Source organism: Eublepharis macularius, chromosome 16 (genome assembly GCF_028583425.1).
Source record: "Eublepharis macularius isolate TG4126 chromosome 16, MPM_Emac_v1.0, whole genome shotgun sequence".
In the NCBI taxonomy this organism is placed as follows: Eukaryota; Metazoa; Chordata; class Lepidosauria; order Squamata; family Eublepharidae; genus Eublepharis; species Eublepharis macularius.
Genome location: NC_072805.1, coordinates 19771813 through 20219761, shown reverse-complemented (window position 1 = coordinate 20219761; position 447949 = coordinate 19771813). Strand labels below are relative to the sequence as shown.

The 447949-nt window shown below is 45.3% G+C and overlaps 7 protein-coding genes and 1 non-coding gene across 12 annotated transcripts; 5 read left to right on the top strand and 3 right to left on the bottom strand.

The window, feature by feature from the left end:
• Positions 1-9459: 9459 nt before the first annotated feature.
• On the top strand, positions 9460-35697 carry CETP (cholesteryl ester transfer protein). 2 transcript variants are annotated; one of them, XM_055000922.1, is made up of 16 exons: positions 9460-9598; positions 10368-10482; positions 12619-12753; positions 14455-14525; positions 15114-15201; positions 16292-16361; positions 18271-18331; positions 20185-20276; positions 22048-22227; positions 23111-23161; positions 26272-26439; positions 26634-26701; positions 27700-27742; positions 29509-29578; positions 32698-32783; positions 34113-35697. In XM_055000922.1, exons 1-16 carry the CDS (start codon positions 9472-9474, stop codon positions 34185-34187), a joined length of 1500 nt encoding a protein of 499 aa, XP_054856897.1. In that variant the 5' UTR covers positions 9460-9471; the 3' UTR covers positions 34188-35697. The 2 variants fall into 2 exon arrangements, with proteins under 2 accessions (XP_054856897.1, XP_054856898.1); XM_055000923.1 differs by lacking the exon at positions 32698-32783.
• A 5642-nt stretch (positions 35698-41339) lies between these two features.
• Positions 41340-132955, top strand: NLRC5 (NLR family CARD domain containing 5). 2 transcript variants are annotated; one of them, XM_055000827.1, is made up of 48 exons: positions 41340-41471; positions 49899-50484; positions 53708-53773; positions 57544-57618; positions 61758-63501; positions 64667-64750; positions 68630-68713; positions 68836-68919; positions 71759-71848; positions 72670-72720; positions 75103-75165; positions 76690-76773; positions 76867-76950; positions 78179-78268; positions 79190-79255; positions 82070-82141; positions 83140-83223; positions 84083-84166; positions 85019-85108; positions 85244-85291; positions 85797-85871; positions 87523-87606; positions 88479-88562; positions 89567-89656; positions 90447-90509; positions 91594-91677; positions 92492-92575; positions 93503-93592; positions 97138-97203; positions 99952-100035; positions 100124-100207; positions 102328-102414; positions 104099-104179; positions 105917-106000; positions 109452-109535; positions 112694-112777; positions 113773-113856; positions 115111-115194; positions 116472-116555; positions 118314-118397; positions 119567-119650; positions 120629-120712; positions 121682-121765; positions 122722-122805; positions 125016-125099; positions 127243-127326; positions 130227-130310; positions 131754-132955. In XM_055000827.1, exons 2-48 carry the CDS (start codon positions 50193-50195, stop codon positions 131830-131832), a joined length of 5646 nt encoding a protein of 1881 aa, XP_054856802.1. In that variant the 5' UTR covers positions 41340-41471; positions 49899-50192; the 3' UTR covers positions 131833-132955. The 2 variants fall into 2 exon arrangements, with proteins under 2 accessions (XP_054856802.1, XP_054856803.1); XM_055000828.1 differs by lacking the exons at positions 122722-122805; positions 125016-125099; positions 127243-127326; positions 130227-130310; positions 131754-132955 and having other exon boundaries at positions 120629-120716; positions 121682-121698.
• A 4375-nt stretch (positions 132956-137330) lies between these two features.
• CPNE2 (copine 2) lies at positions 137331-286021 on the top strand. The gene is made up of 16 exons (XM_055000585.1): positions 137331-137651; positions 174473-174669; positions 203139-203318; positions 206085-206159; positions 235798-235869; positions 241030-241113; positions 245790-245879; positions 247433-247531; positions 252337-252423; positions 255808-255867; positions 261872-262005; positions 264739-264793; positions 268778-268829; positions 274065-274198; positions 283179-283415; positions 285411-286021. The coding sequence occupies exons 2-16, from the start codon at positions 174502-174504 to the stop codon at positions 285516-285518; spliced, it is 1635 nt and encodes a 544-aa protein (XP_054856560.1). The 5' UTR covers positions 137331-137651; positions 174473-174501; the 3' UTR covers positions 285519-286021.
• Positions 286022-294324: 8303 nt separating this feature from the next.
• PSME3IP1 (proteasome activator subunit 3 interacting protein 1) lies at positions 294325-318926 on the bottom strand. The gene is made up of 7 exons (XM_055000483.1): positions 318771-318926; positions 312576-312716; positions 309238-309336; positions 307760-307881; positions 302784-302917; positions 300290-300357; positions 294325-294834 (listed from the first exon to the last, which is right to left on the bottom strand). The coding sequence occupies exons 2-7, from the start codon at positions 312703-312705 to the stop codon at positions 294611-294613; spliced, it is 777 nt and encodes a 258-aa protein (XP_054856458.1). The 5' UTR covers positions 312706-312716; positions 318771-318926; the 3' UTR covers positions 294325-294610.
• Positions 318927-319286: 360 nt separating this feature from the next.
• Positions 319287-358765, top strand: RSPRY1 (ring finger and SPRY domain containing 1). The gene is made up of 15 exons (XM_055000788.1): positions 319287-319427; positions 331646-332140; positions 335427-335479; positions 337281-337393; positions 339034-339160; positions 339968-340026; positions 341204-341270; positions 342194-342325; positions 344857-344972; positions 347418-347561; positions 350054-350165; positions 351971-352073; positions 354316-354468; positions 355089-355193; positions 356244-358765. Exons 2-15 carry the CDS (start codon positions 331794-331796, stop codon positions 356338-356340), a joined length of 1728 nt encoding a protein of 575 aa, XP_054856763.1. The 5' UTR covers positions 319287-319427; positions 331646-331793; the 3' UTR covers positions 356341-358765.
• A 1738-nt stretch (positions 358766-360503) lies between these two features.
• ARL2BP (ADP ribosylation factor like GTPase 2 binding protein) lies at positions 360504-372274 on the top strand. Of its 3 annotated transcripts, none has more exons than XM_055000456.1 (7): positions 360504-360533; positions 362105-362156; positions 363047-363108; positions 363751-363857; positions 365023-365108; positions 368682-368778; positions 371003-372274. In XM_055000456.1, the coding sequence occupies exons 2-7, from the start codon at positions 362119-362121 to the stop codon at positions 371099-371101; spliced, it is 489 nt and encodes a 162-aa protein (XP_054856431.1). In that variant the 5' UTR covers positions 360504-360533; positions 362105-362118; the 3' UTR covers positions 371102-372274. The 3 variants fall into 3 exon arrangements, with proteins under 3 accessions (XP_054856431.1, XP_054856429.1, XP_054856430.1); XM_055000454.1 differs by having other exon boundaries at positions 360523-360624; XM_055000455.1 differs by lacking the exon at positions 360504-360533 and adding an exon at positions 360677-360825.
• Positions 372275-373766: 1492 nt separating this feature from the next.
• On the bottom strand, positions 373767-399768 carry PLLP (plasmolipin). The gene is made up of 4 exons (XM_055000453.1): positions 399554-399768; positions 383323-383496; positions 380295-380417; positions 373767-375865 (listed from the first exon to the last, which is right to left on the bottom strand). The coding sequence occupies exons 1-4, from the start codon at positions 399686-399688 to the stop codon at positions 375746-375748; spliced, it is 552 nt and encodes a 183-aa protein (XP_054856428.1). The 5' UTR covers positions 399689-399768; the 3' UTR covers positions 373767-375745.
• Positions 399769-445258: 45490 nt separating this feature from the next.
• On the bottom strand, positions 445259-445341 carry TRNAL-CAG (transfer RNA leucine (anticodon CAG)). The gene has a single exon. It is a non-coding gene; the product is annotated as a tRNA-Leu (tRNA).
• Positions 445342-447949: the final 2608 nt, after the last annotated feature.

Genomic DNA, 447949 nt, shown 5'->3' with positions numbered 1-447949 from the left:
GAAGTTTATCCAATTTTTTCCAGGTCAGTACCTAATTTTCTCTAGAAATAAACAGCTACAGGGGATTGTTGATTCACAGTGTTGCAAATTGCCACAAAGCTGCCATAAAGCAACTGCTGAAATCTATCGTATTTCTATCTCGACTTCCTCCACAGAGCTCAGGCTACCATACACATCCCAGTTTATCCTCACAACAACCCTGTGAGGTAGGTTAGTCTGAGGAAGAACCACTAGCCTTGAGTGACAGGGTGAGTTTCAGTGTCAAAGTGGGGATTTGCACCTACCCTATTGTTCCAGAACATTTTTCACTTCTACATTGCATTGGTTTTCTGTGCAAATATGTACATTTGCACAGAATGACACATTTGCCCTTGAACTTATCCAACCTTTCCAATAGTTGTTCAATGGATCCAGGGCAGTTGAGTTGATGCAGAAATTGTTTTTGGAAAAAGTAAAAATCGGAAAACTTCTGTATATATACAGAAGTATATATACTACTCCCCCCTCCCCTCACCACCTATATATATCTGACCAGTTTCTTCTTGCCCTCCATGCGGTTCTTGAAAGCTTATGCTACAGTAAAGTTGGTTAGTCTTAAAGGTGCCACTGGACTCTTCTATTTTGCTACTACAAACTAACGGCTAACTCCTCTGGATCCTCTGTATATATAAATGCTCCTTGCTTTAGCTCTGCAGAGGGATGGAGCTCTTTGGCTTAGATTCTTCTCTAGTTCCCTCCTTTAAAATTGGGGGGGAAACCACAAGCCATCTCCTGTAAATTAATTGTGCGTGGGTATAGCTTTGTTAGTTTGTTTCTCTTTAACTTCCTATTTTAAAAGGACAATCCTAAACGGACTCTCGCTCGTCTAAGCCCATTGACTTCAGTGTGCTTAGAAGGGTGTAACTCTGCTTAGGACTGCACTGCAAAACATGCATTTCTATGGCTTTGAAAGCATTGCAGGAACCAGTCTAACCACAAGATGGCAAACTTAACCAAGCGATGAAGACTGGGGGATGTATTGTCGAAGGCTTTCACGGCCGGAGAACGATGGTTGTTGCGGGTTTTCCGGGCTGTATTGCCGTGGTCTTGGCATTATAGTTCCTGACGTTTCTCCAGCAGCTGTGACTGGCATCTTCAGAGGTGTAGCACCAAAAGACAGAGATCTCTCAGTGTCAGTGTGGAGAAGATGTTGGCAGGTAATTTATATCTACTCAGGAAGGTGGGTTTGGGCTGAGTCATCCTGTAAGAGGATGACACTGTGACACTGAGATATCTGTCTTTTGGTGCTACACCTCTGAAGATGCCATCCACAGCTGCTGGCGAAACGTCAGGAACTACAATGCCAAGACCACGGCAATACAGCCCGGAAAACCCGCAACAACCATCAAGACGGGGGGAGTTTTTGTGTGGTCCTCAATGCAGTCTACTTTTGCCTAAAGAGTTTATGAAGAGCAATGGATGCTTGCCCCCATTTATCTTCCCATCAGCTGAAGTTAATAATGCTGAATGGTACTGACTCGATCCAGATAACTGGATCAAGTCGCCTCCAAAGGAGAGCAGGATTCTGAACCTGGATATCCTCGTGCGACCATTAATGCAGAATTACACTTTACATTTACAATCATTTTAGAAATCTCTTACCCACCCGAGATGTAGTTCTTTAATGTATTAATATCACACTCAAAAGCTCTCAAGTGGTTTACATTCGTACATCCAATGTATGATAAAATAAGCTAAAAATCAATCTTGTAAAATCAGTAAAGAGGCCTAAGTAAATCACTAAATAAAAGAACTTTGCCTTGTGCCTTTAAGTTGGATCCAGCCAGCTTTTCTGTTGGTGAAAAAAGGGAAAAGGGGGCCCCTTTGGACTACCCTGAAAAGGCTACGCTGGGGACCTTGTCCAGCATGGATAAAAGCCATACGAGAGAGGGAAGAAAATGGGGCAAGACTGAGTGGAAAAGCCAGCAGGATCCAACCCTCCAAATTACCAAAGGTTAGCTGTGGCCCTTGTTTGGTCTTGTCCATAAACACATTGGCCCATTTCAGCTCCTTCCTTGGAACTCTAGAAGCTAATTTTTTTTGGTAAGAATATACGCAAGGAAGATGAATGCATTCTGCTGCTGGTTGTGGGAAGTCTCTGATCTCCCCCCACCCACCTGCCACCAGCAAGCTGATCGTTAGGGCATGCTCTGTCTGAGGGTTTGAGCCCAGGCACCCTGCAGCGATTCGCCATTCAAGGCTCTGCGTTTCATCTCCCTCTGCCTTCGCACTCCCAGGGGACTTGGATGCTTACTCGTGCCCTTTAGTGGAGTGCATTTAATTGCTATTTCCCCTCCTTCTATTCTTGGTATGCATGGACTGAACTGGGTCTTTAGTGTGGGTCACGGAGATCAAAGCTAGGTGCCTTCAAAATGCAAACAAGTTTAATAAGAGAATAAGCAGAGCACTATTTGCCTTCTTGGGGAAATTTGCGAGCAGAGAGCATCGATGCGCGTTAAGGTTCCCCAACAGGACAAACAGTGACTTCCTACGACTGTTTTGAGAAAATGGCATGGTGGATGGCTCGAGACTTCTCTTGCCAACATGCTACGGGTTCCAGTTTGAATCAGCCCTCTGTGCACCCTGGAGTTAAGTTCTGAGAATGGAACTGGCACTGCCCAGAGCTTTTTTCCTAAAAAGGTGCCAATAATCATGATATTCTCCCCCCTCAGCCCAAGTCCCAAATGCCTAAGAGGTGCCAGTACTCTATACCAGTGTGTTCCCCCCGAAAAAAGCCCTGGTGCTGCAAGTGCAATACGGTCAACAGGACCCATAGCAGGCACAAGGGGGGACATGAGAATTTTGCAGTGTGTGAGTTATCCCTCAGCAAGCTCCATGGAGGAAAAGTGCAATATGACTGTAATAAAAGAGCCAAGAAGATAATTATAGTGTGTAAGGCTAGCATAGCTGCTACAGCGAGCCCAAGCACTTACTTTGGGAGGCAACATTTATGTTTTAACACACACATGTGTTATCCGAGAGATGTATCCGTGATCCCCTGTGGTAGAGGATTCCAGCGCACGGTTCAAGAATCGAGTCCTGGTACCTTTGGAGGCACTGCAAGGGGTATTGGGATTGCACCTCTCGGATGATACTGTCCTGTTCCTTGTTGTGGCCCTGATTTGTCAGTTCCTCTTATGGCCCCCCCAGGGCAGGAAGCGATAGAGCGAGCGAGAGCTTATTCTGCAGCGCTTGGGGAAACTATCTCAGGAAACAGACGCTGACAGTGAAGTAGTGGCTTAACCTTAAGTTACTATATCGCACCAAAAATAGTTTTATGACTGTCCCTGTACTTTGGGGGAAATGGAGCTCTGAAGATTCAGTGGAAAAACAAAACCCAATTCCATATGTCTACAAGGTGGTCCTACGTGCCTTGGACCTTCTTGGACCTCGTCCCACAACTCATTCTGTTACAAAACTCAGAAACAGTCCATCGGAAGCGGAGCACCTTTAAAAGCTCCATTGGTGTCAGAAGGCTTAAGCAAGCGCTTAAGGACTGTACATTTCCACACAATATACAACTATACATTTTGCATCACAGAGTTTAACATGGTATCCAATACACTGAATCCAACACATTATATTCAATAGAATACAGTGGTGGCAGAAAACATTTTATTTGGTGTTCCTTGTTTGTTTGTTTAAAATATTTATATCCTGCCTTTCCACGATGCCCAAGACAGCTTATCTGTTTCAGAAAATACAGCAACACAATCTCTAGGTTTGGGTATCTCTAACTAGGGCAATAAGCATGAATCCTCCTGGCATTGTTTTGCAGACTAACTAGTGGCTTGAATCCATTTGGTCTCTTGCACATTATACTGGGGGGATGTGGCTAACTTATTCTTGTGGTCTCATGAATGCTCTTTCTTACAGGGCATTCTGTACTTCCAGTAGCTCTCTGTTCATTTATAAAATTCATTAGGGAATTTAACATGGGTTTATAAAGAGCCTCTCACTTGATCACCTATGGTGAGGATTTAAGGCGATCAGGCAAAGAAACATCTATGAATTTATTTGCAAGGTTTGTTTAGCAGTGTTAAGCGGACAGTTAAGCAATATTTTGAGAGAGCTTTAAAATGGATTAAATATATTTACGGAGGGCAGATCTATCAATAATACATGAAAAGCAGGGCTTTTTCTCAGCAGGAACGCAGTGGAACGGAATTCCAGAACTTCTCGAAAGTGGTCACATGGCTGGTGGCCCCGCCCCCTGCTCTCCAGACAGGAGTTTAGATTGCCCACTGTGCCATGGCGCAGAGGGCAATCTCAATTCCCCTCTGTCTGGAGATCAGGGGGCGGGGCCACCAGCCATGTGACCATTTTCTCCGAGGGCAACCCACTGAGTTCCACCACCTCTTTTCCCAGAAAAAAGGCCCTGATGAAAAGTATACGTTCTTCACGAGTGCTTTTGAACAGGAGTCCAAGAAGGAATCCAGATGAGGAAGGCAGTTAAAGTGGCAAGATACATACAAGAGTCCACGACTACTTGCTGTGTGGGTTGTGGGGTGGCATCTTTACCCTCCCTTTGCCTATCCTAGAATAATTATATAAAAAATAATAACATTCGATTTATATACCGCCCTTCAGGACAACTTAATGCCCACTCAGAGCGGTTTCCAAGTGTTATTATTACCCCACAACAATCACCCTGTGAGGTGGGTGGGGCTGAGAGAGCTCCAGAGAACTGTGACTCGCCCAAGGTCACCCAGCTGGCTTCGTGGAGGAGTGAGGAATCAAACCCGGCTCTCCAGATTTGAGTCCCGTGCTCTGAACCACTACACCAAACTGTAACAAAAAGCAACATGAAGTGAATCTGAAATATGTGGAACGGAGAGCATGGAAAACCGTTCAGTCTAGCTGTCATTATCAGATAAAGGAGAGCTATTTGTGCTGCAAACTACTCTGACCATCAGACTCCCTTTCCAATTCCTGCCTCAGGAAGGCCAATGGCCCGCAGTGCCCAGTGCCTGAAGGGAGGAGAGGGTATTTGAGGTCATTCACTTTTTCAACCCAGCAAATTAGTTAAAGAAAAACTGGTTTGCTGCAGAAAGCCGCTTTCAAACAGCAGTGCCCAGGACACACATCAAGCCCCTCTGAGCAATACTTGCAGCATATCTGTCTGGGAGTAAATCATTCGATGCTGCAATGTTGATGGTTGTTTTTCATCTATAGATTTTGAAAAAAAATATTTTTTACTTATTTGCTTTGCCTGGAATTTTGTCAGTTCAAATCTCTAAACGTGGCCAGGTGTCGTGGCCATGAGTTTGCCCTGCAATTAAGTTGTTGTAGAGGCAGAGCCCCCAATGAAGGCAGTAGGAGCAGTCACTCTTAGACCTGCGTGTGGGAGGGGGCCCAGCCCACTTGCCAAGGTGGGGGGAGAAAGAGCAAATTCCTTTCGTTGCTTGCTTTCGTTGCTTGGGACCTAGGAAGCTGGTTTCCAGCCGTACGGGTGGGTCCTGCTCACCTTGCATGGGGCAAGGGGGCCACCCTTTATTTGCCACAGTGAGGGGTGGCAGGGAGTGGCCCCATCTGAGACTTTCGCCCAGACCCCGGCCCAGGGTCACTAACTGGGAGAGGGACAAAACACTGGGATTTCCTCCTGCACGGAAAGCAGAAACCAAGCCCTGTACTCATTCCAAACAAGATTCGTGGCATGCCCAGCGCTGCCCTTAAGCCAGAGAAGTTTGTTTTTCTCTGGTTTAAATAAAGGGAGCTTAGAGGGGTGGCTGCACTGTGGAAAGGGAAGCAGAGCTGAGCACCATTTTCAAAAAAGCACCTCCTAAGGCAGAGAAAAGAAAAAATGGCACCAGGAAACCCATTGGTGGGTGGTGCCCTCAGTGCTACCTTGGGAGTTGCTGCCATACAGTGAGCCTAGCTTTGCCAACTTCAGGTTAAGAAATTCCTGGGAGCAGAGTCTCGGGAGCGTGGAGTTTGGTGAGGGTTTAGTGGGGAAGCGATGCCACCTCTGAAGTTGCCATTTTCTCCAGGAGAAATGATTTCTGGAGATCAGCTGGAATTCTGGGAGAACTCCAGTCCGTACCCGAGCCTGTGGCAGGCACAGAACTCCGATCCCTGGGTCTTCAAAGGACCGTGCGACTTCACAACGAACATTCAATCTGTCAGTAGATCAAAACAAGACTCATCAAAACGGGGACAAAGAACAAATCAAAGTCAGTGTTACAGCATTTTCTTGTTACATTTAGTAAAAGTCCCAGAAATTCTAACTTGGTAGGCTAGAGGCAGACAGTATCTCCAAGGAAGGGTTATCGGAGGCCATTCACCTCTTTACTTCAGGATATCACAGTAGAAAACAAGACAAATTGGACTGGGTTCGCTTTTAGAGTCTCTCACCCTGGACGCACACAAGAATGGAATGTCCCACAGGAAGCTCTGTCACAGTTTTAAACACAGAGCAAGGGAAATCTGAAGCTTGAGGTTGAGTTAGCAGTCCAGAGGTCAGTGATGTCCGGAAGAGATTACCGCTGTTCTTTTTCAGGCACTTGCTTCTGGAATGAGCGGTGCTAGCATCTTTTTTAATGGAGGGTTTGATATTCCTAGTTGTTCCAAACTGGACTTCTTTATTATGAGGCAAGCTATGCAGTTTAGCACAGAAATACCTAAACTTCTAATAATTGGGGCAAACGACTGTTGAATTAAAATGGGAACCACTCTTTGACTTTACAACCCCAAATGGTTATATTCGGAGTGATTAAGAATGATCCATCTTTCATTCGAGAGTGCCCACGATTGATTGATTGATTTACTTACTTCATTTATATCCTTTCTCCCCAACGGGGACCCAAAGCGGCTTAAATAGTTCTCCTCTCCTCCATTTCCTTCTTTCAACAACACCATGAAGTAAGTTAAGATGAGCATGTGTGACTGGCCCAAGGTCACCCAGCAGGCTTCTGTGTCAGGCTTCTGTGTCCCAGATACAGCACACTGGCTCTCTGAACAAGTGAATAAACTATTCTAGTTTGCTAAAGTCTAAACTCTATTTGACGCATGCTTAAGATTGGTGTGGGGATCCTCAGATGTGTGGTTTTGTTAATAAAATAGACTCCAGGGGCAGGGGGAGGGCAAAGCAATCTGGATTGGGGCTGGGATGTGTGAAGAAGTGCTTCTAACCCTTTCCCCTCCACGTTGTTTCTCAGATCAGAAATGCCACCCCCTGTCCTATTGCACCCCACCCAGACTGCTTTAAGTCCCAGTAGAGAAGTATCAGGCACTACGTGATTCAGTTATAGAACTGCTGGTGTAAAGCTCTGCTACCCTACAGCGCCCCCCTCTGAATGGCTCCCCGAGGAACAACATGCAGACTGGAAGTGCCAATGAAACCTGCTGAGATCAGTTGACTGAAGGGACCACTGAGATCTGCTCTGGGGATATAAAGCTGTCATCTCCTGGCTAGACTCTTTAGTTAGAGTAGTCAGCAAGCAGAACTAGGTATGGTTGCTAGATATTGGCAGCTGGTACCACCTAGTGTTTGACCCTACATTTGGGGCTAACTCTCTGCTTGAGTCTGACTCTGTTCCTTACTCAATCTCGGTTTGCCTCCCGTCCCTGAATGCTGACTTCTGGTCTTATGACACCGCCTCTGTTATGCCCTGTTGAACTATTGCCTTTCTCTCACCCTTTGGCTATTTGAATTTGGCCTGACCTTTGCCTTCTCTGCTCTGTCCAGCCTTGGACCTCAGTGCCTGATGAGGCAGAGTTGCCAGCCTCCAGGTGGTAGGCTAACAATTAAGAGGTATCCTGGGAAAAGCCTATCTGCCCCCCCTCCCCGGAGTTTTCCCTCTTTTAGTAGCAGATAACCTCCAGGTGGTGGCTGGAGATCTCCTGTAATCACACCTGATCTTCAGACGACAGAGATCTGTTTCCCTGGAGAAAATGGCAACTTTGGAAGGTGGACTCTATGGCATTATACCATTCTGAGGTCCCTCCCCATCCCAAATGCTGCCCTCCCCAGGCTTCACCCCCCCCAAATCTCCAGGAATTTCCCAACCTGGAGCTGGCAACCCGGTGGTGAGGGGAAGTTACAGGTACTGGTAATGTGCATGTCTTTTTTACCTTTACATGTGCATGTGCCATCAGGTCACAGCCAATTTACGGCAACTCCAGCAAGGGGGTTTCAAGGCAAGTGAACGGTAGAGGTAGTTTGTCGATGCCTTCCTCTGCAGTGTCTTCTTGGGGATGCCCCATCCAAGTAGAGAAGTGGTGTAGAGTAGTGGTTAAGTAGCTGAGTTGTGATGCAGCACCTGGCTGGTTCGAATCTCACTGCTGCCCTGAGCTCAGTAGGTGGCCTTGAGTAAGCCAGTCCTCTCAGCTGCAGCTCCCCAGCTATATTGCAGAGATAATAACACCGGCTTTGTTCACTGTTCAGAGTGGGCACTAATCTGTCCAGAATGGTATACAAATAAACACTTATTATGATGTAAGTACCGACCGTACTTAGTTTCCAAGGTCTAACAAAATCAGGCTATACCATGCCACCTTCCATAACAACAACAACAACATTCAATTTATATTCTAGGGTTGCCAACTCCAGGTTGGGAAATTCTTGGAGATTTGGAGGCAAAGGCCGGGGAACTCAGCAGGATATAGTGCTATAGAGTCTACCATCTAAAACTGCCATTTTCTCCAGGGAAATTGGTCTCTGTAGCCTGGAGATCAGTTGCAATTCCAGGGTATCTCCAGCCCCCCTGGAGGTTGGCAACTCTACCACCTACTGCTTCCCTCCCCTCCCCCTTTTTTTACTGGGCCTTAACACAGCTGAGTGACATTTTTTTTTAATGCAACACAGGGAGAAGAGTTATCTCCCCATCCTTTCTTTCCCCATGTTTATCATTTTATTAAACATTGTCATATGCCATATAGTCTCGACAAGTTAGTATTGTGAGAATGTGGTGGAAGGAATGCCATCCTCTCCCAAGCAACTTGCCGCTCCCCCCTTCACCCACCAAGTGATTTGCAGGGAGAGATGTCACTCGGGGCCAAGCTACAAGTGACGAATGACACTTGAACGGCAAGTGAACAGACTCACATGTATTCCTCCCTGTTCACTTGCCCTTCACTCGATCACTGTAGTGATCGAGGCCACGTAGTGATCAAGTGGAGGGCAAGTGAACAGGGAGGAATACATGTGAGTCTGTTCACTTGCCATTCAAGTGTCATTTGTCACTTGTAGCTTGGCCCTCAGCCTCCCTCCCTTCCTGCCTGTTTGTCCTCAGGAAACCCTAAACTTAAATCACACAGTGACCAAGACAATGGTTGGGAATGGGTTAAAGAGGATGCAGTAAAGCTAGGAAGTGGGTCATGTCCTGCCAGGGGAGAGCAGAGCTATGGGGTATAGAAGAAGCCTTCTGCAGCCAGGAAAGAAGGCAGCTGTTCTTGAGCATTTCGGCTCTTGCTGGAGATTGTTCCAAGACGATGGCGAGTACGCTGGTGGTCTTCTTGGCAGCTCTTCTCAGCTCCTCTTCAGCCTGTACTTTTGAGCCGTCCTCTTTCAACAGCACGGGAATAGTCTGCAGATTTACCAAGCCAGGTGCACTAGTGCGTAAGTCTCTGCTCTGCTTTCTGAAGGTTTCCCCCCACTTGTTGTCATGTAGTAGGACAGCCCTGCCTGGGCAATTGAAGACATGGTTCCCCTTTCAGCCACTCTCAGTCTAACTGACATCACAGGGCTGTTGTTGTGAGGATAAAATGAAGGCGGAGAAAGAACATTGTAAGCTGCTTTGAGTGCCCATTGGAGAAAAAAAGTGGTGTATAAATATAAAGCTTTGTCAATTTCCCCTCTCTACAGAACCAGGGAGATCCCTGCTCAGAGGGTTTATTTCCTCTTCGCCTCCTAGAAGGGGAGGTGAGACTGACAGGGCCTTCAGGAGGCAAAGAGGAAATTAACAAACCCTCTGAGCAGTGATCTCCCTTGCTCTGTAGAGAGGGGAAATTGACAAACGCCTTCCGACCTCTTTTAAAACTCAGCTTCCCGGCTAACATTGCGACTCCCTTCATTTGCTCTTCCTTGTGTAATTCGTCTCTTGTAGCTTGTTGTGAGGATAAAACCAAGCAGAAGAATTGCTCTGAACTCCTTGAAAAAAACCTGGGATACAAATATTATAGCTTTGACCGTGTAGGGTAAAGCCATCTAACTATCATCTTTGCAGTCCTAATAACGAAAAACTTATTTTTGGCAAACAAACAAATGATGAAAAGCTTCTTAGGATACTGAATTCCATAGCCTCAAGTTCCTTGCTTTTAATACATGGAATGGGCACCGCTGGCTGGTGGAGGAATCCCTAACATATGCTTTTGTTTCCCACTGCTAGTGAATCAGCAAACTGCGCAGGTAATTCAAGCAGCGTTTCGGCATGCAACCTATCCTAATATCACGGGGGAGAAGTCCATGGAGTTTCTTGGCAAAGTCGCTTATGGATTAACAAAGTAAGCTCCCCCAAAATCTGTATTATGTAAGATCGGAGGGCTAGCAGCACAATCCTAAACCGTTTCGGGTGGGTAGCCATATTGGTCTGCAGTAGAAGAGCAGAGTTCGAGTCCAGTAGCACCTTAAAGACCAACAAGATTTTCAGGGTGTAAGCTTTCAAAAGTCAAAGCTCCCTTCACCAGACTGAGTTCTGTGAAACTCCAAGTTCTCTTCACTTTGACTCTCGAAAGCTCACACCTTGAAAATCTTGCTGATTTTTAAGGTGCAATATTGCAATCCCAAGCAGTGTCACCTCGTTCTGTTCAAGTCAATGGGCTTAGAAGAATGTGACTCTGCTTCATACAGCACAGTCAGCCTGTACGATTCTTGCGATTTAAAAAAAGGTTACTTGTATTTGAATTTGACACCAAACCAGGCACTGCTGGCAGGCCTCTCTCAAAGGGCCAGTAGAGACGTAACATTGATCATGGCTTTCTTTTGCTAGTCAAAGGTAAACCGTTCACTTGTGCAACCCCAATTTGAATCTGGGCCACATGGGAAGGGGAGAGGGGATAACTCTCTAACTCCTGGTTGGTTTTGCTGATAGAAATTGAGCTCTCTGGGTTCTGGGAAGTGGCTGCAGCTCAGGGGCTAAAATACCTGCTCAGGTTCAGTCTCCACGGTCTCCTGTTAAGAGGAACAGGTAGCAGGGGATGTGAAAGACCTTGAACTCAGACCCTAGAGAGCTGGTAGCGAATACCTTGATAGACTAGTGGTCTGATTCAACATGTTCATTGTTATTAGCATTAAAGATAAAAGGCGAACACTAACAATTGTTATAGATGCAGAGGAGTTAGCCGTGTTAGTCTGTGGTAGCAAAATCAAAAAGAGTCCAGTAGCACCTTTAAGACTAACCAATTTTATTGTAGCATAAGCTTTCGAGAATCAAGTTCTCTTCGTCAGATGCATGGTACAGAAACCATGCATCTGACGAAGAGAACTTGATTCTCGAAAGCTTATGCTACAATAAAATTGGTTAGTCTTAAAGGTGCTACTGGACTCTTTTTGATTTTGCTAACAATTTGTTAGTGTTACTAACAACAGTTCGTTTCAGTTAGCAAAACTGAGCAGGGGGTGAAGAGATAAATAACTCCTTAGATCCAGAGGAGTTAGCCGTGTTAGTCTGTAGTTGCAAAATAGTAAAGAGTCCAGTAGCACCTTTAAGACTAACCAACTTTATTGTAGCATAAGCTTTCGAGAACCACAGCTCTCTGACAATTAATCTGACGAAAAGAGCTGTGGTTCTCGAAAGCTTATGCTACAATAAGGTTGGTTAGTCTTAAAGGTGCTACTGGACTCTTTACTAAAGAACCTCTTGCAGCCCTCGATCTGAATTAGCCGATTCACCCTTTGCAAATGGAAAGAGATGTGTGATATTCCTCACATGTGTTTTGGGTGGAAGAATGCAGTGCATAATGGAACAGCCACCAGAGGGCGCTTCTATAATTGAATAAGACGGTGGCCTATTGCAATGTCTTATTGCATTTATCACCTTATACTGCAAAATGTATATATGGGTTTTTTTTGCTTCTGTTATTCCCCAGCCCCAGTGCCAACAACTGCATTTCCCGCTGTTCTATTAAAATGCTAACTGTATGCATCCACATTGTATTATGTATTATGTCATGCCTCTGCAGTTTTTGGTTTGTTTGCATTGTTTTCTCTTTTTGCAGTCCTAGTCCTATTGCATTGTATATTGGATGTCTTATGCCGCCTGCTTGAGTAGCTTTCTATATGTTGAGCAAGACTGGATCCAGTAGCACCTTAAAGACCAACTAGATTTCCAGGGTGTGAGCTCTGACTCTTGGAAACTTTCTACATGTTGCAATCTGCTTTGAGTCTCAGTGAGGAAGGCAGGGTACAAACAAAACACAACCAACCAACCAACCGTTTGCAACACTCCCTTCCAGTTCCTCTTGTTTCGCTGTTTTTCAAAATATATATATGGGGATTTTTTGCTTCTGTTATTCCCCAGCCCCAGTGCCAACAACTGCGTTTCCTACTGTTCTATTAAAATGCTAACTGTATGCATTCTTCACCCAAACAGCCCATTCTAGATCAATAGGACTTAAGACAGCTTTCCCCCCTCTTCTTAGCATCCATATTGACGACCTGTCCATAGAAAACAGTGACGTAGACTTCAAGGAGGGCACCATTGTCATTGATATCCAAAATGTCTCGGCCTCCTTCAAAGGAACTCTGAGCTATGGCTTTGTAGGTGCTGCCTGGTGGTAAGTATTGCAGCAGAACGCTGGGGAGAAACAGAGCGGGTTCTGATTTGGCTGGTTTGCAAAAATTGGGGGCACTCGGTTTGCTCATGCATCAACTTCTTACGACACCGCCACATCAATTTGAAGTTTCTAGTCCTCTTTTTTAAAACAGCTCTCAGTATTTCTGCCCTATATTATATGGGAGAGGCCGTGGCTTAGTGGTAGAATATTTGCTTTGCATGCATATAAATTGAATAAAATAAATGCCAGATTCAGTTCCTGGCATCTGTGGTTTGAAAAATATCAGATGATACTAGGGGACGTGAAGTGGGATGTGAGCCCCCAGAGAACTGCTGCCCGTCAGAGTTTTTAAAAAATAACTTTATGTTCATTTTTGAATTTCAAAAGAACAAACAAGTACAGCATTTTCCACGATAAGTACAGACACTGAATGAAAGTGATCTAACAATAATATGTACTGTAGTGGTAATGAATAATGTGGTAACTTTAGGAACATTGCAATAAATGGAACAGCATAATATATGAATGACAGTCACAGATAGGGTTTGTTCAGAGAGTCGCAAGAATGTTGCATATCTCTGTGTGGGAAATTGCGATTGGCAGGGCTTTTTTTCTGGGAAAAGAGGTGGTGGTGGAACTCAGTGGGTTGCCCCCAGAGAAAATGGTCACATGGCTGGTGGCCCCGCCCCTTGATCTCCAGACAGAGGGGAGTTGAGATTGCCCTCCACGCTGCTCAGCAGTGCGGAGGGCAATCTCAACTCCCCTCTGTCTGGAGAGCAGGGGGCGGGGCCACCAGCCATGTGACCATTTTCAAGAGGTTCGGGAACTCTGTTCCCCCTGAAAAAAAGCCCTGGCGATTGGTCTGAGGCAGTCATATAATTTAAGACTGGAAGCCAAGTATTCGAAAAAGAGGATTGGTAGGAAGAGTTGTCTAAAGAGTGGAGTTGGTCAGCAATTTACTCCATAACCCAGATGCTTTTGTGCCGGAATATTAATGTGGGAAGAGTGAGCTTGTCCCATGAGGATGCGATAGTTGATTTGGCTGCAGCCCAAAGGGGGAAAAAAATAAAATATTTCCTGATTTTGGGGACAGCATTATCTTCCCACAATCCTAGTAAGACCAGGTTGCAAAGGGACCTTGTAGCCAGACAAAATTGACCTTCATAGACTAATGTTTTGACTCTGTATAAAGCAGCTTCTTCTTAGAAGCGCTGTGGCATAGTGACAGAGCATCTGCTTTCCACACAGAAGGTCCCCAGTTCAGATCCTGACATCGGGTAAAACGATCAGGTTCCATTTCTCTTACACAAGAGCTTCAAAGAGAGAATCCAATGTGAAATTGCCGAGTTAGAAGAATTCATTAATAAATTCAGCCAATGGATAGGGTTTGAATAAGGATCTGGGATTACTAACTCTCTACAGCTGGTCCATCTAATCCAATATTGCTTATTCAGGTTACCAGCAGTTCTCCCGGGTCTCGGGCAGGGCTCCGTTACTCAATATCTTTTACTGAAATGCCACGGGTATGCATCTGGAGTCTAAAGCACAAGCTTTGCTTATGTAAAGCTTGTGCTTTATTAACTAGCCGTGGCTCTTCCCAGGTCTGCCTCTCAATGCTCCTTCCTCCTGAGCAAGCCCGTTGGTATCTTCACTGTGCGCATCTCTGGGCTGACTGTCTCTCTCTTGCGTTTCTCCTGGCAGGCTGAAACTCATTCATTTCATTGACTTTGAAATTGAATCTTCCATTGACCTCCAAATAAACACAAAACTGAGTAAGTACTCACAAAGAACACACAAAAGCTACGCAGTTGTTCTACAGGCTGGGTAGAATTCCTTTGCCACTGGCAGCTGTGTCAGGCCACTCTAGCGCATTTTTGAGGTGGCGTCACTGCCTATATATAGGCAGAGTTTGAGGGTGTTTCAATGCAGCAAAGGCCTCTTGCTCCAAGGAGCATAGAGGGAAGGCACCTCAGTTTTCCAAGGCCTGCTTCTTAAAGTTGCCATTCATTGTTGGAATCTCCATTCTGTAAAAAGTAAAGGTAGTCCCCTATGCAAGCACCGAGTCATTACTGACCCATGGGGGGATGTCACATCACGACATTTTCTTGGCAGACTTCTTACGGGGTGGTTTGCCGTTGCCTTCCCCAGTCATCTACACTCTGTCCCCAGGAAACTGATAACTCATTTTACCGACCTCGGAAGGATGGAAGGCTGAGTCAACCTTGAGCCGGCTCATCCTGTAAAGTGGGTCCTTGAGCAGAGACACTCACTTGCGCCACCCTGTGGAGAAAACCAGGAAGCTCTTCCCAATTGAAACATGATTTCTAATAACTGGACCCTTTTCTTTCCCTGCTGTACAGCGTGCGGAAAGCAGCGTTTGGCAGTTGACACCTCGGATTGTTATCTGACCTTCCACACGCTGATCTTGCATCTCCAGGGAGACAAAGAGTACGTTTCCCCGCCCCCCCTCTGAAATGCACAGTAGGGTTTGGCACTGCCTGTTGGGGTGGGATGGCGAAAGGATTTCTGTGCATATTACAAGCATCATAGACTGCACTTTGGAACAGTTGTCCAACAAAAGGACAGGCAGAGCCAATGATGGGGAGTTACCGGTTGACGTGATACATGTGTACACAGTGTTATCTGCCTATATCCCTTAAGAACCAATGCAGAACAGTGGTTAAAAGCAGGAGCTATGGATCAGTTGCCAATGCAAGCCATTTCTAATAAGAATGTAAGAGCCTTGCTGGATCAGACCAGAGGTCCATCTGGCCCCATTTTGCACAGCAGCCAAGCAGTTGCCCTGGAGGGCAAACAAACAGGAAAGAAGCCAACATCTTCCCTTGATGCTCCCTCCCAGCACTGGTGGGTTTACTGCCTCTGAGTGTGGTGGTTACCTTTAGTCCCTATGGCTTGTAGCCACGGATGAACCTCTCCTCCAGGAATCTGTTTAACCCCCTTTTAAAGCCATCTATACCTGTGGCCAGCACTACAATGTATTAATCAAGTGAAGTAGTATTTTCTTGTGTCAGTCTTGAATCTATTCATTGGGTGGCATGAGTGCCAGTATTTTGGAAAAGGGAGAAAAGGCGCCCTCTATCCACTTTCTCCACGCCATGCATAATTTTATAAATCTCTAACATGTCCTTCCCTTAGCTGTCTTGTTTTCTAAACTAAAAAGTCTCAATCCCCTTAGCTTTGGGGAAAAACCTAGGAACAGTGTACCATGTAGTTCACTTCTCAACCAAATACCATCAAAGGCCTACCTGAGAAAGGCAACCTTATGCTATTTATTTAGAAAATATCTCAAGCAGGTGCAGCATATACAACTTACAACTAGTAAAACAAAAACATGCTACCTACGGGGCTCGGTCAGGGAAGGGGCCCTCCTCACATTCTGGCAAACCGTCCCAGAGAGCTGGAGGTGCTACTGCCAACTTGTAACATTTGGCTTAGATGTGAGTTTGTTCTGTCCTTTTGGTCCAAATAATTATTTTGTTCGCCTTTTGAGCCTCACACTCAATCTTTTTCCAAACAGCCCGGGATGGCTGAAGCAGCTCTTTACGAACTTCATCTCGTTTACTTTGAAGCTTGTTCTCAAAAGCCAGGTAAGAAGCATGCCAATAAATGATGCAGAAGTTCAGGTATCCAGAGGAGGTAGCCATGTTAGTATGTAGTAGCAAAATAGTCTTAAAGGTGCTACTGGGCTCTTTACTATTTTGAAGTTCACTGTCCATACAAGTGTCCTGCACCCTGACCAAGTTCCATTAGAGCAAAGATAACTGTGTAGATAATATTGCCCCAGATAGATGAATTGTTTGGCCTGAAGGCAGCTTCTTCAGTTTTCCTTCTTCCATTTGTATTACCCAGAGTCTTGTAAGACAGCAGATCTGAGTTTATTCAAATCACCTTAACAGTGGACCATGGGAACTCAAATGGGATGAAATTAGCACACAATCACTTGTTGTGTGAACAGGTTTTTCAGATGCCTAGGTTTCCGTATTGCTTGGCCATCCACCAACAGCCGAATAAATGCATATAAGTACCATTGGCTTGTACTGATGGTGGTTTGGACTCTTGCTAAATCTATTCATGGGACAAAAGGGTTTTGAAGTGTATAGAAAACAGAGAACGTTGTTGTACTTACTAAGATTCTCACCAAATGAGACAGTCTTTAAAATATGCATGCTGGCACAGCCTGCAAAATAAGAGTTTTCAAACATAGAAAGAGGGGCCAAAGGAGAAGTCTAGTTCTCTGACAGTTAATATCCCGGTAGCCTTCGGTCTGGTCATTGTTTACAGAAATCACAGGTCCATTGAGGAATTGTAGGGGAAAGCGTTGAAGGACTTGAAAATTGCCACTTCAGGATAATGTCTCATGGGACTTGAGCGAGTGAATGAGTAAATGCATAGAAGCGCCATTGCATATTCTGAGGGTGGCTTGTGCTGACTCAATACTGAGGAGCAACAACAATGCTGTTGTTGCTGGTGGGGTATTTAAATTGACAATATAACATTTTTCTGCACTCCCCCCCCCCGCCCCCACATCAGTGTGATGAAATTTTGCCTTGTTTGCCGGCGGCACCAATTTACTGCCTGGCTTATTTACTACTTGAGGCAACAAGCTAGGGGCCCATTGAGAATCACATGAAGAATCTGGGGGAGGGGAAATTTCTCCCCATCTCCAATTCTTCCCCTCCTTTTAAAACTCTCACGGGCATAAAAAAGCAAAGTTCCTATCCCTTCTGCCCCCCCCCCTTCAATTGACAGCTGCTTTCAACATTCTGTGCCCCCAGAGCATAAAAAGTCTCTCTAAAGAGCATAGAGAGTGTGTCTACACAAGACATCTGATCCGTGAAGAACACCTGTCAGGAGAGGCAATGTTATCTGGGAAGGGTAGTTTAAAAAGATAAAGAGGGGAAATTGACAGAGCCTTGGGAGAGGCGAAGATGAAATTAACAAACCCTCTGAGGAGCAATATCTGCCCCTCCTGTCTTTTAAAACTAGGCTTCCCGGCTAACATTGCATCTCCCTACACTTGAGGAACATGTGCCGAGGCATCTCATGTAGAGGTTTCTCGTGTAGAAAGGCTCTTACACAGGAACACTCAAGTGAAAGATCTTACACTTGTTCTGCCATTGTGGATATACATGCACTGCTAGGGAGACAGAACACACTCGAACATAAGACCACACAGAAAGTAAGTCACTTAAGCATTCCTGTGTCAGATGCTGTGTGTAGAAAGATTCAATCTAGCTGATTTTTTAAAAACAGGGAATGGGTTTCTGTTTTCTTTTGGTTAATTCATAAAGTCAGTATGGACTGCCCTTCTCTGTCTACAAGCGACTGGCTTTTGTGCTGATCACAAACCACTTAGGTACATCAATAAATCATGATTTATTGTCATTTTACTTCTCAAATTGCAATAATGACCTGCAGATCTGCTTTACATGTCATAAACACCTGCAGGGAAAGCACAGATTTGTATATTTGAACATCTTCCCTCCTCCTTTTTAGGTATGTAAGGAAATTAACTTCGTCGCTCAACTGTTGGCTGACTTTGTTCAGGACACATCAGGTAAAAAAAAAAACTAGCTCCCACTGGCTTGCTTTGTTTGTGGAGCACAAAAAGCCCCGTAAGCTCTTTCCTTCATCTGTTCATCGTTAGGTTTTTAGACAAACATGTGAGACGTTCTTTAGTCAGCCAGCCTTTGGGAAGTGCTGCTTTCTCTCTGTATGTTTTTAATGTTTGTTACATTAACAGTGTATAGTTTTCATTATTTCATCCTTTTTGTGTATTGGATCGTGTACATTTCATGTACATTTCTTGTAAAGCAATCTATAAAGAGAGGCAGAGTACAAATGCTCAAATAAGTCAACAGGAAAAATGTTTGCATAAAGGAGTGTCACTTAGACTCCCTGTACGCTTATCGCAGAATGAGATAGTAGAATCCTGAGGCGGTAGAGATTGGTGTTGATGAGGGGAGACCCTTCTGAATACAAATCTATGTAAACCAAAAACTAGCAAAACAATGTTAAGCTAGAAACCTTCTCCTTGATATACTAGTTTTCTACCTGTGGAGGTGTGTGTGTGTATATGTACACACACACACACACAAAATATGATCTCCTGTCTGCAAGTGTAAAGCATGCCTTAATAGTAGTGTGTGTGCTTTTGAAACTCAGAAGGCCAAGTTTTATGGCCCATTAACCATCTTGGGAAAGGATACTGCATTATAAGGTCTTTATTTGGTGACAATTTGGTGTAGTAGTTAAGAGTGGCAGGTGACAGTTTTGTGTAGTGGGTAAGAGCGGCAGGACTCTAATCTGGAGATCCAGGTTTGATTTCCCACTTCTCCGCTTGAAGCCAGCTGGGTGACCTTGGCTCAGTCACAGCTCTCTCAGCCCCACCCACCTGACAGGGTGATTGTTGTGGGGATAATAATAACATACTTTCTAAACCGCTCTGAGTGGGCGTTAAGTTGTCCTGAAGGGCAGTATGTAAATCAAATATTATGTTTGTTTGTTTGTTTATACCCCACCTTTCTCTCCAAAGGGTACCCAAGGTGGCTTACATAATTCCTCTCTCCTCCGTTTTATCCCCACAACTATCTTGAGAGTTGGTTAGGCTGAGAGCGTTTGACTGAGAGCCTTGCTACAAGTGACATTTTACACATGAAGGATAAAGGATCATTTTCACAAGTCTTTCTGGGAACTGAAGTTCCTCTCCCACACCCCTTTTCCTTCTGTTCCTTCCCCTCGCTGCCTGAAGAGACAGAGAGAGTGTACGGCAACATCAGCTTTTGCAAATCGTCTTGTTGCGGGGGGGGGGGGGGGGCAATGCTCCGGAAAAAGCTGAGAAAGTTGCAGCTGCCTGCCCCAAAGATCATTGAGAGCAGGCTTGTGACTGGAGAAACAATTTGCAAAAGTTGCTGTTGCCGCAGGCTTTCTCTGTCTCTTCAGGCAGCGAGGGGAAGGAACAAAAGGAAAAGGGGTGGGGGAGAGGAACTTCAGTTCCCAGAAAGACTTGCGAAAATGATCCTTTATCCTTCACGTGTAAAATGTCACTTGTAGCAAGGCTCTGAGCCAAGGTATCCAGCAAGCTTCCATAGCAGAGTGGGGATTCGAACCTGGGTCTTTCCAGATCCTAGTGCATCATGCTTACTCCATGCTGTCTCCTGTGCGGTACAATATTTTGGCTCCCATTTGCTGAGGAAACCACTCACACAGTATTCGCAGAACCCCAGGGCTTTCCAGGGGAATTAATCTGCAGGAGCGATTTCCCTGAAAATCCCTGGCATGCCTCCCATTAAAATTACCTGATATCCTTTTAAAGGGCGGGGAGGGGGGGAGACACTTTCTGCATTGTGGTTTCAGATGACCTTTTTGAGCTGATCAATAAACACAATTGTTGAAAATGTTTTCTGGCAGCAAATTTCCTCCAAGATGGAGATATAGGAGTCAACATTTCTCTGGCAGCACTTCCGCTAATCGAAGCAAATTTCATAGAAACCCATCATAAGGTAAAGCTCCATCCACAAGGAAGGTAAATCTCCGGTTGCTGTGTGAAACATGGGCGGGGGGGGGGCGGTCTGCTTAAGTTGGTGCTGTGCCGGAAAACTTTCTGCTGCACAGTTTTGGGAACAAACTGAAAAACCATGAAATGTGTAGCTCCTTAGGAGGAGCGGCTGGTGTCTTAGGACTGCCGGTTCTGAGATGGAAAGTTCTTGGGGTTTGGGAGAAAGGCGGACTTGAAGGAGAGGTATACCCTCAACAGGGTATAATGTCATAGAACCAGGGCTCATTTTGAGGGGGAATGCCCAGTTCCGGTAGTTCTCCAAAGAGGTCACATGTCAGGTGGCCCCGCCCACCTGATTTTTGGCCATTTTGGGCCTGTTTTGGCCTGGATTGGGCCCGAAATGGCCAGGATCGGGCCTAAAACAGCTAGGATTGGTCTCAAAACAGCCAGAATTGGGCCTCTGATGGGTGGTGGATCACTCTCCTGCTCAGCAGCGGCCCGATCCTGACCATTTTAGGCCCCTTTTCAGCCATTTTCAGCCCCCTTTTGCCATTTTGGGCCCAATTTCGGCCCTGAATGGCCAGGATTGGGTCCAAAACAGCCAGGATAGGTGAGGTCAGGGGGTGTGGCATAGGCAAATCAGTTATGCCAACGACACACTTCCGGTGACGGCAAGGGGCGTGGCATATGCTAATGAGCTAGGCTAATAAGTTCCTGCAGCTCTTATTCTACGAAATGACCCCTACATAGAACCCACCCTCCAAAGCTGCCATTTTCTCCAGGGGAATGATCTGAAGATCAGTTGTAATTCCAGGAGATATCTTTGTCTCACTTGGAGGCTGGCAACCCTATGGTGTCCACATCTACAGCTATGACTACCACTATTGAAAAAAAGCTTTGAGGTTCAGGAGGGGTTTGGATGCAGAGCCTGGAGAGGGGAGTGGAGTGCAGGCAGAAATGCTAGAGGAACAGGTCTTCCCTGGCTGTTATTTGGAGTGCATGCTATGAACCTTGCTAGTGCAAAGGCTTTGCTGGGCACCATGTCTACTACACCTTTGCAGCCAGCGGTGACCTTTGCAGACAATTCAGGCAAATTGCTGCAGGATAGGTGGCATTATCGCATGAAAAACACAGGCCAGTTGATTTGGCTACTACCAATGAGAAAGGCCTCTGAAGTTCAGGGTGGGCTGTGAACAACACACAAGTTTTCTTTAAGGCGCGTCTAGGCAGAGGGTTTTACCCAGTGTAAGGCACGGTGAACCAGGGATTTTCTGAGTGAAAGTGGGAGGCTGGAGTTTCCCATGAGGCTTGTGTAGAGTCTCTCTACACACAAGACATCTTACACGGGGATGCTCAAGTGACTTACCTTCTGTGCGGTCTTATATTCAAGTCTCCCTAGCAGTGCATGTGCAACCACAACGGGAGGACAAGTATAAGAATTTTCACTCGAGCATCCCGTGCAAGATGGCTTGTGTACAGAGAGTCTGGGGCAAGGTTGCGTGTAGGAGACAGGCAATGCATGGAACAAACTGAATCTGGTATAAGCTCCATAGCAATCTCTCTTGTAACCAGCGAGATGCTGGGCCTGCAACTGGATTTCCAAAAGTGATGAATGAGTATGTGTGGTGTGAATTTGTATAAACCCATGCACATGGTTTGGACATATATTCCTGCAGAGACGATATCTCTGCCAAATGAATACATCCAGTGAAGCAGCCCTGTACTTAGAAGCTTGCTTTCTGGTAACTGAGTGCAATGCGTTCTTCTTTTCGAAGGGCCTCCTCCTCTACAAGAACTACTCAGACAGCTTCCACGACTCTGAATATACGCCATCTCTACTGCCCGAATCCAAAATGCTCTTCTTCTGGTTTTCAGAGCATGTCCTCAGCTCTCTGACCGTGGCAGCCTTTCTAGATGAGCGTCTAGAATTAACAATCGCAGGAGGGAAATTGAAGGTAAGGACTGCAGGCACCCTCCTTGGCTGTTCTTCAGTGCAAAGGCTGAGGTGAAATGTAGAGAGAGTGGTCTGTCACCAATAGGAAGTACCAAGAATAACATCTCCTAGTTGCTCAGATATCCGATCCAAGAGCCTTTTATAGGGTCTAGGGTACGGGTCCCCAATGTGGTGCTTATGAGGGCCATGGCACCTGCTGACGTCTCTTGGAACACCTGCCAAATGTTTTTAGAAAGTCGGAGGGGCCAGATTTTTTTTTTAACAAGCAAGGCTTCTGATTGCCCACTGAGGATTTGATTGGCTGTGCTGATTTTTAAAAAGGTTGCTTTGGCAGCACAGTACAAGGATCTTCACTATGGGACAGAAGGTAAGCTGCAGCAGCCATTTTGGGGCTGGCTTCACATCCTTTGGCAGCCATTTTGTGACTGACTGACTCTGCCTTCTGCAGCAGCCATTTTGTGGTTGTGCCTGCCATGCTGTGTTCGAATTCTAAACATTCCCGCAGTAGGGTTGCCAGGTTCCTTCCCCCCCCCCGGAGGGGTGGAGACCTGGCACTAACCTCATGCCGGCGCACGGGACCAGTTCAGCCTGTTTGGGCCCAAATCGGCCCCAAATGAAGCAGGGGAATGCTCCCACAACCAACGCGATGGCATCACCCAGCAAGCTTCCATTAGCAGACTGGAGAGTCAAACCTGCCTTTCCAATATCATAGTTCTATGCACTAACTACCACACCATGGTGGCTCTCTACGTTCTACAAAGAGAGAAGAAAATCCAAATTCTTATGTAGTTACCTGTATATACAATTACTAACAACTTTTTTTTAGGGTTATACATGAATCTCACATTTACATGCAATCTTTTCTTCTTTATTTTTTTTTTAAGGAAATGTTTGAACATGAAGAGCTGGAATCTCACCAGGAGATTATGCGAGAGGTAACTTTTAATCAAATCCCACGTTAGCATGGCGAACGCAAGGTAACATTTCAACTCATAGTGTTTTTTTTAAAGAAAAAGCCATTTCCCTCTTTCAACCAAACCAATAAAAAAAATCAACAGGTGGGACTGGAAAACATGAGTGAGAGATTAATACATCAGCAGACAGTACCAGGTCCCTGGTGTTTTAGGAACCGAGCTGACCAGGGATCCAGAAGAGTTAGCCATAGCAAAATAGCAGACTAACCAATAGCAGACTAACCAATTTTATTGTAGCATAAGCTTTAGAGACATAGCTCTCTTCATCAGATGCATGGAGGGTGTGAAGAAACTGGATGGAGATATATAGGTGGTGGGGATGGGGGGGTAGATGCAAATCAGTTGCAAAAGTCATGAAAGAGGTGGAGTGCACAATCCAGGCTGGGTGTGACTGCTCCCCTGGAAAATGATGCCTCTCTCTCACAAGCCCTGGGTGGAAGACCTCTCCTTGCCTACAGACAGACCTCCAACCTGAAACGACGTCTCACCAACAACCACGAACCAGCTAACAGAGTCACCAACACAGGTACCAGCCCCTGCAACAGACCCAGATGCCAGCTCTGCCCTCATATCTACCCAGAAAATATGATTACAGGACCCCATGGCGTCAACTACACTACCTCTGGTTCTTACAGCTGCTCATCCTCCAATGTGATATATGCCCTCATGTGCCAACAATGTTCATCTGCTCTGTACATTGGACAAATCAGCCAACCTCTGTGCAAAAGAATAAATGGACACAAATCTGACATTAAAAATGGCAACATCCAGAAACCAGTGGGAGAACACTTCAATCTACCAGGACATTTCATCAAGGACTTAAAGGTCACCATAGTTCAACAGAAACCTTTCAAAAACAGAATCCAACGGGAAGCTGCTGAATTGGAATTCATATGTAAATTTGACTCAGTCAGGCTTGGATTGAATAGAGACTATGAATGGTTATCTCATTACCAGAAGTAATTGCCTTCAGGCATTCTGTTCTGATTCAGCAATGGAGGGGAGGGGTCACACCCAGCCTGGACTGTGCACTCCGCCTCTTTCATGACTTTTGCAACTGATTTGCATTTACATAGCCCTCACTCCCTGCACCCTCTCCCTGCCCTGCCCTCCCCACCTATATATCTCTGGCTAGTTTCTTCACACCCTCCATGCATCTGACAAAGAGAGATGTGGCTCTCAAAAGCTTATGCTACAATAAAGTTGGTTAATCTTAAAGGTGTTACTGGACTCTTTGCTGAATTGACCAGGGTTTTTTTTTTAGGAGTTATGTGCTGGCATAGGCTACTGGTGCCTCTTTATGGAGTGCTGGCACCTCTTGGGCATTTGGTACATTGGCTGAAAGGGGAGAACATTATGAGTACCGCCGCCTCTTTTTTTTTTAAAGAAAAAAAGCACTAGGATTGACAATCCTTATTGAGCAACGCTTCAGTACCTGTAATGGCGGTACAATGGGCAGAAATCCAGCGTGTGAAATATTCCTTAGCATTGCATCTGCAGACAGGGAAATAACAAGCACATGTTGGATGACACAGCATTGCCAGAAAACAAGGTGGCTGCATTATTATGGACCACAAGCAGATTCTCCTGTAATTTAGTACGAGTCTATTCATTCATCTGTGATCTATCCATGAAAACCAAATATTACATACAACATTCCCAAATAGCTCCTTGGGAAAAAAAAACTGAAGCATGGCTAGACAATGTTAATCCAAACTGGAAACTTGCCTTAGAGAGCAATCCTAAACAGGTCTACTCAGAATCCAGCTTATTCAATGGGGCTTAGTCCCAGGAAAGCATTTTTAGGATTATTTTGTGTGTGATTAAGTTATTCTAAAATATAATGTTTTTGTAGGTCTCTAATATAAATTGGATCATGTCTGTACTGATTATTTTCTGTTTTCATTATCCTGGCTGCCATGAATAAGTTTGATACAAAGGAACTATATAGTTGAATTCTGTGTTTTGGAAGTTGAAGAGACTAGGGTTGCCAGATGTCCACAGTGGACAACTTCTCATCCTCACCCGCTTTTGGGCAATTGGGCAGTGTGAGAGAATGGAGAGTGGCGGTGGTGATGTCATGGGCACATCAACACTACTTCTGGTCACTGCATCTGTGATGCTCTAGGAATTTCCCCAAACTCTATGATCTTTACCATAGATATTGATGTAATTGCTAGAACATCGTTGATGCAGTGACATCTCTTCTGGGTGAGATCACCCGGAAATGCCATTGCCATGTCAGCAATGCCCCCCCTCTCCCCATGTTTCACCCCCCAAAAGTTCCTGGGGGTTGCCAGCACAGGGCAGGCACCCTAAAATAGACAGAACAACCAATTCACAAGTTGCCTCATCATGCATCCTGACTTGTTTTCCAATGCATGCTTTTAAATGTAGGATGCAAAAAAATTAAACCTTGCAAGCTGGGATTTCATATTATGAAGCAGCAACTCTGTTTGGGCCATAACACAAATGTGTGGGAATATTTGTGGAGGAGACTCAGAATATGGGGAGGTGATTAACCCTTTCCTCACTACCAGGTGCACACACATGAACAACCAGTTTCTTTTCAGCTGACCTCCTAACTTCAACTCTGGCTGTGGGGTGGGGAAGAATGCATTTGCAGGGATGAACTGGTAAGCAAGTTAAGGTTAAAGTTCCCCCTCCTGCCAACTCTCCCCTGAAAATGCCTTTTTGTGTGTAGAATCATAGGATTTGAAGGGACATCTCGGGTCATCTAGTCCAACTCCCTGCACAATGCAGGAAATTCACAGTTACTTTCCCTCCCCCAAACACACACACATACCGTGAACCCTTACTGCATGCCCAGAAGATGGCGAAACACCAACAGGATCCAAACTGGCCTGGGGAAAATTGCTTCCTGACCCCAAAGTGGTGATTGGCCTTACCCTGGGCATGTCAGAAGGGGCCGCAAGAACTAAGCACTGATGTAACCCTTCCTGTACATTAAGCGGCATTAAGTGGAAAAACATGTGGCTCTTCCTGACCTTTCTTTGTGGTTTTCTGGTGACAGCAGTGGCGATCCCAAGCTTTCTTCCTTTGCCATGCAGATTTTCCACGGCATCTCCTATGACGACTCCCTGGCTAAAGTGTGGAGTCTTGCTCCTCCGGAAATTACTCTCCAGCCCAAAGGGTTCGTGGTGAAGTCACCCGTGGCTGTGCACCTCAGCGTTTCTTCACGTGAAGAAGAGAGCCCGCTGGTTATATATTTTGAAAAGGTCAGTTAATGTCTCACCTCTTTGCAGATGGGGTACCCCATTGCCTGGTGCTCCTTTGGTCCCTGTTGATGCTGCTAAGCTCATGCAAGAAAATCATGACCAATGCAAAATCGAGCCCACTGTCTTTCTAATGTTTCCTCTTTGAACCAGTTGAGTTATCTATTCTTTAATCATGGCTCTTTTTTCTTTTGCAGGAAGTCACTGTGACAATCCAAGCTTCGTATGAGCAAAAGAGGCTGGTGCTGCATCTCTCTGAGGCCAGGCATGTACCGCTGTTCCACTGGGGAGGGTGCTGTAGTCAAGACTACGGAGACCAAAGACATAATTAGGCAAATAAAAATGCATGTTAGGAAGTTGGACATTACTAGCACGTCTGTTAGGGCACGGAGGGTATGCTCGACTCTTTACTTACGTATTGCCCTCCCGATGCAACTGCCGAAGTATTTTTATCACCTGACAGTACCAAAACTCAGAAGAGCTTTTACACTGGCAAGAAAGAATGCCCTTCCCATGGCAGTTTTTGAGGGTAGATACAATAAAGTACCGTATGCTAACAGAACATGCAGATGCCCGCATGATAAAACTGAAACCGTTGAACATCTTATTATAGAGCGTCCCCTATTTAATGAGTTGAGGGCTAGCTTAATCATCCCTCTACTTAAAAATATGGCACTACCTAATATGAGAGCGCAGGTGACGTGGTTACTATCGGATGCAGATGGTTACTCTTGCTGTGGCAAAATGTATAGGGGCAATAGTTAAACATCAGAGACATGATATCAAGCAAGGTTCTTCCCGTTTTAATTTCAGCTTAAGGCCAGGGCTTTTTTTCAGGGGGAACGCGGGGGAATGGAGTTCCGGAACCTCTTGAAAATGGTCACATGGGTGGTGGCCCCACCCCCTGATCTCCAGACAGAGGGGAGTTGAGATTGCCCTCCGCGCCGCTGGAGCGGCGCGGAGGACAATCTAAACTCCCCTCTGTCTGGAGATCAGGGGGCGGGGCCACCAGCCATGTGACCATTTTCTCCCCTCTGTCTGGAGATCAGGGGGCGGGGCCACCACCCATGTGACCATTTTCTCCGAGGGCAACCCACTGAGTTCCACCACCTCTTTTCCCAGAAAAAAAGCCCTGCTTAAGGCAATAGCCGTATGAGCAGTGATTGATTGATTGATTATGTTTATCGGCATGCAAAGAGTTCAAGATACGGCTGTTTTTGCAGTTCTTCCTTGCTTAACCTTTGGTTTCATATTTCCTTGCAGGATAGAGCCCAGAATGATTAAATGCTCCATGGATGTAGCCGTGGTAAGCGTCCAGCATTCCTGATATGAACCTGAAAAATAGAACGGAAGCCAATTCTGCCAGAAAAGTGAAGGCTACATTGTGATCTTAGATGACCAATATACTTGTTTATTTTAGAAAGCTTATGTGCCTCCTCTCCGGAGACCTGCTCACAAAGTCAAATGTTACGCTCATCAAAACAGCATAAAACTCATTAATGTAAATAACCCATTAAAATACTCAGCCATCAAGACGTAGCTAAAGCTTGAAAAACAACATTTTATTTAGTTGAACAGGTAGGCAGGGAACATTGGATGTCCAGTATCGGTCTTTGGCATTCCACCGAGATTACCATTGCATTGATAGTTTTAAAAGACTGTAAACCTTCTTGGAGAGATGTATTGTCGAAGGCTTTCACGGCCGGAGAACGATGGTTGTTGTGGGTTTTCCGGGCTGTATTGCCGTGGTCTTGGCATTGTAGTTCCTGACGTTTCGCCAGCAGCTGTGGCTGGCATCTTCAGAGGTGTAGCACCAAAAGATAGAGATCTCTCAGTGTCACTGTGTCAGTTAGATACTGTGTCCGTTAAATGTGACACTGAGAGATCTCTGTCTTTTGGTGCTACACCTCTGAAGATGCCAGCCACAGCTGCTGGCGAAACGTCAGGAACTACAATGCCAAGACCACGGCAATACAGCCCGGAAAACCCACAACAACCATCCATCTTGGAGAGTTTTGTTCAGAAGGCAGGCTAGAAATCTTTCAACTAAAGTTTGTCAAGCTAACCGCTGGTGTCTGGCAGCAATCAGAATTCCACAGTAACCGAAGGCTGGCTTCCTGTGAATTTTGTTCCTGTGAACAAAACTGATGACTTTTGAATATTTATGTCCAGTTTTGACATCCAAGTCTCAAATTTCACAATTTGGAAATTCACTGCATTTTGCAGACTTTGCCAGAGCAGGGTCTCCTTGTGCCACAGCTGTATGACCCAGTGAAGGTGGGTTTGAAGGTGAATGAAAATCTCTACCCACCTGTGCCCCACATCCAACACATACCCATCAATCTAGCAGATGCGATCAGGTACAGAACCAATGTAGCAATAGAAGGCACATGCCAAGAAGCCATTTATATATTCTAATGGTTTTCTGCCCTCCTGTACAGAAGGTTGGGCCAAGTGCTTAATGACATGAAAGAAATTCAGTTTCATGCATATCCATCAGGATTTGGTCTCCATTCCACTCTCCTTCTTTGAGGACAAAGAGGAGGAAGAGATATCCAGTTCCTGCCTGGGCTAGAGAGCATCCATTTAATTAATTGCCAAAAAAGTGGGCAAACAACTTCTACTGAGCTTGGTCTACCAAGGTCTATTTTGTCAACTCCAACAATTCTTGGAAGAGGTCTTTCATGTCACCTCCTCCCTGATCCTAAATGGAGATGCTGGGGATTGAACCTGGGACCTTCTTTAGGCAAAGCTGACATTTTACCACTGAGCCATAGCCCCATGGTAGTATACTGGGCAACAAACGTCATTTAAATGATGATTCATAGGTTGAACTATGAATCAGAAAGGCCCCAAGCCACGATGGTTGGGCAGAGCCATTTCCTGACACTCAAGACTCCCAGAGGTAATATTTACAGTCATTAGGAAACATGGGCTCCAAAGGCCAAGTGGCAGGATAGACCAATCCATGGTAACCAGAATCCAAGCTTGCAACCCTATTAAAAAAAAATCCACCAGTAATTAGTGGAAAGCTGCCATAGTTAATTATGTTGTTTAAAATTTTAATTTCAGAATGATGAAACTCTAAGTCACATCTTGGAAAAAATCATCACAGTTGCTGGTATCCCAGAAGTGATTTCAAGTGAGATTTCTTTATCATATTCTATGGAGCAAATCTGAGTCCTCCTGACTGCCAGTGGGGTAGAAGGTGAAGGAACTTGTGACAAGCATATCATTAGAGGGACACAATTCTTGTAAAGTTCTGTGATGCAGGAGAGATTTGTGTTATTGGACCAGGGCTTTTTTTCAGCTGGAACGCAGTGGAACGGAGTTCTGGCACCTCTTGAAAATGGTCACATGGCCGGTGGCCCTGCCCCCTGATCTCCAGACAGAGGGGAGTTTAGATCGCCCTCCATGCCACAGCGATCTACCCTCTGTCTGGAGATCAGGGGTCAGGGCCATCAGCCACGTGACCATTTTTGCCGAGGGAGATTTAAACTTTAAAAAACTCCCCCTGCTTGTTCCAGCTGACCCAAAGTGACGTCATTGCGCGGTCCCAGGAATGTGCATGTACTTTGAGTGTGCGCATGTGGTACCAGGGGCACCACCTCTCACCAGGAGTTGCCCCCTGTGTTGGCAATCCACTGAGTTCCACCACCTCTTTTCCCATAAAAAAGCCCTGTATCAGACCTTGTAGAGAATTCTGAGTACTGGCTGGGTAGTCAAGGGATTAGGGAAGCAAGCAAGAAGGGTGAAAATAGTGGCGAGGGGGGTCTCTCCACTCCCCTAGGATTCAGCTCGCACTTTTGGACTTCTGTTTGCCCCAAAGGAGAGGGGAACACACAAAGCTGCCTTGTATCAGGTTGGCCCATCTAGGTCAGTGTTGTCTACTCTGACTGGTGGCATTTCTGGGTACATTTGCACCAGCCTGCAGAGTTGTAGTAGACAGATGAAGAGTTGACTTCTTCATCTCCCAGCTGTGGATAAGATGCCATCTCTGCTTCCATTTTGAACTTCAGCTGCTATCAAATGGAATGCTTGAAAATCTGACAGTGGCCCATAATGTTGGAGGCTGAAGCCTAGAGTTTAAAAATGCATTAGGGTTTATATCGTAGAAAAAGAGCTGGAGGAACTCATTTTAGCATAACTTATTAGCATAACTAATTAGCATATGCAAAGCCCCTTGACATCACTAGAAGTGTGTCATTAGCATAACTGATTTGCACATGCCACTCCCCCTGACATCACCTATCATGGCTGTTTTGGACCCCATCCTGACCATTCAGCGCCAAAATTGGGCCCCAAATGGCAAAAAGAGGCTGAAAATGGCTGGAAAGGGGCCTAAAATGGTCAGGATCAGGCTGTTGCTGAGCGGGAGAGTGATCCACCACCCGTCAGAGGCCTGATCCGGGTCGTTTCGGCCCCAATCCAGGCCGAAACGGGCCCAAAATGGCCGAGAGTCAGGTGGGTGGGGCCACCTGACATGTGACCTCTTTGGGGAACTGCCGGAACTGCGTTCCTGTCCGTTCCCCCTCAAAATGAGCCCTGAATCATGAGTATTGTGATTTCACGAGACTCTGCTTTAATTTACTCTTTTTTAAAAATGTTTATTGGTGAGTATACTTGTCAAATTTAATACATACATTCCCTCAGTATCTAATTAACCCTATCCCCCAACCTTTTCCTCCCCCCCTCCCTATCGACTTCCAACAGCTTTCCAACCCTTAACCCCTCTTATTACTTAATAAAGTCCCTTACTCTAAGCACATTCTAAATTTTTTTCCAGATATTCTATCATATAAATCAAATATCCTATCAATATAGTATACTTCTATCAATTATACTATCAAATATTCTATCAATACAATATACATCTTTCGGTTATACTATCAATATAGTATACATCCTATACCCCTCAATATAGCAGACCAGTATAATATAATATATAACAAAAGTCCTAGTTTAAACATATTCTATTCCTTTTAAACATATATTCTATCAAATATACTACTGTCAATATAATATGTATTAAAACCCCTGCTATGTGCCCTGCCACCAATGTGGCACAGCACACAACCCCATATTACACAGTCATTATATAATATACAATCTGATCCACTAACATAATATATTATATATAGTATATACAGTATACCCCATTAGTATATTTGTTTAACTATACCTTTATTCATATACTCTGAAAAAGAATTCCCTTAACCCTTATACTAGCTTAGATTATAGTTACATTTCCCCTATATGGTAAGAATCCCCCCCTCTCTCTTATCCTTATTTTTCTTTAAAAATTCTCAAACTGCCACAGTTCTCCTTTTACATCCCACTTTTTTCCAAAAATTGTTTCAATTTCCCCCAATCAGTAATATATTGCCCTAGGTCAAGATCTTTGAGTTTCCTTGTCATTTTGTCCATTTCTGCCATGTACAGCAATTTATAAATCCAGTCTTCTACAGTTGGTATTTCTTGTGTCTTCCATTTCTGCGCATACAAGAGTCTTGCTGCAGCAGTCATGTAAAATAACAATGTTCTGTACTGCACTGGAACAGTCTCCAGTCCAAGGTTTAGTAGCAACAGTTCTGGGTTCTTACTAATTTGGATTTGCAAAATCTCATTAATTACTTCAATTATTTCTCCCCAGTACTGTTTAGCTACTTCACAGGTCCACCACATATGATATAGTGAACCTTCATGCTTTCTGCATTTCCAGCATTTGTCCGACATATTGGTATTTCCAAGCGCAATTTTCTTTGGTGTTAGATACCATCTGTAGATCATTTTGTACACATTCTCTTTGACGTTCGTACACGTTGAAATCTTCAATGTATTTTTCCATAGATGCTCCCACGCCTCCATCGTTATCTCTTTATGAAAGTTTATTGCCCACTTCACCATCTGGACTTTTACTGTTTCGTCCTCTGTATACCATTTCAGAAGTAATTTATAAATTTTAGATATTTCTTTCTTGCCTTCTTGTAGTAACACTTCCTCCAACTCTGATTTTTCCAATCTTATACCTCCTCTCAGGCAGTCCGCATTATAAAGATCTCTGATCTGTCTGTACTGAAACCATCCATAGCAAGGAGACAATTCTTCTTCTGTCTTTATTCTCAACTTTGAATATTGTATTTGTGTAATCTCCTTGTACGTTAGACATTGCTGTTCATTATCAACAGTTCTCGGATCTATTACTTCATACGGAACCACCCATGAAGGAATTCCATCCTTCTGCTTTAATTTACTCCATAGGAATTGAGCCGACTATAACCTCCTTGATGAACAGCAAAGGACTTGACTTATTTGACCTTAGAGAAACGGAGATAATCACCCAAAATGCAAGTACAGCTTTGTTTCTTTGGGCTTTTCGTCCCCCTCTCCATGACGGTGGTTGAGGGAGAGTAACAATATCGTTTCTCTGAACCATGGCAGCTTTTGCAAGGGTTAGATTTCTTTGGAGGAGAGAGCACAGAAGATTTTTTAAGGTAACTCGGAGTACCCTGAACAAATGTTATTAAGGTGTACACCAGTAACGCTAGACTGGGAGCAACCTCAGTTCTCCAAAATTTGATGTTGCTAGCAGAAGTTGCCTGAGATCTGTTTCTTTTGAGTTCTCAGGTTGTATCTAGTCTTGTATTTGATCTTCTAACAACTTTCATTCCTCGATCCCTACCCAAACTACTGAATCCTATGCATATGTGCCAGTTGTCCTGCCCTAGCGGTAAGACTCAGAAAAAAACCTCTCGTTTCCACACTAATTAACAACTTAACCAAAACGTTTACTGCATTTACAGTGCTCCATAGTAAATATATAATTCTATGGACAAAACTTTCCAGAAATATACAAAAATTAATGAACAGCAATTATAATCATCTCTAAATGTTTTGCTAATATATTCCAGTCCAAGGTACCAAGAATAACTTCACTCTTGCATCTCAATCAGTCCATTTTCATTCATGTTCGTTGGTCACAATGACTGGGAGTTCAAAATACAAATGGCGGTTCAATCAAATGTTGTTCCGTTCTGACGGTTCTACGTTGAGTTCATATCCACCAGTGATATTCTTGTATGTTGAACTGAGGTGGAGTGCAGCGATGGTGCCTGATTACTGAAGGGAGAAAGGAACGGCGAAACGGACCATTAATTAGACTGTGCTGGATATAATTCTGTAATGATTTTGTGGCTCCTGAGGAAGCAATAATTTGCGAAACAGACCCGAGCAAGTAGTGTGTTGAGCTACATATGTTCTTTTGAGCTCTGCACAGAAATTCAGTGCAGAAACGAGAGGGTTTTTTGCTGAGTCTTAGGTATTGTGGCTCTCGAGTATATAGCTTCTTAGATTTGTGAGACTGCCCTAGCTGTAGGCAAAGATACCCCAGAACTCCAACCCAATCTAGTTTATTTAGTTTATTTTTACCCTGCTTTTTCTCCCCAGTGGGGACTCAAAGCAGCTTACATCATTCTCCTCTCCTCAACTCCATCCTCACAACAGCCCTGTGAGGTAGGTTAGGCTGAGCTTGTGTGATTGGTCCAAGGTCACCAAGTGAGCTGCCATGGCAGAGCGAGGATTCAAACCTGGGTCTCTCCAGGATCCTAGTCCGACACTCTAACCACTATACCACACTGGCTCTTTGAATTGCGTAACATGCATTTTTTTCTTTGTAGGGATACTTCATTCTGCAAATGGACTTTGATTTCCCACATCATTTGCTCATTGACTTTCTGAAGAAAAATCTATAGGGGAATCCTTTCAAGAAGAGACCATGTGGGCCAGCTCTATCTAAGGACAGAACGTCTGAGACCAGTGGAGACACTTAAAGCTGCTTTGTCATCTTTCCCTGTAATGGTGGATGTTAAATGTTATGTTGATTTTGCTGGGATTGTGGTTGTATCCGTTTCTCACACTGATGAAGCAGGAAGTACATGTGATGATTTACGCCTACAGCATTGACTCAAAAGACAAGTGGACATCTGGCTGTCATCAAGATCGGGAGCCAAGCCCTCATATTCAAACTATAATACTTTGAGAAGTGGCAAATTGCCTTAGTGCATCCAAGTTGTTCCAGCCATAATGACCTGCAGAAACTCCTGTTTTAATTGTTCCATTCCCCATTTTGGATTCAGTGTGTATTTCTTCTCTGTCACTCTCCTTCTTAACTGCATATCATCCTAGAGTACATGTCCTAGAGGAATTTCCTATCAGAAGTAGCCTCATCTTTTTAGGTTAACTAATTGCCTGACACTTTAAAATACTTAATTCCAATCACTCCTTATTTACATATGGAATTACTAGCATAGGGCTTTTTTTCTGGGAAAAGAGGTGGTGGAACTCAGAGGGTTGCCACAGCACAGGGGGCAACTCTTGGCGGGAAGTAGTGCCCCTGGTACCACATGTGCGTGCGCAAAGTACGCGCATGCTCCCAGGACCGCACAATGATATCACCCTGGGTCAGCTGGAACAAGGGGGAAGTTTAAATTGCCCTCGGTGAAAATGGTCACATGGCTGGTGGCCCCGCCCCCTTCTCTCCAGACAGAGGGAAGTTTAGATTGCCTTCCGCGTTGCTCCAGCGGCATGAGGGCAATCTAAACTCCCCTCTGTCTGGAGATCAGGGGGTGGGGCCACCAGCCATGTGACCATTTTCAAGAGGTGCCGGAACTCCATTCCACTGCGTTCCAGCTGAAAAAAAAGCCCTGGGTTTCTGTGACTGACTTTTTGCAAGCCCTACCTCTGAGTGATCAATTAGTTCCGGTCTCGTAGTGCAATGGTTTCCAACATTTTGGGTATGGTGACCCACATGTTCAAATTTACTCTGTTTAATAAAATAGCGAATGCACAAATCAATAAAACTGCAAGAGCCTGGGGCCCACTTTTACAGGCTTTGGAATCCACAGGTTGAGAAACTCTGTCTTAGGGGAAATGGATACTGTTTGCTTATTGTGAAGGTTAAAAGTGAGTGAGACTTTATTGCTCAGGAGATTCAATTTAAAACTTGTGGGGGCATTTGCCAGTTGCTGCAATGTTCCTTTGCGCCGCATGCTTTGGGCTATGGTGGTCACGCACCTGCCTCCTATGTCCTGGAATTTGTCTTTCGGAAAGAGACCAAGTGTGACCCTTGTCATTTTTCATACTGTCCTGGGATAGATACAGGTTGATGTCTTTCAGACAAACGTAAAAATGGTTTCTTTTATGTTTGAATGCCATGTGATTCTGATTTATGAACAATAAACTTTTTTCTAGTTTGCTACGTGACTGGGAAAGTGTTGAGACCTTTACTGCATGGATTGCTCAAGAAAACACAGAGGCATCGCGCTTCTGAAAGGTGTGTTGCTGGAGTGGGAACTGTGCTCCACAGCCACCCACCTTTCTGTAGGTCCTCTTCATGATTTCTGATGAAAACAGAAATGGTCAGAAGATAGACTGCTGGGCTGGCCAGTTGCTGATGGATTGCCTAGGAGCTGTTGATGGTTGGATTGGTGTACAGAACACTCAATGAGCTGGACTTGGATGGACTCCTCAGCAAGGTGCTTCTATGCTTATAAACAACGGTTCATACAGTTTATAAGCATAGAGGTATAAGTAAAGGTAGTTCCCTGTGCAAGCACCGACTCATTACTGACCCATGGGGGGATGTCGTATCACGACATTTTCTTGGCAGACTTTTTTATGGGGTGGTTTGCCATTGCCTTCCCCAGTCATCTACACTTTACCCCCAGGAAACTGGGTACTCATTTTACCGACCTCGGAAGGATGGAAGGATGAGTCAACCTTGAGCCAGCTACTTGAACCCGGCTTCTGCCAGGATCGAACTCAGGTCATGAGCAGAGCTTGGGCTACAGTACTGCAGCTTACCACTCTGCGCCACGGGGCATAGAAACATAGATTATACCTCAGCTATTAATAGCCAGTTTGATATCGTGCTTAGATTGTCCGACTAGGATCTTGGAGACCCAGGTTTGAATCCCCCACTCTGCCATGGAAGCTTGCTCGGAGACCTTGGGCCAGTCACACACTCTCAGCCTAACCTACCTCACAGGGTTGTTGTGCGGATTAAAATAAAGGGAAGGAGAATTATGTAAACCACCTTGGGTCCCCGTTGGAGAGAAAAGTGGGATATAAAGTAAATACACACATTCTTGTGTAGTAAATTTAGAATATTTGGTGAATTGTGAGGGGTCTAGTAAAAAAAAAGGTGTGAAAGTGAAATCATCCCTGTATTTAAGCAGCACACTATATTTGGGGAAGGAACGGGGCCTTGCTTCTCTTGTGGAAGTCTGTGCTAGGACAAAACTCACTTATTCAAGAAACAGTCGTGCACCTTCCCTGGAGACATTTTGGAGTGGAAAGTGCCCTCAAGTCATAGCTACCTTATGCCAAACTCCGCTGGAGTTTTCAAGTTATCCGCCCTGAGCCTGCTGGCGTGGGGAGGGTGGAATATAAATCTAATAAATTAAATTAAGGTAAGAGACTAACAGAGGTGATTTGCCATTGCCTGCCTCTTCAGCCCTATACTTTGTTGGAGGTCTCCCATCCAATTACTAACCAAGGCCGACCCTGCTTAGCTTCTGAGGTCTGGCTCACCTGGGCTATCCAGGTCAGAGTCTGGAGGCATTTCAGGGCACTGCTATTAGGTACCACGTGTAGAGGGGTTTTCTTCTCTTGTGCGTTTGAACAATTGATTTTTATGCTATTTATTGCTACTGGTGTGTTACTGGGATTTATATATGCATATTAGCTCGTGTTCTGTGTTTCTTTTTGTGCTTTGCAAGTTGCCTTGATGGCTTTCTTTATAGAATGCAGGATATTAATGTTTTAAAGTTTCTTCAAAGGATGGATACTAGGTTCTTCAAATGATAACTGAGGAACCCACTGCACCTTTATTCATTTAGAAGAAAAACAGATGAAGGCTTGGACTCCCCACACCATAGGCATGCACCATAGTTCCATTGATGTGATCAAACCTAGAGTCAGGGAAGGCAACACCAGTTTGGTGTGAGAGCACTGGCCTAGCACTGAGGGGGGCCAGAAGGGCAGTTGCCTCAGGCGTATAATTTTTAGGGGGCGCTGCACCGAAGAGAGCCTGCACTGTGTCCACAGGAGGCTGCCTGCACTCCCTGGCTGCCTGCTGTGCTGATGGGACGGCTGGCTCGTTGGGCACTGAGCTGGCCCTTCTGCAGTGGCTGCTGGCCAACGAGCGCGCTGAGCTGGCAGTGGCAGCATGGGTGGCTGCACTGAAGGGCTGCCAGGTAAGGGACGGGGAGGCGAGAGTTCGGGGGGGGCATAATGGTTAGGGGATGGGGCGCTGCACTGAGGAGAACCTGTGCTGCATCCAAGGGAGGCCGCCCGCACTGCCTCAATGAGGGGACTGGCTTGCTGGGCGCTGAACTGGCCCTCCTGCAGCTATACCAGACAAGCCTCCCCGAATAATCCCGTTGCTTGATTATTGGCTCTCCTGCAGCGGCTGCTGGCTGAGGAGTGTGGGCTCCCGGAAGTGACATCATCACATGGTCCCAGGAGCGCATGCATGTAGTAACAGGGGCGCCACCTGCCGGGAGTTGCCCCGGGTGCTGCCAGCCACCGCTACGCCGCTGTGTGAGAGCCAGTTTGGAATAGTGGTTAAGAGCACGGGACTCTAATCTGGAGAACCAGGTTTCATTCCACACTCCTGTGCTTGAAGCCAGCTAGGTGACTTTTGGTCAGACACAGCTCTCTCAGAGCTCTCTCAGCCCCACCCACCTCACAGGGTGTTTGTTGTGAGGATAATAATGACATACTTTGTAAACTGCTCTGATTGGGCATTAAGTTGTCCTGAAGGGCGGTATATAAATCAAATGTTCATCATCATCATCATCATCATCATCATCATCATCATCATCATCGTTACATGATATACCCCTAAGGGAGCCAGAAAGAAGGGGATAATAATAAGTTTATTGTGATCATTGACCAGCAAAATAAAACATACATTAATGAGAGTATTTAGAAGGAATTGTTACCAAAAATAGCAAGAATGTTTCTCTGCAGAAGGGGTGGGTAGATCCCCAACTCTCTATTAGTGTTGCCAACTCTGGTTTGCTGCACCGGGACTCTTGGGACACAAAGAAGGGCACCGCGGAACTCACAAACCAGAAGAAGATCAAAGACCTTCTGCGGGGGAGATCAGCCATAAGCAACTATTGCACGGTGCACTTTAATTGTCCTGCAGTTGCACTGGGACTCTTGGCAACGGTTCACCCCCATCATTTCTCTTTCTGGGAAGCATCTGTAAGAAGGTATTTATTTATTTATTTACTTTATTTATACCCTGCCCTGCTCCCCAATGGGGACCCAAACTGACTTACATCATTTTCCTCTCCTTCATTTTTATCCTCATATGGGCCCTGTGAGGTAGGTTAGGCTGAGAGTGTATGACGGGCTGCCCTGAAGTCACCCAGTAAGACAGCCAGTTTGATGTAGTGATTAAGAACATCGGGACTCTAATCTGGAGAGCCGGGTTTGATTCCCCACTCCTCCACTTGAAGCCAGCTGGGTGACCTTGGGCGAGTCACAGCTCTCTGGAGCTCTCTCAGCCCCACCCACCTCACAGGGTGTTTGTTGTGAGGATAATAATAACACACTTTGTAAATTGCTGAGTGGACTTTAAGTTGTCCTGAAGGGTGGTATATAAATCAAATGTTGTTATTGTTGTCATTATTATTGTTATTATTACGCTTCTATGGCAGAGTGGGGATTTGAACCTGGGTCTTTCAGATGCTAAGAAGCCTTTGAGACCCATAAAAATCTTTAGCTGTCATTCCCTTCACAGACTGGTTATTCCAGTCTCTCATCTGCTCCCTCCAATATACTTTAACTTAGAATTCATTTTCGTTTTTGAAGAGCCATATTTGGTTCCCTACTGAGCCCTGTTTGCCTGGAGGCTGCAGACTCTGGGTGCAGAGTTAATGCTCAGAGTTGGAAAATTCCTGGGACTGGAGCCGTGGGAGGGTGTGGTTTGAGGGAGGGATTTCAGAGAAATATAATGCCATACAGCAGGAGTCCTTATAGGATTGTCAGGTCTAGACTGGGAAATTCCTGGAGATTTGGGGGGGGGTGGAGCCTGGAGAGGGTGGAGTTTGGGGAGGGGAGGGGCCTCAGCGAGGTATAATGCCATAGAGATCACGCTTCAGAGCAGCCATTTTCTCCAAGGGAACTGGTCCCTGTTGTCTGGAGAGCAGTTGTAATTATGGGAGATCTCCTGGAGGCTGGCAACCTTAGTCCTTAATGTAGTGCCCATGGGTGCCACAGTGCTTGCCAGCACCTTTCCTGGTGCCCCAAAGTTTTTTTAGAAAGGGAGCAGGGCTAGATGGAGTATTTGTCCAGCAGGGCTTCTGACTGACCACTGGACATCTGACTGGCTGTGCAGATCTTAAAAAATGTTGTAGCTGCCGCCATGGCACAAGGTTCCTTGCGGAATATAAGCTGTGGGTATGCGAGAAAATATTTTAAAGCAATATGTTCATTTAAAAGGCATCCAGTTAAACAGCTTTTGCCTGAAATGTGGAAGAATTATTATTGGAATTACCCCCTCCCGCTTGATATTTTGTGGTTGGCTCCTGTAGCAGCCATTTTTGGATTGATCCCACCACAGTGTCAGAATTCCAAAGGTGGTTGTAGGCTCAAAAAGTTTGGGGATTCCTGCTGCAGAGTGCATCCTCTAAAGTAGCCATATTTGTATTTATATAGTAATTGTATATTTTTTAATTGAATTGCCTGTATTATTTATGCTTTTAATGGTGATGTGATTAGCTGTGTGGTGTACTTTAAGCCTGTTGTGATCCACCCTGAGCACACTTGTGTGGGGAGGGCGGACTATAAATTGAAGAAAATAAAATAAATAAAATACAGCCCGGAAAATCCACAACAACCATCAAAATAAAATAAATTCTGCAGGAGAACTCATCTCTGTAGCCTGATCAGTTGAAATCCTGGGAGGTCTCCAGGCTCCACCTGGAGTTTGGCAACTCTGAATCTTGGTGATTTAAAAAAAAGCTCTTGATGTTAATTAGAACAAGATGGGTAGCCGTGGTTAGTCTGTTTGTAGCAGCAGAAAAGAGCAAGAGTCTAGAAGCACCTATAAGACTAACAACATTTGTGGTAGGGTATGAGATTTCATAAGTCACAGCTCACTTCTTCAGATACTGATCTGATAGGAAGAAGTGAGCTGTGATTCATGAAAGCTTACATACCCTACCAGAAACTTTGATGTTAATTAGTTTTGGCTAAACTTACCATTCTTCTATAATCTTAAAGACATCTGCTTTCATTTCTTTCTATATGACATTAATAAATGTACCTGAATTGCACCCGTGTGCAAATGTATCCTTTTACAGTTTGGTGTAGTGGTTAAGAGCAGGGGACTCTAATCTGGAGAATTGGGTTTGATTCCCGCCCCCTCCACTTGAAGCCAGCTGGGTGAGCTTTGGACAATCACAGCTTCTCGGAGCTCTCTCAGCCCCACCCACCTCTCAGGGTGATTGTTGTGGGGATAACAACAACATACTTTGTAAACCGCTCTGATTGGGCATTAAGTTGTCCTGAAGGGTGGTATATAAATCGAATGTTATTATTATTGTTTTATAAAACCAGGAGGGTGTGTGTGAAATAAATCAATTGTGCGATTGCAATTCCAAAAGCTGCAGAAATGGAAGCGGAAGGGGGCAACCCGAGGGCGCTGCTTCCGGGGCTGCAGGCGGGCAACTGACTATTACCCCGCTCTTCCTAGCTGAGATAGGCGGCAGCCTCCGCAGGAGTTCGAAAACACATGATTTCCTATAAGCGCCAGCCGGGCGAATTCTTTTCAAGGCAAGAGGGTTAAGTTTCACTTTCGCATTTGGGCTGTTCTGGCTGGTCCCAGCAGACGTGGGCTCTGCTATCTGATGCGGACCGGCTCTCCCCGGGGGGCTGCCGCCTGCAAGCCATGGGCTAAGGGTGGGCAGGGAAGGTCGCCTCCGGCCGCCCTGGAGAGGCTCTTCCATCGCGGCAGGCAGGTAAGTGCGGGGAGAAAGAAGCGCGGCTGGCCGCTTGGCCGCTAGAGGGCCGGCTTGCCCGGTTTGCGCCCTTGGAAGCGCTCCGGGCTGTCCGTTGCCTTCAGTTGTAAAGAAAAGACACGTGCCGGGCGAAGGGAGCATTTTAACGTGTTGTAGTAGAAAAGAGCAAGAGTCCAGTAGCACCTGTAAGGTCGGGTGTAAGCTTTCCTCTCTTTAGCTGACATCCAGGGAATTCTTAGCAGTTCACAACCAACAGTTATACAAATACTTCTTTATTAGGAGCCACCCCAAAAAAATATCGAAAAATGTTAAGCACAAGTTTTCAAGTTCCATATAACTTTTTCATCAGGTTATAGTTAAGTACAAGGGAGAGGGAGGGAAGAGAGGAAAAGAGATTTCTGATGAAGTGAGCTGTGAAAAGACTCTTGCTCTTTTCTACTGCTGCCTCAGTTTGTTTAATGTGTAAAAGGAGAGGTTGAAATCCTAAGCCCCCTATTATGTGTTGGGCAGAGGGGTTGCCAACAACTTGGAGAAGGTTGGGCCAATAAGGCTGCCAAACAACCCATCCTTTTACTAGAGAGGCTGTGTGTGTGTGTGTGTGTGTGTGTGTGTGTGTGTGTGTGTGTGTTATGTGTGGTCAAGTCGCCTCCGACCTACAAATGCAATACCTATAGAATGTCCTATCATTAACAGACTTGCTCAGATCCTGCAAACTGCAGGACGTGGCTTCTTTTATTGAGACAAGCCCTCTAATTTTAGGTCTTCCTCTTTTCCTGCTGCCTTCCACTTTTCCTAGCATTATTAACTTTTCCAGAGAATCTTGTCTTCTCACCATGTGATCAAAGTACGACAGCCTCCATTTTGTCATGTTCTAATTTGTCTTTTTGGCCGTCCAGGGTATCTGCAAAACTCTCTTCCAGCACCCCATTTCAAATAATGGGATATTATTTATGCTTGGGCTTTGCTCAAATGCATGGGCTTTTATTGTTGTTTCATAGGTCATGGTGTGTAGGGTGGTTGAAATAAGATTTTGGGGGCTAAGTTGTAGCAAACTTCAGTATGGACTTGTCTGCCTTGGAAATGGGTGTATTAATTTGGTATCCCCTCAAATGGTACCTTTCATCATGAGTCTCGTTCTTGCGTCTGGGCTGCTCCTATTTAGCATGCCCATATGATAGAACGCTCCACCATTGGGGAAAGAAATCTGGCACATAGATTTCTAAATGTCAGGGACAGGTAATCTGGCACAACTAACTTCTCTTGATATGTATGGTTCTGCCTGCAGGGATCTTTGTTTTGTATGGAGAAACTTTCATTTGCGTACATTTTTTATGCAAAAAAATTATGTAAACAATCTAAAGTGTGCAGACATTTGCATATGCCGTTCAGTTGCATTTTTCTGAACACCCCACCCCTCCAGATCTTCCATCACAGCTTCTGTATGGAAATAAGTGCCACCCTCCCATATTTGGCTGCAGGGCCCATTGTTTAATTCAGTATATTTTGTTTAAGGGACTGCTTTTGTTGAGTTTTAATCAGCATACATTCTGCTAGCAGTTGATTAAGTGTCAGAACTGAAGCAAATTTACCTTGGACAAAATCTCCGTGAAAATATTGGGGGGGGGGGGCACTAAAGCGAAAGTGACTGTTTTCATAATGAATCAAAGTTAGATGCTTCTACGAGAGGCCAGTCTTCATATTGTATTTTTGGGGGAATTCTGCTTGTTATGCTGATTTACCAGAGATATGCTATCAATCTGTTATTATTCATTGTCAGTTTCCCTTTGGATCCAGCCAGATCACTTTCATTTAGTTCCCTTCCTTATTACAGCCTCTCTCACATGTCTTTTGCCCATGAATTTCACATGATCCCCAGTGTACCCTTTTGAGGTGGTCAAAGAAGATCTCTCTTTCCTTTTTCACCAGTCAGAAAACTGGTTGGCTCCAACCCATTGTCTTTGCATAGTTTCCTCGTAATTTCTCCTTATTTTCCCCAACCAACTTTCATCTGGTTTTGAGAAAGCAATTTATAAAAGAAAAGGTCCAATTTACTGGCAATAAGATGGTTACCAAATCAGCCAAAATAGCATACTTTGTGTAGAAAATGTTTGTCCCAACAAAGGCAGCAGTTAGGGTTGCCAACTCTGGCTTGGGAATTCCTGGAGATTTTGGACAATACCTGGGGAAGGAGTTCTGTTTCCCTTAGACGCTATGGTTTACCACAAAGTCTGCCGTTTTCCCCAGGGGAACTGATCTTTGTTGTCTGGGGATGAGTTCTTAATCTGGAAGAACTCCAGACCCCCACTTGGAAGTTGGCAATTCTAGCAGCAGTAGACTGAACATAATTCTTACATAAAGCTCTATGTGGACTGGAATCAGGGTATTTGAAAGATTGTTGGCTTCTGTGTAAGGTTGCTTGAGTACAGAGATCATTGTGAGAGGCCCCCGTTTCACTTCTCCACACCTCCCTGCTTTCTAGACAAGAGGCAGGTGGCCATGAAGGAAAGGTCTTTCCTGGCTTATGCAATTCCGCCCCCCCCCCCCAGCACTTCACCTGGCACCTAATTTTCTAATCTTCCATCAGTGCCGAAACTTTTCAAGCAAGGTTTGAGTCCAGTAGCACCTTAAACACTTAACAGAGTTTCCGGGGTATAAGCTTTTGAGAGTCAAGCTCTCTTTTGTCTCGAAAGCTTATATCCTGAAAACTCTTGGTCCTTAAGGGGCTAGTGTACCTACTGGACTCGGACTTCCTCTTCTACTGCAGACCAACACGGCTACCAACCTAAAACTTTTTAGTTAACTCAAGCTTTGAAGTTAATTCTGCAGTTTAGGGATATGGCCCTCTAGGCACCTGGATTTTTTTAGACCTGTAGCTTCTGTTGCTGGGTTTGATTTTTATTTTTTTTACTGAAAAAGAAGCAGTGTTGTGGGTTTTTCTAGATTAGAGGGTTTATTTCTGCGATCTGGGCTCTGAAAGAGCACAACAACAACAACAACAACAACATTTGATTTATATACCGCCCTTCAGGACAACTTAATGCCTACTCAGAGCAGTTTACAAAGTATGCCATTATTATCCCCACAACAAAACACCCTGTGAGGTGGGTGGGGCTGTGAGAGCCCCAGAGAACTGTGACTAGCCCAAGGTCACCCTTCAAGTGGAGGAGTGGGGGATCAAACCCAGCTCTCCAGATTAGAGTCCTGCGCTCTTAACCACTACACCAAACTGGTTTAAATGTCTTCTCTTACTTGATGAGGTGGTTTTATTGTCCGATATTTTTATATCTTTTGGTTTAAAATGTGTGACTTTTGTGATGACTTTTGTAATTTTAAGAAAATGTCTTCTTGGAACCACCCCAACCAGAATTTTGGGGTAGAGGAATAGGAATATTTAAGATAAATAACTGACACATGTTTTCAACAACAACTAATTACAGTCGCACATTTGACTGAAACAATTGGCAAACAAAGTATAAATCCACAAGCCGTATGTTGCTACTAAGCAGATCAGATAAGAACTTTTCTGGAGGAACTTTATATAGCAAGTAGCATACAATATATTGAACTACGCCTCCTACTAACCACAAAAAACAGAGACGTTATTCAAATCAATCTCTTAAAAGACTGGTATCTTTTGGCAGAAATAGCCCGTATGTCTGCTGGAAGGTTTTAAGAGGAAAGATGTCACTGGGATAAGACTGTATCTTTAGGGATCTGAGTGCCTGAATTATATTCTTCTGCCCGGAGCATAATGTAAACTCATTTTTGTCTGCTATTGGAGCTATTTGTTATACTTGTAGCAAACGTTTTAGCCACTGCAATCAGCAGTGCATATAATCGCATATAAGAATAACTTCCTGTAGTGAATGCAGAACCACTGGGTTATGCCCAGCCATGCTTTCAAGCTAGATGATGCATTTTTCCAACTGGAATTTATTTAAAATGGTTAGATTCTGATCTTGTAATGCAATGGCTAATTTCCACAGAACAAATTTTTATTTGGAGTCTGATTAGTATGATTGATAGCTTTTGCCCTTGTGGTTGGGGGATTCTAGGCATTTTTACTTTCATTTTAAGTGCTTTTGCACTCAAACCCATTGCTAGAGAACAAAGAAGATTGTACCAGAGTAGCATGTTAGAAGTCACCATCATACACAGAGATCAAAGCGCCTTCAGTGTGAACCAGAAAACAACTGTTCTTATTTAACTCAATCTTTTTATAGTATTTTCTTTAATGTCTACCAATCTGTGGTTGGTAAGTTTAAAAAAAACCTTCAACATGGAAATGAGAGTGAAACAACACTGGCTAGATTTTTGCAGAGGACTTTTGATCATTTCCCTTCCTGAGCATTATCAATACTGTGATGGGAAAACTTCCATTTTGCCTTGATATTTGCAAGATTGTTTTTGCTGCAATGCTGGGCATATGTTTCTGGGTCAAAATGGTTCGGACCGGGCGAATCCATGAAATCACGCGGAGTTGATTGGTTTCCCTTTTAACTATGTTCTGTTGAATGATTAGAACAACAAGATGTAAAATTGGGCAGAAAGGAAGCAAAAAGTTGTATCTGCTTTGGGAGGTTGAGATGACTTTTGTTGAAAGGAAAGATACTATCGGGAATTTCCTAACTGTCTATAGAAGCTGGCAGGAATTTGTGTTTGCTTTTAGCTGGTGAAGCTTTTAACCCAGTCGGGTTTGCTACAACCTGATTGGAGTTAGGTATGTGAACCAACTAAGGCACGCACACACTCCTCTGAGGCCAATGCAAAATCCAGGGCAACTCAACCGCCCCCCCCCCCAAATCTCTAGGTATCTTCCTATGCAGAGCTGGCAACTCTGGATCTGACTACAGGTGGGCACGAATCGTAATACAACTCAAAATTCGTCAGGAACCAGGCCGGTTCGTGCTTCACGAACCACTGGTTCGTGGAAGCTCTTTTCCACGAACTTCTGAACTTCCACGAACTGGTCTCCCAGTTCGGGTTAAACCCCGATGTCCCTTTCCCTGCTGCTGCAAAGCGGCAGGAAAAGGGGAATTTAAACCTGAGGATCAGCTGCTTGTCGGGGAGATCCCCAAGAAGCAGCTGATTCAAACCGGTGGGGGTTTAAATGCCCGACAAGCAGCTGATCATTTAAACAGCAGGGCTTGGCTGCTCGGCCAGGAGTTCCCGCCTGCTGTTTAAATGGACATTTCCCTGCCACTCCAAGCAAGGGGAAATGTCCATTTAAACTGGGACCGGGCTTGGCTGGCCAGCCAGGAGCTCCCACAGGCCAGCCAAGCCCCACCCGCTGTTTAAATGGACATTTTCCTGTTGCTCGGAGCGGCGGGGAAATGCACAGCGGCCGCAGCGCAGGCTCTCCTCAGCACAGTGCCACCTAAAAATTTTGTGCCCAGGGTGACCGCCCCTCTGGCCCCCCAATGCTGTGCCAGTGGCCAGAGCAAGCCCATGAGCTTGGGTTGTCTAGGTGCAGGTGGGAGTGGAGGAGTGTAAGGAAGGGGAAGCGCCAGTACCTGGTCTCTGTGCCCAGGACAGGAAATCTGCACCAACTGGCCACGCCTGCTGCTTCACCGCCCGGCATGCCCTTGTGGGTGGGGAGGCTCCCTTCTGCCTCTGGCCAGGGGAAAGTGCTCAAGGAAGCAGCAGTAGAGGCAGCCTCTCCCTGGCAAGCTGGGGCGTGGGGCCTACTCCTGTTTTGCTGCACCTGAGGCTCAGTGTGCCATGAAAGAGCTGGGCGCCTTGGGCTGCATGCGGGGAGGAAATGGGATCAGGGGGTGGAGCTACCAGACACATGATTACTTTTGAGAGGTGCTGGAACTGCATTCCACCGCGTTCTGGCTGAAACCCCCCCCTGGACCAAGCTTAAAAAGATTTTCAAAAAAGAGAAGATACTGTATCTGATGCCTGCAAAGTGGCTTGCATCTGTCCTAACTATAACCTGTGATATAGTAAAGAGTCCAGTAGTACCTTTAAGACTAGCCAACTTATTTGTAGCATAAGCTTTCGAGAACAACAGCTGTGGTTTTGCAATTACAGACTAACATGGCTAACTCCTCTGGATCTGTAACCTGTGATGTGAATGTTGCCCTCTATTATTCTCATTTGCCCCCTTTGGCCGTGAGCTTTTTCTAGGTGGCCTGGAGGTCTCCAAGAATTACAATGACCTTCAGACAACAGAAATCACTTTCCCTGTTGAAAATGGCTATTTTGAAGGGCGTTATACCTTGCTCAGGTCTCTTCCCCCCAGGCCCCCAAATCTCCTGGAAATTCCCAACCCAGGAAAAGAAAACTCCTAGACGCTTTGAGTTAAAACACTTAGCTCAGTTAAAAAAAACCTATTTCATTGGAGTTCTTTTCAGTGCTTCCCACAATTTCACATTCTTTCCATCCAAATATTGGTGGTGGGGGGGGGGGCTTGGAAAAAGCCCACCCCCTCATCAGAGAGAGAATTCTTTGGCAAGGTATTCAGATCTTGCTTAACAGCTGCACGAAGTTAAGCCATTAAAACTATGCTATCAGATAATTACATAGGGGCCGTTTCCACACTACTCACCTTTATGCGGAACATTGCAGAAGATAGCGTCTTCTTGTGCGAGTTTTGCGTTTTTTTATCTTCTGCGTTTTTTGTGTGACGTTCCGCGGCATTCTGCATGCAAGTGAGTAGTAGGGAAACGGCCAGGAAATACTTGAGACTTGTGGCAGACGCACCTTATGTTAATTACTGACAACACCCGGTAGGTGAACTGGAAAAAAATGTTAGGAGAGTTCAGCCCCAAAACCAAGAGAAGTTTTGAACATAGCTTACAACATCCCCATGGGTTTTGGCAGGTTGGGTGTGCATGTAAGGAAAACCATGCATGATGGGTGACTGGGCAATGTGATAATGTACTTCCATTGTATATCCAGGACTGTGCCTTTTAGAGGTACTTCTAAAGCTACTCTGAAATGTCTGTGTTTGTAGAAAATTCCCAAGTGTTCTACAAAGCCATGGATTTCAAGTGTGCCCAAGACAATTTTTCACTCCAAATAGCTATGCACGGTACGAGTGGCACATCCCAGAGGTAGAATGCTGGAGCACCCATTTCCTACTGCATGCTGCTTCAATGATAATACTGTATATTTGTGCTGGTTTTGGGTGGGTTGAAGAGCAGAGCTGAAAATACTGATGGTCTAAGAGCCAAGCTACAAGTGACGCCTGACACAGGTTGGACACTTGTCAGCTTCCCTCAAGTTTTGATGGGAAATGTAGGCGTCCTGGTTTTACAGCTTGGCTCTCCATTACAGCTGCAAGACCAGGGCGCCTACATTTCCCATCAAAACTTGAGGGAAGCTGACAAGTGTCCAACCTGTGTCAGGCGTCACTTGTAGCTTGGCTCTCAGGCCGTTTGAAGGATAAGTGTCACACATGGGGTTTGCAAGAAAGTATGATCAGAAGTGGTTTACCATTGCCTTCTGCACAATACCGATGCCATCATGCATGCGTATGGAGCCATGTCTCTTGAAATCCCGTCACTTTAACTGTCTTCCTGGGAGAATGCATCAGCAGAGCTTGGCTATACATGACCTTTAGTGTGTGAAAAGTAGCTGCGTTGAGAAGCCGTGCTCTCACTGCTGGGAACTGTAAAGACTCTCAGCCAGAGAAAGCTGGAGAGGACTGTAGAACTTCTGGTGGCTTTTCTCCATTGGTTTATTGATCTATGCCTATCTCTCCTTTAATGACAAAGGGTCTCTCTACACGAGACACCTTGGTGCCTGTTTTTCAAGTGTAGGGAGACGAAATGTTAGCCAGGAAGCATAGTTTAAAAAGACAAAGCCAGCAGAGAGAGCTTCTCAGACTGTTTGTCAATTTCATATTCGCCTTGGAGAAGGCTCTGTCAATTTCACCTCTCCAGTCTAAAACTGTATGAGATCACAACCAGAGGGCAGCGAGGAATGGAAATGGGCTGGAGCTGCCTTCAGAACTGGGCCTGGACCTGGAGAGGTTATAATGGGCTGAAGTTTCCCTTCTGGCATTTTACAGCCCCTTCACACAGCTCCAGTGTATAGCAAAGCATTTGCCCTGCTGCCGGTCTGTCTTTTAAACTACCCTTCCTTGCTGCTGTTGCATATCCCGACACGTGTTCTTCACATGTCAGATGTCTCATGTAGAGAGACTCTAGTTTTCTTCTAGGGGTTAGGTTTGGGAAGGTGATAGACAGGGACAATTAGCAGCCTAGGAAAGATCAGCAGAAGTAAACAGCTGGTGGAGAAAGACAGCTGGTGATGACTAGCTTCCCTTCCTCCTCTGCATGTTTTGGGAGTCTTTCACGTGACCACATTTCATGTCCTGCATATAACACGCTCATTTTACATTTGCAAAGTTCTTTGGGCTGGGCCAGGCCTCTTAAAACATTGTTTACATGTTTTTTCTTGCCCTTCTCTTTCCAGGGACTCCACACTTCTGGCTTACCCTTGGAAGTCTAAATGAATCACTGGTTAAAGAGAAATTGGTGTGTGTGTTATTGTCTCAGAATAACATCATGTAGATGAGCACATGTGCAAGTCAAACTTCCAGCTCTCACATTTGAGAATTTGATAGAACAATTGTTCTAAGGTGAGCCTTTTTTGCCTTAAGTCTGAATGGGGCAAAGGGACAACACTCATTCTAATACTGCTCTGAGGACCTTGCAGCAGTCTAGCCTCTTCTCTAGTCTTGCACTTCTTTTCCAGCCCCCACCCTGAATGGATGACCCATCCCTCCAGAAGGCCCTCCACAATGCTTGGCCACAGTTGGTGGATTTCCTTAGCCACACTCCTGAGTGGGTGCTCCAGAAAGCCAAGCAGCTTCTTCCACAGGTGGACGTGAGCCAGGTTGAGGGGATTGCTAACCACAAAGAGAAGATCTCCTTGGTCCTCGACATGCTTAGGAGAAGTGCTGATGCTTCCATCTTCAAATACTTTATGCAGAGTGTCTGCATGGAATGCAACCTGCCCATGGAACTGGAGATAATATGCATGAGTGTATCGGGAGAAGGTAAGAACAAGGACCCCCCCCCCCCCGAGTGATATTCAGGTTCTTAGGCAGCAGCTGTTGGGAGCCACCGAGGACAGAACCAGGAGTTTTCAGAGCTTTGCCAATTCCTGGAAGGCACAAATCTGGAAAGAGCCAAGCCCCACTCAGGGATGGAGCTCAGTTACTCAGAAACAGGACCAGTGTGGTCGAGGGTACACCTCGTGTGTCCAGAGACAGAGCTGCAGAGGTCAAAGGGCAAAATGAGGGAGTCAAAGGGAACAAGTAACAGAAAATACAACTCTCTGTGTCCGACTTTTCTTTCCCCCTGTGGCTGAAGAGAGGTCAGGAGGGAAAGGGAACCAGAAAATGAAGCCCAAGGCAGCCGGAAGTGATAGAGAAGCTGCTTTTGAGTTACAAAAAAGCCTCCACTGAATATAAAAGTTAAAATTGGGTGCAAGCCTATTGCTGCAAAGACCTGGAAGCCCAGCCCAGCCCAGCCAATCCCTTTGCCTGAAAAAGCACAAAACAGTTAAAGACTGTCTGTGCTCTCATTTATATGAAAATACCCTCAATTGCATGAAATTTCTCTACAGGCCCATTCCCAAGTATAAAATCTGTGCCAGTAGTTTTTTGCTCTCTATATAGGGGGAAAGATACCAGATTCACCTCTTTTTCCTTACAAGGAGAAAACAGCTGAGAGGGAATGGAGTGATTTTCCTCAGGAAAATGGTTTTCAGAGAAAAGTTTAAGCTCTACCGGTACCTCTGATCAAATTCTGAGCTGGTTTGCAGAAAAAAATTTAAGGTATACTAGTACCTGCCTTCCAGAGCACACATGGAAACGTAGGGCTTTTCTGCACACTATACAATGGGTCAAGCTAGAAGTGACGAATTACACTTGAATGGCAAGTGAACTCTGTCTTTTGGTGCTACACCTCTGAAGATGTCAGCCACAGCTGCTGGCGAAACGTCAGGAACTACAATGCCAAGACCACGGCAATACAGCCCAGAAAACCCACAACAGCCATCGTTCTCCAGCCGTGAAAGCCTTCGACAATACATTAGACTCACATGTATTCCTCTCTGTTCACTTGCACTCCACTCGATCATGTGCAAGTGCATCATCGAGTGGAGTGCAAGTGAACAGGGAGGAAAACGTGATCGAGTGGAGTATAAGTGGAGTGCAAGTGAACAGGGAGGAACATGTGATTGAGTGGAGTGCAAGTGAACAGGGAGGAACACGTGATCGAGTGGAGTGCAAGTGAACAGGGAGGAACACATGCGATCGAGTGGAGTGCAAGTGAACAGGGAGGAACACGTGATCGAGTGGAGTGCAAGTGAACAGGGAGGAAAACGTGATCAAGTGGAGTATAAGTGGAGTGCAAGTGAACAGGGAGGAACACGTGATCGAGTGGAGTGCAAGTGAACAGGGAGGAAAACGTGATCGAGTGGAGTATAAGTGGAGTGCAAGTGAACAGGGAGGAACACGTGATCGAGTGGAGTGCAAGTGAACAGGGAGGAACACATGCGATCGAGTGGAGTGCAAGTGAACGGAGGAACACGTGATCGAGTGGAGTGCAAGTGAACAGGGAGGAACACATGTGATCGAGTGGAGTGCAAGTGAACAGGGAGGAAAACGTGATCAAGTGGAGTATAAGTGGAGTGCAAGTGAACAGGGAGGAACACATGTGAGTCTGTTCACTTGCCATTCAAGTGCCATTCGTCACTTCTAGCTTGGCCCTTACTCCTGATTTTCTTAGCAATCAGTCCTCAAACACTGGAGTCTGTTTGGGTATGGTTCTTCTGCCCATCTGCCCTCCCTTTGCATTTCTATAGTTGTAGAGTCAGTGTATTTTGCTCTGCACATGCCTTAAATAATCAGGATTTTCAAGGGAGGGTGACATTGTCATTGGTGGCATCATTTATGAAGTCACAGCCCTTCCCCCCTTTTAAAATGTTTTGCACATGCTTATAACATTATATCAATATAAGGGTGGAATATATAAAAAAGATCAGATATAAACACATTGGGAAGTCTAAAAGGGGAACAGTTCTACTTCCATGCTTAAAGCCATCCTCCCATGGTCCAAACCAGAGAGCCCCTCCAGGGCTGACCCAAAACTGGGAAGTGGAGGCCAGTACCAGCAGGGCAAACTAACCTGTGTTGGGGCAGAACCTAGAGTAGCAGCGGTTACATGTTTTTCAAACCACGCTGCTTTTTCTGGTGCCAGAAGTGGCCACACACCCCAGACACTCAGGGCTTTTGCATTTTTTTTAAAAAATTGTCATTTTCACAGCATTATATCAACTTGCTATTGTAACAATACATGGAACAGATACTTGCAATTCCCAGCTTTTATTTTTTTTTTAAAAAAGTCTCTAGCCCCTTCCCTTGTAGCTATTATCTCCACAATGGAATAGGCTAGACACCTCACTTTTTTAAAAAAAATGAAAGATGGGAATCCAGAGAATCTGCTGCATGTATTGCTACAATCAGGGCTTTTTTTCTGGGAAAAGAGGTAGTGGAACTCAGTGGGTTGCCCTTGGAGAAAAAGGTCACATGGCTGGTGGCCCCGCCCCCTGATCTCCAGACAGGGGGGAGTTTAGATTTCAACTCCCCTCTGTCTGGAGATCAGGGGGCGGGGCCACCAGCCATGTGACCATTTTCAAGAGGTTCCGGAACTCCGTTCCACCGCGTTCCAGCTGAAAAAAAGCCCTGTCTACAATAGTAGGTCAATGTAATGCTATGAAAGTGATGATAAATAGAAAACGAAACCAGGAAAGTGGAGGAAGAATGGAGGAGGAGTGGTTTGATGATGATGAACATCCAATGATTGAAAAGTGGGCATGAGTGGGACAAACAAAACCAAAAAAAAAAAGAACATTATACAGGAGGAAAAAAATCTACTCAGAATTAGCTTCCAGAAAAAGATTGGGGTAAAAACCTGAAATGAAAACTAAAGGCAAAAACGGTGTGTAGAAATCAGGGGATAAATTGAAGCAGTATGGGGTCGGAAACGATGGAAAAAATCCACTGGAAAACCCCTTAGAAGAAATTTCTTTGTTAGAGGGTTTGTTTGTTTTTTTAAAAAAATGATTATAGACTTCATCTGTAATATAATTTACCTAGGTGTCTTATGTAACTCAGATACTTGGGCATACAAGTACACCTGCCCAGGCGTACAATTTACTGGAAATATATTAAAAAGAGACAAAGACCAACATATTTAAACTAATCCTTGTAGGTCATGTAACTCCAGTGCAAGAAGATTTTGAAGAAACAGACGCCCAGTTCCCGTCAACATCCACAAGTAGGTGTTATTGTGTAAAATGAAATTCATGGTTCGGGGAAGATGACTTCCCATATGCAGAGTTAAATCAGCACTGCAGTGAGATAACCCCAAGTCTACCTACTTCGTTTCTCTGCTAATTTAGGATTCCCGTTAAGGAAGCTGTTGTTTTCATGCAAGCACCAAATCATACTGTAGATGGAACTAATTCCAGGTCAAGCAATAATCACCTAATGGACTTCACTGCGTTTCTGTGTTGTTCATGTAAATTTAATGTATTTACGTGAATATATTTAAATTTAAATACCGAAAGTAGAATTTTTTTTGTCGTCCTGGATTCAAATTTAACCACAAGGGTGCAAAGGGTTATTGAGATTCTATGAGCTTTTGCAGTTTGGAACTTATATACCATATCTAGGGTTGCCAGCTCCAAGTAGGGAAATTCCTGGAGATCTGGGGGGGGGGTGAAACCTGGAGGAAGTGGAGTTTGGGGAGGGAAAGGACCTCGGCATGGCATAATTCCATAGAGTCCACCCCCCAAAGTAGCCATTTTCTCCAGGTGAACTGATCTCTGTGACCTGGAGACTGATTGTAATTCTGGGAGATCTCCAGCCACTACTTGGAGGATGGCAACCCTAACCATATCTGTCACATTTATATAGTGAAGTTCAGGGATTTTTTTCTGGGAAAAGAGGTGGTGGAACTCAGTGGGTAGCCAGCACAGGGGGCAACTCTTGGCAGGAGGGGTGCCCCTGGTACCACATGTGCATGTTCAAAGTGCATGCATGCTCCCAGGGCCAATGACATCACTTTGGGTCAGCTGGAACAAGGGAGGAGTTTTTTAAAAGTTTAAATCACCCTAGGAGAAAATGGTCACATGGGTGGTGGCCCCTCCCCATGATCTCCAGACAGAGGGGAGTTTAGATTGCCTTCTGTGCCGCTCCAGCGGTGCGGAGGGCAATCTAAACACTCTATCCCCCTCTATCTGGAGATCAGGGGGTGGGGCCACCACCCATGTGACCATTTTCAAGAGGTTCCGGAACTCCTTTCCACCACGTTCCAGCTGAAAAAAAGCCCTGGTGAAGTTTATTGTACCATCTCAGTAATTCTCATAAAACCTCATAAGATATAGGAAAATATTATTATCGTTTTTTGCAAATGGTATGCTAAGCAGAGTCTGCTGTCCTGGTATGCTACGGTCAGAATCCAAATCAGGGCCGCACACACCTGGGTATCAAGCTCTGGGTATGGGATTCCCAGAACACGGCTGTCAGCAGAATCTATGGAGGACACGAGAGCTTTGTAACATGAGAGTGGGCCTTCACCTTTAGCTGAAAATAACCAGTACATCCTTCAGCCAATATACATGTGCGAAGGATAAAGGGCCTGTTTTCTTCCCTCTGGAGTACTTGATAGCCTTCCTTGGAGGAGATGCCCATGCATGTTGATTCCACCTGTCTCGGAGTATTTATACTGCTGGATCATTTCTCTGTTTGCAGCATTTCCTATGCCTGTTTCAGCTGTGGCTTGTGTTCAAGAGCAGGTGAAGAAATACATGGTTCACTGTTTCTTTCCCAATAGTTCCTGTCATTCAGCTAGACTAGCAAACGAAAATGTGGCTGTGCCCTTAAAAACTGTTTTGAGTTCTGGGTGTTATATTCAGAAGAAGGATCTAGAAGGCACATCTTCTAAGGATAGGTTGAAGGAACCAGTTATGGTTAGTCTGGGGGGATTTAAAAGGCAGGGATGGGGGATACATTAGTTTTCAAATGTTTAGAAGGCTCTCCAAAGCAAAAGAGCAAGAATTCATCATCACCCTTTCTACTTGGGACGAGGTCCGTTTTCACATGGCCACGCGCCCAGAAGATCGCACGAAACTCACGGCATAAAAGCATCTTCCTAGCGTGATTTTCCGGAAGGATCCCGTTTAATGGCCCTTTTTCTGGCATCATCGGGCCATTAAAGGGGATCCTGCCGGGAAATCGTGCTAGGAAGACACTTTTATGCTGTGAGTTTCGCGTGATCTTCCGGGGCACGTGTGAAAACGGCCCAGGAAGAGAAGTTCTGTTTTCCTATGACAGGAAGAAGACATGAGTGGATCCATCTGGCCCAGCTCACAATTCATTTAGGAGAAGTGGATTGATTATTTGAATGTCTGATCATTAATTTTTTTTGCCTGGATTAATTGCAACATGAACGGGGTCTAGTGCTTCCCTTTGCTCCTCCCTTTGCCCCTAAGGGGCAGAGATTGCCTGGGTGAGAAATGCTGAATGCTCACCTCGCCCCTGTGGTAAAAAATATAATAAACTGCACAATGGCCATTGTGCTTCCATTTTATGATGCTCCAAAATTTGCGGGCTGCCTCACTCTGCCATGCACCCAACTTTTCTCTTTAGTGGAGGAGGCAAGAGGCAGGAGAAGAGAACCTTTTAATGCTAGTTAAGGTGCTGGGAGGCCTTAATGCTTCCATGCATGAGTTCCAGTTCCTGTGATGAGCAGACACATCCAGAGCCTCCCAATGGATTACTTAGCATGAATTGGGCGTTATTTGCCATTGCTTCCCATAATGTCTAGTAAGTGAAGAAGTGGTTTCAAAGAGACACATTGGTAAAGAGGTAGGGACTATAGACTATACTGCTACATACTTGTGTTTCCCTTTGATTAATTTGTATTTTTTTAATTATTGAGTGGGAGGTTGAGCAAGGTGATTGAGTGAACTCTGTATGTTTCTTAAAGTTTTGTTTTCATTCATTTTATTTCATAAATACCATGCCCTCAATGGTTTTTCTGTGTCCTCAGCAATTCGTTTGTGTCTTTAAAGGTTCTGTTGAAACCTAAGATTTCAGGGGTAACAATTAGAGATGGACACGAATCAAATTACGACCCAAAAAAACCACACGAACCAGGCTGGTTTGTGGTTCACGAACCAGTGGTTTGTGGAAGCTCGTTTCCACAAACTTCCACAAACTGGTATACTGGTTCGTTTGGGTCATATTAAAGGGCTAGTTTAAATGGCCTAGGGAAATGGCTATATAAACTTTTCCTGCTGCTTGCAAGCGGCAGGTCCCTTTAAACTATCAGTTGGCAGCGGCAGGGGGGATCCCCCCCTCGCCGCCTGCCAGCTGATAGTTTCAAGGGACCTGCCACTTGCAAGAGGCAGGGCCCTTTAAACTGCCCAAATCCCAAGCCGCTGCGGCCATTTGAGGGGTGGGAAGGCTGTTTTCAGCCTCCACTGCCACCCTGCGGACCCATGCAGTGGCGGAAGAGGCCAAAAACAGCCTTCCCTCCCCTTTCGTGAGGAGGGGGAGGATGCCGCGGGCCTGCAGGGCAAGGTAACTGGGGTTTGGGCAGTTTAAAAGGCTTGCAAGGCAGGAAAGGGCCCTTTAAATTGTCAAATGCCCCTTTCCCTGCCGCTGCTAAGCGGCCGGAAAGGGGCATTTAAACCCCATGAACTGGTTCGTAAACTTGCCCCAGTTTGTGCCAGTTCGTGGTTCGTAAAAATCCATGAACCTTGTGGTTCGGTTTTTTTTGTGGTTCGGGCCCATCTCTAGTGACAATCACACCAGTTATCTTTTGCTGCCAAATGGATTTAACTGAATGTGGGTACAGCATGATTGTGATGGTAGCACAGTTTGTGGGAATTAAAAGAGGCAGAAAAGCAGATTGCCTTTCAGTGAGGAAAGTGTCACAGGCTGTGTGCAGGAGAACTCCCTGGCAGACTGTGCCCTCATTGCATCTTCTGAGCATACACTCTGTTTTAACAGCTATGTTGGGTTTTTTTTACTTTTCAGGACTCGAACGTCGTCGTCCATGGAGCAGTCCTTCCACCAGCAACAACGGCAAGCAGTCCAAACAGCAACGGCTAGGCATGTCATTTCTCTAACTCTGCCTCCCTCTTGCCTCTAGTGCTGCAAGTTGCTTAGAAGTAGAAATGAAGCTTCTACGAGTAGCTTTGCAGAGGAAGGCTATGGATGTGGCCTTCTGCATCAGTTTACAAAGCAGGTTCAGACATCCTGAGCTACCTGCCGTGTCTCATGCAGTCTGGGTGGGCTTTGTGGGTCAGGGGTAGGGCATTGGTCTTGGCATGTAGAAGGTCCTAGGCAGGGCTTTTTTTTCTAAAAAAACGTTTAGGGGTACTCTCCATTTGACTCAAGAAAACCACCATTTTATAGTTCAAATCGGAAAAAATAAATGCAGTCAATGGACAAACTTACCAAGAACATGCATTTCCTCATATTACACAGCTCACAATAACTTCCAGATTGGCATGAGGCTGTGTTCCCTAACATCTTCCCGATTCCTCTGCTTGCTTTTGGTGTCTGTCGCCAGATGTCGTCCTTTCAAAAACCATGAATTTACATACACTAAAGGCTTAAACAAACTCAAAGGAGGGCCTCTATAGTGACACGTGCACACAACCAAAGAGTTTCGGTATAGACAAAATTGAAAAGAGTCCAGTAGCACCTTTAAGACTAACGAACTTTACTGTAGCATAAGCTTTCGAGAATCACAGTTCTCTTCGTCAGATGCATCATCTGACGAAGAGAACTGTGATTCTCGAAAGCTTATGCTACAGTAAAGTTCGTTAGTCTCAAAGGTGCTACTGGACTCTTCGATTTTGCTACTACAGACTAACACGGCTAACTCCTCTGGGTCGGTATAGACAAACTCTTTGCTCTCTCTGCGCAAAACGTACACAAATTGGTCACTGTCATCGGGGGTAGCAACAAGACTGACCAATTCCCGTGCTAGATTCCAACTACCAGAGCTCCAAGTGGCTTAGAGAAGACGTGTTTGTATTTGTCTGCACCCTAACGATCACCGATTATGCCAGCGATCTCGGTGGTGTGTTCGATGCTCAAAGATGTTCCATTTTTTGTAAGACGAACAGCACTCCTAGTGAGTTTAAATATAACTAACCATCTTTGTTGCCAACATACGCTACATAAAACTGAACAAATCACATAAATATCCATAATAATACGTTTGGAGTTGGTTTAGTGGGAATTCCAACATTTTAAAATTTTTACTTTCTCCCGTTAGATTCACAAAATGTTTAGGGGTATGCGTACCCCTGCACCCCCCCCCCCGAAAAACAGCACTGGTCCTTGGTACAACCCCCAACATCTCCAGTTAAAAGGATCAGGCTCTAGGTGAGACTTGAGACACTGGAGAGCCACTGCCAGTCAGCTAGACTGACTGAAAATTCTCATTATAATTTCTGATCTGAACATTGGGGAGGGGGGAATTTTACCGTGATTGTTTATTTCCTGGTAGGATATTATCAGTTTGGGAGTCAAATCTGTTATTTTTTTCTATGGGCCATTACTTTAAGGAATTTATTCAAGGATCTGAGGCAGCTGTTTATAAAGATAATGACACCAAATGTACACAGAACACAATTCTCTCTCTTTTCTAAAGACCTTATAAGTATCAAGCAGATTGAACAAAGAGGGTTGATTTTACAGATTCCCCAAAGTAGGTCTCTCTCTTTGCAGCTGCATTCTAAAAGAGTAGCAGCCTAGCAGGGGAGCTCCAGATTGAGTATCAGCATATTCCACCCCATGTTTGCATTTTTTTCATCTTACTATTAGAGTAACTGATTGACATATATGACCAGTCCCCTGAAAACAATCTTGTTTGTCATGCTTCCTTGTTGTGGTCTGTTTAACAAAGCAAGGATCTTTCCTAGTTCCTTTGTGACTGCCGTTCCAAGTCTCAGTGCAATCCTAAGAAGAGTTACTCCAGTCTAATCCCACTGAAATCAATGGGTTTAGACGAGAATAACTCTTTTTAGGATTGCACTGTCAGTCTTCTCATTTCTTGGTTGCAGTCTCCCTTTTGGTTGACGATTGAGCCAAGGAATAGAATATCTTTAACAATTACAGTTTCTTCATTGTCAACCTTAAAATTGTGTAATTCCTCAGTAGTCATTTCTTCTTGATGTTCAGCTGTACTTCTGCTTTGGCGCTTTCTCATTTAACCTTCATTGGTAGTCAGTTCACTGTTTTCTGTAATATAATATGGTATCATGTACCATTACCAATATAATATGGTATCAATGTACCAATATGGTACCATATACCAATATAATATGGTATCATGTACCATTATATTACATTTCTGTAATATAATATGGTATCATGTACATTACGATTCTGTAATGTAGTATGGCATCATCGGCATGTCTCAAATTGTTCAAGTTCCTTCAACCAATTTTCACTCCACCTTCTAAATCTAACCCAGATTTCCTTATGTTATGTTCTGCAAATAGATTAAATAGATAGAGAGATAGTATATATGTATCTTTGTCTAACAACTTTGTCAACTGGAAACCATTCTGTTTCCCCACATTCTCTCCCAACAGTAGCCTCTTGTCCAGAGTAGAGATGGGCACGAACTGAAATACGAACCAAAATTAAGCGCGAACCAGGCCGGTTCGTGGTTTGTGAACCAAGGTTCGTCAGATCCCATTTCTGATGAACTGCCACAAACCTTAGGCTTGTTCATTTTGGTTCATTTTTTGGTTCGTCACTGCAGACAGCCTGGTGCCAATCAATCAGTTTCCTAGGCAACAGGGGATGGACTTCCTGCAGACCTTCTGCTGACCCGGAAGTGAACTTCTGCTGGCTCGGAAGTGACCTGCTGCTGACCAGAAGTGATGATTTTCTGCCCTGGATGTGATGTTTTCATGAACCAAACGAACCGGTTCACGAACCAGGGGCAGGTTCATGAAAGTTCGTGGTTCGTGAAATTTGATGAACTACGAACCACATGGTTCGGTTTTTCCCCGGTTCATGCCCATCTCTAGTCCACAGTACAGGTTGCACATCAACACAATCAGATGTTGTGGCACACACATTTCTTTTAAAGCCATCCATAGCTTTTCATGATCACCCCAATTGAAAGTTTTGCTGTATTCTATAAAACATAACTTGATTTTCTTCTGAAATTCTCCGGTATGCTCCAGTAACCAGTGTTAAATTGCAGTATAATCTCTCGTGCCTCCTCCTTTTATAAGTGCAGCCCACAATTCTTCTGGCTCACAATCAGTTAAACTTAGTAATGCAAATCTGTTCTTTACATGGCCTTTAAATTCTTCATGAATGCTAATATATTTTGGCACTATGATTCTTTTAGTGTTTCTCTTCAGCCTTGTTATAATTTTTGATATTAACAATTCATGGTCTGTACCACAATCAGCTCCTGGTCTTGTTTTAGCAGAGAGAACAGAACTTCTCTATCTTCTGTTTCCTATTATGTAATCTGTTTGGTTCCTGTTTTGGCCACCCATGGGTGGCCAATCGTCTGTTCGGTTGCCTGAAGCATGTTTGCAGTGAACAAGTAGTCGGCTTTGCAGAATTCTATGAGTTGCTCTCCTGCCTCATTTCATAATTCTTTTCAAAATTTTCTGATAATGTTTGATTTGGCTTTGTCTCCTGCTTTTGAATTCCAGTCTCCTATGATTATCAGTTATAGATAACAGGCAAGAGTCTGGTAGCACCTATAAGACTAACAAAATTTGTGGTAGGGTATGAGCTTTCATGAGCCGCAGCTCACTTCTTCAGGTACCTTTTGTGAGTCTTATAGGTGCTACTGGACTCTTGCTCTTTTGTACTGCTACAGACAGACTAACACAGCTACCCATCTTGAGTTACAGATAAAGATATTTTATGTCCAGAAATTTTGGCAGTTTTAATTATCATGCAGGAATAAGGAAATGTATTCACTCTTCTATGCAATTGCTGCAGGTGCAAGATCTTTGCACCAAGTTACTGTAGAAGTGGGGGGAGCAAAACATATAAAAGTTTAAAAGTGGATCATTGGGAATAAATATGGGGGACAGGACTAAAAAAGCTGAGACTACTCATCTCATGAATTCTTAGCATCATCCCTCAGAAACCTAAAGTGGGAGAAGACATAATAGTCAAATGGGGTTCATGTTGACTGAAATATGTCGAGTACGAGGAGTCTTATGCTCTCTCCTTCTCCCACCTTTATTCAGATTCTGCTGAAAGGTACCGGCAACGTATCATCACAGCGATGTTGCAAAGATATGGAGCAAATAAATCAGGGGAGGCAACTGAAGGGGAAACTCGGCAATCAGCCTTCAGCCAAGCTTTTGTCAACCTGGTGATTCGTCAGAGTAAAGCTTGTAAAATAAAGGGCAAAGCCAAAGAAGAGCCCATTGCTCTGCATGATGGGGAAGAGTACAGTGATGCAACCATGAGGTTGTCTGATCTTTTTAAAAACATGCCTTCCGGTACCACCAATGTCATTCTTCTCTTGGGCAAACCGGGCATGGGGAAAACGAGACTCGTGCACAAAATTTGCCAGCAGTGGGCCGAGGGGATGCTGCCGCAGTACCAACTGATCTTCCTCTTTGAGTTTAGGCAGTTGAATCTGATCAGCAGAAGGCTTTCTCTGCGAGAACTTTTATTTGACTTCTTCCTTCATCCAGAAGGTTGTCCCGATGCAGTGTTTGAACATCTCCTAGAGGATGCCCGGCACGCCCTCTTGATCTTTGATGGGATGGATGAGTTTGTGGGGAACGTCAAGCAACCCTCCTTTCCAAACTCAAGGGGCCTTGATCATCTCAAATCTCTTTTTGTCTCGGAACTCTTTGCCAGTCTTTGCCATGGAAACCTCCTACCTGGCTGCACCATGCTGGTCACAACCAGGCCTAAGATGCTCCCTAACACTTTATTGAAAACTGTCACTCTTCTGGCAGAAATCTGGGGATTTGACCGCGAGAAGGTTGAGGAATATACCCGTTATTTTTTCCACTGCAATGCACTGAAAAATCAAGCCATTGCCTGCCTGAAAAGCAACAGCAAGCTCCTCGGCATGTGTTACACCCCTGCCTTGTGCAACATTGTCTGTCTCTGTCTGGAATATTTACTCTTGCAAGATGAAAGAAGGGTCCAGCTGCCTCAAACTGTGACCCAGTTTTATATCAAGATGGTGCTCATCTTCATATGCAAGTCAAGCAAGTTGAGCGAAGCGAGTGAGGAAGCTGATATGAGTCAACATCAAGCTGCTATTGCAAGCCTGTGTGAGTTGGCCTTCAAGGGTCTGGAAGAGAAGAAGGTGTTGTTTTATGCTGGCGAAGTCCCAGAGCACACAAGGAATTTTGCTTTATTATATGGCTTGCTTTTGGCCTTTAAGGTAAAGGCAAGCAACGGCAGTTCACAAGATGGATACACTTTCGTCCACTTCAGTTTTCAAGAGTTCTTTGCAGCGCTTTTCCTGTTGACGAGCAAAACTATAGATGACAACTGTCTGAGGGAGAAATTCTTCTTGAGGTCAAAGTGGATTTTAAAGAAGGAATCTAAGATGACATTCACTGAGAACTGCCACGTCTTCTTGTCGGGCCTTTCATCCCAAGCGTGTCGGCAATTTCTTAGCTCCTTAGCTGGGCAAAATAAGAGTTGGATACAGGAGCGGCAAGCCATAATCACACAGATGCTGAGGAAACTAGCAACAGCCAGTTTGACCGGGCCTAAAGTTGTCGAGCTGTGCCACTGTGTGTATGAGACACAAGACCTTGGCTTAGCGCAGCATGTTGGGGCACAGTTAAACTTCAGCTATCAGTTTAGAAATTTCCGGCTGATGCCACTGGATATGACGAATCTGGCTTTTGTCATCAACAGCAGCCCTAATTTAGTGAGCTTAGGTTTTGTGGGATGCCCAATGGAACTGGAGTATTTGGATGTTTTAGCCAGTTGTGAAAATATAAAGAACCTGAGGTAAGAAACACAGACCTTGTTATTCCTAAGGCCATGCTAGACATGATGGCATTCTAATGGCTGCTACAAGGATGCCTCCTCCATTTTGAAGTCATTTAAAATGCTGTACGGGTTTAATCCTGATTAGGCCCACAGTGTGGGCCTACTCACAGTGTGAGTAGCCATTTTGACACTAGATACGGTTTGTGTGGAGCCTGACTTGCATAGCCCAGGAGGGCCTGATCTCATCAGGTCTCAGAAGCTAAGCAGGGTCAGCCTTGGTTAGTAATTGGATGGGAGACCTCCAACGAAGACCAGGGTTGCAGCAGCAGACAGTGGCAAACCACCTCTGTAAGTCTTGTGCCATGAAAACCTCACCAGGGGTCACCATAAGTCAACTCTGATTTGAGGGCAGTCTCCACCACCATGGTGTGTGGAGGGGGGGAGGGGACAAGAGCACCTCAACCTGCTGCATCAGGTTCTCGCAACATTTTAAAAGGGTGGCAGTGTCCTGATGGCAGCAAGAAAGATACTGTCATGTCTAGTTTGGCTCTTAGGCTTATCAGAGGACTATTTGTTTTTTTTAAGTGTGGCTAGTCCAAAAATAGTACAGCAAAGGATGTCAGAATGATACAGAATCACCGTCATAAAGGGGTATTTATGACCTTGGAGTCAGCAAGAATGCTGTCTTGTTCTGTACATGCCCTGTGTTAGGACAGCAGAATTCCATAGAGAGGCACTTTTCAGTGCCTGTCCTTGTCACTCAATTGAAAAGGTGTGGGGGGAGGCGGGACAAGATCACCTGATCCCACTGTGTTGCAGGCTTTTGTAGCATTTTTAAATGGCTAAATTCTTGTCTAAAATGGTCAGCCACAGATCAGACCTGTGGCCACCGTAAGAACTAGTTTGGCTCTAAGGTGACAGGGAAGGAAGTAAGTTCTAGAACTGCCTCTCTTTCAGTTTTTTGTTCTGCTCTTTCAACATAAAAAGCCATAGTTTACAACACCAATAATAAAATATAGTGCAGAGAGATTTAACTGTGCAGTCGTAACTGCTTCTAAGCTATTGGCTTCTGGAATTAGAAAGGTATAACTTTGTTTAGGATTGCACTGTTTGATGAAGTAACCTTGAGAACAGGGCTGTTTTTTTAAACAATGGGGCTTAATTGCTTTTCTTTTTTTCTCAGCTTTCAGAGCAGGAGGTACGGAAATGAATTTGCTGCAGTCCTTTCCAAAAGCCTACCGAAGATCAAATGCCTGACAACCTTTCAGTAAGGATAGCTGTAGTGTCATTTGTGATGTTTTTGGAATGGGTACCATTTTGAATTCTAAGTAGGGCACCTGCTTAATACAGCACGCATTTGAATAAGAGATGTGTGGACCCACCAGATGCCATCCATATGTAATTCTCCTCCCCTCAAAAAACTGTCCATGTACAGACAGATTTCCAGTGTGAGTTTGGTTGTTTCCTAGAGTTTTTTAAAAATAATGTAAGCTGTGAGAAAGATGTGTTTAAATGTGTGAAAAGTGCCATCAAGTCACAACCAACTTCTGGCAACCCTTCAAGGGGTTTTCAAGACAAGAGACAAACAGAGATGGTTCGCCTCTGCATAGTGACCCTGAACTTCCAAGATAGGTGGGTCTCCCATTCAACTATTAGCCAGGGCCAACCTGGTGTAGCTTTTGAGATGTGACAAGACCGGGCTAGCCTCATCCATCCAGGTCCAAATAGAAGTATTAAAATAGATACAGATAAATAGAAGAGCCCCGTGGTGCAGAGTGGTAAGCTGCAGTACTGCAGCCCAAGCTCTGCTCACGACCTGAGTTCGATCCTGGCAGAAGCTGGGTTCAAGTAGCCAGCTCAAGGCTGACTCAGCCTTCCATCCTTCTGAGGTCAGTAAAATGAGTACCCAGTTTCCTGGGGGTAAAGTGTAAATGACTGGGAGAGGCAATGGCAAACCATAACAGAAAGTCTGCCAAGAAAACATTGTGATGTGACGTCCCCCATGGGTGCTTGCATGGGCGGGGCCACCTGACATGTGACCTCTTTTGGGAACTACCGGAACTGCGTTCCTGTGCGTTCCCCCTCGAAATGAGCCGTGTTCACAGGTATTTTCACAGAATTACACAAAGTAATTTTCCACACAGGTCTCACTAACAGAATAAACTCTTTTCATGTCCACACAAACCTACATTCATTCAGGCCTTTCCACATAGCTTGCCTGACCTAAATAGAATAATCACTATACACAAAGATAGTTCAAGATGAGTAGCTATGTTTGTCTGTGGCAGTAGGAAAGAGCGAGAGTCCAGTAGCACCTATAGACTAACAAAGTTTGTGGTAGGGTAGGAGCTTTCGTGAGCCACAGCTCACTTCTTCAGATACTGTGACTCATGAAAGCTCTTACCCTACCACAAATTTTCACTTATAGATGCTACTGGACTCTTGCCCTTTCCCGCTATACACAAACCATCAGGCATACACACACATTTTTCCTGGCTTAGACAGAATTAAGGCTCTCAGGCTTCTACACAGTTTGCCCGATTTAGCCAGATTCCTTTCTCTGAGCAGCACACAGACTGTCTCAGGAACACAGTTTCATGGAACTTGGTGGAATAAATACTTTCAGAAACACACAAGTCAATTCAGGCTCCTCACAGACTGCCTGACGTAAATTAAATATCCTCTCTCTGAGAGAGACAAAGGGTGACTGAAAAATGTCCTCTCAGCACAGACTAAAAAACTGTAGTTCACCCTGCCCACTAGGGTACAGCTACTGTCCAATTTCCTTAGAGGCCTGCATTTAGACTAGACATGGGCATGAACCACAAAAAAAACGAACCATGAGTTTCGTGGTTCATGGGTTTTCATGAACTATGAGCCATGAACTGGGGCCAGATTACGAACCAGTTCGTGGTTCATGGGGTTTATATGCCCCTTTCCGGCTGCTTAGCAGTGGCAGGGAAAGGGACATTTGACAGTTTAAAGGGCCCTTTCCTGCCTTGCAAGCAGCAGGTCTCTTTAAACTATCTGCTGGCAGGCAGCAGGAGGATCCCCCCCTCGCCTCCTGCCTACTTGCACGGTCTACCAATGTTTTTATTATGCCTCTTTTCTGTCGAGGGTGGTGATTGGAATTTTTGTGTAAGTACCGATCCGTGTGAGTTGGTTTCCTGTAGACCTTGTGACCTAACTGAAAGTTTGCTTTGCGGATGACCAAGGTATCTAGAAATGGAAGTTTACCCTCGGTTTCTTTCTCCATGGTGAATTGTATGTTCAGGTGGATATTGTTGAGGTGGTTTAAAAATGCCATCAATTCTTCCTCACCATGGCTCCAAATGATAAAAGTATCATCCACAAGTATCATCCATGGCTCCAAATGATAAAAGTATCATCCACCAGAGGCATAATAAAAACATTGGTAGACCGTGCAAGACGGATATGTGAACCGCACTTTCTCAACGAGGAAATTAATCATCTAAACCACGCACTTCAAGCAAATGGCTACTCCAGAAATGAAATCAGAAGAGCGAGTAAACCAAGGATAAATCAAACAGCTAAGGAAAAACAGTCTCCCACAGGAAAAGTGTTTTTGCCATATATCAAAGGAATCTCTTATCAGATGGGAAAGCTTATGAAAAAGTACAGCCTACAAACAGTATTCAGACCCACCAGAAAAATACAACAGATGCTATGTTCAGCAAAAGACAGTAGAGACCCCCTCACTTCTGCAGGAGTAGTATACCGTATACCCTGCAGCTGTGGACAAGTTTACATCGGGACCACAAAGCGTAGCATCCAGACAAGAATAAAAGAACATGAAAGACACTGCAGACTTGGCCATCCTGAAAAATCAGCAGCGGCTGAACATAGCCTAACTCAAACAGGACACAGTATCCTATTCCAGGACACTAAAATACTTTACAACACTTCCAACTACTTTGTCAGACTGCACAGGGAAGCCATTGAAATTCATAAGCATAAGCACAATTTCAACAGGAAAGAAGAGACTTTAAGAATGAATAGAGCATGGTTTCCAGTCCTGAAAAACACTAGGCTAACAAAACACTCTGTATCCGACAATAGCCCTGCAGAGAAGATTAGCACATCAAGTACCAATCCATATGCAAAAGAACCTCTTCAGGATACAGTGAAGCCTCCCTCCATTAGCATTCCATACCTTGGGAAACTCTTACAGGATGACTCAGCCCAACCCCATCCCTCCTGAGTAGATATAAATGATCTGCCAACATCTTTTCCACACTGTGACACTGAGAGATCTCTGTCTTTTGGTGCTAAACCTCTGAAGATGCCAGCCACAGCTGTTGTCGAAACGTCAGGGACTACAATGCCAAGACAATGGCTATACAGCCCGGAAAATCCACAACAACCCAAACACTTGACTATTTAAATGCAAAACATTTCAGGTATTTTGTGTGAAACAGACATATGCATATTTTCCAGCTGTACTATGTGTGGTGTACTGCCTTTTGTACCGGGTACTGGTGTGCTGAGTAGGCCTCAGTGCAAGCAGGAGTGTAGGATAGACACAGTTTCACTTTCCCTGCTAGAAGCCTGCAAGGATGCAGGGCCTAGCAAGAAACTTCAAACCAGGCCAGGACAACCCTGGGCCTAGTGGACAAGAAACAGCCTTTAGTTAGGTATTCTTTTCTTCCAAGCCAAGTTAATTGCCCTACAGTTAATAAAGAAACCTTCAAGTTAAAGGAAACTGAGAGCAAAGCTACAAGTGACGAAGTGGAGAGCAAGTGAATGGCAAGTGAACAGGAAGGAATACATGTGAGTCTGTTCACTTGCCAGGCAAGTGAAATTCATCACTTGTAGCTTGGCTCTAACTGTTTTGTTACTTGCTCCAGTACTCAATACTGTGCACTACCCAAAGCCCATTTTTTTGAGGATACACATTCACATGAACCAAAACTGCAAAATATGCTTATTGAATTTTTCACACAAAATGGCAATTGCATGTAACTAGAAGATTATATGTAGTACACTCTCTTGGTATATAAGATAGGAATGCCAGAAACATAAAACTAGAAAATGGCCAATATTGGTTGGGAATCGAGTATTTCAGTTAGGCATGCTTAGTTCCAAGGCTGCACTTTGACTTCATGATGCCAATTTGACTCTTCAGGTTGGCAGGTGGAAATATCACAATCTCCGGACTTGAAGATCTTCTACGAGCCTTTGCAGACTGCCAGCAACTTGAAGACATAAAGTAATTCAGCTTGTTTTATATAGAAAAAAGGTGGGATGGAAACGTTACATATGCTTGTGGGTAGGGACTCTATTAATCTGATGAACACTTTAGGAAAAGATTAATGGGTCACTAAATTCTAGCTTGCAGGACAACAGGATGAAGGAACAGGAGATGATCAAGATTATAGAAATGTTTTCCACGGTGGAAAAGCTAAAGAAAATAGAGTAAGTAATATGTGTTTATTAATGGTACAAAACAAAACACTGTGATGGCTTTCTCAAGACATTGGTAGGAACCTAGCTGTGAGCCACACTAGATGTTATGGCTGCCCCATGTTTGAACTGTGACCATCAATGCCATTTTAGAGAAGAATTTGGCCATTTAAAAATGCCACGAGGACCCAATCCTGATCAGACACATGTCACAGTGGGACCAGGCAATCTAGTTCCCCCCACCATGTCCTTTTCAAGTGCCAGAACAGCCCCCTAAAACTGTTTTGATACTCAAAAAGGCATGGGGGTGGGGAGGAACAAGACTGTACAGTCCTGCTGCACTGTAGGGCGTTGGACCCTTGTGACATTTTTAAATGACCAAATTCTTCTCTAAAATGGCAGTGGCAGTCACAGGTCAGACCTGTGGTTGGTGTAACATCTAGTTTGGCCCTAAGAATAAGAGCCGAGAGAAATGTAAGGAAATCATAATTTTTTTGTGGACATAGAAACGAAGAGCTGGAAGAGATACTAAGGACCATCTAGTCCAGCCCCCTGCACAATGCAGGAAATTCACAGGTCTGCTCAGGGGTCATTCCATAGAAAAAGAGCTGGAGGAACTCATTAGCATAACTCATTAGCATATGCCACGCCCCTTGACATCGCCGGAAATGTGTCATTTGGCACAACTGATTTGCATATACCACACCCTTGACATCACCTACCCAGGCTGTTTTGGGCCCAATCCTGGCCATTCAGGGCCGAAATTAGGCCCAAAATGACAAAAAGGAGCTGAAAATGGCCGAAAAGGAGCCCAAAATGGTCAGGATCGGGTCGCTGCTGAGCAGGAGAGTGATCAACCACCCGTTAGAGGCCTGATCTGGGCCATTTCAGTCCCAATCCAGGCTGAAATGGGCCCAAAATGGCTGAGAGTCAGGTGGGCAGGGCCACCTGACATGTGACCTCTTTGGGGGAACTGCCGGAACTGTGTTCCGGCATGTTCCCCCTCAGAACGAGCCCTGGGTCTGCTCTATGCCCAGATGAAGGCAAAAAACCCCTCCAGGTTTCCTGGCTAATCTGGCCTGGAGGAAAATTCCTTCCTGATCCCAAAGTGGCAATTGGCATTATTCTGGGCATGTAAGAAAGGGTTGGAAGAGTCTAGCCCTGGCTCATCCTTTCATGCCCTTCTTCTCCCAATCTGCATACATTTATATTGAGTCATAGTATCATCACTGATGTCAGGTGGCCATTTAGCCTCTTCTTAAATACTTCCAAGGAAGGAAAGCCCACCACCTCCTGAAGAAGACTGTTCCACGGAGGAACCGCTCTGTTAGGAAATTCTTCCTAATATTTAGGCAGAAACTGTTTTAATTTTAACCCATTGTTGCTGATCTGACCCTTTGGTGCAACAGAAAGCAACTCCATTCTATAAAGAGCCCTTTAAAAAGAAGAAGGATGGAGGAATGGTGAGTTTTTCTTTGGAGTGTAATGGATTGAGTCAGAGATTTCATGTTCAGAGGCCTAGGCAGTTAAAGCTCCCTAGAGCCAAACTACAAGTGACGCCTGACACAGGTTGGACACTTGTCAGCTTCCCTCAAGTTTTGATGGGAAATGTAGGCAGCTTGGCAGAATGTTGGACAAGTGAAAGTTGAAAAGTCCATTGGACAGCAGTCGGAGAACCAAGCTGCAAGACCAGGATGCCTACATTTCCCATCAAAACTTGAGGGAAGCGGACAAGTGTCCAACCTGTGTCAGGCGTCACTTGTAGCTTGGCTCTCAGTCACTTGAACAGGACTAGGAGAAGTGGTAGCAATTAGGACTGTGGGGAAAGGAGCTTTCCCGTTGTATGAAACCACCTCCTTACTCTTATAGGCTTATAGATTTTTTTCAGATTGCTTGTGTAATAAGTTAGGGTTCAATCGTATGAGAGGCACACCAAAGTAAATGTCATAGTTTATTGCTTGGCATACAAATTATTCTCCTGGCTTCCCTGAATGCTCTCTGACCCTTACTGCCTGCAGCCCTTCCCTCCTAGCCAGGAGGGATCCTCTAAACATCCTTCCTCTATGTTCCTATAAGGATGTGTCACTAAATTACAACAATTGTTACAGCCCGTGTGGTATCAGCAGGGCTGGCGTCTACTCATGGCGTGGTGGGAGAGCTGCCACTGCCCGTGGCTTCTGGTGGGGCCCACTACTGCTGCCTCCATACGTGTGCATCTCCTCTGATGCCTGTGCTCGGGCTCTTCCACGGCCTCCTTGTGAGTGCTTTGTGCCCTCTGTTCCCAGCTACATATGCTGCCTAGTGCTGCTGGGAGAAGGGCGTGTGGGTGGTGCACAAACCATCAGCATTCCTGGTGGCCATGGCGGGGGCACTCCTAGCTGCACCTGCCACCCAGCACCATTGGGCAAGGGGCATGCAGGCAGCGTGAGCAGCTACAACTTCAGGTGATGGGAGAGCTTGTGAGTGGGCAAAGGAAGGACATGCAGGCTGGGGGGGGGCATGTGTGTGGGAGGGCAAGAAGGGGAACCTAAGAGGGCATGGCTGGGTTGAGCACTCTCTGCTCAGGGCCCCTCCAATCTGGAACCGGCCCTGGGTCTCAGCATAGTTGCTATAAGTCAGAAGTCACTCATTACTTTGCAAACAAAACAAAACCCAGGATGTGCAGAATCTTTCTTTGTTGGGAATGCTTGATTAATTAGAAACTGTAGAAACATAGTAAAATCTGGATTTTCATAATAAGTAAGCATGGGTGTGTGCATGTGATTTCGTGTGTGTGTAAAAGAACAGGAAATTGTATTTTTACACGAGTTGCTACAGAATTATAACTGTTTGCTTGTTATATCTCAAACAGTTTAAGCCACAATAAGATTTCGGCAAACACCATTCTAGCTTTTTGCAGAGCTGCTGCCATTTCTCCCAACGTTACTGCACTGCATATCAGGTACTTAACTTGGACGGAATCACGCAAGAGTGGACTGAGGGCCAAGCTACACGTGACGAATGACACTTGAACGGCAAGTGGATTGAGTGGAGGGCAAGTGAACAGGGAGAAATACACTTGCCGTTCAAGTGTCATTCGTCATGTGTAGCTTGGCCCTAAGTCTTTTAAGAGACTGCTCTTTGTAAATTGCAGTTTCATTTTTTCAGTAATAAAATTTGTTTGTTAGTTCACCCATTTACTCGTTACCAGTTAAATGAAACAAGCGCCTTATTTGAAATTAAAAGGGGGATAAGATGGAAAGGAGAATTTCTGCATCTGTAATAGTTTGGGAGGGAATTTTAGAAGATGGAGCTTTCCCCATCCCTAAGTGACAACTTACCCAAATTCTGAGTTCTGTATAACTGATTGCAAGATTCGGGTCCAGTAGCACCTTAGAGACCAACTAGATTTGCTCTTCTACCACAGACCAACATGGCTACCCACCTGAAATTGTTAAACGATTTGGCTCTCCATTGATTTGGCCCTCCATTGCCACGGGTCATTATAAAATCTAACATTTGGTTACTTGTGTGGCTATTTGAAATGTTATAATCAGTGAAATTGGACAGATTGAACATTCAATCCCAATATTGATGTTACATCTAGCATATCTAGTCTTGTCTTTACTCTGTATTTTGGAAAACAATCAGAATTCTACAACTTGTGTTCATTTTGAGCAGTTTGGGGTTTTGTTTATTTATTTAAAATATTTGCAGATCTATTTGTAGATTTATTTGTGGATTCAGGTGTTGGTTTTCTAAGTGTTTGCTGCTTGGTTGTAGGAAGAACACTTTAACAATTAATTTTACGGGCCGTTCCATAAAAAGTGGCAGGTGAGTAATTGCCTGTGGAGATTTGCCTATGTACAGTAAGTCAAGGTCAGGTTTACTCATGCTGAAGAGTGAGGTGGCAGAGTGGGCAGTACTCCTTCGTGCTGTGGGGGTGGGCGGAGGAGAAATGCCATTTCTGTATACTCCCATATGGAAAAGCTTCCCTGAAAGTAAAATAAAATATCAGGGGAAGAGGTTCTAGCCCAGCCTGATTTCTTCTGCATTACTTTGCTGAGTCTTTTACATAGGAGCAGGGTTTTTTTTTCTGGGAAAAGAGGTGGTGGAACTCAGTGGGTTGCCAGCACAAGGGGCAACTCTTGGCGGAGGTGGTGCCCCTGGTGCCACATGTGCGCGCACAAAGTGCACACATGCTCCCAGGACCAATGACGCCACTTTGGGTCAGCTGGAACAAGGGGGGAGTTTTAAAAAGTTTAAATAACCCTCGGCGAAAATGGTCACATGGCTGGTGGCCCCGCCCCCTGATCTCCAGACAGCGGGGAGTTTAGATTGCCCTCTGCGCCATGGCACAGTGGGCAATCTCAACTCCCCTCTATCTGGAGATCAGGGGGCGGGGCCACTGGCCATGTGACCATTTTCAAGAGGTGCAGGAACTCCGTTCCACCACGTTCCCGCTGAAAAAAAGCCCTGCATAGGAGAACGATGTTTTTTTTTAATCGAGCCCATGTTTGTAACCTAAAATGATTCAGTTCATTATATTACCTCAGAATTCTGCCATCTCATTCTCACACTATTCTGCAGAATTGTGCATTTGCCTGGGATTAAAGTTGCAGACAAGCCGTAAGGATGAGAGTTGCAAGTGTGGGGCAGGCCGAGGAATAGCAGAAGTTGGATATTTGGGCAGTGGGCAGGAAGGCCAGAGGAAGTGTGGCTGAAGGAAAAGTGAGATGAAGAACCTTAGCAGAAGAATTATCGTAGTAGGAGAAAGGCAGGGGACTGTGAGAAAAGCTCGCACAGAGGCTGACGATATGATGTTGTTGGCAGTGGGGAGGGGGTAGCAGTGGGGTATGTGTGGGGAGAGCTGGCAGAGCAGCGGGGAGGTGAAGTGAAAGTCCTGAGGAAGCAATATGGCTGGAAAGCTGGAGGAGACAAATAAAGAGAACAAGGAGAAAGAGGGGTTATAGAAAATCTTTGTAAATCTTTTAGAGACGGGAAGTTCTGTTTCCTACTGACAGAAGTAAAGTGGGCGCTAAACAAGATGGCTGCCATGTGGGGATGGGACAATTCATGAAATGGCTGCCATTGGATACTCCAGAAAGTATTAGGATATTTCAAACCAAGAACCTTCCTATGAGGGAGGAAACCGTTTGCCAGTGGGTGCTCCCTGCAGACCCTTGTGCTCTGCTATGGTGAAGGAAGACAGGATTGACTCAGTGCTTTGTGCAAGGGCTGCCAGCTTACTGCTGGTACTGGGCGACCTCTTGCTCCCTTTTCTTGTTGCTTACCACCATTCATCCGGGAGGTGGGAAGAAATTACTGGGAGAAATGGGAAGGGGCCTTGATCAGCATCTCTGGCATGATGATGCCACTTACAGCACGATATGCAAATGATGTAATCACAGCAAGTGACAGTCTAGTACTTGCCCCCAAACTCCACCATAGAATTTTGGGCGAATGCTAGAGTGTCACCCTGGGTGTGGTGATGTCACTTCTAGATCACACTGGAAGTGACGTCATTATTATGGGGCTGCCAGTTGAGCCTCCGAAAACATTAAGTCCCTGTCTCTGCTATGTCCTGCTGGTAGCCCTGTTTTGCAACCCTATTTGGAGAAGAAGCAAGTGGACACAAAGAGACACGTACAGCTTTCCAACAGGGGTTTGTGTGTTAAGATGTATATTTGCCAATTTTAGTTGCATTTATGTACTAAATTTTTATACTGCTTTGTGCATGTGGGTGTTGCTATTTTGTCATGATTCTGTACTCCCTACCTCCGCCCTGAGGTGTATTCATTTTTATATAGTTGTATTATCTGAAAAGGACTATGGAGACCACTCAGAGCCAAGCTACAAGTGACGCCTGACACAGGTTGGACACTTGTCAGCTTCCCTCAAGTTTTGATGGGAAATGTAGGCGTCCTGGTCTTGCAGCTGTAATGGAGAGCCAAGCTGTAAAACCAGGACGCCTACATTTCCCATCAAAACTTGAGGCAAGCTGGCAAGTGTCTGACCTGTGTAAGGCGTCACTTATAGCTTGGCTCTGAGTTAGGTGTTAAAGGTATGTCAATTACAGTGGTCACTGTATAATTGCAAGTAGACAGGTGTTGAGGCTCAAAAGAGTCCTTTGCTTTAACATATGTGAAAAATACAAAATATTTGCCATGCGAGGCATTATTGCCATCATTAAGTGAAATATGCTCTTGATTTCAGGTCACAACACTTAGGGATAAATGAAGAAGAAACTGTTCCTCGTGCCCAAACTTTAAAATTACGGTAAACTTTTATTTTAGATTTGTGTTTAACTAACTGTTGTATGATGAAATAACCTAAAACTATATATATTTTTGTTTGCTTATTTAGCTCTTTGTTCTGTTCAAAGGTTCAGGTGGTACATAAGATATAAAATTTATATCGGTTTAGATAAATGGCACAACATTAACCCATTCTGAAATGCAACAAAAGTTTTGAGGGAGCAATCGTAAGCAGGTCTACTTAGAAGTAAGTCTTAATAGGGCTTATTCCCTGGGAAAGGCTTTAGGATTGCAGGATGAGGGTCTGATTAGACAAGATGCTGAACATACGGTGGACTGGGGAAAACTCCAACCTGACTCTCATTTAACGTGCGACTGCACACACCTTCAAAGTGCTGTGCATGGGCTCCTGAGCCCCCACGAAGAACTGGAGACACTTCACCAGTCCCTGCTTGCCACCCACCAAGCTTTTGCAGATAGAAAAGAGACGTGGGAAGCAGGCTGTTTCTCTTACTGCCCTTCCACATGTCTGCCCAGGAAATGCATGTCTCTAACATAAAGATGAATAGCTCCTTCCAGCCCTTTTCTGTCCCCCTTTTCTGGGGGGAAAGCAGCAACCAGCTAAGTCTCTCCTGCTCTGTGCTTGCGCTCAGGAACCCTTCCCCCCTCCCCTGTATGCACAGTTTTCAAGGTGAGTGTGGTCACGCATTAAATACAAGTCAGGTTGGGATTTCCCCCAACCCACCTCGTGTTTAGCATCTCATGTAATCAGACCTTCTTGAGGTCCAGTAGCATCTTAAAGACCAACTAGATTCCCAGGGCGTGAGCTTTCAAGAGTCAAAACTCCGTTTGTCAGATAGGAGGAGAGGAAATAGGAAGGAGTCCATATAATCCAGGCAGAGGGTGGGAGGGGTATTGTAAATTACCATGTCAGGAAGCTAGCTATAATACATCTTGTAATTAGCTTGATAGAGCATGGGTGCAAAGTGCAAAAAATCAGCATCTGGTGACGTGAGAAAAATCCAATGTCCCGATTCAACCCTGCGGGGTCCATTGTTCTAAATTTGCAAATAAACTTAATCACAGCATCTTGCTTAGTATTTTTCCTTTGAAGTTTCTCTGCTTGAAAACTGCTACTCGTAGGCCAGTGATGGAATGTCCTGGCGGATTAAAATGTTCTTCCACTTGTTTTTGAATGTTGTGATTTTTGATAGCAGATTTATGTTCCCCATGTTCTGCCCCCACGTTCACTCCGACAATACAATCAGTGGACCTAACTGCACCAGCGATACCATCTCAGGCTCATTCAATTGTTCATCATCCAACATTATATATGCTATCAAGTATCAACAATGCCCTTCAACTCTCTATATTGAACAAACAGGGCAATCCCTTTGCAAAATCATTAACGGACATAAATCTGGGTTGCCTTCTGTGGACTGTATTCTTTTTGCGAATTTTCCTTTTGTGGGCAAAATCCTCTTTCCCTCACTTGTCATAATATTAATCTTTATCTCCTTTTTTGCTTGACATACGTTACCTACAGACTTCAGGATTGCCAATTGTATCCCCAACATGCAAAAGAGATCGCCACCATTCTCGAGAGCTGTTCCCACCTGTCTGAAATCGAGTGAGCACCCCACTCCCCTTGTTTAACTAATGGGCTGGTAGTAGAGGGCAGAAATTTAGATCAACTATATTACTAACCTGGACAACATGTCAGTTTGTCAGGTAACAATCTTGGTGATGAAGGATGTCGAAAGCTGGTGGAGATGCTGTCCAAAATGTCGATTTCTGGCCCTTTGAAGTAAGACTTTTCCTAGTTGTTTATGTTTTGGGATGTATCACCATTCTCTGCATTATTTTGTTTTGCTAGGAATCTTTGCAGTTTCAAAGAATTTTAATTTGTTATCTGCTTACTGATGGTTGACTGAAAGTTTTTTTAAAAAATCAAACTTATCATCCACTTTGGGTCCCAGTGAGAAAGGTGGACTATAAACAACAACAACAATAATAATAATTCTTAATTCTGCCCCCTGTGCTCAAAATGAATTCTGTAAAACAGCAATATTTATGCAAAGTAATTTTCTCTTATTTAAATTGTTCCTGCTCCCCCCGCTCCAATTCAGTATTTTGGTTTGCACACTGACTGGATTTATTTTGGGGCATGTCTGTTGTTGTTATTTATTTATAGTCCACCTTTCTCACTGAGATCCAAGGCAGATTACACAGTGCTAGTGAAAATACAATTTAATCAACAGCTAGGATGTTCACTGAGCAAAGTACAGTAATGAACAAAGGAACACTCAGTGAAAGAGGTACAATAGGGTATGGTAGCAGAAAATTTGAAAAGCAAGCATAAAGCTGAGCACAGAGATGAAATCCAACTGAAACAAAACATAACTAATTTACATGGCATATTTAGTAACACAGAAACTTCCTAGTTAGGTGCATGTCTACATCAATAGACAGTACCCAACAGAGCAGTGTATAGTTCCTATTCCTGCTAAAGCATCTCCCTGAGCTGCTGCTTATGGGTAGAAAGCCTTCCTAATTTTTTTTAGTTTTTCATAGTTTCTGGAAAACCAGGAGACTGGGAGCTTTCCTGACCTCATTCCATATAAGGTGGGGGTCAACCACAGAGAAAGCACGTTTGTTGTTGTTGCAAGGATGAGTGCAGTGGTAGAATGAGAAAGCTTTCCTTTGGGGTATAAGAGCAAATCCAGATTCAGATTTCTCAATAACCCAATAAACTTGGCCAGTCATTCTCTCAAAGCCTAGCCTCCCTCACAAGGCTGTTGTATGGAGTAAATGGAGGAGGGGAGAGGCAGGTATGCCCCCTAGAGTTCCTTGGAGAAAAGACAGGATAAAGCCCTAATAAATAAGGAAGCTGTCTTACACTCATGCATATGATTGCTCTTTCTTCTCCAGAAATGTCTACGGGGTCACAGGTGGAGACAGACACAAACACTCACTCACTCTCTTGTGTTTTTAATGAAGGTAACTAGTTTATATCTGAATTGGTTCCCTTGCAGTTTAAATAACAACCAGCTGTCTCTGGAGAGCATTTTCTGTCTCTTGCATTCAATGAAGATTTGTCCAAATATCCAGAAACTTGAAGCCAGGTAAGCCTGGATTCAATCAAGATATGATCCTTTTTTCTTAAGCATTTTATATTTCTACTTTGTCATGCTGTTCCCTGGAATATAAATACAGTGATTAAATTAAAAGAGGCAGTGTGGTGCATTGGGCAGTGGGTAACTGCTTTCCTCATTTCATTTGTTCCCTGAGCTCTTCTTCAAGTTTATCTCTTGGATATCAGCAGAAGGCTTAAAACACAAATTGATTTTATACTATATTAATTGCATGCACACACACCGGCAAATACTGGTGTAGTAAAGTTGCATTTTTGCAGTACTACCATTCCCAGTGTTTGGGTGGAGGGGATGTTTATCAAACCAGTTTAAATCCATGGTGTAGATGTACCCTTAGGGCTCCTTAACGGCATCTAAGGGCCAAACTACAAGTGACGAATGACACTTGAATGGCAAGTGTATTCCTCCCTGTTCACTTGCCCTCCACTTGCTCTCCGCTCAATCCACTTGCTGTTCAAGTGTCATTCATCACTTGTAGCTTGGCCCTAAGTTTGCCAGCAGTAATTCTTAGCTAGCCATGCTGCATGAACAACCCATGCGCTGCTGTTACAAATATGTGAATATTTGTGCAGTGCAAGTTACTTTGTCAGATGAACAATTGACTGTTGAGATGGACAGACCTAAGGGAAAACAGGGTAATTTCTTTTATGCTGGTATATGTAGCGATATTTGGCATGCACAAGGAGGTTGAAATTACACTTCCATTGTATGTACATGGGGAATTGGGAGTGGTCCTCCTCCTCTGTTCCCCTCATTCATGTCTGCCAGCCATTACTGGTAGAGTCAGTATCCCACTGATTCCTAGCAAATTGCTTCCAATTGACCATTCTGCCCCATTAAATCTTAATTATCCTGTTTAATATTATACAAATCCTTCTCTCTTTTCTTTAGTCTTCATCAGAAAACTGCAGTTTTGACACTGGCTAACAAAACGGTTACTGATGATTCTCATTCCAGGTACAAAAAACTTCTTTGCGATCAGCCTGCTTTGTAAATGGAATATTTACTCTGAAAAGAAACATTCATGATTGACAACAGCTGCAAAAGTCAACAAACTTTCTTCATTTAAAAAAAGTCTTTGCGTTTTGAATCCAGGGATTAGAAATATAATAAATCCCCTTTGTCCAATTTCTACTAAAATGCACAGTTTTAATTTTCTAGTGTTTGCTTGTGTTGTATTGTATCTGTACTACATTGTGGAAAGCTCTGAGAAGTGAAGTTCTGCAATGTTTCCAGAATGCTAGGAAAATGGGAAAAGGGCACCTGTCGCCAATTCGCCTTTCCCCATTCCTGTGACAGTTTCAAAACTGCTATTAAAAAAGGTTCATCGTTTTTGTAAGGTGAAATATAAAGTATATGCATATAAAGGCATATCTGTCTCTTTAAAATACACATTAAAAAGATGATGACTTGCACAAAACACGAGAGGACAGGCAAGGGATATGTACAGAAATTTCAGAAATGGGAATCAGAAAATGGATGGGAAAGAAGCAACAGGCAGCCATGCTGGTCTAAAGCAAAATCCAGAAACAAGACTCAGAGTTCTCGACCCAAGAAAACTGCTTTTCTGTTTGTTTTTGTATCATCCAGTCTGATGACGAGTTCTGGTGAACTTTGAAAACTTGACCTGCTCTTTTGTGTCATTTTGGTAGGTCCTAAAAAAGGCCTTTGTTCTCATTTTTGGATAACAGATGGAGAATCTTCTGTAACTGCTGTTGAGAATAGTAGGACTGCCTTTGTGATGTATGTAAGTGTGCATACTGGGGTCTCCAACCTTTTTGAGCCTCTGGGCACCTTTGGAATTCTGACACAGGGTGGTGAGTACAGCCACGAGATGTCTGCCATAGGAGGCAGCTCCTGCCACAAAATGGCTGCCATAGCTTACCTTCTGCCTCACAGGGTCCTTGTCCTGTAGTGGCAGCTGCTGCCAAAGCTATGTTTTTAAAAATCTGCATAGCCCGTCAAAAGCCCAGCTGGACAAAACCCCTACTTGGCCCTGTCCATTTTCTAAAAACACTTGGTGGGCACCAGGAAAGGTATTGGCAGGCTAGGGACCCCTGGTGTATACCTTTAAGCTCTCAACAGCTAGTTTCTCCCCCCATTAAGACCTGTATGGGAAGGGCCTCACTTAGGTCTATGAGTTTCAATCTTCCAGCATGTGTTTTAGTAGTCCTCATCTGTAAGTGTTCTCTTCCAGTTGGAAGCAATAAAGAGACCTGCTATTGAAGCTACTCGTATCTCCTATGTTTTGGCTATTGAGCAGGACTGAAGGGTGATCTGATAAATAAGCTTATCTCTAGTCATACCGTAGAGGCTACTACAGCCTTAACACTGTGTTGATTTTTGTATTAAAATTGAAAGAGGATGTGAACATACTGAAAGAGGCTGAGGAAAAACTTGAGAGGATACTGAAATATCTTGAAAGCAAGCAATAAAGGGTAAGGCAAGAGGGACTGGATATATTTAGACATGGGCCGTTTCCACACATGTTGAATAATGCACTTTCAATGCACTTTAGCAATCCTTTGGAAGTGGATTTTTTGTTCCACACATGGAAAAGCAGTTCCAAATGTTCACTAAATCCTCTAATCCACTTTCAATACTCTTTAGCGAACATTTGGAACTGTTTTTCCATGTGTGGAACAAAAAATCCACTTCCAAAGGATTGCTAAAGTGCATTGAAAGTGCATTATTCAACGTGTGTGGAAATGGCCTTGAACTACTGGCTTCTTTGGAGCAAAGTGCTCAGGGAGATTGTGAAAGCAGTTAAATACCATAGAAAAGCTTCCAAAAGGATTCTGATATATCACTTTCCAGTCTTTCTGTCCTTCAAGGATTTGGGGCTGAGTTGCCCTCATGATATCTACCACATACTACAGATACACACAAGCAAATGAAAGAAAAATTAAAACGGAACATCTGAAATTTAATTCTGAATTAGTAGAAACTGGGCAAAAGGGATTTTTTTATTTTTCAAACCCCTGGATTCAAAATGCAAAAGAGAAATTGCACAAAATGTGTGTTTTCAGGACAACGAGAGCACTTTTCAATCACCTCCTTCACCTTTAAAAAGTTAGACCTGTTTCTACCCTCCTTAAGGGACGTTCAAATCTATAAGCTGACTGGTTGCTTAATGGCTACAGTTCTCATTCATTTGTGTTGCTATTCTGTAATTCTCCTCTAGTTATTTGTGCTTATTTAATTTGTGCTTATTCTCTTTTTAAATTAATTTTTACCACAAGTTACCTTAGGACCCTGGCTTTTGGACCAATAGCTGACTGTGGCCGTTTCCACACACGTTGCATAATGCACTTTCAATGCACTTCAGCAATCCTTTGGAAGTGGATTTTTCGTTTCACACACAAAAACCCAGTTCCAAATGATCACTGAAGAGCATTGAAAGTGCATTATCCAACATGTGTGGAAGCAGCCTACAAGAGCTACAGACCAATTGCTACACAAGCCTTACATTTCAGCATGTCTATTAAATATAGGCCATTTCCACACACGTTGAATAATGCACTTTCAATGCACTTTAGCAATCCTATGGAAGTGGATTTTTTGTTCCACACATGGAAAAGCAGTTCCAAATGTTCACTAAAGAGTATTGAAAGTGGATTATCCAACGTGTGTGAAGGCAGCCTTAATCTATAATGGCACTGGTTTTTTTTTTGCCGCTGCTGGTCAGTTGGACCGAAGTTCATACTTGTACATTGATTCTTTTTTTTCTCCTCACCATTGAATAATGTTTTTCATTTGTTATTGCTTCAGGACTTACTCTTTGAATGAAGATCAGTTGAGCCCTGATAAAGAACGGATGTTGGCAACATCAAGAAAAATATGGTACATTGGCATCAGTCCTGTTTGCTAAGAGACCAGTGAGGCTGTTTAGAAAACAGCTTGTGTTGTAAAGGCATTGTAAGGTGCCAAAGATCTTGAACTGGGGATTGTGACTGCAGGAATTAGGGATCTTGCTCTCCGGGCCAAAGGTTAGGTTAGTTTGGAATATAGTAAGCTTTGGGATCAATCTGTTTCATTCCTATTTAATTGTATATAAATTCATTTGTACAGTTTTGTTAGTGGCCTTGAGCATGGCTGTTTTGACACTACTCACCTTCTTCCGGAACACTGCGGAACGCCGCGAAAAAAATGCGGAAGATAGCGTCTTCTCTTGCGAGTTTTGCACGACATTGTGCAAAACTCGCACGAGAAGATGCTATCTTCTGAGCTTTTTCCGCAACGTTTCGCAGCATTCCGGAAGAAGGTGAGTAGCGTGGAAACAGCCCATGTTAATGGAAAGCAAGATGAGATATTAAGAGTCAGCATAGCATAGTGGTTAGAGTGTTGGATTAGGATCCGGGAGATCCCCACTCTGCCACGGAAGCTCACTGGGTGGCCTTGAGCCAGTCACGCACTCAGCCTAACCGACCTTATAGGGTTGTTGTGAAGATAAAATAGAGACGAGAATGATGTAAGTTGCTTTGGGTCTCCATTTGTAAGAAAGGTGGGATATAAATAAAGTAAATGACTAAATAAATTCTAATTATGTGGATGAAACAAAATTGAAATGTGAAAACATATAATGATCAGGGGCTGTTCCAAAAAAATTAAGAAAAATAATTTTGCCTGTTATGGTTTAGTAAGAAACTTGCAATCCTGAAGAAACTGGAGGGTGAGAGAAGATTTGGCAGGTAGCTAGGCTAGGAGTAAGGAACAGTAGGACACATTTCATTTGGACTTAAAATGTCCATCAGAACTCCAGTTCTGTATTGTTGTTTTTTGCAAAACCATTTATTTTATATTGAACCTCAGGAATTAAATGGATTTTCTTTCTGTTTTAGCTTGACAGGCAACAATTTTCAGGGTGAAGATTTGAAGAATTTATGCTTGGCCCTGAGAAGTTGTCGCAATGTAACTGAGTTGGAGTAAGTTGTTTCTTTCTTGTAATATGTTTGAGGAAGGGAGGGTAGTTCCTAACCTACAGGGCACAGTTTCAGGGGTGCAAAAAGCTGAGAGGGAGGAGGGAGCGAATCAAGCCCACCCCCTTGTCAGTCCTGCTTGTCTCTATGTTTTGGATGTAATGGATCAATAGCATTCTCACAATACTTTGGCTTTGTGTGCATCGTAGAACTTACGTGGTATTGGAAAAATACGGGTATGAAGCAGACCTGCAACTGGCAAGGCTGTGAAGGTTCCATCCTGATCTCCCATCACCAGGGCTTTTTTTCTGGGAAAAGAGGTGGTGGAACTCAGTGGGTTGCCCTCGGAGAAAATGGTCCCATGGCTGGTGGCCCCGCCCCTGATCTCCAGACAGAGGGAAGTTTAGATTGCGGAGATCAGGGGGCGGGGCCACCAGCCATGTGACCATTTTCAAGAGGTTCCGGAACTCCGTTCCCCTGCGTTCCCCCTGAAAAAAAGCCCTGCCCATCACATATAGACTTCCGCACTTTCATGTGAATAGGCCATTGGGTTTGCTTGCTGTGAGATATGGGGGCGGGGGAGGGAATGGGGAAAGTTGAAACGATTTAATAGAAAGAGGATTCCCACGACTCTGTTGGACCAGATGGAATTTTTTTGTTCCCCAGAAGTTCCACATACTACAGGATTACAGCGAAATCCTTTCCCAAGATTTCATTGTAAATGGCTTATAGAGGATGAAAGATGAAAACAACGTGTCATTTGATTCATTCCATCATTATTTATTTAACTGTCATGACTGGTCTTAGCGAGCCTGAACACTAGAAGTTAAAAAATAATCATCATCTCTTCTTTTTAAAATTGTAGTTTGTCAAATAATTCTCTGGTAGACTTGGGGGTTCTGAAGGTGGCGGAACTTCTTCCGGATATGAAAGCGCTGCATTCTGTAATGTAAGTGAAGGTCCTACTTGGGGAGGCAATAAAGTCTGTAGGCTGGGATTCGTACGTTGGCTTGGTTCTTACTGAACCTTGAGATTCTTCAGAATGCTGGTGAAGGCTCATGTGACAGCATGCTCCACCAACCAGAATAAATGCCTGAATGTAGAAAACTAGCTTGTGGGGTGGGGAGGATGCTCAGCTAGAAAGTGCTACCTTTCTGTGTGTAGGGAGATTTTTGAATAGAGGAGCAGCAGGTCACTTTGAACTCCCACCAAAAGTCTCACGTGGTAGAGCCCCCAGACACAGTTTACCACTTCAGTAAGCATTGAGATTTTAAAAGTTCATAAAGGATATGCAAAGGGGTAGCCATGTTAGTCTGTTGTAGCAAAATAAAACAAAAGACCCAGTGGCATGTTAAAGACTAATAACAACATTAATTCCAGTATGAGCTTTCGTGAGGCACAACTTTTTTTCTTTACTTCCAAGCACAATTTTTGTGGTCAGTAACTGTTATGCATAACATTAGAGCTATGGATTTGAGATTTGTTCATCTTTCCTGTCGAGCAAACAGCTGGGTGTTTCCTTCCTTGAGCCTACCCCATATTAGCCTAACTCCCGCCACTGCCACCCCCTTCTTTTGCTGTGATGCCATTTTGGCTGGGGTGTACTTTTCCTAGTGAGAGGTTCCCTTAGTATTGTGGCTTTTGTTACCTATTTCTAATAGCCGGAGAATCTATAGCTGGGATGGCACTTGAAGGGAGGGAGACAATTTCAGCCATGATTCCTAGAATCTTATCATGTTCTTATGCAGTAATAAATTGAATTTCTTGAAATGAGGACTTAGCTGCTTTTCTCTGCTTGTAGATTGAATCAGAATGATATATCCCTGGATGGTGTTTTTTGCTTGGTACGATCCTTTTCCACCTTGAAACAGATGACCTCAATTCACTTGGAGTAAGTTCAAGAGACAGTTCACAAGATCAGGATTTTTAAAAGCATCTGGTATAATCCGGAAAACCTGCTTTTATGATAACAATAACAACAACAATAGAATTCTGTCATGCGCACAATCTTTTTTCTTCATTACAGTTTGGGAAATCCCCAGTCAGTTCACTTATCCTTTGGAGACAGGTTCAGGTAAATATCCAATCCTGTCAGTGCACCTTGAAAATTACTGTAATATACTGTTTTCCCCTTATTGGTAATTTTGATTTTCTGCCTCTGCTTCTCTTCTCCCTTCTCTTTCTAGTTCTTCCAGAACTTTTATAATGTCCACTGACATTTTCCCCCTCTCAAAGCTTTGAAAATTTTATTCTCTCTTTCCTGCACAGCTGAGATTCATGTCAACGAGGAGGAGAATTTCTGTTTATTGTGCCTTTTGTTTTCTTATTTCTTTTCAAAATATATCATCTTGCCTTTCTTATATGAAGATGAAAGCAATTTTGGCGGGGTTATCCACTTACTTCCAAGTGTATTGTCACAGTCATAGGGGCCAGAAACTTTTTAAAAAACCCTGAGATTTTCAGGAAGTTGGATCCTGCCCTGATATCACAGTGTTTTCCCCACACTCCCACAAGATCGCAGCAGTCACATGGGCCTATCTTCAGGTCAACTAACCGGATGGATTTTTCTCCCTCCAAAGGCCCAAACTGACTGGTGAACATGAAGGGGAGCTGCTGGTTTGTCCACAACACTCAGTACTTGCCCGCCGTTTTAGGTAAGGAGCCATTTATGTTTCTGCCAGGGCTCATTTCGAGGGGGAACGCACTGGAACGCAGTTCCGGCAGTTCCCCAAAGAGGTCACATGTCAGGTGGCCCTGCCCACTTGACTCTCGGCCATTTTGGGCCCATTTCAGCCTGGATTGGGGCTGAAATGGTCTGGATCAGGCCTCTTATGGGTGGGGGATCACTCTCCCATTCAGCAGCGGCCTGATCCTGACCGTTTTGGGCCCCTTTTTGGCCATTTTCAGCCCCTTTTTGCCATTTTGGGCCCAATTTCGGCCCTGAATGGCCAGGATGGGGTCCAAAACAGCCAGGATAGGTGATGTCAGGGAGTGTGGCATATGCAAATCAGTTATGACACACTTCCGGTGATGTCAAGGGATGTGGCATATGCTAATGAGTTATGCTAATGAGTTGCTCCAGCTTTTTTTCTACAAAATGACCCCTGCTAAAGTCTCTCAAAAGAATTGCAGATGAAAATATTGTTCGGATTGTGGTACTGTTGCCAAAGCAGCTTTCTCCTGAAACCATCTTCTTCTATCCTGTTTAAAGGGAGGCGGGGAAGAGAATTCAGACAGAATATGACCCATTAAGGGAGGGAAGGTAGCATGGTATAGGGCGATCTTATCAGCTCTCAGAAGCTAAGCAGGGTCGGTACTTGGATGGGAGACCACCAAGGAAGACTCTGCAGAGAAAGGCTATAGCAAACCCTCTCTGCTTCTTACTTTCCTTGAAAGCTCCTTGCTGGGGTCACCATAAGTCGGTTGAGACTTGATGGCACATATGTATGACCCATCAGAGGGATGTTTAAGGACTGAGCTCAGTCCACCAGGACAGTCTCCTGTGCAAGCCCTGGAAATGAATGGCAGCAGTGTGTGAGTGCGCACGAGCAGCATTTTTATGTGACTCCCTTTCCTTTCAAAGAGGCTTGTGCAGGGAAACTTCTTGGTGGATTGTGCCATTTATTTGCTTATTTCTTTTAAAAATATATATATACCTTTTTTTTAAAAAAAGCAAGGATTTGCATCGAGCTGCTTTCAAGCAGTGCTTAATTTTTAGGAAAAGGACATAGTGGGGTGCAAGTCTGCTGGTAAACCTCACCTTCTGATCTGGAAACTTTTCCTTCCAAATCTAGAGAAGGGGGACTCTCTGTTGAGTGAAATGCACTCTGCCCCCTGTTTAAGGCAGTGTTATCCCTTCTATTCACAATTAAACTCTGATTTAAAAATCCAATTCTTGAGAGTGCATGGCAGCTCCCTTCCCCCACTCTGCCACCACCATTTAACCATCCTGAAATGGCCGTGGAGAACTGCTGTTTGCTCCAGTAGGCAACTTAAAAGTAGCCATCATTACCTGGAAGTTTCACACCTGAAACCATTTCAGGATGTGAAAGTGACCCAGGAGGGAAGACTGAAGCTACTTCCATCTGCATGCCATAATTGCAGTCAGAACTGGGTCCGTAGCATTTGGAAGGCATAGACTTCTCAGTGTGCATCTCATACAAAGTCCTTGTGGGACTTTGTGTCATGTGCATTGGCCCTGTATATAGAACTAAAGTCGAATTTACAAACCCGTCCTCCTAGAAGAGGGGATTCTGATTAACTCTTTGCAGTTTGGGAGTTCTGAACATGGGGTATGTGCTTCAGTCTCAGGGATTGTGCAATGGCCCCCCAGGATGTTGTTAGACTCTTTGGAATTCTGAACACATGCTCCGGGCTATCAGAGATCAAGTAAGTGCTGTGCCTTTTGTATATGTGAATGAACTCCACTCACTGATAGCCTGTGGGCTAAGCTACAAGTGATGAATGACACTTTAACGGCAAGTGAACTGACTCACGTGTATTCCTCCCTGTTCACTTGTGCTCCACTTGCGCTCCACTTGATCACATGGAGCGCAAGTGGAGCGCAAGTGAACAGGGAGGAATACATGTGAGTTTGTTCACTTGCTGTTCAAGTGTCATCTGTCACTTGTAGCTTGGCTCTGTGGGGAGCAGAATTTTGGACCTTATTTACATGCCCAAATTTGCACAATAACAGTGCAGACAACTCCCCCTCCCCTCGCCCAACTCCTGTGGATGTCCAACATTTTAGCATAAAGCTCCTAACAACCTACCATCACTCATGTACCGAGCATAAATTCAGGAGAAAAATCTAAAACGAATTAAGCTTTTAATGTCTCCTCTCTGGAAGCACTGCATGTAATGATTCTGTGCTCATGAGTAGTGGAATTGATTTGATACCTCCAACTCCAATCACATCTAAGTATGTTGTGTAACTTTCCACTGTTTTGGTAAATTTCCTATATTTTTCTTGTTCCGAGAGCCAAGCTACAAGTGACGCCTGACACAGGTTGGACACTTGTCAGCTTCCCTCAAGTTTTAATGGGAAATGTAGGTGTCCTGGTCTTGCAGCTTGGCTCTCCAACTGCTGTCCAATGGACTTTTCAACTGTCACTTGTCCAACATTCCGCCAAGCTGCCTACATTTCCCATCAAAACTTGAGGGAAGCTGACAAGTGTCCAACCTGTGTCAGGCATCACTTGTAGTTTGGCTCTGATTATGGTAAACTCCCTTCTGGTGTGTTTCCTTCCTTGGCTATGCAGCTTTTCTAGGAACACACTGAGTGATCAAGGCATCGAACAACTACTGAGGTTTCTCCCCCATCTCCACAGTTTGAAGTTCTTGAGGTAAGTTTGAGTGTCATCCTCTGTGGCCAAGGCAGGGCTGTGGCTCAGTGGTAGAACATCTGCTTGGCTTGCAAAAGGTCCCAGGTTCAATCCCTGCTATCTGCAGTTGAAAGGATCAGGTAGTAGGTGATGTGAAGGACTTCTGCCTGAGACACCCTGGAGAGCCACTGCCAGTCTGTGTAGATGAGACTGAACTTGATGGACTGAGGGTCTGATTCATTATGAGGCAGCTTCATGCGTCCATGTACGGCAAAGATAATTCACGTGAAGAATCATTCATCTCTTTTCTTAGGTGTGCTGGTTAAAGGGCAAGGCTGAGTCTGGGGAACTCCAATACAATTAATTTCCTCTGACTCTTTTAACTTTATCTGATAACAAAGGAGCCTTCAGAGGCTAGTCTTTTTGCAACTAGATGCATCACTGCTCAGATTTTGCAGATTTTTCATGCAATGCAAGCCCCCATGTTGTTGTAGAGAACCTGGATTATCTGAGAACTCTTTGATGGGGCTGTGCTCAGAGGATGTTCTTCTGGATTTAGGCGGGGGTTGGGGTCTTCTACAAATACTGGAAGCTTGGGATCTGGGAAAGCCCTGGCAGATTTTAAGGTCTCCTGACAGGCTTCAGAGGATGTCAATTCCCTCCTTAGATGAGAAATCAGTTCTGGGGATCCCACCTTGGAAAGACAATGACTATATTTGCAGTCATTCTGATTTGCTAATTGGCCTCCTTCAAATCCACCTGATTTTCAACTCTGCATTTTGAAGAGGAGCTTGGAGCAGGGAGGGGATAGCACGCTTTGGCAGAGCATCTGCTTTGCATGCAGTAAAACTTGTAGTCCTCCGTCCCCAGCATATCCATTTAAAGAATCTCAAAGCAGGTGCTGGGAAAGATATTTTGTTGCCTGAGATCCTGGAGAGCTGCTGCCAGTCAGAGTAGAAAATCCTGGGCTAGATGGACCGGTGGTCTGACTTGGTATCATATATGATTTGTCCCTCCTTCTGCAGCATCAGAAATAATCCATTTTCACGAAGTTGCATTTTCCTGCTGGCCAATAGCTTTAACCTGTGTGAGCGAATCTGTGAAGTTGAAGTCAGGTAAGAGACTGAAGGCCGTTTTAGAACTATACTACGTTTATTTCTTTATTTATACCCCCCTTATCTGACCCACAGTGGAACCCAAACAGGTTGACAATCTCATTCTCCTCTCCTCCATTTGATCCTTTTAATAACACTGACTGACCAAGGGTCATCCTGTAAGTTTCCATGGCAAAATGGGGATTCCAACCTTAGTCTGGTATTCTATCTGCTGTACCATGCTGGCTGTCAGGGTGGAAATACAAATTATTAAGTATGTAGGGATGTTCAAGTGAACCTCATTTCATGTGTCCCTCCTTCAACTTCCCATGCGCTCGATCACACAGTCACACTTCAGTTTGCTCCGTGTGAATACATTTGCGTGTTTGATATTAGTTCCTCATCAACTGCTAAAAAATATCCCAGTTTCCCCCATCTCCCATATCCATTCATTGAAATGCAGGCAAGTCAAAGGAGCCTACAGTGCTTGTTCTCACAGGGAAAACAGTGCTGAATTGGCGCTGTGTCCTCTGGACACATTTGCAGATGCAATCACACAAAGGGAGCTCCTGTGAAATCAGCATTCACATGCACCGAGCAAGAACAGCCTGCACATGAATTGAGGACCACACATAAAATCCTGCACTTGAGCATCCCCAGGTAATTTGCGACGTGTATTTCCACTCACAGTCCAAGAGAAATCACAGCACAAGGACTTTATGATTCCGTACCTCTTGCTTAACACCCTTTTCATGTTCTAAGTTTGTCCCTTGCTGTATTAAAATGAAGATCTTTCCTTGTATGTTTACAGATCCAGTGAAAATGCTTTCTTGCATTTTGTGGATAGTCAAGAAAGTCGAGAAATACACTGCAGGTATGTGCAAATTAAGCAGTTCTGATTTAGTTACACTTTTGCTTCCTTCAAAGGAACAGGATAATAGACTGAACTGAAGAACCAGAGGATGAAATGTATCTCACCCCAAGACCCTTTTCAGATTACTTACCTGCTCCCAGAACGTTGCAAAACATCGTGCAAAAAATGCGGAAGATAGCGTCTTCTTGCAAGAATTTTGTGCGATGTCGCGCAAAACCCCCACAAGAACACGCTGTCTTCTGCGGTTTTTTGCGCGATGTTTCGCAATGTTCCGGGAGCAGGTAAGTAGTGTGAAAAGGGCCAATGTTTCTTTCTATCAGCATATGAAGAATGTTTCCCTCATTTGCAATGACAGTGTTCTATGCTTGCACCTTTGATGATGGAGTTGGGGATCTGGCTCCATGACAAAAGCAGATGCACCAGTTACAATTTTTGTAATTTATGCAGTGCTGTCTTAATCAGAGTCATACCCTTCTAAGGCCATTGAAATCAACGGTGCTTTGAAGGGTCTAACTCTGCCTAGGATGCCACTGTTAGTACCTCACATCCAAAGTGCTAGATTCATTTAGTCTTCTGTTTTGATTTGGATTCCACCAGGAATTCCCAGTAGTACCCTAGAATTCCAGAGAACAGACTCCACAATGCTTTTTAAAAAAACTGCTGAAACCTAAATAGTGCAGAGCTACAATCATAAGCTGAATTCTTACAATCAGGGTTTTTTTTCTGGGAAAAGAGGTGGTGGAACTCAGTGGGTTGCCCTCGGAGAAAATGGTCACATGGCTGGTGGCCCCGTCCCTGATCTCCAGACAGAGGGGAGTTTAGATGCGGTGCGGAGGTCAATCTCAACTCCCCTCTGTCTGGAGATCAGGGGGCGGGGCCACCAACCATGTGACCATTTTTGAGAGGTTCCGGAACTCTGTTCCACCATGTTCCAGCTGAAAAAAAGCCCTGCTTAGAAATGCCCCTTAAGCTATAGCGTACAAATGCAGTTGGAAACAGGAAATTAGGCTGCATGGAGCATTTTTCTTCTTATTAAAGGCTTGCTCCTACGTCTCTCCTTTCTCATTAATCTGTCCTCCAACAGGCTGATAGACTGTGACATTGGCCAGGATGATATTAAAGGACTGTGTGTAATCTTTGAGAAGAGTGGCTGCCTTGTAGAACTGGAGTAAGTTGAAACTCTCTTGTTACATTCTCAAAAATGTAAAGCAGGATGAGCATGGTTTAAGCCTGCAGTGTCGCCAGGTGGTTCTTTCTTTGTTAAAAATAATATGTTTTATTCGATGTTGATGTTTATTCGATAATGCTGTTATCCACCCTGAGCCTGCTTGCAGGGAGGGCGGAATATAAATATGATAAAACGAATAAATAAATAAATAAATAAATAAATAAATAAATAACACAATTCCAGTACAATTACATAAATATACCCTAAAAGAGAAAATTAGCAGTTTCCTGCAGAAGTCCCTGAATAATACATTAATTTCACCATAAAATGTCATCATATTCTGTACTTTTAATAGAAATACTAGAAATAGCTGTTTTCCCCCAGATAAAGGTTATATCTAATTTTGTTGCTGTTGATATTAATCAAAAACTATTTAACAGAAGTTACTCAAAATGAGATAAGGAATAAATGTTAAGTGTATTAGCAGAAGCTATAAAAATTATTTCAGGTATCAGTGAGCTAATAACTTTGATTTTGACCTAGCTTGGAAATACATTAGTAAAATGTTTTGGTGTTTTCTCTATATATCTAGGCCGTTTTCACACTGCTTACCTTCCCTCGGAACGACCCGGAACATCGCACAAAGACCGCGGAAGATCGTGTTTTCTCACGCAAGATTTGCACGACATCGTGCAAATCTCACGCGAGAAAATGTGATCTGCGTTTTTTGCATGATGTTCCGGGTCATTCCGAGGGAAGGTAAGCAGTGTGAAAACAGCCATTGTCACACTTTGTATCTTATATTTCTTTTCAGTCTGTCCGGGAACTGTCTTGGTAATGATGGGTTGAGGTGTCTTTTAGAACATTTGCCCAGGATTCACATTTCCTGTCTCATGAAGTAAGTGGATACTGCAGCAGCAACAATAGACTAGCTATGGGATATGGAGTGCACATGTCCCATGCCCAGTTCTATGCCACACGTCGCTATGCTGTGACCGATGTCTTTCTTGGGCTCCCATCTCTGCAAGTACTAACAGGCAAAGGTTTAGCTCTCAAAAGATGGGCTTTCCATCAACAGGAAAGGCTTTTGAAAGACACTTGAAAACAACTTCATAGACTATCTATATGAAAGAGATAACTATGATTTGATGATTTCTGGATTCAGGGATTTTGACATTAGAAGAAAGAGAGCTGTTAATAATTTCTTAGAGAAAGTGTAGATTTGACATGATACAAATATCTGTTTTGGAGAAAATCAGAAACATTTTAGTTTAAATACTTTGTTTTTGTATGTTTATTAGTTGTTTTTGTTTTATTGGTATATGTGTAATGGTAAGGGATTTTTGGTTTATTTTCAATTATATACAAATTTTTAATAAAAAAGAAAGCAAAAAAAAAACCTGGGAAACTTTTAGCCAAACTACATGTCTCATTGAAGAGCTGTGTTCAGATCCCCTTCTTTTTAAATATTTGATTGGGGCCGTGGCTGTGGATGAGGAGGGCTGAACTCTTTCCCTCCCATCTCCCCTCTCTGTCATTTTTCCAGTCAAGACTGCCTCCCTTTCACATCGCAGTTTGACCCAGTAGGGATTAAAAACTATCCAGGAAAGATTTTTTCCTCCCATTCTGAACCCCCCTCATACTTCTGGTTTCTGGGATATATAATTGCAACTCTTGAAAATAACATGTAGGTTGGCCCTTTGTCTGCGTTATATATCTTCTGTGATATATATCCAGTGAACATTCAACTTGTGAGGATTGCCCTGTAAGTTCCAGTCACTTCACAGGCGGCACAAGTGTGACCCTGTTGTGTTCTTTCGTGTAGGATCAGCCACAATGGAATCTCACAAGATGGAGTCCTCTCTCTTGTTAATGCTTTGGCCGTGTATCCAAATGTTGCTGAAGTTCACGTAAGGTATTATTGCTTGTAACTTCTCTCCCCTACTCCTCTTGATAAAATCATACTTAGAGCTGATTTAGACGTGGGGAATTAGCAGGGTTTGCAGGAAAAAGCTTTGCATGAGTGAGCTTTTAATGGGGGATTTGCAGGTGGCTTCCCTTGCAGAGGGAATAGACTCCCAGTTTGGGGGGGGGGGAATGAAAATTGCTTCAGAATGGACAGTGTGGCAGAAGGCATAATGGAGAAATGGGGTAAAAGGGAACAAATCCTGAGATATTAAGAGAATGAAAAGAGGAAGGATGGCTGCCATGGGGTGCTTCGACCAATCACAAAATTTCGCAAGGTTATAGCCAAGCAGCATCTTTCTAGGATGGAGGCAGCTGTTTCTGAATTGGTGCTCCTTGCAGACCCAAAGGTGATGCCTCCTGGGTTCCAGTGAAATACTCTTTCTTCGGTGAAGTGGGCGGAAGTCAAGTCTGGTTCATTGCTTAGGGGAAGAGAGGCTCTGTCAATGAAGCAAACTGGCACCAAGAAACCCCTTGGTGGACACCATGGCACTGATAGGTTCCAGGTTGAGAATCAGTGGTTTAGGTTGAGTATATTTCTGGCTATTCCTTTCAGAGTTGCCAGTTAAAGCTCTTTCCCTATTGTTTTTATAATTATTGTAATTTGCTTTGGAGGACCTGGGTGGGATGAAAGGCAGTAATGGGGTTGGTTCAAGGTATCTTATTGCCACAAAGTACAACCTGGTGCTGCCTGTTATGTCCTGTACTACTAGTGTCTGGCAACAGGCTGAGAGCGGAACCACAAGTGACGAAAGGCACAGGTTGGACAGTTGTCAGCTTCCCTCAAGTTTTGATGGGAAATGTAGGCAGCTTGGCGGAATGTTGGACAAGTGACAGTTGAAAAGTCCATTGGACAGCAGTCGGAGAGCCAATTGGCAAGACCAGGATGCCTACATTTCCCATCAAAACTTGAGGGAAGCTGACAAGTGTCCAACCTGTGTCAGGCGTCACTTGTGGTTCCTCTTAATTGTGCTGCCCCCAGTGACTGTTTGGGGGACTTGGATAGACAGCTGGTCCCGGCAGCATACAAATTAACAAACTGATGAAACTTTAGTCTTTTTAATTATAATTTTTTAAAAAGTGTAGTAAAGTAAGTGCATAATAAAAAGATTATACAAATTCTAGATTGGACATTAAATTGACACATATACAATCACGTATAAACAATAAGTATGTGAACAGTACATATAGAATAGTTTTGAGAGTTAAACAAACAATACAAATAAACAAAAATCTTGTATATTTAGCATCTCTAAGCCTAGATACGTTATATTTTTCTTCCCTTTCCTTAGCATATTTTAATGTGAACTTTAGTATTGTGAACTTCATGTATTGAAACTTTAGTCTTCAATACATCATCCTGTGTGTTTTTACTGAACTCCATGTGCCTTCCTCTCAAATAACTGCACATAGATTGGAGTCCATATCCATTGGAAATATGGTCAGATCAGATCGGAAACAGTGGGGAACCTTAAGTGCATTTTTGTCTATTTGAGGCTCAAAGCAGCTCCTGAGCCTTGTAATGTGAATTTAAAAACCCACCTTGTTCAGAATACACATTCACATTACAAATCTCTCTCCTCTTGTGCATGAACACTGATCAGATGTTATCATAAATAGTGGGAGAGAAGTTCAAAGGCAATTTAAGCCCATGTGTGAAAACTGCCTGTGTATAACAAAAGATCCTATAGTTGTGGAAAGCATGAGGGGCCACGATAGAGATGTAAGTACTGGAGCAATAGCATGTTCCTAGCAACAGGAGAGAGAGAGAGAGAGAGAGAGAGAGAGAGAGACTGATTATTGAAGAGGATTCTGAAATACCCAAATTGCATATTTTGACGGAACAAAATAGCTTTAGTATGTTCCCATATTTCAGAATCATTAGAGCGTTGGTTTTTCTGAAATGTGGGTTTTTTTTAAAGGTGGAACTTCAAAGTGGAGAGATGGAGGTTCAATGAGGGGCCTTGAAATAAAGAATCATAAAAAATATCTTGGCGTGGTTCGTTGTTGCATAGCCTGTGGCCTTGTCTGGATTATTCTGAACACATTGATTTCAGTGAGCTTAAACTAGAGTAACTCTGTTTAGGATTTCACTGTTAGCCTATTTCAGACATTAAGTTTTGGAGCTCTCTAGGTATGTGTATCAGAGGCACATGTTTCCTGCAATCCTCCTGATGTGACATTTCTATTTCATCTGAACAGGGCACAATTCACATTTTCAGCTCCCCTCGCCCCTCTTTCACGCTTGTGACCAAAGCAGGAACAGAGAAACAACTTCAGCCTCCTCCCCACTGCTATTTTTGCATTTGCAGACTTCCCAGTGAGAGTGGCCAATGGCTCTGCTGTTAAAATAATAATAATAACTGCACTTATATACCACTGTTCTAGACAGATGAGTGCCCCACTCAGAGTGATGAACAAGATCAGTGTATTACGTTAGTGCTGAGGAGCTGGGGCTGAGAGGAGTGGCTTACCCAAGGCCACCTACTGAACTCATGGCAATAGAGTGTTTAAAACCAGCAGAGCATTGATTTGCAGCCCAACCACTTCACTTAACCACTATGCTACAGCAGCTTATGTGTTGCCGTATAAATAAGTAATGTGATTTTAAGAAGGGAGAATTGTTTGCAAATGCAAAAACAGCAGGGCAAGATGCTAAAGCTTCTTCTCCCTTCCTGCTTTGGTCGCAAGCAGAAGAAAACTACCATCCCACATCTGATGCAAAGTTCTTATGTTGTTCTGCAATGAACAATGGCTTTGTAATATGTAGATAAGCCCTCAGTTGCTAACGAAATGGGCCGAGAGCCTGTCTGGTGCATTCGTTAATGTGTTGGACTAGGACTGGGGATACTGGGTGGGATGGGAACATTTGATCAGATCCCTGCTTGGCCAGGAAGCTCACATGTAGTCTCAGTCTCTCAGCCTAACCTACTGCACAAAGAAGTTGAGGTGGGGCGAGCTGGGTATATGAGAGTCTCTCTACATGAGATGAATTACATGAGGATGCTCAAGTGAAGGGAGATGCAACGTTAGCTGGGAAGCAGAGTTTTAAAAGACAGATTGGAAGGCTCTGTCAGTTTCACCTCTCTTGAGCTGCCAAGGCAAAGATCGCTCCTCAGAGGGTTTGTTTCCTCTTAGCCTCCCTGAAGGCTCTGTCGATTTCACCTCCCCTTCTGGGAGGTGAAGAGGAAATAAACCCTCTGAGGAGCGATCATTGCCTTGCCAGCTCTAGGGAGGTGAAACTGACAGAGCCTTCCGATCTGTCTTTTAAAACCCAGCTTCCCAGCTAACGTTGCGTCTCCCTATTGACAGCTCCCTTCACTTGAGCGTCCTCATGTAATTTGTCTCGTGTAGAGAGAAAGTGAGTCTGAGATTGCTGAAGGAAAAACAGGAGAATAATATGACAAATATTCATTCCAGAAACTCAACCATGGATCAGATTGCCTTTCACAAATACGCCAATTTTCTCAAAATCTGTATTTTCTTTTATTCTAGTTTATGCTCTGAGGAAACACTGGTGATCACTTTAGCGAGCGAAAATAATCCTCAAAAGATCCTGAGGTAAAGCATCACGAGTATGCCATGACTGAACTGCTAGTTTGTAATGAGAAGTACATTAATTATAATAATTAAAGACTTCTGTGAGTACAAAGTACCTATCCCCAGGAGGGCAGCCACCTGCTGCTTCTCTGTATGAGCCACTGTTCTGGCGTCACCTTCTTCCAGTGGGAGATAATTTTATAATGGTTGGTGTGGAGAAATGCCCTCCACTTTGAGCTACGAAGTGGAGCTGGGAGGCAGCAAAAACCCCACATTCATTCCAAGAAGTTTCTCTCTCATCAAAAAGAACAGAAATGGGAGAGAGATTAATTGTTTTCAGGCCTGACCTATCCTGTTGATGGCTCTCAAGTATCCAGCACTTAAGAGTTGATTATGCAAATGCTGCTAGGCTCCTGCCTAGAGAACAATCAAGGGGCCATTTTACACTCTGGCAGGAATGCAACACCTAGGATAGGATAGAGAAGTGGGAGGGGTTGTTGTATCTTTTCCTGGGGATAATGAGAAGGGAAGGACTGACCCATAGGGGCCAGGCAAAGAGAGGAGATACATTCCTAAGACAAAAGGGGAATAAGAGACACTCTGGGAAGGACCCCTTATTAGTCACCCATATTGATCAATTCCGTCTTCATGGCTGCCATTACCACGTGGAGTTAACAAAGGTCAGGCAGACCAGACAAAGATTCATGGTAAGTGATGACTGATAAAATGTTGTGACTTTAAGCCTACCCTAGTATAATAGGAATTAGGGTGTGTATAGTGCAGTGTTGCCAAGTAGGCCCCCTCCCCTGCTTTAAGGCCTGCCATGAACTGTGTTAAAGTTTCCTGCGTTGCTGTTTTATTGCTACACAAAGACTGCCTTGCACGTGTGTGTGTGTGTTAATACACGTGTCAGTTTCCTGCCTGCGTGTCAATTGCCTTGCTGCTGTTATAGACTGTGTAGTTTACTGACTCCATGTTTGGATAACTGCACAAAAGGACTCTCTTCTTGGGCAGCCCTGCCCTGACCTGTATCTGGACGTCCCAGTGTGCGTTTGGATTTTGTTACAAGTGTGCCCCGTGCCTGCATTGCCATCTGCCACGGACCGTGCCTGTTCCCTGCTTTGGACTGTGTTTTGTGTGCTGTTCCCCCTGCCTCCATGGAAGTCTGCCTCATATGGGCCCACGCCGCTGCTAGCAGCCGGGCGCCTGCCGGGGAAACCTCCAGCGAGCCTGGCTAGGCGCTCCCTGGTCAGTTCCCGCCTGGAGCCTCCCGCGGGCCGGTCCCCGAGCTTGCCCTTGCTACTGGGCAGCCTGCTATCCAGCCCCAGCTATGCCCAGCCAGCATCCATGTTCTTAGGCAGCCAGAAGGCCCAGAGGAAGAGACTGCTTTGAGAAGCCATTTCGGCGAAGCGGGCACACCACGTCCGCAGCGAGAGTACCTCGCCCCGCTCTGCATATCTTAGGAGCCGCCCAGGAGAAGGAACTAAGTGCCGACCATCCCAAGCACTTAGAGAATGCATCTCAAAGAAACCTCCGCATTCCAGAGCTGATGACATCAGGACAAGCCCTGTCCGCTGGAACATCCTTTCAGCCCACTTGGATTTCCCCCTCCCTCTTTTGTCCCCTCTTCCTGAGGTGTCACTTATCACAATCTGATTACTAAAGTGGCCCATCCAAGCCATTCAGTAGCCCATTAGTACCTTTGTTTTAATCTGTGAGAACCACCAAGTACAGCACCAGCCCCAAGGTACGTTTTGGGGTATTTAAGCCGGTCTCCCAGACCGCATGGTGCGTGTGCCATCCTATCCAGAACCCCTCGCTGTCCGTCTGTGGTCCCAGTGCTGGCATTGGGCCACCCCTCGCTGTCGTGTCTCTGCTTCGCTCCAGGATAAGTGAGTATTCCCCCTATCATCGTTGGGAACCAGCTAATGCGAACGTCTCTGTATTTCATACTCTGTATTTCCTAGATCTTGTGTGTTTCTTGTATGCGTGTGCAAGTTCAGGCTTACGCCACATTGTTAGACAATACACGTGTTTGGAACCTATTTTGTAGTCTGCCTCTTATTCACTAGAGTGTCTGGAATCGGGACCTCCGTAGACATAGGTTAAGATCCGCGCTTATTTTAAGTTACAGACTGCTAAAGCTAATTTCCCCCTATAATAAAGAGCAGTTCTGGTAACAGCAGGGACAGTGTATGAACTGTGTGTGTACCTCTACTTTGTTTCCTTGCTCAGTCCGTTGCTCTGCAAGGTATGTGTGCTGTTGTTTTCTTTTTAATAAATTTCTTATTACTTTGAACGCTGGAGATTTGTGTCTGTAAAAATGATAAAACCCCACTCAAACATGTTACTAAAAGGGCACCACGGGAAGGGAGGCAGTTGGTCTGCAGATCGCTAGATCCCCTGGAGTGTGCATGTGTGGTAAGCTGTCCCTGTGGTAGTTAATCAAAGCTAGAGGGAGACGCAGGGCCAAGCTAGAGGTGACGAATTACACTTGAATGGCAAGTGAACAGACTCACATATATTCCTCCCTGTTCACTTGCGCTCCACTCAATTGAGATGCTCAAGTTCAGGATTTTATGTGTGGTCCTCGATTTATGTGCAGGTTGTTAAATGTGAATTCTTGCTTTCATAGCTGCTGTTTGCAGCAGTGCGTGGACAGGATGGGCAAAGGGAACCTTGCAAAAATGGGCGATGGCCAGCTATTCCTTACAACTTTTTGACGTACCTAGAAAGATCCACCCCAGCTTATTTCCTTCTTTCTTTCAGGCTAAAGCAATGCAACTTCCAAACAGAACAGCTGGCACAGCTGACATCCGTGCTAGGAAAGTGCTTTGCTCTGACTGATTTCATGTGAGTTGGGTAGTTGATGCCTTTGACCGACGTGAAGGTCTGCTCTGACCACTTCGAAAGCACCTAATAAAATCCTTTTTCTTCTTAGGTTAGCTAATAATGGCCTGACACTCAGCGATGCAGAGGCTTTGTTTAGGGCCCCCAGGAAACTTACAGGCATGCTAAGGATGGGGTAAGAATTGTGTGTTCTCTTATCCAGTTCAGTTTGCATTGTCTAAGGATGAACAAAATCGAAAAGAGTCCAGTAGCACCTTTAAGACTAACCAACTTTACTGTAGCATAAGCTTTCGAGAATCACAGTTCTCTTCGTCAGATGCATGCTCTTCTGATGAAGAGAACTGTGATTCTCGAAAGCTTGTACTACAGTAAAGTTGGTTCGTCTTAAAGGTGCTACTGGACTCTTTTTGATTTTGCTACTGTAGACTGATGCGGCTAGCTCCTTTGGATCTAAGGATGAACAGAGACTCAGATTCTGCTCTGTACTTCACTAAATTAGATGTTAAGGTGGGTTTTGAGGAGGGGAGGCATCTCAGTAGGGTATAATGCCTCCCTTTGGAGGGAGATCACCCTCCAAAGCAGCCATTTTCTCCTGGGAAACTGATCAATTGTAATTCCAGGAGATCTCCAGGCCTACCTGGAGGTTAGCAACCTTACTGTGCTGGCTGATCTGGGCCTTGTCTGTGCATCTCTCTAGTAACATCTGATAAATGTGTGTGATACGACATAATCGCAGATAGCATTTCCTTGTCTATTGCATGTGGTGGCCGATAAACTAGGTCGGGGAAATTCTGAAAGTGATAACGTCACTTTACTTGGTTTGTTTACTAGATACACCGGGGAAGCATTTGGGTGCTGGCAGCCTGCATCCCAGGCCAACAGAAAGCACTGTGTGTAATATAAAATGAGATTTGGGGATCATTTTGATCACATGGAACAATTCCTAGGAGACACAGTAATCCACCAAATATGATGTATTGTTTTGGAGACCTGAGTTCAAATGTCAGCTGACAGGGAAGCATAGGCTTGCTATAGTGGGAAGCCTCATGCTAGTCACTGCTGTTGCCTGTTGCTGTTCCAAGCAGAGACAGGAGAAAATAAATATAAATGTGTCACCGTGCTGGTATAGTATGTCACTTCCGTGTAAGCCATGGTGTTTCCAGTGATTCCTAGAGCTACCCATTGTCATCGTTTGATTGTACCCGGAAGTGACATAGTGATGTTGGTGACATTGCCAACATCACACACCTCCACATGTCTCTGCTCCCCCAAACTTCCCTCTGGTTGCCAGCCACCTGGAGAGGAAACATCTTGCCACTTTAGCGGAAGGACATATGTGGACATGTGCAAATTATGCTTTTCATGGCACAGTGACAAAACACCTGATAAATATAATTCAATTAAGCCTTTATTATAGGGCAGGGCATTTTTTCTCCAGGCTGTTGGCAGTCCTAGGTAAGCAATGCATTACAGCAGACGCAAGGCTGCAGCTGAAAAGGGCAAACCCATGTTGCATTCTCCCTCTCGCTTTGCAGTGTGTGGTTTCACTAAAATGTGGCAATGTGTTCCTCTGCATCAGGTCCATATCCAATTATACAAGTGGCCTCTTGAGGTTATTCCAGTCTGCTGACATCTCAGAAGCTGTATAGGATTTTCTTTGGTTGGGAGTGGGGCTTCCATAACCTCGACCCCCCCATCACTGTTATGAGCAAAATCAGAATAAAAGGTGCATATTACAAAATAATGCAGAAGGAAAATCCATAAAAGAAGGACAATTATGCACATGTATTTGATTTTACAATTTATGCATTTTTTTTGTAGAATATTTAAATCTCAGGATGACAGCCTGGGTAGATAAAATCTGTTTGGGCAGGCTCTAATCGATTTTATAAAATGGTTCAGTTGTTTGAATAGTGAATGCCTTTTGTACTGATGTAGTCTCATGAAAGTCAGCTGCAGCTCAGTTTGTGGTCAATGAATTTCACACACATGCATTCATCCTGCCTGAAAATGAGACACAGTTTCCGTTCCAAAGGTGTTTGTGGTTAGTAAATTGGGTACCCAATGCTGTGTCAACTGAAAAAAGAAAAGAGAGTTAAAACATGTGAGCCTTTCTTTGTCCCTGGTTGCTAAGGCAGGGCAGAACTTGAAAGAGAAGTTCAATGTACGTTGTGGCTGGTGTTGGTTTTACATTAGTATCAGATACTGATTTTACAGGGTGAAATAACATTTACGGTTCATGAATGGAAAAAATGTTTCAGAGTCAAGCAAAGACTGTTTATGCTTTCATTGCAGCATAGAGGAGCCGTGGGTGAAGAATGAGAGTCTAGTTGGCCTTCTGAAGTTGGCTGTCGAAGTCCAAGGAAACATTATGGAAGTCATGTAATTAAAACTTCAGTGCCTGATGTCTTCGAGTTTGTTTCTAGTATGGTACCATAGGGTTGGGAGTAGAGATGGGCACTAACCGAAATATGAACCAAAATTAAGCACGAACCAGGCTGGTTCGCGGTTCGCGAACCATGGTTCGTCAGATCCCATTTCTGATGAACCGCCACGAATTTTTAGGCTGGTTCGTTTGGTTCGTCACTGCAGACAGCCTGGTGCCAATCAATCAGTTTCCTAGGCAACAGGGGATGGACTTCCAGCAGACCTTCTGCTGGCCTGGAAGTGATGATTTTCTGACCCAGATGTGCTGTTTTCACAAACTAAATGAGCCAGTTCGTGAACCAGGGGCAGGTTTGTGAAAGTTCGTGGTTCATGGTTCGTGAAATTTGATGAACCACATGGTTTGTTTTTTTTCTGGTTCGTGCCCATCTCTAGTTGGGAGTAAGGGTCCAGAAACAATGCTATCAAAATCTCTCTTTTTTTGTTTTGTTTTGTTCAAGAACATATCCCATGCAGGCTCAAAGAGCAATCTCTAGATTTAGCCATACCTACAGATAAAATGGTTAGGCAAAATGGAAGGCTCCTCCATATAGGAATTAATGTAGAAGCTGCAATCTGGTTGCAAGGCCCTGCACACTTTTCACAACATACACATGTAGGATCACTTTTTTTTAATGCTAAGGGTGAACAAACCCTGTGGTTGACATATTACAACCTGGAGAAATGACAGCATACCTTTAAATTCCAGAATGAAGCAAGGGAACTAACTGGTTTGGCCCCACTACCTGTTTTTTTTCTTCTCCTGTTCAGTTTGTCATCTCTTGCCTGGTGTATAACACACCAGGGGTTTTGCTGTTACTACAACGTGAAACAAAAGGGTAGGGGGACAGGATGGAGGAGGAGGAGAATCCATGATTGTTTAGTGTCCCATTTCATCAAAAACTTATGTCAGTCTCCAGATTGCGATTTGGCAATCCCCAGTGAACTCTCTTACTTCTTATCCTACTATATAAAAGGCGAGCTGTATTGGCGACTACTCACCTTTTGTTCTGGCAGAGGCACGGTGAGGGGCCTGTGGGCGCACCTAGACCAAGCTTTTGAAGGACCGCGGAGGCAGCAGGAAGGTGCGGCAGCTGGCCTGGTGTGACCCGGCCCGGCATGACCCAGCGGCCTGGCCCAGGGTGGCCTGACGTGGCCCAGTGCAACCCGGCAGCCTGGCACAGCCCGGAGGCCCGGGCACGACCTGGCAGCCCAGGTGGGGTGGTGCAGCCCAGTAGCCCGGTGGGGCAGCCTTGAGAGGCATGGCCCCCCAAGGCCCCACAGCTAGAGCCCATTCTATTGTTTCACACAAAGGGCTCTGGTGCTAGTGTAGAAATAATTTGGATGACCGCTCAAAAGTAAGCTGATTTGTATGTTTACCCTGTAGAAAGAGAGCAATCCTAAACACATTTAACACAGAACCCTACTCAGTTTTATTCAATGAGGCTTACTTCTGGGTAAGAGGTTTTAGGATTGCACTGTTACACTGAACACACAAAAGTTTTAGGGAGAACTTTTGAGAACTGGATCTCTGATGCATAATCTACAGGTCATACGTAGATCAGGTGCTTCAGTGGAGCATTATATACAGGGCAGATCAAAATAATTCCAACCTGTATAATTCCCATTTGTTTTTGTTTAGGATAAGGAGAGAGACATCCCTCTTTGTGGTGGAACAGGGATTTCCGTATCCAGCGGAGAAAGTAGAGTCTGTGGTTAGCAGGTGAGATTTAGAGGGCCATCACTGTGTTCCCAGGGATTGTTGCTCATTTTGGGATTTTATAAAGTATTCTATTAACTGTCTCTTGTCTCTGACAACCATACTGAGGTGTGATGGCACTTGGGCCCCATCCCATTCGTTCTTAGGACGACTATGGTGACTTGCCACTGCTTTATTGTGGTTTGGAGGTGCTAGGAGGTAGCCTCTCCGCAAAATAATAGTAAAAAGTCCAATAGCACCTTTAAGACTAACCAACTTTATTGTAGCATAAGCTTTCAAGAGCCACAGCTCTCTTCGTCAGATGCAGAAGAGAGTTGTGTCTCTCGAAAGCTTATGCTACAATAAAGTTGGTTAGTCTTAAAGGTGCTACTGGATTTTTTTACTATTTTGCTACTACAGACTAACACGGCTAACTTCTCTGGATCACAGCAGGATGATTCCCCTGTGCTCTTTTCCAACTCTCAGCTCAGGAGAAGGGCTGGGGGCTCATCCTGTTGAGTGGATACAGAACAGCACTTGCCCTGGTGACTATGGAGAGTAGATTTATGCAGACCCAGAGCCAAGCTACAAGTAAGGAATTATACTTGCATGGCAAGTGAACAGACTCAGGGCCAAGCTACAAGTGATGAATGACACTTGAACGGCAAGTGGATCCAGTGGAGAGCAAGTGGAGGGCAAGTGAACAGGGAGGAATACGCTTGCCATTCAAGTGTAATTCCTCACTTGTAGTTTGGCCCTCACGTGTATTCCTCCCTGTTCACTTGCCATTCACTTGATCACTTGCCAGGCAAGTTTAATTCCTCACTTGTAGCTTGGCTTCCAGTCATCTGGAGGTGTTTGCTATGCTTCGGTTCACAAGTTTATGGATAGCAAGGGCTGGTGTGGGGAAGGAGAGGTTGATGTGGAGCTGAAGATCAGGCGATGAACTCGTGTTCTCAGCCAGTACTCCCAATTTAGCTTTGAACTTAATTGTTCCCTGACGCACTATAGTGGGCATGCGAAATTACCCTGGCTACTCCTTTCCCTTGAGCAGCAACTTGATGTGTTGTCCAGAAGCTAACACAGGAAGCGTTTCACATGAGGATGAGCCGTATCGTCTGCACATAATGCAAATCATACTGCTCGTCATGCACAGATAGAGAGGCTAGTAGAAATATTGCCAGCCTTCTACTGAAATGATGGAATAAGGATCATTTGAGAAGTATCCAGGGGTCATTTTGTAGAAAAAGAGCTGGAGGAACTCATTAGCATAACTCATTAGCATATGACACACCTCTTGCCATCACCGGAAGTGTGTCATTAGTATAGCTGATTTGCATATGCCACACCCCCTGACGTCACCTGTCCTGGCTGTTTTGGACCCAATCCTGGCCATTCAGGGCTGAAATTGGGCCCAAAATGGCAAAAGGGCTGAAAATAGCTAAAAAGGGGCCCCAAATGGTCAGGATCGGGCCACTGCTGAGCAGGAGAGTGATCCACCACCCGTCAGAGGCCCAATCTGGGCCGTTTTGACCCTATTCCAGGCTGAAACGGGCCCAAAATGGCCGAGAGTTAGGTTGGTGGGGCTACCTGACATATGACCTCTTTGGGGAACTACTGGAACTGCGTTCCTGCACATTCCCCTTCAAAATGAGCCCTGGAAGTATCCACTTGGGGTGTTCTCAACCCTTGTGCACATACCGGCAACACCTCTTCTAAGCAGCTCTTCTTTGTGTGCCTTTGTTTGTCTGAGGCCTGCAGGTTGCACCAATGTGAACTAGAAGCCAAAGGAGTTCCCTTCCTGCCGAAGATCATTGAGAAATGTCATCAGCTCTGTGCACTAAAGTAAGTTTTTTTTTCCTTTGCAATGTGAAAGAAGTTATTGAAGGGGGGAAAACACACTAATCTCCCTGCAAGGGGCAGATGAGGGCAGAGAGCTGCTCCTCTGTAAGGTTGCCAACTCAGTTTCTTTTCCAGAAGGGCTCCTGTGTTGTTAGGCAGAGAAGAAAGTTCAGCTGGCAAACACACGAAGACACAAGAAGCTGCTTTCTGCTGAGTCAGATCCTTGATCTATCTGTTGGAAATAGCAATGTCTCGTGTACAAGAAGGAAGAAGAGAAGAAGACTATTCCATACAGGGAAGGATCAGTTAGTTAGGATAGTAAGGGCAACAACAATCTTGTCTCCTAAAGGTCCTTTCCTTGTCTTGTGTCCTATTGAGCTAAACTGGGCAGTATCCTCCTCCTCTCTCCTGAATCCACTCTCTCTACTATGAGCCAAGCTACAAGTGATGAATGACACTTGTCTGGCAAGTGAACAGACTCACGTGTATTCCTCCCTGTTCACTTGCCATTCACTTGCTCTTGATCAAGTGGAGCACAAGTGAATGGCAAGTGTACAGGGAGGAATACACGTGAGTCTGTTCACTTGCCAGGCAAGTGTCATTCATCACTTGTAGCTTGGCTCTGTGTAGTCAGCTAGAAAGCATCTGTCTCTCCTCTCTTTACTATCAGATACGTAGTTCCTAAATAAACTCTTTTAACCTTTAATCAGTACTGCCTAACTACCGCTGTGTTATTGAGCACTCCTGCAAACACTATCAAGGACAATATTGCCTACTCTGACTGGCAGCAGCTCTCCAGGGTCTCAGGCCAAAGTGTTTCTCATCACCACCTACCTGGTCCTTTTGAGTGGAGATGCTGGGGACTTCCATGCATGCAAAGCAGATGCTCTGTCGCAACCCCCACCCCGCTAACTGGCTGGTTCTCTGCTCATTATGAAGCTCTTAAAGGCACAGAAGCCCTGTCAGGAAAGAAGAAGCCCACAATTCCAAGTGTTTGACCTGAAACTATCAATGATGTTGGAGATCCTTAACTGGATTTCCCGGTGTGTTTTATTGACGCTAACAAGAAGCTTTGAAGACCATCAACCTCCAGAGTGCACAGGGCAAAATCTTTCCCCTATATTATTCAGCCTCTATGTAAAGTCTTTAGGAGAACTCATTCGTACCTATGGAACTGGATGCTATCAATATGCAGATGGCACCCTGCTCTATATCTCACTATCTCAATCACCCCGGGATGCTGTAGAGATCCTGGGTCACTGCCTGACAGCTGTGGCTAAAAGCAAACAAATTGATACTGAACTCAGATAAGAAGGAAGTGATGCTGGCTGGGAAAGCGGAGAACTTGAAGGACATTGTATTACCCTCTTTCGATGAAGTTCATCTGACCCTTCCACTGGATCCAGTGCTACTGCTAGAAAAGTAAGCTCAGGCGGCTGCAAAAAAATGCTTTTTACAAACTTAGCCAAACTTAGCCTCAGGATACAGTGAAGCCTCCCGCCATTAGCATTCCACACCCTGGGAAACTCTTACAGGATGACTCAGCTCAACCCCACCCCTCCTGAGTAGATATAAATGACCTGCCAACATCTTTTCCACACTGTGACACTGAGAGATCTCTGTCTTTTGGTGCTACACCTCTGAAGATGCCAGCCACAGCTGCTGGCGAAACATCAGGAACTACAATGCCAAGACCACGGCAATACAGCCCGGAAAACCCCCAACAACCACCTTAGCCAAGGTGGCCCCTTACCTTGATCTGGCTACCTGGATCTGTGCTATGGTTACATCGAGGCTTGACTACTGTAATGCACTGAACATAGGTGTTAACTAAGTTAACGCGGAGACTCTAGTTTGTGCAGAACGCGGCAGCTCGGTTATTATCTGGAGCTTGGAGGAGCATGAATATCAATCCCATTCTGTAGTCGCTCCATTGGCTAGCTATCAGTTATGGGCTCAATTCAAGGTATTGTTTATCACATATAAAGCTCTTCATGGTCTTGACCTGGCCTACCTATGGGACCGCCTCTCTCCCTATGTTCCTCCATGACAGCTTCGCTCATCTGAACAGAACCCTCTGCAGGTGCCACCTTGCACATGGGCAAAATCAACAGCTGCCTGTACATGTGCATTCTCTGTGGTAGCTCCCACCTTATGGAATGGCCTATCTGAAGAGGTCAGGAAAGCTCTCACTCTCCTGCCTTTTCACAAATGATGCAAACCTGAATTATTCAAGAGGGCTTTTTACTGAGAGAGGAAGGCTGTACTGTAAGGAAGTGGTCTCGGAGAGATGCATCAGAAAAGGGATAGAGAGTGACTATAGACTTTACTACTATGTTCTGTTGCTGTAAGTATGATCCTACTGGGTAGTTTCTTTATTGTTTAATATATCAGTCGTAGAATTGCTTATGCTCTATTTCAGCATTTCTTCAACTCTGTATTGGATTTCTGCTGGTTTTAAATCTTTGCAAATTTGCTTTTATATACCCTATTACATTGATTATTGAAATGTTTTTGAAATTGACTGTGAGTACTGAGTGACTCACACTCTGTAATCCGCCGTAAGGCTCTGTGAGAAAGGTGGACTATAAATGATGATGATGAAGATGATAATGATGAGGAGGAGGATGACAATATAGGGGCCCTGTTCCCATGAGGGCCAGAGTCCTGGGCAAGGGTGTGTGAAGGGAGCAGATCTTTGCGCCATTTTATCACAGCTGAAATTGGGCTTTCCTAGGCAGCTAAACTTTGCTTTTCTTCCTTCCCTTCCTCCAACTCTCCTTCACTCAGGGCCAAGCTAGAAGAGACGAATTCCACCTGAATGACAAGTGAACAGACTCACGTGTATTCCTCTCTGTTCACTTGCGCTCCACTTGCGCTCCACTCAATTGAGTGGAGCGCAAGTGAACAGGGACGAATACACGTGAGTCTGTTCACTTGCCATTCAAGTGTAATTTGTCACTTCTAGCTTGGCCCTTAGAGATTCTTCCCAGTTTTCCAAAGCAGCCATGCAAAGCTTTTAAAATAATAATAATAATAACATTCGATTTATATACCACCCTTCAGGGCAACTTAATGCCCACTCAGAGTGGTTTACGATGTATGTTATTATTATCCCCACAATAATCACCCTGTGAGGTGGGTGGGTCTGAGAGAGCTCCAGAGAACTGTGACTAGCCCAAGGTCACCCAGCTGGCTTCAAGTGGAGGAGTGGGGAATCAAACCCGGCTCTCCAGACTAGAGTCCTGCACTCTTAACCACTACAACAAATTGGCTCCGAACTGTTTTGAAGACTTTATTTCTAAATTTCTTGTAATGCCTAGTTTGGACCTCAGAGATGCTGTCATCTTATCTTAGATGAAACTGGATTTCCCAGTGGGTTCTTTTCAGCTTTATCTCTTAGAGCTTTTCCAGATGAGCACCTACGAATGAGTCCTTTCTCTTGTCGTTGCAGCTGGTCTGAAGTGGAGCTCACAGATCCTGAGGTGGCAACCATCTCCGACGCCCTATTGCATTTTCCAACGCTGAAGAGACTTGAGTATGCAGAGCATAAACAAAAATATTTCTGAGCTTGGGAGGTTTTTTTTTTTTAACCTAAGTGGTTATTTCTGACATCCTCCAGGATTTCAGTCCATAAGTGTACACCTTTGCCTCTTGAGGTTAAAACTGTTATTCCATTGGTCGGATCCTACCAACTTTTCCTCTCTTTTTCAACTGATTCTGCACCTCACAGAAGCCCCCCACATGGCATTTGTCCACTTGCTCAGTGGCAGGCATTTTTATGTGGATTTTTCTTTCTCTTCAGCCAGTGGAAAAGCTGATGAGATTCAACCCTTTATTTCGTTGCAAGGTTTTCCTGTACACAGCTTCCTTTTCTGAGTCAGGGAAACTTGAAAACAAGAGTATTTCAGAGCTGAAAATCAGTAATGCAGCCTGCAATGCTAAGAACACTTTCCTGGGAGTAAGTTGCATTGAATATAATGGTACTTACTTCTGAGTAGACTTGCTTAGGATTCCTCCCTTAATGTTACTCCCATTTTGAGAACTGAAAATGGGTAGAATTATGTATTAATATATATAAGCTATCAGGCTGTGGGTGGGGGATTGTAATATTTAAGAGAGATGCTGATAATATTACCCCTTGCTTATGAGCAAAGCGCCCCCCCTCAAAGAAAGGGAATGGCACATGTTTCTGCACGTGAAGATCCCTTTGAATAATTCTTCTGCAGTTCTCTAGAATCAAAATTACAGTTGTGGTTCTGCACTGCCCTTAAACTACTGCAAGGTTCTCCCGTAAAATTCAACTCGCAGCAAAATTCACACTACAAGTTCCGGAGTGTGTTTATTGAAATCCCACGTGGCTCCATGGGACCGAACTATTTCCTCCTGAGTCCTGACCATTGGCAATAATAAAAGTTGCTTGCTCTCTTTGCCATTTCACCATTTCCTTCTGCTTTGTCTGTTGTGCTGTTTCACTGTTGCGTATCTCTGTCTCTTCAGGCAGCAAGGGGAAGGAACAGAAGGAAAAGGGGTGGGGGAGAGGAACTTCAGTTCCCAGAAAGACTTGCGAAAATGATCCTTTATCCTTCACGTGTAAAATGTCACTTGTAGCAAGGCTCTCAGTCATGTTGTTCGTAGCATGCCCAAGGCTAAAAAAAGGGACTGAACATTCCATGTATTGGAACTGTTCCCAAGTAGACAGATCTTTGTTGTCACAAAGTTGAACGTTGCTAAGATCAGCCCACCAATTTCTGTTCAACCATCCCCTCATTGTGAGCAGTCCAATTGGCCTTGCTTAGAAACTGGGCTTTGTCATGGCTCTTTTTTCGTCACTGTGGAACAGCCTCTCTAATATATTATCTATTCTTCTTTATATACAAGATTTATATCCTGCTTTCCAGCCCGATCTGGGCAACTAACAACTAAAACAGAGCAGTATAAAAGACACATCATAAAGCAAGTTAAAACTAAAACTAAAATAGATGCCTATAAAAACACAAACAATCAAAACAGGTTTGGGGGCTGTTTCCAGATGGCTTACCTGAAGCCGCTCCATGCCGCAATGTTGTGGATCGTGCCGGGGAAAACGCGATATTTTGCGTTTTCACCGGCACGATCCACAACATTGCGGCATGGAGCAGCTTCAGGTGATCCATCTGGAAACGGCCAGGGTGGCCAAGACCAAATCTCTTCTCTCCTACCCTTTCACAAAGCTTGCAACACTGGGTTACTCCCAATCTCCTTGATGCTCATCTTTGCGTTTGAATTGCTGTTGCTGGTTATCAGACTTGGAATTGTACTGTTGAAAGATTGTTAATATCTGTAACATGGGTTCACTGAACTGCTTGTAAGAACCCGTTAAGCTGTTCGTTTTATAATTGCATTTTTGTGATTTTTTAAAAAAGAGAGCTTTCTTTGATTTTTAGCTGGCAGTTCATAGTTTGCTAGAAGAGTGGAATATAATGTTGTTTTTAAAGGTTTATCAGAGGCATTCTGCTGTTTCTTTCCTGGTAGTCCATAGATCAATAGCAGGAGTGGTGTAACCATCCCATTTCTCCTGGTAACGGTGATCCAACTAGTCATTCTTTTGCTTGTTTTATGTAAAGGCAGAGCCCAAAGGAGGGGAAGGTAAGCAGGCAGTAGAGTCCTAGTGGCGCACAGCTGAATATGAGCAGTTGAAGCTGCAGGTGTAGCTCCTGTGGCTGGTAGGCTATGGGGAGGGTGGCAATTGGGCAGAAATCTTGCTCTTACTTCTCCTTACTTCTCCTCTCCTTTTAGGGCATGCCAGCACTTTTGTCTGTAATAATACCAGGGCTTTTTTTCAGCTGGAACACGGTGGAACAGAGTTCTGGAACCTCTTGAAAATGGTCACATGGCTGATGGCTCCGCCCCCTGATCTCCAGACAGAGGGGAGTTGAGATTGCCCTCCGTGCTGCCGAGCGGCATGGAGGGCAATCTAAACTCCTCTCCATCTGGAGATCAGGGGGCGGGGCCACCAGCCACGTGACCATTTTCTCCAAGGGCAACCCACTGTGTTCCACCACCTCTTTTCCCAGAAAAAAAGCCCTGATATTATTGTCTGTAATAATACTATTACAGTATAATAATACTGTAATAATACTGTAATACTATTGTCTGTAATAATACTATTAATTTTAAAAGTAAACTGTTCACTTATGGGAAGTGCAGTAAAGGAAACTGAGGTTTCAGCTATTGCTTCACCACTCTTCCAGTTGAATTTGCAGTACTTGATCAGCCTTCTCTGATAGGCTGGCACTGTAATTGCATAAAAATCAGGGGGGAAATCACCATGAATCAGACCTTCAAAAAGAGAGCTGGACAACAGAGAAAACACTGGAATTTAATTACTTATTTATACAGTTTGTGCCCTACCTATCAGCTCAAGGAGTACAAAAGTGTGTCTTAGAATACTAATAAAATAGAAAAATAGAATGCTAAACTGAACTGTAGATTGTAACTTTAATTGTGTTACTTGGAGGGTTTTTTTTAAATAAAGGTGGTGTACAAAGTGAATAAATAAATAACTAAAAATACAGCTATCTTACATTCTTCTTAAATTCTTCTAAAAAGCTACCTCCAGTTTTCCATCTTGAAGATACCGAAGGTTGTGTCCGCGCATATTTTGGAGGACTCATTGAAGGATATTCTCATCCTGCTGTGGTTCTGAATTTACAGGTTGACGTGTTGCAGGATATCTCCCTTTGGAATTGAGCACTTGGCTGAAGCACTGAATCGGTGCCAAGCAATTGAAGAGATCAAGTAAGGCTAACATCCATTGTGTGGTTGCTATGGCTGTCTAACCTCTGACATGAAACGAATCAAGAGCGAGTTTATTTGATACTGAGAATGACTCCTGCTTAAGGGCCATTCCTAGTCCTCTGGGATGCTCACAATGTATTGTACATTTCGGCCTTTCAAACTGGAGGCATGATAGTTCTTAAGAGAATCCCTGATGATATGATAGGCCAACAACCCTTGTTGCCTGTGTGGTGCATCCCCCTCCTGCTATCATCTGTGTGTGCATGTTTTTGGAGCTGTTCGACCAGAGATGATAATGATGTAAAATAAATTTGTATATCAGCAATGATTATGTATCACTATTAACAGATATACAGTGTAATCTTAAGAAGAATTGCTCCAGTCTAAGCCCATTAAAATCGATTATAAATGGACTTCAAATTGTATGGCAAACTTATGTTGAATTTATGGTATAATCTTGGAGATGTGGCATATTTTGGATGTGTCTGCATTAAATGTATTCACTAATGGTTGTTCTGTGAAGGTTTATTTTTCCTCTTTGAATTTTGGCGTAAGGTTTTTTTTTTCTTTGAAGAAAATTAGAATGCCTATTAGGGACTTTGTGATTTTTTTTTGTAACAGAAAAAAACTGGAATAAAACCAGTCTGTAGTGCAAATTAGGCTCCTTACTGGTAAGCAACTGGGAATAGCCATTGCTCATTCAATGGGAGATGTTCAGCAACTCAATTCCTACATGGTGCAGACCAATTCATGGCTTGCTCAGTTCACCCTAGTTTCTCTTTTCTTCTAGAAAAAATTGGGTGGGGTGAGAGAATGCATCCCTAGTAGGTGGAGAAACTTTTTGCCAAACATTTCATGCAGATTAATTGCTATTAAGTGTAGCATTTGATGGTGCAGTGGGCAAAGAATTGTGTTTATCAGATGATTCCAGGTTACCATTCGCTGTCCTTTCTGCTTTGTTATACATGAATTCAGCTACTGTATTTTCTTCCTAGCATATCCAAATGCAACTTTGGCATTGACGGCTTGAGTGCTCTAGTGAATGCTCTGGAAGGAAAACTGCACTTGAAAAACATAACGTTAGTTTGCCTTTTCATTGATACGGGACTTAGTGATTTACATTATAAGAACCCTGTTATAGTTTTGAAGTCCATTTCTTTCAGTGGAAGAGAAGACAATTCAAAAAGTATAAATGGCTAACCAGCCTAAGGCATTTTATTAATAAACTCCTTGAGGCTTTCCAAAGGGAACTGTGTGGAATAGCAGGAGTGTTCTTTTCCTCAGAGTTAAACTTCTGAATCAATCAAGCATTTTTTAAAAAATAATGTCATGTCCAGACAGATCTCGCTGCAGGATTTAGAAGCTCTACAGGTAATACAGAACTAGAATGCTTTAGTCTCTCTTGGTTTCTTGTTTGGGTCTGGTAGAAGACTGCTGTAGGCTGTGAAGGAAATGCAGTTGGGGTTTTTCTGCAAGTTACCAGTACGGGTACCAGTACCCAGTACAGTACCAGGTAGCCGGCTCAAGGTTGACTCAGCCTTCCATCCTTTCGAGGTCGGTAAAATGAGTACCCAGTTTCCTGGGGGTAAAGTGTAGATGACTGGGGAAGGCAATGGCAAACCACCCCGTAAAAAGTCTGCCAAGAAAATGTCATGATTTGACGTCCCCCCATGGGTCAGTAATGACTCGATGCTTGCACAGGGGACTACCTTTACCTACTAGTATGGGTGTGCACCCAAAAAGATTCGGGTTTCCTGCTTCAGGAAAACAATTCGGGATTGCTTTACAGAGCACACCGAAGCTCAAAGCAGCACTTTTCTTGCCGTTTGAAAACAGCAAGAAAAATGTTGCTTTCAATTGGCTTCTCAACCCGTCACTTTTTTTTACCCAATGGGAGGGGAGGGGAGGGGGTTGTAGTGACTCACTACAACCCCCTCCTCCCCCCTCCCATCGGGTAAAAAACAGCGGGAAGCTTGAAATCAAGCAGCACTAGAAAAAGTGCTGCGGCTGCTGATGCTTTATCCAAAGCTTTCCAAAGTGATATGAATTGCTTCGGAAAGCTTTGCTTCGAGATTCCCGAATTGGCTCACCAATGTTGGGGCCAATTTGGGAATCCCAAATCTTTCCGAATTGGGCCCGATTCAGGTTAAAAACGAATCAGAAACTTGAAGCACACATCCCTTGTTGTTAGGTTAAAAAAGGGTTCTACCTGTTCCTTGTGATGTGTCCTGTCCTCTCAGTTGTGTTGCCTACATATTAAGACTCTCAGCAGTGCTTTTCAGATGTACTGTTACTAATACTTATTTCTGTCCCGTCTGCTGTTTATTTCTTAGCCTTGGCTTTTTGAATCTTGAAAGTAGAAGCACTCTGAAACTGATTTCAAAACTATCCACAATGCCTCTCCTGAGAAGACTTGTGTAAGTATATCTGTCAGTCAAGATCCAAACCAATTTCTTGAGGTTTTCATTATGCCAGTATTAAAGTCTATCATCTTTGACTTGCCCCACCCAATGAATCAGATACACTTTGGGGAAACTGGGAGAAATCATGCAGATTTTTTTTTGCATGGGTGATTTTTGCTGCTTTTGGCCCCCATACCTCTTTGGATTTTCTTCTAAACTCCAGCTTTTTAACTCGCCCTTCAGATTTCAATGTGATGTTTCAAGAGTCCCCTCCCGAAAAGTGCAGGCAGAAAATTTGTAAGAAAACCCTTGAAACCCTTAAAATGCCACATTGAAATTTGAAAGGGGAGTTAAGGGTCTGGAGTTTGGAAGAAAACCTGAAGAGGTATGAGGCCAGAAGGGGCAAAAATTGCCCGTGCAATAAAGGCCTGAGGCTTGGCAGGATCTATACACCCCAGGAAATTGTAGAAAGAAGCTTCCAGTGCTAATTTGGATATTTTATTTACATTATTTATTTATAGTCCGCCTTTCTCATTGAGACTCAAACCAGTACAATCAGTTTCGGAGAAATTTCAATAAACAAGATAATAGAGTTTATAAATGCAAATCTGCAAAGATTTAAAGCAAGCAGAAATCTATGTTCTGTATTGGCATTATAGGTCAAGATAGGCAGTGCACCGTGGTGAAGTGGTTCGACTGCAAATAAGCGCCCTGCTGGTTTGAATACCACTACTGGAGAGCCAGTTTGGTGTAGTGGTTAAGAGCGCGGGACTCTAATCTGGAGAGCTGGGCTTGATTCCCGCTCCTCTGCCTGAAGCCGGCTGGGTGACCTTGGGCTAGTCACAGCTCTCTCAGAGCTCTCTCAGCCCCACCTACCTCACAGGGTGATTGTGGTGGGGATAATAATAAGATACTTTGTAAACTGCTCTGAGTGGGTATTAAGTTGTCCTGAAGGGCGGTATATAAATTGAATGTTGTTGTTGTTGTTGTTGTTGTTGTTGTTGTTGTTGTTGTTGTTGTTACTGCCGTGAGCTCAGTTGGTGGCCTTGGATAAGCCACTCCTCTCAGCCCCAGCTCCCCAGCTGTATTGTGGAGATAATAATAACACTAACTTGTTCACCACTCTGGGTGAGGCACTATTCTGTCTAGAAGAGCGGTATATAAGTGTGTTGTTGTTGTTGTTGTTGTTATTGTTAAGTTACTCCAGTCTAAGTTCATTGAAATATTCTCTTATCGAGGCACCATGTGCAGGATCATTAACTAATGTTTGGCAATTCACGGCTGTTTTCCAGTTTGAACAATAACAATCTTGGTAGTGAAGTCTGTCTCCACCTTGCAGAAATGTTGAAGAATGCCATTCACATGGAAGAAATCAAGTAGGCACTTTTTCTTTGCTCATTTCCCCCCCTGCTGATATTTATGAATTGGATGTTTATTGGTTCAGGTGCTATGATTTTGCTAGAATATGTAAACTGGCTTCTTAAATTAAATGTGGGACTCTTCCAACTCCTACCACGTGGCTGAGGTCCACTCCTGACTCCCCCAGTTCATTATAGAGGGGGGAATTCTTTGATTTCCATACAGTGACAATGCACATCTTTGCTATAGTTACCAAAGCCACAGCCAGCTCAAATACGATCAGGTCCAATAAGGTCAGACTCTAAAACGACAGCCCTTGATTTGCTAATTGGACTAGATCTGTAGATCATTTGTGAACAGTTTCATTGCCTCTTAAGTACTTGGTTATATTTCCTGAAGCCATATTCTTATGCCTGGGATTGGTGGTTGCAGCCAGATGTGAGGTCACCCCAGTAAGGTTTTGAATCACATTCAAGGCTCTAATCAGCAAGGACAGATTCAACAAGGCCAATATAAAAGATGCATGTCGGGCTGTTATCAGGGAATCTGTCCAACGAGCTTGAAGTGCTGGTGGGAAGACCAGAAACAGAATCCAGGAGCAAGGCGGGGGCATAAATCTGGGGTGAATTGTTGGATGTTCACAGGATCAGCTCCAATTTGAACGAGCGTAGGTCGCAAGGTTAGAAAAGGTCCTTCTGCCTCAGGGTCAAACAGATGTGACATTGGGAGGTGTATGAATGGGTTCCCAAGACTTTTAAGAAGCAGATGTCCCAGGATATAAATTTGGATTCAGACCAGGATGTGGGATATTCTAAGCCCTCTTCCCTGCACCAGTTTCCTCACCTTAAATGGCTCCAGGAGCCTGTTTTTCCTGTTGAAGAAAACATACTGGTACAGGATAGGAGCTCTATGTCTGTGTGTCTGTCTGACCTGGGCCGATTCCAGATGGCCAGAAATTGCGGTTTTTCTGCGGAAATAATCGCTTACCGGCCACACGTTCACTTTCGTCTCCATCCGCTTTGTCTCGCAGCGTGCCGTGCCGTCCCGCTTCCGGATGTTCGCACGGCCAACTGAGGTACCCGGGATTGGTTGTTTCCTCCCCGTCACAGTTGATGTCGGGGGCCTTCATTGGTTCGCATTTCAGGGTTTTTTTTAAAAAATTTTTTTACGTGTTTTGCGCAAATGCGCAAATGCACAGGTATGCGAATACACAGCATTGACATTTGTGCGCTTTTGTGCATTTGTGCACATTTGCGCAGTTTGATGTGCGCAAATGTGCGACTGCGCAAATGGCGCCCGGTTTAAAAAAAAAAATAAGGGAATATTGTTGCCGGCCGGCCGGCAAAGGAAGGAGGGAAAGGGGAGGGCCTCTCCGCGGCGACGAAGCGTCCAGAAGTGTGCAAACCCGCAATACCGCGTTCACACCGTCTGCTTATAGAGTGCAACCGAGCGCAATGGACCGCAGGTAAGCCGGGATGGGAAATTGCGGGTTTTTACGAGCGAGGTCGCTGGAAAAGCGAAAGCACTCGCTCTATTTGTGCCCATCTGGAATCGGCCCTGATCAGAATCAGGCCCCCCCACTCCTTTTGTAAAGGCAAAAAATGCTGGTATTCACAGAATTCCCTCCGTCATGAGCTCGAACGTTCCTGGTTCCTCAAACTTCACTAAATAAGGGAACGTTTAAATAAGGGGACCCTTTCAAAAGATATAAACTAGCAAATGATGCCATGAAAAAGGCAATGGTTTCTTAATGAGATTTGTTTTTTCTTTGCAAGTTTAAGCTACAACGAGATTGAGGATGCTGGAGTGAAAGAAATAGCCACAGCTGTTCCAGAAATGAAGAACTTGAAACAAATCGAGTGAGTCTCTTGTGTCTGTCGACTCTGCTGAGGATCTACAAATTGTAGATTTTAATAATGGGAAAGGCCAGGGGAGTGGGGTGGGGGTGGGGAATCCAGCCCTTCTGTCAGAGATTAGCTCTTTCACTAGGGGAGAGAGTGGGGATTAGAGAGGGGACTGGGTTATGCTGTCAGGAGCCATTTCCTATCCAGTTCCAGGTCCTGGTAGGAACACAAAACAGAAGAATAAAGTTCAATGCAAGTGGTATGTCTGAGTTGGTTCCTATCTGCACATTGCAGAAGTATCCCCTTTCTTCATTCTTTCTAGTTCGCTCCCAACTTGTTGTCATATAAGGTCTTGGAACATACAGAGCACCCAAGCAGGTGCTTTGAGCCCAAGACCTGAGGTTCCCACCTCTCAAGAATTCCTCTGTTACGCCAACAACACAACCGGACTTCGTAGCAGGTCATATACGTCCAGGGCTGTGTGTGCAGCATGACTCCAGTCAGATATGCACTAGAGCCAAGGTGGTGTGAATGGGAGCTTGGACAAACCCACGTGAAATCAACAATACAAGAGAAGCAACAGAGGCCAGGGAGACTTGAGTTCAAATCCCTGTGCAGTCACACAAAGTTCACTGAACAACATTAAGTCAGTAATTAGGTTTCACACTGATACTTAAAAAAAAAATCTGTAGAGGAAGATTATCAAAATGCATCGGGGATTTGTTTCAGAATACAAAGGAATTAAAAAAATTATGACAATAGTGATGGTTGTTGTGGGTTTTCCGGGCTGTATTGCCATGGTCTTGGCATTGTAGTTCCTGAAGTTTCGCCAGCAGCTGTGGCTGGCATCTTCAGAGGTGTAGCACCAAAAGACTACACCTCTGAAGATGCTACACCTCTGAAGATGCCAGCCACAGCTGCTGGCGAAACGTCAGGAACTACAATGCCAAGACCACGGCAATACAGCCCGGAAAACCCACAACAACCATCGTTCTCCGTCTGTGAAAGCCTTCGACAATACATTATGACAATATTTCACCTTTCTTTGGTGAACCTTGTTCTCTAGCATTTTGATATGCCCCCCTTTTCTCTGTTCCTTAAAACAAAGAGACCCCCCCTTTTAATGCCCTGCATCTTTTGTCGTCTGTTACTATTTATGTCTTACACATCTGCAACCTTTTTAGCCTGTCACACAACAGCATCAGCTCTGCTGGAGGACGATGTTTTGTGGAAGCTCTGGCTGGCAGCCAGCAGATGCAGGAACTCAGGTAAGCCTGATACTTTTCGGCATCTCCCTTTAAAAATCCCAAATCTCCCACCCTCGGCACACCTCAGACTTTCTCAGCCTCTCCAGCTGACCTTTCAGTTTCCGCCTTTTCCCTCACTCCACACAGTGGCTGCTGTGTCTTCTTATGGTACTGAGAAAACAGGTGGAGTCTTGAGATCCCAGCTTTGTGTAACAGTCAGGTGTGAGCTGCTGGTTCTCCTCAGTTCCTGTGCACATGGTGTCCATTTCATATAGGGACTGTTTAGTGACTGAGGAGGGGGTGTCAGTCTTCTCCCCCACTTAGCGTTGCCAGCTGCTGGTTGGGAAATTCCTGGAGATTTGGGTGGTGGAGCCTGGAGAGGGCGGGGTTTGGGGAGGGGAGGTACTCCAGCTGCTATAATGCCATGGAGTCCATCTTCCAAGACAGCCGTTTTCTCCAAGAGAACTGATCTCTGTCACCTGGAGATGAGTTGTAATTCTGGGAGATTTCCAGCCACCACCTGGAGGCTGGCAACTCTAGCCCCACTCCATTTTACTGTCCAGAGAAGGTCCTGGTATGATACTATTTGGCCCACTGAGAAAGGCAGAATGTCCCCAGGGCCTTAACCAGTGTGACCAGAGAGTAAGTGAACCTTTATTCCATCACTGAAATGGAAGAAAATGCTATCTGTTCAATGTTTCATGCTTTAGAAGCAGGGCTTTTTTTCAGCAGGAACTCGGGGGAACAGAGTTCCGGCATCTCTTGAAAATGGTCACATGGCTGGTGGCCCCGCCCCCTGATCTCCAGACAGAGGGGAGTTTAGATTGCCCTACACTCAGCGTGTAGGGCAATCTCAACTCCCCTCTGTCTGGAGATCAGGGGGCGGGGCCACCAGCCATGTGACCATTTTCTCCGAGGGCAACCCACTAAGTTCCACCACTTCTTTTCCCAGAAAAAGCCCTGTTTAGAAGTGGCATTTCACCTTCTGCTTCCTTTCAGGTTATCTGAGAACAATATTGGACACAAGACTGTGGCAAAGCTAGCCACAGTTCTGCCTTCTGTGCACCACTTGAAGGTCCTTCAGTAGGTATCTTGGCTTAATCCGTATTTTTACCTTTTCTTCTGTACTAGCACACCACCTCCTCCTGCTTACCCACAGCTCTGCTGATTCTAGAGCTGGATCTTACCACGTGTCCCTCCCTTGCTGATGGAAACCTTTGAGTCCTGATCCGCCTGTGTGATTTGTCCAGCAGAGATTAATTACCAAAAGCACAGTTTTCATAAACAGCAGGGGACAATTGAAGTGTCATTGTTTTTCAACAGAGTCAATTCACACCTTCAGATCCACTGTAAAGTACTGAAGTGCAGAGAAATTAGGTGATCAGCGTGCACATCTGAACCAAACCCATTTAAAGATGGATTTGTCCCACGTAGCAGCTATGGCTTCACAGGTGGAGATGCTTCCCCTGACCCATCTAAAGATGTGTCCAAGCACTTCAGTAGGGCTAGATGAACAATGCAGTGAGGATGCAAAAACACCAATTGTGCATGCAGAAGTCTTCCTGCAAACATATTTCCTTCCCCTGCTGGAGCAGCGCAGTTGTTCTTTCTGGATGTCCTCAGTCCTTCCATACCTTTTGACTGCAGCAGTTTGCATAGTGGGTCAGAGGGAATATCTCAGCACTCACCACTGAGCATCCCCACCTGCTCTTCCAGCTCCCAATGGGTCTGTGTAACTGAGAGAAGGATGATCTTGTGCAGACAAACGGCAGGAACGGAAAGGGTGAAATAACTCCTGTTCCCCACCACTCCTCTGCTCTTGATTGCAGCCTTGAAAGCTGCTTTTCAAAAAAATAAACGGTCAAAAGCCAACAGCACCACAGGTGACGGGGCGGTGGTATTGCCGCAACCAGATCGCCAGCAGTCAGCTGACAGTAGGAGACATCAGGTATCCACTTGGCCACCTGACAAGTACATTTTCAGCTGCGCCACGGATACCGTGTGAAAGTCACGTGCGTCTGCTGCAAGCCATTTTCCTTCTCGTTTCTCTAGCCTGTCTTCCTGCAACATTGACTCGGAGGGAATTTCTCATTTGGCCAAAGCGCTGTCCGAATGTCCACAAATACAGGAGCTCAGGTAAAAAAAAAGATGGCTCTTTTTCCTTCTTAGAAGCTGTTGGTGTACAAAGCTTTTTCAGTGGGTCACTATCCCAATGGGCAGGGATTTTACATGCAGAATACTAGAGAGGATCCAAATGCAGCTCATGGGGGGCAGGGGGGATGCTCATGGGGGGCAAACTGGGGGTCTGTGACAGGAAGGGGTTATGGGCAGAAATTTCACCTCCTCTTCAATTAGAGCCAAGCTACAAGTGACGCCTTACACAGGTTGGACACTTGTCAGCTTCTCTCAAAAGTGTTGATGGGAAATGTAGGCGTCCTGGTCTTACAGCTTGGATCTCCATTACAGCTGCAAGACCAGGACGCCTACATTTCCCATCAAAACTTGAGGGAAGCTGACAAGTGTCTAACCTGTGTCAGGCATCACTTGTAGCTTGGCTCTTAGTGGAGAATTTAATCTGGGCGAGAGTTGCCAGACAGCTGCTGGAGGTGGGGGAATCCCATGCCCTTGGCTGCCGCTCCTTGCTATGTTTTGGGCTGATTTTTACTGATTCAGCCCTGGCACGACTCATCACTTTTGAGTCATGCTGGAAATGATGTCATCAGCCAGTGATGCAGGCGCCACCTTGGCCCGTACACCCTTCCCCACTTTTAGGTCAGGGGGACTTGGCAATCCTGGTCTGTATCCAACTCTTTTATAGTATTATTCAATTAATTAAAAAAAAACTGTCAGCATTCAAATGCTATTGCTGTGCCATGCTCAGGCAGAAATACCTCTTGGGACGTCACGGTGGTATTGTTTCTGCCGACAGCATGCCACATCTTGACAATAAATGTGCATTAATGTAAATGGCTTCTACCCTAGTGGAAGTGGACTACAGGATATGTGCCATTCATCAGTTATAAGCAATGTATCCATAATAAGTATTGAAAAAATGGAATACTTCAATCTGATCATTTTCTTTGATCTTGCAGTTTGTCAGAAAACCGCATTGGGAACAAAGGTGTCAAGTCCCTTGTGGAAGGGCTTCCACAATCTTCACAACTCAAGAAGCTTGAGTAAGTACTTCTCTTAAGTAATCTTTGCAAGGAGACAGGGTATAATCTGGGCTGCATATATTCCGAGTTGCATGGCTCCAGTTTGTTTGGGATCCGCAGTGCGGTTCCATCCATCTTCCCTTTTAGTGTTTCTGTGTATCTTTCACCCCTAAGTCCTGCCTTTTCTCCAAAGATCCCAGGATGGTATACATGCAACCAACCTGTGAAATTGGTTAGGCTAGGCTGAGAGATGGCGACTGGCCCCAGGTCACCAAATTGAATTTATGATGGAGAAGAGATTTCATGCCAGGAGTCAGAGTCCTGCATTGTAGCCATGACCTTAAATCAGGCACTTATGCCTGCCAAGCAAAGAGTGAAAACAGATGGGAAACATTTGATCAAACCTCTGGAGCCAGAGGCAGCAGTGTCAATCGGACTCCTAGCAACCAGTGGGCTAGATTTCGATAGGCTGTAGAGCTTCCAGGCTTTTCCCTGCTCATGCAGCCCATTCAAGACTCAAACTCCTTAAGGTCAAACCAGATGTGACTTTTCCCCTCTATGTCAAGTCTGACATCCTCCAACCCACATTTCACTTAGGTCAATCTGACAGCAGCAGCTGGGATCTAATATCCCAAGTGCCTCAGGGCCCTACTCAGATTGGACCATGGGGTGTAGGGGAAGAATGGGCTTCAAACACACCGCCACCTCTGCCGACCCATGCCACATTCCTGATCCAAAACAGACCCCTGCAACACTTGGGAACTCGTCTCCCAGCAGCTGCAGTTGCAATAACATGAATGAGATTCGAGGGAACCCGCTGGGGGACAAAGTCACATCAAGTTTGACTGTTTTATTGGCCTGGATCTTGCCAGAAACTTCAGAATCCTATAGATGACTTGGGTCTCAGAAGCAGAAGAAATAATGCAAAGTGAGCCGTTGCGTGCAAGTATACGTAACCAGCATAGTTGATTCTGATTGCAGAAACTGGCTTTCCTGAATGTAGGAAACCAGACTCTTGTTGTTGTTTGTAGCATAGAGCGTGTCCGTGGTTTTTCCATGTGTTTTTGAAGCAGAACATCACTCCCGATTTCAGTAACATGGGGTTAAAATCAGCTGCCCATCCTAACTTTTCACAACCCATTCATGAATGCAATGCCATGTTTAAAATACGTTGAGGAAGAACGACACTGTCTGAAGTGATCTTAACAACAACAACAAAATTACAAAAAGCTGCATCCTTACGGCATGGGATACTTCATTATTGTTGCATTACAGCAGATATTCCCAAATGGATTTCCCTGTGTGTGCACAACAATCCAGCCTTAAACGATTCCTAACACACACAGTGGCACAATATCTAATGATGTGCGGATACAGCCAAAATCACCGTTCTCTGAGATATTCGAGGAAAGCCATTTGTTAAAATATTCATACCCCACCTTTCCCTTGTGGCTGAAGACAGCTTACAGTTTCAAGATTTAAAAACACACAACACACAACAAAGCCTCATGAAAAGTTCTCACAAGCAAAATGGCCTTGCAGTGCCTTATAAAAATGCTGAAAGACAGTGGCCATTTCCACACAACTTAACTGGATGATGAAACGTTCCGCAAAACACCCGGAAGATAGCGTCTTCTTGTGCGAAATTACACCAGGAAGACGCTACTTTGCACAAAACTCCTGGATGAAAGTGTCTTCCTGGTGTGAAGATGCTATCTTCCAGGTGTTTTGCAGAACGTTTCGTCAGCCGGTAAGTCATGTGGAAACAGTCAATGTCTTCCCTCCCACCTTCTCAAGGAACCTGCTCCATAAGGTGAGAACCACACAAGAGAAAGAACAGGCTGCAGTCAGGGCTTTTTTTCTGGGAAAAGAGGTTGGTGGAACTCAGTGGGTTGCCCTCAGAGAAAACGGTCACATGGCTGGTGGCCCCACCCCCTGATCTCCAGACAGAGGGCAGTTTAGATTCCCAGTCAACTCCCCTCTGTCTGGAGATCAGGGGCGGGGCCACCAGCCATGTGACCATTTTCAAGAGGTTCCGGAACTCCGTTCCCCCACATTCCAGCTGAAAAAATGCCCTGGCTGTAGTACACAGTGAGTGGGGGGAACAACAAAAATGTGACAACCAAAAGGCCCCAACTGACGTACGGCTACACATGGGGAGGGATAGTCCTTCAGATACAACAGCTGACATGTCAAGCTGACTTAGATTGTACAATGTATGTTTTTTTCAGACTGAAAATGTGCGGAATTGATGACTCGGTTTCCAAGCCCCTTGCCTTTGGGGTTAGCCGCTGTGCTGTGCTTGAAGAGATTGTGTGAGTAGAAAGCAGAGAATTTGGGCACCTGTATCTTATGACTTAGCATTAGATTCTGCCGTAACATCAACGCCCTCATACATGGGTCCCTTACACATGGGGTTGTTTGCCCCAATTTGGATGCTGTGGTGGGAAGTTGGGAAGTGGGTGAGGTCTCACTCCCCCCACACCTTTGTGGTCATCTGGTGCACCGCCCAGGTTTTCCCTACATTTCCTGCAGTCTTTCCCCAGCCTGCTTTGGGAATGACTACGGCAAATTCAAAGTGTTACCCATGTAGACAGGAAAGTCTGAATCTTCCCGATCCCACCCGTATCAGCCCCATTTTCCTTACCTCAGCCCTCACGGTGGCCATTCCATTCCATCCCACCCCCATTTTTTTGGGGTTTTTTTTTCAGAAATCAGCCATTGATATATCGTGATAGCGTAATAACCATCTGTCAAGTTCTCTTGAATTCCCACCTTTCATTTTTTAAAAAGGATGTCTCTAGCCCCCTTTTGTTGTGTAAATGTGCCTTTCCCCTTTTTTTTTCTGTGTCAAGAGGGGCTACCTAGAGATTCACTTAAAAAAGAAGCTGAGAATGCTCAGAACCTGATATTCATAGAAACAGAGCTGGAAGGGATCCCAAGGGTCATTTAGCCCAACCCCATGCACAATGCAGGGAATTCACAGCTATCTCCCTCCACGCTTCCCCCAGTAACCCCTGCTCTATGCCCGGAGGAAGCCAAACCCCCCCAGAATCCTCAGCTAAACTGACCTGGAGGAAAATTCCTTCCGGACTCCAAAATGGTAATCGGCATTACCCTGGGCATGTAAGAAAGGGCCATGAAAGCCAAGCACTGGCTCATCCCTTCATGTGCTCCTTCTCTGGATCTGCATACATTTTGATTGTGTCATAGAATTATCACTGTTATAATGTTAAAATGCTTTTGTCAATTTTTTTAAAAAAGCAATCACCACAAGGGATTGGAGCAAGGAGGCTGTGGAGAAACCCTGACATGTGGAAGCCCTGTTGTGGCTGCACTGTGTTGACAACGGCAGCAGCAGTGGGAAAAGCCACACAAGCTCATTCTTGTGTGCAGAATGCCCAGTTCAGACTTCTGAGTGGTCTCTCTATCTCTCCCTTCCATGCAAACACACAAGCCTCTTTTAAACTTGTCCCATTACTCAGACGATTTCATTGCCTTGAGCAGAATGCTGATTCAATGCACCATGAAGCTCTGTCAATGGCCCCTTAAGTGCCTTTGCAGCTACAGAAATACAGGTTCACTTCCAGGTGTCCCTCCCAGCAGCATAGGTAGCGCTTCAGAAGTTAGAGTTACTGTTGCCATTCGGGGTTGACGGTCGCTGTACCCCGTCTGGACTGACCAACCTGGGAATCAGCATCCTGAATATGTAGGTTGCAAATGCCTGGTGCTCATACTTGTTTTCCTGAATTAAACTATGAGGGCATGCCTGATTCATCTGAAGGCTTCCCTTGTGAGTGAGAGTAAGAATTACTTGCCTGCAGACAACCCCATCCATTGTATTTCTGCACGAATCACTGCTCCGAGTGTGCTGATGCAAAAGAAGCAGGCACAGAGCAGTAACTCACGCAGAGATGTGATGGGCATCCTCTGTGACAGATAATTACCAGTCCTCAGCAGCACTGCTGGAAGGAGGTCCGGTCAGAGAATTGAATTGTCAAAGATGGAGTATGCATCTTAGTAGGTCGTTGATTTAAGCTTACAAGGGCCGGAACATTTTATAAGTTAATTTCCTACTGCACAGTAGCATTTCTGATACAATGTACCAACGTACTCTCTGGCAAACAATTTGGGATCTGCTGTTGTAGCGGCTTCCTTCTGCTCCTTTACACCCTACGTCCTTGATCCCATTTCCCTATGCAGCAGTTCTCTCCCTATGGCCCCATTCGTATTTCCTTGATCAGTTACGTTAGGGATGCACAGGCAGTTTATTTTTTGCATTTATTTCCTGCCTTTTCTTCCATCATGGCACTTCCAAGTGGCATACCAAGAGTATATCCAGGCTCTGAGCAGCACAAGACCCAGATTTGCATCGCTTCAACAAGGCGCCAGCATTGGGTGCCGCTAGACTGTCCGATGAACTGATTCACTGTTCTTGATGGTTGTTTCCCTCTTTAGCCTGTCATGGAATGCACTTGGTGATGACAGCGTCCTGGAACTGGCCCAGATTCTTCCGGGGATGGAGAGACTAAGAGTACTGGAGTGAGTAGAAGTCATTGCAAGCACAAAAGTCCTGCATTAAAGAAGGAACAGGTTGGCCGCATCCACACCTCGCTGGATATTGCACTGTAGCTGGAATCATTCACTTCTCCTCTTTCCTGTATGGACAAGACTATCCATTTGCAAATGATTGCTATAATGTAACAGTAGCACAGAATCCATGGATGTGTGGATGCAGCCCTGGATGCCATGGTAGCCAGGACTTTTCTGCTGCTCTCAGCAACCACAGTGCTTCAATACAGGGTGTGCCCCCAACTGGCCTTTCCACCCAGAAACCTCAGAATGCCAAAGAGAATGGTGGAATATAACATTCTGGTGGAACTTCAGAAATCCCCTCCGATGTTGCAAGGGAGTCTTGGGTGCACCTCATGGATTCATTAAGATAGTTTCAGGTGGGTAGGGGATGTTGGTCTATAGTAGAAGCAAGATTCAGGTCCAGTAGCACCTTAGAGACCAACTAGATTTCTGGGGTATGAGCTTTCAGGAGTCAAAGCTCCTGTAAGGCTTTGGCCGGGGCATAGCTGCACATGGCGTTGGTATGCCTGAACTGCGGCCCTTGGCCATGGACAGGGACTGCACAGGACCCCACTCTGTGGAAGGAGGAGAGGCATACATCACCCTTGCTCCCTCTCTACCACTTGCAGGCCTGCTCAACCTGTCAGGGTCCTTGCGGCACCCTCCTACTTCCAGCCTTCCACAGCTTCCACCCTCTTTGCCTCCTCCTTGCTAGTTCTTCCTTCTCTCCTCCCTCCCTCCCTCCAGTTCTTCCTCCTTCCAACCTTTCTCTCACTTTCTCACTCCTACACAACCCACTTCCTGCTCCTAACTCACCACCCCACCTTGTGGGAGAACTTCCCTTATATACCTTTACTCATTCCCGGCTGCACCTGCTAACCACACCCCCAGCCCTCTAGCCATGGCCATGGCTCTCCTAGGCAGCCATACCTGTTGTTGCTTTGCTGTCTGGTCTGGGCAGCCACACCTGCGCCTCCTTTGCTGGCTGCTGGGCTTTCTCTGTTGATGGCCTCAGGCAGCCCCACCTGTGGCTGCTTTGCTCCTAGCCTCACCTGGTCCTGGCTAACCCTTTCTAGCTTGCCTGCAGGTTGGGACACAGCCCTTGGTTGCCCTGTCTGCCTTTCCTTCCCTGCTGGTAAGGTTGCTGGATGGCTTGCTGCTGGCTGGCTGTTGCTGCTTCCTGTGCCCTCTCCCTCTGTTCGAGTTCCTTCCTGGCTGTCCTTGCTCTCCTTGTCTGGGCTCATAGCCTCCCACCGGAGGGTAGGGCTAGCTGGTTTCCACTTGCCCCATCTGACCCTCTGAGGCTTGGGAGCTTCTTTCCCTCCCTCTGGTGCTGGTGGGTTCTGGACCTGGGTGTCCATTGGGGCAGCCACGCCACTGTCTCCCAGCCTTCCCCTGTCCTCTTCTCTTGGTGAGTCTGGGGCCTGAGCCTCAGACCCCAGACAGCTCCCTTCATCAGATGGTCTCTAGTTGGTCTCTAAGGTGCAACTGGACCTGAATCTTGGTTATGGATTCATTGGCACTTCTAAAATGACTACTGCCTGGAGGGGCTGCTTGGATCAGTGTCAAAAGCTGACTCTACAAACCCTGCCATGGGACAACTGCAGCCAGTTGGAGAGAATCCACCCCCTGAGGTTTCTGGCTGTGTAGTGAGATTGGCTTAATAATGCCTGCTCTGTGACCAACTGGAAATGTGGGGTAGCAGAGATGGAGTGAAGCTGGCCACACTGTGATGACCATACAATACGGATGACGAGTTCCTTGCTTAAGTGTTTCCTTGCTCTTTTCGTATGTTACGGTTGCGCATACCAACCATGCATAGATCTTCCTGACACGTGCAGTCTCTGTGCTACGTGATCAGGTGCCATATATAGATTTACCATGTTCATACAGCCCTGATACAGGCAAACTGACTGCTGTGTTTGTGTTCACACTTTAGCAAGGCTGCATGTTAAATATACATGTTGCCCGTGTTCATACAACATGGCGACTGTCCATATTGGAAGTATCACAGGTGGTTCAGGTGTGCTGGTCCTGAGACATGTCATTGGAAAATTGGTATGTGCAACTGTAATATCTGAAACAGGCTATGGTAGCACACTGTCTTCTGTATCCAGCCAGCCATTCCCTGTTTGTTAAGAAGCCATTGGTTGTACTTTGTGGAGATACTTTAAACCAGGGCTCATTTTGAGGGGGAACGTGCAGGAACACAGTTCCGGCAGTTCCCCAAAGAGGTCACATGTCAGGTGGCCCCGCCCATCTGACTCTCGACCATTTTGGGCCCGTTTCGGCCTGGACTGGGGCCGAAATGGCCAGGATCGGGCCTCTGATGGGTGGTGGATACTCTCCCACTCAGCAGCAGCCCGATCCTGACCATTCAGGCCCCAATTTCAGCCCCGAATGGCCAGGATTGGATCCAAAACAGTCAGGATAGGTGATGTCAGGGGGTGTGGCATATACAAATCAATTATGCTAATGACACTTCAGGCGATGTCAAGGGGTGTGACATATGCTAATGAGTTATGCTGATTATTTATGCTAATGAGTTCCTCCAGCTCTTTTTCTACGAAATGACCCTTGCTTTAAACAGATGTGTCCCCAAAGCAGCGAGTGGGTGTGTGTTTGGAGGAGGGAAAAGGGACACTGCATGGGTCACACAGGTCAGTGTTGAACCTTAAGGGAGGGGGCAAACAGAAAATGTGGCACTTCCCCCATTATTGCCTGCTCAGTGACCCATTTGCAGTATCTGTGTTTCATGTTGTTAGGATGAGGCAGAAAAGGAGCTGGGGCTGCTTTGTTATATTGTTTAAACCCTGTTCTTCTGATAAATAGATGTGATTGACAGCTTTTGTCTTCTGTTTAAAAAGTCTGGACTATAACAAAATCACAGACTGCGGGGTCAGAAGGCTAGCTGAAGAGCTTGCTCGGTGTCGAAGAATCCAGTCTGTACGGTGAGTTCCCCATGAACGAAGTAGCTGCTTCTCACCGTTAGGGGAGCATATTTATTTCTTGCTGGCAAACTCTGGCTGGGTATGCCTTTCTGGTCAAGGCTGAATTAATTAACTTGTGTGAGCACACTGCATGTTGTTTACCCTGCTTCACTGAACTTTTTTTCCCTTGTAATGTAGAATGCAAAGAAAACTTTGAAGTCTTGTGCGCCAGCTATGGGAACTGAGTTACCATACAGTCTGCGTACCTTGTGGGGTTGTTACGGGAGCAAAATGGATGAGGGAACCAAGTAGGGGTGCCCGCCAGCAACTGATAGCTAACTGGAATCCAGGGGGGCAGGGACTGTCAGTGCAACGGTGAAGGTCACTTCTGGAGGAAAACTGGAAGTGACATCATGCTGCTCTAGGCATCACCAGAAACTCTATGGTAAAATTTCTGTGTTTTCCCTGGAAGTGACATAACACCATTGCATTGATGGGAAAGGTTTTTTTTTTTTACTCCCATTGACTACTGCAGTGGCAGCTGGCAGCAGAACAGGGGCGGGGGTAGTGCACTACTTCCAACTAGAGATAGATTGCATTCCTGAATGTTTCCCTAATGCTTCACAAGGAACATGCCTCCTTGTGAGCAGAAAATACCACAGCAGGGAAAGGACTAGGTTGGAACCTTTCTCTGTGTTTTGCTAGTTTTCTACACGCAGGAGGGTTTTACATGAAGGAACATTCAAAAGTGGTATCTCCTACTTGTTGCTGGAAGCAGAGCAGTCCGTTCTTGTTGTTTCATTCCACTGCATGTGCAGAATCAATCAGTGGCCATTTCCACACGTCTTCTTCCCCCTCCTGAAAAATAGTGCAAAACGTACGGGACATTGCGCCTTCATGGTGCAATTTCCTGACATGACTTTGCTTCGTGGCGCGATGACGTCAGAAAACACGCCATGAAGCAAAGTCATGATGGAATATTGTGCCATGAAGGTGCGTCATTCCGTAAGTTTTGTGCTATTTTGTGGGAGGGGGAGATGTGAGGAAATGGCCAGTGTCTCTCTAATTGGTCTTATAAGTGACTGCAGAGGAGTCCAGAGCACAACACATGTGCAGTAGTTTCAAGTGTGACCACAGAATACCTGTGTCCCATACAGGTCAGTGGCCCAAATTAATGTCCTTGTAGCCACACTTTAGTGAGTCTCTGGTCACTTATGTAGTTGCCTTCATATTTTACTTATGTGTTTTATTGGTTTAATTGTGATGGCCTTTGACCTTGTGAAATAAACATTATTCTGATTGTATGCAGTTGTCACGCCTGCCCTGGAGAAACTGTGCCCCAAACCTCTTTCCCAGCCCCCCATTTTAGAAAAAATGCAGCTCTTCTGCAGTGGATCCCACTGGAAAGAAGAAAGGGGAGCAGACTGGGGGAAGGTCTCTAATCGGCTCCTTTTGTCTTTGTAGGTTATGGCACAACAGGATTTCCAAGGAGGCAGAGCGGGATCTGAACAAGGAAGAGCCTCGGCTGCATTTCTCAGCTTAAAAAGGGAGTAAACAAGGTTGCATTCAGCCACACCGTTGGTGATGATATTACTGCCAATTGCAAAGGAAGACAGCCTGTGAACAAAAGGGTAGTTCAAAGCACAGAAGCACAAGTCCTGTTCATGCCATCAGCACAGCCAAGAACAAGCAGCCGGCTAGGACAAGGCAGAATTCTCATATAGAAGAGGCAGGATCTGGGCTTTTGCTCGATGGGAAGAGGGTGCAGAAAGCCCACTTTTTTAAACATCTACACCATGAGACAACAGGGTTCCGCCAGAACTGAGTTTATCAAAATTCATCATCTGTGTAACCCAAATTCTGTGCCAAGAAAAGACAAAATTCTTCAAAGCTGCGTAAAGCTTGCAGATTTGCAGGGATTAACTTATTTTGCATAACTTATTTTGCTTTTTCTAGTCCCAGGGAGAGGCAAACGGCCTTTGGAAGGTCTGTACTAGTTCTCCCCCTCCAACGCTGGAAATACTTGGTGACCCCCCCCCCTCCCTCGGCGTGTAAGATATTGCTAGGAGAGGCTCAAACATTTCCCAGCTGATCTTCAGAGTTATAAGGGTATACGTATTATTTTTAATGAACTCTGGGATTCTCAGGAAGCTGGATTTGGGGGTGAGGGTCTGCACTTGTATAAATTTGTGCACAAGACTAAACATGTTTTTCTCTGCAAGATTTCAGTCTATCCTGAACTTTCATGCTAGGGCAGCATAGAAAGGGTTGTAGTCCAGTGACTGAGCTCATCTGCTTCACTTGCAGAAAGTCCTGGGTTCAAATTCAAGGATCAGGGCAACTATAGATGGGACATTGGGAAGGATTTATTATCCTTCCGATGGGCCTGTAAGACAGAGACGTTCCGCCAGGCATATGGCGGAGGCTAGGCTGGGCCCCCGCCGGCCATACTTGACTTGACTTGAAAAGATCTGTCCACCACCCTATATATATCTATAGATATGGATATATGGGTCATGCCTGAAATGAAGTAACTCTTCCATCGCCATCTGAGAAGAAGTTTTTATTGTATGTAGTGTTTTAAATTTTTTTGTAATGCTTTATCTGCTTTTATATGTTTTTATTTAAATTAAAATGTTGTGCTCCACCCTGAGCCCGCTCAGTGGGGAGGGAAGACTAAAAATCTAATATAATAAATAATAAATAAAAATAAATAAATGTAAATAGTGCTTTGAAAGTTATTTTATGATTTTATTCTGGCTCTCGGGGTCTGCTCTTATTTCATAACGTATTTTCATGATTTGTTTTTTTAATTTACTATGTGTTTTCGGTGATGCTGAATCAGACTGTTGGTCCATCGGAGTCATATTGTCTACTCTGACTGGCAGCAGCTCTTCAGGGTCTCAGGGCCAAGCTACACATGACGAATGACACTTGAACAGCAAGTGTATTTCTCCCTGTTCACTTGCCCTCCACTCAATCCACTTGCCGTTCAAGTGTCATTCGTCATGTGTAGCTTGGCCCTCAGGCAGAGATCTTTCACATCCCTTACTGCCTGGTCTTTTTAATTGGAGATACTGAGGAATCAGCCTGGGAGTTTCTGCATACCAAGTGAATTTAACAGCAGTTCCTGTAGAGGAGAGAACTAAAATCGGGAAAACAATGGGTGGGACGGGTTAATTCTTTTCCTCCCTGGCTGCTTTGTACACTTTTTAAAATATGCAAGAGATTGATTCACAGATCTCCTGAATTCCCATCTAGTTTAGACTTCTGCAAGTCACCCTAGAGATGTATTGTCGAAGGCTTTCATGGCCGGAGAACAATGGTTGTTGTGGGTTTTCTGGGCTGCATTGCCGTGGTCTTGGCATTGTAGTTCTTGACGTTTCACCAGCAGCTGTGGCTGGCATCTTCAGAGGTGTAGCACGAAAGACAGAGATCTCTCAGTGACACTGACATTGAAAGATCTCTGTCTTTTGGTGCTACAGCTCTGAAGATGCCAGCCACAGCTGCTGGCGAAACGTCAGGAACTACAATGCTAAGACCACGGCCATACAGCCCGGAAAACCCACAACAACCATCACCCTAGAGAATTCAGGACTATCAGAGTGCTTATGAAATTTCATTGTGAAATTTATTCCTGAGGTACTTAATTCCTGAGGTACTTTATTCCTGAGGTACTCATGAAAATGACAGCAGCCATTTATTCCTGAGGTACTCATGAAAATGACAGCAGCCAGGTTTTTCTGTCTCATCAACACTCACTTTCCACTATGTTTGACCCCGTAGTTTAGGATGTAGTACAATTTTGGTTTGCAAAATGCTACCCTTAGTATTTATTTGAAAGGAAGACTCAGGTTTTTTTTTCTCCCACATAAGCCTTCAAGAAAAAGAGGGAGTATCTTAATTTCTCATACAAGTTTCGGTTATGTTTAATATTCCAAATCTTTTGTCTTATGTTCAGGGTTATCTTCCTTTCAGATAAATACAGGGTACACAGAATTTTGTATTGGATAAAAACATTGGATTTACTGGAATTTTTTTATTTCCCATTTGAAAAGGAAAATAAAAGGACAAATTTTGAGGTAGTGCTGTTATCCTGCCCTTTTCTCCAAGGAGATCAGAGCAGTATAAATCATTCTCCCTCCATTTTGTCCTCACAACCACCCTGTGAGGTAAGTTAGGCTGAGAGAGAGTATCCGGCCCAACATCACCCTTTGAGTTTTATGACGCAGTAGGGATTTGAACCTTGGTTGAACCCAACTGCCTAGTCTAATGCTCTAACCGCTATACCACACTGATTTTTATGTTTACCTTATGGTATTGTATTGAAATGTACTTACTTGTATTAACCTCATACTGTATAATCCGCCTTGAGTGTCAGTGAGAAAGGCGGACTATAAATGATGTAAATAAATAAATAAAATTTCTACCAGTCACGCATACACTGAGATACAATTGAAAAGGCGCAGAGAGTAATTTCACGTTAGCAAATCCTTGTAAGAATAGCAGCTCTGGTTTGAGGCAATCCTCCAGTCATAGTATTTCTCTATTTATTTATTTAAAATATTTATATGCCTCCTTTTCACAATGCCCAGGGCAGCTTATGCAATATACACATACACTGTTAAAAAACATATTTGAAGCATGCAAAATTCTGTGCATCAAGTCAGTACTCTGTAAAGAGATGCAAGTACTCTACACCAGTGCATACTCCCTGGAAAAAAGCCCTGGGTATAAATATCTAAATAAATAAGATCCAGCCATATTAGTCTGTAGTAGCAAAACAGAAAAGAGTCCAGTAGCACCTTTAAGACTAACCAACTTTACTGTAGCATAAACTTTCGAGAACCACAGCTCTCTTCGTCATCTGACAGAACTCTGGTTCTGGACAGCTTATGCTACAATAAAGTTGGTTAGTCTTAAAGGTGCTATTGGACTCTACTAAATAAATAAGGTGGACTCTAAGGCTCAGTTCATTAAATGCATCTAGTGAAGTGAAGCTTGGATTCATGAAAACTTCTGGAATAAATTCCATTTATCTTTAAGGTGCTGCTAGGTTTCTGTTTAGTTCGTCTCTTCAAGGTTCAAGCATTGGATATGCCCTATCAGACTCCTGCACGGTACATCTCACTTTTCACCACATGAGGGCACATTCTTACAATATATTAACCTCATACCATTTACTCATAACCTGTGGATTCACGGTGCATTTTCAGTGTGTGGGCAGGCAGTTGTCTGTAGTTGCTAGTCTGATTAGGTGATTAAACACGGTTGTTACCAGAATCCCTCTGCAGCTGTTGAGCAATCCAGGGAAGGAGAGGGATCGTTTTGATGTGATTAAAGTACCTGCTCTGAAGCTCCGAAGAGCCAGTGTGTGTTTCACACAGTAGCAACAACAAACCCTCTTTGCTTGCAAGGAAGCTTCAGCCAACCCAGCCTCCCGGATTCCTGTATGCTTCTGTGATACACGTGTCTTTGTCACATAAATTACATTTTTAGGCTTGCTCATTAAAGTATTGTGCACAGCAGGTTGAAAGTGGCTCCAGGATGTCTGAATCTCTGCATCTGAAAAATGCATGAATAGATTCCTCAAGTTCCATAAGCCTGAATTCCTGTGAAGAGTCCAGCTTGTCATGCAAAACAATCAATGGGGGTAAGGGAGGGGAAGCCTCTACCGTTACTGCCATTTCACGCATTCCAGGGCTGGACTTTGGTTTGCTTCCTTCCCATCACAACCCAAGTGACTCTGTACTTGAAGGCTACACGGCTGTTTTTTTCACTGGTGAAATTCCGTTACTGACAAATATTTGTGGAGTTTAGAACTGCTCCTGGTCTCCATTGGAACGGCATGAAATCTGGTGGTGACTACAGGATGGTGGGTGGGATGAAAGACTTCTGAGGTACTGCAAAGAACACATGCTCTTAGGAAGCTGCTGCAGCCTAGGTAATGTGTAATTTTGCTAACTTAGGCTGACTTTATTGCTTTTCTTTGAAAGTCTGTGTGCTGTGATATTGTGTGCTCTTCCCTGTATTTGTTTTTGGTCCCTCCGGAATCCGCCTAACCTTTCCCTTCATTCCCTCCTCCCCCCTTTAATAATAAACCTTTTCATAATGACATCTTTTTTTTTTGGCTTTGGTACACTATATTTCTCTGGGATGTTTCTCTTAATCCCTTCCCTACTGCAGTTTGGATGCTACCTAGTTTCCTAAAAAGTATTCTCCTGGGTTTACACCCTGTTATTTCTAGATTGATCTAGTACTGAGCTAAAAGGACACCTTCTTGAGGGGTCCGTCTAGATGTTCTCATGGAACTCTGAGTGAGTGATTCTAATCATTGTTACTTTGTCCTAGGAAAACAAAAAAGTAGGGACACTAAAGACCAACAATATTTATTTCAGAATGAGTTTTGTTGGGTTACAGAGCACTTCTTCTGATAGGTATGATAAAAAGTTGAGCTGGGGAATAGTTATGGGGCAAGCTTGGGGGGGGGTGATCAAAGCTTGGTGTATAAACTCCCCCCACCCCGCCTTTATTCCGTCCATTGCTGTCATCATCTTTGCATGTGTGTACTGTAGTCCTCAACACGTTTACTCCGAAGCAAGCCCCACCGCGCTTTCTCAAAGGAACTCCCCCCCAAGTAAGTCTGCCCCGCACAGGCGCGCAGCCAGATCCGAGGCGCGCAGCAGGTCCCGCGGCGATCCCGCAGGACTTTGGCCTCCCCGCGGGAAGCCTGCGCCCCGCTCCTCTGCCCGTGCAGCCAGCGAGTGACCCCCGCACGGCCCGCTCCCGCGTCTGCCTGCGCCGCACCTGGGCCCGATCGGCGGCGTGTCGGCTCGGAAGGGAGCCAAACGCCTCTCCCCGAGGGCCGTGCGCGCCCTCCAGCCGCGAAGAGCCGCCCGTCTGCGCCTGGGGGCCGCGGCGCTGCGCCGCGCTGGGCTGGGCGTCGACTCGCCGGGCGCCTTCCCAGCAGTTCCGCCCCCTGGGTTGGGGCCTCGCTGGCGTGGCTGCGAGACGCGCGGCGGCAAACGGCCAGGGGGCGCCGGCCGGGAAGCGCCTCGCCTGAGCCCGTCTCCGTTCCAGGCGCGCTGCGGAGCCCAGGCGGCGCTGGGGCGCCCGCCCAGTGGGAAGGCGGAGGGCCCGGCGGGCGGCGGCTGCGCCTCTGCGGGGAGCCCTGGCTGGCGGAAGAGGAGGCGGGCGCGGGGCTGAGCGGGCGGCGGCCGCGGCGATGAGCTCTCCGCCCGGGCGCTGCTGAGCCGTCGCGGGCCCCTGCCTGGCCCTCCTGCCCGCGGGAATGCTCCAGGCGGCGGCGGCGGCGGCGGCTTGCTGAGAAGCCTTTGCGGGACCCGTCCGGAGCGCCGAGCTGTAAGTAGGCGGCCGCGGCAGCGCTGGGTTTGCTCCGGGCGCGCTGCTGCTGGCGCTCCCCCGTCGCCCTCGCCTTGCCGCTGGGCGCCCGGGGCGCGGAGCCGCGCGCTTGGGATGTGAGCGCGGGACCCGAGACTTGCGTTCACACGTTACGCAGGGTCAGAGGCGGGCTAGACGGCGAAAATGAACTTGGCGGGGACCTGAGCCGAGCCTGATGCACGTGTTTGAAAATGCAGGTGGTTCACACGTGACGTGCCTGAGGGTTAGAAAACCTCTAAGGAACAGGCTGGTGTGTGAACGGTTTTTCCTACACCAGACACTTCCGCCGAGGCCCCTCTCCTCCGCCTGCTGCTTTCAGTGACCGCTCTACTTCTGGAGCAGGCGAAAAAAGCGTGTGAATGGAAGTCAAGAGGAGTGCCTCTGAGGAGGTGCAGAGTGTATCTTCTCAATAACCGCAGTGTGCCCCGTTGCTTTTGTGTTAAGAGTGTGGATGTGTGTGTGTGTGTTCTGTGCCGTCAAGTCACATATGGCGACCCTGTGAATGAGAGACCTCCAAAACGTCCTGTCGTTAACAGACTGGCTCAAATCTTGTAAACTGGAGGATGTGGCTTCTTTTATTGAGCCAAGGCATTTCGTTTTAGGTCTTCCTCTTCTCCTACTGCCTTCTGCTTTCCCGCTTTCCAGAGAATCTTTTCTTCTCATGATGTGACCAACGTACGATAGCCTCAGTTTTGTCATTTTCGCTTCTAGGGAGAATTCAGGCTTGATTTGATCTACTACCCACTTACTTGTCTTTCTGGCTGTCCGTGGTATCTGCAGAACTCTCCTCCAGCACCACATTTCGAATGGATCCATTTTCTTCCGGTCAGCTTTCTTCACTGTCCAACTTTCACATCCATACATAGTAATGGGGAATACCATAGTTGGATTATCTTGATCTTGGTTCCCAGAGAGACATCTTTATCTTTAAGGACCTTTTCTAGCTTCCTCACAGCTGCTCTTCCAAGTCTCAATCTCCTCCTGATTTCTTCCTTGTAGTCTCCCTGTTGGTTGATGATTGAGCCAAGGAATAGAAAAACTTGGACAATTTCGATGTTCTCATTGTCAACTTTAAAACTGTGTAACTCCTCAGTGGTCATTACTTTTGTCTTCTTGATGTTCAGCTGTAATCCTGCTTTGGTGCTTTCTCCTTTAACCTTCATCATTAGTTGTTTCAAGTCTTCACTATTTTCTGCCAGTAACGTGGTGTCGTCTGCATATTTCAAATTATTTTCCTTCCACCAGTTTTTATTCCAGCTTCTTCTAGATCTAATCCATCTTTCTTTATGAGCTGCATAGAGGTTGAACAGGTAGGGAGATAATATGCATCCTTGTCTGACATCTTTGCCAGTTGGAAAACCCTTCTGTTTCCCCATATTCTGTCCTAACAGTAGCCTCTTGTCTAGAATACAGGTTGCGCATCAAAACAATCAGATGTTAAATTGGATGCTGCTCTTTTGAAAGCCCAAAGGATGGATCTGACCCCCCCCCAACTCAAACAAACCCTTTGATTCAGTGATTTTTAAACCTGCTGCTGCCCTCACGATCCTCTGCTGCCCCCACGCCCCACAACAGCTCCTCCTGTCGGACACCTGTAGAACTGCAGGCGTCTCCCCTTAAAATAAACTTTGGGGGGAGAGTACTTACGGTTACTTTTGTTCTATTTCAGTTCTTAATTTCTTTTTTTTTTTAATGGAACTGTAGGCTGATCCTGGCGTTCCAGGATGGAAGCCAAAGAGAGCAACTGTTCAGTGGGTCGTTAACATTTAGCAATATTAGGTCAGGTTTCTGTAAAAAGGTATAATGATTCATTTATTTTTTCGTATTTGTTTTGTAATAAATATCACAGGAACTGTTAATTTTGTGTGTTTGTAAGTAGCACGGGCCGGGCTGTTTTTCAGTGGGAATGCAGTGGAAGGGCGTTCTGGCACCTCTTAAAAATGGTCACATGGCTGGTGGCCCCGCCCCCTGATCTCCAGACAGAGGGGAGTTTAGATAGCCCTCCGTGCAGCGTGGAGGGCAATCTAAATTCCCCTCTGACTAGAGATCAGGGGGCGTGGCCACTGGCCATGTGACCATTTTTGCCGAGGGCGATTTAAACTTTAAAAAACTCCCCCCTTGTTCCAGCTGACCCAAAGTGACGTCATTGTACGGTCCTGAGTTCCACCACCTCTTTTCCCAGAAAAAGAGCCCTAATGTGTGGATAATTAAATAATTATACCCTGCCTTTCTCCCCTCTGGGGACCCAAAACAGATTATATCATTCTCTCCTCCATTTCCCCCACACAACGGTCTTGTGAGGTAGGTTAGGCTGAGAGAGTGTGAGTGTCCCCACGTCTCCCAGGAAACTTGAATGGCAGAACAGGGATTCAAACCTGGGTCTCCCCAATCCTAGAGCGATGCTCTAACTGCTGCACCACGCTGAGGAGTAGAGGTAGTTGCACTGTTTACCTCTTGGTAATTGTACAGGTGTTGCTCTCCTTTTCTTTAAGCGTGCAACCCTTAACCCTTAGGCAACCTTTTAGGCCCAAGTGCCAGAGAAATCTACTTGTGTTGATTTTGGTATGCCCAGAAACAAAATGGGTGGAGAGATTTTAGTTGGTTAGATGCACTTGGAGTGAGCCTCGGCCTAGGAGCAGTTCCAGTGTATTAGTGATTTACCTGTACAGGTGTGGGAGATGATGTCAGGCACAGGCAATGCTTGTTGCCTTCTCCCTTCTAGCTGGTCCCAGCAATGCTACCAGTTCTTCTGTTGTTTGTGTGGAGATCTGGCCCTGGGAGGGGGCAAGCAAAATGGTCTGGTGTCCCTTTGTTGGCATGTATGCCCAGATTGCCTACTTTGATGTAATCTGCACTTTTAGGGGGATGGTTGGAGAATACTTATTACTAAAGGGCATGGCTGAATTTTTCATTCACTGTTCCTCAAAGTGGGAAAAAAACCTCTATGTTGGCTTATGCAAAATCTAAAACCAAGAATGAAATATCTTTTATCAGGACCAACCAAATGGACACAAAACATTGTGCAAGCTTTGAAGCTAACCAGAACTCTTCATCAGGCTGGAGGTTACAAAATTTAAACAGAGGGAATGATGGGAAGCAGATTTTTCAGGCCTTGATATGAAGGTCTCATCTTGTACAAGTCCTCTGTGAGATGCAGAGGAGGCAATTAGCTTAATTTTGTTTCCGGGGCTGTTGACATACAGCATGTTCTCTGGGAGGCTGGAGCCAGAGGTGATTCACAAAGAGTAAGAGAGATCTGCTGGTACCTACAGTCTGCTCATAGCGCAGAGGAAGGGCTGCTACCCCAGGGTTAAAGCAGGGAAGTAGTCCTCATTTACGAGCATAGGGGGTTTCACGAGGAGTCCTTGTGCCTGACTGAATCCATCTAACATCTATCTATATATGGGGCAGGGTTTCTTGAATGGCCTCAAAAGAGTAAGAAACCGGCAGAGATTATGCAGTGATTATGCGCATTGGAAGTAATGAGAATAGACACACACTCTGGTGTAGCTCTGTAAGAATATTTTACTAAGAGGATAAAAAAAAATTGGGTTACTTTGGAAGAAAATAATAAATTGCTAATGGACTACATTTTGCTAGAAAGGTAACTGAAAGAGAGAGAAACAGCAACTGAACAAAGAGCAATAAAACTTCAGTACATAGCATCACTTAATTGCCCCCCCCAATAAACAAGTTGCCCAATAGGAAATCCTAATTCTACTTCATTATGCTTAGAGACTCCCCCTTCTATGGCGGGAATCCTTTCTCAAAGCCCTAATGGTTACATACAAAGTAAGTTTATTAATTAAGTAAGTAACACAGATAGTTTAACTCTTTCCCCAACAAAAAGCAGCTCTTTGGACAGCTTATCTGGGGTGATGCAAATCCTAAATTGGTAGTACATAGTATAGAATTTATGTATTTGGATGGGCCACACATATCCAGTTTGAGTTAAAAGGTGCTGCTTCTGGAGGTGATGCAAGCTCTGGCCTTGGTGACCCCCCTGGGGGGGAGTGGAGAGGAAGCCAGCCCCCAGGAATGGCAGTGGGTGCATAGATGGTATCCCTGCGGAAATTATTGCCAGTCAGATTTAAAGGCTATTGTGGAATGGCACAGGGAAGGCAAACTTGGTGGGGTATGACGGAGCCAGGGTGACACTTAGAAAGAGGTTGCGGGTAGCCATGTTGGTCCAAAGCAAAATCCAGACATGAAACTCATGTAATACTTTTTATGAAGACCAGGGCTCATTTTGAGGGGGAACGCACGGGAACGCAGTTCTGGCAGTTCCCCAAGGAGGTCACATGACAGGTGGCCCCGCCCACCTGACTTTCAGCCATTTTGGGCCCGTTTCAGCCTGGATTGGGGCCGAAACGGCCTGGATTGGACCTCTGACGGGTGGTGGATCACTCTCCTGCTCAGCAGCGGCCCAATCCTGACCATTTTGAGCCCCTTTTTGGCCATTTTCAGCCCCCTTTTGCCATTTTGGGCCCAATTTTGGCCTTGAATGGCCAGAATTGGTTCCAAAACAGCCAGGATAGGTGATGCCAGGGGGTGTGGCATATGCAAATCAGGTATGCTAATGACACACTTCTGGTAATGGCAAGGGGCATGGCATATGCTAATGAGTTATGCTAATGAGTTCCTCCAGCTCTTTTTCTACAAAATGACCCCTGATAAAGACTAAGACCGCAAGGATGTGAAACAGCATGCCGGCTTTGGAGTTCTCCAGAACTTTTCATCAGGACGGATGTTAAACAAAATTGGGTAGGGGCACATATTTCCAACCACAGTGTTAAGGCCTCTTTGTCTGTGCTTCAGCGGACACAGGGTGTGGCTGGCCGGTGGTATCAGATTGCACCTTGGCATGCTGGGAACCAAAAAATAGAAACATCCTATTGAAAATACCCAAAATCAGATCAATGACTCTCTAATGCCAGGCAGAGCACACAGATACCTTAAGTGGCCAAGACCAGTGGAATAATGTGGTCATTGTTGTATCCAAATGATGGAGATTAATTTTAGTGGGTGCTTGGGGTGGAAAGTTAATGGAAGCCAAATTGGATTGCAGTGCCTTGCGTCACGGTGTGTGTGTATTTGTATGTTTGCATTGAGGTCAGAAAGCAATTGGGTGCAGGCTGTGGTGTGGCGATGTGGGTCAGAGGAGGGAAGGGGGAGCCGATCCTGTATACGTAAAGGATAATGGAAAAGGAGTTATCTTTGCTGCTCCCTGGCTTCACAAGTCCTCTCCTTCCCCGCTCAACAATTGGATTTACCACTAGAATGCAATTTAATATATTAGATCAGTAGTTCTTCACTTTTAATCCAGTATCCTTTGTCCCAAGCAACAGTATCAGCAAATTCCTCCCAAGCCAAAAAATTAGGACTCTGGCCACGGCATCTTTATTTATACAGGTGTGTTAAGAGCCCCGTGGCGCAGAGTGGTAAGCTGCAGTACTGCAGCCCAAGCTCTGCTCACGACCTGAGTTCGATCCTGGCGGAAGCCAGGTTCAAGTAGTCGGCTCAAGGTTGACTCAGCCTTCCATCCTTCCAAGGTCGGTAAAATGAGTACCCAGTTTCCTGGGGGTAAAGTGTAGATGACTGGGGAAGGCAATGGCAAACCACCCTGTAACAGAAGTCTGCCAAGAAAACATCATGATGCGACATTCCCCCATGGGTCAGCAATGACTCGGTGCTTGCACAGGGGACTACCTTTACTTTTATCTTTACCTATATGCATCTGATACTTGGATCTCTAACATCCGTTCAATGAAACTCTTGTTCTAACGACCAGATGTCAACTCAGCCAGTGTGGTGTAGTGGTTAGAGTGGGAGACCCAGGTTTGAATCCCCGCTCTGCCGTGGAAGCTTGCTGGGTGACCTTGGGCCAGTCACACACTCTCAGACTAACCTACCTAACAGGGTTGTTGTCAGAATAAAATGGAGGAGAGGAGAGGTGAGTGATGTAAACCATTTTGGGTCTCCATTGGGGAGAAAGATGGAGTATAAATGAAGCAAGAAATAAACTTCTTAATGTTAGGTCTGATTCCTGTTTGCTCAGTGTTGCTTTTTGAAGGGCCCGAGGGGAAGGAGAAATCTGGGACTTTATCCTTGGGGTAGGGTGAGCAGAACAGGACAACTCGCCTCCACTCGTGATTAGAAGCCATGGCAACTGAGGAGACGGACTGGCCAAATCCTAAATGCCTTCCAAAGTTCTGAATCTCCCCCCCCCCACCCAGTTTGTAAATCACTCCCTGAGTGGGTGTCTTCCCCTGCCTTCTTAAGAATCACTGCTTTAGATCATCCTACTATATAAAAGGCAAGCCGTATTGGCGACAACTCATGCTTTATCTTCACCCAGGTGCATTGCCAACGACTCTGGCTCTGAGGCCACTGCGAAGCGCCTGCTTGCTGCTGGGAGGGGGACCGCCAAATTGACAGCCTAAACACTCCTCTCAGCGCCCTCCTGCTCTGGCCTCCAGGCCGCTGTGAAGCACCTGCATGCCGCTGGGAGGGAGCCTGCTGAATCAGTTTTCTAGAGTCCATTGATTTTTTCACACAACGGGCGTTGTTTGTATTTGTGAATATTGCCATTGTTACTTGATTTAATCCGTCTGGAATCAAGGTCCCCTTGTAGTAAAGGATAGGATTGTGTAGTTTCCAAATGCAGGCCAGCTCCATTTGTCTTCTTTCAGTAGTTAGAAGAACCTTGAAAGTCAGCTGCTTGCCGTTGTAAGGCAGTTCAAGTCACTTGGGAGCTGTTTATACTTTGCTTTAGGCCAGTTGGTCTCGAACCATGTGCTGTTAAAGAGTAGCTAAGTGTGGAAGGCCCGGGCTAGCTCGGTCTTCCCAGATCTTGGATTAAGCAGCTTCAGCCCAGATTGCTACTTGAACATGAGGCCACCAAAGAAGTCCAGGGTTGCTACACAGAGCCAGGCAACGGTAAACCGCCTCTGAATGCCTCTTGCCTTGAAAAACCCTTGAGGGCTTGCCAAGAGCCACCTGTGACTTGACAGCACTTTCCACCAAGTGTGCCATGGGCAAATAAATATATTTTCAAGACAAAAGGCTAGTGGAAGCCCAGAATCGTTGAGGCTAGCCACTGTATCTCTGTGTGATCTACTGCTCTGGTTTAGCCTCCTTCCAATGAGCCTTTGCTGGGGGGAGGTGTAATCCTGCCCCGGCTCATTTACGGTGCAGTTCTATGCAAAATTATTCCAGTCTCAGCCAGTTGATTTCGGTGACCTTAGACTGGGAGTAACTGTACAAAAGATTGTGCTGTCAGCCACTCAAAAGATATAAAAATGTAGCACAATGACCCACACCGGAGGAAGCTGCCTGTTGCATCTCTGGATGAGTCCTGAGATTACCTCCTTTCATTGAAAAATCACATCCAGGCCAGTAATTTATGCAGAAATGGTATTCATTCACTTCTAAAAATAACCTTCTCTGGCTCAGGCAGAAAGGGATGCTTTGGCTGTCTGGGGGAAAGTTGCTCAGAAATATCGAGGTCTTGGTTTGTTTTCTTCTGAATCGGGTTTGCTACTGTTCCTGTTGCTTTTTCCTATGAGAACTGCACCTTCTTTTTGTCACTCTCATTCTGGCTGGATTTAGTACCACCACCACCACCCCCAATTGCCATTTTGGAGACTCTTTTTTCAAGCCAGTGCAAAGGAGGTGGTAGGAAGGCTATTGCTGCTTGTGAGAGAGACGGTTTTCCACAGGTATGTTTAACAAGGCCGGAAACCAATCACCTGTTTCGGTTGCACTTGCGCAAGCGAATCAGCTGCTCATGGAGATCTATCCACGTGAATCCAGCCTGCTTTTGCATTGGGTTCTGGAAAATTGCTGCAATTAATGTGTCCTTCTCATTTAAGCCTCCCCCTCCCCAATCCTTTCTGCTGAATCTCTTGTTCTCCGCTAGTTATCTTAATCGTATGCAGGCACTTACCGAGATCATCGGCTGATTGTCTGGAAACCATTTTGAAGATGTTTAAAACTGTATTTAATTTTAATGCTTCTGTTCCCATTGGATAAGATTCCATTCTGCTTAGCTGAATGCAGGCAAGTTGCTTCGCCTTCTGTCACTTGTAGTTAGGTTTGGCAACTCCAGACTGGGAAATTCCTGGAGGTTTTGGGGGGGGTGGAGCCTGGAGAGGGTGGGGTTTGTGGAGGGGAGGGACTTCAGCAGGCTATAATGTCATAGAGTCCAGCCTCCAAAGCAGTGATTTTCTCTAGGGGAACTAGGGTTGCCAACCTCCAGGTAGAGGCTGGAGATCTCCCGGAATTTCAACTGGTCTCCAGGCCACAGAGATCAGTTCCCCTGGAGAAAATGGCTACTTTGGGGGGTGGACTCTATGGAATTATGCCATGCCAAGGTCTTTTCCCTCTCCAAACCCCACTTTCTCCAGGTTTCTCCGAGTTTCACCCCCCAGATTTCCAGGAATTTCCCAACTTGGAGCTGGAAACCCTAAGGGGAACGGATCTCTGTGGCCTGGAGATCTGTTGTAATTCTGCAGCAGGCCCGAGATTTCTTCCTCCTGGACAGGTTCTGGTTGTGGTAACACTGTCAGGGTGAGCGAGTGGGAGGCTAAAGTGCTCTCTGTACCACATGCCATGGCCCATCTGTGACATCAGCTTGTGGCTACCAGAGGACTAGATCCCTTTGGAAATGCAGGATAATTTTAACATGGGTCCTTCCGTCTCCAGTTTATTTATTTACTATTTTTGTATGACTTTCTCGCTGAGACTTAAAGTGCAGTGTAAGTCAGTGCAATCAATAGGATGCACTGTATTACAGTATTACAGAAATCTGAAGAAGCCTAGAATATTAGGCATGATGCAGAATGCAAAATGCAGAAAAATGGTAATACATCAGTAGAAAATAATGTAGTGAATGCAGGATAATAATACAGCAAACCAATAATACGTCCTGTGCACAGTGGCATAGTCTGGAGTCCCATTCTTTTTATAAAATGCCTTATTAAACCAATTTCTTACAGTATAGCCTAATTACCTTTATAGAAAAGGACTCTTAGTGGCACTGCCTTAATTATGAAACATCCTTCTTATGGCTGATCGCCTGGTGCCTTGCTTGTATAAACTGTTGTTTCCCAAGATATTTGATTGACTTTTTGTGTTCTTAACTATCCTTTCTGATGCTTTATAAGAAGAAAGATTTTAGGGCAGAAAGATGGGGTATAAATTTTGTAAATAACAGACTTTTTAAAAAAAATGCTGAGTTGTAGATTGAGGCTTTTTGTACTTTTTAAATAACTGTTTTCATTTTGAACATTGGAAGCTGCCTCGGAAGCTGCCTCAAATGGGTTTTAAAAATTTAAATAATAAACGATCCAAGAACAGATCAGCTGACGGATAACAGGAGGGCTTCAACCTGGAGGCCAGTGTCTTTTAATGAGGTCCAAGAAATGGTGGATGCTGGCCCATGCTGGTGTAAGACTACTTGAAGTCCTCCAGAGTACAACCTAGATCAGGGATCCCCAACGTGGTGCCCATGGGCACCATGGTGTCTGCTGACAGCTTTCCTGGAGCACACCAAATGTTTTTAGATAGTGGGTGGCTTTTGCCCAGTAGAACTTCTGATTAGTCGTTGGAGATCTGACAGATATGGCAGATGAGTGTTTCTTAGCTAGACTGATGCGAATACTTGTGTATATGCAAGAAAATATTTTTAAGCAGTACGTTCAATTTCAAAAGCATCCGGTTAAACAGAGCTTCTGCAGAAATACTGAAGAGCTACAATCAGAGATACGCATAAGCACTCCGTGACATTTTGTGGTCTGCTCCACCTCCTGTGCCAGCCGCTTTGTGGTTGCACCCACCACCCTGTGCCAGATTTCCAGAGGTGCCTGCTGGCTCACAAAAGGTTGGGTGCCCCAGGCCTGGATGGGAGTCTACCTTGGAATTGGGGGAAGAATGAAGGAACAAGCAGAACAGATTGCTGCAAGTCGGTTTGAGCTTTCTGGAGCCCTTTAATGACCACTGCCAGCCACTGATGGATTGCCTGTATTGCTTCCAGGAGATCGGTCCATTCCGGGAATTTTGAGTAAGAGTGGCAGCTGTGAGCCAGTGCTCAGGTGCTCTGAACAATGTGTTTTGCATCTTGAATGTTCTGTTCTGTTGGTTCTCGTGGGAGATGGGTATTATAATAGGCGTTGTTTGCTTTGTTATTGTATGTCCCTTGGGGAGGGCGCTTAGTGGGTAGTTGAGGTTACTGCTGCAGGAGTATGTAACCCCTGACATACATGCTGAATAAGATCATGCCAAACCATTTTTCTTGGAATGCAGGGCCAGTTTTTCACCCAAGAGACTGAGGCAAACCCCTGAGGGGCTGGTAGAAATGCTGGGAGTTCTACTTGCATAGTATCTGTCTGAGTCCAGTCCTAATCTCTTGCCTGCTCTTGCTTGCTGGGCCCACTGATATCCTTGTAGGAAGATGTTACAGGATTTTTAGGCACTCACGCCAAAAAGGGTTGCTGATCTCTGCCCTAGAGCCTCAAGAATGCTGATTCATTGAAGGGCTCTTAAAATATGCTGCTTTGGGGGTTCTATAATCTTGAATGTGTCTGGGAGCTGTTCATCTAAAGTCACTTTTGAGAGTGTCTCTACACTAGACATCTGACACATGAAGAACATGTTTTGGGAGATGCAGTGTTAGCTGGGAAGGATAGTTTAAAAAGACAGAGCCGGCAGCAGGGCAAAGGCTTTGCTATACACTGGAGCTGTGTGAAGGGGCTATGAAATGCCAGAAGGGAAACTTCAGCCCATTATTTCCTCTTCAGGTCCAAGCCCGGCTCTGGAAGGCAGCTCCAGCCCATCTCCATTCTTCGCTGCCCTCTGGTTGCGATCCCACACAGTTTTAGACTGGAGAGGTGAAATTGACATCATCTTTGGGTAGACGAAGATTAAATTAACAAACCCTTTGAGGAGTGATCTCCACTGGCTCTATCCTTTTAAACTACACTTCTCGGCTAACATTGCATCTCCCTACACTTGACGAACACACACGGAGATGTCTTGTATAGAGAGATTCTTTGAATCTCTCCTTACCCTAAACTTCAAGTAGACTCCCAGAGGGAGGTGGTCTGAAGTCCATCCAAAACATGAGCAGCATGTGTGAATTTGGAAGGGGCCTTCAGGACTGGGCCCTTGCTGTGTAGTCCCAGTCGCTGTGATGCTCAGGGACAGCAGGGTTGCCCAGCAGTGCTATACACCACTGTAACCTGTGGCCTGTTCCTGCTGCTTCTGCCAGCTTCTTGTGTGTATTTTACTTTTAGAGATGCTTTTAGTCCATGGATAGCATGTATAATTACATTTCATTTTGCATGTTTAATGTAATAGTTTGGTATAAAACAGATGCCTGACAAGTGATTAGAGTTACTTCCTCAGTGTGGAACTCTTTGCATTTGTGTTTTGCCATCAAGCAATCCTGCCTTCAGGGATGGCGAACAAGACCGCCGAAACATGAGCCTCACTAGCTACTCTTAAATTTTTGAGGCAAGTGCAGCAGAATCAAATGGCACAGGCCTTCCTGGACCGTACCATTTCAGGCTGCAGGGAAGATGTGAAAGTGAAGAGCTGGAGAGTGGCTGTAGTGGTGTGAGAGATGAGTGAGGCTGGGGAGACCCAGAGTTCAAATCCCCGCTTGCTGTGAAACTTGCTAGGTGACCTGAGGGCCCTTTCTCAGCCTAACTCCACTTCTTAGGGCTGTTGTGAGGATAAAATGGAAGAGGAAAATAACTATTATTTATGTCACCCTGAGCACCTGGGAAGGAAGGTGGGATTTCAAAATGTGCCGAATAAATATTTGAAGGCCCCTTTATGGGCAGAGAAAACTTTTTTCTTAAGAGCATGTCAGAGGGGAAAGGAAGTGGAATCCCTTTCCCTGAAAAGCAAGTTCTATATGTAGGGTGAGGTGGGAGAATTCAAACCTGGGTTCTCCCCTTTGTGTGTCCTGATGTCGAACGGCTGTAGTGGCTAGAGTGTTGAACTGGGGCCTTATCGATCTGGGTTCCTGTCCTCACTCTGTCATGGAGGCTGGCTGGATGACCTAGAGCTAAACTACAAGAGACGAATTACATGAGGACATGCACGCGAACAGAGCTGCAATGTTAGTTGGGAAGCTGAGTTTTAAAAGATGGATCGGAAGGCTCTGCCAATTTCCCCTCTCTACAGAGCCAGCAAAGATGGCTCCTCAGGGGGTTTGTTTATTTCACCTCCTAGAAGGGGAGGTGAAACTGACAGAGCCTTGGGGAGGCAAAGAGGAAATTAACAAACCCTCTGAGGAGGGATCTTTGCTGGCTCTGTAGAGTGGGGAAATTGGCAGAGCCTTCTGATCTGCCCCTTAAAACTGGGCTTCCTGGCTAACATTGTGACTCCCTTCACATGCACGTCCTCGTGTAATTCGTCACTTGTTTTAGCTCCTAGGGCCAGTCTCTCTGTTGAGATCATGATTCAGGATTTATTTTTATTTCTGATTGGAGTTCATATCTGAAGATTGTGGTAAAGAAAAGTGCTGAATTCCTCTATCCCTCGTTGAGGATAAGTAATTACAGAACAGAAGGACAGGAAAAGAGGCAATAAATTCACACCAGGGCAGGAAGAGATGCAATAAGTTTCATGTTTCTCTTTTATCCCAGGAGGAAGGGAGTCAGAAGGGAGTATCTGACTACAATTCCCATGAGCCTGTGTTCTTAAAGGTGCAAACCCCCTTTATATAGCATTCTCTAAGGCTAATACACAAGCTTATCCTGCTATAACAGCACACTGTCTCTCTCTCAGTTCAGCCCACCTCACAGGGGTGTGGTGAAGGTAAAATAAGGAAGGAAGAACCATGTCAGTTGCTCTGAGCTCTGTGGAGGAAGAGCAGGGTAGAAATGTACTACGTTATCCCAGTTTGGCCTGAACTCATCAGCACTTGAGAATGAAGCAGGCTTGGCCACAGTTAGTACTTGGATGGGAGGCCACCAAGTAAGACCAGGGTTGCTATGTGGAGGAAGATTGAGAGGAGTTAGCCGTGTTAGTAAATAGTTGCAAAATAGTAAAGAGTCCAGTAGCCCCTTTAAGATTAACCAACTTTATTGTAGCATAAGCTTTTGAGAACCGCAGCTCTCTTTGTCAGATGCATCTGACGAAGAGAGCTGTGGTTCTCAAAAGCTTATGCCACAATAAAGTTGGTTAACCTTAAAGGGGCTACTGGGCTCTTTACTATGTAGAGGAAGGCAATGCAAACCATCTCCGCTTGTCTGTTGCCTGGAATGCTCTGTGGATGGAATTTTTGTGAGTCTGTTGCAACTCGACAGTACATTCTTCTTGGCAGCCTGAATAGCCTGGACTGGTTGAGCTCATCGGAGCTTGGAAGCTAAGCAGGGTTGGCCTTTGTTAGTGTTTGGCTGGGAAACCACTAAAGAAGGCCAGGATTGCTATGCAGAGGCAATGGCATGCCCCATCTGCCCATCTCTTGCCTTCAAAACCTTCTGAGGGGTACCTACAAACAGGGCTCGTTTTGAGGAGGAACGTGCAGGAACACAGTTCTGGTAGTTCCCCAAAGAGGTCACATGTCAGGTGGCCCCGCCCACCTGACTCTTGACCATGTGGGCCCGTTTCGGCCTGGATTGGGGCCGAAACGGCCAGGATTGGGCCCCTGATGGGTGGTGGATCACTCTCCCGCTCAGCAGTGGGCTGATCCTGACCATTTTGGGCCCCTTTTCTGCCATTTTCAGCCCCTTTTTGCCGTTTTGGGCCCAATTTCGGCCCTGAATGGCCAGGATTGGGTCCAAAACAGCCATGATAGGTGATGCCAGGGGGTGTGGCATATGCAAATCAGTTATGCTAATGAGTTATGCTAATGAGTCCCTCCAGCTCTTTTTCTACGAAATGACCCCTGCCTACAAATCATTTGCAACTTGAGGGCATGTTGTTGTTGTCATCATAGTCGTCGTATTATTATGGTTCAGAACAAAATAGCTTCCCCTTGATTCATTTGATTGTATAAACTGCCCTCAGGCTTTACATTTTTAAAGTGTGATGTCCTTTTTTCTCTGATAAACACATCCCAACACAGGTCCCGGCAAAGCCTTTGGCTGAGAGGTGTGTATGCACAACCATGAGAGAGAATTCTACCTAAAAATTCACAAGGTCCTCTTAACGTATTTGGCTTTTGCATGCATAAGAGACAAGGAGAGCTTTTTGAAGAAAGGCAACCTGGATTTGTCGAACACTGGAGCCTTCCCACCCTCGCTGTCCTGTAATTAATTCCTTTTTCTGTTTGTACTCGTAAACAAGCATTTTGTAAAACGGGCGGCTACCGGTTGTGATTGGTTAGGGCTCACAGATGCACAGGGGTGTGTTTGTGTGCATACATGCCCTCCAAACATCATAATAAAGGCAAGATTGACCTGTTGTGGAAGTAAAGGGCCCCCTCCCCCCTGCCCCAGTCTTATGAAATGGCAACAGCCCTGCTGATATTCACCTGCTGTTCTTTTCATGTTGGAGCTGTGCGCATGAATGCATTCCAGCGGTTTTGCGCTCAACACCCTAACTGCACTCTTCACCTGCTACCAGGGGGAGAGATGGGTGTGCATGTATGTGTTTAATTCATTAATGTCTATTGAGGAGCGCATAAAAGGCATGCTCTGTCAGTGCCAAGTATTGTCATTAACTACATACGAACAGTGGCACTGTGGCGGAGGGGGTGCTTTGAGCACAGTTAATGAGATAATACTTCCCATTCCTTGGGGGCCCTTTGAAAGCATTTTGCAGAACAAACAAAGTTTGAGAACGAAACGCCTAGAGCCCCCCTCCCTCCAAATCCCAGAGATATGAGTAGGAAGCGCTTCCATTTCAGTATGTTGTGTGACTGTTGATCATTAATATAGCATTGTTACATAATGCTGCAGGCTTTCGTTTCCTTTTAGAGGGAAAGAGAACACCGGAGACTTGCAGTGTTTCTGTCATTTTGCAAATACGTGATTGGTGTATAAGGTAGAAGTCTGGAAGAATTCCTGCTAGCTACTCACCTGCTTCTTTGACATTTTTATATGGCCTGCTTCTAGCCTGTGGACTGTTTTATTGATGTCATTTTAAATTGCTATGACAGCTTAAAGATCAACAGATTTTTCCAGGGTATGAGCTGCCGTGAGTCAAAGTTTACTTCATCAGATACAATGAAGGTATCTGTCAAAGCGAGCTTTGACTCATGAAAGCTTATACCCTGGAAAAATGTGTTGATCTTTAGGGTGCTACTAGACTAAAAAATTTTGTTCTGCTTCTAGAGACAGGCTTGCCAGCTTCAGGTTGGGAAATTCCTGGAGATTTGGAGGGCAGAGTTTGGGGAAGGCAAAGTTCAGGGAGGGAGGAAAACTCATCAGGGATGTGATGCCGTAGAGTTCACCTTCTCAATCTGCCGTTTTCTTCAGGAGAACTGATCTCTAGTCTGGAGATCAGTTATAATTCCTGGAGAGATACAGCTCCAGACTAACACACCTCCCCATCTGAGGGCCGAGCTACAAGTGATGCCTGACACAGGTTGGACACTTGTCAGCTTCCCTCAAGTTTTGATGGGAAATGTAGGCATCCTGGTCTTGCAGCTTGGCTCTCCGCCTACTGTCCAATGAACTTTTCAACTGTCACTTGTCCAACATTCCGCCAAGCTGCCTACATTTCCCATCAAAACTTGAGGGAAGCTGACAAGCGTCCAACCTGTGTCATTCTTCACTTGTCGTTTGGCCCTGATACACTTTTAAGACTGCTGTTCTTGATGCTCTTTATGCCCTGGGTTGCTTTTATTGGCTGTTGATTAGCATTTTAAAACATTTAACTTGGATTGTTTTACGGATATGCCTTGGTTGGTGCGTGCTTTAATGCTTTATTGCTTGTGTGTGTTTTACTGCTTTATTGGTTATTTTTTATTATTCTTGTGAGCAGCCTGGAGCAGTGTATAGAGAGGCAGCAGACAAGTGTTCTAAATAAATAAGGCCTTTTTTGACAGCAAACATAGGGTAGAGTTCCTCCACTGACTTGATGTTTGCAATTAAATCAGATCTTGTGTCCATTGTATGGCGTAAGCAGGGCTTTTTTTCAGCTGGGATGCGGTGGAACGGAGTTCCAGCACCTCTTGAAAATGGTCACATGGCTGGTGGCCCCGCCCCCTGATCTCCAGGCAGAGGGGAGTTTAGATTGCCCTCCGCGCCGAGTGGCGCGGAGGGCAATCTAAACTCCCCTCTGCCTGGAGATCAGGGGGTGGGGCCACCAGCCATGTGACCATTTTCACTGAGGGCAATTTAAACGTTTAACCCCCCCCCTTGTTCCAGCTGCCCCAAAGTGATGTCATTTTGTGGTCCTGGGAGCGTGCACACACTTTGCCCACGCGCATGTGGTACCAGGGGCATTACCTCCTGCCAAGAGTTGCCCCCTGTGCACTGAGTTCCACCACCCACTGAGTTCTGCCACCTCTTTTCCCAGAAAAAAAGCCCTGGGCATAAGCAAAGTTTTTTGTCCTGATAAGAACATATGTGCAGCCAGTGGCCCATCCATTTGATCATCCTGTTCGTGCAATAGCCAACCAAATGCCTTTAGAAGACCTGCAGGCAGGCAGGGCAGTCAAGACTTCCTCTAATGTTGCCTCCTAGCACAGGCATTCTGAGGCTTACTGTCGATGAATAGAGGGATTTTATCTAGTGGGGCTTACTGCCACTGACCATAGGAATTCCATCCAGTTGTTAACTGCACATGGGCTTATCCGCTGTGAATGTGTCTAATCCCCTTCTAAGTCCATCTAAAGATCCCACAGCATCACATTCCACAACCCTGTTGGTGTTTGAGCCGAGAAGCCCTTCCTCTGGTTTGTTCTGACTCTCCTGCCCACCAACTTCACTAGATGCCCATGAGTTCAGGTATTACGGCAGTGGGAAGGAAAATGTTGAGCTGTGGCTGTTTTTTTAGTTATAACACTGTAATTTTAAAGATCACAATTTTATATGTTCTGAGTGTTAGTTGTTTCATATGGAATAGAGGCAGTGGGTTGCCAGCCTTCACATGGGGCCTGTAGTTCCCCTGGAATTCAAACAGTTTTTCCAGAGGTCAGCTGCCCTGGAAGAAATAGCAGCTTTGGAGGGTGGATTTGTCTACTGAGCACTCATCTTTTAGATCTTAACGGAGGGGAGGAGCTGTGGCTTAGTGAAAGAGCCTCTATTTGCATGCTCAGTCTCCAGCATCTCCAGTTAAAAAGAACCCCAGGTAGCAGGTGATGTGAAAGACCTCCCGGGGAGCAGCTTCCAGTCTGAGTAGGCAATACTGAACTTGATGGTCCAATGGCCTGATTGAGCTTCATGTGATGAGCCATTCATGTGGTGAGCAATTCACCACTGAATCTCCAGGAATCCCCCAAAACAGAGTTGGCAACCCTAGTGGGATATAATTTTAATCAAATACATGTCCCACATTGAATCCTCAAAGAGAGAGACCCGGCAGCTCCTTATTTACCTGCCCAGGGCCCTGCCATGCCCATGGTGAGGGCAGAATTTCCATTTCTTCACACCGGTCTACTGAGTGCTCATCTTTTAGGTCTCAGTACCCTCCCCCAGCACATCAGGCAGCCATGAAAGAACATTAAACTTCCGGTGTGTCAGAGGCTTCAGTCCCATCCAGCAACGTTTTAGATTGAATTGGATTGGCAGTCAGCAGACAGCAAGTCTGCACATTCTCATGTTTTAAGCACGCAAACTTCCTTTTCTCATTAATTAGCATAATCTGCTCCGTTCTGGCAGGCAAGACAATAAGGACAAAGAGAAGCTCTGTCTGTGGCAGGAACTCTGGCAGTGCATGTCTTCTAGAAGAGTTCTGTGCCCCCGACTCCTCCCACTTCCCTTCATGGGCATCATTCTTGGGAAGGGGCATTGCTCCCAATTTATTGCCCCTAAGGACCTCGCTGCACATAAACAATGTTCAGTAGATGACAGAAGGACTTTGTATCAAAGCATCCCCCCTTGGCAGGTTATGTTGGGTTTGATGTGCATCCCAACTTGCAGAGGGACAAGGGAAAGTGTAGCAAGCGCAGAATGACAGACCAGACAACGTTTACTGTATCTGAACAGAACAGAAGCTAAATTGGTACCTATACGTTTTTTAAAAATGTTTTTTTAGGAGCAGGAGTATGTTTGGAACTGTGTTAATCCTTCTCTATATCTAGTGTGTGTGTATCTATTTTAGAATTATCTTTTTAGACAAAAAGCCTCTTTATTTTTCTTTTTGCAGAAGTACAGTAATACTCAGGTGAAATATAAGAAGCAAGATGAAAAATCCCTTCAAAAACATCCTTTAAATTATAACTTTTTGGTATGCAGCGAGATAATCTTGAATGGGAGCTATTCCTCCTTTGGTTGCAGGGGTATCACTATTATACTTTGTGTCAAACAACTTGAGGGGGGATTCCTGGCAAGAAAAGGGGGGTGTCTGAAAGTTGGAGCAGCTGGCAGCAGCAGCAAGTGGGGTGGGATCGTGAGTGTGTGGATGCCATTCCCGAGCTGCTTGCTCCTGCTGTCGTGGTGGGGGCACCCCCTTCCCCATCTGGAAGCTGCTTTGGAGCACTTTCCAGGGACTGGAGTAAGCCCAGATAAATTCGAGACCACTGGTGGCTTAGCAGTGCCTTGCTATACTTTATGATACAGCGTTTCTTTAAAGTTCCGTTTTTTGTTTGCTGAGGGTGAAGCTACAAGTGACGAATGACACTTGAACGGCAAGTGTATTTCTCCCTGTTCACTTGCCCTCCACTTAATCCACTTGCTGTTCAAGTGTCATTCGTCACTTGTAGCTTGGCCCTGAGTTGTTCCTTTGCACGCCCTGTCATGATTTTAAGTAAATTACTTAAGTAAATTTTAAGTAAATGTGTCTTTAAATGCTTGGTGTGGTATAGATGAAGAGTTGGGGTGGAAGAGAGGGATGAGTGAGTGAGATGATTGGTTGATGACTGAGAGGGTGGGCGGAGTGAATGCAGTTTTAGTTACTGAAGGAGAGAAAGTTTCGGTCAGGGCAAGAGAGGCAGGGTGTGTGTAGCCTGAGCTTGTTTAAGTTGTCTGTGAGAGATATAACCTGTGTGGAAACCTGAACTGTGTGTTTGGGAAAGGACATTCAGTCAGGAGAAAGCAGGCAAACTGTGTGTGCGCCCGAGAGAAGATCTATGAGCCAAGCCACAAGTGACGAATGACACTTGCCTGGCAAGTGAACAGACTCACATGTATTCCTCCCTGTTGACTTGCCCTCCACTTTTGCTCCACTTGATCACTACGTGAGTCTGTTCATTTGCTAGGCAAGTGTCATTCGTCACTTGTGGCTTGGCTCTATGTGACTGAGTTTAAGTAAAGTAACCTTAAGAATTGAGAACTACTCTTTTGAAACCATCAAATTTTAGAAATAATATGAAACCGATACGCTTCTTATAAAAATAAAAGTTTTCTTTGTTTTTTTAAATATCCCAGAGTATCTGTCATTCCTGTATCCCATTCCTATCCTCAGGGCCACATAGTACCACGAAAAAGCCTGACCCTTGGGCACGTTACTCAAAGGAGAAATTTAAGTTATTCTGGAATTTAATTCCTTGTGGCAGCAATCTACCAAAAACAGGGCAAGAATAAAAGGCGTAAAGACCAAATCTACCCAAGAGAAAGAAAGGGGTCGTAACACGCCCCCCTCTCCCAATTCCTTCACCCACAAGGATTGTTCTCAGTTTTACTGGGTAGATTTCATTGGCTCGATGCCCTGTGTTAGAGAGTGGTTGGGGGAGAGAGAAAATGTCCCTCTAGAACAGGTTTCCATTTGCTCTCCGGCTAACATCCAGACTGTGCTGTGGTGGAGATTGCAAGAGATTCCCCCCCCCATTGATCCATTTTGAGACCTTGAACCCTTTCTCAGTCCTGCTTTGGGGTGCCCTTCCGTGTCTCTTCTTGGCCCTGATTCTGCAGAAGAAACTAAGGGCTGTATGGGCAACCTTGATTTCTGTCATATTGGAGTAGATCCTACTTCTGTCTTGCCATTCCTCTGTGTGCAAAGTATGAAACTTCCTCCAAGTTAAGTGGCTTTTCCTCCAGTGGACAGGCCACTTAAGGCTCCTTAGGCTGAGAAGGACTTCAACCTTTGTTCAATGGATTGGGAAGATCGGGCTAGGATCCGCCCCTTTGCTATTAAGTGGGGCAAGACTTAAAGAATTGCAGCCAAGATTCAAGACTGGAGTTTGACAGGCTGGAGGACTCTTGCTTGCTCATCGGAGGGATCGGCGTTGCTTGTCTCAGCTTGAGTAGCTAATTTTATCTCTGTGGTGGTCTTAAATTTCAGCATGTTTGATCCAGGGGATCAAATCTACTGGAACCAGACCTCTTTCTGTGGTTTGAAACATGTTTTGAGTTCCTTTCTCTTGTTCTGAATAGACAGGTATGAAAATTAAACAAGGAATTCTTAGGTATGCAAAAAGTCCGTGGTTTTGCTGAGTTGCTCCGAAGTTTGCAAAAACTCGACAGAGAACATGAGGTCTATGCGAGGCTGCTGTGTTTGAATTCTCTGTGGCTGTATTGGTATGGCTTGGGTTGATTAAAATGAGCGTAGCTACTTAGGCATTATAGGAATGTTCACAAACGTTTCAGCTGTTCAGAAGGTTAAACATTGGGCATGCAAAGCTTAAGGACAAATAGGGGTTCCGGTAACAGTAGACGTGGGAGGAAGAGGTGTTATGCCAATATAGATTAAAATCACATGACAATAATCAATACTGAAGAGTACTAGGCCAAGCTCTTGTATTCTCTAGATGAACTTCTAAACTTTGCATGAACTGTCTTTGTATTTTTTTCTATGTGTTAGGTAATTCTAACAGGTGTGCTTTCATCCTTTGACAGCTAATTAAAATAGTGGACTCTATCGAGATTAATGTTCCTCTATCAGAGATTCAACCAATGGTGATCGTTCAACTTAACTTTTTCCTGACACTTGTTAGAGATTTGTAGTTTTGTTGTGCAGATCAGACTATGACATAATTTTCCACTAATTGGAAGGCTGTACTATGGAGATTATGAATATTCAGTGAAGTGTCAAACCAATCATTATTTGTTTGTGCTATCATGTGAATAGACCTTAAATATTTGCATATGATGAGGTATAAAGTTTCAAACACAGATAGTATGGCAGGGTACTGATGGAAGAAATCTCTTGAGAGAATCTAGGTGAGAACTTATTCTACCTATAGATCCAGAGGAGTTAGCCGTGTTAGTCTGTAGTAGCAAAATCAAAAAGAGTCCAGTAGCACTGGACTCTTTTTGATTATTCTACCTATGTATTTCATAGAAACTTTGAGCATGTTAAACTTAGGATTTATTAAGAAATGTTAGCAAACTTATATTGCCTTTCTGTGTTCTGTTTTTATAGAATTTATATTAATAGCCATTTATATTTTGATTACTTGCTTCATTAAAAAACTAGGGTGTATTTTCAATAAAGTGAAATAAACTCTAGACTGGTGTCTGTGTGTTTGATAAAGAGTTGCAAAGCAATATTGAACCCTATATAAATACATGTACTGATAAACAGCTGGTTCAAAGAACTTATCTGTTTGACAGGTCTAAAGACTAATTGCTGCAAGCTTCCCAGGAGAGAGATACATCTTTCTCTTGGCTAGTTGAAGCTTAGTTTCAGACACGGGCAAAAGCTTGTTACAGTGCCGGTAGCAGTTGACTAGTAGATTGAAGTTTTGATATACAGTAGTAGTAGCACTACTGCTAGTAGTAGTACATTAAAACTCCTAGACTGAAAGTCAAACCAGGCAATATGCAGACTTCTGTCATTCTCAGTCTCTGAGCCAGAACAGAAGTGGAGAGAGGCTTTCTAAATGCCCTTCCTTTTAGCCTTTTCCCATTCAGGATTATGCCACCCCGAACTGTTTTTTCAGCTGTGGAAGGGAAAATATGGGGAAGGTACTTCTGCCCCCCCTCACAGGAGAAAAAGTATCTGGGGGGCATTTTTAGGCTTTATCCACATAGCTGTGCTTGCAGGTTTCCCTGCATTTTCCTTCCCCAGTCTCTGCACTTGGCAGCTGCTCACTGATGGTGGGAAACTTCTGTATGCATTCTGCACCCCACCCTCCACTTGCCTAGTGAAACAGTGGGGAGAAAATGGGTAGGGAACGTTACCATGTGGAGGGACTCTCACCTGTGTTGCTTCAGCATGCATGTGGAGGAATCTTCATTTTTCCATGCTCACCGCAAGTAGACATACTAGCTTCGCAGGGTTAGATCTTTTCTCCTTTGTACTAATTTCTACTTGTCAGGAATTGTGCTTTATTTTTAAATGTTAAGGGGAGGGTGTTTGAAATGGCTTCCTTTGCTTGCAGTTTATTCTATTGCCCTAAGCCACTACTGTTTCATTCTTTTGTATGTGGAGATCAGACTGTTGGCTTGTATTCTACCATTTCCAACAAAGATGGGGAGATTCCCCCATCCCACTGTAGACCCTCTACTTTCCCCCTATACAGTTCATGAGGGTCCCCCAGAAACATGGGGCTCCATAGGCATTGGTGGGGAAGGTCCCCCTCTGCATTCTCTGCTGTGTTATCGGAGCTCCTAGAATATAAGGATTCTGGAAGAACTGTGGCCTTTCTCAACCATTCTAGAACATGTTGGGGAAAGATGGTGCTTGAGGGCACTTACACCCTCTGCATGGCACCAGAAGTGGCGGGCAAAGCAAGTTCCTCGACACCCACTCCTTGAACTTTAGCAAAGATCCCGAACTCCATCTGGTCTGCTGAACCGGGGAGGAGGGGTGGCTGAGCTGCCTTCTGCTCTGGTCAGGAGGAGCGCTCTGTCTACTTGCTGATTGCTAGGCACTTGGGTTGCAAAAGGAGGCTTGTCTCTGAGAGCCAAACTGGGCAGTCTGTACTTTTTTGCCTGGAATAAGCGAGCACGGAACACCAGCACCTGTGTGGCCATGATTTTTTGTGCCTGAGTGGGGCATTTAGAGATGGCTCTATTGTATCGAGTCTGGCTCCAATTCTCCACAATTTAAGTCAGCTTCGAAGTGGAACTTGCGGATCTGGAGATCATGTATTCCCAGTGCAGGTGAGTTACTTAAATTGTAGTTTTTGGCGGGTGGCTGTGCTGATCTTCAATAAAGATTAGAGTCCAGTAGCATTGTAAAGACCAATGAAATTTTCAGGGTATAAACTTTCAAGAGTCAAAGCTCTATGTGATTATTGAAAGCTGGTATCCTGGAAATCTTGTTAGTCTTTAAGGTGCCACTGGACTTAAATCTTGCTCTTAAATTGCAGTGAATCAGCTGTGCGAGGATAGTCTTCTGCGCATTAAAATAGTTCCGTGCTGGTGGGTGAAGAAGCATCTAACTATCTGGGGCTGGTAAAAGTGTGCCGTTCTATTTCTTGCTTTGAGTATTTCACTGGCTGCAGTTTTACACAGCAGATTCTAGCAACGTGAATCTGCTGCATCTCTTCCTTTATCTTACCGCTTGCTACAGAGGAAAGGCAGCCCGACCACTTTGTGACATTAGTCACATGAGCTGCCTTAAGCATTGGCCGTAAAGGTGTTGCTAGCGGAGTTGTTTATTCTTAGAACAATAACTTTATTGGAATGTGTGTGTTTGGATCCCTCTGTGTCAGGGCGTACAGTTTACCTGGTGAACAAATCCCGTCCATCCCTCTGTGAATAAGGCCTTAGAACACAGACCTAGCAATTGGCTACAGGGCAACTGGTAGGTTGGATAGCCTCCGATGCAGGGAAGCTGATACTCGCTGTGGCTTATTGCTATAGAGACCACCTAGCACCATTCTGATACTTCAAATGAGCAAGAGAATTTATGGAAATGTCTTAAGCGCTCGTTTCCATGGTGTGCCGGGGGATTACTGAAGACCTTGTGTTTTCATGCCCTAGACAACCTATTCTGTTTCAAAAAATTCATGCGCTATGCTTATCTTGGTCTTCTGTTGGGCTATCCAAGTATTCCCATCCATATTATTCATTGCTCTCTTTGGATTTGTACCCACTGAACTTCACTAACCTCTATGAAAGTCCACTGGGCTGATTGTCTTCTGCTGAGTGCAGGCCAGGGGAAAATTTTGTGTGTGTTTTGGGTTATGCAGTTGGATCACGCAAAGAAACAGTGAGGCCTAGTGGATCTGGCATGAATTGAACATGTGCCTTAGAGCTAAACTGGACGTGACGGTGTCCCCGTGTTCCACCATGAGGATGCCGCCTTCATTTTAAGGTCATTTTAAAATGCTGCAGGGGCCTCATCCTGATAGGGTCCGCAGCATGGGGGGCTGACATGCTCCCCCCATGCCTTATCAAGTGCTGAAAAAGCTGCACCCACCACTGTTGGCTGTTTTGGCACTTGAAAACGTGTGTGTGTGCGTGTGGGAAAACAGGCACCATGCTGCAATCCCAAACAGGACTGGGCTCTCATGGCATTTTTAAATGACTTTAAAATGGCAGCAATGTCCTTGTGATCCCCAAGGATGCCGTCACATCTAGTCTGGCCTTCAGAGAATGCTCTCATGTCTTCTGCAGTGCTCTGTGAGTCCGTGGAGCACTTGTGGCCCCTGCAGATGGGTCGATGTAGAGGGACATACCTGTAGATGGCAAGTTTGCAGTGATAGTCATTCTAAGGCATTTGTTGAAAGATGGGTACGCCTTTCTAGGAAGTATCCTTTGTGTGTGTGAGTGCATGTGAATATGGCTCATGCCAAATAGTTTGAGTCACAGCAGGTCACCTAGACTCCTCAAATCGCGAAAGGATCCAGTGGTGGCTGCTATCTAAGAAGAAGAAGGGGGAGCTGCAATAAGGCAAAACAAAGACGAAGAGACAATTGGTGCAAAGGAAAGGAATCTTTAATAATTGTACAACCCCTAAGTGTTTTGCGTGCAGCTTCGTCAAAATATAAAAATATATTTAATACATCATCTCAAACATTAATAAAACATATTAATAAAACACAGGGCAATTTCACAGAGCATGTGCAGAGTTCAATTCATAATGAGTTCTTAACATCTTAATATCCGAACGACTGAGCCAGAATTAACATACACTACATATTTCACAATCACAAGGAATTCGTTTAAATTATTTGTGAATGAACATTAAAAACACTGTATGGGAATGGAACTATAAAGAATCTGGTAGGTCAGTGCGGTTTTTTAACCATACTGACGAAGCTGCCTGCATGTGAAATGCATAGGGGTTGTACAATTATTAAATATTCCTTTCCTTTGCATCAATTGTCTCTTCATCTTCGGGATGCTAGCTAAGACATAGGCAGAGGCCTGCTAGGTCAGACCCGAAGTTGTTCCGGTTTCCCGTGGCACCCAGCCACCTTCTTCCAGAGATCCCACAAGCAGGGCTTGGTACCAGCAATGTAGGCGAGTGCTGGATTCTCACCAGAGTAACTGATGGGGTCGCTTTAAGGAGGCTGTAGCATCACATCGTTAGATACTGTGCGGTCAGAGTGCTATTCAGCAAACAGCATCATTATGACTTGCATGTGATATTCCTTTACATTGTGAACTTCTGTGGGGCCAGGCTCGGCAACGAGGCAATGCCCAAGCTCTTTTGGACTGTCCCACTTCAGGCTGCAAGCGAAGGATCTGCATGTTCGGATCTCTTTCCCAGGGAGGCCACGTGGCTGCTCTCCTCACTCTGTCATTTTAATTTTCCATGTGCAGGGATTCTCCACCCATAGAAACACAATCCCCTCCACTGTAGCCTGAAGAGGGACAGTCCAAGAAGAGCTGCATCTTTGGATTAAGCTGGACGTGTAAACTGGCCTTCAGTTAAGTAGCAAAGAGCAGACAGCTGATGGTTTCCGGTCTCCTCTGCTGCACTAGCCAGTTGAAAATATGACTTTTGGACCTTTAACAACACCCAAATCCACATTCAGCCATGTGGTGTGTTATTAGCACAACTGAAGACTCTGTGTTGCCCGGCCCCAAGCAGTGATTATCCACTTGAATGCTGTAACTCAGCGTTTCCATTGAGCAAGGTTTACTTTTCCTTAATTACATATTTAAACTGTCCCAAGGCCTCATTTTCCCTGCTCACCCCCCCCTCTATCTTTCTTCTCTCACTTGTACACGGCTCCTTCCTCACGGGCAGGCTTTGGCGGCTCTAATCTGCGGAGCCTCCTGCCTGCCAACTCGGTGGTGGTTAATCGGTCTAAAGGCTCTGCCATCGGCACTCAGGAGGGCAGAATGTGCTCCATCTTTAACTTGCAAAAGTCCATTGAGATTGAAGGTGAGTCCTAGGAAGCTTCGGTGCCAACGGAGCAGCCGGGTCAGCATGTTGCAGTGGAAATCTTACGGCGCCTCCAAGAGTTTTAATTCTGACATCTCCAATGTTCCTCTTGCTTTTGTTCTGGTAGAGGCATTTAAGCTTGTCTCTTCAGTCTGAGAGCAGCCTTTGAGAGCTTCTTTCTAAACCCTAATTAAGTTTGCGAGCTAGTCTCTTTCCACAGAGGAGACCATAGCGGTGCCTTTTGTAACTCACTGTAATGTGTGGATTTTGGGGGGGAGCGGCTGCCGCTGCAGTCAAGATGCAGATTTAGACGTTTGAGTGGCTGCTCCTCAGAACAACGTTGTCCTGGCATTTGGGGGGAACAATCTTAAAGAATCTTGTCTGATTCAAGCTCCTGACATAATGAAGCTACTTTATGCCAAACATCTAGCCTTGGACTGCCTGCTCCTGCCTGGCAGAAAGACTACACAATGAAAAATCACCCGGGTATTTAGAAAAATATTCAGTTGTTGTTATTTAACAAAAGGACAATCACTATACCCAATATAAGAGAATAGGATACTTGGAGCGATACATGAGTACTGATACACGTGTCGCTCTTTGGGTGGTGAGACAGACGTTTATGAGTACAGGTGGTCCACCAGCCCCTGAGGAAGTCATGAGGACGAAATCTGCCGCTTAGCCGGTTGCAGTTAGGGCTGCTTTTTGGTTGGACGCTACAAATAACATCTGGGAAGACACCTGTATGGAAAGAAAAGAGAAGAAAAGACATCAAATACATTAATCCAGAGGAGGTATTGAAGGCTTATACTACATAGGAATTGGAGGCTTTTACTGCAGCAAACTAACACGGCAAACTGACTCCACACCAAAAGGAGATGTTTACATTTACTAGCAAAGGAATGTTTTGGTTGCCTCCCCGCTAATTGCATCCTGTCCCCTTCTGATATATGTCTCCTTCTCTCCCCTATCTCCCCTCCTCTTCTGTATTTGACCAGTTGGGATCATGCATCTGACGAAGAGAACTTGATTCTCGAAAGCTTATGCTACAATAAAATTGGTTAGTCTTAAAGGTGCTATTGGACTCTTTTTGATTTTGCAAATACATTAAGGATCATAAGTGATTCATACTTACCATCTCTTCTACCCACGGACTACTTGCCTTGTTCCTAAGAGGATCGGAGCGGGGCATGGAGTTCCCTGCATGGTTTGGACTGTGAGAAAAGGACATTCTTTGAGATAATTAGAGTATAGGAATGCACTGTTTGCACTTTGTATGAATTTTTCACTCATATTGGGTATAGTGATTGTCCTTTTGTTAAATGATAACAACTGAATATTTTTCTAAATACCCGGGTGATTTTTCATTGTGTAGTCTTTCTGCTGTACCGGGTATTGCCTTGTTATATTGCTCCTGCCTGACAGCAACTCTTCTAGGGCTTTTCGGAGGCCTGCTACTTCGGATAACTTAACAGGTGATGCTTAGGATTAGTTCTAGGGCTCGATAAATTTGCTTTCAGATTAGCAGAAGAGCAAACTGCATTCTGTTCATTTTGGCATCCTGGGTTTTACAAAATGAACATTAAATCTTCAAACGATTTTGTTCAAGAAAAGGTGCCTCTAGATTCACTCATGCACCAAACATCGCGGGAGTTGTCAGTGGAGGCTTTAACGTCTGTGCTGTGTACATGTGCTAGGCCGGCCAATACTTACGACCCAACTTCCCTGCAGCCGCCCTTTTTCCTTACGATTTTTAGACTTTTTGTTCAGATTTGTGTTACTCTTTCACGTATTCCTTCCAATGGGCATTCTGTGGCATTATATTCGAGAGGCAGCCAGATTCTAAAGCAGTTATGTACAGCCACCTCATGTTCTGTGTGGCGTGCCCCACTTTAAAGAAGAAAGGAAAATGTAGCAAGCACAGAATGTACGAGTGGGCGATGTCTGTGCTACTTGGGTAATTCAGAAGCTAACCTGGAAAACTTAAGTTGTAATTGCCATGGTTTTTAGAAGCAGGAAGGAAGTGCCTGCTGGTTTTGAACTCTGAACTCAGCCTTGTTGGTAGTCAAAGATATTTTGAAGAAGAAATTAAGAGTGGAGCTGGCATTGGGTGTGTGGCTGCTTCCACACAGATGTCTTGCTTTGCCTTGGCTTCCTTCCAGCTGTATGCACTATTTTGGGGAGCATCCACATGATGTCATCCTCTCTAGCACCATTTTGGTGTAGCAGTTAAGAGCAGCAGGACTCTAATCCGGAGAGCCAGGTTTGATTCCCCACTCCTCCACTTGAAACCAGCTGGGTGACCTTGGGTCAGTCACAGCTCTCTCAGGGCTCTCTCAGCCCCACCCACCTCACAGGGTGATTGTCCTGAGGATAATAATACACACTTTGTAAACTGCTCTGAGTGTGGCATTAAGTTGTCCTGAAGGGCGGTATAGAAATCGAATGTTGTTGTTGTTATTATTCATCCTCCTCGTGTGGTTTTTCCTCTTGAATCTTTCACAAACCTTGGCCATTTCCCCACATCTTAAAAATAGCGCCCCACTCATGGAATACTGATGGCTTTTCCGCATGATTTCTGATGTCACTGTTTCCACGAAAACGAAATCATAACTGCCTGTATCCATTTTGGAAACAGTGATGTCAGAAATCACAGGGAAAAGCTGCCCGCGTTCCGTGAGCGGGGCTCTATTTTTAAGACGTGGGGAAACAGCCATGGTTTGGTACGTCATTGTATCTGTGATGTTTACTTTTTTCTTCAGACGCAAAATTGTCTAAACCTAGTTGGAGGTGCATGAGTGTATACTCTTAGCACCTGCAAGTTGCTTTCTGAAAACTCCAGCGTGGTAGGGGAGACCACCCATCTCTCAAAGCCTTTATCTAGGAATATGATTTTGGCGCCATGGGGTTTTGTGCCACAAACAAATGCAGCAAGAAGGCTGCTGTTTCTCCTGGCAGAATGTCAGAGTGGGGTGGTGAATGGTGCCCTGTGCATGACTAACAAAGAGAAAGCTGGCTAGCTGGAAGTGTGTTATTAAAAGCCAGGTGCAGCCAGGCTGCAAGCGTAAAAAAAACACTTCCCTGTCAAAGAAGGGCACAACCTCAGGGGCAGTGCCTTTCAGTCTTGTTTCCCCGCATCCTTAAACACAGTGTCCCTAAAAAGCCTGGGAAGATGACGTAGCCTTGGGTGGTTTTGCCGGTACCCTGCAAGTTGTTGGGGCGGAAGAGGGCAGGAGGCAGAGGAGGGTGGTCTTGAGGTCGCAGCACTTGCGACTGGTGCATGGTGGGGAGGGTGTGCACCCTAAAGCCGTTGCTGTGCTCTGGCCCTGTGTTTTGCCCTGGATACAGCAGGGTGTCCTAGATGAGGAGGAACAGCGCTGCTGAGAGATCCTGCACAGACACTGCTTCAGAATGCTGCACCATTTTGCCTCTTGCCCCTCTTTGCAATGCCAATCGATGCAGGCAGTTTCCGCAGTTCCTGGTGCACATTGAAGAGCACAGGACTGGAAGATTGGTGGTACAGCACTGGCCTTGCCTAAAAAGGCCCAAGGCTTTAAGACCTTCCTACAGAAGTGGATAGGAGCATCCAGGGCTTTTTTCCTAGGGAAAGAGGTGGTGGCACTCAGGACCGCACAATGACGTCACTTTGGGTCAGCTGCAACAAGGGGGGAGTTTTTTAAAGTTTAAATCGCCCTCGGTGAAAATGGTCACGTGGCCCCGCCCCCTGATCTCCAAACCCTCCAGGGGAGGGTTAGGTTGTGGCCATCTAAACTCCCCTCTGTCTGGAGGTCAGGGGGCGGGGCCACTGGCCATGTGACCATTTTCAAGCGGTGTCGGAATGCCGTTCCACTGCGTTCCTGCTGAAAAAAAGGCCTGGGAGCGTCAAAGAGGAGAGAAAGAGACTCTGCCTACTGAAACATGCCTTTGGCCAGATCCCGAGGATTCTGCTGGAAGGAATCAGTACATGATTTGAGTTTGTTCAGTTGCAGTAGCCTGTAAAACTGGCATCCTGCTGTGCTCATTGGGAGATGGGGGAGATGGCCCTGCCTCACCTTCCAGGCTTCCAGTTGTGTTGCAGAAGATACTGTGTGGAGGCTTATCTGGTTTGTCTACTCTCTGAGCATCTACACAGGGCAGGTTTGAGGCACCCTAGGCAGAAGGTGCCTAGCCCCCTTCTTCTCTGCCTGCCACCAGTCTTGCACTGTGCCTGCCCTCCCAGCCTGTGCTCCCCCTCCCTCCTCCAAGCCCCCCTCCCCTTGCTCACAGTCAGTCACCTGCACCACCCACAGTATGCTGGGAGTGTCACCTCCGTGGTGCCAGAAGTGTTGTTGCCACTGTGCACAACCTGCATGCCCTTCTCTGGTGGTGATGGGCAGCATGCTCAGCCAGGAGCACAGTTGGTACTGGCAGAATACTTGTGAGCAGGCGTGGGGAATGTAGGTGGAGGAGCAGTGACCATGGGCCCTGTCAGTTGCCCCAGTTCTGGATATGCTAATGCCAGCCCTGCATCCACAATATGAATGTGGTCCTCTTTGTATTGTAAGTCCAGATCTCATGCAAACCTGATGAGCATTAGAGCATAGCACAAGCATATCCCTTGGGGTTTCGCTTGAAATGTGAAGATTCTAAAGAGTTGAGAATGGTCAAAGTGTGATGTCACAGGACAGAGGGAATATGAGGCAGGAATGGGGCCTGCTCTGAGCGGGTGTTAAGTTGTCCTGAAGGGCGATATATCAACTGAATGTTGTTGTTATTTTCTGCTTGTCAAATATTTGAGGCTCCTCATATAGAGATGTAAAATTTCCTGAAATTTTGAAGCCATGGAGGAAAACTGCATGTATGTATTTAATTCAGTAGACTTATATTCTGCTCGCCCTGCGAGATCGCCCTTCAGAGGGTTTGTTAATTTCCTCTTGGCCTCCTGGGAGGTGAAATTGACAGAGCCTTCCAGGAGGCAAAGAGGAAATTAACAAACCCTCTGAGGAATGATCTTTGCCTCTCTGTAGAGAGGTGAAATTGACACAGCCTTCAGCTCTGTCTTTTAAAATTATGCCTCCTGGATAACATTGCGTCTCTCTGCACTAGAGCATTCTTATGTAAGAAGTCTTGTGTAAAGAGACACTTACAGGCCTGGTGGAATGACAATAGATCCTGCTGGGTCCGGATCTCCACCGGGTTGGTGCCAGGACTGAAAAAGCCCTGGTCCTAGTCGAGGCAAGCTGAACCTCCTTGGATCACCCGTAGATGTTTATCTGATGAGCAGAGCACCCTCCAGGGAACATAGGCTAAGATGCGGTCCTGTAGGTATGTCAATCCCAGTCCGCTAAGGGCCCTAAAGGTTAGAACCAAAACTGCCTAGGATTGCACTGCTGGTGACCTTTTACCTATTCTCGTACGGCGTACAAAAGTCACATTAGGCAATCGGTCAGAATTGGTTATTGCAGGCTGTCAAAGAGCTATAAAATGTCTGGTGTAGGCAATTGGGCTAGTTAAATACAGGTGGCCGTTTTTTGCAAGATTGATCTGGGGTCCAGGAAGATGTGCCTTCTTGCTACTGCCCCACCCATTAGGTTTCCTTCCATCCTAATAACCCCCACGTTTTTGGGTGGATAATTCTTTGCTCTTGGATAGGGTTACCAGCCTCCAGGTGGGGCACAGAATTCTCCCCGAATTACAATCAACCTAGGTACGCTCCCCTTCAGGAAATGGCAGCTTTGGAGGATGGGCTGTATGGCATGACACCCCCTCTGAGCTCCCTCCCCTTCCCAGACTACTGTTTGTGGGGCAGGAGGAGGCGTTTGTGAGTTTCCTGTGTTGTGCAGGGGGTTGGACTAGATGACCCTAGAGGTCCCTTCCGACCCTATGATTCTACGACTCCGCCTTCCTCAGTCATTGTGCCCAAATCTCCAAGAATTTCCTGAGCCAGATGTGGCAACTCTAACCCCTTCCCTTTCACTCCTCTCCAAGAGATGTGCCCATAAAGCTGATCTGAATTTAGTTTTGGTGTTGAAAAAGAGAGCACGTGATATAAATAGAATGGGCCTGCCTGTTTTTAGATGCCTTCTTTTAAATACTGGAAACATGTCATACCAGTCTGGAATATTTGGGTCGGTAAAAACACAGTCCTTAAGGTTTCTCCTAAACCGGAGGACTGATTGATAATCCTGTGGTGAGTGGCATCATCATTTTTTCCCCTTGTGTCATTTGTATCTGTGCAACTAGTTTTGCTTGGCTTAGTGTTTCCAGTTTACAAACAAAACCCAAAGTAATATTGAACACGGAAAAACCCAGACAATGGGTTCCAACCAAGGCTTAAGATGAAGTTCGGGTGTGGGCATCATATGTGAGGTTGCCACCCTCCAAGTGGGCCCTGGACATCTCACTGAATTACAACGGATGTCCAGACCGCAGAGATCTATTTCTCTGGAGGAAATGGCTGCTCTGGAGGGTGAACTTTGTAGTATTATATCCTGCTGAGGTCTCTCCTTTTCCCAAACTCCACCCTTCCCAGGCTCTAACTCCAAAAGTGCAGGAATTTCCCAACCTGTAGTTGGCAACCCTGTTGGGGCCCACATCTTTGACATCTTTCTCTTGCCTTTCTTTCCATGCATGTCCACACACTTGTGAATGGTTGCAAGTGTGAACGTACATCACTTAGGGTTACCAACTCCTCCTCCTAAACAAGAACACCCGCATAAATTATGCAAAATGCTGTAAAATAAAAGATGTAAAATGCTCTAAAAGCTACTCTGAGATGCAGAAATTGGGTAGAGCACAGAATTCCCGAGGCACAGAAATACAAGGACTATACAGATGGCAAGGTATGTTTAGGGAAAGCCTGCAAATAGATGTACTATAATAGCATGAATCACTGTTCTCTTCGTCAGATGCATCTGACGAAGAGACCTGTGATTCTCGAAAGCGTATGCTACAATAAAGTCGGTTAGTCTTAAAGGTGCTACTGGACTGTTTTTGATTTTGCTACTACAGACTAACGCAGCTAACTCCTCTGCATCTATAATAACATGGTGTGTGTGTGTGTTGTGTGTATCCTCTGTGTGGTCTTTTCTTCAAGTTAGCCTCCGAGAGGTTGTGGCAGGAATGCCCTGGAGTTTCCTGAACCCTTCATATTTCTCAGATGCATTTAGGGGCCCTCTTGTTTACTTCTAACTACAATTACTTGTCTGAATTTCTCTCCAGAGTTGCAAATTATCTGGAGGTGTGCTTGAAGTAGAACTGTTGCTTTCATACTTCTTCATGATTTGTTTCTTTATACACACACACTCACAAACCAATATTGTGCTCTGCATGTGTATAATGGCAGCTGTTTGTGTGTTTTTGGTGGGGGAATAAAACATTGCAGAAACATATCTATTTTATTTATTAAAATATTTATATCCCTCCTTTCCTCTTGGCTCATGGCAAGTTGATGTGATTGCATATACAAGTGGAGCAAGATTCTTTCCCCCTGGTGTCCTACCAGCCGGGAGTTTTTTTAGTAATAAAATAATGTTTATAAATCATATGCACCAGTAGCTTAAGATTGCTTTTTTGTGTGTGCAGCTGATAACATAACAGAAAAAAGTAAGAATTTTCATAGTTGCTGCTGGCCATTTGATGGTTATTTTTCAGTATGTTGGTTTTATCATTTCAACTCTCTTGGGATCTCAGTTTTTTGGGAGAAAGACGAGTCTGTAAGTTTTTTAAATAAATAGAAAATGAAAGCTTGGAAGGGAGAACATGTACAGACTGCACATGACTCAACAAAGAGTTATCTTTGCCAGCTGCCATGTGTGTGAATTTCTGAGAGCTAAGCTACAAGAGGCAAATTACACGAGGAGGAGCACGTGAAGGGAGTCTCAATGTTTGCTGGGAAGCTGAGTTTTAAAAGAGATCGGAAGGCTTTGTCAATTTTCCCTCTCTACAGAGCCAGAGAGAGCTGCTCAGAAGGTTTGTTATTTCCTCTTTGCCTCTTAGAAGGGGAGGTGAAACTGACAGAGCCTGTGCCAAGCAAAGAGGAAATTAGCAAACTCTCTGAGCAGTGATCTTCTTTGCTGGCTCTATAGAGAGGAGAAATTGACAGAGCATCCCGATCGGTTTTAAAACTCAGCTTCCCGGCTAACATTGCAACTCTCTTCACGTGCTCCTCCGCGTGTAATTCGTCTCTTGTAGCTTGGCTCTGAGTTGTGCCTTTGGGGCAAGCTGTTTTCTCACAACCAAAACCCTGCTAACCATTCTCTTTTGTTCTTCCATGTCTCAAACCTTTTCCTCCCGCATGAGCCATTGGAATGACAACTCTTGGTTGGCAAAAAGATTTAAAATAATAGCTGGGAGAGCCTGAATGGGTGAGTGGTTGGTTTGAAGGAAGCGTGGATAAATCACTGACCTTTAAGAAGATGAAGACCACAGCTGGCAGCATCTGTATGTGAGAGAGAGAGTTAGGGAGTGTGTGCTCTTGGCCATTCATGCTTTTGCAAAGAAGAAACTGTAAATCTGGGTTTAATGCTCAGCCATATGGAAGGCTGCATGGTTCACTGAACTTGGGGAAAGATGATGCTTAAAGTTTTAAGCTGGAGGGGGTGGCTGCCCTGTGAACTGTACTGTGAAGGTTCTTCCAGCTGTCCCTCTATTGCAGAGATGAAGATATAAATCAGATCTCTGTTGGTACAGAAGGGTGGGCGGCTACCGCCTCTGGTCTCTTCCGCCAGTCCAGATGGCTGAACAATCTACGCAGCCTGCTTGGCTGTGGCGGGCGAAGGCACTTGCTTTTTCTTGCATTGCTTCTGGTTGTGGTTAGAGCCTCAAAACAAGAGGATGGAAAGCAACTCTCTGGAAGAGCAATGAGAATGTTTAGGGATCTTTCGTGTCGTTCGTTATCTGGTGTGCATTTTTTTTTAGAAAGCCCTGTGCTTTCCACTTACATATTGGCAAACAGGCATATTGTACAAAATCAAGACTGGTTGTCCCTCCCATTCAGGGGTCATTTCGTAGAAAAAGAGCTGGAGGAACTCATTAGCATAACTCATTAGCATAGCACATTAGCATATGTCACGCCCCTCTACATCACCAGAAGTGTATCATTAGCATAACTGATTTGCATATGCCACACCCCCTGACATAACATATCTTGGCTGTTTTGGACCCAATCCTGGCTATTCAGGGCCGAAATTGGGCTCAAAATGGCAAAAAAGGGCCCTAAATGACTGAATGTGGCCATTTTGGGCTCTTTTGGGCCCGGTTTGGGGCCAAAACGGCCCAGGTTGGGTCAGTGCTGGGCAGGGGAGGGTTCCCCCATCTGGCACTGATCCAATCCAGGCTGTTTCGGCCCCAATCCAGGCCCAAAAGGGCCCCAAATGGCTGAAAGTCAGGTGGGCAGGGCCACTTGACATGTGACCTCTTTGGAGAACTGCCGGAACTGCGTTCCTGCGCATTCCCCCTCGAAATGAGCCCTGCTGCTATTGAATGCAGACTTAGTGGAAACACTTTGTTACTGAGTAATATGTGAAAACTTTGCATAGCAGTTAAGCTTAAAGTGTTGAAAATGTATCCTTTGCAGTGGTCGGATTTAGATGTCACAGCAGCAGCAATAATAATAATAGTATGCTTATATACTGCTCTTCTAGACAGATTAGTGCCCACTCAGAATGCTGAACAAAGTTAATGTTATTATTATCCCCATAATACAGCTGTGGAGCTGAGACTGAGAGGAAAGGCTTACCCAAATCCACCTGTTGAGCCCATGGCAATACTGGGAGTCAAACCAGCAGAGTGCTGACTTGCATCCCGACCACTTAACCCCCATGATCCTTGTAAAGGGTATTAAGAACAAGTGAGGGAAAAGGTGGTTTATCACGTTATTCCCCAATGTCATGCCCATGAGCACCACGGCACCTGCCGGTATATATATTTCCTGCCTCCCCATGTCAGTTTCTGCAAGACAAACATCCAGTCTTTAATTTTCTATAGAAAGTCTTTCAGAAGAGTCCAAGAGGTGTCTGCGTGGAGCCACCATTGGGCTGCTTTCATCATAGGAGGATGCATGGCTGTTTTCTGGACTTCCCAAAGTTTTGTCATTGGACAGTCATTTTGGTGCAGTGCCACTTAACCTGTTCTTAAAGTTCTAGAAGTGCTCCAGTTGAGCAAGACCCTGTCAGAACCCAGGAACTAACTAACGAGTGTCTCAAAGAGGGAGCATGCAAGTTCTAAGCTCCCCTTGCTTGTTCTTATGGTGCCAAACCTTACAGCTGACCATTATTCAGTGCTCTTTGCAGCACCCCATAAGATGGGCCTATATTGTGCCACGATACCGCTTAGCAGAAGCTGAAGAATGAGCTTGTAGAGGCACTGAGATCCAGTAGCTTCTCTGCTAACGCTTTTGGCCATTACAACGACCCTGTGGCAAAATGCCCTGCTGTTTCCTGGGAAGAAAGCATCTCTTAAATTCTTTCCTAGTTCGTCTTCTCCCTTTTAATTCCCTTTTTTGTCTCTTGCAGATTGTCGGGAGCTGCTGCTGCCTGAATCGATGGCGTACACCATGAGCCCCGCCCCTTCTGTGCCCATGGGTCCCCAGTACTGCGTCTGCAAAGTGGAATTGTCTGTGTGTGGTCAGAATCTTCTGGACAGAGATGTGACTTCTAAATCCGACCCTTTCTGTGTCTTATTTATAGAAGTAAATGGGAAATGGACAGAGGTAAGGCTCCAGGTATCACCAGTGGTTCCCTTTCTAGCCAGAGTCCTTGGCTTGTCTTTGGTCTGAAAAGCAGCTTTTTATTGTTAAGCTGGGAAGGTAACACCAAATCTGAGTTTGGGGTTGTGGGCATCTGGGCCCTGATCTCTGTGGTTCCCACCCCCCCTCTAGACCTTGGTTTGACCCATCCCTTCCCTTTCACTTCTCTCCTGCTTTTCTTCCATCTTCAATCATACTGCCAGAATCCAGTATTTAGGATGGTTTATAGATACCAGCAGGGCTTTTTTTCAGCGGGAATGCAGTGGAACGGAGTTCCGGCACCTCATGAAAATGGTCACATGATGGGTGGCCCCGCCCCCTGATCTTCAGACAGAGGGGAGTTTAGAGCAGCGCGTAGGGCAATCTAAACTCCCCTCTGTCTGGAGATCAGGGGGTGGGGCCACCGGCCATGTGACCATTTTCGCCCAGGGCAATTTAAACTTTAAAAAACTCCCCCCTTATTCCAGTTGTCATTGTGCGGTCTTGAGTTCCACCACTGAGTTCCACCACCTCTTTTCCCAGAAAAAAAACCCTGGATACCAGTATTTGTAAAATTGGTGAATCTCTGTCCTTTTGCTGAGGTTTAGGGGGATAAAAGGGGGAATCCCACAAAGAGGGAGAGTTGGGATTCGTATAGAGCATGCATCCCTGGATAGCTCAGCTCTCTTGGCTGTTTGCTGTCTTACAGCCAGTGACATGGGGCGGGAAAGTGAGGGACCGTGGTCATCATTTTCCTAATAACTTGCTGATAGTCCACCTTTCTCACTGAGATCCAAGGCGGATTACACAGTGAATAAAGTGGTAGCATTGGGACAAACTGTTGCATGCAGTTTGTTTTATCCTGCATAACTGCCTGTAAATACCATTTATTAGCCTTATGCTATTGAATGCTAGGAAAAGCGCATTCTGCATTTTAAAAAATTGTTGCAATAATGGGGTCGTAGCAGATGCTGGATTCTTTTTCACCCAGGAAGTGGAAATCAGATGAATCTGTGGCGGTTTCCACATGGGATGGTTCACCGTTCTGGTCTTGTGGACACTCCAAAAGGCTAGCCTACTGATTTCCAAATCTTCCTTTCATAACAGTTGATCATGATTTGATACTTCTGCATGCAGACAGAGGCAACCCAGCAATGTGTAAGGAGAGAGGGAGAGAGGATTTTTGTGCCCCTCCCCTTACCATATTTGTTTCTGGGTTAAAAATGGAGCATCCTGGTTTGTTCATGAATAGGACGATGTATGCATAGACGCATATCCTACTAAAATAGAAAAGAGTCCAGTAGCACCTTTAAGACTAACCAACTTTACTGTAGCATAAGCTTTCGAGAATCACAGCTCTCTTCGTCAGATGCATCTGACGAAGAGAGCTGTGATTCTCGAAAGCTTATGCTACAGTAAAGTTGGTTAGTCTTAAAGGTGTTACTGGACTCTTTTCTATTTTGCTACTACAGACTAACGCGGCTAACTCCTCTGGATGCCCATCCTACTGTTGCTCTGGTTTGACCTTAAATTCCCTCTTCATGAAACTCCTTTTTTTTTAACGCGGATGTGGGAGAGCTCAGAGCACTGTTCCTTGCGTTCAATGGTGACATGCTGTTTGGCCTTGAGTTAGAAGAACCTGCTTTGTATTTCAAAGCACGGAGTGCCATTTTTGTCTGCTTCATTTCTATAAGCTTCCTCGCTGTTAAGGCTTTCAGTTCAATAGCATTACTGTTGGAGAGTCTACAACGCAGACTTGGAAAATGTGTGGTTTTATTTTTTGCTTCGTCTATTTTTAGACAGTTGCTTTACAGAATAACACAGCACAGAATGAAGGGGGGGAATAAAGAGACTTGAATGGACAGTCTGAGAGAGATATGGTCACCTCTTGGATTTTGCAGGGAGGTAAAAACAACTGCACTTATTTACCGCTTTTCTAGACAGATTAGTGCCACATCCAGAGCAATGAACAAGTTAGTGTTATTATCATCCCCACAATACAGCTGGGGAGCTGGGGCTGAGAGGAGTGGCTTCCCCAAGGCCGCCTATTGAGCTCATGGCAGTAGTGGGGTTCGAACCAGTAGAGTGCTGATTTGCAGCTGAACCACTTAACCACTCTGCTACACCAGCTACAGAATGTGCTACAGAACGCTGCTGTAGTAGGCCAGGGAGGACAGAGGCGGCATTTACAACTTTGCAGGTAGGATCTATCCTGCCTCCAGATTGTAAAAACCAAGGAAAATCTGTGACTCCAGCATAAAGAAGGGCTTTCGTGCAGAAGACTGCTGGCATAGGTGAACCGTCAATAAAATGTCCTATTTTTTTAAAAAATCTCCCTTTTCTCATGTCTTTGCTATTTTCAGGTGGATGTTTTACTCCACTTTGGCTTCCTTATACCGGCGCTGTCCATGTAGGCATCAATTTCTTTGTCTCTCTCCCCATGGCCGTCTCCCACGCCCCACCCCCCATAAGTAAGGGCTTTTTCAGGTTTAAAAATATTAGGAATTGATATAGCATTCTAGCTCTCTACTGCAACAGTGTATTAATCCACCAATTTCATTTTTAAAAAGTAAGTCTCTACACGTTACCTTAACTCTGCAGCAACAAGTGCTAGAGACTTACCTTTTAAAAAAATGAAATCTGAGAATTAGTGTATTGTTACAATGGATTGTTAAAATGTTAGTTATCTAGAAGTTCCCACTTTCAAAAGGATTTTGGTGGAAGGGGAGGAAATGGTGGCTCAAGGCAAGGAAAAAGCAAAAGTAACTGCTCTATATTCATCTATGGTTTCCCTGTTGCTGCAGCGGGGGCTCCCACATGGCAGGTTTCCCTGCCCTGGCCCCTTGGCAGTAGCCTTCAGCCCCCCACAACTGAATATTGTTACATCAATATAACCAGGGTTTTTTTTCAGCCGGAATGCGGTAGAATGGAGTTCTGGCACCTCTTGAAAATGGTCACATGGCTGGTGGCCCGGCCCCCTGATCACCAGACAGAGGAGAGTTTAGATTGCCCTCCGCGCATGTGATCATTTTCACTGAGGGTGATTTAAATTTTTAAAAACTCCTCCCCTTGTTCCAGCTGACCCAAAGTGACATCATTGCGCGGTACCGGAGTCGTGTGTGCACTTTGCACATGCACATGTGGTACCAGGGGCACCACCTCCTGCCAGGGGTTGCCCCCTGTGCTGGCAACCCACTGAGTTCCACCACCTCTTTTCCCAGAAAAAAGCCCTGAATATAACATTCTCCGAATTCTCAGCTTTCATATTTTAAAATTTTTATTATCAATACTAAAATATTCATGAAAGGTATTTACAAAAGCAGTTCTTAAAGTAATTGATTTTTTGTATAATGAACAGCATTTGAAACAAACAAACAAAACTGGGACAAAATAAGTGTCAAAACATTTCTACAGAGAATGTTTTAAAAATTCAACACCCCTGCTGGAAAAAGAGGAACTAAAATGGCCATTTTCTGTAATATCTACAGCAAGGTGCTGTAGTCTAGTGTGTGTGTGTGTGTGGGAGGGGTGCCCTCAAGTCAGAGTTGACTTATGGCGACCCCTAGTGGGATTTTCATGGCAAGAGGCTATCAGAAGTGGTTTGCCATTGCCTGCCTTTGCAACCCTAGTCTTCGTTGGAGGTCTCCCATCCAATTACTCACCAAGGCTGACCTTGCTTAGCTTCTGAGATCTGACAAGGGCCGTTTCCACACTACTCACATTCATCCGGAACGCTGTGGGATGTCACGAAAAAACCACGGAAGATAGCGTCTTCTCACGCAAGTTTTGTGTGCCGTCTTCTGCAGGGTTTTTTTGCGATGTTCCACAGCGTTCCAGATTAAGGTGAGTAGTGTGGAAACAGCCAAGATCAGGTTCGGCGGGCGGAGCCTACATACTGAAACCTACAAGTAAGAGTTCTATCAGGCGCAAAATTAAAAACCTAGAGCAGAAAATCAAATATGGAGTATATTTGTTCTGATTTCTGGATGGGGAAGGAAGGCATCAAAGTCTCTTTATTCACAAAGAAAACAAGATTTGTACACGTTGGGCAGAAGACAAAATGTTGGTCTGCCAAGGCAGAGTTGGCACACATGCACGTTTCAACATACAGATACTATACAAAATAAAAGAGAATGACCAAGAGCACAGAAATGGGCCTGGGAGTGCCAGGGAGCTCGTACAAGAGAGAGGCAACCACATAGAAGCACAAAGACCACAGAAGCATGGTGGCAGGAGAGGGCACAGCACTGTTGTACTGTTGTAATTATTTTGAAGGAAGTCTCTAGTCCCACTTTTATGCCTCTCCCCACTGCTGCATGATAAAACTATATCTGCCAGCTCCTCTATTTTAATGGGGCAATGGAAGGTTTATCTCGCTGGCCAAGTTACTAGAGCTCAGGGAACAGAACTGTTATACCAGTCTTAGGGCCAAGCTATAAGTGACGAATGGCACTTGAACGGCAAGTGAACAGACTCACGTGTCTTCTTCCCTGTTCACTTTTGATGGAGCGCAAGTGAACAGGGAGGAATACACGTGATCGAGTGGAGTGCAAGCGAACAGGGAGGAATACATGTGATCTGGTGGAGTGCAAGTGAACAGGGAGGAATACATGTGATCGGGTGGAGGGCAAGTGAAGTGCAAGTGAACAGGGAGGAATACATGTGATCGAGTGGAGGGCAAGTGGAGTGCAAGTGAACAGGGAGGAATGCACGTGAGTCTGTTCACTTGCCGTTCAAGTGCCATTCGTCACTTGTAGCTTGGCCCTGATTCTCTGGACTCTTAACACTTTAACTGACCACCAGCCTCACAAGCTTGTGCAGATATGCTTATTTGTTCCTTCTGGAATCTAAACCACCCCCTTGGCTCTTTAAAATGCTCTTCTGCAAAGAAAGAACCACCAGCTCTCTCTGCCCTCCTAAACCAGTTTATTTCGAATGTAGATGTAAAATCCAGGCTGGCGTTTCCCCACCTTTTGGTTCCTTAGAAAATGTGGATAACCCCCGCCACTCCCCCCCTGTAACATGCTTTATGTGGTGGCAGAATGAAAGAATGACTGGTATCTGACACAAATTACATAAAGAAAAATTTAATTTCTCATGCGCTGGCAGTGGCTACTATGACGAGAAACATCCAAGAGTAATATACAAGGAAATGGCTATTAAATGAGCACAGGAAATGTGAATATGGGTAATTCACCTAAATTAATATTGGGAAAATGAAAAAAGGCAAAAGCCATCCAAGTCCCAGCCGGCCCTTTTCATGTCATTGCTGAAATATGAGCGTCTCCCGCTTTTAAGTTAGGGAGCTGGATTAAATAATGGTGAGCAGTTTCCTGTGCTGTTGTTAATTTTTTAAGGACGGGGTGTGTGTGTCCGTTGTTTTGTTTTGTTTAAAATGTGGCCCTGATTTGGAATCACAGCTTCCTAGTTTTATCTTTTACAGACGGATGGAAATCTGTGACCTTTTTCTTTGAGCCTCTCCAACCACTCCTTTTTTTTCCTTGCAGTCTCTGCTCTTTTTCTTTTTTCTTACTCCCTTTGGGTGGTAACTCAACTCTCTCAGGGCCAAGCTACAAGTGACGAATGACACTTGAATGGCAAGTGGATTGAGTGGAGGGCAAGTGAACAGGGAGAAATGCACTTGCCGTTCAAGTATCATTCGTCACTTGTAGCTTGGCCCTCATTCTCCCATTTATTTAATTATGAAAAATGTATACCCCACCTTTCTGTTTGCTGCTAGATGGGTAGCAACATGCGACAGGGCCTTGGTGCTGAATTTTGGAACTCCCTCCCCTAGGATAGTAATCTGTCTCCTTCAATCGCTTTGTTCTGCCAATGGGTGAAGACTTTTGCTTGTCTGGTTAGGCTTACCATTTGCTCTGTGGCAGCTGGCAGTCTTTCTCCCCCTGTTCTCTATCATTTGAGCATTGAGAGATAGAATTGGAGGGGATGGGGGTTGATAACAATGTTCTGGGAATTTCCTCTAACCTCTATGGTTCTATCACCCAGAAGTGATGACACAAACATCTCCCCTTCACCTGGAAGTGATGTCATATCATCCATGCTGCTCTAGGAGTTTCTCCCAGTCTCTATGGTATGGACCATAGAGATCGCGCAAGTTCCTAGGGCGCCACCTGAACATGATGTCACAATGCCCGGAAATGCCACTGTTCCCTGGGCACTGCCCAGAAAATCTGGCATTTGCTGATGCAGGTGTCCCCTCAATGATCTCACTTTCCTTCTTTATGTTTTAATTGCTCTCTTTTGTTTTATATATGTATTTCAGTTCTGGTTTTATGATACTCTTTTGTAAATGCTTTTTTCTAATTGTTAGCCACGATTGGACAGAAAGGTGAGATATAAATTCTGTAAATAAATAAGTATACATTGCTCCATGAAAACCATTAATACAAAATTCATCATTCATAACAAAACGTCTCACAAAATACACTGTCATAGAGCCCAGCCCTGCAGCGCTTTCTAAACAAACCCCCTCAGCTTTGGCTCCTGAGGAGCCCGTTCCGTAAAGCGGGTGCCATTGTCAAAAAGGAAGAAGTTCTAGGAGATATCAGGCAAGCAACCCTATGAGAGTGGACAACCAGGGGGTGATGATCGGTGGAGCGTAATGCTGGCATTGATTAATGAACTCTGTTCAGTGTTATATTATTATTCTTTTTTTAAAAAAATTAGATGCTGATCTCTCCCATGCTGTCCTACTTAGTGAGGGAGAATACGGACAATCCTTTAGAACAAAGAAAGGAGCAAATGGCTCCAAGTACCCACCTATGAAACTGTCTTAGTGCATCCTCCCGTTCGCACAGGTAGCCCAGCACAGTCAACTTTTCAGGAAGAGGAAGGACTTTCTCAGTGTCTGTGACCTGAGAAGCAGGGCTTTTTTTTCAGCAGGAACGCGGTGGAACGGAGTTCCGGCACCTCTTGAAAATGGTCACATGGCCGGTGGCCTCGCCCCCTGATCTCCAGAGTTTAGATCGCCCTCCGCACCATATGATGTGGAGGGCAATCTAAACTCCCCTCTGCCTGGAGATCAGGGGGCGGGGCCACCGGCTATGTGACCAGTTTCGCCGAGGGCGATTTAAACTTCAAAAAACTCCCCCCTTGTTCCAGCTGACCCAAAGTGATGTCACTGTGCGGTCCTGAGTTCCATCACTGATTTCCACCACCTCTTTTCCCATAAAAAAGCCCTGCTGAGAAGTATTGCAGCTGAAGATGCTATGGACCTTCAGCATTTAAAGCAGGGCTTCTACCAGTGAACCAGAGCCCCTGCCTCAATCCTTTACTGAATTATGGATCCTTTTCTTTCATGTGTTCTCTTCCCCACCGCTAGGATAACCAGGCCAGGCCGGGAACTGGCAGAAAGATTGGGGACAGGGAAATGGGGGGAAGCAACATCGGCTCCTTGCAGTGTTACTTCTGGGTAAAATCCGGAAGCAACATAAGGTAACTCTAGGAATCTCCAGAAACTCTATGATAAAGCCATCAGGTGATTAGAGCTACTCTACATCACTTCCGGAGTTTACCTGGGAATGACATTGCAATGTAGCTGATCTTATTTTTAAAAATAATTCTCCTGTCAGCGCTCGGAGTAGTTACAGGCCAGTGAGGCTGTGAGCAGGAGCTCCTGGTATGGCCCTACCCACTACCTCCTTTATTTTGCAGTGTCTATGCACCCAGCTCCAGTATGACCCAGCAGAGAAGCTTAATAAAACTTGGCTTGTTTTTTAAACGCCACAAACTGAAACATGGTATAGCACACATGCCAGTGAAAATCTTTGTGGGTTTTTTTTTTTGGTAGTCTTGTATGGGAGCAGGGCATTGCACCACCCTGGGCCCTCCCTAGAATAATTCATAGCACTAGGAAGAAAAAAAATGGCATTTGAGTATTTGGAAGGGCCCAAAAGAGGATGCTTAATTGATCAAGGAGCATTTTGTGATTTGCATTTGGTGTGTATTGTTTCGCGCTGTGTTGGCCATTGTATTTTTAAGTACTAGGTGTACACAGGCATTAGTGTATTGGGCCTTTAACGGATGAGTAAAATAAATTTTATTGAAATTGAATATTTTATTGGTATCGGATGTGCTTCCTTGTTTTATCTAATAAACTGTTTTATGACTGCAGTGCAATTTGAACATATAATTGGTAGTGCCTTCATTTGATTGTCCTTCTATTCAAGGACTCCCACAGGTGCACTTTTTGAGGGAACAGGACATCTCAAAACCAAAGATTTTTCCAGTACCTTTACAAGCGTGACTCAGTGATTGGAGAGCTGGAATTAGATTGGGGAGATCTGTGTTCAAATCCCCACTCTGCCATGAAGCTAAAATTAAATTACAGTATCACCATCGGCATGATGACGTTATGTCACTTCCAGGTAAAACCTGGAAGAGACATTACACTGCTCTAGGAATCACCAGAAACTCTATGGTTTTACTTCTGGGAGAAGCCATCCTGAAGTCGCTGCTTTTATCATAATAGAAATAGATGCTTACTTTAAGATCTCCTAACATTTTCTGCGGCTTCTCAGTAATCTGTCATCGGATTGAGCCCCCATCTCATCCATTTTGTGATTGGCCTTGCCCCTCCCATGTCATCCATTTTGTTGTGTTGCCTACTATATGTCTTTAAAAGTCCAAGAGTCCCCACAGGTTGACAAGGTTGGGAACCTCTGAGAGTTTTGTAGCCTTGACTTCCTTGGTGGTCTCCCGTCCAAATGGAGGGCTGACCCTCCTTAACTTAGGAGATCTGATGAGATCTAGTTAGCCTGGACCATCCAAGTCAGGGAAAATGAAAACTGGCTGTTAGTAATTTGGAGTAAATCATGGAAGTTGCTAGTTAACCTTAGTTTTTTTGGTGTCTCTTCTGGTTTAATGTGCATTGTCTGTACTTTCTTGATTATAAACCAGTGGGGAGGATTTGTTCCTTTTTCTAAATAGTACCTGGTGATTTTAGGTGCTTACTTTATAAATAACGATAGCTAAAAACAGTGCGTGTTTTAGATGCCGTTTTGAGAAGTCTCCACATATGTTCCAGCTCCTTTACCTGGTGCACGTCTGAAATTTTTCAGCTTACCTGAAGCAACAGCTTTAGCTTTCCATAATGCACCTGCTTAAGTGAATAATTTTTAAATCACTTCTGCTAAAGTTATTTTAATACGGAAAGCTTGTTTACCCAGAACATTTTAAGGGGGTGTTATGTAAATTTTTTAAAAGCAATTTTCTTTGTTGGTGGCTTAATTAAATTGTTCCTAACGATCCTTATACAGCTTGCAACACTTAATTAGCGAAGAGCAAATTGTGTTGCAAACAAACATATGTTAGCCAAGGTGGTTGAATGGCGGGAATCAGGACACCGTTAGGCATGTTGTACCTTGGAGGATCCCAATTTTCCCCAAGGATCAGGGCTAGTGGCATAGGAGGGAACTGCCTTGGTGCATGAGCTATCTCATGCCCAGTGCAGGAGGCACACATCTTGCAATCAGCTAAAGCTGGTTGCAAGAAACCAAGAGAACAGTAGGTAAAGTTTCTGCCTGTTTTCTTAGAGGGGATTGCATGCTCATCCCAGTATATGTCTGTAGTCATTAAAACAGAATGACAAGAGTGTTTGAAAGTAGCCATTTTGGCATTTCTTCCACTGAAAGGCTAATTGTCACAAAGTACTGTGCAACTTGTTCCGTGCCATCCTAGGAACTCTGCTGTGCAAGCTAAAGAGGAGTCCCTCGGCCACTCACCTTCGGCACCTGAATGGTCTGCCACTTGGAGGAAGCTTGCTTGCAGCTGTGGGGAATTGTCGTCGTGAACATGGGAGGAATATGGCAGCGCACAACTTTATTTTATTTATTTATTTAATGTCATTTATAGTCCGCCTTTCTCACCGAGACTCAAGGCAGATTACACAGTGTGAGATTAGTACAGTCAATATCAGGAACATTTCCATAAACAATGCCATAGAGTAAATAGATACAAGTTCACAAAGACATAGCATTGGTAGGAAACGAATACAGCATAGTGGTAAGGTATTGGCTAAGTGCTGTAATAAAGAACCTGTCTATCTAGCATAGTGGTAGGGTCTGTGGTTCCTAAGTCCTAACTCATTAGCGGATCATCTGAGATCCCCTCCCTACAATACAGCCCTCCTATCCGAGTAAAAAAGCCTTCTTGAATAATACAGTTTTGCGTCGTTTGCAGAAAGCCAGGAGAGTGGGGGCTTTCCTGACCTCAGGCAGGCTGTTCCACAGGGTAGGGGCCACCACAGAGAAAGCCCGTGTATGGGCTGCTGTTGATTTCACCCATGTGCAGGCTGACACCTGCAAGAGACCCTGTTTGCAAGAGCGAAGCTGCTATGAAGGAGCATGGGGAGGGAGGCGGTCCCGTAGGGATGCCGGACCAAGGCTGTGATTGGCCATGATTGGCTTGAAGCCAGTGCAGACATTGTTAAATCCCAAACGAGACATGATTACATGCAGATTACAGAGTACAGATGGAGGGAGAAAAAGGTAATAATAAAGTATAGGATATCAAATGAACAATGTAATAGGTGTAAGAGTACAAAACTGATAATGTGAGCAACAATATTTATTTATTTATTTATTTATGTCATTTATAGTCCGACTTTCTCACCGAGACTCAAGGCAGATTACATAGTGTGAGATTAGTACAGTCAGTATCAAGGACATTTCCATAAACAATGTCATAGGATTTTACGAAGACATAGCATTAGTAAGGATCCAATACAGAGTTGAAGAATTGCTGAAACAGAACATAATCAAGTCTAGGACTGACATTAGACAACATGAAGCACAGGTAGTATATAGGAGTACATATTTAAAGCAATAGTAGGTAAGGCAACATAGGGGTGAAGTCTGTGGTCCCTAACTCATTAGCGAAGCATCTGAGATCCCCTCCCTACAATACTTCCCTCCTATCTGAGTAAAAAGCCATTTTGAATAATTGGGTTTTGCATCGTTTGTGTAAAGCCAGGCAAGTGGGGGCTCTCCTGACCTCCTCCAGCAGGCCGTTCCAGAGGATAGGGGCCACCACAGAGAAAGCCTTTGTACGGGCTGCTGTTGATTTTGCCCATGTGCAGAATGGCACCTGCAAGAGACCCTGTTCAGATGAAAAATGTGAACATAGGATTGCCAGCCAGCGGGAGTCAGGGTATGTGTATGTGGAAGGATTTCATAGGGTTTCCAGCAGGGCTTTTTTTCAGCTGGAACGCGGTGGAACGGAGTTCCGGAACCTCTTGAAGATGGTCACATGGCTGGTGGCCCCGCCCCCTGATCTCCAGACAGAGGGGAGTTGAGATTGCCCTCTGCGCCACTCTTTTCCCAGAAAAAAAGCCCTGGTTTCCAGTGATTCCTAGAACAGGGTGATTTATGATGTAATGTTGAAGTCCAATGATTTTTATTTCCCCCTCTCTTATTGGAGTGCTGGCAGGCAGTGGGAGCTGGGGGTGGGGGATCTGGGGGTGTGCAAATGGCAAGCCTGAGTATAAGATATACCATAAGCAATGCAAATGAAGAATGCAATAGGGTAAGGAATACGAAGTTAAATGACAATCTCAACAGCCAGCTGCCCAGGCTGGCATAGCACAAGCAATGCAGAATGTGGGATTACAAAGGTACGAAGCAATATGGGATCTGCTCCTCATTCCCCTATGAAGGCACCTTTCTGAACCCTTCTGTCCCACTGCAGATCAATTCCATTAAGAATTCCCTCCTGAACATTTCCGTTTTGCACATTTTGGTTAATGCATGACTTGGCCCTAGTTCAGTTGTTTTTGTTGGAAGAGGAGAATTCAGTGCTGTTCCTTTCCTCTGGTTTCAGAGGGGGACAAACCAAAGAGTTAGAAAGAGAGGTCAGGGCACTCTGTTTACTGCTCTGACTGTCCTTTGATATGTAGATTGCTATTCCCAGGATTTCCTCCTCTTGACTTTCTCCCTCTTACCTCTTCTCTTCCTGGCATTGTTCCGGGCAACATCTCTCTCCTCCTTCTCCCTCCATCTTGGCAGCATGGATGCAGGACTTGTCCTAGCATCCATGTCCATCTTTAGACTAGATAGGTAATTAGGATCTGTCTCTTCTCCTTTTCTGTCAGAGTATGGAGTTCCTACAATAAAGAACTCTTATTTCATTTCTAAATATAAAGCAAGTGTATGATTTATTTTCTCTCCTGCACACACATCGGCCAGCAGAATGAGTTCACAACCGCCTATAATCACGCTTCCTATTCCAAACGATAGACTCTGCTGACGGCCCATACATGGAATCCTTTAATTAGGTTTCTTGGGCCTACATAACAATTTATTTATCAGTTTTCCTGGTGTGAAATGACACAGGGAGGATATTATTTGCCCAGATAGGTCAGGAAAATGGTATAGGGGAAGGCTGAAGTGTCTCCTCCTTTCCACACTGTGGCCCTTTTCCAAATCATGCCCCTCTGGCACTTTGGCAGCTGCTGTGAGCCTGTGTGGTGGTCAGGTGTTAAATACCCCATCTCCTCCAGGCCTCAGTAAGACCATTGTGTTTGATAAAGGGATTTAGGATTGTACCTAGCTTCCTTTCCCACAGTCCTTTCCTCTTGGTTGTGAATTTTTCCATCTGTCCTCCCTAAGCACTTTCAAGCTTTTTCCTCCGTTTTCCTAACCATGATTAAAACTGGCAATACGTTACAAGAAACCAGAATGAAGGGCAGAGAGAGGGACTTGCACATCAGGAGGAATTGCACAGTCCCGCTGTCCATTCCTTGTCCCTTAATTCTAGGTCAAGCTAGGATTATGTTTATTTAAAACATCAGTATGCCTTCTTTCTACCCAAAATAGTGTCCCTGAGGTGGCAAGAATTAAAAAAACTTTGAAACAATTTAAAACAACATTTTGAAACAATTTAAATTTAAATCAACATTTAAACTAGTATTAATAAAATTCAGTAAACACACACACAAACAGATCACATTCCTTAGGCGTGTGTGAAATTTCCTGTTTATTTCCACGGATGTTTCTGACTTGATGAAAATCGTGGACAGGATGTGATGTCAGCAGTTGTGTTGCTGTTTGGGGTGGGGCAAAGAGCGGGGAAGGGTTCTTGCCCTCACACTCCACTTGAAGGTTCTGGAAGAAGCTGGCTGTGGGAAGCAAGGATGGATACTAGCCTAGCATCTCCTTGTGGAAGTTTTAATCGAGCTGAGTGAGGATATATATTTTAATGGATCATTGTGAGTCTTTTGAGTTTCTTACTGGAAAAAAAAGGCAGCTTCTCAGTCCTTAAATAAATAAATGTAAATATTTTCTGGTACTTAATTTTTAAAACATTTTGTGCTGTATTTTTTTCTGAGTCATGCCTTTGGCACACATTCCAAAAGAACTGGCCGCGTGACCAAATGGTGATTACATTTGTTTCTGAAAGCAAGAAAATCTGTCCCCTCTTTCTTAATTTGCAGTGTGGCACAGGGTCACTTTGTACCCACATTCTGGCCGTACTCCAAGATAGAAGAATGCTTAAGCCTATTTAAATCAGTGCCTTTAAGCATATCTTAAGTCTAAAGTTGGATAATGAGCTGTTTCTTTCCCTCAAGTGTGCAGAATTTATGGGGTGGATCTTGTATTTTAATCCAAGGCAGTGTACTTAGGAAGCTGGGATGTTTCATGCAGGATATTTAAGCAGAACGGTCCAGAAAAGCTCGTGCACACACGTAGGCAATGGGGTTGCAATTCCTAGCTGGCACCCCCGCGGCACTGCGCACTCCCATGCGCAGCAGCCACTGGGATCGGGCCCGTTTTGGCCCAGATCAGGGCTGCTGCGGAGCACGGAAGCAATTCAGCATTATGCCAATGTGTGAAACAGAAAGTGATGTTATTGTGTTGGGGCAGCACTCTAGGATGAATCATTGTATCAGGGTGACAACCTTGGGGTGAATCCTAGAGTGTCACGCTGATATCGCTTCCAGTTTCACATTGGAAGTGATGTGTGATGCCAAGCCTACCCTCCCCCTTTTCCTCCTGAGGCCATGTCAAGCAAATGGTCCAAAGTCACCCAGTAAGCTCGCACGGCAGACTGGGGATTCGAACCTGGTTTCTTGGACTTTTTTTTTTAGTACAGCCAGGTTTAGACACATGCACCCCCCCCCACACACACACATACACTAAAGCTATTCCTTGTTCCTCCCCCTGCGGCCTGGCCCCTACTGCCATGTGCTTGCAATGTGGAGCTCCCCTTCCTAATATTAAGCTCCTTATGCTGTCTCATCCTTTTCTTTGTGCCAGGGTCATATGACATCCTGTCATGTGCATGTTGCTTGGTGGGTCCATGGTAGGGTTGCCAAGTCCCCTGACCCTCCTGGCGGGGGGAACACTGATACTTACCTTAATCATCTTGTGCATGCACTCCCAGCAGGACGCAAGGACGTTACTTCCTTAAGTGACATCATTGCGCCTGGTGTCAGGCATGCTCCTGCCCTTCACAGAGCATTCCCTCTGCTGGGCATGAAGATGTCACTTAAGGAAGCTACATCATCCTGACCAGCAGGAGTGTACCTGCTGCACATTGGCCTGGGAGGTTTTTTGCCTCCTGGGCCCGTTCCTCGGGCCTCCCTCCCCGTCAGCCAGGTGAGTGGCAGCGAGGAACAGAGGCTGGGAGCAGGTAATCCTCCGCTCCCACATGGGCACCTGGCAGCCCTAGTCCCATGTCCCATAAAGCTGCTTTAGATTGAATATGACAAACAATCCACAACAGTAAGGTCTACAGACCAACACAATGTAATTAATTTCTGGGATTTCTGATATCTGGTTTCCATATGGAGATAGAAGAGTGAGTGAAGCATCTCGGAACTGCAAAACCACCAATATTCTGCGCCCTTGAAAAAGAAATCCCGAAACAGGAGTTCAGCTTGAGCCCTGTTGAACGTGTGGTAGCCCTCCTTCCTCCCTACGGGTTTGGCATCCCAGCTGCGGATTCTTCCGGTCGGGATCTGGTCATTGGAACGTGTTTGTCAGAGACCGCTGCAGTCAAGAAACAAGGAATATAATTTTCCTTGTCCACTTTTCCTACAGGAAAAGTGTTTTTGCCATATATCAAAGGAATTACTGATCAGATGGGAAAGCTTGTGAAAAAGCAAAACCTTCAAGCAGTATTCAGACCTACCCGAAAAATACAACAGATGCTACGTTCAGCAAAAGACAGTAGAGACCCCCTCACCTCTGCAGGAGTATACCGTATACCCTGCAGCTGTGGACAAGTTTACATCGGGACCACAAAGCGTAGCATCCAGACAAGAATAAAAGAACATGAAAGACACTGCAGACTTGGACAACCTGAAAAATCAGCAGTGGCTGAACATAGCCTAACTCAAACAGGGCACAGTATCTTATTCCAGGACACCAAAATACTGGACAACACTTCCAACTACTTTGTCAGACTGCACAGGGAAGCCATTGAAATTCACAAGCATAAGCAAAACTTCAACAGGAAAGAAGAAACTTTAAGAATGAACAGAGCATGGTTTCCAGTTCTGAAAAACACCAGGCTAACAAAACACTCTATACTCGACAATAGCCCTGCAGAGAAGATTAGCACATCAAGTACCAATGCATATGCAAAAGAACCTCCTCAGGATACAGTGAAGCCTCCCGCCATTAGCATTCCACACCCTGGGAAACTCTTACAGGAGGACTCAGCTCAACCCCACCCCTCCTGAGTAGATACAAATGACCTGCCAACATCTTTTCCACACTGTGACACTGAGAGATCTCTGTCTTTTGGTGCTACACCTCTGAAGATGCCAGCCACAGCTGCTGGCGAAACGTCAGGAACTACAATGCCAAGACCACGGCAATACAGCCCGGAAAAACCACAACCATCGTTCTCCGTCCGTGAAAGCCTTCGACAATACATCAATATAATTTTCACTTATTGAGAGGCTCTATTGGGACTGCATACCTTGGGGGAGGTTTGGCTTATTGGTTTGTGCATACTTTTTGTGTTGAATTGCGATACCAAAGGAGTTGGCATTATCAGCCTCATAAAAATGAAACTTTATATAAAGGTTTTTGGCAACTTTTGCCACAATAGTGTGTTTGCCTAAGTAATTACATTGTGTTGGTCTGTAGACCTTACTGTTGTGGGTTGTTTGTCACATACTCTTGTTACCACACAGTGTTGCCCTTTGTATTTGCCTTTGCGTTAGATTGGAGGCAGTGTGATTCATAAAAAATGCTTTTCAACGCTGGCCTTGAGTTCTAATCCTAGTGCAGCTGTGAAATTACCAGATGGTCTAGTCATTTGCTTTCAGCCCGATGGTTCGACTGGGTTAGTGGTACAGTATGAATGGGCTGCGAGGAAGAATGAGTCAAGAAATACTGTTACATGTGTTGAGACTTAATGGAGAATGGCATGCTACAGATTCTGCTAAAATGAATAAAAATGCACGAATATGGCAAAAATAAATGTTAGGATGCAGCCTACTGTTGCAGTATAACACATCATTCAGTGTAACTCCAAACAAGTAACAATCAATTCTGAGTTCCTAGGTTGTGCTATGTAATTACTACTAATACGTAGCTGATGATTTGATTGCTATCCTCCCAAAAGATCGTGTAGGAAGCTGTTTTGAGGAGATAACGTTCATTTTCTACTCCCCCCCCCTCCTTGACAGCTGGTCCACAGTAACGTGCTGTTCCATTTCCCTACCAATCTTCCCTGTATTTTTAGCAAAATTACCATATTGTTGATGTGCTTTTCCAAACATTTCTCCTATTTTTTAAAATAAATTTCAGCAGAGCTTCACTCCCTTCTTCCCCCCTCCTTGTTTGACTCTCTCCCCCCCCCCCTTCCCCCTCACTGGGTGTCTATTCATAGCTCTCAAATGTTGGCAAGTTTTGGTTACATATTTTTTTCCTTCACCCTTCCCCAGAGCTCATAGACTGCAGAGTAAAGACAGAATTGTGCACTCAATGAGCATTTCATAACTACAGAAAGCAAGAACTAGTGGTTAGAATAGGCGGATTGGATGTTGTTTAGAGATGCTCTAAATAGTAAGGCCAAAATAGCTTGGAGATGAGATGACATGACTCAACTTGAATTGATTTCTTTAGTTTGTCTGGCCTTGGATGGAGAAGCTCCTAGGCTAATTTAAGTGTAAAGCGTGGGCCTCCCATTTGCCCACTGGGGTAGGGAACTACCGGCCCAATTTCCCTCCCCTGAGGAACTGAGGAGTGAGACAAAAAATGGGCTACACATAGTGATGCTCTAGGAATTTCTCCTAGAGCCAAGCTACAAGTGATGAATGACACAGGTTGGACACTGGTCAGCTTCCCTCAAGTTTTGATGGGAAATGTAGGCATCCTGGTCTTGCAGCTTGGCTCTCCATTTAATTGAAGTTTACAGAGCGGCAGTCTATGGGAGGGAGAACATGTGGTCGGGAGGGGAGTGCAGGCATCGGGCTCTTGCTGGGCAACCCCCTTCCCCTCTGCTGGGAAGGGGTTTCTGTAAACTTCAATTAAATGGAGAGCCAAGCTGTAAGACCAGGACGCGTACATTTCCCATCAAAACTTGAGGGAAGCTGACAAGTGTCCAACCTGTGTCAGGCATCACTTGTAGCTTGGCTCCTAGTCTCCTTGGAGAGGTACCCTAGAGTGTCACTCTGAAGCTACGTCACATCCTCCCCAAACTTTGCCCTCCCCAGCATTTGCCAAGGCAGAATTGGGAAACCCGGTAAGGCCGGGGTAAACAACCCCCCAGCGCGTATTGACAGTGGCACACCAGCCATTTTGTTTGGCACTCAGGGCCCAAAGCAAATCTCTGAAATGCTGCCACGGCTGTTGAGGCATGGCTTCCTCCAGGCTTGTCTCGCCAAATATAACTCTTCTTTGTAAACCACTCTGAGTGGGCATTAAGTTGTCCTGAAGGGCGGTATATAAATTGAATGTCGTTATTATTATTATTATTATTATTATTATTCTCCCCTCCTCCCTCTGTTCACTGGTGCGCCACTGCTGTTTTTTGACACCTGGGTTTAAAAAGTTGCCTGTGCCTGGTACAAGTTCTTTCTGCCTCTCCTACACCGTCTTTCACAGTCTAAGCATGGTACATGATCCTCCCCCAGCTCTACGTTTGAAGTGGTGTGGTCCAACGAAGGCTCTACCATGAGCTTTTAAAGCCGCTGCCTTTCTTAACTGTTACATCGGACTGAGCTGTTGATTTCAACTTGATGAAGCAGCCGTACATTAAGTCAGAACACTGAGGGCCAAACTACAAGTGACGCCTGACACAGGTTGGACCCTTGTCAGCTTCCCTCAAATTTTGATGGGAAATGTAGGCAGCTTGGCGGAATGTTGGCCAAGTGACAGTTGAAAAGTCCATTGGACAGCAGTCAGAGAGCCAAGCTGCAAGACCAGGACGCCAACATTTCCCATCAAAACTTGAGGGAAGCTGACAAGTGTCCAACCTGTGTCAGGCGTCACTTGTAGCTTGGCTCTGAGCCATCTAACTCAGTATTGTCTTCTCTGATTGGCAATAACTTTCTGAGCTCTCAGGTGGAAGAAGGTCTTCCCTAATGCCTTTTGCCAGGTGAGACTGGGGATCGAACCGTACTCCTTTTGGCATGAAAAGAATGTGCACTGTCACCGAGTGTCCCCATATTATGCTGCTTTCTTCGCCTAGAATGTATCTGAGAGAGAGTGTGTGTAGTATATTATATTAGACTTATTGGACTCTCTCGGACTTATTCTACAGCAATGAAGGTGAACACCTCCTTTGCATTTATTTAAATTTATTCATTAAAAGCATAAACCTGCCTTTCTTCCAGGTAATGGGACTCTTGGTGGGTAACTTCAGTAAAAACGGTAATCCTTGAAAACAACAACATTAACTGCCATCTTTTTTTTAAAAAAATGCTGTGGGCAGACATATGGAATCGGCAATGGGACAAACAGCTGAGTCCTGCAGTGGTTTTTGCTGCTGAAAATCAGAGAGGGAAGGCACCACAGTCCACAGCTGATCCTCTCCCCCAGATTTTAAGATGAGTCCCAGTCAGACATTTTTTATAATTTTACTTTATTTATACTCCACCTTTCTTGCCAATAGGGACCTGAGGTGGCTTACATAATTCTCCTTTCCTTCATTTTATCCCCACAACAACCCTGTGAGGTAGGTTAGGCCGAGAGAGTGACTGGCCCAAGGTCATCCAGTGAGTTTCAAGCTTAGACCTCCCAGATCCTAGTCCTTCACTCTAACCACTACACAATGCTGTCTGTCTTGGAACCACCAACCTGATAACTCTCTTGTAACACGCACCCAAGAAGGTCCCAGATGAAGTCTTTGACATCTCCATATAGAGGTTTTCAGGTAACTGGTCCTGGGGGAAATTCTTTTGCTACCAGTCAGAGTGACCAGTGCTCAGTTAGATGTGCCATTGATATGCCATCTTGGAATGTACGATATATTTTGGACACAATCCTATTCATTTGTTGGTTAGGCCAGCTTCGGTCTTGCAAGTGTTGTCAGTTGGGCAGGGATCACAAGGGTCTCTAGGTTCTGAAAATCACTCCTTGCCTTTTTATGCCAGTTTGGTGTAGTGGTTAAGAACGTGGGACTCTAATCTGGAGAGCCAGGTTTGATTCCCCACTCCTCCACTTGAAGCCAGCTGGGTGACCTTGGGCTAGTCACAGTTGTCTGGAGCTTTCTCAGCCCCACCCCACCTCACTGGGTGTTTTGTTGTGGGGATAATAACATACTTTGTAAACCGCTCACAGTGGGTGTTAAGTCATCCTGAAGGGCGGTATATAAATCGAATGTTGTTGTTGTTGTTGTTATTTTTCCTCTCATGGAGTATCAGTTGCTGGCTGCTTGTGATTGGTTCATTTTTATAGTGTGCGCACACACAAAAACAAGGCTACAAATGAAGGCGGCAGGGTTGCCAATCTCCATGCAGGGTCTGGAGATCTCCTGGAATTACAACTGATTTCCAGATGATAGACATCAGTTCCCCAGGAAAAAGTAGCAGCTTTCGAGGGTGGAATCTATGGCATTAAACCCTGCTGTGGTCCCTCCCTTCCCTAAACCCCACCTTTCAAGGTTCCACCCCCAAATCTCCAGGAATTTCCTAGCTTAAGAGTTTGCAACCCTATAAGGCCCACAGGTTTGCTGTGAGGGTTGGAGAAGCGGTATCTGGGAAACAAAACCATCACAGTACCTCTGAGTGCTTGCTTTCCTATACTCCTCTCCCAGGCCAGGCGGTCTATGCTCTGGTATGTTGAATGGAACCCACTGATTTAAGTTTTCAAGTCTAAATTTACCATTTGTTTCCATTTTAGAAACAAGTGACTCTGCAAAGATTTTTGGGTGGGAAAGGGCTTCTGAGGTGAATGTGCGTTGGATAGTCACGATCTAGTAAAAGGAGTACCTCCCACCCCTTTCGACTTGCTTTCTTGACAAGCACCATGTTGTTTTGCTTCTGGAAGTAAATGAAAAGCTATACTAGGCAAGTTTTATCTGAGTTCCATGTGGCTGAGGTTTGTATATAATAAGCTGCGCTCTGGGTACCAGCCAGACCTTGGCAGTTCCAAACAAGAGTTCATTTTCAGATTAGGGAAGGTGTTGGTACCTAAGTGACTGAGCGGGCCTCAGCAATGTCATGGTTTTCCAGGGCTTTTAGCCAAGAAAAGCATGTCAGGACAGGGAGGCCTTGTGTGTTTGGAAGCTTTTTGGCTCAGACAGTAAAGAGCTGCATTAATCTGAGAGCGGCAGCCCAGCACACACCATGCCACGCTTGGCAATTGACACTCCCTGGGCACGTACTCTCTTCGTTCGGGTTGCATTTAACATTTTGATAAAATCACTCCTGCAATTTTGTGTGTTTAAGAGCTTTATCTTGGGATGATTGAAGCGGTGTGGAAATGGGGCCACTACGTCACTTTTTCCCTTGAAGTTCTTTTCGAGGCAAGGCTTCATCCTGCTATGTAATTTAGCAGCAAGACCTTTAATGGATAATAAGAGAAATGATGGAATGGTGCTTTGTTAGGAGCGGTGCCTGCTGACCAAGAAGAAGGGTGACAATGCCAGACGTGTAGGAGCTTGGACCTGGTTATGAGTGATGGGTGTGTGTGTGTTACATGCACAGAGGTGTCCCTTATTGTTATTTCTCAGGTTGCCTTGCCTTGGCCCTTGCCTGGATGGCCCAGACTAGCCGATCTTGGAAGCTAAGCAAGGTCAGCTCTGGTTAGTACTCTGGTTAGTACACCAAGGAAGCACAGAGACAGGCAATGGCAGACCCCCTCTGTTCATCTCTTGTCTTGAAAACCCTTTGAAGGGTTGCTCTTGAGGGGCTGTGGCTGGACAGCACTTTACATCTACATATTGCTTCAACTTACGTGTTGAGGCCGAAGGAGCATCAGGTCTTTGCTGTCAGGTTTTGGCTAGACCAAAGAAATAATCACTTTGGGAACCTCAAGGCTGAGGGATGGTGCCTTCCTTTGGAAAGTTGACCATATTTAAGACTAGATTACATGAGAGCTTTTAAAGTTACTGCTCCAAATGTCATAGATCCAGAGGAGTTAGCTGTGTTAGTCTGTAGTAGCAAAATAATAAAGAGTCCAGTAGCACCTTTAAGACTAACCAACTTTATTGTAGCATAAGCTGACGATGCATCTGACGAAGAGAGAGTGGTGGTTCTCGAAAGGTTATGCTACAATAAAGTTGGTTAGTCTTAAAGGTGCTACTGGACTCTTTACTATTTTGCTCTAAATCTAAAATTCCCCCCTGCCCAAGATGAGACTGGTTCTATTCCTATAGTCCTTCTGGAGCAAATGGAAGATCTTATTCTGCAAATCAAGGTTGTCCTAAGGGTGACGTGGAGCCCAGCTGGAGCAAGTTCCCCCCACCTCCTTTCAGTCTCAAGAGACTTCTGGGTCTTACAAAAACATTCTCAAGCCACTTCCCAAGTTGGCATCTTTGGGTAAGTGTGTGCACCCCCCGCCTCAAATGGGTGCATACCCTAATTTGCCCTGCTCACAGGATGCTTGTAAAGGAAGATGTTTGACCTAGAGTCAAGGCTATCAAACAGGTCTCTGGAGAGGTGGAATATATATCTGCTAAATGAATGGGATGGCCCTTGGTGTGGCGTTTATGTCTCCGAATTCATGTTATTCATCTGTTTTATGGTTTCATGTAAAGTGTGTGTGTGTAAATTAATTAATTCTGTTAGCAGTACATTTGAAATTCTGATCAGTTGGTTTCCTTGAGGAGGTGGAAAGGTGGCAGATAATTGCATGAAATGAAAGAAATTGGAGGCTAGTAATCTTAGCTTACCTTGACCTGGATAGCCCAGGTGAACCTAATCTCTTCAGATCTCAGAAGCTAAGCAGAGTCACCCTTGGTTAGTAATTGGATGGGAGACCTCCAATGACTACCAGGGTTGCAGAGGCAGGCAACGGCAAACCACCTCTCTTAGGCTGTTTTCACACGTCTTTACCCTTGCACAAAATCACACAAAACTCACAAAACAAAGGCATCTTCCTGCTGAGATTTCTGATGGCACCCTGCCATGATTCCGTTTTGTGGTGTGATGTTGTGCCAGGAAGATGCCATTGTTCTGTGAGTTTTGTGCAGTTTTGTATGCAAGTAAAGACGTGTGAAAATGGCCCTTGTCTCTTGTCCTGAAAACCCCACCAGGAGTTGCCGTAACTCAGCTATGATTTCAGGGCATTCTCCACTCCAATCTTAGCCTAGTTTCCGATGCTGGGTCATGAACCATAAGATCAGCCCAACAGTGGAAATGAATGAAAAGGAAAATAGGAAGTTATATCAGCAGATCAGACCACTGGTCCACCAGCTGTAATAGGCAGTGGCTGCCCGAGGCCTTTTCCTAGTCTTGGTAGTTTTAAGTAGAGATGCCAAGGAACATATCAACACCCAAAGCATGGAGCTATGGTCTTTCCTTTAAAAGTGTTCCTCAGGTCCCTTGCTGTTGGAAATCATTATCATTATCATCACAATTATTATTATTAGCATGTGAATGACTGGTCCTTGAGAAGAAGCACTCCCCCCCACCCACACACACACAGTTCCTAGGCTAGGCCGTCACCATCCAATCCTTGTCAATCAGCCACGAAGCACACACTGGGTGACTTTGGGTCAGTTGTGCACTTTTTTTCTTTTTTTCTTAACAAGATTTTCCACCCTGTGTTTCTGCCCTAACAGAGCCACCAAGACGGCCCGCAAAATAAAACATACAGATTAAAATCTGTATTAAAACAAGCTTAGAAATACATCATCAAAACAATTTAGAACCAGAGCTTAAAATAAATACAAAAGATACAAACAACAGTTAAAACTTTGTGGAGGGGGGTAGGGATCAGTGAGGGAGGACCCAGCGAAACAAAATGCCTTCACCCGCTGGCAAAAGATGGCAGCCGCAGGGGACAGGTGAGTCTACCTGGGGAGAGAGTTCCAGAGTGCCACAACTGAGAAGCCGTCTCCCGTGTTGCCACCTGCCTAATCTCAGAAGGGGGCGGCACCCAAAGCAGGGCCTCTGAACATGACTGCAGTAGTCAGGTAGGTTCATAAGGGAGTAGGTGATTCTTCAAGTATGTCGGTCCTAAACCGTATAGTGCTTTGAAGTTCAACACCAGCACCTTGAATTGTGCCCAGAAACAAATCGGAAGCCAGTGCAGATGATGAGACCAAACTGGAGTGATACGTTCCCTACAACCCACTCGAGTCAGCATCCTGGCTGCAGCATTCTATACCGATTGAAGTTTCTGAACACTTTTCAAGGGCAGCCCCGTGTAAAGCACGTTGCAGTAATCTAGCCTAAGCTTAACCAGCTACATAGCTGGAAGTGACATTGTGGTGTTAACCATATAGATATTGGTGATCATTAGAGTGTTGCTAGGAAGTCACTCCCGGTACATACCCGGAACTGACATTGTCGGCATATGTTTGCTCCTGTGGCTCAACCAAGCAACAGGGGAGCCCAGCAGCAGTGGTGGCTACCCTGTCCAGTAAGTTCCTTGGGAAGTGGGGATTGGCACCTGGCTCTCCCTGGTCTTAATCTGACACTCCTAACCACTATAGCACACTGGCTGTCTAATCCTTACCCAACTGCCCTTCTTAGGATATAAGCAGACATGGCAAGTACACTACCATCTTTCTCTGTTTCCCATTCCTTCCTCATCTCCGCATTATGTCTAGTCGAGCACAGTGTAAGTAGTTGTGCCCTGGTGCTCTGAATTGCCCTGCAGCCCATGTTGGGGCTTTCTACATTCTGTGCTAGATGTTGCAAATGAGATTTGGGGGCTGGTGCCGGTTTCATGACTCATGTAATGTGGACTTGGACCCTTAAAATGCAGGTAGAAGGGCATGGTCTCCTATCTGTTATATGCTTATGCATTTAACTCTTCGTTTGTACATGTTCCCTGTTATTCTTTGTGATTCGCTTTCCTGCAATGGAATTATTTTTTTTAAAGGCCAATGAGAATGCAGGACTGTTCTAGGATGGGGTCTTGCTGCAATGTATCCACTGCGCTCCCTAGAAGAGGAGCTCCTGTTTAAATCTCCCCAGACTGATGCTCTCTCTATATGAGATGCCTCAGTGCGGGTTTGTCAAGTGTAGAGAGATGCAATGTTAGCTGGGAAGCCTAGTTTTAAAAGACAGAGCCCTCAGAGCATTTGTTAATTTCATCTTCCTCGCCTGGAAGGCTCTGTCAATTTCACCTCTCCAGTCTAAGACTGTGAGGGATTGCAACCAAAGGGCAGCAAGAAATGGAAATGAGCTGGAGCTGCCTTCCAGAGCTGGACTTAGACCTGGAGAGGTTATAATGGGCTGAAGATTCCCTTCTGGCATTTCACGGCCTCTTCACACAACTCCAGTGTATAGCAAAGCCTTTGCCCTGCCGCTGGCTCTGTCTTTTTAAACTACCCTTCCTGGCTAATATAGCATCTCCTGGCACACGTTCTTCATGTGTCAGATGTCTCCTGTAGAGAGACTCTTGATTTCCATGAGCTATTCAGTATCTTGATCCTTCTGCTTCTTGGGATTGTCAGCATATTTTCTTTCCTTGCCTTTCCTCCACTGTAAAGAGTGCCGTTTCTGAAGTCTTGCACTGGCAAAGGAAATCTAGTTGAGTTTGCCAAAAAACTGTCATTCTTACGGCTTGACTTTTTCTAGGAATGCGAGTCCCATTAAAGAGCTAAGCCAATTATATGAAAGTAAAACTTTGCTGTAGCTCTCCCCTCTTCCCCCGCCCGCTATAATTGAGCAGGTGCCAGCAAGGCAGATGGAGCGAGCGGCGTCAGAACCAGTTCTAGGAAGAGGCCCTGCGCTAGATCCTCACAAAATGCTGCCACCGAGATGACACGAAGTAGGAGGTGTGAGGGATTTTTGCTCCTTTCCTTTCATTGGTTCGGTTTTTAAAAATGAGCATGCAGAGAAGAATTTAGGCACACTCTAAAGCCAGGAAAGCAGAGAGCCTGGAAGCGCATTCTGGATCTGAAATGGCACTGTCTCACGGCAGATGAAACGCTCTGAATATTGAATATTGAACACTAAGGGCCAAGCTAGAAGTGACGAGTTACACTTGAATGCAAGTGAACAGACTCACGTGTAACTCGTCACTTCTAGCTTGTCCCTTAGTTCAGAATTGCAGCCCGCTTGGGCTGTCTCCAAAAACGTTTGCATTTAGTTGCTTTTGAGGGAAGGGGAGCGGGGGGAAGAGGGCTTGCCAAAAATGCTTGTTCTCCCTAAATGTGTCGTTTGAATGTCTCTTGGATGACTAAAAGGACCCAGTTTTCATATGAAAATTTGCAGCCCATCCTAGCAAAGGACTTGGAACAGAAGGAAGATAGAAAGGTTCCAGGGAATTTTAATCAGCAGCAGTTTGCCAGAAGAAGAGAATGGAGGTGCTAGGCAAACAACACCTGGGTGCATTAAAATTTATCTCCAGGAATATTCATGTAGGTTTTGGACCTCAAGAGTACAGGCCTCTGCATGATTTGGTCACACAGATGCCACCTGTTGTTTCTCACTGTGCTGTGTGCCTGGACCTCCCCCCACCCAAAAAAGAATAGTATGAGGGACCACCTCTCTCTCTCTCTCTCTCTCTCTCTCTCTCTCTCTCTCTCTCTCTCTCTCTCTGTCTCTCTCTCTCTCTCTCAATTTAAACCCCCTTTCAAAACCCTCCTTTTTTGTGGAGCTTTTGGCCTTGTTCCTATCCCCAGCTGACATGCAGCTAAAGTATCTTTCCCTTTCATGGTCTTCCTTTCTACTTGGCTTCTTTTGCTGATGAGATTTACAATGCAATCCTAAGCGGAGTTAACTCTAGTCTAAGCCCATTAATTTCAATGGGCTTAGACTGGAGTAACTCTCCTTAGGATTGCCCTGTTAGACTGTAAGCCCCTTGGGGCAGGGATTGGGATTTCTCTATGTTACTCTATAAAGTACCTTGTACAATTTATAACAATACAAACCCCGCATTCTTCAAGGGAAAGCGGCAGGCAGGCTCCAGCTTGCACATATTAAGCGTTCACAATCAAATCAGCAAGAAAAAGCAGCAAATTAGGAAGAAAAGTGGCTGGCAGTCCTGATCAGAATTACAGCACATCTTTGAAACGAGTCGAACTAAACATACTTCTTGTCTCCATCTTTCCCTCATAATACTAATACAGGGGATGAGGGACATTAGTAGGGAAGAATTAGTGGACGGGGAGGCTGCTAACCCTCCCCCCGCCCACCAGTTCTTTTATCAGAAGCTCCAAACTTGGTCTAAGAACAACTTTTTACCTCATGAAATTTGGTGAAGGGGGGATCTGCTCTGAGGGCTGCTAACTCGCTGACTCATCTGGCTGATGGAACAGCCGCAGGAAAGGAAGGACACCTGAAGTACACACAGAGCCAAAACACACGAGAAGAAACACCCAGGTTCAGCACGTGTTCTCTTACCTCAAGGTTTGCCGGGATCTGTAGGCGTCCTGGAAGCTTAAAGTTTAGCATTTACAGAGCAGCAGGAAGGGAAATACAGGCGCCTGCATTTCCCTTCCCCTTCCTGCTGCTCTGTAAATGCTAAACTTTAAGCTTCCAGGACGCCTACACTTCCCAACAAACCTTGAGGTAAGAGAACAAGTTTAGCATTTACAGAGCAGCAGGAAGGGGAAGGGAAATACAGGCACCTGTATTTCCCTCCCTGCTGCTCTGTAAATGCTAAACTTTAAGCTTCCAGGATGCCTACAGATCCCGGCAAACCTTGAGGTAAGAGAACACGTGCTGAACCTGGGTATTTCTTCTGGTGTGTTTTGGCTCACAGAGAGCATGTGATCAGGGGCCCATTCTTCTGTCAGTTTAAACCTCACCGTGACACAATAAACCTCTGAAATAAGCCACTGTGGTATAGGGATTAGAGTGCCAGAGTAGGATCAGGTTCATCTAGCCTCGACCAGGGCCAGAGCTTTTTCGGCTCTGGCACCGGCTTGGTGGAACGCTCTTCCAATGGAGATCCGGGCCCTATGGGATCTGTTATAGTTCCACAGGGGCTGTAAAATGGAGCTGTTCCTCCAGGCCTATGGCTGAGGCATTGGCGAGTCACTGCCTCACTGTCCCTGTCCCGCCATGCCCGCACTGGATATGATCTTATCCTGCTAGTTGCATTTTGCAGCTCTGCAACAGCCTTTTTGGAATTGACTAACAGATGCCTCTGGAGAGTCAGTTTGGTGTAGTGGTTAAGAGCATGGCACTCTAATCTGGAGAACCGGGTTTGATTCCCCACTCCTCCACTTGAAGCCAGCTGGGTGACTTTGGGTCAGTCACGGCTCTCTCAGAGCTCTTTCAGTCCCACCCTCATAGAGTGTTGTAGGGATAATAATAACATACTTTGTAAACCGCTCTGAGTGGGTGTTAAGTTGTCCTGAAGGGTGGTATATAAGTGGAATGTTGTTGTTGTTATGTATTTATTAGTATTTACTTGGTTTTATTGTTTTAATGTAAATTGGACTTGTACTGTTTGATATTATTGTGACCCACCCTGAGCCTGCTTGCGGGGAGGGCAGACTATAAATGGAAGAAATGAAATGAAATTAAAATACCTGCTCCGGCCTGATGCTCACTAGGTGATTCTGGGCCCTGTACTTTTTCTCAGCCTAGCCTATCTCACAAGGTTGTTGTAAGTGTATAGTTAGGCTTCCCAGGTACCCGAAACTTATGGGTAAACTCCCAGCAATTTGCCTCTCTGCTTACTGATCACTGGTGATGGGGAATGAAGCAGGCTGCCCAGAGACTGACTGGCATCGGCAGGTAGCATGGGCAAATGATTGCGTGCGCACTCCTGCACGCCATTCTTTAAGAATTGTCCCTGGCACAATGGCATCGCTTCTGGTGTATCCACCTCCCTTACCCTTTATTAAGTTGTTCAATGGGCCCATTGGTTAGCTCACCTCTCACCCTCCTGTTCTCCTTGTAGATCGACAGGACGGAAACAGCCGTGAACAACCTCAATCCAGCCTTCTCCAAGAAGTTCATCATTGAGTACCGTTTCGAGGAAGTTCAGAAGCTGAAATTTGCCTTGTTTGACCAAGACAAATCGAGCATGCAGCTCTACGAACATGACTTTCTGGGGGAGTTTTCCTGCACCTTGGGAACGGTGAGTGTCACTGCATTCCAGAACGCCGTGAGTTTCATGTCTGCTTTCTGCAGGCATCGCTAGGCCCCCTTGGCAAAACCGTAGTACCAGTTTGTGCAATGAAAGCAGCATAAAGCAGCATAAAGCTGGGTGGAAATTGCTTCCACCCAGAGACATTCTCCGTGTAACTTTCATTGCCGCTATGAATGCAAAGTCATCCACATTGGCAATGGGGCATCTACAAAGAAGTTTTCACTGAATTTTTTTTGCTTCAGGTACCACAACGGTTGTCCTTCTCTCCCAAAGGCATTTGAGGAGCTTTTTAAAAATAAGCAGTTGCAAGATTGTTACAGTGTTATAGCAATTAATTACTGTGGTCTGCAAGGCCCCAACTTACTTACAAAAAATGAAACTCCCAGTGTGCATCTGGTTTACAGGACAAGACGGCAAGCACTATCAGTGATGTAGTTAGGCCCAGGGCTCATTTCGAGGGAGAACACGCAGGAACGCAGTTCCGGCAGTTCCCCAAAGAGGTCACATGTCAGGTGGCCCCGCCCACCTGACTCTTGGCCATTTTGGGCTCGTTTCAGCCTGGACTGGGGCCGAAACAGCCTGGATCGGGCCTCTGATGGGTGGAGGGTCACTCTCCCACTCAGCAGCAGCCCAATCCTGACCATTTTGGGCCCCTTTTTGGCCATCTTCAGCCTCTTTTTGCCATTTTGGGCCCAATTTTGGCCCTGAATGGCCAGGATTGGGTCCAAAACAGCCAGGATAGGTGATGTCAGGGGGTGTGGCACATGCAAATCAGTTATGCTAATGACACACTTCTGATGATGTCAAGGGTGTGACATATGCAAATCAGTTATGCTAATGAGTTCCTCCAGCTCTTTTTCTACGAAATGACCCCTGGTTAGGCCCTTAAGCCTAAGGAAGCACCATCTAAAGTGGTTCAGTATCTAAATACAAGGCACTCGATCCTACCCAGCCCTGAATCAGCTCCTGACAGTAAAGTCTTCTCAAGGGACTGCGCCACCTCCATTTTCTCATGAGTAGTGACTTCTTTGTAATCACCTCTTTGTGAATATTTTCCCCAGACTTCTCTTTGAGGAGGGAGATTCTAAAGTGGAGCCTGAGGAGAACGCTGCCCTGATCTCTTTGTGAGGTGTTTGCTTGGCCGTATTTTGACCTTTGCTCCTTGGTTTTCTTAAGATTTGCCTTAATCCTGCTTCTTATCCGGAGGCCTGAGAGCCTAGCGAATAGACTTCGATGCAGATAATTTGGCAGTGGAGGAGAATGTCCGTTTTTTCTCTCTTTTTAATTTCGTGTTTACGTCAGAGTGCTGTCAGCTTAGTTGGATGGTTGTGATGCACCTGATTTACTTCTGTGGCTGGATTATGAGAACAGATTGGCTGTTTCTGTGACCCCTTAGCAACTTCAGTAGCCGAGTGAACTAGAAAACCAGAAAGGTTAGAGGATAAATCCTTTGGCTTGAGGCATGAACTGCCTGCCTGCTGAGATCAGGAAGAAAAGTCTGAGCTATGTTATGAAAATATCCCCTGTGGAGCAGTGCTAAGAAAATGTCTACTCCATTGTAGTCTTTCTGCCTCTCTTCTCAGCAGTAGGCAAGCCTGAATGTTTTCCACATATCCCAGATTGAAAGGATCAAGAATGGACTTTAGAACTGGGCACATTATAGAAGCATAGAACTGGAAGGGTTCCCAAGGGTCATCTAGTCCAACCCCCTGCATAATGCAGGAAAATCACAGCTACCTCCCCCACCCTGCCCAGTGACTCCTGCTGTATGCTCAGAGGAAGGCGAAAAACCTCCAGGATCCCTGGGCCAATCTGGCCTGGAGGAAAACTCCTTCCTGGCCCTGAAGTGGCAATTGGCATTACCCTGGGCATATAAGAAAGGGCAACCAGAGCCAAGCACCGGCTCATCCCTTCCTGCCCTCCCTCACAATTTGCCTCACTTTGTACTGAGCCTTTTGGTCAAATGGCCATCTAGCCTCTGCTTAAAAACCTCCAAAGAAGGAGAGCCCACCACCTCATGAGGAAGCCTGTTCCACTGTGGAACCTCTCTATCAGGAAGTTCTTCCTAATGTGTAGCTGAAAACTCTTTGGTTTAATTTTAACCAGTTGTTTCTGGACTGATCCTCTGGGGTAACAGAAAACCGCTCCATCCCCTATGTGACATTCCTTCAAATACTTGTGAAGATGGCTATCATATCATCTCTCTGTCATCTCTTCTCCAGGCTAAACATTGAGTCCATTGTACTTGCAAGTCAAACCAACACTTATGTAGCGTGATCTTAACTTGAGATGGGCACGAACCGAAATACAAACCAAAGTTCATGACAAACTGGGCCGGTTCGTGGTTCGTGAACTGGCAGTTTGTCAGAGCCCATTTCTGACGAACCGCCATGAACTTTAGGCTGGTTCGTTTGGTTCATTTTTTGATTTGTCACTGCAGACAGCCTGGCACCTATCGATCAGTTTCCTAGGCAACAGGGGATGGACTTCCTGCAGACCTTCTGCTGACCCAGAAGTGATGATTTGCTGACCTGGATGTGACCAAACAAACCAGATTGGTGAACCGGGGCAGGTTCATGAAAGTTCGTGGTTCGTAGTTTGTGAAATGTGACGAACCACGAACTGCACGGTTTGTTTTTTTCCCGGTTCGTGCCCATCTCTAATCTTAACCATGCGGGATGTCTTACCCCTTAGAACAAGCCTGTCGAATGCCTTTTAGTTTGTTACACAATTTTCTGTTTTCTTTTTCCATAGATTGTCTCCAGCAAAAAAATAACAAGAGCCCTCCTTCTGGGAAACGGGAAACCTGCTGGAAAAGGAATGATTACGGTATCGTATCTAAGAGAAGGCTTGAATCCTGGATTTAAATTGCAGTCCAGCAAAAGATTGAGCCAAACAGCTCCTGGCACTAATTTTATTTAAAAGATGCACTTTATTTTACTAACACAATTAATTTTTTTATCCTTATGATGGGGACAAGGAAAGTTGGATTCATAGAAACTATGTGGGGGGGGGGCGGAGAGAGAGATGGATGGGAGATGTAAGACCTTGAGCCTGTACCTCTCACAGGTAGAAAAAACACAGTTCTGATTAATGGAAGTCACTCCCAGGCTCTCATAGATCTCAATTGTATTAATTGCTCTTCTCTCTTCTTATTACACAAAACTGCCCTCACATTGACCCTTGCAAAAGAAAACAAAATCATTTTTTTCATGCAAAAACACCTGATGATGACTTGAAATCAATGCCAAGCAACTGTGGGGAATGGTTTTTTAAAAATAAAGATGATCTCAAACGAGCATAGAGGGGAGGAAGGGCTTCTCTCTTCCCTCTGGTTGCTTTCCTTCCCCAAAACAGCTCACGGTTATTTCATTTTTGCTGCTTCACGGAATACACAAAATAGGGAAATAACTGCCCCTCCCCTGGTAGTGTTCTGGCATGGAAAACGTCTTGGGTAGGGAAGGACAGAAGTCCTCACCCCATGGCAGAATTCTGAGCCCATTTGGGCACTCCTTTATTTTTTAGCAAACCTTTCCCTGTAGCGTCTACTTTGGCTCTGATGTAAGATGGTGCAATGGAGCAGAAGTGAAGGGGAAAGTTTACAGCACCGAGAAGCGTTATGAGCATGTTTGGGCCTCTATATGAGTAAGGAAAACCTTGTGTGGAATACACACACACAGTATAAATTACACCAAAATGTTTGGACTTGTGGTCTTTATTGGGGGGTGCAGAATTTGGACTTGTTTAGCAGATGATTCAGAGTTCAGATTTTTTACTTCTTGGCCTGTATCCTAACATTCAGCAGAGCTGGGAGGGTTTCAGGTAGGTAGCTGTGTTGGTCTACAGTAGAACATCAGGATTTGAGTCCAGTAGTATCTTAGCGACCAACAAGATTTTCACGGTACGAGCTTTGGAGAGTCAGAGCTTCCGTCTTCAGTTGGGAGGGAGCTTTCCTCCAACCGAAATGAACACTCCTCTAGTTTAAATGGGAGTGGGCTTCCAACTTTACTGAATGAAGTTGCAGGATACAGGCCATTTGTCTCTAGCCTTGGTTTCTGTCTCACCACACTCTGAAGGTGTGCAAGCAATTCAGCCACGGTTCAGTGTTCTTACACCCCAGTGATTTGGCAGGAAAAACTAAACTTTGGTCTTCCATGCTACGAGCAGTTCTTAGGATTTTGAATGGATGGTATCTAAAATGCTTACATTATTGCAATTTTTAAAAGAAATAAAATGGAATTATATTAGTTTAAAATCATATAGGGAAAGAGATGCAAGAAAAGGCAAGGATGCAAACCATAAGCTAATACCCTTTCTAGTTCAGATTCTTTCACATTCTGCCAAGCCATTTCTGAGATCGCACCAAGGTAAAAGGCCTGATTTGTGAGGATGATAGCCAGCCAGCAGGACTTCCTACCTACCTAGCAACAGGTCTCTTAGCAACAAGTTTTCTTCTCTTGGACTCGGAACTACGCCTTTTCCCATTGTAGATGTACTTGGCTAGTTCTGCAACCAAGTAGAAGCAATCTCAGCTTCTGAAATTACACTTATAAAAATCGGGAAACGGAGAGCTTGTTCCATACTTGAGGACTTCACAAAATATACAGCATGAGGGTTGCTATGGTGTAGTACATATTCGACTGGTAGCCTTTAAACAACACCCCTAGAGTCTACCAGTTGTTGGTGCAGTTTCCTGACACTGTATTACAAAATAAAAACAAAAATCCCAAAGAGTCAGAAATGTGTAGTTTCAAGAACATTCTGAAAAGCATGTTTTTTCCCCCCAGTTTTATTTTTAAAATGCAAGCTCGAATGTGGCTACTGTGGTGGAACTTTGCAAGAAATTTCCTCCTTGTGTATTTGGGTGCATAAACTGCATATGTATGTGCATGTACTTGCACACAATTTGATTGATTGTAGTTATAAAGGACATCGGGTGCACTGTATCAAATGTTCCATGTAGATGTGCCTTGAGGACTGGGCCATGGGTTCCCAATGTGGTGTCCGTGGGTGCTGTGTCACCGGCCAACACCTATCCTGGTGCCTGCCAAGTGTTTTTAGAAGGCGGGAAGGATCAAGTGGGACTTTTGCCCAGCAAGGCTTCTAACTGGCCACTGTAGATCTTAATTAACTGTGCAGATTAAAAGGAATCCTGTTAAACAGAGCTTCTGCCCAAAATGTTGAAGAGTTACTATGAAAGTTATGAATGACTTCACTCCCTGATGTTTTGTGGTTGGCCCCGACTCCTGTGGCAGCCATTTGTGGTTGTGCTCATCACCCTATATCAGAATTCCAAAATTTCAAAGAATTCTGTGGGCTCAAAAAGCTTGATGACCCCTGGACTAGAGAGAGGGCAGATCTAGTGTAATACCTGAGCATAATCCAGTGGTCAGGGAATTCTCAGAAGAGGCATTTCATTTTGTGCATGCAGAAGGGAACTTCTGCATGGTGACAGTATCAACTGATTCTCTGTAGAGGTTCCAGTGTCTTGATTTCAACAAGGACTCATTGAAAGGCAATGCAAGAACCCCACTGGCTTCTCTTGTTGGCTCTGGCAGAACCCTGTATTTTCCAAAATGTAGCTGGTTCAATGCATTTGGCAGTGCGTGCCATCCCCCATTGTTCATGGAAACTGGACCTGTGCTCTAGAGGAATAGCATGTAAATACTAGCTTGTGTTAACCAAGTGGGGATACAATAAGTTTGGGTTAGTCCAAGCAGCTGCTGCGGTCTTTTTCTTGAATTTCTGCCTACACTTCAATCTACCAGGACATTCCATCAAGGACTTAAAGGTCACTGTAGTTCAACAGAAACCTTTCAAAAACAAAATCCAACAGGAAGCTGCTGAATTGGAATTCATATGTAAATTTGACTCAGTCAGGCTGGGATTGAATAGAGACTATGAATGGTTATCTCATTATCAGAAGTAACTGACTTCCTTAACAAACTGATCTCCATATCAGAAGCTACTGTTTGCATCTACTCCTCCCTCCCCTCTCCACCTATATATCTGACCAGTTTCTTCTTGCCCTCCATGCATCTGACCAAGAGAACTGTGATTCTCGAAAGCTTATGCTACAATAAAGTTGGTTAGTCTTAAAGGTGCTACTGGACTCTTTTTGATTTTGCCTACACAACAGCACTGATGTATGGAAGTTTTCCTCTGGATCCAACCCAGTGTTTCCCTATTATGGTGATGTTAACAACCATTAGAGAGATAAAACTTCAAGGAAGTGTGAAGTCATGGGCAAAACTGGGTGTTTTTGTGACCCCTCCCTAGATAAGTCTTCCACAGGTTGTCAGCCTGGGACTTGGAAACCCTAGTTCTGCCCAACCATCTTCTTTTCATGGACCTTCTTAAAACATTGCACTTAGAGAAAGGCACCTTGTGTATATAAGTTTGTGGAGGGACATGGCCATAATATTATTTATTTGAAAATATTTTTGTGTTTAATAAACATGTTATCCCTGAAGACTCAAATCCAGAGTTTGAGAACTGCAAGACTAGATATCTTAGAGCGGAACTACAAGTGACAAAAGGCACAGATTGGACACTTGTCAGCTTCCCTCAAGTTTTGATGGGAAATGTAGGCAGCTTGGCGGAATGTTGGACAAGTGACAGTTGAAAAGTCCATTGGGCAGCAGTCAGAGAGCCAAGCTGCATGACTAGGATGCCTACATTTCCCATCAAAACTTGAGGAAGCTGACAAGTGTCCAATCTGTGCCTTTTGTCACTTGTAGTTCCGCTCTCAGAGGGTATCTCTGAGATGGAGTGCCCATTGGGTAGCTAGAAGGATTAATTTAATATATACATAATAACCCTCTGAAACTTCATTAAAATTGGGTCTTTAATCTATTGGAACTCTTTTATGAAACTTTCCTCAAACATACATCCAGTATTATAATCCATGAGATATCATTGAGTTATAATGCATCTTTTAGATAGCGTTTTAATCTCTTGAAAAGCATTTTCAAGCTTTAGATTTTGATTTTAATTTTTTAAAAATCATTGACTTTTCTCCACCTTGGGAGACACTCATGTGGTACCAGGCTTACTTTTTTTATTGCCTGCCAAACTAAGGCGTTCTTTTCTTTTCCTGAATATTCGACAGCAGATCTTTTTGTTGTTCTTGTTTCGATCTGTTTTATTTCGTTGGGTTTGTTTTGACAGCTTTATTCATTATAAACTGCCTCAGAGGCTTTATTTATTTTTTTTAATGAAGTGAAAAAGTGGGATATAATTGGGTTGGGAGAACATCTGATTTCTTAACCTTCCTGAAGTGAAGCAGGTCTGGATTTAGTTAGCGCCTCGAGGGGAGGCTGTCCCTAATATCCCCTGCTTTGAGTTCCAGGAAAGTAAATACGCAAAACAGGAACTGAGCAAATAAACAGATACACTTTTGTGAGTATTGCAGCTAGAATTCCACACACACCCCTCATAATGTGGTGGAAGTCTAAATAATTTTAAGCACCAATAAATGCAGCATGCAACACAGGAAACAGCTGTTGTTAATTTTAATCCATCTGGATAGTTAATTAGGAAGTTTGAGTGAATGTCTGTTCCTATGGCTAGAAAATTTTAATGGTGTTTGAGTAGCTGTATTATTGATCACAAGTTTTGTCTCAAAACTCTGTGTCCAAGCTCTTATCCTGCAGGTGGGCATGAGCTCCAATTTCCCATGCCAAAAAGGTAAGTGATATAATGAACAATTCTGGACCCGCTTACTTGAGAGGAGCCCCATTATACTCAGTAGGTTTTGCTTCTGAGGGCCAAGCTACACATGACGAATGACACTTGAACAGCAAGTGGATTGAGTGGAGGGCAAGTGAACAGGGAGAAATACACTTGCCGTTCAAGTGTCATTCGTCATGTGTAGCTTGGCCCTGAGTGAATATGCAGAAGCGTCACCCGCCAAAGAGGGCCCTTTTCTCCGCATTTGTGCGGCAATCTGTGTTGAGCTGTGTTTGCTAACCTACAGCAATATTGTGCTTTGAGAGAAATGAGGTGCTCCAATTTAATTTTCTTATGATCTGTCTAGAGAATCCTTCTGATCTGAAATGCAGGACAGAAATAAAATTCATTAATTTAATTTAATTTATTATATTTATATTCCGCCGTCCCCGCTTTCGCAGGCTCAGGGTGGATAACAGAATACAAATATACACATTATTAAAAACACTTTAAAAAACACAATAATCTCATCTACATCTATTACATATAAATAATTAAAAACATTTTTTTAAAAGCAGCACATAGCAAAAGTTTAGTGTATCACACAGCGGTGTTACCAGAGCAAATCCATACCGTAATAAGCATGGCAGCAGCATCTGCGTTCACATGGGGGAATAGTTTAACCCCCCCTCCACGGGGTGGGGGGGAACTGCCCGGCATCAGCCATATGCCTGGCGGAATAGCTCCGTCTTACAGGCTTGGCGAAATGCAAGCAAATCTTGCCGGGCCCTAGTCTCGCAAGGCAGAGCATTCCACCAGAGCATTTTATACATCTCAGGTGATTGTGGTCTTTGATGGTAGTTTCATGCCCAGTATTTAAGATTTCCAGGACTGCAGTCCTCCCCTCTTTTACATGGATTTGTTTGATGCATTTTGTTGGCCTGAGCTCAGTAAGAAACAAAGGCAAACACATACAGTTCACACTGGGATAAGACCAGCTGTGATTGGCAGGCCAAGGGCACGTGCATGCATAACGGACTATGCCAGTGGACCTCCCTGGTCTAGAAAGACCCTATTGTCTATCCCCTTGCTTTTGGCCTTTCAGTATTCTCTAAAAGCTGTTTGGTTCTGGAGGGAATTTGTAATTATTTGCTGACCTTTTCTCCTGCTGGTTCAGACTGATTTTTTTTTTACTGTGAATTGTCACTTTTATTGCTTCTACTAATATATTGCTATTCTTATTATTGCATTCCTTAGTTGTGCTGCTAGGACCTGTTTTGTTGTTAGGATCTTAGTATTACTTGTACCTGTTTCTCAAAGTTTCACTAGCAGGCATCCTTGTGCACTACTGTTGTTAAAAAGGCAGGGAACAAACCTTAATAAACCACCGAGGTTGTATTTTTCAGCTGGATGAGGGCAGAGGGGGCTAGCAACATTTTTTTCCTGTGCCCACTGACCCACATTTTATTCCCCATGTTTGTTTATTTTAAAATGGATAATCTATTTTCACCCCTGAGCCCGGATCTCTTTAACCCACTCCCCTCCCCCCCCCCAGTGTGAACAGCAAGTGGGGCTTGGCTAGAGTGTCCACTTGCTCAAAAGGTCAGGTGACTCATGGCCAAGCTACAAGTGACAAATGACACTTGAACGGCAAGTGGATCAAGTGGAGAGCAAGAGGAGGGCAAGTGAACAGGGAGGAATACACTTGCCGTTCAAGTGTCATTCGTCACTTGTAGTTTGGCCCTCAATGAGCCAATAGGATTCCACTAGTACCTATAAAACGTCTGTCTCAGCTTCTCTCCATGCAATTTATTGAAGGGCTGGTTAAAGGAAGTGCCTCTCTTCCTATTTCCACTGGAAAAGAGTCCTTGAGCCTTTTACTTCAGTCTGCCTAGGAAACAATGGCTGAAATAGCTGTCTTTGAAGGGTAGTAGATCAGGGAGTACGTAGCACTCCTTTAGTGGCTGGAAGTAGCCCGTACTTACTAGACATCAGCAAATATTTGCTCTTTATTTGGGTTTATTTTTGGTAGTTGTTTCTATTTTAGTCTCAGAAGGGTAGTCCCATTTGTTGTAGTAAACAAAAGAGAACTCCAGTGGCACCTTGAAGACTAACAATGTTTATTCCAGTAGGAGCTTCCATGAGTCAAAACTCACTTCCTCAGATACAAAAAAGACTTAAAAACATTTACCTTGTTTTAATAAAGTTGCTGAAGGCAAAGGAGTTGACCAAACAGCAGCCTGGGATCATAAATCTGGTGTCATTCTCTAGTTAAAATATAACGGATGATGAGAGAGGCCAGAGGTTCTAACTGCAAGTGATTAGAACCTCTGACTGCTCTCAGGGCCGAGCTACAAGTGGGGAATGACACTTGAACGGCAAATGGATTGAGTGGAGCGCAAGTGGAGGGCCAGTGAACAGGGAGAAATACACTTGCCCTTCAAGTGTCATTCATCACTTGTAGCTTGGCCCTAAGTTCATACTGGGATAACTGTTGTTAGTCTTTAAGGTGCTACTGGACTTCTGTCTTGTTTTACATTTTAGTTTGCCTTCCTGGCCTTCACTGTTCACTGTTGATTTTGTAGACTGATACATAAATTGTTCATCATTTATACATGTAGTGAATGATGCTGTCTTATTAACACATGATAATGTTGAAAAACCTGCATACCTTTGCCTGGGGAAAATTCAGTGTGATGAAACAAAAAATGGGATGTAAATAAATAATTGTGAGTTTGATTTAGCCAATGGAGAAGTAAAATCAAAATTTGGTGGCTGGGGGAGGGGGGGAGGTCTTGTCAGCTAAGATGAAAATTTGAGAAACGTTCCCTACCTTCTCCTCATCTAAAGGTCACGGTGGGTCTTTTGGCCAGATTGGACCACAGGTCTACCTGCTTTGTTATGCAAATTGATGCCCGCTCCGATTTGTCTGTGCCAAGGCAGGCTTTCATCCCCTTTCCTGATCAGGCATGCTCGATTAATGCTACTTCTTCTCAGCGTGGCTTCCCCCTGCACACAGCCAGTCGCCAATCAAGCAGGAAATTGTACTGGTGGGAAACAGCCCAATGTGCATAATCCCCCCCCCCCCCCGCCTTGGCATTTTAAAGCCAGCTGCAGAGTTGTGAAACTAGTTCACAGTTCAAAGTTCAACAGAGGCCACTCTTTTCCCACCTGGTGCCCTGTATGCTTTGGTCTACTGGTGTGTGTGTGTGTGTGTGTAAAACCATTCCTTGCATTGTATTGCCTTGATCTCAGAAGCTTTAAGCTACACGTAGAGCAGAATACAGTTAAAGGCAGGGTTTGTAGGAAGGGACTTCGTTAGGTCATGTGACAGCCATTCCTATCCCACACAGCAAGTTTGGATGGGCAAGCAGCGTAACCCATGTTCAGAATATCATAAGAAATCCAAGGGTTTATTTTCATGCTCTGTTTTACACATTTCTTGTTGTCAGTCCCTGGCAGGTAGATCCCTCAGCCCCTCTCCAGTGAACACGCATTGATTGCAGTAGAAAAGCTTTTATTAGGATCTTTACAGCTCAGGTCTGAACTCCATCACAGAGCTTGGTAGAAGTGACAAGGCAAAACAAAAAGTCTGTATTATACTTGATTTTCCCGCGTTCCAGCAACTGTTAAGGTTTTGGCGCGCAAGGTTACACGGGGCCTGTGAGAACCCTTTATAGTTGTGGCTAAACAGTGAGCACACAATAATAGGTTCCCAGCGTCTGGGCAAAGTAGCAAAAGCAGGAGTCTGGAGTCTCCAAGGTCGTCTTTAGCTTGGAGATGCATTGTTCTGTGAGATAACATTCGAGGCCCATCCTGGCTAGAGGGTCTGGAGAAATAACAGTTATAATATGGAAAGAACATGGCTAAGGAGATAATGCATCATGTTAGCATTAAACATTCAATATACTGTGGCATCAGTGACAAAACAACCAAACAATCATGGCATAGCTGTATACAGACATGACACTTGTTTTGACAAAAGCATTTCCTCAAGGAGTGTAAACTTACACTCCCTTTAAACTTACTCACCTGCCACACTTAGAGCATTGGGGAAAACATATGGTACAGTCTTCTCATGCTGATTTGAAAGTGCAACCACATCAAGAGGTCTCTGCAAAAATACTTTAGTTCATTTATGTCCCATCTTTCTGCGTTGGAGCTCAAGCTGGGGAATGTGTGAAGTTTCTAAGAGTTGCCTATGCCAGTGATGTACCCAAGCCTGCTTAGCTTTAGCAAGACGATTGGATCATCTATCCTCAGACCATATTATTAGTCCTCTGGTCCTAATTTATTTGCTGCATTTATATCCCACCCTTCTTCCTTCAGAGAATACGAAGTAGTTTATATAAGCTTCCCAGGAGGTCCCTGCACAATTAACGAGCACACCCTTAGGCAGGCTAAACTTCAGCAAGACTTCTGAACTGCATAACTTCAGACTGTCTCTTGTGATTGTAAACCAGTGATTCCCAAGCTTTTTTGGGCCAGCGCCCCCTCAGTTCCATAAATTCATCCCTGGTGCCCTCTACCCTACCTTATAAAAAGCATTATTCAGAATAGCAGTTTGCACAACCCGCTAACGAAGATAATAACAATAAAATTCAAAACAGTAACATTTCAATTCAAAATCTAATTAAAACTTTTTAATTAAATTAAACTGCTATGGCTAGAGTTCTGGTGACGTGTGTACTAAAAATTTTGATAGTTTCCAAAAGATTTCAACACCATGCAGAGGCAGAAACTTGAACCAACGAAGATGTTTCAGTCTAAGCTTTAGCTTGGTCGATTGTAAATAAGTGAACAATGCGCTTGGAGGGGTCCACCTCCTACGCCCCCTGCCACTCTCTTGCCTCCTAGCACCCCCAGGTAATCCCAACGCCCCTAGGGGGTGGTGTTGCCCACTTTGGGAGCCATTGCTATAAACTTTCTGTGCAGGGAGAGAAAGATAGAGAGACTTTGTCACTAAGGCACTTTCAGATCAGTGATCTGCCACATGCACAAGAGCTGGTGTGATATAATGGGGTAGAGTGTCAGGAAGATGGTTTCAAGTTTCCCCAGCAGACATGAAATCACTGGGGTGATCTCTCTCTCAGGGGCCTGACTCCATGTTCTACTGTGTGCGGGTCCTTGTCAAGCTTGCGTCCTGTGAACTAGGAGTTCGCTATTGAAACTTGAATTCCCAGACGCACAGTGGCCCAGTTCAAGTTAGGATTGTGGCATATGGAGGGAGGTGGCTTTAAGAACCCCCTCCCCCTGCAAGAAATGGACCTGGAGCTCATGTTTGCCTCACTGTGGAAACTTGCAGGCTCATTTTGAGGGGGAATGTGCAGGAACGCAGTTCCCCAAAGAGGTCACATGTCAGGTGGCCCCGCCCACCTGACTCTTGGCCATTTGGGGCCCATTTCGGCCTGGATTGGGGCCAAAACGTCCCGGATTGGGCCTCTGATGGGTGGTGGATCAGTGTCCCGGTCAGCAGCGGCTGGATCCTGACCATTTTCGGCCCCTTTTTGGCCATTTTCAGCCCCTTTTTGCCATTTTGGGACCAATTTCACCCCTGAATGGCCAGGATTGGGTCCAAAACAGCCAGGATAGGTGATGTCAGGAGGTGTGGCATATGCAAATCAGTTATGCTAATGACACATTTCTGGTGATGGCAAGGGGCGTGGCATATGTTAATGAGTTATGCTGATGAGTTCCTCCAGCTCTTTTTCTACGAAATGACCCCTGCATGCAGCCCATTGTAACCATAACCATGGAGTGGATTCATGAACAGTGTGTACAGTTTGATTCTCAGCAGGGTTGTTGTGAAGATAAGGTGGGGCGGAGAGCAGAGAACTAAGTATGGTATCCTGAGTTCCTTGGAAGATGGGTAGGGTAAAACTATAATTAAATACCCTTCTAGGATGGTTGATGAGTATCTTGAGAGAACTTTGCCAAGAGTTTGCCCTGCATGTCTGAATCTGCTTTTAGTGAAAGGTGGTTGGACTTTCTGCAACCATCGAGTTTTCTTCAGAGAGTGGGCTTTGCTTTATGATCTCACAAATGACTGTAATTGGAAGTCCAGAAGATATTTCTTCCAGGACAAATAGTTACTGATCCCCTGAGGTTCAGTTTTTTGGTTCCCCTTGTAGCAGTTCGGTTGGGTTGCATAATGACATCAATGTCATTTATAGCCACTATCACAAGACTCTAATGTCTCTGCCTTTTCCACCTGCTGCACTTTTATGTAGAAAGAAGCAACCTTTTCCTTGTCGTGCCTTGTCCTGCCTTTTGACCTTTGGGGGCACAGTTTTCTAACTTCTGTTGATGTCCCACTGTTAATCGCCTTCAGCTGCCCTCTGCTGAATTTGTTGATGTTTTCACATGTGATGACAGTGTCAGGGCTGGAATGCTGGAGGCTGCAACTCTGAGACCAGGCAGGCAATTCAGCTGGGAAGAAGGCAGTCAATCGGGCCAGTAAACTGGGAGAACAGTTGATCTCCCAGACAGGGAAACTGAGCCAGGCCAGAGTTCGAGGCTTTATATTCCCGATTGGCCCTTGGAGTCCCCTGATCTTTGCTTGAGTAGCTAAGGGCCCTAGCTCCTCCTACTGTTCACTCTGGTGGAAGAGAAGTCTGAAAAGACCTTTTACCTGGGCTCATAGGTAAAGTGACTTAGTGTGGTGTACTGGTTGGCATGCCAGACTAGGATCTAGGAGATCCAGGTTCAAATCCCCACTGTGCCACGGAAGCTCACTGGGTAACCTTGGAACAGTCACACCCTTTCAGTCTCACCAACCTTACAGGGGTGTTGTCAAGATAAAATGGAGGAGAGAAGAACAAGATAATTTGCTTTGGGGTCCCCGTTGGGGAGAAAGGTAGGGTATAAATGAAATAAATAAACGTGGGGTATATTTTTTTAATAAATATACGTGGCTTGGGGAGTAATGCTAGTGTCACTGACCCTTGTCCAGTTGTAACTGCAAAACCTGCTTCTGGTTATCCATGTTGCTGAAGTGCAATAGAGAACCGGCTAGTAGCTTCCCTCTTTTGGCTAGCTGTTTTAGTGGCACTGAGAGTCAGATGCCTGCCACTGCCTTTGAATCGCCACGTTGGCTCCCTTTGCAGTCATTTATTTCACTCAGTGTTGTCTGTGGACTTCTTTCCTAGGTCTGCTGCCTTCAGCGTAGTGTTCTCCTCTGTATACGCACTCTCCTCAGATTGCTAGAAATGAACAAACTAATAAAGGATGGCCCGGTTTGAGATCGGGTCGGTGGGGGAATTAAGACTTTTTTGGCTTCAGGCAAGATGGAGGAGCTCAGTGGCTTCTCCTCCCCTCCTGCCATACTGATAGAATAAATGTTTTGCCTTCTTAGGGCTTTTCTCCCTCACTGGCTTGTCTTTTAATAGGCTGCTGCTTTAGGCATTCCCCAGGTAGCAACAGCTTTAATGGAGACATCCTCTCAGGAAAGGAAAAGGCTTTCAGGCAGGCATTCCAAATGCACATTGTACACAGCTCTGCTGTGCACATTTGGCCTATTGATCAAGGCAGCGTAGCCCTAGCAAATTTTGAATCGCACCTTTAATTTGCTGCCTGCTCCACCATTTTTTTTAAGGGAAGACGGTACCTCTTAATTTGGAGCAGTTGGATTCATTTACTGCACTTCTAGAAAACTGATCCTGACTTGAGGCTCAGACTGGAGCAGATTAAGCCCCGAGGGTGGCAAAGCCATCCTTGCTATATGCCAGATCTTAGGGGCCTCTATCTCCAGAAATGCCCACCTCTTGTGCGTCTTATTGGAAGCGACAGCAAGGAGAGTCACAGGTAACACTTGAAGGGATTGAGGTCAATAGAGAGCCATTTCCCCCCCTTTTTGAGTATATTACAACCAGGGCTTTTTTTCAGCTGGAATGCGGTGGAACGGAGTTCCGGCACCTCTTGAAAATGGTCACATGGCCGGTGTCCCCGCCCCCTGATCTCCAGACAGAGGGGAGTTTAGATTGCCCTCCGCCCCTCTGGAGCGGCGCGGAGGGCAATCTAAACTCCCCTCTGTCTGGAGATCAGGAGGCGGGGCCACCAGCCATGTGACCATTTTCTCCAAGGGCAACCCACTGAGTTCCACCACCTCTTTTCCCAGAAAAAAAGCCCTGATTACAACTAATATCATTCAACCCCGTTTAAGCTCCTATCAGTCATTTATAAGTGTGTAAGATATTTTAGAAAACAGCATCTTATTAATATTATAGTACATAGCATAACTACAGAAAGCAGGCATCATGAATAGCAATATTGTAAATAGTTGAAAGTTGTTTTGTGCGTCTTCGTTAAAAACTTGAAAATTTAAAATTTGTAAAAGTATCATTATATATGTACCTTATACAGAGCCCCATGGCGCAGAGTGGTAAGTGGCAGTACTACAGCTCAAGCTCTGCTCCCAACCTGAGTTCGATCCCGGCAGAAGCCGGGTTCAGATAGCCAGCTCAAGGTTGACTCAGCCTTCCATCCCTCTGAGGTCGGTAAAATAAGTACCCAGTTTCCTGGGTGTAAAGTGTAGATGACTGGGGAAGGCAATGGCGAACCACCCCGTAAAAAGTCTGCCAAGAAAACATTGTGATGCGACATCCCCCATGGGTCAGTAATGACCTGGTGCTTGCACAGGGGACTACCTTTACCTTTTTATACATATCTTGTAACTTAACAATAAAGTTCTTTGGAAAAAAAATAGAGAGCCATTTTGAAGTGAGCCAAATCCTGGCACATTCCTAAAATCTTTTGACCAACCTCCATTTTAGAGGAGGACCAATACCACATTTTTGAAATATGCTGTATCTTCTGATTTTATTAGATTATAACAACAAGCTAGTAAGATAGGAAACTATTGTTCCTATTCTATAGATGGGGAGCAGGGGCTGTTAGAGAGTGAGAGCTAAGGTCTGCTAAGCTAAGAGGGGTGGACAGCTAAGCCAGGACTCTGGAAAGTCCAAGGAGCAAGGCAGAGCTAGTTGCAGGCTAGGGTCAGGAACCAGCACTCCAGCTGAGACAACAAACAGAGCAAGAGAAGAGCTGAGGTGGAAATCAGGGTTGTGTCAGATGTTCACCTATTCCAATTTTTGACACACAAGGAGAGCTGTTTGGGGAGGTACCTGAATGTGTGCAAAGATTCACCTTTTTGTAAAGTTTGTTGTCTGACAGTGGTTTCCTCAATACAGTTCTGCTTTAGCATCATGTCTCCCCGCCTGTCCCCACCTTAGGACACCTTTCTCTCACTCTTAGAGTGAGTCTCGCCAGTCAGGGATCACATACTGAATTTAGAGGCATCTTTCCATCCATATGCCGTGCTGTAATAGCGTATGGATGGAAAGATGCCTCTAAATGGACTTTGGAAAGATGGAATTGATATCTATATGAATGGATCCAATCAGACATTTTATCGATATTAAAACAGGATAAGACATGGGAAAATAAGACGTTAACGATAAGGAAGAAATGGTCTAGATACATAAGATGGGTAAGAGGAGGAGAGACCAACCAAATTATATTAACGAAACTCCAAAGAGTGTGCTCATGGTTAAAGATATAAAGCAGATGATTCTTATGGTCGTTCCTCTTGCGGGGGGAGGAGAAAAGGGGGAAAACAAGCTTGTATCGGATATATGGATAGTTAAATTTATTCTACATGTATATGTACATGAAGTATAGATTGTATGTGGAGGTAATATTAATGCATACATCAGTACAATAAATTTTTCTTAAAAAAAACATACTGAATGTGAGGATGTCAAAATATTCCCTGGTGGATCTTGATTTCGTTCTATACTGATGTTGCTGAGGGCAACAGAAGCTGGGTTAGAGCGAGTGCGGTGCTTTTCATATCTGCTGCCCTAAGCAGCTGGAGATCACATCATGTACTGACCATATCAGCAACGCCCAGTGAAGCCGTTTCAGGGCAATGCTTCCTGTGAGGCAGAAGCCGTTCAGTGCCTTTCATAGCTGTCTCTGACAATCGGCTAAGGATGAGGCACCTTTAGTTAGTAGCACAAAGGTTAGTGAAAAGCCATTCCCTCTTTTTGGCTCATCCCTCGTCAGGGGTAGGCAAGGCAGCAGTAAGGTAGATGGTCTGATTGAAGTTGCTGGTTACCAGGGAAACCTACAACTAAAGAGAGTTGGGCTTGGAAGCTGTGTAGTCTGACCAAAGAGCGGGCAGCGGGAACTGGGGAGCAGAAAACAGGGCTGAAAAATCACTCTTGGAAATTTGAGCCTGGGAGTGCTCAGATACATGCCAGTTAGCCTCATGTCCTGCTTGCTGGTCACGAACAGGGAGCCGGTTGTTCGATGATGAGTTAAACTGTTCATCGGTCTCTTTGTGGCTGTTCAGCATGTTGTTTTGCCATATTCCTTCCTAACCCTGCAATACAGTGCCATTGGCTCTTTACTCATGTGTACTTTTGCACAGCCAACTTGAGTTATACTAGCCCCTGTCTTTTCTGTGAACTTCCCCACTCAGCAGGCAGCTAAGTAGGCAAATCAGTCTAGAGGTGTGCAGCGACAGGAAGATTCGATTTTCCCTCTTTGGAATTTCCAAAGTGGGAAAAAGTATCAGAAATAAGCAATTTCCGAAGAGGCAAACAGCTTCAGAAACCACTTATTGCCCTGCTTCGGTATGCTCCGTAAAGATTTGGAACACACCGAAACTTCCCACCTCACCAGTTATTTCACCCGATGGGAGGGGGAGGAGGGGGTTCCCCACTTCAGATGGCCGGCGGGGGGGGGGGTTCCCCACTTCAGATGGCCGGCGGGGGGGGGGCGGAATCCCCCCCTGCCGGCCAGCTGAAGTTTAACGGGCCTTTTCCCTGCCATGCAGGGAAGCCTAGAAAGGCCTGTGGGGAGATCCCCTGCTGCAGACTGGCTGAAGCCCAGAAATGGCCCTTTCCCTGCCACTTGTGTGGCGCAGAAAGGGCCCTTTAAATGCCAGCTGGCCCGCGGGGGGATCCCCCTCCCCCATGGGCAGGCTGAAGCATCAAAAGGGCCCTTTCCCTGTCGCTTGTGCTGGGCCAGATTCGGAAATCCCAAATCTTTACAAATCGGGTCCTATTTGGGTATTTATCCTGAACTGGAAACCCAAATTGCACACCCCTAAATTGGTCATATCAACATCATAAATAAATACTGTCTGTTAATAAAATTCTACCCTTTGGTGTTTGTCTAAGTAGTCCCTAGGGACACTAAAGGCTACCAATTGGTTTGAATTGGCAGTGTCTTTGTGTGAGTTCAGTTTTGAAAAAACTCAGTGCAAAACTGGTAGGCATTTGTGACTCTTCAGCATGAATTGGCAGGTGATTGGCTCATGCCTGACCAATGCCTTTGAATGCAGTAAGTTTGACTGTCGAGTATGTTTGACAAAATTTGCTGCCCCTGTATATGAGCCAAGGCCTGGTCTTGCTGGAAAAAAGTCCCACGTCTGATCTGGTAGTATTTGTAGCCAGAGTCAGGTCAGGAGAGGCCAGACGCATCAACATAAATCAATCAGCTGCCTGGGGCAGTGGAGCTTGGAAGAGTAATATGATCCCATTCTTCCTCTACTTTGCAACTTTGAGTCGCTTACCATAAGGATTTTGGTATGCAAATCAGAACCCCCTTCCTACCACCCTTGGTGATCAAACCAAAGAGCACAGGTGCAGGTATATCAATCGCTCTTTGATTCTTTCTACAAAAATCTTTGATCAAAGCAAAGAGTACAGGTGCAAGTATATCAATTGCTTCATGACTCTTGCTACAAAAACCTTACGCTCTAATAAAACACTTTAGTCTCCAAGGTACTATTTTGTTGGTGTCTTGTTCTTTCTTGTGATGCTATTTTTTTTTAATTGTCTAAGAAATGGTGGAGCAATCTACTCACAGGGCATGAGTGTGTGTTGTGAAAGAGCTGTGCTTCAAACTCTAACCCCAGTGTCCCATCAGACAAAATCTCTGACAACACTGGCCGGCTGTCGAGAGAGAGAGAGAGAGAGAGAGAGAGAGAGAGAGAGAAAATGTGGGGGGGGGGGATATTAGGAGAGGGCAGCTAAACGGCCAGCTCTTTGGAGAGGATCCATGCTGGAATGAAGCCACGCAGTTAGGCGGCTGCCAGCGTGTGTAGGTGGCTCGGCAGTGTGCAAAGCAGGCATCGTGGAGGCTAGCCGGATAAGGCCAGCAATACTATTGCCTCCTACAGTGCTGGCTGTGCTTTCTGTGTTGGCAACTGTAAGTACGCTCGTACAGTCTTAAAAATTGAGCTGCTCCTCCTACTGCCTGAGAACCTAAGAACAAGCAAAACAGAGCTTTTTAGAGAATCCAGCAACTTTTAGAAGTTCGGAAGCATGCTTTTGGACTATACTTTCCCCCCCTATCAGAACAGTGGATAGAATAATAATAAAACCAACATTTTTTGTCAGGGATAAGGTCAGTGTAACATTTGAGGAAGATGGTTGAATGGTGGAACTCATGTCTTGAGTGCAGAAGACCTCAGGTCCAGTCCTCAGGATTTCACATGGGTGACATGCAGGGCTTTTTTTCAGCGGGAATGCGGTGGAACGGAGTTCTGGCACCTCTTATAAATGGTCACATGGCCGGTGGCCCCGTCCCCTGATCTCCAGACAGAGGGGAGTTTAGATTGCCCTCCGCTCAGTGGCATGGAGGGCAATTTAAACTCCCCTCTGTCTGGAGATCAGGGAGCAGGGCCACTGGCCATGTGACCATTTTCACCAAGGGCAATTTAAAAAACTCCCCCCTTGTTCCAGCTGACCCAAAGTGACGTCATTGTGCGGTCCTGAGTTCCACCACTGAGTTCACCACCTCTTTTCCCAGAAAAAAAGCCCTGGAGACATGTGTCTTTGAAGAGCCACTTCCATTCATTGTAAGGCAACTTAATTGGTTAGATCCAACCAGCTTTTCTGCTGGTGAAAAGGGGAGAAGGGGGATCTCCCTTAACACCCCCTCCCCACGCTAAGCTGGGAATCATCATGGCACCTGCATGGAGAGAAGGCCGGTCAAATGGGGTCTATAGTAAGGAAAGGAATTAGGTGACATTGAGTGGAGAAGCTGGATATTGTATAGTTTTATGGCAGTTGGGGGCATGGGTTTAGGTCTCCATAGTCACTTCATTCCCAGGATATAAATCGAATGTTGTTGTTGTTGTTGTTGTTGTTATTAGTTCTGCAGCTTGAACTGCTTGCAAGTCCTTCTTTCAACTGGCTGCTCCGTTGATGCAAGCAGTGGAGAGTTGGACCCTCCCACCCCACCCCTGCTCTTGGCTCCAGTGCTGCAGCGCCTGGCACGTGCGCTGCTAGCCTGCCTGTCTCCTGCTGCTACTACTTAACATTTATTTAGCATGAAGAGGTGCTGTGCGGGACATAGAAGCGTCATGCAGTTCCAGGCTTAGTGGGTGGAACAGAGAAATACGCCAAGACAGTGGCAAGCATTCTCCACCTTCACTGTCTACTTGAGTGAGGATACAAATGCCTGTATACGTAAAGGGGGTGTCATGGGAAAGCGGGCATTATTCCTGGTTGGCAGGTGAAAAACTAGTAAAGCTGGCTCCTTCTGAGGACTCAGAGGCCATGCAAACAGACAAGGCCATAAGAACCCTGCTGGATGCGACCAACTGTCCATTTCTGTGTCATGGTTACCTAATCTGTCCCTCCCTTTATTTTTTGCTGGAGGGAGGAGTGTTTTAACTTTTTCTTTACCTATTGCTTCTTTATTCCAGTGCCCAGTTTTTGCAGCAAAAAAAGGACTTCAAAGCTACATATGTTTGCATTTCTTGAACGGCTTGGCCTGCTCTTGCGTGCAAGCCAAAGGAAATGCAAAGGGCTCTTTAACCCCTTTGTCCCCAGTGTAAACAACCATAGTGATGGGGGGCTTTCTATGGTCACAACCGTGCCCTGGCATTGCCATGTTTACAGTGGACAATACCAGTCCCACCACCCACCCGTATTGTGCCACTTCCTTCCTCCCTCACACCCTGCTGGGAGCATAGCTGGCCCTGCCCAGCAAACAGGCGGAGATTGAAGGATTTCCCAGTCCTGACTGGAATCCAAGGGGTGCATGGGTGCTCCAGCAGAATGTGTATCCTGCAGATTGCTTCCTCCAGCTTAAAAGCCATTATAGTAGAAGAAGCCGTAGAAAAGAGCAAGAGTCCAGTAGCACCTATAAGACTAACAAAATTAGTGGCAGGGGATGAGCTTTCATGAGCCGCAGCTCACTTCTTCAGATACAGCTAGGATGTCCTTATATCTTGGATAGTGGAGTGATTACAGAGGCCGAATGATAATAACCAGTGAATGACAAAGGCAGGTGTGATTGAATAGGGTGGGGTATGCCGAGGGGTAGTGGGTGTGGAGAAATTAGCTTTGGTAATGAGTAGGGATGCCAGACCCCTGCTGGGGGTAGGGGATCCCTCCCCCCACACTCCACCCCTGCTTACCTGGCCAGCGGGAGGGAATGCGCCTTCCGTATGCGCTCCCCTGCGTGCTGCGTGCTCCTGTGCACTGCTGCTGCCTGGATCGGGCCCATTTTGGTCCCGATCGTGGCCACTGCAGAGCACGGGAGCACTCCTGCCCTCCGCAGGGGCCCAAAACGCGCCTGTTTTGGCCCAGATCGGGCTTGTTTTGGGCCCATTTTGATGCGGATCGGGCCTGTTTTGAGCCTGTGCGGAGTGCAGGAGAGGTCCTGTGCTCTGCAGCAGCTTGAAATGTGCCCATTTTTGCCTGGATCGTGCGCAAAGTGCATACGTCCCTGCAAGCGTGATGACATCACTTCCAGGAAGTGACATCATCACGCAGACTGTGGGAGCGTGCCTACACTCTGCAGTGGCTCAAAATGGGCCTGATCCACGCCAAAACGGGTCCCAAATGAGCCCGATTTGGGCCAAAACGTGTGCATTTTGAGCCCTTGTGGAGTGTGGGTGCACGCCCATGAGCTGTGTAATGATGTCACTTCCTGGAAGTAAGGTCCTCACGCTTGCGGGGGGCATCCCCCCACCAAAACAGGTAAGTGCCAGGCCCTAATCCCCCCACCGGGAGGTTGAGGGGGCCTAGCAACCCTAGTAGTGAGACTGGAAGCCAATGTCTTATTTCATTCCAGGTGGATACATTGGCTTGAACTTCGTTATCGGTTGCAATTTAGCAGCAGTAGAAGAAGCATTTAATTTAAAAAAACCCTGGTCAAACAAAAAAGCCACCGTGTCCAAAGAGCAATTTCCACTTGCACAAAGCATAGTCATATCATGAGAATATTGGTCATTTAAAAAAAATGAATAATGCAGTTAAAGGATGGCATTTCAAAGTGAGAATCGGTAAGCACTCACAAGTGCACAAAGATTGTGGTTTGGGAGTCTCTGTGGCTAAGTAGTAGAACACGTGTTTGGCATGTAGAACGTTCTAGGCTCAGTCCTCAGCATCTGCAGTTAAAGGATCAGGTAGTAGGCGATGGGAAAACTTCTACCTGAGACCCTGGGGAGCTGCTGCCAGTCCGAGTAGACAATCCTGACCGTGATGGATCCATGGCCTGGCTCAGTATAAAGCACCTTCCTGTATCTCCTTGTGTTGATGGAACACTCTTAATTGAAGAACTCTGCTGGCCTTTTCTGTTCAGACACAGGTGCGTTTGTTCTTGTGTTCTAAACTCAAAGCATACCACAAATCTCACCACTGTTTCACATTGGTGGTAGGCATGGACCCTGCCTGGCACATCCTCTCCAGCACTACATCTTCCGTGATGCTCTGACTTGTCCACTCACTGCATTAAGTGAGGTGAAACAATGACTTCTGGAAGAGAATTTGCAAAGAGCAGCATGTTCTACTCCCTCTATTTCTGCCCCGTTGCTGTGGAACTTGAGATGGTGTTGTGTGTTTCAGTTCCCGGCCGACAAAGTGCAGCAGGAGGTTTGCCCAGAGAACTTCAGCAGTCAGTTGACATCCCTACCTGCCAGTCAAAGCCTCTTGCTGTTCACGCTGAGGGAGAAAAGGTTTTAAATGCAATAATATCATGGGCAGGGGTGCCTCGTCCTGTTCTAGACAGCACGGAGGTGATTTGTGCCCTTGACTGTAAAACAGACTTTCTGAACTTGACTGTGTGGGAGGGTGTCGTAGCCGGTTTCCTCTCCATTTTCCCTCCTCCTTCAGTTCTTTTGTCTGAAAAACCGACTTGAACAGGATAATTTATTGTCGAGAAAGATGAGGCTGCACAGCAGTGAAGCAGCTTGGCTTGCAAAGGTACACGCTTCCAAACCTTTTGTCAGGCAGCTGCTTCCCGATGTTAAAGAGTTGCAGCGCTTTGAGTCACTCCTGGCGCATACACAATGCCAGGGCTTTTTTTCTGGGAAAAGAAGTGGTGGAATTCAGGACCACACGATGACGTCACTTTGGGTCAGCTGGAACAAGAGGGGAGTTTTTTAAAGTTTAAATCGCCCTAGATGAAAATGGTCACATGGTTGGTGGCCCTGCCCCCGATCTCCAGACAGAGGGGAGTTTAGATTGCCCTCTGCACTGCCGAGCGGTGCAGAGGGCAATCTAAACTCCCCTCTGTCTGGAGCTCAGGGGGCGGGGCCACCAGCCACGTGACCATTTTCAAGAGGTGCTGGAACTCCGTTCCACTGCATTCCAGCTGAAAAAAAGCCCTGCACAATGCACAGAGGAAGAAGCAAATGAGTATGAAACCCCAAGGGGGGTGTTGGTGATCCTTTATTTATTTATTTAGCTTTTCTCCTGACATGGTCTAGACCCAAGGTGGGTACAGTGATAAATGCAATACAAATATAAGCCTCTGCTAAAATTGTTAAAACAGATAATTAAAACTGATAAGCCAGAGTCCGCAATTATAACCTTCAAGCCGCGCCATTAGCTCTTTTAAATAGGTCTGTCTTATAGCCTCAGCAGAAGGTCACAAGCAACAATGTAAAAGGCCTGGGTCCTAACACATTGTGCCCTTGACAATATATATATTTTTTTTTAACCTCATTTATACCCCACCTTTCTCCCCAATGGAGACCCAAAGCAGCTTGCATCAGTTTGGTGCCAGTGGTTAAGAGCCAGTTTGGTGTAGTGGTTAAGAGCGCGGGACTCTAATCTGGAGAGCCGGGTTTGATTCCCCACTCCCCTGCTTGAAGCCAGCTGGGTGACCTTGGGCTAGTCACGGCTCTCTCAGAGCTCTCTCAGCCCCACCTACCTCACAGGGTGTTTTGTTGTGGGGATAATAATAACATACTTGGGCCAAGCTACACATGACGAATGACACTTGAACAGCAAGTGTATTTCTCCCTGTTCACTTGCCCTCCACTCAATCCACTTGCCGTCCAAGTGTCATTCGTCATGTGTAGCTTGGCCCTTTGTAAACTGCTCTGAGTGGGCATTAAGGTGTCCTGAAGGGCGGTATATAAATCAAATGTTGTTGTTGTTGTTATTCCTCTCTTCCATTTTTTCCTCATTACAACCCTGTGAGAAATTTAGGCTAAGAGTGTGTGAGACAAGCCCAAGGTGACCCAGCAAGCTTCCCTGACAGAGAGCCAAGCTAGAAGTGACTTCTTTCACGTGGAGAACACTTGATTGGTCCCGCAAGTTTACCTGGGAAGTGAAGTCGGGGTGTCCTTCCCCTCTCTGTGAGAATCGCTGGCTGAAGAGCCAGAGAAAGGCGGTAGCAGCAGCAGCAGCAGATATTGCAAATCATTCCTCCAGTCACAAGCCTGCTGGATGTGAGGGCCCCCAAAGATCATTTGGGGACGGGCAGCTGCTTCTCTCTCCCAAGGCGGCCTGCAGGCTGCCTGCCCCTGGGGAGCTGCTTCGGAGGAAGCTGCTGCGTTGGCGAAACTCCAGCCACAATGACAGTAGAGGGATCTGCTGCTGCTGCTACTCTAACATGCCCTCACTCCAGTTTTTCTCCGGGAGCTCAGGAGCAGGGGAAGGGCATGTTAGAGCAGCAGCAGCAGCAGATCCCTCTGCAATTGCTGCTGCTGGAGCTTCACCAATGCTGCGGCTTTCTCCAGAGCAGCTTCCCGGGGGCAGGCAGCCCGCAGGGCGCCCTGGAAGAGAGAAGTAGCTGCCTGCCCTCAAATGATCTTTGGGGGCCCTCACATCCAGCAGGCTTGTGACTGGAGGAACGATTTGTAAAAGCTGCTGCTGCTGCTGCCAGCTTTCTCTGGCTCTTCAGCCAGCGATTCTCACAGAGAGGGGAAGGACACTCCGACTTCACTTCCCAGGTAAACTTGCGGGACCAATCAAGTGTTTTCCATGTGAAAGAAGTCACTTCTAGCTTGGCTCAGTGTGGGGAATTGAACCTGGGTCACCTAGATCCTAGGTCCACGACTCTATCCACTCCATCACACTGTCTCTCAAAAGATGCTACTTTGATGCTTGCATCACATCTATTCTCCAAGAAGTTCAAGGGGTGTATGTGGAGGGCTATCCCAGGACTCAGTTAAATGTTATGTATGACCTGACTAAGACTTATGAATGTGGCATGGAAGGAGGAGAGGCTTTAGCCTTCCCTTCCGCACCATTTTCTTGAGCCAAAACAGCCCCAGAGAGTCCCAGAGTGGGGCAAACAGAACCCCCATGGCTGTTTCCACTCCAAAAAATGGTGTAAGGGAGAAGGCTGAAACCTCCATGTCATGTTCATGCCATAGAACATTTAGTTGAGCCCTTACAGTAGAAGTTTTAATTCCTAAGTCCTCTGTAATGTACCGTAAGTAGACTAATCACGGAATTCCCACAATTTACTTGAATTTCTATCAGATTCCATATTTCCTCTGAATCGTTGTCTTGGAATCTTACCAAAATGCATGATCTGTGTTGTCATGTTCTTTCATTTGTCCTATAAGTACTGTTATCATAAATTATTTCATGTACATCAGAAGCTTTAAAAAAATTCTCCTGACTTGGTCAGACACAATACAGAACTGACATTCAAACAGAGGGCACAAACTTCTTTTGGCTGCTAAGCTGGGCTGGCAGCTGTCAGTATTTTCTGAGATACCTCTTAACTTGATATTACTATCTCTGTATTTATTATCAAGTTCTTCAAGATGCTCTTGAAATTTCAAAAACATCCTCTGCTTGAGTGTTAACAACTAATGTCTGTCAGCTCCATGCATGTTCAGTATTATGTTGCAATTTATTCTGGATTTCACATCCTCTATGTAGTTGCTGAAATAATTTTTTTAATTCAATTGCTGTTATTTTCTTTCATAACATACTAAATCTCTGCCCCCGCATTTCCCTTACAGTCCTCTACCTTAACTCTTCATTAATTCATCTAGCCAAGAGTTTAACTATATACACTTATTGCAAATAACAATTGATGCTCAATTGTCCTCCAGAAAATACATAATATCTCATTGCTAAACATGAAATGAGTCCAGTAGCACCTTTAAGACTAACCAACTTTACCGTAGCATAAGCTTTCGAGAATCACAGTTCTCTCCATCAGATGTGTCGGATTGCTGAGAATCACAGTTCTCTTCGTTTTGAGAATCACACTTCTCTTCATCAGATTGCAAAACAGAATTTCATATGGATGTATTTTGATCTCACGCTTAACTAAGACTCTCTACACAAGACGTCTTACCTGGGGATGCTCAAGTGACTTACTTTCTGTGTGGTCTTATGTTCAAGTGTACTCTGTCTTCCTAGCAGTGCATGTGTATCCACAATGGGAGAACTTGAGCGTCCCCTGGTAAGATGTCTTGTGTAGAGAGACTTTTAGAGTCTCTCTACACAAGATATCTGACACATGAAGGACATGTGTGGGGGGATGCAATGTTAACTGGGAAGGGTAGTTTAAAAGACAGAGCCGGCAGCAGGGCAAAGGCTTTGCTATACACTGGAGCTGTGTGAAGGGGCTGTGCAATGCCAGAAGGGAAACTGAAGCCCATTATAACCTCTCCAGGTCCAAGCCCGGCTCTGGAAGGCAGCTCCAGCCCATTCCCATTCCTCGCTGCCCTCTGGTTGTGATCCCACACAGTTTTAGACTGGATTAGTGAAACTGACAGAGCCTTTGGGGAGGCGAAGATAAAATTAACAAATCCTCTGAGGAGCAATCTCTGCTGGTTCTGTCTTTTTAAACTATGCTTCCCAGTGAACATAGCGTCTCCCGACATTTGACGAACACATGCCAAGGAGTCTCATGTAGAGAGACTCTTTGTAATCATTGCAGCAGTTTATATTTGGATTTTATTTATGTCATGTTAAGTTGTATTCTTTTAGTAGAAGAAAAATTTATTGTATTCAGCCATAGGCCATTACAAGTCACAAACAACAAACAAAACAAAAACACAAGCTTGAATAAAATTGATGGTGTGTTCTTTTAATCGGTGGTATTAACCTGACAATATAATGTACTTGTGGTTGTTCACTGCCTTACTTATGTGTCAAAGGGTGCCCTTTTCCTGTAGTGACTTCAGAATTTCTCCCCTTTCATTCTTATGTGAATCACCATTTCTCTGCCCTTCTGTTTTTGCGCCTGTGATTGCTTCAGCACAGAGGATTCCCCCCTGCCCCTGGCTGTCAAAATAGAGCGGGGATTTGGGGAGCATCTTTACCATGTCATCCTTCAATCATTCTCCTTCCATGCTTTGACTTGGCAGCCTCTACGTGTTTCACCTGTGCTTCTTCGGGGTGGTCTGTATAGTAATGTTGACAGGAGGTTTGCACAACAGTGTTGGCTGTGTTTATGTCCATGTTACTATACAGATCCCCTTGATGACGCATAGGTGAAATGTGCAGAGGGAAAATAAAACATTTTCCCCCCTGCAGCAATTGCTATTTTGCCTTTTCTTCTTCAGACACAAAGGGCTGCCATGGAGATTACCCCGTGTGGCCCCTCTGTCACTGCAAATGCCTGTGCACTCACCGTGGCAATGGGTGCACAGCAAGGAACCACCCCTATGTGGGAAGCAGCCTGAGATCCAGTACTGGAGCAAGAGAGCTGGCATCTCACAAGGCTCAATAGGTTCTGAAGGCGCATCCTAAGTAATGGCCCTGGTTGCTGGCCTGGAAATTCCAAGGCGTACTTGGGGTAGGGTTGCCAACTCTGGGATGGAAAATTCCTGGACATTTGGGGATGGAGCCTGGGAAGGATGGGTTTTGGGGAAGGGGCATAATACCATAGAAGCCACCCTCTAATTTTCCATTTTCTCTTGGGGAACTGCTCTATATAGTCTGGGGATGAGTTGTAATTCCAGGAAATCTCCAGGGCCCTCCTGGAGCTTGGCACACCCTCCTAGGGGGTTCAGTTTTACTCAGAACTAGCCCAGCTGTCAGAAGAGCCTGTGGCCTCAGGCTGGAGGTCAATTCTGTACCAGGCCTGTCTGGTGATCCTCCCTGTGTACCTCCTTCCCTGCTGCTGTCTGACTTCCGGATTCCAATCCTGCACCGCTAATGAGGGGAAAAAGAAGAGGCAATTACCAGCTCATTGTGGGTCATCTCCACCAACAAAGACTCCGTGACTCATTGCTTTTTATTCAAATCATTTTGAAAAGCAAACAATTCTAACAGAGAAAAGCTATTTTCAGCCCTGGTCAATGTCATCTTTTTTTTCCCTAGGCCAGATTCCATATCCTGCCTGCAGTGAGGCAAAACATTTTTCCATAATGTGTGTGTGTGTGTGTGTGTGTTGGCTGTCTGTCTGTCTCTCTCTCTTACACGCACACATTTACTTTTCTATCCATCTTATCCATCGTTTGCCCTCCACATTTTCCAACATGGAATCAAATTAGTGGGGGAGGGAGTTGGAGTTGTGGAAACTGCGTTTAAAAAAACCCAACAGTAATTGCCATTCTGTGCAGAGAAAAGCCCGATTGTGCAAGTTGAATAAAATACACAAATTAACCGAATTAGTTCACAATGAGGTTTGCATATGATTATTAATTCAAATTAAGCAGGTTTGCATAGCTTGCTGTGTATCTGCTAGTCAGGAGATTATTATGGAAAGTGTGGAAAGCTCTTCTGAGCAGTGGAAGAAATCAGACGAAAAGTCTATCTGGCCCAATGTACCGTTTTGCACAGTGGCTGGCCCACAAGCAAGGCATGAAGGTAACAGGCTTCCTTTGCTGTCAGTTCTGTCTTTGAGCACGGATTTAATTTAATGTAGCTGTCATGATTAATAGTTGGTGATAGATATGTCCTCCATGTATTCCCCCTGTATGTTTTCCTCCATGGAGCAATTTGCAGCCAGGGGAATTCCAGCTAACAGTTCTGAGTCCCGCCTGGGAGATCTAGACATGAATGGAATGCTGCATGTAAATATGGAGAGACTAGCGGTGATTAGTTTACAGGCTCCCCAGCCCCGAAAAGGAGTCCAGTGCAACAAAAGTCACGCAGAGTTGCCCCACTTAACACATTCCTTTCCCTCCTTCCATGATGAGATCTCCAGTCCATGATTGAGGAGCAAATAAATTAGCATTCATAAGTATTTATAATTCATTCCTGGGAAGGTACATTCCCCAACTAAATTCATCAGCTCTGGTAGACTTCATTAACAAACTGCTCCTTTTGTGCAGTGCCAGAACAAATTTAGCAATCGAGGTAATCAAACCTTTTGTTATTCCCAGGAACTGACCATTGGAGTCTTTTTTCTAATGGCTAGGTGGGCTCTCCCACCAAAGGGCATGTTTTACCCTATATGAGTAGTGCCCTGGCCCCATTCAAATCGAGTAGTACACATTTATTGGATCTGAAGTGCTGCTCCCTTGAGGTTATTCTAAGCCTCTTGCTCTCCTGGCTGAGAACACTGGCATTTGAAGCTTCTCTCTTCTACCGCAGACTGGACTACTCTTCAGGATAGGTAGATATACTTTGCCCTCCCTCACTGTATTCCAACTTCTGACTAGCTTCCTAGGACTCTGTGTGTGTGTGTGTGTGTGTGTATAACCATTTTATTAATTACTCCTGTGTGTGCATGTGTTTTTCCTCTTCAATAAAAAGTTTGCTCTTTGAAATTAAACCACCAGTCTCATCTGCTATACTGGAAGGGAGCCCATAAAAATTGATGGAAATGATCCTGTAGTTACCGCCAGGGCTGGATCAAGGGGGGGCGGGGGGTAGTTTGTCCCTGGCGCCACCAAAGAGGGGGTGCCGGGTGCAGCTGCCAGCCGCTGGGAGCGTGCGGCAGCACGGGCAGCTGAGCGGCTACCCGCGCCATTTGCCTGCCCAGCATGACAGGAAACGCGCGGCAAGCTGGCTGCCCCCTCAGCCAGCCAGGCGAATGGCATGGAGGGCTGGGAGGCCGCTCGCGCCATTCGCCTGCCTGGCTGAGAGGGCGGCCGGCTTGCCACGTGCTCCCTGTCCTGCTGGGCAAGCAAGTGGCACAGAGGGCTGGGAGGCCACCCGTGCCATTTGCCTGCCCAGCAGGACAGGGAGTGCGGCAAGGGGGCTGCCCCCTCAGCGGGGCAGGCAAGTGGCACGGGCGGCCTCCCAGCCACTGGCACTGCTGCTGCTCAGCTGGTGGCACGCCCGCCCTGTGTGATGATGTCACAGTGCCAGGAGTGCACGTGCGGGCATGCACGGGTGGGCGGGCAGCCGGACTTGGGTTGTCCCGGGCGCCGGGCAAGCTAGATCCAGCCCTGGTTACTGCCTCTTGCATAGCCATCTTCCTTGCTGCTAATTCCACCCCCCCCCCACACACACACCACTATTCTCTTATTGCAAGGAGACCAATTCAGGTAACAAAATAGATTGTGGGGTGAGGGACATTCACATCGAGAAAGTGGCCAGGAAAAAGCACCCCTTTCCCAGTGCCGCAAGTGCCATCTGTATCATTACCATTTTCCAGTGTTATCTTCTAAGCAGCCTAGGTAGACTGTGAGTATCTGCAGAGGGAAAGTGGGTGGCTGAACTAAACCTTTCCCCTTCTGGTTGTTTTTATGGTCAGAGTTGCCCCCTACCAGAAACTGCATTTTTCTCTCAGGGGAGAAAAGATGTGGGATTGCTAAATGCTTTGCATTTAAGCAAAGCAACAGCTCGGGGAATATGATTTTAAGGTAAAAAATTACTGCGGGAAAGGTTAACTACCTCTCTCCACGGAAACTAACAGTCTGCCTAGGGGGCTGTGTTTTCCTACTCAGAGTTGCCACCCGTACGCTGCTTTTTCCCCCAGGGAAGAAGAGACGTTGGAGTACCCCATATGTTTTGCCTGTGGGTGAAAAAGCAACCTGGGAAATATGATTTTAAATTGAAACACGTTGGGGGGAGGGTTAACAGGCTCTCTCTTTCTCCACCTACCCAGCCTTTTTCTACTCAAATGCGCATTCTGCCTAGGCTATGTTTGGCTTTTTAAAAAAGCCACTGTTTTCGTACATGCAGAATAATTTCAACCCACTTTCAATGCACCTTGCAACTGGATTTTACTGTGTGAAATGGGAAAATGCATTTGCAAACAGTTGTCAAACATCAGTGAAAGTGCCTTATTCAATGTGTGTTAAAGAATCACAGAACAACTTGTAATGCATATCTGAGGAACTGAATCCCTAGTGGAGAGTTTTAGCTTGCGCAAAGTGCCCTATATATGGCAGCTCGTCGATGAAAGCGGTTAGATCAGGTTCTCTGATGCTGGCTCCAGGATTTTGGGCAAAGAGCTACACTGGTCTGCTTAATTTGGAAGAGGTGGGCATGTGAATGGAGCAGCTGGTTGGAGCAGTGGCCTCTTGGTAACTTTTGAGTTCCCAGCACAGTGTTCAGCCATGCCTCCTCCCCTAGCCATCGAGCTTGCTCCAAGGGCTTCTGTAAACGCCTCATGTTGTTTCTTTTTAGTTTACAGTAACTTGTATTATTGGTCTCCTGTTGCCTTTCAGATAGCAGCCCAAGAACTGTCGGACAATCGCGTGATCACACTCAGTATGGCTGGCAGAAAGCTGGATAAAAAGGTACAAGTTTCTTTTCAAAATAAAATTCATACCAGCCCAATACATCATAATAGCTTATCGGATCTCCTTGTCTTATAGCAAAACCTCACATAGTTCAGTGCAATGGCACTTTGTTGGCTAAACTCAAGCTTGGCGCAGGTGGCCTGTGAATGTTCTGCTGCAGAAATTATGGTCGGAAGCTTTCTTCTGCTGTTACCCTTGGAAAGTGCCATATTAATTAATAGCACTGTACTGCCAGTAGTTGTGGTGTATGAAGCTAGAGGTCCATAACACACCTGCATCAGCTCTTGGTTGTGTCCCTGTGTGTTTTACCCCAATACAGAACTATATGCTATGAGGCAAGCATGTGGCTCCCAGCCCCTTGGTGGCCTCATAATGCAAAACTGATGGTGACAGGGATTAACGGGGGAGAATCTGGGATAGCCCAGGAGATCCTGATCTCATCTGATCTCAGAATCAAAGCAGGGTCGGCATTGGTTAGTAATTGGATGGGAGACCTCCAGCAAAAACCAGGGTTGCAGAGACAGGCAATGGCAACCATTTCTGTTATTCTCTTATGCTGATTCCGCACACGTTGGATAATGCACATCCAATCCTCTTTAGAGACCATTTGGAACTAAATTTTTCATGCGTGAAACAAAAAATCCTCTTCTAAATGATTGCTAAAGTGCATTGAAAGTGCATTATCCAACATGTGCGGAATCAGCCTTGCCACGAACATTCCACCAAGCGTCACCATGAATCAACTGTGACTTGAGGGCAGGATTTCATCTGCAGACAGGAGGGTGGTGCTGATCCATTCCCCTAACCACTAATCATTTCCCCCTCCCCCTGAAAATGCCCTCTGGGACACTTTAAGCCATTTCTTTTACATCTCAGCTCCCTGTCTGAATATAAGATGGACTCTCACCCTGGGCAGCCTGCTACAATAACATTCTTGTTCATTATACCATTCCAGATGATTTGTTGGGGGTCTTAAATAATGGCTCCAACTTACGAAACTGGGTCTACAGATGTGATGCTCTTTTGGACAGTCTTATAATTTCCCAGTCCAGATCTTTCCCCTGGTTTAAACTGAACAAAAGAGATCATGTTAGATCTCCTTATTCAGTGAATATCGCATCTCAAAACCTCAGAAAATCATTTACCTCCCTGCGCTTTCAAACAATGCTGACAGCTTTACTTACAGGAAGATGCCATCAAACCCCAGTGGCTCTCCATCTCTGCATACGCAGTGTCTCAGTTCCTGAGGATCTTCTACATCACACTTTATTTTGTCCCATGTATGCAGAGGTTAGAGCTAAATTTCTTGCTAACTTGTTAGTGGGGCGTACCTTTACCACTGATATTGACAAACTAGTTTTTTTGTTATCTGATACTGATTCTTTTGTCACTAGCAGAGTAACCCTGTTTGCCTTAGCTGCAAAAAAGATTAGGGCCAAGATTGTTTCCTCAGAAACCTAACTTTTCTCATAACTATCTGGTATTTATTAAGGTCCCATTTTAATTGTATTCTATTTTTATTATTTTAATAGCTGTATTTTATGCTTGTAAGATAGATTTCTATTTTTACTGTTCTTAACTTTGTATTGTGACGGCCTTTGGCCATATACAATTAAACCTACTACTACTATAAGATAGACTGGTATTGTGGGGTGGGGTGGCAACCTTAAGGGTATCTGTAAGGAGAATCAATAGACACGTTGAAGCATCCTCCCCAGCCGCCAGCCAGTGTAAAACATTTGAAAAGAATCTATGAACGAGAGTGGATGTAGAGGAATAGAGAATAGCAAAAGTCTTTTTAAAGGCACACAGATCCAGCCCGCCCACCCTCCTAGGCTGTATGAAGCACTCCTTGGCCACCCTTTCATTCCTGTTCCATGCAGATTGCAGACACCTTTGTTTGCACTTGGTCATTCTTGGATAAATATGCATGTCGCATGCCGTGTGTGTCCTTTTTTCAGAAAGAGAGAGACTGTGTGTGCTATAAATAAAGCGTGCAAACGGATAGGAAACAAGCAGCCCTTTCACGAGGAAATCTCTAAAGATTTCTTAAAAGAAACCACATAGAAATGACAGGTTTGTTTCCTGGGTTTTTTGATGCGCCGTAGGTCAAGGCCAATTGGCTACTGCTGCAGAGAAAACCGGGAAAGGAGCTCTTTGTGCTTTGGTATAGGCCTTTGTGTTTGTTTCCTCTGAGACATCCCTGCCTTTTTATTTTCTTCTTCTCCAGCTTCAAAGGATTTTCTTTGCAGAAGTATAAATTTTGTGGTCTTCATAGGCCCGCTGCTTTTATGTTCCAATGCACCTTGATTCTTCTTCATCAGCCAGACTCTTACTTGCTTAGTAATAATGATGATCAGGCTTTTAAATGCCACCACTCAACTTGAAGGCTCCCAAGGAGGCTGATTCTAAATGGGATGCTGGTTATAGAGAGAAAAATCCTACCCCTGCAGTGTTCCATGTATGCAGTGCCGAGTTTAAACCAGGTCGCTGTGCCCGTGTATGCAGTGGTAGCACACCAGTGTTCTTTGGCCCAGGAATACCCATCAGTGGGTATGCTAATGCTAGGGCCAGCATCCACATACCCTGAGATGGCACGGCTGCCAGGGCTTCCAGGATGGCTCATTGCTGCTGGCCTCCCCTCCAGTTGCTAGTGCTCTACCACCCATTCTTCCAGTTGCATGCCACCAGGGAAAGCGTTGAGGGTGAAGCATGCGGCTGTGAGCATGGGAGGTGGGAGGTCTCACAAGCAGGCAGGGGAAGAACACAGACCAGGCAGGAGGTGTGAGGATGTGTGGGAGAGAATGAGGGTGCAAGCAGGGCTGGTGGTGGTCAGAGGAGGGAAGGGACCTGGGAACTCTCTGCCCAGGGCCTCCCAAAACCTGGAACCTCCCCTGGCTATCCCTGTACTTTTAGGTACTGGGAACTCAGTTTAAATGATGCTGGTTGTGTAGAACCTTGCATGCTAAGACTCTTTCTTGGTTGTTTAGAAGAGCATGCACGCGCACGTGAACACACACACAGAGCAATTAAATCAAACTTAGCAGCAGCAACATCCTAAATGCCATTCTGGAAAAGAAGGTTTTTCTGACTGCTTTATTAATTGAGTGGGCTGTGTGAGGCTCCTGAGACAAATGCCAAAAACAACAGTCATATAATACCTTTTGATCAGGGCAAGGCAAAATACCACAAAACAGTGTGTAAGCTGTTGAGTTCCCCAGAACTTTTCATCAGGGTAGATATGTAGTAGCCCCCCTCCCCGTCCCTCAGAAATAGAGAGAGCAGATAAAACAAGACGTTTCACGCTATGGTGGGGGGCTGAAACTGACAAGCTGGAGATCATGTTTCAGAGAAAGGAGACGGTTTGAACACTTTCACCTCTGTGCTCGCTGCTTTTGTTAGTAGCATTTTAAAGGTGGGGAGGTAAAGGATACATCTTTTTTTCTTTTAGGTGTTAATAACAAAGGAGGGAACCCAGTTTTGAATGAAAGTTTGTAGAGTCCTCAAATGGAATACAGGGAGTGTTGTAGACTTGGGCTGTAACTATGTGTTGCAAAGCCCGAGTGGCTCTCCCCACATCTCCGTCCCAGGCCTGTCAATCAGTTGTACGCTGTGTTCCCAAGTGCGCAGTAGCCCAGCTTGGATCAGGATTGCATCAGGATGTAAGCCTTTGCCAAACACACAGGAACCAGGGCTCATTTCGAGGGGGAACGCGCCAGAACACAGTTCCAGCAGTTCCCCAAAGAGGTCACATGTCAGGTGGCCCTGCCCACCTGACTCTTGGCCATTTGGGGCCCATTTCAGCCTGGATTGGGGCCAAAATGGCCCAGATCAGGCCTCTGATGGGTGGTGGATCACTCTCCCACTCAGCAGCGGCCTGATCCTGACCATTTTGGGGCCCTTTTCGGCCCTTTTCAGCCCCTTTTTGCCATTTTGGGCCCAATTTCAGCCCTGAATGGCCAGGATTGGTTCCCAAAAAGCCAGGATAGGTGATGCCAGGGGGTGTGGCCTATGCAAATCAGTTATGCTAATGACACACTTCAGGTGATGGCAAAGGGGTGTGGCATATGCTAATAACGTATGCTAATGAGTTATGCTAATGAGTTCCTCCAGCTCTTTTTCTACGAAATGACCCCTGACAGGCACCAACCTGAAAAGCTATGGAGAGTTGCTGTCTGCCCCATGAGGAAAGCTTAAATGTCCTGATGGATATTTTTTCTTCCTCCAGTGAGGAAGCAGTTTGGGGAGAGGCTGATTTTGACCACACACACAGAGCAGGAAGAGACAGGATCAGGCAATTCTTCCCTCCTGATGATGATGACAAAAAGGAAAAACAAAGCAAAGAACTTCCTTTGTCTGCTAGCTTTCTTCAAGTTTGGTTCTTGGAAGAAAATGGTTTCATTCGAAATGTGGTTGGAGTTTTAAGGGTGCCAGGGACCACCAACAAGTCAAATACGTGGGTTCTAGATCAAATAGAGTTCTAAATTCTCTCTAGAACCTAAAATAACTAAACGGAGACTATCATACTTTGATTATCTCATGAGAAGACGAGACTCACAGGAAAAGACAATAACGCTAGGAAATGTTGAAGGCAGCAGGAAAAGATAAAGATCAAACATGGGATGGATTGACTGCATAAAGGAAGTTGTGGCCTTCAGTTTGCAAGACCTGAAAAAGGCTGTCAGTGATAGGACTTTTTGAAGATCATTCATTCATAGGGTTGCCATAAGTCAGAAGTGACTTGATGGCACATAATACAGCCATTTAAGTGACCAATCGACACACACAAGCCTCTTTCCCCAGTTAAGCTCCTAGAACCCTTGACAAACTTTCTGGGACCTTGTATTTTATGACAAGGTCAGTCTTCTGGACATCAGTTCCAACGTCTGGTTTCTTACCAAGAGCGTTGGTTGTTTTTGAAGCTGTCTGCTGAGGTTTTCTGCCTGCTTGTACTTAAGAGAGTCAAGATTAACATATCCAGGGTTTCTTGTTAATTTGAATTGTAGCACATGGAGAACTGTAACAAGAGTAGGTGCCTCTGATTTATTATAGCTTTCTTTCACCTTCCGATGATGATCCATTGCATGTGATGATCCTAAGCAGTGATACAGAAATTGGAAAAAACCTTTACCATATTTCCCCCCTCTTCCTTCACAGGACTTATTTGGAAAATCAGATCCATTTTTAGAGTTTTATAAACCAGGGGATGATGGGAAGTGGATGCTGGTTCACAGAACAGAGGTAAGGAGGGTGGGTTTTTACACTGGATGAACTAAAATAGAGACATCTGTTTTGTTTCGATGAGACCTTGGCTAACCAATTTAGGATATATCTGAACAGAAGTTCATTGCGTTTCTGGTTTGACACTTAAAAATTCTTAATGGGTTTTAAAAATGTTCTAGCTCTCATGAATGCCAGGTGGTGGTGGAATTGATGATAGCATTTTCTGCGTATGCATAATGACGTAATGACAAAAATATGATTTGCGTTTTACAGGATTAAACCTTGGCATTTCTTGGGCTGCTGGTATAGCTTTGGACTTGGAGGTGCAATGTTTAGATCTTGCTCTCAAAGGCTGTGGAGTGTGTGCGAGGGGAGAGCAGCAGGCAAGACGTGTTTGCCAGAGACCCAGTATGGTGGTGTGGTCAGAGTATCTGACTAGGATCTGGGAGAACAAGTTTTGAATGTCCATTCTGCCCGCTGTTTTATCCTAACAGGGTTGTTGTAAGGATAAAATGGAGACGCGGAGTGTCGGAAGCCACTTTGGGTCCCCATTGGGGGGAAAGTGGGGCATAAATGAAGCAAATAAATAAACACATCTCTCTCAAAGTATTGGAAGGGAGAATTTTCAGTTTTTCATTATTTTATATACTTCCTGCTCCAGAGCTCTGAGACTGAGTGTGTGTGACTAGCCCAAGGTCACCCAGCAGAGTGAGGTTTCGAACCTGGGTCTCTTAGATTCTTGTCTGACACTCTAAATAGCACAGTTCTAGTCAAAAAAGCAATGCCTGTTTGTTATTCTGAGCATAAGTAGAAATCTGAAAACAAAGAGCACGCATCCAGAAAATTAATGCATAGATATAACTCTAGGCTCCGTCAATATTTTTTTTTTGTTGGGCAGTCAAGAAAATAATATTTGGGTTTTTTTAAAAAAAAAATCTCCAAGTGAGTGCTTTTAAGAACCTCTAGGACTTTCTGCTTTGGCCCAGAAAAGAAACAGCAGTTCCCTATGACCTGCCCAAAAGAGAGCAGGAGCTGTGCCCTTGTTCTCTTTCGTGCCAATCCTAACGCATTCCTTGGAAGAAAGTTTCATTGATTTTTGCATTCTATTTAAATCTTTCAAATATTTAAAAAGGTCCTGCTGTACAGATGGTGACTTCAACCCATCTACTGAAGATGAGACAAAGCAATAATTGGTAGCTGCATCCATATGGTGAGGATGCTCCATTCTGCATTCATGGCTGCTGCGAATGCGGAACCATTTGCGTTGGCAGTGGAGTTTCCATGTTGGAGTTTTCTGTGCCCTTTTCTCCATCAGCTGCCAATATCCCTGCATTTCCCCCTGCTGTACACCAAATGTCTTTTTGAGTATTTTTATAGCACTATAGGTTACTGATTTGTTTTAAAGTCCTCAAAAAGTACTCTGATGGTATACCGAGGAAAATGGCAACTGTGAGGGGCTGATGGGAAAAAACGTTGCCTATGTGGACTTTTAAAAATGCACACCTTCCTGTCCACCTGGTGCTTGGATTTTTGTGAAAGAATTTCATTGAGCTATAAAAATGATGGGCATTTCTGAGTTTTAAGCTAACAGTTTTTAGCACGTTTGGCCAGATTGGTGTAGTGGTTAATAGCAGTGGGACTCTAATCTGGAGAGCCAGGTTTGATTCCCCACTCCTCCACTTGAAGCCGGCTGGGTGGTTTTGGGTCAGTCACAGCTCTCTCAGAGCTCTCTCAGCCCCATCCACCTCACAGGGTGATTATTGTTGTGGGGATAATAATAACATACTTTGTAAACCACTCTAAGTGGGCGTTAAGTTGTCCTGAAGGGCGGTATATAAATCAAATGTTATTATATTATTTTTATTATACATTTCCAGGCACAAGATTCCATCCTCAGTGGGTTATCTGGATGAACGTGTTGTTAACCCCTGATGGAAATAATATATGGGTCTCTTTTTCTTTGTGGGACAAAAAATAAAATCTTTCAGGGTTATTTGCAGCAGAAAAACAACACGGAAGAAAAGGTGGAAGGGCCCCTATGTGGAAGAGCTGCCTCCTTCGCACAGTTTTGTGTTAGTACTGACACATCCATGAAGTGTGAATCTTACATGTGGGGTTGTAAGCGTGCATCCTTCCTTCCGCCCACACCAGGGTTCGAGTGTCTGACGGCATCTTGGTTCTACTCTTTTCCAACTGTGTGTGTGGAGGTTTTCTTCTTGATCCTTCCAACCTTATGTAGGAAGTGTTTACAGTCATTTTAATTTTGAGAATTAATCCACACTCTAAATGGCAATTTTATACTCTGAATGAGGGACTGGGTAATCTCACCCTTTTGTGCACAGTCATTCCTCTTTTGACCATTCTTAGAGCCGAACTACACAATACGAATAACACGCAAACGACTGGCAAATGGACTTACACGCGTCTCCCCGTTGATTTCTTGTACACTCGCCAGCGTGGCCAGACTGCTTTTGATCCCGTGTCCATGCTGGCATGGGTTTCTTCTGCACTCCTCCAAGATGCAGGAATGGTATCCCATCATGCACCGTCAGTTTGCGCATACTTAAACCATCTCCTGTGGCCGTCCCCTGTCCTTTATTGCGTTTCTGTGTGGGGAGAGGGAATTGGAAGCAAAACAGAATCACTACTCTGCAACGGCGACTCGATGATATGGTCCGTGGGCGCTCACCAGTGTAAACCGCTTTTTTGCTGACACGTGCACAGAGCAGAGCCACGGACACGAATTCATTGGGGGTAAAAGAGACACAGGAAGGCGAGAAAAAAAAGAATCTGGCCACTCGCATAGACTTGTGTAATTCGTCTCGTCTAGTTCGGCTCTTAGTTACAGAGTGAGGCTGTCCTTTCTTGACTGGGAGAGCAGTGATGTTTATCAGTCAAGTTGGGGCTTGCATACTGAAATGGGTGCGTATGGCTGTTCTGGGAAAAGGAAATCACATATCTATAAATTGACAAATACAAGTTGACAAACCACAAGGAGGAGAGGAAGTGGAGAAATAAATGACTGGGAATTTCCCCAAGACCCAAATTTTCCTCCTTTAGAATACTATAAGCTTGTAGAGTCTTCAGCAGACCTCAACTGTCCTCAACGTTCTGCACCTCAGTGAAGGAACAAAAGGGGGAACCCACAAGGATTTGCAGGGTGCATCTCATTTTCCCCCTCCCATTTTTTCCTCTTTCCTTTTCCTGAAAGCCCCCAAAGCCTCTCCCCTTTCCCTACTTTCTTCCCTCCTTCCCACACACCAGCCATCTACTTTTATTTATCCCTCATTTTCAGCTTTCCTGTCTTCACAGCCTCTATATAAGAAAAATGTGGGCAAGATGTGTAGTGCTGGCTTTGGGTCAGGTCCAGATTCATGATGAGGAACCCGCAAGGATTTGTGGGGGGCACCTCACATTCCCCTGTGTCCCCTTTCTGCTATTTTCTCTTTTCCCCCTTCTGGCAACCTTTCCCTGCTTCTTTCTGTCCTTCCCACTCACCAAGCAACCTATCTTTTATCTGCTCCCTGTCTTCAGCTGTATTTATTTAATTATTTCATTTCTACCTCACCTTTCTCCCGAATGGGCACCCAGAGCAGCAGACATCATTCTCTTCTCCTCCATTTTATCCTCACAACAACCCTGTGAGTACATTAGGTTGAGCAGGTATGACTGGCCTAAGGTCACCCAGCGAGCTTACATGGCAGAGCAGGGATTCGAATGTGGGTCTTCCCAATCCTAGTCTGAAATTCTAACCACTGCACTATAGTGGCTTTTGTGGGGCAGCTGCTTTTGAATTGTAACAAACAGCCAGTTTTCAGTGAGTCACACAAGTTGTATAGGATCAAGTTGCTTCACGGTTGCTGTTGTGCCTGGCCCAAAGAGTCCTCCCACAAAGGCCAAAACAGCCCTGAAAAGGGCCCTGCCCCTCCCCTTGCCTTTTATTGACAGAAACCAAGGCTTGAAGGCTGACAGTATTGTCATGGTTACCTAGCAGTGGCCACTGTGGACATTTTTTTTAAAGATGCAGGTATTTTTTTAAGGCCCAGGCTTATTTTTTTAGATTTCAAAATTTTCTGCAAACTTGGTGTTTTTTTGTGATTTGTAGAAAGATCTTTCTTATCTGTTCATGGCTTCAGTCTCCAGATTTAAGTATCCATGGTTTTGACCACACTGAGAATTATATTTATGGATGATGGGTATACTTGGTACTGAACTGGCTGGGTTTTTTCTAGGTGGGAGTGTCTTTTTAAACAATAACATTCTCTTGCCTGGGCAGTTTCCGGAGTACGCAGAAACCTCTCTGTATGGGGGTAGCCTAGTTTCCCTACCTTACTGTGAAGAGTGTTGAAGCTCTCCAGTTTCCAATCCCAGAGCAATCAGAGAACACCTGTGTGCATTACACATTACCAACGCATTTGAGTAAATTCATGAAGAAATGCGCCTTCTATGCAAACCACATCCTGATCTCATTTGAGGTCATTATGCTTAATGTTTATTCTGCCAGTTTTGGTGTTAGCTGATAATTTGCATTACAGTCTTGCCTTCCAGAGGTGGGGTGGGTTTTAAAAAAAATTATAGATTCACAGCACCTCGTTGTCTGGTCTGTATTGTCTGCCACCAATTTCTGAAATGGATTTGAACTTTGTCATTTACCTGTTTGCACAAATACTTCTCTGCCTCTCTCCGCATTGCAGGTGATCAAATACACGCTGGATCCCGTGTGGAAGCCATTCACTGTGCCTTTAATATCGCTGTGCGATGGTGATATTGAAAAACAGATCAAGGTAACGGGGACCGAATCCTCTTCCACTTGGCTTGCAGTGTGTACAATGGTAGATGGACCATCAGGATTCTCCCATAATCTTGGGTCATGTACCTTTCCACCTTCATCATTTGCAACCGCTTTGACAGACATACCAGCCAGCAACTCAAGGCTCTTTTCCCCCTTCCTTCTGTTGTAGAATCTAATATAAATCAGGTAACCCAAGTGGTTATCTCTTTTATTAAAATACAGGATTACACATTTTCGCCAATTAAATATACCTTCTTCATTATTGTTCCCTTTATTTATTTAAAAATACTTTTTAATGTTGAGAAACTACTAAAGAAGGAAGTGGGCTAATGAATCTCTCTGGTTTCCAGCCACTCACAATTATGTTGCAAACAGGAAGAACAGTTTTCCATGATTGTACCTGTCACCAATCACAGCAAATGCGCACCAGCCTTAAGTGCCAGTGTTACTTGTAACTCCCTCTCTATTCTTGGGAAAGTGGTTTCAAGCTAGCTTTTGTAGTTGGATTGTGAACCATTGTTTTATCCTTTGTGATGTCTGAATTCACGAATGCAGTTTGTTGGGTAGCACTGCCTGGCCACAGAGACAGCTGTGTGGGGAGGATGGCCTCCTGGCTGAGAAGCAAAGAGGAAATGAGAAGTAGACAAACAGGGTTTATGTAGTAGTCTGGTTTTGTTACTTACAAAGTATGTTGCACAAACCAGGATCTAAGCCAGTGAGCCCCAATGTGGGCTCACCAGTATTTCTTGATGCCCACATCCTTCCTCCTCAAAGCATCTCTTTTTCAAAGCAAAGAGCCAATTGTGGCTTTTTATTAGAGTAGAAAGTGCTTCACAAGAGCACAGGAGTGGAGACGGGCACGAACCAAAATACGAACCAAAATTAAGCATGAACCAGGCTGGTTTGTGGTTTGCGAACCACGGTTCGTCAGATCCCATTTCTGACGAACCATCATGAACTTTTAGGATGGTTTGTTTGGTTCATTTTTTGGTTTGTCACTGCAGACAGCCTGGTGCCAATCAATCAGTTTCCTAGGCAACAGGGGATGGACCTCTTGCAGACCTTCTGCTGACATGGAAGTGAACTTCTGCTGGCCCGGAAGTGACCTTCTGCTGACCTGGAAGTGATGATTTTCTGACCCAAAAGTGACGTTTTCATGAACCAAACGAACCGGTTCGCAAACCAGGGGCAGGTTTGTGAAAGTTCGTAGTTCATGAAATTTGACGAACCACGAACTGCATGGTTCGTTTTTTTTTCCGGTTTGCGCCCATCTCTACACAGGAGGCCTCACCTTTGTGCCTGCAAAAAAAGCACCCATTCATAAAGCAGCCATTTTGTTTTTGCTCTGGCTACCTCTTTCCAAAATTCTTAAATTGCCCACAGGTTTAACTAAGCCAAGGAGCAGAGTCCATCACAATGTCTGGATACAACCCCACAATCTCTCTTAACCCTCACAGAAGTATGTGGTGCTCAAACACATCTCAGAAGCAAATACACTGACAAGCTCTGCAGGATCCTGAATGTTCTCTTGCATTTTCTTGCCAGCTTGTGTGTTTTGATTATGATAACGACGGGGGCCATGACTTCATCGGGGAATTCCAGACCTCTGTTGCTAAGATGTGTGAAGCCCAAGATGCCTTTGTGGTAAGCGCTCAAGCATAGCATATTCTAAAGATCTTGGTGTGTACTCAGACCCATTTACTGGGTCTGCTGGCCCAGGTAGTCAAATAGACTGGCTGTAGCATGCGAGGGTCTTAGGCAGAGAGAGTCCTGCGGCCTAAGGTGCTCACAAATGGAGATGCGAAAGATTTGAACCTGTTGGGACTCTCTGCTTGTTCTCCTGAGCGGAGAAAACACAAAGGAAGGGAATCTTTCCCCAAGTGACTCTGATTTTGACCTTGGAAGCTTTTGAAATATTTTGGTAAGTGGACCCCATTTCCACAGTGGAATGTCTCAGTATGGCAGAACTTCTACTGATTTGCCTCACGAAGACTTTGAGGCAGGGTCACCACACATCCCTTTTGAGGGTGGAGAGCTCTAAGACCACACCTGCAGCACAGACAAGGATGCCAGACACTTGTTCAGGCTTGCGGAAGAAAAGAGCAGGCCTCCCACATGCTCGTTGCAGGGCCTTTCCCTGATGGGTTGTGGCAAAAATTCCTCACAATCCTCTCTACATGCTATACATTTGCCCACCTGCCACCCCAGCCAGCATGGTGTAGTAGTTAGAGTGCCAGACTAGGATCTGGGAGACCTGGGTTTGAATGGAATGGAAGCTTGCTTTGGGCCAGTTAAAACCTTTCAGCCTCACCTACCTCACAGGGTTGTTGTGAGGATAAAATGTTGGATGGGACAGCAATGTTATGAATTATGGGGTCCTGTTGAGGTGAAAAGTGGGTATAAATGAAGTAAGTAAAATTATTTCTGCTCCTTCTCTGCAGACCGGGGATGAGAATTGCTTCAGATAGGAAGAATGAGCTTGGTTTTCTTTCAGAAGCCCCATCCTTCCCGCAGGTGCTTTTCTAGAAAGCTTTTCTAGAAAGCACCTTCTCTGCAGACCGGGGATGAGAATTGCTTCAGATAGGAAGAATGAGCTTGGTTTTCTTTCAGAAGCCCCATCCTTCCCGCAGGTGCTTTTCTAGAAAAGCTAGGCTGGGGGAACGGTAGCAACTGGTGGGGAGGAGGTGGCAAAGAATAACATTCCGTTTATATACCACCCTTCAGGACAACTTAACGCCCACTCAGAGCAGTTTACAAAGTGTGTTGTTATTATCCTCACAACAATCACCCTGTGAGGTGGGTGGGACTGAGAGAGCTCCGAGAAGCTGTGACTGACTCAAGGTCACCCAGCTGGTTTCAAGCGGAGGAGTGGGGAATTAAACCCGGTTCTCCGGATTAGTGTCCTGCTGCTGTTAACCACTACACCACATGGCAACCACAAGATGATCATGTTCAGAACATGTTTGTGCGTTTTGCCTTCTCTTTCCTCCTGTCTCTGCACCCCCCCCCCCTTGGTTCCTGTGTGGCAATTATGAGTGTAAAAGTGAAATGAGGGAGCCCACTTGTGTCCCCCTTTCTTACCCTGAGTGCAGATGAGTTTGTGATTTTGTAGCTGTTTCTGGTTTCACCTGTTGGGGATTGCGGTTGTAGTGTCGCTGACAAGATTACTCCTTGCTGAGTGCCTTGGAGCTGAGAAGGTAGAAAGAGGCAGGTGATGCGCCCAGCAAGGCAATAGGATTGCACTGTAAGGCTGCCATCCTACACATTCTTAACTGGGAATAAGCTGCACAGAACAAAGTGAACTTCCCTCTGAGTAAACACACATAGGTTTGCTCAGTTAATCTACAACATCTAAAAATAATTACTAGTTAAGCTAAACTTTTGCTCAGACCCCACACTCACAAACACGGTTGAATAGGCAGAGGTAGTAAGAACATTCTTATATCTAACAGCCACATCATGGCTCCCTGGCATATCTGCTCGTGAATAGCTAAGATTCTGCAAACTAGGGTGGGATGCAGGAGGGAGTCTGTAGAAATCTGTTGAATTGGAAATGAATTTACAAAATGGTAGACATTTTCAGGGCTCATTTTGAGGGGGAACGCACAGGAATGCAGTTGCGGCAGTTCTCCAAAGAGGTCACATGTCAGGTGGCCCCGCCCACCTGACTTTCGGCCATTTTGGGCCTGTTTCGGCCTGGATTGGGGCCGAAACAGCCTGGATCGGATTGATGCCGGGCGGGGGAACACTCCCCTGCCCAGCTGTTTTGCCCCCAAACCAGGCCCCAAAGGGCCCCAAATAGCCACTTTCGGTCATTTAGGGCCCCTTTTGAGCCTAATTTCGGCCCTGAATGGCCAGGACTGCGTCCAAAACAGCCAGGATAGGTGATGTCAGGAGGTGTGGCATATGCAAATCAGTTATGCTAATGACACGTTTCTGGTGATGTCAGGGCGCGTAGCATATGCTGATGAGTTCTGCTGATGAGTTATGCTAATGAGTTCCTCCAGCTCTTTTTCTACGAAATGACCCCTGGACATTTTAATCCCCTTTCAGTTCAGTGGGATCACCCCAGCGGTTGGAAAGATAATGGCATCAATCCTTCTCCGATCATAGTGAATGCATAGATTTGAAAGGCTTTCCTTTGCTTCTTAATAATGCCTGAACCAGCCGGGGTTTTAAATGGCCAGTCACAGTTGGTGTGCGTATTGATTTCAAAACTCATCGAGGCTAGTAATAAAACCTCCGTTTTCTCTCCTGTGCAAGTCATGGGCTTTTTTGCATTTGTGTGTGTTTGAGTGAGCGAGAGAGAAAATATGCTTCTGGGTGGAAAGAGAAAGTCCTTTCAGAGAGACTGTTGGGGTGCTTCTGTGTATAAAATTCAACAATAAAGCCAGGTACATGCCGTTGTTTACCCAGTGAGTAATCAGCGTCTGCCCCCTCCATCCACTTTTCCCAAGTTCGCAATCCTGCTGTGCTCATCTGTTGTTTCCACTTTTGTCTCTGTTGGGTACCAAGGGCTTCTGAATGCAGTTACTTGCTTTAAATAGCTCAGGAAGGTCCTTTATTCATAACCCCAGGCACTAAAGCCTGTTGTAGGATGCAATTCCAAGTTCGATGGCCTGGATGCAGGCAGAACCCTCTCTCCCCCTGCCCCCAGCAACACAGTTTTGCTCAAATGAACTGGCCTCGCCTCCCCCCTTCCTCATTCTAGTTTTTCAGGCCTTCTGTCAGCCCCGTGTTTACTGAAAGTGTGCTAGAAGAGGCCTAATATTTCTTAGGGTGTTTTTTTTAAATTTCCGTGCCGCTCCTACAGTGCAAATATAAAGCTCCTCTCAGTCAGGCAAACAGCAGGCAGAAGAGCAGCTTGGTAGGTATCAAGAGACGCTTCCCTCAGGGACAAATTGTACCACATAAGGGAGAGCAGCATTTCTAAAACAAACAGGGTAGGGCTGTTGCCTGATCAGGCTCCGTGTACACATTACACAGGCCTTGTGTTTGTTGAGGTACGACACAAGGACTGTACAACATGTTCAATGGGAGTTTTGTGCCTCCCAGCGCACAATGGCTTTTTTCTGTTTGCAGCCACAGCATGCCCGGGTGGCCAAGTCTTCCGCTATGGTGGGAGAAAAATAAACAAATCCATCGTCGGGCCTATGGCATGATATCACTTCTAGGGAAAACCCGGAAGCAGTATTAGTCGTCTCTAGGAATCACTGAAAACTCTATTTTTTTACCATAGCTATTCTGGCATTCCTAGAGAGGCATGATGTCACTGCTGGGTTTTCCCTGGAAGTAGGGTTGCCAGCCTCCAGGTGGTAGCTGGAGATCTCCCGGAATTACAACTGGTCTCCAGGCCACAGAGATGGGTTCCCCTGGAGAAAATGGCTGCTTTGGAGGGTGGACTCTATGGAATTATACCATGCTGAGGTCTTTTCCCTCCCCAAAGCCTGCCTTCTCCAGGATTCACCCCCCAAATCTCCAGGAATTTCCCAACTTGGAGCTGGAAACCCTACCTGGTCACTGGTGCTCTCCCATGTCCCCGCCCTTCTGACTCCCACTAGTTGCCAGACCATGCTTGGCAAACTTTGCAGCATGCCAGAAGAAGCAGCTGTATCCTCTTAGGGTGACCAAGTGCATGCCTGGAACTCCTGGGAGACTTGCGGGGGGGGGGGGCGCATGGGAAATGATATCACCAACACTGGAACCTGGAAGTGACATCACCAACACTCTAAGATGGCATGATCTCTGTGGTAAAAACCATAGAGTTTAGGAAGATTCTAGAACATCATTGACTTCCTCCCTGCCCTTCTGCTCAATTGATTGGACGGGATGGTGGAATGTCAGCCCACAGATAGTGTGGAAATGGTAACCCTACCTTCTCCTGCTCCTATTTTCATGTCCTCAAACTGCCCTATGGAACCACGTTGGCTCTGTTGTGAAACTTACGTGTAAGCCACATAAATAATGTGATTTTCACCCCAGAGCCAATATCAGATCTGGGGGGTGGTTTGCACGTGCAAAAATAGAATTGAGGAAGGGAGGCTACAGCCACTTCTCTGAATGTGCTGTGGTCACAAACAGGATAGTGCATCTGGGAGGCACAGAATTCCTGTTGCATGTGTGATGCAAAGTCTTCGTGTTGGTCCCCAACAAACACAAGGACTTTGTAATGTGTTGATAGTGCCTTAGCATCTAATTGGCTCTCCTTGAAAGGAATTGAGGCCAATACAATGTTGGACTAGGATCTGGGAGACCTGGTTTCAAAACCCTGCTCTGGCCTGAAGCTTGCTAGTCACTTTATCTCAGCCTAACTTACCTAACAATATCTACAGGCTGTCCTGCAGATATGAGGGGCCAAAGCACTTTGCTACCGCTTACACGTCTTTCATAGAGGGAGAATTTGTTTTCAGGAAGCCTTTGCATTTAACTCCCATCTGTCTGTCTTACAGGTAGAATTTGAGTGCATTAACCCCAAAAAACAGAAGAAGAAACGGAGCTATAAGAACTCCGGCATCATCATAGTGAAATCCTGCAAAGTAAGTGATGAATGCAAACTCTGAAGATTTTGCTCAAACGTGTAAGTTAAAATCCTGGCAGTTGATTCTTGTAGGGGAAAGTAGCTTTGGTGGGGAGAATAGAGGGAGGGAAGCTGGACAGGGCAAGATTTTTGCCATGTTTCTAGCTATGGGAGTGGGGGTTGTAGCAGAGAAATGGTCATCAACAGGGCTTTTTTCTGGGAAAAGAGGTGGTGGAACTCAGTGGGTTGCCCTCGGAGAAAATGGTCACATGGCTGGTAGCCCCGCCCCCTGATCTCCAGTCAGAGGGGAGTTGAGATTGCCCTCCGCACGAGGGCAATCTCAACTCCCCTCTGTCTGGAAATCAGGGGGCGGGGCCACCAGCCATGTGACCATTTTCAAGAGGTTCCGGAATTCCGTTCCCCCGCATTCCCCCTGAGAAAAAGCCCTGGTCATCAAGAAAGAGTTAAGTGTAGTCTCTTTGCCCTCTTTTCTCTCTTCTCTGCAGCAAGGAAAGCTGCTTTTTCTTGACTGAAGTAGCAGTTGTGAGTTTTTAATACAACACATTTTGAGTTTAGGGTGTCCATAAGGCCCAGTCAGTCTCTTGTAATTAGTGATACGGACAGCAACTTCCAAAAAGTGTTATCATGTGTCTTGAATAGATTCTCAGATTCCAAAAAGGTTGCTTCCACACAGTTGTTTTTCCCTGCAAGGAAAGCCGATCAAAGGGGAACGCCCATGTGAATATTCCTCCTGAGTATGACTTCTGGTGTTCCCAGATAGTAAAGAGACCAGTAGCCGTGTTAGGCTGTAGTTGCAAAATAGTAAAAAGTCCAGTAGCACCTTTAAGACTAACCAGCTTATTTGTAGGATATGCTTTCGAGAACCACAGCTCTCTTCGTCAGATGCATCTGACAAAGAGAGCTGTGGTTCTTGAAAGCTGATGCTGCAATGAAGTGGGTTGGTCTGAAAGGTGCTACTGGACTTTTTACTATTTTGCAACTACAGCCTAACATGGCTAACTCCTCTGGTGTTCCCAGGGATTTGCCCTTTGAGCTGGAGAGAAACAGGCCTGGTTCAAAGGGGGCTCCTCTCAGAGTGCTTGTGGACACCCCCCCCCTTGCCGTTTTGGAGACAGGACTAAGCACCTCTTTCAAAAAATGTGATGCCACATGCCTCCCCTTCCCCCTCCCCCATTTAATCCTTTAAAGGTCTTTCCCTCCCTTCCCTGCTGAGCTGTGGGGAAAGGGAAAGTCTAAGGGAGGTTGTTCCAGTGTTGTGCACTTTTGTACAGGTGTGACAGGAGAAGAGGGGAGTAGCAATGAGTGACTCAGGAACTGATGTGTCCAGGGTGCATTTTCATGCCTCCGTGTGGAAGCAGTCAAAGGTAGCTGTGTTAGTTTGCAACAGCAAAGATGACAAGGAATCTTATGAGCCTCTAAAGACAAATAAGTTTATTGTAGCAGAAAAAAATCTGCCACAATAAATGCATCTTTCAAGTGCTATAAGAAGGTTTTTTTTTTTAACTGTGAATAATTCAAAGAAGGGAATTTCAAACGTTTAGCTGAGCAGAGCAGTAGGATACAGCCCTGGTGATTTTTGGTGCATGTTGTATTTGCATTAAACGTAGTTTGCTGCATGAGCCATAACGGGGATTGCAATATGTCCATGCATGCTCAGTGTTTGATTCTTGCAACTTCGAGTGGTTTGCTTCTGTAAATAGGTTATCTCAGGCAGAACACCACAGCTAAATAGCAATGCAGTTATCAGGTTTCCATGAATTGAGTCATATTCACTCAGGTGTGAACTGGCCCTGAGTAAAGTTGTGTGCGTGTACTGTATTTGGGCAGCTGGACACTGAAATGCATCAGACTCTCTCTGACCGAGCTCTGGAATGTCTTAAGACTGTTCATCCGTTGGCTCTGTGGTTAAATTATAAATGCCAGCTCAGAATGCCAAGATATGGGTAGAAGTTTATGAAAATCCTAACTATGGGCAAAGAAAAATGCTTGGTTTTGCAGGCTTTTAAATTCAAGACTCCAATCCCCTAACCCAAATCTCTGTTCCTCCATTTTTGTCTCTGGGTTAGTAACAGGAGGCACCTTAAATACTAATAAACTTTATTCCAGCGTAAGCTTTCATGAGTCAGAGCTCACTTCATCAGATGCACTGGAGTGTAAATCCATCAGGCCAATTTATATACTCAATGGAAAGGTGTAGGGGATGTTAAAATAAGGAGACAATTCAAAACAAGATCCAGTTCCAAAATCAAATGGCACCTTCCACAGGGGCAGATTTACTTACTTCTTTTATGCCCTACCTTTCTCCCCAGGGGGGACCCCAAAGTGGTTTAAAACATTCTCTCCACTTTTTATTTTATTCTCACAACAACCCTGTGAGGTAGGTTAGCCCAGCTGGCTTCCATGGCCAAGTGGGGATTGAACTGGGTCTCCCAGATCCTACTCAGACACTCTAACCACTACACCATGCTGGGTTTGCCCTGGGGTCTTCTACTTTTTGACCCTACATTAACTTCCAGTTAACTTCTAACTGACTGTAAGAATTAACTAGGGCTTCCTGTGAGCAGTCCATTTATCACTGGGGAAGATTGTGCCAGGGGTCCCCTGCGGACATTCCGTCAGGTGTCAATTGCTGAGTGATTGACGAGCCGGGTGCAATTCTTATTAATGAATGTCCCTTCAAGAACTCTTGCTAAACACTGTATTAACTTGATTTCCCCAGGTAACCGCTGTAGTCACCTCTGATGAAGTAGGTAATAATGGCAGAGTTCATGCTCTGCAAATTAAAAATATAATTAGTCGAAGAGGTGCAGTCTGATTTCCTTAATGTTCTTGTTGCCTTTTTTTTCCGGAGGATGGAATTGACCATTGGGGGCTGATTTGATGACCTAGTAAGCTGAGACTAGTGGAGTCCAGGGGGAAAAAACCTGCTAATGAGAGGAGAGAAACCCATAATGGTGCAGGGGTTCTGGAGCTGAAGTCTAGTTTTTAAACCGTTCTAGGGCTGTTAACAAGCTTTGTAGCTGTTTTAGCATCAATATATTTTTTTCCTGCAAGGCCTTCCATTAGGTGGAATTCTATTGCATTTCTAAATCAAAAAGCCCCTCGTGGATGCAAGTGACCAGCGGTCACTAGCAACGTCTCTACAAAACACGATCCCTGGCAATGTTTGGCATACTGCTTTGCCATTGCTTCCAAAAATCGATAAGTTACCCAGATTTTGTGGGAAAGGCAAAAATCAGGCAAAAAGAAGACCATCATTTTGAATGTGGTCCTGGGTGCAAATAATTCCAAGCATTGTGCAAAAGCAACCTGCTCTTTACATTGAAATCATATCTTCTCTCCTACTCCCTCCCTTTCTCATCTCTTTAAATGCCTTTTGAAGATCACCAGAGATTACTCTTTCTTGGACTACATCCTTGGGGGCTGCCAGCTAATGTTTACGGTAAGGACTTTGCCTTTTTCATTCATTCAGCTGTAATAAATACGATATTGGGGGCGGGAGGTGCTATGTTAAAGTCCCAATAATAATTCAAGCATTAGGGATGCTTAATGGGTGGGAATTGGTTTAAGCCACCAGGCGGAAATAAGCCTCCTTCACACACTTAACTTCTTGAGTGTCCTTTTCCCCAGTTTCTATCCCTTGAGGCTTTGGGGGGGGGGGCTTCTTCCACACAGCATGCTTCTGCTTCGGGGGAGGGGCGAGATTCCAGATGCGGTTTCTGAGCATGATGCAAGGCGCTCTCAGGAAAAACCTCCTTTGCTCCAACTTGAAAGGGGAGAAACAACAGGGGGGCTGTGGTGGAAGCTCTGCCACAGCCAGTCCTGAGCTCTGCCTTAAAAACGGTGGAGCTAAGTTAGGGTTGCCAACTCTGGGTTGGAAAATTCCTGGAGATTTGGGGATGGAGCCTGGAAAGAGTGGGGTTTGGGGAGGGGAGTATCGTGCATTAGAATTGCCCCTCCCAGGCAGCCGTTTTCTCCCGGAGAACTGATCTCTGCAGCCTAGAGATCAGTTGTAATTTTGGGAAGTCTCCAGCCACCGCCTAGAGGTTGGCAAAACTCTTTTGCAGGCTGAAGAACACTGGTTTCTGAAGACTGGAGGCAGTGAATTCTGAATTGCCTGAAGGGTAGTTTGCTTGCTGTTACCAGTTTAAAATCTACCGTTTTGTGCAGTGATACGATTGCTTTAGAATGCAGCTATTTTATTCACTTGGATTGAGGCTTGTGTACCATTTAGAGAATAAATGGAAGAGAATATATACCATGCAGAGCCTTCATTTCACCCACCAGTTCTACTTAATCCAATCGCAAACAGAATTCACCTGCCCAAGTAGGAATAATTTGTGGATATGAAGCGATGTGGCAGTGACCTGGAGGAATTTACGGATCCTTTGCGTAGGCAAACACTGTAGATTTCAGAGTCTGTGTCCTTTCAGCCCTTATTCCAATTGCAAATGAGGCATGGAGTAAAACTATTCATGACATCAGTCCAGCTATTGTGTGTATTCCAGAAAACGCCCCCCCCAAGTCCCCCCTCTTAGGCTGCTGCAATTTCTTTCCCCATTTTACTGCCAAAGTCCAAAGGGGAAGCATGTCCAACTATGTCATCAGTTTCCTCATAAATCTTGATTATTTTAGGAATGTCCCCCCCACACACACACACGTTTGCACACTGTGAATAAATCCTGGATGACCTTATTACTTGAGCAAATGACTAAACGTGCCTTAGTTAGGCAGGTCCCGCACACGTGCAGCAAGGGGTGGCTGAAGGATTTTGGTGCTTCAGACGGAAAATCTAAATGTCATTCCCCCATGCGCACACTAATTAACAAACCCTGAAGTTTTCCTACATAATCTTTGCAACGAACAGGAAATGCTGTTCATCTAATCTTGTGCAGGAGGACGTGTCGGTGGATTCTGCCTGCTTGAAATATGCAGCTCTCATATGTTGCCCATAATCTGTAGTCTTTCAACTCACACTATACACTTCTTACTCTCTTATCAGGTGAATCAGGGAGCGTGTGTCTTAGCTGCGTTCGGGGGAGAATAGGTCTTACAAAACGCGCACACACAGCAAATGTGCTGCTGGGATTTCAAAGAACTGCACACAATACAATAAAAGCTTTTGATAAAATAAAAGGTTTTGAAGAGATGAGGCTTCACCACACAGGAGGGGATCGCCTCGTTGATCTTTCTCACTTTTTTAAAAAAGTAAGTTTTGAGTGCTTGATTCATGTATTAAAGAACCACGCCATTTCTGGATATTTTTAAACTCTTAAAATGTTACAAAATATCTCTCAGCGGGAGACTGAACCTGTCATTTTGTCTCCTTGCATCGCAGACAGCATCTGACTCATACAGACTAGGCAAAGGTTAGCACCTCCTGTCCATAAAATGCAAACTGCAGCCTCAGTTTGTCTCAGGGTCGTGCAGTAAAGGCTTTAATCCTTCAGTCTCCAGTTGATTTTGCTGTTAGAATGATGGCTCTGTGTTATTAGCATTTTAAAGGGGGTGGGGGAGGAATGCCTGTTTTTAAAGAACACTTTTTCCCTCCTTCAAAATCCTAACACAGCAAGAAGTCAAGTTTCAAACAGCAAAATTGAGATTGAAGGCATTAAATCCCCCTGTCCCTTTCCTGCATGACCCAGAGGTAAATTGAGGCTGCATGGAGCCCCCAGTTTGCATATTATGAATGGAGGATGATGCATGATCTTCATCTCATCAAATTGAGCTCTAAGGAGGACTCTTGGCCCTCTTTTGCACACCAACCACCATTGCAATTGCTATGTCAAAGAATCATAAGGTTGGGACCTCCAGGGTCATCTAGTCCACTCTCCAGCACAATGCAGGAAATTCACAACTATCTCCCCTCCCCACACCCCCAGTGCCCCCTGCTCCATGCCCAGAAGATGGCAAAACACTGTCAGGATCCCTAGCCGAGCTGGCCTGGGGAAAGTTGCTTCCTGACCCCAAAGTGGCGATCGGCATTACCCTGGGCATGTAAGAAGGGCCCATGAGAACTAAGCACTGATGTAAACCTTCCTGCCCTCCCTCTCATGATCTGCCAAGGTTCACAGAATCAGCACTGCTGTCAGATAGCTATATAGCCTCTGTTTAAAAAACTCCAAAGAAGGAAAGCCCACCACCTCCCAAGAAAGCCTGTTCCACTGAGGGACCGCTGTAACTGTTGTGAAGTCTTCCTAAAGTCTAGCCCAAACTCTTTTGATATAATTTCAACCCATCGGTTCTGTTCTGACCTTCTGGGGCAATAGAAAACAACTCCATGCCATCCTCCATACCTGTCATCAGCAGGAAGAATCCTGTTCTCTGATGTGGAAGATACTTTGCATTGGATGTCTAGAAATTGATCTCCCAGACCAACACAAATGAGCTGCCAAGCAGAGCGCAGTCCACTGGCCTTGGCTTGTGGCTTGCCAGGAGCTTAGCAATCACTGCCGGCATCCCTTTTGTAGGCGGGCAGCAAGGAGTGGAGTTTTATTGAGCTTTCAGTGGACTGTTTGCCTTGGAGCATCACAGCTTCTGCATGCCGGCGTTGTCCCCAAACCAAAATTCTACTGCAAGAGCAAGTGCTTGAACACCATGCAATAGGCAATGTATCTCTGTGCTAAAACAAGAGAACAGAAAGGCCCTAACTCTTTGGGATATTAGACCCGTAAATATATCCCTTGACTTCTTTTTGCATTACTTATTTTTGAAGATAAGAGAAGCAATAACTTTGTGTAAGTATAAATTGGCCGTGTTTGACATCTTGAAAGTGGAGAGGCTGTGGCTCATGGGAAGAGCCTCTGTTTTGCATGCAGAAGGTCCCAGGTTCAGTCCCCAGCATCTCCGGTCGGAAAGGACCAGGCAGTGGGTGATGTGACAGGTCCGTACCGGAGACCCTGCAGAGCTGCTGCCAGCTTGAGTTGCTTGGTCCATTGATGGACCAATGGTCTGATTCAGTATGAAGCAGCTTCTTGTGGAAATGAGTGCTGGATTTGACCCAACAAGAAGATCATCCTTCTCACTCTTTTCACAGGGGACTCTCTGGTTCATGGTAGGCCTTGTATTAATTTTTCTGCCAGTTTCCTCCTGGGAGGTTTGCTAAACTTGTAACTTGCATGCCGCAAGAGACGTTGCATCCCTCTTCCTGCTTTCACTGCATGCTAGTTCCATTTATGGGATTTGTGCCAGAAACAAACAAAATAAACATCTGGTGCTTTGTAACAGGAGTTTTGCGCGATGTTTCCCCTCCCTCAGTTGCCCCAAACTTCTGTTTCTGAATGCAGCACACAGGGTTTTGTGCCTACATTTGCGCACGCATGCACACACTGAGCATCTGAATTGTTGTTTGTTGTTTTGGTTTGCAGAGGCACAAAGGGGAAGGGAGGAAGAGTTGCCATAGAAACAGGGATAAGTACAAGTGCATTGCACACGCAGGCAAACTATTGCATCAAGGCTTGCTGGCGCAAAAGAGGGGAATAATGGTTTATTTGACAGCTAAATAAGCAAGTACTAAAAGTGAGGAATCATCTGTCCAAAGCTTTAGCCAGTAAAGAACCGGAGTGCCTGTGGCAGGTATGAGAGCCATGCAATAACACCCTAGTGGCCAACTCGATAGCCCTTGTTTTCCCTTTGGTCAGTGTGCAGCAGTTGATGCTGTGACTTGAGAACATAGTGAAGAAGCAGTATATAAATGTACAAAATAAATATAATACGTTTTCCAAACACTGTTCTCTATCAGGGCCTGAATTGGGATTGAACTATTAAACTACTATTTTGGAAGCATCCCTTACAGGCACTTGGTAGGGAGGCATGGATACTGTCAACCTCTCTATGGACTCCAGTCAAGGAAGTGTCTACAAGGAATTATGAGGAAAGGGACTGAAAATAAAGCAGCCGATATTGCCATGCCCTTGTATAAAGCTATGGTGCAGCCTCATTTGGAATACTGTGTGCAATTCTGGTTGCTGTATCTCAAAAAAAGGATATTGCAGGGCTGGAAAAAGTATGAAAGAAGATCAGCCGAGATGATTAGGGGGTTGAGGCACCGTTTCTACAAGGAAGGGCTACAGATTCTGTGACTTCTCAACCTAGATAAAAGAAAGTGAAGAGAAGATACGATAGAGGTTTATAAAATTATGCATGGAGTGGAGAGAGGGAACTTTTTCTCCCTCTCCCATAATACTAGAACTCAGAGTCTCTATAGACGAGACATCTTACATGAGGATGCTCAAGTGATGAAGAGAGATGCAATGTTAGCTGGGAAATGTAGGAGCAGAAGGCTTTGTCACTTTCACCTCTCTACAAAGAGTTCCTCCGAGGGTCTGTTAATTTCCCATTCCCCTTCTCCTCCAGGCTGGAGGCAAAGAAGAAATAAACAGAGGGTTTATTTCCCCAAAGATCCTCTGAGCGATCTCGGGCTCTTTGTAGAGAGGTGAAAATGACAATGTACACACACACACTTTAAATTAGTCTGTATACATATCAGTGTATATATTCCCATCCCTCTACATCAAAAATAGATACAAAGTTTTTCTTTTAATACTTGCCAAAATGTTCTCTCTGTGTGTATGATGTTACTGAAGCTAGCCAATAGGCATCCATCACAGTCACATCTTTCCCCTGAAACTTGAGGAACTGGATTTGTCAGTATGCCAGGGTCTTGGAAACTTCAGTTCATGCAAAATGCAACAGCCTGTTATTTAGCTGGTGCACACCGGTATGAACATATAACAACTTCACTGGTTGCCTGTCTGTTCCCTGGCTCAGTTTAAGATGCTGGTTCTTACCTTCCTCGCGCTTCAAGTTCTGGGGTCCACCCTCCTGAAGGGCCACCTTCTCTTGGTCGTAGCCTCTGCACTACCTTCTCTTCCAACACTGTTTCTCACCATCCTGTCACATGGGGTGGAAGGATCACCGTTGGCTCAGATGTGGCCTGATCCCTCTGGGAACTGCCTACAATGTTTTAGGAAGACTTTTTTCAGAGGGCCATTAGCTGATTTGTTGATTAGTATCATGGGGTGTTTATAATATTGAGAAATTATCGATAGGGGCTTTGCAAGCAGTTACGGCCATTTGAAGGGGATTGAGCATGTGAGCATACATGTAAAATGTGTTGGGAACCTTTTATGGAGTTACGGCAAGTATCGATTGATTTTAAGTAAAATGAGATCTTGTTCTAGGAATTAAAATGTGCATATGTTCTCTCGGGTCGGCACTGGCCCTTTTGAACCAACTCTGCCGCAATGAAAACACTTCCTCTGTGTTTACTGTGACATGTCCATGTTCAGATCCCAGTTCCAGCTATGATTTTATTTCTGAGTGACTTTGAGCAAGTTGGTAATGCCCAGCCTAGCTTTCAGCTCCCCCAAATAACTTTGTCTGTTCCACAACACTTGCTCCAGAGATGGGCTGCTGATATGAGTGGCTTTTATCTTTCTTTTCAGGTCGGAATTGACTTCACAGCATCCAACGGGAATCCTCGGGACCCCACCTCTTTACACTACATCAACCCCATGGGAACAAATGAATACCTTTCAGCCATTTGGGCTGTGGGGCAGATCATACAAGACTACGACACGTATGTTCCATTTCCCCTGTTTGGTCCAGCCTTGTAAATCCATGAAGGAATAGGTCTTAACCATTTGGGGGGTATGTTTGCCATCCAGTTGCAGCCAGTGACCTCATCATGTTTTCAACGCGAGATGAACAGAGGTGGTTTGCCATTGCCTGCCTCTGTGTAGCGACTCTGGACTTCCTTGGTGGTCTCTCGAGATGGGCACGAACCAAAATATTAATCAAAGTTCGTCACAAATCGGGCCTTTTTTGGTTCGTGAACCGGTGGTTCGTAGGAGCTCATTTTCTAACGAACTGCAACGAACTGCTGTGACTTTAGAGCAGTTTGTTTGGTTCTTTTTTTGGTTTGTCACTGTAGACAGCCTGGCACCAATCAATCAGTTTCTTATGCAATGGAGGGGAGGGGGAGGGGCTTTCTGCAGACCTTTTGCTGCCATGGAAGTGATGGACCACTAACCGGTTCGCGAACCGGGCAATTTCATGCCGGTCCGTGGTTTGCAACGAACCACAAACTGTAGTGAGCCACCATTTTCCCTGTTCATGTCCATCTCTAGTGGTCTCACATCCAAGTATTAACCTGGGCTGATATTACTTAGCTTCTGGTGGCTAAGTTTCTCCATTCTGCTTTGAAGTTGCGTCAAAGGATATCACGGAAATAAGCTCTAAACGTATTTATGTATTTGTAATGCAGTATTGTTTTAACTTTGTTCTTTCTTTTTTGTAAGTGGATAACTTGAATTGCTGCTATATGCCAATAAAGGCTAACTTGAACTTGAACTTGAACCTACTTAGCTTGTGAGATCTGATGAGATTGGGCTAGCCTAGCAGCCTAATAGCCCAGAGTAGCCTGATCTTGTCAGAGCATGGAAGCTAAGCAGTGTCGGACATGGTTAATATTTGGATGGGAGACCACCAAGGAAAACGGGTTGCTATATGGAGGAAAGCGACAGCAAACTGCCTCTGCTTATCTCTTGCCTTGAAAACCCATGGTCCCGGGGTTGTTGCCATCAGTCGCTTGTGACTTCACAGCACACAGTTATTATTATCCATTGTCATCGGACATGAAATTAAAGATTCTAGTATTGAGATCTGCTTTATAATGGTTCTGTTGCTGGTTTTATTGCTGATGGGTGTTAGTGCTTTATATAGTTTTAACACAATGTCAGTTTGGTTTTAATCATCAGCTGCCCCAAGCAGACCTCTGGAGAGGCAGCATATGAATTTTCTCAATAAAATAAAAACAAACAAATAAACTAACCCTCGCTGTTCAGATGCAATATACTGAAACACCGCTGGAAAAAACATGGTGCCCTTACTTTGGCAAGGGAATGCTGGACTAGATTGATCTTATTTTCATTCAGGAAGCCTCTCCTTATATTCCTCAATTCTCCACCGAATTCTGCATGCTGCTCCTAATCATAGTCGACAGCCCATCAGTGCTATTTACAAAGCTGTGTATTTATTTATCCATTTGAGTTATACCTTGCTTTTCAGCCGAGTTTAATCCCCCCAGTTTACACCTATTAAAAACCCATCTTGAAGATGCAATATAAGATATTCATGGGTATTTGTATTCCATTTCAAATGGGTTATCTGGCGCACAGTCCAAGAATCTCTGACAACCTTTTCTGATTTCCCACCCCCATTTTCTAGCTCTTACGATAGTGAGAAACAAAATGTATAATTGGTTTTCAAAAACCAGAGAAGAGCTTCAGTGCAGCAGAGCGCCAGCACCCTGTGTATCTTTTTAAGTCTTTGTCTAGATTAGCTGGATAAATAGTTTATTTCTTGAATCATTTGTATGTTGCTTTTCTCCCCAATGGGGAATCAAAGCAGTTTACAATACAAAAATGCAATGTAAACACGCACATGAGAGAAGGGGAGGGAGGGGGCCTCTAAATGCAGGACAAGTCTTTCTGCCAACAAATCTTATCCCCACAGATCCAGGTCACATCCCTCAGGCTAAAAGCAATGACCAAGATTCCTTCGGCTCATGGCCTTTGGATTGTGCCTCTAGGCCAGCTCAGGCATAAGAAGGTCACCTTTAAGAATCTCTCTACACAAGAATCTCTCTACACGTGTCGGGAGATATAAAGTTATCCGGGAAGGGTAGTTTAAAAAGACAGAGCCGCCGGCAGGATAATGACTTTGCTATACACTGGAGCTGTGTGAAGGGGCCAGAAGGGAAACTTCAGTCCATTATATCCTCTCCAGGTCCAAGTCCGGCTCTGGAAGGCAGCTCCAGCCCATTTCCATTCCTCGCTGCCCTCTGGTTGCCATGGCGCACAGTTTTAGATTGGAAACTGACAGAGCCTTTGGGTAGGCGACGATGAAATTAACAAACCCTCTGAGGAGCAATCTCCGCCAGCTCTGCCTTTTAAACTGCCCTTCCCGGCTAACATTGCGTCTCCTTAAACTTGACAAACCACACGCCCAGGAGTTTCGTGCAGAGAAACTCAGGAAAGGAGAGGAGCAGAGAAGGTCTTGCAGCACCTGGCTGGTTTTCAGTTCTCTCCCTCCCTCATATTTCTGCACAATTAAAAATTTTCACTGTTACATTTTTTATGCATGCTTATTCAAATTTCGTATTAAAACACAGTGTTTTGTAACTGCAATCTTATTTTGTTCATGGCTTTGTTCTGAGGGTAGAGTGGTGGGGATGTGTCCAGATTTGGCTAAATCTACATGCATTTTCTCCTTTGTTTTCCCATTCTTTTATACCTCCCTTATTTTGTAGAGATAAAATGTTTCCTGCCTTGGGATTTGGTGCCCAGTTGCCACCAGACTGGAAGGTAAATCTACTTCCACGGCTGTATATATTTCCATGCTTAAAGTGTGCAGATCTGTGCGTGGGGTCTGAATGAAGTTTTCAACAGTTTTTTTCTGAGATCTCTGTAAAGTAATAATCATTGAGGAAGTCTGGGCAGCATGTGAGTTGGGAAATCCATTTTGAAGAGAGAGGACGAGATGGGAGAGTTATGTGTTCTGTGTAGGGGAATTAGGACAGAAGGCTTCTGCTGTTTAATGCTGAAATTCCCCCTTGTCCCATAGTGAAACTCCCATGGTTTGATAAATCCTGTGCTGCCTTCACATATCCTGGGATATTGTGATATCACTGTGATATATTGTGATATCGTTGCACTATCATGATAATTCGCAGAAACTGGCTATTTCAGCTTGGGAAAACAGCCTTGGGGAGGAGAGGATCAAGCTTATCTACCCCCCTGTGCTGCAGTCCTGATCTCAATCGGGACCCTGCAATACACCAGGATTTAGTTCCCATAGGGAATGTTGGCTTATGTGTGATGCAAGTCTGTATGGCAGCCAGGAGACACATATATCGTCTAGTTTGTCCCTCGGGTTACTGACCTTGTGATAGCAGAGATTTGGTGGGTGGGTGGAGTTATACATGATGACCCTGAGATGACCCTGATGGGGCGTTCTCATGCCGCTGACAAAGAAGCATCTTCCCAAGGAACTTTCTACAAAACAAGGTGCTTCATGTCTCTGCAAGATGAAGCAAAGGCAAACTTGCGTGCAACAAGAGCAAATATGTTCGTTGCTCAGATCCATGAGCAATCATTGACTCCGAAACCTTCATATGGCTCAAGGAGTATCCACTGGTACTCAAGTGTGTTGGTGTAAGGAGGGTTGCTTGGCTAGTGTGGTTTCTCTCCCTAGAATTTCTTCCTTTGGACAGAGCTAGGTAGTAGCACACATTTGTTTAACGGCAGTCTGAGATGCCCCAGGTCACCAGTTCAAGGCCCGGAATGGACCTGAGGGTTGGGTACGTAATTAGAATGGCAGGTGCCTGCTGGTGGCGGGCAGTCTTCTGGCAATCCTTGCCTCTGCCTGCTGATCACCGGCTGATTGGCAGGAGTAGGCAGTCCCAGTAAATGGGGTGCATGCTGCACAGTGACCTGTGATGACATCACTTCCAGTGCAACCCAGAAGTGATGGTGTTACCCTGGGTCCATTTCTTTAGAAATCGGCCCAAAGTGTAACATTTTCACCAAAAGGTAAGTCACCAGTGCCCTCCTCTCCCGCCAATTGCCAGGGGGATCTGGCAAACCCTGGAACATAATGAGGCTACCTGACACCAAGTCGAACCATTGGTCCATTCAGCTCATTGGCTGACGTCGGCTATCTAGGATTAGGGTGATTCTGGGAGTTCCAATCTCTTCTTTATTGCCTTCTCCAGTGCACGAAGTTTGTAACAAACGGTTCCTAATTGTGCATCAAGCCCTGAACCATAGTTAAAGGAACCAAAGTTTTATTGCAGTGGGCAGAGGTCACAAGTGAAATTTGCAAAACAAATTTGTGTGGCATATTTAAATAGAAATCTGTAAACAGCAAACATGTCAAGTTATTTTTGGAAGAAAAGAACAAGTCTCCTTAGGGCAGTGTGTCACAGGAATATTGCTGCATCCTTCCAAGTCGATTGACTCTGTTTAGGATTGTCCCATTTCATAAGCCGCCGTCTTAATCTTTCAAAGGATTGGGGAATGGCCATAGTAGTTCCCTTCCATAAGAAAGGAAAGAAGGACGATCCGTCTAACTACAGACTGATCAGCTTACTAAGCATTGTAAGTAAGTTCTATACCGGCCTATCTGATCAGAGTATTGCAAAGATTATTATGACAATAAATGTGAAACGTCTGAACACTGCAAGAGCTGTATAAATGCTGAGTATTGTTATTTATTAAACAGCTGGGGGGCAGTTTGTAGCAAGACAAAACATTGGAACAAATGCATTAACCCCCTTTCCCTATGCCATTTCCCAGATATGATCCCCCCACAACTTAGCATTAGACTTGCATAAACTGCTCGTTACATAGCTGGGGTGGGTGGTAATTTCCCATCTTTGGGGAAATAGTACCTGTGGAAAGTGTTAGCCCCCCTGTCCCATCACCAGAGCCCTGACCCAACTCATCCCCCTCTCAGGCTTCTTTGAAATAAAATTTGGAAGCCAGTATGGTATAGTGGTTAGAGAGTCAGATGGGGATCTGAGAGACTCGGGTTTGAATCCTCACTCTGCCATCGAAGGTCACTGGTGACCTGGGCCAGGCACTCACAGCCTAACCTATCTCACAGAGCTGTTGCGAGAATAAAATGGAGCAGGGGAGAACAGCAAAAATAAGCTGCTTTGTGTCCCCATTGGGGTATAAAGTCCTATATAAACAAATTTAAGATGCTAGAAAACCTGAATGCAATTTTTTTTTGTGCCTTGGCTAGTTACATCCTCATCTAACAGTGCAAAATACTAGATTTTTATGGCTGACCCTTCTGTTTGCTGATAAAAACTATTTATTTTTGTAAAATGTCAGTCAAAAAATCAATAAGAGGGAAACTGGAGGAAAACCAGTGTAGTGTCTTCAACATGCCGTTCAGTACATGTATGAAAATGTGCTTTGTAGGCATAATTTATTCAAATCCCAAGACCTGACTTGGTTCATTGTAGAATTTTAAAAAGAAAATTGCTGCTCAGAATCCAGCAACCCAAGACTGTTATTTTTAACAACTCTCTGCAATCTAATTTCCCCCTTCCTTTCGAGAACGTTTGTTCTTAAATGTTTGCCGCATCTTTGTGGATGGCAGTCTCTGTAACTCCAGTGGGCAGCACATGGCAATGCCCAAATGTGTGGTTATTCTACAGTGGAGAGTGGAATAGATCATTAAAGATAAGAGACATATAAATCATGCTTTGTTCTGCCGATGCTCTGGTTGCTATGGTGCTGCAAAATGCTTTCAAAGAACTGATATGAATAAGATATTTTGCACTCGGAAAAAAAGTTGCATTGGAAATGTCAGAGAACATCTTGAAATGCTAACAGCTCAGTAAAAAGCAATCTCGAGCGAGCTTCTCTGGAGGAAACGGGAGGAAGGGCTGAGAAAACTAGCAATAGATGTTTTTAAAAATGTGCACATGTATTTCCCCCAGAAGATTAATGCTGGGGACATCTGCTCTCTAAGGGAAATTGTGACTGTGTTCACCTGGTTACTTGACAATTCTCTTTCAAGGTGTGTATATATGTATGTTTATACCCCCTTAACTGGGGTAAATATATTAGGGTTTGAAGATGCATCCTACCAGCTTTTCCATTGACAATCGAGTGAGGAGGGGTCCCTTTTGACCAGTAGAATTTCTCTGCTGAGGATTATAGGACCTATCTGAACAAAAACCATGTGGGATGGCGGCTACAGTGAGGTGCAGTTGAGTAGAATAACTCAAAGGATTCAACCCTCTGTGTTCAATAAGGAAGAAAAAACACTGAGCTACAATTCTGGGAGGAAGTAGAGCAGATATACAGGAAAATGAGAGATGAGTATAGTGTTAGTTTAGGGACCAAAACAAAATGAAATGTGACCAAACTGCCTTTTGAAAGGTTTGTTGATGTAGCTGTTTTTGTAGTCTTAAGTTTCGTTGAAGCCCCTTTGATAAAGAGGGCATCATAAGAAGTGGGGCGAACCCTTGGAGCACAGTTGTGCATTGCAGCACTGCATTCTAGACAGTCCCTATCCTACCTGTGTTGTGTGAGCAAGTTAGTACAAGCTAACGATTATTCGATAACATATGACGCAATCTGTTGGGAGTACAGCGGGAGGCAACTTCTTCTGAACTTCTGATTCAACATATTGTGGAATTTCATAAACACTTGGGAAGACTTTCCTTGGAAGTTGCTTGTCTGGTTTTCCCTGGAATCTGGTTATGACTTGCATTTCCATCCAATGTTTGCAAGGCTGGAAAGCTTAAATCTCTTCTTTTTCTTTTCCAGGTTTCTCATGAGTTTGCTATTAACTTTAACCCAACGAACCCATTCTGCCTTGGTAAGTATGTGCTGCTGAGGACTAGAAAAATAAGTGAGGGCAGGGTTTTTTTTCTGGGAAAAGAGGAGGTGAAACCCAGTGGGTTGCCCTCGGAGAAAATTGTCACATGGCTGGTGGCCCCGCCCCTTGATCTCCAGACAGAGGGGAGTTTAGATTGCCCTCCGCGCCACAGCTTCTAAGATTTTCTGCTTCTAAGATCACAGCGGTGCGGAGGGCAATCTAAGCTCCCCTCTGTCTGGAGATCGGGGGGGGGGGGCACCAGCCATGTGACCATTTTCACCGAGGGCAACCCACTGAATTCCACCACCTCTTTTCCCAGAAAAAAAGCCCTGCCAACATATATGAGGGGTTTATTGCTCTTTGTTCAGATTAGAGTTCAGTTCAGGATGTGAGAGTCTAGCCATCAAGATTAGCCATCAGTTAGCTATTATTCTTTATTTTTTCTCCAGGTTTATCCTTACCTTATGTGTAGTAAAGTATTTTTCTGAAGTAAAAACACTGGAGTCTGTCTTCCTATATTCTACAGCGCGTTAATTAATCTCCGCTAATTAAATCAAGCGCTTTGGCACATGAAAAGACATGGGGTAGAGAGGAAACAAGAGTGTCCCGGCCTGCCATGCTCTGGTCCCAGTCAAGATTGGGCCCTTGCAGCATTTTTAAATCACTTTAAAATGGCATTGGGGTCCCGTGGCAGACATGACAATGCCATCATATCTAATAGTAATAATAATAATATTTGATTTATATACCAGCCTTCAGGACAACTTAATGCCCACTTGGAGTGGTTTACAAAGTATATTATTATTATCCGCACAACAACAATCACCCTGTGAGGTGGGTGGAGCTGAGAGAGCTCTGAAAGAGCTGTGACTGACCCCAGATCACCCAGCTGGCTTCAGGCAGAGGAGTGGGGAATCAAACCCGGTTTTCCAGATTAGAGTCCCGCCGCTCTTAACCACTACACCAAACTAACTCTAGTTTGGCCCTGAGAAGGTGTATAAAGTATTTTCTCTGGTAGGACTCCCCATTATGTGTAAAGTGGTTATGTTTCACTGGGTGTTTACTTTCTAATATTCACAGTAATGATCCTTGTAGGAAGTATTCTGGTTTTATGTTGTTGTAGGTGTTATTTGGTTTTGTGTTAACAGATGTACACAGTTCCCAATCCAGTGGAAATTCTGTGAGTTGTTTGTTTTTGTTGCTGCTGCTGCTCTTTGGTATATTTTATTGCAATTTAAAAATAAATAAAATAAATAAATGGAGTCTCCAGTTAGCTGGCATAATGAACATTTGTTGATAGGCCAGTCCTCTGTGAAGTGCAAGTTTGTGGCAAAACAGTCTACACTTTGGATACACAAAGCAAGATTGAGAGTGTTGGAAGGCATTCAGCCGTGCACGGATTTTCTTTGTGGTGGTCCCTACCCTGTGGAATGGCCTGCCTGAGGAGGTCAGGAGAGCCCCTACACTCCTGGCTTTCCACAAATAATGCAAAACTGAATTATTCAAAAAGGCTTTTAACTCAGATAGGAGGGCTGTATTGTAGAGAGAGGGTCTCAGATGTTTCGCTAATAAGTTAGGAACCACAGACTTCACCACTATGAGCCGACGAATGACACTTGCCTGGCAAGTGAACAGACTCACGTGTATTCCTCCCTGTTCACTTGCCATTCACTTGCGATCCACCTGATCAAGTGGAGAGCAAGTGAATGGCAAGTGAACAGGGAGGAATACACGTGAGTCTGTTCACTTGCCAGGCAAGTGTCATTCGTCACTTGTAGCTTGGCTTTCAGTTGCCTTACATACTACTTGTTGCCTTAAATATGTGCTCCTATGTGCTACCTGTGGTTCATGGTATCTAATGTCAGTCCTAGAATTGTTTTGTTCTTTTTCAGCATTTCTTCAGCTCTGTATTGGATTTGCAGTAATGTTATGTCTTTGTAAATTTGTATTTATTTACCCTATGGCATTGTTTATGGAAATGCCCTTGCTACTGACTGTACTAATCTGTGTAATCCACCTTGAATCTCAGTGAGAAAGATGGACTATAAATGACATAAATAAACAATAAATATGCATGGCTGAGTGATATATTGGAGGGTAAACCAAATTAAGTAAAAAAGAACAGGATTTCAGACCCTCCTGAATCTATGAACTGAACTGAACATGAAGCCTTTGCAAAGCAAAGCTCAGCCATCTGTCAGAGACTTTATATTTCTTTTTCTTAAGAAGACTGCTCTCCAGGGATAAAGAAAGGAGGTTGTTTTTGAGGTGTGTATTTAGCTTTGAGCATTTGTTTCATTCCAACCTAGGTGAGCATTTTAATGAAGCGAGCCGAGCAGGGACAGGGGTGAAGCCATCATCTGTTGCTCTTTCTCTCTGATGCACAGAGGACCTTTCTGGGCCCCTGTCTTCTGAAGTCTCGTTCTGTGTGTTTATTAAGATGGTTTCTGCCACTGCCTGTTTTGCCCTGGAGCAACCTGATTAGCATTTGTCTTCCTTCCTTCCAAAGAATGCAGGTGCCTTCAGAGAGTCAGACAGACAGTGATAGAGGGCCAAGCTAGAAGTGACAAATGACACTTGAACGGCAAGAGAACAGACTCTCGTGTATTCCTCCCTGTTCACTTGCACTCCACTTGCACTCCACTCGATCATATGTGTTCCTCCCTGTTCACTTGCACTCCACTCGATCATATGTATTCCTCCCTGTTCATTTGCACTCCACTCGATCATGTGTGTTCCTCCCTGTTCACTTGTGCTCCACTTGCTCTCCACTCGATCACATGTATTCTTCCCCGTTCACTTGCGCTCCACTTGCACTCCACTCGATCACGTGTTCCTCCCTGTTCACTTGCACTTCACTGGCACTCCACTCGATCACTACATAATCGAGTGGAATGCCAGTGGAGTGCAAGTGAACAGGGAGGAATACATGTGAGGGCCAAACTACAAGTGACGAATGACACTTGAACGGCAAGTGTAGTCCTCCCTGTTCACTTGCCCTCCACTTGCACTCCACTCAGTCCACTTGCCATTCAAGTGTCATTCGTCACTTGTAGCTTGGCCCTGAGTCTGTTCACTTGCCGTTCAAGTGTCATTCATCACTTCTAGCTTGGCCCAGAGTCTCTCCTGCTTCCTTTTTGTGCTTCCTACATGAAACTGACACATCAGATATTTGCACTTGATTAGCCAAGAATCGGGACTAAAGAGCAGTGGAGGCCAACAGAGCCTTATTTAATGGGGGGCGGGACCATTTAAGAGATGTTTTTATGCCAGCTTAGGAGCTACCACTCTCTGCCCTTTGAAAGCCCTTTTCCTTAAGCCAAAATTATGGGGAGAGGGAAGGAGATTGAGGGAAGGGCTTTTAGACATGCTCAACGCTCACTCCTGCTCTTGCCGAGCATGCTGCATATTTGTGCATTCGTTCTGGCATTGGGAGCAACTTCTGGGGCTCAGCCGTAGCCCAGATTGAGCCTGGCGATCTCTGCGGTTCATGCATTTATTCATTCTTTTATATGGGGCCATCATTGTACAGCGCGCTGTGCTGCACAAAGTTAAATAAGCGAAATTTCATTTAAAAAGAAGTGGCTCCTGACTCTGGTTTGCAGACTGGCTTATACAGGTTGTGGGGAACATGGACTTCTGAAGTTGGGTGGTGCACCAGACATTTTTCTGCTGTGCTGTGAGTGTGACGCAAGAACAAACCTGTCAGTCTCTGCCTGTGATGGTTTGTGATGGTGGGTGGTTGGACTGGCTGTGACTTACAGTGCGTGTGATAAACTTGGAAGTGCAAGATCAGGGCTGCGCACTCTCGATGCTACGTCGATCAGGGGCAGGCTGGCTGTTTAATTGACACGGAAAGTTCCCAGTGAGCTGCTGCCGTGGAGGGCTGTTGGAAGCCAGGAGCAAGCAGAGCCAGCCTGGAGAACTCTGCTAATGCTGTGGGGGCCACTTGGCTTTAGACTAGGGATCCCAGACCCCCGGTGCGGGCGGGGGATTCCCCACCCCTGCTCCCCACCCCCCACCCCCACTTACCTGAGCAGCGGGGGGGCACACACCTTCCTTGCATGCTCCCCCGCACTGCAGCCGCCGGGATCGGGCCCGTTTTGGCCCGGATCGGGGCCACTGTGGAGCGCGGGAGCACTCCTGCACTCTGCAGCGCTCAAAACGGGCCTGATCCATGGCAAACCGGGCCTGTTTTCAGCAGCTGCAGAGCGCAGGAGTGTTCCTGCGCTCTGCAGTGCCCCAAAATGGGCCCGATCCACGGCAGAACAACCCATTTCTGGCGCTGTGGAGCACAGGAGTGCTGCGCAGCGCCCCAAAATGGGCCTGCCCAGGGGGCGCATGATGACATCACTCCTGAAGTGATGTCATTGTGCCTGTCCCTCTACCCCAAAGGTAAGTGCCAGGCCCTGTCCCCCCCCCCCCCCCCGGGAGGTTGAGGGGGCCTGGCAACCCTACTTTAGACCCTTCGGTGGTGGTGGTGGAGTGTGCCCTCAAGTCAGAGTTGACTTATGGCGACCCCTAGTGGGATTTTCATGACAAGAGACTAACAGAGGTGGTTTGCTATTGCCTGCCCCTGCAACCCTGGTCTTTGTTGGAGCTCTCCCAACCAGGCCAGGGCTGACCCTTCAGTAGCAACAATGAACGGTGTTGGCTTAACAGTTGGTGGCGATGCAGAAGGAAGCAGTGGGTGAACGATCACCTGTTGGCTGAGCTGAGAGGCCCTGCGATGCTGGCTTGTGCTGCAGGGACACTCAGCTTTGGCTGCTCCTGGGCTATTTTAACTTGATGCTTCTCATGGGGAAACTCCTCCTTCATGCAAGATATCCACGAGTGTGCCCAGTCATGTTTCAGTGAAGCTACCATGTGCAATGTTTTTAATGTTACCACACCAGTGGTGAGTGGCCTGGGCATGCAAGTCACTGCTATGCTAACAAGCTCCGACGGGCCAGTGCCTGCAACGAGAGCTTTTCAGGGCAATGGTGGAAATGTTGATAAGGACGGCGGGGGCAGATTTTCAAGCTTTGCATTTCAGCAAGACAAGAGACCACTGAGGAAGGGAAGAAGCAAGAATCCGAGGGGACAATTGCAGATATTTTTTTTAGAGAGGAGAACACTGTGTGATCAAAGTTGAAGGACAAGCCTTGCGATGTAAAATGGAGGCCACCAGGGTTTGGATTGGTGTGCCACTGAGAATCCCCCAAACTGACCGGGTCCTCTTTTCTCACTGCCAAGGTGTGGAGGGCATTGTCGAAGCCTACTCCAGCTGCCTGCCTCACATACGTTTTTACGGACCAACCAACTTCTCCCCCATCATTAACCACGTGGCTCGGTTTGCGGCCCAGGCGACCCAGCAGGAGTCGGCAACTGTGAGTGTTCTCCCGTTCGACTTCGTTGCTTCGGCACGGGATTTCAAAGTGAGACTCATTAGGCTGGGCGATTTGCTGCTCCGACAGGGCAGAGAGACGGGCAGAGAGATGAAAAGGGCCTCCTGTTGGGTCCACATCCGTTTCCTGCTAGCGCAGGATTCGAGTGGAGGGAATTGGCAGATGTCGGAGGGATGCTGTCCTTGATCATAACTGCCAGACAGCAGTTATGAAAGCACCCAGCATTAAGGTCCCTGTTAGGGAGAGGTGAGGGCCCTGCTGTCTTGGTCCTAGCGAATGAATGAGACCCAGGGAGAGGGGCCCATGGCTCAGCGGTAGAGCATCTACTTGGCATGCAGAAGGTCACAAGTTCAATCCCCGGTGTCTCCAGTTAAAAAGATCAGGGCAGGTGATATCAAAAGGCTTCTGCCTGAGACCCTGGAGAGCTGCTGTCAGTCTGAGTAAACAGTACTGATCCTAATAGACCAATGACATGATGTTGAGCTTGGGGAGGGTGGTGGCTCAGTGGAAGAACCTCTGCTTGGCATGCTGAAGGTCCCAGGTTCAATCCCAGGCATGGCCAGTTAAAAAGACCAGGCAGAAGATGATGTGAAAGACCCATTCCTGGGACCTTGGAGATCCGCTGCCAGTCTGACTAGACAGTACTGACCTTGATGACTGAGGGTCTGATTCTGTATCAGACAGCTTCATGTGTCTGTGTAGATGAGGAGGAGGCTACTTACTTTTCGCTGGCCCAGTATGGTGGAGGAAATGCAGAGTAGCATGTGAGTTTATATAACATGCAGCCAGCCACAAGCTTAGATGTAAATTGTACCCCTGTGTCTAGGCATTCATCCCCCAGGCCACCGTTCCAAGTGCTGCTCCCAGCCACTCAGCCCCCTGGCAGCCCTCCGGGAGGGCTGAACTACCTCGTTTTGTTTGAGACTTCCCAGTCTCCGGGTTCTTTACCCTGGGTGGATTTGCACGCAGCTGGTCAGAAACTCAAGACACAGGCGTAAATATAATGGTTGTTTATTAGTAGAGGTGGGCACGATCCAAAAAAAAATACCGATCAAGCTGTTCGTGGATCCGTGCTGGCGACGACCCCAGATCACCGATCCACACCGAACAAGTCCCGTTTCTGATCTGGGATCGGGGAGGCCAAAGCGGAGGGGCACCCCCCCACACACACACTTAGAGCAGAGGTGGGAAAAAGTTTTTAACCCGGTGACGAGCCGCCTCCCCTCGGGGAGGGGACGTTTTCACACACACACACACACACACTCTCTCTCTCTCTCTCTCTCTCTCTCTCTCTTAGAGCAGGGTGGGGGGAGTTTTTAACCCTGCGACGAACCGCCTCCCCTCAGGGAGGGGACCTTTTCACACACACGCGTGCACTTAGAGCAGGGGGGGGACGTTTTTAACCCGTCCCTGCCTCTCCAAATAGAGAGAGAGAGACACCCCATCAACATGTTTCAGCCAGCTTTTTAAAAAAAGCAGGGATAGAATCCTCCATATCTCCCCACCCGATTTTAAGAGGAAGCAGCCAGTCTTCCAAAAGCATATTTTAAACAGGAAGAAAGTAAAACCAGGATCCGCACAGATTCTCGCAGATCCTCGTGGTTTTTTAAATAGGAAAAACACAAATGAAACATCAAATCACATATCACAGCCAGGTTCACAGACTGAAATATAAAAAACACAGATCCAAAAATATTTGGCGCTGCCACGGTGAAAAAACATGAATCTGAGACACGGATCCTCATGAATTCATTTGATTTTTACATTGAAACAAAACAAAAAGGCTGTCATATTTTAGATCTTTTGGTCCTGTTTGTGGCATTGGACATGATCTGGGACAGTATACTGGATTTTGGGTGGCCCCATGTAAAAATCAAGAGGATCCATGAGGATCCGTGCTTTTGAACCATGTTTTTGTGTCATGGCGCTGCCGCAAAGCAGTGGATGAATGATTTTTTGGTCCCATTTATGGATATGGACATGATCTGGTTTTGTATGGTGGATTTTGGGTGGCCCCATGTAAAAATCATGAGGATCCATGCGGATCCGTGCTTTTTTAGCATGTTTTTGTGCCGTGGCAGCGCCACGGATTAGTGGATGCATGATTGTTTTGTTGCTGTCTGTAGACTAGGACATGATCTATATAATATGACAGCCTTTTTGTTTTGTTTTGTTTCAATATAAAAATCATATGAATTCATGAGGATCCGTTTAAAAGCATCTAGATCCAGCTTTTACCCACTCCCTTTTAAACACACACACAGAGCCGTGAATGAGGTTTCCCACCAAAATACAGTGTCTTAAAAGCAGGTTAAAAACAGAGAGTGGCAGACAGAAAAACAGCCATTCCTCCTACAAAGCCCTGTTTTTTTAAAAAGCAAGAAACATTTGGAGTGCCCGTGGTGGCTACAGAACACCCCCTTCCCCCTCCCTCCCCTCTCTTCTCCCAAATGGTGATGCGTTGCTGGCTGCTCCGTGGTTGGAAGGAAGTCCTGCTGATCAAGGAAAGCTGGGCTTCCATTCGCATCTCCAGGGCGACAGAAGGAGAGCAAACACAGCTCAGGCATTCCCCTGGCTCCGTTGCCCTGGGAATAGATTACCGGCGCCTGAGTGTCTGCAATCCCGAACAGAAACCGATCGATCTGATCAAGCCCCGAACAAGCAAACCTCTGACCGCTGGATCGGTCGCTGTGGACAGCACCACTTAGCCAAGTCCCGATGGCGCGAATGCCATTATTGGGTTTTTTTTTCAAATCGTAATGCTGATCGTGCCCATCTCTATTTATTAACTTAGGAGAGTGTATGCAGAGGTGCAGGAACCACACTATAAGGCACAAGCAGAGGCAATATAATAACAGACAACTTACCGATTTCTCTCTAGAGCTATCTGACTAAAAATATGAGCTTGCTAACTTGCATTTCTCTGAAGAGGCTTGAGGGCTCATACTCACAACAAAGTCCAAACCCATGCCAGGTGGCTGTGGTCATCTCAGGCCTGACATGGAGCAAAATCTCTCACATGCAGATGGAATAAGGTAGCATAGAATGACCAAGCGAAGTCTCAGGGCCAAGCTAGAAGTGACGAATTACACTTGAATGGCAAGTGTGCAGACTCACGTGTATTCCTCCCTGTTCACTTGCTTGGCCCTCAGTGAGACCGTGTAGTGTGACAACGAGTGCAGTGAGGAGCCATCTTTTCTAGTAATGTCAGCCAATCAAGGCACACTTTGCTATCAGCATTGCTTGCCTGAGAACAGGGAAGGAGGACGTGCGGAGCCAAGACTCCCTTGTGCCTCAAGGCCACCTAGTCTGAGCAACAGCTCACAGGTGCAATTAATTAACTGGGCTGCACGTTCCACTCCCAGGGTGACAAGCCAAAACTGGGCCTGTAAGATCTTAGGAAGCCTGAACCAATGTACTAAAATTGGCTTAATGTGCCTCTCCTAGACACCCTGCTTTGTCACTAATCTGTTGAATCCAAGGGAATGTTTAAATAGTGTACAGGGAAAGAATAAATCTCTCCACGGCAAGCCCTGAGCCAAGTCTTGATGTGACATCTGATATTATTAAGATTTATTCATGGAGGACCTTTCTTGCCCTCAAGCTGCGCAGTTAAAGATGGATTATGTCTCCTCATGAATAACAGCCCTCTGACAGAAGGTGCTGATTTGGAAGTTGACAGCCATCCCTTTTCCAAAGAGATACATGGGTTTTTTGTAAAGCATGGAGCTAGTACAATGCAGGCTCAGCCTAGCTAGACAGGATAACATTGGGCCCCTTTAAAAATATGAAGAGCCCAAAGGCCCATCTTACCCAGTATCCTGGACCCAAGAGTGGTCAGCTAGATGCTTTGAGAAACGCAAACAGAGCAAGAAGGCTACAGCCATCCCCCTGTTTGTCTCTAGCATCTGGTGTTCAGGTAGACTCTCTCTGAACCTGTTACAGTTCAACAGGGCCTGTAAAACAGCCTGTAAACCTAAGATGTTCCACCGGGCCTTTGGCTGAGGACCAGCGGGTGTCCTTTCCCCTCCCATCTAAGACTGCCACCTTTTCCGTGACTGCCCTCGGTCATGTGTTATGCTCAACTGTCTATCTAAGTAGCCATATATAGAAGGCACCTGGACTGTTTTAATTATTGTTTTAAATTATTACTGATTTTACAGTTTTTACAATTAACTAGGGGTATTCACCCCGAAAATATTTGGGAATATCCCCCCCAAAATCGGGAATGCCCAAAATCGCTTCGGTATGCTCCGTAAAGATTTTGCCAAATCCTTAGTCTTAATAGGTAAAGGTAAAGGTGCAAGCACTGAGTCATTGTTAAAGGTAAAGGTGCAAGCACTGAGCACTGAGTCATTACTGACCCATGGGGGACGTCGCATCACGACGATTTCTTGGCCGACTTTTTACGGAGTGGTTTGCCATTGCCTTCCCCAGTCATCTACACCTTACCCCCAGTAAACTGGGTACTCATTTTACCGACCTCGGAAGGATGGAAGGCTGAGTCAACCTTGAGCTGGCTACCTGAACCCGGTTTCTGCCAGGATCAAACTCAGGTTGTGAGCACAGCTCGGGCTGCAGTACTGCAGCTTACTATATCCTTTTTGTGATACTTCCGGCAGTCTGAGTAGACAAGACTGACCTTGAGGGACCAAGGGTCTGTGTCACTGTAAGACAACGTCCTGTGTGTTCATGTGTACCTTCATGACTGTTCCAAGAAGACCTGGAATAAACTTTAAGGTCCTCGATCATATGCATATTTCCTTGTTATTCTCTCCATTAAAAAAGTCACTTTGACAATTGGAATGGTCTCTAAAGAAGATCTTTAGTGACTTGACTCCTTCGCCCTTTTCTCATTGAATCAATCAATCTGGTAACTTACCTAAGGCCAGAATTCCCCTCAGTATGAGACGGATCCAGGTTTTTTTGTTTTGTTTTTAGACGTGCGTGTGCTTTCACCATAGCAACATGGATTGCAAGGGAGCCAACCACCCATACAGGGACTGAAGCAAAAAAATACATATTTGAGAGACACAGCCATACAGATGGGGCGGCAGTTATGGCCTTGGCACTCGGTGAGTGAGGGCCCTGCCTTCTTGACCCCCAAAAGGATTGTGTACAGACCACAGTGCTACAGAGTAAATATAAAATAGATACACACACCCTCATAGAACAGGGTTCCTTCATCATACCCTGCCTTTGCTACATTTCCACTGTGGGTTGATCGCACCTCTCTCTGTTTGTTTCATGGTTTTATCCCACATTTTCTCTGAGGAGCTCAGAATTCTCCCTCCATTTTCTCCTCACAACCCTGTGGGATAGGTCAAACTGAGAGTGACTGGACCAGGGTCACCCAGTGACCTTCATTGCTGAATAGGGATCCCCCCCCTCCATTTTATATTCACAGCAACCCTGTGGGGTACGTTAAGCTGAGAGAGAGTAACTGGCCAAAGATCACCCTGTGACCTTCCATGGCAAAGTGAGGATTCGCAGCTAGGTCTCTCTGGTCTTTGACACCACTGTTAATTACCGTCATATTTGAGGTCTCAGTTATTTCTTGTTTTTGCTGCTTTCTCTCTTTTTCTATATATTCAGAGTAGGTAAAGGTAAAGGTAGTCCCCTGTGCAAGCACCGAGTCATTACTGACCCATGGGGGGACGTCGCATCACGACGTTTTGTTGGCAAACTTTTTATGGGGTGGTTTGCCATTGCCTTCCCCAGTCACATACACTTTACCCCCAGGAAACTGGGTACTCATTTTACTGACCTTGGAAGGATGGAAGTTTTGATGGGAAATGTAGGCAGCTTGGCGGAATGTTGGACAAGTGACAGTTGAAAAGTCCATTGGACAGCAGTCAGAGAGCGAAGCTGCGAGACCAGGATGCCTACATTTCCCATCAAAACTTGAGGGAAGCTGACAACTGTCCAACCTGTGTCATTTGTCACTTGTAGCTTGGCCCTCAGTCAACTTTGAACTGGCTACCTGAACCCAGCTTCCACCAGGATCAAACTCAGGTCGTGAGCAGAGCTTGGACTGCAGTACTGAAGCTTACTACCCTGCGCCATGGGGCGCAGAGTAGTACATTTCAGGGTACATAATCAGGGTACCTTTCTTGAATTCAGCTCTGTTCATTGCTAGTTGCTCAGAGACAGAATAAAGGTGTCTCCCCACCCTTCCCTTTGTAACTTTCTTAGTCTTTCCAAAAATTGGAGCTAATCTTTTTACTGTTCAGAATTTGAGGGAGAAGGTGTGTGAGGAAGAATCAAGAGAGTAGCAATGATTCAGTCCTCCTGAGAAGAGTGTGCCAACTTTCCGGCTCCAGGGATCCTATCAGACAGTGATCTTTTTGCCAAGGGATCTTTGTAAATCCACCTTGGAATGCCAAAAGGATGCTGAACATTCTGGAGCATATTCTAGCATGCGCACTCAGAGCGGGACCACAAGTGACGCCCGACACAGGTTGGACACTTGCCAGCTTCCCTCAAGTTTTGGCGGGAAATGTTGGCAGCTTGGCAGAATGTTGGACAAGTGACAGTTGAAAAGTCCACTGGACAGCAGTCGGAGAGCCAAGCTGCAAGACCAGGACGCCTACATTTCCCATCAAAACTTGAGGGAAGCTGACAAGTGTCCAACCTGTGTCAGGCGTCACTTGTGGTCCCGCTCTCAGTTCACAAGGACTCTGGCCAGGCCTGCTGGGCCACACCATTACCTGATGTAAATGGAGAGTACTTCTAGGGCTGCCAACCTCCAGGCGGGGCCTGGAGATCTCCCAGAATTACAACCGACTTCGAGATTATGGAGATCACTTCCCTGGAGAGAACGGCAGCTTTGGAGAGTGGATTTTATGGCATTTTAACCTGCTGACTTTCTTCCCCCAGCCCTGCCCTTCCCAGGTTTCACCCCCAAATCTCCAGGAATTCTACAACCCGGAGTTCGCCACCCAAATTTATACACCCAAACCTGCCTATGTAGCTGCCCATGATATGGGGAAGATCAGCAGTGGGTAGTCAAGCTTCCTCGTTTTTCCCATTGAAGAGCCCCCAGAATATGGTAGCCCTGTTCACATTACACTTGTGTACACATGCAGGTTGTGCACTTGTACAACCTGCATGTGTATATGTATGAAAGAGCCAACGCACATTCACTTTTCAAATGAAACCGGGGGGCAGTACCTGGATAAATATGAGATTTCAATCTGCTGTATGTTCTGCTATACATGCATTGAATGTAATTTTAGAATTACTCAGCATGCAAATAACAATCAAGCGCTCGCTGTACATGGATTGTATATGTGTTCACTGTTACTTGTGAACAGAGCTAGTATAGAAATCACTGGTGTGAAGGGTCTATTATTTAGCAAACAACTTTTGTTGGATACAGCTAGAATGTGAGTCCATCTATCCTTGTATTTTGGAGTGGAGTGATTACAGATGACTACACAAACTATAAGGATACATGGACTCACATTCTAGCTGTATCTGAAGAAGTGAGCTGTGTCTCACGAAAGCTCATACCCTGTCATAAATAAATTTTGTTGGTCTTATAGGTGCTACTGGACACTTGGCTCTTTTTTATTGCTGCAGACCGACTAACATGGCTATCCATCTTGATCTAACTTTTGTTTAGTATAGTAATCCTTGGTCCAGTTTGAATGGAATCTGACCCATGAGGGCTAGAAACTTGGTTTTGTTTTTTAAATGACATGGACACAAAATAAAGAAAAATGCCTTGCTTTACCTAACACTCACCTGGTTTCTGAGCAATAGGAGTCACTGTGCGGCTCCTTTGAAAGGATCGTCTCCTCCTTTGCCGATCTCTTAAGATGCCAGCTCGTGGACCACTGGAGTGCTTTGGGAAGGAGATGGACAGAGGCAGATTTTTCACAAAATGCACAAATGAGCCTTAAACAAACGCCATTCAGTTTTCCATGCCAGCTTAAAGGGTCTTTAAAAGAGGCAATGCAAATCCCTTGTGAGGATTTAAATGTAATGACCAACTTATTTGAGTCGCAGCATTTTAATCTATGCATTGGAGAAAGGACAGTTTGGCACTGAATTATTAGGAAAAATGTTGGGAAGATTCAGCAAGACCAAAAGTAACTGAGATGCATGTGTCAAATTGTGGCTTTAAGGCAGGGTACTTATTTAAGAATGTAGCCCATCCAGGCCTGAAAGTTGAAGCAAGTATCGGTACAGTAGAAGAAAAGACCAACAGGAGGTCTAAATTAAAATGAAATAAATTAAACCGAATGTATGCTAAAACACCAGCCCTATACCATCTTGATCATAGGGGCCAGTAGGCAATAGCTACTTACCTGTTCTTTTGACCCTCTGTAGCCCACTACTCTTGACTCTGACGCCAAACTACATTGGACCCAATTCACTTTCCTTGCAGCCTCACAGGGAATTCTGTGTTTTGAAGACCTGTATTATTATAGATGAAATCAAGGAGTCTGCCTTGTTCATTTGCGGGGTGGGTATGGGAAGAAGGCAGCTTTGCAGTGGCGGCTGCAAGAGGGAAAATAGAGCACAAGGAGGAAGAATTGGGGCCTTCCCCTGGGAATATCCCCTGTATAAGTTCCTAAGAGCAGAAGAGCCCTGCTGGAGCAAACCAGGGGTCCCTCTGGTACAGCGCATCCTGTTTCAACAGTGGCCCACCAGTTACTATGGTTGTGCCTCTTTGAACTGAGTAGCAATATTGCTGTTGTGCTAGTCTTAATTTCACTAGGGCTTGAGCAAGAGAATGTCCCAAGTGGTTAGGGCCCCACCACAGGTCAAATCGGTCTCCCCCTGCTTTACCACCTCTAAGAGTGCTAATCATCTGTGACAGTCAACACAGGTATAGGGACCACCATATTCTATTTCTAGATGAAATATCTTAACCGTTACCTGGGTCTCTAGCATGAGCACACCTGCGTCCCTGGCCCAGATCTAATTCTCCCCCATCACTGTCTCCCTTCAGCAATATTTCATCCTCTTGATCATCACCGATGGGGTCATCAGCGACATGGATGAGACGCGACATGCCGTGGTGCAAGCCTCCAAGCTGCCCATGTCCATCATCATCGTTGGGGTGGGGAACGCAGACTTTGCCGCCATGGAGTTCTTGGACGGGGATAACCGTGTCCTCAGATCCTACACGGGAGAGGAGGCCGTGCGTGACATCGTCCAGTTTGTGCCATTCCGCGAGTTCCGCAGTGTGAGTGCTGGAGGCTTAGTGGGTGGCGTCAAGGGCAGTGTGGGTAGGGAAGTGGGAGGCAGTGCCAGCCTCCAAGGGACGGCGCCTGGATAAAGCAGCAGCTCCAGAGTGCAAAGATACCAGAACCTCAGGTCAATCTCATCTCAGTTTTCTTACAGCAGATCATTCCCTATTCTTCCTCCAAGGAGCTGCAGGTAGGACCCCTTTCTCGTTTATTTTCATCACAGCCCTTGAGATGGATTTGGCCAGCGGTACTCACTCTGTGTATTGGGTAGGGCCACGGCTGTAATTACCATCAACCCAAAGAGCCACTTTGGCTTCCTTCTCTGGCATGAGCTTGCACCTCAGAGCCAAGCTACAAGTGACGCCTGACACAGGTTGGACACTTGTCAGCTTCCCTCAAGATTTGATGGGAAATGTAGGCATCCTGGTCTTGCAGCTGTAATGGAGAGCCAAGCTATAAAACCAGGACGCCTACATTTCCCATCAACACTTGCGGTAAGCTGACAAGTGTCCCAACCTGTGTAAGGCGTCACTTGTACCTTGGCTCTCAGAGAGGCTCAGAGCTTACCAGTCTTTCTAGCTTTAAAGCAGCTTAAAATATGAAAAATTACAACAGGAACAAAGATGAGAAGAGGGAAAATGGCTTCTGGAGCAGTTCAGCTCTATTTCTGTCCCCTTCAGTACCCAGCAGATCTTCCTTCAAGCTCTGAGCTCACAGTCAGACTTTAAGTACTCGTAGAAACAAATTCAGACAGATTTTACTCAGCTGCTGCTAGGCCAACTAGCAGGTCTCTCCCACTTCCTCCTCTGACATGTGACAATCTGAACCTGCATCTTCCAGGTCCTAATTCAACACTCTAACCGCAACACCCCCTTGGCTCTCCTTGGGGTATGAACTGTATGCGAACTGAACTCACATCAACAAACAGAGACCTCTCATTATTTATTATCAAATGTAATAAAAAATGTCTACTGCCTCATTCAGGTGAAAAAGCCACGTATCTGTTGTTGGATTTTAAAATGCATCTAAATACAAAAGGTAATCAACTTTCCCGTGGTCAGTAATCAAAACTCATTGGCATAGATACAGTTAATTCTTTAGTGACAAGGAATATATTCATAGAATCAAAGTGGACAAGAAACACATCAGATACCATCACAGGGAGTGGCCATCAACAGTTAGAGAATCTGTTTATAAGCTTGTGGAAAAAATTATTTGATCAACTTGGCACCCTTGACAAAGGATTACAAAACGAGACTATCAGCTAGCATTTCGTTCTCCTGGGAATGAAGAAGATAGAAAACAGTACTTATTCATTTTATGGCCACCAATCCTGTTTGTATGAATGTATTTATTGTAATTTGATCCATGGGAATGTATTTATTGTAAGTTATTAGAGAGGAAAATGTTATTGGAATATCTGGTTTAAACCACAATTATTTATTGCACATGAGCGCTTTGATTCTGTGGATATATTCCTTGTCACTAAAAAATTAATTGTATCTATGCCAGTAAGTTTTGATTACTGACCACAGGAAAGTTGATTACTTTTTGTGTTTAGTTGTTCTATACCCCTGGGGGCCTCTTGCCTAGGTTGGATTTTAAAACGTAGCTGCGCTCACAAGTCAAACAAAACTATCTTTGGGCCAAAAAGGCCATTCTTCATGCCCTTTACAAATGGATGAAGCTGCCCTATACCAGGTTAGACTACTGGAAACAGATCCCTGGAGTCTCGTGCAGAGGAACACCTTTCTCAGTACGTGCGACTGATGTGTCTGAAAAGGTGGATGAACACCCATATGATATGACCATGAGGAATAATTGACACGTACACTCGACTTTTTCTGTCTGCTAACTCCTGGCTTACTCTTATTGAAAAGTATGATGTCCGAAGTTCCCTCTGCACTGTTAGTTCCAAGACAGATCCTTTCTGCTTGCGACAGCGTTATGCGAACCTACCTTTTGTCATGCTTTTATTTCTTGTGTTCTAGGCACCTAAAGAGACTTTGGCTAAAGCTGTCTTGGCGGAGCTGCCACAACAAGTGGTCCAGTATTTCAAACATCGAAACTTGCCACCCATCAATTCGGAGCCGGCTTAGAGCCCAGCCTGTCACGCTTTGCCTGCATGTCCCCTCGAACTTGTCGATGACAGAAGGTTGCATGTCTCGCGTGGTTTCAAACAATTTGTACTTTTCATTTAACAAATTGATTTCAGAAACGCCACCCCTCCCACCAGCCCTTCCCGAAAGTGCAACTTGCGATGCAAGAAACGCTGTGATCCGCCCCCTCTCTCTACATTCCTGGCGAAGAAAGAACGTTGTCCATGCCGGACTGTTCCTATCCGTTCCCCATTCTGAGAACCAACTTTTAAGTATTTTGAATGTACTTTGTATGATTTTTGTGGAACGAGAGAAAATTTTTACAAGCAAACTTTGCTCCTCCATGCCCCAGTCCATGAAGTTTTCTCCGTCTCATTGCCCAAAGAAATGTGGACAGTTCCTGGACGTGTTGTACTTGTACTTCTCACGCTCTATGTACATTTTTATACTGTGGACATGTCATATTTGTTATACTCAGGTTAATAAACAAATTTGGTCTCTTAGCTTCATAGACTTTTGTTGTGTTCTGGGCTGGTATTCATTTGGTGAAGGTGGAACAGTATAACTTGCATGAATCCAACAGTCTACATTATTATTATTATTTTTAAAAATGTCAGGACTGCTTTTCTCCCGTCCAGGTTGTTTATAATCAAAACCACCAATACATTAAAGCAGGGCACCCAACATAGTGCCTGTGGGTGCCACAGAGTCCTACAACTTTCCTTGCACCCAAGTGTTTTTAGGAAATGGGGGGGACTAAGTATGTCCAAATGTTTTTAAAAGTGGATGGGCCAGGAGGGGCTTTTGCCCTGAGGGGCTTCGGTTTGGCCATTGGTTATGCAAATGTTTTTTTTAAAGTTGCTTCAGCAGCTGCCACTATAGGATAAGAATCTTCACTGCGTGACTGAAGGTAAGCTGTATATACGCAACAGAATATTTTTAAACTGTATGTTCATTTTAAAAGGCATCCTGTTCAGCGTTGCTTTTGCTGGAAATGTTGAAGAGTTATTATTAGAGTTCCTCCCTGACATGTTGTGGCTGCCTCTGTCTCCCATAGCAGCTGTTTCGTCGTTGTGCCCACCAGTGTGTCAGAATGCCAAAGGTGCCCACAGGCCTGATAAGGTTGGGGACCCTTGAATGAAAACAAAACTTAAGCCAAGACGGCACACAAGTGAAGATCATGTTAAAATCAGTGCAGCAGTAGTATGCGAGCCAAATTGAGGAGCCTGCAAAGATAACTGCAGCAGTTCTACAGGTGAAGGGGGTCATTCATCTGCCCTGGTCTCTCAGTTTTCGGCTTTGAATTGTGTCTGAAAACACACTGGGAACTCATGAAAATCTTGGCATAGTGGATTAATAGGCTTCTTACAATTTCTGATTAACTCCCTAGCTCCCCCTCCTCCCTGTTTTTGAAATCAAGTTTTCAAAAGGCAACCCCATGTATAGTGATCAAACCATGATGTTATTTGAACATGGACAGGTAGAGAGACTATTCCTTCCGAGGAGCAGCCTGCTATTGGTGAACCTACTGAGTGTTAGGAAAGACACTGCAGGTTGCTGACGTCACTTGTAGACAGTGCTGGTTCTCAGAGCATCTCTGAGGTGAGGACCTCATCTTTAAAGGTAAGTGCAATCCCATCCAGTACAGGTCATTGACCTTTCTTACGGTTAGGTTTGCCACTCATCAATAGTCCATCTTGCTCGGATTCTGCTTGAGTTTGTTAGAAAAGGGTGGGCTGAAACTGATTCAAAAAGTCTGCTGCCCTGTTTGAGTTTGATGTGGAGAAAGGCAGCTGAGGGGCTTTAAGAAGTCGAGGAAGTCTCGGTCTAAGAATGACTCCTTTCAGCTTGACACTCATAAAACTAGAGAATTGTTTAATTTGCTAAAATGAGAGGGGCTCAAGTGAACTTCAAACACGCCATCATGAAATCTAGGTCACCTAATCCCAGATGTGGATGGACTACTGTAGGGAAGGGTAGGACACGAGCAACTTGTCCCAAAGTCTATTTTCCATTCATTCCCCTCACTGATACCTTGGTCTTCTTCAAGGAAACTCAGGTCAGTGGGAAAAGAGTGACTGGTTCAAAGTCTCGGTACTGATCCCTAGCATGGAAAAGACATTTGAGGGCTAATTTAGCAAATTTCCAAAGCATCTGCCAAGATTCACTGATGTGCCACAAGAAATAAATGCATTACAGGTGCCTCTGAGCCCCAAAGCATTCAACCACAGACGAGGCTGCCTGCTGTGTCTAAATATGAGTCATTGTTCTAGCCTTCCAACCTGTTTGGTGGGGGGTAGTTTTGCTGTCTCTCTCAGCTGCTGTGATTGAATAGTTCAATCACTTAACTGCTGCAGCTGAACAACAGAATTATCTGCCTTTGGAGGAGGCTGCCCGTTGTCTTCTGCTGGAGTCAGTGCTCTGGGTTGGCGTCCTTCCAATGATCAAGCATACCCTGATCAAGGGAAAAGGGAATCTCCACTATTGGAAGTTCGGCAAATAATGGGAGAACAATTGGTTAAAATTTAGACCAGTCTAAAGTGCTGCAAGCACGCTTGCTCTCTCTCCCCATGTGATCCACACATTGTTAATCCATGTATTTTAATGACACCTCCTCTCCACCCACCCCCAGCAATGCACTGTGCTGAGAAGAGCATGCAGATTCCCCAAGGCTGGGTTATTTTACAGGCCCAGTTTGAATACTGCAGCAAAAGGCACAGACTTTGGTTCTGCATGCAAGATTCTAACATGTCAGTTTAAGAGTCAGGCTATAAAGGTAGGTTAGGAGGTTACTTGACAGTGAAATTTCCAGATTCAGCAGCAGGTGACTGAGCAAGAATTTCCACCATCAGCAGCACTTCATCCCCCAAGCAACCAATCTGTAATTTTTACAGGCAACACTTGGCATAATCGTAGTACACTCAGCCAAAGTTTATCTTGGGATATTGCCAAATGCCTTTTTGTCTGCATAAGGAATTACGAGCTCCCTGTTAGCCATTTCCTGTTTAGTTGCTTGCATAACTGATCCTGTCCCATTAAATCCACTTAATTAAGCAGTACAGGTGAGCAGAATTTATTTCCCTCGAAGCGCCTCTGCTCAGAGTCAAAGGGATATATAGACATTGTCCAACATTCAACACAGGTAAGCACCTTTAAGCCTGTTTGGTTTGGTGAACTTGCTTTTGTGTTGGATTGTGGCACGTGCCAACAATTCCACCCTAGAGCAGTAAAACAATGCCTTTGTTGAGCTGTGCTGACAGGTTTCTGAATTCAGAACTCTCCCTTCTGGCTGGACTGGAATCAAAAAGGGAGAAAAGACAACATGGTCCTATTGCCTTTAGTGAGAATACTGTACTGACTTTCTCCAGGACGCAAATGCGTGAATGCTGCTCACCAAAGTCACCGTGAAAGTGTATCTAGCAACATTTTCTTCTCTGATCTGCCCTTCATAAATGTAAAGTGTATGTTAGTAAGGAGCTACTAAAAAGGGTTGCCAATATTTTTCTGGCCAAGGCTCCCACATCTTGGCTCAGTCTGAAATTGCACGTGCTAGGTAAAGCATAAGGTTGAAATGCAATTGTGAACCAACCTCTCTGCTTCACTGTGATTCAAATTAAGAATCCGGATTCTTGTGTATTTGGAATTTTCTCTCTTTTTCACAGGTGCAGTGGGAAAGGCTGAAAACATGCTTAAGTGGCACGAGTGAATTTGGCCTGGCAAGCAAAAAAAAAAAGATAGCAGGTGAACCGTGGGCTATGGCTATATCAAACCAGCACTTGCTGGCATTTTGCTTGAGGATACATGATGCTACCTTGTACTGAGTCCAACCATCAGTCTATCAAGGTCAGTCTTGTCTCCTCTTAACAGTGGCTCTCCAGAGTCTCAGGTGGAAATCTTTCACCTGATCCTTTTAACTGGAGATACCAGAGATCACGTGCATGCAAGAAAAATGCTCTCTGCAGCTCCTCCCCTGTATAAAATGATGAAGGCGTTGTGGAATGAAAGCAAACTGGCATTTTTCCGATGAAGTTTCCTTTAAAACCAGATTGCAATACAAAGGCCCGTTTAATTTTTAAGGCTTGAAGTTTTCAAAAACAAGGAGGGGCTTGCTGTAAGCTGGGCAGAGAGATTGGGAGGGGTGGCAGCTGATGCATTCTGTACCTTCCTCAGGCTAAGAAGCGGCACTCACCAAAATCCCCTCTTCTGCCGTTATGAGATGCACAAAAACCCATCCTCTGCAGCCTGTCACCTCGACCAGGCAGGGACACAATCCGGCACAAGCCGTGCACCCTCCACTGCAAACGCCCTCTGGAATTAATGGTCCATGAAAGCACAGAAAGCTAGGAACTGCATAATTAAAATCCAATCTAAGGCTGTTCCAGCTATTGATCCTAAATTAAACTCCACGCCCTGTAATAACCACTTACTTCTGTCATTGCCTGGCTGAGGGTGTTTTCACAAAGAGGTGTGCAAATCTTGTCTTTATTAGCAGCATAAATTCATCCTTCTTTATTAGCAGCCAATTCATCTTTCTCACACTTTGTTAGATTTTATGGGACCCGTGGAAGCCAGCTGCAGCTCCCACTTGCACCGTTCCCTCCTACTGTCCTTTCCCTGGGAAAAAAGTAAAGAACAAATTTGATACATGCAGCCTTTCATGCCTTTCCCCAGACCCAGAGATATCAAGTCAGACTACGCTGTCTATTAGCTGATTTTAAGAGAACTTCAGCCCCTGAACCAGTCCTATTCTTTTGACCAGCCAGCGAGGCTGCCGATTTTTTGATCAGAACAATCAAGAAGTGACATTTTTCTCAACCTGGGGATAATGTTTCTCTTTCTCGCTGTATGCTATAAGAAAAATGTATTGTATCTTTCTCCTGCCCGTTTGCCAAGAAATTCAAGACAGCAAACACGTGTCTCATTTTATCCTCCCAACAACCCTGTGAGGTAGGTTAGGTTGAGAGCAGGCTTTGGAACTGGCTCTCTTCGGACCCATTCCAGTATTCTAACCACTATTCCATCCTCTCTGTCTGTGATTCTGATCGTTATAGATGAAACTGTAGAGGAAAGCACAGCTTCACAAGTCTGTTGGAAAGCTGGCAGCCGCACCACCTCCTGTATAGTGTATTGGACAGAAAAGCTGGGATACACAAACCTATTAACGTTACACACGAAGTCTCCTGTTAACTCCTATTTACTCCCTTCCTATTTATTAAGCCCAAAGGAAAGGAGAGTTTAGGGCAGTCTCTTTCTGTTGCACTGGAGGACAGCAGCTTCCCACCTCCCCAGTTTGGCTGGAGTGCTTTAATCAAGAGCATCTCCCCCCTCCCCATACTATCAACGGTGGTAGGAGGGAGCAGAAAGAACTCGCATCAGAGGGGGATAAGATCTCCAGCATCAGCACCACAGCCCAATCCACCCTGGGCCTCATTCATTCATATATTTTTTTGTATTTAAAATTAACAGAACAATCCATAAGCAGATTCCGCCCCCGCCCCCACCCCCTTTAATGTATAGCTTGGCTTGAAGCTTACCAAGGACTGAGCATGTCCATTACTGTTGGGGATTTACAAGTGTTTCCGTTTCAGTCATGAAAGAGTTAAACTATTTGTGTTACTTAATTAGTAAACTTACTTTGCATGTAACCACTAGGCATTAGTCAGGATTCCCACCATAGAAGGGGAGTCTCTAAGCATAATGAATTAAAATTAGGATTTTCTAATTTGGGCAACTTGTTTATTGGGGAGGCAATTAAGTGATGCTATATACTGAAGTTTTATTGCTCTTTGTTAAGTTGTTGTCTTTAGTCTTCAGTTACTTCTCTAGCAAGACGTAGTCTAGCAATTTATTATTTTCTTCCAAAGTAACCCTATTTTATCCTTTTAGTAAAGTATTCTTGCAGAGCTACACTGGAGTGTGTGTCTATTCTCATTACTTCCAATGCACAATCTCTGCTGATTTCCTACAATTACCTTCCAGAAGGCACAGAATGAAGAGAGCAATTGTGAAAGGACAGGAAAAGAGAACTTTTGTTACTAAAGAGGCATGTATCTCTGAACCCCCTCCTCAAGCATTCTTATACAACACAGGGAGACGTGCAGAAGCAGTGCAGTGTTGCACTAGGAACTGGAAGGCTCTGGTTCAGATCCCCATGGGGGACAGAAAAAGGGTATGAATAACTAAATAAATACATTCCCACCCGCTCTGATATCCTCTCCATCATATTCATAACTAGAAGAGCAGCTTCCCGAAGCATTTGAATTAGAGGCAGAGGAAAATTTTCATGCTAATGCCCAGGGCAGGGCTGGGGAACCAAAGCCTTTTTATCATTTCTCCCCCCCTGTCCAGATTCCTTACAGGCTCCATTGGGACAAACTGTGGCTACGTTCAGGCATTTTGAACGAACTCCCTAGCCTAGTCTATATGTGGTCTTACGCCACTTGTGGGTAGAACAGAGCTTGAAGACACCCTGATTTGAAAGAAAGTTCAATTTACTGTGCCAGCTGAAACTGTTTCTTGCCTACCAACCAACCTGGACTTTAAACCAGGCTTACATAATAGCTTAGAAGACCAGTCTGTAAGCAAAAACAGGAGGGGGAAAGGCAATTTGTTGAACATGCAGGTTTAGATGTCACAATGGCTTGTTTCATACCCTGAAGCTTTCAGTCTCCATTGTACAGGAAAGGGAGGGATATGGAGAATAAATTTGGCTTATTCTCACTGCAAACAATCCCAAAGTTTTCTCCTTGATGTCTCACTGCAGCTTGTATTAACTTGTTAAAAAAGGCTTCCTTTTACCATGCCATGGAAAGTATTAGATTGGGTTTCAGCAGAAGGGTCACTGTTAAAAGTTGCCACCTCTTGTACTGTTTTTTTATTATTTAAATGTAATGTAATGCAAGTTTTAATGTAGCTTACATATTTAATGGATTTTAATGTTGATTTTGACTGCTGTTACCTGCTCTGAGCCTGTGTGAGAGGAAAACAGGTTATAAATTTAATGAAATAAATAAAATTCTTGTAGACTTAACTGTCTATAGCAAAGGATAGCCCAGGGTCCCCAACGGAGTGCCCACCAAGTGTTTTTAGTCAGTGAGTGGGGCAAGATGGAGCTTTTGCCTAGCAGAGCTTCTGATTGGCTATTTAATGGCTATGCAGAATTTTTAAAAAAGTTGCTTCAGCCACTGCCACCACAACACAAGGATCTTCACTGCATGACTGAAGGTAAGCTGTCTGTAAATTTTTTTTTAAACAGTAAGTTCATTTTAAAAGGCATCCTGTTAAGCAGTGTTTCTGCCTGAAATATTGACATTACTATTAGTCAGGGCTTTTTTTCAGCTGGAACGCGGTGGAACGGAGTTCCGGAACCTCTTGAAAATGGTCACATGGGTGGTGGCCCCGCCCCCTGATCTCCAGACAGAGGGGAGTTGAGATTGCCCTCCGCACCACGGCACGGAGGACAATCTAAACTCCCCTCTGTCTGGAGCTCAGGGGGCGGGGCCACCAGTCATGTGACCATTTTCTCCGAGGGCAACCCACTGAGTTCCACCACCTCTTTTCACAGAAAAAAAGCTCTGCTATTAGTTATGTATAACCTCATTCCATGATGTTTTGTGGCTGGCTCCTGCAACAGCTATTTTGTGGTTGGTTGCACCTTCTGTGGCAGAAATTTTGTGGTGTGCCCACCACACTGTGCCACAATTCCAAAGGTGCTGTGGGTTCAAAAAGGTTGGGGAGCTCAGGATAGATAACTGCTAGTCAAAAGGGCAAGGAAATCTTGGATTTCAGCCCAGCATGCATGCACGATTTTGTTCCATCGCTCTTGAATGCTTGGAGAACAACAACAGGGTTAGGGCAGCTGTATTTGGATTCTGGAAACAGGCAGTGGGCACCACCATAAAATGGCTGCCATCTGCAGAGCACAGATGATCATAAAATAGCAGCCATGGGGCCAATGATAGAACATGAGGAGGTTCCAAGTTAAGTATCCCCTGACAATAGTTACAGAGGAGTTAGCCGTGCTAGTCTGTAGTTGCAAAATACTAAACAGTCCAGTAGTAAAGAGCCCAGTAGCACCTTTAAGACTAACCCACTTTATTGTAGCATAAGCTTTCGAGAATCACAACTCTCTTCGTCAGATGCATCTGAAGAGAGCTGTGATTCCCGAAAGCTTATGCTACAATAAAGTGGGTTAGTCTTAAAGGTGCTACTGGGCTCTTTACTATCTGACTAGCTGTTTCCAAATGAGTGCTCCCTGCATTCATGAAAGGGATTGTTCCTTTTGTCTTCTGAAGACTCTCCTGTTCCAATGAGATGGGAGGAAAGGTCAAGATTAGCTCTTTGGTTAGGGGAACGGATGCTTGAGCGGGCACCACAGACCTGCACGCAATCAGCTTGGCCTTTTAAGCCAGCTTCCACATTTGCAGAGTCCTTCATTTTTTAGAAGCCCATGCCTTTAACAGTCCTACAAAAGTCCCCAGAACACCAGCATGATATAGTGGTTAGACTAGGATTTGAGAGAACGAGGTTCAGCTCGTCACTCTGCCATGAAAGCTTGTTGGGCGTAACCTACCCTCTTAGCCTAACCTACCTCATAGGGCTGTGCTGTAAGGATAACATGGAGAAGAGAACAACGTAAGTCACCTTGGGGCTGCATCAGGGAGAAAGGTGGGGCATACATGAAATACATTAATTGGAAGGGCACGGGGGGAGCAGTTTGGCTACCCCCGAAGGAGCTGCAGCCAAGTACAGCAGGAGGGCTTTGAGGGACGGCACGATCTAATATTTTAACGTGGGGCGGGGAAAATGTATTTGGGATTTCTTTAATCATAGGCAACACTAAAACTCTGCTACAGCGTTGTGGCAATCCACTTCTTCTCAGTTACACAATAAAAACAATACTTCTCCCCCAAACCAAAGGCAGTCTTAAAGGAAGAAAGAGACACCCACAGAAGACAGCTTCAGTACGCCTTTTGGTATTATCTGAAAAACAGGAGATGGATGATGCCGAGTGCTTGAAGATGACCAGGATGAAGGAACGAAGCGGGAGGAAGAGCCTTCCCGTACAAGCATCGAATGAGTCGGGACGAATCCTACAACGGGCCGTCGAAGAAGCTGCTGCTGCCTCGAAATACTGAGGAGACTATCTTGCCGGCCGAGTTGATGGTGCCTTCGCTGTCCGAGCTGGATTCGGAATCGCTGCTTCCTGAGTAGGCCCCGAGGCCGGGCAGGATCCCAATGCACACGGCAGCTGAAGGGCAGTGAAGCATAGGGTCGCTTGAGGAGCTGCTTCCCAGAGGAATACAAGAGGGCTTTTCTGAAAGAGCGGGAAAGGACAGGCTGTTACCATAAGTAACCTGAGGGCATGGGGGGTGGGGGACGGGGACGGGGACGGGGACAGAATTGCCAATGGTCGTGAGGAGCACATCCAGTCTCCACTGGAACAGCACTACACGGCAAGGTACTCTAGTCCCCCGTTGCTGTATTCCCCTCCCCACCTCTTCACATTCTCTGCCCTTCCATTCAGCTGCAAAACTCAATGGGGGTTTAAGACCGCCCCCCGTGTATATATGTAGAAACACGTACGCCATTTTAATTTTGTTACCCAGTCTGAGGCAGGAGGGGAGGGCCTAAACCCTCCCTCCCCCCAGAATGGGAACCCTCTCTTCTGTTTGCCAGTCTTTAGGTCTATGATCCCTAGCGCCGGTCACACCAATCCTGACCCATGTTTGCCTCTAGCTAGGCCCACAAGATTTCTTCAACCTGCAGTAGCCTTTGAATGCCAAGCCAGATTAACCTGAAGATACAGTGAGAGAAGGAGGGGTGGCTTTGTATTCGGAGTGTGTTCAGATGGTTTTCCGTGGCCCCTCACTCGAATTCTAATAATAATATAACAACATTCAATTTATATACCGCCCTTCAGGGAAACTTATCACCCACTCAGAGCAGTTTACAAAGTATGTTGTTACTATCCTCACAACGATCACCCTGTAAGGTGGGTGGGGCTGAGAGAGCTCTGAGAGAGCTGTGACTGACCCAAGGTCACCCAGCTGGCGTCATGCAGAGGAGGGGAGAATCAAACCTGGTTCTCCCACTTAAGAGTTTTGCCGCTCTTAACCACTACACCAAACTGGCTCACCAACAGGACTAGGAGTTTCATGGAGCACATCTTGAAACCGGGCAGGTTAATCTAGAGATTTGAACAACAGGGGATGCTGTTGAAGCATGCCGCCTGTGAGGATAACTGCATGGGTGTCCACCCCAGGCAGCAACACCGAATGCACTAAACCGTGAGCATGTGACATCACAGTCATGTGACAAGAAGGAACACCTGGGCCAGTTCTGCATCAGTGTCGAAGCCAGGATAGTGCATAGTGGACCAACAACTCTGGGGGGTGTGTGTGTGGGTGTCAGTCAGAAAACACAAACTGAGCCCCAGAAGGTACACACTCGAGCAAAGAACAAAGTGAGGCGAGAGCTGTGCTGGAATCCTCTTCCCAGTTGAGAGTCCTGCCACCCTACCGTGCCTTTCCATTTGTGTGCAGAGACCTGAGAGCAGCCCTGTAACATCAGCATAAGGGCCGTTTAGGCCAATATTCTGCTTCCACAGGTGGCCAAAAAGATGCCCAAAAGACAGCCCCAAAGGAAGACATGAAGGTGTCTCTGAACCTGGGAGGCTCCATTTAGCCTTCGTAGCCAAGCCCTTGCCTCTCCTGTGAATCTGTGCCAGTGGCTGTTGCTCCTTTTGGGGAGGGGGGGGGCTGTGAGATTTTTGAAGCACTTCCTTTTCACTAAATGACTGCCCTTCAATTTTCATTAACAGATTCCTAAGTTCTAGAAAAATCTTTCACTCTGTGCCAGTTTCCCCTGCTGATTACTTTTCTGTATTAAAATTAGCAGTGTCATGGGGTGTGTATCTTTCGCCAGAATTCACTTTTTTAGATATAGCCATTGGTTCTTCTTTATTCTATCTCTCCCCCCCATACCAAGGGGGATTTCTCTTTGGAGTGAAACCAATGTACCCTTTTATAACTTCAGCCTTTGCAGTTGTTTTATGACAGACCCCACAGGGTGGTGGCTCCAGGAGGAGGACAGGAAGGTTTGGGAAGACACCTGCCTCTGAGCATCCATAGAGTGAAATTCTGGAATGTTGCTGAACTTCTCTACCTACCCCTCCTCTCTCCAAATCTCGATTTTGCTGAAAACAGAACTAATTAGAAACAGACTATAAATTCCTTAAAAATGGAAAAGATACAGACTGTTGGCAATTAAGGAGGAAGTGGATGAAAAGAAATTAAGATAATGGCCGTTTCCACACGGCTGACCTTGTTCTGGAAAACAGCGAAATCTCGCACGAAGATGCTGTTATCGTGCGAAATCATGCAAGAAGACGCGGTAAGTGTCTTCTTGCAAGATTTTGCAAGAGATTTCGCAGTTTTCCGGAACAAGGTAAGCTGTGTGGAAACGGCCAATGCCTCTTGATAACAGTAGCTCAAAACTGCAGCCCTGCTTCACTGTTCAGAGGCACATTTTCTCCGTCAGACACCCTGCCCCTCATTATTACTAGAGGATAGCTCCATTTTAGTACTGCTCCAGGTGCCCCCCTTGTCGTGACCCTCAAGGCTCAGCAATGGGCCCACTGTAATAGCAATTCTCCTGGGATTTCTTGAATCCATCAGCTGAGGCCTGGCAACATCAGGGAACTCTGTAACTCCTTAGTCTACCCGTGCACAGGCAGAAAAACCGGGGTCAATGCCGCATAGGCCCATCTCTATAGTGACAGACATGTCCAAGATGGTGGCTCAAGGCACCCTCCTTGCAATGTACAAGCACGAGTCCACGTAGCATAGTGGTTAGAGTTTCGGATTAGTTGCTGGGAGACCCAGTTTCAAATCCCTACTCTGCCATGGAAGCTTGCCAGGTGTCCTTGGGCCTGTCACACCATCTCAGTATAAGGATAAAATGGGATGGAGAATGATGCAAGCCACTTTGTTTTCCCACTGGGGAGAAAGGTGGCACATAAATGAAGTAAACAAACAAGTATGCCCAGCACAGGCAAACAAATTACCAGCCCAGAGAATATTCGGTTCAAGGAGAGCAGGAGGGTCTAATTGGCCTTCCAAACCAACATCTCTGTATGCACACATGCACCACATTTCTTGGAGATAAAATCAAAGCAAAGCAGTTTTTCTACACTAAATACTTTAAATCCTGACAAGCCATCAGGAGAGTGACTAATCTTGCAGGAGAATTAAAAAAAAAAAACCCACACAGCTTCTACAGTTAATTAGCTCAGCTAACATTGGAACAGAGTTAGCCAAACAGATGGAGACTGAAGACACGCTGCCGTTTACAGTTACCCAACTTGTGCTACCTATGCTTGCCTCCGGAAGTACAGGGTAAAAAAAAAAGCTTGGCTTGGGCACGGCCGCAACAACGCCGGCTCAAACTCCATCCTGGTTCCGTCTCTTTGACTGCAGCTTACAACGTTCTATGACGAACCTGGGAAGAAGTCTTGCTGGTGCTGTAGGTAGGAAACTTAGTCCTGCCTTAAGGGGCTGCCAGATTATTATTGTTGAACTGCTGTAAATAAAGGGGCAGAGCGAAGGCGGAGGCCAAGAGGACATGCAGCTCATAGTCCAACAACTTTGAGGGACAGGACTTTGTAATGCAAAAATGCAGCCCCGTCTGCCACCTCTAAAACTACAAAATTTGCAAGCGTTTAGATGGCTGGAAAGAGGTTGCGGGACACGGCAGCCCCTCTCTGTTCAAGTCGATGCTGACATTTCAGCAGTATAGATTGTGAAGAATTGCGTGGGAAAAGGAAGTAAATATCGGCATAAAAGAAGTGTGGTTAGGGACAGAGATAATCACTGACAGAACAGCCAATGCTGGGAAATAATCCAACTATCTTTCTATTCATCTTGTAGCAGGTGTGCGCTCAAAATTACTTCCCAATATAAAGGGCAATATTTTTGCTTCACCTTGCTTCACTGGGGCTTCCGCAAAGAGCAACTGATACTGCTTTCCAAAAAATGACTATAAGCAAAATTAAGGCCTGGCTTTACATTACAGATCACCAAAGGGAGAGCTAGGGCCTCAAGCTGCCCCACAGATTTCAAAGATAACCCCGCTACCCGCTTGCACTTTATTATAATTCTAAGATACTTTCTGCCCAGCAGAAAGAGAACACCCATAACACCCGCTGCCCCAGTTGGAGCAGAAAAATTCTCTCCTGCTGCGCTTCGGCTGCTCTGGGCAGGAGATAAAAGGCAAACAGGGGAGGAGTGGGCATCTCTGCTCCCATAGGAGGGAATCAGTGGACAGAAGCGAGGTTGCTGCCATTTCACTTCAAAACAAATCCCTTAATGACAATGGATTTACATAGTTATTTCCCCAGAGAACAGAAACAGGATTTCAAGCCACACATAAAAGAGAAGTAATAACAATGAAATCCCCTCTTTTGTTACCTGGGAGAATTGCATTAGGCCAGTCAGAGCCCACACGACAAAGCCCCCTACAACCAGCTGAGATACAGGCAGGGAGGCAGCAAGTTCCAGTGGGTAGGATCAGGGCTCATTTCGAGGGGGAACGCACAGGAACGCAGTTCTGGCAGTTCCCCAAAGAGGTCACATGTCAGGTGGCCCCGCCCACCTGACTCTCGGCCATTTTGGGCCCGTTTTGGCCTGGATTGGAGCCGAAACGGCCCAGATTGGGCCTCTATCGGATGGTGGATCACTCTCCTGCTCAGCAGCGGCCTGATCCTGACCATTTGAGCCCCTTTTCGGCCATTTTCAGCCCCTTTTTGCCATTTTGGGCCCAATTTCAGCCCTGAATGGCCAAGATTGGGTCGAAAACAGCCAGGATAGGTGATGTCAGGGGGTGTGGCATATGCAAATCAGTTATGTTAATGACACACTTCCAGCAATTGCAAGAGGTGTGGCATATGCCAATGAGTTATGCTAATGAGTTATGCTAATTAGTTCCTCCAGCTCTTTTTCCACGAAATGACCCCTGGGTAGGATGAATTTGGCACCCCGGAGTTCTGGGTTCAGGTCCCTAGTTCATGACCCCTTTGGTAGAAGACTCACAAGAGGACGAGCACTACCTGCTTATCATGCTCGAAACAGGTTCCAATTTAGAACAATTAACTAGTGCTGAGGCTACAGCCTAGAGTTCAAATGCAGCATGTGAGACTGAAAGCATCACATGTCTATTAACTTGCAATATATTTGCTGCTGCCTGCAGGATAAAGCTTCTTTGGCCCAAAACAACAGCAAATGCTGTGGACAGAGTATGCCGGGAAGCTCTTGAGGCACAAAGGCTATTTACATTGCTAATCAGTTACAGCAGCAGTACAATCTTAGTATGCTATGGTAGTTAAGAGTACTAAACTAGGATCTGGAAAGACAGGCTCAGATCTCTAGTCCACCATGAAATTCTCTGGGCACATAACATCAGTCACTTGCTTTCAGGCTAACCTACCTCACAGGGCTGTTCTTTAGAATGGAGGACGGGAGGCCAATGTTGGAGCTGCTTTGGGAGAAAAGTGGGTTGTACATAACTACCTAAATAAAATATAGCTTGCAGAAGCACACTTCCTGCTGGGCTTCATAATGGGGCCTTCCCCCTGCCAATGAGGTGGAGGGACTGTGGCTCAGTGGCTCTGCATAAGAGCACGTAATAATGGCTGGACTCGGAAGAAGGCAGCTTCACGTAATGGGGAAAGGCCACCTAACAACTTTGCCCAGCTCTAAAGGCATTTTGCCCACCTGGAGACTCGTCCGGCTCGGGATCAGGATCGAGCTTCAACCTTTTCACACTGTTGGCACCTTCTGAACTGCAAGAAAATAAAAGCATCAAAAAAACCCCTGGCGCTTGAACAGCAACACGGCAGAGAATAGTCACGGCCTGCCCTCCTCCCATTCATCACTTCTACAAGAAATGGTCACTTGGGATTCCTGGTTAACAGGCAGCCCGGATCACAGCCAGAGGCGCTCTTGTATCGCTCCTTCGGCTTCCTCCCAGCATGGCAGAGGGACTCTTCATGCAACAAAAAGGGGAGGGGGGACATGAGTGCAACAAAAAGGGTGGTTGAAAATACTGGAAACACACAAGTGCAAGCCACAAAACCACCTGAGACGCAGAAAGATCACCGATTGCAGAGCTGTCTGGGGCAGCACAATCGTCAGCGACCAGTTAGGATACAGGGAATAGGCACAATTCAGAGCTGTTGTCGGTCAAGACCAGCTTCATCATTCCCTGCACCTCTGCAGAATGCTTCGTGGACCTTTCTACTGTCCTTGCAGCCCTTCCCAAAAGGTGTGAGACGAGGAAGCCAGAACCTTCTGCTTACTAAGGTCACACACCCTGAACAGCCCAGGCTAGCCCGATCTTGCCAGATCTCTGAAAACTCTATGGGGTTGCCGTAAGTCAGCTGAGACCTGACAGCACAAAAAGTCACAAAATTCCTGCTAACCTGCTAGAAAGATCAGAAGGGAGTCCTCCATTGGAGGGAGAAGTTTCTAGTTAGTCACAGAGGAACCAAGAAGAATGACTGAAGTTGTGTGTCTGCCCTAGGGTAGGAGAGGGAAGAGCCCGTGCCAGGTGTTCATGCAGAGTTTGGCAACGTTCAACCCAGTATCGCATATACTATACCAGTTCGCATATACTATATATGCCATCTTTACAGCACCACTGTAAGGGTGGTGAATATTTTCTCCAAGTTGGGGACAGGGCGAGCCTGAGGGACAGCCGCTTGCTTAAGGCCACACGGGAAGCTCGTGGCTGTGGTGACACTGGAACGAGGGCCTTCGTGGCCCACACAAAGTCTCCACACAACTGTGACCCCCCGACTCTCAAGAAGATAACAAAAAGGTTGAGAGAGCTCATGAAAAATGACACCCTCACACAGAGACTGAACTGTAGCAGCAGGTGATGGCGTTCCTTTCCAGGGGTATTTTAAAAGCCAAATTCCAGAGGCACAAACCGAGGTGGAAGGAGAAGACAGCGATGGAGAGCAGCACAGAGCATGAACCACAGACAAAACAACGGGAGAGAGAGCAAATGCCTGAATGTCAAGGTATTGGCATGGCAGTCGCAAGATGCTGCCTGAAAAGAGAAGCCATCTGCACCCATCAGCTGTGCCATTGCACAAACACCCTCGTCCCTTTCCCAGAACTTGCTGCTCGTGTGCCAAACACTCGGGATGAAAAATAGCTTTTTGCCTGCTCATTCACATCGGAGACTTCGTGCCCCCCTCAAAACAGACAGCCACAGCCACTTCGTTATGGGAAGAGAAGCTTCTAAGGGCGTTTGCGCATGCTGGTGTCTCGCCATTTTCTGTACTGTTCTGCTGAAAGGCAATGCCACAGTTTCTTGAGAGCTACGGGGCATCTCCCACGAACCTCCTGAGTTGATCTTTTCCGGTGATGTCAAATGGCCATTTGGTGGGCTAGTTCAAGTTTTTAGAATGACAGGACCTGTCTTTTAGCATCAGTGCAGATTTATGTAGGCATGTTTTAGTGTCTGCCTTTAAATTGCAGAGGAACCCAAAAGGAAAAAGAGAAGAGATGCTGGCCCTGCCAGTTTTACAGTTCTGTTGGCGGGGGGTATGGTGTGTGTGTGGGGGGGAAGCTTGCTGTTAGAAATGCTGTTAAGACTACTTCCATTACTGAACAAACCAGAGGAACCAGCAGATTTCACAGCATCACAATCCTAAGTCAGTGTGGTTCTCTCAAACAGAAGCCCCTTCACATTTTCTTAGACAAACAACAACAGAACTCAAGTTTTCCTCACCCCTATAGTGACAGCCCCATCTGCTGCCCCTCCTCACCTGCAGCACCTCACTTTTTGGAGCAGCAAAAAGGAATGCAGAATCACTACTTGGAGGAGATTCTCTGCATATGGCTGAAAGCAGCTATTGCAACCACCAGCTACGCGTTGCCTCACTTAGTGGCCTGTGTGAACTGGGGCTACGATCTCTGCTCTGAGGAAGAGATGGGAGGCCAACATCTGGATGGTCAGCCGCAAACACCTCAATGCAGGAGAGGATTCAGACACTGGGATCTCTCTTTGTTTTGCCACGCTTATAGTGCAATCCTAAATTGAGTTACTCCAGTCTGAGCCAGCTGATTTCAATGGGCTCAAAACCGAATAACTCTGCTTAGGATTGCATTGTTAGAGCCTCAGGAAGCCACCTGGGGCATTCTGTTGCCAGCTACGTCCCCTCCTCCCCACCCATGTCTCCAGAAGTGCAAAACTCACCTTCTGTGTTTCACAGCACCTGCTAACAGCTTCGCCTGAGAGAACTTGCTCTTGTTTTCCAAAGATTTCACCAATAGTTTTTTCTCGGCCTCTTTTTTCAAGTCAGCACTCCCCCCAACCTTTGACAAAGCGCTGTGAGTTCAAGGTTAAGGACCCAATGGAATTCAAAAAGGAGGAAACTCAAGGGTGTGAAGCTTGAGATGAATTGAACCCTACTGGGGCAAGCTCTACAATGACAACGGGTTTTCATAACTTCTTAATCCTGCTAAACAACTACTGTTCACACCACAGTTTTGGGAGGCGGGTCTCTAAATGAACAGAAAAGAAGATGGGTTATCATTTCAGATCTGCTATCCATTAAGAGTTTAATTGATTCACCCGTGCTAATGATTAATGCTACAGTTTAAGATCGATTTACCAATAGCTTCCTTAACTGCATCAGAAATTAGGCCTTCCATCAGTTATACCAGTGAACGTCGTATGGCTTTTTCCCGGCGCAATATCCAGCCTCCTAGGAATGTAACCCAGCCTGTCACACTCCTAACCTCAACCAAGGCATGGCTTTCTGATGCTCATGCTTCCTCTTGTACTGCACTCCTCCCCAAGACTCTTTAGCAAGTAGCTCTCTGATGCCATCTAACGGAGAGTCTCCTAACTAGAACTTGAGCGACTGGAATACTTTTTAAATGCACAGAATTCAGTTCTATTTCCGTGCTTCTCAGAGGGATTCCACTGTTCCAACACATGGTTAACTCTGTTAACCTTTGACCTCCAAAGTGATAACCTTTGACCTCCAGAGTGACCTCCTGGTCAGCCTGGTTAGGGAGGAACACACACCTGAATATACTGGAAATTTCTGCTGAACACTTATAAAAGTCAAGATCTAGAGGCATCGTAGCAGTGGCTCTACATAACCGAAAATTGGAACACATTTCAAATAACTAGCTTATGAATATGGCATTTGGACAGGGAGTGGAGGGGCAGGGGGAGCAGCAGAGTGAGAAGGAGAAGCCTGCTGTTTTGGTTCAGAAAAATGAGCCAGGAGTCATATTGGGCAAGCATGAGGTCAGACATGGGTGGCAACATTTAACTGCAATAACAATAATACTTAGCATTTATATTTCACCTTCCCGTGTCCACAGCATCTTGGAGACGATTATCTGAGATATGCACTCACGTGCGCACAATGGATGTGTGGAAACAGAGTACCCACCAACTGCAGTTTGGAGCTCTAAAGTGACGTTCAACCACCTGTGAACATGCAGCCACACCCTGCGCACGACGCTACTGGATCGCACCCACGGCTCACCAAGACCAGCCGAGGCCTCCCTCTAGTAAGCCCTGCCTTTGGGACCGACAGCCACTGATCACCTGTCCCGCAGAAACTGTTCACAGTCCAACATCACACGCACCATTCCATCATGTGGCAGCCAATGCCACAAACTAATTGCATGCCGAGTGCTTTCTTTTGTCCACCCCAGACCGACGGCCAAATGGCTTTATTTGGTGACTCGTACATTCTATTTGGGGAGAAAAAGATGCCTCCGTCCACTCTCTCCATCCCCTGCATATTCTGAACAAGGGTAACACAGTACTGGCCGTTTTCCTAATTATCCTAAGCAAAGAATTTTGTTTAAATGGGCGCAGCAGTGAAATGGCGATATTCTTTGAGCTATCCATCACAAGCCACGATCTCTTTCCTGCGCAGTTGCTGCCAGTTTAGAACTTCTGACACAATCCAAATATATGTCGGTAAAGGTAACGGTGCAAGCACTGAGTCATTACTGACCCACAAGGGGACGTCGCATCACAACATTTTCTTGGCAGACTTTTGTTACAGGGTGGTTTGCCGTTGCCTTCCCCAGTCATCTACACTTTACGCCCAGAAAACTGGGTACTCAGAGCCAAGCTACAAGTGACGCCTGACACAGGTTGGACACTTGTCAGCTTCCCTCAAGTTTTGATGGGTAATGCAGGCGTCCTGGTCTTGCAGCTGTAATGGAGAGCCAAGCTGTAAAACCAGGACGCCTACATTTCCCATCAAAACTTGAGGTAAGCTGACAAGTGTCCAACCTGTGTAAGGCGTCACTTGTAGCCTGGCTCTCATTTTACCGACCTCGGAAGGATGGAAGGCTGAGTCAACCTTGAGCCGGTTATGTGATCCCGGCTTCCGCCAGGATCGAACTCAGGTCGTGAGCAGAGCTTGGGCTGCAGCACTGCCGCTTACCACTCTGCAATTTATTTGCCTCAGCATTATACTTTATACTATTTGCTATGTTGCTACCTATGCAGCCTGGAATAATCTCGGGGCTCCTCACCATCCTGCTTGGGATTTCATCTTCCTCAGTCTAGTGTTGTTTCCAAACTTGGCCTGCTTGAATATTTGCCCACAATTTTGAATCGTTTAGAAGAAATCAAACTGCACTGCGCTGACCCAAAATATACAAGCAAGTTGTAGCTCCCTGCCTTGTTCAGTGTGTACAATGTGCCCTTCTCTACTGAGCAAAGGTTGTTTTAACAGGCTTCGCTACTCAAGATCAGGAATTGCCTCCAGGCTCATGCTGGGGACCAGTATATCTCTTGGCTGGCATACTAGGGCAACAAGCTAGTCCCTCTTGGCCTAACGCTGGACTTGGATGACCCCTTGAACACAGCTGCTGCCTTCCCTTCATTTCCTCGCTGCATCCAACACACCCTGAAGCCACCGCAGAAACTAAATATAACTCATGAATAGCATTGCCCTTAATGAGCCTAAGGGAAAGAAGTCAGTATGCAGCCCAACTGCGACGATCTATCTGTTGAGAGAGGACACCTCCAAAAGTGAAAAAAAAAAGAGTATGTGATTGTGTTAAAACATCTGACCATTGCAGCCAAAGTGATCTGGGCACAATGCTAGAAGCATAAAAAAATTCCAACTGAGCAACAATGGTTACAGAAGGCCCGGTTTGTTGTGATGATAAACCAAATTATGACTTATAAATATGTCACTTTTGACTTTCTGCATGAAACAAGGAAAAATGATTTGTGGTTTTGATTTTTAAGAAGGTAAATTTGGGAAAAAATAAACAGAAGGGGGGCAATATTGGAAAAGGAAGTTTGGGAGAGATTAAAGTTTAAAGTATGATGTTTGTTAAAACAAGATAGGTGTTGTAGAGAAAAACGGTAAATGAAACATGTATTATTGTTTTCTGGTATTTCTAATTTCTGTCTATAGTTTTTTCTATGCTTTATTTCTTCTTTTTATTTCTTTGCCCTTTTTCTTGGGCTTTTAACTCTATTAATAAAATAAAAATTTGTACTTAAAAAAATAAATATATGTGGTCACAGACATTCTGGTTGGCTGAAAACTAGGTCAGAATCTGGTCATTCTTTTTATCCTGGCACTATAAGATGGGTTAAGATGATTCCAATATTATATAAATAATCTTAACCTATCCTATTGGGATAAAAATGTTAAAATGGAATATAGAGTAATTATTGATGCAGCATAATTATTGTTGATTTGGATTAAGCTTCTTAGATTTTTTTTTATATATTTCAATTTATATACCGCCCATCCCCAGGGGCTCTGGGCAGTGAAAAGTTAAAATCGATAAAAACAAGAACTAAAATCAATATACAAACAATAAAACAAATTAATTTGATTTTTAAATAAGAACCGAGGACTATAATGTATTGTCGAAGGCTTTCACGGCCGGAGAACGATGGTTGTTGTGGGTTTTCCGGGCTGTATTGCCGTGGTCTTGGCATTGTAGTTCCTGACGTTTCACCAGCAGCTGTGTAGCACCAAAAGACAGAGATCTCTCAGTGTCACAGTGCCACAGTGTGGAAAACACTGCCAAAGATGTTGACCTGCCAACATCTTTTCCACACTGTGACACTGAGAGATCTCTGTCATTTGGTGCTACACCTCTGAAGATGCCAGCCACAGCTGCTGGCGAAACGTCAGGAACTACAATGCCAAGACCACGGCAATACAGCCCGGAAAACCCACAACAACCATCGAGGACTATAATGCTATATAATAAATTAGTGTTGTAATGGGAACCGGTCTTTATATGCATGTGTTTTTAAATATATAGGTAACTCTTTTTGTGTACTTGTTTTTTTTAAAATAATTTTTTAGTCATTATGCAGATCTAATGAACACAAGTTGGAACAGGCAAACACCCAATGAGGCACTTGATTGAGTAACATTAAGTACCGGGGATCCCTCTGAAATTGCCAACCATTGCTATAAATTGCTCTAGTTGTATTTAAAGGCACACCACACCAGTCTGTTTTTGCTGCAGCACACATTTATTGGGGTACCAGCTTTTGTGGACTAGAGTTCACTTACATCTGAGGAAGTGGGCTCCAGTCCACAAAACCTTCTACCACAATATATCTTTCAAAGTGCTTCAAGGGGAAATATAACGGACTCTAATATGGAAAGGGGCCCAAAGTATTACGGAGGGGCCACAGCTTCACGACAGAGCCTCTGCTCAGCATGCAGAAGGTCCCAGGTTCAATCCTTGGCATCTCCAGTTAAAAGATCTGGCAGTAGATGATGGGAAGGCTCTTGAACTCGGACCCTGGAGAGCTGCTGCTAGTCTGAGTAGATGATACTGACTTGATGGACCAAGGGTCCGATTCAGTATAAAGCACCTTCAGTATAAAGCAGCATTGTCTGAAGCCACCTGACATGGTTTGACTGCTGAAACGTAGCCTCACTGGCTAACTTGGACAGGGGGGGGGGCATTGGAGAACCAGCCATGAATCCCAGCTGCCCAGAAGGAAGAGGACCATACTGGAACATCCAAAGCAGCCTCATACCAAGACAGACCACCATCACACCCAGCCCAGGACTGTCTATTCTGACCACCACTGGCTCTTTGCAATGTCCTGATGCGCCCCCCTCCAGTGCTGAGCGAGCTGCCCACCCCCCTTTTTACAAAACCTCTCAAATAAAAAAAACGCAGCAGCGGTAAGGATATTCTGTATTCGTTCAGTTCTTTCAGATCTTCTTCTCGACGCTGCTTTTCTATGAGGGCTTGTTGCCGGGAAACCTCACCGAGGAACTTGGTCTCATCTTCGTCTAGGCCTCTGACCATATTTTCTGGAGGTGAAGACACTTTTTGTTAGAGGACAAGCTGTCTGGGAGTCTCACAGAACGGGACGACAGCACAGCAGTTGCCACCTTAGAGCAATTCTAGCCAGAGGAAAAAAATTTTGGCACCCAAATGAAGAGTACAAATATTATTTTACTAGCTTATTTTATTTGGCCCTTCCTCTAACGAGCTCAATATTGGTTTTAATCAGGGGTCATTTCGTAGAAAAAGAGCTGGAGGAAATCATTAGCACAACTTATTAGCATATGCCACGCCCCTTGCCATCACCGGAAGTGTCATTCACATGCCTGATTTGCATATGCCACACCCCCTGACATCACCTATCCTGGCTGTTTTGGACCCAATCCTGGCCATTCAGGGCTGAAATTGGGCCCAAAATGGCAAAAGGGGGCTGAAAATGGCTGAAAAGGGGCCCAAAATGGTCAGGACTGGGCTGCTGATGAGCGAGAGAGTGATCCACCACCTGTCAGAGGCCCAATCCAGGCCGTTTTGGCCCCAATCCAGGCTGAAACGGGCCCAAAATGGCCAAGAGTCAGGTGGGTGAGGCCACCTGACATGTGACCTCTTTGGGGAACTGCCGGAACTGCGTTCCAGCACGTTCCCCCTCGAAATAAGCCCTGGGTTTTATTTATAATTATAAATTACTTCATTTATATCCCGCCTTCCTCCCCAAAGAGGACTTATTTTTTCCTCACAACAACCCTGTGAAGTAGCTTAGGCCGAGAGTGTGTGAGCAGCCCAAGGTGACCCAGCAGGCTTCCACAGCAGAGCGGGAAACTGAACCTGGGTTGCCCAGACCCAAGTCCTTCCCCACCGTTTCATCTTCACAGCAACCTGTGAGGGAGGTTAGGCTGAGAAAGAGAGAGTGCGTGCTGTGGAGACACATCAAATTATATTTTCTGAACATGTGGCACTTGGGCAGCTGCGATTTTTGTCTACTTGTCAGTTTGATTTTTATTCCACCCCATTCTCCAAAGAACGTCAGATGGCGTGCATGGCCCTCCCCCTCCATTTATCCTCATAACAATACTGTGTAATAGGTTAATAGTGAGAGAGACGATTGGCCCAGGTCACCCACTGAGTGAGTATTGAACCCAGGTCTCTCTGGTCTTAGTCTAGCACTCTAGCCACTGCAACACACTGCCTCCTCTTTGTCTGCACGGCCATCGCATGGAGATAAAACACTTCATGCTGACAGGAGCTACATCTGTAGAACTTGAGAGCTTTTATGAACCACAGAAAGCCCTTTTGCTTAGGGGAAGAGAAGAAAAACAGCGGCACCTACCAAAAACCTGGGACGCATTTTCCTGCACCAAGGCTCAGAGACGTTTACTGGAACTTACTGAATTTGAATTGCTCTTCAAACTCCTGCTGCTTCTTATCTTTCTGTTCCTGAAGTCTCTCATAGAGCGACCTGGGGTCATACACTTCTTCGGGACACTCTGAGAGATGAAAACAAAACAGGCTAATGCTGAAACGGGTGACTGTTTTGAAAGAACGCAATCAGACGAGAATATCCTGGGTGTAGCTTTTCTAAGAACACCAGCAAGCAGGCAATAAAGGACACGTTGATTATTAGCTGACTGCACATAGTAATTTTTGGCCTATAACAAAACTAGTCTTTGTAAGATGACTTCTTGGTCACTTGGAGGAGATTTTCACTCGCCTAAAGTGATCGGGCAAATCACTGTTTACAGAGTTGGTGCACTGAACTCCCTTCATGGGGCCAACTGGACTTAAGGCACAAACCCCAGAAACCTCATATTCCTTAGCATTAAGAGAACAAAATTCAAATCCAGCAGCACTCTGAACACCAACATTTGCAAGGATATTTACAATGGTCTTATTACCCTGTGGAACAGCCTGCCTAAGGAGGTCAGGAGAGCCCCCACTCTCCTAGCTTTCCAAAAATGATGCAAAACTGAATTATTCAAAAAGGCTTTTCTACTATAGGGAGGGGATCTCAAGTGCTTCGCTAATGAGTTAAGGACCATATAGACTTCAACACTATATTGCCTTAATCACTATCAGTTGTTTTAAACGTGTGCTCCTTTGAGATACCAGTGCTTCATGTTGTCTAATGTCAGCCCTAGAATTGCTTATGTTCAGTTTCAGCATTTTTTCAACTCTGTATTGGATTCTTACCAATACTATGTCTTTGAAAACTTGTGTTTATTTACCCGATGGCATTGTTTATTGAAATGTCCTGGAAATGGACTGTACTAATCTCACACTGTGTAATCCGCCTTGAGTCTCAGTGAGAAAGGCGGATTATAAATAACATAAATAAAATTTATAGCCCGCCTTTCTCACTGAGATCCAAGGCAGATTACACAGTGAAAGATAAACTACAATATAATCAACAGCTGGGACATTTACCAAGCAAAGTACAATAATGAACATCAGTTAAAACGTTCAGTGAAAGAGATGCAATAGGGTATGGCGGCAGAAAATTTAAAAAACAAAGCTGAGCACAGAGATGAAATCTTCTCTGAAAAAAAGCATAATCAATTAACATGGCATGTTTAGCAATGTGGAAAAGTCCTTGATAGGCATGTGTCTACATCAGCAGACAGTACCCAACAGCGTAGCATGTAGTCCCTGTTCCTACCAGGGCGTCTCTCTGAGCTACTTCTTATGACACAGCCCTATAATCTGAGTAGACAGTGCTCCTGAACAATTCAGTTTGAGAGTGGGCGCTTTAGAAGGCAGACCCCTGGCAAGCACACTCCACTCTCTAAGGAAGGAACAAATGTGCTAGGCTGGAATTTATAAGGCAGAAGTTACAGCTTAACTACTGGAGCACCATAATCATAAGCACAGTTCAGCAACACCTAGACTGCAGAATCTCCTTTCTTCAAGTCTTAAAAAAAAAGTTTAAAACATTACTTCAAGCTAGACAAGCATTGTTAAGTGATGCACTGAATATAAGCCAGGGAATCTACACAAACATCGTAGCCAACAACGTGAGGGGCACCTCCCTCAACTGCTCTGCACCCTGCTTTGCAACCACAGACCCAAGGCAGTTGCAGCTGCCAATCCTGGCAGCAGCCAAATACTGGGGGCAGCTCTACTGTTCTAACCTAAACAAGAGCTCCATCAAACACACTCTGCCTGGATACATCGCAGGTGCCAAAACTCAGCCCTCCCCAACAGAAAGGCAAGGCCAGCCAGAGTAATGCCCCTTTCCAGTTTTTTTTAAAAACATATCTACCATTGCAGAGGCCAGCAGAATGAAGTTCATGGTTGCTAGTGGCAACTGTGTTTGTGGATTTCTGGGGACAGGATATAGCGTCTAAGGGGAGAGTGGTCAAGCTAGAGACTGGTTACTAGATGCTGGGCGGCCAGCAGGCAGCACAAGCACCATGATTGTCACAGATGATGAATCTGTGACTTTTCCGGAGAGGAGGAGGAGGAACTGGGGATGAGGGAAAGGCACAATCAGGCCTAATCACCAGTCTCCTCCACACTGTATTGTTCATACAACTGGACAGCAAGTGACTGCAAGCAAAATCTGCACATTGCAAGATACTGCAGATGTATGCTAACACACGCAACAGCCATGCGCTCACATACTTGCCTAAAAATAAAAGCAATGGCCACCAATGAATCGAGATGATCCACTGGCTTACTCATATTTTCCTCGCTCTATGGTTTCCTCTTGCTCTGTGGTTCTGTATCCTCCGTTCACTTCCACTGGTATCGCCTCCAACATTATCAGGTAACGAGGATGGAGTCTGCCCAACACAGTAGCAAGAACAGTTGGATATGTTGCCTAGTGGGAATTGGGCCTTGGCTTTTGATTGGTGGCACAGAAGATAAAAAGGTTCTTGACAGGAAGAGAGGCTCAAATTATGCCAAGGACAAAAGGGGTAGGGAATATTTTCTCTAATCTCATCACTTGTTAAAAGGCCATTGTAGGGCCTCCTATTTAACCAATATAACTGCGTACAATCTTAGGAGGACCTTTATTTCATTGCACTTTCAAACAATGCCTCCGGAGATGCTAGTGGGTCGATATAAAAAGACGCCAGTTGACCCAACGCACCTGTATATGTGGTCATTCAGTGGAGGGCCTCCCTCATTACATCCTGGCTTGCCCACCATACGCAGAACCTAGAAATAAATTCCTAGCTAAGATCTTATTGGCCTTACATCCCCTGTCTGATTCTGATAAGATTGTTACGATGCTTTCAGACGACGACTCTTTCATTTCATTAAGACTGGCGCTTTTTGCTTTAGCTGCTAGGAAGATTAGAGCAAAGGAATTAGCCACTGACTCAAGATGATTGTTCTTAGGAGGTTTTATTAATTTTAAAGTCTTTTAGCAGGGTGTTTTATGTGGTTCTGAAGTGTTTGATCACCTGACTATTTGATAATGTATTATTTTGATGTTTGAGTGTTTTGATATTGTGAAGGCCAATGGCCATATGCAATAAAACGAATCTATGTCATCTACTTGTTGCTTTTCCTATATTCTTTCAGTGGTGAGGATGACAAATGACTTCAGCCACAGAATGATGGAATTGGAAAGACAGCCCCTTTGAAGGAAGCAACCACTACGGCAACCTCCTTCTGCGATGAACATAGGTACACAACAGCCTAAGAAAACAAACTTAGGCCTAAAAAGCAGAAAAGAGGCACTGAGCGCACAGCCCCTCCCCAAGCAACGGACAAATACCTTCAGGGTCCTCTGGCTTTCGAACCTTCTCCCATTCTTCTTGCCTCCTCTTGCGCCGCTCTTCGAGCTCTGCTTCAGTCACAAACCTTTTGTTAATCACAGGGTTGGCAACACCTTCTCCTCCATCCATTATGGAGCAGCCTGTACAGAGAAAAGAGTGAGGACTAAGATCACTCTGGCCAACCGGTGCCTTTTGTGAACTTCTGTAGAAACCCGTTTTGAAAAACTGCAAACCAGCATTTCCTAGAATCCACAGAAAAGACCTTTAAAGGGGTTGCCTAAGAGGCAGGACTAGGGCAATGGTTATAAATCTGTCTCTACCTTGTGGCTTTTAATCTACACGGAAACTTGTAGAAAGATGTAAAATATTCTGAAGTCACAGAGTTGGAGGGGACCTCCAGGGTCATCTAGTCCAACCCCCTGCGCAATGCAGGAAATTAGTAACTTCCATCCCCTCACACCCCTGCTCCATGCCCAGAAGATGGCAAAAATCTCCAGGATCCCTGGGCAAATTGGCCTGGAGAAAATTGCTTCCTGACCCCAAAGTGACGATCGGCATTACCCTGGGCATGTAAGAAAGGGCCACAAAAAATAAGCACTGGTGTAATCCTTCCTGCCCTCCCTCTCATGTTCTGCCTAAGTTCTTAAAGGTTCTGTGTTGTTCAATGGGATTACCATCTACTGACCATTTAAATAATTGAAGTTTCTTCCCAAAGGCCATTTGTGAAGACAATACTCCTTTTCTAACCCAAACAGGAGCCATGTTTTTTGAAACTTTGGTCAAAAGGCCCTTTGCTAAAAAAAATCTCTTGCTAGGAAAATTCCTCTTTGCTGCAAAACCCCCCTTTGCTGAGAAACCTGCTTGAGAAATAGAAAAGAGGCCAGTAGCACCTTCAAGACCAACCAACTTCACTGCAGCACAAGCCCCCTCGAATCACAGTTCTCCTCGTCAGATGCAACTGTGACTCTGGAAAGGTCTGACTCATGAAACCTACGCAGAAATAAACTGTGCAAGTCTTTAGGTGTCACTAGACTTATGTTTACTTTTGCTGGATAGATTTGGGAGAATCAAGTCTGTGGCACTGATCAGCCCTGAACGGATGCAGTGTGTATTGTATACCTAACCTCTGTACACTGTGCACTTACCCAGATGTTATCAGACCCAAAGGCATACTTTTCACGTGTAATAAATCTGATAGAAGTAGGCCGCTACCCACAAAAGCTCATATGGCCACAAGGCCCTGGGTTTCAGGAGACAGTGTGATGGTCAGAGTGTGGGAATGTGGTTAAGGACACACAATAGTTGACCTTAGGCCAGTCACATACTCTCTCAACAGTAACCTACCCCACAGGATTGTTGTGAAGATAAAATGTATGGAGAGTGAGAACTATGTACTGAGCTCCTTGGAAAACGGGTGGGATAGAATCCAATAAATAAGTAAAATAAAACTGTTTGCCATTACTTTCCCCAGTCATCTACACTTTACCCCCAGGAAACTGGGTACTCCTTTTACTGACCTCGGAAGGATGGAAGGCTGAGTCAACCTTGAGCCGGCTACCTGAACCCGGCTTCCGCCAGGATCGAACTCAGGTCGTGAGCAGAGCTTGGACTGCAGTACTGCAGCTTACCACTCTGTGCCATGGGGCAGCTAATAAGTAAAATAAAACTGTTTGCTGCTAATGTGCTACATGCTCAAAAAATATACCTCGAGGTATTTATGCAACTGTTTCTTTTTCATTTCTTCCTCTTCACAGTGTGCACTTCTTTCCGGCTGCCACCCAGTCAGTGAGAAAGATGGACTATAAATATGATAAACAAACAAATTGCCAAATGTGCAACATATCTAGCTTTACTTTGGAGGGCGATTTGAGAATAGCAAGAATATCTTTTTGGGCTTGTTTGTAAGAAATGTGAGATTGAGAAACAATTACCTGCAAGAATCCCATGTTTGCCATTAACAACAAATGTGGAAGGGAAGATTGGTCAAACAAACAAACAGATTTCCCTGACGTGACCTGCATAGCAATCATTTCTGCACCATATCTCCTTGATGAGTTTTATTCCTACACCTCGTCTCCATGAATTGCAATGCCTTTCTCCTTCCTTTCATTCCAAGTTCCACAGCCGTGCTAGCGGGATCCAATTAAGCACATTTGTGCAAAACTGCACTATTTAGAGTCATGGGAAGGTTTTTCCTGGATGCCGGCCTTGAAATTTCAGCTACCTGGTAACCAACACAGGACACATTTGCAGGAAGGCAAAATAGCTGTGCCAGAGAGCCACTTTAAATGCTTGGCCAATATCACCATTCTGCGCAGGTAGAGGGCACACTGAATCAAGCTTCTTAAGGAGCTTGCAGGATTGGTTGGTTATATATCTTTTTGACCAACAAGCATGGATTGCTCCAGCCAGATAGATAACATGTTTGTCCTCCATTAGGACTCCTGGATCAAGAGAAGCAGACGTGCACTAGCTGAAGCTAATAAATCACAGGAAAGGTACAGGTGCAACACTGGCTCCATGCTAAGGAGAGATAACAGTCAGATCTGGGAACATGCGCTCTCCCCCTCTCTTGGCAGCGAGTCTTCCCCCAACCATAAATACATCACTCATTGGCACGAGCAGTAAACGCAGAGTTAACTATAATTCCCATTTCAGGACCAAATGAGATGTGATAGCAGTGATAATGTTTATTAAACACAGAACTGATCAAACATAAGGAGAAGGTAGTGTGAGTGTATGTGGGGTAGGGACCTCATTTTAGCAGTAAAAAGGGACCTGAGGAAGGGTACCGAGCCCTCCCCATGCCCACCACTCATTTTCCTGTAGTCTTGATTGCCCAGCCAAGATCACTTCCAATGTCAGCACTTGGCTGAAATGAAAAGTGCTGAGAAACATAAGCTGCAGGGATATTATCACTCAGTGGTCACTCACTCACATGCATTGTGGGCAGAAGAATCCTGGACCAAGTTGCTGATAAGAGCTGTCAAGTCTCTTCCTTGTGTCTAGACATGCTTAAGTATATCTATTGTGTGTGTGTGCATTATGTGTCGTCAAGTTGCTTCTATCTTATGGTGACCCTATGAATGAAAGGCTTCCAAGATGACCTCACATGAACAGCCTTGCTCAGGTCTTGCAAAATAATGGATGCGTCTTCCTTTACTAAGTAAAACCATCCCATTTTGAGTTATCTTCTTTTCCTACTGCCTTTCCTAGCATTGTTCCAGTGAGTCCTGTCTTCTTATGATGTGACCAAAGTACAATAGCCTCAGTTTAGTCCTTTTAGCTTCTAGGGAGAAGCCGGGCATGATTTGATCTAGAAAGAGTATCTATTAGAGATGCACAAAATATCTTTGAAAGAGATACAGACAGGGCTTTTTTTCAGGGGGAACGCAGGGGAACGGAGTTCCGGAACCTCTTGAAAATGGTCACATGGCTGGTGGCCCCACCTCCTGATCTCCAGACAGAGGGGAGTTTAGATTGCCCTCCACGCCACTCAGCGGCGTGGAGGGCAATCTAAACTCCCCTCTGTCTGGAGATCAGGGGGCGGGGCCACCAGCCATGTGACCATTTTCTCTGAGGGCAACCCACTGAGTTCCACCACCTCTTCTCCCAGAAAAAAAGCCCTGGATACAGACATTTTGCCCTTGTGGAAGAGATTAAGGTCCTTCCAGCCCTCCAATTCTTTGATTCACCATCTATGCATTCAGCCTTTATTTGAGGGACCTGTAGGCTGCACATTAGGCAACTATAGAACTCAACACCTTTTGTTTAGGATATTGTATCTTGCACGTGTGCGCACACACAAACGCACGCATGCGCGTGCACACACCCAGAGCCAGAGTTCCTGCAGAAACTGCTCAGTGTCAGATTTTGGCTAATCCTGAAGGGAAAGCAACTGTATGCATTTGTGAGAGCCACCAAAGCACCGTTTTCCTTGTATACTGTTGTTATGGGACCTTAATACACAGGCAGAATAAGTCAAAAACTTTCTGCTGGTCTTACAGGCTGTGACAGAATGGAAGCCGTTTCTTGGCAACAAAGGAGACATGTTATTCTTAGGCAGCCAGTGAGGGTACTACAACACAGGCATAAGGAACACAGAAAAGACACTGTAAGTGCCTACTAAGCATCAACTGCATTTAGGGACCACCTTTGGGCTGCCAAGCACCTGCCTTTTTTGGTACATTCTACTGGAGTCTGGCAGTCACTAACTTGATTGCTCCTGAGGAATAAAGATCATCTCTAGGCAATGCAAAAACCAAATGGCACAAGGAAGTGGGGGAGATCCAAAGAGTTTAAGGGGGAGATATTTCCTAAAGTATGAGAACATACTGTACTTGCTCAAGATCCTGTTTGCTATACAATATTTGCTTGGCAACATATCCACGGTGGGTCACCTACAGTCTACCAGAAATCTTGATTAGCTGTGTAAAAAGCCAATTCGTAAGATCGGGTCACACTCTAGTGTCAGCCAGCTCCTAAGATTAAAGAACAAAAATCAGGAACAGATTCCGCAGGCAGGGGCAGGCTTGATTTTCAAATGCCCAAGGACATCTGCAGACTGCAAGGTTAAGCCTCCTGAACACAACTGCATCCCTTGAATGCACCTACTTACTTTCTCTCACATAACTAAATGGCTACCATTCATTCCTCCTGGGGAAGTTAACGTACTGCACTTGACCAGTGTTGTCATAAAGTCTACATCAGCTACTCCCCTTGATATTGGGTGCACTGGTCATCCCTGCAGGAACATGCAATGTGTCTCTTCTCATACGCCCGCTCCGCTCAACACAATGTACATTTTGCGAAAGTGTAGTAAAAGGAAAGCAGGGACTCAAGACTTGAACCCTGGGGTGTGAGAAAAGAAGCATCAAACGTGTGTAAGAGGAGTGTCCTTATTTTCTTTTGTAAAATCATGGGGAGAGCATGTAAATGTTTTTATAGCTTTGCTTGTCACATATTTGCCCTGCCTACTCATATTATCACTCCCATCTTCTTTTCCATGCATTACCCAGTTCTCACCACTGCCCCATTTTAACACCCTCTCTTTGCTACCATTCACAATAGCCTGCTAGCTTTTAAAAAGCTAGTATAGAATACGGTTTAAGGCTGTACACTTATGCACGCTTAAATTGTAGTAGGCCCCCTTGAATGCAGTAGGGCTTCATTCCAAATTCACAGAAGGCAGTCTTATGAGATTGTGTAGCAAACGTCTAGAAGATCAGAGCACTAATTCCACTGGCACCATGAGCTAATTTCACTCATCATTTCCCCGTTTATCTCCACCTCCAACTCTGCCTGTCATCTTCCTATTAAAGCTGAGGTTGCAAACTTCTTACAGAAAGAACATTCATCCATACATTCAGAAGGTGATATATAGAATATATGAAGCTGTCCAATGATCAGTTTAATTACCAGTTAACTGCCCAGCAGCAGCTCTCGGCCAAACACTAGTTCACACATTACTCAGCCCACTTTCTCCCCACAACTCGAGTCAATCAAAGGTGGAAGTTCCATACTTGGAACTTATCTTCCAGACTTAGAATTAAGTTCCAAACGTGGAACTCCCAGAGTCCATCGGATCAACAGGACTCAAGGCAACCACATGGGGGAAGCAAAGACTATACAACGTGTGAATTAGCCCTATCAATCTCAGGCTGAGAAGCACCCACAAACCAAGAGAGGCCAGAGGTTGAACATGGGGACCTTCCCTATGCAAAATGTGCTGAACTAAACAATTCCACTCCAATATAACCATAGTCATAAAAATTAAGACTTTACACTCCACTTACTCCACATAACAACAACATGGAATAGATCATTAATATTCCATTCATGGCCCTTTCTTACATGCCCAGGGTAATGCTGATCACCACTTTGGGGCCAGGAAGGAATTTTCCTTCAGGCCAGATTGATCGGAGATGTTCTTTGCCTTCTTCTAAGCACAGAGCACCAGTCATTTGAGAGGAGGGAGGGGGGTAGCTGTGAATTTCTTATATTGTGCAGGGGGTTAGACTGGACGACAACATGAGGCCCCCTCCAGCTCTATGTTTCTATGATTAACCAGTCCTGAATCACAACAAACGGGGGAATAACACTGCCCTACCCCACAGGGGTGTTGTACAGATTCTGTACCCCTATTACCAAATGGACAATAATAACTATTAATACAAAAAAATTAATAATGATACCTTAATTCTCCTCCCCTCGGGCTGGAGGCTGACGAGGGGGGCTGCTGAGCCAGAGGCTGCACCGCAGCACCCACCTCCCCTCACCGGGACCGCCACTGCAGACTCCAAGCCCCCGTCTCCCCTCTTCCTTTCCCCTAGCCCAACCTTTGTGGCTAGTTTCCCGGCCAATGGTGCACCTTCCTGCCCCTCTTCCGCCCCACCTCTTCCGCCTCCTCATCCACCCAATCAGACTCAAGCCTTCCATTTCCTCGCCTCTTTGGCCAACCGTCGTTTCGGTTACAAACAAAACCCTCCTACGGTCTTAAAAACCGGACTGAGGATTGGACCATCGGTGGAAACCGTCCACCGTGATTGGGCCGCCCTTCCAATGGGTAGGCGCGGCCTCTCAGGGGCTGAACCGTGGAAAGGGGTGTGGCTAGTTGCCCCGGGATACGGCGAGGGAAGGAGGGGAAAGAAAGAAAAGGGGGCGGGGCCGCCTGGCGGGGAAGAGGGCGGAGCCGTCGCGCGGGGAGCGGGCGGGCTCCTTGGGGCCTCCTCCATCTTTCTAGCCCGCCGCGTTGCCGCTGCCTGAGGGAAAGATGGCACAAAGGGGCCGCGCCGCCAACGCCGCCTCCCGCTGGACCTCCGGCTTGGCAGACTGAGGGGAGGAAAAAGGGGGTGAGGCAACATGGGGGCTGGCTGTGGGGAGCGGCGCCTGAGGAAAGGATATCGGGGGGGAGGGCGCAAGCCTGAGGGGAAAAGGGGAGGGGGCTCCCCGTGTCCCTTGAGGGAGGCCGAAGCCTGATGGAGCCAAAGAAGCAGCCCCCCGCCTTCGGGGGAAGGAAAGGAAGCCTAGCTTGTGCATAGCATGTAGCGTTGCCAGCTCCAGCTCGGGAGATTCCCGGAGATTTGGGGAAGAGGGGTTTGGTGGGATGCGATGCCGTAGAGTCCGCCCCCCAAAGCTGCCATTTCCTCCAGGGAACTGATCCGCCTTGTCATTCTGGGAGGGCGCCTGGAGGTTGGCAACCTAAAGAGTCTCTGCCTAGCAAAATATTTACCCCCCCCCCCGCCGCCGTGAATTGATGATAAGCCAGTTGTGACTTGGAAAATAAAACCGTTTAGGGTTGCCTTGCCTTGTTCCGTTTTTGAATACACGCCCCTCTTCTCTCCCTGCAATGATGCAGGTGGGCAGGAAGTGACCAACGTCTCTGCCAAGAGGTCTGGGATTTTCTGGTCCCAGGTGCAGGTTGTAGCTCAAAAAGGACCTAAAAAAGGGTGGCAGAGGAAAGGTTTGGGCACCTTTTTTAAAAGGCTATGAGATCCTTGGTGGCCAAAGCTGTACTCACAGCTGGTGGGCAAGACTGCTTCTCCTCCTCCTCATAAAAAGAGTATGTGCCTTGGGCTTATAAAGCAGGTAACAGAGAGGGTGTGTACGAAGCATATGGGATGCAGGATGCTTTGAAGTGCTACAGACCTGACTGATAATAAATGACAACCATTGTGGTGTAGTAAGTGTTGCATTCAACTGCAGAGGTGCAGGTTTGGTTTGTGCTCTTGGCCAGGCGTTCTCTTCCAGCCTCAGCCTACCATGCTGGGGTATTGTGAGGATCAAATGTAGGAGGGGAAGAGCTCTGTACCCTGTCCCTGTGTTCCTGAGAGGAAAGTTGGGATACAAGTGCGCTAAATAAAACAATGATGGGAATAAAGAGCCTTGGGGCACTGAAAGACCAGGACAAAGGCTTTTGGGAGCCAGGGCCCACAAGCACGTGAAGAGGGGAACATGGACACGAGGGCTGCAATAAACAGGTTGGTCTTTAAGGTGTTACTAGGTTATTGCTGCTAATGCATTCTTGCTGGACATAAGTGTTTTGTAAGCCAGACCCTCTCTTCAGGTGCTCATAGGTTTTGTCTCACGAAAGATTATGCTATAATAAATATGTTTGCCTCCTCCAGGGAGCCACAAAATCCTTGCTGTATTTGAGGCAGCAGGTAAAACACCCCTTTGCAATAATGGGTTTTTTTTTGTGGTATTTGATGAGCATTTTTGCTTAAGGGTGGAATTTCCTAAAATGTGTTGTCTACCTGCCTTGAGCCTCTGTTGTTGAGTGGAAGGAGAGTATCATGTAGCATCTGAAGCAGGGTTGTAAACCATTAAATATTTAAATGATTAAGCTGTAAGGATTCGTTGACTGTATGTTTGTGTATATGCATGTTGTGGGTATTTCTGTAAGCATTCAATTGCTTTCCACTGGGTAGAGAACTGGTGAAAGGTGTACCTGTGCATTCGGAGATAGTCTGTGCCTGCAGAACATGTTTTTTCTGCAGAACGTGTTTTCCAATGTTGGCTTTACAGTTGATTGTGTGTGCATAAGACTGGCATTGGCGCAAATTAACATGTGAATTATTCTTAACAAAAATCAGTAGCGGAGCTGTTATGTATAAATACATGCGTGGGATAGACACCAAGCTTCTTAATGTTTAAGTGTTTAAAATTGATTGTTTAACTGGCTGCTTTATTAAACAAAATTGATATTCCTGTTTCAAGGCAAACACACTTGATGGCTGCAGAAGCTTTAAAGGGTCAGAGCATCTGGTGATATGAGCTCTGACACACAGAAGATTAAGGAATGATATGGTTGTTAGTTTTTAAGGTGCTTCAAGACTTTCTTTTGTATGTATTTCTTCTGCAACTGGATAAGATGGCTTCCAGTGTGGGGTAAGGTAGGCAGTATGATCTAATAAAAAGACTTTCAGGATAATTTCAGTCATTTATCATTTCAATCTAGATTGATTTTGTTAGGCCAGAATGATGGCTGGGAATCTATTCAGGGATAGCTAATACATTAAGTAGTCTTGGTGAAGTGTCTCTCCAGAGATGTACTGTATTCTGGCTGTTCATCTTTGAACCATACCTCACAGGTGCCATCCTTTTGGCTTCTTCCTCCCCATAGATCTTGTTTCAGTTTTTTTATTTTCGTGTTATGCAGACACAGTCAGAGATGCATTCTCAAACCTTGTAAGTAAGTTGAACACCATCACCTTACCACTGACTGGCTCAGACCTGCATAGAGAGTAAGAAACTGAACTATTGTTAGCTTCTGTTTCTGTGCTAAGTCAGTTGGCAGTGAAGGGAATATTGATGAAGGTGCATATTTCTCTTAGAAGGAGAATGTGCTGCTACCTTTTGTCTGCGTTTAGCCAGCTAGGGTCATGTTTTCAGCATCGGGGAGAAAATTTAATTTCCCCATTCTATTACTGTATTGGTGAAAGAGTACTTAAAAGCTTGTTTACTAGCTGCCTGTATGATGTTGAAAATACGTGCCTTGAAGATGAGGTTTCTCCAGAGTTGACAAAGATGGGTGGTGAAACCCTGGGGGTGCATTTACCATGAGTAAAAAATTCCACGAGAGCTGAGGTAAAACTAACATAATGATGGAAGAAATGGCATGCGAAGAAGCCCTGAGGGGTAGGTTCTTCCTCTAGAGATAAGATGAGGTTACAGAGAAGGTTTGCGAGTGATTCCTCCCCTCCCCAAATGATAGAAGGGTGGGGGGAAATGACATTACCACCTTGCAGGAGTGTTAGGTGAGGGTTGTCACAACACTTATGTGCCCTGATTCTCTTCTCCCTTTAGATTAGTAATCCCCAAACTGTGTGGCCCAAGAAATGCACTTGTGAGCCCAAACCCACCCACAGGGAAAGCTGCATGAGTTACTGCATGATTTACTCTTACCTTCCAATTGGCATCCATTGAAGGAGGTACCATCCATCTGCATCAGATGTGACTGAATCATTTCATCTTTCCTAAGAGACAGCAGGATAAGTTGCTGTCTGAGGAAGTATCTGTTACATCTCTGCATGAGCTGCTGCTCCTGATTTCTTTCCTTCCAGTTTGGAGGCACGCCCTGAGCTATGATTCATGCAGGAAGTGGCGGGGTGGTGGTGCTCTACTCTTACTCCAGAAGGGTTTATTGTCAATGTGTAAGAGTAAAAATTGCCCACCCCATGTGACGTGTATGTACTTCCAAATTTTAATTTGAGAGAAAAAGCGACAGACTCCTCCCTTTAGTTGGAAATAGCAGTGTGGTGCTCTCTTCTTCTTCTTGGTGCTGAAGAGGTTAATACTATTTGGAGTCTGTCGTAGAATGGGGGAAGGGTTCCAAGGTTCTTGTTTTCTTTACCAGCAGTGTCTTGTGCATGCCTGCCTGTGTTTACTTTATGTATTAAAATTACAAATGTACCTTAGAACTGCCTGTTATTTTCATGCTTGTAATGAAAATGAGGCTGCACTGGTTGCTTCAGAAAATTTGGGAGTTCTGGTATGGGAAAAATATCACTTGCAGCTTCCTTTTTAATGCATCAGAGATGACTGTCTTCTTGCATCTAATACTTTACCAGGTATTTTTGTACCTTGATTACTTGCCAGATATGATACAAAACAGTTCCAGTGAATGCTTCTCACTAGGCAAGATACTGTTGGAGTAAGAAGATTTCCTATTTTGTGGAATTCTTCAGTCTGTTCTCCCTTGAAGAAGAGAAGTTTTTTGTAGGCTTGGAAGCTTGTTGCTGTATGGTCCATTTGGGATCCTCTTTGGTGTGTATCTGTCAACCTTGCTTAGATCTTCTCTGATTTTCTTTTAAAGATGGGCACCTCTTTTATTAATCAAAAATGACAAGTAATGGCCTTATAGCACCAATCACATTCTTGAGTCAATATCTGTATAGAACTCAGTTCTGTCATGCGTGAATATGAACATGAAACCAGGATGGACATATGCAAATAGATTATGAAGATGAGGTGTTTGGGCTTTTTTCCAATGCTCATGGTCAGCAGGTGCAGGAACCAATCTAAGTTACTACTCAGTGGTGGTTTTGAATGCATCTCTTAATGATCTCCCATATAAATGAATGGCACCTATTTCTAAATGGAAGACAGAAGCATTGTAATTAGGATGCTGCTATAGTGAAAGCAGAACTCCAGCGCCCCAGCACAGGAGGGCCTGAACTTCTTTGGCAGGGATCTTATTTTGTGTGTGTGTGTGTGTGTGTGTGTGTGTGTGTGTGTGAGTGTGTGTGTGTACAGATCATATAGCAACATATTCTTCCACGCACTTTTTTGTTTGTTTGTTTACTAGGGTTGTAGAGACTGCAGGAAATAGATGCAAATGGGCAATGCTTGTGTATAAATAATGACCTCAGACCACAGCCCTTAGTTATTGACTTGAAGTCCTTGCCCCTTCCATTGCTTGCGGTGTAACTACATGAACTGGCCCATAAGCTTGTCTTATTAATTTTGATGTTTTTTTACCAAGGCCTCTTATATCAAAAAAGGTCTGGTAACTTCCACAACTGCAACTAAGATTGATTGACTCTCTGGGTGGGTGGGTGGATCCGATGGAATGCTTCAGCCCAAGAGGTCCCGTTGGCCATTAGTGCTTGGCTGCACACCTTGTGATATTCTATCACTGTCACTTTTCACCGTCTTTTAACTACTTTATATATTTCTGCAGACCTTAGGTGCCTAGAAAGGCTTCCATCTTTACTTAGCACCTGCCATAGCAACATATTCCTTTTAGTTAGATTTTTTTAAAAAAAAAAAAGTCTTGCATTCAGCCTTAACTCCTCAAAGTATCCCTCTGCTTGTGATAACTGAAGAAGCAAATGTGGCTTGGTTGAACTGTAAATTCTGTCTTCCTTACTTTTATTTGGGAGCCCTTCAACAGTTCCAGTTTCCCACTTGCCATTATACAGTTCAAGAGGCTTTACCCTACAGGGATCTTTAGCACAGTGGAGTTGAATACGTACCATGCCGTTTTTGCGGCTCCCCAGATTCATACGAATGCTTCTGAGTAGCTCAGTAGTCACCCTCACTAATGCCTGTCATTGGGCGCTGTGTGGGTGGGCAGATGCCATACTGCTGCCAGTCTGCAGGACAATAAGCAATGCCCCTGGTCCACTTGTTTCTTGATGGTCATGGAGTCACACTGCGGGGTTCGTAAAAACTGAGCCCATAACTTGCATGGTCACAGGTGTATCTTCCTGTTAACATAGATGAATTTGTTAGGTTTATTAGAATAGAAAATACGTAGCCTTTTCTTAAGGAAGGTAGATGAGAATTCGCTAGCAAAACGCCTGTCTCTGATACAGGTGCTGTGGTAGGTCAGGCTTGTATGGTACAAAGGCTCAGGAGAGCTAGTACCTTTCACAGTCACTGTTCCTAGCTCCCTGTTAGCAAGAACAGTCCGCTCAAAGTTGAAGATGTTATGCTCACTGCAGAGGTGTTTCCTACATGCAGTATTTTACTTTGCCTAGATAAATGAGAGGTGATAATCATTCCTTTATATTGAAGAAAGTCAGAAGTCGTCATTGAGGCTTTCTTCTCCAGATGACTCTCCTGAGAACAAAGCCTTGCCCTACCTGCCTGTTTCCACCTTGGTTGCGTTTCAGTGACTGTGCCTCACCCTCAGGAACTGGGTTTTATATAGCTCCCCTGATGACAGAGATTTTGCAAAAGGTCTTGGGAGTCCCTGTGGACATATGGGCCAAGCAAACGCCATATGTTGAAAATTAGAAGCAACTCATTTTAGGATTGCACTGTTAATCTACAGTTTGAGATTACTGAGTCCTCCGCAGTCATGGGTTTGCAAATGTATTCCTTTTTTAGCAGTCTCAGTACAATTGTGACTGGAGATGTACATTTTCCAGAAATTTTGAAGCCATGCAGGGGGGGGGGGGTACTTTCCATTTTTTTCCCCCTGAGACAACTGAAGTATTTACTTTCTATCAAACTGAAACATATTTTGCTGCTTTACTAATATAGAGTAATATAGTACAAGGAAGCTTCTGGTATGGTGTGACAGAACAATAGGCGTAACTGGTCTTTTCCACTATGGCAGCTATTTAGACTCTGAAATCTGGTTCTCACTTGGACATTCTCCAACAGAAAAGAGTCACCCCACAATTGCTTAATTCTTTGGAATGCAAACAAAATCCTCTTAATAGCTTTGGGAGCACCAATGCTCAAAATCTGTGTGTCTTCCCGTCCCTCCCCCACCCCCAGTTATGGCAAATTAGGGGGAAACCGGGTCACTGCATACCACCATTGCTGGGCTTGGAATGGAAACTAAAAAGTAGCTTGATGGTTGAAATCATCTTTGCATCCAGTTCTGGGTTCTTGCCAAGGATTCAAAGGAGACATACTACTTTTCCCCATCATGAGCTTGATTATAGTTGATGGTAACAAAAGTACTTGAGGGTGTGAGTAGTGGATTCTTTCACTATATGTTATAGCGACAACTGGGCTTGGAGCTGTTTCCATCCAGATTCTTTGCTGACCACCTCCACTCGATGGCTTGAAATAGAAAGTTATATGGACATAATTATGCAGATGCCTTAAAAGGAAGGGTTTTCAACTGTATTGGAAAAGGGTGGTTAGAAATATGGTAGTGAGTGTTCTGTTGACAGTTCTGTATCTTACTGTAGTGTGGAAGGGGCCCAAGCAATTTTCTATATACAGTACACTGTTGCTATGGTGGGGGCATCTGCACTGATAAGGTGCACATTTTCTGCAACGAGAATTGTCCCACTTGTTAACAAGATGTGTGCGTGTTCTGTTGCGAGTTTGCTGATTATTTTATTCGGGGAGGGGGTTGACAGAAGTTCTGTTGGAATTAGTAATCAGAAGAAGATATGGCAGAAAGCAGCTGTCAGAGCAGAGGCACAGAAGTCATTGGACTGGATCAGGAGTTGCCAGAGAAGAAGCCACAAATGTGCCTTGAAAGTATCAGTGGGATTTCCCCTACAATCATGAGGTCTTATGATATTTTTCGTAATGACACTGAGGTATCTAGAATTCTGCTGAAGCCACTAAATTCATTTCACTATAGCCATTTAGGTTGTTTATACTGGTAGCCTTGCAGGTTACCTGGGAGGAGGGGGGGGGGAGTCTGGCTCACAACAGTGGAAATAGTCACACATGCAGTTGAGCTAGTTCTATGCATTTTTTCCCCTGTACATCCTGAAATAGCAACACTCCATGGGACCAAGCAGTCATTTAAAGATTCTTATCCGCCAGCTAAATCTGGGGATTTGTTTTAGCATAAATGGTGGCAATCTAGGTAGATTGAATCTTTGCAAAAAAAAAAAAAGTACTTTACCACGTCTTGAGAGTTCACTGGACTGAAGCATAGCAGATACTATGACTCAGTTTTTATAATGAGAAAATAGCAATATTGGATATTAAAAGATCCTAGAGTCTATTTGCAGCATTGTGTTTGAGGCCTACAGAAACAGAACTCTTGCTCAAAGAATGTGTCTGATGCAATCTATTTAGCAAACATGTTGCTAAAAATACGTTTAAGAGAGGGTGCTTGGTAGTGGAACCCTCGTGGCTCCCTGAGTTGCAGAACCAGCCACAAGACCACTCGAAATCACTCTTAGCTCTTTAAAACATGTCCATTCCTCTTACGGACGCATGGGCTGTTTAAGGGAAGAAAAGTCTGGCAGCAGGATATTGGGTGAGGCCTTGTCTGGTGATAGTCTGCTCCACAGGCATCTTTTAAGTTCTGACTCAAGAGAATTGTCTGCTGTGTCAGCTCAGGCAAATGAGACAACTAGTGCTTATATGTACTTGTTTTATGTATCTTGGTCTGATTTGAATGTGTTAATAACAACTCTTGAAAAATCATCTCTGCTAGAAAGTTCAGGCTAGGATGTTTCTTATTGAGGTTGGGGCTTCCTGAATTACACCTCACCTAATTTCTGAGTGACTCTCTTGCCTTGTATTAACTCTGATGGGTTATGGAGGGAGAATTGCAGGCCAGTGAGTACAAATACTGATTCACTTGTGATACTGGAAATACAGTGTTGCTGCTAGGTTGCTGTATACCAGCATTTCCCAACCTGTGCTGTACTGCCCAGGCTTTTGCTGTTTTAGGCTGTGCGTGCCTTTTTTGCCCCCACGTGGTTCACCATACCAAGTATATTTGGACTCGTGGGTCACCATACCAAAAAAGTTGGGAACCACTGTCCAGTGCTGTGGTGTTCCTCTTTGAAAAAGATAAGCTAGTCAGCGGCTGCAGTTGCAGATGTCACTTTTCATGCAAACGGCGAACATGGATCTGGAAACTTGGGCTTCCATTTTTTTTTTACAGTAGGGAAGCAGGCAGTATGTGTGTGCTTATTCCTCTCTGTAGCTGCTTTTTTCCATGATGTAGGTAACAGTGTCTTGGAATCCTGAATAGGGAAGGGGGGGAGAAAGAAAAGCAGCAGAAAGGAGTGAATGGCTGCTCCCCCTGCCCCCACCGCCACCATTTGCCTTAGAGGCATAGCAGGTGGCTTTCGCTGAGCCATGTTTAGTGCCAAATATCTAGTTCAGCCAAAAGATGCTTTGAAATATTTTGAGTGCTTGCTGTATGTGCATTTATGTGCACAAGCACATGAGGAACTCCTGTGGCTGTTATCAGGTCATGGCAGTTGAGGGCTTGTGGTTCTCATATCTTTGCCATTTGCAGCTTGTATGCAACTTTATTTTCAGGAGAGAATAGCTTGGTACACTAAGTCACCGTAATAAGGACCTTCTCACGATCCTTTAGCAAGAATGATAGGATTGCTAGATCATGCTGCCTGTTAAAGAGAGAAATTTGGTAACCGTATGCAGTCCCATGCTGTTGTACGGCGTGCATCAGTTCAGAAATGTGGGTGGCAGAGCAACTACTAGGCCTGTGTCGCTGTATCTTGTGGGGCCTCTAGGCAGGACAGTTCATATGCTGAGCTGTGCCTTTCCACAGAAATAGACTCAAGATGACTGGTTGTTGCTTTTAGGACAAGTGGCTCAATTTCACAGAGTTCTGGTTGCCTTAAGCATCTGTGTGATCATACACTAGAGGTTTTCAAATCATGTTCTAGGGGATTCTGAGATTCCATGATGATCAGTGATGGCAGAAAGCCATCCTGAATGACAGCATGTGGTGCAGTGGTAAAAGGGTTGTGCTAGGGTAGTGGTCCTCTCTCCGTGGCTCACAGAAAGCCACACTTGCAATTACAGCCAACCCAAAGAATGGGGAGTAAAACCACTCCCACACTTCTGTTGCCAGCATGCTCTTTTTCTGGGATAGGAGCGCAGAGGCTGCAGAGAAGTGAGGGGTTGTTGTTGGACAAGATGGGCCATTTACTTCCATCCCTGGCAGGACAGCTTACCTGTCCTCCCGTCCATTTGGTGACAGCTGTTTCAAGGTGAGAACCACCTGCCACACACACACACCCTACTGGGCAATGATCTTGCCCACTTTCCTGGAACATGGGGTGCGTGTCACATTGGGGAACAGTGCTGAAAAGACCCACACGTGGTTCCCAAGCCACTGAGTGAGTATCGCTGTACTAGGATCTCAGAGATCCAAGGTTAAATCCTCCATCTGCCATGGAAGCTTGCTAGGTGACCTTGAGCCAGTCACATTCTCTTAGCTTAACCTACCTTTCGTGGTGGTTGTGATGGTAAAATGGTGAAGGGGAGAGCAACGTAGGCCTCCCTGAGCTCCCGGGAGAAAAAGTGAATACATTTATAAAGTATAATTAAATACCATTGCTAGTTTTCCATAGCAATAGGGGAGACTTGATCACTGCCTAGAGTTGGTCCTATTCATACAGATGGCAAATTGCAAGTCCTACCAACCCTCACAACATAATGGGTTTTGTAGCAGGCATGCAAGTGGTTCACTGGCAATAGATCAATCTGGGAGGGGTTCCCTGGAGGTAGATAATACCTAGTAGTATGGTGAGAGTAAGGAATCTTTAGCCTTCAGTTGTGTTGGAAACCCATAACATATTGTGATGTTGAGAGAGCTAACAAGGTAATAGACTCTGCCATTGGTAGGTGTTGCATTCATATCATGGTAAATTTATAAGTGGTGGTTTTATAAAAAAACAAATGATAATTGTGTGAACTGGCATAAAGAAAAGAAGCACCAAGCCATATGGAAGGCCTGCTTCTCTTTCCCACTTCCCTACAATTCTCAGTGTATATTCATGTGTCAATTACTGCATTATTTAAGAAGCTAAAACTTGAAGAGAATATAATATTTAAGGAAACTGACTAATCATTTGGACTAGAGATGTAAAATTTCCATAAATTCTGAATATGGGCAGGAGGGCAGTTTCTAGGCTTTTCAAAGGAAAAATTGAGATTTGGAAATAATTGAAATATATGCAGTATGAACTTACTGACCCTACGCTTATTTTACTGCTTTAGCAACATAAAATACATCATTTATTACTTTACATGCTAAAGTAGTTTTCCACAAGCAAAATTAAAAGTATACTTAATTTTAGTGAGAAAGTTGCACCCTGTGCCACCTTAGAACATCATTCTTTTTGCCATTGGAAGGGGGAGGAGAATTAAAAATAGCACTTTTGCAGAAAACAAAAATGTGGTATTTGGACAGAAACAGGCTCATAGTTACAACAGTGCTAGGTGTGTGCTTGGAGATCAAGCTAAATTTATAACATTGAAAACAACTTCTTCAATAGTACTATCATATGTGTGCAAAGTGCCATCAAGTTGTAGCTGACATGGCAACTCCTCAAGGAGTTTTCAAGTCAACAGACATTCAGAGATGATTTAACATTACCTGTCTCTGTTTAGCAATCCTGGACTTCCTTGGTGATTTCCTGACCGCATACTTACCAGGGCTGGCCCTGCTTAGCTTCTAAGATCTGGCCTGGGGCTAGCTGGGCTATTTATACACATTGTGTATTAATAGTAGATTATATTGGTTACATTTAAACAATAAATAAACCTTTGAACATCTTGTAATTTTACGTTGTATGCAAGAAGTCATTCTCTAATGCTATGGATTGTCCTACATTAAAAGTCTTAATACTAGAGTGAGTAAAACCTTCTGCTAAAAAGCAGTTTATTCCAGAAAAGAAAATATTTCTTAGCAGTTTTTTCACACTGTTCCCCAAAATTTCCATTTTCTCTGTCGAGGAAAGTCCTGGGGGGGGGGGGGGTTGTCTTCCAAAAAGTGTTTTTTAAAAAAAATATTCTACCTCTCCCATGGGGTGGGGGGTGGGCGTGTTTCACACCCTTAAATGTAACTTTTAAAAGTTAAAGATACAAATGTTATTGGGTAATTAGATAATTTGTTTGTTTCAATTTTGAAAGCTGTGTCTAGGGACAAAAGAGGCAAGCAGTGCATATTTTAAATCGTGGTAACAGAAAGAGCTAGTCATGTGGAGAAAATTACCCCCACAAGGAGAAGAAAAATGTTTGGGTGTCTGGTTGTCTGGACTTCTGGTCCTGGCATCTGGAAACTTGCAATAGTTTCCTAGTTCTATAAACAGACCTGGCTGTACCCACAATCCCTAGTCCTTTGCAGCTGTTATTGAATCCATACTAAAAATGCCACCTCCCTTGGATGGAAAAGAAGGAAGGAAAGTACTTGAATGACTAATCCTCTCAAGGCTCCCCATATTCAAAATCTGGCTTAGGGTAGAGTTTGGCTTCCTCTGGCAACTGTATAGAGACATACTAAACTCATCACATAATGTTGCGGCCTGATGTTTACAGTCTGTTGGAAAGTTTCAGAATAGGGGTAGATGTGGGGAGAACGCAACTAAGCAGCCTTCATGGAGCTTTGGATACCTGCTTGAAAATTATGTGAATGGAATACATGGTGGCAGCATAAAAGTTGGGATATTGGGTACCTTAGCAAACTTTGGGATAAATGGGCAGGACATACTGCAGGGTCAGATAGTAGATTGGCTCTAGGTAGACTTGATATTAAGGGCTACTAAAGAGGGAATCCATATCTTAGACTGTTGTTTGGAGAATAGCCTTGTTTGCATTATAATACCATTTAAATCTAGACGTTGTTGATTTTTTTTTTATTTCCCAACAGGCCAACTTTTGAATGTCCAATGTGTATCTCCAGTGAGAATGTCGGAAACTAAACCAGCCATTTCCCTTCCATTCCACTTGTTACAAACTCTTATGATGCAAAGCCCACAATTCAGGATCTCAAAAACATTGCTCTTAAAACTGTCTAGATGATTGTCGTTGCTTTGATTGTGTTCTATGTGAGCAGAAGCCTTTTCCAGGGTTTACGGCTGACTCTTGAACAGCATATTCGTTGTTTGCTGCAAACCTTGGGGGCTAGCAGCATGGGCAATTCCTGTGTTTGTCGAGAAGATAGTGGGCCAGAAGACAATGTGGAGTCCAGGAGTCGCCAGGGAGAGAACAGCAGAATACCTGTACCTGAAACGAGGAGCCACCTGAGAGACCCAGTAAGGCCCCCTCGGCGGGGCCGGGGGCCACATGAACCAAGGAGAAAGAAACAGAATGTGGATGGATTAGTACTTGACACGCTGGCAGTGATTCGAACTCTGGTTGACAAGTAAGTACTTCATGAAGAACAAAATTGCAAGCAATGAACTGTCCTCCCGTGCAGACTCCTATGCTGTAGTTAGAGGAGGCTGTGATAGTGTCCCCCCCTCTTCAGGCACACTACGGAAATAATTCCCAGGGACACATAAATGGGCACAACTTAGTGTCAGAAGTGGAGAACCCGCTGTCTTTTTAGTAGAGATAATTTGCTTCTGTTCTCATCTTTATTCTTGAATACTTCCTGAGCAGCTCACTTCTAAACCCAGCTTTAATTTCACTGAATCTTGACTCAACCCTGTGACCCCAACAGTCAGGTTCTATTGAGCAACACTCTATGGGGCAGTGCCAAATGGCAACCTCTTATTTCCCATCCAGTTGAGATCTGTTACATCTAGCTCACAAAATGCATTTAAGCATAGCACATAGGTGATTATGACATCTTCTGCTAGGAAATGCTGCCGATGCTGGAGTCAGTTAACTGACGAGCATAAATTCAGTCCTCTCTGTTCTGACAGTGGCTCACCAGATCTGAAGATTAGACAAAAGTGTGCTAAGGAGACCGTTTCAAGGCAAGAGACTTCCCTGTGCTTTCTGAACTTGGACTTTGAAAATGCCTCTGAGGCACACGAAAAAGCTGTGTGTCAACTTCCTCACCCCACTCTTCTCAAACTTCTACAATTGATTGGGGGGGGCAAAGAGAAATTATCAGGCTTTTGCAGGCTTTGTGTTTTCCCGTGTGGACCTGTTTCCCTTTTGCTTTTTGTTGCCGCACAATGCATGCTTAAGCAGGAGTAAACTCCATTGAACTCAGTGGGACTTACTGGCAAATAAACCTGTGTAGGCTTTTGCTCTGCCCCTTCCTAGACATGAGATTAAGAGCTGATTAAAGTATGCATGCAAACACAAGGGGTCTTCTTGCAAAGCTTTTGACAACCAGAGAGACTAGAGCATCAGGCGGATTCCACGTGTGCCTGATCTAATGGTGTAGGGCTATACCATGTAACAATCTGGACATTTGATCTGGATTTTTATGTTTCTGTTGCTTCTATTCTATCTCAGTTGCATTGAGGAAGTTTGATTTAAAAATATATATATATTCTTGGCTTACTCTAGTTTTTTTTAAAAACCATATGCCCGATTAGCTTTTCTCATTTATGATGTTCGGAAGAATTTTAAAATAAACTCAGTTGTTTGTTTGCTATTAAAGACAGTTATGTGAAGGGAGGGAAGTGAGCACAGTAAGAGAGGATGGGGGTGGGGTGGGGAGAATGATCCTATGAGAGCTAAGTATATTCCCCTCCAAATAACGCTGTAGCTCTACTGTATGCAACCCCACCTCCCAAACTGTATTAGCAAAAACCTACACCTCCTTACAATTATGGTTCCATTGAATCCTTAATATTTCCTTTCTTAAGTAAAGCGACTGCTTTTCATTGCTGCTTCTGATATCTTTGTATCTTATTCTTGGCAAGGGTGTTGACAGTTTCCTGACTGCTTCATTATCGTGACTGTCTCTCTACAACTGGCAAATGGTTCTCCCTCAACTTCTTAGTGTTAAGTGATTGCGTGGTTCTTTGTGGCTTGCCAGCTCTAGGCAAGCTGCTTTCTAGCAAGGAACAGAATTCTGTTTCCAAACTCTTTGGGGCAAAACGGAGAGGTCATTATGCATTCATACCTGCCTTCTCAAGGTAGCATTTTCCAAGTAACCTTGGTAGTACTGTGCTTACGTGCTGTTTGTGTAGTCTGGGACTTCTGTGCTCTTTGCCTAGCCTGAGTCTACTTTTGGTTTTTGTCTTTGTGTACACACACGTGCACATATTCATGCACTGAAGAAAATTAGTGGCAACTCACTTGCAAAGAGTAAGGCAATGTGAAGGATGCAGAAGAGGATAGACAGCCTTGTTTTTTCTCTATTAAGAGGATGAAATTAGTTGCTTGAGGCTGGTTTCCAGGGGCAGGGTCCCTTTGGGAACAGCATAGGACAAACCTGAGGGCCTGCAGCGAGAGAGGGAATCGCTGAAATGGAACTGCCTTCCTAAAGTGCAAAAAGGGATTAAGATCCAAGCTTTTATCTCATTCCCAAGTAAACTGGAGCAAATTATTGCTGCAACATCAAGTAGGTAGATTGACCGACAGAAGTGTCTCTGCAAAGCATCATTCATTGGGGGACGGGGAGGTCTTCACAGCATTCCTCAGAGGTAGTTTAAGCTGAGAACCAGCAACTCTCCCAAGATCACCTCGCCATCTTCATCTGTGTCCTTCCCAGGTGCTGTTTCTGCTCTACATCACATAGTACAGCTTGATGTTACATGGGTGAACTGCCCTTACTTATTTTATTAAAATATTTATATTCTGCCTTTCCTTGTGCCTCAAAGCTGCTTTCCAATCACCATTTAAAATGTACAGAATAAAACAAAATCTTAAGCACCCCTCTCCAAGGGATCTGCAGTTTATACCCTGGCAAATAAAATGGACTTGTTGCATGCTTGTTGTAATGTTTAGTGCTGCCCTTAGGTTCAATAATTATTCCATTTTGAGTATCTAGGTGTGGGTTGCTATATAACATTTTTAAAATGACTTTTGATGTGTAGGAACTGGACTAGGGTCCGATTATAAAACCATTTGCATTTTGCTTTGAGCAGCAGACCCTTCCCCCGTTCCCCTCCTGTTCTGTTGATGATATTTCTATATACTCTTTTAGACTTTTCGGCATAGGCCCACCTTGCTTTTATCTTTTATATAAGCACAAGCATACTACGTTAATTCTCACACCATAAAAAATGAGCGTCTGTGGTCACTGAACTTTATTTAGTGTAGAATGCTGATTACCGCTGTAATAGAGAGAATCCCTGCTGTGTGCTGTAAGAGGTTTTGCAAAACAAGTGAGGTATTGTGTTTTCAGTTTCAGCAGACTGTGCATCACCACAAAAGCTGTTCTGTTTCCCACATGCATAAAATGCTGTTTGCAGTTTGTCCAAAGGGAGGTGAACAGATCTGTCGGGCACCTGCTTGCTTTTGGATCCCTAGGTCGTAATCTAGAAGAGGAGTGTGTTCCCATTCTCCTCATTTTTGATGGCACAAATATACTTCTCTCTGGATTGTTTCCAGTGACAGTATTCCATTTGATCCCACCATGGCTTCTGCATGGTCTGCTCCAGACGATGAATTTTCCCTATTGTAGATGCAGCCAGAAATGAAAAGTCTGTCAGTCTGCATAATTTACTGCTTAATTCAGTGATTGCTGACAGGCATGCATTAACTTTAACAGTGATTAATAACCTGTTACTTTCTTTCAGTGACCAGGAACCCCCTTATTCAATGATGACTTTGCATGAAATGGCTGAAACAGGTATTTCTATTCTATTGTGTAGCACTTCAGTTTGAAATCTTCTGGGGGAAAAAATCACTTGGCTCTGAAAAGAAGCTTAAAGTTCATACTGCATATTTCTTTCCAGGGGCTCATGCAGTTTTCAGTACTCATTCAGATAATGCCTCTGCTTGACAATGAGCTCAGTAAAATGTTAATTAGCTTAATATGTATACTTGTCTCATCTGACTAAATTTATGAGATATGTAGTTACAAAATCAGCCTGCCAGCTGCCACGAAGCTCAAGATAACTGGCTGATTTGTTTCTTGACAGTGAGCCACTGAACAAGCCTTGGGGTATGCAAAAAGGGAACAGCTGTGTGCTTTTCTTCCCAGTTTTACAGAATACTGTAATTATGGTCAGGAGCCTCATAAAGAAGTGTCCCAGAATGTGTGTAACTCCTCTCAGGTTGCTGTGCCTTTGAGCCATTCTGTGTACGGAGCAGTTATGTAAAAGTCTGAATCCCTGTGCTTTGGGATTGTTCAGTGCTGCCTTGGGACACTTTTTTTGCTTTTTATCTATTTTTTTCTAAAGAATGTGTCTTGAGAACTGTGGGTATTTTTAAGAATAGAGACATATCAATTTCATAGATCCAGAGGAGTTAGCCATGTTAGTCTGTAGTAGCAAAATCAAAAAGAGTCCAGTAGCACCTTTAAGACTAACCAACTTTATTGTAGCATAAGCTTTCGAGAATCACATTTCTCTTCGTCAGATGCATGGAGGGCAAGAAGAAACTGGTCAGATATAGAGGAGGGGAGGGGAGGGAGGAGTAGATGCAAACAGCTCTCAAACAGCTCCTTCTGATATGGGGATCAGTTTGCTTTTGTAAAGGAAATCAGTTACTTTTTGATATCAGTTTCATGGTTGGTATGAAACTGAAGTTTTCACGTTAAAGATATATTCAGTCCTTTCTGATCTCTTACTCAATTTTTGTAATTCTAAATTGATGCACTTACTAACATGTGGAAAAGAAAAAGCAAGTTAAAATACTGTGAGAAGTGGCTCTGTTTATATCTCAGTCTGTCCCTGAGTCTCAGCCATGTTGCCTTCATTCTTCCCTTCTTGCTGAGAGGTTTGGAGAAAAAGTGCCAAGATAAGAAACAGTGTTGCTGTGGAGTGAATTGATCAAAACGACTTTGAAGAGCAGAAGCTTTTAAGAGTTCAGATTATCCCATTTGAATATCAAACCATACTGACTTGCCTTTTATATAAAAATGATGAAAATATGATAGTTACTTTACATCTTTCTGTCTTGGTCATGCCCAAGTATAGTTTGTAGAGGACCAGTTTGTAGAGGTAGGTTGTCAAAGAGTTATTGAATTTCCTCAGCATCTTCCCTTCCCTTCTCCTTCCACTGAAGATCTTGAAGCAAGAATAGCAGTATGTATGTTTTGTCTCCCCATCATATCAGCTGGATTTGAAAGATGGTAAGGTGCAGGCAATGTATTAGATTTATTTCGTCTCTCCTTCCCTTCTCAGAGGCCAAAGTTTCAGTGGTGACAGCAAGATTTCACCTTGATACTGCAGTCACTGAGTAAAAAAAAAAAATCAAGTGTGAACTTGTTCTGACAGTACTCCCTGGAGCACCCAATGTTTGTGCTTCCTCCAGAGAGCTACTATCTGTCTCAACCAACAGTTGATGAGCTTTGTAATGTATGACTGAGGTTTGTTATATAGACGAGTCTTTAAAAATGCTATGGAAGTCAAACTTTTGATAGTTGTCGACACTGGTAAATTGAGTGATCTGTGCAAAGACACCTGCCTCTCTTTTATGGTTGACAGATGAAGGCTGGCTGGAAGTTGTCCAATCCTTAATTAGAGTTATTCCATTAGAAGATCCCCTGGGACCAGCTGTTATAACTTTACTACTGGATGAGTGTCCGTTGCCAACAAAAGTGAGTTAATGCATACAGTCTTTAGTCTGATTCAATGGAGTGTAGCAACTGTTGTTACAGAGCTAACATTACTTTCAACAACTTTGAGCTTAAGAAATGGAAAATAAGATTTGTGTCATTCAGGGTAGAACAGGGAGATTTGCATCAATGATGTATCCCAGACAAAAGTTGCAAATTTAAGAGCAACTGGCAAAAGATGTGTCTGTGAAATGGATAAACAATGAGTCAGTATTGTGTCCTATTTGCAAGGGGCATGTAAGGAAAACACAAATGTTTCTTTTTTATGTATATATTTTTAGAAATCCTTTAAAAACCATAAAACACTTATTCATCTAGGAATTTACACATGCTTTGCCATCCTGCAGCAATCTTGCTCTTACATACTTATACATGCTTTGGCAATAATTTAATTCAGTGATAACTTTGCAACATGTAAAACTGTCCAAAGTGTGACCTCTAGAATTGGATTTTTTTAAACAATTGTACATTGCCTACCTTGATGTGCAGAGTCAATTATATCACCAACCTGGAGTTAAGAGTAAATAATGTGTTGCAGGGTGCATTTTCTTTTCCTTTGGCTACAATTCTGCAATTAGCAGATGAAATCCAGATGAAGCGATTTCAGGATTGCAATTATATCATTGTTGTATTGAGTGATTTTTAACACTTGGCCTCTTAGGGCATGGGTGGGATTGATATGGACTCCAGGCAGCAGGTGGGCTCTGAAGCGTTTCCTTTTTAAAAAAAATTGTTGTATTAAAACCGAAACGAACATCGGACTGTCGGAAGAATATCAAAAGCAGTCTATATAACAGAAAGTAACATTAGACAGTAAACATCAGGGCTTTTTTTCAGGGGGAACGCGGGGGAACGGAGTTCCGGAACCTCTTGAAAATGGTCACATGGCTGGTGGCCCCGCCCCCTGATTTCCAGGCAGAGGGGAGTTGAGATTGCCCTCCGCGCCGCCAAGCGGCGTGGAGGGCAATCTAAACGCCCGTCTGCCTGGAGATCAGGGGGCGGGGCCACCAGCCATGTGATCATTTTCTCCGAGGGCAACCCACTGAGTTCTACCACCTCTTTCCCCAGAAAAAAAGCCCTGGTAAACATAATATCAAAACAAAATATGTAACCACGTATTAAAAATACATATTTCTCCTTTCCATCCCTTCATTTATTTGTGTTAAAATACATTATCCTCGCCATTTTATATTCAGCATGTTTTTAAAAAACCTTATCTTTTAGCCATATAATCAAAAAAGACTTTCCATTTTTCCTAAAATTCTGAAATTGGTCTGTTATCCATATAAGAAGATAATTTAGCCATTGTCACATTAACATACATGTTTATGTGGCTCTGAAGCATTTCCTGGCATGTTTTTGTTTCTTTGTTGTTGCACAAATTGTGAAGGGATGGGTTTTAACCTAAAGGAGTATTAGAAACAAATGCAAGAGAGGGAAGTTCACTTAGTTTTTCCATTCTTATGGTTTCCAAGCACATGTATCTGTAGGGAACTCTTAAACCTCAGATTCACTTGGGATGCATTCTTAATGATTTGTGCGCTGGACTGGGATGAAATGAAGGGAGTGTGTCCTTCCATGGGTCATGCAGTGCTGACTGCAAATTATACTGTACATTTTAGGATGCGCTGCAGAAGTTAACGGAAATACTGAATTTAAGTGGAGCTGTAGCTCGCCAGGATGCCTGCCATCCTGCCAAACATCGGAACACAACTGCAGTACTGGGCTGTTTGGCAGAAAAACTTGCTGGTGAGGGATATTTTCTTTTTTATGCAATGGTAAGGGTGGATAACTTGCGTCTCCCGACAACCTCTTTCCATCGCGCAGGTTGTCTGGGACAAATCTACTCCATGCAGATCCCAGTCATATTTGTCCTGCTAGAGTGCTTAAAGCTTTAATTTTTCAATTGGAATTGGTCTTAAAAGTGCTTTGCTTTGGCTGGGCTGAGCCCACAAGTGTGGTAGTCAGTAGTGACCAAAGATTTACTTCTTGTGACCCACAGGGAAAGACTGCAGTGTATTCTGTCATATGAGTTACTGGGTTTTTTTTTAAACAACTGACAGAATGGGTACCTCTTTCAAAATGGCACCAGGCTACATCATGGTGCCGTTTTGGAAGGGTTGCTGTTGCCCTCAGTTTCCCTCTTCCCTTCCTGCTAAGACCCCCTTGCCAAGTGGCATGTAGCAGCAAACACTCCTGTAGAACACGAAGTCTAGCTTCACAAGCTACTAGAGAATGGGGATGTGGGATGCACTGAGTATATATCTGCCTGATATAGGCTGGAGCTGAAACCAGGAGATGGTCACTGTTGCCACGCTTGAGGCATCTGGCCTTCTGAGACCCTCTGAAGTATTTGAAAATCGTTCATGTTTCCAGCTTGCTTTTTAAAAGTTTAAGCTAAACTTGCCCAATTTCTTTGTTTTATTCTTGCATAAGTTCTCCAAAGACCAAATAACAGGGAGGGCAAAGCAGCACACTAATCTTTTTGAAAATGACTTTTTGAAAAAGTAATACAGCAGCTTCGATGCACATGTTTCATTTTTAGTGTTCTTACAGGCCCTGCAAGTATAGGTTTACTCAGCCCAGGAATATTGGAATACTTGCTGCAGAGCTTGGTGAGTATCAAAATAAATCACTCTTGTAACTTGTTCCTCCTTAAACAACGTGCTTGGTGTGTGAATGATTATTATCCATTGATTAGATTCTATTTTAATTTGGTTCTGTGTTCTCATGATATGGGGAAATGTAGGCTCAGGGAATGTATGAAAGTGGGAAAGGGCTGTAGCTTGGTGCTTTGAATATAGAAGGCTTGTAGAAGGCCCCAGGTTTCATCTATAGAATTGTAAAATAACCTCACATAACAGAACTGCAAAAGACCTCTCTGCCTGGGACCCTGGCTAACTGGACGAATGGTCTGACTCAGGATGCTGGCTTCTCTTGTGGTGAAAGAATCAGATAATCAAATCACAGCTTGCCCACAGAAAGAAAAAGTCTCTTTTGTCCATTCACAAAACTTATTGAAAATTCCATCCTGTTTATGGCTCGTAATTCATAGGGTTAGAAATATGCCGCAGATTCCTTTCTTCGTCTTGCATACTAATTATTGCCTTTTCCAGATTTCCTCTTAATCATAGTTCACCACGGCATCCAAATTGGGCAATAAGGTTTTGCATTAATCTCTTAAGCCTTGATGTAGGTGTTGGCACTCACCACAATTGTCTGATTTAGTATTTGATTCTGGCATTGCATCAAATTATTGTTAGAAAGAGCCCAGAAATGGAACAAAAAATGTGTGCGACGAGCCTGCAGCACATTCAGTTTTCGTTGTTGACTGAATCCATTCTTTCTTGTTTGACGCACTCCTTTCCTTTCCTTGGCCAAGGCTGGAAGGTGCTTGGTCAACCTGGCACCTAAAGCACAGTGTTGGTTCCTCCCAGCATAGATGTTGCCCAGCTGTGAAAGCACGGTTGCAAATGGATAGTATATATTCCAGATTACTTTTCTGTGTAGAAAGGCAGTGATGGGATGGTGTCATTTGACTGCTCTTTTTTGCACTGGAGCACCCTAAGAAACAAACATCCTATAACTCAGAACAGCTTCTCTTTCCTTTATCCCTACACTTGGGCACTTGACTATCCAAAAATAAGCCTTCTCCTTAGACCTTCCTCTTTATGAAATAAATTAGTGGGGTTTGTCTTAGCGATACAAAGATTTTACACAGAGACGAATGAGCAAAAATGTTTTGAAGACAGCTGAGAAGAAATGTCTCCAATAATTCTCTTATTTGTTTAGAATTTCCAGTCCCATCCAACAGTAATGCTTTTTGCACTAATAGCCCTGGAAAAGTTTGCACAAACAAGTAAGTGTGTAAATTTGCAATCTGCTTTATAGGGAGGAATCCAAGAGAGGTGGTAGGCCTCCTAGACTAGTTTCCCTTCATTTGCCCACACCAGTCCCCCTGACCGAGGGCCTGGCTTGTTCCATTCCCACCCACTCTCGTTTTTCCAAGGGCCACAGAGTTCTCCTTCATTGCCTTTCGGGATGGGCTGCTTTCCTTTGCTTGCTGTCAAACTTAACCTGACATGAGATAAGGTGGGGGAGGGAATACTTGGCCTTTGGCTGGAAATAGTTAACAGCTTCCTCTTTCCCATGCAAAGAGTACAAAAAGGCTGGATGAGACAATGAAGCAGTAGCAGGCAAGGGGGGTAGGAGTATGCCTCTGGGGAGACCTCCTTGAGCATTGTGCTGCTTATAATCCCAGCATCCTGATCAGAGATGCCTCCTTTTCCATGGGGAAACAAGCTTGCTTGATGCCAAATGGGCAGGAACTGAAAATCAAAGCCATGGAATAAAAGTATGCCTGGTTCCTGTGGCATGAAGCACTTTCTTTAACTGCGGAAATCATGCCAGTAAGTCTTTACTATTACATGGACTCCTTAGGAACAATACAGTGATTGAGTGGGATATCATCATTATTATTATTATTATTTAAATTATTTGGAGGCTGCACACTTTGCCAGGAGGAGCTCAAGGCTGCTTACAAAGGGCATTAAAAGAACAATTACGTCTTTGCCATGTACAAAACCAACGTGCCCTCACTAAAAGCCAAGCTGCCGATTACTAGCTCTGCTGATGGCTTTCTTTGCATCAGAGGCATGATTTGCCATTTTGCCTTCTAACACTGGTGTTATTTTCTATTTTTTTTCTGAATTGCATTTTGTATTTTCTGTTGGCCTTCTGTTTTTCCTGCTTCAAATATCCCTCTTTGTGCTACATATACAGGTGAAAATAAAATTACAGTTTCGGAAACATGCATCAGTGACCAGCTTGTCTTGTTAGAAAAATGGACAGATAACCCAGACTATTTAAAACGCCAAGTTGGATTCTGTGCCCAGTGGAGTTTGGACAATCTGTGTAAGTGATAATATATGATGGTTTCCGGGTTCCCGGTTCAAAAGTATTACTTAAGCATTTAAGTAAACCTTTGCTGATGTTGCAGCTTGCAAGTATTATAGTGTAGTTTCCAGAACAGGAATGTATATGTTTCTGTGATGGGGGGAATCCATACTCCATGCATTCACATCTGTGTCTGTAGTATGTGAAGATGGACCTGTTAAATTGGCGCCTGGAAGGAATAGATTTCAGAATGGTAGCAAGATTGAGAAATACCTTGAGAAAGCTTCCAGAATTACAAGTGTATATATAAAAGCAAACCCCTGTACATTCTAGCTTAGCTTTGTTGCTGAATATTTCAGTTTTCTTTTGTTCCTCTATATTGGCTTTGAGGGCAAACAAAGACTGCCTGAGACAATTTCACAGAGGAGGTGATTGAGGTGTTACAACTCAGCGGCCTGATGTTGTAGCCAGCTACACCTACAGTCTTTGGGCAGGGAATGCATGGCTCCAGGCAGCCATCTGCCTCACATTGCTGACAGGGTGGCATTGCTTCTCGCAGGAGGAGAGGCATCGGGCGGTGTGTGCGTGTGCACGCGCGCGCATTACATTTGTTTTCCCTACTTTTAAAATCTACTTCACTAGAAAAAGCAGTTGGAGACTGGGGACCTGTTTCCCAAGATTACTTGGAGTGTCGCCAGTGTGGTGTGCAGCAATGCAAACCACCCTAACCACAGAGGAGGACATTGCAGGTGTTATCAGGAGTGGTGCAGAACAGTGGCAAGTGCGCCATTCTGGGTAATGCATGAAGCAGGCCTGTGCGAATATTTTCTGTCCTTTTGCTTGCACTGAGTTGTCCTTCTGTTACTGTTTTCTGTGGTTCCAAAAGTCTATCTTAAAGGTCTGGTGGTTGCCAGACCTTCCAAAAACGGGAGCCTTAAAAAAAAAAAACTGGGAAGGGAGGTGTCTAGCCCTCATACTACAAATTTTTGTTCAGATGCAGCAGCCAGCATTGTTATCATGAGTAGCATAAGTGCTGGGGAGCGTAGATACACCTGGACTGTGCTGGCTTCCAGTAAGTTTCCAGGTACAGTTTAAAACACTGGCTTTACTCTGAACCCAGGCAGTTTGGGACTTTAAAGGGTTGTCTTGGGGAACACCTCCTCCCATATTACCATCTCTTGGTGCTAGTCAGCAGAGAGCCATTGCTCTGAGAGCTGGCAAGTTGGCTGGTACGAAAAGGAAGTAATGGCACCCTCCTTTTGGTTCACCCTCTATGGAAAGACTTGCCAGGTTTGCTCAATACCTATTTTTAGGAAGGCCCCAAGACAAGTCTGTTTTGATGACCATTCAGTTCTTTTACTTTTCCCAGTCATTAGTGAGGTTTTGTTGTCCATGTTTTTATTGTGTATGTTTTTATTGTCAATGTCTGACTTTAATGTGTATGTTTTAAGGTGCTGTAGAGTCTCCTGTTAAGACAAGTAGCAAGGTATAAATGGCAAATGTGTGTGGAAACATACGGGCACCTTTTACTAAATGTTAAAGGGATGCTTTAGTGGATAAGCTGTTAGTGCAAAATTAAGTCGTTTAGCCCAGTTCCCAGGCTCTGTCCATTGTCCTTTACACTCTTATTGCCTCAGTGCTAATTCTGTGTAATTATGCATAATTAAACATGCAAGTGAAATGTCTCCATGTTTGTCTGCTTCATATAATTTAGTCTGCATGGGCTTTCAGGTTGCCATAATTAGCATAGTTAACACTGGGTTCCAGACTATTTGTTCAGCATGAGTGTAATGAGTAGTTTATGAACAAGATTCATCCCATGGGGCTCTTAGGTTTAGCCCTCCTTCTACATCACTTTCCCACCATCTACTCTTCCAAGCTGATCAGGATAAATGGCAAGGCATCCAGATTTGGGCTAGATGAGGAAGAAAAAAAGCACAGAGCACTGGACTGAAGTCTTTTGAGTATAGCCTATTTGGACTTGGAAAAGAATGTTTTGCATGCTGGTGGAACCAGCTATTCCTTTGAGGGTCATGTTTAAAAACCATTAATGTTTCTGGAGCTCTGAAGGAAAATGTACAAAAGGAAAAAGGCCGCCGTGTGTATGAGCTCACTATCTTGAGGGCATGTGAATGCTTAACTGGTCAGGAGAGAGCTGCAATGCCATACTTCTCTTTTGGGTCTGGCAAGATAACCTCCTCTGCTCTGGCTAAATTATATTCTTGCAAACGAACAGAAATCAGCTAAGAGTGGCTGTAGCTACCTTTACTAAGGACAGGACCATAAAGGCAAAGGGGGCACATGCACCCTCCCCAGGAGAATTGGACCCAATAGTAGCATCATCAACATGTTACTATATGCTAGACCTGTCCTCTTCAAATACATACTACAGATCTGAGGGATGGAGGCGGGGTGACAGCTTGAGAAGTACTGATAGCATTTAGATAAGTATATTAATTTGGTTATGAGATCCTTTTTCTGCATTATTAACATTGCTGTAGGATATTACAAAATATTTTTTTAACAACAAACATGTACCCCTTTCGCAGTTTTGAAAGAAGGAAGACAGTTTACATATGAGAAAGTTGACTTGACCAACATTACAGCCATGCTGAATAGTAACGATGTCAGCGAATACCTTAAGATCTCACCATGTGGGTTGGAGGTAGGTCTTTTTATGATGCAGCGTCTGTCAAACTTGCTTTATTTGTAAAAATATAGGCAGTGTGTACTGGAAGCAAATAGGCAGCCTTGCACCATGCAGCAGAAGTGCTGGTTCCTGCATCTAAATCCCAGGGAGCAATGCACGTTTTTGCACATAAACCACACTCAAGGCTGTGCCCTAGTTTCTGCCAACTGCAGCTAGAAACTCTCAATGCTGTTTTAAAAAGCAAGAATACAGCTGCTGTTTCTCGCATTGCATGCCTCTTGAGCACTCGTCTCAGCCCTCATCCTTGCAAGTGAACCCTCCCGTTCAGGAAACACCCAAAGCCATTAAAGGAACATTAAGCTTCTCTTGTTGTTTCCCTGGTTTCCATACGACGATGCTTTAAACAAAACCTGAAGTGATGGATCCATTTACAACAATCAGTCAGTCAAATCACCCTTATAATGTTGCAATTATTTTTTCTTCTTTGCTTTTATCGACAAGGCTGTTTTTCTGAGCTCTGTAAGAGAAGGAAATCTGTTAGGTCACTGACTGTCCCATTGCTTGATTGCTTTTATATGCCACAAAATTGCCCATGTCAGATTAGCTGGTGGGGGGCCAATTTCTTTTGCCATCTAGAAACAATCAGGCTGTGTTCTTCTATCACCTACAGACCATGCCAAGACCTGTCAGTCATCACTCACTGGCTCTGTGAGCCTTTGTTCTCTCCCCTCCCTTTCATGTTTCCTCACTTTTCATTTTGCCCCCTCCTCCTCCTTTGTTTTTGTTTTCTGGTGCAGTAGTTACCTTCACCCCAATTCTGGTTCTCCGTATATAATAGGAAACGGGTAGCTAGACATGGGGTTACTAGGTTAGCAATGATAAGAAACTGCTAATGGACCTTGGAGCCAGCAGTTCAGGGGTTGCTGTTGCCTGTCCTGCAGTTAGTTTTAATTTATTAATATTTTAAGAAAGCATCTTGGTTCCCATGATCAGGAGGTGCCGTACTGGTATTTCATTTTAGTCTTTCTCGAATCCTCTTTGCTTTCAATTGCAACCTTTGGCACACAGACATCCAGTCTGATGGAGAGAGGGCATTTGAGCTCCTCTCCTAAGTCTACTGTCTGTTTTTACTTAGTTCGTCACCCATGCCCCACGGGTCTGAACGTTGTTTGGGCTGCAATATCAAGCGCTACATCTTAATAGTTTAAACTGTCTTATTGAGATAGTATCTGTTAAATTTTAAATTATGACTGTTTTTATGTTTGATTATATGTTATCTACTATGAGCCCGCTTTCGGGGAAAGTGAACTATAAATTTAATAAAATAAATCCAGTCTATGAATAAAAGGGCAGAAGATTGGCATGTTCTTCAAAAAAAGTCTGTAAGTTCTACAGCCAATAAAATGCAAAGCAGTGAGAGACGCCAGTGCCTTCTAGCATGCTGTGGCATAAGCAGCAGAGGTGCTGAAGGCATTGCTGAGTGCACAGCGGCCTGCCTAAGTAGGTAAGAGGTGCCAGCAGGGGCAGTGACACACATGCTCTAGCACATACTAGGATGACCTCATTTCACAATATGGACTTCATTTGTGGCATGCTTGCAAAAAAGGGTTGACTGTCACTCTCTTAAACTACTTCAGTGGACCCCACTTTTGAATAACTGAGTAATTTCTCCTTTTTATGATAGTTTTATGTATTTTGGTTGGACAAAAGTAGAAAAATATGAAAAAAATAATGATACCCAGATCTCAGCTGCATAACTTTATGCTCATTGCAGAATTTAGGTTGAGGTTATTTGCCTCAGAGCAGAATTTGGAATTTCCTATTTATCTGTTTCTAGTCTGCTGTTCCTGAGCTGTTGGATATGCAGAACAAAAGTTAAGGCTTTTTTACAAGGTTTGGATAGCCACTGTTGTGTTTAAACGCAGAACGTTGAAGGTTCGTTCCAAATAGCTGGCCAAAGGGATCACAGCACACATTGTAAAGCATAGGGTTGGAAGGGACTTCCAGGGTTATCTAGTCCATCCCCCTGCACAATGCAGGAAATTCACAACTACCTCCCCCACAACCCCCGTGTCAAAACACAGTCAGGATCCCCAGCCAAACTGGCCTGTGGAAAATTGCTTCTTGATCCCAAAATGGCGATCAGAATTACCCTGGGCACGTAAGAAGGGGCCATGAGAACTAAGCACCGATGTGACTCTTCCTTTCCTCCCTCTCATGATCTGCCCAGGTTCTCAGAATCAGCATTGCTGTCAGATGGCCATCTAGCCTCTGCTTAAAAACCTCCAAAGAAGGAGAGCCCACCACCTCCCGAGGAAGCCTGTTCCACTGAGGGACCACTCTGATTGTCAGGAAGTTCTTCCTAATGTTTAGCTGGAATCCTTCCCTGTTCGTCCCCCTTGCTGTGCCAGGATGCCTTCTTTTGGGGTGCTTGTGGTTTACTTTTCATTTCTTTGCTAGGCCCGATGTGATGCCTCCTCTTTTGAAAGCGTTCGATGTACCTTCTGTGTGGATTCTGGAGCTTGGTACTATGAAGTCACAGTCATTACTTCAGGAGTGATGCAAATAGGCTGGGCTACCAAAGATAGCAAATTTCTGAACCACGTAAGTACGACATACATCCAAATCTGAACCCGATGCGACGCCTCCTCTTTCAAAAGCATTCTGTGTATCTTCTGTATGGATTCTGGAGCTTGGTACTATGAACTCAGAGTCATTATTTCAGGACTGATGCAAAGAGTAGTTTCCCCATCATTTAATTTGTCATGTCAAATTACTTACGTTTTGGTTCAGCAGTGTTTCGTTTCTGTGTTCAGAGTTGTGCTTGTTTTCCAATTTCTGAAATCGTAGCATGTTGTATTGTTTATTGAATGCCCTAGATCGTGTTAACTTAACACAATGTAACCCCCCTTGAGTCTCAGTGAGAAAGGTGAACTATAAATAATCCATAAATAAATAAAAATAGGCTGGCTTACCAAGGATGGCAAACTTCTGGACTACATAAGTACTATGCATGATCCCTCATCCCAATCTGAACTGTAGCCAGTTTTATCAGCCGTACAGTTGTTATTCTGGAAGTATCTTTTCATATTTTCCCCATTACATAAGGCATGCGTTTGCTTAGTATTTATTCTGTCCTAGCCTTAAGGATTTTGGGCAGTATCTACAAACAGCATTAAACCTGGGCAAAGTAGCAAATAAACAGAGCTATCCTGTAAAGTCTGCCACAAGAGGGTTTTCACGCAGCAGGTGTTATTCTGCAGTCATCTTCAGAGCTGTTTGTTGTGATTGTGATATCCTTGCTAGAGAAGCATCCAGCATCTGCTAATCCTCTGGCCAGGCTCATAACATGTATAATTTTCTTTGGTAGAGTAATCTTAAAATCCTTGAGGGCAAGGCACGTTAGGGAAGGTTTTTGTATGGAAATAGTGTTATCCAGCTGTCCATCTTCACAGATGTCTCTGTCCAAAATGTGATTAGATCAAGATGGGTAGCCGTATTAGTCTGCCTGTAGCAGTAGAAAAGAGCAAGAGCCCAGTGGCACCTATAGGACTAACAAAATTTGTGGTAAGGTATGAGTTTTTGTGAGTCACAGCTCACTTCTTCAGTATCTTGCTCTTTTCAAAATGTGTTTGTGAGACCTATTTCTTTATAGGCTGACCTCAGAGTTTGAGATTAAGCCAAGAAAAAGTGGTGAAAGTTCACTGCATGAGATGCATTCAGGTTCTGTTTGATGGCAGATTCCAGAGGAGTAGCCATTAGTAGATTCCAGAGTAATCTGCTAATCTCAGAAGTCCTTGTTTGTTCTGCTTGGCTGGCTCCAATTCCAGGATTACATAGAGCCCAGAACATATCCAGAGGAGTTGATGTCAAAAACCATTGTGGGTAGTTCATTGAACATGTGACAAGCAAGGATAAAGACATTAAGACAAGCAGGATAAAGACATTAAGAGAACAAGCAAGGAAAAGGCGTGAAACAGAACTGGTTCCCACTTTCTAATTTATTAACTGGAGGGCAGGAAAACAACTTTGGCTTGCAAGTTAGTCAGGATTAATTTGTGTCAGTTTATGTTGTTTTGGAATTCGGCTCTAGGCAGCCGAACGGATTCTGTCTGTTTCATACCAAGAAAATCCAAAGGTTTGAGATGGCTAAAGACAACAGAGGGGGAATGAGAGTCACAGAACTCTACAAAATAAGCAAGCCCTAGTTATGGAAGCCAGAAGCAATGAATCTTTCTGATTCTTTCTCTTACTTCCACCCTCCACCTCCACCATCTTGGAGAAGTGAGAGAATTGAAAAATAGATCTGAAAACACCCCCAGTAAATGGTATAGGGAACCTATCACCGCCCTTTTTTACTGCAGTGTCTTCTCCCATTGTAACTCCCTTTTTTCATTATGGTATGTCATGCCTTAAACAGATTTTGTTGCTTCAGTCTAGTGGTATTCACTCTGTGGCTCAGAAAGAGCCACCTTCGCAATTGCCATCAGTCAAAAAAGCCACATTTACATTCATCTCTGGCATGATAGCTGAAGGAGGTTTGTAGCTTTCCTGTTCCTCCAGTGATGGCCGCTTCAAGGTGGGACCACCTGCCAGCCAGAACCTGCACTGGTCAAGGGCCTCGCCCACTTCCCTGAAGTGTGGGGCAGGTGCAGCGTTGGGTGGGGAATGATGCTTAGAAGAACCACATGTGGCTCTTGAGCCACTGAGAACCACTGCTTTAGACAGTTTTGGGCCTGTGTTGTTTTCCAGTTCTGTAATCCTAGTCCCACTGAATTGTTTATTGGAGGACTTTGCTCTCTGCTTTAATTGTTTTTTATATTTTATAATCCTGTTTGAGTGTAAACGAGAAAGGTGGGCTATAAATGAAGTCATTAATAATACGGTGTATGGCCAATTCATTTCAATGGAACAGAATTGGATCTGAATTCCAGTCTTATCCTAGATCTGTTACCTCTGTTTGTTAAAGGGAATATACTGATAACCCTCACACATCCATCGATATAGATGATTGCTGGCCTGTCATAAAATAGATTTTTCCCCTTGTTCTATCACATCAAAAAGCATTAAATGCTGTGTTCTCATTTTCCTTGAAGGAAGGCTACGGTATTGGGGACGATGAGTACTCCTGTGCATATGACGGCTGCCGGCAGCTGATTTGGTATAATGCCAGAAGTAAACCACATTCCCACCCATGCTGGAAGGAAGGTATTTAATCGGTGTCGTAATTGTTGCTGTCACCTGTCTGTGCTGAGAAATTGCTCTAGGAGATTCCCAAGATGAAATAGGTTGTCATCTGGTATTTGTTAGTTCAATTTTTTTAGATGCCCTTTCTTGAAGGCCCAGTTACTCTAACAACAGACTCAAGCTTTTCTTGAATTGTCCCATATTGGACGGTGGGTGGGTGGGGGCAGCATTTTGAATGTTCCTCCAGGAGTGGGAACAAATAGGGGGAAAGGACTGGGAAAAGGCTTGACTGAACTTGTCCCTCTGACACGTTAGTTTTCTGCAAGCAGGGAGTTGCTCTTTTTCTGTGGACGCATTTGAACATAACCAGCTCTGCTTCCACCTGTGGCTGGAAATGGCTTTATTATTTTATTCTGCTGAAGAAGCTGCTCCAAAGTGAGAATCCTTCCTGCCTTTCATGCTGTGGGAAGAGGAAGAAGCAACCAGAAGAGACAGTGTAAATTGAAAAATAAACAAGAAAACCTTGGCTAGAAAACAGATTACCCGGAGATACTGCCGTGTTTCTTTCTCTGGGAGGTGCTTTATGTCAGCTTCCTGTGTGCTGGATTCAGTGCCTTCCCAGCGAACCAGGCACAACTGGTTTCCCTTGGAATACCACATACCCTTTTTCTTCCTCCACCTTCCCCCACCACGTTCATGCTGCTGATACTGCACCATCAGTCATGCAAGTTGTGTAGCGTGTGTTTGACATCCTTCTGATCCTGCAGTTGTACCCACTCCCTGTGACAGCTGCAGAGAAGCAGTATAAACTATAGCACTGCTATATGTTTGCTAAACATGTTTACCTACTTTTTATTTATTTACTTACTTCATTTATGCCCTGCCTTTCTCCCCACTGGGGAACGAAAATGCCTTACGTTGTTCTCCTCGCCTCCAACATCCTTGCGAGCTAGGTTAGGCTGAGAGTGTGTGACTGGCCCAAGGACCCCCACCCCCAAATCATCCATGACAAGAGGAGAGATCTGAACCTGAGTCTTCCAGCTCCTAGCCTGACAGTAACCACTATTCCACATGTCAGCACGTGTCTAAAAAGGAAAGCAAAATGTCCTTCTCCCAGGCACAACTGTAGCTTCTCAAATACTTTGACTTGATCCAAGTGCTGAGCACGGCCTGGGGCAGGCATGAGGCTGGCTCCCTGAGAGTCAGGGAGCCAGCTTTGGGCATGCCCACCCCCTCTTCCTTTGTGCAGACTCTTCCTTTCCCATTGTTACGCTTGTTTTTCTGTTCTGCCTTCCTGTTCAACGCCAGCCATGGATTGGCATTGATGCAGATGAAATTCCAAACCATGGCTTAAAGTCAACTAGGGAAGGGAGGAGGAGTTCATGCAGGGGAGGCTGCATGCATTACTGGGTCTGGCTTCCAGTCATTACAGAGGGCTAATCTTCCATCTGCAACAACTTGTGTGTTTTTAGGTTTGGCTTAATTGCTCATTGAAGTCAAGTTAAAGAGAGCATACAATAGTGGTGCTCGGAGGCATGAATTGTTGCCAGATCATTTCCAGCAACCTGTTGCCATCGGCTTTGCACCTCACATGGGAGTGGGTTGGAATGACAAGATAGGCACGGCCCTGTCAGTTGAGTCTTCTCATCACAATGGGCTGGAACAGTTGGCAGCTGCTGACCCATCTGGTTTGAATTCCAGCTGTTGCTGCTCATAAGCTGGTCTTCAGGCAGTTGTTACTACACCTGGGGGTGGCGGGTGTTTGTGCGTGAGTTTAATCCAAATTGGTAACAGCTTTTTTTTTTTTGTCTTCTGCCTGGCTGAAGGTGACACAATAGGATTTTTACTCGATCTACAAGATAAGAAAATGATTTTTTATTTAAATGGAAATCAGCTTCCTGCTGAGAAGCAAGTCTTTTCTTCTGCTGTGTAAGTACATGGTCCTCTTGTGGGCAGATAACAGCATTTCATGGGTGTAGTGAAAAAGCCATTCAAAGAGCTGGCTTTTCCATTTTTGCAAAAATGTATTAACTGTCCCGCTGTATCAGCCCCAAGAAGCTTCTGTAAGGGTCGCATGTACACACTGTTCTTCTAAGAGCCAATATGTACACACAACTTGCCTTGGTTCTGTTTCCTGTATGATAGCTTTTTTCATCCTGCTGGCCCAGTTTCTGCTGCTGTTTGTTCCTTCCCTCCCTCTGCCAGGTCACAGCCCCTGAGGAAATCTTACGTTGGTGTACTGCAGATTGCGCTGCCCTCTTTCCTCCTCTGAACTTCCGTGGGGCACAACTCTAATTTAGGGAATTGGGTGTGTTGCTCCCATGTCCACATTTGATGCCTGTCAGATGTGCAGGGCTCATCTAGTCATGACTGTCCATGCTTTGTTCTGACCCATATCACTGCTAGGTCAGGGGTGTGGAACACTACCCAACCAGATTAGATTTCTGTGTCCTTGACTGGTGATGGAGAGTCCCCTCAAGTCATGGCTGACTCCTGGTGGAATTTTCATGGCAAGAGACTAACAAGAGGTGGTTTGTCATTGCCTGCCTCTGTGAAGTTTATAATAGCCAACGTTCTGTTTGCAAGATAGATCTCTTTCATCAGCCTTTACTGAGCCACTGTAACATCACGGGATGTCCATACACATTCTACTTGCTCAGAATATATGTGTTAACAAACAGCGTAGCTTGTGTGATATAAATAAAAGGCCAGTTTCACTGGAATTAAATCATACACAAGCTTAAAAATAGGAGGCATTGAGATGCTGTGTGGCCAGGAAGCTGTGGACTAGAGAGCAGCAAGTTGGGGTGAAGCTGTAAGAGAAAGTAAACTCAGGAGCGGAGTGGTTGAAGGACAAGAGTTTTGCACTCTGCTTACTAGCAGAGGCATAGGGAAAGGGTCGGGTGGGGGGTCCACAAGGCAAAGGGAACAAGCTGAAAGTCAGTTTGGTGTAGTGGTGAAGAGCATGGGACTCTAATCTGGAGAACCGGTTTTGATTCCCCACTCCTCTACTTGAAGCCATCTGGGTGACCTTTGGTCAGTCACAGCTTCTAGGAGCTCTCTCAGCCCCACCCACCTCACAAGGTGTTTGTTGTGGGGATAATAATGACATACTTTTTAAACCGCTCTGAGTGGGTGTTAAGTCATCCTGAAGGGCAGTATATAAATTGAATGTTATTATTTATTACTATTATTATTTGGAGGAGTTTAAAAAAGGGGGATCTCGCTTCAAGAAGGTGGACAAGAAACAAAGATAGGAAAGCGTCAGGCTCAGAATTCAAGGGACTAGAGTGGTCCAAGTCTAATAGAAATCCAACATTCACTCATTAACTTGAACTAGCAGGCCTTTCTGTGAAACAGGGAAATATCTACAACCATTGGAACTGCTCTGTATACTAGAGAGTTGCAAGCCACAGAATCTTATATATATACAATAAAGAGAGTCTTTAAATCATAACCAGGGTGTCCTAAACTATAAATAGAACTGAAATAGAAATAGCCAGGAACTGAGGCTAGGAGAGGCAGAGATTTTTGTGGGAACTATTTGATGCTCATGTTTCCTGTAACTGCCATGAAGTATCGAAACGGGAGGATTTGACTAGCTCTCCCGTAGCAGTTACGCTTAGGACCAGCATGAGGAACACATCCCGGATGAATAACGTCATTGATTAAATGCTCAATGATATGTGGCTTTATGTGATGTGATGATTGTATGTGCCATAAATCTGTATGAGTATCAGAAGGCACGGTTACTTTTTGAATAGGCACAAGGCACTTTGCAGGTTCTGAATGAATACATTGTTACAAGCACCTGGCACTTTAAATTGATCTGTTACTGCTTTATATGTGTGTTATATACCTTGTAGTGCTTTGTTCTATTTTTGACCTGTTTGGCTTTACAAATTGTCTTTTATGAGCTTTGGAATTCATCTCATGTGTTTATAGTATAGGATACCCTGATTATGATTTAAAGACTCTCTTGTGTGTGTGTGTGTGTGCGTGTGCGTGTGTGTGTGCGTGTGACTTTTTTCTGGATTTGATACCGTGACACTCTTGTTTTGTCAGCATGCTGGTCTCTAGCCTGCTGGCTGATTCTGCTTGTCATAAAGAGCATGACGGTACTTCCGTTCACGCTGCTGCTCTCTGACATTCTCATCTGTTTGCACTGCAGGTCTGGCTTCTTTGCTGCGGCTAGTTTCATGTCTTACCAACAGTGCGAGTTCAATTTTGGCGCAAAACCTTTCAAGTATCCACCGCCTGTTAAATTTAGCACCTTTAACGATTATGCCTTCCTGACAGCAGAAGAGAAAATCATTTTACCAAGGTAATTTTTTTAGCCGGTAAGAGCATGAAACTGAAAAGCAAAGCCCAAGCCTTGTGGAGTCTAACACTTGAGTGTGATTAGTCTAGCAGCTGCTGTGAAGTCTGCAGGTTCAAAACCATCAAAGCCTGCCATTTAGCCTGATGCAGCTTGTCCCAGGAGGCTAACTGATGATCCCCCAGAATTAAGTTCGGAATTGAGTTTAAGAGATGATGTGGGGTGGAGTGGGGTATGAGCAATAGAGAATACCTATAGTTCCAAAAGTTGGTTTTGATGCAGAACTCTCTGCAGGTTCTGTGATTAGTTGTAATCAGGCAAATCAGCTGTGCATGTACTTAATTAGCCATAATTTTCCAGCTTCTCTGATTTAGGTTTTCAAATACCATCTGAGGTACTTGATATTTGGCAAGGAAACAGCAGCCAGGAGCAAATTGAGAAGTTACAGACCGTCACCCTTTTCAGATTTCTTCCCCTGGCCATGAGGGCTAGTAATTTCTGCCCTACGAATTTACAGTTCCTTCTCACAGAAGGTGGTGGTGCCATTTGCACAAGTTTGATAAGACGATAATACCCTGAAAATCAATACTGAATTAATGTTGTATAATTTTTTTTCTCATTTTCAGACATAGACGCCTGGCCTTGTTAAAGCAAGTTAGCATCCAAGAGAACTGCTGCACTCTTTGCTGTGATGAAATAGCAGACACAGAACTCAGGCCATGTGGACACAGGTTAGTTGCTAGTTTTTTTTTTATAGCTCCCCCATTTTAGAATCCCTCCTCTGCTATGGAAGCTGGGTGACCTTGGCCAGTCACCCACTCTCGACCCTAACATACCTCACAGGTTTGCTGTGAAAATGGAGAACAATGTAATCTGCTTTGAGTCCATGTTGGGGAGAAAGGTGGTATAAATGAACTTAATATGATACCACCCTCCTTTAAACGGCCTTACAGACTAAGTTAGACAGAGACTATACACGCACCAGGATAAGAACATAAAAGTTCTTCAGTGGACTTCAGACTGCCAGTGTTGTCAAGAAGCACTATGGAACCCCCAAACACAGAGGTTCTGTCTGGGGCCCCTATGCAAAACAACCGAAAGCAAATCACGTGACCTGGCTAACTCCCTGAATCCCCTACAGTGGCAAGGGGCGCCAGAATTGTGTCTTCCTAATTATCCCCCATCATCAGCCCTGCAGGCTGCAGATGGGGAATCATGTTTTTGCATTGTCCATTAAAGAAAATTCTCCCAAATAATAAGCAAAACAAGAGAGTGATTCTGACCGTTTCCCCTGGTTGTACTAGTGGTATCAGGGGAGGGGGAAGAGTGTTAAAGGGTATGGTAGCATTTTTTAAAAATGTAATTTTCCTGCTCGCAGTCTGAAATCCTACAATCCTTCCTGTCATCTCATTTCAATCTCATCTGCTGTATATATAGATGAGATCTCGGTGAGAAGGCTGTAAAAATGATCTTTGCTTATTCTGTCATGTTCAGTACCAACTATGGTACACTAACTTTGGGCGCTCAGGTCAGTGTTCACATCAAATTTTCCACATTAAATGTGACTATTTGAATTTTAAACAAACAAACAACAATCAGGTTTGAATTTTCAGCTAATAAAAATTTTTAAGAAATCTTGTTGGTTTAGGCTGACATATTTTAACTACTAGAACATAACTTTCTGAAGTTCCTGAGGAAGAGATCTGTATAATTCAAAAACTTGCATATGATTACATCAACCAGAGTTGTCTTAATCTATCTGTGTCATTGTCCTTTCTTAGTGATCTGTGCATGGAGTGTGCCTTGCAACTAGAGACCTGCCCGTTGTGTCGACAAGAAATACAGACCCGAGTCCGACAGATTGCTCACATTTCATGACACGTGGTAGAATATCTCATGGATTTTGCCTCTAACCCATTCCATCCAGTGCCAGCAGGGGAGAAGGGCACCCCGAACTAGCCCTTTGACCTCCTGAAACCCCCGCCGTGCCCCTTTTTTTGTACTGAACAAGAGTGTTTTTTCTCATAGGATGAAAATCTGTTAAAGCGACTCCACCACCTCAAAGCTGTGGAATCTTCTTTTAACAGTAATGAAAGCTTGGTTGGGCAACACAGAAATTACCTGTTTGGTTTGTCTGTAGCCAGGACTGTTGGAGTCTCATTTTCTTTTTCTTCCTACCCCTTCCCCTTTTCTTCCTCCATCTTTCCCTCCTGCTTTCTGATCACATGCTGAAGATTTTGCACTGGAAACGTTATGGTTCATGATCCCCCTAAAATGGGGACATAGCCATCTCTCAGACTTTTATTTGGCAGCCATCATGCATATGAAACAAAATGCCAATATTTCCTGGTCAATGTAGCTTCCTGCTGGTCAGAGACCATCTGTATTTTTTTTTGGACTGTTAACATGAAAATATTCAAAGACTTGAAATCTACATGAAGAAACTGATTTTGTACAGAAGGTTCAGAGACTATAGAAGAATCCAAATTTTTTTGATAACTAAGTGATTCCAAAGAACATTAATCTTTTTTTTAAAAAAACTACAGAAACTTGGTGGTATTTTCATTTGTAGCATTTCTGATTACTTCAACTTCAGTATCTACCTTTTTGTGGAAAGGAAACTAATTTTCAGAAGGAATCCTTACAATAATCACCGTGCTGGACTGGAAAGTTTATTTGTGTATTTTTAAGGTACCATCTGTCATTGCTTTTTTTAAAAAGTCGGTATTAGTTCTTGCAGGTTCTGTACATTTTAAAAATATTGAGCTATAGATCTCAAAATCTGGAAAGGATACAGAGCAAAACATGTTAATATCGTTTTGAAAGAAAATACATGTTTGAATAGCAAAATCAGCCTAGGCTTGTTAAAGTGGAGGGTTTCTTTTATGTTGTTGTTTAAGCAGACTCAGTCTTATGCTTTTATTTTTTACCAGGTTCATGCATACACACCAAACATCCATGCTTAGGTTTTTCCTGAGCTGAAATAGCAGGGCTTCAAAACTACTCCAGAACAGTCCCAAGAAATTCAAACAGTTGCTTTTATGTATGCATGGTTGGGTATAAGCCTTCATTTAAGGAGCTGCAGAAGAAAAATTCCAGTTTCATAACCATATTGGCTTTTTAACTAATCAAATGAAAGTATGGTTCTAGCCCTTACGACTGTGACAGTTACTTTAAAGCGCAGGTGTACTGTGCCGTCTTGAGATCTCAGAAGCCAGAGGGCTGGTTAAAGAAGCTTACCCAGGGTTAGGGGGTGGGCGCCCTACATATCTTCCTACCCTTCATTACTTCTGTGGTTAGGAGAAATTAAGCAAATTTCCTTGGTTCAGAGGGGGTGTCAAATTCACTATTTGACGCACAAAAAATTAAACTCTGTAGAGAGTGTACACATACCACTTAGGTTTCATCTTTTTGAGCTTCAGTTACCAGTTTTACATTTCTATCCCAAATACATTTCCCTTGGAAAGTAGTCTTCAATTTAATTTCCGTCTACATCGGCTTACTCCTGCACAACCATTGAGCAGGATTTAGAAAAAAAAACTACAAATGATTCTTTCCACTGTGCTTGTGATCTCCCCCCCCTTTATTTTGAAACTGAAGGGTTTTTTTTAACGGTTTGTGATAGAAGCATGAATGTTTACTGTTGGAGTGGGGAGGATCAAGTGGATTCTCCTCCTTTACCTTTTTTCCTCAGAGCCGTTGTGCTAGCTTCACAGCCAAATACCAAAAAAAAGTGGTTATTTTAACTTCACCAGGGACTCCTCCTGTAGTGGACATTGGAGTCATTTCCTAAGAAGAGCCAGGCTGGATCAGACCAAAGGCACATCCGGTCCATCATTCTGTTCACACAGTGGCTGACTAGCTCCGTCTAGGAAGCCTACAAGCAGGAGAACGACTGCAACAGCGTCTTTCCACCCATGCTTCCCTTGGGGTAGGGGCTGTGGTTCGGTGGTAGAGCATCTTCTTGGCGTGCATAAAGTCCCCGCATCAATCCTTGTCATTTCTAATTTTAAAAGGGCCCTAGGCATGATGTGAAAGAGCTCTGCCTGAGCCCCTAGAGAGCCACTGCCGGTCGAAGTAGACAGTGCTGACTTGGTGCACCCAGGGTCCGGTTCCATATAAGGTAGCTTCATGTGCTCAATTTCAGAAGGAGCTTATCTACTGCTTCATTTCTGAAACAACAGTAGTAGCTGCTCCACATCCCAAAATTGCCTGCATTGCTCCTAAGGCCCAGCACCATCAAAGTGGTCTTCCTGAACACAACGTGACACTGCACAATGAGGTCTTTTGTTCATTTAGAATATCCAACAGTATAAACGTGTTAAATAAAATGGATAAAAAAGCATTGGGTTAGAACTCATGAATATGTTCCTGTTTGCATTGTGGAAGTTTCCTTCCATTGGAGGAAAACACTTCTGGTGGGGGAGTGTAACTCAGATTCTGTACCCTTGCTAACAGTCACAAAAGCAGTAATAGTGCAATGGCCGGGATTTCATAGGTACAGTTTTGGTGCTTGATGCAGTACACTTTATCTGATCTCTATATATAGTCCTGTACATCTGAGTCTGCCTGGCAGAAATCCTAAAGACATTGTCTCTCTGTACACGCAGCATGTGTATTACACTGACTCCTTTCATACTGATGGGTGTTTTGCTGGCATATAGTAAAATAACCATATGAAGCTGCTGCATAGATACCAACCAGTGCTCTGTCTTCCCCAGTATTGGTTACTCTGATAAGTAGCTAGCAACTCTCTGCAGCCCCTTGCAAAGGAAAACTTTCCAATTCTTTCTGCCTGAGATCCTTCAGCTGGACCCAGTAGGGTCTGAATCTTGTGTATGAATTCATATGCTTTACCACTAAGATTTGGCCCTCTTTAATCGAGTGTTTATTTTAGCAAATTAAAACATAAAAGCCCTCTGGGAGCAGACACTAATGCTCTTTTGGCTACACTATAAGGAAAACAGCTGCAATAGAGGCGCAGGCGAAAGATATCCAAAAGACCACCCTAAGCCTTCCCATAATGAAATTGGACTTGGCCTACTAGAGATGTCTAATTGGCGATGCTCTTTGTGACTCTACTGTATAGATTACCTGCGTGAAGACAGAAAAGAACCTAAGAGGTCAAAACAAACCGGTTTTCAGTTTCACTAGATAGCCCGCACAACAATCTTGGCAATCATTAATGAATGCTTAACAATCCAATCCGAAGTATGTTTGCTCTGAATCAAGTTCTGCTTAAGTGCACGAGAGTTTCTCCCAAGCAAGCAATCTGGCAATCTGGACCCATTAAAGAGGCAGAAAACATAAGTTCGATTCTTTTCAAAGGTGATTGTGATCGTTACACTGCAGAAGTCATTGTTCTAGCAGCTACAGAATTCAACCAAAACTATTTCTCCCCCCCCACCCCACCCCCTTCCGACCTGAAACAGCAACTGGCTGTCTACATATAGACTTAAGGGTGCCCAGCGGAGATCCAAAAAGGCATTTTAATGCAAATCGCATTTGGGGATGTCTCTATAACACCCCCACCCCCGCAAATAGACCCGGGAGGTAAAAACGGAAGGGGGGGGCGAGGCCTTGCTCCCTACTTAGCTGGTTTTCTAGTTGCTTGGAATTTTTTTCCCCAATGTAAAGGAAATTCAAAGCTGGGCTCCACCACCTGCACTCTGAAGAAGCGCCTGCATTCTATCCTCCTCGCTCTGCGTCTGTGAACGAGACCATTACTGTCCCGGAACCGGCAACGCCGGGCTCTTGTTGCCAGCAAACATCGCAGCTTCTCTAGCTAAGCCCAACAAGTTCTCCCTTCCATTTCCGTCACGTGCTCCATCGGCAGGGAAAGGCCCCAACCTGCTTATTTGATTGGCTCTGCGCTTCCCTGCCTGCCATTGGACAGCAAAGGAAAAGCCCTAAGCGATTCTTTCGTTCCACGACTGTCACTGGCTGCGAAGGGGCAAGTCCCGCCCAGTCCTGTTCCAGATGGACCCTCTTTCTACGCCTATTGGTCAGAGGGAGTGGGGGGAAACCTGCGGAAGTGGCCGTTTCCAAGGCGACGGGAGGCGGAGGAAAAGGTGCTCTGGAAGGGGTCTTATGGGGACAGTGAAGGCCTCGCTTCTCCTCTTCGGCCTGCGGAGCGAGGCGGCGGCGTTGCCTGGCGGGCTGGTATGAGCGGGGGGAGGAGGAGGGGGGGGGATTGATGCGACTCGGACGCCTGGGTCCTCTCTGCTCCGTTGCTGTAGCGACAGAAGTGGAGGCCTTCTGAATCGGGCCAAGGGCCCATCAGTCCAGTGGTGCCCCTAGGGAGGAAAGGCGTCAGGGTTGTGATGCTTCCCTTCTGCTGACCCAAGGACCTGTTATTCAGAGGTATGCTGCCTCTGTACATGGAGGCTCCATTCCCGACGCTTCTAAATAACTCCTGAAGGGTGACCGTGTTTGTGGCACGTTAAAGACTGACTAGATCTTACTTCAACAGATCCTCTAGGAAGCGCACAAGTTAGGCCCTCCTCTGCTGCTGCCCCAGGGATATGTTTCTCGGGTATACTGCCTCTGTACATGGAAGCCGTGTCCTGGGTTCTGTAACAAGCAAATACAGAGAGCCCTACTGGCCTAGGCCATCTAACTTAGTATCCTGTTTCCACCAGCGACTAAACAGGTTCCCGAGCAGGGCAAGAAAGCGCTTGTCCTCTATGGCTGCTCCTTGATCCTAGCATTGAGAGCGGAACTCTCTCTGCCTGAATTCATGGGGAAGGATTGGTCTGCCCAGGGCCATTATCCATAACAGTTAAAGCAGCATTTCAATTTGGCCATCTTGGTGAATAGGGATTGGTTAAGTCGATCCTTCTCTGCAGAGTTATCTAATTCAGTTTCATACCATCTCAACTATTGGCAGTTGCTTTACGGTGCGGCAACAAGTTCCGTAAGTTGATCCTATGTGGGGTTTGGTATCCTGAATTGATTGGCTCTAACGGTCAGTGGTTAGGGTGTTAGGCTAGGATCTAGGAGGCCCAGGTTCAGATGCTTGCCCTGCTATGGAAGCTCACTGGGTGACCTCGGGCCAGTCACACACCCTTAGCCTAACTTACTTCAGTGGAGAGGGGAACAATGTAAGCTACTTTAGGTCCAAAAAGTAAGGGGTAAATGAAATAAATAAATGAAAAAAGGAGTGATTTAGGGCCAGGCTTAGTCGCCCTGTCATGTGTTTTCAGGACCATGTCTAGAACATATGGCTAGTTGAACGTATGCCTGATCATATGTTGAGTGCATTTTCCTCACCGATAAATTGAATGCATGAAGCTGTCTTATACTGAATCAGACCACTGGTCTATCAAAGTCAGTCTGCACATAATGGCAACAATTGTCCAAGGTCTCCATTGGAGGCCTTTTACATCACCCCCTACCTGATCCTCTTAATTGGAAATTACGGGGATTGAACTTGGGATCTTCTGCATGGCAAAAAGATGTTCTGCTACTGAGCCACAGCCCCATCCCCCAAATTACTCTCAAGAATCCTTGCGATTAGCCTTCCAAATCCCATGCATTGCTTCCTGATAACCTGAAGCCTGGGCATTGAAAGATGGATGACCAACATCCGCCAACTCTTTGGTGCAAATCAAGGTATTTATAGTTTTGTTTTATCAAACAGGTCAGAAAGCAGCAATGGAAACTTTAGAGGAAGAAAACTTTGGCGTATCCATGTAAGTTTGCAACGGAAATTGTTTTTACAATGTGGTCGCAAGAAGGATGTTAACCAAAATGGCATGAGACCTTAGAGACTAACAAGATCTCTGGTCTCTAAGATGCCATTGGACAAAAATTCTGCTATTTTCCTGCCTCCTCCTCTTCCCACCCTGTTTTCTGAAACGGCCCCAGGAAACCCAGTTTGCCTGTTATGGAAACTTATATGTCCCTTATCAGTACACTTAAATGTCCCCAACAGGGCAAATAGGGGCTCCCCAGGGCTATTTCAGGTGGTGAAAAGGGGGGAAGCAGGAAAGAGCACCCCTCTTCTTGCAGAATAGAGGAATAGAGAGCTATGTGCACCTCCATGGGAAAAGGGTACAGTAAACTTTTAAGAAATAACATTCATAATAAATACATACTATATTGTTCAGCAATATATTGAATAAGTATCAGAGATGCCAGCTGAGGCATGTTGTCTTAGTTCAGGCAAAACCACTCTAGTTAGTTAAAACAAATCTTATTTTGTTGCTACTTTGCAGAATTTCTTTCACAGAGTAAGCAAGGCAGGACTCGTGTTGTGCCAAGGCAATCTACACCATGGACGTTTGAGTAACAGGATCAGTCCCCCAGTGTGCACCAAGAGTGAATGGGACTTGATGGCTAAGAGATTCAGTTCAGTTCCTAGTGCAAATCTCGCCTCAGCCACCAACTCCCTTGGTGGCCTTTGGCAGTTCTCTCCCCACAGCAACCTCCCCATCTGCAAAATGGGAATAGTACTGACCTTCCTTGCAAGGCTGTGGTATGGATTATTGAGATCATGCTGTGTATTGTGAGGTGTCCCTGGATTCATGTGCATTTCACATTGCAGAATAGTCTTGATCTAATTTGCTCTTATTCTGTTTAGTTCTTCCCCTTCGGATGCAGAATTTGATGCAGTTGTTGGATATTTGGAAGACATTATAATGGGTGAGTTTGCTTTAGGTAGCTCTGTTCAGACATCTGCCCATCAGCCATCTGAGACAGTCAACCCCATTAATGCTCAGTAGCAAAGGGGCATATAATGTTAGTCTAAATTAATTGATCCAGAGTCGGGAATACTGACTTCATGTCTGAAGCATTCATCATGGACACAGGAAGCTACCTTATACTGAATCAGACCATCGGTCCATCAAAGTCAGCCCTGTCTACTCAGCCCAGTAGCAGCTCTCCTGGGTCTCAGGCAGAGGTCTTCCCTTCTGCCTGGTCCTTTGAGCTGCTGGAGATTGAATTTGGTGACCTTCTGCATGCCAAGCAAATGTTCTAATCTTGAGCTGCTGACCCCTCCCCGTGGCCAGCTGCTTTTCCTGGATGAAACTTGTCCAAGAGCTTCCTCAGGCCCAACCTTCTCTGCTCCACTACTCATCCTGGAGCAGGCTTGGCTGTCTATGTAATGGAAGCTGCACTGGCAGCCTGCATACTTAGATGCTGCCCCGGCCAGCTACAGCTGTGCTGTTGTCACAACTGACTCAGGGGCACAGCGTACTGGACTTCACCCCAAAGACAGCACAGCTTCTGTCTTCCGACTCAGTGGCCACGCTGTAATGCTACGTCATCACTTTGTGATTTCAGACCAGGACTTTCAGCTCATACAAAGAAACTTTATGGATAAATACTATCAGGAGTTTGATGATACGGAGGAAAACAAGCTAATCTACACTCCTATTTTTAACGAATATGTAAGTGTTTGTCTCTTTTTTAAAATAGTTTGTACATTTTGCTCATATGGTGACTCAAGAAGCTTGCTTTTCTGAGTTGCCGCGTTGGGAGCTAGTTAGCACATGCACGGCCAGAGATTCTCAGAATCGGACCCACACTACGTGTGTGATGAAGTGAGCACTGACTCCTTGTTAGAGTGTCACAAGGCTCTTTTTGATTGTCACTAGATCAGCCGGGCCTACTGTTGTGCCTTTAACAGCGGCCTGATCTGCTGGCTAGCCAGTCCTTTCACAGTGTTGAACTGAGCACTCCAGCAGGCTTGCTTTGATGCTGACCAAGCAGCTATTCAAGGGACAGGTGCCGGGCCTGATCCAAAAGTGAGCAGTTCTGTTGCCTGCTGGACCTCTTCTGCTTGCAAGTGATGTTTTCAGTAACTTGCTACTTTTAATGTGATTCCGCACATGTTGGATAATGCACTTTCAATGCACTTTATCCATCCTTTGAGGTGGATTTTTTGTTCAACACACACAAAAAAATCCGTTCCAAATGATCTATAAAGAGGATTGGAAGTGCATTATCCAACGTGTGTGGAATCACTCTTAGATGAGTTCTGAAAGTTGATGGCTATTTAAAAATAAATAAATAAATGGTTTGTAAAAACTTTTCTAATTTTCCTTCCATATATAGTCTGAACGGTTCCTGTAACATGGTATTGAGCTAAAATGAAAAAAAATCTTGCTCTCTTGAAGCAGAGACTGAAAGCTTAAACACACAAGACTTTAAAATCACTTTAAAAATGTGTATTTAAAATTCTAATAGCAGAGCAAGGGAGGCAGTTTTGAATGGCTAACCTGGGTGGTGGTTGAAGGGTTAAACTTCGTCTTTCCCTGTAGGGCTCCAAGGCAAATTGAGGCTGGGAGAGCTTGCAAGTTGCATTTTGTGGATCTATTGTGATTGCTCAGTGTGATCTTCTTGTCTGGGTCCAGTTTATATTTCAGTTTGGCAGTTCAACTATTGCCTGAAATGCGTATGGACTCCAAACCCTGGTCTGGGCATTAGATTTCTGTCAGGCTTTGACCTTGTCTGGGCAGAGCTTCTTTTTGCCCTTCAAACGATTGGATGGTAGCAAACAAAATATTTTTCTATATTCTTCAGGTAGAAATAAAACTCTGCTTGTCATTCTAGATCTGCTTAGTTGAGAAATATATTGAAGAGAAACTCTTGGATAGGATTCCTGGCTTCAGTATGTCGGCCTTCACCTTGTCACTACAGTAAGTTGGATATTTCCTTAGCCTTTGTTGTGAGTGCTGTGTTTCCTCCATCTGTTTAGTGCTTAAATTGCCTTTAGACCAGAATTCTCACTGAGCCCTGCTTGCTTGAGGGAAGGGAGTATCTTTGCCTACAGGAACTTCTCCATGTTTTAAAATCACCCAGGGACTTTTCCTGTAGTGGCCCCCTAAGTGTGGAATAGCCTCCTAGAGAAGCCAGTCAGATCACACTTTGTTTTCATTTAGGTGCTTTCTCCTTTTGAATGCTAATACTTCCGTCTTGTTTTTTCCGTTTTTAAAATGTTTATGATGTTATTTTATGCCCCGTACATTGTAGTGCCTGTTTGTAGAAGGGCGATTCTGAAGTTTGGGGAATAAATGTTCATTTTATGAAAGGACTTGTTTATTTAAAGGGAAAACTCCCTCTCCAAGGATTGATCTTGCCTGTCACGCCTTAGGCTGCAGTGTTTATAACATGCGGAAGCAGACAGGCAAATAATGCTCTGCTGCTGGGCCGTACTGAGCCTAGCCTGCTTTGGAGGTTAATGGTCCCTGCAAGCTCTGGGGTACTTATGGAACTTTAATAATAATAATAATAATAATAATAATAATAATAATAATAATATGTGTATTGCTTTTCCGGCCGAAGCCATAAGCCATACAAACACCAACAAAATATGAACTGTACACTTGAACATACCCAATTCACATAGACATAACTCGTCATTATCACTTTAAACTATCTAAACTCATGAAAATCTTGTTTCTTTATCAACGTGGCTAAAAAGGAAGCCACTATGGCAGAGGTTTGATTGTCAGGAAAGTTATCAGACAATAACACTGAGATTGCCCAAGGAAGGAAGGGAAGCTTTTCTTTTAACATAATAGGAATAATAAATCTCTCTCTTTCCTTACTCCACTTAGGGCAAAAAAATATTATATGATCCAAAGTCTCTAACTTTCCTTGTCCACAGTCACAAACTCGTTCAGAATAAGGGAGTCCAGAGAAACGACCAGAAAGCACTTTAGAGGGGAAGGAGTTAAGTCTAGCCAATGTGAAGGCTCTGCGTTGAGCTGGAATCTTTAAAGAATAGCAATAAGATGGAATAGCCTCTGGGGGTGAAAGTCCCAGGGATAAGCCCAAACATGTACGTCTGGCTCCCTGGAGAGTACTGCTGTTATCAAGATCCTTTCGTTTTAATTTTATAACTCTGAGGGCCTCATTTGTCTGTAAAGATGTTAAATCAATATCCAGAATTTTTAGTTTCTGGTTAATTAAATTAGTTTGGCTACTTTTATAGGTATCCTGCAAGATCAAATGTGCAAAACCTACTTTCCCTGAATTGTCCTTGTAAATTTCCTTGTTCAAGAACAACTTAAAGGCTATAATCCATGCTCTCTTCTCAATTGAGGGCTGGAACTTAAATAATAGTGCTAATCATTCTGGAAGATTTAAAAAGATGGTCTGCTGCCACACCATTATTTTGGTGTTTGGCAGTCAGAAACCAAACATACTCAGTCGGTTTGCCCAGTACTGTCCCCGCCCCCCTTCCACCACTTTATCAGTCAAGCATGATCCTGCTTGGTTCCGTGATCTAGTTATGAAACTTAATGTGTAATCCTGTACAGCTACCTCGGCCTTAGCCCCGTTGGTTTTAGTAGGTTTAAACTGGAGTAGCTGCATAGGATTGCACTGTTACTGTGTGAATTAGGCGTCTGCAAATTCAGTTGACAGCGATTTCTGTGACACTTGTAGTTTCTTAAAGCCAGATTCTGTGATCACAGAAATTGCTGTTGTGTCAAAGATGGAGAGAATAACAATACAGGCAATAATACATTTGTCACATGATATTTTGAAAAAACCCAACATGTTCACAGTTGATGTTGCATTATTCCTTTGTGCTACTTATATGGATATTATATTTATAAATATATAAATTTTAAATCTTTTTTTCCTGCACCTGTGAATTTGCTAGCCCCCCCTCCCTTGTGTATGATGGGGTGCAGCCTTTGTTTGTTCCATCCATCAGTGTATAAACCATTCGAGTGTTACATTATTCATGTGAATGTGAAGAAGTGAGCTGCAACTCAAAAAAAAGCTCATAGAGAAATAGATGTTGCTAGTCCTTATGGTGCTACTGGACTTTTTTTAAAAATTTTGCTACAACAGACTAACACGGCGACCCCTTTGCAATCATTTTGTATAACCTCCCTTAGTCCCCCTGGTTTTCAGTACAAAATACATTCAATCAGTGCTGGGTATGGAAGTCTCAGGCATGACTGTGGTTAGCAGCTTCCTGAAATGAAATTTGAAGCTCGGGGGGGGGGGGGGGGATGAGAAAGAACGAGCCTTTGAAAGTGCTTAGTGAGTTAATGCCTATCAGACAATCTGGCTGGCTAGCTGAATGGGTGGTTGGTCTCTGTTGTGCGTAGTCATGTTCGCTGCTTAAATTCCAAGTCAAGTTCCAGGTGTCGGTGTTAACCTGCATATCTATGGGACCGTCTTTCTCTGTTTGTTCCCCGGAGGGTGTTACACTCTGCAGACCAACATTTGCTGGTGATCCCTGGTCCCAAGGATGTTCGCCTGACCTTGACCAGGGCCAGAGCCTTCATAGAGCCAAGCTACAAGTGACGCCTGACACAGGTTGGACACTTGTCAGCTTCCTTCAAGTTTTGATGGGAAATGTAGGCGTCCTGGTTTTACAGCTTGGCTCTCCATGACAGCTGCAAGACCAGGATGCCTACATTTCCCATCAAAACTTGAGGGAAGCTGACAAGTGTCCAACCTGTGTCAGGCGTCACTTGTAGCTTGGCTCTCAGCTCAGACGCCGGCCTGGTGGAATGCTCTCTCAGCTGAGATCCGGGCCCTGTGGGACTTACTACAGTTGCACAGGGCCTGCAAAATGGAGATGTTCCACCAGGCCTATGAGAATGGCCGAGGAGATGTTCCCTTGCCTGGTCTGCTGCATTTCCAAAGCTTAACGGAGATCTGTGGTGCCTACCCATGGTGATATGTACTGAAGTTACCGCCCTGCCACGTCTTAGAGGTCCTTGTTGGACTGTGTTTTATTGTTTCACTGTTTTATATGGTTTTAAGTTATATTTTATAGTATTTTATCGTATTTTTATATATTGTTGTAATTGCTGTTAATATGATGATGTGACCTGTCCTGAACCCGCTTGCAGGGAGGGCCAGATATAAATCCCATCCATCCATCCATCCATCCATCCATCCATCCATACACACGTACATCCATCCATCCATCCATCCATCCATCCATACACACGTACATCCATCCATCCATCCATACACACGTCCATCCATCCATCCATCCATCCATCCATCCATCCATAGACACGTACATCCATCCATCCATCCATCCATCCATCCATCCATCCATATACACGTACATCCATCCATCCATACACACATCCGTACATAAACAGATTGCTGTTTGTGTAATCTATTTATATAGCATTTGGGAGTGTCTTCATTTTTTTGCAAGTTGCCTTGGACTCCTTGTAGGAGAAGAAGAAAATTTTTTTAATAAGTTAAAATCTCAATCTCTCTTGCAGGCAACACAAGGATGAAATCGCAGGGGACATTTTCGACATGCTGCTTACATTCACTGACTTCCTGGCATTTAAAGAAATGTTCCTGGATTACAGAGCTGTGAGTACTCCCAACTCTTGCACCTCATGCTGAATGTAGCAAGCTGCTTTGTGCAGAGTCACAGCATGAATCCGCAATCTGCCGGGCAGCTGCCGTCCGGAGCCCCGGGCAGAGAGAGGTTGTTCCTGGAACCTGACCCCTGAAAAACTTCTAACAGGAAAGGCTGGGGACTGAACCTGGGATCTCCTGCCTGCCAAGCAGCTGCTCTCTCACCAAGCGACAGCACCTTCCCTGCTCTCACCTTCTGAAAACCAGGACCCTAATTTTAAAAGCGGTTTAGGGCTGGGTCCCAAATTTTCCTACTTAGCATTTTTCTGCACACAAAAACAGCTGCGCACTGTTTTCTAGTGTCTGGTCAAGCCCTAACCCTAGAAGAGGGGAGGAGGGTGAGGGGGGGTATTTTCCTCCCAAGTGCTTTCAGGGGTGTGGGGGGGGGTCACAGTTTTCCTTCTTTATAGATGGGGGAAATTGGGGGTGAAAGTGGCTTGTACAGTATCTCCAGAGGAGGTCTGCATCTGCTGCCACTCTTGTTATCCTCTCAACTATTAAGGGCTGTGTCTTCAGATCTGTGTCAGTGGGTGGATACTTGCATGTTCATTTCACATGGGTTTTTCATTCTGGAAACTTTTATTCCGAAAAATACAGAAGCCCCTAATGCGGGCCTTGACACACCCCAGGTGCCGGGTCACAATTGCGCCTTGAAAATACATTCTGGCACCTACCTTCCCCTCTGGGAAGCAGCAGCCTGCAGAAGCAGCATGCCGGCTGCGCTTAAGGGTCTGAATCAACTGTCTTTGCCGTAGGAGGCAGTGCTGCAGGTGACTGATCAAGGGAGCTCTGGATCCTCAAAACCCTGGAGGGTTTTTGAGAATCAAGAGCTGTTTAGATGATCACACAGCTCCAGCCTGCAATCAAGGGCCGTATTAATGTTAAGGGATGGGTCGGGGGGCGGGGGGGGGGATTAGTCTGGCTCATCAGTTTGGGGGCTGACTCTTAGATCCAATGGAAATTTGCCAAGGCTGGCTCTAATGCACATCTGACCGAGAGAGATCACTTCCCTAGCATCTGCTACCTGCATGGATGCTGCTGTTCAGAGCGCTTTCTGAGTTGGGAAATGGGTGATGAAAGCAGTTTGCACAAGATCACCCGCGGAGGCTCGAATCTCTCCTGCGCCATTTCTTCAAGCTTAAAACCAGCTGGTTTCAGTGGGCTTAGACTGGAGTAACTGCATAGGATCGCACCTTTAGTGTAATTTTTCTTTTAATTCATTTATACCCTGCCTTTCTTTCCAGTGAATACCCAAAGCAGCTTCCGTCATTCTCTTTTCCTCCATTTTTCCTCACAACAACCCTGTGAAGTAAGTTAGGCTGAGAGCATGTGACTGGCCCAAGGTCACCCACGGCAGAGTGGGGAATCGAACTTGGGTTGCCCAGATCCTGGTCCGTCACTCTAGCCACTACACCACACTGGCTTTCAATATAAAGCGCTCCAAGTGGCGGGCTAGAGGGGCATGATCATCCAGTCAGCTCTTGATTCTCAGTATGAACTAGGCATCCTTATATGCAGCCGATGGCAACTTTATCCTCTTAGCTATTAAGGACTGTGTTGCGATGTCAGTTTCCTGTGGGTATCAATCTAGAAACTTATTCAGAAAAATCTGGAATGCAGGAGACTGCAGATTCAAACATGCCCTTTGCAAAAACTGGAGCCAGAAGCTGTCCCACTCCACTTCTCTAATCCATCTTTTCTCTAAGATATTATGGGTTGTGTGTGTAATCTTTTTTGTGTCTGTATAGTAGTCACACTTATGAGAGGATCATCAGAGATGCACACAACCTGGTCTCTGGCACCAAAAAAGGGAGAGCATTGGGTACATGATGGTCAGGAAAAGTCCAGATTTTGCACTCAAAATATATATTAAACTGTCCATATGTTTACTGATTATGGATTAGAAGAATAAAGTTACTGATTGAATGTGGAGGGTTTGTAGAATGACTGTGGTGACAGAGAGCAGAGGGAGGGGGAGCGCATGAAATTTCTACTAAATGTTGAGATTCTGTTTCCGCTGCACGCACTAGATCTCATGGAGAATTCCTTTTACCCTAAATTCCAGCATACGGGAGCCTGCTGCGTCCATTTTGATCACAGTTCCTTTTCCAACAGAATGTTTAGAAATGCCATGCAACTGAAGCATTCTGTGTTCTCTTTTCTTTTCTGCCTCCAGGAAAAAGAAGGTCGAAGTCTCGACTTGAGCAGTGGATTAGTGGTGACGCCTCTGAGTAAGTCCTCTGTATCTCCTTCACAGAACAGCCTGCGGCACTAGCTATCTCCTCCCGGCAAGAGTGTCTTAGCTTGGGATGCTTGGACCGTGAAAGGCAAGACAACATCAACGCACCAGGTTACGCACACTCCATCGCGGCAGGCCTGGTTTTCCCAGCTGCTTGTGCGAATGGATGTTTCCATGCAATCCATGACCAGTAGAACTCCATCCCTATTAAAACAATGGTCTTGCAGCTCTCGGATCTATTCTGTTTCAGCCAAACTGGATTTTAACACCATTGAGTAAATGCAGTGACCTGTTAGAGGGCTGCTGGCTTCCACCGAGTACTTCTCCATCATGGGCCAAGAAGAACAGAAGGGACATGCTGAGCCTGCCTGGAGTCGGCTGGTTCAAACTGCACACCCCTGGCAGATCTTCTGAGCTACAAGTGCTGCGGCAAAATCATTTTGATCATGGCTGCAAATGCCAAATTTTGACTTAAACAAAAAGTGTGTGTGTGACATGAATATATATGGAGAGAGAGAGAGAGAGAGAGAGAGAGCATGAAGCTGTTACTTGTTTTATTTGCTAGTATTGTGGTTGTTTGCCTCTCCCATTGGCTGTCTTGTATCTTTAGAACTCAAGACCTCACCTGTTGTTTTTGAAATGCAGGGGTTTTTCTCTTTCCTCAGAAGCATCATGCAACATTTTGGTACTACCTGCAGTATATGTGCTAGCAAGGACTGTGTTTTCTGTGATGCGACTGCTCAGGGCAGGTCTGCGCCACATCTTTAAACCGGTTCAACCACCAGGGAGGAACTGTAGGGATTGCACTGTTACGAGGTGCAGATACCATTTTTGTCGTTCTGCTTTTTTCATAGAACGACAGTTTCCCAGGTTAAAAGCTGGGAAAGGCCACGTTAGCTCAACCCTACTCAAATTTGTTGTCTAGATTCGTCTCTGTATTATGTTTAAACTCATGGCTTCTCTACAGAAAACGCTGGGAATTGGTCAGTGAGGAATATAAGGCTCCAAAATGTTTCGCTGCTTTCCAAAACTAAAATTTCCAAGGTTTCATTAGGGAAATGATGGTCGCTAAACTAGTTTTAAACTGGGTCAGATCTGTTGTGAGAATGATGAGATAAATAACCGATGAGCCCCTGAATTTTTATCAGTGTTCACCGTCGTGAAATTAAAAAAAAGAAAATCACATGGAAACTTTTCCATTTGGAGATATATCTGTAGATTTGCATCTTTGCTGGATATTTGGGGAACCTAGCCCGTGCTCCTGTGGAAACAGTTCCGTGAAGTTTATTGGGGCCTTCCTTTCTGAGTAAGTGGCAGGAACAAGTCGCCCGATCATATGTGCTATTACTGTTTGGTTGGTTGAACTCAGACACACCCTTCAATGCTTGCTTACTCACCATGGGTCTGTGGAGCTCCTGTGGAAGAAAGTAGGCTGACTGCTGCCATTTTGAATTGCGCCCGGCATCCGAGTAAGAAATTCGAAAACGCAAGATTCTAGTGGCACAGAGCTTACACATGTGGACAGCTTACCTTTACTCTAGATTGGCTTTGTTAAGTATGTTGTACCTGTCATTCCAAACCTGGAGAGGTTTTTCCCCCCAAAGACATAATGGAAACAATTAGGCCAAAATTGTAAACAGAGCTGTGTAGATTTATTAGTGGAGCCGTTCAACAAAAATTTCAAATTTTTGGTCAGAGCTGGGGCACTAATTTTGCCCCAATTGCTTGCGTTTTGAACGTTTAGTACAGACGCCATCCGAAACAGCCTCTGTCTGGCAGATGTTTGGTTTAGAATACATTTTGTAAAGAAACAGTGGAAATACTATTGAGCTTTAAAATCTCCGTTTGGTGCCGCATTCATGGTAGTGTTCAGTAGAGTTTTTCAGGCTGATCTGAAACGTGGCTCTTAATCCCAAAGCTGACCGTACACGGCAAGAGAGACTGGTTGCCATGTTCGTGACACCGATCGATCGTTCTCGCAAGCTACTGTGTATAAATGAGGCATCCCCATAATGGAAGATGCCACTCTGTCAAGATGCCGCCTTATTAATGTTAAAATAAGCAAGTAATTTGTTTCAAAAGTGTTCATGACCGATGATATCATCTGTCTGCAGTATTTATCGGAACAGCCAACATCTGTTCTTGGTCCAGATCAGAAAACAGACCCCAAGGACCCAGATACTCCAGATTCCCACCTCCCTTACCTCTTCTCTGTTGGCACAAGTGCCGGTTTACTTTCAAAAGCATTGTATTCATTACCCACTTGGCAGTAATGCACTGAGGTACCCGAGGAAAGGACTTGTCCTCTTTTTAATCACCCCGCCTCCAATGGCTTGGGTGCATCGGATTCATTTTGTTAAAGGCTGAAAGTGTTAACCTTAAGAACATACATCCTTGGAGGGAATACAGAGGAAACAGGTGTGCAATTGCTAGGGATACGCTGGCCATCAGGAATCTTACTATGAACGCTGACGTTTCTACGGATCACGCTCTGAGCGTGTAGTCTATAGAAGTTGGCTTCGCGTCAACTAAAGAGCTGCGCTCTTAGCCGAGGAAACTAGCTAGAGACAGTAAAAAGTTGATACTTGTGTTGGATTAAACAACTTATTTCAAGTTCAAGGTAGTCCTGTCGTCCATTTGCATGCCGGGTAGGGGGAGCCAGCCAAAAACTTCCCGTCACTTACTCATATGTACCCCTTTTTGATATTAACTTATGATGTGCAATTGACCTGCAATGAGTAAAGCAAAGTTGTTTAACTTTGAATTCAGAATTATTCTTAGCAAAAGCGTATGCTTTGACCGGGGCGGGATGGGGGAGAATGTGTTTAATCACAAAGCATGTCTTTCAGCTCCGCATCTGTGTCCCTGGTTTCCTTATCTTTTGGCTGCCGAGTGTCACTAGCTGAATGTGTTTGCTTCTGATTTGTCATCCCCCTTCCATTTTGGATGACAGAGCTCCTGGACTTCCACTGCTTGGATAGAATTTGTGCAGAGGGAGCTTCCAGTGCTGAGAAGCTGCACTCGCCGTCTCCTCTGCATTGTCCAGCAGATGCTGGAATTGGGTCTCTTGTGTTCGCTTGCAGAATGAAGTGCTACGCATGATGTCGCTTGTTTAGGGGGAAAGGCAGTAGGGCAGAAGCTGAGGTGGCTGGAAGGCTAGTAAGTACTACCAAATTCCAGGCTGTCTCCTGAAACTTCAAAGTTTATCCCTACACTCATAAGGACTAGAAACTTGTCCACAAACGAAAGCAGAAATTCTTCAGCAGCTGTATGGTGTGTTTGCTGCGAAACGTTATGCGTGTGTAGTGCAATAGGACACAGTGCACCCAGATCACAGTGGGTACTGTCTGCATGTTTAAAAAGAGACGTAACAGGCCCATCCTCCCAATTGATATCAGAACAGCATTAAACAGCTACAAGTGTGCTGGAGCCAAGCAAAAAAAGTAGCAGGAAGCACCGTCTCTGACAGGTGAATGACAGATTTAGATATTTTTAATTTAAAACAAATCTCTACTTTTTTAAAAAAATCAATAGTAAAATACCTGCTGTATACTGGCACCTAAAGCTGCGTCTCTTCCAAAGTCCTACACGTGCTGAGTTAATTAAACATTATTTACACAATAAGCTGCAGGCGGCTGGAGTCTGGGTTGGCTTGTTTTAATGGATTTAGTGCTGGCTTGGCTGTGCCTGGAGACAGGAATCTCCGGCCTAATTCACAGAGGCATGCAGGTATAGACCACCGCCGCCGCCACCCCATAAAATGCCACAATTTTTTTTTACATTTTGCCTACTGTGCTGGCCTTCGAGGGCTTTGCAATGTGCTAGTTCAGACACGCAGCAGTTAGCCCTCGACCAATCCACAGGCACGCTCTCTTCTCGGAGGCCCAATGCCTCTGACCGCCAGATGCTGGGCGAGGAGCCAGCAGAAGGGGAAGCTTTTGCCGCTGTGCCTTGCTAGTGGGCATCCCAAGGGTGCCACACCTCCGGATGTGGGGCTTGAAACACCTTTGCTCTGATCCCCCCCCCTCCACCCTGCTCTTGTGTATTAAGGAGGCTTTGGGAAAGCAAGAAACTGAAGGATGGTTCACACAGGAGCATTTAGCATTTGAGGGGGACCTGCATGTGTGAATCGGCCATCACGGATTTAACACCACTGCTGGGACTGAACTGTTCGCTTGGTGTCACTTCCGATGTGATGCTTCCCAACCCTCCTTGCACTTAACCAAGAGCCGCTACGGGCTCCTTCACACAAGCGCAGGCTCGCTGCACGCATGAACCGCAATGCGTGAAAAGCATCATGGCAGAGCTTGCACTGGCCGATGTGCAAGCTCTGTGCGGTGATAGATCTGGGGCGGTCCATTCACACACACAAGGCCGAGCATGCCTATGTGAACTAGGCTGAGGGTGGTCTCTTGCAAAGCAGGAGAGGGGCTCTTAACGATTGGGCATGTGGAGCTAATTAGTACGAGGTAAAGAGAGGCACTTACTTAGCTCTAGATGGCATTAAAACACATACTGCATCTGTGGCTCAGGCCATGCTAAAGATGGGACCAGGAAGAGCTGTTGGGCTTTACTAGGTCTTGATGAGAAAGGAGGAGGGGATGAGAGAACCCCATTAGCCACTGCCCTGCCACAGAGCTGTCCCATCGCCCCACGTTGATTCAGAACAGGCCACAGTTCTTAGGCATGATTAGAAATCGTGGCTTGACTGGTTGCCGCGTTGCTTCCATATCCTTTCCAGGCTCGAAAGCTGAGACAGGAACTGACCCCGTAGAAAATCATCACCAGGCAAGCAAAGAACTGCAAAGGAGAAGAAATTGAGGCATCAGTCGTCTCAAAAGTGACACGGTGAAATCTTAGTGGTCAGCAGGCTACCAATAAATAATCCCTGGAATCTTTCCAGGTGATCTGATCTGTCAATGCACAGTAAGGAAATACAGGAAAAATGCTTAATAGTGTTTTTTTTTTAATATATATATACACACACGCTATATGAGAATTGCCAGTCCATCATTTCAGCTGGCATGCTGAAATTGCAATTGAAAAATGGCGTTTCAGTGAAGTAAGGACTTTCAGAATTCATCCTGTCTCTATGTGCAGTTCCACCCGGCATGGAATCACTGGATCATGCTAACAGAAACCAAACACATTTGAGTTTTAATGTGATCTCAAGTTAGGGTCTTTTGAGATGGTTGGTCATAAGACAAGAAAAGGGACTCGTCTGCAGAAGAAGAAGAAAAATACCAGACTTAACAATCAGTGCCTTAGGGAGCCAACATGTAGTATAATGATTAGAGTATTGCACTAGGGCCCTAACTAGATAATATGTTTGAAATGAGCCAGGTTGGAGAATCTCCCACACATTTTGCAGACATACTTGATGCTGAGGAACTAACATGCATAACCATGCCGGGGCCCAATTCAGCTCAGGAAAACAGCGTGGGAGGGAAGATGGAAGTCCTTCCTCCCCCTGTGTCATGCTCCCAAGTTGAATTTGGCCCTAGTGTATTTGGGAATATTAGTTCCTGACAACACACATATCTGCAAGACAGTTTGAGGCATTCTGTGACCTGACTTGTGTCACATGCATTGTCCTGTTTGGCCTTAGGACCTGGGAGCCCCCAGTTCAAATCCCCGCTCTGCCATGAAGCTCGTTTAGTGGGCTGGGCTTTATCCACCTAGCATAGGGTTCCAGGTGCCTAGCGGTGGCGGGTAAACTCCTGGGGATTTGCCCCCTCGTCCACTGATCGCCCAGCGATTGGCAGGAGGGGGCAAGCTCCCGGCGCTTTCCAGCCACCGGCAGGCACCTCAGGAGCACACCATGCGCATGCTCCCAACTGGTGTGGCAACGTCACTTCAGGAAGTGATGTTGCACCACCCACAGGAGCGTTCCCGTGCTTTGTTTGGGACCCATTTGGGCCCCAAATGGACTGAATCAGCCCTATGAGGAGCACGGGAGCACTTGTGCAGCTGGCGTGGTGACGTCACTTTTGGAAGTGACATCATCATGCTGGCTCTAGGGCACGCATGTGTGTGTGTGTGAAAGAAGACCTCATGCCTGGCACAAGGTAAGTGCCAGGGACCCCACCCTCCTGACGGGAGGTGAGGGGTACCAGGCAACCCTAACCTAGCCTACCTCACAAAGTAGAAGCATGTATGCTACCCTGAGCATGAAAGAATAAAAAGACACAGAAAGCAATGCTTTGGCCTCTATTTGGCCTTCTCCCATAGGAACTCACCCATCCACTCCGGTAATCTTCTAGATGCCCCAGTTTGGGCAGCCGTGTCACCTGAGGCTTGGCAACCCGAGAAAAGGCCCTCTCAGTTGTGGCACTGAACGTTTAGAACCCCGTTGCCAGGGGGATTCATCTCCTGCTACTGGTGAAGCCTGGGGTTTTTTGGCACAGCACCAGTAACTGTTGCTGACCCTCCTCCTTAGTTCCAGTGCTGTGTGTTTATACGTGTTTTTATTGAATTTGTTCACATATTTTAAATCGAGATGGGTAGCTGTGTTAAGTCTGTCTGTAGCAGAAGAAAAAGTCCAGCAGCACCTATAAGACTAACAAAGTTTGGGGTAGGGTAGGAGCTTTCATGAGTCACAGCTCACTTCTTCAGATATCTGAAGTGGAAATATTTTAATGCTCAAATGTTTGCCACCTTGAGAACCCTGAACTGGGTCAAAAGGCAGCATTAAACATGTTCTAAATCAAATACATATTTGGTGAATATAACCAATGATCCTTTAAGATCCCCTAAGTCCCCTAAGAAGACAGCCATCGGGAGAGTTTTACACAGTTTCAATTGCAAAATCCATCAAAGGTCGCCCTTCTGGCTCGTTTAAAGTACTTTTGCTTTACTATTGTAACAGGTGATCTTTTGCTATAGCACAATCCCATGCAGAGCACCTCCAGTCGAACAACTGGTTTTAATGGGATTAGAGTGGAGGAGTTTTGTATGATTGCTCTATATTCAGGCGGCTATTTTATCAAAGCCAAAGGATTTAATTTAGCTGGTGTGTATTATAGAATGTATTACCTATGGATCAAAAGGACATGCTTTTGGGAACTTTGACTTGTTTCTTCTAAGATACCTCCCCACCGCCAAATCATATAAGCAGGGTTTTTTTTCAGCAGGAATGCAGTGGAACAGAGTTCCAGCACCTCTTGAAAATGATCACATGACCGGTGGCCCTGCCCCCTGATCTCCAGACAGAGGGGAGTTTAGATTGCTGGGCGCAGAGGGCAATCTAAACTCCCCTCTGTCTGGAAATCAGGGGGCGGGGCCACCAGCCATCTGACCCTTTTCACCGAGGGCGATTTAAACTTTTAAAAACTCCCTTGTTCCAGCTGACCCAAAGTGACATCATTGTGCGGTCCTGAGTTCCACCACCTCTTTTCCCAGAAAAAAAAGCCCTGCATACAAGCCTGGGTGATGTGGGCTAATTTGCCCTCCTCCTCCCCTGAGATCACAGACACCCGCCTAATGCTGGGACCATTGGCCTATCAAAGTCACTCTCGTTGAATCTAGGAGGCAGCAAGTCTCCAGGTAGAGGTCGTTCCCGTTAGACTACTATCTAATCTTTTCAACTGGAAACAATGAGGATTGAACTTGGGTCTTTCTGCATGTAAAGCCGATGCTCTACCACTGAGCCATCAGCCCCACTCCAAAGAATGAAATGAACCTAGAGCCAAGCTACAAGTGACGCCTGACACAGGTTGGACACTTGTCAGCTTCCCTCAAGTTTTGATGGGAAATGTAGGCATCCTGGTCTTGCAGCTTACAGAAGTTTACAGAGCGGCAGTCTATGGGATGGAGAACATACCATCGGGAGGGGAGTGCAGGCGTCAGGCTCTTGCCAGGCGCCTCCGCTTCCTCTCCGCTGGGTGTGTGTGTGGGGGGGTGTCTGTAAACCTTAATTAAATGGAGAGCCAAGCAGTAAGACCAGGACGCCTACATTTCCCATCAAAACTTGAGGTAAGCTGACAAGTGTCCAACCTGTGTCAGGTGTCACTTGTAGCTTGGCTCCTAGTTTATCAGTACCTTTTTTTCAGGGGGAACGCGGGGGAACGGAGTTCTGGAACCTCTTGAAAATGGTCACATGACTGGTGGCCCCTCCCCCTGATCTCCAGACAGAGGGGAGTTGAGATTGCCCTCCGCGCCGCTAAGCAGCGTGGAGGGCAATCTCAACTCCCCTCTGTCTGGAGATCAGGGGGCGGGGCCACCAGTCATGTAACCATTTTCTCTGAGGGCAACCTACTGAGTTCCACCACCTCTTTTCCCAGAAAAAAAGCCCTGGTACCGTTGATATGCTTTATCAGTGGCAACATATATCTCATGGGCATTAAAACCTTACGACCAAGTCCTGAAACTATCTTGACTGATTGGGTTCTGAAGACTTTGATCTAACTCTTATCGTAGGCATACTGATATTTTAGCTAACTTCAAATTAAAGTTTTTTAAAATTAAAAAAACCTTTTCAAATGAGTTTCATCCTTTTATTGTGTGAACCTGTTGATTCCGAATTGTATCTATAGCTGCTTTCACTCAGTTCCAATGCACTTTGGCAATCGTTTGCAACTGGATTTTCCTGTATGAAAAGAAAAATCCAGTTGCAAAGAATTGCTAAACTGCACTGAAAGTACATGTGTGAAATCTGCATTGCAGACTGCTGAATGTTTGTATTGGGCCCAACCTCAGTAAGTCCACAAGCTGTTGGGCTTCATGGACTATTTTATTGAGAAGAAACAAGATATGCCTCTCTGCCTTTTTCTCCTTCACTAATTGAAGGGCCCCTGTGGCTGAAAAACCAGGCAGCCTAAGATGCCAAGATATTAATAACGTACCTTCTTTCCCCCAATAACAACAGGTAGAATGTTCTTTATGGCAAAAGAGGGAGTGCTATGTGCATTTGGTGGCTGGCACAGAGGTAGGTAGTTGCGTGTGGGGCGGGGAGAAGAAGGAGTACATGATGTCGTTCCAGCTGCTTTCCCCGTTACTGAGTATTAGCTCATTGCTGGCACTGCGAACTCTGAAGAAAGACACAAACGCTATCCCAGAAGGCCAGCTCCCGTTTTGTTTGTACAGATGGCAGCGAGGAAGGGAAGACTGCTGGGGCAAACAGGGTCATGATAACAGTCAGTGACAGAAAGAAGAGCCCAGGGCCCTGTTGAGTAACTACTGAGCACAGCAAGGACGGAGGCCAGCAGGACGGGCAGCTGCAGTTACCTACCGAGGCAGCAGCTCTTCTGTTGTAGTCCGGCGAATGAGGCCAGGAGTACAGCTCAACGGATGTGGCGCTCGTCACAAATGCCGTCACGTACAGGACGGTGGCTGCAGTGTTGAAGACCACCAGCTGGAGGAAAGAGAAGAGAGGGCCTTGAATGAGAGTTTTAGAGCGCATTCAAGGGAGCAAATTGCCAAACGGGGGAAGCTACTGTCTCACCCTGCTCCGCAACAGCAAGATCTCTGTTGGAAGTTGTATTCCAACCACATTCACAGGTGACTAAGGGGCTGGAGCACCGTTCCTATGAGGAAAAGTGGAAGAATCTGGGACTTGTCAGTTTAGGGGGAGGCATGATAGAGTTTTACAAAATTATGAATGGGGCGGAGAGAATAGAATAAGATACCTTTTTTCCTTCCTCTCCCAAAGTACTAGAACATGGGGGGGGGATGAAACTGATGGGCAGAAGATTCAGGACAAACAAAAGGAAATGCTCAACGAGCGATTAAAATGTGGAATTTGCTACCAGAGCATGTAGCGATCGCTGCAGGCACAGACAGCTTTAAAACGAGACTGGACAGATTAATGCGGGAATAGGTCTACCAGTGGCTTCTAGCTGCGGCAACTAAAGGGAACTTCTGTATTCAGAAGCTGTAAAATTCTGAGAGCCAAGCTACAAGTGACGCCTGACACAGGTTGGACACTTGTCAGCTTCCCTCAAGTTTTGATGGGAAATGTAGGCGTCCTGGTTTTACAGCTTGGCTCTCCATTACAGCTGCAAGACCAGGATGCCCGTTCAGGGCTTTTTCCAGGGGGAACGTGGGGGAACGGAGTTCCGGAACCTCTTGAAAATGGTCACATGGCTGGTGGCCCCGCCCCCCGATCTCCAGACAGAGGGGAGTTGAGACTGCCCTCCGCGCCACTAAGCCATTCCTGAATGCCATTCCTAAGAGGCAACACCAGGGGAAGGACATGGCCTCTGTGCCTGGTTTTGGCCCTCCGGAGTAACTGGTTGGCCACTGCGTGAGACAGATTGGTTGCCTATATGGACCACTGGTCTGAACCAGCAGGAATCTTCTTATGCAGAGATGCATAATAGTTAAATGTTCCCAAAAGCCAATCCAGTAAGGATAGGTGAAGAGCATTTGTCAACACAACTTAGTGAAAAGAAAGACTTTAGGATGCAGATTCAAATATATAAAACTATCAACATTTATTTAGGATAAAGAAAGAGGCAAATATTATAGGGATGACTCGGCCGTTTTGAAAGTGGCCTCGCCCTATTCAGTTCAAAGGTACTTTTCTTCTTCAAGACTGAGCTCTGAGGGGGGATTGTAAGTATGAAGAATTCCTGGATGTAGATGGCACTTACTGGCTACTTCCTCTGATATTATGGACATGATTCCTCTCCAGTTCTGATTTGGAGGAGAAAGTGGGTTTGTGATGTCACAAGCACTAGCCAACCAGTGCCAACCTCCTCTAGTAGTTTCTGAAAATATGTTCCTTTAAAATGTGAAAATTGGTGCATAAACACACACACTCACATGCAGCTTTTTTTTTAAAACAAAAAAAGACCTGCCTGAAAACACTGAAAAGAGACAAGTCCATCAAGTTACAGCACTGTGCAAATTGTGACACTGGAGCGTAGCTGAGTTCACAATCCAGCTGAACAACTCGGTGTGACCCTTTGTTTTATCCCACATTATTCAGTGCTTCATATTTGTATTTCAGCCTTTTAATTTTCAATGTGCCTTGAATTGCCACGTTAACTACAGAAAGAGGCAAGACATATATGTTCAAAATAAACCATAAAACCATTATAGGTGCTCTGAAATTCCCTAGCAGGGAGCCGCATTGGTGTGTCCAATGACATCAGAATAGTACGTTCTCTGGTCCAGTATGCTTGACTGGTTTGTCCTGAAAGCATGAAGTCCATTCAGAGTCGGAATTCTGGCAACAGCCAAAGCTTAAATGGCCTTCAAGGATTTTAGTCCTGCTGGTTATGAAACGTGCAACAATGTGGGCTTTGTTCAATTCCTGCGCCTGCCTCCTGGAGGAAGACAATAGAAGCAGAAAGGAGAAGTGGGCGGCAGTTTACTGCTCGTTGGAAAGAAGGGACAGGCCTTCACATCTGGCTCTTCACTGTGCCAACCTGAGAATACTTTCTTGACACTCAGAGCCAAGCTACAAATGACAAATTACACGAGGATGCACATGTGAAGGGAGTTGCAATGTACAGATCGGAAGGCTTTGTCAATTTCCCCTCTCTGCAGAGCCAGGGAGATCATTGCTCAGGTTTATTTATTTCCTCTTTGCCTCTTAGAAGGGGAGCTGAAACTGACATAGCCTTTGGGAGGCAAAGAGGAAATTAACAAACCCTCTGAGCAGGATCTCCCTGGCTCTGTAGAGAGGGGAAATTGACGAAGCCTTCCGATCTCTGTTAAACCTCAGCTTCCCCGCTAACATTGCGACTCCCTTCACATGCAGTCCTCGTGTAATTCGTCATTTGTAGCTTGGCTCTAAGCCACATTGAATAGACTTGTGTAGGATTCTGAGTAGACCTGCTTAGAAATGCTCTTAGGCTTGGATCCTGCATAGAATTTCTGAATGTGCTGAGGGGTGGGGTGGGGGTAATTGCTGCCAATTTCCCCCCTCTTGCGAGAGACAGTAGTGACCCCCTCTCCAAGCTATTACTGAGGTTCCCCTGCCCCTCCCAAGGAGCAATATTTGGAGCTGGCATTTTGGGCTGCTGCAGGAATTGGTCCATTTAAGGAGAGTTTCCAATATTATTCTCATCACCCTTCCTCCTTCCCTTGTGTGTGTGGAAATTCTAGGCAGGTCCAAGGCATTGCCTCTGTTGTAAGATGCAATGCTAACCTCAGTGGGGTTACATGCCATAGAGTTCATCCTCTAAAGTGGCCGTTTTCTCCAGGGGAATGGATATCTGTAGTTTGGAAATCCATTTTAATTCTGCGAGATCTCCAGGCCTCACTTGAAGGTTGGCAACGCTACTTTCTTCTCAGCCTCAGGTACTCACCACAACAGGCCAAGGGATCATGTAGAGTTTTAGCTGAAGCTGGAAAAGATACATTGCGAAGAGTATGACCGTCACCATCCAGAAGAAGACAGCTACAAACATCACCCAGCCGTAGGAAGGGTAGGGCTGGTAGTACGTGTCTGCAATGAGGGTCCACACCAAACAGCCCAGCACCTGCACAGCACAAGAGGGAAATGGTGGCATTTTTTATTTAGTACATTTTTTTAGCCTGCCCAGAGCTCTGGGTGGTGTACAGCATTCTCCCCTTGTCCATTTTAACCTCATATCAACCTGACAGAAAAAGGACTTTTTTCTGGGAAAAGAGGTGGTGGAACGCTCAAGAGGGAAATGAGGGAGAAACACATGGAAGAAAAGTGCTGCTGCTTTCAAAAATACCCCACTGCTTTTTTCAGCTGAGGGGGAGGAGGGGGGTCCCTCCTCCCTCTCCCCTCAGCTGAAAAAGCTGTCAGCATTTTAAAACAGCTTTTTTCAGTTGATGGGAAGAGAATCCCCCTCCCGTCAGCTGAAAATAGTTGCCGGCTTTGAAAGCAGCATCACTTTTCTTGCCCGGCAAGAAAAGTGTTACTACTTTCAAATGCCCCACTGTTTTTTTCAGCTGACAGGAGGAGGGGGGTCCCTCCTCCCTCTCCCCTCAGCTGAAAAAATGGCTGGCATTTTAAAACAACTTTCTTCAGCTGACAGGAGGGGGAATCCTGTTCATAATAAAATTGATTGTCCCCACTACCACCTTAAAGCTTGAAATCAATCTACAATAAAATCAGTCCATAATAAAATCTACTGATTTCAGGCTTCAGGTGGAGGCTACCATTTTTAAAACACCATCTGCATAAAACACCATCCGCCCCCACCCCCAAGTTGAAAACTAGCCCAGAAGCAAAAGGACTGGGCTAAAAAAATTTTGACATGCAAGTTTTTTTATTGCAGGGATTTTTAAAATATATATATGTTGGGATGTTATCCCCCCACCTGGAGTGGCATTGCCCAGAACTGCAGCCCCATCATCCTATAGGTGTGAGACCAGGCCTAATCCTGGCCACAAACAAAAAGTGAGTATTGTAGCAGCCGATGCAGGAGACAGAGTTCACAGCGTCAGGAATCCTCCAGGTTCAAATGTGCCTGGCAGCTCCTCTGATTTCTTCCCCAAGCACCTGTACACACCCCCTGGGTGTTAGTTTCCATGGTTACTCAAGCATCACAACCTATTCCAGCCTTCTCAAAGAAATGGGATACCTCCCTGAAGTTCATTGTTATGCCTGTCTGGGCGTGTGGGTCTGTGGTTCTGCCTGCCTCTGTGTGAAGCAGAACAGGGACCCCCTATGGAGGGAACACCGGCCCCTGCTTTCCCAGGCACTGCTGTCCCCCCCTTGCTCCAAGCTGCCATGGTGCCTCTAGCTCGGTGTGAGCTAGTGTGAGTCGACACCCCCTTGCTAACTGGCAGCACAGCTTAGGGACATGGCGCATGGCACAAAATCTGAAATAGTATCTCCCATTTGTTTAAAAAAAGCCATAGCTGTGGGGAGGGGTGACTTTAACACCCAGGGGAGGGGAGGCTTAAACACACCCTCCCTCAGCACTGTGAGGAAGTTAGCAGCATTTCTTTAAAAGAGGGAGAGAGAAAAAATAAAATGGCTCTTTTATGTAGTTGGTGTTCTGGGCCCTTTGAAGGAAAACTGGCTGGTTCAAGTGATGATGACTGGGAAGAGCTGTGGCTCAGTGGAAGAGCAGATGGTCCCAGGTTCAGTCCCCGACATCTCCAGTTGAACGGGTCAGGCTGTAGGTGTTGTGAAAGACCTCTGCCTGGGACCGTGGAAAGCTGCTGCCAGTCTGACAATATCGACCTTGATGGACCAAGGGAGTGATTCAATATAAGGTAGCTTCATAATCATAACTGAACACTTGAAGGCCTAAGCCCTTTCTACGAACTCAGTCCCAGAGAGAAATGCAGCAAGGAAAGCTTCCAAATGGGATCCACTGCTCTGTCCACTGAGACCAGGGCCCGGCAGGACTTGTTATCTTTCCGCCAGGCCTGTAAGACAGAGATGTTCTGCCAGGCATATGGCTGAGGCTGGGCCAGGCCACCGCCAGCCCGGTAGAAGGAGAAGAGGAGAAGGTGAACGATCCAAACCTCCCCCATCAGGTTTGTCCACCATTCTAGTTTTTTTAAATCCTGTTTTTAATTCGCTTAGCATTGACTGCTGCCATCTTGAAAATTATATCTTATATTTTTCTATGACGTGACTGAATTTTTATAATGTTTTTTATTGATTTTATGGAAAATGCATGTAACTGTGTTGTTATGTTTTAAATGATGTGATCTGCCCTGAGCCTGTTTGCGTAGAGGGTGGAATAGAAGTCAAATGAAAGCAAGCAAGCAAGAGAAGAGAGAGAGAGAGAGAGAGAGAGAGAGAGAGAGAGAGAAAGAAAGAAAGAAAGAAAGAAAGAAAGAAAGAAAGAAAGAAAGAAAGAAAGAAAGAAAGAAAGAAAGAAAGAAAGAAAGAAAGAGCAACATGAGTCACTGCAGCTAGCCTTTTTCTTCCCTCAATCGGAAAAAAATACTCTACTTGCTTGCTACAGAATGTTTTCACACTAAATATTGAGACTTTAGAAAAGAACCTTTGCTCTGTTTGTTTCACTGCACGTGCATGAAATCAAACCCTGTTTTCCTACCATAACAAGTGCTCCATCTTAACCACAGCTCGAAAGATTTGGGACAACTGAGCATCTGTCTTGCCATCAACCAACTGCTCAAACACTGAAAAGGTTGTTTGCCTGCATAACTTTCTCCTCTGAAGCCAATAGCCAGGGCTGCATATATTCCATGCTAAAGATGTCAGAATTCCACACCAAGGAAACTCAAATGCTGAAACTTCATAAAATCACGCACATTTGGCCTCATTTATTCTTTATTTTTTCGTAACTCGTTGTATCTCTGCTACACATTGGAAAGGACAGGGAAGCATAGAGGCACCCCCAAAGCCCGAATCTCATCACCAAAATCATCTTCAGAATTCACTGCAATTTCATCCAACGACCAACATGGGCTTGAAGGATAATACAGCCAATATTCACATAGTAAAGACTAAAAAATTGCTCTTTAAAAAAAAAGAAAAAGTGAACCCTGAACTTCTCAGAAAGTTAGATTCTGAAACCAGTGTCATAGTCTGGGGCTTTTCTCTTGCCTGCCATGGAACTGAAATGTTCAAGCAGGCCGGCTGATGGCCTAGCTGAACAGGATTGATGGACCGAACGCTCAAGTGCTTATTGTCCAACATTTTGGCTTCAGAGAACAAAGATATGGGCACCTGCCTTCCTTGGCTTTCATTAGCCCAAGTTAAATTAAGTAGATGCAAATCAGAATACAGGAAATATAGCGTCTGTAGCATTAGGAGGTGAGTGTCCCCCCTCTCAACTCTCTCTTTCTCTAGCCAAGAGCCCATGCTTGTGATAGGGTTGCCAGCTCCAAGTTGGGAAATTCCTGGAGATCTGGGGGAGAAACCTGGAGAAAGTGGGATTTGGGGAGGGAAAGGACCTTGGCATGGCATAATTCCATAGAGTCCACCTCTCAAAGTAGCCATTTTCTCCAGGTGAACTGATCTCCATGGCCTGGAGACTAGTTGTAATTCCGGGAGATCTCCAGCCACTACCTGGAGGCTGGCAACCCTAGCTTGTGATCAGAGGACAGACACACAACTATGCAAAACACTGCTTATGGTAGGGTTGCCAACTCAGGTTTGGAAAATTCCTGGAGATTTGGGGGACAGAGCTTGGGGAAGACAAGGTATGGGAAGGGGGGGACTGGCGTTGCCAGCTCCAGGTTGGGAAATGCTTGGAGAGTTGGGGGTGGAGAAAGCCTAAAAGAGGAAGGGGGTTGCGGGAGGGTGGGACTTCATTAGGGTATAATGTCATGGACTCCACTCTCTAAAGCAGCCATTTTCTCCAAAGGAACTAATCTCTATGGGCTGGAGATCAGTTGTAATTCCAGGAGACCTCCAGCCACCACCTGGAGGCTGGCAAAACTAGGAGAAACTAGAATCCACCATCCAAAGCAGCCATTTTCTTCAGGGGATGTGATCTATATAGTCTGGAGATAGGGTTGCCAGGTCCAGGTTGGGAAATTCCTGGAGATTTGGGGGGGTGGAGCCTAGAGAGGGCAGGGTTTGGGAGGGGAGGAGCCTCAGTGTGGTATAATGCCATAGAGCTCACACTTCAGAGCAGCTATTTTCTCCAGGGGAACTGGTCTTTGTTGCTTGGAGATCCATTGTAATGCTGGGAGATCTCCAGCTACCACCTGGAGGCTGGCAACACTATCTGGAGATCAATTGTCATTCTGGGAGATCTCCAGGCCCCACCTAGAGGTTGGCAACCTTAGCTGACAGGAGGAGAATGACGCCATAAAACCAGCTGCCCAGGCCTTTGATTTACCGCTGGTGATTCTACAAAAGTCTTCATTGCTTGCAGCCGTGAAAGAAACACTATGAGAGCAAAAAAGAAAAAGAAAAGACATTGTTTGTCCCCAACACAAACGCTCCCGCTCCCAGAGTCTCTGCTTTTCCTTCGTTCAGGACAATGGCTTCTTTTATGTCAGCCCTTTCCATATCCCACAATCGTTGTGTTTTAAAAAAGAAGAAAACCAGAGCAGTCAGTTCAGGAGGCCAAATGCGCACAGCTGAAAAGCTGCTCTTGGCTAGAGCAGAAGGGGGAGGGAAGGGTCTAATACAGGCCTATGGGGGGGGGCAGATTTCACATGCCGGTAATGGCAGCAGGGGGCACGGGGGTGACATTACAGACTTAAGAGACAGATAGGGCTTCACACTGTAATGTGAATATGTCCTGTTTGTGAACAGATTGAAGATTAAACTTCAAAAGAGCCGGCTGGTTTCAGACCAGAGGGGTAGCCGTGTTAGCCGAATGCCAAAAGAACATGGTGGCCCAACCAGGACTGGAGGTATGGAAATTGCCAGTTCCCCGTTGAAAAAGGTTAAAATTCATATATTTCTTAATTGGCTAGTGGCATATCGAGTTATTTCATTGGGGAATTGGCAATCCCCATACCTCCAGTCGTGGTGGGCCACCTTGTGCTTTTGTCCTTAAAACGGGGCCGGGGGCGTGGGGGGGGGGTCTCTTTTGAGAGTCAGAGCTCCCTTCATCAGGTACAAGGGAATAGAGGCTCTCTCTCCTCCCCTCCCCAAATCTACCACATGAGGACGCCTGAAGATGTTCATACAGTAGCCTCTGTAGTGCAGTAGTTAGAGTGCCAGATTAGGATCCGGGCGACCCAGGTTCAAATCCAGCCTCTGCCATGGAAGCTTGCCAGGTGACTTTAGGCCAGTCACACATTCACACATCCAGCCTAACCTACCTCACAGGGTTGTTGTGAGGATAACACGGTGGTGAGGAGAACAATATAAGCCGCTTTGGGTCCCTATGGGGGGAAAAGGTGGAGTAGGAGGGAAGTAAATTAAAAATAAATAAATACAGACCAGTCAGGCTACACAAAGAAACGCCAGTACTTTCAATGCATAGATAAGGCCTAGGCAAGTCCGTGTCTCTGAAATGAAGAGTCAGGAGATCATCACCCTGTCTGCTCTCCAAACCTCGCCAAAACCTCCCTCCTTGAGCACCTTATAAAATGATTTTTGCCTCCCCTCTATAAGTAGGGTTGCCAGCTCCAAGTTGGGAAAGTCCTGGAGATTTGGGGAGTGAAGCCTGGAGAAAGTGGGGTTTGGGGAGGGAAAGGACCTCGGCATGGTATAATTTCATAGAGTCCACCCTCCAAAAGAGCCATTTTCTCCAACTGAACTGATCTCTGTGGCCTGGAGATCAGTTGTAGTTCCGGGAGATCTCCAGCCACCACCTGGAGGCTGGCAACCCTCTCTGTAAGCTGATGTGGCATGCCATTGTGCGGGGCCTGGTGCTGAAAAACAGAGCAAAGGTAAAAACATAAAATCAAGACAAAAACCAAGAATCAAGCTGTTCTATCCACCTTTGTTAGACCCTTATGGATGTCTCCTTCTGGCAAGACACGGATAGTGGAACCAATGCTAAGTAATAAGTCATGCCACTGGTGTGGGGCAATATGAAAAGAGAGCAGGCTGTGAGGCCCCTGGCCCCTACTCACTAGGGGGCCTAAGGCAAGCAATTATCCTCAAGCCAGAGCTTCCCATCTGCAGTGTGGCCTACTCTGCAGGGCTGACGTAAGGACTGCAATAAGCTACTGTGCCCAAGCGTTCTGTATGTTGAAACACTCTGCAAATAAACATGGTAGGGTGTTTCCACAAGGGTGTTTTGCGCTGGCTTGACTTCCTTACCATGGTGCTATTTTCAGGAGTGTCCCCATGACATCATCCTCTGTCTCCCCAGCTTCATTGTTTTCCCCTGCTTTGCTGAGATCTTTCCCAAACCTGTTTTGGCATGATCCCTTTGGAAGGATCTCAGGCAAAGCACCTTTGGATGCCATGTGGATATGTGCAGGTGCCACCTAGATAGGTGCCATTTTCCTTGGCTTGGCTCCCACTGTTACCAAACCCTTTACATGCCATAGGGCATTTTTTTAAAGGAACTGCTAGATTATGATAGCTTTATAACATTCTATCAATGCATTCAAATAGTGTATTAGATCTCAGCTTACATTTTTTTTAAAAGTGAGTTGTTTCTTGCAGAGTTATAAGGGAAAAGACAGAGACTATACAAACTGCAGCGGCGCGTCTTATTACGAGAGTGCCAAATAAGGCTCATATAATACCATTCTTACGCAAGCTGCATTGGTTGCCAGTGGAGTACCGGATCAGATTCAAGGTTCTGGTATTGACCTATAAGGCCCTGTGCAGACTGGGACCAATGTATCTACCGGATCGTCTCTCCCCATATATTCCCCGGAGGACACTCAGATCAGGGGACAAACAGCTGTTGGTGGTCCTTGGCCCCAAGGAGGCCCGCCGAGCCTCGACTAGAGCCAGGACCTTTTCAGTCCTGGCTCCCACCTGGTGGAACGCTCCGTCTGCTGAAACCAGGGCCTGGCAGGACCTACTATCCTTCCACTGGGCCTGCAAGACAGAGTTGTTCCGCCAGGCATATGGCTGAGGTTGGGCCTCCGCTGGCCTGAAAAAAGGGGTGTATAAATTCTTAACCTTCCCTGTGAAGGCTGTCCACCATCCTGTTTTAAATGTGTATGGATTTTTATTGTACTTTAATATGTTGTTTTAATTGTATTTTGTATTTTAATATGTTGTTATTCGCACTGAGCCCGCATGCAGGGAGGGCGGAATAGACATTTGAAATAAATAAAATAAATTCCCATAGAATTCCACAACAAAAGAACCAGATAAACACTTTCCCTCTCTCCCAGCCTCCCTTGGGGATCTGGTAGAGAGAAGCATGTTTGCTGTCCTGGACGTGTGCCTCTGTTCCCCCACCTGTGCTCTACCTGTGGATATTTGTGGATAAAGCAAATACATATAAAATGCCGTCAGAATTCTCTCCTTTAAAGGGAACTAACCCTGGTAGGTGCTCCCCTTAAACTACTCACTACTCAGAGTACTGTGTTGTGTGTAACAGTACAATGGAGCCACCATTACAAATATTCATCATTTCCCCCTTGCTCTGTTACGGTCTCCAGTCAAAGGTTTTTTGGTTTAAGTTTTTTTTACAAATCTGTGTAATTAGGGTGAGTTTTTAAAAAAAGACCTTCAGGTGACCAAACACAGAGACTTTACAAAGTCTTTCTTCTTTTCATTCATAAATAGCTAATAAGTCTGTGTGTACACACATTGGTATGTAGCGAAACATTTTTGCAGACTTTTGCACAGATCTTTTAAATCCCAGTAAAAACCTGCCTGATCTGTTTGAGCAGAGACTACAGCAGGACTGAAAATATGGATGTGATACATCCCCCATGATCCCCTCCTTCAGGTTTTTGGAAAACTCTCTGTAGATAGCCAACCAGAATCCCACTAGAGTAGATCTCACCTAATTCTGGCAATTTACAAGAAATCAGCTTTTTTTATAGCTTACATACTTAACCCTCTCTGACCTGAATTCTTCCTTTCTTCCCCATATTCTCAGACATGTTTGATAAACACTACTTGATTCTCGAAAGCTTATGCTAAAATAAAATTGGTTAGTCTTAAAGGTGCTACTGGACTCTTTTTGATTTTCCTACCACAGACTAACACGGCTAACTTCTCTGCATACTTAAGACCTATAAGTCAGAGGAGTGGGGAGAGAGAGAGAGAGAGAGAGAGAGAGAGAGAGAATAGATCCAGGGCTTTTTTTCAGTGGGAACATGGTGGAACGGAGTTCCGGAACCTCTTGAAAATGGTCACATGGCCGGTAGCTCCGCCCCCTGATCTCCAGACAGAGGGGAGTTTAGATTGCCCTCCATGCTGCAGCAGCGCGGAGGGCAATCTAAACTCCCCTCTGTCTGGAGATCAGGGGGCGGGGCCACCAGCCATGTGACCATTTTTGCCGAGGGCGATTTAAACTTTAAAAACCTCCCCCCTTGTTCCAGTTAACCAAAAGTGACGTCATTGTGTGGTTCTGAGTTCCACCACTGAGTTCCACCACCTCTTTTCCCAGAAAGAAGGCCCTGAATAAATCTACTCATTATTGGCTGAACTTATTTTCAAAATGGCAGCAGTAAACTTTCCAGTTTCACATAATGCTTATTCAAGAACAGATGATTAAAGATAACAAATTTGTGACTTGAAGAATGTGTTCTATAGTCAGGATTCTGATAACATAGCACAGACTTGATGACTCTTTTACACAATATAGGAAGATTTCTCCAGGGGCTACCGAAAGGACAAAGCTAACCTAACTACGTATAACATTTAACTTGGGCTGGGTGGAGAGGTACCTTTTGAAGTTCTGCACTTCTCAGGTGCATGGGGGCCTGATTCAGAGCCAAGCTACAAGTGACGCCTTACCCAGGTTGGACAGTTGTCAGCTTACCGCAAGTTTTGATGGGAAATGTAGGCGTCCTGGTTTCACAGCTTGGCTCTCCATTACAGCTGCAAGACCCGGATGCCTACATTTCCCATCAAAACTTGATGAAAGCTGACAAGTGTCCAACCTGTGTTAAGCGTCACTTGTAGCTTAGCTCTCAGATAGGGACCAAAGTACACCGAGAAAGGAGGCTACAACTTCAATTTTCCCCAACCTGAAAGAGCTTGGAGAGGAGGGGGAATATTGTCTCCATTGTGGAAATGTAAATGTAGGTTATCAGACCTTAATGAGGCATCCCCTCCCCAGGACTGTTTCACGGGGCAGGAAGGACAGGTGATACCCCCTCTCCCCTCATGCTGTGGACCCAGTCTCAACGGGGAATTCTTGGAATTTCAGAACAAGCCTTTCCGACCTGACCTGAAGATGATTCCAAGGAAAATGTTATGTGCTAGAGTTCAAACACATGCACACCCTCCCCAAAACAGGAATGGGCGGGGGGAACCCTCCAAAACAAATATAAAGATAGATCAAGATGGGTAGCTGTGTCAGTCTGTCTGTAGCAGTAGAAAAGAGCAAGAGTCCAGTAGCACCTATAACAAAATTTGTGGTAGGGTAGGAGTTTTCATGAGAGACAGCTGTGATTTCTCAAAAGCTCAAAACATAAAGAAAAAACACACCATTTACCATTCACAGCTACCTTGGGCAGAGACAGACCATGACCGATACAGGCCTTTCCCAAGCTTACTACTTAAGTTCCTAAAACTGGAGATGCTGGGCACGTAACCCATGATGTTCATATTCTGAATGCAAAAACTGTGCTTCACCACTGATTTACCTCTCGCTATTCCCTCCCTTGTACCCATTCGAGAACACCACAGTGCCTACTGGCTCCACCCTTTCGCCCAATTTTTTGGGGCCATGGAGATCCTGCTTGGCACACCAAACACTCCACCTCTCTGTTCCATCTCCCCTTTGTGCCTCTCCGAATTGTTTGCATGGCTGGCATATTCCGAGTGCCTGTGAATCCCACGCCTCTCGCTCTTCCAATGCCCGGCAGCTGTGTCACAAGCCAAGCAAGAGGCCAGCAGCTTGGCTCTTTGATGGAAGTTTGCCAAGAGGGGCAATAAACCAAGGGCCGCAGGAACCGTGGCCAGGAGCTTGTGCATGGGGCAATAAGCAAAGAAAGAAAGAGACAAAAAAAACCCTCTGAAAATGGGGGGGGGGAGCGCTGGAATATTTCTGGGTGGTCAGACTCCCCCCCCCATTTGAAAATTAGGAATATTCTGACTGTTTAGGAATATTCCAGCTCCCTCCACAAATTTTCAGCTTTCCTATCTTTCTCTAGCGTGTCTTTAGCCCTTCCTTTTATTGAGAAACATGAAAAACTGCAGTTTCCAACATCTCAGTTCTGAAAACAGGTACACACTTTTGATACTTTTAACAGCTCAGTTTTCATATCAGGGGTCACTGCCAGAGACTGAACACATAGAGACCCTGACCTTCTGCACCTGTGGAAACAAGGTTGAAGTTGGTTCCTGGTTTCTTATTTGTGAATCCAGCGGTTTCCTTATTTCTGAATCCAACCACAAACATTGATGGTACTTAAAAAGTTCTCTACCCAATATTTGTGGTTGCTTTCACAAACAATGAACTAGGAAGAATGAATAAGGAACTGGGAACCAAATTTAGCTTCCTCTCGCTGCACAGATGGTTGACTTTAATTCTGCAGCAGTTGTCCTGCACAGATTCTTGAAGCAAGACATGATTGTCAATGGATCGTAATCCTTTTTTCTAATAGTGAAATCCAACATCACTCAGTACCAAAAGGATACTTTGTATTTTTTTATTGTAAAACACATATAACCCCTTCCCATCAGCTGAAAGGTTCTTGGGTGGCTTATCAAACATAGGGTTGGATCCTACCAGCTTTTCTGCCAGAGAAAGTGGCAGGGGTGTCCCCTTTAAACCACCAAGAAGGCCATACTGAGAAACATGGGACCCACCAGGACAAGAGGCATGCAGGATAGGGTGTTGCTCTGGAATATTAACAGGCAAAGTGCTAAGGGGAGGGCATTCCCCATCTGGGGTGCTACTACTGAAAAGGCCCTGCTCTGATCTCAATTTGTACCATGATTTTTATTCTCTGTTATCCTCCTGTGGTTATAGCTGAAGATAAACTGTGACAAACTAAAGTTCCTTGTTAATTGAGCCAGGGCTTTTTTTCTGGGAAAAGAGGTGGTGGAACTCAGTGGGTTGCTCTTGGAGAAAATGGTCACATGGCTGGTGGCCCCACCTCCTGATCTCCAGACAGAAGGGAGTTTAGATTGCCCTCCGCGCCACTTGGCGGCGTGGAGGGCAATCTAAACTCCCCTCTGTCTGGAGATCAGGGGGCGGAGCCACCAGCCATGTGACCATTTTCAAGAGGTGCCAGAACTCCTTTCCACCATGTTCCAGCCGAAAAAACAGCCCTGAATTGAGCCCAGGAGCAGCATCAACATACTCAAAGATGAGGCAGCTGTTGGGACCCAGGATTTCTGGCAGGGTCTTCTGCTGCTGATACCCCCTGGATACTTGCTTGGCTCCTGCTGTGTGCACTGTCCAGTGCCGCTGGAGAAAGGGCTTCAGGGCGCTGTGAGCATGAGCAGTGGGAGAGCTCATAAGCAGAAAAGGAAAGGACACACAGGCAAGGGTGGGTGGGAGAAGAGGAGGGCATGAGTGGAGAATCGGGTGGTGGGCAGAGGACAGGAAGGGGTCCTGAGAGCCCTCTGCACACCTAGAACTGGCCCCTGACCAAGTCATTTATAGATGATCCTTTCTGCACAAAAGGCTATTGAAAAACTAGCACTGGGATGCCTCCAAGATTTTCTGCATTATGAGATTGCTTGCAGATTGGGGCACAGCTGATGGTGGGAACAACACCAAGGAACGCAGCACGGACAGGGGTGCATCATATTTTTGAAACTGCACTCAAATCAGTATCAGGCAAATAACAAACACAGCTGCTGCCTGGGAGAAGTTGGAGACTAGTTTAGTATGGTTTTGCATCCCATTGCTTCTTTTCTTTGAGGTTTCTGGAACCGTTTTTTAAAAAGATAAATCTGAAATCAAGCAGCAAGCAACTTCAATCCATAACATGTAACACAGAACACATTGGCTAAAAAGAAACTCTTTTCCTAGATTAAAACTTTGCCTAGCATGGGGTCCAATTGAACAGGAGAAGGGGGGAGGAGTGATAAAACCTTTTCCCATCCGCTACAAAACCATTAATAAAGCGATTGTTTTACTGAGCCCGTGAATTCTGTCCTAACCAACTTACAATGCTACCCCCTTTGGACCTGCTACACAGATAAAAATTAGGGTTATCCTGTTGACTGGATCACAGCCTTTCAAACCACATTGGTTTAACCTAATGAGAAATGAGACAAACTATGGTTTGAGATGGTTCGTATGTTCTGTTCACACGACTGGCCCTCTCTCATCCTGCTCTCTCAAGCTGTTCCCCGTTTGTTGTCCTTCCATTACAGAATTCAAGGCGAAATGGATGAATTTCCCAGACACTGACCAGGTCCGTACTTGATCAGTGGCAGGCAACGAGAACAAGTTGTGAGGAACCCAGTTCAAATCTTACCTCTCCCGTGACTTTATTAGGTAAGTCATTCCGTCTGAGAGCCAAAACAGACGTGAAGAGACACCTAGGTTCAACTTGTGTTCTCTTACCTCAAGGTTTGTCGGGAAGTGTAGGCGTCCTTGCAGGTTAAAGTTTATGCAGCTCCGAGCCGCGCAGCTTCAGGTGGGGGCCAGGCGAGCGAGGGGGAAGATGCAGCGATGCCCTCACCCAGCCCCCGCAAAGCGACTACAGGTTGCACGGGGAGAGCCAGGAGGAAAGGTGCACAGAGCATTGCTGCATCTCCCCCCCCCCGCTGGCCTGGCCCCCACCTGAAGCCGCGTGGCTTGGAGCTGCAAAGCTCCCCGTCGCTCTGCGGGGGCTGGGCAAGGGGTGGGTGGAGCGACGGTCTCTGTGATCAGGGTAAAGGCAGAGCTCTGGGCCATGTGGCTTTGGGCAGGGGCCAGGCAAGCAAGGGGAGGAGATGCTCTGGGCACCTTTCCTCACGGCTTTCCTGGTGAAGCCAGGCGTCGCTCTGCAGGGGCCAGGCCAGGTGAGCAGGGGGGGGGAGAGATGCTCTGGGCGCCTTTCCTCACAGCTCTCCCGGTGCAGCCAGGCATCGCTCTGCAGGGGCCAGGCCAGGCCGGGTGAGGGGGGGGGAGATGAAGCGATACTCCGTGTAAGCGGGGAAAGGGAAATGCTGCGATGCACCTCGAGAGTGGGAGGAAAGGCGCCCCACGCCTGCACTTCCCTCCCTGCTGCTCTGTAAATGCTAAACTTTGAGCTGCAAGGACACCTACACTTCCCAACAAACCTTGAGGTAAGAGAACATGAGTTGAACCTAGGTATCTCGTCACGCCTGTTTCGGCTCTCAGTCCCCAACCCCTCTCTACAATAAGGAGCTGATAATACTGGCCTACCTTATTAGGTTGTTGTAAGAATTACTGAGCTAAGCTGTGCAAAGTACTTGCAACAAAGAAAGTGCCATATAAATGTTAAGTGTTATTCTCCCCCCCCCCTTAGTTATTAGAGCAAGTGAAGAAGAAGAAGATAATGCTGGCAACAAAAACAAAATCGCTGTTGTCAAATCTCTAAATACACTTCTATAAAAGGTGTCCAAATATCTAAAAATAAGTCTATATGCAATTGCCATCTCTATACGATACATTCAAATGTTGATAAGTTTATAAAGTTCTCAGTCCGATGAGTTACAGGAATTGAGCTTTGTCTTTCCATTGTAGTATAAGCCTTTTAGTGACTGTAAAGGCACTGAGGGTCCATTTCTAAGGGCCATTAGTTAGGTTCCAAGAGAGAGGCAAATAGTTTAAAAGTACAATATCCTCAAAAATAAACGAGTATTCTAATACAAAATTAATATGTGCAATGACTTCCTCTCAAAAGAGCCGAATAACGGGACATGTCTAAAGCAAATGCCTAAGAGATGCATCTTGAAAGTAATACCACCATTAATTTGATACTGTACTTAATCCTTTAGTATAAAGGTGCTGTGGTGTCTAATATACCTTAAACAATTATTTTGGTAAATATGTTGCAGCTTAAGATCCGTAGGAGCAACAGGTATAAGGCTTAAAGCTTTATCCCATTGTATTAGCAGAATTGGACGCTCTAGCACATTATTCCATTCGTTTCTGAGACTCTGTGTATCATATTTAGTGACTGATATCAAATATTCATAGACAAATATTGTAGGTTTCATTTTCTGTGCTGATTCAATACGAGTTTCCCAAAGTGGGGACGATTCTGAAGCACTCAAAGCTGCTGGGCCATATTTGTACACCAACAAATGCTGCAATGCTAAGTATTATTCTAATGCACCACCCTGTTGAAGGTTCCTGAGAATCCCCTTCTCTAGGACTTACTTATCCAGCTATTTAGGCCCTGGTTTTCTCCCCAATGGGGACTAGCACCTTACTACAACATTCTCCCCTCCTCCAGTTTATCCTTACAACAACCCTGTGAGGGAGGTTAGCCTGAGAATGTGACTAGCCCAAGGTCACTCAGCAAGCTTTCGTGGCTGCGTCAGTATTTGACACTCTAATCTCTGCACCACGGGGTCTTCTCATCCGCCTCCATTTTGGGAGGGTCTTGCACTTGCTACTGTCCCCCAGAGGCAGAAACGCTCAACACCACATTGCTAGCTGTTCTGAATCAAAAGGAGCTCCTTCAGCTGGGAAGCTCTAACAGTGTAAATCAAGCACATCTCAGGATAAATGGGTGAGTGGGGGGAGAGTGGGAGAGAGCACAAAAGGAAAGGCCAAACAAAGACTGCAAGCTTGTTGCTTCTTCACTGCCAATATTTTTTCCCTAGAAAAGTTTTCCAGAGGGTAGCTGTCTTAGCCTGTCATAGCAAAAATAAACAGGATTCTTGCTGGTCATTAAAGAACAGCAAATTTTTCTTCTAGAATCAGTTTGGGTGGGCTAGAACCTTACTACATTGTCAGAGTCATATAGCAGGTCATTGAAAAAGGCTCCCCTAAAGAGGTCCTCCTGGAATTTGAGGAGTGCAGAGAATTCTGAGCTCTGAATCCCCCCAGCCCCTCCGCCCATCTCTCTGCGGAAACCAGTGGAAGGAGTGTGTGTTATGTGCCGTCAAGTTGCCTTCGACTTATGGTGACCCTATGAATGAAAGACCTCCAAAACGTCCTACCATTAACAGACTTGCTCAGATCCTGCAAACTGGAGGACGTGGCTTCTTTTATTGAATCCAGCCATCTCGTTTTATGTCTTCCTCTTTTCCTACTGCCTTCTGCTTTTCCTAGCATTATTGACTTTTCCAGAGAATCTGGTCTTCTCCTGACGTGACCAAAGTACAATAGCCTCAGTTTTGTCATTTTAGCTTCTAGGGAGAATTCAGGCTTGATTTGATCTAGTACCCACTTGTTTGTCTTTTTTGGTCGTTCATGGTATCTGCAGAACTCTCCTCCAGCACCACATTTCAAATTAATCAATTTGAAGGGAGAGGGAGGGAGAAAGAAGGGCAGAAAGTTACCCTCCTGGGCACTTCAGAGGTGCCCCCCTTCTTCCAATCCAAACACATGCCACCTTCAGGCATACTGGACTCTCCCTGCCATGTGCAACCATTTCAAACCCACTTTTTAAAAAGAAAACACGCTTTTACATACTCCAGATTTTACAGCGTGGAGCATGCAATACAATGAGCTAGACTTGACCTAGGTCCAAAGTCCAGCTTGGACGTGATGCACATAAGCCAGCGACTGGCCCAATGTCATTCGATCCATCAGTTCAAGCCACCTGGGGGGGGGGGATTCTGAGAGGATGAAGCCGGAGTGGAGGACGCCCGTGTATGCTACCCTGAGCTTCTTGGAGAAAAGGGTGGCGTAAAAAATATATATACAGCATTGCAACAAGTAACACCCCCCCCCCCCCAGGCAGAGTGTGAGAGCCAGCAGAAGGGAGCCCTCCATCCCTCCTCAGACACAAACACGGGTGGAAATCTCTTCCCTTGAGTCTGCTGGGGCTCGACGGCGCATCTCCCCCAGAGCCGACCCCAGCCCTAACCCCGACTCCTCCGCCCAGCGCCGCGCAGCCAAGGCTCAACGCGCTCGCACGCTCAGCCCGGGACGGCTGCGCTGCCCTCCGCACGAGCTCAGATGCGCGCTCGCTCCGCGCCCTGCTACTCACGATCTCCACGACCATCAAGACGCCGAAGACGGACTTGAGGAAGTCGAGGTCCAGCCGGGAGGAGCGCCCCGCGGCCCCGTGCGCCCCGGCGGGGGTGCTGGTGCGGGTGCTGACCTTGGCCGGGAAATCGGCCATCGTCCTGCGGAGGCGCCCCGGGGAGAGGAGCGCGGCCGGGCGCGGCTGGCGGAGGCTGGAGCGCCGCGGCTGCACCTTCAGGCGCGCGTCACGGTGCCTGCAAGGCGCGTCCGCCGGGCCAGGAGGCGGGGGGCCGGGCCACCCGGCGGCGCCCGAGTCCCCGGAGCCGAGCGCGGCGCGCCAGGCGTTTCCAGGCAGCCGCTTAACCCTTCCCGGGCGGAGGCGAAGCAACGCAGCAGCAGGAGCGGGGAAGGACGTGGGGCCCCCGGCGCCCTTCCCACCAACTGCCCCCTGCCCTGCTGCCACCACCCGCCAGCCACAGGAGGTTGGGCTGGATGGATCGCAGGTCTGGGCTGGCAGGGCTCCTCTGATATTTGGGAGGATGCAGTTTCCAGGCGGAGGAGCAGGGCCAGGGAAGGAAGTTGCCCGCCCCGCACCCTTCCCACCAACAGCCCCGTGCCCTGCTTGCCACCACCCGCCAGCCACGGCATCCGGTTGGCACTGAGTGAGGCAGCAGGCCGGCCTTAGATGGACCACAGGTCTGGTCCCGCAGGGCTCTTCGAATATGTCGGAGGATGCTGTTTCCAAGCGCAGGAGCAGGACCAGGGAAGGAAGTTGGCACTTTAGCAACTACTTTGAATGTAATGTACTTACCTGGCTTGTCCACAATTCATCTGCGCTTGTCACTTTAAGATCTTGCCCCGACGGCTCTGCAAGAGATAAGAGTAAAGAAGACGGACGATTTATTCCTATTGGACAGTGAATTATTGGAAATGTTATTGTAATGTTGAAATGTGATGATCGTAATCTATTGATATTTATACAGCGTTTGATGAAGAATGTATGAGATTATATATTGGTGATATTTATTCACCGTTTGCACCGGGCACTTTAAATAGATTGTTACTATATTTTCAACATTGTGATTTATTGCATCCCCCTCCGGTGCAGGGAGGGGGTCCTTCTTTCCCCCTTCCCGTTAATGGCTCCTTGCCTTTATTGCCACCACCTACCAGACACAACATTTGATGGGCACTGTGTGAGACAGGAGGCTGGGGTAGATGGATCCGGCTGCACTTTTTCATTCATTCATTCATTCATTCATTCATTCATTCATTCATTCATTCATTCATTCATTCATTCATTCATTTACTAGCAACAAGTTTGTTTGTTTGTTTACCAGCAACCTGCCCGCCCTCTATAAAGGGAGGGTGGGCAGGCAGACATTGCTTCCTCCTCCATGCCTGATCCTAGCTGGGTGAAGGTGGGGGTGGGAATTGCCAACTACTCCCCTCTTGATTCTGGCCGGGTGAAAGTGGGGGGGGGGGGAGGGCATTGCCACCTGCTCCGCTCCTGATCTTGACTGGGTGAAGGGGGGTAGGCATTGCAACCTATTCCAGGTCTGATCCCAGCTGAGTGAAGGGGGTGAGGATTGCCTCCTGCTCTGCGCCTTCACCCGGCCTGGGTGAAGTTGGGGAGCAGGCATTGCCACCTTCTCCGCTCCTGATCCCGGTTGGGTGAAGGCAAGGAGCAGGCATTGCCACCTGCTCCACTTCTGATCCTGGCTGGGTGAAGGTGGGGTGAGTGCATTGCCACCTGGTCCGCTCCTGATCCCGGCCAGATGAAGGTGGTGGGTGGGTATTGCCAATGCTCTGCTCCTGATCCCAGCTGGGTGAAGGCAGGGGGATGGGCATTGCCACCTGCTCCACTCCTGATCCCAGCCGAGTGAAGGTGGTAGCTGGACATTGCCACCTGCTCCCCTCCTGATCCTGGCCAAGTGAAGGCACGGGCGGGCATTTCCACCTGCTCCGCATCTGATCCTGGCTGGGTGAAGGCTGGGGCGGGCATTGCCACCTTCTCTGCTCCTGATCCCACCTGCTCTGCTCCTGATCCTGGCCATGTCAAAGCAGGAGGCAGGCATTGCCACCTGCTCCGAGCCTGATCCCAGCAGAGTGAAGGCGGGCAGGCATTGCCACCTGCTCTGCCCCTGATACCAGCCAGGTAAAGGTGGGGGGAGAGGGCATTGCCTCCTGCTCTGCTCCTGATCCCAGCCTGGGTTTCCTGCCACAGTAGCACCCTCTGGTGGTGCACCAGGGTAGGAAGTGAGTCATCTAAAACATGCTTACTCTTTTATATAGTAAAGATTTGTAGTTCACCTTTCTCACTGAGACTCAAGACAGATTACACAGTGTGAGATTAGTACAGTTGGTATCAAGGATATTTCTATAAACAATGCCATAGGGTAAATAAATACAAGTTTACAAAGACACAACATTAGCAAGAATCCAATACAGTATTTTGGCAGGACACTTCTAATGTTTTGGAGGATGCTATTTCCAAGCACATGAGTAGGGCCATGGAAAGAAGTTGGCCCCCCTGCTCCCTACTCATTAACAGTTCCTTGCCCTTCTTGCTACCCACTCACCATCTGTACACACCGCACATGCCCCAGTCTGCTCATCTCCCCCAGTGGTTCCTATCCTTTTGGGTACAGTGACCCACAAGTCCAAATTTTACTTGGTATGGGGGCTCACTAAAAAGGAAAAGAAATTGTTACTGGAACTGCTTTTAATTGGATGGGGAAATTAGCTTAGCAGTCCAGAACTAAATCTAGCGTGGATCTAGCCAGCTATACCAAGGTCCCTTCTTCAGAAACTCACGTGATAAAGAAGCAGACTACAGAAATTCAATCAATAATGTGTGTTTACTAATGGTGTGGCGTATGCCTAAACTTACACAAACACACAAGGTTACACACAAGAGCTAAGAAACACAGAGTAGGAAAATTAGAGATGGTTGCATGAGCAGGAACCCCACGATGATAAGGGATATACTTACAATCCTGGGGCAGAGCAGAGATCTAGCAGCGAGGTGGTCTAGTGCCAGCACTAGGACCACAGGTAGAAGGGCAGCAAGGAAGTTAGGATAGGAATAGCGCACACCCTCTGGTTTGAGGGGCTAGCTTATATGCTTTCAAAGTATTTGGTTGCGGGCACCTCGTTCAGTGGTTCTCACGACTTAAATCAAAGGATTTGGGGCTATCGGAATAGCCTTGATTGGACACTGTTTGAAGTCTGATTGATATCATGACACCTTTTGGGAGAGGGGACGGGGGAAGGAAGGGGATCCGGGCAGTTTGCACGTTAACAGCACTCATCCTGGTGCCATCAAGTCCGGAGTGCAGAAGTTGCTTTGATGTGCACTTGTAGATTGCTCTGGCTGACCGGTGCTCAATCTCCACTCCGGATGGGTGTCAAGATATGCAGAGGAGAGCGGAGTTCTCTCGCTGTGTACGTGGTCAGCTCGCTTCTTCGAAATGGCTTCCCAAAGCAGGCAGTTCCCCTCGGTTTCCTGGCTGCCTGGGAACAAGGCTGTCATCTGGGCATGGCTAGGGCTTACTAGCAGGCTACCCGGTAGCGAGGGTGAACTTGGTAACCAGCCCGCGGGAAGCTCCCGGCAGGAGCTGGCCAGGGGGCGCCTGGTCAGGCTCGCTGAAGATCTCCCTGGCTGGCACCTGGCTGCTAGCAGCATGGCTGGGACCCAGGGTGAGGCAAGCTCTCTAAGACACAGTCCGTGGTTGGTGGCAGGGCAAAATCACAAAGGAAAGTCCAAATATAAGCTTGAGCAGGGCTGTGCCACACAAGGGTCCTGAAAGCAATTGTCCAGGAAACTGACACAGTCCGTTGCAGCATCAGACATGCAACTGACACGTGTATTAGAGGCACACGTGCAAGGCAGTCTTTTAGTGTAGAACTCAGACATAGTTCGTGGATGGCCTCAGGGAAGGAGAGGGGGGTGCTGCTCGGTAACAAAATTGACCATGCACCAATTTGAGAAAGAATCGAAAAATCCTGGGACACGCCCTCAGCAAGTCTTCCTTCCCAATCCATGAAACAAAAGAGGATCAGAATTTCAGGGTGGGAGGCAGAGGGGAGTGGGCTATTTATTAGTGCTAGGGCACTTATGAGAGGTAGACAGCCGGAGTGGTGCAGATGTTAGAGTGTCAGACCAAGATCCGAGAGGTCCCAGGTTTGAAACTTCGCTCTATCTTGGAAGCTTGCAGGATGACCTTGGCCCAGTCAAACTCTCTCAGCCTAACTTGAGAACGATGTAAGAATGGTTCAATTTAACTAGAAAAGTGGGGAACTGGCAGGAACTCCCTTCACTAAGGGAACTTCTCCGTTTTTTCTCCCTGATTCCCATCTGTCATCAAAGCATAGATTGTTTCCTCTTCTCTTTTATCCACAGCCTAACTAACAACCCTGCGAGGCAGAGAAAGAGTCTGCTTCCAAGATCATCCAACAGCTCTGCCCACTTCTGAACCCAGCACCCAGCCATTGATCCACTTGGATGGGGAAGAAGTTAAAGGCATGCACTCACTGGCTCCATTTTGAGAAGGGACACAGGGAGCAATCCTAAGCAGGTCTACTCAGAATTCTACCCAGGTCTATTCAATAGGGCTTACTCCCAGGAAAGTATTCTTAGAATTGCCCTGTAAACCTGCCCTCAGTCCAGGGCCAAGACATAATTTCCCTGGGCATGGTACACACTTGTGAAATCCTCTCCCTGCCCACACACGTTTCTGTTTTATGCACACAGCTTCATCCATCATGAAAGAATCACCTGCTTATCTGATAGCCAAGGGCTGGTGGTGGCCCCAGAGCGGCTAAAACGGGACTAGAATAGCTACAGTTTAGGGTACTACACATGCGGGGAAGCTCTGGGTTTGCAGAAAAATAGGATTTTTCAAAATGGAGGTGGGGAACAGCCAAAATCACATTCAAACATTTTTTTAAAAAAATCATTCAGAAAACAGCAGGTTGCCATAACAACCCAAAATAGCTTCAGGAGAAGGCAAGGATGGAGGGAAATGAAGTTGGGGAGTGTGGAGCCTGAGCTTGTGCAACAGGGAACCAAGATGAGATGTGGGGAGCGGGGCACAGTGGGGGGAATGGGATTTCCCTTCCCATGGGGTCCCCTCTTGTTAGTTCTAAAAGTGACATGGCAGCCTCTATTACCATCACAAACATAGGAAAACCAGGCTATCCTCCAGTTCCCCAGGGACACAGAAAAAGGTGACTTTATAAATTAACTGATAGAAAATCCAGGGCTTTTTTTCAGCTGGAACGCGGTGGAACAGAGTTCCGGAACCTCTTGAAAATGGTCACGTGGCTGGTGGCCCCGCCCCCTGATCTCCAGTCAGAGGGGAGCTTAGATTGCCTTCTTGGAGGGCAATCTAAACTCCCCTCTGTCTGGAGATCAGGGGGGCGAGGCCACCAGCCATGTGACCATTTTCTCCAAGGGCAACCCACTGAGTTCCACCACCTCTTTTCCCAGAAAAAAAGCCCTGAGAAAATCAAACCGCAGCCTGATGTGGCCTGAGTCTGCTCCAGGTGACCCAAAATGATGCCAGCAGTTGGGAGAGAGTTGGGGGGGGTCAGGAGAAAAGGAAAATAGCCCCCTCAAGCCCCTAAAGCTTGTAGAATCCTGAAGAGGCTGGATTTTTTCAGGACAAGGTGGGATTTCCACAACATTCTCCAAAATTCCTCACCCCTGCCCGCACCAAAATTTTTTCTATTTTACTTTTGAATGGACATCAGTACCCTATAGCAGCCTGGCCTGCTTAAACTTCCAGGGCCCACTGAAGTGCACCTATTCCCCTCCACACCCCATGCTAAGGGCTTTGTCTCATCCCTTGTGTGTTGTTGTGTGTGTTGCCCTCAAGTCAGAGCTGACTTATGGCAACCCCTGGCGGGGTTTTCATGGTAAGAAACTATCAAAGGTGGTTTGCCATTGCCTGCCTCTGCATGCCCGGTCCTCGTTGGAGGTCTCCCATCCAATAACTAGCCAAGGAAGACCCTACTTAGCTTCTCAGATGTGACAAGATCAGGCTCACCTGGGCTATCCAGGTCAGGGTCAATCCCTTATGATTTCCCTGCAATTCCCAAGCAACTCTGGTTTTGCAAAGGCCCTAAGATTCTTTTTGTTATGGTCTGACTGGTTCTGCAGCTTTTACAATTGAGCTTGTCCCTGCTGCAGCTATTGGAGGTGGCCTCTCACTTGCTGTTGAGGACCCTGTTTTGCCAAGGGGCAAATAATCCTTTTGGATTTGAAGACAATAAACAAACAAGTGTGGAAGGAAATCAGATTTATTAAATCTCTCCTGTAAGGTACAGAAAAGAAATGAATACATGCAAAAGCAACAGAGAAAAGATGCAGAACGCAACTTATGCTTATGCCCCTATACTGCTGTTGGAAACCCCTGGAGATGACAACGGGTGGACCCCTAGTTCTGGCTGGCTGTACAGCACTGTTTGCAGTTCTGGATTTCTAAGACTTATATAGATACCAAGTTACATAGTTACACTTGGTACTCATTTTCTCTTAACTGTTTTCAAAGGAAACTGATAAGCAGGGCAAGCATCCAAGATGAAGAGGGTACCTGTCTTCCTTCTTGTACCAGGTGCTAATCTAAACACCTCACTCCTAAATGCAATAACCTCTCTCCTAAATGCAATAGCATGACAGTATGATTAGACAAATTGACATAAAAGTGAAAAACAAGATCCTTAAGAGAAAAACACTTTACATTGGCAAAAAGGAACGTTCAGGTCCGATCTGATGGAGGGATTGTGGCACACCACTCACTGCTCGAGATCACAATACTGTTCCGCAAGTTGCCACTACAGTCTCCTAGGTTTCTAGTGGGATGGTGGCATGGTATAGCCTGAACTCATCGTATCTCAGAAATCAATAGGGTTGGCCCTTGGTGGGAGACCAGCAAAGAAGACAGGGGCAATGGCTAACCACCTCTGCTCCTCATTTGCCTTGAAAATGCTTTGCTGAGGTCGCCATAAGTTGGTTGAGACTTGCCAAAACACACACACACAGTCTTGAAGGACTTCAGCACCCATTCTGAGGCCTCATCCGAGGTTGGCCCAGGACCTTCCGGCCACCATAATAGCCACAGAGCTGTCCCAGAATGTTTTAAGTCCACCACACATAGCAGATCATATTGGTGGCAATACGGAGAGTAGGAGAGACCTTAACCGTTCAAAGACAGGCGATTGTGCAATGATTTCTAGTCTTGTTGCCTCTGCATAGGTGCGGCACCAATTTGATGGAGAAAGATTGTTTCCTGATGGCCCTCAAGGAGGTTCCTGAAAACACACCTGGAATTCCTATCGAAACTCTGTTTGAATACAGAGATGACTTGGGTAGGTGGCACAATCTCCCCAGCTGACCAGAAACCAATCCGTGCTGCAAATGTATCAAACAGCTAAAATGAAGTAAATTCAGTGAGTCCAGCTCAACATGGACTAGAGCATATTTTAGAGCATGGAGTGGATTATCCCTTATCCACTGTTTCATGCTTGTACGGTACCCTCCCAGAGCTGTTCTGGGAGGTAAGGGGTCTCCTTTATCAGGATCCTCAAGACCCGATAACCAAATCCATTGTATCTGAAGAAGTGAATCCTGTCTCATGACAGCTCATACCAGAATACATGTTTAAATTCTTCACAAAGCAAAATGTAAATCTCTTAAGAGAGATGTTAAGGTTGATATGTGTGACTTCATTGGCTGGAAATGAGAGTGATACTTGGAATAAATGTTGCTAGTCTCAAAGGTGCCAGCGCATTTCTGTTTTGTTTTGCTGCAGCAGACCAACACAACTCTCTGTTTGGAATTATCCAAGCCCTCCCTCAGCAGTGCACTGTGACTGCTTGGCACATCGCAAATACAAACTGCAAGCATCCGCTGTGACAGAATTCTCAGGAATAAGCGTCATGCTTACCCTTCCCCTTGGAATAATTTCAATAGCCATTACCCAACAATATGCGCAGGGTGTGTATGTCCTCACCCGCAGCACAAGCAATGGCACATTTCCTAACACGTAGAGAGGCGTGTGTTTGACCCTTGTCCGTCGAGGCTAGTTCTATCTAGCTACGGAGGAATGATTAATTGGGTCTAGGTGGTAGTTAATGTTTTATTGAGGGAGAGAGTGATCTAGACAACTTAAAAGAGGAGGCTGAGAGAAGGTCCCTGAAGTATGGACTCAGGCTATTAATTCAAATCAGACAGCTGCAAATCACCCGCCACAAAAGTGTTGGGCAAGCCCCTTGAGTAGGTGGTGGCCCCCTAACTCTGGGACTGCCCACAGGAAACAGATTACCTAGTCAAGTCCAAAGTCAATCTGGCTTTGGACTTGAATGCAACTACCTGGGGGGGGCAACTTTTGTTGTGCGCATGTGTGTGTTTGTATGAGGGACAGAGGGGCTCCCAGTTGTTGATTCTTTGATATCTGGATATCTTTTGATATCTGGATCGCGCTCTCTCTCTCTCTCTCTCTCTCAGGTTCTGCAGTGGAGGACAGAGGGTGCCCCCATTTTCTGGGGAGGGTAAGCTATGTGGGCCCAGCCAAGGGCGACACACCTCCTTCCAGCAGCTGGTTTGACATTGCAGATGCAGCCTCCGCCCCACTTGTGCGTTGTTAAGTCTACAAAGGTAGTGAAAAGAAGAAGACGGGTTCGCAAAAACGCCTTTCTCTGCTTCAGCCTGCCGTGTAGCAGATGTACCAGCAGGCGGCGCCCCTGACCACACTTCTAGCCTAGGCGCCCCCCCCCCCCCATCTCCCTTGCAAAGAAGCACGTCTGAACGGGTTTGTTTTTCCTGCAAATCTCGTTTTAGTTTAGTTTAAATAGTTTAAAATAGTTTAAAATAGTTTTTAAAAACCCTAAAAAAGCAATACAGGCAATAATTGCAAAACTGGCCCATAGCACTTACAAATATTAAAAACACTCTGTGTATTATTCGACAAATACGGGATGTACTAAAACGAATGACAGGATTGCCCATTGGAAATAATGGGAGAGGCTTGAAAGCCCATAGGAAATAATGGGAAACTGGAATGCCCATTGACTTGCATGGGCTCCATTGAAACACATTAGAGCAAAAAAAGAGGTCCAAAGAAAATGTGGAATGGATTTTGAAGGAAAGTGTCTGGATTCAGATAACCTGTTCTGGGACTGGATTGACAGGCCCCATGCTGGAATGACGGCCCCTGGGTGTGCCAGAAGGGCTCTGGGACTGGAATGACAGGCTCCTGACTGGAATGACGGGCCCTGGGTGTGACAGAAGGGCTCAGGGACTGGAATGACAGGCCCCAGACTGGAATGACAGGCCCCTGGGTGTGCCAGAAGAGCTCTGGGACTGGAACGACAGGCTCTGTGCTGGAATGACGGCCCCTGGGTGTGACAGAAGGGCTCAGGGACTGGAATGACAGGCCCCTGACAGGAATGACGGGCCCTGGGTGTGCCAGAAGGGCTCGGGGACTGAAATGACAGGCCCCTGACTGGAATGACGGCCCCTGGGTGGGCCAGAAGGGCTCTGGGACTGGAATGACAGGCCCCTGACTGGAATGACGACCCCTGGGTGTGACAGATGGGCTCTGGGACTGGAATGACAGGCTCTATGCTGGAATGACGGACCCTGGGTGTGACAGATGGGCTCTGGGACTGGAATGACAGGCCCCTGACTGGAATGACGACCCCTGGGTGTGACAGATGGGCTCTGGGACTGGAATGACAGGCCCCTGACAGGAATGACGGGCCCTGGGTGTGACAGATGGGCTCTGGGACTGGAATGACAGGCCCCTGACTGGAATGACGACCCCTGGGTGTGACAGATGGGCTCTGGGACTGGAATGACAGGCTCTATGCTGGAATGACGACCCCTGGGTGTGACAGATGGGCTCTGGGACTGGAATGACAGGCTCTATGCTGGAATGACGGACCCTGGGTGTGACAGGGCTCTGGGACTGGAATGACAGGCCCCTGACTGGAATAACAGCCCATGGGTGTGATAAATTATGTCTTTGCTCCTTGCTAATGCTATTTCTTTAAACTTGAAAATATTTGCCGTATGGTACTCTATCGTATCAGGACAAGCTTTACTGTATAAACTCAACATTACCTCCACTGACCTATCAAAATCTGCACAAAAAAGTTAACTCATTCAGCCCCTACTCCTCATAAAGGAAATAATTCCAGTAAGAAACAACTGAGCAACAAAATGGAAAGCATTCCAGAGTCAAGAAATTGTTTTTTCCCCCATTTCCTTGCAAGCTGTATAAGTGGGGAAGGGGGGAAACAATCCAAACTTTAAAAAAAACCCAGTTTAATATGTCACTAGCAGTTTGTGCTACCCAGCAGTATTGAGGTTCGAGGGGGGGGGACATTTTCTCTTGTTCCCAATAAAGACAGGCCCTTGATTTTTCACTTTTGTTCAACAGGCCCAAATGAGTTCACTTTCCACAGGGTCTCTCAGAGGCTGTACATATATCATGTTTTTTGATTTAGCATTTGGTATGAAAATTGCTTTCTTACTAATTTGAGTTCAATAGTTTTTGTTATCAACATTATATTGCCTTTTCAATGGGTGGTGGGTAGAGGGTGAAGTTTTGTTATTTTATACTAGAAACAGAGCCTGTTGTGCAAATAAATACAATGGGCTCTAGAAAGCTGGGGCTGCGGAGGGCTGGTGGGAAGTTGTGGTTAGAAAGGGCTGGCAGGTGGGGGGCAAGGTGGGTCTGGGGAGAGGTGAGAAGCAGGAGGGGTCTGGGGAGGGATGGCAGGTACGGAGGCAATGGAGGTTTGGGGAGGGCTGAGAGGCAGGAGGGGTGTGGAGAGGAAATGCATGGAGGGAGGTAATGGGTGTTTGGGAAGGGGTCAGAGGCAGGTGGGAGTGGGGAGAGTAATGGCAGTTAGGGAGGCAGTGGGGTTTTGGGGAGGGCTGAGAGCCAGGTGGGGTGTGGAGGGGAAAGGCAGGTAGGTAGGCAATGGGGTTTTGGGGAGGGCTGAGATCCAGGTGAGGTGTGGAGGGGAGAGGCAGGTAGGGAGGCAATGGGGTTTTCGGGAGGGGTCAGAGGCAGGTGGGGTGTGGAAAGGAAAGGCAGGGATGGAGGCCATGGGGGTTTGGATCGGAGAGCGGAGTGCCGTGGCTCCAGAGGCCTTGCAGGGCGGTGGCACTCCGCTCACGCTGCCTTTCCCCGGGCTCAAGGAGAGTGGAGAACTGCTGCCCTGCGAGGCCCCAGGAACCGTGTGCACTGCTCTCCTCGAACCCGGGTCGAGACGCCGCAAGAGGAGCACCGCTGCCATGCAAGGCCCCGGGTCTTTGCAGAGTGGCGTGTCCGGCTCCGGCAGGGCTGACATGGCAGCGGGTGCTTTGCCCTCGTCCTGTCCCTGCCGAAAGCAGCGCGGCGCGGTTCTGGCAGGGGTCAGAGGGCAGCAGGCTTCTCTCCTGCCACGGCTCCCCTGAGGCTTTCTGACACGCCGCCCTTGCTGCCCTTCCTGCGCCACCGTGGGAAGGGCTGAGAGTGCCACCGCCCTCCGAACGGGCTGCGAAACCTGCGGCATCCAGCGGCACCCTCCAGAAGCGGCTTGCCTGGTGCACTTACTGGTGCATCGGAAACCCGCTAAGGGAATTATAAAGTAGGACTAGCAACAAAGCCCGTTGTGGGGGGAAAAAACCAACAGGCTCTAGAAAGGCAGGGCAGGCGGGGCAGGCATTTCCTCTTCCGCCCTGGGCTGCGCCCCCTTCGCAGTCGCGCGGTGCCCGCTCGGAGTTCAACACGGGTTGAACTCTGCGCGTATATTTGGAGCGACGCGCATTCTCGGCCTGGGGCAGCGCAGGCAGCAAGAGCTTCGAAGTGGGCGGGACAGGGTAACAGCCGGAACGAGACGGAACAGGCCGGAACGGGCACAAAAGAAATGCCAGTGCCACAAAAAAGAGGGGGATGTGTTAGAGACACTCCAGAGCAATATTTTAGAAATGAAAACACTGGACTGGCACCCTTTAATTAACCCATTCCATGCCAAAAAGCTCCTGGAACAGCACAAAACAGCCCGAAACGGGCACTAAAGAAATGCCAGTGCCACAAAAAACAGTGGGATGTGTTAGAGACACTCCAGAACAATATTTTAGAAATGAAAACTCTGGACTGGCACCCTTTAAATAACCCATTCCATGCCAAAAAGCTCCCGGAACAGCACAAAACAGCCCGAAACGGGCACTAAAGAAATGCCAGTGCCACAAAAAACAGTGGGATGTGTTAGAGACACTCCAGAACAATATTTTAGAAATGAAAACTCTGGACTGGCACCCTTTAAATAACCCATTCCATGCCAAAAAGCTCCCGGAACAGCACAAAACAGCCCGGAACGGGCACTAAAGAAATGCCAGTGCCACAAAAAACAGCGGGATGTGTTAGAGACACTCCAGAACAATATTTTAGAAATGAAAACTCTGGACTGCCCTGCTTTTATTAACCCGTTCCATGCCAAAAAGCTCCTGGAACAGCACAAAACAGCCCGGAATGGGCACTAACGAAATGCCAGTGCCACAAAAAACAGTGGGATGTGTTAGAGGCACTCCAGAACAATATTTTAGAAATGAAAACTCTGGACTGCGCCGCTTTTATTAACCCGTTCCATGCCAAAAAGGTCCCGGAACAGCACAAAATAGCCTGGAACGGGCACTAAATAAAGGCCAGTGCCACAAAAAAGAGGGGGATGTGTTAGAGACACTCCAGAACAATATTTTAGAAATGAAAACTCTGGACTGGCACCCTTTAATTAACCCATTCCATGCCAAAAAGCTCCCGGAACAGCACAAAACAGCCCGGAACGGGCACTAAAGAAATGCCAGTGCCACAAAAAACAGCGGGATGTGTTAGAGACACTCCAGAGCAATATTTTAGAAATGAAAACTCTGGACTGGCACCCTTCAATTAACCCTTTCCGTGCCAAAAAGCTCCCGGAACAGCACAAAACAGCCCGGAACGGGCACTAAAGAAATGCCAGTGCCACAAAAAACAGCGGGATGTGTTAGAGACACTCCAGAGCAATATTTTAGAAATGAAAACTCTGGACTGGCACCCTTCAATTAACCCTTTCCGTGCCAAAAAGCTCCCGGAACAGCACAAAACAGGCTGGAACGGGCACTAAAGAAATGCCAGTGCCACAAAAAACAGTGGCATGTGTTAGAGACACTCCAGAACATCATCTTCAAGGCCTGTCCATCATCTTCAAGGCCTCCTGGAGGACTGGGGATGTGCCACAAGATTGGAGAAGAGCGAATGTTATCCCAATCTTTAAGAAAGGGAGGAAGGATGACCCGTGAAACTACAGGCCAGTCAGTCTGACTTCTGTTGCTGGGAAGATATTAGAACAGATTTTAAAGGGATCAGTCTGTAAGCATCTGAAGGACCGCTCAGTGATCCGGGGAAGTCAGCATGGTTTTGTTCCTAACAGATCCTGCCAGACCAACCTGGTTTCCTTCTTTGATCGAGTGACCAGCTTGCTGGATTGGGGGAACTCTGTTGACGTGATTTATCTGGATTTCAGTAAAGCTTTTGATAAGGTCCCCCATGACATTCTGATGGGCAAACTGGAAGACTGTGGAGTAGACTATAGGACAGTTCGGTGGATAGGGAACTGGTTGGAGGACCGCACTCAAAGAGTGGTGGTCAACGGCGTTTCATCAGATTGGAGGGAGGTGTCGAGTGGGGTGCCGCAGGTGTTGCCAAGCAGGCCCCCTCCCCTGCTTTAAGGCATGCCATGAACTGTGTTAAAGTTTCCTGCATTGCTGTTTCACTGCTGCACCAAAGACTGCTTTGCACGTGTGTGCTCTAGTACACGTGTCAGTTTCCTGTCTGCTGTTTTATTACCTTGCTACTGCTATAGACTGTGCAGTTTACTGACTCCATGTTTGGATAACTGCACAAAAGGACTCTCTTTCTGGGCAGCCCTGCCCTGACCTGTATCTGGACTTCCCAGTGTGTGTTTGGACTGTGTTACAAGTGTGCCCCGTGCCTGCATTGCCATCTGCCACGGACCGTGCCTGTTCCCTGCTTTGGACTGTGTTTTAAAGTGTTGTTCCCCCTGCCTCCATGGAAGCCTGCCTCATATGGGCCCAAGCCGCTGCTAGCAGCCGGGCGCCTGCCGGGGAAACCTCCAGCGAGCCTGGCTAGGCGCTCCCTGGTCAGTTCCCGCCTGGAGCCTCCCGCGGGCCGGTCCCCGAGCTTGCCCTCGCTACTGGGCAGCCTGCTATCCAGCCCCAGCTATGCCCAGCCGGCATCCATGTTCTCAGGCAGCCAGAAGACCCAAAGGAAAAGACTGCTTTGGGAAGCCATTTCGGAGAAGCGGGCACACCACGTCCGCAGCGAGAGTACCTCGCCCCGCTCTGCATATCTTAGGAGCCGCCCCGGAGAAGAACTAAGTGCCGACCATCCCAAGCACTTAGAGAATGCATCTCAAAGAAACCTCCGCATTCCAGAGCTGATGACATCAGGACAAGCCCTGTCTGCTGGAACATCCTTTCAGCCCACTTGGATTTCCCCCTCCCTCTTTTGTCCCCTCTTCCTGAGGTGTCACTTATCACAATCTGATTACCAAAGTGGCCCATCCAAGCCATTCAGTGACCCATTAGACCCTTTGTTTTAATCTGTGAGAACCACCAAGTACAGCACCAGCCCCAGGGTACGTTTTGGGGTATTTAAGCTGGTCTCCCAGACCACTCGGTGCTTAGGCCATTCCTATCCAGACCCCCCCCTTTCTGTCCGTGGCTCAGGCCATTCCTATCCAGACTTCCTTGCTGTCCGTCTGTGGTCCCAGTGCTGGCATTGGGCCACCCTCGCTGCTGTGTCTCTGCTTCGCTCCAGGATTGTGAGTATTTCCCCTATCATCGTTGGGAACCCGCTAATGCGAACGTCTCTGTATTTCCTACTCTGAATTTCTTAGATCTTGTATGTTCTCTTGTATGCTTGTGCAAGTTTAGGCTTACGCCACACTAAATACACGTGTTTGGAACCTATTTGTTGTCTGCCTCTTTTTCACTAGAGTGTCTGGGATCGGGACCTCCGTATACATAGGTTATGATCCGCGCTTAATTTTAAGTTACAGACTGCTATAGCTAATTCCCCATTACAATACAGAGCAGTTCTGGTAACACAGGGCTCGGTTTTGGACCCGGTACTTTTCAATATTTTTATCAATGATCTGGATGAAGGAGTGGAAGGGCTGCTCATTAAATTTGCTGATGACACCAAAGTGGGAGGGGTAGCAAACACCCAAGAAGATAGAATTAAAATCCAACAAGACCTGAATACTCTGGAGAAGTGGGCAGCTGTGAATAGGATGCAATTCAACAAAGACGTGCACAGTATTACATCTGGGCCACAAAAATGAGAAGCACAAATACTGGATGGGGGATATACTTCTGGGCAGTAGTACATGTGAAAGGGATCTTGGGGTAAGAGTGGATTGTAAACTGAATATGAGCAGTCAGTGTGATGCGGTGGCAAAAAAGGCTAATTCAATCCTGGGTTGTATCAAAGGGGCCATAGCATCGAAATCGCAGGAGGTCATAGCCCCTCTCTATACTGCCTTGGTCAGGCCGCACCTGGAGTACTGTGTGCAGTTCTGGAGGCCTCACTTCAAAAAGGATGTGGACAAAATCGAGGGGGTGCAGAGGAGAGCGACGAGGATGATCAGAGATCTGGAGACTGAGCCCTACGAGGAAAGGCTGAGGGCCTTGGGAATGTTTAGTTTGGAGAAAAGGAGGTTGAGGGGGGACATGATTGCTCTCTTTAAATATTTGAAAGGCTGTCATTTGGAGGAGGGCAGGGAGCTGTTTGGCAGCAGAGGGTAGGATGCGAAGCAATGGGCTAAAACTACAAAGGTACCGACTGGATATTAGGAAAACTTTTTCACCGTCAGAGTAGTTCAAAAGTGGAATCAGCTGCCTAGGGAGGTGGTGAGCTCCCCCTCACTGGCAGTTTTCAAGAAGAGGCTGGATGAATACTTTTCAGAGATGCTTTAGGCTGATCCTGCACTGGGCAGGGGGTTGGACTAGATGGTCTGTATGGCCCCTTCCAACTCTATGATTCTATGATTCTATGATTCTATGAGAAATGAACACTCTGGACTGCCCCGCTTTTATTAACCCGTTCCATGCCAAAAAGCTCCCGGAACAGCACAAAACAGCCCGGAACGGGCACTAAAGAAATGCCAGTGCCACAAAAAAACAGTGGGATGTGTTAGAGACACTCCAGAACAATATTTTAGAAATGAAAACTCTGGACTGGCACCCTTCAATAAACCCTTTCCATGCCAAAAAGCTCCCGGAACAGCACAAAACAGCCCGGAACGGGCACTAAAGAAACCCAGTGCTACAAAAAACAGTGGGATGTGTTAGAGACACTCCAGAACAATATTTTAGAAATGAAAACTCTGGACTGGCAGCCTCCAATTAACCCTTTCTATGCCAATATGCTCACGGAACAGCACAAAACAGACTGCAGTTTTCTGCAGACTCGGGACTGAAAGCACACCCAGACCATGTTTTTCGCTTCCCTCCACCCCAACAATTATCTGTTGGTAGCCTGGGACTTAGCCTCAGGCGAAGAGGAGTTACCTGGCTGGATGCTCCAAGTAACAATAAAAAAATATGTCCTATTTTTTCAGTTATTTATTTGTTTATTTATTTGAAAAAAATTAAGAGATGTCCGATTAATATATATAATAAACCAAAAAAAGGAATCCACTTTAAGGATTGCTTCCCATAGACCAATTCAGTTAGAGGGTCAAAATGAAGGTGAGTGCAAAAATGATGCGAAGGGTGTGTGTGTTTGTACAGTGAACAGTGGATTAATGTGAACAAAATCAGTGATGCAAAAATTCGTGACAGCTTGGTTGGAAAGCTGCATGAAGTATTGGTATCTGAAGAGGGTTTTGACTAAAGTGTCAGCAGGTGCTTGGAGAGACGGTTCAAGCATACAGGAGGGAACAGCAGAGCTGATTTGAAGAGAAGGAGACTGGGTAAGGTTGCAACCTCCAGATAAAGCCTGGAGTTCTCCTGGAATTACAGCTGATCTCCAGATAAGAGAGATCAACTCCCCTGGAATAGCTGCTTTGGAGGGAGGACTCTATGACATTATATGCCACCGAGGTTCCTTTCCTTCCTAAATCACACCATCCTCTGATATTACCCCTAAATCTGCTGGCACAAGCAGGAGTCAGCAACTGTAAGACTGGGGAGGCTGAGGATGGTGAAGCAGCAAATATCATACTTTAGAATGTAACAGATAAAGGGCTTCTAAGCAAGATCAGCTTTGCCATTATGGCCTCTAGGAGAAAATTTCCTATAGGATGGTGGTCTGGGGTACCACTTGTCTGCACACAACACACACACACATCAGTGCCCAGGCAGCCAGGAGGGCCAATAAGGCTGGCTAGGCAAGAATCAGCCAGTGGTCTAGTGGTGCAGAAAAGCCTGGTGCTGCAGATGCTGCCTATCCTCCTCACTTGGCTTGCCTTTGTCTCAATTGCCCCATCAGTGATCCCTCTTGATCAGAGACACCAGCCACAGATGACCAATGATGAGGCAAGTGAGGCAAAGACGAGCCGAGGGAGACAGGCAGCAATAGTCCTTGGCTTCACTGTGGTGCTGCCTCCTGCTGCTGGCTTGTACTTGCATATTAGCCCATTATCTGTTGGATCTCCTCCAGATGAGACAGTGTTGATGGAAGAGGGATGGGACCAATGGTGAAGAACCATTTTCCATGGCTTCTTTGGCAACCCTGTCCACCCCTGTTGCCACGTGATAAAGATGATCCATTTCAGTCTGATTGTTGCCCTCATCATGGCAAACTAAGATCATTTGTTGCCCTGATGAATGCCCTACACTGATCCTCTTATTTGGAAACTGCATCCTTGTTTGTTTTCCTGTACTTCTTAGTGCCTTTTGATATCGTTGACAATGCCATCCTGTGACAGCACAGCATTCATATTTGCTAACGCTGTGACCTGGAACCAGGTATTTGGGACACAGGGAAGTTTATATCCCAAACATCTGTCTGCCATGCAGCCACAAAGAGGTAGGTAGATAACATGCACAAATGATGTCTTCTTCACCCACTGGTTTGTAAAGTGTGGGTTGGTGAACCCCAAAAAATGGAGCCAGGGCATCCATTGTAGATGTCAGCACTCAAAAGGCAAGGATTGGTGGGGGGGGGGTTTACCTCCCCCTGTCACATATGTGGAAGAGAACAGCTTCTCACATATGTGAAGGACAAAGGCTTTACATTCAGTAGACAAATGGCAGCTTTCTCCCTCCCTCCTCGACGGTATCTGAAGACAGCCCTGATCAGGTGAGCAAAGCTGCTGTGGTGGAACATAGAGGAAGAGGTTGTCCTACCGATATGCCAGGCCAAGGCCATCTCACAGTCAAGACTTTGAACTGAGTTTGATAACTGATGGCGGAGGTGGGGGGCGTCGGGGGGAGTGGCGCAGCTGCGACCCCCGGGGGCCCGGCTGTCCTCGTCCTCGTCCTGGGCATGGGCATGGGCATGGGCGTGGGCATGGGCAATTTTATTTTTGGCAACCTCTTCTACATGCAAAACTTTTTTGGTACAAAGTTGTAATGTTATAAAATGGTAAAAATTTCATAAAATTGTAATTTTACTAACAATCCAACTCAAATAAGTTTATAGACAATTCAAACAGTATTGCTTTTATAATCATTTTAGGCATAAATATTAAACATAACTTGTAAACATTAAGTAAAAAGTATTAAACACTCGGTAGAGATGGGTTGAAGGTTTTATCTTAAATCCTGAGCAGCTTGAAACCTTCAAGTGAGAACTGAAAACATGTTTCTCTGTTTTAGAGAAACTGCTTTTCAGTACAAAATAAACGGGATGTATGTTTTTGTTGCACTCTCCCACCCAGGAGACAGACTCCTCCTAAGAGTTTAATGGCTTCTTTCATTAACAAACGCTAGTCGTTTTCATTACGTGAGGTATCAAAATATAAATGTTTATTTAAATAAAACATAGAAAAATAGAACAGATGAACGCAACAAGAATTAAGTTTCCTAACATTTCTTAATGAAATCTAACTCAGAGCAGAACCACAAGTGACAAAAGGCACAGATTGGACACTTGTCTGCTTCCCTCAAGTTTTGATGGGAAATGTAGGCGTCCTGGTCTCGCAGCTTCGCTCTCTGACTGCTGTCCAATGGACTTTTCAACTGTCACTTGTCCAACATTCCGCCAAGCTGCCTACATTTCCCATCAAAACTTGAGGGAAGCAGACAAGTGTCCAATCTGTGCCTTTTGTCACTTGTGGTTCTGCTCTCAGTCAGATTAACGATGAAATGCATTCAAGTTACCGTAGCACATATTACAAGGGTAAGTTTCCTGCCTAGATATTCATGAGATTTCTTTTGGCCAAAACCCTGATCTGCTATTTGGATTACCATTTTTATATATTATCTTATGCAGAAATCTAAGATCTTTTCATATGATAACAAAGATAAATATCAAACCAATCATAATTTAATTCTTTTTTACTATTTCCAATCATGTGACATTTTACCTAGCCAAAAGTACCACCATGCCCAGCTGTAAGATAAGAGATATGGATAGTAAAAGTGACAAGAAAAGTTACATGACCAGATCATCCTTGGTCTCTGCTAACAATTACAGAACATGTATCTGATACTGTTCACTATTTTTAATTGGCTGTCAAAGATAAAGAAGCACCAGTTATACACCATACTAGAAAAAGAAGTACAGTGATGTTCATACAGTGTTATTTAGAATGCATATGTTTCACTAAGTATGTGTTCTAAACCATAATCAGCAGTCTACTGGTTTGAATCCCACTACTGACATGAGTTCAGTAGGTGGCCTTGGGTCAGCCACTCCTCTCAGCCCCAGCTCCATTGTGGGGATAAGAATAACACTAACTTGTTCACTGCTCTGGGTGAGGCACTAATATGTGTAGAAGAGCGGTATATAAGCACGGTTATTATTATTATTTATATTTCCATGACACCATCCCTTGACCAGTGAAATTAAGTATTTTGATAAATATGAAAGTGATACCAAATATAAATGCATTGTATAATGTGTGAGTGTACATATACAAACTTTAAAAATTGTATTGGATAATACCGAAAAGCATGATTACTGAGAAAGCTGCTTTCACTGCTTTCAGTGTGGAGAGCTGCTTGTAGATCAAAACAACCTGATGAGCTGTCTTCATGCAGAGTGCGCTTGATTCTCTTGGCTTTCAATTCTGCTTTCGTTCAACATGGATAAATCGATGTGTCAGCAGTAAACATTTGTATCACTCCTCTCGGAATGACCTTTTAAATTTTACTGCCTATCGTGTCAAAGCGATTAAAATTAACAATACAGTTACTAAGCTGCTAAGATCAATTAATGGCTCTTAGGCTTTATCTATTGATCTAGTGACATCTTCAAAACCCACTGGTAACAGACTATACATACTTCTCTTCTATCCACAATATATACACAAGGATTAATTACATATTCTTATCTTCTAAATTACATATTTAAATGACATATTCTTATCTCCTAAATTAATTAGTCAAACTCTTACATCAAGGATTGGTGACAAGTTGTGGACAGACTACGCTTGGACAGAATGTACACTGAGAATAAATGACATCAAACAAATTGGAAACTAAATAAATCACTTTTATTTAACAAATAAATTTCTTCTGAAGTCTCTTTAGAAATTAAACAATAGAAACAAACTATGTGGCATTCCTCAAATCCACGTGTAGGATGCTATGGAAGTGGTACTTAGAGCCAAACTACAAGGACGCCTTACACAGGTTGGACACTTGTCAGCTTCCCTCAAGTTTTGATGGGAAATGTAGGCGCCCTGGTTTTACAGCTTGGCTCTCCATTACAGCTGCAAGGCCAGGATGCCTACATTTCCCATCAAAACTTGAGGGAAGCCGACTAGTGTCCAACCTGTGTAAGACGTCACTTGTAGTTTGGCTCTTAGAGGGAAATTAATCTCCGTTGCCTCCTGTCATGAAGAGCAAAAAGAAAACATTAGACATGAAATGATATCTAGAATAAGAAAACTAGAAGATGAACACAAAAAAGGCCACCCAATCTATAAACTTGCTTGCATGAAAATTAGAGGAAAAAACCTCCTCACATTCTATACAAGCTATTAAAGGCACCCAGGAAAAACTCAAACTAATTCTGTAAAATTAGCCGATGTATTTGCTGAATACTACCAAACCATTTGTACATCAGACAATCCTGACACTAATCATATTTTAAATTATTTATCATCATAGGAAATTTGGAAAAAAACCTCACAAGAACATAAACAATATCTGGACCAACCAGTCACAACAGAAGATGTTACAGTCACTATCAAATCCTTGAAAAAAATAACAAAGCTTCAGACAGGGATGGATTCCCTGTCAAATTTTTACAAAAAAATACATTCACCTACTTTCAACTCTACTAACTGCCACGTGCAACTCTGTTATGTTAGGAGGTAACATCCCTCTATCTTGGTCAGAGGCTGAAATAGTAGTTACTCCAAAAAAGGACAACCATATTACAAATACTAAATCTTCTCAACCAATACCCTTCCTGAATGAAGACCAAAAGATCTATAGACAGGGCCAATGCTACCATTAGACCAACTAGGCAGCCGCCTTGGGCACAGACCTCAAGAGGGGCATAGTTTTAAACAGATTACTTTCTTGAAAAAAATGCAACTGAGAAAACCTATTGAGCACCCCCTAAATGGTCCTGTCCACAGACATCAAGCAGCTCAAAAGCTCACCGTAACTTTTTTATTTATTTATTTATTTGATGTATACCCTGCCCTCCCCACAGATGGGCTAAGGGTGGCTAATAACATTAAAAAATACATTAAATACCCAAATTCTTTGGGAGACAGTGGCATTTGGAGATCAGTTGTAATTTGTGGGGATCTCCAGGAGGGTTGACAACCACAGAGTCATCAAGCCAGGCGGCCTTAGCATGGACCTGCCTGCTGCCAGAACTGCCACTGTCTCCCAAAGAACCCCAGGAGCAGCGAAGGCTGAGGGTAAGGGCAGAGTCATGGGCCAAGCACAGGAGCGCATGCCTGGCAGCCCACGGCCTTCCCCCTGCTGAGGAAATGTCAGGAGAGCCAGTACAGGATCTGATCTACTCCTCCTGAGTAGCAGAGATGAGCCAGCTTGAAGAAAGAAGCTTAATGAACCCAGCCTCACCTGTAGGAGAAACTCCCTTTATAAGGCTGCAGCTAGTCAGAATTGTGGCATTCTGGATTTGGCTGTTGGTGAGCTCTTAGGCTCTGGCTGCCTGAGCCTTGGTGGGTCACAGTCTTTGATTTTGGAATCTGTTACTTGACCATGGAGTTTGACCTGAGAATCTTTGTTGTTGGCCCTGTTGTCGTCAGAACTTGCCTCCAACCTAGTGAGCACGATATTTTTAATCCTTCTGTTTCTATTTGTTGCTCTTCATTATACTCTTAGATTATGTTGCTGCTGTTTCTGTGGGTTTGTCATGAAAATATGGTTTAGAGCAAATTATACTAAGTGATACATGTGTATTCTAATGAACTTTGTTTTAGAATTTCATTAGGCTGTCTTGTTTTGGGGCATAAATTGAGCCAAATGTGTAAGTTTGGTTTTCTATAGTGCCTTTAATAAATATGAATCTGCCTTTCGGATCTCTTAGCGTATTTTTACGTTGGAAGGGTAAATACTTTACCCTTTCATCATAAATTTTAAATTTCCGGCATGGGAGAGATGGAGCTCTTTCAATGTGCTATCATTCTCTTCAACACTGACACCACACCCTCTGCTTTTCTCCATTTCTCAGCTTCTTCTGGTGGTAGCTAGGATACTTCACCCCATGAAGTAGGTTCAGGTATTTCTGCTGTTCTTAGTGCAGAGGTAGTCAAGTCAAGTTTATTATTACAGTCTGCGACCAGTACATATAAAACCATTTGCAAATCAATTTAAAAACAGTTGAGACTGGATACTGGGGAAGAATGATGAATAAATATAAGAGTAAAAAAATAAGATCATCATCAATTGGTTGTTTAAGCTGCCTTATGTGATTTACGTTGCTTGTAGACCTGGGCACAGAATCTTGCTACTTGACATGGTGTCTGGTGATTCTGATCAGACAAAAGATAATCAAGTTTGATTTTATTTGAACTTCCAGGGAATCTTTCTACTAATAGACTAATGGTTTCCGCTCTAAGTTTACTATGACTTAGGCAGTTGAAGAAGATGTGCTCCATTGAGTCAGTTTCTCTTAGGGGATAGGAGCAAAGCCTAAGAGAGTAATGGACAGCTTTAAACTTTCCTTCCAGAACGGCAGAGGGGAGAGTTGAACTTCTAGCTAAAGCAAATGCCCTTCTGGAGTTACTGGATTCAAGAAAGTAAAAATAGGCTGCAGGAGCGGCAATATATTTAGTAGTATCTGAAGAAATAAAACCCGGTGCTCTAAGAAAATGTTTGTCTTTCAATGTCTGTCACTCTCTGCTTAATGAGTGATTTTTCTCAGTCTAACCCCATGACTAGCAAACTTTGAGGGGTAAGACCCAATTTTCCCAGGGATTTCAGAGTCGCCTTTTGCCAATTAGATTGAAATTTGTCTTGGAATAACAGAGGGAGCAGACGTTGCGGGTTTAGACACCCTGACAGCCATTTGAAAATTGAAAGGATGGTGATTCTGGCCTCTACCCTTAACATTCCTGTTTCCAGTCTAACCCATGAGTTAGGCATGCATTTGGGCACTTGTAATAGAGCTCTAAGGAATTTGGAGTGCACTCTCTCAAGTTGAGAGAAAGAGGAGGATGGCAGCCCCAAGAATGATCCGTATACTAATTGGGCCAATGGTTTGGCTTTAAACAATCTGAGCGCAGCCGGTACATACTGCCCCCCTTGTGATTGATAGAATTTCAGTATACCGTGTGCTGTTTTTTCTCCCACATCAGCAATGAAGCTGCTATGTGTTGTTTTGGTACCTGAGGCTTGCAAAACTACACCCAAATATTTGAAGCTGGTAAGTTGTTCTAACTGATGCCCCTGAAGCTCCCATCATCTGGTCTTTGGATTTTTACCAAAAGCCAGGATCTTAGTTTTTTGGTAATTAGTTAGAAGGTGTTCAGTATCACAGAATTGGGAGAATTTTTTTAGGGCTCGTTTCAGCACTATGGGGGTCCTAGAAAGTAATACAGCATCGTCTGCATAGAGCAGTACGTGAATGTGCCTATTTGCTAATTTGGGAGGATGCAATCCAGGGGCATTCAAAAGGTTTACCAAATTGTTGATGTAGAAGATAAACAGAAAGGGGGCTAGAAGGCACACCTGCCTGTAAGTTTGAATGGGGTCAGTCAAATGCCCAATTCGGCTGCACCTTACTCAAGGCAGTTTGCTTGTGCATAGCCCCCAAAAGGGACAGCAGTCGCCTATCAATAGAGGAGGCCTGCAGTTTCCTCCAAAGTCTATTTCTAGAGACTGTGTCAAAAGCTGCTTTTAAATCAACAAATGCCCGGTAAAGTGATGCTTGGTTTTCTGTAGCGTATTTCTCTACAAGGTGTTGCATTACTAGGCAGTGATCTATTGTTGACCTGCCAGCTCTAAACCCAGCTTGCTCATCAGCAATTATTTCCTCCTGTTCTAGCCAGTCTAAAGATTTCTTCAGCAGATGTTTTGTAGACAACTTGCTTACAATGCTTAGTAAGCTGATCGGTCTATAATTGGATGGATCCTCCTTCTTTCCCTTCTTATGGAAGGGGACTACTATAGCCATTCCCCAATCATTGGGGATGTAGCCGGTTTCATCAATATAAGTAAATGGGGAGGCTAGGAAAGTTTCCCACCAGTCCTTATTTGTTTTTCGTAATTCTGGAGATATTCCATCAAGCCCAGGGGCTTTTGCATTCTTTAACTGGCTAATATAAGCTTTTACCTCTTCGGCATGAACTAGGGGGCATTTGGCCAGATTTTCTATTGTTAGGGCAGGAGGGGGTTGAATAGGATCATCATACATTTTTTGGAAAAAAGAAGTCCATTTATCTGGGGGGGATAGAGGAAGCCAAGGGGGAGGCGGCTGTGGAGGCGCGGTTTGACACTAGTTTCCAGAACACCACTGAGTTTTTGCTCGTAGCTGCTTCAATTATATTGGCCCACAGTTTTCTGGTATGTTCTTTCTTACAGCGGGCAACCAGTGATTTATATTTCTTTTTAAAAAATGAAAGAGAACGATATGCATCTTGTCTGGTCTTTTCATCAGCTCTCAGTGCTAACTTATAGGCATAGATTAAAGCATTTTTAGCACAAATACAGCTCTGATCAAACCCAGGTTTAGATGACAAATTGGTCTTGACCAGTTTTCCCTCTCGAGCACCTACCAAAAGTGGCCTTAAGGATTGGATGAGGTCATCATAACTCTTTAAAGGATTTTCAGATTTTGAGGAAACCTTAAAAACTTGACTATATAGTTGTAGGTTCTAGTGCAGAGGTATTTTTCCCTGCACTTGTTCCTCTGCAGCAAGTATGCTCTGCGCGTTGCTACAGCAGAATTTCCCTACTTTCCTCCCTTTTATTGCAGCCATGAAGCTGACTTTCTGCCCATTTCTTTCCAGACACAGCAGAATAGTTGTGAAGATTTTAGTGTTTTCCACTCTGCCTCTTCTCTTGGTGTTGCTGGGATACAGTTTGCTCTATGAAGTGGGTTTTTTCTTAGCTCTGGAGGCAGTTTCCCACCTTTTCCCTTTTGTTTTCCTTCTCACTTCTTGCTTGGCTTCCTCAAGTTGCTGAAAAGTTTCTTTTTGTAGCATTGGTGTAGCAGGGTTCAGTGTTCCCAAGAATTGAGACTAGACAGAATCTTCAGGAAGGAATGATGTTTATTGCCGGCAGAGCTCAGCGTGACTAGTGCCACAAAGAACTGAGCTCCCGATTCATTCACAGTTCCTCATTTTATACATACAGCATATAGACACATCACATGGTGTTGGTGTCAGGTAAGCTAAGCTCATTTTAGCTAGAATGTATCAGTTTTCCCATCTAACAGCGAGGCACTTCAACTGGCATTTTAGATGAACATGTCTACATTGCTTCTGCTTTTACTTTGAATGCAGGCTATTTTAGATAAGCATGTCTACATAGCTTCCTCTTTCACTTTGAATGCAGGCTACTGTAAAATGTGAGAACAAAGTTTATTTTTCATTATAATCATTCAGTATTAATGGCACTCAGCATTTGCAATCTATTAGTAATTAAACAATTGGTATTTCCTTCAGCTACATTTCCCCCCTTTCAGCCTCTGATTAGCGCAGCAAAGAGGCTGACCCAAAACTTAGTCTGTACAATTTATGCCTTTAGCCCTACATACTCCCCCTCCTTCTTTTCATCCTCTGACGGGAACCTCAGAGCCCGCATCTTAATTGAATAATCCCATTCAGGAGATACAGAGGTAACAGTATATAGCTGAGTCAGGGGTGGGGCTCCCCTGGGTGGAGGCGCCACCGGTGTGGCCATCCTTGTCATGCCTGAAACTGTAGATTGTATGAGGCGAATAACACAGGGAATACAACAAGGGAGGAATATAATACCGGCTAGAGCACTCCCCATCAGAAGCAAAGCTTTCTTCCACCAACCTCCTCCTAAGAAGGAGTCCCACCAGGTAATGTCCCAAGCAGATTTCTACGTCTGCACAGGGACATGGGCTAGCTTGCGTATATTGGAAGCTATGTTTGTAACTGCTTGCCCACTGTCATCAATTGATAAACAACAATCAGAGAGATTAAACTTTCTACATACTCCTCCTTCCTCGGCTAGCAGGTAGTCTAGAGCCAATCTATTTTGGTAGATAGGTGCTCTCATTTGGGTCTGCTGCCGGGCCAAGAGTTCAAGAGCCGCAGCTGTTTGATTAGTAATAATCTCAAGGACAGCCTGAAGACGGATTAGGCGGTTCAGTATGTAAATAGGGTGTGGCAGCCCCAAGACCCATCCTGTGCCCAGGTGGCTGGGCCATAATACTCTATTATACGCTGGGGGGCCTGAACTGTATGGTTTCACTGGGTTAATATTTCAGGGGTCACTTCCATTGCTACCCAGGGCCATTGCTCACTCATAAGGGGTCTCCCACACACCCAACAATCTGAGACATTTAAAGAGGCGGCTATTTGTTCAGCAAGAGTCAAAAAGAGATTTCTACCAGGGGCGGGGATTGGAACATCTGAGGCAACCTCCTGATACAAGGAGGAGTATACCACAATCGGGGCCTTAGTTGTGGCCTCAGTTTCTGGCGGCTGAGTTGCTCTGGGGGCGTAGGCCACACGATCCTTCCCCCACGCAGCTGGGATGCATAACCATGGTATGGTTGGGCAACCTTGCACCGTACCAGACCAGGACCACCCTATATTTTGGACCATTGCATACATTTTCCCTTCATGATAACAAACTTTTGCAAGATGTCTGTGATAACACTTTGTACTAACAGGGGTGGTTACGGTATGAAAAGTTCGGATATACCGTTTCAAGCCAAAACAATGGTTACACCTCCATCCTCTCTGTGGGAGTGTCATCTGTGTTGGAAGGAGTATAAGGAGGAGGAGAAGACAGCCTACAATTGGGGCACGCCGTAATAGCATAGTGTTGGCACTTACAGACTGGACAAGTCTCTATTTATGGTCGTCTGCCCAAAATACACCTGAGTAGGCAGCTGAAAAGAAGGGTTAGCCAGACCCCAAACACACACTCCGATATAATAATGAAGGCGGAGTATGACATGAAGCTCTTCTTAAAACTTAACTTTAAATTGCAGCCTGAGTCTAGCACATTTTCCCTGGACCAGGCTTTTTAGCAAAGCACTTATAATATAGTCAAGCAAAGCTTAATCTAGATATAATATCAGAGCGGTGGGTGAGTAGCACCACTCCCTGGAGTGGGAGAGTAGGAGGAGTATATAAGAAACACTGGGGGGGCAGGGTACGTTACTACAATGTTGTTGACCACAGTCAGGACAAACTACCTCTTGGATGCCTGTCCCGATCTTATAAAAACAACAGATAAGGAGAACAAAACAGGAAAAATGCACAGCCAGTAAAGGAATAGGAGAAAACGCAAAAAAACATCAACTGTTACTGTAGTCCACCGATGATCGAAGCTTCAGCTGTGGGTAGACTAGCCAGCCCAGGAGTGGCTAGACCAGAGCGTCTTCAGCCTTGAACCTGAACAGCCTCCTGGAGTGCTCAGGTACCAGGCCCTGGAACTGTTGCCTGTGAATCTTAGCCTTTTCCGGTAGGCTGAGATCCAGAGGGTAGCTTCTTCAGTCAGAAACGGAGGGGATCGTCTGGACAGATCTCTGATCTCTGAAACAGATCTCTCAAGGCGTGGCAGCAGGTTTAATATTAGTCCAATGAACCCAAACTGCAATGCCTTTTACCTTCACAGCAGTAGGAGTTGCTAACAGGACAGTGTATGGGCCCTTCTATTTAGGTCCTAGCAGAATTACTTGCCAGTCCTTTACCCAAATCTCAGCTCCTGGCTGAAACTTATGGACTAGATTAAACACTGGCAAAGGCTATTGTTCTCCTACATACTTTTGAATTTTCTGCAAAGTCTTGCCCAGGGCCACAACTTGTTCCCTGAGTCTCAGATCTCCCAACTGACAAGGGTTTCCTGTAACACCTTGTAAAATAGGAGGTGGCCTACCAAACATTAACTCAAATGGGGACATTTTCACTTAAAATAACTGCTGGCAGACCCCACCGTCCTACAATTTCCTTTAAGAGACACCGAACTACCTCTCTGGCCTTTTCAGTTTTATAAGGAAACGCTTCTACTCACCCAGAATATGAGTTAACAAACACTAACAAGTATCGGAATACTTGGTACCGTGGCAATTCAGTAAAATCTACAACTAGTGACTGAAATGGCAGAGACCCCGGGGGTTGGAACCCAGGAGGTGGACCTGGTCCTTGTCGGGGGTTGTTTCTGGCACACACGACACAGTTTCTGGAAACAGCTGCACACAGTCCATGTAGTTTAGCAATGTACAAGTCCTTGTTTAGTAACTCTGCTAGTGCTGACTTTCCATAATGAGTGGCTTCATGGGCAGCTTTTACTACTGCATGAGCAATTGATTCTGGCCCAAAGAGTCTTCTATCTGGAAACTGAAGCCAGCCATCACATCTCTGGGTATTCTGAGGACTAGCCTAGTCCTCTTCCTCATGGGAATACTTTGGAGTCCAATCAGATATCTGGACTTGGAAAAGGACATTGAAAATGGGATGGCTGCAAAAATTCTTCTCTGGCCACTGCAATGCATAACAGTTACTTTTTAAAGCCTTGGAGCAATTGCAAAATCTCAGGTCCATTTTTAATTCGTTTTCATGAAGCAGTGATGAGACCTTTCTCTTTGTATAAAACTCCATGAGCATGCAGAGTAAGAAATGCATATTTAGAATCTGTCCAAATGTTAACCTTTTAATCCTTCTGCTAACTGAAGAGCTCTGGCTAAAGCAGTAAGTTCAGCTTTCTGAGCAGAGGTATTGGGTGGCAAGGGTTTAGCTTTTATATTCTTTGTCCAAGTTACTACTGCATACCTTGCGTTTCTAACCCCATTTTCGACAAAGCTGCTGCCGTCAGTAAAATAATGTCTGGGTTTGGCATGGGGACATCAGTCAGGTCCTTTCGGCTAGAGTAAACTTCATCGATGGTTCGGAGACAATCAAGGGTTGGGCTCTCCTCATCTACTGGCAGTAAGGATGCTGAGTTGAGAGCACTAATTACAGTTAGCTTCACTTGTGGGTTTTCAGCAATCCCTGATACGTGGTCATGCATACATTTGTGAACGAATCTCTTCCCTGTAGTCCATCAGGGCGAGCACAGAATGTGGGACTTTAACATAGACCTTCTGTCCCAAACTCAGCTTCTGAGAATCTTTGACTAGCTCTGCTGTGGCTGCTACAGCACGGAGACAGGCTGGCCAGCCTTTTGCTACAGCATCCAACTGCTTAGACAGGTATGCTACTGGCCTTTCCTAATTTCCCAGATGCTGGGTTAATACTCCAGCTGCTGTGCCATTCCGCTTATGCACAGAAGAGCAAAAAGGCTTCATAATGTCTGGCAGACCCAGGGCAGGGGCTTCCAGCAACTGTCCTTTAAGAGTCTGGAATGCTTGCTTCTGCTCTTTTCCCCACAGAAAAAGGATCCCGTTCTCCCTCCTTTGTAACTTCATAAAGGGGCTTTGCTGTTTTTGCAAAGTTGGGAATCCAAATTTGGCAATACCCTGCAGACCCCAGAAATTCTTGCACTCGCCTCCTGGAGGAGGGCTCTGGAATGGAGCAGACTGCTTCCTTGCATTCATGGCCCAGGGACCTGATTCCTTCTGATATATCAAATCCCAAATATTCTACTTGGGGCTGACAGAGCTGTGCTTTCTTCTGTGACACTTTGTAGCCAGCTTTGTATAGCACCTTTAGCAACTTCTGGGTAGCCTCATAACAAATCCCCTTACAATGATTGTTTTATCTGTCACGGGGACTACTGGCTGAGTTACTACTGAACGTTCAGCTCTAGTGTCTACTAAGAAAGAAATATTTTGGCTCCTCATGCAAATTTCAACCATGGGCTCCTGGGGGCCAAGATTGAAGGTGCTCAGTCTGGCTTATGCCTCCCATTCTTCGTCCCATTCAGAGTCTATTTGCCATCCACATTTGTCCTCTCTCAATGCTGCTTCCATGGCTGGTCCTCATCTTTTATACATTCCATCTCGGGCTTCCCCTCGGCTCTGGGGGTCCCATCTTTTCCTTCTTCTATCATCTCGTCCTCTTCCACATCCCCTGATACTCTGTAGCCTCTCTTTGCACTCATCTTTCTAATGCCCTCTTTTAAAACACCACGCACATGTTTCAAAATCTAGGGGCTGCCTGCCTCCTCTCTCTCAGGGTGCCCCTCATACGTCCCCTTCCAGGGGGGTACTGTCCCTGTTGGGGCTGCTGGGCCAGTGCTACAGGCAGCAATTCTGCCTTCTTTTTCATTTTTCTATCTGTCTCTCTTTGTGCTTCCTGTTCATGATTAGAAAAAACTTTATGGGCAATTTCAAGCAGTTGCTCTATATTCATTCCCAGGAACCCTTCTTGCTTCTGTATTTTCCTTCTAATGTCCCCTGCTGCTTGGGTGACAAAAGTGTTCAAAACCATTCTCCTATTTTCTTCTGCTTCTGGGTCATAGGGAGTGTATTGACGGTAGGTCTGGTAGACCCTTTCTAGGAAAGCACCAGGAGGCTCATTTGGTCCTTGTTGACACTCTTGTATTTTTCTCATATCGGTTGCCCTTTTTCCTGCAGCCTTTATCCCTTGCATCAGGGCCTGCTGGTACCCGGTTAGTTTAGCCATGCCTCCCTCTTCATTGGCATCCCAGTTCGGATCTGCCATAGGAAATGCCTCTTTCACCTTTTGTTTCTGCATCCTCCCCTTCTTTCACTAGCTTTGCTAGGTATTTCCTAGCTCCTTGTATAATACGTTTGCGTTCCTCTGTATTGAAGAACGTGATTAGGAGCTGGTTACAGTCCTGCCAAGTTGGTTTATGGCTATTAATTATGGACTGAAACAAAGTAGTCACCGGTTCTGGCTGATCTGAGAATGGAGGTGTGTGAGTCTTCCAATTCTACAGATCAGTAGTTGGAAAGGGTATATATATTAAATGCGAGGTCCCTGAGCGAGGGTCCACTGTCTCTCTTAAGGGACAGGCTTTAGTTTTCTTCAAGGGATAGACATTGCTCTCTTCCCCTTCTTTTTCTAGCTCTGGGATATCTTTATACTCATCTTCTGCCTCTACATTTTCTTTCCGTGTCTAAGATCTGGTTTTGGCAGGGGTAGCATTGGAGGGGTTTCTTGGTCCACCCCCAGCTCCCCTTACTTTCTCTTCTACAGGCCCTTCCACTCTCTCTCCTCCTCTAGGCAGTGAGGGAGCATATGGTGGTGGGGGCACCTCTTCTTCTTGGGTTTGTTGAACAGGCTTAGACTTTGGCTGGAGCCTAGCTTCTAGAGGGGCAGTGGGGCAGGCAGTATCTCGCTTTACTGGCACCACCGGGTAGATGCCTCCCTTTGGTGGTCGCCTTCTTGACTATGGATTCATCTTCCTTCCTTTCCCTAGGGCCATAAGCTGCACCTCCTTCTTCCTAGCCCGGTACCCGGCCAGTTCTTAACCCAGGGAGGGGGATTCAAACAAGTATCAAACCATGACTGTGCATATATAATCTGATCATCATGTTACTTAAGAGTAAAGTGATAAACATTTAGGGCAGTTGTTTCATCAAAAGTCCCTTCCTTTGGCCAGCCTAAATCAAATGTAGGCCAGAAAATTTCCAACAGCTCAGGGGTTGGATTCTCCCCTGACTGGACCCATCCTCCATACACCTCCTGGAAATGTTTCAACATCAATTTCAAGGGGGTTGTTTCTGGGGATGAGCATGAACCACCCATTATCAACACAGAGCCCAGACAAGACAAGACAGTCTAGGGATTAATAACAGTGAGAAAGCAGTAAGGGGTCTGCTTATCACGAGGCCCTACGCACTCGCTTCTCGTCTTTGACGACCTGACGAAATCGCCCAGCCAGGAAATGTGTCTCGGAGATTCACACACCAATCGCCCTAGGCGTTCCATTCATGTCATTCACATGACAAGTTTCCATCCCAGTTCCTACAAGCACCAGCGGGTTCAGTTGAGTCCCTCTGACTCACTTACTTGGGCTGTGCTAGGGGGTGATCAAGCCCCTCTTCGCTCCAAAGTGGAACGGTAACCCCAATTACTCCATACTCACATGTCCCAGGACTTTCCTGGATCACTCGTTCCTGATTCCGTCACCGGGTCATTGACGCCCCAGTGGCGCACCGCTGACACCCGAGGAAGGCAGGGCCTGCTCCTGAAAAACTCAGGGGGCGCCCACAGGTCCACTACCAGTCTAGAACCAGCGGCCACGGACTGGGGGTCAAGGGGGTACCCCAAGGGTCCCCTCAATCCCGGAAGAACGAGCCCCCAAAAATGTAGCAGGGTTCAGTGTTCCCAAGAATTGAGACTAGACAGAATCTTCAGGAAGGAATGATGTTTATTGCCGGCAGAGCTCAGCGTGACTAGTGCCACAAAGAACTGAGCTCCCGATTCATTCACAGTTCCTCATTTTATACATACAGCATATAGACACATCACATGGTGTTGGTGTCAGGTAAGCTAAGCTCATTTTAGCTAGAATGTATCTGTTTTCCCATCTAACAGCGAGGCACTTCAACTGACATTTTAGATAAACATGTCTACATTGCTTCCGCTTTTACTTTGAATGCAGGCTATTTTAGATAAGCATGTCTACATAGCTTCCTCTTTCACTTTGAATGCAGGCTACTGTAAAATGTGAGAACAAAGTTTATTTTTCATTATAATCATTCAGTATTAATGGCACTCAGCATTTGCAATCTATTAGTAATTAAACAATTGGTATTTCCTTCAGCTACATTGGAAGCTATTTCCCCACCTTTTTCCTGGCTGGCACAACAGACTGTCTTCTACTCCCACCCCCTTCTCATGTTTGCTGTGAGACAATGAGAGAGAGAATTATGTTGTACTTGAAAAGGAGATACTTTTGTCTGCAGTTACTTAGTTTGTTTGCTTTCTTCTTTTTAGCTGGCTCTCTGGAGAGCTAAAAAGGAGTAGTTTCAGTAAGGATTGTTCCTCTCAAGTTGACTGAGACTTCTGAGATAATTTTGAGTCTCCTAGACTATTTTGAGATGCAGCAATGACTGGCAGTGTTATCTGAAAGCAGGATGATATAACTCATAAGGTTTGCCTTTTTTGAGAGTTAATGATCTCATATTGCCTATCCAAAGCCATACCATACTGCTGTTATTCAAAGAACAATATACACGAATCGCTAGCATCTTTTTCACCTTAATAATTACTTCAACTGGTCCACTTTGTTGGGGGAAAAGGTTAAAAAATAGCTTTTCTTCAGAGGTGCAATGGATCTTGAATCAATAGAGAGTCAGCACACGAGTTTAGCTTTTAAAATCATTTACTTCTAAAGGAAAAAAGGTTAACAGGATTGCCTACAAAATAACAAATGCCTGGAGCTACATTCTCACTACTGGTTACAAACAAAGAGCTGTGATAACTTAATGGAGAATCTTCTTCTCCCTCTGTCTTCTTGACCCTGAAAGAAAATCACCTGACCTGTTGACCAATAACAGTTTACAAACACTCAAGTTTTCTGGGCTTGCAGATTATTGGCTTTGAGCCAGGTTCCCCTTCCAGGTCAATCTAAACAATAGCATGGTAGGTAAACACATTAACCCCATAATGAGTGAATCTCAGACCTTGCAACACACATATATTCCAACACATTTATGGTACAGGTTTCTCATATTTGTTTTACATATTGGGAAATGTCTTGTTGAGGTAGTGGTGCTCATTCGAGTCTTTCTCCATCAGGCTGCTCCCTTTGCCAAAGATTGCTGGCATTGATTGTGTGGGCCTGGTGTGGGATGCCGAGGAGAGTATAGCCATCTGTCTGGTGTACCGATTGCCCAGCGCACCAGCAGATGCTGTGCCTGGCCTGTTAGAGGCGGTGGCTGGCTGGGCCTTGGAGTACCCCAGGCTTCTGGTCTTAGGGGACATCAGTGTCCATGCTGATGATGCTACTTCCTCACAGGCCATGGACATGATAGCCTCCATGGCAGCATTAGGACTCTCCCAGTTTGTATCAATGCCCACACATCGAGCAGGACACACACAGGATTTGATCTTTGGGTTCAGGATACAGGTGGATCTGGATGAAGCTATAGCAGTGCCATGGTCAGACCACCTCATCCTGAGGGCTTGTCTGGGCACCATGACCCCCTCCTGCTTGGGCGATGAGCTGATTTATGCTCACCCGTGGAGTCAAATGGATCCAATTGAATTGCAGAACGCTCTGCAGAATCCGATGCCCCCTGGTGGCTCATTGGATGAGCTGATAGAGGACTGGAATGTCCGTTTCTCTGAAGCTATTGATGAGATCGCTCCCCATCGCTCTCTCCGCCCCCGAACTAGAGTAGCTCCTTGGTATACTGATGAGCTACGACAAATCAAATGGGAGCTGAGACGGCTAGAGCGAGTGTGGCGGCGACTCCATGATAAAATGACAAGAACATCTTATAGGACGTTTATGAAGGCCTATGAGATGGCACTGAAAGCTGCAAAGAGAGACTACTATGCAGCTTCCACTGCGTCCACTAGTTCTTGCCCAGCACAACTTTCCAGAGTGATTTGGTCTTTAACGTCCCTCACACATGGGACAAATAAAAATGTAAATTCGGTAATAAGCTGTGAGGCTTTTGGAGACTATTTTGCGAATAATATCTTGTCACTCTGCTGGGATCTGTCCACCACAGTTGATGCAGTATGTGTACTGGATCGTCCTCAGGGTTGATATTAGATCAATTCAGGCCACTCTTCCAGGAGGTGGTGGGCAGGGTCCTTCATGCTGTGAAACCTACCACGAGCTCACTGGACCCATGCCCATCATGGCTGGTGAAAAGTGGTGGTGATGGGATTTGGGCACCGTTAGCTGACATCATTAATCTTTCTCTGAGTTCTGGGTTTTTTACAGACTCACTGAAAGATGCAGTGGTGCGGTCCTTCTTAAAGAAACCATCACTGGATCCTGCTGATCCAGCCAATTATCGCCCAGTTTCGAATATTCTGTTCCTGGGTAAGGTAATTGAGAGGGCAGTAGTGGAACAGCTGCAGGTATACCTGGGTGATGCCTCTATCCTGGATCCATTCCAGTCCAGCTTCAGGCCTGGCCATGGTACAGAGACGGCTCTGGTTGCCCTCACAGATGATCTGCGGCGACACCTGGACCAGAGTGGGTCGGCACTGCTGATACTTTTAGATCTTACAGCAGCATTTGACATGGTCAGTCATAATCTTCTGACCCATTCCCTTGCCAATGTGGGGATTCGTGGAACAGCCCTGCAGTGGCTGAACTCCTTCCTTCACAATCTAGGACAGAGAGTGGCACTCAGGGAACAGATGTCTGCTTACCATTCTTTGGTATGTGGCATCCCTCAGGGGGCGATTCTTTCCCCGATGCTATTTAACATCTATATATGCCCCCTTGCCCTGTTAGCCCACAGCTTTGGGCTAGGTTGTCACTGGTATGCGGATGACACTCAGCTCTATCTGCTGATGGATGGTGTTATGACCTTTACTTTCTTTAGGGTATATTTTTCTTTCAATCTATCCCTTAACCCTCTGGATAGTCTGCTGCCACCCGGAATATTTTATTACAAGATATTTTGTTTAAATTTTCCCTTTGGTAACGTTCCTAAGCGTCAGGCTCCTTCGTGGTTCTATGTGGCCCTGAAGATAAGAATGGGATATAGCAATGACAGCTATACTGGGATATAGCAAAACAAAAATAAGCTTTTATTTATTCGAGAAGCGTATTGGTTTCATAAACGTAGTTCTCGGTTCTTAAAGTTACTTCATTTACTCTCATTCACACAGCTGGCCTCTCTTTCCCTGACTGAGTGTCCTTTCACAAACATGCTCAGTTCAGGTTCCACACAGGTTATATTTCTCTCATAAACACTTCAACATATTCAGGCAACACACAGCTAGCCTGCTTTCTTCTGACTAAAAATTTTCTCTCTACTCTCCGTCTCAAACTGCATTCACTCCACCCACCCTCTCAGTCCTCAACCAATCATATTGTCAGAAACTGTTTTAACCTAAGTAACGCCATATTTAATCGTGTAGTGTTTAGACTTCTTTCCCTCCAGGCAACACCAGCAAGGAGCCGATTCCATGGGAAAGGATCCTGTCTTATCTGCTGTTTCGACCTTGGCCAGCTCAGCGCACCTCTGAGAAGTTTTGCTGTATGAACTTGGGGGGGAGGCTGGACTCTGGGAGTGTGAAATGTAACAACCTTTGCTCTATGATTCATTCCTAGCAACGATTTGCTCGGCCAGGATCTCTAATCCTGGAATATGCACGTCTGGGCTTGAATGCTGTCTTTCACAATAAACCTTTTGAAATCAAAAGACCTCGTCTTCTTGCAGAAGGGAGTGAAACAGACTATCAAGTATGGAATGCCATAGCGTGACACATATCACTCACTCATCCATCTCCTTCACCCCCCACTCTTCACCTATCTCATCAAGCATTTAAAGATACATGCACACATTTACTTGGAATCATTACAGATGGCCAGTCTGATCTTGCTTTGGATTCCTTGGTCAAGGGTCTTGAGGCTGTGACGGTATGGTTACATCAGAGTCAGCTGAAATTGAATCCCCTGAAGACAGAGGTTCTGTGTCTGGATCATGGGGCAATCGAGCTGGGAACCGGCTCCCAGCTGTCGATGGGGTACAATTGAAACCTTCCCTGATGGTGAGGAGTCTGGGTGTGACCTTGGATGCTACACTTTCAATGGAGGCCCAGGTCATGACTGTTGCCAGGTCTGCCTTTTTTCATCTTCGACAGGGCAGGCAACTGGCGCCCTCTCTTTCACCACAGGACCTGGCCACAGTAATCCATGCAACGGTCACCTCCAGGCTAGACTATTGCAACTCACTCTATCCTGGACTGCCCTTGGATCTGACCCGGAAGTTACAGCTGATCCAGAATGCAGCGGCATGTGTCCTTACCGGAACGCCCATCCAAGCGCACATTCATCATGTGCTGTGCCAGCTGCACTGGGTTCCAGTGGAGTTCCAGATCCGGTTCAAGGTGTTAACCTTGGTATTTAAAGCCCTTCATGGACTGGGACCTCCATACCTGCCGGACCGCCTCTTCCATTACGTCCCCCGCAGGGTGTTGCGCTCTGCAGACAAGCAACTCCTGGTGGTCCCTGGCCCAAAGGACATCCATCTGGCCTCAACCAGGGCGAGGGCTTTTTCTGCCCTGGCCCTGGCCTGGTGGAATGCTCTTCTGCTGGAGATCTGGGCCCTGTGGGACCTGTTACAGTTTTGCAGGGCTTGTAAAACGGAGATGTACTGCTGGGCCTTTGGCTGAGTGCCAGCGAGTGTCCTTCTTCTTCCATCTAAGACCACCATTTCTTCCGGAGCTGCCCTCAGCCATCTGCCATGCCTGTATACGGACTCCCAATATTTGTTTAAATAGCCTGCTCCTGGACCATTTTAATCATTTTTAAATAAATATTGATTTTATGTTTCTGTGATTTTAATGTATTTTTTAATGTTGTTAGCCACCCTTAGCCCATCTGTGGGGACGCCAGGGTATACATCAAATAAATAAATAAATAAAAAAGTTACGGTGAGCTTTTGAGCTGCTTGATGTCTGTGGACAGGACCATTTAGGGGGCGCTCAATAGGTTTTCTCAGTTGCATTTTTTTCAAGAAAGTAATCTGTATAAAACTATGCCCCTCTTGAGGTCTGTGCCCAAGGCGGCTGCCTAGTTGGTCTAATGGTAGCACCGGCCCTGTCTATAGTTATGGCAAACAGAAATGGGGAAAGGGGACAGCCTTGTCTAGTTCCCCTTGCTATATGGATATCTATTGAATGTACATTGTTAGTCCTAACTGTAGCTTTTGGAGAAAGATAAAGAGCATTAATGGCATTTTAGAATTGGTCGCCAAAACCCATTTTTTGAAGTAAAAGTTTTAGATATGGTATTTCTACTTAACCAAATGCCTTCTCTATATCAAAGGCCAGAAGTAATGCAGGGGTTTTGTATGCTTCACAGAAATTAATTATAGTTAAAGTGTTACGTGTATTGTCTGGTCAAGGTGAATGTAGTTGGTTATTTAAATTTAGACAATGTTTTGGCAAATATGCTTGTAAAGATCTTTTGGTCTTCATTCAGGAAGGGTATTGGTTGAGAAGATTTAGTATTTGTAATATGGTTGTCCTTTTTTGGAGTAACTACTATTTCAGCCTCTGACCAAGATAGAGGGATGCTACCTCCTAACATAACAGAGTTGCACGTGGCAGTTAGTGGAGTTGAAAGTAGGTGAATGTATTTTTTTGTAAAAATTTGACAGGGAATCCATCCCTGTCTGAAGCTTTGTTATTTTTTTCAAGGATTTGATAGTGACTGTAATCTTCTGTTGTGACTGGTTGGTCCAGATATTGTTTATGTTCTTGTGAGGTTTTTTTCCAAATTTCCTGTGATGATAAATAATTTAAAATATGATTAGTGTCAGGATTGTCTGATGTACAAATGGTTTGGTAGTATTCAGCAAATACATCGGCTAATTTTACAGAATTAGTTTGAGTTTTTCCTGGGTGCCTTTAATAGCTTGTATAGAATGTGAGGAGTTTTTTTCCTCTAATTTTCATGCAAGCAAGTTTATAGATTGGGTGGCCTTTTTTGTGTTCATCTTCTAGTTTTCTTATTCTAGATATCATTTCATTTCTAATGTTTTCTTTTTGCTCTTCAGGACAGGAGGCAACGGAGATTAATTTCCCTCTAAGTACCACTTCCATAACATCCTACATGTGGATTTGAGGAATGCCACATAGTTTGTTTCTATTGTTTAATTTCTAAAGAGATTTCAGAAGAAATTTATTTGTTAAATAAAAGTGATTTATTTAGTTTCCAATTTGTTTGATGTCATTTATTCTCAGTGTACATTCTGTCGAAGCATAGTCTGTCCACAACTTGTCACCAATCCTTGATGTAAGAGTTTGACTAATTAATTTAGGAGATAAGAATATGTCATTTAAATATGTAATTTAGAAGATAAGAATATGTAATCAATCCTTGTGTATATATTGTGGATAGAAGAGAAGTATGTATAGTCTGTTACCAGTGGGTTTTGAAGATGTCACTAGATCAATAGATAAAGCCTAAGAGCCATTAATTGATCTTAGCAGCTTATTAACTGTATTGTTAATTTTAATCGCTTTGACATGATAGGCAGTAAAATTTAAAAGGTCATTCCGAGAGGAGTGATACAAATGTTTACTGCTGACACATCGATTTATCCATGTTGAACGAAAGCAGAATTGAAAGCCAAGAGAATCAAGCGCACTCTGCATGAAGACAGCTCATCAGGTTGTTTTGATCTACAAGCAGCTCTCCACACTGAAAGCAGTGAAAGCAGCTTTCTCAGTAATCATGCTTTGCGGTATTATCCAATACAATTTTTAAAGTTTGTATATGTACACTCACACATTATGCAATGCATTTATATTTGGTATCACTTTCATATTTATCAAAATACTTAATTTCACAGGTCAAGGGATGGTGTCATGGAAATATAAATTATAATAATAACCGTGCTTATATACCGCTCTTCTACACATAGTAGTGCCTCACCCAGAGCAGTGAACAAGTTAGTGTTATTCTTATCCCCACAATGGAGCTGGGGCTGAGAAGAGTGGCTGACCCAAGGCCACCTACTGAACTCATGTCAGTAGTGGGATTCAAACCAGTAGACTGCTGATTATGGTTTAGAACACATACTTAGTGAAACATATGCATTCTAAATAACACTGTATGAACATCACTGTAGTTCTTTTTCTAGTATGGTGTATAACTGGTGCTTCTTTATCTTTGACAGCCAATTAAAAATAGTGAACAGTATCAGATACATGTTCTGTAATTGTTAGCAGAGACCAAGGATGATCTGGTCATGTAACTTTTCTTGTCATTTTTACTATCCATATCTCTTATCTTACAGCTGGGCATAGTGGTACTTTTGGCTAGGTAAAATGTCACAGGATTGGAAATAGTAAAAAAGAATTAAATTATGATTGGTTTGATATTTATCTTTGTTATCATATGAAAAGATCTTAGATTTCTGCATAAGATAATATATAAAAATGGTAATCCAAATAGCAGATCAGGGTTTTGGCCAAAAGAAATCTCATGAATATCTAGGCAGGAAACTTACCCTTGTAATATGTGCTACGGTAACTTGAATGCATTTCATCGTTAATCTGACTGAGTTAGATTTCATTAAGAAATGTTAGGAAACTTAATTCTTGTTGCGTTCATCTGTTCTATTTTTCTATGTTTTATTTAAATAAACATTTATATTTTGATACCTCACGTAATGAAAACGACTAGCGTTTGTTAATGAAAGAAGCCATTAAACTCTTAGGAGGAGTCTGTCTCCTGGTTGGGAGAGTGCAACAAAAACATACATCCCATATATTTTGTACTGAAAAGCAGTTTATCTAAAACAGAGAAACATGTTTTCAGTTCTCACTTGAAGGTTTCAAGCTGCTCAGGATTTAAGATAAAACCTTCAACCCATCTCTACCGAGCGTTTAATACTTTTTACTTAATGTTTACAAGTTATGTTTAATATTTATGCCTAAAATGATTATAAAAGCAATACTGTTTGAATTGTCTATAAACTTATTTGAGTTGGATTGTTAGTAAAATTACAATTTTATGAAATTTTTACCATTTTATAACATTACAACTTTGTACCAAAAAAGTTTTGCATGAAGAAATAAAATTGCCCCCGCCCCCGCCCCCGCCCCCGCCCCGCCCCCGCCCCCGCCCCCGCCCCCGCCCCCAAGACGAAGACGAAGACGAAGACGAAGACGAAGACGAAGACGAAGACGAAGACGAAGACGAAGACAGCCAGGCCCCCGGGGGTCGCGGCTGCGCCGCTCCCCCCGACGCCCCCCGCCCCGCCTCCAGTCAGGGGCCTGTCATTCCAGTCCTCGAGCCCTTCTGTCACACCCAGGGGCCGTCATTCCTGTCAGGGGCCTGTCATTCCAGTCTCAGCGCCCTTCTCACACACCCAGGGGCCTTTATTCCAGTCAGGAGCCTGTCATCCCAGTCCCTGAGCCCTTCTGCCACACCCAGGGCCTGTCATTCCAGTCAGGAGCCTGTCATTCCAGTCTCGGCGCCCTTCTGGCACACCCAGGGCCCTTTATTCCTGTCAGGGGCCTGTCATTCCAGTCCCAGAGCCCTTCTGGCCCACCCAGGGGCCGTCATTCCAGCATGGGGCCTGTCATTCCAGTCCCCGAGTCCTTCTGGCACACCCAGGGGCCGTCATTCCAGGCAGAAGCCTGTCATTCCAGTCCCCGAGGCCTTCTGGCACACCCAGGGGCCGTCATTCCAGCATGGGGCCTGTCAATCCAGTCCCCGAGCCCTTCTGGCACACCCAGGGGCCGTCATTCCAGTCTGGGGCCTGTCATTCCAGTCCCCGAGCCCTTCTGGCACACCGAGGGCCCTTCATTCCAGTCAGGGGCCTGTCATTCCAGTCCCCGAGCCCTTCTGGCACACCCAGGTGTCGTCATTCCAGTCAGTGGCCTGTCATTCCAGTCCCCGAGCCCTTCTGGCACACCGAGGGCCTGTCATTCCAGTCAGGGGCTTGTCATTCCAGTCCCAGAGCCCTTCTGGCACACCCAGGGGCCGTCATTCCAGCATGGGGCCTGTCAATCCAGTCCCCAAGCCCTTCTGGCACACCCAGGTGTCGTCATTCCAGTCTGGGGCCTGTCATTCCATTCCCAGAGCCCTTCTGGCACACCAAGGGCCCGTCATTCCAGTCAGGGGCCTGTCATTCCAGTCCCCGAGCCCTTCTGGCACACCCAGGGTCCGTCATTCCAGTCAGGGGCCTGTCATTCCAGTCCCCGAGCCCTTCTGTCACACCCAGGGGCCGTCATTCCAGTCAGGGGCCTGTCATTCCAGTCTCAGCGCCCTTCTGGCACACCCAGGGGCCTTTATTCCAGTCAGGGGCCTGTCATTCCAGTCCTCGAGCCCTTCTTTCACACGCAGGGCCCGTCATTCCAGTCAGCGGCCTGTCATTCCAGTCTCCGAGCCCTTCTGGCACATCCAGGGGCCTTTATTCTAGTCAGGGGCCTGTCATTCCAGTCCTCGAGCCCTTCTGGCACACCCAGGGGCCATCATTCCAGTCAGGGGCCTGTCATTCCAGTCCCCGAGCCCTTCTGTCACACCCAGGGGCCGTCATTCCAGTCAGAGGCCTGTCATTCCAGTCTCAGCGCCCTTCTGGCACATCCAGGGCCTGGCATTCCAGTCAGGGGCCTGTCATTCCAGTCCTCGAGCCCTTCTGTCACACCCAGGGGCCGTCATTCCTGTCAGGGGCCTGTCATTCCAGTCTCAGCGCCCTTCTCACACACCCAGGGGCCTTTATTCCAGTCAGGAGCTTGTCATTCCAGTCCCTGAGCCCTTCTGGCACACCCAGGGCCTGTCATTCCAGTCAGGAGCCTGTCATTCCAATCTCAGCGCCCTTCTGGCACACCCAGGGCCCTTTATTCCTGTCAGGGGCCTGTCTTTCCAGTCCCTAAGCCCTTCTGTCACACCCAGGGCCCATCATTCCAGTCAGGGGCCTGTCATTCCAGTCCCAGAGCCCTTCCGGCACCCCCAGAGGCCGTCATTCCAGCATGGGGCCTGTCATTCCAGTCCCCAAGCCCTTCTGTCACACCAGGGTCCGTCATTCCAGTCAGGGGCCTGTCATTCCAGTCCCAGAGCCCTTCCGTCACACCCAGGGGCCGTCATTCCAGCATAGAGCCTGTCATTCCAGTCCCAGAGCCCATCTGTCACACCCAGGGGTCGTTATTCCAGTCAGGGGCCTGTCATTCCAGTCCCTGAGCCCTTCTGTCACACCCAGGGGCCGTCATTCCAGTCAGGGGCCTGTCATTCCAGTCCCAGAGCCCTTCTTGCACACCCAGGGCCCGTCATTCCAGTCAGGAGCCTGTCGTTCCAGTCCCAGAGCCCTCCTGGCACACCCAGGGGTCGTCATTCCAGCATGGGGCCTGTCATTCCAGTCCCAGAGCCCTTCTGGCACACCCAGGGCCCGTCATTCCAGTCAGGGGCCTGTCATTCCAGTCCCAGAGCCCTTCTGGCACACCCAGGGCCCGTCATTCCAGTCAGGGGCCTGTCGTTCCAGTCCCAGAGCCCTCCTGGCACACCCAGGGGTCGTCATTCCAGCATGGGGCCTGTCATTCCAGTCCCAGAGCCCTTCTGGCACACCCAGGGCCCGTCATTCCAGTCAGGAGCCTGTCATTCCAGTCCCAGAGCCCTTCTGTCACACCCAGGGCCCGTCATTCCAGTCAGGGGCCTGTCATTCCAGTCCCAGAGCCCTTCTGGCACACCCAGGGCCCGTCATTCCAGTCAGGAGCCTGTCATTCCAGTCTCCGAGCCCTTCTGGCACACCCAGGGGCCTGTCATTCCAGTCTGGGGCCTGTCATTCCAGTCCCAGAGTCCTTCTGTCACACCCAGGGCCCGTCATTCCAGTCAGGGGCCTGTCATTCCAGTCCCAGAGCCCTTCTGGCACACCCAGGGCCCGTCATTCCAGTCAGGAGCCTGTCATTCAAGTCCCAGAGCCCTTCTGGCACACCCAGGGGCCGTTATTCCAGTCAGGGGCCTGTCATTCCAGTCCCCGAGCTCTTCTGGCACATCCAGGGGCCGTTATTCCAGTCTGGGGCCTGTCATTCCAGTCCCTGAGCCCTTCTGTCACACCCAGGGCCCGTCATTCCAGTCAGGGGCCTGTCATTCCAGTCCCAGAGCCCTTCTGGCACACCCAGGGGCCGTCATTCCAGTCAGGGGCCTGTCATTCCAGTCCCAGAGCCCTTCTGGCACACCCAGGGCCCGTCATTCCAGTCAGGGGCCTGTCATTCCAGTCCCAGAGCCCTTCTGGCACACCCAGGGCCCGTCATTCCAGTCAGGGGCCTGTCATTCCAGTCTCCGAGCCCTTCTGGCACACCCAGGGGCCTGTCATTCCAGTCTGGGGCCTGTCATTCCAGTCCCAGAGTCCTTCTGTCACACCCAGGGCCCGTCATTCCAGTCAGGGGCCTGTCATTCCAGTCCCAGAGCCCTTCTGGCACACCCAGGGCCCGTCATTCCAGTCAGGAGCCTGTCATTCAAGTCCCAGAGCCCTTCTGGCACACCCAGGGGCCGTCATTCCAGCACAGAGCCTGTCGTTCCAGTCCCAGAGCTCTTCTGGCACACCCAGGGGCCAGTCATTCCAGTCTGGGGCCTGTCATTCCAGTCCCTGAGCCCTTCTGTCACACCCAGGGCCCGTCATTCCAGTCAGGAGCCTGTCATTCCAGTCCCAGAGCCCTTCTGGCACACCCAGGGGCCGTCATTCCAGCATGGGGCCTGTCAATCCAGTCCCAGAACAGGTTATCTGAATCCAGACACTTTCCTTCAAAATCCATTCCACGTTTTCTTTGGACCTCTTTTTTTGCTCTAATGTGTTTCAATGGAGCCCATGCAAGTCAATGGGCATTCCAGTTTCCCATTATTTCCTATGGGCATTCAAGCCTCTCCCATTATTTCCAATGGGCAATCCTGTCATTCGTTTTAGTACATCCCGACAAATACAAACTTTAAAACTTTGGCTGCTGGCCACTGAGGTTCGTTCGTTCGTTCTTTCCTTCTTTCTTGCTTTCACTTTTTTGCTTTGACTTAGGCAAACCCATCGCCCAAAAATAGTTTTATGACCCCCAGACAATATTTTTGGTTCCGTGGTGAAGAAGAATACATTGCGAGAACACTCTTATGATTGTTCTCATGTTCGAATCCCGGCAGCGCAAATCATGGTGGGGAGATGAGGAACGGAAGGAAAGAGCGCAGGCTTTTTGTACAGCGCCTTGCACTCAGAAACAGCGTGGACTAAGGGACTGGTGTTCGCCCATTGCGGATGCAGTGGGGAAGACAGAAGCTAGAGGGGGAAAATTTTTACAGTAGGAAAAGAAATCACCTTTTTGTCAGAAGTGGGATTCGAACCCACGCCTCCAGGGGAGACTGCGACCTGAACGCAGCGCCTTAGACCGCTCGGCCATCCTGACTCGGTGATTGGTTGTTTCTCTTTTTCCGTAGAAGAGTTTTTAAAATGGTGGGTGATACTTCCCCCTCAGCAAGCCTGCGCAGGCGCATTTCCTTTTCCATTTGCAGTTGCTTCCCCGTTGCCGTTCGCTCCTGCAGCAAATAGCCTTCGCGGAGAACCGGAGCAGGGGAGGGAGACCCGTTTGGCATGCTCTGGGTCTTAGTGCCGTTGGTTAACAGCACTCAATATTCCATCGTGCCTTTTAAGACAGATCAAGATAGGTAGCTGTGTTAGTCTGTCTGTAGCAAAAGAGCAAGAGTCCAGTAGCACCTAGAAGACTAACGACATTTGTGGTGGGGTAGCCACAGCTCATTTCTTCAGATGCCTTTTAAGTCACTCACTGAGTGTAGTCAGAATTTTTTAGATTTTACTTTGGGACCCACAGTGCTGCTAAAACATGTATCAGACAGCCTCCCCAACATCCACGAGCTCCATTTTGCAGGGGAAAGAAGCATGTGTTTCCCTGGCACATCCTCCAGCAGATGGTGAGAGGAAGGGGGTGGCATGGAGAAGCCCTGGCCCAAAGCAAAAATCCCCAAAGAAAAACGATGGAATGAATTTTAAGACTGACCGTGATGTCACCGAAGAGAGTGCAGCTTCTGAATTCTCCAAAGCTCTTATTTTCTCTTAAAACATTCAGCCTGATGAAGAATTCTGGAGAACTTGACAGCTTGCACACTATTTGACTATACAGCCCAAGATTATTTTTTAATGCAAAGGGAGAAACTTATATTCTACTTAAATAGAAGGAATAGAGTTGAGGGCCAAAGCGCACTTCCCAGACCTCCATTTTCCCTGTTCCCCCAGAATTCTTCGGGTAGGAAGCATCCAGGCTCAAGCACCCACAGGGCTGTTGTGAGGATTGGGCGCAGGCAAGGGGGAACCATGTGTGCTACCTTCAGCTCTTGAGAGGATATAAATAAACTAGACAAACAGGGTAATCGTCATGGAGAATTGCACCGGCCTAAAGCCACTGAAATCTTAGAAGGGTCTAACACTACATAGGATTGAACTATGGATTAGAAAGAGAGAGAGAGAGATCTAAAATTCCTGCTCCAGCCTTCTGGCCAATTGCAATATAATATAGCTCCACGTGGCATGGCTGGAATGCAGGACAAGTAAGCAAGAATTTCAGGCAACTGAGTATGGGGGGAGAATTTCCCAATGCTCATTTCTACCTATGACACTTTGAGCCTGTCAGAGGTTTGCCAACCTCCAGGTACTGACTGGAGACCGTATAGAATTACAACTGATCTCCAGGTCACAGAGATCAGGTCCCTTGAGGAAAATGGCTGTTTGGGAAGATGAACTCTATGGCAATATACCCTGCTGAAGTCCCTTCCCGCCCCAATCCTCACCTTTTTCAGCCTCCATACCCCAACTCTTCAGTAATTTCTGTCACCTTTAAAAAAAGTAGATGCATATGTTAGTTACAATCGGGGGGGGGGGAGTGTCTAGCCCTCCTGTAATTCAAACTCCACAAATTACATTATTGGCACAGGACAAACTGATTTTTATCTATCTTTAAGATTCATTTTTTTCATCGAACGAAGTTCTCAGAGCAAGAAAACATAATAGAACAACTAATATCAATAACATATTTTTGAAGTGGGAGATTTTAAAAAGAGTTCTATGCTGGGCTAACAATAAAAAGTCAACATAACTCAACATCGAAGCCTGAATAAGCAGACAAGGGGATCCGCAGTGGGGTATGCAAATTCAGAAAGCAGGCCCCTGTAATCAGTTTCTCACAGCCATCAAGGGTGTAAATACTGGGAAAATCAAAAAGAGTCCAGTAGCACCTTTAAGGCTAACCAACTTTATTGTAGCATAAGCTTTCGAGAATCACAGTTCTCTTTGTCAGATGCATCTGACGAAGAGAGCTGTGGTTCTTGAAAGCTTATGCTACAATAAAGTTGGTTAGCCTTAAAGGTGCTACTGGACTCTTTTTGATTTTGCTACTACAGACTAACACGGCTAACTCCTCTGGATCTAAATACTGGGAGACACTAGAAAAGAATGCCTTTGTAAATTAACCATCACAGGGTAAAAGAGTGCCCCAGCCCAGTCCAAATTGCTGTCTTGGGGCTACTTTTTATGTAATATTGTTATTAAATTGTATGCTGTCTCTCCAGTGGATTGCTCAAAGGCAGCTTTCAGCATAAAATAAATGAATGAAAATTCAGTTTCAAAAGACCAAAGAAATCTAACCTCAAACAGAAAACCAATCGGATCCAAGAGCGAGGCCAACAGGAAAACAGCATAAAACACAACCGTAGCATGAAACCATCAAATGTATTGAAACAGCCAACAAAACGGTGGGACAAATCTTAAGTAAAAGCTTTGATATTTTAACTTGGCCCCGAATGGCTATCAATCAGGTCCCAGGAGAATTCCGAAGACAAGGAGCCACCACTGAAAAGCCACTGCCGCTAATTCTCGCCTGCCTTACTTCTGTGACATGGGCGCAGAGATCAGCAATTAATAGCTGAGATGGAAGATTTTAACTTTGAAAAGATCTTAACTAAATGAGAGATGCAGGCTCTGGATAGCCCAGGAGAGCCTGATCT

Bases quoted from the DNA above. Each gene is read 5' to 3' on its own strand.
- CETP (XM_055000922.1), top strand. From the start codon at position 9,472: ATGGCGAGTACGCTGGTGGTCTTCTTGGCAGCTCTTCTCAGCTCCTCT. The intron at 10,483-12,618 runs GTAAGCTCCCCC...CCCTCTTCTTAG, and splicing joins GTCGCTTATGGATTAACAAA to CATCCATATTGACGACCTGT. The intron at 15,202-16,291 runs GTACGTTTCCCC...TTTTCCAAACAG, and splicing joins CATCTCCAGGGAGACAAAGA to CCCGGGATGGCTGAAGCAGC.
- NLRC5 (XM_055000827.1), top strand. From the start codon at position 50,193: ATGGATGACCCATCCCTCCAGAAGGCCCTCCACAATGCTTGGCCACAG. The intron at 76,774-76,866 runs GTGAGCACCCCA...ACAACATGTCAG, and splicing joins TCCCACCTGTCTGAAATCGA to TTTGTCAGGTAACAATCTTG. The intron at 76,951-78,178 runs GTAAGACTTTTC...GTTCCCTTGCAG, and splicing joins TCGATTTCTGGCCCTTTGAA to TTTAAATAACAACCAGCTGT.
- PSME3IP1 (XM_055000483.1), bottom strand. From the start codon at position 312,705: ATGGATGGAGGAGAAGGTGTTGCCAACCCTGTGATTAACAAAAGGTTT. The intron at 307,882-309,237 runs GTAAGTTCCAGT...CTTCACCTCCAG, and splicing joins TGAAGAGCAATTCAAATTCA to AAAATATGGTCAGAGGCCTA. The intron at 300,358-302,783 runs GTGAGTTTTGCA...ATTTTCTTGCAG, and splicing joins GGTGCTGTGAAACACAGAAG to TTCAGAAGGTGCCAACAGTG.
- RSPRY1 (XM_055000788.1), top strand. From the start codon at position 331,794: ATGATTGTCGTTGCTTTGATTGTGTTCTATGTGAGCAGAAGCCTTTTC. The intron at 344,973-347,417 runs GTAGGTCTTTTT...TTTCTTTGCTAG, and splicing joins TCTCACCATGTGGGTTGGAG to GCCCGATGTGATGCCTCCTC. The intron at 350,166-351,970 runs GTATTTAATCGG...GCCTGGCTGAAG, and splicing joins CCACCCATGCTGGAAGGAAG to GTGACACAATAGGATTTTTA.
- PLLP (XM_055000453.1), bottom strand. From the start codon at position 399,688: ATGGCCGATTTCCCGGCCAAGGTCAGCACCCGCACCAGCACCCCCGCC. The intron at 380,418-383,322 runs GTGAGTACCTGA...TCTTTCCTCCAG, and splicing joins TGATCCCTTGGCCTGTTGTG to CTGGTGGTCTTCAACACTGC. The intron at 375,866-380,294 runs GTAGGTAACTGC...TCTCCTTTGCAG, and splicing joins ACAGAAGAGCTGCTGCCTCG to TTCTTTGCTTGCCTGGTGAT.
- ARL2BP (XM_055000456.1), top strand. From the start codon at position 362,119: ATGGAAACTTTAGAGGAAGAAAACTTTGGCGTATCCAT. The intron at 362,157-363,046 runs GTAAGTTTGCAA...TATTCTGTTTAG, and splicing joins GAAAACTTTGGCGTATCCAT to TTCTTCCCCTTCGGATGCAG. The intron at 363,858-365,022 runs GTAAGTGTTTGT...TTGTCATTCTAG, and splicing joins CTCCTATTTTTAACGAATAT to ATCTGCTTAGTTGAGAAATA.
- CPNE2 (XM_055000585.1), top strand. From the start codon at position 174,502: ATGGCGTACACCATGAGCCCCGCCCCTTCTGTGCCCATGGGTCCCCAG. The intron at 252,424-255,807 runs GTAAGTGATGAA...TGCCTTTTGAAG, and splicing joins TCATAGTGAAATCCTGCAAA to ATCACCAGAGATTACTCTTT. The intron at 268,830-274,064 runs GTAAGTATGTGC...CTCACTGCCAAG, and splicing joins AACGAACCCATTCTGCCTTG to GTGTGGAGGGCATTGTCGAA.